The sequence below is a fragment of the Lissotriton vulgaris genome, chromosome 7, assembly GCF_964263255.1.
Source record: "Lissotriton vulgaris chromosome 7, aLisVul1.2, whole genome shotgun sequence".
NCBI lineage: Eukaryota > Metazoa > Chordata > Amphibia > Caudata > Salamandridae > Lissotriton > Lissotriton vulgaris.
In genome coordinates, this window is record NC_141695.1 from 606,290,231 (window position 1) to 606,777,817 (window position 487,587).

A 487,587-nucleotide genomic window follows, 5' to 3' on the forward strand; every position below is an offset into this window, starting at 1 on the left:
CGGGCGGGAGAGGACGAGGGGGGCGGGAAAGGACACGGACGTCGGGAGGGAGGCGGGAAACGTGGGGACGGCGGGAGGAGGGACACAAGGCAGGACAGCAGCAAGCACGGCCCGGCCAGAGGAGACTCGGGGGCGTTCCCGGCGTCGCGTGACGTCGGCAAAAGCCAAAGAATCTCGGGAACGCCCCCGTGTCTGGTCCGGCATTGATGGACAGGCCCCTCGTCCAATGGCTAGGCTCCATTTATGGAGCTAGCCAATGGGACGGGGGGGCGTGTTCCAGAGTGCTTACTGTACTCAATAGATTTCTCTGGAGGAGGAGCCTAACGGCTCCGTCCCCCAGCGAAACCTAAAAAGGAGAACAAAGGGTCATTTAGGGAAAAGAAAGGTTTTCAGGAGCTTCCGGAAGCGCAGATAGCAGGGTTCCGCACGCAATTTCAAGTTCCATAGCGAGGCCGCATTTACAGAGAAGCGGCGGCCTCCTGTGCGTGCTTTCTTGACTCTAGGCACTCTCGCCAGGCACTCATTATCGGAGCGCAGGGGCCTATTAGCCTTGTAGGGCGTAACTAGGCTCTTCATAATCGAGGGTCCTTTACCTTGAAGAAGTTTATGGGTGATGCATAGAGATTTAAACGTAATCCTCTCCCGTATGGGGAGCCAGTGGAGCGATTTGAGGGCCGGTTTAGCTGACGTCCTAAGTGAAATACCAATTAATACCCTAGCTGCGGTATTTTGAGTCTGTTGGAGCTTATTGATGGTGGCTTCAGGGGCTCCTAAAAAGATCGCATTACTAAAATCTAGTCTGGACAACACCAGTCCTTGTACTAGTAACTTCCTAGAGTGCTGCGGGAGAAGAGGAAGGACTTTCTGGGCAGACCGAAGAAGACCAAAACAAATTCCTGCTGTTTCTTTAGCTTGTGTTTTAAGCGAGAGATCCTGCTCCAACCACACCCCTAAACTTTTAATTTCTTTTTTTGGGCTGGGAGGATCCCCCAGACAGGCAGGCCAGATGGAGGTGGGCATTGAGGTCAACTTGTGACCAAGTAACATGATTTCCGTTTTTGATCCGTTTAATTTAAGGGAGGAGTCACACATCCAGGCATGTATCTTCGTCAGACATAAACGAAGACTGTCAGGGCATTGATCGAGTTGGGAGAGTGAGACGACAAGTTGGGTGTCGTCTGTGTAACTTACAATTTTAATCCCAAACGAGGAAACCACATCCTCCAGGGGGGCCATGTACACATTAAACAATGTGGGGCTTAAGGATGAGCCCTGCGGCACACCACACTGGAGGGGGATTGAGGCAGATCGTGAGTTGCCTTCCCAGACTTGAAAGGTGCGGTTAGACAGGTATGATGTTAACCAAGTCAAGGTGGACCCCCGTACTCCCACCTCGGCCAGGCGCTGGAAAAGGATACGGTGATTCACCGTATCAAAGGCTGCACTCAGATCCAGGAGGATCACTGCCACTGATCCTCCTGAGTCCAAGATGCACCTTGCCTCCTTGTTGACAGAGAGGAGGGCCGTATCAGTACCCTGGCCTGGGCGGAATCCGGTTTGAGAGTTAGGCAAACGATCATTGGACTACAGGAAGTGGGAAAGTTGGCATTTCACCAGTCTTTCTGTGATTTTACTAAGTTCCGGTAGTAATGAGATCGGCCTAAAGTTTGCAAGCTCCAGTGGGTCGAGATGCGGTTTCTTTAGAAGGGCCTTCACAATGGCCCCTTTCCAACTGGGCGGAACAGTGCCCCGGGAAAGAGAGGTGTTAATGAGCTCAGTTGCCGGGATGGAGATGGTAGTGGCAATCTGTTTGAGAAACCGCATAGGGACTGGGTCACTAGGGGAGCGGCTTTTAATTGCGGATTTGATTTTAAGAAATTCCTCTAATGAGACTGGGTTGAAGGCGTTGAGCTGGGGACCCGCGTCCGGGAGCAAGTTACCGGCATTAGCCTGGTCGTCCGTTTGGGGCAGAGTAGAAAGGATGTTTTTAATTTTTAGGTCAAAGTAATTAGCAAGTTCATTACATTTGACTCCTGACGTGTCTTGAGACAGCGGGGTCAGGGATCTTCAATAATTCTTTGACAATCTTATAGGTTTCTCTCGTAGAGTTAGAGGAGTTTTTAATTCTCTCTTCAAAGAATACAGTTTTGGCATTTCTGAGGGCGACTTTATACGCTCTAATAGCGTCATGGTCGGTATCTTTGTTTGCCTTATCCCAATCTTTTCTCCAAATGCGCTCAAGCTTGTTACAGCCTTTCCTTAGAATTCTGAGCTCTGGAGTATACCAGGGGGCAGAGCCAACTCTGCCAATCTTTTTTCCCAGTCTTTTATGAATATGTATGAAGAATAACATGATGACCTAGGAGCACCAGGTACTTTAAAACGTGTGGCTTCCCAAAACTGGGGTCTTTTTCTATCTGCTTTGAGCAGGTGGGAAATGTCAGTGGACTAGTTGGTGGTTTTAACGGGTGCAGGAAACCAGGCTCTGTACCCCTGCACCCTATAATGTTGGGTACCGGAACACTGACCTACTAAGAATCAGCTTGTGCAGTTTCATGGCCTCCGGGAAGCTACTCTGACCAATCCGTAATGAGGACCTAAGTGTACATATGTTGTCTAATGTATAAAATTGTATTGTTAGCATAAAAAACAAAGCCATAAATTCCATAATATTTCACACTAATCATTGGGACTAAGAAGAAAAAGAAAAAAAGACAGCTTCAAACTGTAAGGATCTGCTTACACTTGAACCCTCATAGGGCCAGGCATTTCTATTATGACCCATTTGACAGTTGAATGTGAAGAAGGGCACATTCCACCTTCTGTGCAGATGAACACAGAGGCACTACATAGGTGCAATCTCCCTTTGGGCGTTATATTTATTCTCACACAATAAAGTAGTTTGGCAAAAAATACTGTACAGACCAACATAACTTGGTTCATAAGACATCTTAATAATTTTGGTGGGAACATAGAGATGAGGGTTAGACACAATGCGCAATGACTGGTGTACATTACCAGGACATTAGGAAAGTATCATGCATACATCTGAACAAAATTACAGTGCAACTTGTGTAGAAACTTGAGTTAAGAGGAGCCTTGTAATATTAGGAATTTATTGAGAGCAGTTTTAAATGAAGCAAGCAACAAGGCTGAGTAAATTGCTAGTGTAGAGGCCCCAGCCACTCAGTCTTTTGGCTGTGCTTGATAGGGTAGAGAGGAACGCAGGTGTGGAGGCAAAGGGAAAATACATTATTTAGTTGTTGGATTTAATGTTGGCGAGTCCACGGTCCTCCATTGGGGGATAGGTATAAGGTATTTTGAGATCTGTGTCTGGATGTGAACAGTAAATCTGAGAAACAAGAGTAAAATGTGAGTATCATCTGCATAAAGATGATAGGAAAAAGCAAAAGCCAAAGGGAGTGAGGATATTTTTGAGAGTTGTACTATAGAATGAGAAAAGGAGGCAACTCAGGAATGAACCTTGTAGCTCATCAACCAGCAAGGGTGCAGGGATGGGAAGTGAGAATTATTAAGGAATTGGCTAGGAGCTATCAGAGATGTAGAATGAGGACACTTTAAGAGCAAATATTGTGTCATCCCAAGGCTGGTAGAGATAGGTATCAGAGCGCTGTGATCAATAGCATCAAATGCCACACAGAGGTCACAGAATGTGACAACAGTAGGTAAGTGCTTGTAATGGACACCGGTTATGAAGCTAGCTACACGAGTGCTGGTGGTTTCTGTATAAAAAAAAACTACTAAATCCAGATTGAAAGGGGTCTAGCACATTATGAATAGGGAAGAAGGGCTGAAGACTAATAATTGTGAAGAATTGAAGTAGAGAGACAGGACGATAGTTAACCGCTTCGCCGTGGTGCATATTGCGCCGCAGTGCGCCGGAATTCGACGCGTGAGCAGATCGGGCGGCCCCCGGCCGTCCGACGCACACGGCCACTGTGACGTCGGACGGCCGGGGGGCGTCCGATGCATGGAAAAGGTTAATATGGGATGAGTGTTTTCTATCAGTTTGTTGATCAAGATGTGATGGGAGACAGTGTCAAAGGCGGCTGACAGATCCAGAAGGAGAAGAGCTGCCATTTTGCAGCATTCCACGAGGGCCATGATGTAGGTGCCTGCGTTTAGGGCTGACTCGGTGCTGTGGTTGACCTGGAATCTAGATTGAGAGGGGTCCAGGAGGTTGTTGTGTTCCAGTTATTCGGGGAGTTGCTGGTTGATTGCCTTCTCGAGAACCTTTGCTGGAAATGGGAGCAGAGAGATGGGCCGGTGGTTCTTTGGTACTACTGGGTTGCCAGACAGTGTCTTCAGATATGCCTTACTTTAGCATGCTTTTAGTTCTCAGGGAAGGAGGCTGAATTGATGGAGGTGTTCAGGACTTTCCTGAGCTCACTGCCAATCGTCTTACTCCCGAGGTTGAAGACGTGGTGAGGGCAGAGGTCCATGGGTGCTCCTGAGTGCACAGGGTACATGATAGAGATTGTGCCTTGGGTTGTGAGAGGGTCCCATTGGGCGTGCAGGTGTTTGAGTTTTCTGTTCGTGTGTGTGAGTAGGATAATGCTGTCAGCAGTGGGGCATTGGGGTTTGAAGTTATTGTATATGACTGAGATATTGTAGTGGAAAAAGTCCACCAGGGTGTCACATACTTCTTGAGAGGGGGTGATGTCTTTCTTGGTGGCTGTGGGCTTGGAGCTCCTTGCTGTGGTTTGTGCTGGTTTCTATGTGGTCTGCTAGTGCATTCTTCTGTGTTTCTTTCAGGAGGCTGTGTTACAGGTTGAATGCTGTCTTGAAGGTGGTATGGGCTCCCATCTCTTTGCTGGTGCGCCACTTCCTTGCCAGTTGCAGACAGTTGCTTTTGGTGGATTTCAGCTTTGTGGTGAACCAGCTGGCTTTTCTGAAAGGTCCTTTGGATTTGGCTGACTTGGCAGGGGCGATTATGTTGGCGCATTTTGTGATCCACTGGGAGAAATTCTTTGTAGCCTGTTCTGGGTTAGATATTGTGTTTGGGAGGTGGGAGATGAGAGCATTGTTCCACTGCTCTTCTGATCTTTTTTTTCCAGTCTCTGTGCATGGAGCTGGGGGGCACAGTGCCAGTGATGATAGATCCAGAGATGATGAAGTGGATTAAGTAGTGGTCAGTCCAGGTAAGCTGTGTGATGTGGCTGGACTGGACTCTGTTGCTGGACATGAAAATGGGGTTGAGCCTGTGTCCTGCGATGTGAGTAGGTTTGGTGACAAGTTGTTTGAGGCCAATGTTGCTCCTGCTCTCCAGGAGGTTAGTTGTGTTGGTGTCTCTGGGGTCGTCGAGGTGAAAGATAAATCCCCTAGGAAGAGGTAGTACTCAGAGTTGATGGTGATCGGGGTGATGAGGACAGGGATGGTGTTGCAGAAGCTGAGGCGTGGTCCTGGTGGTCTGTAGGAGAGGGTGGCTCTGATAGTGCTTTTTCCATCTGCGTGGAGTTGGAAGTTGAGATGCTCCATTATCAGGTAGAGTCGTCTGGGGTGGTCTTGCAGCGGATGGTGTCATTGTGGATTATGACAATTACACCTCCATGTTTGTTGGTTTAGTCCTGGTGTGTTATTTTGTATCCTTCGGAGGTGGCAATGGTGATGTTTGGCACGGAGGCGGGGTTCAGCCTGTTTCAGACAGATCTCTGTGAGGAAGATGTCATCAGGGTGGAGGGATGAGATCGTGTCCCTGATCTCCGTGGCGTTTGCAGAGCGATCGCGAATTGAGTAGAAATCACTGGAGTTGTGCTGTGGTGGTCTTGGTTGGCTGAGTGGGCGCAGACATGTTTGTGATGTCTCAGGTGTTGTTGGTTGTTTGGTGCTGCAGGTGAAGCAGCAGTGCTAGCAGGAGAACTGTCTTCTGGTGGTGCATGGAGATGACCGCCAGCAGTACTTGTTGTTGATGCGTCTGGGATCCAGGGCTCAGAGGTCTGAGGTGGTATAGCTGCGCAGGATGGAAGAACCAGGGTTCCTGTCGCTGGGCGTGGTCCAGGTGCAAACAGGCGCAGATGGGTTTGCCTTCAGTGCGTCTTTGATGCGCCAGTGGCGTGCCCGCAGAAGTCAGCATTGCGGCCTCCACAAGTAGGTCCTAGACAGTGGGCAGGGCTCTACTAGCAGCGAGAAGCGGGAGGGAAAAAGCGGGGAAATAAAAAAGTGTGGGAAGGTGGGCGGGCAGAAAGGCGGTTAAAACAGAGGGAAAAGAAAAAATAATAGAACGGCAGACAGGGTGGGAAACAAAGGGCAAAAGCAAAAACAGCACCAAGACAATGCAAACCACTGTGTGCAAAACGAGGCTGGAGCGAAGTCACAGCAGCGAAGGGGACCTGGTACGGGGACCTGGTACGGGGACCTGGATACATTAGTCCACTGATTCGCCAACCTCGGTGAAGTTAATGAAAATGTACGTCTACTGATCATTTTTTTTTCAGGCACTGCAGAATGAAAAACTATTAAGTACTTGCTTCTTGAACATTGCAATAGGACAAAAGAAGCTGTTAATGAGGGACAAAGCATCAAATATTAGTAAGACTTAACTATACATGCAGAGAGAAGAGCATGTGGAGATTTAACTGGAGGTATATCTAGCTTTCCTAGGGACATCTGGTTTCATGCCATCGGCACACTGTAGCTCCAAAATATGTTCCTTGCTAGCTCATTCCTGTTTCTGAAGAAAGTCTATGAGGGTCTTGTATGAAACATTAAAGGAAGCAGAGATTACAAGCCAGTGGTGTTGTGGACCCCCCACTTTATCAGCTACAGCAGGAAGGGTGGAGAGATGAGTTAGGGTTGCACTAAGTCCAGTTGGCTGGCAAGGTGAAACCCACTAAAACATTGTTTAGTTCTTAGTGGACTTCTTCTGTCTGCATAGAGTTCCTAAATAACAATCATAAGGAATACTAGGGAATAAGCTGAAAGATGGGTTCAATGGCTGCTAATTTAACTAAGTATAGTGAAGGGGACAGAGAAATTTAAATGATTAAGTGAAGTTTGAAAACTAGTAAAGAGTGATGGAAACAGAGCAAACAGGAGGCAGAAAGGAAAGAAAAAAAGAGGGGATAAAAGAAAGATAGGTGAATAGAATGAGGAAAGGAGAAAGGTAACGAAGAAGGGTGAAAGTAAGGGACAGTGAAAAGAAAGACAGAAGTGTCAAAAGATGGAAGGATAAAATGATGGATAAATAGAAGTATGAAAGGCTGAAAAAATTGATGGGTTAAAGAATTGATAAATAGTGTAAGGATAGATGAAATGATGGGTGGGTGAAAGAATAGATGAAATTGTGAACAGATGAATGAATGGAGTGGTGAAAGGATAGATGATGGAAAGATGAAAAGATGAACAATGGAAAGGTGAAAGGATAGATTGAATGGTCAATGGATGGACTAGTGAAAGAATAGAGTAATGGCCGTACTGACAGGTCTCTTGTTTGCACGCTCTTGTGTACGACAGACACATTAGTACATTAGTATCCTGTGCCCAAATAGCATTGGGCTTTTTCTTTCCTTTCTTCTCTCTTTCTTTATTTTATATAATTTTCCTTAGGGTTGGTCACTTTGTGATTTTTTATAATTGTAAATGTTATACTTGAACCCTTGTTTGGATTCTAATGTCTCAAGGAGTGGCAACAAAGTACCGTAGCAGGGCTGTGTACAGGAGTGAAGACCTGCGCAGCAGAGCCTAGCTGGAGGAGGTGTGCAGAGAGGCCTGACCAGAACTGGGAGCGGAGACCAAAAACAAGCCCCGCCTTGCTCAGTCTAGTAGATCCAGCACGGCCAAACAGCAGAAACTGCGTGTGCTGAAGAAAAGCTCTTGCCGCTCAGGAGCGGGTCAGTCCATCGCTATTCCACTGCCAGCCGTGGACCGCCTTGCAGAATCTGAGAGTATAGGCCTTAAGGAGCACTTGTCTTAGTGGCCAGGAAATGAGCCTATTTTCAATAGGCATTTGAGCGTTGGGGTAGAGGACCAGAATCATGGAAGCGGCTGGTATAGCTACTGGTGCTGCATGGGTCCATCACACGCTCTGCTTCTTCTCCACCCACCACAGAAATACTGCTTCATAAGGTCCAGGAGAAAAAGATCTGCCCCAACTGGGGCTTCACTAAGAAACTGAAAATCCACAAGCTGAAGTAAATTGTTCAATTCAGGCTCGGACATGCCTTTGACCACCTGGAAGTAAGAATTTGGAAATTCAGAAGCTCTAACTTCCCCTCAGTGCTCTCCTTTTTTAAACGGTACAAAAGGGGGTGGTGACTGCATCCATGAAAAGCAGACCCCCATCAGATACATCAGCAGGGGTGGCTTTAGAATGTTCTGAAGCTTTCAATCCATCAGCTTGAAACATGGAGCTCCCTAAACAGACCATAATACACAATGCACTTAGGAGCTAGAAAGGTATCCTAGTAAATCTGACGTAGGGGTTGGTATGGACATCCAAGCCCTATTTCACCCGGAGGCTCCTGGTCCCTTTTACACAGCAAAATGTGCGCTGTGCGTAATAACCTGTACGGCTCAAGTCCATCATCATCCAGATTTACCCGAAATTTAAATTTCACTCAACAGCTCGGTACATCACACCCTAACATTCATCAGCAGAGTTGGATCTCAGATCTTGAAAGCCCTTCCACCCTGTTGACACAATCTTCACTTAGAAGTGGCTGGCAAGGCAATCAACTTTGTAGTGATAATACAAGGATTCAAGCACGTATGGAGACCACCTCAACCCCTTGAGTTGTGCTGAACAAACCTTTTCGCATTTTAAATGTTCAGAATGGTAATATCCTTGGATTCTCCTAAACTAGGCAGACTCCAGGCACAGAACCAAACTCAGCAGTTAGTGAATTGCCTCTAAAGAGGGCACAAATAACCTCTACATCGTAATGGGCAACCCTCTTAAATATGTTACAGGTTACAGTTGTCGCTATGAAACTCCATTCTTCCAAAATAGACATCCAGGTCGACCTATTAAACACCATTGCCGTATTCATCTCTGGAATCAATACTAAGTTGGAGGCCCTAAACAATCTTATACTAAGGTTCCAGAAAAATCTGGATGTAGACTACACCATATGCTATTGCTCATAAATCTTTCAGAAGCTGAGCACTTTACCTCAAGTTCGAAGTCACCTAGTGATAGAAATGGAGAAACGCACCAATAAAATGACCATACAACATCCAGACAATGGACGAATAGCTCCCAGATTGACAGGCCTGCAAGTACAGCAACCTAGAATCTGTGGCTCCCAAGATAGATTCAACTTTAAAACAACTTATGCAGAGGTAACGTCGTGCATTTTGAGTGCCACCTCCTCCATTAAGTCTATCCAAATCGAGTCTAGGCCTTCATCATCTGGAATCCAGAATAAACCACCTCAACCTATACTCTAGCTAAGCGAGATCAAGTCTCAGATAACTCAACGGACTCCTTCTCCTATAAAAGGAATCCTGAAGATGCAGACACTCAAAAGTGTTCGGGCCGTGACCCTGCACCCTGTGAGGTGGGGGAAACCATGCTAGTAACCACACAAGGGCAGACGTCCCAAGGCCTGGGGGAGTTTATTCGCAAGGTGAAACTGGAACACACACCAGAACAATAACATAAAAATAAAAGATGATACATTGACTAAGAGGGAACATAAAAGTTTATTCAAAGGAAGGAATGAAAAACACCTACATGAATAGTAAATTCGACCATGCATGCCTCCTTAAAACATAAAGACAAGATGCAAGAACACACAAACGACCCAAAGGCAGCCATCATTGCGAGTCGAGCACTAAATTGTATCCCACTCGAAGGTGCAGTACAACCAACAGCTTGTAACAATGTGGCCTAACGGCTAGAGCGGTCGACCTCGAAGCTGGGAAACGGGGTCTAAATCTCTGCAGGGATGCCCAACAACCTGTGATTCTGGGCAAATCATTTAATCTTGCCGTGCGTAACAAAATGAATGTGTCCATCTGTAGCACAACTGGTGCTCATGTAAAGCGCTTCGTAAACATTGAGTCGAGTTCATGCAACATAAAAAAAAAGAAAATTATAAAGTGCCCATAACTTGCCCCCCTCCAGGTGTCAACCTTACAATCATAGACCTCCTCCATAACTAGAAAACTATTGATTGTACCATAATACACATCCAAGGGGCCGCATGATATCCTAAATCGAGGAAATTTTTATGAAACTTTTTAAGATCTGTGAAAATTTGGAAACTCTTTACTCCTCAGATATCATTTCAGTGGCCTTCTTAAAACTAAGAGAGCACACGTGTCCAGACGCTCTTCCTTGCTATCATTAGTGATTACTGATTATGGCCCAAAAGGTCTTGGCTATTAAAAAAATCTTTTGGAAATCAGATACCAGAATTTCTTCTTTTCAGGATAAGGCTATCAATCTTCATTTGCATCTGCAGCACAAGATCAAATCACTCGAAATATCTGTATGAGGTCTCTGCATTCACAATCACCAGATCATTATTTAGGAGTAGCAGGGAATGAAAGAATAACAAAAACAATTATACAAAATAACCAATCAGAAAAGCGGACTCTAATCCGCACTGTATATTCTATCTTGAAAAATGCCAGTGGCACCACGAATACCAGCAAACAAAATTGCACCACTTTAGTCATGGGAATCAGCGACTCAATAAAGCCATGTAGCCAATCTGCTCGAACAAACCCTGGTTAGTCATGGCTTCCTGTTGTCCTCACAGGTGGAAATAATTCATGATTAGTGCCCGTAGAGACCCCACCTTGACAAATAAATGAGAACTCCAACAGACCAAGCACAGAAACTATACCGTCTCAGGGATCCCCCCCAGGATTTGGAATGCCCTCCCTCCAGAAACAAGACTTATCTCATCCACTGCATCCTTCAAAAAGGAAGTCAAATCGATCCTCCTGGCTAAACTCATTTGATCTTAAACTGTGTAAATATTATTTAACTGTTTTTCTTTCCCCTGTATTACATTGTTTCTGTCTTTTCATTCTATGTAAAGCGCTCTGATAAGGATCTTGTTCGCGCTATATAAAACCTTGAAAATAAATAAATAAATAAAATAAATAATGGAAATTCGCTTGTGGAACATCACAGGCATTCAAAACAAAATGTCCAACATTGAAACTAGGAATACTTGAGAAAGTTCCACATCATTGCCTTGCAGGAAATTCTGTCCCCCCAATGGGATATTTGGAATACATCAACCAAGCTACTAGAAACCGCTCCAGGGGCAGACCAAAAGGAGGCCTTACGACCTACACCTCAGCACTCCTGAATGCCAAGGTAGGACGGCTACACTTTGAGAAGCCTTGGCTGCAGGTCCTTAAAATAGATAACTGCATACATGGAGGTATACAATGCTTAACTTGAGCCGGTGGTTTCTGGTGCAGCGCACTGGCACTTAATTGGCAACACCACCGGCACTTATGACACTCTGCCAAATGGTGCTATTGGTCTAATTAGAAAAAAGCACAACTACATTTTAATACAACATATATTACAAATGACTAAAATATGCCACCCCAGCCATTGCTTAGGTTTGGGGACCTGGAATCGTCTGAATTATCACAATTGTAGGGGTGTGATGTTTAGAAGTTGTATAGGTTCTGTCTTTGGAAGCGCTGGTAGGCGTAATGGGTGGTGCATATGCAAATGGTCGCCTGACGAGGGCCCTGGCACTTACATTTTTACAAATTAAGTGCACTGGAGATATATGGCCATGTATCCTGATTAATATATACATAAACCCAGCATTCAGGGAAAAAAATAGCTTTTATCTCAAAACTTGAAACAGTCATAAACACCTGATGAAGGACCACAATACTTACCGTATGCTAGTTACAGGGGACTTTAACCTAAATCTTTTTCATATGTGCACCATAAATGAAAAGGTCACAGCGCAAAACGAAGTATGGAACATTCCACAGCAGGTAGTTCCGACCTAATGGTGTAAGAATACCCAAGGCTCCCACCTAGTCTCCCTTCTAACCACACTGGGATTGTGAGAATTGAATGGAAGATTTTCAGGGGATCGGCCTCCTTCTCAGACATATATCACCCAAAGGCCTGCCACCATAATTGATTACACTGCTGCTTCATTAGCATTTAAATGTATTGGAGATTACTGGATTTAAGTTCGGGGAGAGAGTGATTAAGCATGGGCGAATTTAGCGAATTCGCAATCCGCGAATTTGCGGATTTGCAAATTCGCAATCTGCATAATTCGCGAATTCGCGCGAATTTGCAGATTTTTTTATTTTTGCGAGTTTGCGGGTGTTCGCAGGGCACTTTGCGTGTTTGTGGGTGTTCGCGAGGGGCTTTGCGTTTTCGCGGGGGGGGGTTGCTAGTTAATCACTGCCACCCTCTCATTTTTTATGCCCATCTGCCCGCTGTACCACTCGTTTCTGTGCCCTTCTGCCCTCTGCCCCACTCATTTTTTGTCCCCTTCTGCCCTCTGTCCCACTTTTGTGCCCTTCTGCCCTCAGCCCCACTTAGAATGGCGCCGGCAAGCTGCCAGCGCCATTCTAAAATAGCTGCAAAAAGCTTCAACAGGAAGCACTAATAGATAAAGTAAAGCAGGTGCTGGAGTTGAAGGTCAAATTAAGTTACACAATCATTAATCCCCCCAGGTTTGGGGTGATTAATGATTGTGTAACTGAATTTGAGCAGCACCTGCTTCACTTTATCTATTAGAGCTTCCTGTTGAAGCTGACTTTTGTAACTGTTTTAGAATGGCTCTGGCAGCTTGCCAGCGCCATTCTAAAAGAGTTACAAAAGTCAGCTTGAACCTTTGACCCAATCTGTTCCGCTCGCGGATTTTGCGGGAAATTCGCGAATCTCGCGGATTGCGAATTTACTGAAAATCCGCAAAATCCGCGAGCGGAACAGATTTTCCGCCCATGCTTAAGAGTGATCATAATCCTCAATCCATGGCCTTGAACTGTGAGTACAATACACATGATTTGGCTAACATCTTTATTTTTGACTCAAATAAAGGCAATCTGAAATGATTGTGATGGCAGATCAGGTCACAGGAAGAAATTCTGGAAAAATGTACAAAACAGTTGGAGGCCTGCTCTTTTACTAGGGCCAAAGCAATACAAACTTGGGAGCAATACTGCCTGGTGCTTCTGGATCTGTAAGGCAGAAACAAGATACCCGCACACCACATCATGGTTAAGGGGAAACCAACACCATCCCCCACCATGTGTTCAAACAATTATGCATGTTGAAGAAAGAACTGAATATAGAGGGGCATCAATTAAAAAACAACTGCTCCAGTGCAATCCGCTCGAAACAATGAATACAACAACGATTGTGTGGATATTAAACAAGAAGAACTTCTACCAGAGATACAGTACTCCCCTGGGTTCCTGGAACAGGCCGCTCACCAGGTCCCACATGAGCAAAACACACGCTCCCTAGAAGTTGTAAAAAGAAGAGCAGAGCCAACAGTGCGCTCAGGCCCAAAGGGATACCATCTGCACTTTTACGGTTCTATACCAAGTTTTGGGAGAAAAAAACTCCTAACCCTTTACAGTGCAGTGAGTTTGCAACAGACCATACCCAACTCCTGACGTGGAAGCATAATCCATCCAATTTTTAAAGAAGGAGACAGAAGCGACGCCTCAAATTACTATCTGATTACACTGTTTGACGTGGAATCCAAGTACTTTACCAGTCTGGTACTACAAGACCTGACAGCCTGGGCAATCAAAAGGCTCAGCCCCTGGTATCCAGCTTGTGAGATACTGATGTGGCACCCTCTATGTTCAAGAAACAATATCATCATAACAATTCAATCTCTGCAAGAGGACAAAGTAACTTTAGCAATGAGAACTCATGCGTGGCAAGTCATTAACATCAACAGTCCTCTCAAGTCACTGCCCTATTTTGATAACGGGTACTTGTTTCATACAAAGCTCAAGTTTGTTCGCCATAAGAGTCTACCCAACTTTGGATGCAACACCCCTTGGACAAAAACTGTCAACAGATACTATGATTTGCATCCTTTGTATCTGTCCCAATCTGATGCCTGAACGCAGAGAATTTGTAACCAAAAATGACATGATCATGCAGACAAGCTCTGATTGCAGCACTTAACCCCGAATTCAGGTTACTAAAAGTGTGATTTATCAAATTCATGACAACCTTCAGTTGAAAGGTAAAAACCATTGGGAAAAACACACCATCACCTTAAACGCCAGGTGGAAACGACATAATATAAATAAGTAATGTCACTTTCAGCCCGGGAAGTCGGATAGCAATGAGACTATATCAACATGCTCATCCCGCTAACATCTATTTGTTTGCATCTTGATCTTTTGCTGGATAAGACTTTTCCCGCACACACTGTCACTTTAATACTCACTTGCACTTTAGTTCCATTGTTTGGACAGAAAAGTGATTATATTGGTATGCCTATACATTTTAGTATTATTAATCGGATCCAAATGCTTGATGTGGCATAGTGTATTCAATAGGCATGACAACACAAGCACTCCATGGCTGCATAAGCCATTTATAAGCATGCACCGTCACTTTAGTACATACAAGCACTTTAGTTCCATTGTTTGGGCAGCAAAGTAATTATATTGGTATGTTTATCCATTTTAGTATTATTAATAGGAACCAAACGCTTGATGGGGCATAGTGTAATCAATAGGCATGGCCACACCAGCACTCAATGGCTGGATAAGACATTTATGAGCATGCGCCGTCACTTTAGTACTTACTAGCACTTTAGTTCCATTGGTTGGATAGCAAAGTTGGTATGTTTATCTATTTTAGTATTATTAATCATGTCCGACCATTTGCTGGGGCATCGTGTCCTTGACAGGCATGGCCATGCCAGCACTCGCTAGCTGGCCAGCAAACAGGATATATTATAGATACGTTCAGTCACTTTCAGTTCTACAAGTGAGTACTGTTATCAGTCCTCGTATTACCATAAATCAGTCTTTGTTTTTATTGTCTGTTTCAAATAACGTGTGAAATGTTTTTATCAGTTAAATCATGGGGTTGTGTAATGGTTTTAATTAACTATGCACTTTATTGAAATAAATTGAAATTGAATTGAATAAAGGAATGGCAGTTATCGGGAGGAATTCCACGCCGGCCGAGCGTACCTCTGCTCCGCTGAGGCGTGTCTTCAGTCTCCTGTTCCCGTGGGGTGGCCGGGCTTAGATCCGCCGACAACATCGCCCTGCATTTCCTGACTGCCCGGGCTTGGCTCCACCGGTCAGGATAACACTGGCACTACAGCCCGCAGCAGCCTCGATGCCAGGACGCCTCCCCCCTCATCACACAGCTCCAGGAGGCGCATAAAGAAACGCCAGCTGCCGAGGACCGGGTGGAAGTTATCAGGAGGGATTCCACGCCGGCCGAGCGTACCTCTGCTCCGCTGAGGCGTGTCTTCAGTCTCCTGTTCCCGTGGGGCGGCCGGGCTTAGCTCCGCCGACAACATCGCCCTGCATTTCCTGACTGGCTGGGCTTGGCTCCGCCGGTCAGGATAACACTGGGACTACAGCCCCCAGCAGCCTCGACGCCAGGACGCCTCCCCCCTCATCACACAGTGCCAGGAGGCGCATAAAGCAACGCCAGCTTCCTCGTCCCGCGAGGACGCGCGCAGGACGCGCCGGGTGAAGCCCGGACCAAGAGCGGGCCCGTCTGAGCCCGTCCGAGACTGTACGAGGCTGGGCTGGGCCACGGCTCTTTGAACACTGCCTCTAGACATTTTCCCGACCCGTGAGTGTTATTTTCTTTGGTGTTTTTCTCAGGTGGGATTTCATTCTTAATAACATGGCTAAGTTACGATCATCTAAAACTCCTTCATTGACTGGTCCCATAGATAACTACATGGTAAAAGTAGTTAGTAAAATTAACTCAGAACGCCGTCTTTCATTAAATCGGTCTAGTCCCCCTCTTCTCCCTCAAGAAGGCCTGTCTTACCAGAGACTTTTGATGTAGCTTCAGGGGATATCCAAGGCGCTGAAACAGGTGCAGACACAGAAACACTTGTTTTTTCACCATCCACGGTGCTGACACTGGATAATTCCCTGTTATCTGCCTAACATCTCTCACAAACATCTACCCAGTTACCCTCTCCAGCACCTTCCCCGGCCCGAAGAACATTGAGGGCTTGCAGAAAGCTATCAAGTAAGAGGGGAGGAAATAGGAGAGTCAAGAAAGCATGCACTCCTTCAAAAAACACAAGGGCTATTCCTGATTCATCTAATGAGGTAGACACAATCAAGTTCAACAATGATCAAATGGACTCCTTGGTTAATATGTTTGTCTCGAAAATGGAGCTTATGATTAGACCCCTTGCGGATAGAGTGGAACAAGTTTCAAAAGAGGTCTCCAGACTGGGTGGCCTTTTATCCTCCCACCTGGCCACATCACAAAACTCTCAAAATTCTAATATGAGCACCAAAGTGACCAAGGGTGCTGTGGCTTCTAGTAAAGGAGATGGGGATAAATTAGGCCAGGTTTCCAAAGAGGTCTCTAGATTGGGTGTTCTCCTATCTTCCCATCTATCCTCGTTTAAAACAGCAAGGAGTACAAATGTGGGAACTACTAAAAATGAGGGGGCCACAAGTGTTTGTAGTGGAGGGCATAGGCAAGTTATAACACCTGCTCAGCCTCCAAACAAACCTGTTACTCATCGATCTATCTCAAGGGTCAGCACACAACCTAGTGATGCAGGTGGCAATAACTCGGGGAGGCAGGAAGGGAAGCAGGGACCCCTAGTTAATCTCCCCCCAGATTGTGCCCCGTACATAGTAGTACTAACTAATGTCCCTGGGGTGGACTCACGGCCAAATGATCCCAGGGGGGAAACGATTGACTCACTAAACTGTAAAGTATTAGCTTGGTTGAGCAAATATTGTGGATTTCCTGCCGCATTCTGCAATGACATAATATCAACACGTAGAGTGGGCTGGATAGGTAATTCAAGAAAAATGAGCAGGGGGGACTGCATCATTGTAAATTTTAAACACCCACAGCATGTTGCCACCGTTTTGCTAAGGGCTGCCTCGTTACCAACCACAGATGATTTCATATGTGCGCGCCCTCTTGGGTTTTTCTACAATCATCTTAGTAACATTCCTAAATCACAAGCTGCTCATCCAAACCCAGCAACATCTTTATCCAGACAGGGCTTTGTGCTACGTGCTCCAATTGGCCATCAAGATTCGATGCCTTTGGATCCTTACTGTTATAGTTTGTGTAGGCCACATTTTCAAGCAGAACAAATCATGCCATTATTTAACAGGTTTTCCCCCCTTGCCCCGTTGGATGAAAATGATTGACTGTCAAAACATTCCCGGAGTAATGTACAACCCTTCAGAATTATAACTTGGAACATTGCTGGGATCAGGGCAAAAGCTGGGAATGAAATATGGATTAATTTTCTGAAAACTTTTGACATTTTGGCCTTCCAGGAGACCTGGGACTCATCAAACAGCTTCTCCCTGGATGGCTATAGACATTTCAGTATCCCAGCTGCAAGTAGTGTGGTAGGTAGATCTAAAGGAGGTTTTTTAAGCCTGTTTAAACTTGACTTAAAAGGAGTGTTAACCCAGTATGATTCAGGTTGTCAAAACTGTCTAATTGTTGAATTGAATTCCCCTGACACACCCAAGATTTTGTTTATTAATTTTTATAATTCTAATGCTAATGAAAGTACCAGTTATAATCTGGAACAAGTGGATAAATTCTTGTCAGTCTATAGATCCAAAGTAAATAGCTTCGAGATAATTCTTTTAGGTGATTTTAACATTCATCCCTGTAACCAGCCATGTGCCAACTCAGTAGAAGAGGGGCCACCATACTCTATAGTTTCCCACTTCGAGCATACAAAAAGAGGGGAGGCTCTTGAAACTTCTTTGGCAACATGGAATTTGTATGAATCATGTTGCGGGGAGGGTGAAAATAAGACCCCTACATTTAAAGGTACCGGCGATGGTACAATTATCGATTACATTTTTATGTCTTCCTATATATTAGGTAAAATGTTAAGGTACAATACTGTGGTCTCTGTTTTTAGTGACCACAACCCGGTGCTAGTAGAGGTACTGTCCAGGGATTTTTTAACTTAGAATTTAATGTCTCACAAGGGTGGTCAAAATGTAATTGTAAAAGATCAAGGACGTAGACTAAAATGACAAAAGGGTGGAGGATGATGTAGCCATTTGTTTGGATATACAGGCCTTGTGTACACAAGTAGTCACCGCCTTTGATAATATATGTAAACAGATTAATCAGATCTTAACGGTTGAAAACAGACCCTCCAGACACCGTGAAAAGAGATGGTTTGATCATTTTTGCTCAAGGGCGCATGCTGATTTACTTGAAGCCTTGAAGGCTAGCCCAAAAGACCGTACCCAAATAGCCATGTTGAGATCAGCTTATAAAAAATCCATTCAAACCAGGAAGAATGAGTTAAAAGAAAAGGCCTAGTCACAGCTACTTGACCCAGAGATATTAAAAAACAGCGGACAGTTCTGGAAAGTAGTAAATCAGCCTCTTTTCTCTAATGAGGATAATCTCCCCCTTGAGTCCAACATCCCTGATGATGCTTGGATCAAACATTTTGGGAATATATATTCTAATACTTCCTCTGAGGACCTATTAAATCGTATCCCCTATAGTATGGAAGGCTCTTGTGTTACCTTTGAGGCCTTAGAAGTTGAAAGGGCGATAGAGCAGACCCTGAAAAACAAAGCACCTGGCCCGGATGGGGTGGTATGCAACTCTTACCACGCATTTTTTACCACGCATACCATTACCACGCATACCATTACCACGCAGAACCCTTCACCACGCATACCTTTACCACGCATTACACTACAACGCACATACTATTACAACGCATACCATTACAACGTAAGTATAGGTAAGTATATCATTTAACTTTATATACAGGTTTTAGGGCTGGGTTTGGGTTATGGGGTACAGGGGTATTTTTAGGTTTTAGGGTTGGGTTTGGGTTTTGGGGTACAGGGGTATTTTTAGGTTTTAGGGCTGGGTTTGGGTTATGGAGTACAGGGGTATTTTTAGGTTTTAGGGTTGGGTTTGGGTTTTGGGGTACAGGGGTATTTTTAGGTTTTAGGGCTGGGTTTGGGTTTTGGGGTACATGGGTATTTTTAGGTTTTAGGGCTGGGTATGGGTTTTGGGGTACAGGGGTATTTTTAGGTTTTAGGGCTGGGTTTGGGTTTTGGGGTACAGGGGTATTTTTAGGTTTTAGGGCTGGGTATGGGTTTTGGGGTACAGGGGTATTTTCAGGTTTTAGGGCTGGGTATGGGTTTTGGGGTACAGGGGTATTTTTAGGTTTTAGGGCTGGGTATGGGTTTTGGGGTACAGGGGTATTTTTAGGTTTTAGGGCTGGGTTTGGGTTTTGGGGTACAGGGGTATTTTTAGGTTTTAGGGCTGGGTATGGGTTTTGGGGTACAGGGGTATTTTTAGGTTTTATGGCTGGGTATGGGTTTTGGGGTACAGGGGTATTTTTAGGTTTTAGGGCTGGGTATGGGTTTTGGGGTACAGGGGTATTTTTCGGTTTTAGGGCTGGGTATGGGTTTTGGGGTACAGGGGTATTTTTAGGTTTTAGGGTTGGGTTTGGGTTTTGGGGTACAGGGGTATTTTTAGGTTTTAGGGTTGGGTTTGGGTTATGGGGTACAGGGGTATTTTTAGGTTTTAGGGCTGGGTTTGGGTTTTGGGGTACAGGGGTATTTTTATTATATATTTTCAAATAATAACATTAAAATTAATTTAATTTCATTAATATAATTATTTTATAATTTATTAATTATTAATTAAATTAAATATTACATAAATAATTATTTACAATATATATTAATATTATATACTTACCTATACTTACGTTGTAATGGTATACGTTGTAATAGTATCTGCGTTGTAGTGTTTTGCGTTGTAAAGGTATCCGTTGTAACATGACCTGCGTTGTAAAAAATCTGTGGTAATGGTATGCGTGCTAAAAGTACGCGTGGTAACGTCATATATCCGGATGGGGTTCCTGCTGATATTTTTAAATGTGCCCCAAAATTATGGTCGAAGATTTTGTGTAGAGTTTTTAATGCTCTGAATCATAATAACATCCCAGCTTCTTGGAAAGAATCCATTATTATACCAGTTTTCAAGAAGGGAGACAGGGTAGATCCAGCCTGTTATTGACCGATCTCCCTAATAGATTCATCGGTCAAAATCTTGGGACGGGTCATTCTGCACAAACTACAAGACTGGCTTGATGACAGAGGGATACTATCAAATCTGCAATATGGATTTAGATCCAAAAGAAGCACTCTGGATCAGTGCCTTAATATACAACTGCTGGTGGCTAAAGATACTAAGGCCAAGGATGGTTCAATGTACGTGGGGTTCATGGACCTTTCCTCAGCTTTTGATCTCGTAAATCGCACAAAGCTCTGGCAGATATTAATTGATTTGGGTCTTGATCGCGCCCTGGTTAATCTCTTGGCGGACCTACATTCTGGTCTCTTGGCCTCTGTAAGGGTGAACGCAGAGGGGCGTTGATCTAGCCATTTCAAATCGGAAAGGGGGTCAGGCAGGGGTGCATCATGGCCCCCATTCTGTTTACAATTTATATAAATGCCCTTGAACCTGCACTTAGAGAGGCAACGCTCGACATTCCGCGTACAGGGGAACTTGGTATACCGGTTCTCCTATACGCGGATGACGCGGTCCTACTATCACGGACCGGGGTTGGGTTACAACGTATGTTAGATGCTTTTGGACTTTTTTTGAAATCCTTGGACCTCAAAATAAACGGAAAGAAATCACAAACTATGATTATGGGGAAGGGCTCAAGAAAGATAAAGTCGAAAACGTTTCTTTGCTGTGGGGAGGAACTTAGCAGAGTGCCCACATTCCCGTACTTGGGGATAATCTTTGAAGAGAAGGGGAACTGGGGTCCGCAGATTAAAAATAGAAATAGTGCCTTTGCTAGAACCTCCTCAGCAATTATGGGCTTTAGTAAAAAATTGTGGGCGAGGCCGATAACAGCCCTGTTGAACATCTATAAAGCTAAATGCCTGGCTGTTGCCACATATGGCTGCTCAATTTGGGGGTACAGTGGTATAGACTGTTTACAAGTCACTGAAAATAAATTCATGAGATCGGTCTTATCAGTGCCACAGTCCACTCCCTCATACACGATCCATTCAGAGTTAGGTGCCGGCTTCATCACAGATACGATAAGAGTGGCTCCTTTAATAACTTGGCTGAAAACTTGGTTGAATGAGCAACTTTCCTTGAATCATCTTATTCTTAAGGATTGCCTCTTACTAGACAATGTAAACAAAATTCAGTGGTTGTCTTATGTTAAACTGTGTTTTTATAAACTGGGGAGACCGGAGCTTTTTTTCTCTCCAGAAGTAATAACCGGTAAGGACATTGTTCAAACTAAGGAGGCTATGACCCAGATGTTGTCCTTAGACAGGGAGGAAATTGAGCTCAGAAAATCTACGGTAAGGACTAATCTTATTGTTGCCAATCTCCCTGGACCTGAACTTTACCTTATTTTAGTCAACCGTTCTTACCACAGGTATCTTTTGACACGTTTTCGCCTCAATATGATTCATCTGAATCTAGGTCACTTTCTGGAATGGTGCACCGCTGAACAGGCTCTGCCGTGTTCCTGCGACAATTTTTCTAAACAGGACACAATACATTTTTTGATGTTTTGTGCCCACTACACGGCAGTAAGGAGGAAGTTCCTTGTTCCCATTCTTAAGGAGGCAGGGTTTCTTCAAGTTAAGCCTGCTCTCTTATACCTGCAATTATTAAATAACCCTAGGGTTATTTTTCAGGTGGCCAGTTATTTGGTGGGTGCTATTCGGCTTAAGAAGAGGAAAATGATAAATTGTGATTAACTGTATTCATAAGATTTTGGTCATTTAAATTATAAATACCATTTTGTATTGGGATATGTTATTTAGGCGGCAAATTAATTAAGTTGTGATTTTTAATGTTTATGAAATCTGTGGGATACTTTCCTTTTAAACTTTTTATTTTTAGTATATTTATTGTAATAATTTTAATGTGTTAATAATGTATATATAATGGATATATAATGTATTACCGTCTTTTTATGATACTGAATTATCAAAATAAAGTATCTTGACCGACTGACTGACTGAATAAAGGAATGGATCAAGAATGTGTTGAACAATGGAAAGGTGAAAGGGTGGATGTGTAGACGGGTGGTTGGATGGAATGGTTAGAGGATCGACCCATACATGGATAGATGAATGGAAGGAACTCTTCCAGGAGGGTTGGGCTCACTCAAAGTGGATAGAATTTTTGTTTTATAGCTACTCTGTTGCAGCAAGCTGTAATCAGTATATGACTACATTTCTCATGAGAAGCCCTCTTAAAAGGGTGTTTCACTTCTTTTATAAGCTTTATGCACAAATGATGCCCTTTTAAAGGTAAAGTTGCCAAAACAGACAGCACATCAACAGGACACACTGCAACTACTAATGGAGTAGATTAGAGGAAACAAAGGAAAAAACAGAAGTGCAGTGTCCAGAAACTGTGACTCGCTACCTCACCCACCAACTATATGACATAGTTGGAGGCACTTTACACAAAGGTAGTCGAAGATAACCTTAGATAGATAGGTGTTAGCTACATTGTTGCTGTGGTAATACATTAGTTTAGACAAAAACCCAAACAAAGGTGAATAGAAAAAGACCACAAAAGAAGAAGATGTGGTTTAGTAGCTAAACTTCCGTCTTTCAACCTGGATTCTAATAAGCCTCATATACTTGAAAGTGTGAGGTTTCGGGGTATTCAGTGAAACTCTCCGTATCTGCAATTGTAAATATGCAAAAGTATGCAATTTAAATGTGTCCACTTGATGTGCACAATCTTGTTTCTTTTTTCAACACTGTCCGCTTCCCCTGTCAATGTACACCACTTCATGTCCTCTGGATTCCTTGGTGCCATACCTATGACAAGTAAGATCTAATTCTGGGTGGAGAATTGCAAAATTGCAACCACCAAATGCCGTTGGCACTGGAGAACAGGGCATCTATTCTGTGACAAATATGTTTGTGCCATTTCTCAAGGTTCTCAGACTGTTTCCCACCCATATTCGAGGAATGCACAGCCAATCTGGTTTTACAAAGAATAAACACATTCGACCCTTCTAGCTTAATTCAAAGAAACAGAATAACAGGGTGCATTGGTTTGCAAAGGTTAGAGTAAGTCACAAAGAGAAATGCACATAAATAGTCGACCACTGCAGGTGTGAAAAGTGAAATAATGAAGGATGACAGAGACTCATTGAGAATAGGGACAGCACATGCCACTATATGTACTCTAGGGTACTGATATTCCTAGGAGCCTTGGCCTAAGAACTCCTTTTCCCAGAGTATCAGATGGCAAGGACAGAGACTACTCAATGGATGATAGCAGCACTTACACAAGGCGTTCCATCAAAATCCTTCCTCCACCTCCATCTCCCTATCAGGATGGGGTGAATCACAGTGAGTAAGGACGTAAATCTGCTTTTTGCATTGGAACAATCCATTCTGTTGTGGATAATGTGGCTTAGATTGCAATAGCCTCTATGGGCGTCTTAGCTACTTAACCTTTGCAGAATCACTTTTGAGGAGGCCACGCCTTCTTTGGTATGAGATTGTTATGATAAGTGATTTGATTTTTGTAGAATACACCTAATAGGAGTTTATAGCACAGATTGGGAGAAGAAAAACGGGTTTGTTTGCGCTACCTTAAGCATAACTAGAAGAAAAAATCCAGGTCGTCGGACATTCCTAACATTTATTTAGCACTGCAAAGCATGGTCCAGTTGATTGTGTTGTACTGTGGTCAGCTGACTGGCCCTGTGTTACTGTGCTGGGGCCTTCTTCATGCAAGCACTGCCTTGGATTAATTGTTTTCCTATACCAAGTAAGATGTCTCGCTTTCTCCTTCACCCCTCTAGTACCCTGGGTTGATCATTCCTCTTTACTCTAAGGTTCCATATTTCAGTCGATTCTTTCCCTGTTTTGAATGATGGGTCATTGGTAGATTCCGCGGCTTCTTCCTTCAAGTAATTGTCCTGTTTGCTTTGACTATGTTTTGGGTCTGGAGATTGGTGTTCCTCCTCATTTGTTTGTTTTTTAGATATCTTTGTAGGAAACTTCAGTGTTTCTTGGCAATACTTACTTTTGTGCACTAAAACGTTTCGCTCTTCCTCAACCTATATCTTTAAGTAAGCCTCATTTTTTTTATTATTAGTTTTTATATTACAACAAAGTTCAATTGGTACATTTTTACAGAACGACAGGCAGTAGTCATAATCATTCCACATAGGTATACAGTTTTGCTTCGTCTTATACATTTTTATGCTGTTTGCTAGTTTATATCTAAGGTATACAGTCAAGCGGGCTTGTCTCACGACATATATTCTTTCCATTCTAGTCTCCATTAGTCACTAACATCAGATAGTGTGTCCTCTTGGGGGGGTTCGCATATTTTGCCAAGAAAGCTGTTCCGTTTTCCCACACCCAGGCCCATTTATTAGGGCATCCTCTATGCACATACACTGCGTTTTCAGTTACCATTGCAGTGTTCATGTCTTAGCACCAATTTCGCTGATTAGGAGTCTGCCGTGATCCCCAGTTACGGGCTATGTTTCGCTATGCCAGCGCCATACCAATCGTTATCCAGTCCTGGTCTGTGTGGTTAAGGTCTGTTGGTTCCCATGTATTAATTAGACATCGTTTCGGTTTCGGTAGGATTTCCACCCCCGTGACTTGTGACATTGTGTTCATGACCGCCTTCCAGTATGACATAATGGTGGGGCATTCATAGATGTTGTGTAGGAACGTTCCAGGAAGGACACATTGCCTCAGGCAAAGCGTGTACCAGTAGTCCCCAGTTTATGAAGAAGTGTACATATGTAATATGTTCGGTGTAGGATTTTCAATTGTAGCAGCCTCAGCCTTGAGGGGATTGCTATCTCCCTGGGAGATGTAAGCCTCATTTTCGGTTTGAATGATTTTACTTACTGACCTTGTCACTGCTCTCTTACACAACATTTCTGATTGATTACTTCTTTCACTGTTCTTTGTAGGTTGCTCCTTTTAAAATGTCTTCGGACATCTTGTTCTGATGATGACCCCGGTCAAGTTTACCATTGGGGCTGAAACATCCACATAACTTTTCAATATAGACTGCTAAAAACTACCTCAACGCACTACCAATCGGTCAGAAAGCTCAGGCACCACAGAGAGATATTCTATATTAGTCTGTTGAGAGGCAGGTTTGTGTAAAATGGTAAAAGAAAAAAGGTTGAAAGACCATAAACCGTCGCAGAATGTAGTGGTTACTGCATTTGTGGCAAGACAACCAAAGACCTGAAATTTTAAAATGAAAACAATAACGACCCAGTATATTATACCATATAGGCTCTTCTGTCCACTTGATGGTTAGGCATTATTTGCTTATTATGGCATATGACATTTTACAGGCCAATAACTTGTCTTAGTAAGATATCAGGATTTAACCCATACTCATTTTCTTGAGATAGTAAGGCCCAAAGGTCTGTGCCAGAGGCTCCGCTAGAAGGGTGTCAGGAAAACAAGACAAGGTACATTCACGTGAGAGATTTTGAGAAACGAAAAGCTGTTCTAGGAAGGACCACACTCAATATGGTTTGGAAGGTTTTTATTCAACAGTGAAGTTAAGCCAGTAGCCACCATTGAAATGTTGGGAATTAATGTATGATATTGAGCAATGAACCTTAAAAACCCTCTTACTTAATTTTTTTGTCCGACAATGAGAAACACTGCCAAGGGCCTCTATTTTCACATTTGGGGTTTACCACAGGGAATGAATTAGTAAATCCCCAAATTGTGAAAATAGAGGCCCTTTTCAAAGGAGCAAATTATCAAATGAACATTTTAAGGAAAACCCTGACAACCTCAAATCAGAGGTCCAAGGTCTAGTTATTCCCAGTTTGGACTATGGAAGTGCAAACCTTTGTGGCCTTCCTAGAACCAAGCGGGTACCTCAAAGGGCCTCTCTTAATGCTGCTGCCATTCTCATCAAAGGAGCAAAGAGAAACAAACATCTCCCGGATCAAAAATCCTTCAACTGGCTAACATATGAGGCAAGAATGCAACTAAAAATTGCTTGCATGACTCACAAAGCCATACACAACAACACACCAAGATACTTGGAACAAAAATTTGAATTATCTGGTGGATGAAGATCCTCTAGAAGCACCAGCACCTTGTTGTTAAAACCTCAGATATTCCACAAAAAGAAAACTTGCAACAGAACCTTCTCGGGCATTGCCCTGAAAATTTGGAACTCCCTGACTCTGGAAATCAGACTGATCCTTTCTACTGCATCCTTCAAAAAAGTGAAATCACTACTTATGAACACATTTCTGCTCTAGGTTCACACATTTTGACTCTTGATCTTCACCCATGATTATTATTTATCTGTTGGATCGTGCATATTTTCCCTATGGAGGCTACTTTCCTTAATTTGCTATTTTACACAGTTTGTACCTCTAATATATGCGCTGTTCTCTTTTTCTTACTTACTTCATATCACCCGTAAAGCGCTCTGATACCCTCACTAGTCATGTTCATGTTATATATATATTTCAACTTCACGTTCATAAAGTGTTATCAATAGGTTTCTTCATTGCAGCCTATTTGTTCCAGAACAGCATATTTGATGCATTGTATTGTATTGTATTGTATTGTAATTGCATTTATATCGTGCTTACTACCCCTGACGAGGCGTCGAAGCACTTTTTCGGTGAGTAGCACACTACTCCGGGACCCATAGAGGATTAGTGTTGAATTAGTATAGTGAAACATGCAAGTACATTTTAAGTGTTGGATAGGTTAGTCAGTTATTTGGATTTGGAATGATAGCCGAAGGATAGAGGAGAAAAAAGGTTTGTATTTATATAACGCTTGTTGACCCACGCTATTCAGCAAGCCCATAAAGGATTAGTGGTGAATTTATATGGTGAAATATGAAGTAATTTCAGTGATGGAAATTTAGTCAGATTATTTGGAGTGAGAAGGATAGCGGAGGGATAAAAGGGGAAGAAAGTTTTGCATTCATATAGCACTTTGTTACCCCTGATGGGTGTTGAAGCGCTTTTCTGGTGAGTAGCACGCCACTCTGGAACCCATAAAGGATTAGTGTTGAAAATTAGTATAGTAAAATATGAAGTAATTTGAGTAGTGGATATGTTATTCAGTTATTTGGGTAGAGAAGGGAGGTGGCAGGATAGAAGAGGGAAAGAGGCTTGTATTTATATAGCGCTTGCTACCCCTGATGGGGTTTTGAAGCGCAAGTAGCACGCTACCTAGAACCCATCAGGATTAGTGTTGAATTATTATGGTGAAACATGAGAGTAATTTTAGTGGTGGATATGTTAGTCAGTTATTTGGATTGAGAAGGGTTGGGGAGGGGTAAAAAAGGAAAAAGGTTTGCATTTATATAGCACTTGTAACCCTAATGGCGTGTTGAGACTCTTTATTGGCGTGTAGCACGCTACTCTGGAACCTAATAAAGGATTAGTGGTGAATTAGTATAGTTGAATATGGAATTTGAGAAGTGAAAATGTTAGTCTGTTAATCTTGATTGAAAAGGATAGTGGAGGAATAAAATAGTGTAGGATTTTTTTCGGGGGAGAGAGTCTAGAAAGGGTTATTTTGGCGATCATAGTAGGGGTATGGGGTTTGGGATAATTGAGAGAGTGGATGCAGAGGATATATTGATATATGTATAGGATGAGAGATAGGGCAGTGCATTGGAAAAAGTAGTAGAAAGAAGTTTGAGATGAGTCAGAAGGTTGGGCTAGAAGATATATTGAGCGAAGTATAGGCTGAGAAATAGGGTAATGCATATGAAATGCTAAATTAGAAGAAAGTGATAAATATATAGATCCATATGTACATTGAAAGTATATAGATACATAAAGGAGGTAAGTACATGTAGATTAAAGATATTTATAGGAGGCACAGGATGAGAAATAGGGTAGCGCATTGGATATGCTTTTTCAGGAGAAAAGTAACAGACACACAGATCCAGTACATGGAAGGTACATAGATGCACAATGGAAGTATGTACATGTACCCTCAAAGATGATTTTTATTTATTTATTAATTTTTTTTCTCTCAACTACATAATTATTTTACATGTTTATACAAAGTAGTACACAAAGATACGTACATATCTATAGTGAAAACAAATGCTTATATACAGAGGGATATGCTGTAAATTTCTGTTTGCGTATGGTGCTTATGTGGGAAGAGCCATATTTTGAGTAATTTTATGAAGATAAGGTGGTTGTTGGTGGACCTTATGTTGGGGGGTAAAGAGTTATATAGTTTGGCTGCTTGAACAGAGAAGGATGTGCCACCCATGCTTTTTTTTCTTGTATGGTGGGATTTTGAGGCGAGATGCTCCTTTAGAGCGAAGGTTCCTTTGTGGAATGTGTTTGGTGATTTTATTCCTGATGAAGAGGGTTCCATTTCATGTATTGCTTTGTGGGTGATACAAAGCAGCTTGAACATGGATCTTCTGGCAACCGGTAACCAATGCAGGGCTTTCAAGGAAAGGCAGATGTGGTCTCGCGGTTTGATATGCAAGAGTAGTCTGGTAGTCAAGTTCTGAATCCCTTGTAGTCTTTGCATGGTCGTTAAAGGTGATCTGTGGTAGAGGCTATTGGCGTAATCCAGTTTGGACAGAACAAGGGAGATGGTAGCTTGGACCTTGTGTGGAAATCCAAAATGAGGGAAAATTTGTTGCAGTGTTTTTATAGTGACAAAGCTTGATCTTGCTAGTTTATCCACTTGGGCATTCATTGACAGCTTGGAGTCAATGGTCATTCCGAGGTTTCTTACTTCCTTCGATACTTTAGGCCGTGATACCAGTTCATTAGGCCATGCGGCAAGCTGGTTGTAAGGTTTCCAATCGCCACACGTGAGTATTTCAGTCTTTGAAGCATTCAATTTGAGAAGGCTTCAAGTCATCCACTGATCCACAGCTCAGAGACAGCTGAAAATTGGTGATTTTCCAATGTCTTTGGGGCATTCCAGTTGAAGGAGTATTTGCATGTCATCTGCATAGTTATAGCACGTGAGGTGACATTTATTGATCAGTACAGGTAATGCCTTCATGTAGATGTTTAAAAGAATGGGCGAGATGATCGAACCTTGAGGGAACCCTGCTTTTGTGGAGTACGGTTTGGACAAGAAAGGTGGGGTATGGATGACATTAGCTCTGTTTTGAAGGTCGGGTGTGATCCAGTCCAGAGCAGTTCCCTCTATACCGGCTTCATAGAGTCTTTGTTTTAGAGTGTCATGGTCAACCGTGTCAAAGGCAGCTGAGAGGTCCAAGAGGAGCCTCCATCTACTGCAGGGCTGAGAATTGCCTGGGAAATAAATTCAGGGCATGCTAGGATTAGCTGAGGGACTGGACCAGTGTCAGAAGACACTGGAGGCGCAGGATCCTTTGAGTGCCACCCTCCCAATCTCTCATCTGAGATCATGTGGTGGAATGGAATTGATCCCAGCTTGGCATTCTTGTGTTTGTGGTATGTTTTCGACTTACCTGAAGACTTTGAATGAGAATGGGACTTTTGCTCTGGCCCTGCCTCATGATCAGGAGTGGTTCCATGACTTGGAGTGGGCCCACCGCTTCAAACACCGCCTCTTCTCTTCGGTGATATACAGCCATGCTTCCCACTCCCTGCTAACTTTCAGGTGCACTTTTCACATGACTTCGGAAAGTTTCTGGAGCCCATGCACCTAGGGCACAGGTTGTTCAGGTCTGTGAGACATTTGCTTTCTGAACTCATGGCATCATTAGAATCCTGTCATTTTCAGCTGAAACATCATCCATTGGCTTTAAATTATTTTGAGAGTCATCAGAAAACAGATCTACGTTGAATGGTATCGAAAGGGAAGAACTGACATCAGCATACTATATGCGACTCAGTCCCCTCACTTCTGGGGCGTGCAAGGTTGCCACTGTACCACCAGAAGGAGTCAATGCTGGGAGAACTTTCTGGATCCAGTCTGATGACTTGGATATTCTGAAGGTGGGGAATCTGTGGTTAAAAGAATTGATCAGAAGGTAAAACTTAAACATTTCTCAATCGTGACTTGGAACTTTTTAGCCTGTAACATCAGAATTTTTACCCATGCTTGACACTTTCAGGTGAAATTTAAATACACATCTCTTCCACAAATATCAGATGTAATGAGTTCTCTTCAATCCTTTCTTTATATTTTCGATATTAATGTTTTACTAGTTAGTTTGCTCAATGTTTTCCAGTTTTGCTGTGATATATATTTTTTAAAATGGCACACAAAGATATCCAAGTGGTGGTTCAGGTGCTCTTTATAAGAGACTTCCTCTTTAAAAAAGTTAAGAGTAACAAGGCTAGATAAAATAAAAGGTAACCTCTTTCTTCAAGACTAGAGTAACAACAATACGTTCACATCACCCAAAACACAATCTCCATGACACAAACGCCAAAATAATTTGTGGTTTGCAGTAATTTTAAACAATTAAAGGACCCCTGTCTCTTTAACAGGCTATTTTAGAAGCTGCTGCAAGTCAGAAACAGGAAATTTGCTTCACATCTTCTTTTACAGACCCATTGATAGTGCAGCAAACACCTGTTAAATCGAATAAAAGAGGGCAATAAACTCAGAAAGTGGGTGTGGTGCATGTCAGAATTATTGATATCAATCGGTTATTATATAGAGTCAGGGGTGTGGAATTCTGATAACCCGACTTCTAGAACATATTATTTGGGGCCTAGGACAACAAGGTTTCATGGTTATTTTGTCTTAGGGACAAGTATACTCTCCTTCCTGCAGCACAAACCCTTTGGCTGCCAGTTTACAGTACCACTTGATGGATTAGGAAAAGCCATTGTTTGCAGTTATGGTAATATTTGTGTCAATAAGTTAATGCTGTTCGAACTTTATTTATAGTTCATTAATGCAAAGCCTTTATTATTAGGGTGAGTGTCTAATGAAATGGTGTAAGCTTAGACTGCACTGCTGACAGCAGCCCCAGTATAAAAATATCTACGCACGTTTGAAAAGTTTAACAATATGAGGCTAAGTACAATGCTCACAGAATGGATGCAAATATTTGCACGGGTTTGAAAGCAAGATTGACAAGTCCTTGCTTTCAAATTAAATGTACACAAAAACACAACTAGGAAAACATCTTTCATTAAACAATAATTAAAGTTTAAGTACCATTTCTTTGGAACATCATCTAGCAAAATGTGTTGATCCATGCTAGTATTCGCAAAAAAATCATTATGGAGAATCTGTGCTATCATTTTATTATGGGAAACATGAAAATAAACAATCCCTGGCAAAGCCAATACGTCTGACATTGGTAGTAAGCCTTTTGTTTTTGTTAAAGCTGTTGTGGGAGCTGCTAGGCCCTCGCCATTATAACAACCACTGGCAAAAAGCAATAACGTTTTGCTCTCAAAGAGCACACTTTGCCACAGTAGTCTCTGACAAATGAAAAAAAAATCTTTGTGTGCCGATATGCTCCTAGTGAAAGCAGAATGCTGTCACTAACAGTGAAGCTAATCTATAGGTAGGTAGGTACGTAGAGACAGAATTTTAATAAAAACAAAAGGCTTTAGTTAACTCAAGACCTACTTAAGGGCCCAATTCTTAAATAAGTGACAAAATTGCATCCATTGTGTATGCCCATGCGTTAGTGCAGATTTACAGATTTCGTGAATTCACAATAATTCACAGAAGTAGGCCAGGAAATCGTACTCCGACAAAATATTTGTGTACTGCATTTTAGCACAAGCACTACATTTTTTGCCAACCGTGGAAGAACTTTTACTTCTGTGCTTGTCAGGAGTAAATTACAACCTTTCTTAGAAAAGAGCTGGTGAAAACGCCTAAAATATGTACGCTATTAATTTGCACAGACACCAAAGTGCATTCCAACCCTGAAACTATTGGTTAACCCTACCTCCTGCCCCAGTATGTAGATCCATGGAAAGGTGGCAAAAAGCATGAATTGCTGGAATTCAAACCCTACTATTGTATGAGCCCTGGAATAGGCGACAGGCTATTATCAGCGCACTTATATAATGAGATTGCTGCCTTAATTTATCACCGCACTACGAGGCGCCAAAGGGACAAGTGGATTTTCATTACAGGACAAGTAGATTTATGAAGCAACCTGTCACAAAGACAAGTAGATATTTTATTAAATTACACACCACTGTGTAGAGGGATTTAGGTACCACCCACATAAATAAGACAGCGCATAAGGGTGTACTGTGAAAATTGCATTTTCTTTACTATGGACTCAGCATCCCTAACTAGATTTCTGATCTAGTGGGCTGCAAATGCACGGAGGGTCAAAAATGCTCCTACAGTTATATACCACAAATTACACTGTGAATTCAATTGATTGTGAAATCCCTACTAAAGGTGGAGCTATATGATGATTCCAGCATTCTTGGGGCCAGTGGCCGTGTTACCCTTTTGAAGTTAATGAAGAAATATACAGGGTCTTTCCCAGGGCACTACTTCTGTAATAGAGAGGGTAGAATTTTTGGGTGGACACAAGATACTGTAATGACATATCTGAGCTGCGCTCTTCCAGCCAGCATCCAAATGCAAATAAAAAACGGGACTCCGAAAACCGCGGAGCAGCTGAGATTGCAGCCACCCCACGACCGGCTCGTATGGATTCAAAGGAGCGCGAGCAAAATTCAGCGGCTGCTGTCCTCAGTGACCATTCTCAACACGCCAAACCATCGAGTCCGTCATCACTGGAGGGGGAGGAGCATCACCAGCAGCTACGCGTTAGCGAAAACGCCATAGCCGATCACGCCATACCCAACTCATCGTGGCTGTCTCAGTGCCCCTTCGAAGGTCCTGGTTTTGCTATACTGATTAATTGAGTTTAGAGGCTTGCGGAGGCTTGCGGAGGCTTAGGGAGGCTTGCGGCCTGATTTTTTCCACCTCTCCCGCTTTGGAGCTGCTCTAAACAGGCTCTGTTTTTGGAGAAGTGGAGCACCGTGTGGCTTCTACAAGAGAGAAGTTGTGTTATAAAGCACAGGGTCAAACCTCGGAAGAGACGCTGAAAAGGTCTAGCAGCGCTGAAAAGTCAGTTAATGGAGAGGAAGATTGAGGCATGAGGATAGCGGTAGAAGGCCGGCGCTAATGGTGAATGCCGATCTAATTTATTGTTAAAAGACTGGGCAAGAGACTTGGGCTGGTCAAATTTGGTGATTTAAAGCCTGGTGTACATATCTAAGATATATAATGAAGAAACAATTGAAGCTTGCCGCAGCATGATGAAAGCGGATGCTGCAATTGCAGCAAAAACTAAAACTTGCTTAGCTAAAGCGAAGCAGAATCAGACTTTAACTAAAGCAGGAACTAAAATGCATCACAGTCAGTCTTCCTTTAGCTCTCAAAGTTAAGAAATGGACGATCCATCACTAAAGGAGATAAATTTGATGGAGGCTTCAGGATCTAATCTAAGGGATAACAATCTGGCTACTTCACCAGGGGTAGTTGTTGCTCGGAAAAATCAAGAGCAGAAGATTGTCAGAGAGTTCCCTCTCTTCGGTAAAAAGATGCTACTTCCTATTACGTAGCCAGGGACTGATAAGCCCAGCCAATACTCTGAGGCGCTGCACACCCTAGCCACAACATGAGATACGTTAACGTATCCTCAGAGTCAGCTTCATCTCCTGGGCCAGTATGCTCCTCTTCACCTGGGGTTTCTTCTCTAGGTGCCCAGGGACTACAGGTACAAGCAGTGGAACAGTTGATGGTTTTGCCAGACTCGGAGCAGCTTCAAAATACTGCTTTGACTGTGGCAATGGCTGTCGCGACTCGCTTCATCACTCTCCACCCTCTCTCCTCTTCACCAGCGAAAGGGGCATTCCAAGTCAATCTAATGGTATTATGCCAGTCCAGCAAGGTCAGCAAGAACAGCAAAGTCAGCGAGATCAGCAGGGCCAACAAGTAGCTTCAGTCTTAATGAAGACTAAATCGCTAGTGGAAAACGCTACTATTTCATTAGATCCCTCGATAATCGAAGATAATATTTAGTCACAGCAAGGAACTCAAGAATGCGATCCCGCACTTCAGGATGAGAAGGCTATTGCATATCAAATGGATATCAAAACGATATTAAATATGACTTTTGAAGAAATTCAGGACATGAAGAAATCAAAACAAATTGAAATTGTAGATTTACATCAACGTTTGGGGAAACTAGAGAAAGCAGTCGCCCAATTCGAATCCAGGAGGAGATCAGCAGAACCAACAATTAGCTTCAGTCTTATTGAAGACTAAATCGCTAGTGGAAAACGCTACTATTTCATTAGATCCCTCGATAATCGAAGATAATATTGAACCACAGCAAGGAACTCAAGAATGCGACCCTGACCTTCAGGATGAGAAGGCTATTGCATATCAAATGGATATCAAAACAATGTTAAATATGATCCTTGAAGAAATTCGGGACATGAAGAAATCACAACAAATTGAAATTGTAGATTTACATCAACGTGTGGGGGAAACTAGTGGAAGCAGTCGCCCTATTCGAATCCAGGAGGCGGAAGCAAGGATTTCCTTTGTTGAGGATCAAATGAATGGTATTCTTCAGCAAGCAGATTTAGCGCCTTGTGAGAATATAATTATGGAAAACAAGTTTGAAGAACTTGAAAATTTCTCATGTCGCTCAAATCTACAGATAGTTTGCATCCCGGAACAGCTTGAAGGAGCAGACACATTCAATTGGGTTGAATCCTTTATGAAGAAGTTTGTGATTCCTGAGTTTTCTGGGGACTAAACTGTAACAAGGGCTCATCGGGTTCCAGCTCATCTTCCCCCCAATTTGAAGTTCCTTCACACTATATTAGTCAATTTTGCGAATTATCACATAAAGGAAAAAATGTTGCCTAAAGCAATTCAGACGAGACAGTTTGAAACTGAAAATGGAGCTAAATGTGGAATTTTTTCCAACATGTCCGGAGCGGCTGCAAGACGACGCAAAGAGTTTGTCAAGCTATTGCATCTCTTTAAAGCCCAAGGGGCTCAAGCCTCTATTGCGCAACAATCCAAACTCAAAGTCCTTGTGCAGGGGGAGTTCCATTTGTTTACACGCATTGAAGAGGCTCAGGAGCTCCTAAGGTGATTTCAGCTGGAAAATAACTTGCTAATTCTCTTGTTTTTTAATAATGTTCACCATTAATGCCCTCTCATGGTTGAACTAGGAGAGAAGCATTTAGATCTTGCTGTCTCTTCTAAAATTCTTTTTGAATATCTGTTTTAGGACTTTCTTTCGATCGCGATCTTGAGGCTTGGGTTTTGTTTCTGTTTGGGAAGGGGGGCTGGACACCCTAGGTGCTATACCAGGGCACCAGTACTAGTATCGGGGGGGGGAGAATGTGGATAGCAGGGATAGCCGCATTTTCCAAGGGTGTGATAGTTCTTGGGGTAGGTGCAGGGGGAGGGTTGTTCGGTTTAGCAGAAAAAAAGAGCAGGTGTTATCAGGAATGTGATATAATGTGCAGGATTCCACGGAGTATAAAATTGAAGTTAACAATGTTTTCTATTTTTTTTCTTTTTTTTGTTTTCTTTTTAGTAGAATGAGTATATCCAGTAAATGTCAGATTATCTCTGTTAATGTTAGATTGAATAGACATAAATATAGAGGATTAATTAGGTGGTTAGTGACTCTTAAACCTCAAATTATTTTTATTCAAGAGACTCATTTGAAAATAAATACACCAAAATGTTTTATACCAGGAATGTTTTCTAGAGTTTTTTTGCTTCTGCAGGTGTCGCAATGAGGAGGGTTGCAATATATTTTTCATGGGAAATTGATTGGGAATTTCTTCAAGAACAACGGGACCCCCTGGGAAGGTGGATTTGGGTACAGGATAAATTAAATTAACAGGTTTTGAACTTCATTAATTATTATGGTCAAACAACTGATGATGCTTCTGCATTACTTACACTTTATACATTTCTCATTGGGGTTCCTGGACAAATTGTCTTTGGGGGTGACTTTAACTATATTCAGGATTTGAAATTGGATGCCTCAAACTGGGGAAAAAACAACTGAAATCTTAGACAAAGAAGGTTTTCGAAGCTCTGTTGGATGATCTTCAGCTAATCGATGCACAGTGATTGCTTAATCAGACAGCTCGTGAATATACTTGCTCCTTACGTCAGCACCAAACCGCATACCGAATCGATTTTTTTATTGATTTCACGTTCACTGTCCCTTATGGCTGCTGGCATCGGTGCACACTTTTTCTGATCATTCATATGTTCAGGCCGGCATAGAAATTGGTATTTCTAAAAAGAACAGGTCCCAAGTGGCAGATGGACCCCCTTCTTCTTCAAGATTCATTATGGCTTGAACCGTTTTAGACATTGGCCACTCGATTATTTTTTAATTAATGAAGGCTCAGCTGATATTTTTTCTGATGGGGGGGTTTTAAGGCTGCGGCTCGCTGCATTTGTGAAGTGAAAGTATTGTATGATTCTACTTAGCTCTGCTCAATAAAAAAATTAAAAAAATAACAAAATATCTGCGTTAAAGATTTTTCACTTCAGCCGACTGCTGTTGGGCTACATGTCTTTGACAGAATTTTCAACAGGTTATGCAATCTGCTTTTGCAATTTTCTGCTTTACATGAATAGCCTGCCCCAAAGAAATTTAAGAACGTTGCCCCATGAAATCGTCAAGTGTCCCCAAATAATTTTTCCATCTATTTTTCAGACTTGCTAGTTATCCCAATGTGTTGACCATGACGATGGTGTAGATCTACGATACTATCTTTTTCCAGAAAGGTGTTGCTAACATTTTCCTTTCCAAGGGAGATTCTTCTATTGTTTTGGCATTTTGTTGTATCCATGTGGTTAATGAACAACGGTATTTTAGGAGTCAAACTTTTTTTTCAGTGCAAACTTTATTTCACGGAAAGGTGGGCCTCCATACTGGATGTGAAGGTGTTCTGTAACACTTAATAAGAGTCTGTAGACCCGCAGTTCCATTTCGTCTAAGGAGTTCAAGGCTTACTTTTTATGTTTGGGAGTGGTATTCTTCTTTCATGTGCAAAACAGCAAGATATGTTTGGTAGGTTTCATTACTAGATGTCTATATTCAAAAACAACAAAAAATATTCAGGAGGAGAACCTTCACCAATTCTAAGGTGGCATGCTACATCATACCCTGTCTTGGGCCCTTGGTGTATCTAGATGACAAAGGAGTTTATATGTCCTGAATCCTATAAATTGATCACCGAAAAGTGGAGTTTCTTGAAGCTATAGAAAATTTATGTTTAGAGAGTATCGTCTGCACTATCCCTTTATTGATTTTATTTCTAAGGGCATCAACATTCCAGTTACACAAGTAACTGTGCAAGTCTGGCTCTGTAACTCCTTAGGTGCATGCAGACACAACTCGAGCACCCGATTTCATCGTCCTCCATGCATTCTGTCATTGTTATATTTCGCATCCAGTGAAAAAGAAAAATCAATGCTTACCCAAATGTCCCCTTCCCCACCTTATTGTGCACCTTACCTAAAACTACCCTCTCCCCAAAACATGATGTTTCTTACAGGCAAACATTGTGCTCTTCAAACCTATGATATTTAAAGTATCATGGTATCTTTATGTCTGAGCCTCGGAAGTGAACCAAGTGTTAATGTAATGCCCCACCATCAATCCCCACTTATAATCCCATCCGTGTGGCAGAATACATGCTCCTATTCCTTCTGAGCATTAGTTTAGCAGTGCCTCAAACCTGGTGTCTAGAGTGTGCGGGGCATTCATACCATCTAGAACATGTCATTGGTTCTCTTTTTCCATCCTATCCGACTGTCTCTTCCTTGTATTCCCAGTCTAAGGGCATGTATGTATAACTTGGCTAACATCTGTTTTGAAGCATTCTTTTCATGTTGCGATCAGGTTTAACTTTTACCACTCTCCTTCCGTTCAACATTTGTTGAGAACTGTTGTACGAGGGTCTGGTTTCCTGATTTGTGCACTCTTCTATACCTCAGCAGTTCCAGAGCTTTGTATTGCTTGGTAGGGATACGTGTGGGGGAGGAGAGTTCTTGTCACTCCGTCATCTGAGAGGGGGGGTCATCAGTGTCTTCAGACCTTCGGTCATCTCCTTAGCAATGTTATTCCAGCTGCCCCTCCATTTCCCTCAGATGCCTTGTCACGGGGCTGTGTGATGTGCCTGGATATCTTTCTCAAGAAGGGGGACTAGAGGGCTTTTTAAATAGATCCAGCAAATGTACCCAAACAAATCAATAAAGCAAATGTGGATGCTGTTCCTCTAAAGGATGATGCCTAGTTAATGAAAGTGTCACGACCATCAACCGTCGGGTATTGCACCGCCGACCTGCTCCTCGTCGGGTCGGCGGTACAATAGCCGACGGCCACCCGCGAAGGGGCTCTTTTTCGAAGATCTTTTGTTCCTTAATTCTTTTCATTCAAGAGACTCATTTGAAAACAAATATACCAAAATGTTTTATACCAGGAATGTTTTCTAGAGTTTTTTTTGCTTCTGCAGGTGTCACAATGAGGGGGGTTGCAATGTATTTTTCATGGGAAATTGATTGGGAATTTCTTCAAGAACAACTGGACCCCCTGGGAAGGTGGATTTGGGTACAGGTTAAAATAAATTAACTGGTTTTGAACTTCATTCATTATTATGGTCCAACAACTGATGATGCTTCTGCATTACTTACACTTTATAAATTTCTCATTGGTGTTCCTGGACAAATTGTCTTTGTGGGTGACTTTAACTATATTCAGGATTTGAAATTGGATGCCTCAAATAGGGGAAAAAACAACTGAAACCTTAGACAAAGAAGGTTTTCGATTCTCTGTTGGATGATCTTCAGCTAATTGATGCACGGCGATTGCTTAATCAGACAGCTCGTGAATATACTTGCTCCTTACTTCAGCACCAAACCGCATCCTGAATCGATTTTTTTTTAATTTCACGTTCAATGTCCCTTATGGCTGCTGGCATCGGTGCACACTTTTTCTGATCCATCATATGTTCAGGCCGGCATAGAAATTAGTATTTCTAAAAAGAACAGGTCCCAAATGGCAGATGGACCCCCTTCTTCTTCAAGATTTATTATGGCTTGAACAGTTTAGACATTGGCCACTCGATTATTTTTTAATTAATGATGGCTCAGCTGATATTTTTTCTATTTTGGGGGTTTTAAGGCTGCGGCCCGCGGACAGATGATGGTTGCTTCCGCCAGTAAAACTACGGTACGGTTGGGATAAATCGCATAGCTTCAGAAGTCGTTGGACATTGCTTCTAAACCTTCGGGCTCCTCATCTCGGGTCAGTTGGAACAGGCCAGGAAGTCATTTAGAGACTTTTTTGTTTTAGAAGAAATAAATAGCTCTCATAAATATATGCAGAAGGTGTATGAAGAAAGCCAAATGGTTGGAAAGATGCTAGCTTGGTCTACTAGGGCTCCACAAGAATCTGCCTGTATTGTAGAAATAATCGATCCAAAAACTGATATATTAGCAACTGACAGAGCTGACATTGCTCGAATTTTTGTAGACCATTTCCAACAATTATATAATACAAAATATTCAGTTAATCCGGAAATGATCCACAAGTATTTTGCTTCACTTCAATTACCAACAATATCACAGAGTGTAGTCACGCAGCTTCAAAAGGAAAGTACAGAGGCTGAGATATCGGCTGTTATTAAATCTATGGGAGGGGCAAAAGCCTGTGGCAAAGATGGAATTCCAATCGAATTCCATCGAATTTGAATCGAATTCCAAGAATTATTTGAACATATCAAAACCGGTGGGATGGTTTCTTCAGAATTTAAAAGGGCGACAGTAATTAGTTTTGTAAAAAAGGGTAAACCATCTAATAATCTCAATTCATTTTGACCGATCAGTCTTTTAAATGCTGACTTTGAAATTCTTATGAAGATCTCGGCCCAGCGTTTTGTTTTTGCGGCTTAGGAAGTAATTCACTATGATCAAATGGGGTTTATAGTGGGCCGTATGATGACATCAAATACTGATTTTTTGATACAAGCTTTGGATTATTTCAACGTGAATAAGACACCTGCCTGCATCATGATGGTAGATGCGGAAAAAGCTTTTGATTTAGTTATTTGGGACACTTTTTTAATGCACTTTTTAGGTTTGGTATTCCATCTCCAGTAATCACCATGCTTCAAAATATCTATCATGGGGCGCAGGCCCAGATAATAGTTAATGGGGTCCAAAAAGGGTTATTTGACATTAAGCGGGGACTAGGCAAGGCTGCCCCTTATCACCCCTTTTATTTACTTTTTTATTGAGCCTTTGGCAATTAAAATACAAGCAAATAGGTATATTATAGCCCCGATCGATGGAATGGTGAAATGTAAACTTTTCGCTGTTGATGCAATTCTGTATTTGTCCCCTGAAAAATCTTTCCTGCAGTCAACAATGGTAGAATTCAGGAAATCCAAACAAATTGGGGGTTAAAAAAATTAATCCAAGTAAAACTGAAATTTTAATTTTAAATACCGGGTCTGATTTTCTGTTAGAAGACCTGAAACAACAGGCTTTAAAAACGATCCCATACCGTATTTGGGGATTTATGTTACAGGCCAATATGGGCAGCACGTTAAGCTGAATTAAGAAGACAACAGAATAAAGATTCAGAAACTACTTGATAACTGGACTAATCTTCCTTTAACCTTGGTAGCGCGTGTGGCACTTATTAAGATGTCTATTCTACCTCTTTTGATATTTCTTTTTACCAATAATCCTATTAAGGTGAATGTTAGTTTTTTTAAAGGGATTGACTCAATGATTAGGTCATTTATTTGGAATAAAAAGACAGCTAGAGTTAAGTAGATGATTTTGCAATTAGATACTCAGGTGGTTTAGCACTTCGAAATATGCATTTATATTATGAATCATAATTTCTTGATTATGTAGCGTGTTTATTATCTAAACAGCAGCAGGTCGATAACTTTTTCATTAATAAATCGATGCAAGAAGCCAGAACTCAAGTTCCCACATTCTTAAAAATATCAATACTCCCAAGGAAAACAAGATACAAAACGCTAGTGTATTTTTGAAACAGACTTCGTACTGTTGATAAACAAAAGGATTTTTCTGTTTTTTTCTCCTTAAAATTAACAGAGTGTAGAGATTTAGGTTTACATATCCACTCTACTCAGTTGAAAATATGGAACAACTCTGATTTGGGGATAGTTAATCAGTTTGTTATACAGGGCAGGATGATCACTTGGGAAGAAGTGCAAGCCTAATGTTTTGGTCACAACAAACCTTTGTTTTTTGAATTTATCCAAATTATTATTTTTTTTAAATATAATCTTATATTTAATAACTCCCCTGGAAAAATTGCCACTGCACTGTATATTTTGAAATTGACTGGAGTGGGCAATATAGTTTAATAAGCTCTCATGTCGGATCCCCATTGGTTTTAAAAATTTTGGAGAAAGTTGCCGCTTAAACTCAATGCGCTTTTTCTTATCAAGAATGGCAAAAGATATCAATAACAGGCAACAAGATATTGAGAGCTGCAAACTATAAAAGAATGGCATTTCTAGCGCACTGGTTGGCATACTACACCCCAGAAGTGTTAAAACAAATTTATCCAGAGGTGGAAAGTAACTGTTTTCGTTGTGGCTACTGGAAGGGGGATGGCGACATATTTTTATCTCTTGCCCTAAATTGACAATATATTGGGAGAAAATATTTGCATATTTTAGTAGGGCGATTAAAAAACTTACAAACCTACAGCAGAAGCTGTTCTGTTTGGATAACTAGTAGGGAGGCTATACTTTCGAAAACTGAGGGTCATTTTCTTGCTATTTTAATGTTAGTTGCTAGTTTGTTAATTTGACAAAACTGGAGATCAGTAGAAGCACCTTTGTTTGGGAAATGGCTTATGAAAATTATATGTACGAAGCACTTCGAAAAAAGCTTATGCCAAACGGGTGGGGGTAATTAAGACATTTTCGCAGATTTGACAGCATTTTGTTGTTTGTTAATTTGATGATGGATTTTGCCTTATATGTTTTGTTAATTTAATGAACAAAAATGTTGTATTTTGGATCAAGTTCGCTGCATTTGTGAAGTGAAAGTATTGTATGATTCTTCTTAGCTCTGCTCAATAAAAAAAATTAAAAAAATAAAAAAATATCTGAGCTGCGTTAAAATGTCTTCATTTTTCACTTCAGCCGACTGCTGTTGGGCTACATGTCTTTGACAGAATTTTCAACAGGTTATGCAATCTGCTTTTGCTTTTTGCTGCTTTACATGAATAGCCTGCCCCAAAGAAATTTAAGAACGTTGCACCATGAAATCTTCAAGTGTCCCCAAATTATTTTTCCATCTATTTTTCAGGCTTGCTAGTTATCCCAATGTGTTTGGACATGGCGATGGTGTAGATCTACGATACTATCTTTTCCCCAAAAGGTGTTGCTAACATTTTCCTTTCCAAGGGAGAATCTTCTATTGTTTTGGCATTTTGTTGTATGCATGTGGTTAATAGGAGTCAAACTTTATTTTCAGTGCGTACTTTATTTCACGGAAAGGTGGGCCTCCATACTGGATGTGAAGGTGTTCTGTAACACTTAATGAGAGTCTGTAGACTCGCAGTTCCATTTCGTCTAAGGAGTTCAAGGCTTACTTTTTATGTTTGGGAGTGGTATTCTTCTTTCATGTGCAAAACAACAAGATATATGTGGTAGGTTTCATTACTAGCTGTCTATATTCAAAAACAACAAAAAATATTCAGGAGAACCTTCACCAACTCTAAGGTGGCATGCTTCATCATACCCTGTCTTGGGCCCTTGGTGTATCTAGATGACAAAGGAGTTTATATGTCCTGAATCCTATAAACTGATCACCGAAAAGGGGAGTTTCTTGAAGCTATAGAAAATTTATGTTTAGAGAGTATCGTCTGCACTATCCCTATTTTGATTTTATTTCTAAGGGCATCAACATTCCAGTTACACAAGTAACTGTGCAATTCTGGCTCTGTAACTCCTTAGGTGCATGCAGACACAACTCGAGCACCCGATTTCATCGTCCTCCATGCATTCTGTCATTGTTATATTTCGCATCCAGTGAAATAGAAAAATCAATGCTTACCCAACTGTCCACCTTCCCCACATTATTGTGCACCTTACCTTAAAGTACCCTCTCCCCAAAACATGATGCGTCTTACAGGCAGACATTGTGCTCTTCAAACCTATGATATTTAAAGTATCATGGTACCTTTATGTCTGAGCCTCGGAAGTGAACCAAGTGTTAATGTAATGCCCCACCATCCATCCCCCACTTCTAATCCCATCTGTATGGCAGAATACATGCTCATATTCCGTCTGAGCTGCAGTTTAGCAGTGCCTGAAACCTGGTGTCTAGAGTGTGCGGGGCATTCATACCATCTAGAACATATCATTGATTTTCTTTTTCCATCCTATCCGACTGTCTCTTCCTTGTATTCCCAGTCTACGGGCATGTATGCATAACTTGGCTATCATCTGTTTTGAAGCATTCTTTTCATGTTGCGATCAGGTTTAACTTTTCCCACTCTCCTTCCGTTCAACATTTGTTGAGAACTGTTGTACGAGGGTCCGGTTTCCTGATTTGTGCACTCTTCTATACCTCAGCAATTCCAGAGCTTTGTATTGCTTGGTAGGGATACGTGTGGGGGAGGAGAGTTCTTGTCACTCCGTCATCTGAGAGGGTGGGGGGGGGTCATCAGTGTCTTCAGACGTATGTTGGTGTATCATGGAACTTCCTTTGGTCATCTCCTTAGCATTGTTATTAAAGCTGCCCCTACATTTCCCTCAGATGCCTTGTCACGGGGCAGTGTGATATGCCTGGATATCTTTCTCAAGAAGGGGGACTAGAGGGCTTTTTAAAGAGGTCCAGCAACAGTACCCAAACAAATCAATAAAGCAAATGTGGATGCTGTTCCTCTAAAGGATGATGCCTAGTTAATGAAAGTGTCACGACCATCAACCGTCGGGTATTGCACCGCCGACCTGCTCCTCGTCGGGTCGGCGGTACAATAGCCGACGGCCACCCGCGAAGGGGCTCTTTTTCTGAGATCTTTTGTTCCTTAAGCCGTATGATGAAGTGGGGGTGTGTGGCCCGTGAAAGTTTAGCTACAGTGAAGTGCAGTGTGTTTGGTAAAAAAGGTTAGATATTCCAGTTCATATTTTTATTCAGGTTGGTAATCTACCTTATTAAAAACGTGTAGAGTGGCAGCTCCCCTGACGGGAGGGTTCAGTTGAAGCTATCCTCATCTCATGGGGTCAACATGTTTCTTGCCTGGTGGTTACTCAATACCGTGAGAAATCTTTAGGACCTTACAAAATGTAAGCTTAATCTATCTACACTCAATGGTGCAGCTAATAGCTCACTGTGAGAAGTTGGCCTGATATATAGTGCTTACTATTCTAGTGATCACTGTGTATCATACCAAACGACCCTTATTGATGATTGGTTGTAAGTCAACCTTATAGACCAGCTATCCTAGTAGCATGGACAAGAGCAGTCTTTAGGCTAAACTCTAGAGGGCGTGTTAAGCCAGCTGTTATACCATCACATATACCCCTTGAACACCAAGTGAAAGGACACCACAAATTGTTATGAAAATAAAAGGATATTTATTTATAACAAGTCTACCCTGAACTCTTTATGAGTCAGGGAGCTAAGCACACAACAAAACTCTTATGAAAATACTTTAAGTCGCACAATTTACACAAATGCCCGAGGGGCACGAAAAACCATATACACTAAAAGTGGAATGCGAAATACTAGCAGGTAAGTAACAAGATCCAGAGGCTTCAGGATCGCTAGGACTACACTACTGAACCTTAAGGTTAGGAGCAGGAGGCCTAGGGAGATCGGGTGCAGAGTGTGCACTCTCACGCGGGATCCGGGACAAAGTCTATGGAGGCTAGTATTTGTAAAGTTACTGTTATCGGACGAATCCGACTAGATAGACTGAAAACCAAAAAGGATCTGGACACTTAGATAGTGAACCTACGTTGGAGCACCGAAATGCTCAGGTTACCTAGCCCAGGGGCTGCGGCTGCATAGGGTTCAAAAGACGTCGGGAATCCTCGTTGAAGTCTATGGAGCCTGAAAGAAGAAGTTGCTGGCAGGTGACCAGTCAAGAAGTTCGATGTGATCCAAGCCTGGATCGGTGATGGAGACGACCTGAAAGCAGAGGGGACTCAGTTCTTAATCACTAGCCAGTGATTAGGTGGGCACCAGGATGGCACTGGATGAAGTCACCTCGACCAGGTGAGTGGGCGAAGCTGGACTCTGTGCTGTGCCTTGGACCAGGAGGCGTTGTCGGCGACCAGGCTGGAGGTGCGAGCTGTCCGACAAAGGTGTCTGCTGTCGGCGATGCTGGACCCAGGATTGGGGCAACAAACCTTGGCAAAGTCAAGCCCACGCGGTGGAGTCAAGATGGTGTCTGGAGTGAACCAGGAGGGTCCGGGGTGCTCCTCTCTTGGAAGGGAGCAAGGGCCAGTCTGGAGCAACCAGACCAGCGGTGTAATCGTCGTGGTTCGTCGTCAGGAGGGCCACTAGCCAGCAGGCAAGTGACCGGACAACGCGGTGAGCAGCAAAGAGCAGAAGGGCCCCACGCAGATCTCGTGGATGCTGGGGGCTGGACTTCGGTGCTGGAGCTGCTCAGGGTCAGGGCTTCTCAAACCCCAAAGCACTCACTCGAGGATCCCTCGGCGGTCGTGCTGGTTAAGCGCCGTGCAGTTTTGAAGATGGCCGGTCCCTTCAGGTCTCGTCACACCCACGAATCTCAGCTGGGCTGATGATGCAGGTAGAGGTCAGAGATGCCAGGGAATCCGGGTCTCGTCGAGCTGGGCAGTCTTGATCCGGAGGATGGACTTACAGCAAACCGCGATGCTTAGATGGTGCCTGCGGGTGCAGGGTGGCTACTCCTTAGCCACAAGGAAGAGTCTTCAGAAATAGTCAAGAGTCCTTTCTTGGAAAGTAGTCAAGATTCAGAATTATCTAATTTGGGAAGGGGGCCTGCTCCTACCTTTATTCTCAAAAAAGGGGCTGGCACGCGACTAGGTCCTGCCCATGGGTGGGACCAGGAGGGGGATGGTTACACCCCTCTCCCTTGTCCGGACTTTCCCCAGCTCAGGGGATGGTGTGCCCCTGGAACTGGTTTAAGCCGGCATATGCACAGTGAGCACCAGGGTGCCACTTGCAGTCACCTTCCTCTCAGCCCTGCCTACCTGGGATACACAAAACCCTGTCTGGGATGGTGCTAGCACCGCCCCTGACAGGAAACCCTTTGTCCAAGCTCTCCTCGCTGGAAGGACTCCCAGCAGCAGGAGGTCAGACTTGTGTCTGTGGTGGCAGCATCCATTTTGTGATGCTGAGGCTCGAGTTAGCTTTAACCGGGGTTCACAGTTACATACATGTCGTGTCCCTCTAGAAGGGTGGAATGCTAACCCCGTCGCCAGAATTGGCGAGGGGTTAGTATTCCAATTCGACATGTTTTGATAAAGCGATACCAAAGATAGCAAATAACCGCAAGGATTATAATGCACTTAAAAGTATATGGTACGCGTTATCATGGAACAGCTATTAGGACTTGGTTCCGCAAGCTGCAGACGGGCTAAGCTCATGCCAGAGCACCATCTCACATAATTCCAAGCACTCTGCCTTCAGGATTGTTAATTACAAAAAACACAGTTGATGGACAGAATGTAGAACAATGTCATACATTTACCCCAGTACAAGGATCTGGGCTAAATCCATCGTTTTTTTGCACTCCACACCACCCTGGGTTAGACACTGGCTATATGCAAATCAGCTCTGACCCTGTGCCCCATGGGAACAGTCCAGTCCGAACTACCAAGCCATGTCTTTCCCAGACCGGAATCAAGCATCCAAGGACCGGTTTCTAGCTATCAGCCTTCATTCAGCCTGGATAGCTTGACTCCAGTGGTGTGGAGAGCCTGGGACTCATGTCTGAGTATACCCAGCACACTCGGGGTGAAAATTGCAAAGTGAGAGTATTCTGCTTAATTCAGAAACTCTGTCCATCACCACCCCCTGTTGTTTAATTATTTTGTCCACCATAAGCGTGGAAGGGTATACTCAGACGTGAGTCCCTTGCTCATTGCACCATCAGGATTCAAGCAAGCCGGGCCGAAGACGGTTGAAATACCAGAAACCGGTCCCCGGAAGCTTGTTTCCTTCCCAGTGAAAGAATTGGCTTGGTAGTTTGGTTTGCCCTGTTCCCATGATGCACTGGGCCAGGGACAGACTAATTTGCATATAGCCAGGTTCTGAGCTGGGATGGTGCAGTGAGCTAAAAAACGGTGTTGGATTAAGCCCTGATCTCTTGACTGGGTGAGAGTATTCTGCTTAATTCAGAAACTCTGTCCATCACCACCCCCTGTTGTTTAGTTATTCAGGATTGTTAAGGCCTGCCATAGGAGTGACTGATAGGAATACATGTGTCCATTTTAGGGTTAGATATAGGAATACTATATCTAAAGCAAAGGGTGATTACACCACCTTGCCCCAGCTGTCGTGCAGCCAGTTGTGTCAGATTTGGATGGCCAGCCAGGGGTGGCATAATACATGCTGCAGCCCCTGGTAGGCCCGGGGTACACCTATGCCCTGGATACCTAAGGTATACTGTACAGGGACTGATAAGGTGGCCCAGTACCAATTGGTAAATGCACCTAAGGTACATGTGTGTCAATTTAGAGAGAGAACAGCTAGGCTGTGGGTCTGATTAGCAGGCCCACAGCCAGGGAAAGTCGTAAACCAGTGAAGCAAAAAGCAAAAAATCTGGGGTGATCATAGGATTGCAGACCCTACTCTCCTACACTCACTACCAAAGGGAACACTACCACATCTCTCCAGTAGTGCTATTCGATGACCTCCCTCTTTAAGGAATGGCGCCTGTGTTAATGAATAAAATTAGGAAGTATCAACTGAACCTTCATGCATATTCTAATTCAATAAATAGTGTTACAATAAAAGTTATGGATGCACTCCTTCCAGGTTATTATTGGCTCCTATTTTATGAGTCTTGAATGATGCCACATAATTTTACAGATACAATTTCTATTCTTTCGCTTGGTCGAGGAATGATAGGTAAAGTCTCTTTTAGCTGTTTGATTTAACTTTGGTACACCATACAAAGTGCATCTCTGTAAGTTATTTGGTAGGCATATGAAGTTACTGAAATAACTCTACAAAAAAAAATCTCAACTTTACAATAAAAATCCTCCCTTTCTACCAAAGCATGCTGTCAATAAGAGATTTTTGCACAATTTCTACATTGCTTCCTCTTGTGAGGTGGCCATACATTAGAGAGACGTGAACATTGTTTAGGTCAACGTCTGAACCAGAGGGTACTTCATATTAAGAATCATGCATTGTTTTTCACTGTCAAGGTGGTTCATCATAACAGTTAAGCACCTTGCCCCCCTTCCTTGAAGAGTTCTTCAAATGTCCCTATCATCGAGCAGATCATTACTTTCCAGGTGCTTCTCGGGTTAGGAATAATACTCAATCTTTATGCCAAACATGCTTTTAGGGCTAACATTAATTAATGGAAGGAATTTAGGCAGTCGCACCGCACTACACACAAGCAAAATAGCAAACTTAGTTGTATGTTTAAAGTACTCGCGTTGCGACTCGCTGCGCTCAGGTAGGTATTGATTCAATCCATCGGTGCTGAAGGGGGGTGGGGCGGGGCTGGCCGTGGCAGCAAGGAGGGTGACTGACAGCAGCGCTTACTAAAGCGCAGCTGCAATAGTGCGCATGCTCGATTTTGGGCTGGTCATTTTTATGACCAGCCTGAACATGCGCACTACAGCCACCTCCTAAGGACCAGGAGAGCAAGGGGGGAGTCGGGACCTGAGAGGCCGAGGGTTGCTTCATGCAGCAACCCCCTGGTCTCTAATGGGCGGAGCGTCTCCATGCCCTAGCCAATCCGGGCTGTTGTTCAGAATCAGAAGGCACAGGACCGGCCCAGGACAGAGCAGAACAGAAGGCGCCAAGCAGCCCCCAACGCGGGACCCCGGCCCAGGCCAGGAACAGAGGCGACGCGGACCAGTTAAGTTGTGTTTTTTTAATTTTAAACTACCCCGCACGACCCCCACCCGACTCCTTCTCCCCCTTCCCCCCCCCCCCCGTATTGCGAGCCATGGCTGACCACGATTACATACTTATTGGGGTTGCAGTTACAAATTGTATGTCTTGCATCACAAATGATGGCTCGTTTAACTTCAGACCTTGCTGGTGCATGCAGTAAATCGCTTATAAATGGAAACACCATATATATAAAATTGTGTTGGTAGCTTGAAAGTGAAGTGGTTGCTCTCACTTGTAACGCTTTGATCAGCTTCTGTCCACTTGGCGACTTTTCCTGGCTCTAAAGCATCACACTCTTGAGCTGGAAATGTCAGTATCCATATTGTAAACAATATGTGTACTGAATGGATGTTAGTCATTCGCCTATGTTAATCATCTATGAGCAGCACACATATTTGCGCTGCAGGAGTTTTTGTGACACAGATTGCAACAGGGAGTGAGGCACTGTGATCTGGAGGAGCATGCCTTGGGTGCACCTTTCCTATTGTGCGTAACTACCATCTGCTCACTGGGTTGCAGAGGACAGACAGTGGCAGAAACACAAGTGTAGAGCAAGACCAGGCTTTTTACTTGACTCTATCAGACAGAGTCGCTTATGGCCTCTCCCACCTTTTTAAATTGGACTGCTAGTCCGCTGCAACCAGGTCCTTTGCCCATCTTTGTGTGATGTAGCTGTTGTGTGTGTACATTTTTTTGTGTTCAGCAGATGTATGTGTTGTTTGTGTAGCACATGACTATAGCCACTCAAGGATTCGTTGTGGCTGGGTAATTAACTATGCCGTGGCACGCGTATAGATATTTATTTGGCATCTGTACATTTGGCGAGTCTTTGAAATACAAATTCATGAAAAGTACAGCGAAGATAAACGTCTCCTTGGCACCAAAATGCCTCCGCACATCTCCCAAAAAAAGCAGTCATGAGAATGTAGCTTTTCTGATCCCAGAGTATGCAAAACTGCTCTGTCGCACGCAGCGCCTGCTGCACGACTTCAACGGGCCGGGTTTTTTCAGCTGCTGGTCCCATTTGAGACGTGATCTGGGAGCGGTTTCCTTTCCTTACCGGGTGTTTTCAGTTTGTCTACTGCTGGGTCAACTGCAGCACGTGTGGAAAGGAGAGGTTAGAATCTGGGCCTGTAGACTGTGGTAACTTGATTATTCTATGTCGTGGTGACTGTGCGATAGTTGATTTTGCGTTTCTCATGGCCATTGTGTATGACTCTTATCAAACTATGCTTCATCCCTTTGGATTTATTTTTGGTGATAGAATTATTTTGGGGGAAATGATAAAGCTGCGTTTTTTTATTACTGGCTCAATAAAATAAATAAATAAAATGGATTGTTAAAAATGGAAGGGGTTGGGGGAAAGGTAGAGGAAATAGAAGCGAGGGTAGATAAATGAGAGAGGAAGAAGAAATGCACATAGACAGACTTCTGAACTGTACTAATAGAGCAATTTGAGCCAGGACAGAGGCGCGGTTCATGAACAAGAACCCCAGGGAGGCGTTCTGACAGAGCCAGTAATCCAAGTGTGTCCAGGCCTCATGTTGAGGGGTCGGTGACAGAGAGGAAATGCTTCAATGGTTTTCATCAGTTTGAAAACAAATTCCTTACATCGACCGAGCCCAGGCCGCGCCGAGCGCTGCAGAGTGAAGTCACCGCTCAAAACTGGTCTGGACTGAGGAATGCAAATAACGGCTAATCCCGCCTAATCCGCCGAATAGCGCTCAGTAGGAAAGTGAGGCATTACCACACCGTAAACGGGGGTTATCTCTTCACATTAAAGAGATAATCTTTCACCGAAGCAGGCGACAACCGTGACTCGGCCTTAAGCAGCTTTCTCCGGACCGGCGGAGGGAAGGTCAGAGCAGCCGCTGCAGCCAGTGGCGTAGCATAGAATGATGCCCCTCCCGAGGATGTGACGGAACCCGCCCCCCTGCCATATCTCACGCGCTGTATTGAAAAAAACAAGCATCGGCAAAGCCATTTATCCTGTATCGCATATCCGACTGGGGATTGTTAGAACGCTGTTATGTGTTAATTGTGATGCTAATAAAGGTGGTTAGAAAAAAAACATCGGCAAAGTCAATGGACCTGGCGTTGACTGCCAACTTTTGGCTTTGCCAATGTCTGTGAGTGTTTTTTTACAACTATAATTGGAATTGCGCAAGTGCAAAATACCATCACTCACAAAGAGGTGAGCCAGTGGCATAAGTGGGGTTTCCCTGTGTGCCCATATAAAAGGTCTTGGTTAATGCGAGAGGCAACTAACGACCGCATCTATAATGGTCACAGCAAAAGCACAGTATTCTCAACTCTAGCCAATTGACTTAGAGTGGGGAGATGCATTAGAGGGTCAGTCTGGGGTTATACCTGCTCCAGCATTTTGATTACAGGGTCACCTTATAACCTCAGCCCCTCTATCAGCCGTATGACATCCTGCCAAACTCTACAGGCTGACCACTGGGCATTGCCTATCCTCAAACCACAGGCTGAACACAATTTATTGAACATATTGTTTGCTATTCAGTGATTTCTGAATTCTGGACGCTGTCAGGATACTGCCAGGACACTTTGGGGGAACTTCTTGAGACCTACCTGCTCCCTGCTAATCCCGCTGCTTTTCTTGCTCTCCCTCCCGCCGCCACAGCTCGACATCTTGCGGCCGCTGAGTGGAGGGAGACTACATCTCCCAGGCTGCTTTGCGGCTGAAGCCGCCACTGCCATTTCCGCGCCCGGAGGCGCTTTAAACGGAGGACAGCCCCCGCGTCGCAGGATCGCGCGCGGGATGCGCCGGGCGAAGGGCGGGTCATCTGTGGCCATCAGGGGCCAGAAGAGGCCGGGCCGGGCCAGTCCTCTAACATCTTCAGCAGGAATTTTGACTAAAGTATTGCCAAGTGAGCCATAAGACACTTATTGACTTGAATACCTTTTCCTACATTTATTATTGTTGGTTATAGTGTGGCAGGGTTCTTTTGTCAGCAATAGCAATTTGTTCTGCTTCATGAACAAATCAAATCGTAAAGGGGGCACAGGGGTAGTGGGTGTAGGGACGTTGGATGCCTACCTCCAACGTGCCGAATCATTTGTGGCTAAGGAGATAGAACTTGTGGAGAGGAGGTTATCACTGGATCCACTCAGTCAAATTCCAAACCCTGGTAATAACCATAGAATTAACTGGAGGCATCCATGCCCCTCTTGAACCTTCACTGGTGCTAACTGCCCCCCCCCTGTGATGACTTGGTGTCAGTTCTACATACAACAAACACCACCTGCTCATCCGCACCCAGTCCCCCTCCTTCACCTCTCATTACACGCACAAGGCAGCTACAGGCTTTACCGGCTGCCAGAGGTAAAGATCCACAGGGGAAAAGAAAAGTGAATAGCGCTCCGAAAGGAAGCAGAAAAAATGCAAAACAAGCTAGGAAAAAAATTCCACACTTGGGCTGGGTAGTCAAACAGAAAATGTAATGAATCAGGAAACTCAACCCAAGACACAAGGAGGGAGTAAGCTTAATACGCCTGTAGCAGATATTACTACGGGGGTAATATGTCAGAGTTTATAGGGCATATGGAGGAAAGGCTTAGGGCAATCATTTATCCAGTTATGGAAAAACTTGATTTAATTGATCGAAGACTTAATGTCTTAGAAAAACATGTTCTGAATCAGCAAGCTTCAACGAATGGGACAAAATTAATAGAAGTACGTCCCGCCAGTGCCCCTACATCTACAGCCACTGGTTTGAGAGATTCTATGGTAGCTCCAGTGGCCCAAGCTCCAAACATATTACCTCCAGCTACAGGAGTTAATCAAGGAGCAAAGCTTGGTCTTAGGGGTCCTGTGGGGAGATTACACCTTAAAAAAAATGGCTCTTCTAAAGAGTCATTTCTTCACCTCCCTCCGGAGGCATGCCCGTACTCTATTATATTGGCAAATGTCCCTAAAACTTTTGATGGCAGGGAGGAACACTGGTCTACACTCAAAAATAAAGCCCTCCATTTCCTGAACAATAAAACAGTGTTAGGTGAACATCTCTTTAACAATTTTAAGATGGTGAGATGGGTGGCATGCGTAGGAAAGACCAGGAAGGGTATGGAGAGAGACTGTGTTGTTGTGAGTTTTGGTTCCCCTGAACTGGCAGATCATATTCTGAGGCAGGCAGGATCATTTAGGATCCATCATGATTGCATTAATATACTACCACTGGGGTATTTTTATCCACCTAGTAACGCTGTAGCCAATAGCAAGTGAGACCATGCTATTCAGGCTGATCCCCCCAATAGTTTTTTCCCATTGAGTAACAGATTTGAGGTTTTCAGCTCACTGAACACAAACGATTGACTCTTATGCGTACAAGGCCAGGATCAGCGAGGAGTCAGTGTAACTAACCCTCATAGAGTGTGTTTATTCTCTGGTCCAGGCCTACAGGAAATAAATCTTCCTGTATTGACAGACTGAGTTCTATCTAGTAGATCTCCCAATATTAACAGCTCGTTCCAAGAGGTTTTTCAATTGGGGCAAAGAGGAGGTGGAGGTCTACTTGATGGTGGATTATATGGTCCGCAAAAAAGGGATGCGGATCCTGATTTAACATCACTGGTCTCGTGGAATGTGGCAGGGCTTAGAAGCAATGCAACATCATTAGACTGGTTGACATTTCTTGACGGCAAGGATCTAATATTGCTTCAGGAAACCTGGTTGAATGCACCAGAGTTCATACCTGGATTTCTTAGCTTTCATGTTCCTGCTATTCCAAGTCTCCGTGGGAGAGCAAAGGGCAGACTTCTAACGTGGGTAAGACAAGATAGCAGATATAATGTAAATCAATTGGATTCTAAAAGCAGCGATATACTATTAATTCAAGTACAGTGTCTTGAATCGAAGGATCTTTTTGTTTTTAATGTTTATTCAAGGGGAATGCCGGGGGGTAAACCCTCAAACACTGTCGAAGAATTAGATGCACTCCTTGAGTTATATTGCAAGAAAGGTAACATTATAGTAACGGGTGATTTCAATTGTTTTGAACCGCTGGACAGTAATGATGTAGATCTCACCCTGGAAGAAGATTGTACATGGAATATCCCTCAGCTGACACTCTTGCCAATTAAAAAGTGGACAGAGGCCGCACTACAGCTTAAGGCCCTATGTGTTGGACAAGGTCTACGAGCAATAAATGGTAGATCAGCTTTTGATAAACATAGGCTTTTACTTTTAATAATGGTCTACGTAAAAGCCGCTTTGATTATATATTCACTAATAAAGAGATTTGGCCCAATATTAAGGACATGGTGGTAGTGGAAAGGGCCGAAAGTGACCACGATCCCCTACTCCTATCATTTAAGTTACTTAAATCTTATTGTCAGGAGGTGAAAGGGCCGATATTGTCCTATCACATTACATCAGACATATTAGATGGGCAAATTGCTTAGTGAATGAAGATAAGATAGCAGCAATGAGGTAACTAACAATCCAGGCAACAACTGATCTACAAAAATTTATCACTCAGGAGGAGGTGATGGCAAATGTCAATCCGATCCACACCATTTTTTTAAATCAACATAGGTTTTTTTTTTACAAAAAAAGGCTTCTACTAAACCTAAAAGGCCAGTTAAAAAGGAAGACAAATGGTATGGGAAGTCCTGCAGGGCTGCGTATAAAGCCCTTGCTGAGGCAGTAAAAACAAAAGATAGAGTTAAGAGTGCCCGTGCCCTCTACAAAAAAGCACAATAGGACGCTAAACGTGCTTGGGATGAGGACTATTGGAGGGAGCTTTATTGTGCTAGCAAAGAACGATCAATGTGCACCTTTTGGGATATGGTTAAGTGGGGCAGGGGGATCCAAAGGGGAGAACCAACAAACTATGTCTCGCCTAACCTCTGGGTTTTCCATTATGCGTCCCAGTTTGCATCTCAAGAAACAGCTAGTGAGACTAGCAAAGATCTTACCCCCTCCAATAAGGATATAATCCCCTTACACTTCGAGAGAATTGACGTGAGAAAGATATTGGGTACCATCCCAAAGGGTAGAGCACCAGGACTGGACTCAGTTCCAGCCGATTTGTTTATGCACGATTATGAGCTTTGGGCACCGTATATCCAATCTCTAGGAAATGGTATTGCCAACGGCTCATCCATACCGAATACCTGGAAGGGGGCAGAGATCATACCGATCTACAAAAAGGGGGAGCGCTCAGACCCAGGAAATTACAGGCCTATAATTCTAATAGACTGCATACAGAAGGTGGTTGCAAGGCTTGTTCTGCAGAGAATCCAAGGGTGGATAGAGGAGGAAGAAGTATTGTGACCTCTCCAGGTAGGATTCCGCAGTCACACAAGCATCATAGACCAAGTTTTTAGATTTCTTTTAATTTACTGGCGGGTGGTACTGTTGGTGGGGGGGGGGGCACGCTCTTTGCGGCATTTGTCGACCTCAAATCAGCGGGGGCAGTTCTAGAAGATCAGGGCCTGCCACTTGACATCTTGTCCTCCCTAAAGAAACTACATGAGCATAATTTTGCTCAAGTTAGATGGAACCAATTGGGGAGTGTATCAAACAAGTTCGTTATAGCTAGGGGAGTACGCCAAGGGTGCGTACTAGCCCGACCCTTTTTTCATTATACATCAACAGGGTGATCAACTACTATGAGCAACACCTGACTGATGCCCCCAAGTTGGATGGTAAGTTGATCCCCCTGTTGATGTTTGCAGACGGCACTCTACTAATTTCAAAAACACAACAAGGCCTCCAAAAAGCCATTGATGTGTTTGAGGTATTCTGCAAAGATCATGGACTTGTAGTAAATGTGAGTAAGACCAAGTTTATGGTCCTTCACAAGTCCAAATATGTAAGAGGGAATGTGGTAATGAATGGTGTCAAACTAGAACAGACTCCGGTTTTTTCATACCTGGGTATAACCCTTGCATCTAAATTAGATTGGAGACCGCACATCACCCAGTTGGTTACAAAGCATGCACAGTTAGCAGGAGCCTTAACAAAAAATCTACTTCTCTCCCACACAAGGCCAATAACGCCAGCACTTAAAATTTATGATGCAAAGATAGGCGCAGCAGTTCTCTACGGGGCGGAATTGTGGGGTTTCAACAATCTCGCCCTTTTGACCAGGGCCCAAAATAAGTTTTTACGTGGGATCACGGGCCTTCCAGTATCGACCCTGTTGATTCCTCTTTTCTATGACCTTGGCTCCCAACGCCTGGAGGATATCACCCATTTCAGACCAGTGGCATACTGGAGGAGATTGTGGGTTACCCCAGACCTCTCACAGTATGCTCGGGCATTCCTAGATGTTAGAAATGCTGACAGGGCCCCAAAAATTCCCTGGATGCGTGAGGTAAAGGCAACCTATTCCGATATGGGCCTAGTCAGTTTATGGGAAGACCCAACAGCACATACTTTCCCACCCAGAAAAACTCTAAGAGAACTCTATTGGAGCATAGTTTCATTGAAAACATTTGGCACATCTATTGGTCCGTCATTGACTGCGGATTTTTGGGAACTTAAACACTCAACTGCTCTCGAGGGTCATTGGGATTGTATTACTGGTACTGAGGACAGAAAGAGATACCATCAATTTAGGGTGGGCACACTACCAATTAACTCCTTCGTTGCTAAATGGAGAGAAGGCCTTGACCCTAGTTGTCCTTTCTGTCCTACTCAATAGGAAAGCATTGGGCATATTCTATTTATCTGTCCAGAATATAAAGCCCCTAGGCGGTCTTGGTTGAAACCCATTTGTTTGCAGTTGGGTCTCCAAACAGGTTGTGAGGCTTTAAGGATTTTTAAAACAAACACCTCTCAGCCTGTGGTTATTGCTGTCGCAAAGTTTCTACACTGGATGTGGATAATCAGAGCACGTAAATCATGTTTATCTTGAATATTTTAGACTTCTTCTGTATTCCCTTTTTATTCATAGTCTTTTAAAATAATATTTTACTCTTAATGGAATGTGTATATAACTGAAGCTAAAATGTATGACACACTTCAATTGATGAATTTAAATTATATCTTAATCTTGTGGAACGGTCGAGAATTTGCAATAATGTCCTGATGTGATTTTCCAATCCGTGTTATGAAATCAACTACATTATATGTTTCCTTATTGGTCATTTTTTAAATTGTTTAATATTTTAATGCTGTCTTTTATGATTCAAAAATCGAAATAAAGACTTTTTGAAATTGAAATTGAATTCTGGGCTCTTGATCCTTTACCAATCACTCATAGACGTTTTAAAGCATGGGCAAAGTGGGCTCTGGCCCAGGGTCCCAGCTTTTCAGGGGGGCTCCTGATAGATCCAGCTATGTTCTGCAGAGAGCCTTGCCCTGATGACCTTGAATAATTTTTAAACAGATTGTTGTAAATAGCATTTCTCTTTCATTTATTATTAATGTGTGAGAGTCTATTACAGACATTTTGCAGACAAAATGTGTTTATATTTCATGCAACATCCATATAAAAAGTTTCTTTTCGATCATAACAGGACCTCACATATGAGAAATGGGATGGTGCGACAGAGATTATTTGCAATAATGTTAGTGAGCTGCTGCTGTGTTACAATACAAAAACATACATCACTATGCCTGAATATCAGATGCACACACATTCAGAATTTGACCAAAGAGGGCATAAAAGAGCTGGAACTGGATCATAAAATCAAAGCTGTTCCGAAAAGGGGCCCCAAAATACATCTGGCCCAGGGCCGTCCCTGCTGAATCACGGCTTGCCAACAGCATCAGGCCAGGTCACTGCGGCAACTAGGCAGCCCTAGAAACAAGCACTGTCGGTTGCCTTTGGAAACTGGCACTATTGTGAGCTCACTGGAATGCCAAGAACCCCCTATCTGAGCTAGGACTCTCAGTGAGGGTGGTGGACGAGAAGGGAGGGTGAATGCGAGCAGCCAAGTTTACTGCTGGAAGTGAGGCAGGTTTAGGGATTATTTCGGACACAGAGTTTATATGTACTGGGAGAGATGGCGTGTGCAGCATATAGTCAGGTTGGGTCTCAGCTTGAGAGAACCTGCAGCGGCAACTCTGGCAATGCAGAATATGCCTTTCAGGCACAAACAAAAGGAGGATGACTACAGAATGTTTGGGGTGACTGTTGGGTGCTAAGAGCGTGGCTGTCACGAGTGTGATTCCTGTCACAGCTCGTGCCTGTTTCGCTCCGTGCAGTGTGTTATTTAATTCTTTATCTAGGGGCATTTTTCAAATGTATGGAGGTTGTGGGAGTTAGGATTGTGATGCAGTTGAGGCATTCTTCATTTGACTCAGACTCGATAACATGGAATAAACCTGTCTCCACACAAAGTGTCTCTTTGGATTTATGTTCTTGCGGAACCGTCTTTATTACACTGGCGACGAGCAGGCACCGATCTATTGCCCTTACTACGCTACCTCTGGATTTAAAAGGAATCTACTTATTTAATTTTTTTTTTCAATAATCTATCGGAAGTGGTGGATCATCTTCGATTAATCTAACGGATGTGGCTTCGACTCTTTAGGAAAATTTGGCTTATGATTTATTTTCTTTCTGGAATTATGAACATCGAAAAGTATTAAGCGATTGTGTATGTTTGAATGCACGTACCTTCGCTGATCGTCATCCATTCTGGAACCAGGAAAGCGAGTCTTCATGAGTTATTGTGGTCAATGATTCCGCATCCCTGCGCAGCGTCGTAGGCACTCTACACGCCTGCGTATCATGCCACCACGTTTAAACACGCTGGTGCGCGCAACACCAAGGCAACCATTTTGTGTCTGCTCATTTCATTTCCATCAACCGGATCGAAGAAACCTTTATTACATTGGTGCTTGTTTATTAAAAGTTCGAAAGGACTAACTAAAGTAACAGAATTGGATGAAGTCCTGTAAGCTAATAACATAGATTGTAGAGCATTGCACCAATTTAACTTCCCCTTTACTGATAACTGAATAGCCTCCTTCACAACTCGATTAAAGCGCTCCACCTGACCATTTGCTTCCGGATGGAAAACCGCTATCTTCCTATGGTTAATACCACACTTCTCAAGGAACAAACCCATTTCCTTACTCACAAACTGGGGTCCATTATCTGTAACAATTTCTTGGGGAATACCCTCTCGGCAAAAAACATCATCAAGAAACTCTATAACACTTCTTGAAGTTACCTCTTTCACCATTTTAACCTCTGGCCATTTCGAGTAGTAGTCTATCAAAACAATGCCAAAATTCTCTTGTTTCGATAGAACATGAAAAGGACCAATGATGTCTAACCCTAATTTTAGCCATGGACCAGAGGGAATATCCACAGGGTGAGGTTCTGCTCTCAACACAACTGCTGAATGGCACTATTTGCACATTTGTCACAAGAACTTACAAACTGTTCGACTGACAAATCAATGCCAGGCCACCAAAAAGTCTCTCTGATACGTCTCCTGGTAAAAGATATACCTAAATGCCCTTCATGAGCAATTTCTACAATCGTGGTTCTTAAAGCAAAGGGAGTTATAACTTTGCCACCTCTCATAATAAGACCATTCTCAATGGCCAACTCATCCTGTATTTTAGAATAACTCATCATATCTCCTGATACTCTCCTTTGATCTGGCCATCCATGAAAAATGTAACTTCTGACTTTTTAAATTCTGCATCCTTTTCCATTTCTGAAACCCAACTATCTTCACTCAAGTTAGATTGTTCGCCCTACAGTAATTATACTGAAATGACTGCAACCTTGAAGCCAATCTAGCTAAACGTGATGACATGGAATATCTTCCCTCTGGAGCCATAAGGAAAACAAGAGACTTGTGATTGGTTTTGATAGTGAATTTTGTACCCCATAAAAATATTCTGAAGTGTTTAGCCCTCCACACACACACTAGTAGTTCTCTTTCTATGACAGAGTAGTTTTTCTCCGAATGTTTTAACACTCTGGATGCATATGCAACAATCCATTCCTTTATCTCTCTGTAATAAAACACCCCCAAGACCTGTATTGCTGGCATCGACCATAACGATGTCCACAAAGGGATAGTTGTGTCCAGCACAGAAAAGAAAAGAAAGTCAAATTAACCTGAGCAGGAATTTCTCAGGGATTTTTTGGAAGCCCTCACTCACCACCCTGGGTGGTGACATGCTTCATCATCGGGCCCACCAGGAGAAGCCGAATGCCTCCCTGGTGTGCTGCAACGCCAGGTTACTGCGGAGCGGGATTTTTTGTGACAGTAGTGTACGAAAAAAGTGAGATTAAAAAATACCAAACAGCTTTACCAAACAAAAAACTTTATTCCGTGGTTAGCTGGGTATTGGTTAAAATGTATGTGCAGGGAAATTTACCAACTAATGTGTTGGGTGTTTTCCCCTTTACAGTGGGGTCAACATGTTTCTGCCCTTTAAGTGTATGGATATTACTGGGCATTCGTCAGGACCATGTAATTGTGTACCTCGGTGGTGTGGGCGCGCTAAGGCCCACCCTAGCCAGAGGACGTGACAGTTAAAAAGGAATTATGTGTAAAAATGGTGCAAAAAAACAAACCAGAAAAATGGTTCGAACAATTTTGATGAACCTGTGGTCTGAAAGAAATGACAAACACACATGAAAGACAATACAAACAATGTTAATGAATGGACTGGAGCGTCTTTTGCAAACACTGATCTCAAAGTTCTGTGCTTGGACTAAGGAAAAATTTGCGTGCCCCTGGTGAAAAATAAAGGTATTTTAAGCCTGAAGCTGTGGGAGCCAGGCTGTCTCGGGGCATGCAATTTTAGAGCAAGTGAGGCGATCGCAAATCAGACTTCATGCCACTCGTGCTGGTGCGATCAATGTGCCCAAATAGAGGGCCGGTGTCTATGTTGGACCCTAACGGTTCAACCCAATTTTATTAACAAATAAATTAACTTAAAATATAGTAAAAATGGTGAGGCGTAAGAACTTTTCTTCTTTGACCACCTGGCACCATCCCGACCCACGCTCAGCTAAGTAATCTGTACATCATTCCAATCGCTTTGTAGGTTTCTGTTCCTCTATTTACCTTTGTAGGGTGTGCCATTGTCGCCACCACCCCCCTCCCGAGACCCATGAAGTGTGGATCTTTTAACATACAAGTGAGAACCTCGCCATTTTTACTTTATTTTAAGTTAATTTATTTGTTAATAAAATTGGGTTGAACCGTTAGGGTCCAACATAGACACCGGCCCTCTATTTGGGCACATTGATCGCACCAGCACGAGTGGCATGAAGTCTGATTTGCGATCGCCTCACTTGCTCTAAAATTGCATGCCCCGAGACAGCCTGGCTCCCACAGCTTCAGGCTTAAAATACCTTTATTTTCCACCACGGGCACGCAAATTTTTCCTTAGTCCAAGCACAGAACTTTGAGATCAGTGTTTGCAAAAGACACTCCAGTCCATTCATTAACATTGTTTGTATTGTCTTTCATGTGTGTTTGTCATTTCTTTCAGACCACAGGTTCATCAAAATTGTTCGAACCATTTTTCTGGTTTGTTTTTTTGCACCATTTTTACACATAATTCCTTTTTAACTGTCACGTCCTCTGGCTAGGGTGGGCCTTAACGCGCCCACACCACCGAGGTACACAATTACATGGTCCTGACGAATGCCCAGTAATATCCATACACTTAAAGGGCAGAAACATGTTGACCCCACTGTAAAGGGGAAAACACCCAACACATTAGTTGGTAAATTTCCCTGCACATACATTTTAACCAATACCCAGCTAACCACGGAATAAAGTTTTTTGTTTGGTAAAGCTGTTTGGTATTTTTTAAACTCACTTTTTTCGTACACTACTGTCACAAAAAATCCCGCTCCGCAGTAACCTGGCGTTGCAGCACACCAGGGAGGCATTCGGCTTCTCCTGGTGGGCCCGATGATGAAGCATGTCACCACCCAGAGTGGTGAGTGAGGGCTTCCAAAAAATCCCTGAGAAATTCCTGCTCAGGTTGATTTGACTTTCTTTTCTTTTCTGTGCTGGACACTACTATCCCTTTGTGGACACTCTTCTGTTGTTTATAACTATTACCTGGGGGACCGAGAGTGTCTCTTCCCTCTCTCTCTAGTTGTTGTTATCGACCATAACGATACAACTTTTCCCAGATACAAATGGTTTGAGACATGGAGCATTAACAATAAAAACTTTTCAAATTCTCAAAGGCTTGGGACATAACATTAGACCAACAAAACTTAGCATTCTTTTTAAGAAGACAACTAAAGGGGTCCATTTTTTAAGAGTAATTAGGTATGACTTTTGCATAAAACTCAGTTAAACGAAGAAAAGCGATACGCTGTTCTTCAGAGACAGGAGCGTTAACAATGCTTTCAACAGGTTTGCGTTTGGGTTTGATTCCCATTCCACTGGCAAGACCAAAAGGCCTACGGCAGAACCTAAAAAAAAACCTTCAGGGGTGATAAAGGCTGTCAAGTTCTTTGATTCTTCAGCTAATACAACTTGGTGGTATGTGCTGGCCAAGTCAATGCATGAAAATACTTGAGCCCCTGTTAAGGGTGATACCAGTTCGTGTAAGTTGGGTAAAGGATGGGAATCCACCAAAATGGCACTGTTTAGGCTGCGCAAGTCCACACACAGTCTCACTCCGTGTTGTGTGTTATTTCATTCTTTATCTAGGGGCATTTTTCAAATGTATGGAGGTTGGGGAAGTTGGGATTTTGATGCCGTTGAGGCATTCGTTATTTGACTCGGACTCGATAACATGGAATAAACCTGTCTTCACATAAAGTCTCTCTTTGGATTAATGTTCTTGCAGACCGTTTTTATTACAGCGACCTCTGTGGTAAAGCAGGTGCTGGCCCGCACAAGGGAGGGAGCATGGGAAGCTACAGCATTGTGGCTACATAGACCATATCTGACATGGGCTGCAGGGCGTGAGAGTGCCACACGCAACAAACACTTATCACCGGTCTACCCTTAAGCTTTTCACTTGCAATTCTCTTCTCTCTCAGGTGACGTATTTGTTTATTGTAGCTACAAAAGCATAAACAAATACTAGCAGTCAATCCAGATTCAAGGCGGCATATATCATAGAAAAATACAATACACAAAATGCAACAAAGTATGAAAAGAAACCTATTTTACAAAAAAAAGGAATCGTTTTAAGAGCTTGCCTCTTGTGGCAGCCCTTGGTTTAGGGTAGGCAGTGCTAATAATATGCCTGTCAGAATTGTCTCTTAGGGAGCAATCTTCATGGAAGCATTTAAAGTGGCCTGGCTCACACTTCTTCAGCAGATTCATGGATGTTCTAAACATGCAGGGAAGGCAGCTAGCTTCCTTCTTGGTGGTCACGAAAAAAACAGGGCGTTGTCATCAGTCATCAATTGTGGCCCAACTCTGGGAGAAGGAAGTCAAGCTTCCCATCTCTTGGTCAGTCTTTCCTTTGGCCTAGTGCACAACCCGAACCTCTTGTTGTCAAAGATGAATAGGAGAACCTAGCTCATAGGGCTAGGTTCCTCACAAACAGTGGTATTTTGGGCCGGACCAACCAGCCCCTTAAAAGTAGCATGTGGGAACCAATTGACTAAAGTCTGCTTAATATGGGCTGGTGGTTGCAGAGGAGACGCAGGGGCACTAATTACTGGATATACTTACTTATTTTTCCTCAGATATTGACCGCAAGCAAGAGAGGCAGAACACACAAAAGGGGTGAGACAATCAGAAAAGTGGCACAAAGGTAGAAAGTAGGGCTCAGCAAAAGTGAGATGGAGGGAGCACTGTCTGGTATTGAATTAAACAGGCCTGATGTGAATTCATGACTATGTAGCCTTGGTATTTAGGAGCAACAGTTGCGATTCTCCTATTAACATGAGGCTGACATTATGCATTATTCCTTTAATGCAGTCCAAGCAGCTGCATACATCACAATAATAAAGGTTCCAGAATAGAACAATAGCAACACATAAAAGGCATGAGCCATCAACAGTCTGCCTCTTTTAAATGCGGCGCCAAGCAGATAAGTTGATTCTTACTTATTTCTTATAACGGTTTTACTATTTGATATTAATCCCTTGTTTTTCAGGGTGTTGTTGGCGTGGCAAAACCCCACCACCCACCTCCCCATATCCCACCTCTACCAATCTCCAATTTATGGAGATTTCCTCCTCTCCTCTCCCCACTTCAACACAGTGTGGGTATATCCCTTCCTCCCTTTCAATCTCACCTGAATGCTCGATATTTATTATAATTAATGCCTTTTTCCTTTTCGGACCTACGCTGCTCTTCGCAGTGTTGTACTCCATTCTGTGACCCTTGTTTGCGCACCGCTGACCCCTTCCTGATTGCGCGGTGCTTGTGTCTCGACCAGAGTGTTTGTCTCTCTCAGCCGAAACACCTCTCAGGTCCTCCTAATTTTCCTCGCTTAAAGCTTGTTTTGCCGTTGGCTCCAACGCGGCTCTACGCCAAGCGAAGGAGCAGAGAAAAGTACCCTAGCAACGGGAGCGCGACATCCTCCTGTTGCCAAGTATCTCTCCTCTTCTTCTCCCTCCGGCCTCCAGCTGATCGCAAAGCCGATCACACTCGAGGCCGGGTGTTGTCATGACAACAGTTGGCATGTGATCACAGCTGATCGCTCGAGCACATTTTATCGTTGCTTGAGGTCGGCTGTAGCTACGATTAGAGCAACTCTCCTGATTTAACAAATTCTGATATTCCTGCATACACATTTTTTTTTTAAAAGGGGGAAAAACAGGAAAGTATTTGGTATCATCTTTTTTACATCAACGTAGATGTTGGCTTTTTAAAACAAATATATCAAGGAGGATATATTCTCTTGGCACCCCTTTATATAAATCTTCTTACCTCCTCTCACTAAGGGCCATACATTATTATAAGTTAACTGTCTATATCAGTTAGCTCTTCATACAACATGTCTGACTAATGGCTGGTACTGTATTATCAGATGACACAGTCTTAGGTTTCACAACAGGGTTGGGGTGGTCCTCCTCTTGTTCAGCCTTCTCTCTCCCCGGTTGGGGACATGGAAATGCCTGATCCGCTCCTTCCTCTACAGGTCCGATGTTCAGGGGGCGATCCTCTGGCTCGTCTGTTGTGCTGGCTTCACCCAGAGGCTCGCAGAGCGGAAATAAATTGGATCCGTCAGTGATACTGTGGCAATAAAGGGTGAATAGGACACCCATCACCTACACCCGGGGTTGCCTAAGTATTATCCTCGGTTCGTGCGCTTTGGGCAAGAAGTCACAATGGGGTGGGGAAAAAAGATGGAAGGTAAACGACTCTCAGGGAGCTGTGCTGGGAGTAAAATATATTGTGCCCAAAATTGCTATCAGGGTTCGTTCTCTCCGGACGTGACGGGGTCTTTATGCAGAGGGCTATTCTCCTGACCAGTGCTCCTTATCCCCCCCCCTCCTCCCGCCTGCCTCCTGTACTCCAACCCGTTTTCCCCAGAACCAGTGTCACTCATCGGCTCCCTGCAACTCTCCTGAGTTGCGGCCGCTCTTCAGCCTCCTCCGGTGGACGCCACCACTCTTCGGTCCAGTGGTCGTCTGTCTCTCCTCCTCTTCATTGCAACTCTGGTCGCCGTCCTCTCGTCCAGCGTCCTGCTCCGCATCCTGCTCCACCGACGCACTCTACTCCTCGTACCGCTCTCCACTTCCGCTGGTCATCGTCGTCTCTTCCTGGTGAAAGACTGAATGATACATAAAAGAATGATTACACCTTATAGCACCCATTATCTTAAGTAACATTTCCTATACATTGACTTTCACGTTTATACGAGTCATTGTCTCTGCATAATGTCTGTGTGATGTAACACACTCTGACACCCAACCCTACATACTTGGGAGGAGTAACACTATAAAAGAAATTAAATACACATCAGAGACGGTCTATGTGAAGATGAGGGGCACCATTGGAGGGTGGTAGCAAGGCCGGACTGGCCAACCGGGCATCAGGTGTTTCCTTGGGGGTTGGAAAGGGGGGTGAGTGGTTTTGTTACTTGGGGCTGGCACTGCCAAGTTCCTTGTGTATCCAGTAGTATTCAATCAACAATAAAAGAGGCCGCACTTATATTCAGGTGTAGTTCACCAACGTCTGGTGACTAATGTACCTGCAGGGGAACCAACACCTCCTGTATTCACGATGTTATCAGCACTTTCCTTTCTATTTTTCAAAAACTTGACTCTTTTTTGTGGGTGCAGTCTCTCTAGTAGGGCGAAAGTTCATTGAGTTACAAAACAGTGGTGAAGAGATGCACACCTCAGTACTCCTTTATTTAATGCTCGTTTTGCTTAGATCCACTTTAAGCGTTGTCGGCGTGCAAGCTCTCCGCGCTCCGCCCAATTGCGCTGCCAATTAGTAAGAACATCAAGGGAACCGCCTTCTGGTCCCCATTAGGCTGCACAGCCTATTATGAATGAATTTAATGAATTAAATTCTTTTTCCACCATTAATGTATTTCATCATTTAAACCATTATTTTTTTCTTTTTGTTATTCTTAGTTGTTTCAATCCATTACACTCATTGCCTTTTCTTTTTCAAAGAACACAGGATCATGGTTGATAACATCGTGAATACAGGAGGTGTTGGTTCCCCGGTCACACACGGAATAAAGCAGTACAATTTAATGGACTGTGACAATGAGATTAGAGATTTCACCAGAAGCATTTGGACGCAGATGTTAATAAGAAATGTGCGCTAACAGTTTTATTTCAGCAAACAGTATTGCAATTGTTTCCATGTTCAGTTATTTTAAGATCAGAGAATATCTGTCTGGGTGGGGAGTTTAGTTTTTAGCGTTCCCGAGGGATCGTTTACTGAGGCCTTCTGGTTAATGCAGTTTATTGAAAGAATAGTGGCAGAGTCATGACTGGGCAGGCTCAGGAGTTCGTGGTGAATATGTAGGAGGAGTTTTTTTGCCACATGACAGTGCAGCTGCAGACACTTGTGGTTAATAAAGGCAACTATCCAGTAACGTGGTTTTAATGCACGCATTTTGGGTTGAAGAGTGGAAGCAGAATGCAGCAGCTTAACAACTAGTGAGGTTTGGTCGAAAAACATGATGAAAGGCTGAACACGAGATTTAAACACCACATGCCAAGGTAAGCGCGGCATTGAGTTTGGCTTCACTAAGATTAATTAGGGGTCCCAGGGGTCAACAGAATTGTTCAGTTACGGACCAGCCACTTGCTCAGATGCTCGGTTTTTAAACATGTAAAAGGATTGGGTTTGCAGATATTCAGTAGAGTAAGTGCGCGCAGTTATGAAATAATCTTCAGATAATGTGAGCTATGCTGCTTCGTTTGTATTGCAATATTGAGAATGTGAGCATGTTTTTTTGCTTCATGAATAATAAGGATTATGAAACTGATTAAGATCATTTCTTTGTACTTTAGAAACCCCCGAAGAAGGGATTGATTCCCGAAATGCATTGGGTGACTGTTAGAACTGGCTATTTCTGGTAGGCTAAGGCTGACGCCAAAGCCAGGCAGAAACCACCATTCTAGTCAGGGCAAGGAAGTCACACGCCAAGGTAACCCCTGCTCACCCTCTAAGTAGCTTGGCACGAGCAGTCTAGGCTAAACTCGGAGGCAATGTGTAAAGCATTTGCGACAGCGCACAACAGCAACAACATACTAGGCACACCACAAAAGGGACTCCACACAAGGTTATTATAAAAATAACTTTTGTATTGTAAAAACACATCAGATAAAATCACACATATACATGGTGCCAACTGGCACGGGTAATATTCACTTGGGATTATTTACAAGACAGGGCCACATGGGCCACTGTCATAATCAACACTTTCCGAAATAGAAATACTTGTCAGAAATTAGAATAAAAGAATATAAAATCACTGTAGCACAAAGTAACAGTTATGAATCACATCCAGTAACTACTGGGAACAGGTAAGTACACACTACGCAACCCTAAACCCCTTAGGAGCATGTCACGCAGGGAACCAGGACCTCACTAGGACCACCTGTACTAAAAGGAACAACCACCTAAGTATCACACAGCATTTAGGGGTCTAGGAAAGAACACATTACCCTTGATGCATAAATATACATTCAGAGGAGTAGTAACGGGAAACACATGACGCATAAACCTACACATTCAGCGGTGTTTAAGAACAGAGCACATGATGCAATAAAATACATTCAGGGGTGCAGCGCAAGAAGACACATGATGACTAAAACATTCAGAGGTGCAGCGCAGGAAAAGAAAGACACATAACGCATAAAAACATTCAGAGGTGCCAGAGTAATACCATAGCGCAAGGATCACATGATGTCTAAAAACATTCAGAGGTGCAGGAATAACACATGAGGCAAGAAATCACATTCAGAGGTGCCATGACCATACAATTGCGCAAAAACTCACATAAGCCACCACCTGTGGCAGTCCCTAGGCCAACTGGCCTTGTGGGGCTAAGATGCCCTGAGTCCAAAGTCAGGGTGCGCTGCCATGCAGCGCCAGTCTCAAGGTACAAAAGCCTAAACGTGGCAGCTGCCCACAAAGTGCTAGGCAGCTAGGGAACAACAAAACTGCGCCAGGGCCCTCACTGGCCCTTAGGCACCAACTGCGCCACTGCTGGAGCAACACAGGCTCTGGGCATATCGCACATGCCCCAGACGTTGGAGCCTTGCAGGGCTCAACACAAACACTGGCCCCTCGAGCCTTCCCAGGCTCTACACACCGTTGGAGTGGCCCGCTGCCATACGGGGCCGCTCTGACGAAGGGAACCTCCCAGGTAAAGCCCCACTCACCTGGACTCACGAGGCGGCTCCTCTGTCTCCCTGGGGCAGGCGCCGACAATGCGCCTCGGGCCCCCTGGCTCTCACCTTCTCGCTGTGAGGCAGCCGCTCGCTTCCTCACTCGGGGCTTCACCGGCGGCGGGGGGCGGGCACCGACAATGTGCCCTGCGCCTGGACAACAACGCACACAACAGCAAGGAACTCTTCAACATCGTTAAGGAGCTCTCCAACCCCAACGCCGGAAACAACGACATCACCCCATTTCAAGACCTCTGCAACTCCCTCGCCTCCTACTTCCACAACAAGATCGCTGACATTCACTACAGCTTCAGTACACAACCAACGCTCCCCACGACCGCACCTACGCCCCCCACCACCACCCTCCGAGCCTGGACCCCGGTCAGCACCGAAGACACCATCCGCACGATGAACACCATCCACTCCGGATCTCCAACCGACCCCTGCCCTCACCACATCTTGAAAAAGGCCGACGCTGTCATCGCACCCCATCTGCGGGACATCATCAACACCTCCTTCGACACCGCTACCTTCCCGGAGAGCTGGAAGCACGCCAAACTCAGCGCTCTACTGAAGAAACCATCAGCGGACCCCACCGAACTCAAAAACTACCGCCCCATCTCGCTCCTCCCGTTTCCGGCCAAAGTCATCGAGAAGACCGTCAACAAGCAGCTGGCCGCCTTCCTCGAGACGAATGGATCTCTCGACCTCTTGCAGTCTGGCTTCCGGGCCAACCACAGCACCGAGACCGCCCTCATCGCAGCTACCGATGACATCCGAGCCCTGCTCGACAACGGAGAAACAGCGGCCCTCATCCCCTTGGACCTCTCTGCGGCATTCGACACAGTCTGCCACTGCACCCTAGTGCAGCGCCTCAGCAACGTCGGAATCCAGGAGAAGGCACTGGAGTGGATCATCTCCTTCCTCGCCGGAAGGACACAGAGAGCCCGTCTACCACCGTACAAGTCAGAGGCCACCGAAGTCATCTGCGGCGTCCCTTAGGGCTCCTCGCTCAGTCCCACCCTCTTCAATGTCTACATGAGCCCCCTTGCAGCCATCGCACGCCAACACAACCTCAACATCATCTCCTACGCCGATGACACTCAGCTGATCCTCTCCCTCACCAACGACCCCGCCATCGCCAGAGCCAACCTACACGAAGGGATGACAAACGTAGCCGAGTGGATGATGACCAGCCGCCTGAAACTGAACTCAGACAAGACGGAAGTTCTCATCCTGGGCTCCTCGCCCTCCGCCTGGGACGACTCCTGGTGGCCCCCCGCCCTGGGCAGCACACCCAAACCGATAGACCACGCACGCAACCTGAGCTTCATCCTGGACTCCTCCCTCTCCATGACCAGACAAGTCAACGCCGTCTCCTCGTCTTGCTTCAATATCCTGCGCATGCTACGTAAGATCTTCCGGTGGATCCCCACCGAGACCAGGAAGACCGTCACCCAGGCCCTCCTCACCAGCCGAATGGACTACGGCAACGCCCTCTATGCCGGAACCACGGCCAAGCTCAAGAAGAGACTCCAGCGGATCCAGAACGCCTCAGCAAGACTCATCCTCGACATCCCCCGACACAGCCACATCTCCGGACACCTGAGAGACCTGCACTGGCTCCCGGTCAACAAGAGAATCACCTTCCGTCTCCTCAACCACGCTCACAAAGCCCTACACAACCAAGGCCCAAGATAACTCAACAGCCGCCTCAACTTGTACACTCCCACCCACCAGCTTTGATCGACCAGCCATGCCCTCGCCGCCGTCCCTGAGGTTCCGTGAGAATCGTAACGACGTTTTTGACTTGGTCGGATATGGACGAGTTTGGTATCTACGAACCGCAAATGACGAGATTAGTGGGTGTACGCGTTTTTGCTACACTACTTGGAAGGGTTCGTCTTATTTACGGGTTTCTCCATCTGAACCCTCGGGTTCCATTTTAGATACGGCATCCATTTTGTTTCTTGCCCGCACATAGCCGGCGAACGGACAATGTCCGCTTCATGACCCTGGGATTCCCAAGCTCTTGCGGAAGATGCATATTCCTTTGAGTGTGCCTTTATGACTAGGGGAATGACACGGCAGAGGCAGATGGCTCCGCTCGAGGCTCATCTTGCCGTGCCGGTCTATTGTTTCAGCCTTGTATGCGTTAGGCTCGAATCCTTTGATCCTGTGATCACGCTTCCGATATTGCCCCCACACTCTTTTCAATCTGTTGTCTGTCTTTGTTTTCCTTGCACCTCTTCCTGTCCCTTCTCTTATCTCGTTTATGACTAGAATGGAATGTGCCTAATGGTGGGATAGCGTGCTTTTACAGTTGGGAACCGGCAATGTTACTGTAATTATGTTCCGGGCTTCTGAAAACATGAATGCAATCCTTTTGAAGTTTACTGTGGGAACTGAGTTGTAACCTTTTGTTCGTTATGTTGTGCAATGACGAAAATGTGTATAAAAGGAGCGATCCACTTTTGCAATTTGAAGCAGACTCTCTGAACATACACTCTGTTGTACTTCTAGCGATCTCTGTATCCCTGCAGTAAATAAACGCTGATCTTTGACGCCGAAGGAAGTGTCCCGTGTGATTTGTATGCCGGAACAGGTAACCCACAAAGGTTTCAGGTGTTGTCCCCTGGCACCGCTGGGCCTTAAATTAGCCCAGTCCTTCAGTTGGCCCCCAATGTGGGGCGACATCATGCGGTACCGGTCCGAAGCCTGACGATCGTGAGGAACTTTGTGTGAAATCTCCGAGGGAAGGTGCACCCCGCTTCATCGATCCTGTTGTCGAAATAAGTGGTCCGAAGATTTTTCCCGCGAAGATTCCCGCTTCCTGGCGGCTGCGACGGACTGATGCCCTGACTGTCGACCTGTTTTGGCGCCTGGCGTAGTCCTTTGTACGGCGAGACGATAGACGGGCCTTCCTGGTGACGCCATTGTTCTTTCAGTTAAGTATTTGTGGGTCGCTCCCAGTCCGTAGGTTAATTCTTTGGTTCCTTTTTGGGACATTTGTTTCAAATTTGAAAACTTGGCATTTGCGTGACATTTGCTTCGTACTTTGAAACTTGGTTGTTGTTGTTGAAACTTGGTTGTTTGCATGGTTCCATTGCATTTGCGGTCCTTAGTTGTTGGTTCTCTCTTTTTGGGTTTTTCTTTGACAATTGCAATTGCCAAAAACCGAGGGTCTCGTATTTTTGCGAGGATATCGTAATTTGATAACCCTTGAAGTTTGAAACTCGGTTAGTGTGCACGATGCCTGGCCGTAGTATTTTGTTTGGTTTCTTTAAATGTTGCAGCACGGATTCCCGGTTGGAGGACTCGTGTCCGATACCTCCAGTTGGAACTCCGATTTATGAGCTCTATAGTCGACATGGAGTGGGCCCCATTGTATATAATGAATGTTGGATCCGTTATACGAGAAACGATGGTGTCCTTAGTTGGCCACCTCATGGTAGTTTTGAAACTGAGATTTTAGATAATTTCGAAGCAAAATTGTTTAAAAAGAAAGCTAGGCCAGCGATGTTTGATTCCTTTCGGTTATGGCGCAAAGAGGCCAAACAGAAAGAAATCAAGCAGATTAAGAAAAATAAGAGAAAGGGTATCATCACGATGATGCAAGGTGCAGAACAGTATCAGCGAGACAAAGCAGAAAAAGAAAAGGAAGTTTCTACCAGACTGCATCGCATGGCGGTGGATAAATGTTATCCAGCTTTACCGTCAAGTTCTGAAAAGAAGGGAGAAGAATCGAAAGAGGATCCTTTGTTATCTAATTTATTAAAGTCACCACCCCCTTATGTACAGGGTGCTATAGCTCCTATAGTTCCCCCTGTTCTTCCGCCTGTTGTTCCGGCGGCTGCTGGTCAGCCTGTAGTTGGTCCTGTTCCTCCGAATCCCCTTGTTCCTCAAGTGGGCCCTGCTCCTTTACCTCCTCTTCTTCCTACTGCTCCGTTGCCTGTACCTTCTCAGTCTATTGTTACTACTACTCCTGTTGTCTTGGCTACTACTACTGCTCTTACGTTTAGTCCTCATATTGTTGCTCCTGTACTTCTCTCCTCTTCTCCTTCTGTCCGTAACCGTAATACCTAATTCTGTTGCTAATCTCTATTCTCCACTTTTCGGATCGTTATTTGAGTCCGATGCCTCTGACATCTCTCAGAGACGGAGTCAAATTCCTGGTGGAAGGGAGAGTGCGACGTTAGTAACTATTGCGTGCAGGTGGATTAGACACCCTGCTAAGTACACTTCACGCATAGTTTTTGATACGTTCTCTCAGTTTAATGAGCCCACGCAGAGATTCGTGTTAGAAGAGATGTGCAAATCATTGAGAGAAGAGTGGGATAATGATGAGCTAGATAACGTACCGCCCGATATGACTGAACTTCAGTCAGTTTTCGAACGGTATGATTGTAGGTGGTGATGTACGGCGTGCATTAGAGCATTTGTTAGCTTTTAGGTCTACAGTGCCTTCTCGAGTGTCGTTTGACGACGACTCCGATGATCCGAAAGCGAAAACTGGTCAGTATCCTATGCGAGAAGTTCCCCCAGTGTGGATGCCAGGTGATGCTACTGCCAATCCTGCAATTTTGCCACACTTCCAGAGAGTTTGGATACATCTCCCATGGAAGCGATCAGAAGTCTTGCAGGTGAAACAATCCTTGCCTGACCCCCGGAAGAATCCGGCAGGTTATTACAAGGAGTTATCCCAACTTGTGGATGCTTCTATTATGAACCTTGCTGATATCGATATGTTGTTTGGTAACGTAGTACCGCAACCGATTTGGGCGAAAATTCGTCACGAGAATCATGCAGCTGAGTTAGGTGGTGATTGGGCTGCAATTGTAGCGGCCGATGGACAGCAAGTTGGTGGGGCTAAGCCTGAACAGTTAATTACGGATCTGCCCCAAAGAATCATTACGCTCATGAAAACACTCATGCCAGCGATGAGGGTGAATTGGGATAAATTGTCTGCTTGCAAACAAAAGAAAGACAAGAGTGTCTCTGATTTCTTTACTAGGTTTGAGGAGGCATTTTTCGATCATAGTGGTCAGGACATGAGCACTGAGGGAGGTCAGCGATTGTTTGTCGATAAGTTTGTGTTAAATTTGTTGCCCGACCTATGCAATAAATTGAAAAATTCTGAAAGTGCATGGGCTGTTTCAACCACGGCTCAAATATTAGCAACGGCTCAATATTATGAGAATAGGGAAAAGGAGGAGAATGATCGTGCAGACAAGAAAACGAAGGAGTTGAAAACTAAGGTTTTATTGCAGCAAGCGTATCCTCCACGCTCAAATCAGAATGACTAGCAACAGCAGTATCGACCGCAAGCGCAGTCTTCTAGGATGCAGTCACGCTCTGACTCCTCTGCATTCAGATCTATGCTTGGGTATAATCAGTGTGCATATTATAGGGGTGAGGGCCATTTAAAGTTTAATTGCCCTGTTTTACGTGACCGAACGAATGGTGTTCCGGTTCGAGGAGGTCGTGGTGGTCATCAGCAAGCATCTCGAGGTAGAGGTCGTGGCACCTCTCAAAATCAAAATGAGCATTCTGCTCCTTCATCGGACGCGAACAATTGTTTTGATCAGCGAAATACATTGTCTGAAAGATCTGCACAGTACCATGTAGATGATTATTATGTTGAGCATGAGATTGGTGCAGACAATAATTACTAGGACAGCCATAGACAAAGAGAGGGAGTAGTATCAGTTCCGGTTGATCAGAGAGGGCCTTACGTCGCAGTTGCCACATCGGGCGTAGTTGAGCCTTTTCTGTTGGACACTGGTGCAGCAAAAAGTTCCATCATGCATTCGAAACTCCCTGGCGCACCTTTGTCTGGCTTAACAAATGTTTCCGTTGGATTCTCTGGCGCCCCGGTTAGCAATCCAGTTTCTAGCCCTTTGTCCCTTACGATCGGGCCACGTGAGCTAGAGGCTCCTTTGATTTTAACTACTGGTTGTGGTGAGAATCTCTTGGGTCTGGATTTGTTAAAGCGGTTATATGCGACTCTGTACTGCTCTCCTACGGGAGTGGAGCTTACATTAGGTCAGAGAGTGATCTCTCCTATGTACTTGTCAACTGATAAGCTCCCACCGGAATGGAGTTCCCTTCCTGAGTCTTTATGGGCAACAGGTCCCAATGATGTGGGCCTACTGGTCATACCACCTTATGTAGTCCAATTATAAACACAAGTGAGATTACCACGTATCCCCCAATATCGTATTTCTCTTGATGGCGAGCGAGCGCTATTAGCGATCATTTATGACTTGATCGAGAAGGATGTCATTGAAGAAACTCGGGGAAATGTGTGTAATAGTCCTGTGTTACCTATTTTGAAACGAACTGACCCGTCCAAGCCTCCTGTGTACCGTTTTGTAATTGATCTGAGAGAAGTGAATAAAATCGTGATTCCACAATTTCCAGTGGTGCCTGACATCACAGCTTTGCTGACCCTGATTCCAGCCTCTGCCTCCTGGTTTTCGGTGATGGATCTAAAGAATGCTTTCTTTAGGATTCCGATTGCTGAGGAAAGCAGAGATCTATTCGGCTTCTCATTAGGTGGTCGCAGTTTTAGGTTTAAACGTGCACCACAGGGCTACTGTGAGAGTCCATCGATCTACAGTCAAGCCCTTAAGAGTCAACTTGATGCGTTTGTGTTACCTGCTGGTGCGGCCTTGATTCAATACTTTGATGATCTGTTAGTGGCTGCTGACACCGAGCAAATTTGCAAAACTGCTACAGTATCGTTGTTAGAGCATTTATGTGACTTACATCACAAGGTGTCGCCTTCCAAGCTACAGTATTGTTGTCAAGAAGTAACCTATTTAGGTCACTTATTGTCAAAGGAGGGAAGAAGGTTGACCCCAGAAAGAATTGCAGCGATTGCTCGAATGACTGTGCCAACAACTCAGAGAGATGTACGTGCCTTTCTAGGTATCACGTCATACTGCAGACAATGGATTCCAAACTTTTCATTGTTAGCGAAGCCATTGTTAGCTCTCACGTGCAAGGATGTTCGACTCCTTTGCCATGGACTGAAGAGTGTCAGAAACGTTTTTCTGAATTGCATGATGCGTTGTGTTCGGCTCCTGTGTTAGGTACCCCTGATTACAGTAAGTCGTTTACACTATACGTTCGCAAGAGAGAAGGTTGTGCGTTAAGTGTTTTGACGCAGCAATTTGGTGGTAAACAGCGTCCATGTGCATATTTTTCCTCGACTTTAGACCCAGTAGCTAGAGCATTGCCGAGTTGTCTAAGAGCGGCAGCGGCAGCTGCGGTGTCCATTCGACAGTCCGCAGGTCTGGTCATGGATAATATGCTTACAGTGATGGTTCCGCATGCAGTTGACACTCTCTTGAATCGAACGAAGACTCAACATTTGACGAGTGCAAGGTTGTCCGGTTATGAGTTGACGATTTTGGCAAGTCATATTCAGATAAAACGTTGTAATGTGTTGAATCCAGCGACATTGTTGCCGATTAATATGGAATCAGGTGATGTAGCACCACATGACTGTTACTTAAGAACTAAAGAAGAGACGAAGGGTCGTATTGACCTGAAAAACACTCCATTGGTAGATCCCGATGGTACTCTGTATGTTGATGATTCATGCTTCAAGTTGCCGAATGGTGATGTGACGACTGCGTATGCTGTAGTGACGTTGAGTACGGTTGTGGAAACTGCGAGATTGAGTCAGAATTCGGCGCAAGCGGCAGAGTTGATTGCTTTGACGAGAGCGTGTGTTTTGTCTGTCGGTAAACACATTCACTCGCTTTCCTTTAGTCAGTATGCATTTGGCGTAGCACATAGTTTTGGTCGATTGTGGAGAGAGAGAGGATTCATGACGTCGCATGGCACGAAGATCCAACATGGACAGCTCGTGGACGATCTTTTAGATGCACTTACATTGCCTAAGCAAGTGGCAATCGTTAAATGCAGCGCGCATCGAAAGGTTACGGATGATGTTGGTCGTGGTAACGCGTTTGCGGATGAGATTGCTAAGGAAACGGCCAAGAATCTGACGAATCGAATGTATGTTACGAGTTCAGTGAGATGGCCGGCGGAGACTGGTATGTGTGAGGACACAGTTGAGAGTGTGAAAGCGATTCAGAATGAGGCTACCGAAACTGAAAAGGCTAAATGGAAAGAAAGCACGGGGAAGTTAGACATGAATGGATGTTGGGTTGACTTGTCAGAATATCAGAGATGGATGTTACCGGATGTGTATGTGCTTGCCGTTGTTACTATGGCCCACGGCATGTCACATATTAGCGCGAAAGGTATATGTAAATTGTTGTCTCCTGTATGGAAGAATGATGGGATTGCTAAGTGTGCTGAGAGAGTGGTCAAGAACTGTATGGTATGTTTGATGCATAATCCTGGCAAGGGCACCCCCACTCCACCTGGTCATTTTGCTCCTCCTACATGTCCCTTTGAAGTTATCCAGTTGGACTTCATCCATATGGAGAGATGCAATAATCTAAAATATGTCTTGGTTGTGGTTTGTGCGTTCTCCAGATGGATTGAGGCCTACCCTCTTAAGGATAATACTGCCCTGTCCACAGCAAAAGTTCTACTCAAGGAATATTTCCCCAGGTATGGCATGCCACGGATTGTATGGTCGGACAATGTTAGTGAGTTTGTGGGAAGTGGGATGAAGAGTGTGTGTGCGGGTTTGGGTATTCGCCAAAAATTTCATAGTGCTAACCATCCTCAATCGGCGGGTTTGGTGGAAGGGCACAATGGTACTCTGAAACTGAAACTTGCCAAAATTCAAGCAACGACTGGTTTATCATGGCCTGATGCATTGCCTTTAGCTCTCTTGTCAACCAGGGCGACTGTGCACTCTCGAGTAGGGCTTAGCCCATATGAGATTGTGTTCGGCCGTCCTGCGAATGTTTGGGGAGTCCTAAGGAGTTTAATAGACTTGAATATCCAATGTTGATTGACTATCTTTACGATCTGACTGCTAAATTGAGTTTGATTCATCAACAGGTTTTTGAAGCTCTACCGGCACAAACAGAAGGACCTGGACATCAGCTCCAACCTGGCCAGTGGGTGTTAATCCGCAATTTTGGGAGAAAACGAAATCTCGAGCCAAGGTTTGTGGGACCCTACCAAGTCTTGCTGGCAACGAGGACTGCAGTTCGGCTGGACGGCAGAAAACACTGGGTGCACGCCACCCACACGAAGAAAGTCCCGCTCCCGTTGCCAGCAAATAATTGGATTAGGAAAGGGTTCGCCCCGACTGAGACAGATGTTATTCCAACCTATGTGCCATTCAGTGATGCTCAACCTGTAGAGATCGATCCAGCTCAGTCAGATACACCTGTTGAATCATTTGGAACTGTACCTTCGTCTTCAGCATTGGAGAATTCAAGTTCTGAACTGTCACCTGAACAATCGAACACTGTTTTGCCATCTGAACCGTTGTTTGAAGAGCAAACTCGACCTGGAAAATGTCGATATTTTCTTCAATCGCGTGATTAAGGACTAATAAAAAATTCCCTTTTGTTTTTGAATTTTACATTACCCCCTCACTGTTGCTATGAACATTGTGGACATTTGCATTTTTTCCTGATTTTGAGTTCTTTTTATATATCACGTGTGTTCCTCTTCTGTGCAGCTAGGAGACTTATATTAAACTGAATGCTTAATTGATTAAAACCTTCCATCTGGGTTGGCCGTAGGGCCGTGCGGGTACCTACTTCTGTTTAGCAGGTTTCTGACACTAGGTCGGTTACTTTTGTCGGTTTCTGGGAACTCCTGGGAATTGATAATCGCTACTCAGAACGAGGTGCGTCAAGAATGTTACGGACGGTCTTTAGAGGATGGAGTTCTCTAAGTTGTCAGAAATAGAGAGGATGTCGGCGCAAAGATCTAAATTGCATAAGATTTTACGAACAAAATGTTTTTTGTTTCAGATTTTCATGTTGTTCCTGACTGTGTCTATGCTATTGGTGGGTGGAGTGTATTTTGGGATTCAGTCGCTATTGCCTTCCACTTCACCTACCTCCCCTTCTCATGATCTGAATTCTGTTCCTACTATTTCTCCACATTCCTTTCATCTTCTGCCCCAACATGAACAGGTCAGACGTGCGGAATTTATGAACAACTCCTTTGTCCAACTTTTGCATCAGCATCAGTTGGTGATGAACACTACCAACTGTTGGGTGTGTGGGATCAGCTCGAGCATTCCAAACCATGTTCCGTAGTGCACTAGATTCCAACACCGTAGAGAGCCACGCTCCACAGACCTTGGTTCTGGCCCGTACCACAAGTCTTTCGCGATAGCGATTGCTGATTTGGATAGAGATATTTTTGATGCATCGCTTATTCCAGAGGAAGAAGTGCGAGCTTACAAGGATCTGAGTGAGGCCAAGTATAGTATGTCAGTGGGTGATAGACAGCTTAAGAGCTCGTCTCCGATCTGGATCGTACCCCACCTTGGTCATTTCTGCCTGCAAGGTCTTGGTCGAAATCCGAGAGCTCAGCTTGGGAAGAGTGCTTGTACTGAGACGTACGTTTTACCGATGCTCTCTTCCCCTGTATTTCTGGCTGCCAAGGGTACCTATTTTGTGTGTTATGATCGCGCTTATACGTGATTGCCCCGTGACTTCTCGGGCACCTGTTATATTGCGAATCTTTTGCCACCGACTTTCACAGTTGCCTCAGACTATCACAAGACCAGAGTTGTGAGAGGCGTTATCAGCAAAGAGGACACTGCCGGTCAAGAAGCAGGAGACTTCTTTAAGGGTTTCCTACCGTTTTGGGGACCTATGGTTAATAGTAGGAGCCGGAGACAGTTGACTCGTGTGGTAGAATCGACTGCTAACATAACTGCAAGTGCTCTAGGTAATCTGACAGCAGAGCTTCAGGCGGATAGACTTATGACGTTACAGAACCGTATGGTTTTAGACGTTGTACTCGCAGATAGAGGTGGTGTGTGCAAGGTGATCCATTCGAGCTGCTGTATTTTCATACCTGATAACGCTCCAACTGTTTATCAAGCCATCTCGAAGTTGCATAAAATCTCCGAGTCCATACACGTGGACGAAGGTGATTGGACGCTTCTAGGATGGTTTTGGGGTCTGATGTCGACTTGGGGTTGGAAGATTCTGATGATTGTAGGGGTTGTTGTGACGTTTCTGTTCACGTGTTGTATTTGTGTGCAGTGTGGTCCAGCCTTATGTGGCCTTTGTGCTACAACGTGTATAAGAAGGCCATCTGTTACCAGAGAGACATTGATGGATAGAATAATGTTCCAGCAACATCTAAACGATCTGATGAATATCGATATTGATTCTGATATCGACTAGTGCTTGCCTTCATGAGGGCAAAAGGAGCGTCTGAGGTTCCATGAGAATCGTAACGACGTTTTTGACTTGTTCGGATACGGACGAGTTTGGTATCTACGAACCGCAAATGACGAGATTAGTGGGTGTACGCGTTTTCGCTACACTACTTGGAAGGGTTCGTCTTATTTACGGGTTTCTCCATCTGAACCCTCGGGTTCCATTTTAGATACGGCATCCATTTTGTTTCTTGCCCTCACGTAGCCGGCGAACGGACAATGTCTGCTTCATGACCCTGGGATTCCCAAGCTCTTGCGGAAGATGCATATTCCTTTGAGTGTGCCTTTATGACTAGGGGAATGACACGGCAGAGGCAGATGGCTCCGCTCGAGGCTCATCTTGCCGTGCCGGTCTATTGTTTCAGCCTTGTATGCGTTAGGCTTGAATCCTTTGATCCTGTGATCACGCTTCCGATATTGCCCCCACACTCTTTTCAATCTGTTGTCTGTCTTTGTTTTCCTTGCACCTCTTCCTGTCCCTTCTCTTATCTCGTTTATGACTAGAATGGAATGTGCCTAATGGTGGGATAGCGTGCTTTTACAGTTGGGAACCGGCAATGTTACTGTAATTATGTTCCGGGCTTCTGAAAACATGAATGCAATCCTTTTGAAGTTTACTGTGGGAACTGAGTTGTAACCTTTTGTTCGTCATGTTGTGCAATGACGAAAATGTGTATAAAAGGAGCGATCCACTTTTGCAATTTGAAGCAGACTCTCTGAACATACACTCTGTTGTAGTTCTAGCGATCTCTGTATCCCTGCAGTAAATAAACGCCGATATTTGACGCCGAAGGAAGTGTCCCGTGTCTCTGTGATTTGTACGCCGGAACAGGTAACCCACGAAGGTTTCAGGTGTTGTCCCCTGGCACCGCTGGGCCTTAAATTAGCCCAGTCCTTCATCCTTTGCACCCGAAGAGCCACAACAGGAGGAGGGTCCTTCTCCTACCTGGCCGCCAAGACTTGGAACTCCCTCCCGACCCACCTCCGCCTGACCCAAGACCACCTCGCCTTCAGAAAGCAGCTCAAGACCTGGTTGTTCGAGCAGTAGCGGACCCCCCTCCCCAGCGCCTTGAGACCCTCCGGGTGAGTAGTGCGCTATAGAAATGCTATTGATTGATTGATTGATTGATGGCCAGTGGAGTGGGTTGGCGATGTGACGAGTTGCTTCAGTCCGAGGTTGGCGAGGTTATCGATCAGGGTTGTGGAGGAGTTGTCGTCGTTGTTCTCAAGGTGAAAGTTCAGGTCTCCAAGGAGGATGCAGTCTGTGGAGGTCAGGGTGTGCGTGCTGATCAAGTCGACGATGGAGTAGCTGAACTGGGGGCGGGGTCCGGGGGGGGGGTCGGTAGACAAGGGTACCTCCGAATGTGGAATTAGGGTCCATGTGGATCTGGAAATGCATGTGTTCAGCGGTGCTGAGCGCGTCGTCGGTGCTAGTCGAGTCCCTGATGCTGTTCTTGTGGACTATGGAGATTCCTCCTCCTCCTCCTCCATTGGTGCGGTCTCTGCGGGTGTGGAGGAGTTTTTAAACCAGGTCTCTGTCAGGAAGGCGACGTCCAGGGATGTTGTGTAGAGCAGGTCCCAGAGCTCGACGGCATGCTTGAGTGCGGAGCGGGTGTTCAGTAGTAAGCATCGGAGGTGGTTGGGGTCTTTCTTGGCAGGTGGTTCGCCGGCTCTGAGGCTGGTGTAGCTGCAGTTCCGGCAGGTTAAGGGGTTGTGTGTGCGTTTCAGGGCTGCCTTGAAGCAGGTGTGGCTCCGTCCGGAGTCGAGAGCATGCAGAGTGCTGGCGTCGTAGTGGCAGCCGTCGTCGTGGCGAGTGCGGAGGCCAGGGGTTCTGGGCGCAGACGGGCGCTGGGCGCAGTCCAGGCGCAGACGGGCTCGCCTTAGGCGCGCCTTCTGCGCGCCAGCGGCTTGGCCACGTAGCGGCTGGCATATATGGGGAGGTGGGAGGGAGGAGCAGCTGGGAGGCGGGAGGCAGGGCAGCGAATGGGCAGTGGGCAGTCAGGGGGGCAGGGCCGCAGGGGACACAGTGGCGAGGGCGGGGAGGAACAACGAAGGTATCAGGAGGAAAAAGGGGCACAAAAATCGAGGGTAAAACGAGTGGCACAGAAGGCAAAAGGGCACAAAAAAACGAGTGGAACAGAAGGCAAAAGGGGCACAGAAACGAGGGAAAAACGAGTGGCACAGAGGACATAAGGGCACAAAAAACTAGTGGAACTGAGAGCAGAAGGGCACAAAAAACGAGTGGAAAGGAGGGCAGGAGGGCATAAAAACGAGGGAAAAACTAGTGGAACAGGGCAGAAAGGCACAAAAAACAAGTGGAACTGAGGGCAGAAGGGCCCAAAAAATGAGTGGAACTGAGGGCAGAAGGGCACAAAAAACGAGGGAAAAACAAGTGGAACAGAGGGCAGAAAGGCACAAAAAACAAGCGAAAAACAAGTGGAACAGAGGGCAGAAGGGCACAAAAAAACGAGTGGACCAGAGGGCACAAGGACACAAAAAAACGAGTGAAAAACGAGTACAACAGAGGGCAGAAAGGCACAAAAAATTAGGGAAAAACGAGTGGTACAGACGGCAGAAAGGCACAAAAAATGAGGGAAAAACGAGGGAAAAACGAGTGGAACACGAGGGCAGAAAGGCACAAAAAACGAGGGAAAGTGAGTGGAACAGGGCAGAAAGGCACAAAAAACTAGGGAAAAACTAGTGGAACAGAGGGCAGAAAGGCACAAAAAACGAGGGAAAACAAATGGAACAGAGGGCAGAAGGGCACAAAAAAACGAGCGGAACAGAGGGCAGAAGGGCACAAAAACAAGGGAAAACTAGTGGAACAGGGCAGAAAGGCAAAAAAATTAGGGAAAAACGAGTGGCAGAGGGCAGAAAGGCACAAAAAATTAGGGAAAAACGAGTGGAACAGAAGGCAGAGGCACAAAAAACTAGGAAAAAACAAGTGGAACAGAGGGCAGAGAAGCACAAAAAACGAGGAACAGAGAGCAGAACGGGCAAAGGCGCACGGGGGCAGCGAGGGGAACAGAAGGGAAAACCGGGCAGAGACACGGGGGCATCGAGGGGTACAGAAGGAAAGACCGGGCAGAGAGAGCACGGGGACAGCGAGGGGAACAGAGGGAAGACAAAGGGGCACGGACCACGTACAGGCAGCGGGGGAAGACAGACAACAGCAGTCACAGACACAACAATGAAATACAGGCAATACAATAAAAGCAATAAAGCAGAAGATGAACAAACCTACGGCCTACCACTGGCCACCAGGGATGAGGCGCAGGTGGTAGCCTGCGGGTGGTGTAGGGACTCGAACGTCCTCAGCTGGGGCAGGGAGGCACAGGCGGTGCTGTGCGGAGGGGGAGCAACCTACCTGCTGGGGTCAAGGGTCGCTCTCTAATTCACCCCCTATTTCAGAACAGGAGTTTAACCCTTGTAGCCTAGAGAGTGTCAGGCGATCAAATGAAATCTCAGGACTTTCGGCGATGGCTGAAACTCTCCTTGGAGAGTCTTGGGCCCCAGGCACTCACTACAGATATAACAACATTTGGAGAATCTGGGTATGTTGGTGCCTGGAAAGAAACCCGGATTCCGTGTAGAAAACCTATTGTTGACATAGTCAACTTCCTTGTTGATTTATTTGAAAGAGGCTTCAGCTATAGAACTATCAATTGCTATAGATAGACTATTTCTGCTGGCCATGTCCTCTTCAACGGGAAAACAGTAGGTAAAAATGTCATTGTCTGCAAAATCATGAAAAGCATTCGCTTAAGAAGACCTCCTAAACCTCAATATATAAAAGCCTCTGGGATGTTAAACTAATTCTTGATCTCTTCAATAACTGGCTTTCCAATTCTTTCCTAAACTGAAAAAACCTTCTTTCCATTAAGCTGGCTACTCTCCTATGCTTAATCTCATGCAGTAGGGTCTCAGATATCAATGCCCTGGAAATTACAAATAGATCTTATAACATGTTCGGTGTCAAATTTGAGAATTATAGAAGAACTAAGACCATGTCTGACTCTTTTATCCTCGTTGTGACTTATGCCCAAATCTTTGCGTTGTGGACGGCATGAGAGTACGATCGCAGAATGTTTGCTCTTCATCCCCAGAGTGTGCAACATTGACTTCTTTCCTTTGTGAAACCACACAAATTTATAAGCTCAACCTCTAGATGGGTTAAGACTGCTATGAGCTTAGCATGTATTGACTTAAAGAAATTTCAAGCTTACTCCCTTAGAGGTGCTATGGCCAGTAAATCTCTCTGGTCTGGAGGTAAGTTAGATGACATTCTCAAAGCGGCTGACTGGTGAAATGCCAGCACCTTTGCTCATCACTATTGCAAACCTATTGAACATATGTGAATAGAGAATCTAGATTTAATGAAAGACATGGAGGCTGACATTACCCCTCCTTCCCACCCCTTGGTGGTCTTACAATGATTTATTGTTGCTTATTACAATTTAATGTTATTTATTAACTATCTACCTTTTCTTCCTCAATTAGCTTGATATGTTCTACACCTCTTGCTGTGTTCAGGAGGTACTCACTTCTCTCACTTTTCAGGTAATCCTCCTTAACTGCGAGTCGTCTGACCAACAATTTTTGATAGCACCGCCAGAGCTGAGTCTTGGGCACCACCATTCATTCTTTTACAAATTAAGCACTGACTGAAGGGCATTTTTCTTCAGGAAGAGTACAGTCTCTAGGTAATGTATATTTCAATGTTGTCCGATTCTTTGGTGGAAAGATAGGTATAGCAATATTAAGAGCGCATATTTTTTCCAGACAGTGTGATCGTCATTTAGGGCCTGCTGCAGTGCTTCAGCTGTCTTATGCATGCACTGAACACAAATGGGAGGTATGAGCAGGTCAGGCAACACAGTCCTTGTTGAAAAACCAGATATGCAAGAACCTAGCTGCAATAGGTTTGGTAGAGTGGGGAACAGGAGTAAGCAGTGCTGGAGCACACACGGGAGGGCTGCTGCCTGAAGGTTCTAAGTGTCAACCAACCTTCTTGGGTCTACATGAACACTGCCCCCAACAGCTTGGGGTACTTGACCACAAAAAAACCCATCTCACACCTATCAGGAAGAAGTGAGGGGCCCCAGTCATGCCACAGTACTGATTTATAACGAAGGTCCAGAAGTCAACACCACAACATGAAGTTCAGGAAAAGAGGTGGGTACCACATAACTCAGTCTGCAGCCACCAACCATTTGTCATGTCCTTATGTGGATCTGTAGACTGTAGTCACTCATGTTAAAAGGTCGCTCAACAAAAGGAAGATGCTGGCTGCAGAATTTCGAGAGTTAGCTTGGTTTTCTTCCACAGGCAATAGAAACACAAGGTACCTCTGTGGCCTTACATAGAACAGCTGTCAATGACGCAAATGCCTCCTTTGGAGACACAGAAGCGCACCCCAGATCGACTACAGGTGAGGTGCCCATGCCATTGCCATTCGGCAGGGCCAAACTATTTCGCAATCTGTTTCTACAGGAGAGAGAAGATTGCCCACCTCACTGCTTCCGTCATCATGGTGATAAACGATGTTGGGAACCGATATTGCATACCTAAATGTGGTCCAAGTCTGATGCAAAAAGCCAGTCAAGCCTGTCATAATACACATCCCGAGGCAAAGGCCTGTAAGAGGATTCATATTGCATCAACTGCTAAGCCTTGCATCTGGTGCCGATCAGGATGACTTTAGTGTTTGGAAAATTCATCAAATTTTACCTTCAGCAAAGGAAAAGGTTCAGCCAGGTCCTGAACAAGGCAGGAGAAGGCAGAGGAGGGGTCCACCGGCGCGGAGGTTGGAGCTGCCAGCAGAAGTTCTGTCGAGGGTTCCAACAGTTTCCTGGATCCAGAGCGCACAAAAAGAGGGAGCCAAACTTAAGGGAGAGAAGGTAAGCATAACCTAGACGAAAGACACAATTTGTGCAGGGTGAACTCTAGGGAATGGAAACCCTGAGAATAGAGCTGGGGTATAGGCCTGGAGCTGGCACCAAGGCCAAATCTAGTGCCAGTTGAATATCCAACAGGACTGGCTCAGAGAAAGACATGGAGACCGGAGTTACAGAATGAATCTGCAACTTGAAAGACCTACCGCTGTATAGAGAGTAGAAATGAAAGTACAAGGGAACCTTACTCACTGTGGAACCAGGGTGTAGACTTTATATAGGAAACATCGGTTCCAGTGGAGTAATATAATCACTTTGTATGGTAACATTAGAGCATAATAGCAATAATAAACAAGGGTTATATGGGATGTCAACGAGAGAAAAGGAGGCTCACAAAGAAGAATTCTGATAATGCAATTATATTTATATAAATAAATCAAGATATATACATTTACAAGAATATTTCGGTGCAAAAAGTGTCCCCAGTGTATATATGAAGTTCCAAAAAAACAATTGAGTGATTACTAGTGACTGTATTTACAAGGTTTCTGTGCAATTATTGTTTCAAGGAAAGCGACCGTTCTGAATATGTCCAAGAGAGATATGCAGACACTTTACACAATCATAAGTGCTGTTTGCAAGGTTCGTTTTCCTTTTTATCGTCAACAGCATTTCGACCCTGTGGTGAATAGAGGGTCTCCTCAGGATCAATGGTAGGAGGACATCTGAAGGATAAGATAAAGATAAGGTAAGGACTGGACCCATGGGAATACCCATGTGACTAAAGTAGACAGCTCAAGAAGGTGGGGCGATATGTACCTGCTTTATACAGTGAAGGTCAAGTGTGGTGTACTGTGTCAACCCTGTGTGTGAAGGTGAAGTAAAAGTACTCACAGTGAACCCAGCCGGGTTCTGGACAGTGAATATTTGGGGAAAAGAAACATGAAGATGGAAATTAAAAATAAATAAATTGAGGACGGTTCATAACAGTGCAGACAAGTGATGTCGGTAGTCACTGTCAGGGTAACTTACCACTGGTACAAGTGACTGTCCAATGGATGTAGTCAAGGGTGGGGCGCTTAGGGATGGAGCGCGATGCTATCTCACAGGTAGGACTGAATCCAGAAGGCTTGATTTGGCCCAAAATGGGGCGACCGTTACCGAGGGTAATACCTGTGTGGAAGGGACAGCAAGTTAGAGTATGCTAGCTTCAATAAAGGGCCGAGGAGAGTTCACTGTATGTGTGGCTTACCTCATGTAATCGCTTCGATGGCATAAGAGCAGTCCGAATGAATCTGTCTGCTCTGGCAAGAATAACCACGTTAGTCGGCGTCCTCGTGGAAGAACCGTATAAACGGTAGAGCGTGTGCAGGGTAAAAAAAGGATCTATGAGAGATCGATGTGAGCGCGGGGGCAAGATGCTATTACAGATGGAGTGAGCTGCTGTGGTTCATAACTGTGTGTATGACCAAGTGCATGGACCGCGTATACAGGGGGAGAGCTACCACTTATGACCTTTTGACTGCAGCTAGGTTACACATAAGGGCATGGAGGCAATGCACAGTATGATGAGGCATGGGCATAATTACAGTGTACATGTGCATATGAGACGATATTACAATTCACAATTCCCGACCATATTACAATTCACAATTGCCGACTATATTACATGATTTAGGAGGTAGCTGAATAATATGAGTATAGCAGTCTCACGTAGCGACGAGGCTTAATGTAAGGCATGGGCATAGATAAAGTGAGCATGTACATACGAGAAATATGTGAAGACAATGTGAATCACAGTTACCAACAATATAACGTTATTACGGCGGCGGCTGTATGCTGTGTGTAACAATACAATGGCCTGGTTATAGATAACATGGGTAACATGGATATTATGGTGACAACCGTTACAGCTCACAGGAATGAATGTGGCTGTCTCACATACATTGTGACCATGGCATTAGACAACCATGGGCAATGGAGGGTATTGTAATGTGATATCTGGTAGCGCAAGGTCCTGTTGTCTTAGACCAAGAAAGTGTAGGTCGTAGTGTAGTGATGGCCTGTCATGGGGTCACAAGGCAGGCAGGATGTCCAATGACGGGTGTACATATTAATGTGTGAGGGTGTCGACAAAGCCGCGCCATATCTCTGCAGAATTGAGGCCTTGATTGATAGAGTAAATTTTGTCGATCCAATGGCATTCACGCCGTTGGAGGATTTGAGCAATGTCCCCCCTCTTTCTGGGATTTTGGTAATGTCCATTACCTGCCACTTGATATCATCTGCTGTGTGATGTTTCTCAATGAAGTGTGAGACCAAGGGCGCTGTTGTCACTTGATGTCTTATGCGGCTGCAGTGTTGGCCCATTCTGGCTTTCACAGGTTGTTGTGTCTGCCCGACATAAGGAAGTCCACACGGACACCAGATACAATAAACAACGTTGCTTGTGTTGCAGTTTGAGAAAAAATCTAGAACATGGTTGTAGTTCTTGTGTGTGAATGTGGTAGTGTTTTCCAGGTAGGAACACACTACAGTTTCCACATTTGTGGTGGCCTAACACAGGTGGGAGACCCCACGTAGCTTCAAGAGTACCTCCCTTCTATTTGGCGGTCTCAGTGGAGGATCTGACCAGGTGGTCCTTCAGGTTTTTGGCCATTTTATATGCAAACAATGGTACTTCAATGGATGAATCTATGTTTCTGATTAAGTTCCAGTGTTTGGTGATAAGGTTGCGGATTTTGTTGGTGTGTACGCCAAAAGTTGTCACACAGACAATCTTGTTCACTTATTTCTTAGGTCTCATGACAAGCAGTTTGTCTCTTGGACAATACCATGCTCGTTTTAGAGATCTTCTGGCAAGCTTCCTGGAAGCCCACCGAGAGAAACACTCTATTATCTTACAAAAGCCACCATCCCAGATCCCTAAGAGACGGACTACCATTTGGGCAATTCCTGAGAGTACGTAGAAACTGTGCTCTCAAGGAAGATTACCTCAGAGAAGCAGAAACACTCAAGACCAAGCTAATTTCCAGAGGGTACCCCAACAAGATAGTCAGAAGATCTCTAAAACGAGCATGGTATTGTCCAAGAGACGAACTGCTTGTCATGGGTATGTAACTGTTACAACGCGATTTTTACCACGCATACTGTTACCACGCATACCATTACAACGCAGGATCCTTTACAACTCATACCTTTACAACGCATGACATTACATCGCAGATACTATTACAACGCATGCCATTACAACGCAAGTATAGGTAAGTATATTATTTTATTTTACCTTTTTTTTAATTACCAAAATATTAAAAATGAATTAAATTAATTAAAGTAATTTTATATATAGTTTGGGTTTTGGGGTACAGGGGTATTTTTAGGGTTCAGGGCTGGGTTTGGGTTTTGGGGTACAGGGGTATTTTTAGGGTTCAGGGCTGGGTTTGGGTTTTGGGGTACAGGGGTATTTTTAGGGTTCAGGGCTGGGTTTTGGGGTACAGGGGTATTTTTAGGGTTCAGGGCTGGGTTTGGGATACAGGCGTATTTTTAGGGTTCAAGGCTGGGTTTGGGTTTTGGGGTACAGGGGTATTTTTAGGGTTCAGGGCTGGGTTTGGGTTTTGGGGTACAGGGGTATTTTTAGGGTTCAGGGCTGGGTTTGGGTTTTGGGGTACAGGGGTATTTTTAGGGTTCAGGGCTGGGTTTTGGGGTACAGGGGTATTTTTAGGGTTCAGGGCTGGGTTTGGGATACAGGGGTATTTTTAGGGTTCAAGGCTGGGTTTGGGTTTTGGGGTACAGGGGTATTTTTGGGGTTCAGGGCTGGGTTTGGGTTTTGGGGTACAGGGGTATTTTTAGGGTTCAGGGCTGGGTTTGGGTTTTGGGGTACAGGGGTATTTTTAGGGTTCAGGGCTGGGTTTGGGTTTTGGGGTACAGGGGTATTTTTAGGGTTCAGGGCTGGGTTTGGGTTTTGGAGTACAGGGGTATTTTTAGGGTTCAGGGCTGGGTTTGGGTATTTTTAGGGTTCAGGGCTGGGTTTGGGTTATGGGGTACAGGGGTATTTTTAGGGTTCAGGGCTGGGTTTGGGTTTTGGGGTACAGGGGTATTTTTAGGGTTCAGGGCTGGGTTTGGGTTTTGGGGCACAGGGGTATTTTTAGGGTTCAGGGCTTGGTTTGGGTTTTGGGGTTGGGTTTTGGGGTACAGGGGTATTTTTAGGGTTCAGGGCTGGGTTTGGGTTTTGGGGAACAGGGGTATTTTAAGGTTCAGTTTTATAAAAATATTTAAATTTAATTAGATAAATTTATTTTAGTAATTTTAATATTTATTTAAAAAAGTATATATATATATAATAAAAAATGTATTTAATAATTAAAAATAATTAAATATTTATTAATTACATTTAAAAAAAAATATAATAATATTTAAAAATAAATATACTTACCTATACTTACCTGGGTTTGATCCTCTCGACCTTCCCCTGGTTCCTGTCACGGCAAGCCTCAAGCCGCGAGTCGCATCCGCGAAGCGGGGGCGGCGAGAGGTTAGCACAGCGAGCAAGCTGGAGGCGGGGCCGGCCGGGGAGGAGTACCAGCTGTTGATGATCAGAGGGAATGCTGGTACTCGCAGTCCCTGGCCGCCGCACCCACCGATTCCCCACAACGAAACAGTCAGCAAAGAGGTCCCCCACAACGGAGCAATGTCAGGAATGGGAATCCAATTGGGCAGTTTGATCCTCTGGACCTTCCCCTGGTCCCTGTCACGGCAAGCCTCGAGCTCAAATCCAAGCCCAATTTCTTTTCTCCTCAATTCTCGGAGTTTCCCTCAGCAATTGCAACAGCCTCCTGTTTTTTCCCGTCTTGAGAACGCAATCTCCTCAAAGCACTGCTTAGAAGTCCATACAGATAAAACGGGAACGGAGATGCACTGCAGACCCGCACTGTGGCTGATTTCTGATTGCCAATTAAGTGCAGCCTCAGCAGCAATGTCTGTATCAGTAGCAGTTCAAAGTAACAGGCACTGAAGGGATAATAGATAGCGAGCGATGGAACCCTCGATGCACAACGTTAACGTGCAATCAAGATCAATCTGCCCGGACACACCGTTTATTACATCAAAGCCAGTGTCCGTTAATTGATGTACAGCTCACCTCGCTCGCCTCGCACCACTCGCATCTCATCCATAAGCCGTCTCCGACAAGAACCCCCCAGTCCGCACCGGCTTAATTAGGTCTCAGCAGGTCCCAGCAGTCTGTGAACACCCAGCGCCAAACACAGCGCCGAAGCGGCCACAGCAAACGCCATTGACCTCGAGGTGAGGCGGGGAGGAGTCAGGGATCCCCGTGGGGCTGCAGGCGGGTGTTAGGACTCTTTTCTCCCTCACCATAGGCGGCGACATAGATTCATCCATTGAAGTTCCATTGTTTGCATATAAAAGGGCCAAACACCTGAAGGACCACCTGGTCAGATCCTCCACTGAGACCGCCAAAAAGAAGGGAGGTACTCTTGAAGCTACGTGGGGTCTCCCACCTGTGTTAGGCCACCACAAATGTAGAAACTGTGTAGCGTGTCCGTACACGGAAAACACTACCACATTCACACACAAGAACTACAACCATGTTCTAGATTTTTTCTCAAACTGCAACACACGCAATGTTGTGTATTGTATCTGGTGTCCATGTGGACTTCCTTATGTCGGACAGACACAACAACCTGTGAAAGCCAGAATGGGCCAACACCGCAGCCGCATAAGATGTCAATTGACAACAGCGCCCTTGGTCTCACACTTCATTGAGAAACATTACACAGCAGTTGAGATCATGTGGCAGGTAATGGACTGCCAAAATCCCAGAAAGAGGGGGTGACATTGCTCAAATCATCCAACTGCGTGAATGCCATTTGATCGACAAAATTGACTATCAATCTAGGCCTCAATTCTGCAGAGGAATGGCGCGGCTTCGTCGCCACCCTCACACATTAATATATACACCCGTCATTGGACATCCTACCTGCCTTGTGACCCATGACAGGCCATCACTACACTACGACATACACTTTCTTGGTCTAAGACAACAGAACCTTGCCGCTACCAGATATCACATTACAATACCCTGCATTGCCCATGGTTGACTAATGCCACGGTCACAATGTATGTGAGACAGCCACACTCATTCCTGTAAGCTGTAACGGTTGTCACCATAATATCCAGGTTACCCATGTTATCTAAAACCATGCCACTGTATTGTTACACAAAGCATACAGCCGCCGCCATAATAACGTAATATTGTTGGTAACTGTGATTCACATGGTCTTCACATATTTCTCATATGTACATGTTTACTGTATTTATGCCCATGCCTTACAATAAGCCTCGTCGCTACGTGAGACTGCTATACTCATATTATTCAGCTACCGCCTAAATCATGTAATATAGTCGGCAATTGTGAATTGTAATATGGTCGGGAATTGTGAATTGTAATATCGTCTCATATGCACATGTACACTGTAATTATGCCCATGCCTCATCATACTGTGCATTGCCTCCATGCCCTTATGTGTCACTGAGCTGCAGTCAAAAGGTTACAAGTGGTAGCTCTCCCCCTGTATACACGGTCCATGCACTTCGTCATTGACTTCTTTCCTTTGTGAAACCACACAAATGTATAAGCTCGACCTCTAGATGGGTTAAGACTGCTATGAGCTTAGCATGTATTGACTTAAAGAAATTTCAAGCTTACTCCCTTAGAGGTGCTATGGCCAGTAAATCTCTCTGGTCTGGAGGTAAGTTAGATGACATTCTCAAAGCGGCTGACTGGTGAAATGCCAGCACCTTTGCTCATCACTATTGCAAACCTATTGAACATATGTGAATAGAGAATCTAGATTTAATGAAAGACATGGAGGCTGACATTACCCCTCCTTCCCACCCCTTGGTGGTCTTACAATGATTTATTGTTGCTTATTACAATTTAATGTTATTTATTAACTATCTACCTTTTCTTCCTCAATTAGCTTGATATGTTCTACACCTCTTGCTGTGTTCAGGAGGTACTCACTACTCTCACTTTTCAGGTAATCCTCCTTAACTGCGAGTCGTCTGACCAACAATTTTGGATAGCAACGCCAGAGCTGAGTCTTGGGCACCACCATTCATTCTTTTACAAATTAAGCACTGACTGAAGGGCATTTTTCTTCAGGAAGAGTACAGTCTCTAGGTAATGTATATTTCAATGTTGTCCGATTCTTTGGTGGAAAGATAGGTATAGCAATATTAAGAGCGCATATTTTTTACAGACAGTGTGATCGTCATTTAGGGCCTGCTGCAGTGCTTCAGCTGTCTTATGCATGCACTGAACACAAATGGGAGGTATGAGCAGGTCAGGCAACACAGTCCTTGTTGAAAAACCAGATATGCAAGAACCTAGCTGCAATAGGTTTGGTAGAGTGATTAACCACCCCCCCCCCGGAAGCGCAGCGGATGAGCGCAGCGGGCGCGTCGACGGCACGCCGAAGATGCGCCTAAGACAAGCCCGTCTGCGCCCGGCCGCGACCAGCCGGGACCAGGGGCAGACCATGCTGCCCGTCCCAGTGCCTACTCGAGGTCAGTCCTCCTGAGCTACAGAAATAAAGGACAGGGCCTGCTATCAAGAGACACCCTTAGTCGCCTCTGCTCCAATGGCATCCTGTCCCAGGGCTGTCATTTAACCACCCCGGCGCTACAACACATGCAGAGGGACTTACTCCCGCCACCGCTCACCATCTTCTACCTAAACACTCGCTCCCTGGTAAAACACCAGTTGGACATCTTTCTCCTATTAGATACAGAAAAACCGGACATTCTCCTGCTCACGGAGACATGGTTAAACCCCAACTCTGCCCCCCACATCATCGCGGCACTCCCACCCAACTACTACATCATCCACGCTGACCGTACCAGCGGGAAAGGGGGAGGAGTCGTAGCTATTATTCGTTCCAACCTGACCGTCACCTCCCTCGCTGGCCTCTCGCTGGAGGAGTCAGACAACCTTGTGCTGAAAATCATCACTCCTGACTCGACAATTGCGTGTGTTCTACTGTACAGACCCCCGACCCCAATGCCTACATTTCCTATGAACCTGGCCGACTAACTCGCTAATCTAGCACTCGAACACCCCAAAATCTTTCTGATTGGAGACCTAAACTACTGGTACAAAGACCCCCTAGAGGGCCCCCACTCAGCCGAACTGTCGGACCTCCTCTCCAACTTAAATCTCACCCAACTAGTCACCTCTGCCACCCACTGTAAGGGCCACATCCTCGACCAGTTGTGGTCTAACACCACTTGCACCACTGCTCCAACCATACTACCATGCATCTGGTCTGATCACGCCCTCCTTCAATTTAACCTTTGCATCTCCCCTGTGACCACTGCCGCACCAGTCGGTGGTGGGTTAGCCAGGAATTGGAACTCAATCAACAAACCAGCTTTTTTAGAGTCATTAGCCAACACCATCCCACCTACTCATGACGAGATCAATTCCTCGGTCTCCTCGCTCACCAGCTGGCTCAACACGGCCAGGGATTCTCATGCCCCTCTTAAAAAAATCAAACGGGCGAGACGTGCTGACGCCAACCGGTGGTTCTCCACTGACTTAAAAGCAAGGAAATTGGCCTTACGACAATTAGAACGCCAATGGCGTAGGAAGTACGACCCTGACTTAAAAAAGACCTTTACGGAAGCTAGGAAAGAATACATGACGGCCATCCGGATGGCCAAAGCATCCTACTTTTCCTCTAAAATTCTGGAATCCACAAATAAGTCTAAAGACATCTTTTCCATCCTCAATGAACTTACAAACCTTGATACAGTCCGACCCAAGATCATCCCCACCCAGTCGTTATGTGATTCACTTAACGTTTACTTCATCGACAAAATACTGGACATCAAAGCCAGCATTCCTCGACCAGTGTCCCCCCTCACTTCTGGCATGTCAATCAAGCCGAATCACTACACCTTGAGCAGGTTCCCACCCATCATCCAGGACCAATTTCGGGAACTACTATCTAGAGTAAAATCCGGTGCCCCTTCAGATAGCTGCCCGCCCCACATCCTAAAAGAGTGCTTCCTGACCCACCCAGCCTCTGCCCTTACAATCTTGAACAAATCCTTGACTCTTGGTCTAGTCCCTACAGCTTTTAAAGAAGCCATAGTTATCCCGCTTCTAAAAAAACCGGGGGCAGACCCAGCCTGCAAAGCCAACTTTCGGCCGATCTCACTGCTGCCCTATTTGGCAAAAGTCCTTGAGGCACATGTGGCCAAATGTTTATCTAATTTCCTTGAGGAATCCTCCTGCTTCGACCCCCATCAGGCAGGCTTTCGGCCTGCTCACTCTAAAGAAGCAGTAGTCACGACAGTTCTGGACACCCTGCGAGACTGTGCTGACAGACGCTCTCCACAAGCCCTGGTGCTCCTAGACCTCTCGGCCGCCTTTGACACGGTCGACCACAACATCTTGGTCGACCGTGTCGAACAAGCCGGCGTCAGGGATCTAGCAGCCGGCTGGCTGAGATCCTTCTTGACTGACTGTAACCAAACTCTGCGCCTTGGTGACTTAATGGGCACCAAACAGGCCATCACCTGCGGAGTGCCACAGGGCTCCTCCCTGTCTCCTCACCTATTTAATCTGTACATACTCCCTCTGATCCAGACCTTAAGAGACAATCAGGTGAGAGTCTTCAACTACGCAGACGACTTACAGCTTCTGTTCACCATCGATAACACCGAAGACTCCATACGGCACTTCCAGTCCACCATGAGTTTCATCAAAACTTGGATGGACCAGAACCAGCTCAAATTAAATCCGGGTAAAACGGAACTAGTCCTGACCGGCGAAAGCAGCAAGTTCTGGGGCCCGCACTACTGGCCTTCTGAACTAGGCCAAGCCCCAACACCTTCCCTGTCAGCCAAAACACTAGGAGTCACTGTGGACCGTGACTTATCTCTCAAAACTCAAGTTGGTCAAGTGGTCTCCAAGTGTTTCTTCCAACTGAAGAAAATCCGGATGGTACGCCACCTGCTCACACCCGAGGCACTCACCCAGGTGGTGATGGCTACTGTATTATCCCATCTGGACTACGCAAAACGCCATCTACCTAGGTCTTCCCAACTACCTAGTTAAGCGACTCCAGATGGCACAGAACCATGCCGCAAGGTTAATTCTGAACCAACCTAGGCGCCAGGCAGCCACCCCCCTCCTTAGGAAACTACACTGGCTCCCTGTGGCCCAACGATGTGCCTTCAAAACTGGCTGCATAATTTTCAAGTCCCTATACTGTAAAAGTCCATTATTCATCAACAATCTGATTTCCAAATACACCCCGTCACGCAACCTACGCTCACTCCATCAGAACCTCCTGCAGTCGCCTTCCTTCAACTTAAAGCGTGCAGGAGGTCGCAGGTTTGCCACCCTCGCTCCTTGCTTGTGGAACTCTCTCCCGATGGAGACCCGGAATTGTCAATATCTCCTCTCCTTCCGGAAAGCCTTGAAGACCTGGCTATTCAGACAAGCATTTTCATAACTCTCTTCCCTCTATGTTCATGTTATTGCTGATCACAGCGCCAAGCAACCAATCGGTGATAGTGCGCTCTAGAAATATTTTAATAACAATAACAAAGTGGGGAACAGGAGTAAGCAGTGCTGGAGCACACACGGGAGGGCTGCTGCCTGAAGGTTCTAAGTGTCAACCAACCTTCTTGGGTCTACATGAACACTGCCCCCAACAGCTTGGGGTACTTGACCACAAAAAAACCCATCTCACACCTATCAGGAAGAAGTGAGGGGCCCCAGTCATGCCACAGTACTGATTTATAACGAAGGTCCAGAAGTCAACACCACAACATGAAGTTCAGGAAAAGAGGTGGGTACCACATAACTCAGTCTGCAGCCACCAACCATTTGTCATGTCCTTATGTGGATCTGTAGATTGTTGTCACTCATGTTAAAAGGTCGCTCAACAAAAGGAAGATGCTGGCTGCAGAATTTCGAAAAGGTAGCTTTGTTTTCTTCCACAGGCAATAGAAACACAAGGTACCTCTGTGGCCTTACATAGAACAGCTGTCAATGACGCAAATGCCTCCTTTGGAGACACAGAAGCGCACCCCAGATCGACTACAGGTGAGGTGTCCATGCCATTGCCATTCTACAGGGCCAAACTATTTCGCAATCTGTTTCTACAGGAGAGGGAAGATTGCCCACCTCACTGCTTCCGTCATCATGGTGATAAACGATGTTGGGAACCGATATTGCATACCTAAATGTGGTCCAAGTCTGATGCAAAAAGCCAGTCAAGCCTGTCATAATACACATCCCGAGGCAAAGGCCTGTAAGAGGATTCATATTGCATCAACTGCTAAGCCTTGCATCTGGTGCCGATCAGGATGACTTTAGTGTTTGGAAAATTCATCAAATTTTACCTTCAGCAAAGGAAAAGGTTCAGCCAGGTCCTGAACAAGGCAGGAGAAGGCAGAGGAGGGGTCCACCGGCGCGGAGGTTGGAGCTGCCAGCAGAAGTTCTGTCGAGGGTTCCAACAGTTTCCTGGATCCAGAGCGCACAAAAAGAGGGAGCCAAACTTAAGGGAGAGAAGGTAAGCATAACCTAGACGAAAGACACAATATGTGCAGGGTGAACTCTAGGGAATGGAAACCCTGAGAATAGAGCTGGGGTATAGGCCTGGAGCTGGCACCAAGGCCAAATCTAGTGCCAGTTGAATATCCAACAGGACTGGCTCAGAGAAAGACATGGAGACCGGAGTTACAGAATGAATCTGCAACTTGAAAGACCTACCGCTGTATAGAGAGTAGAAATGAAAGTACAAGGGAACCTTACTCACTGTGGAACCAGGGTGTAGACTTTATATAGGAAACATCGGTTCCAGTGGAGTAATATAATCACTTTGTATGGTAACATTAGAGCATAATAGCAATAATAAACAAGGGTTATATGGGATGTCAACGAGAGAAAAGGAGGCTCACAAAGAAGAATTCCGATAATGCAATTATATTTATATAAATAAATCAAGATATATACATTTACAAGAATATTTCAGTGCAAAAAGTGTCCCCAGTGTATATATGAAGTTCCAAAAAAACAATTGAGTGATTACTAGTGACTGTATTTACAAGGTTTCTGTGCAATTATTGTTTCAAGGAAAGCGACCGTTCTGAATATGTCCAAGAGAGATATGCAGACACTTTACACAATCATAAGTGCTGTTTGCAAGGTTCGTTTTCCTTTTTATCGTCAACAGCATTTCGACCCTGTGGTGAATAGAGGGTCTCCTCAGGATCAATGGTAGGAGGACATCTGAAGGATAAGATAAAGATAAGGTAAGGACTGGACCCATGGGAATACCCATGTGACTAAAGTAGACAGCTCAAGAAGGTGGGGCGATATGTACCTGCTTTATACAGTGAAGGTCAAGTGTGGTGTACTGTGTCAACCCTGTGTGTGAAGGTGAAGTAAAAGTACTCACAGTGAACCCAGCCGGGTTCTGGACAGTGAATATTTGGGGAAAAGAAACATGAAGATGGAAATTAAAAATAAATAAATTGAGGACGGTTCATAACAGTGCAGACAAGTGATGTCGGTAGTCACTGTCAGGGTAACTTACCACTGGTACAAGTGACTGTCCAATGGATGTAGTCAAGGGTGGGGCGCTTAGGGATGGAGCGCGATGCTATCTCACAGGTAGGACTGAATCCAGAAGGCTTGATTTGGCCCAAAATGGGGCGACCGTTACCGAGGGTAATACCTGTGTGGAAGGGACAGCAAGTTAGAGTATGCTAGCTTCAATAAAGGGCCGAGGAGAGTTCACTGTATGTGTGGCTTACCTCATGTAATCGCTTCGATGGCATAAGAGCAGTCCGAATGAATCTGTCTGCTCTGGCAAGAATAACCACGTTAGTCGGCGTCCTCGTGGAAGAACCGTATAAACGGTAGAGCGTGTGCAGGGTAAAAAAAGGATCTATGAGAGATCGATGTGAGCGCGGGGGCAAGATGCTATTACAGATGGAGTGAGCTGCTGTGGTTCATAACTGTGTGTATGACCAAGTGCATGGACCGCGTATACAGGGGGAGAGCTACCACTTATGACCTTTTGACTGCAGCTAGGTTACACATAAGGGCATGGAGGCAATGCACAGTATGATGAGGCATGGGCATAATTACAGTGTACATGTGCATATGAGACGATATTACAATTCACAATTCCCGACCATATTACAATTCACAATTGCCGACTATATTACATGATTTAGGAGGTAGCTGAATAATATGAGTATAGCAGTCTCACGTAGCGACGAGGCTTAATGTAAGGCATGGGCATAGATAAAGTGAGCATGTACATACGAGAAATATGTGAAGACAATGTGAATCACAGTTACCAACAATATAACGTTATTACGGCGGCGGCTGTATGCTGTGTGTAACAATACAATGGCCTGGTTATAGATAACATGGGTAACATGGATATTATGGTGACAACCGTTACAGCTCACAGGAATGAATGTGGCTGTCTCACATACATTGTGACCATGGCATTAGACAACCATGGGCAATGGAGGGTACTGTAATGTGATATCTGGTAGCGCAAGGTCCTGTTGTCTTAGACCAAGAAAGTGTAGGTCGTAGTGTAGTGATGGCCTGTCATGGGGTCACAAGGCAGGCAGGATGTCCAATGACGGGTGTACATATTAATGTGTGAGGGTGGCGACAAAGCCGCGCCATATCTCTGCAGAATTGAGGCCTTGATTGATAGAGTCAATTTTGTCGATCCAATGGCATTGAAATGAAATGAAATGAAATGAAAGAAGTATTTCTAGAGCGCACTGCGGCCAAGCGGCTTCCTGGCGCTAAGGAACACATCCAAGTCAGCCAAGGGGTCCGGGGGAAGTTAGTCGGGAAAAGCCTGAAGAAAGAAGAAAGTTTTTAGAGCTTTGCGAAAGTGTGAAAAGATGGGAATGGAGCGAATGGAGAGGGGGAGAGTATTCCAAATCTGGGGAGCCCGCACCGAGAAGCGGGTGCCGCCGGTGCGGGATTTGCGGAAGCGGGGGACGTGAAGAAGAGAAAGGGAAGACGAACGAAGAGAGCGACAAGGGGCATGAGAAGAGATTAAAGAATTAATGAAGAGAGGAGCGGAGCGGGCATGCGCCCGAAAAGCCAAGCAGGCAAGTTTGAACTGGGATCTAAAGTGAACGGGGAGCCAGTGGAGGGATTTAAGGGCGGGAGTGATGTGGGAAAACTTAGGAAGACGGAAAACAAGACGGGCAGCCTGGTTCTGGATGGCCTGGAGCCGGCGGATTTCGTAGGCCGGGATGCCTACGTACAGGCCATTACCATAATCCAGGCGGGAAGTGATGAGGGCAGAAATGATGGCTTTGAGGGCATCAACAGAAAAAAACCGGGAAATTTTTCGAATAAGACGGAGGGAAAGAAAGCAGGAGGAAACGACGGAACTGATGTGCGCATGCATAGAAAGATCATTGCTGATCTTAATACCCAAGGTCCGGACAGTGGGGACTGGGGAGGGGGGAGGACCGAAGGAAAGGGGCCAATGAGCAGAGGACCAGGGATTAGAGGGGCCACCAGTGAGAACAAGCTCTGTCTTGTCAGGGTTGAGCTTCAAATGATTGAAGCTCATCCATTGGGAGATAAAGACAAGAGTAGAGCTGAACTTGGGGAGAGAGTGAGTAGGAGAAGATAGATCAAAGACGAGCTGGAGGTCATCTGCGTAGTTATACACAGAGACCCCCAGACCGAGAAGAGAAGAAATAAGGGGGCGGATGTAAAGATTAAAAAGAAGAGGGGAAAGGGAGGAACCTTGGGGAACCCCACAAGTGACCGGGAGGGGGGGTGCAGCAAAATCGGAGAGGTGAACTGCCTGTGATCTGCCCTGAAGAAAGGACGCGATCCAGGAGAGGGCAGTGCCCTGAATGCCCGCTGCGCTGACACGGTCGAGAAGAATGGCGTGGTCGACCGTATCAAACGCAGCGGACAGATCCAGCAGGACTAGGGCCTGGGGGAGATTACTGTCGGCCTTCCCCTTCAGTTCATCCAGGACCGCAAGGACCACACTCTCGGTAGAGTGGCCTGGTCGGAAGCCAGCCTGGTGAGAGGCCAGGATGTTATTTTCCTCGATGAAATTGGAGAGACAAGATGTTACGTAGCTCTCAAGAATCTTCCCAAGGTAGGGAAGAAGGGAGATCGGCCTAAAGTTCGATGGGAGGGAGGGGTCCAGGCCAGCTTTCTTCAGGATAGGAAGCACAATGGCAGTTTTGAAGAAGAGGGGGACAGAACCCAGAGCCAAGGAAGAGTTAAGAAGGGTTAAAGGAGGGGTGGGGCAGCAGGTGTATAGGGTTCTGAGGATCCGTGCAGGTGCACAATCCGCCGGAGAGCCGGACTTGACCTTTACAAGAAGGTCACGGAAGAGCTCAGGTGAAATGGGTGTAAAATGATCCAGAACAGAGGATAAAGAGAGGACATGATCCGGTAAGTTGAGTTGAGATACAGTCGGAATGTTAGCCATGATGGTGATTATTTTATTGATAAAATAATCATTCAGAGAATGACAGAGGGACTGAGAAGGAGCGGGGGACAGACTAGCACGGCATTCACGCCGTTGGAGGATTTGAGCAATGTCCCCCCTCTTTCTGGGATTTTGGTAATGTCCATTACCTGCCACTTGATATCATCTGCTGTGTGATGTTTCTCAATGAAGTGTGAGACCAAGGGCGCTGTTGTCACTTGATGTCTTATGCGGCTGCAGTGTTGGCCCATTCTGGCTTTCACAGGTTGTTGTGTCTGCCCGACATAAGGAAGTCCACACGGACACCAGATACAATAAACAACGTTGCTTGTGTTGCAGTTTGAGAAAAAATCTAGAACATGGTTGTAGTTCTTGTGTGTGAATGTGGTAGTGTTTTCCAGGTAGGAACACACTACAGTTTCCACATTTGTGGTGGCCTAACAAAGGTGGGAGACCCCACGTAGCTTCAAGAGTACCTCCCTTCTATTTGGCGGTCTCAGTGGAGGATCTGACCAGGTGGTCCTTCAGGTTTTTGGCCATTTTATATGCAAACAATGGTACTTCAATGGATGAATCTATGTTTCTGATTAAGTTCCAGTGTTTGGTGATAAGGTTGCGGATTTTGTTGGTGTGTACGCCAAAAGTTGTCACGCAGACAATCTTGTTCACTTATTTCTTAGGTCTCATGACAAGCAGTTCGTCTCTTGGACAATACCATGCTCGTTTTAGAGATCTTCTGGCAAGCTTCCTGGAAGCCCACCGAGAGAAACACTCTATTATCTTACAAAAGCCACCATCCCAGATCCCTAAGAGACGGACTACCATTTGGGCAATTCCTGAGAGTACGTAGAAACTGTGCTCTCAAGGAAGATTACCTCAGAGAAGCAGAAACACTCAAGACCAAGCTAATTTCCAGAGGGTACCCCAACAAGATAGTCAGAAGATCTCTAAAACGAGCATGGTATTGTCCAAGAGACGAACTGCTTGTCATGGGTATGTAACTGTTACAACGCGATTTTTACCACGCATACTGTTACCACGCATACCATTACAACGCAGGATCCTTTACAACTCATACCTTTACAACGCATGACATTACATCGCAGATACTATTACAACGCATGCCATTACAACGTAAGTATATTATTTTATTTTACCTTTTTTTTAATTACCAAAATATTAAAAATGAATTAAATTAATTAATTAAAGTAATTTTATATATAGTTTGGGTTTTGGGGTACAGGGGTATTTTTAGGGTTCAGGGCTGGGTTTGGGTTTTGGGGTACAGGGGTATTTTTAGGGTTCAGGGCTGGGTTTGGGTTTTGGGGTAGAGGGGTATTTTTAGGGTTCAGGGCTGGGTTTTGGGGTACAGGGGTATTTTTAGGGTTCAGGGCTGGGTTTGGGATACAGGCGTATTTTTAGGGTTCAAGGCTGGGTTTGGGTTTTGGGGTACAGGGGTATTTTTAGGGTTCAGGGCTGGGTTTGGGTTTTGGGGTACAGGGGTATTTTTAGGGTTCAGGGCTGGGTTTGGGTTTTGGGGTACAGGGGTATTTTTAGGGTTCAGGGCTGGGTTTTGGGGTACAGGGGTATTTTTAGGGTTCAGGGCTGGGTTTGGGATACAGGGGTATTTTTAGGGTTCAAGGCTGGGTTTGGGTTTTGGGGTACAGGGGTATTTTTAGGGTTCAGGGCTGGGTTTGGGTTTTGGGGTACAGGGGTATTTTTAGGGTTCAGGGCTGGGGTTGGGTTTTGGGGTACAGGGGTATTTTTAGGGTTCAGGGCTGGGTTTGGGTTTTGGGGTACAGGGTTATTTTTAGGGTTCAGGGCTGGGTTTGGGTTTTGGAGTACAGGGGTATTTTTAGGGTTCAGGGCTGGGTTTGGGTATTTTTAGGGTTCAGGGATGGGTTTGGGTTATGGGGTACAGGGGTATTTTTAGGGTTCAGGGCTGGGTTTGGGTTTTGGGGTACAGGGGTATTTTTAGGGTTCAGGGCTGGGTTTGGGTTTTGGGGCACAGGGGTATTTTTAGGGTTCAGGGCTTGGTTTGGGTTTTGGGGTACAGGGGTATTTTTAGGGTTCAGGGCTGGGTTTGGGTTTTGGGGAACAGGGGTATTTTAAGGTTCAGTTTTATAAAAATATTTAAATTTAATTAGATAAATTTATTTTAGTAATTTTAATATTTATTTAAAAAAGTATATATATATAATAAAAAATGTATTTAATAATTAAAAATAATTAAATATTTATTAATTACATTAAAAAAAATATATAATAATATTTAAAAATAATATACTTACCTATACTTACGTTGTAATGGTATGCGTTGTAATAGTATCTGCAATGTAATGTCATGCGTTGTAAAGGTATGCGTTGCAAAGGGTCCTGCGTTGTAAAAATTGCATGGTAATGGTATGTGTGGTGAAAGCATGCATTTTAACGTCATACATCCCTGGTCATGAGACCTAAGAAACAAGTCAAAAAGATTGTCTGTGTGACAACTTTTGGCGTACACACCAACAAAATCCGCAACCTTATCAACTAACACCGGAACTTAATCAGAAACATTCAATTCAAATAACTTTATTTCGATTCCATAAAGGAGTCATAAAAGTATACACTAATATAAAATACATAGATTGTCATAAAAAACCACAATACATATTTGCATATTTAGGAATTACAGTACATTAAAAAATAACCTTGATCTGGAGAGGACATAAAGTGCAAAGTTGATTTCATCAACAGGCCAACAGAAGAAACATTTATGGAAATTTCCACCTACAGATAGCTTACATTGGGTAGAAGTCATGTAAGTCCCAGACTGATATCGGGCCGTCTCCTTTTTGGGGTGGGTAGGATCGTAGAAGGGGGACAATGTTCCTGTTTCTAAATTTTACTAGGACCAGATCCCCACTAATGTCTTTAGTTAGAGACCCTAGCCAGCCCACCCTTCTAACACTCATGATACCTCCGTCATGATCGGGTGCGAGTGGTCTGTTTTTGGAAAGCCAGAATATGACCTTGTTTAAAAGTTCCTGACGGCTTTCAAATTTCCCATGGCAGGGTGCCGGTATTCCTGATAAAACAAGAACAAATGGGGCGGCTTCAGGGGGCAAGTGTATGGATGCTACACTACTTGGATCCGCTCTGGCAGCAGTATGCTTATTAAACCCAGGTTTAGGAGCGGCTTTGGTTATAACAGATTTTTTTGGAAACTGTGGAGAGGTTTGGGCGTGTTTGCTTGGGTTAATAGGCAAGGAAACATCTGTGGTAGTAAACAAGTCAGAACCATTCGGTATTGCCTTCTTGGGGGTGGACGGAGAAATAATTGTAGTATTTATCTCTTTTGTTATGGAGATAGCCGGAAGGGCTCTTCCCCCGTTAGATGGATCATTAATAAGTGGTGGGAGGTTGGCTAAAATGATTCTCTCAATGCCGTTATTCTATCACCCAAGTCGTTGATTTTTCCTACCAGTGGTGATACGATAGAATTAAACAATAACTATCTGAGACAATAAAAGTACTTGGTCTACATAAGTCCCTCTCTCTCCGCCGTAATTAAGGGGGGGTTAGTGACTGGCGATATAGGACCAGCGCACGATTTTGGTGTGTTTAGATGATTCCCGCTTTCAATAATCTCATCATGCTTCCTTTTGTCATTTGGGCCCTGAAACAAGGCAACACCTTGGGTATTGTCTATTAGAGATGGTAGCAATAAATCACATGGTTTCCTAATTGGGGAGAAAATGCTAATGCTTTTTATAGGGGATGGGAATGCCACTGGGGCATACTTAGTGCCGCATAGAGAATTTATTTCCTCCCAAAAAGATAAATTCTGGGAACTAACAGGGTTCAATGAGGGAGATTGCCTGGTGTCTATCAGTTGTCGCGACTCGTTCACGTCTTCACAAGGAGTGGGCAGTGATCGATTGGTCACAGTAAAGTTCAGGGTCCCCTGGCCTGGGTCAAGTATTAGAGAAGATTTCTTATTGGTCCCCTTACGTCACATAGTGCAACCTAGTAATATCCAATTGGGCAGTTTGATCCTCTCGACCTTCCCCTGGTCCCTGTCACGGCAAGCCTCAAGCCGCGAGTCGCATCCGCGAAGCGGGGGCGGCGAGAGGTTAGCACAGCGAGCATGCTGGAGGCGGGGCCGGCCGGGGAGGAGTACCAGCTGTTGATGATCAGAGGGAATGCTGGTACTCGCAGTCCCTGGCCGCCGCACCCACCGATTCCCCACAACGAAACAGTCAGCAAAGAGGTCCCCCACAACGGAGCAATGTCAGGAATGGGAATCCAATTGGGCAGTTTGATCCTCTGGACCTTCCCCTGGTCCCTGTCACGGCAAGCCTCGAGCTCAAATCCAAGCCCAATTTCTTTTCTCCTCAATTCTCTGAGTTTCCCTCAGCAATTGCAACAGCCTCCTGTTTTTTCCCGTCTTGAGAACGCAATCTCCTCAAAGCACTGCTTAGAAGTCCATACAGATAAAACGGGAACGGAGATGCACTGCAGACCCGCACTGTGGCTGATTTCTGATTGCCAATTAAGTGCAGCCTCAGCAGCAATGTCTGTATCAGTAGCAGTTCAAAGTAACAGGCACTGAAGGGATAATAGATAGCGAGCGATGGAACCCTCGGTGCACAACGTTAACGTGCAATCAAGATCAATCTGCCCGGACACACCGTTTATTACATCAAAGCCAGTGTCCGTTAATTGATGTGCAGCTCACCTCGCTCGCCTCGCACCACTCGCATCTCATCCATAAGCAGTCTCCGACAAGAACCCCCCAGTCCGCACCGGCTTAATTAGGTCTCAGCAGGTCCCAGCAGTCTGTGAACACCCAGCGCCAAACACAGCGCCGAAGCGGCCACAGCAAACGCCATTGACCTCGAGGTGAGGCGGGGAGGAGTCAGGGATCCCCGTGGGGCTGCAGGCGGGTGTTAGGACTCTTTTCTCCCTCACCATAGGCGGCGACATAGATTCATCCATTGAAGTTCCATTGTTTGCATATAAAAGGGCCAAACACCTGAAGGACCACCTGGTCAGATCCTCCACTGAGACCGCCAAAAAGAAGGGAGGTACTCTTGAAGCTACGTGGGGTCTCCCACCTGTGTTAGGCCACCACAAATGTAGAAACTGTGTAGCGTGTCCGTACACGGAAAACACTACCACATTCACACACAAGAACTACAACCATGTTCTAGATTTTTTCTCAAACTGCAACACACGCAATGTTGTGTATTACACAAAGCATACAGCCGCCGCCGTAATAACGTAATATTGTTGGTAACTGTGATTCACATGGTCTTCACATATTTCTCATATGTACATGTTTACTGTATTTATGCCCATGCCTTACAATAAGCCTCGTCGCTACGTGAGACTGCTATACTCATATTATTCAGCTACAGCCTAAATCATGTAATATAGTCGGCAATTGTGAATTGTAATATGGTCGGGAATTGTGAATTGTAATATCGTCTCATATGCACATGTACACTGTAATTATGCCCATGCCTCATCATACTGTGCATTGCCTCCATGCCCTTATGTGTCACTGAGCTGCAGTCAAAAGGTTACAAGTGGTAGCTCTCCCCCTGTATACACGGTCCATGTACTTCGTCATACACACAGTTATGACCCACAGCAGCTCACTCCATCTGTAATCGCATCTTGCCCCCGCGCTCACATCAATCTCTCATAGATCCTTTTTTACCATGCGCACGCTCTACCGTTTATAGGGTTCTTCCACGAGGACTCCGACTAACGTGGTTATTCTTGCCGGAGCAGACAGATTCATTCAGACAGCTCTTATGCCATCGAAGCGATTACATGAGGTAAGCCACACATACAGTGAACTCTCCTCGGCCCTTTATTGAAGCTAGCATACTCTAACTTGCTGTCCCTTCCACACAGGTATTACCCTCGGTAACGGTCGCCCCATTTTGGGCCAAATCAAGCCTTCTGGATTCAGTCCTACCTTTGAGACAGCATCGTGCTCCATCCCTAAGCGCCCCACCCTTGACTACATTCATTGGCCAGTCACTTGTACCAGAGGTAAGTTACCGTGACTAGCAACATCACTTGTCTGCACTGTTATGAACCTCAATGTATTTATTTTTAATTTTCATGTTTCTTTTTCCCAATTATTCACTGTCCAGAACCCGGCTGGGTTCACTGCAAGTACTTTTACTTCACCTTCACGCACAGGGTTGACACAGTACACCGCACGTGACCTTCACTGTATAAAGCAGATACATATCGCCCCACCTTCTTGAGCTGTCTACTTTAGTCACATGGGTATTCCCATAGGTCCAGTCCTTACCTTATCTTTATCTTATCCTTCAGATGTCCCCCTACCATTGGTCCTGATGAGACCCTCTATTCACCACAGGGTCGAAACGCCGTTGACGATAAAAAGGAAAACGAACCTTGCACACAGCACTTATGATTGTGTAAAGTGTCTGCATATCTCTTGGACATATTCAGAAGGGTCGCTTTTCTTGAAACAATAATTGCACAGAAACCTTGTAAATAAAGTCACCAGTAATCACTCAATTGTTCTTTTGGTTCTTCATATATACACTGGGGACACTTTTTGCACTGAAATATTCTTGTAAATGTATACATCTTGATTTATTTATATAAATATAATTGCATTATCAAAATTCTTCGTTGTGAGCCTCCTTTTCTCTCTTTGACATCCCATATAACCCTTGTTTATTATTGCTATTATGCTCTAATGTTACCATACAAAGTGATTGTATAGGGAGTAGAAGCATGAAGCCCACAAGTCCCTCTTGTGGTGCGCCATATGTTATTTCCTAGAGAACTTTACCCTGTCCTAAGAACAGCCCGTTTCAAAGACTGGCTGAATGAAAGTGAAGTAAAGTGGAAAATGGACCTGGAATGACCACTGTCCTGGCATCGGTTTCACCATGAACTGCTTTGCCTACCACTCCTTAACGGCCTTTTGATGCGTTAGGTTACATTTTTACATGATCTTGAGTTTTGCTTGGGGCCCAGGAATTAAAAACAGAGATCATGTGGATTGATGAGTGACATCTGTTTTGGGCAAAATCAACAGCGATTTACCACTTTCAATAATAGGGAGAGTTGTACTTATTAAAATGAGTATTCTATCATTGGTAGTATTTTTATCTTCCACATTACCATGTATACTATATAAAAAACGTATTTTAAATTAGAAGGCTTAATTAGCAGCTTTATCTGACAAGCACGATCCCCAAGGATCAGTCTTTAAAACTCAATTACCATCTGCAGGAGGAGGGTTTGCATTATCTAATCTCAGGAACTATTACCACATCGCACATATTTTGATGATACATCGATTTTATGATCATCCTCACAACCACATATTCGACAATTGTTTCTGTCTCATAAAAGGGGAATGTTGGATACATCCTGCAAACCAAAAAATAGCATATATTTAACCCCAAATTAGTTTGCTTTAGACTTTTGTCGATGTATAGGGAAAAACAAAAGCAATTATTTGGTACCTAGCACTACCCTGTATCCACGCAGAACACACTGTTTCATTGATGGATAGTAATCCTAGTGAATGCAATCGTTGGAAATCAATAGGTTTAGGGAACACGGGAGATTGGGTTTTCAACCAACAAGTGATCACTTGGGAAAAGGTTAGTGCAAAATTAACAGTAAATAAGGGTTGGTATCAGCTTCTTTCGGTAGTGACTCAAGTTTTCAGGCCTGAAATTCCCTTGTAGGTTAACAATGTTCTGCTTTCATGGCTTGAAACATGTTCGACCTTGACACATAGGTTCAATCCAAGTACTACCTCCTTTTTTTCGTCTTTGGCTCTAATTCGGTCAATTGTAGTCAGACACTTAAATATTTGTTGGCCTGTTTCTCTTTATCTTACATTTACCTCTGCTGACTGCCTCTACACCAATGGTTCCATTTTAGGAGACTGTTTGGAGTCCTCTGGTCTGGTCATGGTGATGTAAATCTTAGGTTTCAGGATAACAATTTTAATTGAATGCTTTGAAGAAGCCTTCTTGCTTTCTGAAATCCTATCTATCTTGGGTTTAAAACATGGATCATTATCATCACAACCTGGAGCTACATACACTGCAGCAAATTTGGTTTCAAAGGCAAGTCGACCACATTTGCAAGGTGCATACCTTTTACCTGCTGGTTGGAAGTCCTACACAAGTTACAGTTCTCGGGCTTGGGGCCCCTTCTAGTGGCTCAGATGTTTTTAGAAAATCTGAAATTGTTTTAGTTTTTGATAGACATGCAGTGCATAATTCCATAAAATATAAAGTACTTTTACATTGCCATTGGTCATCTATCCAAGGGCACGGTCAGCGACATGGGCAGAATAAAGCAATATATTCTCAATAATCCCAAAACTGAACAATGTCTTGAAGAATACATCCTCATATTGGTTGCAAGTCCCCCAAAACCGGTTTCTCTTATGATTCCATGCTAGAATAAATGGGTTTAATGATTTCCTTACTACTTGCAGGAAATTAACATTTTCTTACTACTTCAAGAGTGCAGGAGATTGGTCTCTCCGCTATGGGATCTCAAGAAGAAAGGTTTTTTTTTGTAGCTTCCAGTGGTCTTCTCAGTGACTCTCTAAAATTAGCTATCTTCTACAGGAGTCTGTGGTTAGGGTTCCACATGGGAAAGTTGAGGATGCTTCGCTCTAGTGCAGTTAATCTTTCCTATTTAGTCCAAGGTCTCTAATGAGGACTTACTAAGCAAGAGAGGCTTTCTTGATGGCTATTCAGCTAGTAATTTGCTTATCAATAAAGATGGATCCCATATGACAAAGCAAATAGTAAGAGAGAAGTAGATAACATCTTTCCTTATACGAAGATCTCAAGAGTTTCAATTCCCCCTTTCAACTTGTACGAGAAAATCCTGACTTAAGTGTCACGAGGTTGCCTTCCACTGCCATACCTACTTTATCTGTACAAACTACTCCCTGGCCTGACTGTCTCAAAGGATTAGTGCTCTTCTTATAAGCATGCAGATGACACATACCTAATCTTTTAGCCTCCATTATTCATATGACCCAGTCACTGAGGTACAATCTGAGCCAACATTTAGACTGCCTGTCAACTGTTGGTGGATTTATTTATGCAGCTTATAGAGCGCCTGGTTACTCCAACGGAGTGTCCCCGCGCTAACACCGGTAAGTACCCAGCAACTGGCCCAAGACGACCCCCCCCATCCTGCAGCCAGGGCCCCCCTATGGAACAGCTACCTATTTCCAGCTAACCGGAGAGCAGCCACGTCTTAAGTTTTTTCCGAAACAAAGTCTCAGACGGGCACTTCCTTAGGCTGCAAGGAATCCAAAGGAACTCCCACCTGCCCGTACCTTCCGAACCCTAGGCACGATCAACTTTGCCGTGCCTAAGGACCTTAGGCAGCGTGCAGGTCTATAGGGGGTAAGCAGGGGATCCAAGAAGCCAGGCCCTTGCTTATTGAAGAACCTGTACGTGAAAACAAGGCCTTAAAAGTAACTCTGACCTGTATGGGGAGTCAGTGTAATTTCCTCAGAGTTTCTCTGACCGAGGCCAGTCTAGGAATGTTCAAAATTGGGCACGCTGCAGCATTCTGAACCTTCTGCAAGATGTACAGATTTTTTTGGGTCACCCCTAGGTACAAGGTGTTACAGTAGCCTAAACGCGACATAACAGGGGCCTGTATAATCGTCCGTCTATCCTCTACTGGGAGAAGATCCAGAATTTTTCGCAGCATCCTCAAAATGCCATAACAGGCACCAGCCACCGCTGATATCTGTTCAGAGAATGAAAGGGAGTCATTAAAACACACTCATAGGTTCTTAACCTTGGCCTTGGGGGTCCGAGATGGTTCCAGCTCCTCCGGCCACCACAAGTGTGACCAAAGGGAGGGCTGCTTACCGACTTCCATCACCTCCATCTTGCCCGCATTCAGCTGCAAACAGCTGAGCTTCATCCAGTTGGCAAGCTCCCCTAAACAGGCCTTGAACCTGGCAGCCGTTCCTGCCTCCTTTTGCTCCAGGGTGACAATCAGCTGTGTATCATCAGCATATGATACCAGTTTTACCCTATGCCTCAACACAATGTTTGCCAGGGGACGCGTATAAATGTTAAATAAGGTAGGGCTAAGAGCAGAACCCTGCGGCACCCCTTGCAACAATGGACAGACTCTGGATTCAAAAGGATGCTGTAGAACCGGAAAGGATCTATTCTCCAGCTAGTTTTTAATCCACCTCTATATCACTCCACCGACCTCCCCCAACCGTTCTACGAGAAGGCCGTGGGAGACCATATCAAACGCGGCACTCGGGTCAAGGAGGATCAGAGCAGTTGTTCTTCCCTCGTCGGCAGCAGTTTTTAAAGCCACTGAGGCAAGAAGAAGAGCCGACTCGGTACTATGTTGTGCAGTACTGGTCTCTCTAACAAGAATAGGGACAATTGATGGTTAAGAAGCTTCTCCGCAATTTTAGCCATATAAGGTAGTAAAGATAGGGGTTCAAGATTTTCTGGGAGAGCAGGGTCTAGGGAGGGTTTCTTTATTTATTTATTATTTGAGTTTATTAAGCGCTGCAGCTACCCACAAAGGGTTTCCCGGCGCTGGACAGACAAATTACGTTAAGTCTCCGTTACAACTGCAGGAGGAATTATTGATTAAAGAGCCAGGTTTTAGTAGCTCTGTGAAACTGTACGTAATTAGTTTCAGTACGAAAATGCAATGGCAGGGCATTCCACAAGGTGGGACCTAACTGAGCAAAAGATCTACCCCCCCCATTCTGGCTAATCTAGTTCTAGGCACAACAAAATAGGCCATGTGGGCAGATCTCAAATTTCGTGACGGTACATGAGAATAGACAAGGGACTGAAGATACTGAGGGGCCAGGTCAGCTTTGATTTTAAACATGTAGCTCAGTGTCTTAAATTTGATGAGACTTTCTATTTTAAGCCAGTGGAGACTGCGTAAGGAACCTGAAATATGGCTGGATCTAGGTAATTTGCACAGCAATCTTGCTGTAGCATTTTGCACCAGTTGCAGTCGTCTTATAACGGCTTTGTTTGCCCCTAAAAAAAAAATAATGTTTCCGTAGTCTAAGCGAGAGGTTATGAGAGCATGGACTACGGATTTTTTAGAGTCTTCTGGCAGCATCCAAATAATTTTCTTTAGCCAGCGCAGTATAATAAAGCACGTGGCCGAGACCTTGTTGGCTTGGTCTTGCATCGCCAATGCATTGTCAATAACAAAGCCTAAATTAGGTACGTGGTCTGATGGGAGGGGGAGAGAACCCATTTCAGAAGGCCAGTGCTTGGCACACCATAAATCATGTTGCCGGCCTAGTATTAGCACCTCAGTTTTCTCGCCGTTAAGTTTCAAGAAATTAAGATTCATCCAGTTAGCAATTTTCCTCAACCCTGACTGCAGGGGAGATGGCGAGTCCTGGGCAGTATTCGTGAGGGAGAATGCGAGCTGGGAATCATCCACGTAGGTAAAAAGCGTAAGGCCTTCTTGCTCTGCTATATCTGATAACTGTCTAACAAAGGTTGAAAAGAAGCGGGCTTAACACTGAGCCTTGAGGTACACCATGAGGGGAAGAATGGATGTGAGAGGTTGCTGAGTTGGAAAAAATTTGAAACGTACGTTTCTCCAGAAATGAACTCAGCCAACCCAAGGCCGGTCCCCCTACACCCACATCATTCAAGGTTTTAATAAGTAAGGGATGTGAGATGGTGTCGAAAGCGGCACTGAGATCTAATAAGATCAGTGCCACTGTCTCACCCCTGTCCAAAAGCCTACATAAATTTTCAGTAACTCCTAACAAGGTAGTCTCCGTGGAAAAACCCGGGCGAAAACCAGATTATGAAAAGTGGAGAGTATGATTATCCTCAGTAAACTGGGCAAGATGGTAATGGATATGCTTTTCAAGAATTTTAGAGAAAGTGGGTAATAAGGAGATGGGACGAAAGTTGGAAAGGACATTTGGGTCGGCCGTTGTTTTTTTTAATAATGGTGAAACCATCGCATGTTTCCAGACGGCTGGAACAGTGGCATTTTGGAGTGACAGATTTAAGGTGTTACAAATCACAGAGAGCTGGGAAGTGCTAAGTTGTTTAACTGTAGGCACAGGAAGTGGGTCATTAGGTGATCCTGACTTTAGATTTCCTAAAATATCCCTCAAATTCTCCAGGCTGAGAAAAGGCCAGCAGTTAAGAACTGGAGTAGTACAGGCTGACTCCAGATTTGGTGAAGGAATCCATGCGGGAGTCAAGTGAACCTGGGGTCTGTGTCCCTGATGTGTAGCTATTTCCTTATGAATGTTATCGATTTTATTTGTAAAAAATTGGGCTAATTCTTCACATTTTATGCCACTCAAGGGGGGTACAGTAGCGGTGGTTTTTGAGCCAGCTAGTTCTTTCACCAATGAGAACAGTGTTTTAGGTTTGTTGGTAGCCTCTGTGATGGTCATGGCTACATAGTTAGCTCGAGCAGTTATGCATGCTTTATGGTATAGTCTTAATTCTGTTTTATAAATTTCTTTTACAAAGGAACCACCATGTCATGCTTCCAGCTACTAGGAACCTCACCAGAGGTAAAAGAGATGTCCTGGGTGTTCTCAGACTCTGAAACGTTCTTGAAATCCAAGGTGGGAAAACTAGCAAACACCTGCTATGCCCAAACATGGATACTTAGGAATATTATACCTTTCACTGACTGCACCCTACACCGGTCAGTAATTGATGCCTTGGTACGATCCAAATTGGACAACACCAATGCTGATCAGCTCCTGGAAAAACACCTGCGACTAAAGGTAGTTCAGAGCACCGCTTCTCGCTTGATTACTGTCACTTCCAGATTTGAACAAATTTCATCAAGGCCTTTATCCCGTCACTGGCTACCTGTTCACTCCAGAGTGCGCTTTAAGGCCTCATAATTGTTCATAAGGACATTCACTAGAAGGACCCAGCCTTTCTTGCCACTAAATCCAATCCATGCTGCCCTCCAGTGAGCTTTGACCTGCAAACCATCTACTGACTGTCATATAAAAACAGTTTGTTTCAGACAGAGCTACTCAGTCAAACTTTGGAACACGCTCCAATACAGCATGCGAGAAGAAACCAAGCTTTATGATTTTAAATCAAAGCTTTTGTTATCTTTCAAAAATGTATTGATTATTTTCTTTGGGTCACAGCTTTTTGTGTTTTAACCTTGTGTGGTTATGTTTACTTATAGTGCCATACACTTCTGCATAAGTAACTTTTAATGATGAAGGATGGTCTGTCTGATGGTGATTTAAGCAATAAAGCAAGGCTTGAGTAGCAAAGAAATTTCTCTTCTTAAAGATAATGGATTAGGAATAGATGGCTGAGACAATAATAAATGAGATTTTAATGACCAAGTGCTTAATAATTTTCTAAGCTTTGAAAATCACACTGCAGGGCTCAATTTTCTAAATTTGATACTGTGCCCATGAGATACTTTCATTGTGACAGAAGAGTTGCTGTGGTTTCTCGGGGTTCAAAGTGGTCCGCAATCCCTCCACATGATAGCAACCTCCTAACCAGAAAAAGTGCAAGACAGGATTATACTACCAGGGGGAAAAAATGGAGAGGGAGAGAAAGAAAGATAGGTGATTCTGTCAGGACCTGAGGCGATGATTATGCTCTACTTTCTTTATTTTCCTTCCCAGCAGTGTTCAACTTTATTAAACGAAAAAAACGATCTTTCCCATAGTCTACGGGGGGAAAGGTCAATGAAGGTGAACTAATCAACAGCTCAAGGAGACCACAAAGGTAGGAGGCTTCTGGGTAACTTCCTCTTTCTTTTCCTGTTCATCCAGCAGTTAAGTCACTCTTGTTTCAGCTTCGTTTGATTTTTGTGGTGAGATTGTAAAACTGTGCTATTTTGAAGTTGTTAATGCGTGTGGGTCCCTCCGGTGCCTATGCCGTGGCTGAGTGAGACCGTGGGCGCATTTTCTCAACGCTCCAGTCGCGCTAACAAACTTTTACCTCAGGCAGCGCTGATGTGGTAGCAGCATGGAACCACTAAGAAATGCGTTACTTACCTGTAACTGCAGTTATCCAGTATTGGTATCTTTCATAGATTCACATGCCTCAATCATTCCCTGTCGTCGGGATGGGAGTCCCCGGAACATAAATAAAGTAATGTCCCATTAGACATATAGAGTAATAGGCCAGAGGCCCCACATTAGTAACATATCCATGTCCTTTTGTAAAAAAGGACCAAACTCTAGAGAAGAGCCAATCAGCTATCACCTCCCTCTAGAACCCTCCTGGAAGGAGCTCCAGTCCCTCAGATTTTCGTAAGTCCCGTGCTAAGTAGGCGTATTACTAAGAGAATTAGATGAGCCCTTCCAGAGGAGGTGGGAGGGTTGCATGTGAATCTATGAAAGATACCAATACTGGATAACTGCAGTTACAGGTAAGTAACGCATTTCTTATCCAGTATTAGGGTATCTTTCATAGAGTCACATGCCTGAATCAGAGTAGTAAGCAATGATAAGCACATTTCTGATGGTACAGCATATACAAATTCACCAGATAATAACATCTCAAAGTGACACATAGAAAGTATCAAATTGTAATCAACTATACCATTAAAAAACACAATAGAGAAATGTGCATACACAAGAAAGGATGGTGGGATGAAAAGAAGGCTCACCTGTATCGAAATAGACGACGAAGTACTGCTTGCCCCACTGCAGCATCCTTTATGAGTTCTGTATCCAAGCAGTAATGCTTGGTGAATGTATGCGGCGTCTTCCAAGTTGTCGTTCTGCAAATGTCTATGATAGGCACACCTGCAAAAAGCACCATGGATGTAGACATCGCCCTAGTGGAATGGGCCCGGACTTTAAAATGAAGGGGTTGCCCCGCTTGCTGGTGACAGAATGTAATAGCTGCAGAGATCCAGCGAGAGATACTTTGTTTAGTGAGTGGAAGACCTTTTCTAGGTCGACTGTAAGCGACAAAGAGTTGGTTGGATTTGCGGAAGGTCTTTGTTTTGCCACTATAAAACTTTAGGCAGCGTTTAAGATCCAGAGAAGGCAGAGTTCTCTCTGCCATAGTGCGAGGATTTGGAAAGAAAGAACGTAAGACTATAGGCTCGTTGAGATGGAAGTCTGACGGGACCTTCGTCACAAACTTTGGATTTGTACGTAATATCACCCTGTCTTGCTTGAATTGAAGGAAAGGGTCTTGAGTTGAAAAAGCCTGGAGCTCACTTACTCATCTCGTTGAGGTAAGGGCGAGAAGGAGCGCTGTTTTCCAAGAGAGATAGTTAAGATCAGCTCTGTGCATCGGCTCATAGGGATGTTTCATGAGCTGAGCAAGAACTGTGTTGAGTTGCCCAGCGGGAGGTAAAGTCTTCACAGGAGGAAAAGTCCATAACGGGAAACTGTTTGATCAACCTGATATACCAGAGAGAAGGGCAAGGATAAGATCTTCTGTAACGGGATATTGCTGCCAAGTGAACCCTGATGGAAGCGTGAGCAAGCCCAGAGTTCGCCAGATGGAGAAGGTAAGGCAATATTTGTACTGGAGAAAAAGAAAAAAAGAGTGTATTTTCTGTGACTTGCACCAAATGCAGAACCTTTTCCACTTTAAGGAGTATATCTTGTTAGTACTGTCCGCTCAAGCCCGAACAGGTCTACAATCTGGCAGAAAGTCTAGATTCGGAAATTCTTTGAACTCAGGAGCCAAGCGGATAACCTGAGATGCCAGATCCGGATGCTGGTGGTTCATTGTGAGGAGAGAAGGAAACGGTTTCAACCAGATTGGTGTTTCCAGGGAGAGAAGGTAAAGCTCTGTGAACAAATGCTGGCATGGCCAAGCTGGGGCTATCAGAATGAGTGTGCACGGCTCCGCTTTCAAATTCCTGAAAACTCTGGGAATCATTGGAAACAGTGGAAAAGCGTATGCAAAGACGTACCACCATGCGATCCAAAATGCAGTCCCTAGTGATCCCTTCTGGGGATGCCAGCTTCCGAAGTGTTGCCATTTGGCGTTCTGCCTTGTAGCGAATAGATCTATGAGAGGGGTGAGAATATTTTGTTGAGCGAACTGATCCAATTCCCACTCGTGACACGTTTCCTGTTGCCTGCCCAGAGAATCGGCCAGAACATTGTCCGTTCCTGGGACGTACCCTGCTCGGAGGGAAATATTGTGAAGGATCAATCAGTTCCCGATTTTTTGCGACTCGTGAGAGTGTTAGCGAGCAAGTCCCTCCCTGTTTGTTTAGATAGAGCATCGTCGTGGTATTGTCCGTACGCACAAGCACTAGAGAACTCCTGATTCTTGATAGGAAAGCTTGAAGGGCGAGGAAGACAGCTCGCAGTTCGAGGAGATTTATATGAAATTTTCTTTCGAAGGGAGACCACTTCCCACTTATCTGAAGTTCTTGGAGGAAAGCTCCCCAACCTTCCAGTGTCGCATCTGTTGTGATATGCGGCGAAGCTGGAAGCAAGAAAGGCCAGCCTTGAGAAAGGTTCTGAGGGCAAATCCACCACCTCAGAGCCTTGAACATTTGAGGGGTTATTAGTATGACATCGTCGAATGAACCTGTAAATTGGACCCATTGAGCTGAGATCGCCTCTTGAAGAGGGCGCATGTGGAGACGACAGTGTGGAACCAGTAGAATACATCCCGAGCAGGGACTTGAAAAGGCGAACCGTTATAGACCTCTTTGAACTTTTGAGAATAGTCAATGAAATAAGTCTGTCCTTTCTTTCTTGTGATGGAAACACCTTCCTCTGGGTCGTGTCTAGAGTAGCGCCTAGGAAGTTTATACGCTGGGAAGGCAGGAGGACTGACTTGTCCCGATTGAGTGCGAGTCCCAAGCGTTGGAAAAGCTGTAGACAGGCGTTGAAAGACTTGGAGGCGCCTTCTAGCAATGGTGCCTTGACTAGCCAGTCGTCTAGATATGGAAAAACCTGATGGTGTTGTTGCCTGAGATATGCGGCTACTGGAGATAGGCATTTTGTAAAAATGCGTGGTGCAGATTTGAGCCGAACGGTAGGACACAGAATTGGAAGTGTCTGCCGGCTACTGCAGACCTCAAGAACTTCTTGTGATTCCGGGGAATAGGGATGTGAAAATAAGCATCCTGAAGATCCAGAGACACCATGTAGTCCTCCGCATTGAGAAGTTGCAGAACTTCCTGAATTGTCACCATACAAAACGACTGCTTTTTCAAGAATTTGTTGAGGGATCTTAGGTTTAAAATTGGTCTCCATTTTTTCTCCTTTTTCCGTATCGTAGAAAAAACTGGAGTAAAATCCTTTCCCTCGTTGAGAAAGAGAAACTCTTTCTATAGCTCCCTTCTTTAGCATAAATGAAATCTCCCAGAGTAGAAGACGTAGATTTTTGTGAAGCATAGGTCGGGGAGGGGTTCGGGGAGGAATTTGAGTAAACTCCAGTGAATGACCGAATTGAACCAATTGCAGAACCCAACGGTCCGTTGTAATTTGTTTCCAATTTTTCAGGAAATGGGAAATTCTTCCTCCAACTGTTGAGGGAGGAGATGAAATGGAGACTGGTTGAAGTGAAAGGTCATTGTCACGGAGCAGCACCTTTCTGTACCCTTGCCACGAAGGGAGGATTTAGTATAGGACGATTGCTGCTTCTGACGCTGTTGGTACTGTGGCCAATATTGTTGACCAGAAGAGTAGGAAGAACGATTTTGGTAATCACCTCTAGAAGAGGACTGCCCTCTTCCTCTTGAGCCACGAAAGGACGGATTTTTGAATTGTAGGGTACCCAAAGCCCTGGCCATGTCGGTATCCTTTATGCCTTGGAGAGCTTCATCAATATGTAGCCCGAAAAGAAGCTGGCCATCATAGGGCATATCCAAAATTTTCGTTTGTATTTCAGGTCGAAATGAAGTTGCTTTCAACCAACCCTGGCGTCGTAACACTGCTGCGCAGCCAGTTGATGAAACCCAGTAGATGCGATATCCATAGCGCAAACTATTATTTCCGATGCAGAGCGTTTACCTTCAAGCAAGATCTTTTTTGCTTCTTCTTTTGACTCTTCTGGCAAGGCTGCTAGATAGGGAGCTACGTCTGCCCATAATTGTCTGTTATAACGTCCTAACAGTGCCAAGGCATTGGACGCCCGAACTGTTAACGCGGATATCGAAGAAAAACGCTTTCCAATGTTATCAAGTTTTCGGCCTTCCTTATCCGGAGGAGAGGTTAGCAGGGCAGAAGGATTTTTTGATTTTCTTTGAGCGGCCTGCGTGATGACAGTCTGGTTTGGGATGTCCTGTCAAGCAAGCTGGAGCAGTATCTGGCGCTCTGTATTTCTTATCCAGACGAGGCAATACTGGGGGCACCGAGGAAGGGTTATGCATAATTTTCACACCCTGACCCCATATGTATTCTATCATGGGTATAGATCTGACCGATTTCTTGAAAGGCACCTTAAAATCATACAGAAAGCAATCTTGTTGGTGTGAAGTCATAGGTATTTGAACTATGTTATGAAATCCCCCGATGGCCTCGGGTGGGGAGTCAGCAAGCGCAGGCGAAGCAGGACAGGGTATGACATAGTCGTCCCATTCATCATGGGTAGACTGGGAATCATGAAGTTCCCCCTCTTCATGTGGATCTTCCTCCTCATCATCATCAGAAGAAGGAGGAGGCGGCGAAACGATAGGCTCCGGTTGTAGATTCAATGGTGGAGGCCGAGGTCTTGGTGGTGGAGACACAGTTGGGGGTTGAGACTTAGGAGATGTAGGAAACCTCTGTTTATAGTCCGTAATGAGGAACTGTAGGTCTGAAACAAAAGGATGCTGGTAGGCAAACCATAGGAGGAGGAAGCGGCTGGTATTCTTCCGGATAAGCGGTCTGATCCTCCTGATCCTGGTCCTCCTAATCTGAACTATCTTGGTACTTTACATTACGTTCAGAGGGGCTTGTCGCTCTTTGAAACATACTGCCCTCATCAGAATCCTCCTCTTCCAGAAGGCATGCTGGAGGCAGTGGTTGGACCCTACTTGGAGAAGTCAGGGCCGGCGTCCACTTCGTGATTTTTAGATGTACGTATGTACTTTTTAAATTGGAATCCGGCGACGGTGAGACAACGGGTTTCATTGCCGATGGAGTTACCGTCGACGGAGCAGTCGTCGACACCGCTGACGTCGACGATGGAGATTTAGCCAACGGTGTTGTCGTCGTCGACATAGACGGGACAGTCTTCGTTATCGAGCCCATCGACGACTCAGTTGGCGGTGATCTTAGCGTCGACGGTTACTTCGATGTCGACGATGTCTTCTTGATCTTTATTGTCGATGACAGACCTACCGGCCGTCGACGATTGAGTCGTCGTCGTCATGGATAATGAAGAAGCAGCAACAGAAGTGGAGACAGTCTTCGTCAACGAAGTCACACATAAAGCCGTAGACGCAGATCTTTTCGTCGCTGAAGCCACCGTCGATGTCGTCGACAGAGTGGAAGAAGGCTTCTTAAAGGTGTAAACAACTTCCTGAGGAGACCCCTTCGATGGAAGAGCCTTAGAATGTACCTCTGAAGACTTTTTATGTGTCTTCTTTTGAGGAGGCTGCGACAAAGGGCCTGGAAAAGCTACCATTGGTCTTTTCTGAGAGAATTTGGAGGATATGGAAGAACCATCACTCTACTCAGAAGACTCCAGTTGGTCTTTATCTTTAAGCCTCTGCAGCCAAATTAAGAGGCGTCCCTCCCGATCTTTGAGGGTCTTAGTAGAAAAGGTATGACATACCTTGCAGTCCTTTGAAGAGTGGTCCGGGTAAAAGCAGTAGAGACAATCTTTATGTTGATCATCCACATGAAGTCTCTTTTTACCACAGGAACCACAGGGCCTAAAAAGGCCTTTCTTAGGTGTATCAGCCATGAAGAACCAAAGAACTTCACTCAGAAGATGTAAATATGAACCCGGAAAACACTGGAAATCCAGAAGAGAAGTAAACTGAGCAGAGCTCAGAGGAGACTCCCTTAGCACAACATACGGTAGAAAATCTGAGGGACTGGAGCTCCTTCCAGGAGGGTTCTAGAAGGAGGTGATTGGCTCTTCTCTAAAGTTTGGTCCTTTTTACAAAAGAACATTGATAGGTTACTAATGTGGGGTCTTTGGCCTATTACTCTACATGTCTAATGAGACACTGCACAAGGTACTACTTGTGTAACTATATATCTGTAAGAGACATTAGTTAGTAATAGATTCCTTACCTTAGAATACCCCCAGGCGTCAGACTGGATCCGGAAACTTTTGCGTAGCAATACCCCTGCGCGTCGGTAGGCGTCGTCCGCGGCTCCGCGTCAGTCGTCGGCGTCGTTAGCGCCGGAATGACATCGCTGGAGTACTTAGACACCGCCGTCGCGCGCTGACGTCAGTTCTGATACACAGCTTTTCCGCGCTAGATACGCAGAGCCATGATAGAACCAACACTGGTGCCATGAAACTAGGGCCTTGAAAGGGGATGACCTTAACCCTAGATATCGGTTCGCAGAACTGGGAGGATGGGTGAGTCGGTGAGGAACCTATCACTAACTAATGTCTCTTACAGATATATCGTTACACAAATAGTAACTTGTGCATCTGAAAGAGACACGTTAGTGATCGATTCCTTACCTTAGAATAGATACCCCAGCAATACCAACCCCGGTGGTGGCCCTGCGAACCAATAATCACATCAGAAAGTCCTGGAGGACGGAACAGCCAAAGAAGCCATCCCTCCGGACTTGGCTGTCCAGGCAGTAGTGCCTTGCGAACGTGTGCAGCGAGGCCCACGTAGCTGCCTGACAAATGTCCTGCCTCGGCCCAGGGCAGTAGTAGTCGCTGTGGCCCGAGTGGAGTGGGCCCTCAGCCCAACAGGAGGTTCCTTCTTAGCCAAAGAGTAACACGCTTGGATGCACAACACGATCCACCGAGAGATGGTCCGCTTGTGCACCGCCCGTCCTTTCTTAGCGCCCACGTAACCAATGAAGAGTTGGTCATCCACCCGGAACTGGCGTGTGCGATCCAGATAATAAGAGAGCGCACGTTTTGGGTCCAGACGGTGGAGCCTCTCTTCCTCTTACGAGGGATGAGGAGGCGGAAAGAAGGTGGGCAAGAAGATGGACTGCCCAATGTGGAAGGCTGTGACTACCTTGGGCAGGAAAGAGGGTTTTGTCCGCAACACAACCTTGTCCGGATGGCCAGAAAGGAAAGGAGGTTTAGAGGAAAGAGCCTGGGGCTCACTCACTCTCCTGGCAGAGGTGATGGCAACCAGGGAAGCAGTCTTCAGAGTAAGAAGGCGGAGAGGACAGTTGTGAACTGGCTCAAAGGGAGCGCACATCAGATAGGTAAGAACAAGGTTCAAGTCCCACTGAGGCATCAAAAACTGAACAGGGGGGGAACATATGAGTGATGTCCTTTAAGAATCTGTTTACAATGTGGGACTTGAACAAAGAAGGCTGATCAGGTAGCCTTAAGAAGGCTGAAAGGACAGAAAGGTAGCCCTTGATAGTGCCCAGAGCAGTGCCCTGCTGGGCAAGAGAAAGAAGGAAGAGGAGAACCTCAGAAAGAGGGGTATTGAGAGGATCCACAGCCTTTGCTGTGCACCAAGCCACAAATCTGTTCCACCTGCAGGCGTATACCGACTTTGTGGAGGGACGCCTGGCTGCCAGAATGACATTACAGACTTCAGGAGGCAAGTCAAAAGGCCTCAACTGTTGCCGCTCAATCTCCAAGCATGGAGGTGGAGACTGGACAGGTTCGGGTGGAGGACCGTCCCCTGCTGCTGCGACAGAAGGTCCTCCCGAAGAGGCAGACGAATCAGGGGATCGACTGACATACTGAGTAACTCGGGATACCAGTACCTTCGCGCCCAGTCCGGAGCCACAAGGACGACATGGGCCCAGTCGCGCTTGATTTTCTTCAGCACTCTGGGCAGAAGTGGTATAGGCGGAAAGGCGTACAATAGACCGCAACTGCACTCGCGACGAAAAGCGTCCCGAGTGAGTGCCGCTTTGGAAATTCTAACGCGCAGAACTGATGACATTGCGGGTTCTCTTCAGTGGCGAATAGATCTAACCAAGGCTCTCCCCACTGCAGAAAGAGGCCTTGCGCCACGTTCGAGTTTAGACGCCATTCGTGATCCATCATCCACCTTCAGCTGAGCTCGTCCGCCCTGGCGTTCAGAGAACCTGCCAGGTGTTGAACCACCAGGGTCACGCCCTGATGTGCCAGCCACTGCCAGAGGCGCAGAGCCTCTTGGCAGAGGGTCCACGACTCCAACCCGCCCTGTTTGTTGCAGTACCACAAGGCGGTGGTGTTGTCCGTGAACACCTGCACTACACTCCCCCAGACAGAGGGGAGGAATGCCTTCAGTGCTAGACGAATCGCCCGCAGCTCCAGAAGGTTGATATGGAGCTGGGACTCCGCCGGAGACCAGAGGCCTCTGATCTCTGCCTCTCCCATGTGGCCTCCCCAGCCCTGGAGGGACGCATCCGTCACAACTACGTGCTCCGGCTGGGGAAGGGAGAGGGATCTGCCGCTGACCCAATCGCGGTCCGTGAGCAACCACTGCAGTTGTCTCGCAGTGCCCTCCGAGATCATGACATGGTCGGACAGGTTGCCCTGATGCTGGGCCCACTGAAACTTCAGGTCCCACTGCAGAACCCGCATCCGCCACCTGGCGTGATGCACCAGAAGGATGCAGAAGGCCATCAGCCCCAGAAGCCGCAGCATCAACCTGACCGAGACCCGGGATAAAGGCTGAAAGAGTGGAATCAGAGCCTGAATATCCCGGACCCACTGTTCGGAAGGATAACCCCGAAACTGTGCCGAGTCAAGAACCTCTCCGATGAAGAGGAGCTTCTGAGAGGGGCACAGGTGTGACTTCGGCACATTGATAGAAAACCTCAGCTGGTGCAGGAGGTCTGCTGTAGTCTGGAGGTGGCTGACGACTGTCTGGGGCAAGCCCGCCTTCAACAACCTCGTCGAGTTAGGGGAAGACTGAAACCCCTAACCTGCGTAGATGATCTGCGACCACCGCCATCACCTTCGTGAACACCCGTGGGGCACTGGTAAGGCCGAAGGGGAGCACGGTAAACTGAAAGTGCTCGTGGCCTACCGTGAACCGCAGGTAGCGCCGGTGGGCCGGCAGGACGGGGATGTGGAAATAAGCGTCCTGCAAGTCCAACGCTACCATCCAGTCTCTGGCTCCAGGGCACCTAAGATCTGAGCCAATGTCAGCATTTTGAACTTCTCCTTCCGGAGGAAGCAGTTGACGTTCCGTAGGTCCAAGATAGGGCATAGGCCCCCTTTGCCCTTCTTGGGTACCAGAAAGTAGTGGGCGTTACAACCACACCCTACTTCTGGCCCAGAAATGCGCTCGATGGCCCCCTTGGCCAAGAGGGCCGTAACTTCCTCTTGCAGAGGTTGCAAATGATACCCCCCGACACGCGGTGGTATTGCGGTGGCATGGCTGGAGGGGTCGTCTCGAAGGGGAGGGAGAATCCCCTCTAGACGATTTGCAGCACCCACACGTCCGACGTGACAGTGCGCCAGTGGAAGTGGTGATCGCGAACCCTGCCTCCCACTGGCGTCACATGGGCCCGAAAGCACGGACTAGGAGGGTTTTGAGGCAGAGGCTGCAGGGAAAGGTGTGGACTGGCCGCTCCGTTGTCCCAGACCGCTTTCACTGCGCTGTGTATTAGTCTGCGGTGCGTGGCTGGCAGCACGTGTGGAAGCACCCCTTCCGTGGCCACGAAAGGAGCGAAAGGCACCCATTTGCTGGCGTGGGGCCGAAAGGCCCAAGGACTTGGCCGTAGCCCTGGAGTCCTTAAAACGTTCAAGCGCATGGTCTGCCTTGTCGCCAAAGAGGTGACGGCCATCAAACGGCATGTCCAGAAGTGTGGCCTGGACATCAGCCGAAAAGTTGGAGGTCCTCAACCAGGCGTGGCGTCGAACTGCCACCGTCGTTTCCATCGCTCTGCCCAGTGAGTCCGTGGTATCCAGCCCACACCGGATGGAGTAGCGTGCCGCATCTCGACCCTCCGCAAGGACTTGTGCGAGTTTAGCCCGGGCCTCCTCCGGACATTGTGGCAGCACATCCGCGACCGTGTCCCACAGAGTGTGGGTGTAGCGGCCCAAGAGGCATGCGGTATTGACTGACCGCAGTCCCAAACTCAGCGACGAGAACACCTTACTGAACTCTTCATACCTCTTGAATTCCCAATCCGGCGGAGCCGTCAGGAATGCGGTCTGGGAAGTAGAGACCTGGATAACCAGGCTCTCGGGGTGGGGTGGGTGGACAAGAAGCAAGGGTCGCCCGGAGACGGGTGGTAGCATGTGGCCACGTTCCTATCCACAGGCGGACCTGTAGCGGGCCTGGACCAGGTGCCCAAAAGAACGTCACACAAGGCCTCATTAAACGGCAGCAGAGACTCAGCCGAGCTTGACTGCGGTTTAAGGACCTCAGTGAGGAGGTTAGTCCTCACCTTCGCGACAGGGTCAAGGCTCAAGGCCTTGGCCGCCCGCGTCAACACTACACTGTAGGCAGCCCCCTCCTCCGTAGCCACCGTTGGAGGGGAGACAAAACCAGTGTCTGGCGAAGTGTCCAGTCCACTGGCATCCCCAAGCTCACATGTCCAGTCCTGTTGAGACTGGCACTGCTGTGCCAGAGGGTCCACAGACCCCCCCCAATCTCACCTTTTCACCCATCACCTGAAATTCAGGTTCAAAGGATAGGGCTCGTGGAAATAAAAATCTCCAAACGAGGTCGAGAGCGGCGCCGCTCCGACGCCGGAACCGAATCGAGGGTATGATTGGGGACGGCGTCGCCGGGTGTGACACCCTAGGGGCCGGCGTCGGTGAGGTCGTGAGGTCCACCGGCGACGACCTGGATCCGGAAGCGGACTCAGTGGGGGCCTGCGGCGCCAGGACCGAAGTCACCGGCGGTGTAGGGGCCGAAGCACCCGGCGGCGTCGGAGCCGAAACACTCGACCCGCTAGGCCCCCCAGCCGGGACCGCTGGGCCCGAAGGCGCCGCGGAACCCGGCGGAAGTGGGAGGGGCCTTATGGCCATGAGGTACCGCTCTACCTCCTCAGGCGTTGCATCGGGCCCAGGGACCGGAAGGTGTGGGGCAGGATGTGGCGCCCGCAACTCCATCCGAGCCGCGTGGGTGGTGTCACCCGAACCCCCGGCCGCGCCGCGAGAGGGGTGGGGTAGGTCGGAAGAGCGATGATGCCTTTCCGACCTCTCATGCCTCTTACCTGAGGATCTTGATCCTGAAAACAGATGCCGACTGAGCTACGAGGGCTCCGAACCCGCGACCGGTCCCTCGACCTCCTGTGGGACCGGGACCTCGAACGGCGCGGGCCGACTGCCTGAGCTCAAGCCACTTGCGGGATCGCTACCGCCTAGCCTTGGACGTCAGGGCCCGGCAGTAGGAGCAGGTTCGGTCGTCGTGGTCGAGGCCGAGACACTGAAGAGACCGGCGATGGGGGTCGGTAACCGACATCAACCGGCTACACTTGGAGCAGGGTTTGAACCCGGGCATACATACCGGCACCTTAGGAGTCGAACGACTCGAGAAAAAACAGATCAAAAAGGTTTAGTCAAAAAGTGACTAAGGGGTAGAGTTTCTCCGGATCTGCGCTAGCTGGCGCGGAAAAAAGAATAACTGACTTCAGCGTGCGAGGGCGGTGTCTAAGTACTCCAGCGACGTCATTCCGGCGCTAACGACGTAGACGACAGACGCGGAGCCGCCTACCGACGTGCAGTGGTATTGCTACGCAAACGTTTCTGGATCCAGTCTGACGCCTGGGGATATTTTAAGGTATGGAATCTATCACTAACATGTCTCTTTCAGATACTTTATTTATGTACCGGGGACTCCCATCCCGACGACGGGGAATGATTCAGGCATGTGAATCTATGAAAGATACCCTAATACTGGATAAGGATGCACTAACAAGTGGAGAGCGCCTCGTCTCGTTGCTCCGCGGGGAACGCGCTATCGTCAGTTTCATGATTCTGACAGCCGTGCATCCCCGCGGAGACTGTGCCTGAGCCGCCTGGAAGCTGGCGTGGGGCACAAAGTCCCTGCTAACACTGGCAAAGCGGACCACCTTCCTCGGGTGCATCATAGACTCAGTACAAAAGACCTTGAGCCTGCCAGCCGGAAGGTACCCAAAATCCGCAGGGAGTTGAGGAGGACTCTAGCGAGGCCCACAACATCTCTTCGGAAGATTGCCAGGGTGGTGGGTATTCTGTCATCCTCTATCAGGCGGTCTTCCTGGGCCCTGTTCACTACAGAGCCCTCCAGCGCCTCAAGGCCTTCTACCTGCAAAAGGGTCTACAATACTCTGAGCAGGTCCGCTCTTGGAGGAAGTGAGGATGGAAATGAGGTGATGGTTGGACTGAATGGAGGCGTGGAATGGGCGGGCCATATTTGGTTCTGACCTGGATATGGTAATAGAATCGGACGCTAGCAAGTCGGGTTGGGGGTGCACTTTGGGGACTCCTTTAATGGAGGAAAATAGTACACACACAAACAAAACCTCCACATCAACTGTTTGGAGCTCACGGTAGGTTCCTTCAACATAAAGTGTTGGACGAAGAACAAGGTCAGCTGCAGTGTCCTCAAGATGGACAATGTGTCAACAGTTTGCATCATAAACCATCTATGGGGTACCAAATCCAAATTTCTGGCAGACCTGGGCAAAGAGTTTTCAACGTTCTGTCTCAACCAGTGTCTCAGTAACAGCAGAATACCTTCCCGGGGCATCCAATATGACAGCGGATTGGCAGTAACATCCTAGTCTTTCAGAGACTGCAATCCCTTTGGGGTCTATTCTCAGTGGATCTTTATGCTTCCCGCCTCGACCATCAACTCCCCAAATAGTTCAGCTGGTAGCCGGACCCAATGGCGGCAGCGATGGATGCCTTTCTCCAAGACTGGTCGAGGCAGAAGGGTTACGCCTTCCCACCACTCGCCATGATCATGCGCCTCTCAGTCCAGACCAGAAGGAAACCGCCAACTGTGGTTTTGACCACGCATTATTGGAGATCTCAAGTGTCGTTTCCAGTTCTTCTGGAAATCTCCTGGGATTATCCAATCCTTCTACCCCCAGATCAGGATATCCTCCGTGATCCGCATTCCCTGGTACTACAGATGCCCCTCATGGCCTGGCGGATTTCAGGCAACATTGGAGACTCCAAGGCCTTTCACATGAAGCTGAAAGAATCTTAGTGGCAGCCTGCGCCGACGGCACAAATAAGCAATACAAGTCAGCTTGGTTTCGATGGGTTGGTTGGTGTCTTCAGAACGATCAGGATTCCATGGGGTGAGAGGTGGGCCACATCATGAATTTTCTAGCTTCTTTGGCATCTAAAGGGTTGGCCTACCGTACAATATACTCTATGTCGGCAATTTCTGCGGATCATGTCTCCATCCAAGACACAGCAGTGGGTGAACACAGTTTCGTAAGTAAGCTGGTGAGAGGGATTCACCTGGCCCTTACCCCACAACCTAGATATTCCAGATTGGGGATGTTAACAAGGTTTTAGCTCTTTTTAAGATGTGGAAATCAAACAAATTTGTCTCTGAAGGTATTGTCAGCAAACCTTGGCATGCTATGTCTAGTTTTGTGTAGGAGAGTGTCTGATTTATGAACTTGAATGTCTCTGGACGGGTCTTTACACCCCAGGGGGTCACTTTCATCTTTCCAGGTGCACAAAGTCGGATTCAGGGCGGTGTCATACTCTGCCTTTCATAAGCATCCCAAGTTGTGTGTGGCTCATTGCCTGAAACCTTACGAGAGAATGACAGAGGAGCACCGTCCTCATGGAGAGCAGCAACTCCTAATATCTCTCAGGTAACCTTTCAAAGCGGTCACTCCTCCCAGCATAGCTCGTTGGTTCAGATGGGTCATGCAAGAAGTGGGCACTGATGTCTTGCACTTTGGGGCTAACTTGGTCAGAGGTTCAATGGCCTCTAGGGCGTTCTCCTTGGAGGCTCCCCTAGAGGACATTATTAATGCTACAGACTGGTCTTCGGATTCCATATTCAAGAGATTCTATTTTAAACCAGGCGTGGTCATGGCTTCTCTGGTGGTGGACAAACTTAAAACAGACATAATCCTCACCTCCGGTTCTGACTTGGAATGAAAAATTTCCTAGTGGACATGAAGGAAAGTTTCAATTCTATTAAGTACACGGAGGCGAGGATTATTCCCGCCAGAGTTCCTGAGACTCCATTACATTTCCAACACAGGATCAAGGGGTGCTCATGGTTGTGGTGTCCCAGTTCCTCCTACACCATAAGTATAACCTTAAACTTCCTTTGTTGGTTGTTGATAATTCTATATGGACTTGTTTTTCATGGCTTAAGGAGCATGGTAGTATAGCTTCGTTTTCATGTGCTCTGTTTTTCTTGCTCTGTTTATTTGGCTGCATGACGTTCAAGGTACAGAAGGTTAGGTTTATCCATTTTTTTCTGAATTCTTGTAGGTTCAGAAGCATCTAAAGCAGACTAAGGGAGCTTGGTGGTATGGAAAAGGGTCACCGTCAAGAAAGAGAAAGTTACCTGGAAGGCTCCGGCCTTTGTGATCTCCCTGAGCTGTTGATTGTTTCACCTTCGTTGACCTTTCCCCGTGGACTTTAGGAAGGATAGTTTTGGTTAATAAAGTTGAACACTGCTGGAAAGGAAAATTAAGAAAGTAGAGCTTAATCCTCGCATGCATGTCCTTAATAGAATTGAAGCTTTCCTTCATATCTACTAGGAAATGTCTCATTTTCTGTGATTGTTGTGCGCCTCTAATCTCAGAAACTCCAATAGCTCGCATATTCCCCAGGGTTTCTGTATGACATTACCCCACAGATTACTCAGATATCACAGTCATACAGTATTTATTCCAGAGCCAACACAAAAAGTGTGGCGCACCATGAAAAGAGGAGGATATGCAGGGTGACTAGCCCTTCCAGCTACCATTATATTCATCTGGAGAATGGGACAGGATGGAGTGGTTGAGTCTTTTACAGATGACCGGTGGGTGTTTCCCAAATAAATTAAATGCTTAAACCGTACTTTTTAGGTCTCGTAGAGAGACCTATTGCCGCCCATCCACAAAGCTGACTTTTTACGATGAGGATTTTCAACAGTTCACGTGAATTCACGTGACCACAAGCTCCTCGTGCACGAGCTTGCATTCGATCATCAAAGGCACACAAGCTTCTCTCAGCAGGCAGCCCACCCCCCTCCCTCTCCATATGGTCGCTCGAGTTGCAGGCAGCCCACCCCCTCCCTCTAATCTGACATCTGCCCCTAGCCTTCTGCCTATCAGCCTCCCTTCCACCTCCCCCCTAATTGCTTTCCTTCAAAGAGATCCGCTCCGCAGCTAATCAGCCTGCCCACCCCCTCCCTGTCTGTGCCTTTAAACAATGTGCCCGCATAATACAGTACTGCATCATTTGCCTTTTCTTGTTTTACTTTACAGATACAAGGCGGCGATCAGGTTCTGTGTGCACTCGCAACTTGTTTGGTCAGGTCAGGAATGCTTCAATCGATCAGACTTGCTCTAATGTCATATTAAAGCCTCCCCTGTAATATTCCAATGAAGCACTATAGCAGTGATAAGCAGTTAAGAAGTGTTGTATATTTTTCCCTTAGGGCACTAAAACTTAAGGCACTAAAACTAAACTCAGCAAACGGAAATCAGACTCTAAAACAACAGCTTTGTCTTCAAAAGGGCCGGACTATAAAATCGACCTTTGCCTTAGGGGCAGGTCGCCACTGGGTACCACAGAGAGAGTCCACGGACCAAGCCAACTTACAGGTCCGCAGATTCTTACATCTCGAGCCTCAGCATTAGAATCGTCAGGCATGGGGGCTGGCACTTAAATGCACAGTGAAAGTTCACTGATGCGCACTGCGCCAGAAGCACGCGCTGCTTCCTAGTATATTGTTGTGGTTCCGTCAATAACTGGAGCACTGTCTGTGCAGCCAGCTCAGCAGTTCACATAAGTTGCAGTAACACGCATGGTAAACTAAAGAGGTTTTCAAGAATGTTTATAACATGTAAAATGTTTCCATTTTATATCTGTGCCAGAGGAGAGACAGTCCGTTTTACGTCAGTCCTGGTGGTCCTACCCGCTTTACCTCAGTATCTAAGCACCTACCTACAAAGCTGCAGTCTGCAAGGGGTTACTAACCTCCCAGCGCGAGGCCCTGCACCTGCAAACAACCTTTCCTCAAGGGTGGAGGGTCTACAAGAGCGCTTTGCCTCGCCAGAAACCATTTTGTTAGAAATAAGTGAAGTGAAAGATCGTGCTTTTAAGGTTACCAAAAGTTTTAGGTAGAGGTGCCCAACGCAGGTGAGGAGTGCCCAATTTATATAATAACCAAATAAAAAAAAAAACTCTACAAAAACAATGTAAAGGAATCTCATTTATACAGTCTGCAGTAATCCTCGAAATGTTCAATTGATCCAATCACCCTACACCCTTGCTGCACTGCCCAGTTTTCAGGTCGTAAGATTTTATTCAAAATTGCCTTGTGAAACTGCAAACATATCAGCGTCTTGTGTGCAGCGGGGTTGGGCACTGTACTGCTGTACGAAGTTCCAAGACGTACTGGTCCCCATGACGACCCTCAATACACTATGGGTCAATTGCGAGACCTCTTCTGTTCGAACAGAATCAGGGGGCAATCAATTAAACATGTTAAAAGGAATTTTAATATAAAACAAGTCTTTGCCCTCAAGGAGCATTAAGCTGGGCCCATATACACGCCACTGGACAGGGACGGACTTTAAAGCAGCATACACAAGCAAAAGGCACAAACACATGTTGGAGTAGCCTACAGTGGTTCAGATGGACTCGCAGTTTCTCCACAGACTGCTCCAGTGTGGAGAAATTTTTGGTGTCAAAAATTAAATATGTGAGGGTTTGGTATTTTCAAGTAAGTAATTTATACTGAATAAGGTGTTTGACAAACCATGTAATAGGGTGTTGTAATTCAGCTTCCAAAGACTGCTTCAAAGCGATCCGCTCCGCCCCCGCTACACCCAGCGCTGGCCTCACTTCTCCTCCCCCCTAATTGCTTACCAGCCATGTCACACACCACCATTTGCTGTGCCTCGCATCGGCGCATCAGACCTTCTCTTTCCCCTCATTAACAGGCTTATCTCGCCTGCTTTCCTGCTGTGATTTCCGAAAACGGAATGAATCTGCTGAAGAAACATGTCTAAGGACAGAAGAGCGTAAACTTCTATTTCTAGGTCAGACCTAAAAAAACTTGCAGGGATTCTAACCTGTGACCTGCAGCCAGCATGCAGTCATTAACCCACTGAGCGATCCTTCTCATCTGTGAAGGGGATATTTAATGCCCTTCAAGTTTGAATAGTTCAGTTTTTTCTGCTGTATCTTGACTCTGTATTACAATATGTCTATTTACTATTTATTTACACTGTTGTTGATTGTGACCAGACTGACTCTGGTACAGAGGGTCTTTTGCTTTGTATGTTTGCAATACGTGTATTTTGCATTGAGTTAATGTACCAAGATGTCTTTTAAAAAAAGTGTTGAATCTTATTTCTGGATATTCCGTATCTGATTCGCTTAACCTCACAATGGTGTAAATAAACACATTCTCGCGCCTGGTTTGACATTACTGAAAACTTCCTGTACCTTGTAGGAGCTGTAGTGAAGGGTGTATTGCACATCGTGCTTTTGACCAGTTTACACATTTACCTTAGATGTTTTGTGGAGTGGTCTTCTTTGAGTGTGCCGTATTTCTAAGAACTTACTAAATCAATGTTTCTGAGACACAGCATAGATTTATGCTTCCTTAGGCAACCATGCACAGCAAAGTCTGTGCTTAGAGCACTTTGCATCAGTATGATGAAACCCAGAGCTGGATGAGGAGCAACGTTTTACGCGTTTGTGTTTTCTGAGTCTTTACACACACAACCCCCCACAACCCCCCACACACACAATGCCCACATACACAACGTCCACACACAGCCCCACACACACACACATACACACACCACAACAACCACACACACACACAATGCCCTCACTCTATCGCCCTCACTCTATCTATCTATCTGTCGCCCTCACTCTATCTATCTGTCGCCCTCACTCTATCTATCTGTCGCCCTCACTATCTATCTATCTATCTATCTATCTATCTATCTATCTATCTATCTATCTATCTATCTATCTATCTGTCGCCCTCACTCTATCTGTCGCCCTCACTCTATCTATCTATCTATCTATCTGTCGCCCTCACTCTATCTATCTATCTATCTGTCGCCCTCACTCTATCTATCTATCTATCTATCTGTCGCCCTCACTCTATCTATCTATCTATCTATCTATCTGTCGCCCTCACTCTATCTATCTATCTATCTATCTATCTATCTGTCGCCCTCACTCTATCTATCTATCTATCTGTCGCCCTCACTCTATCTATCTATCTATCGCCCTCACTCTATCTGTCGCCCTCACTATCTGTCGCCCTCACTCTATCTGTCTATCTATAATTGCCCTTACTCTATCTATCGCCCTCACTCTATCTATCTATCGCCCTCACTCTATCTGTCGCCTTCACTATCTGTCGCCCTCACTCTATCTGTCTATCTATAATTGCCCTTACTCTATCTATCGCCCTCACTCAATCTATCTATCTATCTATCGCCCTCACTATCTATCTATCGCCCTCACTATCTATCTATCGCCCTCACTATCTATCTATCGATCTCTCTATCGCCCTCACAATCTATCGCCCTCACACTATCTATCTATTGCCCCCATTCTATCTATCTATTGCCCTCACTCTATCTATCTATCGCCCTCAGTCTGTCTATCTGTCTATCTATCTCCCTCACTCTATCTATCGCCCTCAGTCTATCTGTCGCCCTCACTCTATCTATCTATCTATCGCCCTCACTCAATCTATCTATCTATCTATCGCCCTCACTATCTATCTATCGATCTCTCTATCGCCCTCACAATCTATCGCCCTCACACTATCTATCTATTGCCCCCATTCTATCTATCTATTGCCCTCACTCTATCTATTTATCGCCCTCAGTCTGTCTATCTGTCTATCTATCTCCCTCACTCTATCTATCGCCCTCAGTCTATCTGTCGCCCTCACTCTATCTATCTATCTATCGCCCTCACTCAATCTATCTATCTATCTATCTATCTATCTATCTATCTATCTATCTATCGCCCTAACTATCTATCTATCACCCTCACTATCTATCTATCGCCCTCACTATCTATCGATCTCTCTATCGCCCTCACAATCTATCGCCCTCACACTATCTATCTATTGCCCCCATTCTATCTATCTATTGCCCTCACTCTATCTATCTATCGCCCTCAGTCTGTCTATCTGTCTATCTATCTCCCTCACTCTATCTATCGCCCTCAGTCTGTCTGTCGCCCTCACTCTATCTATCTATCTATCGCCCTCACTATCTATCTATCGCCCTCACTATCTATCGATCTCTCTATCGCCCTCACAATCTATCGCCCTCACACTATCTATCTATTGCCCCCATTCTATCTATCTATTGCCCTCACTCTATCTATCTATCGCCCTCAGTCTGTCTATCTGTCTATCTATCTCCCTCACTCTATCTATCTCCCTCACTCTATCTATCGCCCTCACTCTATCTATCGCCCTCACTATCTATATATTGCCCTCACTCTATCTATCGCCCTCACTCTATCACCCTCACTCTATTGCCCTCCCTCGATCTATCTATCGCATCACCACAGCATCACTCAGGGGCACCACAACATCACTATGCGCTACCACAACATCACTGAACGCCACAGCATCACTCGCGCCACAACAACATCACTCAGCCCCACCACAGCATCAATCTGTGCAACCATTCAACAACTGGTTAAAATATGTTCTCTCAATGTTTCAAGCTTTATTCCAAATGTCAGAAAAAGATGTTAATATTTCACTTCTGTTCTTGAATTTTTTATCACTATAAAATTCACTGAACATAATCTTCACAAAAGTTATTTACAAAAGTTTAAGCTGTTGCCATTATAAATTACAATAACTTTTATTTAAGTATTAATTATTTAAAAAAAATAAAAGCCATTGTTATTTGTAATATCACTACATCTAAGTCACTTAATACAACACATATTGCATTACAAATGCTATAGGTGTCACAATGCGAAAGTTATAACTATTGGCATTGTAAATGAAAAAAAGTTTCGCTATTTTCAAAACCAACACATAAATAACAAATGTGTCATTTACAATACCAATAGCTCAAACTTTCCTAATGCGAGACCTATTGCATTGCAAATGCTTGTTTTTAATGCAAGTACCTTTTCCAAGCACCTTGAGTGTTATGTAGATTCCCAATACTGTGATCCTTCCCATTTCTCAGTGGATGATGTGACCTTTCTGCCAATGATTCACTTCAAAAACTAAACTGCCAACACTCACTGTTTTAACAAAAAGAAAGAAAACAGTACTCTCCTTGGTGTGACTTGTTTTGTTCTCAGCAAAAGTATGCAAACAGTTTTATGTTGGTCTTTAGGATACCCACTTACTCTTTTCACTTTGTTGAAATTTAAATACAAAAGTGGCACCTTGGATTACCAGGACGCATATGCTAAAAAGGAAAAAGGTTAAGTCTATCAGAAGCCTCAAACCTAATAGTTAATAGTTGTCATGAACTCCCGACAGCCTAAACTTTCTGGGAAAAATTCTCTGAAAGTTGTATTTCAATGAAAGCTAAGTGGCGCAGAAGCTCGAGGTGTGAATGACACCACATAATGGAAGGCAACAATCTAACATAACAGAGAGCAAATGCTTATGGCACATTTAGTCAACTGTTGGTTGGAACAGGGCTGAAATGTTTCTAAGTTTTAAATAGGTAAAAATAAACATCCCTAGGATTCAGAGTGTGAATATTGTAAAATAATTTATAAAGGATAAAAAGTTGGCGAGTACCCCCCCTCCCTCCCCTCTCCACCCCCACGTATTACACATGTGGGACATTTTCATTATGTCAGTGTAATTAGGAGTGACTTTTAAACGACTGAGTGACACTTTCTCAAGAGCAAAATCGAGCAATAAAGATGAGGAAAACATAATTTCTATTGAGATTGATTTTCAAATTAGAACTAAACATGTGCATTAGACTTGCCAAATAATATAAAGAAATGATAAAGAGATCAACACAGGAGGGCCAACCTCAATCTTAAACCCCCCTGATAAGATTAATCCTTTCCATGCTGAGCCACAATGCTCATGTGCACATGACGGAACCATTCCGCCATTGCACACGAGCACTAAATCCCTCCACTGTAAATAGCAAAGAAATTTCCCCTTTTTTTGTCTCAGGAGGTGGGGAAGAAATATCCGAACCTCTGAGGCATTTCTTTTTTTCAGTGAAATGACGATGAGCACACACAACGCGCTGACGTCATTTCACTGAAACAAGCCGATCAGATGTTACCCTTCCCTAGTGGATCTCTACATGGGGATTGCTGCAGTAGGGCGATCCCCAAGCGGTGATCCACCCACTAGGCACCAGGGAGGGGGGAATGGCACCTTGGCCAAGAGACCTTGCTCCCCTGATATTTAAATGGGCATATTAAGTCTTTCGCCCCCCTCCCCCACCCCCCTCCGGGGCAGAAAGCGCACTAGACACTAGGGATTTTTTTTTATGGTTCAAGGGTGGGGGCTGCTCAGAATGGGAATGCCAATGCTCTCATTCCCCCCAAAAAGTTGCCACTGTTTCTGCCTCCTCCCCCCAGGAGGCAGATGAGGGCAATAGCCCTTATCTGCTCCCTGAGGGTTTGGGGGGCAGAAAACCAGTTAGGCACCAGGGATTATGTTTTTACTACACATAGTGAGGGGGCTACCCAGAATGGGCATGCCAATGCCCCACACCCCAAAAACATTTGCCACCAGTCTTTCTGCCCCCCCCCCGGGAGGCAGATGGGGTCAATAGCCCTGATCCGCCCTACCCCGCCCCCCACCCCCCTAAGCTAAATTAGAGCTTTGAAGGGGATTCAGAGTATGAAAATGTTGGGGGATCCATGCAAGCCACACATCCCTGGAGTCCCCAGGGTGTCAAGTTTTCAGAAATGTCTGGTATTGGTAGGTTTCCCTAGATTGCTGCCGATCCCGGGACCTAAAACACACAGATGCCCCCTTGCAAAACCAGGTTGTTTCATGATAGATATGGGGCACCTGCGTTTTTGGTCCTGGGGTCAGTGGCCATCTAGGGAAACCTACCAAACCCAGACATTTCTAAAAACTGGACACCCGGGTGGTCCAGGGAGGTGTGGCTTCCATGGATCCCCCCCAAAGTTTTCTTACCCAGAATCCCCTGCAAACATCAAATTTAGTTTGGAAAAAAAATGTACTAACACCCAGCGTCCACCCAGGTAAAATAATACCTCATTTGTGTGGGTGGGCCCAGCACCAGCGGCAGGGAACTGCCCAAAACGTATTGAGGAGAGACATCAAAATTATCTATCTAGTGAGAGACACACGAGTCACCTCATCCTGGATGTATAGTTTTTTTTATTTAAAGGTTTAGGTTTGCTTGGTTTCTTTGGGTGCTGGCAGAGCTAAGGTCCAAAACATTGTCAAAAAAGAATCTGTGTTCACTGGAAAAATGTGATGTGTCCACTTTGCGTTTTGGGCCGTTTCCTGTCACAAGCACTAGGCCTACCCACACAAGTGAGGTACCATTTGTATCGGTAGACTTTGGGGAATGCTGGGTGGGTGGAAGTTTGTGGCTCCATGCAGACTCCAGAACTTTCCATCACAGAAATGTGAGGAAAATTTGCTTTTTGATAAAGTTTGAGGTTTGCAAGGGATTCTGGGTCACAGAACCTAGTGAGAGCCACACAAGTCACCCCATCCTGTATTCCGCCTGGATGTCTAGTTTTCAAAAATGTATACATTTGCTAGGGTTCCTTAAGTGCCGGCTGAGCTAGTGTCCAAAATCCACAGCCAGGCACATTGCAAAAAAGGGTCACTTTTCACTGGAAAAATGTGATGTGTCCACATTGCATTTTGGGCCGTTTCCTGTCCCAGGCACTAGGCCTACCCACACAAGTGAGCTACCATTTTTATTGGGAGACTTAGGGGAACACAGAATAGTAGAACAAGTGTTATTGCCATAGACTTTCTTTGCATTTTTGCCTTCCAAATGTAAGACAATGTGTAAAACAATAAGTCATTTTAAGAAAAAATGTCCTCTAATTCACATGCTTGTATCAGACCCACAATTTATGAGATGTGCAAATAACCACTACTTCTAAACTCTATATCTTGTTCCTATTTCAGAAATATATAGGTTTCCCGGATACTTATTTTTCAATTTTTATATTTTACCAAATTAAGTGCTATATACCCGGTACACAATGAAAAATCATTGCAAGGCGCAGCTCCGTTATTGGCGCTGGGTTCCGTGGGTTCTAGGTGAAACTCCAAGTCCTATATATCCCCACAACCAGAAGGGTCCAGCGGACGTAACAGTAGATTGATTTTTTAAAATCTGCCATACTTAGAAGTTACAGATGAAACCCTTTGCATGAATGCCTATTTTTTATAACTCAATTTCAATATTGGTTAGTTTCAACTGTTAGTTTGTCAAAAAACAACCTTGATGGATCTACACAAATGACCTCTTGCTGAATTTATAATTTTGTCTACTTTTCAGAAATGTATTGTTTTCCGGGATCCATTATTGCTTTCACGTCCATTTCTACCACTAACTGGAAGGAGGAGAAAGCACAATAAAATAGGAAAAGTAGACTATGTCCCAGTAAATACCAAAACTGTTTAGAAAGTTCTGGTTTTCTGGCAAAAATCTGCCTGTTCCTGAAAGCTGGGTAGATGGTGATTTTAGCACCACAAACCCTTTGGTGATACCTTCTGCAGGGGAAAAAACAAATGCTTTCTTCTGCAGTTCTTTCCCATTTTGCTGAAAAAAACGAAACAAAAATGTGCTGTATTTTGGCTTATTTCTCGATCCCCTCCAGGGAATCCACAAACCCTGGGTACCTTTAGAATCCTCAAGAAGTTTGAAGATAAGGACACATTTGTCGTGGATACCTTATGTGGACAAATTTTACAGGGGCCTAAGCGCAAACTAACCCAAATAGCCAAAACAAGGCTTAGCATAAGGGGAAAATGGCTTAGCACATGGGGGGAAAAGAACTAGCAGCGAAGGGGTTAAAAGACAGCTGAATTCGAAACTAATAATTAATAAAATCATGACTACCACCTAAAATGTAGGGAAAACATGTAAAAGACAACCACTCCTTCACATTCAACCCTGCCTGCCTTCTGGGCTCCCTGCCTGGAATGCTGACTTGCTCCCTCCCGCTGATCCCGCACACACCCTGCCCCTCTGCTCCTACACAGCCAGCACAGATCGCATGGTGCGGCTACCAGGGACGGTTGTTCAGCGAAACGCGCAGGCATTGGAGGTCCACAGTGGACGAATCAACAAGTGCATCGATTGGCTTATAGTGAACGGCTGAGTGTAGGAAGCTCTCAGGGGAGAGGGAAAGGCCTCAGCCATAAAAGAAGGACTACATGCGGGAGCCTTTTTTGACCTATCTGTCAAACTGGAGGACAGTAAATATGTGACTTTGCATTTCAGTGCAGTGAGGCGGATCACCACACTGATATGCATTAGTCTAACGCCTGATGTGTGGTACTTAGTTGGGCTGTGTCTAAAGAGTGGGAAGGACTACAATTGTATAGTACTCGGACTGAATAAGAGTACAGCATACAAACACATGCATGCCTCTGTGCTGTGCCCAAACTTGGCAAGCATTTAATGTTTTCACGAAAGAAGACCAGCAAAACCTCTGCCCATGTCAACATTCTTTGCATCGATTTTTATTCTTGGTTTTTTCCCCAAATCCTAATGTCATTCTCTTTCACAGATCTCAAGCTGTGCCAGAACATCTCCACTTTACACAAAGCCTGTTGCGTTTCAAGGCAGTCGGACCTGCAGTAACAGAATAGTGACTTGAGTTGCAACAAAGAATGGTGGACGCCTTGGTTGATGCTGCTTTATCCAAGGAAGAAAAGGCTTCTCAGGACTTTAAGTAAGGCCTTGTGTTTATCTGACAGAAAGACAATGTTCTTGGACTTTATGAAGTCACTGTTATAGCTCCAATTATCCATCCACTTCAAAAGCTTAATGTTCCATCCCATTCTCATTTAAGCATGAACCTTCATCCATTTATTCATCCTTATTCCTTAATATCCCTTTGCTGAATTGGAACGTCACAAGTGATATAACTGCTACTAAACAATATGTTTGGTAGTGAACAAAGAAAGAACCAGTCTCTGCAGGTTGTGTTCCAGTGCATCACAAACCAAAGCCCGTTATTCTCTCCATAGGAGGGATGTGTACTGATGATTTAAGTTTTAAAGGGTTTGTCTGAAGGCAGGAAATCTCAAACACTCGTTACCACCTGTGTAAAAAAACACGAAAACACTCTTCTGTACACAATTGAGTCCAATTTGGTCCTGCAGGGTCATTGCTTGGCCTTCTTTGCAATGGTGCCCACTGCAGAGATGATCGTGGTTTTTGAGCCACTGGTACTGGTGGTCACCGTGACAACTGCTGGCAGGGTGGCCGTAGTGGTGAGGATGATTGGCTGGGCCATGGTCGTGACTGGGACAGCAGAGTCCCACTTGCTCTTCCTCTTCTGGGAATCTGCACATTGCAAAATACAGGAAATTAGAAACAAAGCAAGCATTGGAGGTTCCCTACATGAATGTGAAATTGGCTTTTCAACAAACGTATCACATGCCGAACACAGATCAGACATGCTTGTGTTCCTAAACCTGAGAGAAAGATCTAAGAAAGATCCTGGTGATACTCTTTTCGGTAAACGAAGATTTTCACTAAATACATTGAAGGGGATTTTTTAAAAATAAAAATGACCACCCATGTGCCTTTTTTAAACTGAAGCCCCCAAGCCAGAATAGGACAATGAAAAGAGGTTTGCATTTAATATTTTACGGAAATGGAAGGAAAGGGGTACGGGTGGAACTGGTCTTAGAGGAATTGGTCTGCCACTTTTCTCACTATCAAGAACCCAAACCTCCCTCTGGACATATTATGCAGTACCTACTGAGATATTCCTGAATCCAGGACTGCAATCTTTAACCAAGAGTCCTTTAACATCGGTTTAGATTACCCTTTTATTTCTAATTTACCACTAATGTATCCCTAATCGACTTGCTCCTGGGATGCCTTCAGTATGTTGTCTTTTATTTCTTTTTCTAAGTTTTTTTAAATGTCCTTTTACACAAAATGCTCACATTATTTTCCTTATAAATGTTACACATATAGTTTGTGGTTTTGTAAATCCTTGGAGGTGAGGGCATGCGCAGCAGAGGATCCAATTAAAGTAAATAAATGTATTAACTCTTTATAGTGCACATACACTAACTCCAGTACCACCTGATGCTTTATGGCTTGATTTTGAAGTACAGTGACATGTGGCACACAGCTTTGAAGAGCAAGAGCCATTCATGCAAGGATGAGGATGATGGTGTCTTTCATGCTATTTCTTCAGCAGAAGCAGGTGGAGTAAAATATGGCTTCATGGGCCCAACGAAAACTGAATCAAAAAACACTCTACCTGTTCCGGCAGTGTTTGGAGCTGTGGTGGTAGTTGCTGCAGTAGTGGTGGTGGTGGTAGTGGCTGCACCCTTCTTAGTGCCAGTCACAAACTCGATCTGCATGAAAGAAAGTAGTCATCTTTGATTGCTTTTCAATCTTCAGGAAGATCAAAGAGTTATGTAACATTAAGACTAATTGAGTATTTCATATAATTGGCAAGATGACCAAGACAGACAATGCCACAGATTATTACTGAGCTCAGTAATTGGCATCTGCTTAGATTAGAGAGGGCTCCATCTCTAATCACAAAACAGCCCCCCACAATCACAGACACAGTCAGGGCTGCTACCAATATCCAGTGCGTGATGGGCGGCAGGGGTCGAATTAAAAAGGTTTTAAACTTGCCTGATCTTGTGGCTGCCTCGCTCTTCAGTGCTCCTTCTCAACTGCTGCTCTCGACTATCCCTAGGCCAGAGTCCCCAACCAATCCTGTCAGAGCTTTCCTAGTTTGAGAGCAGCCCTGCGATTGCCTAAGAGGGCATCTTAGACGCTCCGCTCAGGCTCCGGTAGTCTAGCACGTTTCTCCACCCAGGCTGTAGAATACAGCCAGATTACAGATACCTTGCAGCGCATGTCTGTTTGGCTGCCCTGAGACAGCCGGCCAAACAGACATGCCCAGTTAGAAGTGCACAACCACTCTTCATTATGATCCCAGCCCCGCCCCCCCTACACAAGTTGGCTCGGCCAGCAACTGAAAAATAAACAGTAATAATAGTAACATGTTTTATTTTTCAGCTGCTGCCTCCGAGTCAGTGAGGTGACGCTCCTCCGCCAATGCGGAGGAGCCGTCCCAGTGTAGATCTCTTGCATTGCTAGTCTGACTGATCAGGATATTGTTAACCCTAGGGAAACAAACTGCACACAAGTTCATACCCCAAGAGAGTTCGAAAACTTGCCTTTGTTCTTTCTTTTTTGGCTTTTTCTAGTTTGTCCATTTCTATTTTCTGGGATTTCGCTGCAGAATATAAGGGAATAAGATAAAGAGAAGTATGACGAGAATGAACAACAAATGTGAGACGGTGTGATAAAAAGAAGGGGGACTGTCCAGAACAGGGGTTCTATGCAAATACACCTATAAACCTGGACTTAATTATGACATACTTTAAAAACATGGATTCTTTTTACATTGTTAGATTATAATCTGACAGAGAAACATAAGAATACCTAGCGCCTCATAGTACGAATCCTCAGGCCATCCATGAGGGTCGAACATGTCCTGTAAGAGAAGGACGGCATCACTTTTAGAGTCTGAAGGACGCACTTTACAACAACAAATGATACACAAACAATGGACCAATGCTCCAGATTCCTTGATCAGCATTTCCCATTTTCTGTTTTGAGTTTAAGGAGACTCCTTAATTTATACTGCTAAAAATAAAGTCAGTCATACCGGCTCTATACATCAATTCTTCAATAGTTCACATGTTTTGCACATTTAACTGTATATAATTTTAAACTCATAAGCCCAGGAATGGGCCGAGGGCATTGTGGGAAAATATAAGGGTCTTAAGTTTGCATGTGTCAACACTAAATGGACAGATGAGAAGAGAAGACAAAGGACCTCTGGATTTAGCAGTACATTCAAGCACACAAATGACTGGGAACTTCAGATGTGAGAGTTACCCTGTGAAGGATGCTATAACATTTACAACACCTAACCTAGAGATTGGAAATAGGAGTTGTAGACGATCTTGTGTGAGATAACCAAAAGACAGATATAGGCAGAGCTAGAAAGAGCTCTGCCCATACATGTTGGGGGATTTACACAACAAGGTCCCCTCCTAATGTTTGCTCCTCTCTGTCATACGAGAGCTCCGGAATGGGAGAAAATGCAGAAAGAAGGCAGACAAATGGGTGGCAGAGCAATCATGACCTACACCCCTAAGCATTTACAAAAGGATTCTGGAGTTATTTTAATTTCTTTTTACTTACCTTAGGGTAATTGGTTCCAAGCTCGTCAATCGCGCAGTACTGAATCAGCTTCTCGTAGATACTGGAAAGGAGAAAGGAAAGTTGGGAAGATCATCATTCGCTTCCAGAAGAGTCTGTCAAAGTTGTAATGATCGGCCAACACCATATTCCGCTTAGGTATCACTTTACATAAAACGAATGGTTCACTGTGGTGCACGTTGAGGAGGACAAACAAATATTGGGATGAAAGTAGAACTATAAGGAGAAGGGGGTGAAACAAATGATGGGAGGGGAGATAAGTTGGGTTCACCTGGGATTTCGAAACTCCTTCTTCCTCTGGATAACCAAATTCATGTCCATACCTTCCTTCATTTTCTTCTCGTACAACTTTTGTATTTTATCCTGTGGGATGATAGGAATGTGTGAATCTCAATCCTAGCGATACCAAAGCGGTTACACAAAGAACAATTGGGAACAAGTGAGAGTTTCACCCATAAGGTACAGATCGAAGAGCTGCAGTTCTTAAATTCTTATGTACATAAACAACACCCAAGAGTCCCACATACAAGGCATACACTATCTTCCAACACAGCCCCTGAATCCATTGCTGACAAAAACTGTAGAGTGAGCCTCACAAGCAGGCATACGACAGAGCCTGAGATATTATTTTATGGAGAACCAGTTGTGAGCCTAAAACTGGGACATACAGCATAATTCAATTCAGCGGACAATTCCATCATACCATTGAGATACTAAATATGTGAGTTATACAGCACAGTTCCAGACTCCTTTTCTACTTCACTCTTTAGATGCAAGGATCTGCGACTCTGGTGTCATTGCCACAGATTCCTGTTGGCTTCGTTTTCTTTCAACTGGTAGACCTAACTTTGTATCCCAAGCCCAGTATCATACATTCATGCACGCTTCATGGAGTGGAAAGGAGGTTGATCTGGGGCTGGGCATGGGCACCATATGCCCTCTACTCCCTAGTCCTCAAATGTTCAGGCTCTGCACTGAAAGACTTTCTCTTTAGTTCTTCAGAAAACAAAGTGATACACGGTCGTCTGCTTGTCGTGTTAGACTTTTAGTGGAGACCTTCAGTGGGAATGCATCATTGAGGAAGTCTGAATCTTTTCCAGCTGAGGTCAAGCTTACATGCCTACAAATAGCAGTGGCAGTCCTGTTCACCCTCCCATCTTTTTTGCTACAGATTTCCTACACCATTAAACAGAAGCAGCAATGTGAGCCTAAGGTCCCTAGGGGCTTTAAGTTCGCCCCCTGAAGCCAGTCTTGGCAAGGCCCATATTGCTGAAGGTTGTTGCTAGTCAGTGTGGGGGCAGAGGGGAGGGCGATTGACGTGGGTCTTCATGAAAGGGGGTTATCTGGGATAGAAATAGCGTGACTGTAAGGCCTCAGTAATATGAGAGTGAACAGAGTCTGATTTGTTATGGGAAGTATATCATAAGAACAACAGTGTCGTAGGGCTTAAATGTAGGTGAAAGAAAACAAATTTCCAGCATTTTCTGCCTTCTCCAAAGAAACATCCCCATGTGCTCTTCCACGAAGGCCCTTCATATGCCTGGCTCTTGCATTTTATGTGTGGAAAATATGTAATTATTCATTTAAAAAATATTTTGCAGGGACTAGGAGCATAGAAGTTTTGCTTTATAAAACGGTCTACGACACAGACTCTCTGAATTTCCTCATGCAGCCTACTGTGATAGTGATGCCAATCTGAAGCAGTCCTACATGGTATCTCTGCTAAGTTAGGAACAATAGGTGCGCGAGACTCACTCATTTCAACTTTGCTGTACTGGTGCAAGATTTCGGAAATCAAACCGGTCACCAGAACCATTAGTACTGAAATGAGCGCTTTCAGCTCTTGGGCAATGTACTGGCCTGTCACCAGCGGCTTATCCAAAGTTGTCTCCTTGAAAAGAAAACTGCTCACCCTGATTCTTCCAATGGATCTCAGATATGAATTTACCAAAATCACTGCGACCATCTAGTTGAGTTAGAAGAATTTTACTTGGACTGGTGCAGAATAAATAATGGTATGCAATGCATGAATGCCTAAGGTGCTCGTACAAAGCGGAGAGAAATAATACACTGAACTCTTTCTTTGAGCCTTCCTTTCAGAGGTGTATAATAAAGGATCCTGCTGGTCTCTGATTGCCACAAAACGTACTTGAAGAATAGAGCATTTCATTTCAAGGGCGTGCATTTTGCGGTTCTCCCTTTCAATAAGACGTTTGAGCCACTGTAGGTTGAGGAACGGGGTTCGAGACTCGGCAGGGACGTTCAATATCCTGTGATTCTGGGCAAGTCACTTAATCTATCTGTGCCTAACAAAAAGGAACGTGTCCGTCTGTAGCGCTCATGTAAAGCTCTGTTATCTTCGGGTCGAGTTCGTGACATAATAAAAAAAATAAAGACTACATTCTTGTTTAAGTTTTTAAAATGTCATATGAAAAATATCTAGATGTTTCATGATAAACAGCAAGTTGTGACAATATGCCATTGTATCAAACACCCATTAATATATACTTGTATTTTATTTGTGCTTATAAATCGCTGGTGGGCACTACAAAGCGCTTTACGTGGAGAAGGTTTAAGGCTAGCAAAGAGAGAGCAATGAATCAACGAGGGCATGCTGTTATCAACAATTCACTCTTTCAAGAGCAGTCAGCTTTGATGTAATCCAAATGTCTTTTAGAGCAAACGCATCTTTAGGGTTTCCCGGGACCCCATGAAACAAGCATTTACAATGCAATGGTCTCGGCATCATTAAAGCTAGAGCTATTGGCATTGCTCATAACATTTCTTTTTTTTTTATCATAAATAAATGGCATTGTCATTTACATTGCCAATAGCTTAATCGTTAAATAAATGGCATTGTCATTTACAATGCCAATAGCTACACCCCTACACAGAGCCACCCACACAGAGACACCTACAAAAAAAGCTATCCACACAGAGCCACACACACACACACACACACACAGAACACATTCCCTTATTACACATGGGGATGCCTGATATGCCCAGATACAACAGTTGTTTTTGTCACATGATTGCCCCCACTACTACTACTAAATCGGTTCTATGGTTGCAAGAAGTGACATGTAATATAGCCCGATCGGTTATGTTATAAAAGTAATCATTTGAAAATGGCTCAGTGGAGTGGGACATCTTAGTTGTTGCTACCCACGAGATGCGGTAACCCACGAGATGCGGTCTCACCCATCCCTTGATTGTTGCGACACTAGACCTACGTGTGCCAGCACAACCTACAACTTGTAACACACTGTATGCTACCTCTTACATTTTGTTTGCTTTCGATACTTGCACAAGTGCCACCATTGCCTACGTATCGTTTGTTCTTGTGTTTGAGTGTCCTCCATTGATTGCAGTGTTATACCTCAACGTGTACTTTGTTTGCTTTTGTAACCTGCACACTTGCCACTTTATCGTCCTGTAATGCACCGTTTGCTCACGATGGTCACTTTTGCCTCATGTAATGTAACTTTTGCTTTTGTAATTTGTTCACCAGTAATGTTGTAATGTTCTCATGTTTCAGTTCTGTCCTATTGTGAAGCGCTCCGACACCATCGGGTAAAGTCAGCGCTAATGAAAACGAATAAATAAATAAATACCTCTAACGTGTAGAGGAACCCCTAGAAAATGGCTGCCACCCCCCATGCTAACCGAAACTCCCGAAGCGTCCAGAGTCTAGAGGCTAGTAAGACATCACGAGGCTGGCACCAATCCAGAACAAAATCGCCTCAATGATATGACCGCTCAAAATATATACCCTAAATCCATGTACACACCCCCTGCTTAATCACAGTGGGGAGCCGGCCAGGAGACCCAAGATAGATATGCAGCAGTCTCTCCCAGATACAGGATGACCGCAACTGCGACCTAACCCTCGGCTTGAAATATTGCGAATAGCGCCGCCGGTACCAACCACCATTCCCGTGTGCCCCCGTGACCGGGCATGCAACGCTCCCCCGGCCAGACCACAACCTTACGGCCACTAAACCAATTACACACCGAACCACGTTGCGGCCAGGCCTATGTTTATAAAGCGCCAAAGATATCTGAACGCTATACCGATAAACCTGCATGCTACACCAGGGTCCCCATACCACTCCTCACTAGCCCCGGCGAGCCACTACAACGTTTGGGGCAGGACCAAATGCCACTAAAGCGCTGCTGGGGACACGGGAGTTTTAAACAGTCACAAACACGCCGCACATTACCAAGCTGCTTCCTCTGCCACACACCCCAGGCCAACGGTCTCGCGGGCATCCATGCCCCCCCATCCCACAGCCAGGCGACCAGACTCCCGCAGACCGAAAGGGAGAGACCCTGGCTATGGTGTTCAACACTCACCGTAACCCCGACGCCAGAACAAGAACGCGGCAACCCAAGGACGACAAAACAGCGTCCGGGCCTGAACGGCAGTGAGGGAAAGGAGGCAGCTCGGTGCGGGTGATGGTGCCCCCGAAGACAACAACAAAAAAAATGGCGGCCGCAAACATCGGAATCGGGGGCGTGTTTTTTGCGTTCTGAGTGACGGATGACGTCACAGGTAGAAAGAACGCAAAAAACACGCCCCCGAATCCGAAAAAGACGGGGCTTCAACCGAGTGACGCCCCTCTCCTCCAATGGCTTGATAAGTTCTGATCAGCAAAACAGGAAGAGCACCGTATTCTCATGTCCCACGAGGCGTCCTATCCCTCGCGTATACAGTTTTTTGTATAGTATAAGCGAGGGATAGGACGCGTCGTGGGACAGGAGAATACGGTGTTCCTCCTGTTTTGCTGATCGGAACTTATCAAGGGTCACAATTCGTTATTCCTGATACCGAATGGAGTACATCTCATACAGGTTTTGAGACAAATTTCTTTGGACTCTAGCATCAACGATCTGATAGACCTTTTCCACCCATGTTACTACAAGGTGGTGAAGCATTAGAATAATCTCTTTTAAGGGGGTCCGGTGTAAATCATTCCCGTGCTCTCTAAACCAAATCGTGCATTTGAGGATCAAGTATATACATAGCTACTGTCTTATTAAAGACAGAATCAGGAATCAGTTTTCTTTTCGCCATTTGGTACTCGTTCTTTGTCACCAAAATTGTTGGTTCTAAGAAATGAGCACATAAAATATTGATTTCATGAATCATAGGCCACCACATTGGGTGTGCTGCAAATGTCTTTCAAACAGCCATAAAGGCTGTGTGAGGAACATGGTGTGCATGGATAGATAACAACTTACTTACCTGTAACTACAGTTATCCAGTATTGATATCTTTCACAGACTGACATGACTGAATCATTCCCAGTCGCAGAGGCAGGAGTCCCACAGTAAATACAAAAGTAGTGCCAAAGGTAAATATCAGTAGTAGGCGACAAAGAAAAAGCCCTGAGGCCTAGATCTTATTAGCCGATCTACGTCATTATGCTAAAGAACCAAAAAATTGGTCCCAACCAATCAGCACTCTCTAGAACACTCTCAGCAGAGTCAGTTCTCTGCAGATTTTCGTTAGCACAAGTGGGAAATAAGTATCCCAAAACATAGAGAACTGGCTCTCCGGGGGGGGGGGGTGCATGTGAATCTATGAAAGATGTCAATACTGGATAACTGTAGTTGCAGGTAAGTAACTTGTTTTCTTATCCAGTATTGGGGTATCTTTCATAGATTCACATGACTGAATCAGAGTAGCAAGCAGTATACCAAGTATACAGTTGGTTGCGGATGGTTGGAGACTTGTTCTGATAAACTCTAAATTGCATCTAGAAATTGTTAACAAAAGGTATAATAAGCCAAACCTTCAAAGTTAAAAGCATGACCTATAAATAGGAAAAGAAACATGCATAGTAATAGCACTACGTGGACATGTAAGCATTATGCACATATTATATACAATGAACATGTTATAATCGCAAAAATGTGTGTGTATCATGAACAATGACAACCATAGATAGTAAAAGACTGAAAGGTACCTGAAAACTGGTCTCAAAGAAAAAGATGGCGTAGGACAGCCTGTCCAACCGCCGCATCCTCTTGACATGTAGATTGAAGGCAGTAATGTCTTGTGAAAGTGTGGACATTTTTCCATGTCGCGGAACAGATATTTTCTAGAGTCACTCCAGCAAACAACACTGTAAACGCTGCCACAGTTCTTGTGGAGTAGGCTTTGACTTTCCTTAGCAAAGGCCTGTTAGTCTTGTCATGACAGAAATGGATTGTAGATGCTATCCATCTGGCAATTGTGGCTTTTGTGATTGCAGTTCCCAGAGTAGCTTGTCCGTAAGCCTCAAACAGCTGGCCGGATTTTCTAAAGGTTTTTGTTCTTTGTAGATAGAACTTTAAACATATTTTGATGTCAAGGGAATGTAAGGTTCTATCCGCTGGTGTAGACGGATTTGGAAAGAAAGTCTGTAATCTCACCGGTTCATTGAGGTGAAACTGCAATGGCACTATAGGTATAAATGTAGGATTAGTCCGGAGGCTCACAATCCTGAGAGAAATGTAAAAATGGTTCCTTTATAGTAAAAGCCTAAATTTGACTCACCCTTCTAGCAGATGTTAGAGCTAGAAGTAAAACAACTTTCCACGTGAGAAAGTTGTGGATGGGCTCGAATGGGTGTTTCATTAACTGCGTGAGGACAGTGTTCAGTTCCCACTCCAGTGGAGGAGACCGCACCGAAGGAAATGCTCAGAAAATACATCTCATGAATTGTTTGATTAATGAGGATGAACATAAAGAAGGAAGCTTAGCACCTTTTCTGAATCTGTAAAGTGTGGCTAAATGGACTTTAACTGATGAAAAAGTGAGTCCAGACCTAGCCAGATGTAGCAAATAAGGGAGAATTTGTTCCGCAGGAGCTTCTATCGGGTGAGCCTTGTTTGCTTTACAGCAACAGCAAAACCTCTTCCATTTTAGACGTTAAGTCTTAATTGTGCTCTGAGCTTGTGATTTAGTTAAGATGTCACGACAGTCCTGAGGGATCTCAAGGTCCTTGAATTCGAGGAAATTAGGAGCCATGCGTGTAAATTTAGAGACTGAGGGTCCGAGTGAACCACCTGCCCCTTGTTCCTCGACAACATTGTGGGTGTTGGAAGAAGACAGATCGGCTGGTCCTGGGATAGTAACAGCAGTTCTTGGAACCAGTACTGACGTGGCCACGAGGGCAATCAGGATGAGAAGGCAGCCCTCCGATTTCATCTTGCGTAACACCCTCGGGATTAGAGGTATTGGGGGAAAGCGTAAGCACAAATCCCTGACCATCGCATGGACAGGGCATTCCCCCTTGATCCCTGTTGAGGATATCTGCTGGCGTAATATCAGCATTTCTTGTTGTGCTTTGTTGCGAACAAATCCAATGTCAGCTTGCCCCAAGTTTGAAACACTTTGTTCACTTAGATGTGCTCCAGCTCCCACTTGTGACAGTCCGATAGGGACCTGCTGAGCGTGTCCGCCAGGGTATTGTGGAGGCCTCTGACATGTTCCGCTTTGAGGGTTATGTTGTGTAGTGTAACCCATTCCCAAAAATCTTGAGCCTCTTTTGACAAAGTTGCCAATCTTGTCCCTCCTTGCTTGTTCACATAAAACATGCTGGTGGTATTGTCGGTTCGAACCAGTACTGATGAACCCGCATTCCTTGAAAGGAAAGCTTGCAGGGACAGAAAACTCGCTCGTAATTCAGGCTGCTGATATGTTTTGTCTGTACTCTTCTATCTGTAAATCCTGGAGATGACCTCCCCATCATTCAATGGAGGCATCTGTTGTCAGAACAAAATCTAAGACATCCTGTATGAAAGAGTGCTTCTGCTAGATTGGCTATCTGTGACCACCAATGTAGAGCGTTTATCATGCGTGGTGTGACTTTGATATTGTCGTTGAAGGAACCCACGGCTTGCTGCCACTGAAGGTGCAGTTCTTCCTGTAGAGGTCTCATTTTGAGTCGTGCCAGCGTGATGAGATTTATTGACTAAGAGCACATCCCCAGCAGCGAAGCGAACAGAAACTGACTTTCTTCTTGAAATCAGAATTGCTAGCTTTTGAATACGAACCGATCGTGAGATAAGAATGCCTTGCACTGGACTGTGTCCAGAAGGGCTCCCAGAAATGGAAGGACTTGCATTGGACGTTACTGGGATTTGCTTTTGTTCACAGTTAGTCCCAGAGAGTTGAAAAGATGAAGAGACGTTGCAGTGGCAATCTTGACTGCTTGCTCCGAAGGACCTTTGATTAACCAATCGTCCAAATACGTGAATACCTGGATTCCCGGGATGTTAATGCTGCTGCTGCTACAGGAGCTAGGCACTTTGTGAAGATCCTTGGAGCCGATGTTAGTCCAAACGGGAGCACTTTGAACTGATAATGGGCGCCAGCCCCAGTGAATCGGTGATATTTTCGATGATTGGGATGGATTGGGATGTGGAAATAAGAGTCTTCCATGTCCAGAGAAGCCATAAAATCTCCCTCGTTTAGGCAACCAAGGATCTCTTAAAGTGTGCCCATGCAAAATCCTTGTTTTTTGAGGAATCTGTTCAAGTTGCGAAGGTCAAGGATCGGCCGCCATTACCCTGATTTCTTTTTGATCAGGAAAAAACGAGAATAGAAACCTGTCTGTTTCTGATGTGCTGGGACCTTCTCTATAGCATTCCTGAGGAGCATTGTTAAAGCTTCCTTGAATAATAAGTTAAGGCGAGGGGGTGGGGGGTCCCTTGGGCGGAGTGGTAGGTGGCTTGGTGACAAATTCTAGGGTATGCCAGTTGTTCACCAAGTCTAGAACCCATTGATCGGAGGTAATTTCTCGCCACTGGTCCACAAATGTTGAAACTTTCGTGTCCATGGGAATGGGAAGAGGTGTGATTGGCGCCCTGTGGAGATCACGGTTTTCTCTTAGCATCTCGCCCTTGATTTTGCAATCGTTTTGACCTCCCTGGCGAGAGATATCAGCCGTATTGGATTGCCGGTATGAAGATTGGTAAGTCTGTCTATATTGGTGCTGGTATTGTCTGTTCTGCTGTGTTTGTTAACCTCCTCCAGAGGAAAAACCACACCCCCTAGCGCCTCTGAAGGTTCCACGTTTGTATTGCAAGGAGCCCAAGGATCTTGTAGTATCCGTATCTGTTTTTATTGCCTGGAGGGCTTCATCGATGTGTTTTCCGAACAATGATTCGCCATCGTAGGCCATGTCCAATATTTTTGTCTGGACTTTCGGTCTGAAAGTGGTGGCTTTAAGCCAACCCTGGCATCTGAGTACTGCCGCCCCAGCTAGTTGTCTGAAAATTGTATTGACGTTCTCCCTCTAGTAAGATTATCCGTGCTTCCTGTCTTCTGTCCTCAGGAATGAGGTCAATGAGCCCAGCTATATCTGACCACATTTGGCGGTCATAACGCCCCATGATCGCTAGGGAGTTAGCTGCCCTGATGAAACAGCTGCCATAGCTGAAAACTTCTTCTCAATCAGATCAAGACGGCGCCCCTCCTTCTCCGGCGGTGTAGTAATGGGCGTTGCCGGATTCTTAGATCTTTGTTGGGCAGCCTGGGAGATGACGGAATCTGGCTGAGGGTGTCCAATGCGACAGGATGGACTATTGGCCGGAGCACGATACTTCTTATCTATCTGTGGAAGCACTGAAGGCACAAATGCAGGAGTTTTCATGATCTTGATACCCTTGTTCCATATATAATCAATTATACGAACAGCCCTAGTCATTTTTCTGGATTCCTCTTTAAAATTGTGAAGGAAACATTTGGTTTGTTCAACAGTGACCAGTAGTTGAAATCTAGCAGCAGCTCGCTGCATGAGATTGTTAAATCCTCCTATATCCTCTGGTGGCGAATCAGATGGCAGAGGAATTGGTGGTAAAGGCATAAGGATAATGTAAGAATCCCAAGTATCAACATGAGGGTTCTCTGGCAATTCAAGTTCCTCAACTTCCTCATCAGAGGATGTGTCTTGAACCGGATGAGGGTCTGGGGGCTGTTGTTCCAGAGGAGCTTGTAAATTGAGGCGTTTGGACCGGAGCCTCAGGTGGAGGTAAAGGATCTGGAACAGTCGAGGAGGAGGTGGGGTTTGTGGAATAACCTGCTGCGGGGGAAACCACTGTCTATAATATGCAAGCATGGCTTGCAAGTCCTGAATAAGATTTGGAGGCAAGTGGCTGGTCTCAGATTGACGAGCTTGCCTATGGTAAACGGTATGATGCGGGACGACAATGTCCTCTTGAGAATATTGTTTGTTGTAATCCTCCTCCTCCTCCATGGCATCTTGACATTTGATGTGCAGCTCAGAAGGATGATGAGCTATACCAAATGTTCTTTCTTCCTCATCGACATAATCATCATCGTCTTCCTGCGTATATGTTTCCAGGAGATGCGACGGAGTAAGAGGTGAAATATTGCAATACTCATGTCTTTGAAATGTTTTGAGTTGAAAGCTCCTACAAGGAACAGGCATTGAATGAGATGGAACCACAACCAAAGCCTTAGATGGGACAGGTAAAACCACTGCTGATGGTATGGTCGTCGACAGGATCATAGTCGACGGGCTCGGCGTCGAAAGGTTCATCGCCGATGGGCTCAACGTCTTCATCGTCGACAGGCTTGACGTGTTCATCGCCGACCGACTTGGGATCTTCATCGACGGGACAGTCGTCGACGGTGTAGTAGGCAACTGAGTCTTCGTCGACGATACCGCTCTTGTCGATGGTGGAGGCTTCGTCAACGGTACTTTCATTGACGTGTGCTTTGATGATGAAGTCTTCATCGATGATTCTTCGATGACGGTCTTTTTTGACAAGATCGTAATCCTCGTCGACAGTATAGGAGATGTGATAGACGTAGTAGAGATAGTCTCCGTCGACGAAAGAGCAGAAGAAGTGACAGAAATCGTAGACGAGGGAGGGAAAGCTAGAGATTTTGAGAGGCTTTTACTCACTGTTTTAGTAGATGGTTTCTTAGAGTCCTTGAGAGCAGAAGTCTGAGGAGCCTGCGCAGACCCAGAGGTGGTTAAGGGAGACCTCTGAGAAGGGCCAGAAGTAGAGTGGGAGGATTTAAGATGTTTTCTCCCCTCACTTGAAGAACTGTCCTGTGATCTAGCTCTCTTGCTGGAAGTTGAGGCTCTATCATCATCTTCAGCCAAAGAACATTTAAGCCACAAAAGGACTATTGCCTCCCTATCCCAGAGTGTTTTAGGAGGGAAGGTACGGCAAATTTTGCAATCTTTTTTCTCATGTTCTGGGTAGAGGCAGTAGATGCAGTCCTTATGCTGGTCGTCAACATGGACTCTCTTCTTGTCGCAGGTTCTGCAGGGCTTGAACAAGGCCTTCTTGTCCGACATCATGAAGAAAAAACTGAGTGGCACTCAGGGAGACTCCCTTCCACACGACGTGCGGTGAAATTCTGAGGAGAACTGGCTATGCTGAGAGTGTTCTAGAGGGTGCTGGTAGCTGGTTGGTTGGGGCCAATTTTTTGGTTCTTTTAGCGTAATGATGTAGATAGGCTACTAAGATCTAGGCCTCAGACCTTTTTTTGGGGGGGCTCTACTACTGTTATTTACCTTTGACACTACTTTCTTATTTACTGTTGGACTCCCACCTAGTCGACGGGGAATAATTCAGGCATGTGAATCTATGAAAGATACCCCAATACTGGATAAACTCAACTGCTGATGCGCAATGCTTTGATTCCCATTTTGTCTAATTGTGTGTGGCTCACCGGTTAGAGGAGGCAGACCGGGACGGACGGAGAGGTCAGACCCTGGACCAGGGTTCAATCCCCGACGCGGCAGGGTCTTGAGCTCAAAAGGTCCATGGACTCGATAATTCTCGCCTCGGTGCCTACTACAATCATGGGCTCCCATCTGCAACTCTGGGCAACAGCTTGCTTAATCTCCACTACGGCCCCACTGCGATGGGATGCCTGGCTTTCACCTTGGGGATGCCCAGTAGGGGTTATCTCGCAGGGAAAAGCCAGGACGGGTTCCTAAAGCAAGCGCGTTGAGACCTTACGGTGAAAGGCGCTATATAAGAACGTATGATTTACGATTTATTTATAACTGCAAAGCCAGAATTTCTCTTATTCTCACGTCACTAAAAGGATTTGGTATATGAATGCAAGTTGAATTCATAAATGGCTGTGGTGGACTACAACAGTGTAGAAATTCTCCAACAGTCCTGGGAATATTAAACACATTTTCTCTGTGCAACTTCCGAACTGCTATTTTATGTAAAAGACAATAAACATAAATGTTCTTTTAAATAAAAAATTAAAAATTAAATAAAAGTTTTCAGGAACTTCTAAAAGGTGGATAAGTATTTGAAGGATATCATTCTAAAATGTCATTAAAACACATGGATATTACTAGGCCTTTGGCATAAATCCAGGTGAGTTCTGCACTTGGTTGCAGACACAAAAAAGGTTTACGAAATAATTCAAATAAAAAAACTGAGAAGTTCATCATAGAGCACCTCTTCCGGGTTAGCAGAAAAGCTACGTATTAATACACCTGGGAGCTCTCCATGTAAAGAGTTCAGAATAACTTGAGGAACTGAACTATGTTGAGAGAACAACAGTAAACAAAACACAGCCAGGGGTGCACAAACAGTGGGTACTGTTTACAGGCTAAAAGTTAATGCAAAGCAGTAAAATGGAACAAATCCTGACACCCATGTTTATCTTCCGGGTACAATTCCTTTTTGTGGACACAATACATTTCCACATTTAATTAATGGAAACATTACACCAAAAACCGGAATTACAACAAACTACAATATTGTTGACAAAACAAACTGGTGGCAAACTTTCCTCCTAATACATTATTTAACAAGGGTTGCAGTAAGTGGTTAGTGACCAGATAGTTCATTTGTGGCTCTGAAGCATAATAAGTCAATGGCTCATTTTAACTATTATGCTGGTAAGTGATCAAACATTGCATTTTGGTATTTGCAGTTCTATATAGCGAGAACTCACCCGGAAGGTATAAGAGCGCTTTACATGAGCACCAGTTACATTACACAAGGTCACATTTTTTTGTTTTTAAAGGCAACAAGAGAGTAAGTGATTTGCCCAAAATGTTGAGCTGATGCCAAGTTTCCAACTTGATTCTCCAACTCCAAAGTCAACAGGTCTGTCTGTAACACCATATGAGCATTCCAACGCCACATCCTCCCTCCATTTATGACCTTGATGAGTTACTAGAGTCAGGTATGGCCTCAGTGGGCAAGCAGATCACTAGGCACATTTGGGAGAATGTTAAATGAGCAGTCAATTATCGGACTCGGCAATAGTCTTGATGAATTATACCTCATCCTATGTCTAGTTTCGGCCTTTAATTAAGAGGCATTTATAGAGAGCAACTGCTGCTTCAGAAGAAGCGTCCTGGTGCTTGCGCAAGTCAGTAGCTGGTGGGATCAGCTGTTATATCTCACCCAATAGCACTGTGTTCAGCGGAGTCTGGAACAGGCTTTCGCTGGGTATGGCATGGAGGGAGGGTGGGAGAACATTCCAGAAGCCGGGAGCCAGAATAGAGAAGGACCTACCCCTCCAATCTGGCGTTGTGGTGTTTGGAGATGCACAGAAGGTTGTAGTTAGAGAGGCGGAAAGCCTTTAAGGGGGCGTAACACTTGAGCTGGTCTTGAATGTATCGTGGGCCCTTCCGAGTGGAGTAGTCTGTGGGTGATCATAAGTATTTTGAATTTGATCCTGGACTTGATTGGGAGCCTTTGTGGCTCTTTCAGCGTTTGTCTGACAGACTGACATTTGGGGATATTCAGGGTGATCCTAGCTGTGGCGTTTTGTACTTGCTGCAGTCAAGACAGCAGATTCATGGAGGGCACCAAGATAAAATACGTAGGTGTAGTCCAACCTGGAGGTGATAAGCATGTGTTCAATCCCCTTGTGAGTGTCAATGGGCAGATATTTTAAGAGTTTTATTAGCAATGTTAGCAGACAAAGAAAGTGGCCAAAGTGGGTTTGACAAGGGGTTTGAAGGAAAGTGCAGTGTTCATCAAGACTCCTAGGTTACGGACGACTGAGGAAGGGATAGAAGCAAATCCTACATCAGAAGGCCAGAGAAGCAGAGTTAAGAAGGGAGGAGGAGCCGAACATCAACATCACGATTTCTGTTTTGTCAGATGAGTTGTAGACAGTTGGCATGCATCCTTGGAGAGGAAGCATTTGATTACTAGATCAATAGGGGACCTTGGTAAGTCAACAGTTAATCTCTGAGCCCTAGGATGGCCTTAGTAGGCTTATATTCACTCATTTGAGTCCGACATCCTTGGTCATCAAACACCTACCATTTAAAAACAGTATGTCCTTGTCACTGAACAGCTGGTAACTAGCCTCAGTGATGGCGTTGATGAGTGAGCGGTCAATCCCATAATGTCTTTAGATGGCAAATAACAGCAGATCCACTCATTACCTTGTTGAAAAGGTAACAGAAGCATACATCCAGTGATGTTCTTTGTGAGCAAGTAGCAGCTTAATCGATCCAATTGTGGCCTTCATGAGAGGCACCAGATCACTGTACTGAATTACGATCAGTAAGCAAACAAGAGAATCATCTCCTTCGGGAGTCATGGGGACGAAAGTGTGGGTTTATGAAAGACTGCAACATCACGTGATGGGCATGACCAAGTGTCATTTCACATCCATCTAATAGGTCTTCAGAATACCTACCACACTGGCTCGAATTGTAGATTTAAAATGCCTGGAATTTTTCTACTATTGATTACATGAAGCGGATCACCAATTATATAGTGTTACAGATCTGAAACTTGCTTAGAGTGCATTCCGTGTTAGAGTCAGAAAAGGGAAGTAGGAGACAAAATACGTTACAGGAATACCAGGACAGTCGCAATCAACATTCTTCAGAATTTCGTCTTACTTTTGTATAATAAATATGATTATCTCCGACAATTATTATTTTTTAAAATGAGGTACAAATCTGTATCCATTCGAAAATGTCCTCTGTCTCTGAAGGCAACACAAATTGGTCTAGCCATCCTCATTTGTAAACAACATTGAGGCCACCTAACACCAAACGCAACAACTATTTGGGGGATGGGGATGCTGTTCAGCAAATTTGCAATCTCAACAGTGGCTCTCTGCAAGTTTCAGCATGCTAGATGCAAAGCGGTGCACTCCTCCTGAGCAAACTGTCAGACTCCTACATGGTCTACTGTTTATTTTCAAAATGTTATAAGGAAAACTGTGTGACTGAGTGTCAGAGGCAGGCTGCAACGTGCCTTGCTGCCACGGGCGCAGAATCGAGCGCCGGTGTGCTCAGTGTCGTTATTAAAGCTGCCCACCAGAGAGTGGCTCTTGCAGTGAAAGGAGTGGATTTATCCCAGGCCCTTTTATCACACTTACATTCGGCATTCCTCAGCCTCTTGCATGGCTATTACTCATCCACTGGAGTGAGCCCAGGAGAAGGTTCCACAGCCAGCCCATGCCAGAGAGCAAGGTCGGGCAGAGCAGGAATGTGTACAGAGGCAACGAAGCAATGGTCAGAGGACCAACAGCACAGAAAGACTTACTGGAAGCCTGGAGGAGGGTAGAGCTGTGTGTGGCCACGAGGGGTTGGCATATTTGCACTAGGCGTGCAGAACTAGGCGTGACTATACTACTAAAAGAGGGGGATGCGTGGAGAACTGGGGCATGGGAGGCTGTGTTTGTATGTAACCTGGCCACAAGCAGGAACACTGCAAAAGTGCACGACTGTGTGTTACTAAATTACTAAAGCAGGTTACGTTTGTTGAACTGGCTACATGGTGTTATGGACGAGTCACACACAGGTCTGGAAACAAGGTAAGAACAAATGTGCACAGGGCTGATTGTACTTTAATTTTAAAAGGTATTTCATAATAATCATAAACCTCCAAAAATTTGAAGCAGAAAGTCATAAATGAAGATATTTGTTTTTATGGCGCCTTTCCAATATTGTTACAGCGCCTTTCCAATATTGTTACAGCCTGGTAACTCTGTGGGCAGTCAGGATGCGTGGGTAACACTGCACTAGAAGCACACAGAGCACAAATTGGATCAGAATTGATTAAGGTGGGTATTTGCATTGAATTCCAATCACCTATGTATTTACCATGATTGATCAGTTGTGGATAGTGGCCGAGTAGGGTCAAGGATGAGATCACAAACTTATTGAAAACTAATCCATTTAGCGAATTTTTGAGTTATCTTGGCACAGAAAGTGCCTTTGCGGTGAACAGAAAACATGTATTCTCTCTTTTCTATTCTTCACATTCCTAAAGCACATGGCTAATCAAAAGGCTTTCCAGCGCTAGGTCGACCAGAAATAGACTCGCATAAAAAGACCTATGCACTTAGCCAAACAGCAAAATCGTTAATCGTTTCCTGAAGTTCAGCTAATCCGTAGTCCTTCTTAAAGTTACAGGTAGCACATTCCATATTTTTGGGGCCAAGTAGGAGAAGTATGTTCTTTGCAAAGTGAGTCAATGCCCATTCACTCCCTTTGTCATTTAGAGGCGGTTCACATTTTTCTACCATAACAGGAGACCACCATCCCTCATTATCCCATCTCCTCAAATGCTCCTTTCTTAACCTAAGGTTTGAGGGCAGATCATTCCCTCAGCGCATAGAGCTCCCAGGCAAGCCTATCCATGACTACCAGGGAGACCTCGCCCTCTAACTGAAACTCTATCTCTTGCTCTAAGGCCTCTTTGGCAAGGCACCCCCCTCTGTTGCAATGATTTATGAGATGAATCTCTCATACATCATCCTCAAACGTTAGAGCGTCCATTGTTAGTATAGTGCAGGGTGTATCAAGCACCTCTGGCAATAGTATCAAGCGCCTCTGGCAATATATGAACATTAGCAAGTTACTCCATGCTAATCATCCCTACCTGCAAGTGGTTGGAGCATCTGCCGGATGGTTCTGGGGGGATCTTGATTTCGTCTGGAGACATATTCCTCACTCTCTCGGAAAAGGAGGCTAAACGAGGTAGCAGAGATACGAGAAGAGAACAGGGCATGAAATCAATTAGCGAAGCAAGAAAAAGTGAGACAATGCACACAAACATCAAACCTGGCCTGGTAGTGGCAGCGTGGGCTAGCAGTGGCATCTTGGATTCCTTTATCAAGTCTAAACTTACTGCAATAAAATATTGTGACCGCAATGATAATTTGTAACCATTAGTCTAATGTTAGAACGAGGTCATAAAATAAAGGAGGGTCTGGACAAAAAAAATAGTTAATAGCATGGCGTTATAAGTGGTCATCAGTAACTGTCAAAAAATAATTTGTACAGAACTGAAGGTCCGACGCAAGTTACCAACAAATTTGACAAAATCATATAAAGTGCAGGTTATGGGTGGTGCATCTGATAAAATAAAAACAGATGTTCGGTCTCTGAACATCAGGACTGAAGTGAAGAGGTCTGGACTTCCTATAGCAGTATAGAATGAAACCCTAAATAGCTTCTTCCAAATCCGAAGTCCCCCTCTGTGATAAATTTTCACACAAGCAGAATAAAAAGCTTAGGGGGCAACAAAGCAAAATCCACAATTGGCAAAATGCAACATTGCCTGAGGGCCAGCATCTCCATTATACCACCCCTCCCTACCCCAAGCAGACAACGCTTACTAACTGAAGGTGGGTTCAGCTTGAACGTCATAGTATAGTATCTTTTGGAACTTCCAATGTAGTGTTATTCGTTGACTGTTACTTGAAGAGTTTTATTTTGCTCTGCAGTTGGATGCAAAATCATTCATTCAACTGGGATCAGAATAGAGGATTTGGACGTTGGGGAAACACAGTTCACCACAAGAGGACAATCTGTTGAACTAAAAGAGTGCTTGAATTTCTTCCTCAGATGATTCAGTCAAGCAGGCCCTCTGTGCTTAAACAGCCATACACTGGAGGATGGCAGCATAGATTCAAAGCTCATTGCTCTCGATGGCCTCTGAAGTCACGACTGCTTTTCTTTCGCCCTCTGGAAGCATATTCAGTTCATGTACATTCATTTAGCACACTCCAACTGTGGGTGGGGACAGGGCGCAGTACAATACTGAACGAAGAAAGATCGCTTCCCCAAAAAATAAAAACAAAATCTGTTTGAGAGAGAACCAAGCTCAAGACGTCTAAATACTGTTCAATTCATATTCATATATTGGAGAGAAAAAGAAAGGAGCAAAGGGCAAATCGTAGGGACTATTGTACCCCCTAAAACACGAAATACTGTCCGAAAAGATGATGGATTCGGAGCAGCGTGACATCATTAAGTGACAGTCTAACGAGGCAGCTGCTTTTATTTCTATCGCTTTTGAAACCTGTTCTATATGGTACAGGACCGTATTTGACATGACATCGAATCGCTAGTATTTGTGTTTTTTCAAATGTCGATTCAGTTGTAGAATACAAAGAAAGCGGTGCATACTTTAATGCATATTTTTGTGCTATCCCCTCGAACAGACTAACCCATCGGACAGGCTTACAGTGTCTGCATTCACATACAGGGACAGAATAAAGGCAAAAGCATGCCTCCCTTAGGTACCTGTGAAGAGAAGGCAAGCTGTGTGCTTTTGTTTCCCTCTGTGGCATTTACATTTAAATGTAAGGTTCCAGGCGGCCCCCAGTCAGCATATACAAACAATGGCCCCTTAACTTCTCCCCAGCTGGAGGTAAAAATAAAAAAAGGCTCCCTCGCTGCCGCCAGCATGTTGCTGCTGGGAAGCGAAAGCAGGTAACGTGCAGGTGCTGCTGAACGTGTCCCGCGGTGTCTGAAAACTACACTGGGACAAGTTCAGCATATTTCTGTGGGGCCCAACTCATTGGCAGGGGGGACGGCATCCACCCTGTGAAAAAAGTGGGGTGACGCCTTGTACCTGCGTGCACCCCCGACTCGAGTCCTGGCTACCTTCCTCTCTCTGAATGGTACCGTGTCCGGTACACCTGCTGCCGAGTGCAACAGACAAATCCCATCTCTGTGCCCCATTATTAGCCTGAAATCTCGTGCAGAGCACGGCCTGGCTTGGATCCGGAGTCTCGCTCGGAAATGTCGCTTCACTCTACGGATCCCAGTAAACGCCATGAAAGGAGGCGAGCAGCTCTGCAAGACTAATGTGCTGCTCACCAAACTGTGGTGCGTGGATGAACTTTGCATTAGGTAATTCGATGCCCAAAACACTGACAACAAATCCACTTTCTATAGAGGACAAAGTCACAGAATAGAAAGGAGGGAGCCCTTTGGCATCTTGACAGGACAGCAGAGTGCCTGGCCAAGGGCCTAATCTGGGAGGGGACGTGGGGGTTCATTCCTGGATGCAGGCTGTCTTGGCACAGTGTCTTCAGACAGCCTCCAACCAAAGATCCCTCCTCCGTATAAACCGCTCTCCGGTCTCGCCCTGAATCATAACAGAACAAGCTTCCCTTTGTGCACTGCTCACAATGGAGGCGTTGGAGCTCGAACCCAAAGTCTTAAAATGTGCCTTTACTCCAAGGGTCAAACAACTCCCAGCACAAACTGCTGCCAGGAAATCCCGCACCGCCTCACGACAGAAGCAGAAACAAGCATTGGTAAAGCCAATATGCCTGGTGTCAATTTCCAGCTTTTTGTCTTTCCAATAGTTGTTCTCTTTTGTCAGGCTTTTTTGTTATGTGTTTGGTGGCAGAGGATTTGGGGGGACGGGACACGTCTGGGCCTTGATTGAAAAGGGAAAAGATTTTTTGGGTCTCAAAAATCACACAATGCCATAGTAGCATCAGGCCCGCAAAGTAAACTACTTTGTGCATGGATGTACTACTAAGGGAAGAATGTGGTCACTCACAGTGAAGTTAACCAATTACTGAAGAGAGCTGACACACTGCTGTATGCTGAAGTGGGTGGAATTAAATATTTGAATGATAATAACGTATCAATAGATGAAGTGCTGGCAGAAATCCCCAATAGCTGAGTATATTACACATATAATTTTAGTAAAATCAAAAGGTCTTGATCAACGCCACACCTAAATAAAAAAGTCGGATGCACCTCCCCCCTACAACCACAAACAGCTATTCTGTAGCCCATAGGGAGTGGTGCCAGGATGTACGTAAGCCTTCTCCCACCCTTGGCACACGCACGCTCACTGCAAATTTCTTGGCTTGGTCTCACCTTGTAAATACTGTATCTATGCCTGCAAGCTACAGGATTTCACAGGAGTATGAAAGCTTTTAGAACAGACAGTTCTGGGAGAAGCTGTGAGTCAGAGTGCTGATTCAGCTGAAATGTTCTTTAAAAAAGTCAGCAGAGTGCATCAACACCAAAATGTTTCTCCTATGCAAAGTTCAACACCTGCACCACCCTCCTTCACAAGAGTCTGCTTTTCAGGATTGCTACTGCACAGAGTTCTTAATAAAAGCAGGAAGAGCACAGAAACTGGATTCACAAAATTAGAAAAAGAACCTGGTAATCCAATATCAACGAATGTGAAAAAACAATCAAAGTCTTAGATTGGACAGGTAGGTTAGGGAAGGGAAAAATATCAGAGGTGCTTGGAAAGTAGGGTCAAAGAACTCTTAGGGAGGACGCCGTCATGGAGTACTTCGGAACAGTCAGACGCGATGGCGGACAGGGAACAGAGATACCAGGGGCTAATGGGTGAGAAAAAATGATAGTGAGTTTAGGGGGAAGATCATCCTAGAAGCATAGTCATAGGGTATTTAGGGTAGGTCACAGCCTGGGGAGGAAGGTCACAAAGCAAACATCAGTAAGGTGCAGATGATGAATCACATGTGTTTTTAATGGGGGCACACCTCTTCAAAATGCAGATAGAGGTTTAGGAAAAATAAGGGACTGAGAGGAACACTCACAATGATGCATCTCTAAACAGTGCTTCAGGCACTCGCCTGACTCACTATACGCCTCTGCTGTCAATACCATCCACTCATGACCACTACCTTGGCTGTCGATACTCACTTATCTACATCGATTTTGAGCCACCCTGTTTCCGGAGATTACAATCTGTCCTCTATTGCATCGAATCCCTCTGTGCTAATTCCATCTTCATGGGCACCCTACTTATTGGGCAGTCAGCATCCACACATGCCTCTGATGTTCATGACTTGATTATTGAGAACTTCATACATATCTTGGCTCCCCTACGGCCTTGGCTCAAACAGGCTTCTTAGCCGCCTAATCAGCAGTCGTTTCTGAGAAAGAAAATGTGATCCCAAAAGGCAGTGGGGTGGTAGGTGTGCCCTTAGCCATAGTCTAATGTACAACTCTCAACGCACCACCAACACATTCTTGATGTATCTCCTAACCATCACTAGTTTAACCTCATACTTTGTGGGCTAATCAAATAAAGCACATGATATTTTCTCTATACACATCAATGACGTTGCCCAACATCAGTTGGCCATATCAAACAAGGAACTCCTCCTTGGCGACCTACATCTGGACTGATGATTCCTCCATGGATCATTAAGGGATTGCGGAGTATAGGGACATTAGCTTTTTAATCGACTGAAGCACGACAAAGGACATCACTTAAATCTGCTGTTCACTACTATCCTATACCTTATAATCTCTTCTTATGTACAACTCTCCTGGAGAGACAGTTCTCTTTACTTCATCACTGATATAGGTAACCTTGATAAAAATTAAACCAGATATTTTTCTACAGTCCCATCCTATATTATAACTCTCAACATTTAGGCTCCTGGCCAGTATAATTACCCATGATTAACAATTAAACTGACACATTTTGTATGAAACTGAAGTTTTCCACCAAATTCGATCAAAGAGGGATAACGAAACTATAGGGGCACCCCCCATACAATAACCCCAAAAACTGATAAGGCCCAAGTAACCTTTTTTTGTAAAAAATGAGACATTACTCATTATCAGGGAAGGCTACTCTCAACTTTAATGAAAGTCAGACTTCACAGAATGCAGTCAAGGTACGCAATTACTTGCAATGCTCACGTGTCAAGAAGAACAGAGTACAAAACGCTGTATTTCTTTCTATTTTAGAGGAGACACCCCATGGGACAACAGACATTGGAGTCCTGGAGGGTACAAGACGCCTATTTGTTGTATTTACAGTGCCACCTGTATATATAACCTCAAACAAATGTAAAGCAGGCTAACCTATAACTAATAGTTTCTTACCCGTCTGAGTCGTTTTGCAGCTTGAAGACTTTCTGGATTCACTATGCTGTGTATTATTCCGCGGTCTAGTGGTTGGGTCCGGAATCATAGTATTTCTCTTCCCCCCCCCCCCTTTTTTTTCGTGGCCCAGGTGGGAGTCGACGTCCCACCATTTGGTGTCCTCCTGTGACGTCGGAGTGCTTCCTCCGGAAGTTTCCACCTTTGGGCGCCATCTTCGGATTTTTTTCTTGCATCGTTCTATTTTTGTTTATCCTCTTCTTTTCAAAGTTTTTTTTTATCCCCTTCCTCCTGTCATCTTTCTAGCGGAGGTGGGTGGTTTTGCTAGTGAATCCAGAAAGTATTCAAGCTGCAAAACTACACTGACAGGTAGGAAACTATTCGTTTTGCATTGTGAATCTTTCTGGATTCACTATGCTGTGCACAGACTTTGTAGCAGTTTGCTATGTTTGTGGCGGCTGGGTGGAAGATGAGCGTTGGTTGTTGAATACATGTTGGAGCACTGTTTGTCCTACTTGTGCTTCCTTGTTCATCTGTATATCCACACAGTAGTGCCTAGTGAACGTTTGCACTGAAGCCCATGTTGCCACAGGCAAATGTCTTAGATGGGTGTGTTTGCCAGGAAGGGTATTGTTGCTCCCTTCTTTCTGGTATAGTGGGCTTGTGCCGCTCCTGTAGTTCTTGGCCTGCTTGCTTGTGGCAGAATTGAATTGTCTGTGCGATCCATCGTGCGATGGTGCTTTTTGTTACCGGTCTTCCCAAGAAACTGCTTGTGAAAGACACAAAGAATTGCTTTGTTTTCCTACAATCTTTAGTTCTCTCAATGTAATGCATCACTGCTCTTCTAGCGTCCAGAGTGTGCAGTGCCCTTTCAGCACTTGTGGATGGTTTTTGGAAGAAACTTGGAATCTGTATTGTCTGGCCTATATGGAACTTTGATACCACCTTTGGCACCAGGAAAGCTGTCTTTATGTAGAGCATATGTAGAGAGGCCTTGTGAATGGGTTCGAAAGGTGCCTTCATAAGTTGCGTTAGAACTACATTGAGGTTCCATGCCGGCGGTGGCATCCTTTTTGCGGGGGCGATTAGTTTGGCCCCCTCCAGGAATCTTTTTACTACCTGGGATGTAAAGAAACTTTTCCCCTTTTCTCCTCTTGTGTAGGCTACTATTGCTGCTAGGTGTACCCTTAGCGTGGTGTAGCTTAGGTTACTTTTTAGTTAATGTGTAAAGTATCTTAGAACTGTTGACTCCCTGGTGATTCTCTTTTGGAGCTTCTCCTTGATGCACCAGTGTGTGAACCTTTTCCATTTTGCAACATAACACTTCCGTGTAGTAGGTGTCCTTGCCTCCCGCATCACCGCCGGCGTGCTCTCTGGGAGTCTTAGGTGTGCAAACTCACTGCTTCAGGAGCCAAGCTGCTAGGCTGAGGTGCTCTGGTTCTGGGTGTAGCACCCTTCCGTTTTGCATCGAGAGCAGGTCACTTCTTTTTGGGAACTTGTGATGTGGCTCTTGTGCCATTTCCACTATCTGTGACAACCACGACTGCCTGGCCCACTGTGTTGCTACCAGTATCAGCGTTATGTTGCTTGTTTTGCACTTGCTGAGCACTCTGTGCATTAGCGGTATCGGGTGAAAATCGTAGGCAAATGTCTTCGACCAGCTTATCCATAGGGCATTTCCTTGGGATTGCTGACCTGGCTGTCTGGATGCGAAGTATTGACATTTTGCATTCTGGTGTGTTGCAAACAGGTCTATTTGTGGGGTCCCCCACTACTTGAATAGCTTTTGCTTTTCCTATGTATTGAGCTCCCACTCGTAGGATGCTGATGTCTGTCTGCTGAGTCTGTTTGCATCCACGTTGTCCTTCCCTGGTAGATGTATCGCCAGGAGGTCTATTTGTATTGGGATGGTCCACTTCCATATCTCCTGCGCTAGCCTTGATAGCGCCACTGATTGTGCTCCTCCCTGCTTGTTGATGTAGAACATCGTTGTGGTGTTGTCGGTTTGTATCAACACCCTCTGCCCGTACAGTTGTTTCTGGAAGGCTTTTATGGCAAGGAACACAGTCTTTAGTTCCAGGTAGTTGATGTTTCTGATCGCATCTGTTAGTGTACACAAACCCCGCACTTTGAGCTGGTTCATGAGCGCTCCCCATCCCATTTGGGATGCGTCTGTTGTGATTGTCACTGTTGGAGTTGGTGGTGTAAATTGTTTCCTCTTCGTTATGTTCTCATTGTTCAACCATGTCATCTCCTTTTGCACTGTGTGCGTTACAACCACTAGATCTTCCCAACTCCCTGTTGCCTGTGACCATTGTTGCTGGAGCCATTCCTGGAATGGTCTCATGTGTAGTCGGATATTGGGGACTAGGTGTTTGCAGGACACCATCATCCTCATGAATTTGCTCACTGTCCTCACTGTCAGAGGTTGCTCCTTCCGGTATTGACGTGTCTCCTTCAGCAGTGCGAAGGTGCTCTTCTCGCTTAGGAACACCCTGCCCTGAATGGTGTTGATCTGTGCGCCCAGGAAGAGCTTCAGCTGTTCTGGTTCTAACGAGGACTTCCCCCAGTGTACCCTAGTTCTGTCAGAGTGTGCGTGACCCGCTGAGCATGAAGTTTGCATTGTTTGTAGGAATTCGCCTTTACCAACCAGTCGTCTAGGTAGGGATATACATGTATTCCCTGCCTCCGTAAGTGTGCCACTACCGCAGCAAAGCATTTTGTGGATTTTAGTCCAAAGGTCAGGGTTGTGATTTGGTAGTGCACTTTGTTGATCGCAAATCTCAGTAGATGTTTGTGCTTTTGCTTCATGGGAATGTTTAGGTAGGCATCCTTGAGGTCTATGGTAGACATAAAATCCCAGTCCCTTATTTGTGGTATAACCTCCTGTAGGGACGTCATTTTGATTTTTTTTTAGTTTTTATGTATTTGTTTAGGAACCGTAGGTCCAGGATGGGTCTTAACGTTTCATCCACTTTTGGTACGCGGCGGTAGTTGCAGTACACGCCCTTGTTTCTTTCCTTGTACGGTACTGTTTCTATTGCCTTTTTGTGGAGGAGTTCTTGTGCCTCCTGCGAGAGGAGTGCAAGTTCTTTTGTTGAGCGAGTTTTGTTGGTTGGCCTCCTGTTTGGTGTTGTTTTTTCCAGTTCTATGCAGTAGCCGAACCGTATGATGTTGAGTATCCACTCGTCTGTTGCTATTCTCTTCCACTCCTGGAAGAAGTCTTTCAGTCTGCCTCCTACCGGTGTTACATGTTCGCTGATCTCTCCTTTGTGTGTTTCTAACTGTCCTTTTAGTCTTTTCTTGTGCCACCCCTGTTGTGGAGGTGGGCACGATCGATACAGCGGAGTTACTTGGAGGTGGGTTGCTGTCCCGCTCTTCTCGTTTGTCCTCGTCCGTTCAGTCGCCCCCTTAAGGACTGGCCCCTGAACTGGTACTGTCAGCTCTGTTGTTGCTGACCCTGCTGTGCCTAGCTGTTTCCCTGATAAGTTTGCTGGAAAGCCTGGTGCGATGTTCCCGGCTGGCTCCCTCCTCTGCCGTTCGGCCTCCTTGAGGGGGTGCCCCTTCTCATCCCTCTGAACTGCAGGGCTCCCATGGACCTTGCAGTTTCATGATCCTTTTTGAGCTGTGTCAGCTTCTCGTCCACTGGTGTTCCGAACAGTTGTTCCCCATTGAAGGTTATGTTCAGAATATTGTTCTGGACTTCCGGCTTGAAACCGGAGATCCTCAGCCAGGTATGCCTTCTCTCCGTCACTCCAATCATCATCAGCCTTCCGGATGGGTCTGCTGCATCCAGGGCCGACTTCAGGCAGGTGTTAGCCATGTTTTTGCCTTCATCCACCAGGTGTTTTGCCCTCTGCTTGAAGATTTTTGAGCAGCTGGCCGGCCTCATCCCAATCTTGGTACGCATGTCTATTTATTAGGGCATTGGAGTTCGCAATGCGCCAGTAGATTGCTGCATTCCTCTATTTTGAGGTCTATTCTCTTACTCTCCTTGTCAGGAGGTTGCCCAGAGTATGTGGGAATGTTGGCCCTCTTTCTGACAGTCGACGTTCTAATGGAGTCAGCTGGTACGGATCCCTGGATATATGCTGGATCCTTCGAGGAATTTTTACATTTTTTCTCTGTTCTGGGAGTGACCGATCTGGAGGTTGCTGGCTCCTTGAAAGCTTCCCTGCCCTGGTCCAGTACACTTGGTAGCATGGGTAGGAATTGGCGCCTAGTATGAGTGGGGAGCAGGGTCCCCAAGAGTAAACAAGCCTTTGGTTTCTCTTCTTCTAATTTGACCCCATATGTTTCTGCAGCGCTCTTGATGACCATGTTGTAGATGCCAATGTCGTTTGGCGGCGAAGGCCTCGACGGATAGGACTACGTCCTCCTCCGGGTTTTCGGCATCGATGTCCTGCGCCTCTGAGGATGTCTAGCCTAAGTTTGTTTGTTGATCATCCTCGCCTTCTCCTCCGTAGTAGTACAGGCCCTCTTCGTACTGTTGCTCTGCTGGTTCTGGAGTTTTCGGCAGATTGGCGGCGTCTAAATCTTCTTCGACTTCTATTTCTACTTCAGTTGAAGGCTTTGAAGGGATGGTGTATATGCTCATCTGTTCGCCGAAGCCTTTTTTTCTCTGGAGAATACTGTTTATTTCGGCCTCGAGCATGCTCTTCTTTCTCTCCATTTCGGCCGCTTGTTCGGCATCAAGAGTTTTGGCACTTCTCTTCGAGGTCGTCTATGTGGACGTCGAAGTCGCCTTCAGCTCTTTTTCCTTCGGCGTTGAGCGCGACTTTTCGGGTCCGTGCTTCGGCGACCTAGGTTTGTCTAGAGCTTTCGCCGGCTGGGTGTCCTATTCGAAGAATCCGCTGAGCTGTTTGTCCGTGGACGCAGCTGTGGTCGTCGATTGCTTCAACTCCAGTGCTCCTTTCAAGGACTTTAAGTCACTTTTTCGAGAGTCTGTTGGGGCTTTGAGGGCCGACGTCTCTTAGCTCTTTTGTCGACTTCTTATTGGTTTCTGCGACTATGTAGTCCTCTGGTCCCTCAGCGATGTTGTCCTCTTCTCCGCTGGAGAAGCCCAAGTCCCGAAGTGACTGAGGTTTTTCTTGCCCCAAGTAGGCGTCGCAATCCTTGCTTTCGTGGTTGATTGGGAGGCAGAGGTTGCAGACTGGGTGCTGGTCCTTCTGCGCGTACTTGTGGTGGCAATTACGTCAAAATTTGAATCGGGTATTGTCCATCTTGCGCTGAGGGGGCCCCCCTGTGTGCGCATTCTCCGTTGGGCGTCAAAGTTCTTTATCTTCCTCCCCCTCTTTGTCATCCCGGCTATGTGTTTCAGGTTGTGCGATGAAAAACTCCACCTTTTGGCGTTTTGCTTATTTTTCTCCTCTTCTTTCCAAAACTTCTGGAACTCTTACTCTTCGGTGACAATCCAGACCCAACGGCGGAAAAAGAATCTAAAGATGGCGCCCAAAGGTAGGAGCTTCCGGAGGAAGCACGCCGACGTTGCGGGAGGACACCAAATGGTGAGACGTCGACGCCCACCTGGGCCACGGAAAAAAGGGAGAAAAAATACTACGATTCCGGACCCAACGACTAGACCGCGGAATAATGCACAGCATAGTGAATCCAGAAAGATTCACGCTGCAAAACTAACCCTTACACTTGGCTAAGTGTGACAGGAAGGAAGGGGCCTGTATCTCAAGGGCAGTTTGTGGATGTCCTCTGAGAAATATTGAATAGTGTAATGGTAAAGACAAAAAGTATCAGGAACATTCTGTAGTTTGTATAATTGTCTCATCTCCTGTGATTATGAACATCATGGAAACGCTGAGGCCTAAGTTATGAAAGGTCGACAAGTTTCACTGTCCAAACTGTCTGGCATATTAATTGAGACCAAAGAGTAATAAAGCTCGCAGAGGCCATCCTCCAAATGTAGCTAGAAACAAACCAGGCAGAAATCGCTTCTGAGTGGCAAAACACAAACCGAACCAGTTAAATAACTATTAGCAATAAAACTCCTGAAAGCAAGAGTCTGAAATACCTGAATTCAAACCTGGCCAACCATTCTAGGTTCACCTGTATTGGAAGGGTGCTTGAACAAGCGAAATCCTCCACACAGCACACCACTTGTCAATCAAAGTCAGTTCCAGTGCCACTGAATGTCGTACAGGATGGATAACACAAAAAACTTTTATTTTGGTGTTGTATATCCTTCCCAAGATTACAAAAAAACTTCCACCACCAGACGCCAAATTGTAGCAAGTATTGGTTCGGTACTTGAACCATTAACAACTTCGAGGGAATGTGCCATGCGACCTACATTGAAGGTGCTACGGAGTTTCTTCTCTGATAGAAGAAAATACAGTTTGTTGAAACTTCCCAGAAGCTGGTGACACTGAATTAACATTTCACAAACAGCCTGGGCTGTGCACAACACTGCAGGAGAGGTCAATCCAGTAGTGTGTCAGGGCATGCGGGAGATTTTGTACACGTGCTGTCGCTATATATGGCACTCACCTATTGAGCTGTGTTACCGGGTATTTTAGCCTACTAGATTCCCTAGACTGCGATGGGGAGCCTCAACAGTGTGTTGACTTCCCTTTTTGGCTTGTATATGTAATGCATGATAAGTGGCAGTATGGCATTACTGACGTAACTGTAAACCACACATGTTGTTCAGAAGCAAGCATATACCCACAGAGTTACACTTTTTGCTATAAACCAATAAAGACATATAAAAAATCCAAAACACAACTTTTATAACTACTAGGATTCAATGCCTCTGTAATTTATGTTGCATTACACATTGAGCATCTGAAAGCGACCATAAAACTGGTTGGGCATTTCTACAGAGCATCAATTTGCCCATCCAATTTCCAAAATAGTTCTGCAATATGTGACTCATACATTGCATCAGGCTCTTACATATGAAAGAGGCGAAAAGGATCTTCACCAAAGCCACAGATAAGTTTGGACTAAATGAAATGCTAAAGTGGAATTGTATTGCTGATGCAACATTGTTCACCTTGCCATGCATTATTACTTCCCTGCGAAATGAAGGCAGAGTACACTGTGTACTTACACCTTCTTGGCTACATTTTGCCAACATTGAAAGTTACAGCCTTTTTATCTACCTTTCCTCTGAAAATATTTGCTATTTAATAAGTTCTGTGAGATTCTCTTTCAGCAACCAGACCTCTCTGCAAAAAGGACAGATATAGTTCGGCATCTGCCTGTCTGGAGACTTTAAATTGGCTGCCAATGCGCCAAAGATCAAAGTTTAAGCTATTCTGCCATGTGCAAAAAGCATTATATAAAACTGGCCTAATAATTTTGCAAGACAGAGTATAATTCTACTAGCCTAAACATGATGCGAGATCCCGGAATATTGCACTGGCAAAAACAAGGTGAATACAGAAAGAACCGCTCATTTTCACATCATGCAGCTGTAGAGCGGAAAATGTTATATGTATCATTAAAGACCATTTGGGGTTCAGGAAGAAGTTAACATGGTTGTTTAAGATATAATAATGCTGGTGTCTGCACCAATGAATACATGAAAGAAATGACAGGAAGCAAAACAAGCACCATGATATCCCGTCTGGATGACTTATGCACTTTATAAAAACTGTAAATAATAAAATGGTATTATTTCAATTTTACTCAAGCATTATTTAGTAGTTACGGAGTATTATACAGACTAAGCGATAGCTCTTTTAGTAGTTAAGATTTCTCATTGCATTTTTGAATGATTGACATCGCTTGTTTCATTTTGGGTTATGTTTGGTATTCCTAAAATATGATTGAATCATTAGTGTTCCTGAACTTATAGCCTCCTTTTTCTACCGCTACACAGAGAAGACACTGAGTGAAACGGGAATTGAATTTGATTGACAAGTGTTGTGCTGTATGTAGGATTTCACTTGTTCAAGCCCCGTTTTTAGGTCTCGGCTAGAGTAGGCTGCGCACATGCTCAGTCTCGCTGGCGAGAATTAATGACTGAGTAGCGAGGGTAAACCCCGCCCCTCTTCTCCATTGGCTGGCCTCCTAAACAGCGGCCAGCCATTGGAGAAGGTCTCAGTGACGTCATTCTCTCGCTCTAAGCCCCATCTTTTTCGGATTGGGGGGCGTGTTTTTTTCGTTTCTTTCTCTTCTCTTTCCATTGGCTGGAATGTAAACAACAAGTCAAAAACACGCCCGTTGTTTACATTCCAGCCAATGGAAAAGAGGGGAGAAAGAAAAACACGCCCCCCCAGTCTCTAGTCTTTTGTGGAGCGCTTCGACATCAGTTCGGGTAAAGTCTGCGCTATATAAAAACGCATAAAATTTATGTAGCTATCCGTGCAAGTGAAGCAATGTGGATGTGCTTTTTCAATTATATGTTACCAGCTTGCAAATGTGAATTTTCTTTTATGTCTGTGGGGCACATAAACGTTCTGTTTTTATATTCAATTTGCAAACTGCTAACAAGGGTAGAGGCGCTACACTCCTCATAATTTCTTGTTGCCGTCAAAACTTAAAGAGCCTGATTCCGTAACGGAGGTACCGCTGTGTGGACGGCAGTGGTCTGAGGTTAGATCGAAAGTGACTTTAATAAAAATCACACTTTGCCTACGAGTCCCATCCCATCAACGCTGTGTCTGCTGATGGCTGTGAGTGGGTGGTGTCAATCTTCGCTGGGAGTGGCCTTGACAAGATGGGCTGTCTCACCGCCGCCTCGGCCCCCACTGACTCGCGAGGATCCGTGTCCGCCTCCTGCTGATGCAGGAGGGGATCTGTGAGGGCCATGGCGGAGGGGTAGAATGGAAGATGACTGGCGTTGAATATGTGTCATGTTATAATGCTACCATACTGATATTAGACATGCTTATGGCCTCACAGCGCTATTATGGTACTTTTACTTCCTGATTACAAGTAGTCTTCCAAAGACCAGTCTTGGTTAGGGCCACTGTCAGCACGGAGAGAAACATTTTGCGAAAGGTGAAGTCCGTCCATTAAACAATTTCACTTACGAAAAAATATTGTGGAATTTTCGCTCTCGATACAGGCTGTAGGTGTATTTATCCCTATTTATTGTTGTGTGTAGTAGCACTGACAACACAAGTACACAACAGAGAACGTTTTTATTGTAGCAGGAGAGACTCTAAAATCGCCCGTTGACTAGTATGGTGTGTGGTTAGATGAGGCTCAGATTACAGAACATGTGCATTAATGGCGAGGAACGGGAAATCTGTACCATAGTTTAGTATATTTAACTACATGCTGGAAATTTCAGGTTAAATTTGCCCAAAATCATACACTTTTTGGTCAAGTACCAAACTGGGATTTGAGTCAAGTTCTGCATGCTCCCAGCCGTAAGTAAGGCACTAGATTGTCACTCTGGACATTGTTTACAAGTCCGGGAGCCCAGTCTGAAAAGGATGGGGCTTAGAGATGGCGAGAGGTTGTTATAGCTGAAGCACTTCAGCGTGAGCATCATCTTTAGAGAGGAAGTACATTGTAACTGTAACTCCTGCCCTCCATCTTGAAAAGGGAGGTTTGCAGACTCACAACTGAACTGTCACTGAAACTTCCAAGCGTAATTTTTTTTATATGCATAATATATTTTTTTATCGTATTACAGTAATGGTTTTTTATGCACACATGCAAGGATTATGGAAATAATTGAATAGACATGTTGAAGATTAGCAGCCTGTAATCACATTCGGTGGTAACTCTGGACTGACTAAGGGCCCCCCCAGTTGTTAACCATCTCACCGCTTCTAAGCACAGGAAGTGCAATGAAGGATTTGTCTATCTGGTGAACCTACTGCATGTACCCAGCATGCACCACGCCATGGCCCGCCTTCAGGAAAGGAGCCTCTTTCACACTGACGATAGGAACTCTGGACCACGAGAACAATTACGAAATTATTCAAACGTGCTGCAAGCCTCACTATTTTAAATGAAGATATACATAACCACACGTTTTTAACCACAGTGCATAAATGTTCTCCTACTGCCTCGCCCGCGCTAGGCTTATGGGAGATGCGCAGGATAGTGGCTGATTAAATTCTATAAGTGGCAAAAAAGCATTTAGAGGCGCGATGCAAACAGCCCGGAGCACTGACCGAGGGAGCGGCTCCTCCTGCAGGACACCAAGCAGTGCCCCTTCCTTCAATGGCTGCATGGAAACCGGGCTCTAGGAGGAGAGCGTGTGGGATGGGGTACATGAGGAGGTACTTTACGAATAAAGCAATGAGGCGGATAGAGAGAAGGGGGAGGGGCGGCGAGGAGACTAACAGGGAGGAACAGCATACCGCACACGGTAGATTGTTGGGGGGGCACCGCCGTCAGGCAGTTTATTTATTTTATGCGTTTTTATATAGCGCACACTTTACCCGAAGGTGTCGAGGCGCTTCACAAAAAGCAGTGACGCAGTGTGAGAGAAGGGCAGGGACCAGTTTTCCTCTTTTATTAATGTACATCTCTCTAAGGAGAACAGGGGGCATTCCAGCAACACAAGACTAGAAGAGGCATCCTTGAGGTAAACAAACTCTTCCAAAGTCAATTTGGCGGAAATGTGAGCAGACCGAGCCCAAGGAGGGGTACAGGGGCTTCGCAGGTGACGTTATGAAACACCGGGATCGGAGGTCAAAGCAAAGTATTAACCATTTGCCGCCAATAGAAACGCAATTGTTGTGTTTGAGGCTATAGATTCAACTGACATGCTGTACTTGTGTGCATACAAGAAATGTCAACTTAAAACCATTATTATAATTATTATTGCAGCATTCCATATTATTCTGCCGTATATTTAATGCCTTTCCTATAAATAAAAAGAGAAACGGAATGTTTTATAACATGCACATTACAGTAGCGGGTGGCTCGGAAGGCTGTGCTGCACACAGACAGCACTCCCTATGAGCCGCAGATGTCTTGAACGTGCCCCCCAGCTACTGTAAGGGGATATTGCCATGTCCGTGTCTGATCAAAAAGCAGGAAAATGCAAACTGATGACTGATGCGAAGGAGGTATGTTATCTTGGCTGGGCCGCTGCTCCCCTGCTGTCCCCCACCAGTATCGCCAGGAAGGGGGCAAGGGTGACTGCGGTCTGCCTGGGCAAGAACATTTTAAGGATTCAGGTGGCCCTGGGACAAACATATTTTGAAGGCCTTATTCGGAACAGGTTTGAATTTATGACTCTTCAGTTCTTTCATGCCCTCTTTGGCCAGGTCACGGACAGTGCACAGCAAACTTAATACCCTTGACATGTTATCTTTTTAAATGTTTGACCATAAAGGTGATTCCTATCGTCTACGTATAAAGAGGCCAAAATGGGGGCGGTGGGTTGGGTGGAAATGGACACCCCGCCGTGCGTATTACTAGTGCTCTCCCTGCTGTGCTACAGACACCCCTCTGCGCGCATTACTAGTGGGCTCCCCTATATGCTTGTGGTGAAGTCCCGCCTGTCCCAGATGTATCGCTCAGTGGCGTTTCCCGCCGCCACACTATTGTACTGGGTGGATGCAGGTCCACCCCTAAGCAGATGTGCTGCTTGCGTCAGAGCCTCAGCTGTGCCGCGTCCCGGGGAGTGGCTGTGTGTGTGTGGCTGTGTGTGTGGCTGTGTGTGTGGCTGTGTGTGTGGCTGTGTGTGTGGCTGTGTGTGTGGCTGTGTGTGTGGCTGTGTGCGTGTGGTTGTGTGTGTGTGGCTGTGTGTGTGGCTGTGTGTGTGGCTGTGTGTGTGGCTGTGTGTGTGGCTGTGTGTGTGTGGCTCTGTGTGTGTAGTGGCTGTGTGGCTGTGTGTGTGGCTGTGTGTGTGGCTGTGTGTAGTGGCTGTGTGTGTGTGTGTGTATGTGGCTCTGTGTGTGGCGCTGTGTGTGGGTGGCGCTGTGTGTGGGTGGCGCTGTGTGTGGGTGGCGCTGTGTGTGGGTGGCGCTGTGTGTGGGTGGCGCTGTGTGTGGGTGGCGCTGTGTGTGGGTGGCGCTGTGTGTGGGTGGCGTTGTGTGTGGGTGGCGCTGTGCGCGTGGGTGGCGCTGTGCGCGTGTGTGGCTCTGTGCGCGTGTGTGGCTCTGTGCACGTGTGTGGCTCTGTGCGCGTGTGTGGCTCTGTGCGCGTGTGTGGCTCTGTGCGCGTGTGTGGCTCTGTGCGCGTGTGTGGCTCTGTGCGTGTGGCTCTGTGTGTGTGGCTCTGTGTGTGTGGCTCTGTGTGTGTGGCTCTGTGTGTGTGTGTGTGTGTGTGTGGCTCTGTGCGGCTCTGTGTGAGTGTGTGGCTCTGTGTGTGTGTGTGTGGCTCTGTGTGGCTCTGTGTGTGTGTGTGGCTCTGTGTGTGTGTGTGGCTCTGTGTGTGTGTGTGTGTGGCTCTGTGTGTGTGTGTGTGTGGCTCTGTGTGTGTGTGTGTGTGGCTCTGTGTGTGTGTGTGGCTCTGTGTGTGTGTGTGGCTCTGTGTGTGTGTGTGGCTCTGTGTGTGTGTGTGGCTCTGTGTGTGGCTCTGTGTGTGGCTCTGTGCGCGCGTGTGGCTCTGTGCGCGTGTGTGGCTCTGTGCGCGTGTGTGGCTCTGTGCGCGTGTGTGGCTCTGTGCGCGTGTGTGGCTCTGTGCGTGTGGCTCTGTGTGTGTGGCTCTGTGTGTGGCTCTGTGTGTGTGGCTCTGTGTGTGTGGCTCTGTGTGTGTGGCTCTGTGTGTGTGTGTGGCTCTGTGTGTGTGTGTGTGTGGCTCTGTGTGTGTGTGTGTGTGGCTCTGTGTGGCTCTGTGTGAGTGTGTGGCTCTGTGTGAGTGTGTGGCTCTGTGTGAGTGTGTGGCTCTGTGTGAGTGTGTGGCTCTGTGTGAGTGTGTGGCTCTGTGTGAGAGTGTGTGGCTCTGTGTGAGTGTGTGTGGCTCTGTGTGAGTGTGTGTGGCTCTGTGTGAGTGTGTGTGGCTCTGTGTGAGTGTGTGTGGCTCTGTGTGTGTGTGGCTCTGTGTGTGTGTGGCTCTGTGTGTGTGGCTCTGTGTGTGTGTGGCTCTGTGTGTGTGTGGCTCTGTGTGTGTGGCTCTGTGTGTGTGGCTCTGTGTGTGTGGCTCTGTGTGTGTGGCTCTGTGTGTGTGGCTCTGTGTGTGTGGCTCTGTGTGTGTGGCTCTGTGCGCGTGTGTGGCTCTGTGCGCGTGTGTGGCTCTGTGCGTGTGGCTCTGTGTGTGGCTCTGTGTGTGGCTCTGTGTGTGTGGCTCTGTGTGTGTGGCTCTGTGTGTGTGGCTCTGTGTGTGTGGCTCTGTGTGTGTGGCTCTGTGTGTGTGGCTCTGTGTGTGTGTGTGTGGCTCTGTGTGTGTGTGTGTGTGTGGCTCTGTGTGGCTCTGTGTGAGTGTGTGGCTCTGTGTGAGTGTGTGGCTCTGTGTGAGAGTGTGTGGCTCTGTGTGAGAGTGTGTGGCTCTGTGTGAGTGTGTGTGGCTCTGTGTGAGTGTGTGTGGCTCTGTGTGAGTGTGTGTGGCTCTGTGTGAGTGTGTGTGGCTCTGTGTGTGTGTGTGTGGCTCTGTGTGTGTGTGGCTCTGTGTGTGTGTGGCTCTGTGTGTGTGGCTCTGTGTGTGTGGCTCTGTGTGTGTGGCTCTGTGTGTGTGGCTCTGTGTGTGTGGCTCTGTGTGTGTGGCTCTGTGTGTGTGGCTCTGTGTGTGTGGCTCTGTGTGTGTGGCTCTGTGTGTGGCTCTGTGTGTGGCTCTGTGTGTGGCTCTGTGTGTGGCTCTGTGTGTGGCTCTGTGTGTGGCTCTGTGTGTGGCTCTGTGTGTGTGTGGATCTGTGTGTGTGTGGATCTGTGTGTGTGTGGATCTGTGTGTGGCTCTCTGTGTGTGTGGATCTGTGTGTGTATGGATCTGTGTGTGTATGGATCTGTGTGTGTATGGATCTGTGTGTGTATGGATCTGTCTGTGTATGGATCTGTGTGTGTATGGATCTGTGTGTGTATGGATCTGTGTGTGTATGGATCTGTGTGTGTATGAATCTGTGTGTGTATGAATCTGTGTGTGTATGAATCTGTGTGTGTATGAATTTGTGTGTATGGATCTGTGTGTGTGGCTGTGTGTGTGTTGCTGTGTGTGTGTGTGTGGCTGTGTGTGTGTGTGTGGCTCTGTGTGGGTGTGTGTGGCTGTGTGTGTGGCTGTGTGTGTGGCTGTGTGTGGCTGTGTGTGGCTGTGTGTGTGGCTGTGTGTGTGGCTGTGTGTGAGGCTTTGTGTGTGGCTCTGTGTGCGTGTGGCTGTGTGTGCGTGTGGCTGTGTGTGCGTGTGGCGCTGTGTGTGTGTGGCTGTGTGTGTGTGGCTGTGTTTGTGTGTGTGTGTGGCTGTGTGTGTGTGTGTGTCTCTGTGTGTGTGTGTGTGTCTCTGTGTGTGTGTGTGTGTGTGTGTGTCTCTGTGTGTGTGTGTGTGTGTGTGTGTGGCTGTGTGTGTGTGTGTGGCTCTCTGTGTGTGTGTGGCTCTGTGTGTGTGTGTGGCTCTGTGTGTGTGTGTGGCTCTGTGTGTGTGTGTGGCTCTGTGTGTGTGTGTGGCTCTGTGTGTGTGGCTCTGTGTGTGTGTGGCTCTGTGTGTGTGTGGCTCTGTGTGTGTGTGGCTCTGTGTGTGTGTGGCTGTGTGTGTGTGGCTCTGTGTGTGTGGCTGTGTGTGTGTGGCTCTGCGTGTGTGGCTCTGTGTGTGTGTGGCTCTGTGTGTGTGTGGCTCTGTGTGTGTGTGTGGCTGTGTGTGTGTGGCTGTGTGTGTGGCTGTGTGTGTGTGGCTCTGTGTGTGTGTGGCTCTGTGTGTGTGTGGCTCTGTGTGTGTGTGGCTCTGTGTGTGTGTGGCTCTGTGTGTGTGTGGCTCTGTGTGTGTGGCTCTGTGTGTGTGGCTCTGTGTGTGTGGCTCTGTGTGTGTGGCTCTGTGTGTGTGTGGCTGTGTGTGGCTCTGTCTGTGTGTGGCTGTGTGTGTGTGGCTCTGTGTGTGTGTGTGGCTCTGTGTGTGTGTGTGGCTGTGTGTGTGTGTGTGGCTGTGTGTGTGGCTCTGTGTGTGTGGCTGTGTGTGTGTGTGGCTGTGTGTGGCTGTGTGTGTGTGGCTCTGTGTGTGTGTGGGTACAAATGTAATAGGTCTTGCATTTGCGAGAGATTAAGCTATAGGCATTGTAAATGACAATGTCATTTATTTATCTGTTTTCAAAACCAACACATAAATAAAAATGTTGTCATTTACAATGCCAATAGCTCTAACTTTTGCAAAGGCGAGACTGTTGCATTGTAAATGCTTCTTAATACAGGTGAAGCCGGTAGGAATGGCCACATATGGGGTCAGGAACTCCAGACTCCAATGCTTTCATTGGTTTTAATACTTATGCAATTATACTGGTCCGGTTTCTTTTTTGCCACTCCGCACTATCTGCATTTGGGAGACACCCTCTGTGGGCTTTACTGTCCTTTGGTCCGGATGAATGTGCCCCAAAAAGTATAGGCAATTAAACAGGTCAACCTTTGGTAATTTAGACATAACATATCCATAAATTCAATATGTTCAGCTCAGGAGACATTTACTAAAACTACAAACGTTTAACTGATAAATTTGTATTATTGTCTTTACAACATTCGGTAAGTCACATCAAAGAAATGCAGAAATTGGCCTGGAGATAACGGTCTTCTCTTCATGTTGCATTTAGCCAAGTGTAAGATTAGGTTTATACTTTATCTACAGGGGAGATCGTGAATGCAACAAACCGCTCTCTTATTACTTAAAGCCTCCCAGATTACTTAAAGTCGGAAAATAAGATAAGAAGCCCTGGACACAGTAACATCCTATATTGGTTGTCCATTTTGTAGCTCCTGTAAAGTTTCTTCTCTAAAATAGAGACCATAAAAGGATTTTTGGACTCACAGCACTTGCTTACTTGGGGTTATTAGAATCAATTACATACCTTGACTGTTTTCCGTGAAACCTGGCTTGAATTAAGGTGGATAATTAGTCCTGTATCTCATCTTAGAAAAAACGATTGCCTTTGTTAGTAGTCCTTGTGACTGTGGCGTTTTCATTTTTTTTTTTAAACATTCTGCCAATTGTACATATCTGGAGCTGGAAATACTTTATTAGTACACACTTTAGATCTACAGACAGTGGCAACACCCTCCCCAATCTCCTCATCATACTTAAAACGCTGACCTCAATCACATTGCGATGCACGAACGTCCATCAGGAAGACAAATGATTCCCAACAAGATGACATCTCATCAGGAAGTCTTCCCAATTGCCTGGTCTCTTTTGCCCATCATAATTCAAGTGTACAAAGTGACAAGTTCTGTCTACCCTTAAGACCCTCATAGTTCTCATCCTGGAACAACCTAATGTATGTTTCTACATTTATGTTCACAACACCAAGATCAACAAAAAGATATAGAAGCTGCAACTCACCAACTAACTCTCTCAGAGTCACCAATGCATGCAGCAGAATTAACATTTTATAAATGCCTCCAAGACGGAGTTTTTACTACTGGAGTGAAAAACTGACCGAAGTAGTCTTGCAATTGATTTGTCTGGCTTTAAAAAACATTCCCCCACACTGGTGCAGAAAGCATGTGAAACGTAAAGGTTGCATTTGACGCAGACTCCTCCTTTGCCATCCTTCAGGTCAAGTCATTGTGAGTGCCCACCCTCTCCCCGCCCGTCTTGCCTTGCAGAATTGCTTTGGTTCCAGCTACGATAATGTTTTGTCTGGGTTACAGCAATGCAGTCTATTCTGGACTTACTGCAGAGACCAGACGCAAACTGTAAAGGTCCCAAAACACACACTGTTGGTGGCATATTTGATCTAACTTCATCACAGACAGACATTGTGCGAAAATCTCTATCGCCATGAAGCTCTACTCGGGACCAGCAACACCTTACAACAAGACCACAAAAATGGACCAGGTTCTCTCAACCTGCTTGCCATGTGATAAGCAAAGTACAAACAATTCTTCTCTCCGGGACTAAATAATTTCATTTGCCTGTCGGCTAAATACCCACTTGCTTAACTCAGGGTACGGCACCACTGCCTCTTGAGAGAACAGGAATATTACATTACCTTAAAATCCTTCGACTCTTCATCCTACAATTTCTACTGCACTTCTTTTCCTACAAAATGTGAAGATAATGAAGGAGCGGTGCTTAGGGATGCAAGGGCAATAGCGTTTTCTGCACGAGGGCGGGGAGCTTTGCCCCCTGCATGCTGCCAGCCATGCAGGAAAAACAAAATGGCAATGGAAAGATTTCATTGCCATTTTATTTTTCTGACGTGTGCACTGCAGCATGCAAAAACAACAATTAATGGACAGAATGCAAAACAATGTCATACATTCACCCCAGTACAGAGATCTGGGCCTAAATCCATCGTTTTTTTGCACTCCACACCACCCCAGTTCAGACATGGCCATATGCAAATGAGCCTTGACCCTGTGCCTCATGGGAACAGTCCAGCCCGAACTTGCAAACCATGTCTTTCCTGGACCGGAATCAAGCATCCTAGGACCGGTTTCTGGCTATCAGCCGTCTTCAGCCAGGCAAATAAGCCTTGAGCCTGTGAGGCACAGGGTCAAGGCTGATTTGCATATGGCCATGTCTGAACTGGGGTGGTGTGGAGTGCAAAGAAAACAATGGATTTAGGCCCAGATCTCTGTACTGGGGTGAATGTATGACATTGTTCTGCATTCTGTCCATCAACTGTTTTTGCATTTGTCACCCCGAGTTGGATGGGTATGCTCAGACGTGAGTCCCAGGCTCTCCATACCACTGGAGTCAAGCTATCCTGGCTGAAGACGGCTGATAGCCAGAAACCGGTCCTAGGATGCTTGATTCCAGTCCAGAAAGACATGGTTTGGCAATTCGGGCTGGACTGTTCCCATGAGGCACCGGGTCAAGGCTGATTTGCATATGGCCATGTCTGAACTGGGTGGTGTGGAGTGCAAAAAAACGATGGATTTAGGCCCAGATCTCTGTACTGGGGTGAATGTATGACATTGTTCTGCATTCTGTCCATAAACTGTTGTTTTTGCAAGTGTGCACTGCAGCAGCCAGCTGACCCCGACCCCAGAGACATACAGGGTGTGTCTTCTACTGCATATTGGCAGCAGGGGACAGGAGCAGAGGTTGGCTGGATGCTTCATGTGCATGTCACTTTGGCCGGCTGTCTTGCATCTTAGACAGCTGGGTGGAGACCTAGCACTGGCCTAGAAGGCCTGAAGGAGCGTCCAGCCAGCCTGCTCCATGCAATAGGGGCACTTTTCTCATGCTGGGTAACAGCATGAGAGCAGCGTCTGGATTGGTATGGGGAACTGACTGCAAATTCAGAAGTGCAACACCAATGACGTTGTGCCGCTGTGATAAGTACTACTTATTTTACTTATTTAAAATGTTATTCTAGTGGTTTTATTTGTTTTTTTTAAACTTTTGGATGGAGAGGAGTTTCATTTTAGGCTTTTGGATGGAGGGGGTATTTTATTTTGAGCTTTTGGAGGAAGGGGTGATTTACTTTGGAGCTTTGGAGGGAGGGGATGTTTCATTTTGCAAAATAGAGGGGCAATTCACCCGCCTCACCACTTTTAAAGGCAACCAACTTACCCTGCGCAAGGGGTAAGGTAGGAGGGTTACTGGGCGTTTAAGAGCTCCGCAGCGGAGGTGAAAGTCAAAAGCGTGTTTATGACTTGTGAGACAGTACATGGGTGAAATTGTTATTTTCTAATGCTACACAGAATAACCATGAAATGCTCACGAACTACACCATCAGCACTGCGGCAGAGATAGATTAAAATAGTTGTTTCTGGTAGACAATGCTGCAATCAAACTGCAGGAGACCTGACAGTCGAGGAAAAAATACCTTTTCTGTGCCACACATAACAGAGCCCAGATGAAAAAGAAGTTTATAACGCAATGAACGTACCAACAAGCTCCTGAGGGTCCTTCTTTTCCGACTCTGAAAACTCCTGCAAGGCAAAGAAAAATGTACACATTAAATAATTGGACTGCAACGACAAAGTCAGAGGCAGCAAGCAAGACTTGTTATGCGATTCAAGTGAAGGTTTCAGCTAGCCCGCTGCAAGGTAAGAAAATAAAATGCTTAGAAGTTACTGTTAAGACAATAATACAACAGAGTTCAGAGTAAATGCATGCCACTTTAGCACTCCCACCAGCACGGTGTTGAAGGTCTGGGACACGGTCAGTGGCGACGACCGGTGGACCACCTTCCCGTCCCCATTTACTCCTATTCATTTCAACCCGGCCTTTCCTCCGGCCCTGACTGATGGACCCTTTGGTGTCTGGAGAGAGGGTGGTTGTAGAGCCCTTACTCATCTGTTTCATGGTATGGCGCCTCTTACCTTTCATAACTGTATGCGGGATTATGGAGTTCTGCCCACTGAGCGCTTTCGGCACCTCCAACTCCTACACTGGGCAACGTCACCTGGGGTGATGGATGCCGCTACTAGACCATTGACGAAGTTTGAAACCTTTATTCTTCGCACGTCCACCATGAAGGGGACGATCTCCTTCATTTATGGAATACTACTAGACACCACGGTGTCCCCCCCGACCTCGATACATGGACCACTGGGAGACTGCATTGGGTAGGGACATTTCTGACAATGAGTGGAGAAGCCTTTGGCGAGATGTAGCGGCACATAATCACTCAACAGATCTTAGAGAGGCTCATCTGAAGCTTATATTTGACTGGTATCTATATCCATCCAAGTTGCATCGGATATTTCCGACAACCTCAGATAAGTGCTGGCGATGCTGCGGTATGCTGGGTGACTTCCGCCACATCTGGTGGGACTGTCCCACCATCTGACCATTCTGGTCCGAGATCCTAGCCCACATTAAGGATGTGATGGGCTATCCAATTCCGGATTCCATGGAGTATGTCCTGTTGGGGCTTAGAGACCCGCTGTTGGAACATCAGACTAGGGCCGATAAACGCATTATATGGCTGTGCCGCGGGAGCGGCCAAATTGACTTTGGCAGCCGCTTGGAAAAGCCCGACAGCTCCAGCTATCTCTTTATGGCACGCACGGTTATGGCGACTACTGAGTATGGAGAGACTGTCAGATATTTTTGGGGGGAATTTTAAAAACTTCATGTTCAACTGGGGACCCTTGGTTAGGTTTCTGTCTCGAGGTTTGCCATCTGCGGTTTGCCCCTCAGCTCTTCGTGCATTACATCTCTTCCAAATTTAACCGCCTGCTTTTATGATGTTGTTTTGAGTGAATGATTGTCGCCACCACCAGGGACAGGGTGGGGGCTGGGGGGGAAGTGGGATGGGTGGGGTGTTGGGTTGGGTTGGGGTTGTTGATCTACTTTTGGTTGCGACAAAATTGGCATGTGAAGACGGATTGCACGGCCTTCCTATATAATTATGATCCTGGTTGGGACACCTCCTACTTTTGAGACCTTTGGATTATCTGCTGAGACGTTGGTGCTCCCTCCAATCGATGGTGATTGGCGAACAATGACGTTTGCACAGCATCAGCTAGTTGCCGTCTCCCTTTATGTAATTTTGTTTTTTTCTGCAGCAATATTCTCCAGCACCCCCTGTGTGGGGATTTATGGCGGAATGTCGCCTGTTCCTTTATTCTCATCCTCTTTCTTTTTCTCACCTTTTTTTCTCCTCCTTTTCTTCTGCTTAAAACCTTGAATAAATAAAAATTTTATTAAAAAAAAGAATGGTGGACTGCACCTCATTCTTCAAGCCTTAAATACGCAGCCATGCGTGTCGTCGTAGTAGAACGCTAGTGTTAATGGACCTGGCTGCAGTGTCAGCTGAGTCAAGCGCACATTTGATGGAGGCATTTGTAATACATATTCCCTCCTGTATGAGGTCATTGGCTTGGGCTTTGAAAGGCTCAGGCAGGTGCTGCATTAAGGCTTCAAGCTGGTCATAGTGTGCGCTATCATAACGAGCTAGTAGAGATTGTGTATTTGCAATTCTCCATGAATTGGAGGCCTGTGATGCTACCCTTTTACCAGAGGCCTCTAGTATTTGGGCTCCTTATCAGGAGGAGGAGCCTCTCCTGTCGTCTGTGAGTTGGCCCTTTTGCGTGCATTAGCTACTACCAGTGAGTCTAATGGTAACTGACCTTTGATATAGGTAGGGTCTGTAGGGGCTGCTCTAGATTTCTTTTCAATCCTGGGATTGATTACGTGTGCCCTGGCTGTATCTTTAAATATATCAGGCGCGTGTTTTCATACTCCCTTTAGCATAGGAAGGGTCCTGACATTTTTCTCAGAAGTAGGGAATGTGTCAAATAGAAAGTCTTCTTCTATAGGGTCATTGTGCATAACTACGTTGTGGTACTGCGCTGCCCTATCAATTAGCTGGTTGAAGACAATGGTGTCGTCAGTAGGGGACGGCTTTGTTTGGTATGAGGAGACGTCAGGGATGGGATACGTGTCATATGGATCAGTTGGCTCTGCCCATGGTTCATTCTGAGGGTTAGGATCCTCTGGCTAGTTATAATCATATTGAGGATCTTCCCCTGTGTCGCCCTCATTGTCCTCAGACTGAGAAGGAGAGTAAGGAGCAAAAGGCGTAGTAGGCATAGAAGGATAGAAAGGAATGAAGGGTCTAGACGGAGAAGTCCCAAAGTCCTTCTTCTTTAGAGGAATTGGGGGAATGAGAGCCCGTGTCCAATGGTCTCTTTTTTTTCTGTGTAGTATTGTGACTTTACCAGTCTCCGGGTTTATGTATATTTTTGCCTGGTCGTCTGATGGATCTGGATGGAAGAGTTCTTCTTCCACTGTCCGTGGCTGTGTCTTTGACTTCTTTGGCTTAGTCTATTGTGGATCGACTATTGCTTCCGGGTTGACAACCTCTCTTGGTTCGACGACTTTCGGTGCCTTATTGCTTTTTTTCGGTTCGGCCCCCTTGTTCGGGTCGACGAGTAATTGCGGATCAACCGGGTGTTTAGGGTCGATATGCTTCTTGTGCTCGACAGGCTTTTTCGGTTGACTGTCCTTTGTCGAGTCGATGTCTTTTGTTGGATCGACCAGTCTTTTTGGAGCTCTTGTCCTTGGTTTGGTAGCCTTCTCCGGCAGTATCACAGGCTTCGGTACGGCGCCCTTTGCGTCGGTGACCTTCTTCGGGTCGACGGCCTTAGGCAGCGCGGCCTTTTTTGGCTCAACGGCCTTCTTCGGGTCGGCACCCTTTGGTTCAGCTACCTTCTTCGGGTCGACGGCCTTCTTCGGGTCGACGCTCTTAGGCTGTACGGCCTATTTCATTTAAACGCCGTTCGGATTGACGACCTTTTTGGGTTCTGGAACCTTCTTAGGGGCAACGTTACTCGGCCCTGGGGTCTCTGAAGGCTTAGTCTTTGGTTTCGGAGCCGAGCCGGATGGCAGGGCTGCGGAATGCTTCTTTGGATCTTGGCTAAGGCCTTTAGGCGATGCCTCAACCAGTGCCTTCGGTAACGGGGTCATCGGTGTCGGGGGCAGTGTACTCACGATTTGCCCCGGTGGGATCTCGTCATCCGAGTCCGATTGGTCCTCGACGGTGACTATCTCTAGGTCTGAATCTGCCGCTTCTGGAAGTTCTTGGTCATCATCGAAGATGTGGTCTGGTTCCGGAGCCTGTCGCTGCATCTCTTGCCTAGCGGCCCGTCGAATCCGGATGGATTTCTTCGAACGGAATTGGGCTCAGGCTGGGCAGGTTTCTTCTCTATGGTCTGGTGATAGGCACTTCATTGCATACTGAGTATTTGTCAGTATGCGGGAACTTGGAGTGGCATTGTGGGCACCTTTTGAACGGGCTCCTTTCCATCGATAGCAGGCTCATGTGGCGTCGAAAATGCCCAACGGCCCGCGTCGACGACCGGTCTGAGATGGAAAGTTCGATCGAGTCAATAAGTACCAAGCGAGAACAATACCGCCGAAGGCCTTTTGGCCTTTAGAAAAGTTTAGTTTCGATTACGAAGTTGGAGTATAGGAATAGATCCGAACCCAATGGCCGAAAAAAAACTATCTGAGGATGGAGAAGATGCCCATGCGCACTGTAGTCCAGGGGAGGAGTCACCCATCTTGTGATACTTCGAAGACTCTTTCAGGACAACAAGGCGCAATCATCCGGACCCAACACTAGGCGGCGATCTATGCACAGATATGAATTCAGCAGCCCACATGCCTCGAACAGTGAAACCTCAGCCCATCAGGAATTCAAGATTGTATTCACTTGCCTTTTATTGGTTTCATTAAATTTGAATTTCATGCACAAATTATTTAGGTCAAACTTTTATATTTTAATGCATGTATCCAATATACAAGAAGCCATAAGGTCTGTAGGAGCCTGTTCCAATATATTCGGAAGCGTTGGATGCTGTCATTGTGCTTCCTTTTCCCCATAATCATTGTTGGCACTTGTTCTCTCTGGTAAAGTTTAAGCTTTGATAACTCTTCCCTCCGCGTGTTCAACGTTGATAAAGTTTCCATCCCAGTGCACCCAGCTTGGGTGCTTAATTAAAGGGCAGAGAGACATCCTGTGGTGAAATTCCTGTTTGGGCCAGTTAGCTCACGGCTAGGGCAACAAACTCTGTCATGATTCACTCCCCTTACTTCTTTCCTGGAAACATGACTTTTTCCCAGCTTCTGTTATTTAACCTAGTATACACGCCTTCCACAGGATCTTGGATTAAACCCATGCTCCTCTGTTTCCATAACTCCACTCACGTGGAGGTACTGTGCAACTTCCACCTCTGGCTGGACCATATAACACAGCAGTATTCTCTGGTTCTTTAAGAGTGCCTCCCAGTGGTTTGCACTCTATCGCTCTTTGGTCCAATTTATATAGTATTGTCCAGCTACTTAACACTGGCTCTAGAGGTGAAGCTTCTGTCATTCCTTGGTGGACTCCATATAGTATTAAATGCTTGTATGTTAACAGTGACTCCATGGGTACAGCTTCTGTCACTCCTGGGTGGACTCCATATAGTATTCCCTGGTTTTGTAACAGTGCCTCCTTGGGTGAGGCTTTTGTTGCTCCTAGGTGTATTTCATAGATGGTATTCCTGGGTTGCTTACTAGTGCCTGCATTAAACTTCTGTTGCCCATGGTAGAATCCATATAGTATATTACTTGTGGACCCCCACTAATAACTTATGATACATATCACCCTAAATAAGGTAAGTATCCACTTGTGTGTGTGTGCTTCTTCACATACTATCTACAACATTTCAATCTCAAGTGCAGTGAAGCCATCACAATGTTCAAAGCACGTCTCCAAAACATATGCCATACTAGGTAACTTACAACAAACATCCTTTTCAATGATGCACTCTAAAAGGGTGCCCATGAAACGTAAGTGCTTTGTAAACCTGTTACATGCATGAAGTACTATATACATGCTGTAGAACAATATGTTATTAAAGAGCACACCAACAACATGTTTGTAGCATGTGTGGCTGTAGACATCCATGCTCTGCATTCTCCTGCTATTTGGTGGTGGGCTTGGACACTATAACTTGTTTTTCTTTGAAGAGTTTTGAGTCACTGGCTGTAGTGACTCTTCCATTCATCCACTAGGCATATAGGCACCAACTCCACCGTAGACTGTATTTTCTGCCCTCAGGTTCAGACGAGTCTAGCACCAGCTCAGAGACGGACATGTATCCTCGTGGCTGATTCAGGCCTACTTGCTCTACTCTTCGAGATCAAAGACTTGCTTAAAAATCACAGTACAGTTAAAAAATTGTACGACTTTCTCCCCTGGTTGCAGCTTGGATGTAGACACAACCTCACTTAAGTGCATCGGCAAACTACAAGCACTCACCATTCAAGAACCTTTCATTCAGATGAACAAGGACACAGTGGTCCTCAGGAGTATTCTAAAGTTCTTGCCCAATGTAGCCTCACTGTACCACATCAACCAGACTATTGAGCTGCCCTTTCTTCTGCAACCGGATTTGGTAGCGGAATGGACTCAGACTTCATGCTTCCACTTATGTCCTATATTGAAAGGACTAAGTTCATCTTCAAAACTAACCAGCTCTTTGTAGCTTTTACTAAACCTCACAAAGGTCACCCCATTTCCAAGCCAGGCACGTCACTATGAATCGTCAAATGCATTCAGACTCGCTTTGCCAATATGGGCTCTCTTTGAACGCGGCAAAACACTGGAACGCTCTCCCCAGGGATATCCGGATGGAACCCTCCTATCTGAAATTCAGAAAATCCCTTAAAACGTTTCTTTTTCCTAAGATTGCATAATTCCCTTTTTTTCTTTTAGAGTTTTCTGTTACTAGTTAGTCAGCGCTGGGACGCTTCAGGGCAGCCATGCGCTTTATAAACCCAATTTCATTTCATTTCATTTCACTGCACCTTCCAGGGCAAACTCTACATGCAAAAAGGGGGAGATTATGGCTTTGCCAGGTAACATCCCACTAGCAAACATCTGCAAGACATCTACCTGGTCAACACCTCACTAAAAGATAGAAACTTTACTTACAAAGTATCAGCATTTGGGAATATAATATTTTCCAAGAAGAACATTTTTATCATACGAATCAGCCATGTACTGCCAGATGAGGACCCAAAGAGTATGAAGCATGGATAGTTGCTGCTGGCTAAAACTTGAACCTTGTCTTTAAGAGACCTTCATCCAGAACAAGGAACGTACAGTGTTACAGCTCTTATGGAACAGAAATATCTTGTGTTTCCTGCCTTAGCAGTGCTAGACAGCAATTACTCAATTTTGTATATGCAGAAACTCTGTAGAGGAGAACAATTATTAAATCTAGGAACATCATGGCATTGGAGGCAGCACAGTAGGATTTAATTTGTCAAAAAAACCTTACACCTTCTCCACTACTTTTGCATTTTAGTCAGTGAAAGGGTAAATATTAAGATTTGTCCCCGTCTTTGTATCTAAACTAATTTACTTGCTTAGATTCTTTATAGTAGTTTGCTAGGAGTTTTATGTCCTAAATAAAATCATCCCTGGCTTAATAACTGGGTTTCAGTGCTGCTTACACGGTAGTACTGTAACAACTGATACTGCTAACATGCCTGATCACCACGAACAATACCACATATCCTTGAACTTGCGTGAGTTATACAATAGCCACAAAAGTAAAGGATAAGAAGGTCTCTCTGCTGAGTTACTCGGAGAAATGTAAAGGCCTTAGGAAATAATATCAGACTGTATTCAATCAAATTCTCAAAAAGAACTGAAAGGTAGTCCTGTTATCCAATATCAGGCACACAATTGTGTCATGGATCTCTTTATGATTTTTAAAACTTGAGGCTGGAATAGAGGGGGAGGGAAAGCAGAAATCCTCTGTAATTAATATCAACAATGTTTTACTGTCATTCTTAGGATATGATTGGATAACTCATGCATTCATTCTACAAAGGCAGAGAGTGCCTAACCATAACACATTCTAATGCCAGCCACTGAGCACCTTACAGTAGGAAGCACAATCCATCCTCTAAAAACACCCAGTCGCCTTCCTTAATCAGCAGCGAGCCACCCAACACAGAGTTTAAAATGTCTCTAGAGCAACTGTCTGCCATGTGACGTGATCTGATCTGAAATTTGCACCATTCTAAATCAGAAAACATTTCTGCCACTCTATACTTCATTTGAGATCTGCTCCTTCAAGTCTTGTTCACTCCCTTGTTCCACCCTAGCATTGCTCTATCCAAATGATGCTGTACTTTGCCTTCCTAAGAGCAAGAAGTGTTCTAGCTGTCACCTTTCAAATGCTGCTACATTAATTTAACAGACTATGAACCAACAATTCAATCGACATTGCCTTGAGGCATTGATTTGCTGCTCATTTCTATGTACTTTACTCCACATTTGAATCATGGGTCAGAGAAGTTAGATACATTTCTGTCTACAACAAATTACACTTATTTATGCCACAGATCAAACAAAAACATACAATCCACGTGATGAAGCTTAAGCTTCCATTTACTGCCAACAAGCATAACTACTGCATTTGTAAAAGTATCGCCCGATTGGCACAAGTCGTGATACTTACATTTTAACTTGCATATTTTCACCTGCAACATGCAAATTGCTTACTCAAATCGATCAGCTAAACCAGTCCACGCCCTGAAGAGAATCCCATAAGTCACCCTGGGAATCGAGACGCGCCGGCATTACACAACACGGGGACTGTTGTATTATTACATTTTTCAGCCCAGTGGAAATACTTTTTGAATTGTCTCACTACTGGGTTTGATTGTTTTGTTCCCTGTGATAGCAACTACTTAACTCAGTTATACAATGTGGATGTTCAAGGATATCCAAGTAGCTGCTTTGTGAATTAAGACTGGTGACAATTTTGCATAATTTGTTGTTTTGTATCACTTGTTCATGTATTCAGACCCCCAAGGATGGCATGGATTCTCAAATTTAGCGGCACAAATATGGGAATTTAGCGGCAAAAATATGGATTATTTAGCGGCCTTTTTGCGGCACTTTATTTTACTCTTAATCAGGCTTCAGTCACCATTTCCCGCTCTCCCGTGCCCTCTTTATCACCCTACTTGTCTTTTCTCCATGCCACTATCTCCCCTTGCTTGTCCTCTCTCTCTCCCTGCCAGTCCCCTTCAATGTGTCACTTTATCTTGTTCAGTCACTTCATTTTCTGTCCCTCTCTTACTCTGTGTATGCATTTATTCCTGTCATTATTCCTTCGTATCATCCTATACTATCGCTTCACCCCTGCGTCTTCCTCTCTGCCACTAAGCCCAGATGCCACTACTGTTTGTCACTATTTATGGCCACACTTCTCACCATTTCACTCTTTCCCTGTTACTATCTCTTCGTCTTTACCACAAACTCTCCGTCCTTTAAGTGTGACCCCAAAAGAATGGCAATCGCACAGGTCAGTAATAGCAGAAATGGTGATCGTGGGGGTTTGTTCTACTCCCAATGGCAGTGCCGGATGTGTATTCATGTAGCAGCGAGGATCGTCCTTTTTACGCAGCAGCAGAAAGGTCGTCGCAGTCTTGCAGAGGTTAGCCTGTGAGGAGAATCTGTGTGTAGAGGGGGCAGACAGAACAGCGGGGGGCGGCTGCTGGCCGATCAACGGCTGTCACTCATTCACCAGCAGATATCTGTAGTAGGCAACCTCGGGCGCGCCTGCAACTGGGGCAGCACTGGCTGAGAGAGCAAGTGCACAACTGGTAAACGGAAGAGGGGCCCCAGGGGGAGTAATTATGAGACTCAGACAGACGCCGCGGGTAGGAGGTGGAGGGGAATCGGAGGATTCTATGGCGAGGGCTCAGTGATACACCTTGAGCACAGAGACTAAACCGGGATCCCCCAGAGCAAATTGATTTACCAACACAAAGAAAACAAAGAACTAAGTGAGTTCCAACAAATAGACCTCGATGGGGCAGGAATAGATTTACTAATTTAAGAAATACAAAGCCGATAACCCTTAATTGCAACACAGGGTGGGCAATCTGCATGTAGCACGCACGTCACTAAATGTCAGATCCTCCAGGCACTTTTGTAAAAATTGCGGCATTTTTACAAAAGTGCCGATTTCGCGGGTGACTATTTCGCGGGCACTTTTGTAAAAATCGCTGCATTTTTACAAAAGTGCTGATTTCGCTGCAAACCGCGAAATCCTGGAGGGTCTGTGTATTGTTTTTTACATCACACTACTTCATCACAAAGATTGTATTTTTTTGTTTGATCTGTGGCATAAATAATTGTAATTTGTTCTAGACTGAAACGTATCTAACTTCTCTGACCTAAGATTCAAATGTGGAGTGAAGTACATAGAAATGAGCAGCAAATAAATGCCTCAAGCGAATATCAATTGAATTGTTGATTCATAGTCTGTTAAATTAATGTAGGAGCATTTGAAAGGTGACAGCTTAGACACTTCTTGCTCTTAGTTTAATACGGCCCTGTCCAGCAGCCTGGGGCCAAAACCCTATTAGCTATTACGTACTTTACCTTCCTGAGCACTTCAGCAGGAACAGATGGGCCTTATCAATCAAGGTCAGATACCTTTTTGAACAACTGAGATAAATACTATGAAGTAAAAGGGAAAGATAAATGCATCCGATGAAGCAATTGCTCACAAGATTAAACATTTACCAGCAACGGAATAAGTCATGCCTCAAAGTAGGATATATTACTCATGGCTCTACAGCAAAGCCTGGCACTCATTTCTTTTATAGAAAACATATTTTAATTCCCAAGAAAGTTATCTAAAATCTTTATAATGCCAGGTGGTCCACAGCATTTGAACAACTTCAAAACAAACAAGATGTGTTATAATCCACTTACAGAAATAGGAAGCAGTGGAAGCTGGCTGACCTCTAACAACGGTAACATGCTCCCTTAGCAGATGAGCCCTTAGGTACTTCACCTGTGTCTTTTTCTACTTAGCGTCCTGAAGAGATGCCATGTCGGCTACAGGCTTGGACATACAAAGCACTCTCTAATGAGATGCTGTTTTCAAGGCAGAGTTCTATACATAGACCACCCACCAGGAAACAAGGCATTCTAGGAAGCCAGTTTCAAGGAAAGGTCTCAAGAAGCAAAACACCCAAGTCTCAACACCTATGCTTTGTATCAAGTGCAGGATGATTATTTCATTGTAGTGGACTGAAGAGAAATGGCATACTTTGTTTGCTGTAGATTCAACAACAACTTGCCAGCAGTGGATACGAGGACCAGAAGAAACCGGAATCAAAACCAAAGACATGTTATCAGTGGTGAGTCTAATTTGTTTCCTGAAGGTCAGAGAGAGTGCTCTTTCTTGTACGTTTTAAAATATGATAGCAGGTATGCAAACAGCGAGAAGGCGGGACTACTTCTCTACATCGCTAATGCCAGTTTCCATAAATTTACAAGTTGCATGTCACTACAACCTGAGAGTTAGGGGAGTTTAAAGTCACAACTCCTAGCCTTCTTTACAGTAAATGCAAGTTTAGGTTTCTTCTGTGAACATACAGGAGGCCGGATTCAATTTCTACTCCGTTTTACCTTCCAAAAGCTTCCAAAACAAGGACTTTGCACAAACGTTCCTTACAAGCAAGGTTTGCATCAATACAGGGGCTGATCCCACTTTAAAGAGGTTCCGTAGAGAGCTTCTGGAAGAATATAGGCTGTGTTCGAAGAACTACTGGTCTTCAATGTTAGTTCAGAAGTTGTGAACCACAGTAATGGAGATGGTTCCAATATCGTTGCACATCAACTCCTACAGAAGGGTTTCAATGCGATTTACCTTTTTTTACCTTTTCAACAAGACCATAAAAATAGATTTCTTTCTAGGTTCAAATTCATGTGCAAAAATACATTTATCAGGAGAAATAAAACAGTAGGTTTCTATCCAGAGAGGCTAAGTAATCCAGAAACAACAGATTTGTGAGATAATCTCAGCTGTGCAACAGTCTATGGCTGGTTAGTCCTGTTTTCTCTTTGAACCCTGCCAAGTTAGACATGCAGGATCACGATATCAAACTTCCCCAGTCTGCCACATGTCTCAAGAAGATTATTAATAGAGTATCCAAGTCCATCAACCTTGGGTGTTCTTAAACTTCAGAAACATCGTCAGAGTCGTCTACTATGTGCTCTTCTGCATTTCACTATTAAAGACCCCAACAAGGGTTACTACACCTCCCTCAAGGGCCCCATCTAAAATATACGAGCAGGCGCTGCTCACCAATTACCACAACAGAATACAGGAAACTCATCATGCAGCAGAGTGTGAACAGCAGCAAGCCAGAGGTTCTTGATTACACCACGTTCTACCCACTTTATTCAGCCAGGTCCAAGGGACTCGCCAATTGCAGGAGAGTCAGGGCAGGCCCCAAGCAATAAGGGGAGCCCACTGAAGCCAAAGAAGACCCTCAAGAGGTCCTACAGCCCGAGGGCACAGGAGTCGCAATAGGACCTCAAGCAGCTCACCTAAGATGTGGCGAGGATGAAGATCTTGGCAGGAAGAAATGCTGGAGGCTGGAGCTTCTTGTAGCCCGAAGATCTCTGGAGGACAGAGCCAACAAACCTTGGCAACAGCAAGTTGACGCTGTGCACAGGGGTTCTGTTCCCAGCGGTTACGACGAGGGATACTGGCCTCAACTTGCTGCGAGGACAATTCAGACCTCGAGGGAATTGCAGAACCACCACCTGTGTTGCTAAGCTTTTCGGAGTCCGTGGGACGTCAGGAGCAGCAGACCGGTCATCTTCGTTGTGGTGCCTGCAGATGTAGGGGTGTGACTCCTTCAATCCAAGGGAGATTCCTTTCGGTGTCTTTGATGCCCACAAGCCTGTAGAGGAATCCTAGATGAATCGCAGGAACAGGCGATGAAGACGACTTGCAGAACAGCGTGAAAAGGAGTAGGAGGGGGTCTTCCTTGGTGCAGTCTCTGTTCCAGGCGAAGTCCAAGGTGCCCAGACGGATGAAGTTGAAGTGGTTTTGAGTTTGAATTCTGTCCCACGACAAATCTGAAGAGCCACCCACAGGTAAGCCCTTGAGTACCTTAGGGAAAGGGTTGGGACGATTCAAGGGTCCCTCCCAGTGGAGGGGCTGGACAGTCGGGAGGATACTTTCATGTCCTTTGTACCCCACCCTTGCCCAATACACTAAGTTCTGTCAGGGAGGTGGTCACACCTCCCTGTGACAGGAAACCTTTTGTTCCACCTTTCCCCTGCTTGAGCTCAGCTAAGCAGCAGGTGGGAAGAATCGTGTCTGGGGTCAGCAGCAGCACTAGCTTGCTGGCAGATCCTGAAAGGCTGTTATCGGTAGTACTGGAGGCTTCCGGGAGGAGCCCCCCAGTGCACGGAAACATACCTCCAACACCGGTAACGGTGTTAGGGTATGATTTTAACATGTTTGATACCTAACATGCCCAGGTTTGACCCAGCCAAGGTACAGCTTGCCATCGCGTAGTGACACATGGCCACTACGCATATCAAAATGGCTGACAGCACTTACAAAGCCTGGAAAATCAACTCAGGGTTTATAGTGGATGTCCTGCTCGGTCAGGGCATCCTCTCACTTATAACCTAGCACAATGCCTTCAGGATTGAAAGGCCTCCCTCAAGGGTGACATAGGTTTTAAGTGAAATCAGATATAAGAAAAACGTACATCTGTCGTAAGTGGTGCTAGCATCAACTTACACAGGCTGCCTGTAGTCACAGATTGAGTGTTCTCTAATGGGTGGCACAATACATGGTGCAGCCCATGGGAGATTCCTGGTGTACCTATGCCCTGGGTACCTTAGTATCATATACTAAGGACTTGGAAAGGTACACCAGTAGCCAATTGGGAGTCACCAAAGTACTTACCACAGTCCAATTTTGGGAGGAAGCACGGTGACTGGGGTCCCGATTAGCAGGTCCCACTCAGACTAATCAGGAAATGGAGTAACACCAGCAAAAAGTGGGGGCAACAATGAAAGCAGATCCTACTTTCCTACAAACGTTGAAAGCACAGAGGAAGAGAATATGTGTAACCCAGAGATATCGCAAAGAATCAGGGAAAATACAGAAAAAAAGAGCATATTCATCAACCACAACATCCTTTTCTATCCTACACAATAAGAAAGCCTTTGGTTATTTAAAGCCTCCACGGACCCACATTCTAGCGTTCTTCATAACTCTGCAGCCATTCATCGACCATGACAACAGCAGAGTGCGCTGTCTTGCTACTTAGCAACCAAGTTCCTGTTCAGGTGGGCAAAGGGCTGGGAGGAGGCAACAGAGGAGAAAGGCTAGCAGGCAGGCCAAAGGGGCAGACAGCCCATTCCAGATTATAGCACCCATTTCATCTGACATTTCTAAACAAAAGAAACCCAGCAACTTCGAAGAATTTACCACGGTTTGCAGGAATCGACAGCATTTCTTGCCTGTGAGCAATGAGGAGGCTCTGATATATTTAGGGGTGGCACAATTCTGCTTAAGCTATACCAAAAGAGTAGAAAGGCGTAGCTAGAAATGCTCTTTCGATTATAACACCCGTCTGATTCCCAATGTGCTCCCACTGCAGAGGAGTTTGGTATTTGGGAGTAAATGGGTATAATTGGTGGGCGACAAATTTATTGGCAAAAACTACTGACCGCCGGTCACACCGAGATTAAGGGCAGAGCTCAAACAGATTTGTAATCTCGAAAGATGAAAACAAAAACTCATATGTATGACAACTGAGTCTGCAAAAGCTATCCGACAGACAGTATGACAACAAGTCTTAAAAACAAGCATTAGCAAAGCCAATAGCTTTTGACTATGCGAGAAATATTGGTTTTGCCAATGTGCTTTAGCCATGTGGCTGCTGTTCAGCATGGCTAAATGTTAGCGTGGAGTGGTTTAGAGTGGAGTAAAGTGAAAAGGAGTACTAAAGTGGAGTGACATATAGTGGCATAGAGTGAGGGGTGTGGAGTGGAGAGGTGTAAAACAGTGGAGTAAAATGTCATTGATTGTCATAGCATGGAATGGAGCAGAGTGCCCTAGAGTGAAGTGGCATAGAGAGGAGTATGGTGAAGTGTGGTTGAGTGTAATGTGGTGGAGTGCAGTGGAGTGTGGTGGTCTAGTGTGTCAGAGTTGAGGGGCATAGAGTGGAGTGGCGCGGCAGAGTTATGTCAAAGAGTGAGAGGGTGAGTGCATTTTCGTTCCCACTAAAGAGGAGTGCTGGTGTGTGCTTCCCATGAAAGCTGCCTTCCTGCCCACGAAAACAGCTGGGATAGCCCATTTTCACTCATTCCGAAAGAAGTGCCCGACTAGAATGCACAAAATGTCCTACCAAACCAGAAGACTGACATGCCAGACTATACATAGTCATGGCAGACAATGCATTATTGTTAAAGAAGAACAATGGTTTTGTGTGGCCTAAGTAGGTCTTAGTGGAGTAAGGTATAGTTTAGGTAGATGAATTAATCTTGGGAGACAGTATTGTAAGGTAAGGTAACATATACATAGAAAACTTTATTTATGCTTTTACAATTATGTTTTTCGTTTTTCAGGTGCTCACATATGTGACAAAGTGCTCATAGTGACTGAGTGAAATATCGTTAAAAAACTATGTACAAGGTGTCACAAACAAGGGTATTCCCCAAAAAATATATACAATAGGGTAGGGGAGTTTCCTTGAATGGGTCGACGGCGTTTCGATCTAAGTGATTTTAGATCATCATCAGGACGTGAGCTTTCCTGAAAAAATAAATTTTAGGTTTTAATACTGAGGCCTTACAAAATAATAACTTCTTAAAACAAGGTGATGTGGTGCTCCCAGTGGCATATAATTCATGCACATTTCTATAAATTTTCAATTTTTTGAGGCTAACCGTGAATGAAACGCGCTCTATTAAAGAAATTTTTGTAGGATTAAAGTTATTTTACGCGCTTTTAATAGCGTGGGTGCTTGCTTACTTCGCACGAGGTAGTAGAATTATTTTCCAGAAGTCGGCGAGCAAATTGCTTAAACTGTGGTGGGTTGGTCCAATTGTCTAGAGCAAAGGGTTCAAGAAAGATTTTGTTAGGAATATACTAAACCTTCAGGGTTGGAGTATAATACGCTGCAGGAAATAACTTACTCAGCGTTTTTCTTGTTAAGGTTTTATTTATTCTTGAAAGGTAGCTCTAGCTCAAAGGGTTCAACATAGTCTAAAGGCAAGGTGAAACCAAAGTTAGGTTTTTTTTTTTTTTTAATTTAGTTATTGGAAGGTAAGGCAAATAGAAGTAAAAGTGTTACCAATAATGGTCCATTTACTAGTTTGCAGAGGTGGGTCTACTGAATAGAAGCAGGTTATTTTTCTGAAAAAACGAAGGGGGTGAATAATTAGGAATCAATTATAATGAGGTACATGCATATACTTTCCTATATCCACATCGGAAAACCGCATTACCCGGTAAAAGTTGCTGTACAACGTTCCGGCGGGAACTGCGGAGGACAAAGGGAGGCATTTAAGAATTACATACTGCCGTCCCATTACAAATCACTGCACGGGCAAGAGGCACCGTTAGAGTCGGCGCATTTACTTACTAAATCTCCGCGGTCCGCGGCTCAACTCCCTCTGCCTCGCTGTTCAAGCGTTTGGAAATGCTGCAGCGATTACTTCCTGGTTAGTTAGTTATTTAGCGCATGCGCCAGCAGAGTGTCGATTACGCAACTCCGAGTTGGTTTAACGAAACGCGCATGCCTAGGGGTAAAGTGTCTTGTAGCAGCACGCCTGCGCGGTGGGAAAGTGAAAACACAGCGCGAGTAAGTAATTGCTGGTGCCTATAAATGACAATACTATACGATTCACGTAACATTAAAGGTTGCAGGAGCTGTTACATTTCGGATTATACACCATTGTACTGCATGATCATCAAAGAGGGCAATAGTTCTGGATTTAGCCACAGCTGTTCCACTCATCAAGAGTGTTGAGTCATTTCTCAATACTTTTGCATAAGAAAATCCATTTGCACTCAAGGCGATTCAAAATTGTCTGTTGATTGCCTCCTCTGGTATTGGGCAAAAGCTGGTCAACAACCTGCCATTGTAAATCATTCTCTGAATGTCCTTTTTCCACATAGTGTTCCACTAGGGGTGCAGATAACACCTTGCAGCGAATTCTGCTCCTATGTTGCGATATCCGGGTCTTTATCTGCTGTGTCGTTTGGCCAATGTACAGTTGTTGGCATGGGCATTGAATACAGTATATAACATTTTTAGAGTTACAATTAGTGAAGGATTTCAACTTGTGTTTACAATTCTCATATTCGAACACCTTAGTATTGGTAGTGAACTCGCATGCAGTGCAGTTGTTACATTTATAGTGACAAAGTGCTCATAGTGACTGAGTGAAATATTGTTAAAAAACTAAGTACAAGGTGTCACAAACACCGTCGACCCATTCAAGGAAACTCCCCTACCCTATTGTATATATTTTTTGGGGGAATACCCTTGTTTGTGACACCTTGTACATAGTTTAACAATATTTCACTCAGTCACTATGAGCACTTTGTCACATATGTGAGCACCTGAAAAACAAAAAACATAATTGTAAAAGCATAAATAAAGTTTTCTATGTATATGTTACCTTACCTTACAATACTGTCTCCCAAGATTAATTCATCTACCTAAACTATACCTTACTCCACTAGGACCTACTTAGGCCACCCAAAACCATTGTTCTTCTTTAACAATATTTCCACCCCAGGTTTTACTAATGGGGTACCCTTGTTCTCCATAACTAGACAATGCATTATGTCCTGCCAACAGCCAAAACATTGAACATTGCTTTGCACTGGCAGTAGGCAACTGGCATAACAGCCAAGGAGTGAGCATAAAAGATGAATTCCCCATTCCAGCAACAGAAGACCTCCGCGAATCTGCCCTCATGCCTGGCAGGTTGTTTTAAGCTGTGTGTTGCCTGATCACTGCTCGGGTTGGAGTTAAGCCTAAAGCTCTGCACCAGGGATGGACCAGTTATTCTGTCTGAGCCTGGAGATGTGCCTACCTGGAGAAACTCCAGCTAACACCACGATACCCAAGAGTAAACCCACAGCATACTTAAACCCTCTAAAGACAACTCAACAAGGATAGTCTAGTATAAGGACAATCTTTAAGTGCACAAGAGCTACCCTTAGAAACAAGTTCATTTTCCTTCACCCATGCTTGCTTTTTTAAGGCTATAGAGACCCCTCCTCATCTTGCAGCAGCTCTGGTATTAGATAACATCCATTCGGCATGGACTGATTTCAGGTCCATCACCAGCCAGTGGCCTAACTACTGGGAGAGTGTCTTCAAGCCACAGTAGGGCGTTCTCTCCCCCTGCCAGGGTGTGCAGCAGTCTAATGTCTGGCCTGTTCATTTGATTCTTGATTTTGCTTGCAGAAACACCACTGGTCTCTTTGATCACAACCAGCACCTTGATTTTGGATGGGAAGCAGTAATTACGCCTTCATCCATTAGTGAAGCTCACCCAGGACTGTGGCTTCTGGACCATTACCTTCAACATATAACCGGTCCCAATGAACAGCCTTCTAAAGGTTCAGAGAACATTTTGAGAACTGAGAAGTTAAACTGAACCTCATAATAAAGACTCTGCCTAAAAGCTTTTATTTGCTACATGCGTTTAATGTTTAAGACCAGAAGCTTTGCTATCTAATTTGTACAGTTGTGTAACTTTAATGTGCTTATTATTTAGTTTTAATCAAATATAATCTTGAGTATACATATATATTTCTAATATTTGCAGTACATGTATTATACTTTGTCTGGCTCAAACTTCACATTAAAACTAATGATGTAGGTCTTGACGGTTCAAGCTAGCTACCCAAGAATGTCAAGGAGATTTGGGGGTAGTTCTACTCTTCCTCAAAGTGTCCAACATGTTGGTCAGAAAAAAAAACAAATGCAGATTCACCTCTAGGTTGCAAAGAGGTCCAATTAATTACAAGTCATTTCAATACCTCTCCATTCTACGATACTCTACTCTAATCTATGAACACTCTATGACCACCCACGACACTACTCTGCTCTACAACACTCCGCTCTATGACACTATTCCATTCAAGGACACTTCACTCTATCACATCTCCTTCCATTCAAGGCTACTCCACGCCACTGTGTGCCATTTTACTCCACTCTATGCAATGACATCTAACGACCCTCAATTTACTACACTCTACAACACTCTATGCCCCTCTACGACATGCCACTCCTTAATAAGCCACTCTATGTCACTATGTGGCACTCTCCTCTATGACACAAACTTTTAGCCATGCTGAGCAGGAGCCACACCAGTGTACAATACACCTAAAACACATTGGTAAAACCAATCGCTCTTGCACAGGCAAGACCTATTGGCTTTGCCAATGCTTGTTTGGGTTCCTGCCACTCCCTAGTGGAAGCGGGCTCCAAGTCACAGGGCATTTAAGTAGATTGTGGGGGCAACCAAGCACGAGTAATGACACCAGACTTCTCCAATGGCTCCTTCAGACCAGATAAACCAGTGACATAACGTTTACCTGGACAAACCGGAGTAATGACCAAGAACGCTGAACAGCCTTTCCCTCACAACCTTAAACTACAAGCATGTTTTATCGGTTCTTCAATGTCACGAGGAGTAGTCCCTCTAGAGGCCACAAAAGCTGCAGTGAGGAATGCATTTTCACTCACACCTCTTAATGTTACACAGTGAAACGTACCCTTGTTCACAAGCCCCATCAAATGAAAAGACAGCAGCACTTGTAATGGAAACACCTGCTTTTATTTTCAAAGTCCAACCCTTATGGGCCTGTACTCCCGCCCACATGGGCGCTGGCAGCATTGCCTTCTGGTATTAACAGTCCATACAAGAGGCTGTGGTTTCATTTGATGGGGCGTCAAGTCCGTTTATTTGGATGCTAGCCGTGAGCTGAGACTGCTGCTGTCCTCACCAGAGGAAGTTTTGGTGGCCCGTGAGGGCGGCCTCTACAAGGGTTGATTTGTGTTGTTGGATATATATACATATATCGCCGATTTTGAAAGGGTATGTCTTAATTTTTATAAAAATATTTCACAACTTCCTTTCTTCACTGCTAAAATGCTACTTTCCTGGCTTCTGCCAGCCCGCATTTATCGTCCTTAATTTTTCCTTTAGGGACTGTGCATTAGGCGCACAACTTTGACCAGACTTATTGTGTAGTGCGCACATGGCAAGTAACCAACGTAAAATTTAACGGGACACTTCAATGCAGTGAACAGAGTGGGATAGCTGTAGCACTCTGGAAGAAAGGCATCTATAGAAAATTGAATGAAATAGATAATAAAAATTGCCAGAAGAAGAAAGACTCATGGAGTTTATGATCCAAAATACAGACCTATGATGCTCCACAAAAACGATGCCTATTACTAAGAAGGTCACTGTAGGACGGTGGATACCTGACTATGGTTGCCCCCCAACTTTTTGCCTGGTGTTTTGCTGGTTTTTCGACTTAGTTGACCTGGGACCCTGCTATTCAGGGCCCCAGGCCTACTGCTCTCTCTCTAAAATGGATTCCATGTACCCTAGGTACATATCTAATTGGTACTGGGCCACCTTATCAGACCCTGTAACTCAGGGCATAGGTGTACCCAGGGCCTACCAGGGGCTGCAGCATGTATTATGCCACCCCTGGCTGGCCATCTAAATCTGACACAACTGGCTGCACGACAGCTGGGGCAAGGTGGTGTAATCACCCTTTGCTTTAGATATAGTATACCTATATCTAACCCTAAAATGGACACCCGTATTCCTATCAGTCACTCCTATGGCAGGCCTTGACAATCCTGAAGGCAGAGTGCTTGGAATCGTGTGAGATGGTGCTCTGGCATGAGCTGAGCCCGTTTACAGCTTGCGGAACCAAGTCCTAATAGCTGTTCCATGATATCTCATACCATATACTCTTAAGTGCATTATAATCCTCGCGGTTATATGCCAACTCTGGTATCGCTTTATCAAAACATGTCGAGTACGGTGTCATACGAATTGGAATACTAACCCCTCGCCAATTCTGGCGACGGGGTTAGCATTCCACCCTTCTGGAGGGACACGACATGTATGTAACTGTGAACCCCGGTTAAAGTGAACTCAAGCCTCAGCATCACAAAATGGATGCTACCACCACAGACACAAGTCTGACCTCCTGCTGCTGGGAGTCCTTCCAGCGAGGGAGGCTTGGACAAAGGGTTTCCTGTCGGGGGCGGTGCTAGCACCATCCCAGACAGGGTTTTGTGTATCCTGGGTAGGCAGGGCTTTAGAGGAAGGTGACTGCAAGTGGCACCCCGGTGCTCACTATGCATCTGCCGGCTAGAACCAGTTCCAGGGGCACACCAGCCCCTGAGCTGGGGAAAGTCCGGCATGGGAGAGGGGTGTAACCACCCCCCTTCCTGGTCCCACCCATGGGCAGGACCTAGTCGCGTGCCAGCCCCTTTTCCTAGTATAAAGATAGGAGCGGGCTCCCTTTCAAATTAGATCATCTTTGAATCCTGAAACTACTTTCTACGAAAGGAACTCTCGACTTCTTCTCAAGATTTCTCCCTTGTGACTAAGGAGTAGTCACCCTGCATCCGCAGGCACCATCCAAGCATCGCGGTCTGCTGTAAGTCTCTCCTCCGGATCAAGACTGCCCAGCTCGAGGAGAACCGGCTTCCCTGGCACCTCTGACCTCAACCTGCATCATCAGCCCAGCTGAGATTCGTGGGTGTGACGAGACCTCGAGGGACCGGCCATCTTCAGGACTACACGACGCTTGCCCAGCACGACCGCCGAGGGATCCTCGAGTGAGTGCTTTGGGGTCCGAGAAGCCCCAACCCTGAGCAGCTCCAGCACTGAAGTTCAGCCCCCCAGCCTCCACGAGAACTGCGTGGGGCCCTTCTGCCTGTTTGCTGCTCACCTCGTTGTCTGGCTACTAGCCCGCTGGCTTGTGGCCTCCCCGACGACGAACGACGACATCAACACCGCTGGTCTGGTTGCTCCAGACTGGCCCTAGCTCCCCTCCAAAAGAGGAGCACCCCGGACCCTCCTGGTCCACTCCAGACGTCATTTTGAGTCCACCGCGTGGGCTTGAATTTGCCAAGACTTGTTGCCCCAATCCTGGGTCCAGCGACGTCGACAGCAGATACCATCGTGGGACAGCTCGCACCTCCATCCTGGTCGCCAACAACGCCTCCTGGTCCGTGAGACTGCAGAGCCCAGCGTCGCCCACTCACCTGGTCGAGGTGACTCCATCCGGTGCCATCCTGGTGCCCATCTAATCACTGGCTAGTGATTCAGAACTTGGTCCCCTCTGCTTAAAGGTGTCTTCCATCTTCGATCCAGGCTTGGATCCCTCCGAATCTCTTCACTGGTCGCCTGCCAGCAACTTCTTCTTTCAGGCTCCATAGACTGCAACGAGGATTCCCGACGTCTTTCCAGACCTATGCAGCCGCAGCCCCTGGGCTAGGTAACTTCGGCATTTCGGTGCCCCAGCATAGCCTCATTATCCAAGGGTCCAGATCCTTTTTCGTTTCAGCTCTACCTAGTCGGATTCGTCCGATAACACCAACTTTGTAATTCCTAGCAACCATAGACTTTGTTCCGCATCCCGCGGGAGAGTGCACACTCTGCACCCGATCTCCCTAGACCTCCTGCTAGTAATCTGAAGGTTCAGTAGTCAAGTCCTAGCGATCCCAAAGCCTATTAGCGTAGTACTTACCTGCTAGTAATTTCGCATTCCACTTTTAGAGTATATGGTTTTTCGTTCCCCTCGGGCATTTGTGTAAATTGTGCAACTTTGCGTATTTTCTTAAGAGCTTTGTATTGTGCTTAGCACCCTGTCCTCATAAAGAGTCAAGGGTTGTTGTGTTCTAAATAAATATACTTTATTTTCATAACAACTTGTGTGGTGACCATTCACTTGGTGTTCAAGGGGTATATGTGATGGTATAACAGCTGGCTTAACACGCCCTCTAGAGTCTAGCCTAAAGACTGCTCTTGTCCACGCTACTAGGATAGCTGGTCTACGGTTGACTTACAACCAATCAATAAGGGTTGTTTGGACTGATACAAAGTGCTCACTAGAATAGTGAACATTATATATCAAGCCAACTTCTCACAGTCACCACTCCCAGCTCCTCAATAATTTGACAGATTGGCTGAAGCTGGAGAAACGGTAGTTTTATTTGCTTTCCATGTGCCCCCTTTATTACCACTATCTCTTTATAAGGTAGGTACTGTCAGATAATGCAGCTTTGTTCAGAGGCCAGTGGACAACTGCTTGCAGAGTGCTGTACATTGGCCTGCCCAAAACACATGAAAAGAGCACACTGACATTCCAAAACACCATTTCCCATTTTTAAACTAATGTTTTAAACTAGAAACTTTTTAAATCAAGATAAAGATACTGTGGTGTCGAAGATGAGAAATAAACATACTAACTCCAACCCCGAAAGCTCTACAGCAAATACATCGTTTGACAAAGTCGGTTTCATAAGGAGTGATAGCTGATTAAGACTTGCTCTGCACAAAGAAAACATGTGTTAGGTTAATACCGTTTACAGAAAAAAAACTAGTGTACTGTGGAGCGGTCCAGACATGAAGGCAGCTCAGCAAACCACAAAAAGAATCTAGTCATAAATGTAGGATCCCGGGATCGAGGGTTAGACTCGGGTGTCCAAGGTCGCACTGAAGGGTGGAGGAACCCAACGCCAACCCACAAAGCCCGGAGCTGCTCAGTACAGAGGAGTAAAGAAAATGCACCCACATTAGGTCAGCTAACTACCTGCTCACCGCGTGTTTCTGCAGAGCATGAGAAGATCATACACCAAAAGCACCTCTGAGGAGCCCACAGCCCGGCACAAGGGATCTGAGCATCAGAGTCAAAAGGTGCAGTGTACTGTACAGAGCAACAGGGAATTAGAAACGGCGCCTAAAAACAGAGTAGAGTGCTGAGCAGAGTAAGGGGTTTGAACACTACACACGCCGTCATGGAGTACAGGGTTCTGCAGAAAGTAGGTAATTCTGTACACCACCTTTGTCGAGGAGTACAGGACTCTTCAGGCAGCATCAAGTTCAGGGCTCCGGGACTAGCCTTTCAGCACTAGAGCACTCAGCAGAAAGCATAACACATCTTCAAAGGGAAAAGGGTATTGTACGAACATAACCTTAAAAGACTTATGCAGAGAGCACACGTGTCCAGGGCACCAACACCACCTTTAAAGTGTGTAGTGCCCTACAGTACGACAGCTTCTTACATTCGTACTTACAAAGTGTAACGTCCCAGGTACAGCCCATGGCCTCGGACACCACCACATTCAAGAGTACACTGACCTGCGCAGAGCACGATGGGTCCAGAGAATACCAGGGCAACTAGACTCCAGCACTACCGTGAAAGACTTCAAAATACGGAGGGAAAAACTAGGAAAGACGCAGACATCAGCAAACTTTTTCAAGACCCAAAGGTCCTGCACAGAGCAAGAAGGATCTGGGAACCGGAAACGTCAAACTGGGATTGGCACTGATGTGCAGCTGCATGTATGCAAGCATCCTAAATAGTTCATGCCAGATACCAACATCTTTCTTCAAATAGCAATGTGACCTGCAAAACTCTCGAGGAGTCCTGAAACTCGTGGCACCCTCAGAGGGAGCAAGGTTTTTGCACAGTCTGAATGGTTTGGACACCAAGTGAAAAAGATACCGCATTTTGTTTTGTTTTGAGAACAAAGGACCCGAAAACCTCCTCCCCCCCTTTCACAGTCCTTCAGATAGCATAAAGATTGCAGACAGCACCTCCTGTGCACTGCGCAGGGCATGCTGGGTCCACATCTAGTGCCCATTAATGCGTCATACAGTAACAGCACATTGCGTGTGAGCAGCCACTGGACTGTAATCACTCTCATCGATATGAATCTCTTCTAGTTTTGCCATGTGACCAACTATATATATTCCATTCCCATCACCACCAACCTTCCAGGTCAGGCTGGCATGGCCCATTTCAGCCCAGCTCTGCTCTATCCAAACTTTCCACCAGCACAAAGCAAGCAAGGTTGTCTCGGGGGCATTGTGCTCTTATCCACGTTTGTACCACGCAAGTCCAACAAACCAGAGTTCTGCACTTTCCTGTGTTATTAAATACAGGGGGCAGACGAGGGAAACGGTTCCTGTGATGTACACATGGCCATCACCCCACACACATAGTTTCATCGTCTCATCCTGCAGGGTGGTGGTACAGCAGCAGGCACAAGAATGCAGATCGGGAAAGGGTACATTACCATCGAGTCTTGAATTCGTCAATCAGAAAGATGGAAGGCACAGGGCATGATTACTATAATTCTTAGTTCTGATCTAAAGAGAGAGCATGGAAGGGAGTAATAATTACATCGCTATTTCGTCTAGTGCTCCATCACCCCTACTAGGGTGTCATGGCACTGAAACTAAAGATTTCGGAGTACATCAAAGCTACTGCATCATTCTGAATTTTAGGAGATTTGATTCAGAACGCAGGAACAGGCAAGCATGTTCTATCTAGCTGCAACACCAATAGAAAATGCTCTGTCATCCATGGATTTTAGGTGAGATTTTTGGGTAACAAGAAGATAAAGATGTGTGGATCTAAATGCGTGGGAATGAAGATACCATTTAAAAAGATGCTAAAGTAGTGAGCTTTTGGAAGGATAACTTGGTGAATCAAAGTGATTTAACAACCATTTGCAATGCCAACATGACAGTGTATGGTAATGGGAAGTACTGCAAGTAAATAGCAGGGGAATTAACATGGATTTTTTTTGGGAAGCAAAGAACTGCAGAATAACATTGGTGTAGGTTAAAAGGTAAAGCGACAGTTGCACCATCAAGCCAGACCTAATAATTCATGTAGGTTAGGGACTGCTGTCCTCCCATGTGTGCTACTGCCAATTATCTAGTTATTTTAAGACACTCTAATAGCATAACACCACCAAGTGAGTGACCCTGAAAGTTCAACCTCAGGCTGCTGGATAAATAAACAAAATGATCACTGCTGTGAGGAGGGCAAGAACTTTTTTGTGGAAGCACACAAATTCTGCCCATTCAAACCATGTAGTCCTGGCACCCAACACGTGGGCAGAGCCAAAGCCCCTCTCTAGTATTGCTCAAACATTTGTCTGGCGACAGGTGTGCTATCACAGACCATAAAAGGATGCGCTCCTTCACTCGCAGCCAGTGTAAAGAAGTTTAAAAAAGAGAAGACAAGACTCCTACGGTTGACATCAACACACCAATCTGATTGCATATTTCTGAATCAGCTATCATTTACACATCTTAAAAGTAGATGGTGTTGTAGTAATTGAAGCGTGATGATATAAAGGAATATTGCATATGACGATCTTCAACAGGGCCAAAAGATAAAGCACATGCCTCAGAGTATGAAGGTGAATAAGACAGGATTTCACCACCTCTGACACCTGGTCTGCTACAGTGATTCAATTTTAATTCCAAAATTCTTACCTAACTTCACTGGGAGTGGGACTGGGCCCAGTGATGAAGGGTAGCATGAAAGGTTCAAGAACTCTGGAGGTTTGGGTGAGCAAAAATCTCGGTATTCCGTCCAAGTAAAAAAAAATCTACTTATTCCAGCACTGCACAGAGGCAGTGAAGCAACGTCGCCCCGCATATAAAAAGTAGTTGTACAACAAGCATTTGCAATGCAATAGGTCTCATATTATTAAAGTTTAAGCTATTGGCATTGCTAAATAATGCAACACCAATAGCTGAAACTTTAATAATGCGAGACCTATTGCATTGCAAATGATTGTTATCCTTGCCAAAACCCCTAAAACACATTAAAGAAATACTCTAAGTGTTGTAGGTAATCTTACTGACCCGATGATGACGCATGCCACTGGACGATAACGGTGGGAGAGAGTCCCTACCAAAAATATTTTAAACTTTTTTTAAATGTTGAGGTTTTTAAAGACATCTATATCGGCTCCCACTTTCCGTTTGATTGTTTGCAAGTGAATCAATTGCAAGATTATTAGTTAGGATTGTTGGAATTTCATGTAAACCCAAAATGTGGAGCCTCACCCACCACATGAATCTGAGTTCTTGTGGCTTCAAAGTGTGGTGCTGCTCAACGAGATAAAGAACTAATGTAGTTTCCTTTTGGTTGATGAAAACAGGCATATTAAATAGGCACAGGACCATTTGAATTCCGCAATTCCGCAGCTGCAGCATTTTCCACATAATTATGGATTTGCTGCATTTTCCACATGATACAGCATCTCCTGCGTAATTTGCATAATTTACCAAACAAAACTGTTTCCAGCTCAAACTGATTAAATGTTACTACAAATGCTGCCACTCATTTCGTCGTGCAGTGGCAGGCCTGTTCGCATTAACAGGATGGGCACTTTTCAGTTGCTGATGGCTGTATTTAGGTGTAAAGCTGAACTTAAGGTGGTGAGCCTTTACCTAAACATTGTTGTGCCGTTTTCGTGTCTGTTTGCTCTCCAGGACAGACTTTGGAGAACTCTGCTATACAGCCTAACGACCACCAAGAACTGAGGCAGACTGCCACAGCTGACACGGGTTAGGTAGAGGGTCAAATGACCGGCACCCCAAGTATGATACATCCCACAGAAACAATCCTAAATACACTCAAGCCTCAAACAGGATCGGCCAGCAGGTTTTAATGACCCACTCCTCACAGAAGGAAGAAACTGGAAAAACACAACAGCACTCAATATATTTGAAAGGTCGGTCCAAAGATCCGATGGGTCAGATAATTGTCTAACCAGGGAAAACCAACAGCCATAGGGGCGATAACTATTAAACCCATGGCCACCTGTATGATGCCTGAAAATGAGACCGTGTTCAGCTGAAAGGGAACATTAGAATCACTATACTTGGGATGGTCCTTCGAAGTTTAATTACCACCTAATCAGCAGAACAGGTGGAAAGCTGAAAAACACTGACAGAGGCAGGACAAATGTATTACAGTTAATTAAAACCATTACATACAATATAAGCATTATAAGTATTACCTCTGTCGACAGTAGAAGATCTGGGCGACCAATTAGATGTAAAAATTGATGGTGCTTTATCGCATACGATAGATAGCGTCCAAACTACAAATATTGGGAACTTGGGGCGGAACTTTACGTGTCCTAGGAACCTTGGAAGTCTACCTAACCTGTATGTTGTATCTTGGAATATTGCAGGCCTAAAGCGGAATATGCTGGATCCAACATGGAATGAATATATAGAGGCTAGCGATGTGATACTTCTGCAGTTTCTGGCTCATAGACGTACCTCACAGAGTCGGCTTCAAAACATTTGGGGTGGAGGAGAGACCCTCTGCTAAGGGACGACCGTCGGGAGGGCTAGTGATATGGATCCCGGTCTCCTTAGAAATCACAATCTCATCCCTGGATGTATCATCTCCAGACAAACTGGGCCTCAAATAGAAGGGTAAAGATGGCGGGGTGGTATACCTATTTAACATCTATAACAGACCCGAACCCGCACATCGGGAGTCAGAAGTAATAAGCCAGTTGGACTCCAACTTGACTCACTGGGGCAAAGAGCAAATATCATTGTAGGAGGCGATTTGAACTCAAATTTTGAGCCTGTAGTGGGTTTCGGGAACCTGCTGGAGGTGGAAGATCAGGCTTATAACATTCCTGAGCTAGACAGTAATAAAGAGGTCAAATGCACAGTAGCGGTGACACAAGTACTAAGGTTGACAATGGCCCATAGTCTGAGAGCTTGTAATGGGCGTCTCCCATCGGACAGACCTTACGCCCACACATTTAGTAGAGGTAATTCGTGCAGCAATATAGATTATATTCTAGTGTCACTGGGACGATAGAACTACCTAGTTGATCTTAAAATAGATCCTAGAATAGAGAGCGACCACCGACCCTTGAGGCTGGTGGTCACCCCAGAATTCTTTTTCCTACCCCAAATTGGCTCTGTAGAAACCAACAGTCTGGATGATGAAATCATATTAAGGAGGAACAACCGAGCTGTAAAATGGCTGCACATTCTGGGGAATAAAACAGCACTAGCCAGTATTTATTTAACCTTCGCAGACACTATAGCACCTTTTTTAGGAACTAATACCGGTCAAATAAAGATGACCTATCTGCATGGCATGCTAATAAATGCTTTAGATCCAATACTAAGCAAAACGCATAAAGTAAGGAAGCCAAGCGGAATGGAGAGGACTGATCGCAGTAATCCTTGGTACAATAGGAACAGCTGAATAGCCAAGCAAGAGCTAATTAAGGCTATTCAGATCAAGGAAATAGATAAGATAAGAGAGAAAAGGGGCATATATAAACATACTAGATTACCCGCAAAGAGGTTATGGGTTGAGGAGATTTGGGCAGACCTAATTTGTGCGGCCAAAGCTAAGGATCAGGCTGGATTTTGGAACTTGTTTGCCAAAGGTAACAGGATAGGGAAAACACAAAGAGACCTTTTTCTTCTTAAAAAAAAATCTTTTTATTGACAATTCTTACATAATAAATGCATTCCCGCCCTCCCTTTCCCTGACCAAGAACATGTCAAAAAAATAAGCAACTTATTATATTCATAAATCAAAGATTAATCCAGTATAGTGTACATTTCCTGAGGATATAAAGAAAAATAAATGAAAATAATAATATATAGACAAAATACAATCATGTAGGTCTCTGGATCCACAATAACAGTGGTGGCCAGATCCGCATGCCCCTCAATCTTTTTTTAGCGCTTTTGTTTTTATAAATTGCAACTTCCAGACTACAAGTGGCTAATAGCCTGGCCCTCCATTGTTGAAATGCAGGTGGATCAGGATCTAGCCAGGCTGAGGCAATAGTAAGTCGAAGTATTGCCATGGCCACAAATATCAACCCCCGAGTGTTTGTCTGTAGTTCACCATTTGCTACCCCCAGCATGATTTCCTCCGTTGAGATTTCTATTCTTGTTTGACATACTTCTGATAGAAATTCCGAGATATCATTAATCAGGTTTGTGAGCGTGTTACATGTAGCAAATATATGTATAATATCAGCCCCATATAGTGCACAACGAGGACATGTTGTTCCCTTCCCTGTTCCCCATTTGGCGATTTTCTTAGGGGTGTTATATAGGAAGAAGAAGGTCTTATAAAATGTTGCTTGTAGCTTTATCGACATTAGCGAGTTTAGAGCTAAGTCATATGCCATATGGGGGATAGTAGAGGGTATTCCCAGTTGGTCTTGCCAAATAGCGCATTGTTTGTCCATATCATCTGGGGACGCTAAATTCAATGTTTCATAAATTTCCCCAATCCTGGGAGTCGTTTTTTTACATAAATTATCAATCAATTGATTGTTCAGTAAGTTCTCCCGCCCACCAGTTTTCTTTGTTAGGAAGTCTCTGACCTGCAAAAACTTAAAGAAATCCCTATGACTAATATTATATTCCTCATGCAGATCCTGAAACATCTTAAGACAGCCTGGTTTATAAAAGCAGCCCAATTGCACCATCCCTGCCGAGACCCATCTGTTTATACAGCTATCATGAAATATTAGAGGCAGATCATTATTCCTGCTCACTGGTGTGTAAAATGAAAATCACCCAAGCCCCAACATCTTACGAACGTTGCTCCATGCTTTATAAGCCCCTATAATAGTCTTAAACTTGACTTTCTTAAAATAGTTATCGTTTGTATGTCGCCAGAAGCAACCAGCACAATCTTCTCCTAGTATAAGTTCATGAGGGTTCGGAATCTCTTGATCAGCACTGTCATTCGAAATCAAATTGGCGCAATATTTTAGGACAGTGGCCCAATAATATAATTTGAAGTTCGGTAGGGATAAGCCTCCCTTTTCCTTTGGTAGTACCAATCGTTTAAGAGCCCTTCTGGGTTTCTTATATCCCCAGATAAAACTTGAGAGGATAAAGTCAATAATCCTAAAGATTTTGGGGGAGAACTCAAGGCAAATAGTCCTAAAGAAATATAAAAATCGGGGGGGGGAAAAGCATCTTAATCAAATTACAGCGGCCCCCTATAGTCAGATATAAATTATCCAATCGGACCATCTCCTTCTTGGTTCGAGAAATCAATGGGTTTAGGTTAATATTGACAATATTTTGTATTTTGGCACTTATTGTAAACCCTAGGTATACGGCCTCCTCAGTTACTCTTGAGTCCCCCATCACAATCTTGTTGTTTAGCACAATCTGGGTTTTGTTAGAATTCAATTTATATCCAGATACCAATTCAAATAGGTGTGCTTCCTCTTCTATCACCGGCATGGCTATATTAGGGTCTCTAGTGACAAGCGCGATATCATCAGCGAAAGAGAACTTTTTCTTGATGAAAATACCTGGGTGGACCATTTCTCTGCACTCTATTCCGAATCCAACGGTGACAGTTTTGAATTATCAGAGGATATCAACAAAGCAAAAGAAGCTAATTTGAATTTTACATTAAAAGAAACAATTGTAATGTTGGAGTTAGTAAAACCGGGCAAAGCGCCAGGACCAGACAAAATTCCTGGTGACCTAAAACATGACCTGAATGTTTGGGCCTTTTACATTAACCAGCTTTGTAATGCAATAGCAAATTTTGAACCAATTCCAAACACGTGGAAGGGGGCGGAAATAGTCACAATTTTTAAAAAGGGAAATAGACCCGATCCGGCGAATTATCGCCCTTTTAGTCTGATTGATATCCCACAAAAAATAATTTGCCAGGCACGTACTTTTTAGTTTATCAACCTGGATAGAAGATGTGGATTTACTTTCAAAATTCCAAGCTGGGTTTAGGAAGAAGATCAGCACAACTGACCAAGTTTTTAGGTTTTTATGTTTGTGCTGGAAATATATATCCCTAAGACAGGGCAGCTTATATATTGCATTTGTAGACTTGAGGGCTGCGTTCGATTCGGTACTATGGTGCAGCCTATGGGGCTGCCTGAGAGATCTAGGGGTACCAATCCAATTGCTTGTGCAGATAATTAGGCTTCACGAAGGGAACTATGCTAAAGTGCAATGGGGCCAAGTGGAGAACATACCAGGGAGATACCCGTAAAACGGGGGGTTCGACAAGGATGCGTGATGGCGCCTACCTTGTTTACACTTTATGTAAATGACATCCCAACCTTCCTGGCAGGTTGCAAAAATGATTCCCCTAAGCTGGGAGGGGGAAGTGATACCTGCTTTACTTTTTGCAGATGATACCATCCTGATCTCTCAAACTCCCAGCAGCTTCCAAAACCTGTTGAATTCATTACATTCGTGCTGCACTAGTAAGGGACTTGAAATTAATTCTAGCAAAACTAAGTATATGTCTATTAATTCAAGTAAATCCTTTAAAAAGAACCTAGAGCTTAATGGACAAAGATTAGAATATGTACACACTTTTAATTATTTAGGTATCACACTTAACTCAAAACTGACTTGGAAGCCACAATTGGAAAAAACAGATTACTCTTGATTCAAAATTGCACTCCAATTATAAAGAAGCATGGAGGGAGTACCTCTAAGGCTGTTTCCTCAGCCATTGAGGTTTTTAAATTCAAGGCCCAGTCAGCTGTTTTGTATGGGGCAGAATTGTGGGGACCATATTGTAAACGTAACTTTGAAATTGGAGAAAACAAGTTCATTCGTAAGTTACTGTCCTTACCCAACAGAATTCCGAGGCTTCCGGTGATTCTGGACCTCAACCTAAAACGTAGTGATAGTCTTGCTGTACTGCGCCCTCTTTTATTTTGGGTAAGAATTTGGTCAACGGTGGAGCTTATTCATTATAAAAGGGGATTGCAAGAGATAATGAGTTTTGGACTCCTAAAAGCCATCCCGTGGTTTTACCACGTTATGAATTGGCTTAAGAAATTAGGATTATCACATTATTGGGATGCACCCTCTGATTGGACCATGGCATGTAGTACGGTTGTTAAGTTAGCCTTCTGGAATTATGTGAGCAGCACTTGCAACATGACTACAGTTTAGGACCCTTGACTACATCATTCCTCTTGCTCAAAGATATACCCCAATTTGAACCACTGATGGGTGAGATATGCCCACAAATCGCCAAATCACTGTACCTGAATTTTAGATATGGTGTTTTACAAATGATAAGAAATCAAAATGGGCTTGCAACCGCAATGACCAAGATCATGATAAATGTACCTTTTGTAAGCAGTTAATTGAAGTCTAGGAAGATGATGCTCACATCTTTTTTTTCTGCCCCTTATATGATACACCTAGGAAAAGATGGATCAAACCTCTCTGCATTGCTTTAGAAATAAGGCACTGCAGAGAGGCAGAACGTCTATTGAAGTCTGATACCTCACAACTGGTGGTTTTTTGTGTATCTAGATTTCTCACCGGTGTGATGGCCATTAGAGCTAAAAAGGGGTTGAAATTGTGATATTTTTCTATCTTTTTGCACTAATGGACATAGGTGCTTTTTAATAACTCTTTTTACTGTGTAACCTAGCAATTAATTTTGTCAAATATTTAATCATGTTGGTCAATTAGACATTTTTTTATTGTTAATTAGTAGCTATGTGGTGTGTGTCTCAGACTTTATATATAAATTCCCACCCTAGATTTTATTTATTTAAGCATTTTAGAATATTTATTGTATTATGAATTTACTATTTTAATTGTAAATATAGGATGAATTTTGGTAAATCCTGCTGTTATCCACCCAGTACACCATGACAATGAATGCTATCGCTAAATTCAGGATGGAAATGTGTTATATTGTATTTTATGTACTTTTATGGTCTAAAAAGGCCGAAATAAAGTTAAAATTGAATATAAGCAGCAAATATGAAAATTACTGGAATACAAATACAGATTCATAAGTAACATCCTATATAATATAATGTTATAAAAAAATTAAGAAAGAGCAGACGACATTCGGCATTAAAAATGCATTAAGGGATCGTTTTCAAAAAAACCTGTGTATTATTAGTATCTTAGTATCCAGTCAGGCAAGAGGTTATTATCAGAACACAAAGGTCAATGTTGAAATACCACACGAGTTACCAGAATGTGTTATTGCAACAGCCCATAGTACTAAAGTGACCTTGTACATAAGCCAACCACTAATGCCAGTAAATAAAACTGCAACTGCAAATTTGGCTAAAGGAATTTCACCAGGCTGCGTGACACATACGGCATACTGATGGAAACAGTGACTCTTTACAGGGGTTGAAAGAATGGCTCCTACACATTTTATTGTGGAGTGGGGATTGGTGCAAGGCACAAGTTCGCAAAGGTGGAAAAGGAGTAAGTTCTAGGCAAATTACATAGAGATAGTAACGAAACACAAAGTGCCAAGAAAATGAAGAGCTCCCATATGTTCATAGAATGTGATTATAAAAAACAATTTAAAAATGGCACGTAAAAAAAAAAAACATTTGGTTTGTGCAGAACCGAACCACATAGGTCTTTATAGCACGTTATTTGAATCGCGGTTTGTAGGACAAAATTGGCTACTGCTAATTTGGTTTAGCTAAGAAAGAAGTAATCATGAATTTAATAAAACTGTGTCACCACTTGTGGGTTTTCACCTTTCAAACAGGCGAATAGAGTAACGACAATGCTGCATGTTAAACTTGTTGAAAGGAGTAGCTAGACATCTTCTGCATCCAGCAATTAAAAAAAAAAAGCACGTGCATACAATGTGCACCAACCATTCTGTTTTATGTTTACACAGCCTACATTCCTAAAGCATGGCTGCTGTACCTGCTTTGGGATAAAGTTGAAAGTTAAGAACTGATCAAAATGTAGCTGCACTGATCTTTGTTTGTAGTAAGCTGCGTACGGTCAACTAGAGATCTTTGATGGAAAAGAAGTTAGTTACGTTATTGCAATTTTTAGCTTTGAAACCACATCTTATTGTACTCAAGCTGCCCAGCCCTTCATAGGATCCTACTTGCTTGCAGATTTTCCATTGGACGCTTCAAGTTAGTGATACCTATTGACTGTGGGAAATAGTTGCGTTCGCACCTTTTCAGTACGAAGTTCATTGCAGATTACTCTCAACTGAGGATGGACCCCAAAGGCACACAAGAGGAATCGTTCGGCCACTGGAATTATGCAGCACCGTTAGATCAAATTTTGTGGCACAGAAGAGTTATGTGGCTTATAAAACAATTTTTGTGGAATTATCTGGCAATTTTAGCAACAATATAGACACAAAAGAAATTCCAATGCGATAGCACAAGCCTGTTCAACAAGGGTCCAAGAGGACAGGATGCACACCAAATGTTAAGTATATCAACATAAGCCAACAATATGTAAATAATTTAAATGGACCTCAATTCGTTGTTATTCTGAACATCTGGTCTGGCTCTGGCACTCCAGGATCTACACTGGACACTCTTGCTGAAGAATACTCAAATTTCTCAAGAAAGAAAGGTATAAGCAGGTATAATTTAAAAGCACTGCACATCGTCAATTAATAAGTTGGTCTTCCAAGCGGCTCCATCAAAGCTACTTTGTTGATATAGTGCTTACTAGTTCATAAGTAAAGTAACGTGTAGCACATACAGAGTGCTACACTCAGCAAAAGTCAACCTACATGTACCTGCTCATTACACTAAAAGGCTTGCCCTCTTTTCTGCAGATGGGAAATTTAAAATTCATATTCGGAAGCAATGTTGGGTTTAATTTACGGTACACCAGAGAGCCTGTGGGGCATGGCAGCCTCAATTTCCAACACAAAACAGCCTGGAAGGACGGTTTTCCACATTACCTATTTATGTGAGACACCAGAAGGCATCCAGTGTCAAGACAGCAAGAATTACAACCAGCACTTCCTGAACCTCGGACACATCGGGAGTTGCAACAGCGGCAAGCACGCGAGTGGTGCGCGCGCTCCACAGCAAGCCATGTGTTTTGCATTATCGTACAAGCGTCTGCGCACGATAATGCAAACCACATGTTACCCTGTGTGGGTAACAGACCCCAATATGCCATGGGCAGAGCAATGCGCCCGCCTTTGGCCTATTGCGTGCTCCGTTTCTGAAATACAAGCATGCACAAGCCATTCCCGTATCAAAAAAGAAAAAGCACACGCGCAACCATGTGCAATTTCTAGGTACAGTTTTAAACCCCCTACAAAAGGGCTCTCACTGTAACACAGGTGCGAGTCCTAAATAGGACTCAATTAAATTGGCCCAGGGAAAAACAATGATTAATAAGTAGGGGAAACAGAATAGAACTTTGAGGCACCCTGTAATCTAATCCACATTATGAAGGGATTAAAAACCTGGCACTTTCCAAAAGTTTAGAGTGACCAATAAAGCAAAACACCATTTTAGCGGATGAACTGCAGGCCATGATCATATCTCTATGGCCCCACACATTTACAGTAGATTAATACAGCGCCACTATGCCCGTGGAGTGGCAGTGCGCTTTACAAATGACACAAAAATAAAATAGGTATGAGCAAAGTCTTTTTCTGCTTCCGTATGGCCAAAGTTTTTCCGAGGACTCAAATTTGAATGTGATCTCACATCGACAGACAAGAAAGTGGGTGGCAAAAGGGAGGTCTGATACTACGGCAGCAATGAATCTGATGTGGGTTGCATCAGAGCTGATGTGTTCTATGAGAATACACAGCGCTCTGAGGACAAATTAGAATGGTTACCTTGTGCGCAGACTAAAAAGAATTTCAAGTATCCTTCTCAGTCATGCCACTATCATTAATAAAAATATTTTCTTGGAACAGCGAGGCTCAGGTGCGGTTTAGCTATCCATAACCTTTATGAATTCCTAGAGGTGGTTGGCCTCGGTTCTACTTTTCTTCTTTTGTTTTAATGCTGAATAGGGACAAAAGGTTAGACTAATTGGTGGATTCCAGATCTGGGTCTCATAGAATTCAGATTTTGCTAATCCTTTGGTCTTGCTAAGTTTCAAAAACATTATTACCGCTCAAATGCTGGGAGAGAACTTTGCTAGGTGTGCTGAGCTTGTTAAAGTTACTGTACTTTGAGAATAATGCATTCCTCAATACTGAGCTAGAGAATGCTCTGGATCGGATTCGAAATGGCCATCCTGCACTCATATTCTCACTGCATGGTATTTCAACTCAAAGATGATGGGTCGAGATGTTCTTGACCAAACCACTCAATGTTGTGATGAAGCTTTGCACATGCCTGTCCCCAATATTTCTTCATCACAGGTAGAATTTAGACGATTTTTCTGCAACATATTCAGTGCTACTGAAAACAGTCTATTAACCTTGGTTTGTTTTAATCCTGTTATTAGCAATACCATTAGAAGAGTGAAAAGGCATGCTTATCAGTTTTGCTCTTGTGGTAGTCACAAAAGATAACCTACATGCACACCTCGTTTTAGAGGCTGAAATTAGAGAACTGTCCCCTAAGGTGGGTGGTAGAGACGGCCTGGTGTCTAAACCAAGCAGTACATTTGCCCTCAGAGGTAGATATAATCAGAGTTTATATGAACGTATTACTCCTAAAAAAAAGACTTATTTGTATTGCTCAGATTAGACCAACTGCCATTGTTAGACAATATGGTTGCCTGGTCTGGTGTGCCCAGAAACACCTGGGGTTGATTCTGTTTGGAATAGGAAACGGTTTTACATGTATTGCTACAATGCGTTTCATTTGAGTTACCTAAGGATTTTGAAGCATTCTAGTATTTGAATCGACTGTTGGACACTGAAAGGTTATAGAAAATCCTCAATAAAAAGATATGGGGTCGCTGTTCTAACATTTCTTCAATGGGTGATTATTTGAATGTTACCTAATTATGTTTGTATGCCTGAATCTGTTCTAAGTGCGTTTTCATGGTTTCGATACTTGAGCTGAAGTGTGCTGTCCATGCAGTCATCTTGATACGGCGTGTTGTGGACCTGTGCTCTATTAACACTATGATCATTCCTATACAGTTTGCAGTTGAGGCTAGCTAAGTGAACAAACACATACACAGAAGGTATTTGGAATATACAGACTGGTGCAGCATGAGTAGCACTTTGTGAAAATAACAAGTCTCACTCACAAAAACACATTAAGACATTCAAGATGGTTAAAAAAGGCCTCTATTGTGCATAACCCATCAGTTTAGTATTTGTGTAAAGCACTGGCCAGATTTTGAGTCCGGATCCAATGGTTTGTAGAAAAGTTAGGGGCTGATCCCGTTTGCCACGTGCAAAGCTGCAGATCGCTTAACTGCTTCAGACCTTGAGCCACGTCATACAAGTCCCATACACACATGTACATCCAGTGAATGTTGCTACCAAAAGAACAAAGCACAAGTTATCACAATTCAGGGCAAAGTATATAAGAGAATGTCTTTGAAAGTGTGCGCACCTAAATGATATCCATCATTTGCTGAAGAGAGCAGTGACAATACTGAGCAATGTAAAGCGCTCCGATACCTTCGGGTCTAGCCAGCGCTATATAAAACTCTTTAAATAATAAATAAATAAAATAATGGCGCAACAATAAGTGTTCCTTCATGTTTCCACTGTTATGGCCGATAGAAACATGTCATCACTTCGTGCTAAGGAAGAACTAACAGAAATTGACCGGTAGCTTCTATAAAACGAATCATACTACGTTATCCTATACACATGTCTGCAGAGTCTCTACAGGCTCATGAAGCCGCTGGCTACGGTCTTTGTATTAGCCAGTGCTATGTTTAATACGACAAACAGCACGGAGATACTGAGGGGGCTGGGTGAGACGGTCTCGCTCAAACAGTTGCTTTGAAGTCCCAACTGCAGGGAGATCAGCGAAATAAATGGAGTTTGAGCGGGGCCTTCGTGCTGATGAATTGGATTAAAGCAAAACAGAGGCGCGCGCATATACACAGCTCCATGTTAGGAAGCCATCATATATCTTTTATCCAGTTCGGGGCCTCTCTTTTACAGGTCACGGATCTCGGGAGTATTCTTCTAATTGTTTCGGATTAAGTAAAGAAGAGCAGCTCATGGTTTGAACAGCCAAGTAGCAGATACCAGTGCAGGGGATTGGACCGCTTTGACGTCCTCTCCCAATAACCTGAAACCCGGTTTCTCGGGCTGGGGTCATGGCCTTGGCATACACCTGTGCACATACGGTGCCACATCTGCAGGACGCCGCAGGCAAGACTCCAGCGTGCGCAGATGAAAGCGCGACCCCGGCGTGACCTCGTTTACAACACTGACCCTGGGCTCAGCTTTCTGGCATGGTTACCTTCAGCAGCCTGCCTCCGAGGGCCTGAGGTCACCCACTGAAAGCGGCCTCTTGAAAGTCTGCAGCTGAAAAGACTGTTTACTATGGTGCTTTAAAACCCCACACCAGAGAGTTGCAAAGCCCGAGTCAAGGATGAGACAAACACAGGAACTTGTGATGGCAGAATGTACACTGAGCAGAGCCCAGCACAGAGCATCAACATACAGCAGAACCCTCTCTGCCTGTAGTGGAAGCAACGCAGCATCCCAAGGGAAGCACTAGGCACAAAGAGACAAAGAATATAACCTCCTCAGCGACCACACACATGGGTGGGCAAATTGTATTAAACCATTTGCCTCACGTCAGTGTAGTGTTTGAAAAGGTGGCAGAAAATCCACATCCTGTGTATTTGGCCCCCAAAGTATCCAGGTGGCCAAAACCGATTGCATGTATGCGAAGAAGAAAGACGTCAGATATGAAGACCATACAGTCCAGGCAGGGAGTGGCAGCGGGAGCGGTGCAAATATGTGTTTATCACTAAAAGACTTATCTGTGGGATGGTTTAGCAGCCAGCCATCTGTGCCAACAGATGTCTGCGCGAGGATCGGATGGATCCCACCTGAAACTACTGCAGCCGAGATAAGCAGCAGGTGGCATTGGAAAGTAAGTAATTAACAGAAAACAATGCATTCCTGCAGCTCTACTAACTCACAGACCCCACACTGAGAGACCCTTTCCAGCAGGCCAAGCGTTGTACATATAAACATAAATCCCCGTCACAGAAACGAGGCGTTCCATCCGGACTCCAGTACGGAGTGGGGCGGAAGCCGGCTGGGCCCTGGGTGGATCCGCATGGTATGCACAGCAACACGTCTGGGAGGTCGGAAACCCCCCGCCCCCGGAAGTCTGGGAGAACATGCAACAAGGCGTAAATCTGTGGTGTGCAGTAACGAGAGCAGAAGCGCAGGCCCACTAGTTGTGGGGGTTCTCCCATACCCCGTAACGTATACTTTGTAACGAAATAAAATACCTCTGGATGGAACCAACCTAGGGGCCCCTCAGGACAGTGCTTTGGTAGAGACGCGGGCGCCCGTCTCAGAGTACACCAGCCATGGGGAATGCAGAGATCTTCCATAGTCACACTACTAGAGGCACTACTTTGTGAAATTGCGCGGCGGCCATCACGCTCTTGAGTTACTAACAGCCTGGCCTCGGGAGAAGGTCCGCGAGGACGGGGAGAACTTAGCACAGACCTCAGGACAAAGCCCTTGGGTGTGGCATTGTTGAGCTTTAAGGAAGAAGCACGCGGGAGAAACGGATGTCGGGTTTTAAAAAAAGACATCTCAAACGTGCCAGGCTTCCTGGCCGGGCAGCGAGGGCCCTGGGAGAGTGAAGCAAAGACCAACAGACCCGCCCAAGACGCGCAGTGTTTACAACGCAGGTGTCGACAGGAAGGAGCCTGCAATAGCCCTGTGACCTCCCTCCCTTCTTATACCGAGGGCGAAGCGAGCCCCGCCCGTACGGTAGGGGGTACAAGGCTGGAGGAGCGCGGATCCGAAATCACTTCTGATTGTGGCCAGGGCAGCATGGCGCGGTCGCTGCACCCTGCACCCAGACCAGAGGTCCCGCGTAACATCCGCCGCGCCAGACTTTAACCATGTATGTCAAGTACCATATAGGGACAACGGGTTCAGACCCAAACCGCCGTATCACCACACGAGTTTTCAGTTCCAAAGCTGCCTTTACATGTACCCTGCCCTGGGCTTCCATCTGAAGATGTATTTCTCCAATGAGGTTTATAAATCCTGAACCAGACACCATGCCACAAAACTCCATCAAAGCCTCAGTTCCGAGGGTCAACAAGCAGACACATGCTGATGCTCTATGGCAAACAGACCAGCCACTGAAATACAATTCAATCCATTAGCCTAGAACATTTAGATCAAATGACCCCAATGCTATGGTGTGGGAGCCTACAGTATCAGATTTCAATTCTGTGGCTTCCAACACCATGCCCACTTCTCCCACAATTCCATATATAGTACAACAACCATACTCTACCACACACCAAACTTCTAACAAACATTCAATGCAAAAATTTCACACTGCAGCTGAAATGACGACATCAAATTTAAATTTCGAACAGCTCACGAGCAAAACATGCGAGAAAGAGCTGCAGTTCCATCATTATGCACCACATTACAGTATCGCGGCCCCCCACCACCACACTTTCCCACAATTTAGTTCTGCGGCCGATACCAAATCTACCTTTTACTCCTGCTACCCCAACAAAGGAGCACATTTAATCACATATTAGAGCTGTTGTGCAAACCACTGAGTGCTGCAACCGGTGCCTAAGCCCACACCTCTACTACATTTTTATCCAAAAGCTCACGCTGACCGCATCAAACATCAGTCCTGCACCATCACCTTCCAAAAAGTCTTAACCGTGAAAAGCCATGTCCCATAAGAAATCTTTCCCATCCCATTTACAAGTTCCATGTCTGGAGCCTGCTTCTTATTGGCTGAATTAATGAATAGCTGAGGTAGAGGGGACAAAGCCGTCATACAGCTCGGCCAGCACTTCCCTCGCTCATCTAACTCCTTTCACCCTAGATGCTATACACTGCTTCAAAGAAAACAGTACTAGACCCCAATTTGCTCTTCAAGATGGAATGCCTGCTCCAGGTGCACATTTGCGCCACTAAACTTTGACACCTTTAATGACCAATTAGTTGGTTTAAGGACATCTTAGAACCCCCTAAGACTGACAAAAGGGTCAGTCAAGTTTATCAGCAATAACTTAAATACAAATTAAATTTCATGTCTGTGCATTTTAAAGTCACCAGGTAGGCCGTGATTTACGATGCTGGTTGACAACAGAAGCTTCAATGCTCCTGATCAAAGGAACACGACCAGATCAATTCAAAACCCAGCAGAGTACGCCGAAGCACACAGAAAAGACGGATGACCTCTACCTGGGTACTACGGTTCTTCTCTTAATCTTGAAGAAAGGATTGCTGCTATTAATAAAAAAAACAAGTGCCGGATAAGCCATATTTCCTGAAATGATTGCTCTCAACCATAGACTTTAAACTTTTAAGTCCTCTGCAAGACGACTGTAACCGAGTTAGTTACTGTCCCAACACTGTAAGAATGCCTTTAATATTTCTTTGCAGCATGGGAAAAGTCGGTCATCGGCTAAAAAAAAAGACGTCAACTTCTGCCATAATCCTCAAGCACCTGCCATATTGTTCTACAATGTGGAAAGCTCACCATGGTCTCAGAAAAAGACACAACTCTCCATCGTTCTTCAGACTAGGGCGAACTTGCTTCCTTCTCTCAAAGTGTTAAAGCCTCCATCCTGTGCCACACTGTGACAAAGGCAATTCAATCAATGTTAGATCGTGTTGCTGAAACCCAGTCCCCAAAACCGGTCAACTTCTCTCATGCTGCATCACAATCGATGATTTTGCTTGCACTACACCAGTCTCCTATCACTCACACCTGTGTTAAGTTTCCAGAACAAGTTACCTTCATTGACAATGCACCAAATCCTTGTATTATGTCCCACATTCAAATCCTGGCACCATCTCACACATGGCACGAATGCCTGCAGTTGTCACCCAATCAGTGTTAATGGCCATTCTCTTCTTCCACACACCCACACAGAACCATAACCCAGTCTGTTATTTAAACACACTGCACTAACGCGGGTCATCTTCCTTCCATCCACCCGCAACACTGTGGTAAACTGGCTCCTTTCTCCCACTCTGCCAAAGCCCGACACATTCTTTCACACTGCGCTCAAGCCAGTCACTCTGACACTATATACCAAAGTGCCACCTTCCACACTATACTAAAGACTGCATGTACCTCAAACACTGTAGCAAAGTCGGATACCTTCTTCCATACGGTATTATAGTATATCACATTATTTCCCACACTGCACCAGGCTGACCACTTTCTAATACACTTGCAACAAAGCATGGAACCTTCCTCTACGATATACATAACACACCACCTTTTTGACACAGTACCAAACTGTACAGAGGAGGACATGTGGCTATCGGATGCCCAGCAATATTAAGAACTGTATCCTCTCTACCCAAAGGTGGATCCGAGCCATAAGGTCCCAAAGGTGGATCTCAGCCATAGGATCCCGCCACTGTATTATGAACCAATCCCAGTCAAATACTAGGAGGAAGGAAGGAGACCCAAGGCGGCTGGAATTATTTGTGCTCACCTATGGTCCAGTCTTGCAGGTCTTCTGATAAACTCTTTATGAACTGTGGACTGGGAACCCAGTTTACGCCTTAAATCGTAACTGGCCGGGAACGATGATCTGATCCAATGGCCTAATCCCACCTTAATCACTGTCCAATTCCTTCACAGGAGAACCACGTTCTGTGGAAAGAGTCTGCCTCCAAACCGGTTAGCTAGACCATCAGCTTTAGTAAATATCCAGGCAAAAACGTGCCTAACTCCTACCCATGCTGCAATGGGTTAATGCCACCCACATTTTCCCACACTACACTATAGTGGGACATCTATCCCCACAGTGAATGAAAGCATGTGGACTTCTCCCACACAGCACCATAACATTTTGATTCTCCCACACTGCATGGTAGTATATTTTATGCGTTAAAGTCTAACACCCCAATACCAAAGTCTTTCATATCCTCCCACATTGAACGCATTCATACCTACTAGCGTGTACCAAAATATTTCATTTTCTCCTACACAGTAGCAGAACCAGTCATTACCTCACACACTGCACAAAAGACCACAACCACCTCCCACCCTGTTCCAAAACCTTCCATTTCCCCCCCCCCCCACACTATACCAAACCAAACCCTGCCGCCTTTAGAAAGACTGTACCTGAGTATGCCACCTTCTTCAACACTGCACCAAGGCATGTCAAATTCTTACATATTGCACCAATGCATGTCATAAAAAGCGCCTCTTTTTAATACGGTTTCAAAGCATGCCAAGCACTCCTATAATGCATCAAAGCAGGTTGCCTTTCCCTTAGTTTCAAAACTTGACAACTACTTTTATACTGCACCAAAGTATGTGGTTGTAAGCTGCAAACGCCTAAAATCCAATGCCTAACACATCATTTGCACATGTTCCTAATGCAGGGGTTTTAAGGGGCTTACTTGTTTTAACTCTTCAGCACTTCTCAGGTCCCGAGTCCCTGGTCCGTTACAGCTTTAATTGGGCCGATTGCATAGAGGAACGTGACCCCGCCCTCTTTTCCCTCACTTCCGGGGCAGACACCACTATTTCTTCACACATGGGTGACCGGGCACGTCGTCGGCGCGCTAAAGACAAGCCCGTATGCGGCCGTCCACGGCCGGATCGCTGCCAGCAGCAGCTGTGCTGCCCGACTGTCTAATAGTGCGACGGGTGGTTTGTCTAGGGAGGCGCTGTTGTCCTACAGAGGGAAGAGATGCTGGAAAATGCACACCATCATATTAGCCTCCACGTCGCTCCCACATATATGCACTGATTGCACCTGGGAACTGATGAAGAACACAGAGTGCACAGGGAGCAATGATAGAGATCATGCCACCAAGGGGCAGGCGGGGAACACTGGTAGGATCAAAGCCGGCCTAGTAAACTGTAGATCCCTGTCCAAGCACGCTGAAAAGTTATGGCTGGTTTTATCAGGGAACACATGGGACGTCATGTTTTTTTTTTTTTAAATTTTGTGTTTATTTTCCATTAACACAGCAATTGGGACAGTGATACATACATTCAGTGCAGCATATAGCGTGGTTCATTATGGCTCGTCTCAACTTTGGTCATGGTAAGATACAAGTGAAAACGGTATATTGACACAACAACCTTTCTTCATTATAATACATCCGAATTCTCCTAGTCTGAGTCAACCTCTCCCTCCTCAATCCTTGGTGGCTCACAAATATCACCCCTGAACCTGTTACAGGCCCCCCATATTTTTTCCCATTTCCCTGGGCAGCCACAGTGGATAAAGACAGCCCTCTCCGCCACCATCACCTCATCCATATCCCTGCACCACTTTTTGAGTGTTGGCAGTACTGCTGAGCCCCATAACATGGCGATATTGCGCTTTGCCACCATCATGCCCAACATTACCCAATCTTGTCGGTGGTTCAGATCATTGGGCTCCCATACATTTAGCAGGCAGCGACTAGCCTCAGGTAACAGGGAGATATCTATGGTCTGGGAAATCGTGCGCATTACTGCTGTCCAGTAAGACGCCATGTATCTACAGTCCCAAATGGTGTGAAAGAACGTGCCCTCCTCCCCGCAGTTCCGCTGGCAGAATTTATGTGTAGCTTTCCCTATCTTGTATAATGTCGTTCTGGTATAATATGTACGATGTAGTATTTTGAGTTGAACCAATTTTCACCTAGAGGAAATTGCTGATTCCCGGGGGAGCAGAGGGCCTCCTGCCATTCAGAGTCCTCAAAGGAGCCCACTTCCCTGGACCAGTTCTGTTTCAGTGTGGACGTCGTGTCTGGGAGATTGTTAATGAGTTTTCGATAAGTCAAGGAAGTGGCCTTTTCGGGCATATGGTCTGTCAGAAGCCTATCTTCAAGGGGAGAGGATTCCTGTTGGACAGTGCCCGTCGGTATAGCCGACTGGAGTGCATGCTTAATTTGTAAGTATCTGAACTTCTCAGTCTGTGACATCTCATACTGTGTTTGCAGGTGAGAGAAATCCACCACTTTGCCCTCCTTCCAGAGATCGCCCACCACTGAGATGCCAATGGTATCCCAAGCCTGGAATCCCTTACTTTAACGCAGGAAGCCCAACTTGCAGGAGTCCCACAGCGGTGTCATCTGCGTGATAATCCCCGAACAGCGAAGACGCCTGTTAGCCTTGTACCAGAGCTGTATAGAGTGTTGCGTCGGGCCAATTTGACCAGGAGGCAGTCGTTGGCAGTACAGATTGCCTAACAGCCCCTTACACTCCAGAGACTGTCTGTCAGCGAGGTATGCAGGCTCGGTCTATGGGGCGTTGTTGGACCTGAGGTAGCCTGGCCTAGGGCAAGACTAGCATACAGAGGCTCTGTGTAAAGGTTGCAGACCACCCAAAAGTAAAGCTACGCAATAGCACACAAAAAGAAAACTACACCAAAAATTGTGGGAAAATACGTACTGTTTTATAAAAATAATATTTTCTTTGTGGTCAAAATTTACAGTTTATGACATTTCAGATTATTGACATTTCAGCAATTAAACCTCTTTAACTCTAGCAAATTATCAGATAAATTTCCAATTACAGTTCATACAGTTTTCTAGAGATCAGGAAAACCCACTCTTCAAAGTTGACCAGTACTACAGTTCACTTTACAATAGAGTACAAAAATTACACTTCCATTTAGTTATTTAAACTCAAGGTGGAGCATTAATTAACCACCTCAACAGATTCCAAACTCAGCTTCAATAGGGTATTACACGATGCCCAATACTGGACACTCACCACACCAACTACCCTCAGGGTTAACTCTGGCAGTTGAATTAACTCAGGCTTTACAATTTCCCTCTGTGGGTTACCTCCACCACCACTGGGAGCTTATAACTGTCCCTTCTCTCACAGGGAGGTAGCACCCACTCTGGGGAGAACTCTCCACTTCCCCCCTTCCTGGATAGCTGTTCCCCTTCCCTCCGGGTGTCACTCCTTACTTGTAGCAGAGTTATCTGCGTGGACCAGGGGAAGAACCTGCTTTTCAGGTCAGAGGAGACTCAGTACTGCGGTCCCACAGCAGCCACTCGGTAGACTTTCCTCTCTTCTCCCGCTCGCGCTGTATTACCTGCTAGCGCTCAAGCGGGGAGAGAGTTTAGAACAGCTGTCTGGTGACTGGGCTCCTCACACTCGCCTTTCCGTGGAGCGCCAGAGTTGCACCGGGGATTCCGCGTTGCTGCAGCGGCCAGGGGAAACTTCCGGCGCCTCCTCACACAATCCTCGATGAGCGCGCTGTTCTCCCGGGCATGCGCGTAGCTCTCCGTCGTCTCCGCCTCCGCCCTCACGAGTCGCGCTACTCCCTGGAGCCTGCGCGATCACAGCCAGAAGCTTCACCTCACAGACGCTGCACTTCTGGGCCTGCTCGAACCTAGGCCCCTCCTGCCTCCAGTAGCGGTCACGCTGGGGACATGCGCGGAAGCGCTTCCTTCTTCCACTGACGCGGCCGGTGCCCCCGGGGTCCCACAGACGATCGGAGCAGCGCCGCTGCTCTCCCCCAGTCACTTCCCTCACCGGCTCCACAGGAAGGATGTTCTCAAGCAGCGCCCTCGCTCCTCAGGACATTTATGGCTCCACAGACCCACGGCTTCACCAGGGCACAACAAGGAACTCTAGCTACGTCACGGGGCTCACAGCTGCTCTTCCACGCTGGTAGGTGCAGCGCTGGGCATGGGAAGTTAGGGATATCCTCAGTAAGAGTGTCCTGTCAGCTTTCACTGGGGTTCAGACTTGGAAGGGTCTTCCTTCACACGCAGGTTGTTTTTCTTCTTAGCAGTTGATGTATGGGGAGGGCTTGGTCAGAGGCTGAAGGGGGAACGTCTCTCTGAAGTGACTGTCTGCCTCCAAGACAAACTAGCTGCTCTCAGTGCGTCCACCTCCTCTCACCACTGCCTCACTCCTCCACTCTTGGGTCAGCACAAAATGGCTGCTGGTCACTGGCCTTATATAGGGTGGCCTGAGACCTGCAGAAGTCTCTGGTTGTTTCTAGAAAGTTCCCTATGTTAGCCTATGGGCCTGTCCTCCAGTAGTGTCCGTTATGGCAGTTGGTGGCCACCATTTTAGGTTTCTGGATGTCCCTAGATTTTCAAGGGGCCTGACTGGGCCTCACAGGTTATGAGGGAAAAATGGCGTCATAGCCAAGGAACACCTAGCCCCCTGACAGCACTGAAAAATCCTGATGGACATATATGTAAAAATAAAAATAGAAACTCTGGGAGGCTAAGGGGGACAAAAATAAATAATAATGGTTAGAATATCCCCAGAAGCAGACAGGTCTAACAGGCGTGTAACCAGAAATGTATTTGCTTAAGATGTGCTGCCCAATAATAGAGTTCAATATTTGGAAGTTCAATCCCCCATCATACCAGCCTCTAGTTAACTTCTCTTGTGCGATTCAGGGTGGTTTTCCGCCCCATAATAGATGAGAGACTGTCACAGCTATAGTTTCGAAATATGCTACAGGGACCAGAGATGGGGTGTTTTCCAGTACGTACAAAAAACGCGGGAGTGCCATCATTTTGTATAATGCCGCCTTGCCCAAAAGCGTTATGGGGAGAGTCTGCCACACTTTAACCCGTTAACCGCCGCGGTGCGGGTGTTACCGTGCGCGGGTGGGGCCGCGCCGGCCATTAGCCGACGGCAGCACTGGGGAGTTAGTGCTGCCGTCGGTCAATGGCCGACGGCAGCAAGGAAAGGGTTAACGTCACGTTTAAACCGCACCAAAAGGGGGCGGAGATTCAAAGCGTAAAATTCGTTTGGGTCCGTTGTGATTTAAATACCCAGGTATTTGAACGCTGCCTTTGTGGTTCTCAGGGGGCAGCTCACTGGTAGTACAGGTGGGGGGCCAGCGAGGACATAAAGGATGGACTTGGTCCAATTAATCCTGTAGCCTGACACCCTACTGAACTTCTCGCAGACATTCAGTAATTCAAGAACAGATTTTTTGGGGGAAGTGAGATACAAAAGGATATCATCTGCGTATAGGGATATACTATCTTCCCATACATCGGTCCAGTAGAGTCCTTTGATAGAGGGTTCCCACCTAATTCAGATCGCCAGTGGTTCTAAGATCAGCGCAAAAAGCAACGGAGACAATGGGCATCCCTGCCTCGTGCCGCGGCCGAGAGGGAAATCTCGTGAGATGTGCCAGTTGGCGGCGACATGCTCCAAGGGTTTAGTGTATTGCAAAGCAATCCAGGCGCAGAATTTGGGACCGAATCCCATGTGTTGGAGCACAGCGAACAGATAGGGCCATTCCACGGTATCGAACGCCATAGTAGCGTCGAGTGAAAGGATGACTGCAGGCTCAGTAATATATGCTGTGTGCGCCAGGAACGCGTTAAGTCGACGGAGGTTGAGGGCCGTGCTTCGATGCAGCATAAACCCGGACTGATCTGGGCTCACTAAGGATGAGAGGTGCGGGGTCAGCCGCATCGCCTGCAGTTTGGCATGAATCTTAGGCTCCGCGTTTATAATAGATCGGGCGGTAGGAAGTGCAGTCAGTCTCCGGTCTGCCCGGCTTATGGATTGCAATGATTGTGGCCAGTCGCTGATCCCTCGGCAGCTCCCCCGCCTTAAGGCTATCAGTTAACATGTCCAGGAAGAAGGGGGCCGTTGCTTGCACCGTCCTTTTATACAGTTCAACTGGGAGCCCATTTGGCCCCAGCGCCTTGCCAGATGCCAGTGAATAGGTAGCTGCCTGTATTTCATCAGTGGTAATGTCTGCTCCAACAGGAGCGCCGCTTCAGGGGAGAGCTTTGGGATCCTCAGATTCTTAATGTATTCATATGCTTCCGCAACCGTGTATGACACCCGAGGAGCGTATATTTGTTCATAGTGGTCAGCCAGGATGCCGACAATACCATTAGGATCAGAGATCATGGAGCCTGCGTGTGATGCCAATTGTGCGATAACTTTATTCGCTCTTTCTTTCCTGTCTAACCAGGCTAACATCTTCCCTGCTTTATCCCCCATCTCGTACACCCTATGTTGAGTGGCCTGGATTTTACTTTGCATTACCTCCCTTTGGTAAGCTACAACTTCAGTTTGTTTAAGACGAACCGTCCGGGCGGTTCCAGGAGAAGGGTGGGCCTCCTGATCCGTCAGTGCTGCGGCTAGTTCTGCCTCAAGGTTATCTAATTCCGCCCTCTGTCCCCGCTTGTGACCTGTGATTGAGGCCATTGCCTGCCCTCGCAGGACTACTTTATAGGCCTCCCAGAGCGTGCTAGGTGAATCCACCGAGCCTGAGTTTTCTTGGAAAAATTGTTTGGTGGTGTTCTTGAGGATCGCCATGAGAGGTGCCACTTGGAGGAAGCCAGCAAGTACGGGGAACATGCGTCTCCTGTAAGTTTGATGATGGGTATATTTTAGCAGTATCGGAGAATGGTCCGATGTGCCCCTGGGGCGAACCGTTACTTCTTCTATGCCCTGTAAGCCGTCTGCTGATACCAAAATATAATCAATGCGCGTAAGACAGTTATGGACCCCGGAGTAGAAAAAGTAGTGTTTCTCGGCAGGGTGCTTGTACCTCCAGCTATCTGTGAGCCCCAAGGCATCTAGCAGTCCAAGAAGACGTCGCTCACCCTGCACCCCCGATCTGACAGGAAATCTGTCCAATGTGCAATCAAGTGTACCATTAAAGTCGCACCCTATCAGGAGTGTCGCTGCCGGGAGTTTTAGCAAGAATGTCGTGAGGGCGGAGTGGGCTTTTGCGTGGAGGGCAGGAGGAATGTATACTGATACAAGGGTAAATAACCGTCCTTCCCATTGACACGTTAGTGCCGCGAAGCGGCCCTGATCGTCAATTTGTGTCTGCTGTACCACCAGTGGGAAGTTTTTCCTAATAAGAATCCCCGTACCTCTGGAGCCTGAGGAGAATTCGGCATGCACACACATCTTATACCCCATATATCCATACCCTTAACCGCTGATCCCACCAGATGTGTTTCTTGCAAGAAGACCACTGCCGGGCCACAACGCTTCAAGTAGTGGAGTACCAAGCCTCTCTTCACTTTGTCTCCCAGCCCACGGACATTCCAGGTGAGTACAGTTAGTGCTGTCTGAGGGGCTTGTAGCTCTTGAGAAGCATTCTCAGCCATCATAGAAAATGAGGTGTGTCAAACATCCAGGGTTACACTCGTCTCACCAAGTTCCAACCATGAACCATATTGCTGCCCCACTAAAATTGCACATACAAAGAAAAATCAAATATGCAACAGTCAACAGAATTTAGTGCTTCAGTTACCTTCCCATCCCAAGTCCCACCCTCCCTCCCTGCCTCCCTGCTTAGCGAACCTACAACTGTCCGCCATCCCAACTTTGCAGAGCGCTTTCATTTCCCACCCAGTGCTGCAATACTTGCGTGTCGAGGGAGGAGTCCTACGAGGCAGCAGCCTTTTGGAGTCCTTCAGGCCCCCCCTAGTCCAAAATCTCAAGATAACTCAGACAGCAATGTTTTTAGTGCCGCATCACCAACTATAAAGGATTGTTTTCAATATGTCCGACATTCTTCTTCTTCAGGTGGTGGTTCGTGGCGCATTCCCTGACTGCCAGAGTCTATGTCCTTTGGAGAGCCCTCCCCCACTTGACGGCAGCTCGGTCCAGGCCCCCGGTCCTTCTTGTTCACTGGACGCCATCCCTCCAGCCATTCGTGTGTTGCATCCGGAGAGTCGAAGAACCAAGTCTTTCCCTCAGCCACTACCCTCAGCTTCGCAGGAAAAAGCATTGAATACGGCAACTCCTGCGCCCGGAGCAGTTTTTTAACTTCGAAGAAGCTCGGACGTCTCCTTGAAACGGCTGCGGTGTAATCCGGGAAGAAGGAGATGGTTGAGTTTAGTATCCGGATTAAGGGGGGGGGGGGGGGGGGAGGGGGGGGGAGATCCTTGCAGCTTGCAGAATTGCGTCTCGATCTCTAAAGTTTAAAGGACGTCATGTTTTTGACAGAAACTTGGCTGAACACGGACTCTGTCTCTACAGTGGCCCTAGTCGTCCCTCCTGGTTTTAAAATGTGCTGCGCTAACAGGGAAAAAGGCAAGAGAGGTGGCGGGGTAGCTATTATTTTTAAAGAGTCATGTGTTTTAGAGTCATCAACTCCTCTCAATATTGAGGGGATAGAGGGTCTCAACTTTTGCTTTCAACTGGACCCTTCAACCTCTTTCTCGGGCATCCTCATTTAAAGGCCACCAAATTGTGCCACCAATTTAAATCATAAACTTTGCAACTACATTACCCAGAAATCCTTAATTTATTCTAAATTTACTGTACTTGGCGTTTTTAACCATCATGTGAATGACCCTTCCTGCTCACAGGCAAACCAGTTAGTGCTATCCCTAGCGGGGGCCAATTTAATGCAGTATGTTAGTTCCCCCACCCACAAGGCAGGACACATTCTCGATCTGGTGTTCTCTAACTTGGAGTCTCTTCGCATAGAGGCCCTCATTGTTCTGGTCTGGTCTGACCACTATCTGATCCCTTTCTCCTTAACCCCTTCGATGCTCATGACTAGCTCAGCTCGTCATGAGGTACACCTCTCGTGTGCTCATGACGAGCTGAGCTCGTCATGACCACACCCATTTACATTAGGGCCCAGCACAGCAGATTAAAGTCTCCAGCAGCCATGGTGTTAAGCACGGAGAAATCTGGCTACAATAGAGGCAGCAACATTTTTATTAAAATTAATTGGAAAAACTTGTCAACAACATCCTTGGCCCCATCTTACTGGCCAGTCAACCTACTCTCTCAGCCGATCCTAATGAGGATTCTCGGGCCCTTGATCATTGGATTTCTACAGCTGTTAAATCTGTCACCCTGGCTAGATTTGCAGCAAGGCTCTCCCCTCCCGCTCCGTGGTTCTCGGGCTCCCCCAGAGCGGCCAAGAGTAGATGTAAATGCCTCGAACGGCAGTGGAGGGCAAACTACTGTGTGGCACGGAAAAATCTGGCTACAATAGAGGCAGCAACATTTTTATTAAAATTAATTGGAAAAACTTGTCAACAACATCCTTGGCCCCCATCTTACTGGCCAGTCAACCTACTCTCTCAGCCGATCCTAATGAGGATTCTCGGGCCCTTGATCATTGGATTTCTACAGCTGTTAAATCTGTCGCCCTGGCTAGATTTGCAGCAAGGCTCTCCCCTCCCGCTTCGTGGTTCTCGGGCTCCCCCAGAGCGGCCAAGAGTAGATGTAAATGCCTCGAACGGCAGTGGAGAGCAAACTACTGTGTGGCAGACAAAACTATCTATAAAAACGCATTGAAAGATCTGCATGAATTAATCAGAGCAGCTAGGAGGGACTACATAGCTAGCTGTATAACTAAAGCTGAAAACTCTACTCAAGAGGTATTTTAGGGTGTTAATTCTTTTTTAAGCCAAAAGCACTAGAGACCGATGTACAACATCTATCTCTCTGTGCGAAAACATCTCAGACTTCTTTGACAACAAAATCAATAAGGTCCACCAGACTTTCTCCAAGATTCGTAAAACAGTAAAATCGGGCAGTAAGGAGGGAGGCACACTTGATCCCTCATTTACGAATTTTAGCCCGATTCCAATGCAGGAAGTGGTGGTGGAAATCCAGAGGAGTAAGTCAGGGGCTCCAGACGACCCCTGCCCCCTGAAACTCTGGAAAGCCATGACGCACTCTGTTAAGCATGTGCTGTAACACATCTGGAATTTATCCCTGACGTCCAGCATTTTCCCAACATATGGAAACACGCCACACTCCACCCCCTGAGGAAAAACTCAAATGAGGATCCTGGGGATCTAAATAACTATAGGCCTATTTCATTGCTATCTGCACCAGGTAAGATGCTGGAAAAACTGGTGCAGCGGCAACTGACTAATTTTATTGAGAACAAAGGCAGTTTACATGATACCCAATCAGGCTTTACATCAGGTTTTAGTACAGAGACGGCACTCCTGGAGGTGGCGGAGTCAGTGAGACTGGCGGTGAATTCAGGGACATCTGCTATGTTGGTGCTCCTGGATCTATCGGCGGCATTCAACACTGTTGACCATACCTTGATGTCTCAGAGACTGCAGGGGCTAGGCATTGGGGGTACGGTACTAGCCTGGCTGAACTCCTACTTAAGCAGTCGCTCCCAGGTCTCACTACAGCCATTTGTGTCAAAGCTAAAATCACTATGGTGTGGAGTCCCTCAGGGGTCAGCGTTGAGCCCTCTCCTGTTTAACCTATAGCTGGTTCTGCTGTTCTCTTTGGTAGCCAGTTGGGGGGGTGAAAGTAATATCAAACGCTGACGATACCCAGCTGGTCTTCTCTTTTAAAGTACAGTCTGAAGACTTTTTCAGGAGTTTCAAAGGCTGTCTAAAAGACATTGTGTTGGGGATGAACAACAACAAATTGAAGCTCAACGCAGGAAAGACGGCAGTGATATTTTTTGGGAAAGTCACCTCCAGCACCGGATCTCTAGTGGCCTGAGGAAATGGGACCGCCTCCATCCCCTGCAGATAGTATAAAAACATATTGGGGTGAAGTGGGAGTCTGATTTGTCATTTTCGGTCCAGATATGGCAGGTGACGGCCTCCTGCTTCAGTAAACTCAGAAATTTGCGCACATTTCTACATTTACTGCCAGAAGCATGCCAAAAACTTACAGTCCATGCAATGGTAACTTCTAAGCTGGACTATGCCAACAGCCTCTATGCATATGGTCCAGAATGCAGCTGAAAGACTGATTAGGTAGGTCCCTTTCCGACATCATGTCTCTCCGCACTTAAAAGAACTTCACTAGTTACCTGTGGCTAAAAGGATCAAATTCAAGGCGTTGACATTGGCTTTCCGAGCTACCCTTGGCAACTGCCCCACTTACCTGAAGCCAAGACTACGTGGTTATAAGCAGACGAGATGGCGAAGGTCTAACTCAAAAAGCCTACTCTGCATACCCAGTTTTAACAAGGCCCACCTAGGAGATAGATCCTTCATGGTTGGGACAGCAAAATTGTGGAACTCCCTGCCAGACGACTTGCACAACACTGAGACAGAGCCCCTTTTCAGGAAAGAGTTAAGACCTGGCTCTTTAGGGCAGAATAATGGATCTGTGGCAGTGCTCACTGGTTTTCCATTTCCATACTGTCAATCGCTTAGCGCTGGGTCACCTCTGCTTGAGGTAGCTGTTGTGCTTTACAAGTGTCTGTATTATTATTATTATTATTATCAAAACCACCCTCTTCATTAAGTAAGTGATGACAATATTGACTGGTACATAAAAGAAAAATGGATGATACCATCCATCATATTTTTCTAACAAGAAAAAACAGCACATTTACATCTGAGAGTAATGGCATGTGTTGGCTGATTAATTGCGTCTCTTTCAGATACATACAACTAGATCTGAGAGCAGACCAAAATCCCCCTAAATGTTCAAAAAGTTTGAAAGTCACGGCTGCCCAATAGCAAAGAGGAACAACATACTAGGACAGTTAACCTAACATAAATGTAGTTCGGACACGCAGAAAGCTTCAGAAAAAGAAAAGCCAACAATGACATCCAAATCACAAATACCAAAATAAAGCCAATGAAAAAAATGCCTTTGAAAACGAGACCCACACACCCTAGGTGAAGATACTTTACAGAGAAAGAAATAGCTAGGTAAGGGAAGGTAAGATAAATCGAATAGGTGTTAACATGAATTAGAGAGAACGTCCGTAGAAAGTTAATGGGCTCCTGTGTTCAGGCAGGCCCGCGGTGGAACAAACAGACCCAGTAAAGAGGAATTGCCTAAGTGCAAAACATTTGCCTACGTAGACAAGGAAGGCACAAGTACAGTACTGCACCATAGCTAGGATAACCATCCAGGTAGGTAGGAGAAGCAGTAACACCAGAAGGAATTCTGCCAATGTCAAGACTCAGCAGGTCGCGGAAGCCCAGGTAGAGCTGCTCACACAACTCTCGCTGAAGCATGAACAGAGCCTGCACAGACAGGTGAGGTGTGCCGACCTGTCAAACATGAGACATTTCCATGAGCTTGAGGCGCGGGCAGCGCACGGTGCCACACCTGAGCAAGTAATGTTCGGTATTCACAGCTCTGGGGAGGGGATTTTTTGTTGAAGCTTGCATGCCTTCGAGGTACAAAAACGTTTTGGCAAGTCTCTGTCCCAAGAACTATGCACAAAACACTGTCCACGAACACGTTCCTGTGCTTCCAAGACATAGTAGAATGGATTGAATACGACAAATACTGCAGAGGAGACTTTGCCTCTGCTCAACATACTCTGGGTGAGTGTAGGGGTCTGACCTTTTGTAGGGGAGGAGACTGTTTCGCATTCTTATAATGTGTATGGGGCTATATTAGCAGTTGTATGTGTTACCTGTCCAGGTACGAGGGCCTGATGTGTCCACATGATCTGTTTAGTTAGTTAGTGAAGAAAACCTTTTGGGTAACTACCAAATGCTCCAATTGCATAAGAACAACTTATTCTGCTACTAGCAATTGTACTCTCTCTGTGTGACCAGCCTACTATTGCCCACGTGGTCAGTCTGCAAAGGGTCACGGTGCCTGCACTGTACTTGTGTGCCACTGCTATGAGGCCTTTAGTGATCAAGTGTGACCAATCTAATAGCGAAAGACTGCAATCTTCAGATGTCATCTGAAATGAGTGCTCAAATTAAAATAAAGTGTTTTTTGTAACCTTTCCATTCATGAATTCTAGGCATGCCCACGAGTGACCTCTTAAGTTATCAACACCTGCAACGGCCCTATGTGACCTGCCCAGTCTTGGGATACCTGCAGGGTCACGAGTGGATGGAATGTTTGACTGCAATTTGTGAAAAATGGAGATCAAATATAGTTGCTTCTAGGGACAATGCGTAGAGCTAGTTAAAAGGAAGTGTGATATCTGCAAGAAATGAATCCTAAAGGCATAATACCATAAGGCTCCTGGGATGGTGACATTGGGCCAAGTACTTCCAACTACTGCTGAAGACGTGGACTCTGCCCAACAGCTAAGCTTTGTCCCAGCACAAGGTGCAACACTAAAAGACAATCGAACCCACTGATGACTCTTCAGTACCACAAAGGTGTGAAACACCCGGACAAGGCACAGCCCAGAGCCAATGCAAGATACCCAAGGTTTAGATGATCTTTTTGGGTGCTCAACGACTTGAAACAAAGCTTCATTGAGAGTCGAGCAGCAGCCCCTTCCGGGTTACCACACTAACGGTGGGAAGTCAACAAGGAAAATAAAGATACCAGCGAGTTTTCACACCTCCACAGACGAATGAGCGAGAAATCCAGTTTCATTAATTTTTGTGTGGCACAAACTCTACTCAATAGGGAGCAATGCGATTGAGATTTACAAAATAGAATGGAGGAAACAATATAACGAAAGGAAGAGATGCAAAGAGAAATTCTGGCACGCAATTACCAATGTCAGTAGACATTTAGGAGGAACAGCAGAGGAGGTCAAGAATCTTGGGCACATTGCCAGTGTATAAATTATTTAGCATTTTATATGTGCGATGCACATATTCAGTCTCCGTGCAGTGAGCTCAGGATATGGTACAGTTTATAGTGTCAAATGCGGTTGTCACAACCTAAGAAATAACACCACGGACTAAGAGGACATACATCATGCTCCTGGTGTCTTTCACTATTTTTTTTTTTTTTTTGATTTTTGAAGACCTTTATTGTGCATGTTGCAGAAAAACAAATACGGGCCTACAACCATCCGGCCGGCCACAACATTTATGAGCACAGGTGTCAACATTACGGCCTTCCGACGGCATCATGTGATACAACAACTATTAATAACAGTTACACTGGAAAGGACATGCCGCCAGAGAGAAGGATCAGTGAGGTCAAATTTTAAAGTTTTTGATGAAATAAAAGCAATAAAGGATTGGTATAAAGAATATCCGAGTCCGTACATTGAGTCCACATGAGTAGGCAACAATAGAAATGATATCAATTACGTAGAGCTCTTCGTCAAGGCGACAGAACAATAGGAAAGACAAGCGGACAGCAGAAGCCAAACTCGTGCCGCGCCCAGTGCCACCCACTCCCAACCATCCTCTGTCACAGACCCAGAAAAGAAAACAGTATAAGAAAGCGCAGGAAAAGAAGAGAAAAGGCCCATAGAAACTAAATATGGAAACTAAAATCTACCCCCCCACCCTGCACCAACGCGGAGGCTACGGCCTACCCCCCCCGACAATGTGCCTGTCGCCCCATAAAGAACCCGAAATATAGTTCAAGCAAAGAAAGAAGAGAGAAAAAAGAAAAAAAAAAAATAAATAATAAAACGTTACCATGAAATATAGAGAGCGAGAAAAGGCCACCCTAATCTACAACCCACAAAAAACCCTACAAGTGAAGCGGGAGGAGGAGCCAACCGAGCCATTCCCAGTTCCCCAGTCAGAAACACAGTCCCCATACAATTTACAGTCATTGAAACCAGTTATTAATACAAAAGCAGCTAGGGAAAGTCATTATAACTTGTGCGACTTAAGCAAGATTGTACAACTTCCAATCCCGGTCCCACCCGCCCAGCAACCGACAGTACAAGGAGAACCTAGCCCTGACCCGACCTCGGACAGACCCAGGAAAGAAGCACATGAAGAAGGCCCGCCCCCACCAGGACAAAGAACCAACATGGCCGCACATCAAAGGAAAGTAACCCAGTAACACAAAATGGCCAGTGAACGTCACCAATAAATCCTGTCTTCGTCACAATTAAGTTCCATGGGCCATCGGGGAAACACGGGGCCTCCGGGGCACAGGGCAAAGGCAACAGTGGCAAGACCCGGGCGTGAGGCCGTAACACTGTTGCAGGCGGCATATCAACCAGTCCCGGAGACAGAGGATACAAAGTAACACAGGCAAATGCTCTGGTCGGCCCATGGCAGGCGTCCATAGAGGCAGAGACAGTCACGACTGCACCGTCAGAAATGAAGGGCACTGCATCCCTCGTCGGTTCGGCTGAAGATGAAGCCAGATTGGGCTTGCCCTCCACATTACGATCGCCGCGTAGATCGGATGCCATTGCGTCGAGACATTCACCCAGCGCTCTAAAGCCCGCATACATTTCCACACTGAGGCTAGACAGGGCGGCCAGGACATCCCTGTAGGAGAGCGGTGGTGGGAGCTCCTCGCATTCGTGTTCCCGGAGGGGAACGAGCATACCGGCTTCCAGTGCTCGTAGGGCGACACAACCCGCAGACAGGGATATGCGCACCCCCCCAGTCTCCGAGGCAATTGATCCCATCCCGATGTGCGAGACACAGAGCAAGCTACAAATCGAGTGTAGCGCGAACCGACCACAGCACAGGGCTCCAAGCCAGTAGAGTCGATGAAGGTCGGGCTGTCGAGACTGGGGGCTGTAATACCACTAGCCGTCACACCGGGACAGGGTAGCAAGCATCCACCGTTTCACCAAAATGGCCGTGTCCCCTTTATCTTCCGCCGCCAGTCACAGACAAAGACGCGTTACTTACGAGGCATCTTGAGGGGCAGGTAGACCACAGGGCTCCGAGCGCGGCAGTCCACTGCAGGCAGCCCAGTCAGGAGCTCGATCCGGGGAGAGATGGCCACCCTCTCAGAGTCAGCGGGTCGCGGGCAAGACGGCCGCTCCACAGCCTACCAGGCTCGGGGACGGCCAGTGGCGTGGTTCTGGGGTCAGGGCTCGACTCCGGCTATCGCGTATCTCCGGCTGCTGGGCGAGCTGGGAGGTCCGGGAAAGATGAATAAAGTCAGCACAGCTGGGCGCACCGTCCGCCGTCGGAGAAGTCAGGATATGAAGCAGGATAACAGTGCGGAGGGCAGGGAGCTGCCGGAGCCGGGAGCCTACACGTCTTCACCAGTCGCCATCTTGGCTCCTCCCCGTGTCTTTCACTATTGTCTTTGGGACAAATACATTGTTATAGGCTGGATGACATCCAGCTTGAAAAAGTGGTCAAAGTTGCTACATCCAAGTTTAAATATCCTCCACAGTTGCTCATTTTAACCGTTTAAGAAAGAGAATGTGCTAAAATTGGATGACACGGAATAGTAGTATTACACACCTTACATCTGTTTGTTGAGCCCCTAAAGGCAAGCTTGGGTGGTAAGCTCAAATTATATTTCACTCATAGGCTTAGAGCCTAGGTGGGCAAGCTCATATTTCTTTTCCAGTATTTACTCTCTGCCCTCAAAAAGAGCTGCAGTCAGATTTCCGAGACACCACAATGGAGAGCTAGAAAAAATTGCTTACGGTGTCATTTTTGTAGCAACACTGCTTCTACTCTCTTGGTGCTCATATTTAGACTGCTTTTCCTGCATCCAATCCTTCCAACAATTAGCCATGATTTAAAATCTGCGACTGTAAAACGACATTCCCCTCCTTAAATCAAGGACCATTGAGAATCATCAATGTAGGAGTAAAAGCAGAAACCCATGGATTGCACAAGGTTGGGAAGTTCTAGATGGTAGGCATTAAAATATGAGGAGCAGAGCACAGCTCGGTAGGACTCCATACACAGTGAGGGCCTTAGTAGGAAAGTTAAGGTAACTTGATATTGTCTTTAAAGAAATGACTAAAACAGCCACCAGCAGTGCTCGATGTACCGGGTTTCTGGAGGCAGCAGTATCCGAATATTGGAGGCAGCAGAGCAAGTTCTTTTGCAGGCCTGCATACTACGGAAATATATCATTGGAGTAGCCACTATCCACAGACTGAAAATACAACACCCCAGTAGTTAAAGGGTACATTTATTGGGGTAGTTATCATGGAGCGTGCCAGTTGAAACAAATAAAGCTCATTTAACTATCTTCGTCTGATTGCAGCTGCTTGGGAAACTCAAGTTTACTACTGAACCAACGGCCATCAATGATCTCACATACCTTCATAAATTGTGTCGGTATGGATCCTTGTAGCTCTTTAAGGGGTAAGCTGTCAAGTGAACCATTCGATCGGTTTACATTGTACTGTGTTGGAATGGTACGCACAATCACAGACGTTTATTATCCGTGCTGCTGACAGTCATCAACAGTCTCTCACAATACCTGCGTAACGCATTCACTTAAGTATTTTTATTCAAAGTCAGCCCTGGAGAACCAAAGTCCAAATCATCAATAACACGCCCATGCACACAAGTTTCAAGAATAACTCCAGTGAGATCAAGGGAACAGTGCGGATTTTGTGTAAATACCAAAATCAACTGATCACTAAAAGCAAGCATTACACACACTTTGTGAGCGCGGTGTGTTACTGACTAGGGTACAGCAAGTGCAAACATGTTGCAATGAAATGATGTGGGGAAAACCTGCCATACACGAGGTGAGCATGAGTCTTTACTGTGGAAAACTTGCTTTTAAAAGGGTCAGTGCACTGGCTTTAAGCAGTTCCTGTACTGCAACCAACTCCAAAATAAAGCCCATTCATTACTGTTCCTAACACTAAGCGCCTTCCGGATCATGAATCCTGAAGTGACTCTTGGGCAATCGCTGTCTTTCAGCCTTACGCTACAATGTCACAAGTGAAGCATGTAGACGAAGGGCCAAGAAAGAAACAAGCACAAGTCCTTTCTGATATAAAAACGAAGACACCAAACCTTAATTTTGATTAGAGTAGCCCACCCACTTACCACTGCCGCACAGGCACACACAAACATTAACAGTGCCAACATAATTTCCACGCCAAGGACAGTCATGGTCCACCAGCCTACCATAATCCTTTAATACAGGACCTTGAAGCAGGTGGGCGAGAAGAGCGAATTCATGTGAATTTACAACAGTGAGCGTCTATGTAATTGCACAAACCACATTGCCAATTTGGAGACTTTTGAAAGCCTGTTCGAAAGTGTATATAATTTGTTGCAAAGAGAATGAGAAACAATATGGGAGTCTTAGCTGAGATAAACATGGAAGAGGTTTCACCATCCAGGGTAAGAGCCAAAGCAGGATGAAGAAAATAGCTGAGATAGTGAGACTCTGGTGAATCAAAGATAGGAATTTTCAAAAATAAAGAAATTGGCAGATATGAAGATCGATCAAATTAAGGTGCGAGAGGTGACTTACAACACATAACCGTGATAGGGTGTCTGGTGATGTGACTTTTTTGGCAGAACTGGGCTCAGCAAGGGAACGGGAAGTAGTCATGAGGGCACCAGTCAGCAAAATGACTGTTCTTCATGGAGGTAAGGATCCTACTCTTAACTGACAAAGTAGAAGGCCAAGAGGAAGGAATTTCAAAGCTTCTGGAAGGTGGGATTCCTGCTGCGAGCTGGGGAATTTCCTATTTTTAAGTGACAATCTATATATATATTTATAACAGCTAGATGAAGGTTAACTAGATTCTCTGTCTAAGTTTAACATACTGCCCACTTTCATATTTTTCCCTCCACGCCCTTATTTTTCTGGGGTTTACAGCCAAATGGTGAGTCTCACTAATCTGCAGTTTGCATGGATGGTGGAGACAGAGAATATTAAAAACGTGTTGCACTGCATTTTATGATGAGAAATTTTATTCAAAACAAATTTCAAGCATTTTATGATGAGACATTTACCCTGGTGCTACTTTTTGAAGGGGCACAGTGCTTCTTGCCAATGAGACAAGTCTCTCTTTGCAGTTTAATCTCAATAACGTAATCTTTAACATGCTGCTTTATTAGCTCGGACTCAAATCAACATACTTTGCTGATTCACAGCTAATTATCAGAGGACCTTTGGTGGTCGCAAAAATGGATTGGGATGTAGTTCCAAAAAATTCCCACAGGCTGAGATTAATTCAAGCATTCCACCCATCACTTTTTTTTTTTATTCCTTGGTGGTAAATGCCATCAATTATATTAGTGACCATGGGCCATCAATATGAATTCTGACTGTGAATTCTGGTATTGTATTCTTCTTTCAAAGGAGTTCTGCTCGTTCCAGATTCCTCCATGTGTGTGGTGGAGGCAATGGAGCTGGTGGCATTACTGGGAAAAACAGTGCTGTTGTGGAGTTGCTCAACAAGCATCTGAAATTACAGTAAGGTTACACTGGGCCGTAAGGAGGAAGGCACTAAGCAAAACTGCCTGCCAAGTTATTTTCACTAATGGATAGCTGTTCAATGCCTTCGACACCCACACTACCGAAGCCTGTGAATTTAGAATGATGCGAAGACGAAGAGTGGGCTTCAAGGAGCTCCTGATAACTACACTGCCTTTGTGCAGACATATTCGGAGAGAATCCTTACAGATTTAATATGTTCACATTTGCCATTGTGATGGACAGACAGCACGAAAAGATGGCTGGCCTGAAGGAGTTTGTATATTTATGGCGTTAAACATTAAATACGCAACAGCAACATTCTGCCAGCGTCTCACATCATCAGTCGGTCTGGCAGAGTCTGTTCCTTTTTAGTGCAATACAAAATCAGCCTACTGGGTAAATTGCGGAAGGTGGCTGGTGGAATCAGAACTCCACTCTCACGTTTCCTGCTTCATGAAATGATGTGATCCTGCACAATGGCTATCCCCCTATGCCTGGGTTCTCCGATTTCAGTAAATCAAGAACACATAAAAACAACCTGGATATTACTTAGAGTAACCAGAAAAGTTTTGAGCATGTAATCTTCCTATTCAAATATTATGTTCATCCCATCAATCGGTGTAGTTTCTTCATAGAAATAGTACAGTACTAGGATGCTTGCAGTGAAAGTAGTTCTCTTTATTTATGCTTTTATACTTTATTCCATCCATTTTCACTCATTCATATTTTTCTTATTTTTTTATTTCTTCTTTGTTTTTCCTTTTGAGAATGTTGTTTTAAGACAAGCAAAAAGAACAGCAGACAAGTGTTTCGCCCCGTGTGGCGAATAAAGCCAGGGCTTTCTCAAGGCTATTTGTATTTTTCCAGGATTATAGTATGTTGGGTACAGTTTTTATACATTTTCATAAAATATGGCAAACTTCATCACGGTAGGGTAATGTTCCTTGCATCGGGTAAATCCGAACACCGCGGATTTACCCGATGACGAGGAACATTACCCTACGCTGATGAAGTTTGCCATATTTTATGAAAATGTATAAAAACTGTACCGGGCATACTATAATGCTGGAAAAATGCAAATAGCCTTGAGAAAGCCCTGGCTTTATTCGCCACACGGGGCGAAACACTTGTCTGCCAGTTCTTTTTGCTTTTCTTAAAACAACATTCTCAAAAGGAAAAACAAAGAAGAAATAAAGAAAATAAGAAAAATATGAATGAGTGAAAATGGATGGAATAAAGTATTAAAGCATAAATAAAGAGAACTACTTTCACTCCAAGCATCCTAGTACTGTACTATTTCTATGAAGAAAATACACCGATTGAAGGGATGAACATAATATTTGAATAGGAGGATTACATGCTCAAAACTTTTCTGTTTACTTGTTTTTCTTGAGGCTGGGGAGGTCAAGAGCCTTGAGCAACAATCCTCCGAGACGTTAAGGAATTCATACCTAGACTCAGGATTCCTGGATCCTCCTCCTCCTCTCTCCCACAACTTCTTAGAGTAACCACAAACACTTCAATGGAAAGACTTTGTAAAAGTGACAGACTCGCACAATAGGCCCATTAACAAATGTCACTGAAACAAAAATGACAAAATACTTCCAACCCAGGAATGCACGTTCCAGGCTATCACTGTGATTGATAACTTCTGCTTTCAGGAAGAAAACCATTGGTGACACGGTTTTCTCCATTCAAACCGCAAAATATGAAATTCCCTACTTGCAATGATCACAGCCACTGAGAATCAGTTACAGTTCAGAAGTGTGGTTAAGACCTTGTTATCCCCAATGTGATCCAACAAAGAATCCATATGAGCTCAATTACTCCGTCATGACAGATACCCTCTAAGTTAATGCTCCAAGACCAGAGAGGAGTCAAATCAGCAGAATTCCTTGACAAAGAACTCGAATATAAGGGAGAACCACATCTCCCAGAAACATACTACCCATTCATCTGTCTGAAACAAATACCGTTCGTAATGCTCAATGCTAATGCCAGGGTATGCCACTCCTCAACATATTGTCAAACAAAACTAAAGTTCAAGCAACCCATATATACCACATTAACACCTCATGTCAACAATTACGAGGACAAACAATTCCAATAATGTTCAATATCCATGTAAAAAAATAACATACTTATGCATCATAAAAAGCCAAAACGTACAATCAAAGACACAATAACATATCACTTCCAACCTTTCTTTCTATTCTTTATACTTCAACAGATTACATCCAAGCTCACTATTCCTAAAATCCCTGCACGAAAATGAACCCAATTAATACACCAGGGTTATCCTCTCTACTTTCTAATTGAATGATACTCTCCTTACATTTCATCCCCTGCCTGCCTTAATGCTTGAGTGTGTCGTACTCTATCACATGCCTGCAATACTCTCTACCATACTTCAGTAAACTAACCATACACCACCATACAAATTATAAACTTTTCTTCTAACAATTTCAGGAATATCCAAGAGTTGTAATCCTATTTTCTCATCCCACTACCACAAATCACAAATGTTCCTTCCGGGTAATCTATCCTTGCAGTCTCCCAAGTTCTAAACACCGCCACCCCATTTACTTTTCCCAGGTTTCCAGTTGCATGACCTCTCTCTAATGATCCTACTCAAATCAACTTAATCCACCACACGAAACTGGGAGAAGCTCACTTTTCTCAAAGCACAAGACTAACCCAAAAAACCAACAAATTTAGAATAACAACAATCGCTGGGTTGACCATTGACTTTCGGTTACAGAGTATTGTGCTATCTGCCATAAAGCATTTCAACGCATTGTTAGGGATAGTAAACACTATATAAATGCAATTACTATATATTACAACAGACGGATGGATGAAGAGGGCTAGCTGAAAGCAGCTAATAAATCATCAATACATTTATGTGTTTTCTGAGTTCAAAACGTTAATGTTGTCACTGACATACTCACTTAACTAGAACATCACTTGAACCTTAGGTTTTTTCCAGTGAATAGAAAAAAACAAAGGCTATAGTAACGTTTTAGTTAGGTGAATATGTCAGTGAAAACAACATTTTAAACAAAAGAACCCAGAAATGTATTATCGATTTATTAGAAGCTTTCAGCTAGCCCTCTTCATCCATCCATCTGTTGTATTGTATTGCAATTGCATGCAAATAGTGTTTACTGACCCTGACAATGCGTTGAAGCACTTTATGGCAGACAGCACAGTACTACGTAAATCTTATATATATATATATATATATATATATATATATATATATATATATATATATATATAAAAACGAAAGTATGTCTGTCTGTTTGTCCTTTATGCATTACTACACCATTCATCCGATGGGCATGAAACTTTGGGAAGTTGTGGAGTACACTCCCGCGAAGTTTTCTGGCAAAAAAAAAAAACCATTTGTTAAATATCGCTCCCCCGGCCCCCATAATCTTTCCAAAAATGAACGTTAACAGTTTCCGGTGCGACTCGCTTTTGCAATGACCATCAACAAAGCACAAGGACAATCGCTGCCAGTGTGTGGACTAGATTTGGAGAATCCGTGCTTCTCACATGGACAACTGTATGTGGCGCGTCGGAAAACCTGATTTATTCGTGTACGCACCAGACGGAAAAACAAAAAATACTGTGTATCCACAAGCACTCTAATAAATAAACAGAATTAAAACACTTTAAAATGTTTTCCATATTAAAATGAATACGTTTCAATAAAAATGACAATGTAAATTAAATGTTATCATAACAAGTTTCCTTAAATTTCCTTTATTCTGAGATCGCAGCAACGCGCGACGGGTAAGCTAGTATAAATATAATATATATTTATCTTCACTGAAAAAAACAAAGGTTAACGTGACTTTACAACTAGGTGAACACGTCAGTGACAATATTAGCGTTTTGAACTAAAACAAAAAACACCAAAGGGCTGGGATTATGCATACTCTCTTCACTTTATTATTCACAGCAGCCATTTTATAGAACATCTCAAACCAACTACTATTTCCATGAACCCTTGTGAATAGGAAAATAGTAATCACAACAGTCGAAACTATTAGGCAAACACTCCAAATGCACAACCAATAAGGACTCCACATGCTACCAAATAGATCAACAGAGTCCCACAGTCCTCTTTCTTCGCTGCTCGCAGCCCAGTCAAGTGCTCCTTCCTTACCTCTGTGCTGGTTTCTGCTCTTGCTGGACAGTGGTTTGGTGTTATTTGAAATAAAATGTGCCACAATCATCACATGCGTAATCTTTATTTTTTGCTGCACTGCGTTTCTTTTTCAGCTCAATGCGCCGGGGACCGCTCTGTGCTCCCTTCGCGGCTGATTCCGGTACGGCGCTCCGCTAGGCTGGGGCCCCCGCTAGTGTGTTTGGTTGTCTCCTAACCCTTCTCCATAGCAGCATTGTGCTGGCCTTATCTGGGAGGATATTCCTTCACTGATTTTACCATTGCCACTTTACAAGTATTATGGCGGCCTGTGACGATACACAGGGGGATCCCCTCAACTACCTGCCTTTCGATGATTGCTTTTATGAAGTGGTGGTTACCTCAATATATAGAATAGTAGCAGAGGCCATGGGGCCTAATAAGCAGAGACTCTCCCAATCGCTAGTGCAGGAATACGCCAGGCTAGCTAGTCTGGCCACCCCACCCACTGGCACAGAGGCCCCTCTACAACCTTCTGAGGGGGATGAAACTCCGGCCAAGCAACGAAAACAAGAAGGGGTAGACCTAGACACCTTTGAGAGTCTTAAACAGGCCTTCCTCCATCAGGACCCTGCCCCATCCACCTGCTGGGAATTCCCTCAGCCCAGCTCCGTTCCCCCAATCCCCAGACCAGGATGATCCTGAGGGGGATACCGATCATGACCAGGGCCCATCAAGACCATGGCTTCCTCAAACTGAGCCCTCTACCCCCACCCCTGGTCGGACCTATCAAATCCAGATAACATCATCCACCCCAGGTCCGCAGAGTGGGCCCCTTCTGTCAAGGTTGCCTCATATGAGGCAGCGTGCAACCGGAAGCTTATGGAGAAAGAGGCTTGGAGCCACCTGTGTGCGAGTAACCCTGTCCCTCGCTTGAGGGAAAGTATCTTTGACCTTAGAGCTTGACCCTACCCATGGCCACTTTTCTAGCCAAATGTATCAAGCACCCTAGGAAAGCAAATGATAGGTCCTGGCGTTCGTGCCAAGACAAACTCCTGGATGCTCTTGTCCCCTTGACAAAAAATGTTTACATCGCCGAGGATACCAGATTCTCTGGCACCTTTATCTCCCCTGAGGTGCTTCCTGAATGGGCACAGTGTGTCATTATATTCCTTGGTAATGCTAATAGTGCATTGTCGACGGAGAGCCGACGATCTTTTCTCATCAAGGTTGATGCCCAAGTTGGGGGATTTGGCAGTCTCTGAGGGCAGCGCAGTTGTTCAAGGGGGCCTCTTCCGAGAGCCTTTCATAAAAGAGTTGGAAAAATTTCAACACTTAAGTCCCTAGATAAGGCCCAGTCTTCTATCAAGCGGGTCTTCCACCGCTGGGCCAGGCAAGGTAGGGGCGGCTCGTACAACCGCGGCGCTTCACAATAAGCTTGAGGGCAAGGCTCCAAGCACAGCAGTAACCAGGATAACACCTGTTATGCCATATTCACCCCTACCCGTGGTCAACGCTTCAAGGGCAATTGCAGAGGATCTAACTCTACACTAAATTCCGGTGAGTGTCTTTCCATTTTCATCACCAAGAGTCAGGGGTCGACTAGCAGGTTTCATTCCTGTTTGGCACTCTATTACCTCCAATGCTTGGGTCCTGCAGACAATCCAGGGGTTTCAGATAAGAGTTCTACAGCTTTCCCACTGAGAACATGCTTCTCAGACCCATTCAGTTTTCCACACAAAAGGCTGCTCTGATAGATATGGAGATGTCTTCCCTTCTGGAAAAACATTGCAATTGGTTTCTGGGTTCCCCAACCACTGGGATTCATCAGCAATATCTTTTTGGTGGACAAGGCTGCTGGCGGTCCGCGACCTGTCAAACCTCCACGAGTTCAACGAGTGGCTCATATACCACCATTTCAAGAAGGAGGGCTTCCATCTTCTCCGAGACCTCCTGCGACTGTCTGATTGGATGGTTCGGCTGGAATTAAAGACGCCTACCTATCATTCCAATTATTCCTCCTCACAGGGGGTTTCTTCAGTTTATCTGGTGCCGCCAGATGAACGGGTTTTCTAGTCTGCCCTTTCGACTTAATCGGCCTCCTGGTGCTTCATGAAGATACTCAAACCAGCAGTGAAATGCCTTCGGGCTCAAGGGGTTCATCTTCTAGTCTTCCTAGATGACATGCTCCTTCTAGCTCAGTACCAGCGACAGCTGTCTCACCAGTTCAAATTGGCAGTCAACTTGTTGCAGGATCTGGGGTCTGTAATTCCCTCCCAATAAAATCACGTTTCTGGGTTTCGTGACAGACTCAACAAAGGCCACTAATCCTTGCCTCTCGTAAAGGTCCCGAAAAGTGTTGTGCAAGACTTTGGCAAGGACTCATGTTTCCCTGAGACAGATTGCCCGTCTAGTAGGTTTGCTCGCTTCTTCTATCCAGGCGATCTTCCAAGGCCCTGTTCATTATCACGCCCTTCAACGGCTAAAAGCTCTCATTTGCGGAAGGGTCTTGCGTATTCAATGGGTAGCCCTCTTGAAGGAAGCAAAAGACTAAATAGGTTGGCGGCTCACCCACATGGAGGCTTGGAATGGGCAGGCAATATTCAGCTCTTCCCCTGATTTCATTATCCAATCAAAAGCCAGCAGATCAGGATTGTGCGCCAGGTGTGGGGGATTCTCCATGGAAGATGTTTGGTTCCCTCAAGAGCAGGAGCTGCATATCAATTTTCTAGAGCTTCTGGTCAGCTCCTTCGAGGTCCAGTGCTGGACCAGGGACCAGATCCAGTTGTGCGTCCTCCTCAAGATGGAGAATATATCCGCTGTCTGATATATCAACCACCTGGGGGGCAACGTTCCACAGCGCTGTCAGATCTAGCGACCAACTTTTGGCAATCGTGCCTTCAGCACCAGATTTCAGTAACGGCCAAGTGCTTCCCAGGGCAAGAGAATCAAGTGGCAGATTGGCATTCCCACAACTTTCGGGATTCCAGTCTCTGGAGACTGCACCTAGACATGGGGTCCTTTCTCGATCGACCAGTTTTCCTATCAGCTGGACCATTAGTTGCCTCGGTTCGTTAGCTGAAGGCCAGACCTGATGGCGGTAGCCACGGATGCGTTCCTTCAGGATTGGAGCCTGGAGAAGAGCTACGCATTTCCCCCCTTTTGCAATGATCACCCGGGCTTCAGCTAAATAAGGTGGCACGAAGCGGAGAAAGTCATGGTCAACCGAACCTAGAGGTCTTAAGTATGGTTTCCCGCTCTTCTGGAACTTTCTTGGGATTTTCCAATCCGACTCACCCTGTTTCCGTCTCTCCTTCTAAATCCAGATCAGATTTAGCATTTAATGGTTCTAGAGGGCTCCCGTCATTGATGGTCAGGGATTTCAAGGGAAGATGGTCAGTCCCGGGCCTTTCGCGAGAAGCTGCGGATCTCCTTTCTAAGGCATGGGCTAGGAGCACAGTCAAGCTTTACAAGCCAGCTTGGACGCGATTGACTGGTTGGTATGTGCGAAGGGGTTGCGATCCTGTGGGGGCTGATGTAGTTCGAGTGCTCAATTTATTGGCTTCCTTGGCTGCTGAAGGTTTAGCTTATCGCTCTATTAATACTTTTCGGTACGCCACCTCTGCGGGCCATGTTCCTGTCGATGGCCCTGGAGAGGATCCTTTTATGTGCAGTCTTCTCAGGGGGAGAAGGTATTCTCTTCCTCCAGAACCTAGGTTCTCAATTCGTTTCTGTCCTGGCCACCTGTAAGAAGCTGGCTCTGTTTCTCCGACACCAAATTAAGGTATAGTGTGCAAAAAGTCCAGTGGAACCCCAAAGGTATAGCAGAGGCTAAAGTAGGTATTACCTTACTCTCTTTTGTGGTAGTGTGGTTGAGCAGTCGGAATTATCAAAGGGTAGTGTCAAGCATTTGTTTTACAGTCTCAGGCAAAAAATTATGTCACACACTGGAAGACTGAATGGAGACCAATTGTTTGCATAAAAAGTTATTTCATTGATTTCTTTCTAGAACCAAGATTTACTTAGTATCAGGTTAGTTAAACTCTTCATACAATGTTACTTTTTAGAATACTATGAACACTAGATTTGTAGGAACATTCAGATTACTTTTGTAGTTGAGAAAACAATTTGTAAACCGTTCAAAAGCACTGGAAAATACTCAAAGTTTACGTTTGGATTACTTCAAGATTACTTTCCTAGTTAAACATGAAACACACTCCTAACACAGATCAAGCAACACAGGACATTGGGAAACGGGTTACTTCTAGTGAAGGTACTAAGTTACTCAGTTCAACACTTAAAAGACGTTTCAGAGAACACCCACCATTCAGTCCTATGGGGAAAAACGAAATGTTAGGTTTGCAGGTAAGTAAACTGGTTACAAGTTGGAGCTTTGGAGGGTAGAACCAAGGATCCCCAAAGTTGAGGTTGGCACTGAATGGGCACCACCAGCGGCACTAGGACGGCCATGTGCAGGGTGCCAATATTAGCCAATGGGGCACCTTGAGAGTCCAGCCTCCTGGGGTTAAGGGTAGGGCAGAGCAGATCCCAGGTTAGCACCAAGTCTGCACCCATGGAGGCGTAGGGTCGGACGGTTTCAGGGTGCTCAGAAGGTGTCGGGAGCCCAATGCTTTTCAATGGAGGACGTCGGTCATGGAAAAAGACTGCAGGCTGGAGCCCCAAGATTGGATGAAGGGAACCAACGACTGGAGGATGAAGAGGTGATGGACACCAGGACACCGTCTGTTGGGAACCTCTTGTCTCAGGAGCTGTGGGTGCAGGGGTGTCTTTTCAGGTTCTTCTCACCGGTTCCTGTCTCGGTTGGAAGGGATCCTTCAGAATGAGGCTGCAGGTTCCGGGGAAAAAAGGTCGGTGGAGGTCATCCAACGCTGGAACACTGGTCTGGATCGCTGGTGGTACCTCGCTCGGTGTTGGGTCACTCGCACTCGGGCAGTGGGCGTCAGGTGCAGAGTGGGAAGGACTCGAGAATCCAGCTAGATCTGGAACCCTGGCTTGGGTTGGTGTTGGACAAGTCCGATGTCCACAGGAGATCAGAGTTTATTAGGAAGGCAGGGCAGGTCCCCTTGGTTCTTGGAGGAAACTGGCTGCAGGAAATGTTGGTTTCACATTGCAGGGGTTTAGACCAGGAGACAGGCAGGTAGGGCTGGGGCTCAAGCAGTTGTTGTAGTCGTCCCCTCCCGCCAGCTACGATCCTCCAACCAAGCCCTTGCCACTGTTCCTCGCATCAACAAAACCACCATGGGAGGTAGATCCTTCTCCTACCTAGCAGCTAAAACTTGGAACTCACTTCCCACTCACCTTCGCCTTACTCAGAACCACCTAGCATTCAGAAAGCAACTCAAAACGTGGATATTCGACAAGTAACTCCCCACCCTTCTTCAAGCGCCTTGAGACCCTCTGGGTATGTAGCGCGCTATACAAATCTTTTGACTTGACTTGACCTGACTTCGGTCCTTCTTGTCAGGTCGAATCTGAGAGGCAAAGTTCAGGGGTGCCATTAAATACTAGATTTAGGGGCATTACAGGGGTGTGCAGGTTAGGACCAATGGGTCCCTTCCCTGGGGTGTCTACTATGCCATCCTCCAGTGGGAGGTGGAATAGGCATGTTCCTGATTGGAAGGGTCCCCCAATCTCCAAGATGGTGGGGACTGAGAGGAGGCCTTCAGTTTGCAAACCCCATCCCTCATGTGGGGGAGGCAGAGGAGGGCACACATCTCTTTCTGGCTAGGTTTTCCCGCCGGTTCTCGCACCCAAAACTGGGGTCAGAACCGGTGGGAGCCAGTTGCTATTAGCGGCAAAAGGCAGCTAACAGAGGCAGCAGGACTTTGAAGCTCCCTCTTTGAGGACCCTGCCCATCATGGGGGAAGAAGAATGACACCTTTACCCAGGATGCGCTTTATATCCAGACCCAGAGAGCAGAGGCTCACTACCCAGTGGTCCAGAAATCTGTCTGGTGGTGGCAGATGGCTGAGAGTCAAGTCAGGGACGACACCAGAATTGGTGGTTTTTCAGGGGGCCTCTCTACGATGCCCTCTGAGTGCATTTTTCATTAAATCCCACACTGGCATCAGAGTGGGTTCAATGTGCTGGGCAGTTTGGTACCAAACCTCTCAGACTTCAGTAAAGCCATCATGGATCTGTTGAGTTTGTGTTGACAAACTCCCAGCCCATGCATTCAAAATGGCTTACAATGTCAGTGAATGGCACAGACACTGTAGGGCAGAGGTCTTCAAACCTTTTGATGCCGAGACCCCCCTGTCAAAACATTTTAGACTTGAGGACCCCCTCCTGACAAAAATTTCTAGAACTCTGTACTCCAGTTCATTGACAATTATCAACCACCATAACCGTCCAATTCCCACAGCAAATTATTTTTACAGTAGGAAAATAATATAAAACGGTGTTTAGCAAACCAAAGGTCAGTGAGCGTGGGAGCGTCGTCAAAGGTGTGGATAAAAACAAAAGGGCCTCATTTATGAGGAATTGGCGTAGGGCAGCACCGCAAGTCTTCCTGCTGTGCTGCCCTAGGCCAATGTGAAAGGGCAGGAATGCACCTGATTTATGAATTATGGTGCTTTCCTCTTCTTCCCCCCTGCGTTGGAGCACAAATTGTTGCCTAACACTAATGTAGGCAGGATTGGTTTTGTGCAGGAAGGGGCACCTTCCTGCACAAAAACACCTGCACAAAAACAATCTAGAGAGGGGTTTCCTCTTTCTATGTGAGCTGTAGAATGCACAGATAGAAAGAGGTGAGACCCATTCCTTAATGTAGATAGCACACACTTCTTCATAAGGTTTACTTTAAGCACATTTTAATTCTTTATTCACTTCACGCGATATGGGTATCCCCTAGAGTACGTCTTTTACTTTGGCTTTTCGCTCTTTTGCTTTGAATGGTCTGCTTATCATCGAATCGATGAGCGCATACACCAGAACTGAATTGTTTATACTTGCAAAGCAATGTGGTTAAGCACAGTAACCATGAACTGGTTTCTTTTCCCAGTCCGTGATGGCCACCATCCGCTTTCTATTGTTTATTTAAACCTGACCTTGACGGTCAATTTACTTTTCACAGATTCAGCGCAATAGAAATTTTACCATTACACTTCGTACGAAGATGTAGAACTCAGGAATTTTGAGCTGTGAGTTCCAGCTGTCTTTTAGGAGATTTTCTCAGTTTATAATAGTGATCATGTTTATGGACGCATGGAGACACAAGGTTATATATTTCACTCTGTGGTGATGGTTACTTTCATCACTGATCTCTTTACGCATGAAGCTTCGGTTTGAAATCATGTTTCTCTGACTTTCTAGAGTTGGTTCAGGGTCTGTCACTCGAAACTATTTACAGTTCCTCACGCACGAATAATTATTCTAATAAGCAAGCATGTTGTCCTTTATCAGAATAAGCTAATCGGTGAGAGCACTTGTAGGAAGCTGGCTCTGTATATACTATACCAAAATCTGGTATAGTGTGTTCAGAGTCCAGTGGAACCCCAAAGGTAGGCATAGGTAAAAGTAGATAGCACCTTACTCTCTATTTGTGGTAGTGTAGGCGAGCAGTAAGGCTTTATCAGAGGGTAGTGTTAAGCATGTGTTGTACACACAATTATCAAATGATGGCACACACAAAGACTGAAGTCAGGCCAATTTGATTTGTATAAACATTATTTAGTTGTATTTATTTCCTAGAAGCCAGCAAGCCTGGCACAGGTAAGTGTACATAATAATTTTCAAGGCAGGTTGAACAATACAAGTAAGCTGAATGAAAATGACGGTTACAGGTTTGTAAATGCTTTCAAAACCGTGGAAACTACTGTAAGATTACTTTGGATTGCTTTACAGATTACTTTCTGGATTACTTTTCTACTCAGTGTGATATATCTAGATATCACACTGGGACATTTCCTAGAGAAAAGGTAAGTAAGCAGTTTTGAGTTATTTGCAGTTTTTCAAGGTTCCATACAAAACCAACTCCACACTTGGAACTATTTTTAGGAAAAACAGTCAATGTATTCCTATGCAGAAGAAAAATGAAGTTAACGGTTTGCAGCTAAGTACAAGTTTGTGGGAGATGGTTAGAACCAGGGATCCCCAAGGTTGAGGATGGACTCTCAAAGCACCCTCAATAGCACTAGGGCGACCAGGTGCAGAGTGATGAGGCCCAATGTTACTAGCCTCCGGTTGGTGACTGCTCACGAGCAGGCCACAAGGTTGTGGGAACAAAGCTCCTGCAGTTTAGCTCAGGGCAAATGGGGATCAGTTTTAGCACCCAAAGAACACCTGCAGCGGTGCAGGGACGGCTGGGTGCAGGGTGCTGGTTTGGTGTTGTGTGCCAAGTTGATTTCAATGGGGATTCTCCGGTTTCAACAAAGACTGCAGGCTCTTGGACAATGGAACGCGCTCCCTCTGAAACTAAGAACAGAACCGAACCTCCTCCGCTTTAGGAAATCGCTCAAAACTCTTCTCTTCCCATAAACCCCCCATTTCTTCTGCACTCCTTCTCCTCTGGATTTCGAGGTGTAGCGCTGGGATACTCACGGGTGACTACGCGCTCTATAAAAACCTTAAATAAATAAATAAATAAATAAATAAATAAAAGGAAAACAAGAAATTCTGGTTATAATAAATTGGTGATGTTAAAAACTTTGGTGATTTTGTTTAATAGGCTATTTGGGTTTTTTAAGTGTACTTATAGCATATTGCTGAATACAATAGAATGACATTTCAAAATGCATGTACATTAGCAGTGGTACATTGTACAAGAATTGTTCCTTTAAAACCTGAACATAGATTATGAATGTGGTGTAACACATACTTTGATAGAATGTTAGAGCTGTGCGCTCATAGTAGTTTTGATATGTTCTATAAAATGACTGCTGTGAATAATAAAGCAAAGAGACAAAGATTAACCCTCGCCTCTGAGTCTTTAATGGAAATGAAACTTTCCGCCAGGACATTTTTGGTTATTCATGCTTCTACTTGAGTCTCCTCTGCTTAAAACATCCACCGCCTCATAAACTGCATACTTCTAATCTAGACCTGGATGTCCAGTGCCTAATTAAAGCTCAACCTAAACAATACAAAATAACAAAAAAACACAAGAAACAAATCAAACCTGGCTCAGTTATAGGAATCTTGGTGGCTTAGAACCCCAACTTTCACTGAACGCCAAGCCATTTGGATTCACTCTTAACATCAAACCTCACCTCAAGGAACACAATGCCAAAAGAACTAAAATAGCCTGGTACCAGCTCTCTTTCAAAGCAGATTAAACTGTTTCTTCCAGAAAGCGATTTCAGAACGTCTATTCAAGCACTCCTACTTTTACATCGAGATGGTGGTAACCCCTTGCTCCATGGCCTCCTGAACTACACTCTTGCACCCCACCTTAAAGCAGTGGTCTTCAAACTGGGCATGGAGTCATTTCAGGGGGTGGGGGCGCCAGTCCACGTCACCCCAGTGGCAAGCAGAAGCCCCAGAATGCACTTTCTAGTTGTTTTCATTAGTGCATTTTGTAACATATTTCTGTCATTGTGCATTTTTGGCCTCATTTTTAAAGGCAGGTGGGCTTTTCCTGAGAATGGCTTGGACTTGTGTAAGGAAGAGCAGGAACAGCCCGGAAATTCATAAGGTAGTGAAGACCTGCTGACGGTCCCAGTACACCAGCCCCTCACTTTGATTTGGAGGTGGCACATAGCCTGTGGATATTTTACAATTCCAGCAAGGGTTTCAGTTGCATTTTAGTAATACATAAGTGTTCAGTATTTCAGTTTCATTAGCCAGCATGTGGTGGATGGCATTTTTTTTTGTTATGCCACATTCGACCATTTGCAACCATTAGAGGAGGTCACTCTAAATGACACAGAGGACCATGTTTTGGAGAGACTTTTCAGGCCCCAGGCAAATTTCCTCCTCACTGGCAGAGGCCGCAGATGGGTTAGAAATTGTCATTTTCACCTTTGCCTGGTGTTGGAGGGCAGCATACAGACTTGTTTCACAGGGGAGCATTTGTCTTTAAAAGGTGGCCACTTGTGGGTCGTACAGTGGGCTTTGTTACTATCTGCTGTGTTGTACTTTTAAGCAGACAACAGGGTTGCCACCTTTACCAGGGAGAAACACTTGTGGTATTTTCAGATTTCAAAATCCTGCAAAGGCCTGAACAGGTTACTTAAATAGAACTTTACATATACTCATCTGTATACATTTTTACCATGGCTTTTTAACCTTTGTTTACTTTTATTATCAGTCAGGTATCATTAAGAGAGCTCCAGAAAGGATTTTAAAGTGCATTCTGCTTATAATTACCGCTTAAAGTATGTACTCATAAGGGGAAAAAGTACTGGTGTCTGGCAGCTCTGCTAATTTTTGTATGGGCCAGGTCATTAAGGGGTAGTAGGTTAGTGACCTTCCATTGTAAATGTTTAACAGTTTCTAGAACTTTTTAATGCTTCTAATTACTTTAAAAAGTGTGCAATTTCTGATATCGAGCTCTTTCCATGCACTTCATTGCTTGTTTTAGGGCATGGGAAAGTCTTACTCTAAGTGTTGTAGATTAAGGCGTTGAATGTCGCTCCTAAGCACACTGAAACCATGGGAGGGTGACATATAAGCATTCTGAAAACTTGACAACTACGGTCTGGGTGCAAATTTGCAGGGCTTTCAGGATAGGGTGTTGTAAGTATAGGTCAGGATGGTGCTTTGCAGAGAAAATCTGAAAGGGGCTTTGGACCTGAATGAGGCTTTTGACCTTTGGAATTCTCAATATACTGCTACTTTAGTTAGCCTTCTTAGCCTGGTCTCAATCTGCTGTTTCGTATGTTGGGGGAAGGGGGCCGATGCCCAAACATTTTTCTCAGAGGAGGCTTTACAGAAGAAAGTTTGAAGATCACTGCTTTAAAGGTATCCTAAATGCCACTGCATGCCTCATACCAATCAGCAGAAATAGTATTCCATTACCTCTAACCTGATGGACCTCCATTAGCTCCTCTAACCTGTCCACATTATCGTCAAAACCAGCTGCACAAACAATCTATGCTGCACTTTTTATTTTTCTGTAGTTACTGTTTAATACTTACCAAAATGTTTTTGATTCCATATTTTAAGGTTTTATCCGTGATTCATTTCAAGGCAGCATATGGGAAGGTCATTGCTTTGAAAGACGATGAACTAACCTTTCAGGTTGGTTCTTTTCTGAAAGTGGCAGTGCACACTCGTAACTCTATGTGCCCCTGCTGAACCACACTATTCTATGCTGTTTTTAAGCTTCATTTTCTTTTAATTGTTGGTATATAAATCTTCTGATGAATTTCGTTTTCTTTTTATCATCTTGTGCATTGTATTACTGGAGGACCCGTTTTAATTGGATATCTTAATTGCCCTCCCCACTGTCGCTGAAATTGTATTTCATATGTTGTCTGTACGTACTTTTATGGACATGTATTTGTATCTAAATAAAGATTACATTAATATGGATTGAAACCCGGCTGCATGATTTACCAGGCCTTCACAACCAGCAACCACTTATCTTGCAGACAAGCTCACCTTCTCAGGTGGTTCTTGGCACACCCACAACCAGGACAACATAAGACTACAAACAAAGAATCATAAAAACAGAACAAAAACAAGGCAGCAGGTCTTCTTCATGTATGTACCCAGGATCTGGAACAGTATCGTCAAATACATCAGGAACTGAGCCAACCATGTTTCAATTTAGTAATCAGTTGAAAACATCTCTTTAAATTAACACTACATCACACTGCAAAAACAGTTCACAAACCAGCGGACTCTCCTACACTTGTTGACTTTATGCTCTCCTTTGCCCCTGCACAGCACACTGCTTCCTTCTGGCTATGATTGCACTACATACATGGATTCATACATGTATACATACAAAAGAAGTGGGGTGAAAGAGCAAATCAAAAGCAGGAAGAGTGAGGGGAGGAAGGGAATGCGAGAGGCCCACCGGGGAGATGGAAAAGCAGCGATGGGTGGCAAAGTGGGCAGAAAGGTAAACCCACCGATCCTAGAGTAGAAAACAAGTTGCCCCTTGGACAAGAGCAGGAGACCTCGTAGTGGAGGCTGAGGCTAGGCATGAATTTAAAAGAGGAGGCTTCTCTGTGGAGGTAACAGGACAGATCTAGGCCGTACAGGTGGCAACACGTCAGACACCAAGTGTCAGACATGAAGGGTGCGGCTGGATTTCTGAGGAAACAGATATCAAATGCAGTCACCGCGATAATCCGCCCCCTCGGGATTAATGATTCTCTCGTGAGTAATGCGTCTGAAGTCTAGCGGAAGGGCTGGTCTGAAACACTCTACTTTCCCTTCTAGATTTCTGCAGCAGGCTTAACTCCCTCGCCTCCAGGCCAGGAGAAGCCCTCTCGCAGCACATGGTGCAGTCAATGCATGGCAACACCCCAGACTCACGCACTCCTGGCCCTCTCGCAGCACACGGTGCAGTCAATGCATGGCAACACCCCAGACTCACGCACTCCTGGCCCTCTCGCAGCACATGGTGCAGTCAATGCATGGCAACACCCCAGACTCACGCACTCCTGGCCCTCTCGCAGCACATGGTGCAGTCAATGCATGGCAACACCCCAGACTCACGCACTCCTGGCCCTCTCGCAGCACACGGTGCAGTCAATGCATGGCAACACCCCAGACTCACGCACTCCTGGCCCTCTCGCAGCACATGGTGCAGACAATGCATGGCAACACCCCAGACTCACGCACTCCTGGCCCTCTCGCAGCACACGGTGCAGTCAATGCATGGCAACACCCCAGACTCACGCACTCCTGGCCCTCTCGCAGCACACGGTGCAGTCAATGCATGGCAACACCCCAGACTCACGCACTCCTGGCCCTCTCGCAGCACACGGTGCAGTCAATGCATGGCAACACCCCAGACTCACGCACTCCTGGCCCTCTCGCAGCACACGGTGCAGTCAATGCATGGCAACACCCCAGACTCACGCACTCCTGGCCCTCTCGCAGCACATGGTGCAGACAATGCATGGCAACACCCCAGACTCACGCACTCCTGGCCCTCTTGCAGCACACGGTGCAGTCAATGCATGGCAACACCCCAGACTCACGCACTCCTGGCCCTCTCGCAGCACACGGTGCAGTCAATGCATGGCAACACCCCAGACTCACGCACTCCTGGCCCTCTCGCAGCACATGGTGCAGACAATGCATGGCAACACCCCAGACTCACGCACTCCTGGCCCTCTCGCAGCACACGGTGCAGTCAATGCATGGCAACACCCCAGACTCACGCACTCCTGGCCCTCTCGCAGCACACGGTGCAGACAATGCATGGCAACACCCCAGACTCACGCACTCCTGGCCCTCTCGCAGCACATGGTGCAGACAATGCATGGCAACACCCCAGACTCACGCACTCCTGGCCCTCTTGCAGCACACGGTGCAGTCAATGCATGGCACGCACTCCTGGCCCTCTCGCAGCACACGGTGCAGTCAATGCATGGCAACACCCCAGACTCACGCACTCCTGGCCCTCTCGCAGCACACGGTGCAGTCAATGCATGGCAACACCCCAGACTCACGCACTCCTGGCCCTCTCGCAGCACACGGTGCAGTCAATGCATGGCAACACCCCAGACTCACGCACTCCTGGCCCTCTCGCAGCACACGGTGCAGTCAATGCATGGCAACACCCCAGACTCACGCACTCCTGGCCCTCTCGCAGCACACGGTGCAGTCAATGCATGGCAACACCCCAGACTCACGCACTCCTGGCCCTCTCGCAGCACATGGTGCAGACAATGCATGGCAACACCCCAGACTCACGCACTCCTGGCCCTCTTGCAGCACACGGTGCAGTCAATGCATGGCACGCACTCCTGGCCCTCTCGCAGCACACGGTGCAGTCAATGCATGGCAACACCCCAGACTCACGCACTCCTGGCCCTCTCGCAGCACACGGTGCAGTCAATGCATGGCAACACCCCAGACTCACGCACTCCTGGCCCTCTCGCAGCACACGGTGCAGTCAATGCATGGCAACACCCCAGACTCACGCACTCGTCGAGGTTCGAACCGAGGAGAACGGGGGTCACTTGGTCAAGGTGAACGTGTATTTTTAATTTAAGAGGGTCGCCCTGGCTCCCACAAGGAGTACTGATATCATTTTGATAGCAACTACCCTTTTCTGTCTCCACCCACTAATTTATTCTCTCACAATTCCCTGCTCAGTCAGGGCGACAATTTATCCGATTACAGCACAATTATTTGAACGATTTAATAGTGGGCACACGTGTCCACGCACAGAAGGACAATGCAGCGTTCTGCGGTCACTTCAAGCAAGGCAAGGAGCCGCAGCCTTTCAAGCCCCACTCCTAGCCGGAGAGCGTGCTGTGCCCAGGGACTGCCTCCGGGGACCGGGGCACGCACCAAAATCCTACTGCAAATGGGGTGCAAGGAAAGGGCGGGGAGAGGTGGCGTTTCCCACTGGTTCGCGGGGCCCTAAAATGTATAGGTGCAGCTGCGTGCACCAGGCCCGGACTGGCCGTTGCGGGCACCGGGCAATCCCCCGGTGGGCCGCATGGTTGGGGGCCGGTTTTGGGCCCCTGGGGCCGTTTTTGTTACAGGGCAACAAAAACGGCCGAAAACCGGCCTTGGCACAGAGCGCGGTCGCGCCCCCCCCCCCCCCCCCCCTCCCTCCCTGGGGGTGGGGGGGAGTAGGGAGGCCGGCCGAGCACTTTGCCAGGGCCGGTTGTGGTTCCCAGTCCGGCCCTGGCGTGCACATGAAATGGTGCAATGGCATACGGACAAGGACCTGTGCACGCCCAAGGAGGGGAACAGTTGCCCCAACACATGAGATTACGTCGAAAAGTGTAGACTGCAACCAGACGCTCAGCTGCTGCAGAATTCAAGCGACCACGGGTCAAAGAAATAACTGGAAATTTTCGATTGAGCCTGTGTGGCAGCTTCAAAGCCTTGCAGTGATCGACGGAAGAAGGGAACGATCCCGCCTCCAACCAGAAGAGAAAGTGTCCAGGCAAGTCGAACAGCCACAACAAACTGATTATCAGCGTCGGATGGGAGCAGAACGCTACCTGGGTACGGTGCCAGCTTCAGCGATGCACACGGGCCATCTACATGTAAAATCCCAAATCTGGGATTGGGGTGACACCTGCTGGGCAACTGCTATACAACTCTCAATGTGCACAGTGTCCAAGCGAGACACAGTTTAACGTCAGTTCTGTAGAGAAAGTGGATAGCTTAAACTACAAACACATATGAATACATATTTATAAATATATACATATTTAAACATGAAAAAGGCAAATACATGAATGATAACGTGCGCACAATAGAACCATCTCTTTGGAATACACTCATCTTTCAAATTCGCTCACACCAGAAATCAAAAGAAATGTTGTAATCCATTGCTCTTCGCCAAACTCTTTTTATAGCTGCGAGAACTATTATGCCTGGAGAATCTCTCGGGCGAACACAATCTGTATTAAAAAAAAATAGCCAAACAAAAATTTAAAAGAGCGCTGCCGGTAAGAAACAAGTTGCCTCGTAAGGGCTGGGTGGTTTGCAGTCCTACTACAGCAGGGCGATGATAAAGGCCAAAGGTAAGGTATTTTGTAAACACTATGTCCAAGATCCAGACATGTCACAGCATCAGACGCTACTGGTACGATAGGCAGGACACAGCTCCCATAGCTGGGAAGTGCAGCAGAGAGGTGAACTGCACAAAGCACATTGAGTGTACGAAGTCAGGTGTAAGTAAAGATAAGCAAAACCAAAGGGGATGATGGACGGAGTTTTGATCATTGCAAGCACTAACCCCCAGTCAACTAATCTGGGTTTAATCCATCATCATTCTTTAGTTCACTCTGCCACCCCAGTTCAGACATGGACATATGCAAATCAGTCTGACCCTGTGCCTCATGGGAACAGTCCAGCCCGAACTGCCAAGCCATGTCTTCCCTGGACAGGAAACAAGCATCCTGGGACCGGTTTCTGGCTAATCAGCCGTCAAAAGCCAGGCTAGCTTTAAATCCAGTGGCAACGTGAGCAAGGGACCCATGTCTGGGCATACCCTGCCAATTTAGGGCAAACAAAGCAAAACCAAAGAGGATGATGGAGGAGATGTTGAACATTGCAAGCACTCACCCCCAGTCAACTGATCTGGGTTTAATCCATCATCATTCTTTAGCTCATGGGAACAGTCCAGCCCAAACTGCCAAGGGTGGCGGAGTGAGCTAAAAAGACTGATGATGGATGAAACCCAGATCAGTTGACTGGGGGTGAGTGTTTGCAATGTTCAACACTCCGTCCATCACCCCCTTTGGTTTTGCTTTGTTCGCCCTAAGTTGGCAGGGTATCCCCAGACGTGGGTCCCTTGCTCACTTTGCCACTAGATTCAAGCTAGCCTGGCTGATGACGGCTGATTAGCCAGAAACTGGTACCAAGGTGCTTGTTTCTGGTCCAGGGAAGACATGGCTTGGCAGTTCGGGCTGGACTGTTCCCATGAGGCACAGGGTCAGTCTGCTATACTAATCTCCGCTAATATGAGAAACTTTCTACATGTCAAAGTTGCATGAAAGAAAAACAAGCATTGCCAATGTCAGCAAATCTGTTTTTCAAGTAATGTATTACAGAGCCATATTTACAAATTAAATGTTATTAGAGGGCAAATGGTAAATCTAGGCAGTGTGGCTGAGGCTGAAGGGAACTGCCTGTCTGAAGTACAGAGGGTTAGAGTGATGTAAAATGAAACCACCACAACTAAGAGTATTTACAATGCAGGCAGATAAATGCTGAGTTTCTAAACAGCTTGCTACATCTTCATTTTATTGAGCTATATAAAGAGTTTATTTATTTATAAAGTTTTATATAGCGCTGACTTTATCCCGAAGGATATTGAGGTCTAATTTGATGTTCGTGAATGTATTCATACCTGTAGGATGTCCCAGTTAGTCGTACTAGGGTTTGACATGTTCACTTATAGATTACAAATAGATGCCTACAACAATGCTCGATACAAACGTTTGAGAAATTGGGAAATACTGAAAGCCAAACGTTAAACCCTTTAAAGCTCCTTCTAGTTTATTTTAGACAGAATATGAGTTAACTATGTCTCTATCAACTATGGGCAATGAACCTACTTGAGAGAAGAACAACTGCTGATCAGTCAAATACACCTAAGGAAAAAAAGATCAACATAGGCGTGAGCCAGTGCTCCTCTCTCAATACTGCTTTTTAAGTTCTTTTTAGGCCTGGCTTGATAGAGCAGCTTTCACTCAAACATATGTGATCAATAGAAAAAAAGCTTTAAGAAGCACTATTGAATGTGGAGCTTTGACTCCGCCCACATGGTGCTTACTTGCAGTACAGAATTTGATTGGGCAAAAACGTGCGTTTGTACTACATTTTTTCCCTTGTCGGAAAACAAAAGCTCAAGACAACACGTCTGAGTTGGTTACGGTGTCGAGCAATGATCAATCATATAGGCCTGTTTCCTATAACAACTTACAACCAAGGTAGTACGCCTTATGGCGTTCTTGTGAAAAGCATATAAAAGCCAATTGGCATATAAGGGCATATTATTACACTGTGGTAAAGCCTGAAGAGAAGAGGTATTTTGTAACAATCAACTGGCATGTTTGTAGCAGAAAAGGGTTTTGATGCCAGCTTCTTCAGCCAATAAAAACAAGAGACAAATGATTTAAAACCTGACAATCTCAGTTAGGCCCTCTTGGAAATCGCAAGAAGATTTATACTGTTGTGCCAACTATAACTTTGTACATATCTGTAATATAAGAGCTGTTTGCATGCTGGCTGCTTCGTGGTATAGCCTAACCTCAATACAGTAGGACTGAGGTGACAATCCAATTATTAAGTCGATAGGCCTTACTGGTACGTTAGGAAAAATATTATGTCCAATGCCATATGTCTTGCCTGTTCTAATATAACGATTCAGAAAAGGGGGTGGTGATGGACAGAGTATCTGAATTAAGCAGAGCACCCCTACCCAGTCAACAGATCATGCATACGTGCAAATTAGTCTGTCCCTGGCCCAGTGCATCAAAACGGTGATGGATCAAGCCCTGATCTGTTGACTGGGTACGAGTGTTCTGCTTAATTCAGATACTCTGTCCATCACCACCCCCTTTTCTGAATCCTTTTGTCCACCATAAGCGTGGAAGGGTATGCTCGGACATGAGTCCCTTGCTCACTGCACCATCAGGATTCAAGCAAGCCGGGCCGAAGACGGCTGTAATGCCAGAAACCGGTCCCCGGAAGCTTGTTTCCTTTCCAGTAAAAGAATTGGCTTGGTAGTTTGGTCTGCCCTGTTCCCATGATGCACTGGGCCAGGGACAGACTAATTTGCATGTAGCCAGGTTCTGAGCTGGGATGGTGCAGTGAGCTAAAAAACGGTGAAGGATCAAGCCCTGATCTGTTGACTGGGTACAAGTGTTCTGCTTAATTCAGATACTCTGTCCATCACCACCCCCTTTTCTGAATAGTTTTGTCCACCATAAGCGTGGAAGGGTATGCTCAGACATGAGTCCCTTGCTCACTGCACCATCAGGATTCAAGCAAGCCGGGCCGATGACGGCTGTAATGCCAGAAACCGGTCCCGGGAAGCTTGTTTCCTTTCCAGTAAAAGAATTGGCTTGGTAGTTTGGTCTGCCCTGTTCCCATGATGCACTGGGCCAGGGACAGACTAATTTGCATGTAGCCAGGTTCTGAGCTGGGATGGTGCAGTGAGCTAAAAAAAACGGTGATGGATCAAGCCCTGATCTGTTGACTGGGTACGAGGGTTCTGCTTAATTCAGATACTCTGTCCATCACCACCCCCTTTTCTGAATTGTTCTATTATAAAGCGTTACCACAAAGGAAGTAAACAACTTACTTACTGTGAAAGGCAAATAATCAAGCCAACATATTTGTAAAGATGGACTGTGATATTAGTAAGTAAGTGAAATTTATTTGCACAATTATTTAAAATCATTGCAATATACACGCTCGAAATTGACCGTTAAAAAAGAGAATATTCAGGTCTATTTAAAAGACAATAGTTTGTTGGTTAAAAAAAGAACGAGGGAAATGTCACTTAGAGGGGATAAAGGTCAGACTTAGTCGGATGGTAAGATCAAAGAGTTAATTTCTGTAATAAACTTTACAAAGCGTGTCTCCATCTGAGGTGAGTCTCCCCTCATGCATGCATCTAGTGCTTCTTGGCATGTCCTGATATTAGAAAAAGCCAAATTGGGCGCAGCCAGAAAATTCTTTGGGCTCGTAGGCATTGACAAATGCACAATATGTGAATGAGATTTTCCTCTTCCTGTTTACAAAAGCGGCATTGGGAGGAAGATTCTTTCTTATATCCTTGGCCATACTTAAATGCCTTCAGCGGAATTAAGCCGAAGCGGTATCTCATTAATTGAAGTTTTGTATGAGATTTCATGGAGGATGCAAGATAAGGGGTAAAGTTTTTGGAGCATATAGTTTGGCGGCCCAGGGGCCATGGAAGAGCTGAAGTACCTGTTGCGAGTCGAGGTCATTTGATAGAATTTTTGCTTGCTTGGTTAAAAGCTTCGATTTCACCTCAATGGGCAACTAGTTGACCATATGTCCTTTGTTTTGAGGGATTCAAGCCAGTTTGTCAAATATTTATTCCACGATGTTTTGGGGTTGCAGAGCAATGACCATATACAGCTCTTTAAAGTGTGAGGGCTGGCTTGTGATAATACTTTGATGTCACTTGAAGTTCACAGATTACCATAGTAGGCATAGGTTTTGGTGATGCTTAGTTACCACCCTGAGAAACCATGGTACCATGGTATAGCAAGGTACAATGGGTTTTAAGAAAGGCAAGGAAATTAGGCCCCCATTCATTTAGTTTCACAGTAAACAGCAGCTCTAGCTTATTGCAGATGGCCGATCAGACCAATAGACCTGGTGCCACAGCACTTGCTCAACTGTTAACAGTAACACCCCCTGCTTGTTAACCCTATTTAGGAGGACTTGCATATCGTTTTGGCACTTTTTTTGTATTGGTTACTGTATTCCTAATGGTTGCCTTGTCGGAAAGCTTATACTCAATTCAGTAGTCCTAAATCGGTCATAACAAGCTAATAATAAGGAGATAGGCCCGATAAAGTTATGCCTGGTGCCCTATGTCAGAACGGTTTATTATGAAACGTCACAGCAAAGGCAGTAGTCCTGACTTATTATTGAAGTGTGCTAAATCCATACAACTTTTTACTCTCTATTGTTATTATGCCATGTTTAAGCCTGTAGATATGTTATTCATTACAAAAATTGCCTTTGCAGGCAGGGGTTTTGGTGTTGATTGCTCTCTCTGAAACCCTTGATCTAGATTTTAATTGTGATAATTCTCAGGTATTGCACCTAGAATTTGGAACTCCTTATCACCAGAATTAAGACTGAATAATTGCACAGCTTCATTCAAAAGGGACGTCAAACTGATTCTGATGAAGACATTTCTGGCCTAGTCCCATAGCCCACTGGAGAAGGCGATGCTTTTCCCTGATCTCATGGGTACTACAAGGATTGCTATTGCCATTTAGTTCTGCCCTCTCTTGTTCAGCTATGTCACTAAATCTATCTTTCAGATTAAGAAAGTCATAGGGGTACAATAAGACAACTTGAGCTCCCCTGCTTTCTCTTCCCCCTGTTAAAATATGCTGCGGTTGTGACCGATGGAGTCCCTTGCGGGGCCTCCCTGTTCTTATGTTGTTTTTATTGCTTGTACCCTGTATTGTCATTTCTATTGCTTGTACCCTTGTAACTATACAACTACCTTTCTGTGAAGCACTCTGATACCCCCGGTGGTCATGTCCGCGCTATATAAAACTCCCAAAATAAAATAAATAAAATAATCCTCTTAGGAGGACCCAACAAGTTAAGGTGCCTGCCAAACTTGTGTATTCAAGATAGTTTATACAAACAATACATGTATATGCATTTATTTATTTATTTATTATACTTGTACGGCGCAACAGCTACCCAAAAAGGGTTTCCCGGCGCCGAGACACAGCACAAAAGTAGCAAAGGTTTGCAAGGTCGTTACTGATTATTGCTCAAACAACCAAGTTTTGATATTCTTCCTGAATCTGGCATGGTTTTCCTCCCTGCGGATGTAAGGAGAGAGTGCATTCCAGAGGGTTGGTCCAAGATGAGCGAAGGATCTGCCACCCATTCTAGCAAGTTTAAACCTGGGTATGCAGAAATTGGCTGCTGATTGTGACCTAAGGTTACGACTAGGGGTGTAGGGATGGGCTAGTGCAAGAAGATATTTAGGAGCATTACCTGTTTTTATTCTATACATATAGTTCAGGGCTTTAAATCTGATTCGGTTTTCTACCTTGAGCCAATGCAGGCCACGTCGGTAGTTTGAGACACTGGTGGTTTTAGGAATTCAACACAACAGCCTGACAGCGCAGTTCTGCACGAGCTGTAGCCGCCGTACTACAGCTTGATTTGAGCCTAAGTACAAGATGTTACCGTAGTCAAGATGTAATGAGGGCATTGACTACGTTTTTTTGGGTGGAGATCGGCAACATCCAGAGGATTTTCCTCAGCCACTTGAAGATGGTGAAGCAAAGGCCAACAACTTTGCTGGCCTGTTGTTTCATGGAGAGGGGGCTGTCAACAATGACCCCTAGATTGCGTACCTGAGTGGCAGGAGTTGGGAAATTTCCCATCTGGTAAGGCCAGTGGGAAGGGTTCCACAAGTCATGTTGTTTCCCTAAGAGAAGGATCTCCGTTTTGTCTCCATTTAATTTCAGCTGGTTTCTGGTCATCCAGCTGAAGATGTTTTGGAGACCTAGTTTGAGGGGAGACAAAGATGACAGGCTAGGTTCAGACAGGGAAAAAATGATCTGTGAGTCGTCTGCGTAGGTCATGAGGGTGAGTCCTGATTTTTCCGCTAGGTCAGCCAGAGGTCTAAGATAAAGGTTAAAAAACATCGGGCTCAGAATGGATCCCTGGGGCACTCCGTGAGGGGCGTTAAACACTCCAGAGCATGCTGATGAAGATGTGATTTGGAACGTCCGTTGCGCCAAAAACGACCTGATCCAATCAAGTGCCATGCCACAGATTCCATATTTACTTAACGTAGTTAAGAGTATTTCATGTGATATGGTGTCAAAGGCCGCCTCAAGTCTAAAAGAATGAGAGCAACCGTTTTACCATCATCAAGGAGTTTGCGGATGGTTTCGGTGACTCCTAGCAGGGCAGTTTCTGTGGAGAAACCGGCTCTGAATCCAGATTGAGATGGATGAGGAGGGAGTTTCTTCAGAGAAGAGGGTTAGGACCGAGTGAATGTGCCTTTCCAGCAGCTTCGAAAAGACAGGGAGCAGGGATATAGGTCGATAGTTTGACAATATTTTGGGGTTTGCTGTAGGCTTCTTCAGTAGTGGGCTTATCATGGCATGTTTCCAGAGCGAGGGAACAGTAGAGAATTTCAAGGAGGAATTTAACGTATTCACTATGACTTCAAGAGAAGGGGCATCCAGTTGTTTTAATATTTTGATGAGAAGAGGATCACGGGGAGAGACTGATTTGATGGTCTTAAGGATGGCCTTCAGAGAGTCTGTCGTGATGGGAGGCCAAGATTCCAAGGTATTATTTACTGTGCATGAATACATATAGGGGATTTGGACCACTGTTCTTCTGCCATGGGTCTGCTTGAATCACAATAGGCGTTTGACTTCTTTTATGAATGCATACAGCATGGAGTATCCCACTTCAGCAAATTTTTTGCCCACAGTAGGCCCAAATTATGCCTGAACAAATGTGCACAACTGACGAATGAGTGCACTTCAATGCAAGCGCTGGGGGCATATTATTCTGGCTTTCCATTTACTCCTCTTATAGGTTTCCATTCATTTCTTTCCTTTCCCTTTTCTTGCAGCTCCCCAGACAGTTCTACAGGGCAGTTCACTTACCATTAATTTCATATGCATTGTGGCACATGCCACATAGCCACTGCTTCTAAATCGGTTATATATTTGGGATTGTACGGTCTATAGTTGATTACTGCTTTACCATTCTAAAATGATGCCATGTTTAGAATTATGCAAATTATGTTAGTCAACGTTGAGCAGTACAAATAGGATCTGCTATTCACAACACCATTATGTGTATGTGTGCAAAAATGTGATATTTATGTAGTGTAAATGTAGGCGAAAGTCAGCAAGGTGTTATGTTAAGAGAATTTGTAAAGCGCACATACACCATATGGTTTCATGGAGCTTATAGAGAGGTGATCAGCTGCTCATAAAATCGTTCCTTAGTGTGCCTGAGAGAACAGCCATGTTTTTAATTCTCTCTTAAAATAAGAGTAGCATGTAGAAGATCTGATGTTGGAAGGGAGTTTGTTCCAAAAGTAGGGGACCAGTACCGCAAACCGGGATCCACCAGTTCATTTTCGTTTGAAGGTGGGCTAACAGGGACCAGTGGGAGGAACTAAGTGCCCGGACAGTGACATTCCCTGGATGAGAGTGGAAAGAAATTACGGGCATGTGCCACGGAGTGATTTAAATATCAGGCATCCGACCTTATATGCACAGCATTGGGTTACTGGAAGCCAATGTAGTTTCCTCATGAGGGGAGTGACATGGTGCCATCTTGGCTGGTGATAAATAAGTCTCGCTGCCTGAATTTGCACTCACTGCAGTCTTCTCATTAAGTACCCTGGAAGGTCAAAGTAGGTAGAGTTTGCATAGTCAAAATGTGAGATAACCCGTGATAGAATAACTTGGATAACCGCTTCATTGTAAGGAATCTACTGATTTTCCTGATCTTGCAGAGTTGGAAAAAGCAGGTAGAGACTACTGTTCCAATCTGGGTTTTCATCTAGGGGTCCCTATTGATTGGGACACGAGGCTCTTGGCAGAGGACGAAGGAGGTGGGGGGCCCTTCAACTTTGCTTGCCAAAAAATTCGAGGTCAGGGGTTTCGAGAGCTACCGGTTAGGATCAGTTCTGTTTTATTGAAATTTCATTTTAAATGGTTGTTATTCATAGTTGCGGATGTATAACATAGTGGTCTGAAATTTCAGGATAGAGGCAGGGGTATTATCAGTGGTGAAAATCAGTTGCAGATCATCTGCATAATTCAAGGTTCGCACCTTGCCTTCCTCCAAGGACTGGATAAGGGGAAGGAGATACAAATTAAACAGGTGTGGGGAGAGGGAGGAACTTTGCTGGACCCCACAGGTTAATTTAACTCTTGGAGCCGTGTATTGGGAAAGATGGACTGATTGTCACGATCGTCTAAAAAGGACATCAGCCATTGACGGGCAGCTCCCTGAACCCCAGCCTCTTTCTTTATTTCATTCAATACACTCAGGATTACCACCCCAGTAGAATGGGAGGGACGAAAGGCTACTTGGTGGGGATGTAAAAAAGTGTGATTGTTCCATGAAGGAGCAAAAGCAGTTGACCACATGGGCTTCTAGCACTTTAGCCAGGTAAGGAAGCAGTGAGAAGGGGCGGTAGTCTGAGGGGACCAAAACATCAGCATCAGTTTTCTTAATTGGTAGGACTATCACAGCTTCCTTCTAGAATCTGAGGACCAAGTGAGTCATTTATAGATATATGGCTGGCTCAGGACATGCTAGGAAGATTTCTCTCAAAATATGGTGGGGCAACTGTTAGCTGGGGAGCCTGATTTTACTTTAGTTCACAGGTCCGGGAGGGATTCTTTGCTAATCGCTGGGAACAGATGTAACGAGTAAGGATTCCTGGAAGTAACATGCTGTTCATCAGAGGATGGGTTATCCAGAATACTAGCTTTGATAGTACGGATTTTAAATCGATGAAAAAAGTATTCAGGGAATTACACCGTGCCTGGGTGGGGGATAATTTACCAGTGATTCTACCTGGATGGACAGCTCATTCACAATCACAAACATATCTTTAGATTTATTTCTAGAATTTCTTAATCTTGTTCAAGAAATAAGCAGCTTTAGTTTGTAGAATGGATTTTTTATATTGTTAAGTGCAGCTTGAAAGATGTCCTTTTTATAGGGGCTGTAATTCCGTATCCAAGTACGTTCAGCCCGACGTAGAGCTAGTTTTTGGGCTTTCAAATCATCAGAGAACCACCTCTGGGCATCATGGCACCTGGCCATTTTAACTTTCCTCAAAGGGGCAAAGGAGTTACTGGCAGCCAGGCTCTAATGTTTTCTTCACTTTGTTTAATAGAGGTCTGATGCATGGGTGCAGAAGATTTCAACGAGTTACAGAAAGCACTGATATTAATAATAATGACTAGGTCAGCGTGTGATTGGAATGGTAGCTGAATTTAAACAGAAAAAAATGCATCCTGGCCTCCCAATGACATGCTTCTTGAGTGGCCATCTTGCAATGGTATTTGCATGATGGATTATTGTTTTACCTTCCAAGGTGCCAAACACGTGGTTTCTAAATGGGGATGCAATTTTTTTATTCCACAATAACGATATACTAAATGCAAAAATAGTGCAAGATGGCATCCCTTCCTATGTCTAATTTCATTTTATATTGCAAGCCTATTTCAGCCACAGTTAGTTTGTAGCATATTTCTTTCTTTTTAATTGTTTTAATTTCTATTTTATGTGCTTGTACAGTTTGTGTTTCATTGAGGATGGAATAAGCCAGTGAGTGGATTAATGGATGCATGACTGCATGATTTGTATCAGAGTGCATGGTTGGGAGACAAGAGTGCATGGACCCTGGTTTGAGTGCCAATGCTCACCAGTGACTAAAGGTGCCCTTCCAGTTACGCCCTAACCTACTGGGATTGTTATTACATGAGCAACAGCTCAAGAATTCCCAATTCAGAGCTAATTAAGTCAGAGAAGGGCCGGAATGTTTTATGGTGTAGCTCTGGCGCTCCAAAAGCTTTTGATACATTTTCAAGTCGATTTGTCTTCATACCTAAATGCAAAGATAGGATGTCTGTCTGCAATAAACAGTATCCTATTACTGTGTTAATTTTGTCATTTTATTTTAAGTACTGGCGTGTGATGAAAGCCATTAGACACAACTGTTTCTTTTACTGTTTACATGCGTGGTGAGAGGTTCAAATCGATTTTTAGCTCCAGCCAACTAGAGCACAAGCTTTCTGGTTAGAAAAGATCTATTTTCGTGTCCCCCACCTCCTAACCCTCTCTCTCCCCCTTTCTCTCCACTCTTTTCCTTTTCTCCCTTGGGGCCTACCGAAACTCCTAACCACCAAGACCAGCCTACCCAGACGTACGCCTAATGTAACCACGAAGGCACCAACTATTATACCGGTATCGCCCTTGCATTACCACTGTACTGTATTATAAAATGTCTCAATAAAAATCTTTGAAATAAAAAAAGAAAAGATCTATTTTCAGTTTATCATTAATTTACAATAGGCTTAAGGCCCCCCCATTGCTTAGCTTTTTTGTCAATCTCATTTGCTTTCTTCAGGCATGCCTTGTCCATCTTCCACTACTCACTTTTAGGGAACTACTGCTTTCTTTTTTTTCACTCCATTAGTGCATGTGCATGTGCATCGGATTTCCAGCTGTCTCCCTCGTGTGCTATCTCAACCATGTGGTTTCGTCCACCCATCCCCTCTGCATGCTCATTTCTTTTTGCTTATGCAACCCTCCAGTGCATACGTGTTTCAGCTCCTCTCTCAATTCTGTCTTGAACTGATCTATGTACTTCTCTTCCACCTGCACTGCTCTGAGCTGCCCATGTGCTTCTCTCCTCCCAACCAACCTCCAAGTTTCTCTCTGCAGCCTGTGTGCTTCTCTAGTGTTCTCTCCCCCTTTCGCTTATCTCCTTCCTACCCTCCATGCACATATCAGTTACCCCAAACCTTCCAAACACTTGAAGTCCTTTTTTAACTGACACTATCTCCATAAACATTTTTATTTACTGATCATAGTAGCTGAGGGAAGGTTTGTGAGCAGGTGCTCCTCCTTTCCAGTGAGGTATACGTTTACACAAATCCGAAAGAGAATTTATTGAGTAGGCTGGCCACGACCAAATCCACCGCGAAACTGGAACTCTGTAGCAGCTCCAGCACCAGCCTCTGCCTTTTTATTAGCACCAGGAGGAGCAGTAGTGTGTCTGTTAGTGTCTCTCTCAGCCTTAACACGGTTGAGACGAGCAGGGCGCTCACCTTCAGGACCTTTGGGCCTTGATCTGCCAATCTCTGGGCGGCTTCTGCGCAGGGTAGCTGGTACAATTTCAGGGGGCAGATGCAGGAAGTCTCTTAGGTACTGGATGCCCTCATTGGTCAGACACCAGTAGAAATGCCCCCAGGCAAACTGCTCCTTCACGTAACCACGTGATTTTAGAGACTGCATCTTCCATGACATGTAGGTTGGGAACATTCTTGTCAGCCAGCTCCGGATGCTTGGGCATATGGACATCACTCCCTCTTTGAACAGGAACTCGTAGATTGAGATTCGGTTCTTCTTAGGCATCAACATCTCTGCGGCTGCTTGTAGGCCTCGAGACGAAAAGGAAAGGCATAAGTTGTTAAGAGGATAATTCCTTGTTCAAGTAACACTCAAAAGTCCTTTTTATTCACCATTTTGTCACACGTCAAGTCCTGGGATACTTCCTTGATCAAGGAATTATCCCAGGACTTGACGTGTGACGACTGGTCTCTTGACCGTCAAATATTGGATTTTATAACACTATGGCTTGCCACTAATTTGAATTTGTACGGACTCATCGTTGTTACTATGATGTGAGAATGCAATAACTAGCCTTGAGAAAGCCTAGCTCGATTAGTCATATAGGGCGAAACACGTGTCGGCTGTTCACTTTTTATAAACATTTGTTAAATGAGAAATAAAAAATTTGTGAAATGGATAAACAAAACGGTGAATAAAAATAACTACTCTCACTCAAGTTATTGAGGACTTATGAGTGTTACTTGAACAAGAAATTATCCTCTAAACAACTTATACCTCACTGGAAAGGAGGAACACCTGCTCACAAACCTTCCCTCAACTGCTTACTTAAGGCTGTAAAGGTCCAGAACCTTGAGTTAAAGTTCCTCTGTCAACATCAGGGATTCATATGCAGAATCAGGATCTCTGGGCCGTTCATTCTCTCTTCAACTGATCAAAGTAGCATCCGCCATTGTGGATCAGTAAATAAAATTAGCGAAAATGAAACGGGTATGCATCTTGACACTCGCATGTCAGTGAAATGACCCAACCGCTATGGTGGGTTTATTTTTTTCTTTATTATTATATTTTTTTTAACTGCTGCACAATATCCTGACATTGTACAGCACTGCCAAAAGCAATTGACAAAGCTACAAGTACTAAAAAAAAAAAAAACTTTAAAAAAGATCTAATAGCTTTACCAATGCTTGATATTTTTTGGCTGAAGAGGTTCGATGCTTACTTTATTTTCAGCACGACGACCGTAGCAGAACAGGGCCCAATGATACAACAGCGATCTGCACAAATGAAAAGCATTTGCAAAGCCAATATGTCACCTATGTGAGAGCTTTTGGCTTTGACAATGTGTATTAGCCATGCTGGGAATCGGTGTGGCTGCTGTTTAACATGTCTAAAAGTTTGTGGGGTTGGGGTAGACTGTGGTAGAGTGGAGCATAGTAGATTAGTGTAGAGACGGGTAGATTGGTGTAGATTAGTGTAGATTAGTGTGGAGTGGGGTAGAGTCGGGAGAAGTCAGTAGGGTAGACTGGAGTGGAGTAGGTCAGTGAAGAATTGGGTGGACTGCGATAGATTGGAGTGGTGTGGGGTAGGCTGGAAAGGAGTGGGGTAGGCTGTAGTGGGGTTGACTTGAATGGAGTGGGGTGGGTTAGATTGGGGTGAGGTGCAGTGGGGTATATTGGAATAGAGTGAAGTCGATTAGGATAGAGCGCAGTAGATTAGACGGATTGCAGTGGGGTAGAATGGAGTGGGGTAGACTGGAGTGGGATAGATTGGAGTGGGGTGAACTGAGGTAGATTGGAGTGGGGTGGACTGAGGTAGTTTGGGGTGGGCTGGGGTAGATTGGGGTGGAGTGGGGTAGATTGGAGAGGAGTGTGTGGACTGGAGTCAAGTAGATTGGGGTGGAGTGGGTTAGGCTGGAGTGGATTGGAGTGGCGTAGATTGGGATAGACTGGAGTGGGGTACATGGGAATGAGGTAGATACTAATGAAGTGGAGTGGGGCAGATTGGGGTAGACCGAGGTAAACTAGATTGGAGTGGGGTAGATTGGAGTGGGGTAGTTTCTAGTGGATTACATTGGATAGACTGGGGTAGAGTGGAGTAAAGGGCCGAAGAGTGGAGGGACAAAGTGTAGAGTGGCGTGGAGTGGCAAGATGCATTGTAGAGTGGTTTAGAGTGGAGAAGCATGTCAGAGTGGAGTGTCGCATAGCGTCGTAGAATGGAGTGGCATGCCATTGAGTGGCTTAGAGTGGAGTGGCTTAGAGTGGAGGGGCACAGAGTGGAGTAGAATGTTGTAGAGTGGAATGGTGTCGCGGGGAGTTGCGTACTGTGGAGTATGCATGGTGTGGAGTATGCATGGCGTGGAGTATGCATGGCATGGTAGCGCACTGCCGTTACAGATAACACATTTTCTATTGAAATAAATATTACATTTGCGCAGACATACACTTTTACTGTGAACAAATGATAATGTATGGAAATGCCATCACCTAGCGTATTGAGCGCATTTAAATATTTCCCGCCACACTGCAGAATTACACAAAAATAAACTTAATTTGTACTTTCCTAATTCTGATATATTCTTAAAAATTAGCCCAGTTCATTTTTGTTGTGCGCTAGAAAACAGCCTTTTGTTTCAAAGCAAGATTGACACAAATATTCTCACTTTGAAGTCAGAGAAAGAAAAGTGAACACCAAGCGCCCTCTGGAAGACATACCCTGACATTAGACCTGTGTCTTTGAATGCACAGCAAATGTGACAAGCTAAGAACAAGACGTGTAGCTGATTCCACGCAGAGTATCACCAAGTATACTAGAAACTGGAGAAAAAACTTTGAGAGAATTTGCCCACAGAGAAATTTAAGGAGAAGATCCTTTGGGGTCCAGATTTGCTGCTGAAAATGTCAATAATAGGGTAAGATTGGCTTTAGAAGAGGATGCACCCCTGAGGAGAGTTATCTCGAAGGGTGGGAAGAAACCATCTGTCTCTTGGTTTTCAGAACATCTCGAGGAGCTCCAAAGGCAGTGTAGGCAGCAGGAGCAAAATTTGAAACTGGCCGCTGTGCAGGAGGAGGAAACCGAACATAAAACACTCAAATATAAAAGGGTGATGAAAGAAACCAAATTAGCTTATTTCACCAAAAGGATAACGTCAGCCATTAATGCCCCAAAAGAACTCTTTAATACAGTACACACCCTTATGTCACTGTCGATGGCGCAGGAGGTGGAGAACTCCCAAACATTTTGTAATAAGGTAGTGGAGCTTTTCAAAGAGAAAATTTTGAAGATCCAGTCAGATTTTCCAGTACCCTCCGAGGGGCTTAGTGGCTCAGTAAGTCAGTCTCTCCATGATGTGACAGACTTCGATCATCTCACCCCCATTTGCTTAACCAAATTCTCCCCGTTGACTGCGTCTAACATTAAGTCCTTGTTAGCTGATACTACCTCGGGTTCTTCGGACGATCCGAGTCTACCTAGAGTCAAGTCAAGTCAAGTCAGGAATTTATATAGCGCGCTACATACCCATAGGGTCTCAAGGCGCTTGAGGAAGGCGGGGGGGAAATTACTTGTCGAATATCCAAGTTTTAAGTTGCTTTCTGAATGCTAGGTGGCTGAGTAAGCCGAAGGTGAGTGGGGAGAGAGTTCCAGGTCTTGGCTGCCAGGTAGGAGAAGGATCTACCTCCCATGGTGGCTTTGTTGATGCGGGGAACAGTGGCCAACGCTTGGTTGGAGGATCGTAGATTACGGGATGGGGTGTAGAAGGACAGGCGTGTGTTGAGGCATTCGGGTCCCAGTTCGTACAGTGCTTTGTGTGCGTGGGTTAATAGGCGGAAGGTAATTCTCTTATTTACGGGGAGCCAGTGGAGGTTTTTCAGGTGATCAGAGATGTGTTCTTTACGCGGGATATCAAGTATGAGCCTGGCTGAGGCGTTCCGGATGTGTTGGAGTTTTTTCTGGAGTTTTGCGGTGGTACCGGCGTATAGGGTGTTTCCGTAGTCCAGGCGACTCGTGACAAGTGCGTGAGTGACCGTTTTTCTAGTTTCGGTGGGGATCCAGCGAAAAGTTTTTTTGAGCATGCGAAGAATGTTGAAGCAGGATGAGGAGACTTAGTTGACTTGTCTGGTCATTGAGAGTGAGGAGTCCAGGATGACGCCCAGGTTTCGTGCGTGGTCCGTCGGGGTGGGAGCTTTTCCAAGGGCCTCTGGCCACCAAGAGTCGTCCCAGGCGGAGGGGGATGTGCCTAAGATTAGGACTTCTGTTTTGTCTGAGTTCAGTTTTAGACGGCTGTGCTTCATCCACTCGGCTACTTCTTTCATTCCTTCGTGTAAGTTGTTTTTGGCGGTGTTGGGGTTCTTGGTGAGTGAGAGGATCAGTTGGGTGTCGTCAGCGTAGGAGATGATGTTGAGATTGTGTTGGCGAACGATGGCTGCGAGGGGGCTCATGTATACGTTGAAGAGGGTGGGGCTGAGTGATGATCCTTGCGGCACGCCGCAGATGACTTCAGAGGCCTCTGATTTGAATGGAGGGAGTCGGACCCTCTGAGTTCTTCCGGTGAGGAAAGAGGTGATCCATTCCAGAGCTTTTCCTTGGATTCCGATGTCACTGAGGCGCTGTAATAGGGTGCTATGGCAGACTGTGTCGAAGGCTGCGGAGAGGTCAAGAAGGATGAGGGCGACTGTTTCTCCATTATCCAGTAGGGTTCGAATGTCATCTGTTGCTGCGATGAGTGCGGTCTCAGTACTGTGTTTGGCTCGGAATCCGGACTGTGATGGGTCGAGGGATTTGTTGCTTTCGAGAAAGGCGGCAAGCTGGTTGTTGACAGCTTTCTCGATGACTTTGGCCGGGAAAGGAAGGAGCGAGATGGGGCGGTAGTTTTTGAGTTCGGTGGGGTCAGCTGTGGGTTTCTTCAGAAGGGCGCTGAGTTCTGCGTGTTTCCAGCTTTCCGGGAAGGTGGCGGAGTTGAGGGAGCAATTGATGACGTCTCGGAGGTGTGGTGCTATGATGGAGTCTGCTTTGTTGAAGATGTGGTGAGGGCATGGGTCAGTTGGGGATCCTGAGTGGATGGAGTTCATCAGGAGGATGGTGTCTTCAGTGGAGATTGGGTTCCAGTCGTTGAGGATGTTCGAGGGGGGAGGAGGTCCTGCAGGAGGTTGGGTGGGTAGGTCTTCGGGTTGGTTGTCGAAGCTGTTGTGGATGTCTGCAATTTTGTTGTGGAAAAAGGAGGCTAGGGAGTTGCAGAGGGCTTGAGAGGGGGTGATGTCGTTGGAGTTGGCTGATGGGTTGGTGAATTCTTTGACGATGTTGAATAATTCCTTGCTATTGTGGGCGTTGTTATCAAGTCGGTCTTTGAAGGCGGCTTTCTTGGCAGATCGGATTAGTTGGTGGTGTATGCGGGTGGCGTTTTTGAAGGCGTCTCTGGTGTTGGAGTTTGGGTCTTTTTTCCAAGCTTTCTCGAGGGAGCGACAGAGTTTCTTGGATTTCTTAAGATCATCGTTGAACCAGGAGGCCTTCTTGCTGCTTAGTTTGTTTTGATGTTTTTTCAACAGTGCTAGGATGTCGGCGCTATTGGATAGCCATTGGGTGAAGTTAATGGCTGCTTGATCGGGGTTTGAGGAGTGGACAGGAGGGATTTGGAGGAGCGATGAAGAGATCTGGTCGATGGTGAGTTTGTTCCAATTTCTACGCAGGATGGGTTGAGAGTGGTAGTGGATTGTGGGCTTATTATAGAGAAAGTGAACGCAGCTGTGGTCCGTCCAATGGAGAGCTGTGGTGTGGCTGAAGGAGACGTATTTGCTGGAGGTGAAGATAGGGTCGAGTGTGTGACCTGCAATGTGGGTGGGGGAAGTGACAAGTTGTTTAAGTCCGAGGTTTGCGAGGTTGTCCAGAAGGGTGGTGGCGCTGTTGTCATTGCTCTTTTCCAGGTGAAAATTGAGGTCTCCCAATAGGATGTAGTTCTCGGAGGGGAGGGCGTGTGGGGTGATGAAGTCAGTGATATCGTCATTGAATTGCGCTCGGGGGCCCGGGGGCCGGTAGAGAAGGGTGCCTCTAAGTGTGGTTTTGGGGTCGGTGTGAATCTGGAAGTGGAGATGCTCGGCGCTGGCAAGGTTGTCATCTGAGCTGGTTGAGATGTGAATGGAATTCTTGTGGACGATGGCGATGCCTCCTCCTGTATTCTTGATGCGGTCCTTACGGATGATCTTGTATCTTGTCCTGCAGTTTGTTCTGAATCTGATGGCTGAGGCTATGGAGAAGATCTATTCTAAGGTCATGGAGACTGGGAGGTACCCACAGGTATGGAGGAAGGCAGTTGTCATCACACTTAAGAAATCTGATGGCAACCCCATAGACTTGAACATTTTGCATCTGATCTCTTTGCTGCCTTCTCTGGTGAAGAGCTTAGAGAAGTAAATAAAACCAGTAACTTGCTAAATACCTCTTTGAACATGAAATCCTGGACCCTTCGCAGAATGGGTTCAGGAAGAAACAGCACTGAATCAATGCATATTGCCACTACGGGTGTTATCTGTAAGCAAGTTGATCAGAGAGGTGAGCCAGTCCTGGTTTTGCTAGACCGGTTAGCAGCCTTTGACATAATATCTCCACCAACTGTTGGTGCAAAGGTTGCGGCAGGTCGGATTGATTCAAGTGGTTCTTCCTGTGTAACAGAATGTGCACAGTTAGTTGTGGTGACTTTAGATCAGCTCTCTTATAGCTTCCCTGTGGAGTTCCAAAAGGGTGGTCGCTAAGCCTCATCCTATTCAACTTGTGTACATGGCTCCATAGGTGGAATTGGTATGGTCGTTCTGTTTCCAGGTATCGTCCTAGGCAGACGGCACCCAGATCATTATTTCCACCTCCAATGACTGGGAAGGGGTAGCGAACAAGTTTAGGACATGTATACAGGAGACTAGCAGGTGGATGAGGTATAACTGGCTAAAAATGAATGGAGAGGAACCAGAGATTGTGGTGTTTGGAGGGGACAACTCAATTTGGACTGATAGCGATGGCCTGCTATTTGTAACAACCCACATATCCCAGTGGCGGCGTATAAATACCTGTGTGTGTTATTTGACAACTCATTGACCTTCGACGCACAGGTTGACAGAATGATGAGGTCATGTTTCTGGATGATCAGGATCTTGATGATTATGCAGTTGCATCCGAAGGAGCACAGGGCATCAGTTGTCCTAGCACTCATCGCTTTACGCCTAGAATACTGCAATGCCCAGTACCTAAACATCAATCAACTTTCGCAAAAAGAACTTCAAGTCATCCAGAATGCCGCTGCATGCTTGGTTTTGGGAATACACAAATATGCCTCGGTCAGGGAAGGCCTGAGGTCTCCTCATAGGCTGCCAATAAAGTAACAGGTGTCTTTTAAAGTATTGTGTTTGACACCTAAAGCCCTTCACTCAAGAGGCTCGCCCTATCTTCGGACAACCATGAATTGGCATGTTCCCAGGAGATCTTTGCACTGTCATAAGGTAGCGTTGCAAGAAAGTTGGTGGCGGCTGCCAGGCTGTGGAACTCCCTCCCTGAACATATTAGGAGCCCTAGAAGGCACTGAATGTGCCGCAAGCAAATTAAAACGTGGCTGTTTGCGGATTAGGTCAGCTAGATGTTCTTTAAGGGTATTTTGTGCCTCAGGCTTCCATCTTTTAGTCTGTCCTTCTTGTATAGCGCTTTGATGGCTCCTGGTCTAATGCTCTAGAAATAACTTAAATACAAATACTGGCTTCGTCAATGTAATAATAATACAGGGTGACTTAACAGTTTTGGAATGAAGGTGATAAGGTATTGTTCTGACAGCTTCTCCTAGGTTATATTTACTCTGTCTTGTTTCATGCAAATAATATTAGTGGAAAATGGCATTATTAGCACAGGGCTTAATGTTGGCCAAGTACAAGACTGCCATTAAATATAAAAATGAAAATGTAAGACGACTAACTAGGTCTAAGTGGCTTATAGATGAATGGTCATGTTCCACGACAAAACAGATAGTAAAGGAAAGGAGGGCAGTATCGGGATGGGCAGTATTGCTTATGAGGATTGTGGTGTGCTCAAAATTGCAACTGACAAATGGTCAAATCTCCGGAGACCAGAACAGTATAGTTTAAAAAAAACGTTATCCCTGTCTGTAAGGGTTTGCGCTTTATATATCCAGAGAATCTGGCAGAACAAAGTGCAGCAACAGGAAACATGCCCACAATTATGGTTACTGGCGACTACAATACAACCTTCGATGCATCTGTCATCAAAGAGGAGGGCCATGTCTGAGGTATTCCTCAGGTAGCAAGAAAATACACCCACCACTGCCCAAGTGCAGGCCAATTGCTCACTTTAATAATTTTGACTCATGCCATGCACATGTGTAAAGGTATAAACTTCTCAGACACTGACAGATGATTCACTTTTAACAATGGTCAACATAAAAGTAGAATAGATGATAGTATGTTATATCTGCATGCTGGAATCTCATTAGGGATGTCGCTGTTGGAGAATGCCCAGGTCACAACAGCATGGTTTTAAATCTTACAGCGTCTCTTTAGGCACCTAGTCTTTTCACCAGAGTGTTCTGACAATAAATGCCACAACCACATGCCGTAGGCTAAAGTGGGATTACGCTGAACACTGAAGCGGGGAATGGGGGAGCAATGCTAGCTTTTATTACCAACATTACGATGGGGTAGTGGGTCGCATTAACTCCTCACATTTAGAACCAAACAAATGCATCTCATTTCATAATGCAGTCTCGGGTCATATCATATCTTACAAAACCTGCTATCAGTAAGAAGGCAATGAGAGAAAAGGTGCACCCGTAGTTTGACAGCGATTGCACACTAAAAAATATTTTACACAGAACAAAAGACCAAACTCTTTTCTGGCATCTCATGACCTATGACAGTAAGAGACAAACTGCTAAACAAGAGACACGTCATAGTAAATATTTGGTAGAGGCACTTTTCTTCCCTATACTATGAGTCAGTGGAACAAAGAACTGAGGGGGTATCTTGTGATCACCTTCACCCTATCACCCTTTACAAGGATGTCTCAGAAATCAACAAGAAAAAAGAGGCAAAGACACCGGGAACAGATACAATTCCAGCACATCTATATAAATCAGAGCCTGCAGTATTGGGTGGGAAGGAGGATGAGAAACACCGAGCATGTTAGTAATGTAATCATGAAGGAATCTCCATAACAAAATCTTGGCTAGGTGCAGGGTCGGATTGGCCCATAGATCTGGAAGGCCTGTTTTTACTGTTGATTTCTCTGCTATTACCACAAACACCGCCTGCAGCAAGCACAAATGCATGAAGTCTCCCATACCTTGAAAACACCTGCACAGCTTGTTTTCACAAGTTTAAAACTACCCTGATTTGCAAATGTGGGCCGCTTTTTTCCCGCTATCTGACTTGCTAATAGGGGCCACTTTTAACTGTGTGCCGGGCCTGTTTCCTATCTCAGTCCAAACCTGGATAGGTGCCAAAATAGCATCACTGCATAATAAAGAGTTAAGAACCTATCCTGTAAATTAATACCCAATGAGCTAGTTGAAAGCATCACAAAAATATGTGTTGTCATCATACTGACCAGCACAGAAACCTGGTTGTACCAAAATAATGCTCTTTCCATTGTCAAGCAAATGTATATATACGGGGTATACCCAAATCACCCTCCTATATCTGGGTATGGGTCACCGTCATGTACAAAAAAAATTGGGTATGGAGAAATTAATATACAGCTTATTTTCAAGTAGGCAACATTCAATTACCCGATCTTCAGTTTTTTAATCCTTCGCAAACCTAGATTTAGGAAAAGACCAACATGGTGGACTGAGCATTCAAGTTCTTCTTACTTTTGGAACAATATGTTGCGCTCAGGGCAAAGCTATTGAGGTGGTATTTGGTGACCCTCCGTCTGTTTTCAATAATATTACTAGGCACTTTCTTTGGAAGTCAATATGAAAAGCAGGCATTCCAGTGGGTCCCTCAAATATTATGTTAAAACGACATCATGACAACCATGTCACTGCACGAGGGGGGCCTGCGGGTGAAAATTCAAACTGGTTTTCAGTAAATAAAAGATGTGTCCCAGAGTGGCTCGCTCACACTTTGCTCTTCTTATAGATTAATAAATGTAGTCTGTGAGCATCAGCTTCTGCAATGCTCCATTACTGGGTGGCTTTCGACTCTCCATGATACTTTATGCAGACAGTGCCCTCCAAGGCTGCGAAAACATCTCAGGAGCTACATATTACGCTTAAGTGACATTTTAATTATGCCGGCGTAATCTATGTAATTACGTGTTATGCCCGTAATGTGATATTTCTGAAATTACACCACTTTGTGTAATCAGCACCATTTGCAGTAAAAATTTATTGAGAATGGCGCACACACCTACCAGAAAAGAACATGAGCAGCTGTTTGCTGAGCTTTGTTTGACGGCACCGTGCACCAAAAATTGATGCAAGGGCGCATTCGGCACTAAAATACAATGCAAAACGATAGGTTTGCAATTTAGGTAATTTCATGTTATTTTGCAAAAATTTCACCTAATTGTACAAATTTTACACATCCCTACTATAGCTCACTCTAGATAAATTTGAGGAATTCAATGCATCGAAAATAAACCTGGTGACCCTTGAGCCTCAATTGATTCAGGACCAATTTTAGTTTAGATGGCATCTTAAGAAAGTCGAAGATTATGAACAAATGGGGTTGAAATATCCTCGGACCCAAAACAGAATAAGCAAATAGCGAGGTCAAGAAACATTGCGGCTCAACATATGGGTGCAACCGTATGTTTCGCAAGAGACCATGGCAGATTAATGTGGTTCCTGTCTAAAGACGTTTATAAAGCCCAGTGCCAAAATGCATCATTATACAGAGCTGAAATATGGGGATATGATAACGTTAGAACTTTACCCATATTAGGGGTATCTTCCTAAAACATTTTCTGTGCCTGCCTTTCAGCACACACACCTATTCCTTATTGATAAATCTAAGCGTTGCTGGTTCTCTGCTTTGGCTAAACTCAGACAACTTTAGTACTGCATATAGGTCTGGTGAACACCAAGCCAGTACACAGAAGAAGTAGTAGTGGCTCTTGCAGGGAGCAGGGCACTTGGTTGACTCAGACATATCAGTAACCTGGATGAACACATAGGCATGTATGACCTTGAAATCTTTTTGCTTTAGGACGGGAGATAAAACATGAAGTGGACAAACTATGGTTAGAAAACAATTTGATAAGAAATGCCATGTAAATGTAAATGTGTATTTGTAAAGCGTGAACTACTCACCCTTACGGGTCTCAAGGCGCTGGGGGCCGTTGTGAAAATTAAGTGAGCTATTGCCCAGAGTCACACTGTGACGAGCTGAGCTGCCGCCGGGGATCGAACCGTGAACCCTGTGCTCCGAAGTCAGATGCCTTGGCCGCTGCACCACACCTCCATGGGGAGCGGAGCGTTCAAACCTACTGATTCCTATACAGAAGTGTATACTAAAATGTTAGGTCAGCTTGGATAAGGTCAAAAGCATGCTAGCCTGTTTATTATATTTAAGTTTGCCATGTTTACCTTTGAATGGTTTCACAAATAAAAAGGGTTCTACTTTTGAGAAATACAGGTACTGCCTTAATGTACCAGTCAGATTGAGGAAGATGGATATTTATTGCACTCGCGTCCCATATTCTACCACAAGAATCATGTGGCTTGGCCATCTTTTTTTTTTTTTCCAATTTTTAATTGCATCAAAAGGGACAAGCATTTAACAAAACAGGAAAACTCCTACATACAATCAAAGATAATTAATACATTAAAGTAGCTTCAGCAAGGCAATACGTAAATCATAAAACAGTAAGGACATGTAATAACAAAAGAAAAGCAAACAAGTATCATGGCATTATTAATCCCCAAATTTTCCACTTTCATTTTAGTTTGAAGACCCCTTGTTATTGCTAAAGCATGTTCCATAATATATATGTCCTTTACAAGACTCCACCATTCCATAACCGTCGGTGGGTTATGTTGAATTCAGACCCTAGCTATTATTCATCTGGCACATTACATTAGGATGTTCAGCAGATCGCATTGGGAACTGTTCCCCCCTGACGTGCCAACAAGCACATCCACTAATGTCAAAATAATTGGACGTGCCAATTTCGTAGACACAACTTTAGTTACTCCATTCCAAAATTCAGTTAATTGCGTTGTATAATAAAGTTGACAAATAGTTTTAAATAACTGCAGTTTGAGACTAGAAGAGTGAACAGAGCGATTTAAGATATTTAAAGAAAAGGTTATCAGGTTTGGGGCCACATCAGTTTCCAACTTCCTGCTCCACGTCTCAGATAACTTTGAAGAGTCATCAATTCTATAACCAGTAAACATTTTATATCCAATACTAATCAATGCTTTATCAGCTTCTCTATAAATACAGTTCCATAAATCAGGATCTAAAATATTAGTAAGTCCTAGTTTCTGCACAAAATAATCCCTAATCGTATAGTACTTAAACCGGGCCCCCTCTGTAAGATTATAACACACCTTCAACCTTTCGAATGTTAAAAACCACTTGTGGTCATATAGATCTCCCAATTTTTTAATACCGGATTCTGATAGCACTAAACCACCTAAATCATGAAAAATTCCCGGTAAACCCGGATTGGATCACAAATGGGTTTTATGATGAAAAAGGGAGACTTAACTCTTAACAAGAATGGAGCGCCAGATATTAACAGTGTCCCGTGCTGTCTTAAACTTCACGTGTTTAAAGTAATTGGGGTTGTATAACCTATAAAGGAACATATTTGCATCCTCACCTAACATGAATTTGTGAAAATACAAACATTTATCGGGGATCATCAAACTTCGAAAACGAATCAAAAAAGCAGACCTATAAGATTTAATGTCTGGTAAACCCAATCCTCATTGATTAAAAGGGAGTTTGAGTAGTGCAACAGCCCGACGAGCTTTCTTATACCCCCAAATAAAGCTACTAATAATACCGTCTAATCTATTAAAAAAAGAATGATTTACCCGTAAAGGGATAGAGCGGAAAAGATATAAATATTTAAGTAGTATCTTCATTTTGACCAGATTTATTCGGACAATAATGCTTAGAGGCAGATTCCTGGTCCTGAGGAGATCCCCCGGAATTAAGGGGCATCGAAATGCGTCTACCCTTTCTTGTTGACCAGGCCAATCAAACGATTAGACCGCTTTACGATTGTTTATAAATTGTTAAAAAGTGTTGATGGCCTGTGATTTTGATTGATATGTTTTTTCAAAAACTGTTAAAAGAATCCCACTAAATACCCCACCCCTCAAATCAAAAATAGATTCTATTATAGGTGAGGGTATTTAAAAAGGCTCTCGTCCTTCTTTTCCTTTCTGTCTTTTTCCTATATTTCATTTCACTTGTTTGTGTGATACAGTGTGAAAGGATTCCAGTGTGAATGTTGGTTTTTTGATTGATTGAATTTTGATTGTTTTCACCGATTACTGAATGACTGATCAATTTGTGTGATTGATTTATTGATGTTCAGGCACTATTCACTTGCCGCACCTATAATCTCTTTGCGTTCTTTCATTCTATTCACAAAAGAATTTTAATTCCTGTTCCCTCCCTGTATGTATTCGAATATTGACAATTCTGTCATAAAATATAAATAATAATTCTCCATTGAAAAAAACAAAAATTAAAAAACCGATTTAATCTGACATATGTTTGTCCTTTGTATATGTCAACAGTTTAATATTGTTGCATTTAAAAGATAGGTGTACTTATTTAGCAGTATTGGCACTTTGTTTTGTTTATACCTAGAGGGGCGCAGCCTTACTGCGCTTTAGCCAAACCCTTTTGATGTTCCTTTGTTAATTAGCGGGCGCACGCTCGCGAGGTCTATTTTTGGCGAGTTTAAAGCATATCAAAAATAGGTGGTTCTCCACTTATAATATAATTATCCTCTTTTCTGGAACTATGCAAAGTCCAGACAACAGGCACAAAAAACAATAGACATTAATGATCAACATTAATCATCCATCTTCAACAGGGAATACAACACTGACACTACCGGCTTTCCTCCGAAACTTTTTTCAAGGATGTCAGAGAATGACACGTTTGCATATTCTGAGGAACACATCAAAAAACTCCTGAGCGACCCTCCTTTTGGATCAGCATCATTGAGCAATTCAGCCAAAGTGAATAATGAATCAGAGAAATTAACGTGACTCAAAAAGAAACAAATACGTACTGACCTCCATGGGCATTTCCTTTTACAACATCTCCGAGCGGGAACCTTTCCTGGAGGACTTATCATTAGGAACATCCCAGTGGTGTTCACAGAAGACCCAATTTATAAAAAGGGATACAGCCCGATAGAGACCAAGTGCAGCCGCAACCTAATGGTTTTAACGGTAGAGACCGCGCAACATCTATCGATAGCCCAATTGGAAGAGATAGCGGCTTTGGAAACGGAGATAACAAACAATCAACTGATAACGGACTCAAAATCATTGTTAGATAAAGTCGAAAAGGATATTATTGAGTTTAAAGATTATACAATCCCTCAAAAGGAAAACAATTTTCAAAGAGATAAAAGGAACTTCTCCTTGGAAAAAGCTTATCCATATCTACAACAAGACTTTTACACGCGATCAAAATCGAGAATATTTCTTCCTGACAATCAGGGGAGATCCTGAAACAATTTTGTGACTTTTTCTGATACATCCTCATCGGGTAGCAGCGAGGGAGACAATTCTAATTATAGACCTGGCTACACAAGGAGAGGTTCATTCCAACAGAGTTTTCAACAACAGAATTTCCAACAAGGGGCACAACAACAACAACAGCAACAATCTTTTTTAGGACGCGGCAAACAAAAACCACATTTGTCCAGCCGTGGGAGATGTCTACAAGAAGGTAGAATTACAGCAACTACAAGAATTAAAATCTCCGATTTACAATCTTTCCAAAGAAACGTTGACAGGAGTTGAGATCAGCCTTTTGGAAAAAGGATTATCATTCGTACCTATTAGGAAAACGGATTTCATTAAACTCAAATCGGAATTCATGGAATTCTGCCGCAAAATAAGATTGACAACATTCTTTGCAGATCAAACTCAACTAGTTAATTCTGAAAATACAGGTCTCAAGAAAAAAATCAAATCAAAAATCAAAGTTCTGCCCCCCAACTAGCAAGGTACGTTTGAAAAAACAATGCGGTCTGCGATTTCTTTCGAAGAAAAGAAAAAAATCTAGCTTCATTAAACAAAATCTTTCAAAGGGACAAAAAGACACTCTCCAGTCACTTGCAAACAACAAAAACATAATAATTAAGCAAGCGGATAAGGGCGGCTCCATTGTCGTCTGGGGAGTCGACGCCTATATAATGGAGATTAACAAACAACTATCTGATAATGGATGCTACAGAAAAATTGATAAGGATCCCACTCAGGATCTACAGAGAGAACTATTTTCGATTATTGATCACGCTACCGAACAAGGATTTTTAGGTAAAAAAGAAACGGAGTATCTTAAGAACAAACATCCATGCGTACCTCTCTTCTATGCGCTACCTAAGATACATAAAGACGACAAACAACCACCGGGGAGACCTATTGTCTCCGGATGTGAGTCACTTTTTGAGCCTGTGTCTAAATTCATAGATTTTTTTCTGAAGCAGTTTCTCACTGAAGTAAGATCCTTCATACAAGACACCACGGACTTCATTAATAAATTGTGCGATCTACCTTTTCAAGAGAACAATGACTATCTAGTGAGTATTGACATCACATCACTATATACCCAGATCCCCCAGGAAGAAGTTTTGGAGGTACTCAGATTTTTCCTAGACACGAGAATAAGACCAATGAGGGTTCCGACAGAATTCATCCTGGACTTGGCAAAACTTGCCCTTAAAAAGAATTTTTTTTAATTCCAGGAAGATTTCTACATCCAGACACGCTGAGTGGCGATGGGTTGCCCTTTTGCCCCGGAGCTGGCAGTCCTTTTTAAATTTGAAGATAAATTCATCTATGAAAACAATCCCTTTTCCTCATGTATCGGAGGATGGCTCCGATACATAGATGACGTTTTTTTCATCTGGTCAGGAACAGAGGTGCAGTTGGTGGCATTACACCAATGGCTCAATAACAGGACTGAAAACATCAAATTCAGCATACAGTATTCAAAACATCGACTATCCTTCTAAGATGTGGAAATATACTGTACAGATGGAGTCTTGGTCACTACTCTATTCAGAAAAGAAACAGACAGAAATAAAGCATTACACTTCTCAAGCTACCATCCGAGAAGCCTAAAAGAAAATCTTCCACTGGGTCAATTTCTGCGGGTACGCAGGAATTGTACATTCTAGGACTAATACATGTTCCACGTTAATGCTCTAAGAGAAAGGTTACTATCTAGAGGATATCCATCTAAACTGTTGAAATGCGCTTTAAAAGAGCGTGGTTGACACCAAGGGAGACCCTTTTGATGAAAAAAATCAAGAGTGATCAAAACAGAATAGTATATGTTTCTACATTCTGTCCAACTTCCAACTGGCTCAAAAGAGAAATTCAAAAACATTGGCATCTAGTCAAAGACCTGGACGAACGCCTGGCAGAAACCCCACTCTTTGCCTTCAAAAAAGACAAGTGCGTGGCAAATCATATTGTTAGAGCAGCAATGCCCAAACAAAAACCTTAATCACTGAGGGATTACATGAATCTTCCACCTATTACAGGACACCACCAATGTGGGACTTGTATATCATGTGCATCGACGATTGAGGGAGATTTGTTTCAACACAATGGGATCAGCTGGAGACACTCAAAGTTCACGAATTGTAAAACCAAATTTGTGATCTATGGAATTTTATGTCCATGCAATAGGCTATATATCGGAAAAACCAGCAAGAAATCCGACAAAGAATAAACCAACACAGATCCCGGATAAAAAGAACTGTTCTAACTGCACCGTTGGTACAACATTGGATTGACCATACACATGCGGAAACTGATTTGAAATGGACAGTTATCTCCAAGGTGGAACCCGATCCAAGAGGAGGTGACCTGGAGGCCAAATTTTCCTCTCGAGAAGCGACCCGGATTTTAAAATTCAACTCATCAGTCACAGGACTGAATGAAATGTCTGAATTATATCACCTGTAAATTCACAACTGTCGAATTGTTTTTCACATGTTGAACTGGATATATACCCATTAGACAAACCCCACCACTTAGACAAAAGATTGCGGGGATGTTTTCCTTCTTAGTTAAATCCGACAGTTCCGGCATTTATTTCCCTCCATGAGCTACATCTAAAACAAGAATCATGCCTGTTTTCTCCTTCATGGTTTATTTTTGCGTATAACACCAACCCAACGCATGAGGGACTACATTTCCCAACAGTAAGCGGGCGCCAACTACGTCACAATGTTAAGAGCCGACACTGACGTTCTCCGACAAGCTACGGCTGATCGGAAGACGCCGCGCAGAGGACAGCAGACCCGGTCGGAGTAAGGTATGCACGAGCGCATGCAGAACCCCGTTTTAAACCTGTCGATTTGGCAAATAAGATACTTGACTTGTCCAACAGGGACAATGACACACATCCATCTTTGTTTTTACATGTAGATTCCGGGCGCGAATTCACTTTCGACATACACGGATTTCCATCTGTCAAGCTCACGTTATCCAGACCTGCGACCAAGGTAAACATTCAAATGAGCAAGTTAACCCTTATGCTCGTGTTGATTGCCAAGTTCGGCTGAAACTCTGAATTATAATATAGTTCTTTTTTGGTCCCAACAGCCATCTGGTACAGCATTGTGTAGGATTTCGCTATCTATAATGCATGGGACGTTGGATGCAAATATTCCACCGCTCTTTATTTGAAGTGGAAAAGGTAACCCCCTTCATTTAGTGCTGGTCTTTTCTGAAGTTGAAGGTTGTCTCTAGGAGTCTTTGATAGTAAGGATTGCTATTTATTATTTTTCTGCAGGACTCATCCCCTAAAGGTCCTGAGGAGATCCCCCGGAATTAAGGGGCATCGAAACGCGTCGAGCCTTTCTTGTTGACTAGGCCAATCAAACGATTAGACCGCTTTACGATTGTTTATAAATTGTTAAAAAGTGTTGATGGCCTGTGATTTTGATTGATATATGTTTTTTCAAAAACTGTTAGAAGAATCCCACTAAATACCCCACCCCTCAAATCAATAATAGATTCTATTATAGGTGAGGGTATTTAAAAAGGCTCTCCTCCTTCTTTTCCTTTCTGTATTTTTCCCATATTTCATTTCACTTGTTTGTGTGACACAGTGTGAAAGGATTCCAGTGTGAATGTTGGTTTTTTAATTGATTGATTTTTGATTGTTTTCACCGATTGCTGGATGACTGATCAATTTGTGTGATTGATTTATTGATGTTCAGGCACTATTCACTTGCCGCACCTATAATTTCTTTGCGTTCTTTCATTCTATTCACAAAAGAATTTTAATTCCTGTTCCCTCCCTGTATGTATTCGAATATTGACAATTCTGGCATAAAATATAAATAATAATTCTCCATTGAAAAAAACAAAAATTAAAAAACCGATTTAATCTGACATATGTCTGTCCTTTGTATATGTCAACAGTTTAATATCGTTGCATTTAAAAGATAGGTGTACTTATTTAGCAGTATTGGCACTTTGTTTTGTTTATACCTAGAGGCAGATTATGCCATTTCTTGAATGAGGTAACAGTTTCTTTTAATAGCGACTCATAATTTAAGGCAGATATTAAATTAATTTGAGAAGATTTTAACCCCCAAATAGGTAGCTACATCACATACCCCCGTCAATGCGCTTGATGGCTTGTAATTCATAATAATTTGGGTTTTACCAGTATTAAGCATGTATCCAGAAACCAAGCCAAATTTCCCTGACTCTGTTATGATGCCCTTTATTGCTTCTGAGACATTAGGTGAATAGACTGCAACGTCATCAGCATAGACAGTTATTTTAAGGGAGTTTGAACCGTTTATAAAAGGAGAAATCTGATCTTGACTCTGCAGTGCGATCAAGAATGGTTCCATTATAAGGGCGAATAACAAAGGTGATATGGGACACCCCGGTCTCGTCCCACGTGTGATCGGAAAGGTAGGAGAGCATTTACCCATATAGCAAACTTTACCAATAGGCTTATCGTATAGGGATTGGATCCACTTAAAAAATTGACCTTTTATACCAAAAGCCTGCAGTGTGGCCCACAGAAAGCCCCACCCCACTCGGTCAAATGCTTTCTCTGCATCTAGTAAAATCATACAGAGTGGGGTTGGCTCAATCCGTGCCACATCAAGCGCCGTAATGGCCATATTAATATGTGACGTAGTGTCCCTCTTAGGGATAAACCTGTGTTGCTGGGGTGACACCAGTTGTGACATTAATGGTGCCAGCCGAGTCGCTAATACCTTTGCAAATATTTTAGCATCGCTGTTTATAAGCGATATGGGTCTATGAGACCCTCTTTCATAAGCTGGTTTACTTTTTTTTTAAGAAAAAGATAATTTGAGTAGAGGTCCAAGACTTTGGCGCATGCTCCCCATTCCCAATAGCTTGAATAACCTTAGATAATAACGGTTTCAGTTCCTCCGTACAGGTTTTGAATAATTCTAAAGGAATCGAATCTTCTCCTGCAGCTTTACCAGACGCCAAAGAATTGATAGCAATTCTAATTTCAGCCGGTGTAATATCCATCGCTAATTGAACAGGATGTTCTTCCTCCATAGTCTTGACTCTATTTAGAGTTATATATCTTATTATATTATCTTCAGTGACCTCACTTTCCGGTGTATATAGATCTTGATAATACTGAGCGAATTGTTGTAAGATCGATATAGTATCCTGGAATGTTTGATTATTGGCCCCTTTGATTTCATTGATAGCCATTTGAGCTCGGTCTTCAGCCACTTTATACGCTAAAATTTTGCCTATCCTTTCACCACTTTCATACTGATTTAATTGATATTTTTTTAATTTAATGATACTTTTCTCCATGAATAAATTTTTTAAGGCTGATTTTAGCTCAATTAATTTATAGTTTAATGCTTCCAAACTAGCCGTCCCTGTTAGCAAAGCTTCAGACAATTGGCTTTCAATATGAAGTATATCTGCAATCTTTTTCTCATTTTGGCATCTGCGCTCCTTATTTTGTCGCCAAATATACTGTTGCGTAATGCCTCGAAAGCTTGCCTTACATGCATCCCACACTATCGTTCATGAGGCTGAATGTATATTTATATCTATAAATTCTTTTATATGGTCTTTTAATTGATTCAAGAAGGTAGAGGCCAAGAATAAATATCTGGGGAATGAAAAAGAGCGAGGAGTTTGTCTCTCTATAGCTACATCGAATGATAGAAGGATAGGATTATAGTCCAAGGTAACTCTTGGGCATATTACCATTGTACCAGTTTCAAGAATAAAATCCGAGACTCAGACCATATCTATGCGTGAGCATAATTTATGTAAGGCAGAGTAATAAGTGTAACAAGCGGTGTTAGGGTACAAATATCTCCAAGCATCTTTGATTAAGTGAATAGCTGCAAGATCCAGGATTGCCGCCCTGGTCTTCCGCATTCTCTGATATGAGCCCCTTCTAGTTGTATCTAAATTATAATTCATAATACAGTTGAAATCTCCCAGTACTATGCGTTCCCCTTCCCAGCTAAGCAGCTCCATATAAATTTGATCAATAATTTTAGGTTCGTCTAGATTAGAAGCGTAAACAACACAAATTGTGTATTTGCAGTCTTCGAGTGTTACCTGTACAATTGCCCACCTGCCGGCTTTGTCAGTTAATGTTTTATTAGTTTCTGCCTTAAACTGTTTAGGTTTTAGAATTGCCACCCCCCGGATTGAATCATTAAAATCAGTACATACTAAAATGTCATAGCCCAGTTGTTTGAGTAATTTTCTGTCTTTAAATGCTATACTAGTCTCAGTTATTACTGCTGTCTGAGGATTATACATTCTGAGTTCCTCAAACACAAGACTTCTTTTAATCCTGCTGTTTAAACCCGCCACATTCCATACCAAACACTTTAATTGATACATTTTATGTAATACATATTCCTGTCCTTAAAACTCTTATACCAAATCAAATCAGCCTTGCGACACACCTTAGTATTATTGAACTGCTAGTCCCCGTGATGCCTTTTTTACCCTGACAAATCTCTCCCCCCCCAACCCCTACCTTGCAGCTCCCTGCCCCACCCCCTCCCAATTCTGTTACTACGTGCAGGTCCCCCCATTAACCCAGCTGCCGCTGTAGTGGCAGCAAAAACGGAGTCACGGCCCGAGGATCCGGCCAATCAATACCACAAGCTCACAACCACGTGTCATATCTTGCAATACCTTGTATCAAAACATCAAAGAAATCAAATTCAACTAATAAACGGCCGAATTCCAATCATAGCTAACATGTATATAGAATTGTTCGTCATTATTCATAAGAGAAATGAAGAGAGCATAATTCATTATCCATTTTTTCTGACTTCCATTTGACCATAACTTGCTCAACCCCACTTTCTTCCAAAAAGTAGAATGTGCGGCCATTCTTTAGAACCTTTAACTTGGCAGGTTCTTGCAAAAAAGCCTGGCCCCCCAGATCCTTTATTGGGTTGATATATTGTCGGAGTTTCCAACGCCGCTCCATAGTAAGTTTACTTAAATCTGATCTAACAAAAAAGGTAACTGAGTCCGTAGTAACTGGAGTATTTGGTCTCGCCTTTAATGAAATTGCCGGCGAAGTAAAAAATTACCGACACAAATCAGAATTGGACGAGGTTACTGACTTCCCTGGTTTCTTTGGATCAGAGGAAGCCGATGGGCTCGTATCTGTGAGTCCCAATCCAAGTCCGATAGCTCCGGAAATGCTTTCTAGAATAAATGTACAATATATGCTCTGGGATCAGCTCCTTCGGCCCCTTCCACAATTCCAAATACTCGAAGATTGTCTTCATTGTTGATTTTCCAAATCTTCAAGTTTTACTTGCATTTGACAAATCTGGGCCTCATGTTTGTTCACTACTATTTCAGAATGAGCTAATTTCTCCTCGGTTAAAACAACTCTCTGTTGTAGCTCTTCCACCTCCTGAGAGATAGCCCCTAATTTGCGAGCCATCTCCTGCAGCGAGGATTGAGTTTTGCTGCTATCCTCCCGCATCTGTTCAATCAATCAATCAATGACATTTATAGAGCGCACTACATACCCGTAGGGTCTCAAGGCGCTGGGGGTGGGGGGGTGCCGCTACTGCTCGAACAGCCAGGTCTTCAGCTTCTTCCTGAAGGAGAGGTGGTCTTGGGTCAGGCGCAGGTCGGTCGGGAGGGAATTCCAGGTCTTGGCGGCCAGGTAGGAGAAGGACCTTCCTCCTGTAGTCGCTCTTCGGATGCGGGGGACGGCGGCGAGGGCGTGGTTGGCTGATCGGAGGTGGCGTTTGGGAGCGTAGAAGTTGATTCGGCTGTTGAGGTAGCTCGGGCCTTGGTCGTGTAGGGCTTTGTGTGCGTGGGTGAGGAGGCAGAAGGTGATTCTTTTGTTGACGGGGAGCCAGTGAAGGTCTCAGATCTGTTGATAATGAGATTGAGCTTCATGTTTTGTTAGTTGAGCAACCGCAAAATCATCTGAAATGACGATGATACCTCCCCTTGAAGATTCCAATCAATGGGTGTATTATTCTGAGAGGTATTCAAAAGAGATAAATCGCTGATGTTATCTGCCCTTGTTAAAGTAGAATCAGGTTCTTTTGTTATTGCTGCGATTGGAGCAGTCACGGACAGTACAGATGCTGAGGTAGGTATGGGAACTACCCCAGTTGTTACTACCAGGGAGGCGGGGAGGGAAGAAGTTTCCATTAAAACGATAGCCGTATCGAACCATCCACTAAGTCCATTATAGGGGTAGTGTGCCCATTTGGGGACAGGTTAACTGCTTCTACCACTCCCCTTGCTGAATCACCCGGGGCCATTATGTTTGTCACATTACTACGACAGTTTATTTCCCCTAGTGTAGCGCCTACCTCGGTAGGGCTGTTTCCTGAAAGTCTTAGTGCCATAGATTTAACACCGCCTTTAGCCTGTACCCATTTCCTTATGGGGCTATTCTCCGCTATCGCTTTTGCAGTAGTAGGCTTTGGTTTATTTATAATCTTCTTCACCTTGTTCTTGACATCGCCTCTTCCTTTTTTTATACCATTAGCTTTATCTTTAGCTGAGCACGAGGGTGTGCTATTGCCTGGGTCAGGGAAGTCACTATATTCCTCGTCAGTTTCTGTCCCATCCACAAGTTCAGCTCCCTCAGTCTCCACTGTCCCCTCTACTTCCCTTGTTATCCCCTCTCCTGCCCCAAATGACTTCTCAGCTTCCTTTATTATCTCTTCTCCTCTCATCAGTAATTTATCACGAGAATCTTCCTGGTATCTCTGTTACTAATACTGATGCTGAACTAGATGGCGTGGTATTAGCATTTGCCACTGTTTGCATCCGAGTATCTATACTAGGAGCACAGTCTTTTAGCAGTATTTTATTCAATCCCGCTACATCATTAGAAGTACTAGCAGCAATTTTAGAGGCAGCAATTTTTGAGGCAGTAGTTGCAACATTATTCTCCTAGTCAATTGAATTAGGAACAATATCCACTGACCCAGAGGAGCCGGAGTTATCCGATAGTATTAGGGAATCAGCAACAGTTAGTTTTAATGCATTGCTATCAGGTGCCGAATTAGGCTTAGCAAAAAGTGGTAAACGAAGAAGTGACTTACTAACGTTTGGTCCTGATCCAGTTTTCTCCTGCTTTCCCGTATTTTTCTTTCCAGTGTCTGATATTTGCGCCTCTGGCCCCTCCATGGTGACTCCTGCGGCCGCTGCCGCAGATACCTCAGCAGCGTCCGTCTGCTTCGTCATGAGAGTGTTCCTTGCTTGAGGTTTTGGCGCCATCACACAGCTCTGCCGCCGATGATAGACCAGAGCCCCAGTGAGCCCGGAGGCCGAGCCAGCCGAACGCCGTCCTACCCCTCGAAGCTGCAGGAGTAAAGCGCGGAAGCCGGATGGAACCTGAGCAGCCCCCTCACCAGGTTCCCAATCACCTGCAGCATCCAGCTCCGTTCCACCCTCTTCCGGTGCCGTGAAACGGGTATACCGCTACTGCCCAGCCACTCAAGCTGCAGGTGCTCGTTCGTTTCTCAGTCAGCTCCTAGTCGGCTCCTAGTTCAGCGCCGCGGGCAAAACTCCCCTTTGTCAGCGAGAAAAGTATCCTTAATAGAAGATCTTGTAGTTATTTAATTTAATTTGAATGCTGGCCAGTTAAAGGATGTGAGCCGTAGTAAGCGTGACCCTTCAGCAACCGTTCTCCGACCTGGCGGTGTCAATCCGGCATCTTGGACCCCTCAGCTAGACAGTGGCTTGGCCAACTAAAAAAAATGCTGGCCGACTTGAGATAAATAAGATAGTCGAAATATGTAAAAAACCAGAATCTTCAAGTAATGTAGCCGTTCAAACACCGACTGCTTTGCCATTTATAAAGTCTAACCTAATTATGCCAAGGTTGCCCTTAGCTTATTCTCTAGTTCAAACATGTATTATACAAGACGTTTTAAAACGACAATTGTAGGATGAGCCTCGTTGCTTATTAAAAATAATTTTGTTGCACTTTAAGGTTTTATGGGATTTGACTGCAAATAAGCCTATTTTGGCTGACTACCAGTGAAATAGCTCAAAATTATGTACCATTTTAGTATTCCGATGTTTGAGAGTTAAACTATCCAGAGGTGATGAAGCAAAAAATGTTGTCACCATTCAATTTATGATCAAATACAGCACATAAATCACTATAACATGGGAGCATGCCTTATCAACGTTATGTATGCTAGGTGTGAAACTACCACTGCGATAGGATTTAACAACAGAGTCGTGGAATTCAGAACTGGTGGGGTTTATCACAAAAAATAACCGGTAGAGACGCTGAAACCAACCACAGCAAGGTTAGGCTTCATTCAGTACAATGGCGAATTAACCAATTTCAAAGTGGGAATTCCCAGGAAGGAACACAAGGGGGAGGTAAAAGCACAGATTTCGATAGCTCCTGAACACAGCACATCAGTCGGAAAGAGGGAAGCAACCCTTTTCTAACAGCAATCAGCGAGCGATCTAATGTAGGAAGAGAATGTGTTTGATGATTAAAAAGAAATAAGAACAAGCATTTCCAATGCAATAGGTCTCGCATTTGCGAAAGTTTAAGCTATTGGCATTTTAAATGACAATGCCTTTTATTTATCTGTTTTGATAATTAACACGTAAACAAAAGGCATTGTCATTTACAATTGCAATAGCTCAAACTCTAGTAAATGCGAGAACTATTTCATTTCAAAGAAGAGTATTCTATTTTCCCGAGCTGCTTGGAAAGTGAAAGAGCGCATTGCACGCTGAAAGGCGTAGGAAAGCATGTCGTGCCTGCAGTAGGAGAAAATCATTAAATAAAATAGTGCTTACAGACTAAATAAGACATACAGTGTAACAGAAGTAAAAGGGCAAGTCCGCATGGAAGGTTACAAATGAAGACAAGGCGGTACTAAGGAGGGGACTAACTTTTTTAGTCCACTATAATTCAACGTGCACATTAACCTCCCGGCCACTACATGCGGGAACATAACAAGTGCCATCGCAATTATCGCGCTCCTTTTCACGATTGTCTCTTAAGCACTGGGCGAACTTCTAGCTAGAGTGCAACATACATTTTTCCCTCAACCTGAAAATATTCCTCTGTTATCCACAGATTCCTTCCGTTTTTCTGCCCGAAAAATATATAGGAAGATTTATAACCCCGCACCGCAGTGATTCATCATGACTTGCCAGGTGAACATCGCGCCGTGGAATATTCATTTACCCACGCTTATTACAGTACTAAGAAGGAACTAACAAGCCTATTAAAGAATCAGAAGCCAGCATTTACAAAGGCTAATGACACAAGCCAATGACAAATATGAGAGGAGAGTGGGCAGGGCTTCTATTGCATACTTAAATACTGCATCCCTCGCAGCAGCTCATGCACTGCCCAGGCTCGACCTAAAAAAAAATTGACTTTTATCCAGGAACTTGACTGAGGCGTTTCTCCAATGTCAGTCTCCCCCGCCCAGTGGTGGTTTTACCATTTGGGCGGGGGAGTTGCCCCACTAATAATTATCGAGCAATTTATTCGAGCGGCGCGTTAATAAAAGTTTTATAAATTAACACGCCGCTCAAATAAATTGCCCGATAATTATTGCCCTGCCGTGGTGTCAACTTCAAGCTTCACTCATGATGTTAATCACTGTGACACTAGGTGGCGCTGGAGTGTCACAGACAGTCACAGTGCGCACTGCGCATGTGGTGTTTGCCCGGCTGCCTTTCTGCAGCTAGCAAAGTCAATGGATTTTAAAAAGCAAGCACTGCTGAGTACGGTGTTTGCCTATGCAACATACCCCAGTGCTTGAAAAATTAGCTGCGTTTTTTTCATGCTCTGTCCCATCCTGATGCTGCTCTCTTTAGAGAGCAGCTCTCCTCTAAAGAGAGGAGCGTCAGGATTGGCTACTGTAGTAGTACTCTCCTGTAACAGTACTACGACTGTGTGTTCTGTTCTCTTGTTCCCAGTCTAGTGTCTCACTGAGGGGGTGGGAGCATCTAACGTGGTGGGCAAGCAATGCCCAATCACTGTAGTGGCTTAGTGTTAAGCCATTCAGGGATTGGAGATTTGTTAGTTGGTGGGTAAATCGGGCCGGCCCACGGCCAGTCACCCTTCCTCCTTGTGGTCGTCGTGACTCGTGCACATGAGGGACAGAGACTGGTCTGAGGCCTCACCTAGTCGTCTGTCTGAGTCTGTCATCCCACCTGCACTTGAATTATTTTTGGAGCGTTGTTGAACGGGGACGTGTGAATTTCCGACCGGACCTGTGCAGGTATGGTAAATATAAAAGTTGACATGATGAGTGTCGGGCAGCGCTAAACATGCAATGTAAAATGTTGTTGTGCGTTCTTCGTTCTTATAGGCTTATTAAGTGAAGCAAAGTAAAAAGTTCACACAGAAGATACCCAATTGTCAGAGGACCCTATTGAAAAAAGCAGCATTTTTAGGCGTCAATTAATTGTCTGGCAATCTGCTTGGCCTTGGCCTCTCTTTCAACCACCTTCTACATCCAGTGCGACAACTGTGCTGTTTATAGCAGTGTTCAACAATACAAGGTTTGCAACCTCACATTACACCTCCAATTCTCCCAGAAAAGCCACAACGATTTACTAACTTGACAGTCAGCCAACAGAAAAGACAGGCCGCCACGCACACGTTCCATGTTCGTTGTTATTTTTTATTAGCAAGGTCGTAGTGATGGTAGTAGTAGAATTTGGTTTAAAATTAACAGCCCAAATGTTCATGAGAATAGTTTTTAGCGCCATGCCAGTGACGTCTCAGAGCAGGTGAATCCGAACCCTCCCCCTTCGTCTACAAAATGGGTCCGTGAGTCGTGACCACTGTCAGGATTCACTAGAAACGCAAACACATTCCTGCATGTAGCAATCGTTACCCGGAGAACAGAAGGCTGCGCAGCGTTGATCTTGATGCCACCGGCTGCAACGTGATTTAATTAAAGCCTGGAAAATATTGAAATGTGAAAACACGAGTAGGCCTAAAACCGCGCCAAGGACAATGCTAACCAACCTTTATTATAATAAACTCAGTAAAAACATCGCATTTGCGACTCTTTTGTACAGGTCAGGGTCCTGAATTATTTATTGTGAAATACCCGCCGGCGTCCAGAATAACAAGTCAAGTCAAGTCATGAAATTTGTATAGCGCACTACATACCCAGAGGGTTTCAAGGCGCTTAGGAAGGGGAGGAAGATTATTTGTCAAATATCCATGTTTTGAGCTGCTTTCTGAACGCTAGGTGGTTCTGGGTGAGGCGAAGGTAAGCAGGGAGTGAGTTCCATGTTTTAGCAGCCAGGTAAGAAAAGGATCTGCCTCCCATGGTGGTCTTGTTGATGCGAGGTACAGTGGCGAGGGCTTGGCTGGAAGAACGTAGTTGGCGGGAGGGGGTGTAGAAGGATAGTCGAGAGTGCACGCTGTGGGGGGTGCTGGATCTTGTCAGTGGTCTGGTGGCTTGAATGTTGGTTCTAGGGACGCCAAAGGGTTGTTCACATAATAGAAATGATTAAAGCGATGACCATAGCAATTTCATTTGTTTTGACGTTAAGTAAACCAGTTTGCCTTGAAGTGGAAAATAAATAAATAGATTAGCTTTCTGTATACAATTCATGTACAATTTCAAGATCTGAATGTGACAAAAAGGGTACTGACTAAGTGCACTTATTGTATATAAAATAGTCTCTTGTGCACTGCAAGAGAACCACGTTGTAACAGACGGGATGACAAACCAAAAAACGAATGGCACGAGATGAGACGTAAGGGCTGAGGCTGACTCAAGCCCACTTTATGTATACTGTAAACAACAAGTCAACAGACAGCTGTGCTGCCAATCCAGCTGTTAAAAACTAAGTGCTCTTGGTCTGTGAGGTCGGGCATTCACCGCCAACGTTTGTGCAAGTGCAAGTTTAGCATTAAGTCCCCTCAGCAAAGCTGCATCTTAAAAGATTTCCCACCTGGCTTCAGTGCACCTGTGATAGGTATCAACGATGAGATGGAACACATTAACACACTCATGTCATGTGCGATTTGGTACATCAGTCTAAGGTAAGTTGCATAGTGTGATTATGGGGAGACACAGCAGTAACATCGCTATCTCCATCCAGTCCATAATACACAACCCAGCTCCCCAAGATATTGTGGAACTCATGTGGGTACCCCCTGGTTTTGTGTGTCACTCTTTCTGCTGCCTTAAATAAATCCATTCCCTTTCTCCATTCAGCAACGGTTGGGATTTCAGGGGCTCCCACTCATTGTATTATTGCCACTTTTTCGCAGTCCTCTCTCTAACTTATACATTTGTTTTCAACTCGAGCAGAAATAACTTCAGTTAATTCTCCAGAAAATGCACAGAGGTCCAATTTCACAAAAGTGTGTGCTCTTTTCAAATACTATCAATGACTGTACATGTGATCAGGCCACATAAGGGGAACTAAACAGCACTGCATGGGGAAAGGACGCTGTTCCGGGGTACACAGATATTGCGGTTAGTGTAGCGGGTAATAAAAACCAAGATCTATAGCCTAAACTGGCTGAGGTGGATAGCAAGCACATTCACGTATTGACAGCAGGGCCAAAGACCTAGAGACACCCCAACCAGAGGAGATATGTAGATGGTGGCAAGTATAGGGTAAGTTTCCTCTTGTGAAAAAGTGGGATGACATTGGCATCTCTACGATCGGGGATGTCGTGGCGAGAGGGGAGCTAAAAACCTTCCAGGCGCTGCAACAGGACTTTGGTCTCCATAACACACAATACTTCCGATACCTGCAATTACGACATGCGTGGGGGGCACAGAACATCTCCCTTACTGACATTCCCCAATATGCACCACTTGAGGGACGCCTGCTCCAGGAGCAGATACACAGAGGGGCGGTATCCATGATCTACAAAACACTGACTAACAATACGCTGGGAGACCTACAGGCTTTGAGGGAGAGATGGGAGGGTGATGTGGGCACGTTTGAAAACCTGGATTGGGAACTCATCCTTATGCACCCTCGGGAAGTGGCCATCAAATCACGGCTTCGCCTCATCCAGTTCAAGGTTCTCCACGGGGCCTACTTTGATAGGACACGACTCTTCCGGATGGGGAGGGCCGCTAATGCCTCCTGCCTGCGGTGCCAACATCCTCAGGGTGATTTTTACCACATTATCTGGGGTTGTTCCGTGATTCAGGGGTACTGGAATGAGGTCTTCACTGAATTATCAGCAGTTCTGGAGGTTAACGTTCCCAGGGACCCTAGGCTGGCACTCCTGGGCATGTCAACTGAGGTGGATGTCACATGGCACTCACTTATCTTTCTGTTGTTGGCGCTGGTAGTCGCCAAGAGAGATATAGCTAGAATGTGGGGGGCGCCGGGAAGGCCCAATCTGGATGACTGGAGGCGAGGCCTAGACATGTACATGGCAGCTGAGAGGGTTACGTATAAAGCGAGGGGGTGCCCGAGGAAATTTCGAAAAATATGGGCCAAGTGGCGGCACTATCACGGACTCGAGTAGGGGGGTGAACAGTGGAGGGGGGGGGGTGTGGGTTACGATATTGACCACGGAGGTGGTCTCATGTACGGACGATTTGCACCTGTTGAACCTGGAGGGCCTGGAGGATGAGTCGAACTAATGTTAACGGCTTCTGCCATGTGGGGTGTGGAGGACACTGGGATCCGGGGGTGGGGTGAGGTATGGGGGGACGAGCTGCTTGGGGGGGGGGGGGGGGGGGGGGGGGGAGGGGGAGGGCGGGAAGGGGGGCCTCAGATAGAGGTCTCTCAGTTGCCCGGGGATGTTCTTTGTGGAAGTTGGGAGGGAGGGGTTTGGGGTGAAAAGATGGAACACGAAATGATCTTGTCATGATAACTACCGTATACTACTGTGTTCAAAAGTTGCGTATAAACGGGGGTTGCGGAATGTTGACGCTCCCCCCGGAATGCCACACTGCTTTTCTTGATGATCCGTATGATGCAACAATAAAAAGAAATTTACAAAAATAAAAGTTTCCTCTTGTGATCTTGTAGAGAAGCAAAGTTGAAAAATTGAGACTTTTTTCTACTTGATGTTGCTAGGCCAAACCATTGCAGAGGCACCTGGCAGAGAAAGTACAAAGGAGGGAGGGCACAGATTTATTAAGAGGCCATGACCAGGGAGAGGCCTACAAGACAAATCCCCCATAAAGGTTAGCCAGCACAATTAATTGGGGGTGCCCGGCACAGTATATCCAATCTCATACAGCAACATTGGGCAAGGAGGACAATAATTGATTATAAGTTCATTATGCATGATTAATAAAAAACCTGTGCATATACAGGACTTTGTGCAGATCAATAAAAATAAGATGGGCAAGGAGGAGGGACTCAATACAAAGATGCCTGTATAACGGTATGAGAACAAGGAGTTGAGGGAAGATCTCTACCTCTTTTACCTTTTATCCTGGCAACTGAGGATTTGTGCTGAAGGTGAAGATTATACTGTGTTCTGCTAAACAAAATGGGACCCTAAACCATAAAACACCAAGGGCCTGATTCACAAAGGTAAACTTACACTTTTGTGTAGCAGTGGAGTTTCTTCTGAATATTCAGTACACAGCCAGGGTATGGAGGGAAGCAGGCTGGGGGCACTTTGGAAATGGCCCCCTGACAAGTTCTGTGAAATATGTTTTCTGCTCTGTGGTTATGATGAAGATGAATAAGCAGCTACCTATGTTATATGACACCACTTTATTAATGTAATAACTGCACTTTCACAATTGCTTTATTAACCTACCTGCTTTCACAAATTTGCTTGAAAATGCAACATGTGTCACTCTTTTTTCAAAATTTTCTCGGCGGGAATTCCCCCCCGAACCCTCCTTAGGGGGTTCGGGCTCGCTCGCTCGCTACGATGCAGTGTGATTATCTTTTTACGCCACACCACTTTCAAATGTCACCAGCCGCCACAGCCCCCGCCTCTAAATTTAGGACGCTTTTAAACTTTTTGACCTACCAAATAATGACCCTAACGCTCCTAACGCTCCTAGCGCCTCTACGCCTCTCAAGGGCATCACTGCAATCAAATTCAATCACCTGTCTTCAAGGCATGTCCCCTATCTACATTCAAGTTCTTTAAACCACAACAACACTGAACATACTCTTCGGCAAACTTTAAGCAAGTCCACACATTTCCACCCTCAAAGTTTATATGTACAGTCCACAGCGATATCTATCACCTCGCCCTGGACTTTGGCCAACTCTATATCACTTATATACAGCATGTATGTGTGACTGTTGTATGCAATGCACATTTATAGTACGCAACATTCATATTCCATCGCCTTCAACACTGATTTTGCAACCACGCCACACCTCATGGCCTGGCAATACATATCTATTATGCAGTATCCAAGAGGTTTTAGCCGGCATCAATGCCAATATTTGGCGGAGAGACCTTTTTCATAAAATACAAATAAACCAAAATCCAGCAGACTATCCTGTTTTCTGCACATCACCATAAAAAACCCTCATTGGTTATAAATAGCGGGATGCTTCAGGATATGTTGCGCGTTTTTATGTGGCATACATTCTCCCATTTGTATGGCTTTGCTGCTCCATTTCATTTGGTTCCTTCTCAGCCAGGTGTCAATGAGTCCTTTGCGGACTGGATTCGGTTTATCACTTTTTTTATTTTATTTGTAATTCATTGTGATCACAATACTTTATCCATATGGTCATAAAGAACTGCAATAATATGCAAAAATACATATCAGAGATTTCTTGTCAACAGAGCTTAACATTTGTGAGGCAGAATGACTTGAGCTAGAATTAGAACACAGATGTCAAAACTGATTTAAGGACTTTGACTCTTTTTGAACTTTAAGTCCGAGGATAGCTGGCTCTGTTTAGAAGACATGACAGAGAGGTGCCCACCAAACACATTCTCTAGCAATACATTGCGTGCAACAAGGATTGCAAGAGATACAATAGCAGATATGCATTTGCCAGAGTCTGGTTTAAATTTCATCATGATGTTTGTGAAAATCAAGACTGCAGGTCACATTGCAGATACAGAGATTAAAGCTCGGATATCTCCGCCAGTATTGGCTTAGATGTTGACAGCTAGTAACATGAGGAATAGGTCTGTAGCCTGCAACCCACATCTTGGGCACCTGCTCATGCAATCACCTTGATGGTCAGCCCATTTGGCTTTCCCCTCTGAAATATAGTAGAGCATATACATATAGAGGGGTTTCAACTGCTGGAGCTTTAGACTGAAGATCGAAGAAATAATTATTTCAAGAGCATTTAAAACATCTGATGGCTGAATTGCCTGTCCAGTTTTAAAACTCCACTTATGCTAGGTGGACTAGATCATCTTCCATTTGGTAATTCATAATTAAAGTTCTCTGACATATATCTTGTCTTCAGCAGTGTAAAATACATGGCACTAGGTATGAATTTGCTAAAGAGATGTTGCATGAGAATTTGGGGAGCAAGTATTTTCATAATTGAAGGTACTTTCAAAAAAGTGTTCTGCAGGAGATTGTGCGCTGAATGTAAAGCCGCAAAAGTACAGAAACCTTGATGATGTAGTTGCCCTACAATTTTTACTCTAAGTTACCATAATCTAACAACTAAATCTTGAAAAATGAGCAATTAAGATGAATTACCCCAAAGAGGTGGCTAGAGATGTGTAGAGAGTCTGGTACACATCTCCCCAAATTTTACAAATACCTGTGGCAACCGTAAAACGTTTCCACTTGAAGTAATTGGGATAGGAGTGTCTACACAACAAAAGTTTTCATCCAGCCCCAGCAGCTACTTGGTCTATTAATGCATTGCCATCAAGGTTGCGGCCAGCGAGAAGACACCAGATTCTCTGCCCAGAAGTAGGTCTTGAACTGACCATCTCCCTCTAGTGGGAGGCACCTTAATAAACGAAATTGGACGTCTAGCTCTTGTGTACCCACATATGAACGTGCAGACAGCCCAGTCTAACCAGTTAAGAAAATAATTTGGTAAGCAAAATGGAATGGTGCACAAAAGAAATACATTTAGGTAGAATATTCATCTTGACTATGTTGCAGCACCCATGATACTAATAGGGAGCCTATTTCATAGCTCCATTTTAGTTATAAACCGTTGAAGTAACTGCTCATAATTAAGTTGTACTACATGGTTAATCCCCAAGTAAGTAGCTGCTACAACAACGTTTACTGTCTTTTTAATAGGTGTGCTGTTTAAAATTAGAGTTTTTTGTAAGTTTAGTCAAAATCCAGACATTGCCCCAAACTGCTCAGCTTCTGTTGAAATTAAATGCACCGCTTTGGTGGATCAGTGGAGTATACTGCCACATCATCAGCATTGGTACTAATTTTAATTACAATCCCATTTTATATAACCAATGTTATCTATGAATTAACAATTAAATGCAGTAAGTAAGGCTCAAGATACATGGCTAACAGTAATGGAGATAATCGTTACCCCGACGGGTCCCCCTAGATCTCCTAAGCAATTTGGTCCTGTATCCTGATAAGACAACCCGGACCATTGGGTTTTGATAGAAACACTTCACCCTTTTCATGTGTTTTCAACCCATATTGCTCAGTTACCCAAAGATACGACTATGAGACCTTATCAAATACCTTTTTGGTATCCAAGAGGATCAGATCGACCTTCCCAAATAATGCAATAGCAACATTTGTAGCATTAGTTGTGTCCCTGCCCAGAATAAACCAGTGTTGCAGTGGTCACACCCGGTCATGTATACAAATATGAGCAGGGTTGTCAATAGCTCTGCATAAGTTTTATCATCAGAGTTGATTTGTGAGACTGCTCAGAATGATCCTCATTCTTCAACAGGGTTAGACTTATTCAAGAATATACCAATATAAGTGTTGTTCCTTAAGTCGGAGGTATCACCACCCTGTTCGATATTAGAAATAACCTGCACAAATACCGGTGCTAGTATATCTGAAAATAATGTATAGAACTTGCGGGTTAGGGCATTATTCCCTGCAGCCTTTCCTGAAGAGAGGCTTTATAGTCCATTGCAGTTCAAGCAAGGTATGATCGCCCTTAAGAACTATGACCATTGTCCCATTCAGACTTGGGATATTAGCAACTTTTAGTTACCCATCTATTACACATTCTGTACCCGCATCTGATCGTTGCTATTCAGTTCACAGTAGAAGTCCATAAGTTGATAGTGTATGGCTTGCGGCTCACAGTGCTAGTTCCCCAATATGTCTTTATTGCATTTCATTATATTTTGGTGTTGATTTTCCATCATTTTAGGAATCTATCTTTTTTATTAATGGAAGACATAATTGATAGACACAGCTTCCTGCCTACATCTTCACGCTGGCAGAGCGATTAAGCAGTACATGACACAGCGTGTATAGTCAACAACCCGGAGGCAGGCTGCGTAGTGAGCAGGACTGGTTCTGAATACAGCACAACTTCAGAGGTTTTAAAAAACTGGTGAAACCTCACCTGCCAACAGTGCAGTGCAGGTGAGAACCCCCCCCCCGCCCCCCCACCCCTCCCACCCCTTAGGCACCAGACGTCATCCTCTTACAGCAAAAGGAAAAAACAAGGCCAAACTACAATCAAAATTACAAGGAATGCTGTAGAGATCATTCTGTCCAAGTCGGGGCTGCGGACTCCTGATCCAACGGTATTAACTGGAGAACTTGCAGGTATTTGGGACAGGTTACTTCTATCATATCTCGCGTCAGTAAATCCAAAAAGGGTGCCCACAATTTAGCAAAGTCTTTACCTCCTCCCTCCACTCTCATGGACATCGGCTCCATTGCTACCAAGTGCCATATGCATTGTATCCAGGATAGCAGATCAGGTTCTGAAGGGTACCCCACAAAGCCAGAACGACCTGCGAGCAGCAAACAGCGCAAGAGCGCTATGCCTGCCCGTATGGACTTTAATGGAAACATTTTTGGATGTGAAAGATCAATAAGTGCATATTCCGGTGCTCTGGGCAGTGTTATGCCAAAAACTGCATGTGTTATTAAGAACCTCACCCCAGTAGCACTGAAGTTTCGGACAATGCCACACTAGATGCGCTAATGTCCCTGACATCCCACATCCCCTCCAGCAGTGAACAGTCTTACTCTTGTCCCAACTCTGAATACACGCAGGCGTGTAATACCAGTAGGAGAATAGCTTGAAAGCAGATTCCACCCGCGCTGTATTGTGTGCTGTGTGCAATATAGGATACGCTCCCACTCCTTGGGTGTCAATGGCCTACCCAGTTCCGTCTCAGCGAACCTGTGCCTTCGTGCGTTTTGGAGTTGGGTCCGACATTAACATTGCATACAATTCAGAAATGAGGGGGCGGTCATCACTTTTACAGACCAACCATCGTTCAAAGCTGGTGAAGGGCCGAGACATGCGGGGGTAGTTAGAGGGCATGGTCACCCAGTGAGCCAGATGTCGATAGGGGAATTAGTCAGTGGGCAACAGGCCATAGTCTAGACCAGGGGTCTCCAAACCGGTCCTGGAGGGCCGCATCCATGCCAGATTTTTTGAATATCCCCATTCAGATACATGTAGTAATTTTAAAAATCTGGCATCAATGCGGCCCTCCAGGACCAGTTTGGAGACCCCTGGTCTAGACGCAGCTGCGCAAATGGGATCAGCCCCTCCGTATCGAAGAGAGAACCAACTCTTACAGGTAGCCTCCCGCCACCTTTGGAAGACTACTGAGCCCTGACCCGGAGGGAAATCTGGGTTGTCGACTATAGGCGTCATCGGTTAGGGAAAAGAGGTCCAGCATTTCCGCTGCGCCACCCTGTCCCATATCCGAAGTGTCGGCGATGTGACCGGAGATGAATAAAGGCCCCATGCCCTATGTTTGCGAGGCAACCATAGCTCCCTCCAGATATTACACCCTGCAACCGACTGGTCTATAAAGTTCAACCGACAGGTCCATACAGTTCTCCATCATTTTAAAAGCTTTTTCTTTACTAATTTTCTTCCCATATTCACAGTGGTTAATCCTGCTAGTCCTATATGTGACAGCAGCCTTTTGTCGTTGAACACAGTTGACTGTGCTGCAGCATTTGTTCATTTAAAAATAAATGTCCCATTCATGAGAATCTTGATCCAATTTTCCCTTGGCATGATTCCTTTCTAATCTATGTAGTTCCGAATAAAACTGATGTGCTCTAAAATGCTGGGAGCTGTTTTTACAACACTGAGTGAGATAAACTCCTCTAATAGAACCATTATTCGCTTTGTATTCAGAGTTCAGGAGTGGAAAAAGTTAATCTCCACATTTTCTTATTAGAGTTGGAGGTTTGAAAGGAAACAAGCATAGTATTATGATCTAAAGTGATCTTGGGATAAAACTTCTTTTTGGATTTATTGATAAGCCCTTGTGAGGAGATCCTGGAATAGTGTATATGTCGAGCAGAATAATAAGTGTACCCAGGGCAGTCATGCTCGACTGTCCTCCAGATCTCCACTACACTGCGCAGAATAGCTAGGTCCTTAATAGAATACCTAATTTTTTCATACGAGAGGCTTCAGACCAATTCATCATGCCTTGGTTATAATTCATGATACAGTTGGAATCACCTAACATAATAAGATTACCAGCCCAGTGTCCCAACTCAAAGTTTAACGTCTCAAATATCTAAGGGCCATCGGTGTTGGTACATACACAGCACAACTAGTGTACATTTTATGGTCAAGTTTAATCTGAGCTATTGACCATCTATCATAAAAGTTAAAAGTCGTTTGATTGACTAACTTCAGAGGGCCAAAAACTTACTAAAGCAACCCCATGTATTTATACCTGTTGAGTAGCACAGGCAATCACAGGATACCTGAGCTTTCAAAATAATGATTGAGCTTCATAAGGTAGACGAGTCTTCATCAGACAAAGTATCTGGGGCTTGTACACCAAATGTTGTTCTTTTACCACACATTGTTTCAAGGGGCTATCTAATTCTAATACATCCCAGTGCCTTATTTTAAACGGAATATTTAACAACAAGGGGTGGTGATGGACAGAGTTTCTGAATTAAGCAGAGTACTCTCACCCAGTCAAGAGATCAGGGCTAGATCCAACACCGTTTTTTAGCTCACTGCACCATCCCAGCTCAGAACGGTGATGGATCAAGCCCTGATCTTTGGACTGGGTAAGAGTGGTCTTCTTAATTCAGACACTCTGTTCATCACCACCCCCTTTTCCGAATCGTTTTTGGCCACTATACGTGTGGCAGGGTATACTTAGACATGAGTACCTTGCTCACTGCACCATCAGGATTCAAGCAGGCCGGGCCGACGACGGCTGAAATGCCAGAAACCGGTCCCCGGAAGCTTGTCTCCTTTCTGGTGAAGAATTGGCTTGGTAGTTTAGTCTGCCCTGTTCCCATGATGCACTGGGCCAGGGACAGACTGATTTGCATATAGCCAGGTTCTGAGCTGGGATGGTGCAGTGAGCTAAATAACGGTGATGGATCAAGCCCTGATCTTTGGACTGGGTAAGAGTGGTCTGCTTAATTCAGACACTCTTTTCATCACCACCCCCTTTTCTGAATCGTTTTTGGCCACTATAGGTGTGGCAGGGTATACTCAGACATGAGTCCCTTGCTCACTGCACCATCAGGATTCAAGCAAGCCGGGCCGACGACGGCTGAATGCCAGAAACCGGTCCCTGGAAGCTTGTCTCCTTTCTGGTGAAGAATTGGCTTGGTAGTTTAGTCTGCCCTGTTCCCATGATGCACTGGGCCAGGGACAGACTGATTTGTATATAGCCAGGTTCTGACCTGGGATGGTGCAGTGAGCTAAATAACGGTGATGGATCAAGCCCTGATCTTTGGACTGGGTAAGAGTGGTCTGCTTAATTCAGACACTCTGTTCATCACCACCCCCTTTTCTGAATTAATTTAAACGGATACATTGTAAAGTCATATACTTTTTTCCTTCCAGTGCTTTAACCACTTTGATATCTTTTTCACAAGTTAATAACCTTATTTTTGCTCGTGGCGTAGATTCCCCACTGACAACACAGAGGCAGACCAAAAGATAGTGACTACACCAATTAATTTTGACCATTTTTACCTGGATAACCCACATTACAAGAAAACAAAAATTCCAAAAACATTATTGCACCCCAACCCAATACCCCGCCAAACATACTACTGGGAAAAGAATAATCTGAAGATATTAGCTAATAGAAAACCTTGACAGCTCTCACTGCAACCTGCACTACCCACACTACCAAGCAATATGCATATATGAATATATAATATATAAATGATTAATAGTTACTAGGTCATTATTCCTGCTAACAGCGGCAATCTGAGTCGTTCCTGACAAGAACAACAAAAATGTTGGGTTTATAACATCACTCAACATTGCTGGCCCAACTGGAACCTTTCTGATACCATGCAATCTCTGTCCTCCCTGCTTTTGCCTCGGTTGCAAGATATCCATGGCATCTCAGTTGGTAAAAACTGAGGGTTTTACCATTTCACTTTACTTTTAGGCGTGCAGGCTCCTATAAAAATACCTCACCACCAGCTGCCTTCAGGAAGATCAAGCATTTGGCGCAGTCTCCATCAGCGGTTCAGTCAGCCTGCTGAAATCAGGGTGCACAAAGAAGGAAACCGTCACAGTTAGCGGTCTAGTTGGGTGTGCATTTATATAGGTAGCCTGACGAAGCAGGAAATTCCAAATGTATATCAATAATGGACGTGGTCTATTATGTAAAGTAATAGACTGGACCCCCTGAGAGGATTGGAATCCAGAGTGCACAGTGGATTTGGCTGTCTAGATTCCAGTCCGATAACTTTGGGAAAGCTTATTACAATAACCAGACAATATATTTTCATAAATTGCCTTCTTTACCCTCAGGGATCCCCAGGACTCAGAGGTTGTTCCACCTTTGTTGGTTTTCCAAATAGAGTAGAATCGGACCCCCCCCCCCCCCCCTAATCTTAATATCTTTGGTGTGTGTGCAGCAGTCTCTTTAGTGTCCGCAAATCTTTGTTGAAGATCCTTCACATTTGTAGATAATGAAAAAACTTTTCCTGTCATCTACAGCAACATCCACTGTAGACAAAGGTTTTCTACCACGACTTCTGTGTAATATTGTGATGTCCTTTGCCAGTAGATTTTAATAAGCTGGAAAATAGTATTGAGCAAGGGCTCAGCGCTGTCACTGATGAGTTTGATAGGTTGATTGAGGTCCCCACAAGGGGCTAGGTCAAAGGTTCAGAGCTGGAGTTCTTAGAGCTTGAAAGGAATTGCTGATCTGGCTTGTTTTACTGCCATTGTAATTGCCATTATAATTATTACCATCGCCATTGCCACCAGCTGGTAGTTTCCCCATTGTCATATTCATGCTTGCTTTGCAATGGTCCTAATATTTACAGCCCACTTTCAGAGAATCTAGACCACTGACCGAGCCCCTTTTTTAGGCTTTTTAATAGTGCACTAGCGCAACGCAGAATCCCCTGTGAGGTGAAGCTGCCAGACATTGTTCGCCAGGCAGACTATGCAGGCAAGGCAGGCGTGCATCAATATTTCTTTAAGTGCTCACAGAATCCATAGTTGTTTGGGTCAGCTCTCCATTCTCAGCTGCCATACTCTGTATATTACTGATAATACCATGTTTGATGAGAGAAGCATAATGGGAGTCAAAATTATTAACTGCCATGGTGTGAGTCAATATGGATTTTCCATCTTTTTTAGTTTTGCCCGTGACACGAGCCGTAGTGCTACAGTGTCCTGATCTGAATTAATAGGAGTTAGTAGATTAGCCTTGCTGTAGAGGAAAGTAACACAGTGTTAAGAGTATCAGGTTAGCCTGCAACATGGTTACTACTAATCTCACTTTTGTCACACTGCTCCTCTGGCTTTTCTACCTCAGTGCAGGAGGCACCTCACTGCCCAGAGACATGACTTGCCGCCGTCATGAATCCGTTTTCTCTTTTGGACAGCGTTGATCAGCAGCTCAGAGATCGGAGATGCAGCGGCCACAGCCTCTGGTCTGGATCCCACTCCTGCTCCAGTAAGTGTCCAGAGTTTGTTTTTTTGGATTGTCATGTGTCCCAGTAAGGCCTAGTAGGAAACGTTGCCATTTGTACATGAACACAGATCTTTCCTAAAGTTGCCTTCCCTTTTTTCACATTGACTTTTGACACACATTTGCATTCAAGTTCGTTTCTTGGAAACCCTGACTGTGCTCACAAGAATAAACTTCGCAGGAACATTATCATACTGCCATGGCATTGTGTACAAGGCCTACACGCACAAGTGTGCAAATGTGTCAGTTACTTACGTCCATATGGCGACACAGCTAACTGAACAATACAAACAAAGGCAGCCTGCTCACAAACTCGGCCCAAGGCAAGGATGCCTTTTTCTATATATAATTCAGAAAAGGGGGTGGTGCTGAACAGAGTGTCTGAATTGAGCAGACCACTCTTACCCAGTCCAAAGATCAGGGCTTGATCCATCACCGTTTTTTAGCTCACTGCACCATCCCAGCTCAGAACTTGGCTATATGCAAATTAGTCTGACCCTGGCCCAGTGCATCATGGGAACAGGCCAGACCAAACTACCAAGCCAATTCTTATACTGGGAAGGAAACAAGCTACTGGGGACCGGTTTCTGGCATTTCAGCCGTCTTCGGCCCGGCTTGCTTGAATCCTGATGGTGCAATGAGCAAGGGACTCACATCTGAGTATACCCTTCCACGCTTATGGTGGACAAAATGATTCAGAAAAGGGGGTGGTGATGAACAGAGTGTCTGAATTGAGCAGACCACTCTTACCCAGTCCAAAGATCAGGGCTTGATCCATCACCGTTTTTTAGCTCACTGCACCATCCCAGCTCAGAACTTGGCTGGTGAAGAATTGGCTTGGTAGTTTAGTCTGCCCTGTTCCCATGATGCACTGGGCCAGGGACAGACTGATTTGCATATAGCCAGGTTCTGAGCTGGGATGGTGCAGTGAGATAAATAACGGTGATGGATCAAGCCCTGATCTTTGGACTGGGTAAGAGTGGTCTGCTTAATTCAGACACTCTGTTCATCACCACCCCCTTTTCTGAATCGTTTTTCTATATATAAACATCTGTTTCAGGGTATCGTCAGAGAAAGCACTTCTGCTGATTTGGAGAGGTCCCTGCATGCTGAAACTTTTCCCAGCAGCTGACTGACATCTCCGTGAGGGGTGTCCAGTTCACGACCAAGAACAGGTCCTGCATTGTTACACACCAGGTGATGGGGTTGGGTTATCCAGTAAGGGGGTTCTCGGCAGAACATAAACTACATCCTAGACACATAGGTTAGGGTCGGTACAATAGGAGTACGCTAGATTGTTAGATCATTTTTATATGCCCCCATATATATACCGCATTAGCAAGATGGTGGAACTGTTAATCCTATTTAGTGACGTGATTCTCATCATAAGTTTCATTTGCTTCTGTCTATTCATCATTGCAGCACATATATTCCATACAAGATTCACTTCAGTTCCATAAATATTGAAATAGCCCCTCTATGTATTTTTTTGTACATTTTCTCTGAGCAAACGAGAGCACAAAATGTAAGAGCGAAAGGTTCTAGGTCTGTCATCACGATCCCTGAGGGGTCTGGGTTGTCATGTTCAGTGGACGCCAAAACTGTTTGCGCCCTGTCTAGGTGACATACAGTGGTACTGTGAGCTAGCTGGTCCAAGGGACAAAATATCTTGCAGGAGTGCACGGAATCAGTCTAGCATCATCCCAAAGTCCATGTCATCAAGAAACGTGCAGTTCCTAACAATTAGTGGAAGTTACATGACATGGCACCGCTAACATTGGTTGGGTTCTTATTTGTATTGCTAAACGGAGTAATTTAATTGTGCTCTCTCAGAGATCCCTACACCCCCTTAAACCAAAGAAGTCTGTGGCGGTGGGGAATATCCTCCTCAGCTGAGTAGGTACACCAAGTGTATTGGTTGTTCAAGCTTGAAAGGATTTCATTACAAGACCGGAGGCTACATTATGCATTCATCTTTTAATGCAGTCACAATCAGCCGCGCACTACATCACAAAGTAAAACTGTTCTAGAATAGAACAATCAAACAGTATAAAAGGCATGAGCCCAAAACAGTCTTCCTCTTTAAAATGCGGCTCCAAGCAGATAAGTTAATTTATCATCTCTCTTATTTTATCTTTGATTTATTGTGATATCTTGGCTTTTAGTTACTTGGCTATCCTTATACCAAATTACTTGAAAGTGTTTCCCCCTACTCAGCCTCCCATCCCCCTATAACTCCCCCACCGTCCTATAACTCCTTTCTTGATTTCCAATTTTTGGTTATCAGTCCCCCTCCCGCCCTCCCTTCATACCTCCTCATCGGAGTTTTCCTCTTCTCTCCTCTACTTCTGGGTGGGCGCGCACGCGTGATTTTAGCTCTTCCCTTCCCGGTTTTTATTTTCACCCTCAGAGCGCACGGAGGTCGCCCTTCCTTTGCTTCTCGCTTTGGGCCTTGAATTTGTTGAGACACACCCCCTTCTTTAGTCGGTGTCTCCCCTAGCATGCTTGCCCTCCTTACGCGTACTCTGAGCCCCTTGATCGCCTTTTTAGTAGCGATCCCCCTTTGAGGAGGGCACCATGGCAACGGGAGCGCTATGTTCTCCCGTTACAAAGGTCTTTTCTTTCCCCGTATTCCTAGGAACCTTTGGTTCCCATGGCTGCCAGCAGCAGCTGATCTCAAGAACATTTGTCAGTTGCTCCTTCTCATTCAGCTGCTGCAGGATACTCGTTTTTAGACTCTTTCTTCGAGTTAGGCTTGCTTTTGCCCCAGGTGCTTGCCCCCCCTCCCACCCCCCAAAAAAAGGGGGAGATAAGTTTTTTATTTATCCACTGGTTGGGTTAAAATATATATATTTTTTTAAAGGGGGACATTACTGGTTTAAATTAGCCTGAACGTTCTCTCTACTCATTATTCGGAGCCTAAAAATGTCGGATATGGATTCCGATGATGCTGTGACCCCTTCCCCCAGTTTTAATGATGAATCTTTTAAAAAGTTTATCGATAAAGAAATGAGATCCTGTATGTTGGATACTCTAAAGGAGGTTATCTTTGCCAAAAGATCCCTTCCTTTTGAAGGGGACGACTTTACTGAAGGCTTTAACGTTAATACCTGTAACGACATGTCTATCAATACGGGTAAAAGATTTAAGAAATCTAAAAATATTGAGCCAGATCCCCTGAGCACTTGGGAGGTCAAGTAATTTGGGAATTCTTAGCACCTCAAACCTTATAGGAGGTCCTCGCACCTCGAATATATCAAGTGTCCACAGCGGCACAAATTATTCAGGTGTCCCTAGAGGCACAACTTATACGAGTGTCCATAGCGGCACAAATTATCGAAGTGCTCATTACATTATTGAAAATTATATGGAGGACGAGGATACGTCAACTAATATTTGTGGTGAATTTGTTCTAGACTTCGATGAAGAGGACTTTGAATGTAACAGCCAACCCACTGACGAAGAAATCTTGTCCTCCTCTAAAGATGTTATCCCTAACCCTTTGGGCGAGGAGATGTTCTCACCCCTTAATATCGCTCACCCCAGAAGCTCGGAATGGTTTCCTCAAGACCATGTAGCGAAATGTATTAAGAGATGGCTCAGAAAAGTTCTAGAGAGAGATACTCGTAGTATCCTCAGGGCCGAGTGTTCAAGGCACGCAATCCAAGATAAAGTCGGTCAGACTCCCAACCTTGACCCAGACTCGATTACGTTTTTGTTCAAACTCAGAAGAAATCCCAGGAAAGGTATGGAGAGATCTCTTAAGGGCTGTCAAGATAGTCTTCTTGACGTCCTGGGGCCCCTGGCCAGGATTTTAGATATGGCTGAAGAGAGTCACATCAATGGGATTCCTTTTGACACTGAACTCGTCAGAGGTTGCAGCCAGAAAGCTATGGTCCTCCTTGGTAATACAAATGCAAGCCTTAATACTGAGAGGAGAGTTGTTCTTACTAAAATTAACCCGAAACTCAGTGACGTGGCTGAACAGGAACCCTCCCGAAATCCCAGAGGCCTCCTCTTTGGTGAGGATATGATTAAATCTCTTGGCAAATACGTCTCTACCTTTACCGCCATTGAAAAAGCACAATTGAACATGTGGCGGGTTTTTAACTCTAACCTTTTTAGAAGGGATGGAAGAAGGGGCCTTTCTTTCGGCCGATCCAGCCAAAGGCCCTTCACAAGATTCAGAGGTTCTGGTAGAGGCTTCTTCTTCCCATCCAAACTGAAGTTCTACCCACAGAGAGGGAGGGGCTCTGGGAGCAAAGAATCAGATACTATGGTCTACCCAACAACACCAATATTCAAAGTACACTTGCTCCTCTTTCTTCTTCTCCTCCAAAGGTAGGGGCAGACTATAGTTCTTTTATCACATTTGGGAAATGTTAACTCAGGATCCTTGATACTGTCCGAGGTTTCAAGATAGATTTTGTCCATCTCCTACCCCTATATCAAAGAATCAACAGAAAATAGTAGAAGAAGAAATAGCCTCCATGCTTCAAAAAGGAGCAATCGTAGAGGTTCCTTGGAGTTTAAACAGGTTTGTAAGCACACTCTTTCTTGTTCAGAAAAAAGAGAAAGGTTGGAGACCAGTCATAAATCTACGGGAATTAAACAGATTCCTGGTCTACAGACATTTCAAAATGGAAGGTATTGGTCTCCTGGGGGACCGGTTTCTAAAAGCAGACTGGTTAGTCTAACCAGATTTAAAAGATGCTTACTTTACCATTCCAATGGCCAAATACCACCAACCCTTCCTTCAATTAATCTGGAACAACCAATTGTTCCAATGTCAAGCTCTACCTTTCGGTCTTTCTTCTGCCCCCCTGGTGTTTCATCAAAATTATGAGAACGATCGCCTCGCTCCTGTGGGAAAGAGGAATTGGTTTAATAACATATTTGGATAACATTCTCATCATGTCCCAACATCATTTACAGATCCTGCAAGACCTGAAGATTGCTATGGATCTCATAGAGGGCCTGGGACTTATTATAAACCAGGAGAAGTCGATCCTTCCTGTAGTTATCGGTTTTACCATAGACACCTCAAAATGTCAAAAAGTCAAAAAATGTCAAAATGTCAAAGAAAATATCAAAAAGAGATCAGGTTTGTTTTAAAACAAGATTCCTTAACACTAAGGGAGTTAGCCAGGCTATTGTGCCTCCTTTCATCTTCTATTCAAGCCATCTTCCCAGGTCCTCTGAATTACCGGGCTCTTCAAAGGATAAAAGCGAAAGCTCTGAGATCCGGCCTCTGGTACGGGGATCGCGTAACCCTAGATCAGGACGCCAGGTCGGAACTGTCTTGGTGGCTGGAGAATTTGGATGCCTGGAATGGCAAAGCAATCTGTGGGTCAACTCCAGAGTTAGTCTTGGAATCAGATGCGAGCCTTCATGGCTGGGGTGCTTGCCTTCTCTTTTTTTTTTCCTTTTCAAATACCTAGTTTATTTAAATAACAGTAAGAAATGCTCTAAGTGCAAATCAATTAGTTCAAAAACCAAATTATATGAAGAAACGTTTTGGTTAAATTGACATAAAGTTAACAATTTCTACAAGTGAATACTTGTTATTTTAAAATCAAAGTCACGTAGCAAGAGTTAAAGAGGGTAAGGGTCTGGTATCAGATAGAAGGGATTGGGTCTGGCAGTGGTAAGTGGCAGGGATGTTTGAGTTTCAAGGTAGTTACTCCTGTTTAAAGAAACTTAGGAGTTCAATCAACATGCAAGGATGCTCTCGTTTATAAAAAAATTAATTTTAATATTGTTTATTTGTCAACAAGATGGCATAGACAACAAACCAAATATATATAAAAAAAGGAAAAAAAATTATAGAATTTTCCTATTAATCATACAAAAAAAGAAATAAGGTACAAATATATACACAAATATATGAGTAAAACTAAAGTCAAATTCAAGTTTTACCTCTATTACAATTATTCCTAATTCATATACAAGTATACATTAGAATATAAGCCCCCATATAGTATTTAGTTTGGTCAGAGATTGGATACCTCTAATATTTGCCAATGCATATTTCTTCTCCTATGTTTCCCTTACCAACCTCCACCAATCACTTATGAGTGGAGGATTCGGGAAGATCCAGACCCTAGCAATCATCAATCTAGCCATTGCAAGTAGCATCAAAAGGAAACGAGCCAGTCTATGATTCGGATTTACAGGACCGATCATTATTTCCCTGATCGTAAAGGAGGAATCTGTCCCCAGCTTCTGGGAACATATTTGACCCACCTGCTGCCAGTATCTAGCTAGTTTTGGAAATGTTTCAAACATGTGTATAATATCAGCTGCATAAAGATCACATCTAGGGCACTTTGTTCGATTACTTGCAGAGCCCGGAGGGGCCCACTTAGCAATTCTCTGTGGTGCATAATATGGGGTGCTTGCCTTCTCAATCAGAACACTGGCGGTGTATGGTCTCTAGCGGAGAGCTTGCACACAAACTATATAGAACTTACTGCAGGTTTATACGCTCTGTGAGCTTCAGACACTCTTCAAGGGAGATCAGTTATCCTCAAGATGGACAACATCTCCGCAGTGGCCTATATCAACCGGCTAGGTGACACCAAATCTGCGGACCTCTCGAATTTAGCCAAGAGGCTCTGGATGTTTTTCCTAGAGCACAAGATTGCTCTAAAAGCAGAATATCCCCCAGGAAAGTCAAACGTTTCTGCAGATTGGAACTCGAGATTCCTCTTAGACTTCAGTGATTGGAAGCTAGACGTGAATGTTTTCAATACTCTGAATCGAATTTTGGGTCCCCTGGAGGTGGATTTATTTGTGAGCAGACGGCCCTTCCATTTAAAGAAATACTTCAGCTGGATGCCAGATCCAGGCGCCCTTGCAGCGATTGCCTTTCTTCAATGCTGGACAGCCCTTCGGGCTTACGCATTCCCTCCCTTTGCCATAATTCAAAGGGTTCTACAGAAAGTGAGACATGACCAAATGTTCGTTAATCCTGATAACTCCCTATTGGCCATCTCAGGCCTAGTTTCCAACCACTCTAGAGTTAGCTTGCAATATTCCCTTCTTAATTGCAGCGGCGAAGGGTCTGGTTTCAGAGGCAGACAGAGAAGATCACCACCTAATTTATACTGGGATTTTGAACCTTCTTGCCGGAAAGTGTCAGGAAATCCAATGAATTGTCTGGCCTTTCACCAACAGCTGCAACTCTCCTCGGAGAGTCTTGGGCCCCCGGAACACACTATAGGTACAACAACATTTGGAGAAAATGGTTTCGTTGGTGCCTGGGGAGGGACCTGGATTCCGTGGAGGCTCCTATCATACACATAGTTAATTTTCTTGTTGAACAATTCATTAAGGGTCTTTCTTATAGTATTGTTATAGGTCAGCCATTTCTGCTAGTCACTCTCTTATCAACGGTCAGACAGTAGGTAAGAAGGTTGTTGTTTGTAGAGTCATTAAAAGTATCAGGTTGAAGAGACCTAAATACCAATCCCTGTGGGACGTTGAGGCTATTTTAGACCTTCTTTCAAGTCGGCCTATTAACTCTTTACTTAATAGGAAATGTCTTTCTATTAAACTTGCAACTCTGTTATGTTTAATTTCATGCCGTAGAGTTTCTGATATCAAATGTCTTGATATTTCTAATAGATCTTCTAATACGTTTGGTGCTAAATTTGAAATTGTTAGAATAACCCAAACTGTCAGATTCAATGGTTTTCCCTTGTTTTGACCTGTGTAAGAAACTCTGTGTTGTAGATTGTATGAAAGAATATGACAATAGAATGAAAGACCTTTGTCCACTTAATGCAAATCAACTGCTTCTTTCCTTTGTCAAACCTTTTAAACCCATAAGTTCTACCTCTATAGCCAGATGGGTCAAATCCGCTATGAATCTAGAGGGCATGGACTTATCAAAATTCCAAGCTCATTCACTCAGTGGTGCTATGGCCAGTAAATTCTTCTGGTCTGCTTGTAAGCTGGATGATATTCTTAAAGCAGCAGACTGGTCTAATTCATGCACCTTTGCTCAACATTACTGTAAACCAATTGAACACATGTCTGATGTTGTCTTACACAGCTACCAACATGCAAAATGTAGCCTCCGGTCTTGTAATGAAATTGCAATTCTACTATTAACAGGACTAGAGAATCTAGATTTCATTAAAGACCCAGAGGCTAACATTATCTCACCCGTCCCGTCCCTTGAATGGGTTATTCTTTTATTAAATATTGATCATTGAATGGGTTCTTTTATTACATATTTATTATTATACTACTACCTGTATTTTATTGCTGTCTTTATTATTTCTATTTGCTGTTTACCTTTTAAGTCAACGGAACTCACGTTCCTCCTTTTTCAAACAATTCTTCATAATGGATTCTTCGTCTCATCCTTGAGTTCTTCATACTTCTCTTCGTTCTCTACTTCCCGATTTCAAGAAGAAGATCAAAGCCATTGGAACTTTTCCTTATTCCTCCAGATTTAAAAGAGGCAGACTGTTTTGTGCTCATGCCTTTTATACTGTTTGATTGTTCTATTCTAGATCTGTTTTACTTTGTGATGTAGTGCAGCTGCTTGTGACTGCATTTAAAGATGAATGCATAATGTCAGCCTTCGTGTATTTAATGAAATCTAGATTCTCTAGTCAGATTAATAGGAGAATCGCAATTTTCTTCCCACTGTATTAGCCAAACTCTTACTCATTTCTTACAAAACATGGGTCAAAAGAACTGCCGGTATCTAGTAACTGAGAAACTATTACAAAATGGCTTCACACTAGATGGTGGGGGACATTAACTTCATGGTAGAGGCACACAAAGCATTTTGAACAAAGGTATTATACTCCTGCGGTATATTCCCAGCTGCGGATGATGCCACATTGGTATTTCACAAATAGGAAGCAGTTGAAATACCAGATGAGTACACATAATATGAGGCAATAGAAGTTCCTTTCACTTACCAAGAACATGCTATTTTGTTGAGGGCGCCCTCCCCAACACTTGAGTTGCAAGATCTTTTGAATCAAATGCTGATAGAAGACACGGAGGCAATTGAAACAGAGTGGAATTTCCCTATGGTTTTGGCCAAGAAAAATAATGGCTGCTTTGGATATATATATATATATATATATATATATATATATATATATATATATATATATATATATATACTTGAGAGCGCTTAATGAAAATATCATCGTTGACACCCTCCCCTGCCAAAGATAAATTATCGGTTTTCTATATTCAAAGGTGCCGCAGTGTTTTCCACTGAGGACTTACGTAATGCCTACCATCAGAAAAATTTGACAAAGAAGTCAAAACATTTGACCTGTGGTGTGCCCCAGTTCCAATGGATGCCATTCGGACTGGCATCAGTATCTTCTATTTTCCAGAGAGCCATGTAACATATATTCAGGGATATGGAGAATGAAGTAAAGTGCTTCCCGGATGATATCCTGGTATTTGTCAGAACGGAGAAGCACTTTAGGGCTCAGCAAGAGGTTTGCATGAAAGTAAGAGAAAAAGATATTTTTTTATGCGTCGTAAAATTTTAATTGTTTGAATCCCAGGTGGATTACTTGGTACATAACATATCTGTCAAAGGTGTAGTACCCAAAGAGAGTCTTGTGGATGCTATCAAACAACCACTAGCACCTGATGATAAAGATAACTTGATGTCCTTTATCAGGCTGTGGGAGGTTTGTGAAATATTTTGTCACGGTGATGGAATCGCTGAGGAAGTGGTTATGTAAGGATTGCGAGTGTGTGTGGGAAACGTATGGGAACTTGAGTGTATTTAGCAGCAAATAGTAAATGCACCTGCCTTTCAGCATTTTGTGGAAGGAAGGAAGTGTGTGATATCTGTGGATGCAAGTGCTTTCGGGCAGACAGCAGGTGGATCTGAGTGGGTGGTAGCGTATGCTTGTAAGGCATTAAATGAAGTGGAACGTACGTATTCAGTTATTGAACTGTGTGTGGGCTACAGATCCCTTTAGACATTTTGTGTGGGGAAATCATTTTGCTATTGTGAAAGATCACAAGCCCCTTATACCAATTTTGTCTCCAGCAGTTGAAAGAAATTCTACTGCCTGTATTGCCAGATTGTCCTCCAAGTTACATGAGTATAGTTTCAATATTAGTTTTGTGCTTGGCCAACTGAACCAAGCTGCAAATTCTCGCAAGGTTACCCTCCTGCGATGAAAGAGTGAAAATGAATGAGAGGGATTTTGGTGTGGTGACCAGTGTAACTGATGTATGAAGGTAATGCAGAAATGGACACCAGTGATATGCGGATTAGCGAATATTCTAAGGATGTAAACTCAATATGGTAAAAAAAATACCTTGTTAAACGGTGGCCCAGTATTAAAATTCTTGTAGGCCCCTTACATTGCTATGCGCAGGTTGCGTCTGAATTATCTGTGAATGGGGAAGTTCTGTTTCGTAATGACAAACTTATTCCACCAGTGAAATTGTGGAAGGGTCTCCTGGAATGGAGTCACCAGGGGGGAAAAAGGAATAAATGCATTAAAAAAAAAATCAAATGCCTGAATATTACTGGTGGCCGGGGATAGATGTTGATGCGGATTGTTTTGTGAGACAGTGCGATTTATGCAGAGCTGCAGGCAAAAATTCCAAGACCCAGATTCCACCTACGAAAGCAACGCCATGGCCAGACTGCGCATGGCAAAAGATCGGGTTCGACATTATGGGACTATTGGTGAACTTACCAGGCGAGATGAGGTTTGCAATAGTCCTTATAGACTATCATTTCATGTGGCCTGAGGTAAAGTTTGCAGAAATTGTAAGCACCAGTGCCATGATTGAATTTCTATGAAGTATTTAGTAGAGAAGGCTTCCCTGAAATTTGGTCATAGACAATAGTGTGCAATTTATTTCAAATGAGATGACACAGATAATGTACGTACAGCCTTATATGATCCACAATGCAACAATTTGGTGGAGCGATTGGTTATTTAAATGAAAGTGTACACTTGGTGGTGGGAAAGATTCCTTTAGCAAAATATTGTGGGCATATAGGATCCCATCCCACACAGTCACAGGATAATCCTCTTTTATGGTTTTGAAAGGGAGACAACCCACCTCATTAATCGGTCCATGTTGGTCCGAATGAACATGACGTATGTTATCAGAAGAAAGATCAGCGACAAGCAGATCACGTCAAAAAGACAATATGACGTGGCATATAAGGTCACTACTAGCAATAGAACTGTAGGTGACTGTGAGAATTAGATGGGGCAGAGGAATGAGTAAAGTTATGAGCAAATTCTTTAAACCCACCCAAGTGATCAAAACCAATTAGAGGAGTAATCACCCAAGATGTCAAATGTTGGAGTATGAAGAGGCTGTCTAAGTGCACTCTTAATGAGTGGAAAAATGCCCTTGAAATGCAGAAGTGGTACGGACCATGATTTTATAGGGGAACCTAGTAAAGACGGCAGCAGGTTGTTTGTCGAGAATTTGAGTGTAAATGAAAAGAGCTCGAAACCATGAAATAAGGCAATTGATGAGCCCATGAAAGAAGAAAGCTCTGTAGACTACGATAGCCCGGAAGCAGGTGGTAAAGACACAGAAGCCATGTGGTTGACAATTGCTTCTAAGTATAGAATTCCGTCAAGGAAAACATTGTTGGATGATCAAACTTAACTTTATTTGAATATTGTCAAGGAGGCAGATGCGTCATGTTTTAATACATGCGTACATATCACAGTATATCCTCTTTGTCCTACCTTTTCCTCTCTCATATTACCTTCTTCAAACCCTTTTCCCCTCCCGTATATCGAATAGTTACTGGGCTTGTGTCCTAAATGTTTATGTCATGAAGGTTCTATGGGTTGACAGTTGATTATTACTGTACGATGTGTGGAGATCAGAGGCTGAATAAAGACACTCCTACTACATGAGACATTTTGATGTTAAAAATGTAAAATCTGATTTTCATTTTGAGGTCTCGCGACCTATCAATGCGCATGCGCATTGAGCGGAACGAGATATAAAGGGGCTTAAACAGAGCTTACCTAGATCGGTCGATTCCATGCTGTGCCCGTGAAAAGCTCACTCAATGCGCATGTGCATTGCCATAAAAAGCGCGTGCACAGACATCAGCCTCCCTCCAACAGTCATCTCCCAGAATGCGCTGTGCCAACAAGCCTTTGAAGTGAAGCTTAGCTTCACTTCAAAGGTATCCGCTACCTCCGCCCCCTACTTCACACGTTTCTCGCATTTCTCCTCCCTCCCTCGCCCTTCAGCGTGCCTTCAGCCTCCATCCTTTCTTTCCCTCTTCCTGGTCTTTAATTTGTTTTCTTTGTTAGTGTTAGTCTTCCTTTTGCCTTTACGGTGTCGTGCATCTGAGCAACTACAGTGCGACTTTTACGTTTATTATTTCTCTTAAACTTTTACCGCGTTTGGGATTTTATTTTTGTGTGCATTTCTGGTGTCGGTATTTACTGTACATTTACGCTTATTTCCTATACACTTACTGTCTTAACTAATCCTGTACGTGTTCATGAACAGCTTGGTTGCTGCTGTTTTCCCCTAGGACTCTATTGCGGCACTCTCAGTTGCAAGGCGATAAACATAGCACATTCTGTCAGACCGGCATCGGAAGCCGCAGCCAAATGGATTTGTGTAGAGCAAACTGCAATCCCCCTACCCAACAACCCAGCTAGTCACTTGAACAACCTCGTGTAATACTCAATGCGTTTGTAGACGTACATGAAAACAAAAAGATTTGTTTCCAACTTAAATGTGCACCCATCAATTAAGCATTTCTTTTCGCAGTATTCGGAGAGAAAAAAATGTGTGTGCAATTTCTATGCTTTTGATTTCTTTCCCTCTCACTTCCTCAAAAGAGACCCCCTCCCCCAGTCTCCAACTGGATGACGTTGGTATTGAATTGCGAAAAGTTTCATCTGTGAATAGCAGACAAAAAAACCAGCATTTAATTACAGTGTTGGGGATTACCGCTGTTTACACCCAGAAAGACAGAAGATTAACGTGAGCGAAAATCGGTTCAAAAGTGCTATGATTATATAAATAAATGATATTGTAGCCCTCCACATGCAATATAATTTATTTATATAACACTGCATACCACTTACAGTGCCAAGGTCACAAGTTCCTCAGCCCCGGCGCTCTCTGGCCTGCTTTTCGCAGCCAATGCTTCTTTATGCTCTAGGCAGCCCAGGTTGTAACGTTCACAAAAGACTTGTTTTTTAAACACAGCACTTACAAACATAGACAGCATACACAAAAGCTTTCACAAAATACAGCATGAGAGAATTCTTCACACACACAGACACACACGCACTCACACAGAGACACACACACGCATGCACTTGCAAACAGACTCACATGCATGCACTCACATACACACACCCACATGCACACTCAGACACACACACGCACACGCACTCACACTCACATGAATACTCCCACTCAGACACACACGCACACAACTAGCGGCATCCAAGGAGTGTTATGTTTTCCCATCACAAGGAAAGCATGTGCAGCACATTTTCAGCCACATACGAGAAATATCACAAACTCTTGCGTAGGATGTATTTTTATGTTATTTTGTATGCTAAAGTACTCAGAAAATAGAAGAGTAATTAAATTCTTAGTTCCCCTAGAGCTTTGACAAGGACATTCTCTGCCTTTTCTAGGAGCAGTTAAATGTTTTTCTTCTTTGCCGCTATGCAACCACACAAATGGCCAAATAGCTGATGCCGCTTCACAATTAATTTGAAAAAAAACCTCTCCGTAAGTCAGGAGACAGGCAGGAAAGGCTACAAAAAGAAGGTAGCAAGCCTCACCTGGCAGCAGTGTATTAAGGGGAGCTATTTTTGGTTCATTAAAATGAGCGATCACGCACTAGTGGTCCGTGACCAGTTCTTTGCCTGGATAACCTTGATCCAGCTTTTGCCCATGACCAGGATTATGATGCATCAACCGTCTTGTTATTTTGCCACTAACTTTACCAATGAGTGGGCTACACTATGGTAACATCACTCTGTGTTTTATGTTATCTTGGATGTCAGAGAAACGACAGCCTTTCCCCTTTTAAACCAGCTGGCTTTATTGCCAAGCTTGTTTCCTTAGTATTGTGACAGCGGAGGTTCCTAAGTATTGAGGACTCCCCAAGGCTTTATGCAGCTCGGTTTCATGTAAGATGAGCGAGTGAGTGAATACTCCCACTCAGACACACACAACTAGCACAACTAGCGGCAGGCTGAAACACAAAGTAAATAATAAATAAAAAACAACAAGTAATCTTTATGACAGGGATTACACTGCCACTGACAAAGGTAAACAAAAGTTAGCTCAGGATCTGCAACACTGCATGTTCTTCTCTTCGCTCAAGTTTGACTTGCAACTGTGGGGAGGGGGCGGTGTATTCGCCAGAGCACTTCCAGCACATAATCTGGAAGCATAAATCACCCCGCCCTCCCTCTCCCCATTGTTCGGCTCCCATTTCCTGTAAAGTTCAATTCACAGTTTCTGTATTTTGTGGTCGCCTTTACATAGTGCATTACACAGTGAGTTACAGCCCTCAGTTCACGACAGGCGACACTGTTTCAAGCCGTTTTCAAACTTTCAAGCTTTATTACAAATCGCAAAAAAGATGTTAATATTTCACTTCTGTTCTTGGATTTTCATCACAATAAAAAACACGGAATATAATCTTCACAAAAGTTATTTACAAAAGTTTAAGCTATTGCCATTACAAATTAAATACATTATTTAACAATTATTTTAACAAAAAAAATAAAAGCCATTGTTATTTGTAATATTAATACATCTAAGCCACGTAAATAAAAAACATGTTGCATTACAAATGCTATAGGTGTCACATTTGCGAAAGTTATAACTATTGGCATTGTAAATGACATAGCTATTAATTTAGCTATTTTAACAAACACAAATAAAAAAAATGTAATTTATAAGACCAATAGCTCAAACTTTCCTAATGCGAGACCTATTGCATTTCCAATGCTTGTTTGATTAAGCTGTGCTTCATACATTTTCACCCCTGCCCTACTTTCAGCCTGGCTCTCTTTTTGACACAGCATCTGTATCAACATGAGTAAAGAATTGCAGGTTGGGACATTGTAGGCTGTGTAAACATGCAGAGTCAGCTTGCTCGAAGGTTTTCAGGTAATAGTTAATCCTCAAGTAAATTCTACTCAGAATAGCATATCTTGTTGTTCAGCCTTAAAACGTAGCAATTGCATAAGACACAGAGGCTGTTGAATCTTGCCTTGCCTCATTTGTGAGCTCTCTCCAAAGTTCCATTTACCTCTGGGCGTTCCTGGTTTGCGATCTTCCCTATAAAAGCCCATGTAACCATCGTTCAAGCGTGCTCTCTCATTGAGTAACTCCATGGTGCTCGTTGGATGGAGACCCATTCATGAATGATTAATAAATGACCGATTGTTTGATTTCGCTTCAGTGTCGGTTCCTCACTTGATAAGAACCTGTGACAATGTGGTGTGGCCCTGCACCAGTAGATTAGAATTAATCTGCTCCACAAATTGGCACCCGAACGAGAGGCCCCATCAAAGGCTTGCAGTCTGACAAAGGGAGGAGATCGGTTTGGTAAGACGAACTTTGCTGAGGGGCGCACCACCTGAAGAGATTAGAGTTGCTCGTGGTCCAAAGGTGATTTTTCAGCTCTCAGACCTTCCTGGTGGCTGCTGGCCTTGGTTGGGACCTTCGGACGGTCATTTTTGGATCAGGGAGGATCGACAAGTGGGAGTTGAAGACTAAACAGGAGGTAAATCTGTATTGAACCAGTTTCTTTGGATAGTATTTGCTTGGTTTGGTATTTGTCTGGTATGTGCTTGAAATTTTGAAACTTGCTATTTGTTTTGATTAACATTTTTTTTTACAGGTAAATGTGAGAATACTTTTCATTTCTCTCGGTTTATAAGTCTTTTATATCTTATATAACATGCATGTGTATAGCACCCTTTGGAAGTTTTGTTGCTGCTGCGATAAACAGAGCATTTTGGAAGCAAGTCAGCCGGCGCCACCAGAAGGTACGCCAAATTGAGATGTACATCAATATGCATTTGTCCCATCATGTATAATGCAATGTGAAACAAATACACAAAAGGGATCCCCAGTTACAATGGCCATTAGAGGGAACCATGGACCCTCACAACATCCAGTATTTAGAGAAAATAGTTTTTAAAGAAAGTTAGGCCAGCTATGTTTGACAGTTTGCGCATGTGGAGGAAAGAAGTGAAGGAGTGGCAGCTCAAGGCAGAGAAGGTACAACGGAAGCAGGAAAGGAAAACAGAGTACCAAAAGTATAAGGAATTGAAGGATAAGGAAGTTCAGGAGAAAAAAAGGAATGTTTAGATAGGGAGCATAGATTACTAACATCCAAAGAATATATAGATAGACCAACAGTAGCAGTTCAGGTCACCAAGAACATGTGGACTCAGTTATTGATGGGTTGTTGATAGAACGACCCTGCCCCCATGTGTACCCTTAACACCTCTTTCCCCATGACCACCAAATGTCACACACCCCCCCTTTGAACCACCGGCTCCCCCTCAGTTGTCTGCAGTTGCTCAGCTCCCTATTTTCCAACCAATACCGGTAAATCCCTTACCTCCCCCATCCCAGGCCACTGCACCCCCTTCACAGGCCACTGCCCCTGAAATGATTGATGATCCCGTACTGCCTGTATCTGTCTCCACCCCTTGAATTCTTTATTCTACTGCACCTTAGTTTCATAAGAAAACAATAAGGTTGACAGTACTGAAGTGGTTAAGTGGTTCAGAAATGGAAGTAGAAGAAATGTTAGATCAGATACAGGATTTTTCAGAGGGCGAACATTTTTGTCTGGTAAATAAGCTTTCTCGTCAACTTATAGTCCAATGGGTGATGACTACTGGACAGAATGGCCCAGATGATGTTAGAGCTATTAATCAAGTGTCAGATAGGGGCCTTCCCTGTAAGTAGAGTTAATACTGCCATAGCAACGATAATGGGATAAGATAATGAACTCTCTTCCTCTCCCCGAATAAGACCTATGAGGAAAGCTGGGCCACAGTTCATTCCTAAAAGAGGGAATGCAGATAATGATGACCCTAATAGTCCCAATGATATAGCCCTTTTTTGGTATAATTGGTTATATACGCCCGGGAAAAGGACGGATGTACTTACTTTAAAAGCCTCCTTACCAGACATACGGAAAAATCCTAAAGGGTTTTATGATGATGTACAGGCAGCCATTGATTACTTTATCATGACCTTAGCAGATATTGGTGCGTTTTTTGGTATGATCCTACCACCAGATGTGTGGCGACTTACCCGGAAACAGGATCAGGTTGTTGAGTTAGCAGGAGATTGGACTGCCATAATAGCAGCTGAAACAGATAGGAAGCCTGGTAAAAAAAATAACCAATCAACTCATACTGGACCTCCCGGGCAACACACTAACTTATATAAAGACAATCATTCTGGCATGAAAAATATATTGGACACTCCTTACTGCTTGTAAGCAAAAACAGGGAGAGGTCGTCCCCGATTTTTTTAGTCACTTTGAGGAAGTTTCCTCTAATGTATGTAATAGCCCGATTCTTCCTGTCTTTAAAAGATGGGATGGAATACAGGATAAAAGTTTATCAATTTGTGGTTGATTTGAGAGAAAGTAACAAGATAGTAGTCCCTCAATATCTTGTTGTTTCTTAGGTAAAGTTAATTCAACTGTGGGATTTTCTGGCATCCCCGTTTAAAGCCCTATTTCACAACAACTGAATGTTAGTTCAAGGGTCTCCAACATTTTCTTTAACAAAAGTCACTAGTGATGGAAAAGTGACCACCCCATCCAAGAGCATCCGTAGTATTCACATTGGCGCAATAGCCAGGGTTGTCAGCAGTAATGAAAAAGAAAAAAAAAAAGAAGAGGCTTTGACAATTTGAACTGAAATATTACACGGGTACTAGATACAAATAATAGCTGCAATACTCCCCTGCACCAAGATATAATTATCAGTAATAAAATATCTCGAACTGAAATAATAGCTGTAAGTAAATTTTTAAAATGTCAATTATTTTTCTATAGACATCAGTTTATGTGTTGTGAAAATACAAAAGAAATGTTGTCTTGAATGCATGAGTTTTGTTTTTTAAAATGCAGGTTGGACTGCACACAGGAGAGCTACTCACAGGAACCTGGTGATCTACTGGTAGCCCACGAGCCACTCATTGGAGACATAGCAATGCAGCAGAAGGTTGCAAACAGACTACAGTGAAATTATTGCATCACTTAGCCTCCTTGGGACTAAGTATCTCTTTTCCAATTACAGTATTGTCAACAGAAAGTTACCTATGTAGGTCTCCTCCTGTGAAAGAGGGGTAAGACTCTACACCAACATAGGATATAATTGGTGCAGAACTTGCAGAAACCACTGACTCAATCAAATATCTGTGCGTTTATTACCAAATTTTTCACTAATTACAAAACCCCTGCTTGCTTCACCATTAAAGCAGGTATGCATGCTGCTTCCTTGGACTAATCAGTGTGAAGCTGTCTTTTTGTAATTGAAAAAATGCTTTATGTAATGCTCCTGCTTTGGGTAAAACCGGATTATTACAAATGTGTGTATGCAAAAGAGTTGTAGCTTGGCACGGTCCCATGTAGGAAGGAATAAGTCATGCGCATATTTCTCCTCCACATTGGACCCCACTGCGATAAAGCAATCTGAAATGTATATTTAAGGTCACAATTTGACAGTTATGGCACCACATTTAGTGGATATCTAAAAAAAAGTATTCAGACCCAGCACCTGACCAGTGCGTTATTAACAGGGTATGAGTTGAAACATTTTGCTCCAAACATCACTCTGAAATGCTGTAACATTTTGAATCCAGCCACTGTACTTCCCCTTTCGGAGTCCCAACAAGACGAGAAACATGATTGCATATGTATTACTGAGAAGGAGACTAAGGGACGAATAGAGCAGACAGGTACCCGTATATCTGACCCACCAGGGGAACGGTCCATGGATGGTGCAGGTTACAAACTACCTAATGGCTCTAGTACAGCGGCCTATACAGTTACTCCCTTGAAATTTGTGGTTGAGTTATGTAAGATACAATAAATGTCAGAGCAATCTGTGGAGCTTACAGCTTTGACTAGAGCCTATAAATTAAGTAAAGGTTTGACTGTAAATATCAATATGTATATGCCTTTGGAGTTGCCCACTCATTCGAACAACTCTAAAAACAAAAGGGGGCTTTTTGACTTTGCATGGTGATTGGATACAGTGTGGGGAATGAATAGTAACGTTACTGGATACATTGATGTTACCAAAAAGAGTTGCTATTGTTAAATGTTTTGTTGACAAGAAAATTATAAGATGAGGTAATACAGGGAAATACTTTTGCCAATGAAACAGCTAAACGATCATCCTATTTAGAGTATAGTTTAATGTATATTGTAGGGACAGTTAGATGGACACTAGAAGTGACTATGTATAATCAGACTCTAGACTAATTCGGGAAGTACAGGAAGAAGCTACGGAGGAAGAGAAGGAACAGTGTAAAAGATATGGGTGTCAGGATGCAACAGGATGTTGGATAGATCTGTCAGGAGAGCAAAGATGAATGCTTCCAAATTGTTATGTGAAATGCTATTGTTACCATGGCACACAGTTCAGCCCACATTAGTGTTAAAGGAATAGTGGCCATGTCAGATAATGTATGATTCAATGATCTTTTAACTTGGGTAATTTTGATTTGGTTGACTGTGGTGAGACTATGGAGCCTGTTGAAGTCATCTATCCATGCCAACGTAATATACTCTAGCGATGAGGTGAAGGTCTCATGGCTTTGCCCATTGCAATGCATATAAAGAGGTGTAGAAATGTATAAAGAAGGTAGGTGGGGCATAGTCAACTGAGGGTGTGCCAGTCTATCTTTCTTGGACAGGGGAGTCGTATCCAGTCTACCATTAGTTCGCCATATCTTCTGACCAAAACAGATTTCTCTCGGATTCAAAGCTCTCACTCTCACTCTACAATCCCAGTGCTGCGGAACATATGTAGCAGTTTCCAGCAAATCGTTTTGAGAAAGGGCTCTTGGTAGGTAAATAATGAATGTAACCCAGTGGGATACATGGTTAGATAAGAGCCAGCAGGTAATTTGAGAGTAAGAATCATGTGCAGTGGGATAACAAGAGTAATCTCTTTAGTGCATTGTGGGTTTCCCATATACCTACCAGATCAATCAGTTAGATTACATGGAGCACTGCTTTTGTTCTCTTAGGAGATTAAATGTAATGCACTTATGATCTGTCCAATCTCTGATCTAGAAACAGGGAAGTTTCCTCCCCAAATCATATTTTCAATACCATGTCTACTACAGTTGAATAAATGGTCATCCCAAAATTCAAAATGGTCTATATTGGGATCATTGATGTTGACATCAGATAAAGGACTATATATAAAATTGGCTAATTAATAACAGTGATACCAAAGGGGACAGAGCGTTTGAGCAAGCAACCACTCAACCCCAGTCAACTGATCTGGGTTTAATCCATCATCATTCTTTAGCTCACTCCACCACCCCAGTTCAGACATGACCATATGCAAATCAGTCTGACCCTATGCCTCATGGGAACATTCCAGCCCGATCTGCCTAGCCATATCTTCTCTAGACTGGAAACAAGCAACCTGCTCACTTTGCCACTGGATTCAAGCTAGCCTGGCTGATGATGGCAGATTAGACAGAAACTGGTTCCAGGATACTTGTTTCTGGTGCTGAGTGATGCTGTCGCCTTCAGTGGTGCTGAGTGATGCTGTGGCCTTCAGTGGTGCTGAGGGATGCTGTGGCCTTCAGTGGTGCCGAGGGATGCTGTGGCCTTCAGTGGTGCCGAGGGATGCTGTGGCCTTCAGTGGTGCCGAGGGATGCTGTGGCCTTCAGTGGTGCTGAGGGATGCTGTGGCCTTCAGTGGTGCTGAGGGATGCTGTGGCCTTCAGTGGTGCTGAGGGATGCTGTGGCCTTCAGTGGTGCTGAGAGATGCTGTGGCCTTCAGTGGTGCTGAGGGATGCTGTGGCCATCAGTGGTGCTGAGGGATGCTGTGGCCTTCAGTGGTGCTGAGGGATGCTGTGGCCTTCAGTGGTGCTGAGGGATGCTGTGGCCTTCAGTGGTGCTGAGGGATGCTGTGGCCTTCAGTGGTGCTGAGGGATGCTGTGGCCTTCAGTGGTGCTGAGGGATGCTGTGGCCTTCAGTGGTGCTGAGGGATGCTGTGGCCTTCTGTGGCGCTGAGGGATGCTGTGGCGTTGAGGGGTGCTGTGGCGCTGAGGGGTGCTGTGGTGCTGAGGGGTGCTGTGGCGCTGAGGGGTGCTGTGGCGCCGAGGGGTGCTGTGGCGCTGAGGGGTGCTGTGGCGTGGTAATCTTTAAGAGTAAGTTGTCCGAACAAATGGACTAAAATATAGGGGATATGGAACGCGTATCGGGGAGAGTTATGTGCACCTATGTCTGATACGGACAGTGATGCTCAGGGCCAAAGACATCTGACTCAGTTGGAATGTAAAAATAGTTCAGTTATCTGTGGCTACGAACTAAAGAATCCTCACATTAACTTACCAAGCTAAATTAGCAAATAAGATGCACCATTTGATATGTGACAAAGAACTCTACACCCTGAAACGTATCACTACCCTTTCATCGCTGCCCCCTGTCAAGTATTGGAAATTACAGCTAAGTTAACGGAGAAGTACATCCCATGAGTCATAGATGTCTAGGTTATGTTATCACGTCTTGACTGCAATGAATGGGGCCTGATGCGATGATGCGAGGCACAGACTGGGGGGAGCGGGAGGTAGCGAGCGAGTGTGAGGGAAGGAGCATGGTGGTGTGCGAGGCGGATAGGGGTGGGGGGGCAGGTTTTGTCACTTCCTAAAGTATTCTGGTAGCACCTAGCCACGGGCTATTCTATAAATCTCACCTGGGAGCAACAGAAATGCTGCATGTATATACGGGGGAACAAGAAAGATGGGCTCCTGTCAGAATCCGCTGATTGCTGCAGCTTGCCCAGAGCGAAACGCATTGTAATACAAGTCGGATGGGGGCGGGCGCTTAGGCGGGGGGCGGGGGAGCGAGTGAGTGGGAGGGAACGAGCATGTGGGGTGTGAATGAGGCCAAGCGAGCGCCGTCACATGAACTGCATGTAATCCGCTTGGAATCCGCTTGGTCAAAGAGTTTGTTTCAACTACTATACACTCGCCTATTAATCCCTGCGGGATAGAATAGTCGAGACCTAAAAAAGCAACCCGGGTAAGGGAGGGGTGGGGGGGTGGGCTATCTCCACCGTAAAACTGCGAAATAGGTTATTTCTGCACTCAAAACCCCAAAACAGACACTTTTCGGAAATCCCTCAAAACATGGAAGTTTACAAATTCCCAGCTTCAAGTAATATCCCAATAAGCCTCAGTCCCATTTCAGTTTATTGCAGTCCAATTTTTCTCCGTCTCACTAGCGCCAAGACGCCTATGGGCAGTTGTGGGTTTAAGAATTTTCCTTCATTCTATGGGCGAGCAGAACTCGGGGACTAAGGTCCTCACCCACCCTTGATCCATGGGGCGCACGGCCAGATCCGCTCGAAGCAGTAGACTCGCTCTCCTCTGTGTCAGTTATTCACTTCAGGGTGGGGCACAAGCACGCTTGATGTTAGGGGGCTGCAAATGTTCCAGCTTGGAATCGTTGGTAATAAGATCTGCAGGCTGATTCAGAAGACATCACCAGTACCAAACAGCGAATGCTGGGTTAGTGCTAGCAGAGTAGTCTCAGGAAATTCATCTGCTGACTGCAATTTACAGGTGCATCAGCACCACAGCAGGTCTGCTAGTCCTCTGTCAGGAGTAGCTAAGAACTCCCAGAACTAAGATGTGGCCTCCACTCAGTGCTGGCCTGTGTCAAAGTTGGGCTTTGAGGCAGGTAAAATGCTGTGATGTATGTTTAAAGATGGAAAAATGACAAACATTAATACTGTAAGGTCAGAGAGACTGGATTATGTGGGCATCTTGGTTAGTGGCTTGGCCACATCCCACTTCCTGGGATGTGTGTGACAAATGACCTTTTCCTAGAGTACATACCTGTTCACCTCTTCATTTAAAGTGGCTGTTCAGTTAGGCAGCATCATTAGATGAATGTATGGCTTGGTTATAATATTGCTGTCTGTAGTTTATTAAGATTAGATGTTCTTAATGGTGGATATCGAAAAGAGTGAGATTACTATAGATGTGCTACTAAGCTGGCACCACTTAGCCAACTCCATGGCTTTCGTGCCTGACTGTCCACAAGATTATGCCAAACACAAACTACTGGTGTGAGAAATTAGAAATATATGTTATCATACCTAGTAATTGGGAACTCGCCAGTATATGGTGGCCTTACGGATTTTATTAACTGACACATCCTCCCCCATAGTTTGTGCTGTGTCTAAATTTTTAAAATGGGCATGGTTGAACCGCTTAAAAAGACTGTCTATATCAATTTAATCCATTTTTAATTAACTTATTTGTGTTCAAACTGAAAGTTTTTATCTGTCCTGTTCTTAAACTGTACAGTCTTTTACGATGTGCTGTTTTATATATTTTTGTAATGCTTTTATGATATTTGCATATCGAAATAAAGCTATCAACCAACCATACCTAGTTTGGTGTGACTAAAGAAAAAGCAATTCATAGCCAACTACATGGCTTTGGTGGTATGTAACTTGTACATACTTTCAAGGAGAACGTTGGATGGCAAAATGAGAAACAAATAAAGGTAGACTAAAACGGAGCAGGTTAGAAATTTACAAACTTTATCAGAGGCCTGAGCAGAAGTCGGAGTCTCAGAATTATAACTCCCCAGTGGATAGCAACAATAACTTTTCAACCCAGCTTCTAGTTGGCGCTGACCTAGAAAACAACAGTTATGAAATTTACAATGATATTACTGTCACTGTAAAATCTAGTGGTCACTTGCACTTCAAAAAGGGCATGAGTAACTGAGACTATGGCTATTGCTAAGAAGAACGAGACACTCCATGCAGTCACCACCACAATTCATAACCATGCTGGTTGAAAATTTTCCCCACTCTGACAACTTTCATGGGGTTCAGGACCCTACTATTACTTTGTGCCCTCTTCTATTAGATTCACAGTAATCTATGGTGTTTATGCGGGCTGGGAGTGCTGTGACACACAAACACAAAACTAACCATGCTTTTAAGGTTCCCAGACACATTTAAAAAGAGCATTGTCAGGGCACTATCCCAAGTACCTTCAGATCACCAGCCTCAGGTTTCTCAGTCACAGAATCTTCCTCTTCCTACAAGACAAGAATGTAGAAGATTAAGCCCTTGAGAGTGCAGGCTCTGGCAGTTTGCACATGCACAGCAAGGGGCTTTGGTTTGGTAACTGAATCTGGGTCGCCCTCTGGCCATGCTGGCATTGGAGTGCACCTATTCATAAATTGCAGAACCTAGTTTCGGGAAAGCGGAGAGTTGGAAGACTTCTTAAGTCATGGTTAAAAAAAAAAGTCTATTTCCACACTATTATATCCTTATAGGCCACCATAGCGGGCTATACCGGCTATTAAAGACCCGCTCCAGCGTTTAACAAGGGAGAGGGACTTTAATAGCTGGTATAGCCCAGCTACGAAGGGCTATAAGGCTATTAGAACATTCTGCCACTAGAGGGTAGAATGTTCTAACAAATAAAAGAAAGGCATCTCGGAGCCCGAGGGGGTTTAAATCCCCTAGAACTCCGAGAGGCCTTTGGTCACAGCAATAGCTGTGAACAAAAGCAACATTGGAATTTTGCTCGGCGGGCCTTTACCGGCCCGTAGAAGCACAGAGCACTCCACGGTATTCAATGGAGTTTTTCACATTCCAATGTTCTAATATAACCTTATACCCCGCCGTAGCGAGCTATACCGGCTATTAAAGGTCCGCTCCCACGTTAAAGCCCCGAGCCGAAGGCGAGGGACTTTAACAAGGGACCGGAACTTTAATAGCCAGTATAGCCCTGCTACGAAGGTCTATTAGACCATTCTGCCACTAGAGGGTAGAATGTTCTAACAAATAAAACAAAGGCCTCTCGAAGCTCGAGGGGATTTAAATCCCCTCGAGCTCCGAGAGGCCTTTGTAAAACATTGGAATGTTGCTTTGTGGGCCTTTACCGTCCCGTAGAAGCATGGAGCACTCCATTGTCTAAAATGGAGCTCCCGACATTTGTGTTACAATGACCAGGTCATGAACAAAACATTATCACTAAAGGAACATCATAAGAAAATACTTGGGAATGATGAAGATACCAAATTATCATACGGATGCCTAGCATTCAGTGCACAGGGGGTAACTAAAACAACCAAGCATGATTTCAGGGGACGAAATCAGACTTGGATACTCTATATGCAAGCAGCAGGACCAAACCAAAGTGTAGGAAATTCCCAGCATGCCTAACATTCACATAAGGGGCAAGGACACAGAGGTAAACCACTTTTACCACAAATCTTTCTCCCCGCAGGGAATCACAACACGGTCGTTACAACAACCATTTTGTGATTCCGCATACCATTACTCCGCAAGTCGGAACAACGACTTGCGGAGGGGAAGAAGGTGTTGGATTTAAAATCCTGTTTAACAATGGAGGGTTGTGGCTCTGAGCAGTAAGGCGGAGCACAAAACTCTAAACAACCAAAGACAATTGTCAGTACTGCTTTTTATTTTACACTTATTCCTGTATGCAAATGTGTGGATCAACCATCAAACCATTTCAAGTTTATTAATTGCTTTTATTTCAATTGATTTGAGAACTAATTGTTTAACACATGAGAAAAATTCACTAATACATCATTATATCTCTATACACCATACATATGTACAATTTACATGAAATAGCCTAAATTTACACGCCTAACATTCATATGAACGACTTTACAAAGAAAAAGAAAAGAAATTCAAACACCTTTCATTCACACACACTCCTCATACCAAACAATATTGCACTAAATGTAATGTAATGTAATGTATTGGCATTTATATAGCGCACTACTTACCCGTAGGGTCCCAAGGCGCTTCGACCGCTGCGAAACCCTTCCTGGCTTCCCTGAGAGATGGTCCCTTAATGGGTATCTCCAGGGTGAGACCAGGCATCCCCGGCGGTCTGGTGGGGCCGTTAGTGAAGATGAGGCAAGCTAATGCCCAGAGTTGCTGAGTGTGATCGCTGATCAGAGTGGGCACCGAGGCGAGAGAATTATCGAGTCCGCTGACCCTGGTCCAGAAACCTGCCGCGCCGGGAATCGAACCCTGGTCCCGGGCCGTCCTCTGCTCTCGGGTCTGCCGCCTCTAACCAGTGAGCCACACTACTAAATGAAAACACAAAATCTCCTTATATATACACATTTCTTTTTTGTTTTTTCTATTTGACGAATTTGCTTATTTACAACAACATCAATTAGTTGTTTCAGAGCCAGTTGTTATAGGCAATCTGTTTGGAAAGCCATGGTCTACGCGTTTCGAACCCTATTACTCCAGGTTCTCATCAGGACCAAACTCACTAAAAAAACCAATGAAAGGATAACGTCACTAATTTATTACTGATTCAAACTTCTATCTCTCTAAGCAGCCACCTTTAGCTAAACCTCCTTACCTTGCTTCCAAGCAAGCCTTGAAACTAGTATTTTTTCTGTTGTTGCCCAGACCAATCTCTGCATAATCCACATGTAAAAAATGAGAATAATAAATAAATCAAAAAATCGTCCTCTATATCTACTTTTAGTGCTCTTGTTTGCGCTATCCGACTTATATTCAAAAAGGTGTATTACAGCTCTGCACAGGTAGCGTTCTCCAATGTATTCCTGCCACAGCCTAGTGAAAGCTGATATCCTAAAAAACGAGGAGCGTCTTAGTTGCCTTTATGTTTGATTTATGGCATGGCAGCGTGTTGAGAATATGTTAATTCTTACCTCCCACTTGATCGCAGTTCACATGGGCCCCAGGCTTCGCGTTGTGAATCCGCGAGGAGCTGAAAGAGAATGTGGGGGTTAATGAGACGCCTAATGGATCATTCCCAGCCAGCGGACACCCATAAACTTGGACTACACTTCCTAGACTCGCTACAAGTTTTCATTGCCTTAAGTAAACAGGAAGCGACCCGGAACTACTTGGACGCTTTCCGTAACGCTGAGACGGGAGATTGACATTTGAGAATCTGCACAATAGGGTAAGTCAGGTTGCTACCTGAACCACGCTAGGGATCTGGCAACTAACAGAATGATCCATTAGGTGTCTCATGACCCCCTGCATTCTCTTTCAGCTTCTCGCTATCTCACAACGCGAAGCCTGGCCCCCCGCCCATGTGAACTGCGATCAAGTGGGAGGTAAGAATTAACGTATTCTCAACACGCTGCCATGCCATAAATCAAACAAAGGCAGAAAGGCAACTAAGACGCTCCTTCGTTCGTTTATTAGGACATCAGCTTTCACTAGGCTGTGGCAGGAATACATTGGACAACGCTACCTGTGCAGAGCTGTAATACACCTTTTTGAATATAAGTCGGATAGCGCAAACAAGAACACTACAAATAGATATGTAGAGGACGATTTTTTGATTTATTTATTATTCTCATTTTTTACATGTGGATTATGCAGAGATTGGTCTGGGCAACAGAAAAAATACTAGATTCAAGGCTTGCTTGGAAGCAAGGTAAGGAGGTTTAGCTAAAGGTGGCTGCTTAGAGAGATAGAAGTTTGAATCAGTAATAAATTAGTGACGTTATCCTTTCATTGGTTTTTTCAGCGAGTTTGGTCCTGATGAGAACCTGAAGTAATAGGGTTCGAAACGCATAGACCATGCATTGCCAAACAGATTGCCTATAACAACTGGCTCTGAAACAACTAATTGATGTTATTACAAATAAGCAAATTTGTCAAATAGAAAAAAAACAAAAAAAGAAATGTATATATAAGGAGATTTTGTGTTTTCATTTAGTACAATATTGTTTGGTATGATGAGTATGTGTGTGAATGAAAGGTGTTAGAATTTCTTTTCTTTTTCTTTGTAAAGTCGTTCATATGAATGTTGTCAGGCGTGTACATTTAGGCTATTTCATGTAAATTGTACATATGTATGGTGTATAGATATATAATGATGTATTAGTGAATTTTTCTCATGTGTTAAACAATTCGTTCTCAAATCAATTGAAATAAGAGTAATTAATAAGCTTAAAATGGTTTTGTTGGCTGATCCACACATTTGCATACAGGACTAAGTGTAAAATAAAAAACAGTACTGCCAATTGTCTTTGGTTGTTTGGATTTAAAATCCAACACCTTCCCTACTGTCCGCACAGACTGGAGTTGGAATAGTAAATTATACTATTCCAACATCCAGCGCCCCCCTCCACAAATTGCCGTTCCGACTCGTGGAGTAATGGTATGCGGAATCACAATGCAGTCATTGTAACGACCGCGTTGTGATTCTCTGCGGGGAGAAATACAGCGGGATAATGTCAAGTTGATTCAAACGGGTCTGAACTTTTGTTGTCGTTTGTCCCAGTCCAGTGTAGAAAGACCACATGGGAATTTGATCTTGCAAACTATTTGCAATAGTAGAATCCTTTACGCTTAAGAGCTTGGCAATTTAGGCATGATATATTTGACACCTTTAATGGCACTGATCCACTGAACAAAACTGCCTAAACAGCTGATTATTACTGGAGGAAAAGCCCTAGAAAACAACAAGGAGCAGCTAATTCCAGGACAGAAGGAAACATGAAGTTGTCTGTAGAAAATCTACAACAGCACCTTCATAGCGTGCCATACTCAATACTGTAGCATTGTATGGCACTGCTACAATATTGGCTTCATTTGTTACTCTGGCTCCATTCTACTACTTATGGAACAGCATCATTTTAAATCACAAATGTGGGTCAAATACTGTTACAATATTAGCATTACGTAAATATGCGTGTGGCTCTGAATGATTTTATTGATAAGCAGATAATGCCACAGTACAAGTACCTTGTAAAATAATATTCACTTTATATAGAGCTAATCAATTTGAGGAAGGCATACACTCAAAGTGGTAACCCATCTCTATCCACTCAGAGTGACAGAAATTACCATGCTGCACTAGCTAGATGAAGCAGCCTAACCTCACTCTAAACCATACTGCACTAACAGCAATACTAGATTAGCAGTTCTCACTCCAAACTAGTACACTGTAAGATCAACAGCTTCATACCGACCACAGGTAAGCAGTAAATGTGGGAGTACTTTAACTATTTTATTATAATTCATCTGGAGTGCTCTAAATTTAGTGACCAAACACAGCTAAAATGCCTCAATTAGTTTGCATCAAGTCCACAAAAGAAACCTCAGGAAAGCGAAGAAAGATACCAAAAGACCACACAAAACAAACCATTGCTCCCAGGCCAAACCAGGTCAGGCCTTAAGATAGGAGCCTAATATCTCCTTTCAGAATAATGCAATTATGCCAAATTGTAATTACCCATGTATGGCAGCACTTCTTCAGACCAGAGTAGCAAAGTAGCGACTGTCTGCAGTGTGTGGCTTGGGCAGGGAGCAGAAAAGGTAGAAAGCCACATCTATGTCATTCTCACCTTTCTCAGACATGCAAAATACGTAAATACTGAGTGACATACTGTCCAGCAACTGAGTACTGTCTGCTGCAGTGCACTCACAGTGTAGCATTTAGCACCCTGTTGCTTGCTGTCAGGTCTAAAGCAGCGGTGAGAACTGCCCACCACTCCCAACAAAACCCTCCTTCATCTGAATATATTTTACACCCTCTTTTAAAAGATGCAAATCAGTTTGACTATCACCTAAGACTTACAACGAATGCTCAATAAAAAAGAAAAGTGTGTGCGTGTCTGCGTGTGGCGGAGGAGGGGGAGAGGGGGCACCACCAACTGCCCTCTTATCCGATTATGTGCCAACCACTGTCCAGCCATGAACTCTCTCTCTCCACGGGGCACCCAGACCTTCAACAAAAAATTCACCACAAGATTCCAATGAGAGGAGGGTGTCGTTTATAGGGATAAGTCCATAGACTAGGGGCAGTGCTCTGAAACCTGGTACTACCTGAGCAACCATTTATACCCTCTCTTCAAACACAAATATATCCAACCATGTTCATGTGCCATAGAGGATGAAAACCATCTAATGGCCTACACCCAGGCAGAACCTTCACAAGTGGGCAGGAACCTACTCTGTGAACTATTTTCCAGCTCACAATAAGTGATTGTGTGAAAAAGTAATGATGTTGGGCGACACACAATAGTATCATATGGAATGGCAGGTCGGAGAAAGTGCAAGATTTGTAGGGAGAATGCTTATGTCAGCTGCAGCGGTACAAAAGGGGGTGGTGATGGACGGAGCATCTGAACCAATCAAACACTGACACCCAGTCAACAGATCTGGGTTTAATCCATCACCGTTCTTTAGCCCACTCTGCCACCCCAGTTCAGACATGACCATATGCAAATCAGTCTGACCCTGTGCTTCATGGGAACAGTCCAGCCCGAACTGCCAGGACCATGCCATCCCTGGACTGGAAACAAGCTTCCTAGGACCGGTTTCTGGCATTACAGCAGTCTTTAGCCAGGCTTGCTTGAATCCAGTGGCAAAGTGAGTAAGGGACTCTCGTCTGAGCATACCCTGCCAACTTATGGCGAACAAAGCGGTACAAAAGGGGGTGTCCCGTGTCCCATGCTCTCCACACCACTGGAGCCAAGCTTTCCTGGCTGATGACGGCTGATAGCCAGAAACCGGTCCTAGGATGCTTGATTCTGGTCCAGGGAAGATATGGCTTGGCAGTTCGAGCTGGACTATTCCCATGAGGCACAGGGTCAAGGCTGATTTGCATATGGCCATGTCTGAACTGGGGTGGTGTGGAGTGCAAAAAAACGATGGATTTAGGCCCAGATCTCTGTACTGGGGTGAATGTATGACATTGCTCTGCATTCTGTCCATCAACTGTTGTTTTTGCATATGTCAGCTGCAGGGCAGGTCCCTGTAGATCAGTGCAGCTTTTTTTAGGTTAAGAAGTCATGAGCACCGATTCCCAATATTAGTGTAGTATGAAATGTCACCTCCTATATACAAATTTTATAATAATGTGAGTCGGAAAGGGATGGAAAAGGTGGAATTTCGCTGCTAGACCACTGGAGTTGCATGGTGTTCTGAAGGCCTCTATGTTTGTATCTGTCTAACACTGGGGAATTTCCTTCTCTGTATCAAAGGAACAGGCACCTAATCCACTAAAGAAATATGAATTCGTGCAACCAAAGGAAACGGGATAGGTCATCAATTATAACTTCTTACATTTTGGCAGACTTCCTAAATGTCTATTTGCCAGGAGATACAAGTTTCACCCCAGAAAAAGGAATGCATTTTTTTGGCCTGGATTAAGTATGAACTCTACACAAGTTTGCTAATTGACAGACCACTAAACTAAAAATTATCACTTTGAGCTACACAAAAAAAAAACATTGCTTCAAGAGGGAGGTGGCATGAATGCTGGTCTAAAGCAGTGGTCAAATAGACTCATGCCATTGGAAACAATGTGTATAGTACTTTTGGAACTTTTGCTGCAAGCATATACCCTCCAGTACATGCTTTTAGCACACACAATGTATGCTACATGCTTATTAGCACTGTAGTTACATTTCAATAAAATGCTAACGCTCAACGTTTTCCTCTGGAATGGGTGTTGCACGAAATGAGGAGGATGGCTAACAGTTTGAAAGATTTCTACAGGAAGGGGAGAAAAACATTGGAATGGAAATTAAAAAAGATCTTAAGAGAGAGCCAAAAAATAACTACACCCTCAGTAAACTGTGGTGATGGGCTGCATACATTCAATTAGGTTTGCTTCTTTACACATGTACAAAAACCCAGAGCTAAATACAACTGTATCAAGAACTCACCAAAGCACCCTGTAGAAGAGAAGTAATACTTCTTTTACTGCCAGCCTAAATGTTCTCAGATGATGCACTCAGCGCATTGCTGAGCGCCCATACTGCCCACAATGCTGTGGTATTTCTGTGCTCAAGGTCACCCACATGTGTGCACTTAAGAGCTTACTGGAGTGCCAGACATACAGGGAGGCAGCAGGACTCTGGAATCCAGGCCAGAAGGAAGGCTGTCAAACTAGGGTTTTTTCTTTATTCATCAAATACATGGCATGACTTTCTGGCAGGGGCATGGACAACGCTTTTAACCAGCGCTCCTCAAAATGGTGGCCTGTCAAAAAAAAAAAAAATATTCAAGATTTCCAAGCCAGTACCGCCTTTTCCTATGATGTCAGTTCCTGATTAAATCACATACAAGTGAGAGGACATTCGAAGAAGCTATATCACAACGTATCTTTTTGCCACTTTTCGTTACATTCCTAGCCCACTTGTGTTGGACTTGGCCCTTAGGGCAGGTTCACCCCTAGACTTTTTGCCTTATGTGTGACCCTGTGTCAGTGATTTTTGGGTCTCTGCGCACTTTCCCCTGAGTCCCAGAGTGAAAGTGCGTGCGTGTAGTATGGCTGGCCTGCCCTCCCATAGGAATGCATGGGGAATGTGTGTGTCCCTGGTAGTTCCTGATGCGTGGGGAGTGTAGGCTCGAGTTTAGTATGTGTAAACTCGTGAGAGTGAATGCTGCAAGATGGTGTCTGCGGCATGTATGTGTCTAGAAGGGAAGTGCTACTTCTGGACATTGAGATGTGTGCAGTGAGGGTGCTGGAGCGTGATTGGCTGGAGCTAGCTGGCATGCCAGGCTCCAGGAAGTCTGGATGGGTCTGCCCGGTGGTGAGTGGGAGATTAGCATGAGTGATGTGTGGGAGGAGTGTACCTGTGTCCTGGATGGGCTGGGTTTTCCCCAAACAATGCTGGCTCCGCCCCCCTGTGGTGTGTCTAACGACCCTAGCCTCCCCAGTGAAAGAAATGGGTGGTTGGGCCATCAAGAGTGCTCCAGAACCAGCTGCGACTGGTTTTCCCCCCACCCTGCACCCTGAAACAAAGGATTTGTTAGTATAAGAAGGGGCTGTGTCCCCTTAGAAAATGTTCTGCTTTTGGATCCTGCCGGAGGGGGCTATTGCTGCTGCTGGGGCCAGGAGGACCGCCACTTGGGGTGTCTCCCTGCCTGGAGACCCAGTGTGCTGGCTCTGGCCCAGCCTTGCCCCCCTGCCTGCCTCCAGCCCCTGCTGGAGCCTTGTCCTGTCCTCCAGTGCTGGGGAGCACTGAGGATTCCTTGCCTACAGCCTGAGAGCGCTGCTCTCTGCCCTTCAGCGCTGGGAGCGTTGAAATCGCCTGCCTAGCGCTTGAAAGCGCTGGATTTTGGCCATAGCGCTGTGAGCGCTGTATTCTGTCCTGGAGGCGCTTGGGAGCGCCTGCCCTTCGTTACTAGCGCTGCTAGCGCTGGGTGTGCACAGCCGGTGCCCACCCGGCATCTGACTGCCCCGTGTGGCGAGTTGGCGGCGCGGGTGCCACCCCGCTCATTGCCGCTTTCATTGTGCCCAGGTCCGTGATTTATTGCCACGAGGAAGCCACTTCTCGGATGGGAGCCCGCCTGCCTGCCTAAAAGCGAGCCGCCGCGCTGCCCGCGGCGACTCGGAAGTGGTGAGGCGGCCGACCAATCACAGCGCGGCCCCGGAGAGGCCGATCGGAAGTCCCGCCCCACTGCCGCGACCCGGAAGTCAGGCAGGCCAGGGGCAAGACAGAGAGGCAACCGGAAGCGGACGGGAGGCCACCCCGCGCTCCGGTGAAGAGAGAAGCCGGCGTCTTCCCGTTTCCTCCCCAGGCTCCCAAAGTGAGGGAGAGCCCAGGGAGAAGTGTCCAGAGAGCCCCGAGGAGCAGGAGCTCTCGAGGAGCAGAGCCTGCCGCGTCGTGCCTGGAGCCCCGGGACGAGAGGAGAGGAGCCCCGCCCGCGGCCCAGCTGATCAGCCGGTGAGTGCGAGGGCGGGTTCGGTGTGTCCTGCGAGCGGCCCCATTGAGGGAGGGCCGCTCCACTGAGAGGAGCCCGTTCTGTGTTCTGTGAGCCCGAGAGGCTCTGGGGGCATTTTCTTGTGTCCTGAGTCCCCCGTGAGGGACTCCCAGACCCCGCAGTTGCTACCGAGCCCCGAGAGGCTCGTGGCCCCCCCCCCGGGTGACCCTTGGCTCTAGGTCCCCCGTGAGGCAGCCCCACAGCCCAGTGAGGCTGCACCTTTTTGGTTTTGAGCCCTGAGAGGCTCGAGGTGGCAGATTGCTTGTTGAGCCCTGAGAGGCTCTGAGAGGGTCATTCGCTTTGAGAGTCCAGTGAGGCTCCGCAGTGCCACAATGGTGGTTCTTGAGCCCAGAGAGGCTCCAACTTTGCCCTAACTTTCCCTGCACCAGTTGCCCAGCACTTTGTGGGCAACTGCTACGTTTAGGCCCTGACATTGGGACACAGGGACTGTCACAGGTGATGACTGATTTAAGTTTTGCGCAATGTTATTGCTACACCTCTGAATGTTAATGCATCATGTGTTTGGTTTTTACACCCCTACAGGTATTGTGATGTGTAGGTGGTTGTTTTCTCCCTAGTACAGGTGGTGCTAGTGAGGTCCTGTTACCAGTGATTACTGGTTGTGTGCTCTATGTTTATATTGTGTGCTACACTGATTTTACTTTCTAAAGTGCTATTTCTGAAAGTATTGCTTCTAAAAGTGCTGATACCCTTGACAGTGGTCCAAGTGGCCCTGTCCTGTACAAATATCCCTTGTAAATTCCGCCCGTGCCTGTTGGCACAGTGTAACAAGATGTGTGTTTTATCTGATGTATATTTATTATAATACAAAGGCTATTTTTATATAACCTTGTGTGGAGTTTTCCTTTGTGGTGGGCCTTTGGTTGTTGTTGCTGGGGTGCGTGCGCAAATACTTAACTTACATCGCCTCCAAGTTTAGCCTTGACTGCTCGCGCCACGTTACCTAGAGGGCGAGTGGGGGTTACCTTGGTGTGTGACTCCCCTGCCCTGACCTTGGGAATGGTGATCCCTGACTGACCTCGACGCGAGTCTTGGCCAGCCAGGGTCCCGTTTCTAACAACTTGCTACTACTTTTGTCACAGATTTTTGCTTCTGGCAATTGAATCTTCTTCTGAATTCTTCGCTTGGAATTCTTGCTTGTCTCCTTTTCCCTTCCTGGTATGAGAATGAGCTTGTTGCGTATGTCTTCAGTATTAACAGTAATCTTTATTCAAGAGCTACAGATATCTATGGTAGTTTATTGCTAAATGGCACCCTTTTAATGAGACACTTTACAGCTTTCAAATGTACTATTCTGTGCAGAGTGGCACGGCGCTAATGGGAGTCGTTGTTCTTTCCCTGGGCAATCAAAATAGGAACTCATGCATTCTCATCATCCAATCTTTCACAGTAGAGCGCTTGCCCCTACACTTCTCGAAAGCTGCGTGCCTCTGTAAGGCAGGGACCGACATTACACTAGATTTTTAAGGTTTGCCACAACCCCAGCTGCCAAGGTAAGCCACCTATCATCAAACATCCCTCAAATACTGAAACACACACCATTCCCACTAAGTACCCTGTAATTATACTCTTCCATACTCAGACATCTAAAAGCAAAAACCATATGGACATTCCACACACTAGAATACACACACCATCCACATCACACCTTCAACACATGATCATCACCGCACAACCAGCAGTAAGTCACACCCATTCCATCATATCAAACCACAATCTAAATGTTCTTTTCATCATGGAGACCTGGTTCACACTCATTAGCAAACATTTTTGATGTCATCGACCACTCTGGATACTGCATCCAATACATAGACTGCACATACACAACTGGAAGGGAACTCATCGTACCCAAGTCACTGTAGCCCGGCATCATCTTCACACTAAAGTCATTTGAGCTCCTAGTCTTCCTTTTTAACTCTCTACTGTCCTATAAAAATAGCCTTTCATCTCATCTACAGACCACCCGGAACTGACAAAGGACTTAAAAGAGGAAATATGAGCCCTTATCACCTCTACCTTCAGCCATCACTCCCACTACTTTGTTGTCCCCTACTCCATTACACAAACACATGCCATTTCCCCACATGAAAGACAGCAGAAAAAGTAGAAGGTTACCTTCTGCTACTAAGGACATCATGTATAACTCCAAGAAGTACCAGTGAACCTACCCAGACACTTCCAGCCTCAACAGATGTCAACTACTACACACTCAGGAGCTTGCACCTCTAAGCCTTATCAACAGATGCAAAGCCCTCATTAAGACCATCAAGGAGCCAACCCCATCTGAGAATCTACTATCCCACCATAAGCAGACCGATGCAATGCTATCAACCTCTCCTTCACTAAGAAAAATTCAAGAAAAATTAGATATCATATGATCAATTTCTCATCATCAACCGCACAAGCACCTATATCCAGTCACAAAACCACGCTTTAGAAATACCAAAACCTACATGCATGACTGGAGTTCAAGGCATTTGATAACCTACATATAGAAACACTTTACAAATAAGTAGGATCCAACTATTTTTCATTTACGTTGGCCAAAAGACAAGCTACCAACCTACGGCCACATGTTGCTGTGATCGTGAGCCATACGGTCTTTAACCCGCATTGTATATTGTGTTGGGCCAGCAATAATCATGCAAGATCCAATAGCTAGGAACATAATGTAAAAGTATGACAAGCGTCCTGGACCTTAGGAAACAAATGAGGAATTAACAACTTTCATGGAGAAACTCAAGGCCACAGCTAGCTCACAGTGGCACCTGCAAACAGAAGATTCATACAAGCCATATGGAACAAAGACTAAGATGGACTTGTAAACTCTCATACTATTTTCAAGGTTACGCTGAAAAAGCAACAGCCTTGATCCGCAAGTTCCAAATCAAGGCACACAGATAACTACTGAAACTAATACCGTCATATAACACACAAATAAGTGGGCTAACATTTACCCATTATCAAAGGATTCAGATCAAACCGTTCCTAAACATTTTGTTTTAGGGTGCGATTACTAAAGTTAAGTGCCACAGGATAAGCACAACCCCTTTAGCTAGCAATGGGGCCATGAGACAGGAATGCCACGCATGAAATGAAATCTTGAAGCAGAACCATTCATACATCTTGTGTTTAGTGAGGGTATTTGGCAAAGTCTTGTGGCTGAGGAAGAAAGTCAGGCAACAACTCATCAGGTAACCAACACAGTCCGTATGACATTTTTTATTTACCGATTGCCTGCTGGCCTCATCCTCTTCATCATCGCCCCTCTCCTCATCTCCTTCTAGTTTAGATATATCATCTTCACCATAGGCCTCAGACACAAGCCCAACCTTTTCTTCTATGTATGCTTCGGACACCAAGAATCCCTTCTCTTCCAAGGGCACTAAAAAAAGAAAAAAGTTAAAATATTGTAAAAAAGCAATGCTCCAATTTTAATACACTATTTACATGTATATGCAAGAGCAAATTAGACATCTGAAATCTAGAGAGGAGCAGTTTCCCATAAAAATGAAAAAAAAACTTACAATTGAAATGGAGAACCCTACAACAGCTAACCACTTGCCCCCATCACAACAGATGTCCGTTTTATGAAATTTTTCTTGTTTGCATACAGACACCCCTTCCCTACACGACAACTCTGTTTTGTTATAAATGCAACATTCAGTGAAATGCATCACACCCTCCTGCAGTAAAATTATTTTACACTTAATAACACCCATCAATGCAGTATGAACCTAGAGAAACAAACAATCATATGTCTTTGGATCAGAGCAACTTTCTATAATGATTAAGCTCATTGATGTCCGCATGCTCTAAGGATGTGAAAATGTCCACATGAACAGCCGACTTCCTCCGAAAGTCAAAGCATCATTTACATGGTTACGGTTAGACAAAACCAGATAATTGTTCTTTCAGCAGCTGGGGTTCGCACCAGTGATAATGGATAGTGGTTGTCGATAATCAGCTGTTTTTAGGTCTCGCCTGTCGATGCGCATTTGCATCGAGCTTGCGAGACTATGGGGGCTTAAACAGTCTTTAACCAACTTGCAAGGAATCGTGGCGATTCCTTGCAGTGCCCGTGAAATTCAAGCTCAATGCGCATGCGCATTGAGCTTAAAAGCGCGTGCACATGCCCCCAGCCGCCTGCCTTGCATGTATTTTCCCTCAGGCGCACTCCTCCCACACCCCCGCTCCGCCCCCTCCCCTGCCTGCCGTGTCGCATTTCTTCAGTTTCCTCAGCCGCACTCCAGGCCCCTGCTACTTTCACACCCTCTCCCCGCTCCGCCCCCTCCCCTGCCCGCCGTGTCGCATTTCTCCTCCCCCCTCCCCTTCTCTGCCTTCCCTCCGTCTTGTCTCTTCACTTCTTGGTTGCACGGCCGCTAGGCCGTGCCTCCCCTACTCTCCTCCCCCCTCCTCCTCCTACTCTCCTCCCCCCTCCTCCTCCTACTCTCCTCCCCACTCTCTCTCTCCCAGCACAACCTTGCCGCTCAGGTTTGGACCCCCAGAGCGTTTACTTTTCAAAGTAAGTCGCAGATTAGAGCGTTACTTGCAAATCTCCAAGGTGAACTCTTCCAAAGTCGCCCCACCCCAGAAGAAGTCACCATCTGCCACTGGTGTGGTCTTTCACATAGGTAGTAGCCTTCTGCAAGCCAGAAAAGACTGGGGACGGCGACACCATCACCTCCCAACCCCCCAACTCCCCACCTTCACGCCCTCCTCCATTTCCATCTACATTGCCCCTCCTGCTCTGCAGAGTGGTTGTGACAAAAGCCAGCGAGCTCGCTCCGCCGCGGCCACTCCCCTCTGCCTGTGCATTTCCAGACATGTTCATTAGCCTCGCAACAGACACCTTTGGGGGTGCCCTGCATGTCTAATTCATTCTCCAAACGTTCCATTTTTGCCAGCGCAAACGAAACGATGGGCTGAGAGTCAGCGTCGGGAAGATGGTCGAGGTATTTTATGCGGTATTGATGGGCCAATAAGGGTAGACATCGAGGAAATTCTGTGGGTAAAGCTTTTGAAGAAAATTATACGAATATTTCATTATTGAGACCTGGTAATCGACTAAATGAAGTAAACATTTAGATCCGATGAATTCACAATAGCGGATTACGCAAGTCATAATTGTACTGTTTATAAACTTGATAGATTTGTGGTAAAAGTTTGTCTTGTAATGTACTTGAAGATCAAAAAGTCTGTTTAATAATTTATGTGGTTGAATATCAGGACATTCACTTATGGGCTGGCTTTGGCAGATACTGTATGACACAAGTGAAATCTCTTCGCCGCAAAGAAATGGAATCTAAACTCCCTCACCCACAATGCTTTTGAAAAACCCAGAGGTACGGGTTGAGCACTAATACAATAGCTCCGCCCCCTGCTCTACGCCCCCTCTCTTCTCCAACCCCTCCCCACTCTCTCTCCCAGCACAGCACCATCAAAAAACCCCAGCCGACAGTGCAATAGGTCTCGCAGCATTTGAGTTAGAGCTTTTAAAATGTTTATGGCTTTTTTTATTTGTAATTCTTTAGCATTGGCTACAGGAAACAAAAATGCTAAAGATTTACAAAAAAAAAACAAACAATTCTAAAAGCACTAACTCTAATGATGTGAGACCTATTGCATTTCCAATGCTTGTTTCCATTTAAAACTATGTCTATAGCATGCTTTAAGCTTTAAAAATGAGGTCTTGGTGAAATAACAAAAACGAATCTCCTTTTAATTAGCCAAAAACGTGATACCTGCATCTCTACAGAAACATGGAATTCACTTGCTAGTGCAATTTATTTTGTTCTCACCAATGTTGTATGTGAATCACAGCAGCACATTATGCTACAGGACACATGCTGACACTGATAAGGGCTCCTAACACTTTCAGCAGCCAGGAGACTGCTCATGGGTCTCATGATTCCATCACAGTTTAATTCACAAATCGGGCATGCCTTATTTGATGAGATATGGCAAACAAATGTGACACGAGAGGGCTGAAACTGGAAGACTTTACCACGGGCACAGTCAGTGGTAACTGCTGTTTGGTGCTATGGCGCCAAACCATATGGCACATGTGAGTTGCCTGCATATGTGAAGGGAATTCTGTCCGATGTGTTCTGGTGCATACAGCCACAGCTTAGAAGTTTTGTTGTGATCAAGGCGATAGCCAACTATATTAGATGCTGTGAATCTATTCAAGGAGAAACCTGTAGAGTTTTGAGGAACAAAGCTAAAGGGCCATACTCTCCAGGGGCATAGGGCTGCCAATTCCCCAGACAGGATATTCTAGAAACAGGATGCATTGGCAAGCAGGAGAGTGAAAGACCCCCATCATAACAGGTGATTCCAGAGACATGCACAGAGTTGGACTGTTCGCTTAGGACATCTCCAAAAAGATCAGGAAGTATGTAGGACCTGGATACCTGCCTTCAGACTAATTCGCCCGTAACAATGGGCAACATGAGCTGCCTGAACTGCCGAAATGGATAAAATTACTATTTGCCCGTCTGAAGACAGAAACAGCTTTAGGGCTAAAGCTAAAGCTGCTCTGATTTTATGGATTGTTATACCTGGATTTAGCCAGTAATTTTTGATTTTATTAAATGTAGACATACATACATACATATAGTAGTTTTCACCCAGCTCTCTTAATCCATTGGTCTTATATTGTGCAAGTCACATTTTCCTTCCACTACAGCATACAGTAAGGGACAAAACATCAGTCCACTTCAGTTACTTGCTAACTTCACTGGGCCAGCCTTCTGCTCTTTAAGAAGGGCACATCACCCAGAAAGTAGTTCTCTTAAGTGCTCGGGACAACTATGGCAATGTGTGCTTTTTGAGAACGAAAATATTTGTTTTTTGACAATTTTTTGTTTTTAAAGATTGACAAGGACTCGGCAGCCTACTCAACAAAAAAGTTTTGCAAATAAAAAAAAAAAAAGATTTAACAAAATAAAAAGGCAGGGAGTCGACGCCAGACCAACAAGCTTTGCCAATGCTTTTTATATAATTTAGATGGCTAGGATGTGGCCAAGTGCCCAAATACAAAGGTTGCATGACACTGTGCGTTTAGTTACTGTGCATTTTTGCACCACTTTGGAAAGTGCTCAGTTGGTGTTAATAGCTTCGAGTACATTGCCAGATTATTGGCCCAGGCCCTACTTATGAAAAAGGGAGCTAAATTTAGAAGCATAGGGAGAGTAAAGGACACCAACTATTAATACATACTGTTTCAAATCTCAGTAATTCTATCACCTTATGAATATGACAGCTGTGTAACCACTCGCTTTTCTAGTCCTTCTCAAATGACAGTCATTTGTTTTAAGAGCTGCAGCAGAGGGCCTATACTTGCAGACAGTCACTATTAAAATGATAAATTAAATGAAGTTACATCACGTGGGCACAGCAAATTTCACCATTCATCCAGGACAAGAAAACTGAACAGGATCACTGCGATGGGGTCTGGACGATTTCATGGCGCTCCAAAGTGGGGAGTGTGAGCTCTAGCTATGAAGAATCATACTAGCATAGATCTGCGTCCCTAAGTTGTGCTGGAGAGGGTCCCAGGAGGAGAAAAGCAACAGGACCGGCAGTGACGGAAGATCAAGTACTGGGAGGTGGCACCAGCAGCACAATCTGGCACAAATATGATCTGCAGGCGGTGGAGACTGTTGGTCTAAATGGAGACAAGCCACAGCCAGAGGAGGTGGACCAATTCAGTGCACAGGACCAGAGTGGTGAGGACGGGGTCACGTGCTGAAAGGGTGGGGAAAGATTTCCCCCATCCAATGCAAACAGGGTGCCCTTTGTAAGTGAGGGGGAGTTCATGCATCCTCCAGCACTCCATTCGCTCACCCAATTTAGAGTTCCTTGCAACGTAGTGGATTGTCCATGGACAGCACAGGCCTGCAGGAAGCCCAGAGAGGGAGGGGACACATTACTTCCTTTAGGTTTTGGAGGCGTTGGACACGTCGCTAAACGGCAGACAAGGGACCCGTTTGCCAGGCTGCTTCACCTCCCTTGGTATCAAATGCCTTAAGGTGCCAGTGCCTCACAATAGTAGATTGGGGGGCTATCTGTGACTCCACAGTAGTTGGCCAATACAAGTGAGTATCCCCACAAAGAGGGACAATGGTTGGGGGAGGCAGAACTTGCCTGGATCCGAGGAACTCTGTGAGCCCATCCGAATATTTTACATTATCCTCCTGTCCATGGACGGTCCGACACCACGCTAACTGGGAGGATGACACTGGACACACAGACAGCCTGCCGCTCCAACCCCGAAACACGCTCTTAGTAGTAGGAGCAGCTATCACGACGATGTGGGCGGGGCCTGACCTGCGATTGCTCTGAGAACGCAAGCTGGGCCCAGATCCTGTTGTCGCCCAACCCAGATTGTGCTGAGCGGGTTCTCCACAAACCGCTCGACGTGGTATCCCATTGAGGTAGACGGTGTGGGTGGCTCGATGCAGCTGCCTTTAAACCACAGCAGTGAACTCTGGCCTGCGGCGAGTCATCACCCCATTGCCCTGGATGCCTGGGAGGAGCCACAGTCCCGCAACTGCCTCATGCCATCGGCTCTCCCCAGGATACACAGTTATGATGAGCAGTTGGATCAGATGCCATGGGGCTTTTACTACTTAGGCTTGTCCCTAATAACAGCCTGAGTTCCACTACGAGCCTGCACCCACGTAGGAAGAGAGTGAGCACATTGCAGGGCGTTGAAGATTTGGCAGGATATCACTCTTATTGTGAACTCACTGCTGCTGGAGGCCTGCTGACCTGAATGGAAGGAGAGTGGAAGACCCAGACAACTTCCCTCTTGATGCCACATAAATATACAGTAGTCCACGCCTGATCGACAGTGGAGTTTGACCTACCTGCCCCAGCACGGCCTTTCATAGCACAACGTTCATTTGAGGTACCCATAAATTGGACAGACCCCCCACAGTACTATTCAGTTCCAACCATTGAGTGATGGAGCTGGTGGTCCTCATGGGCAAAAAAGATAAATCGCAGGCCAGGCGGCAATAGAGTATTCAGACTGGTTAGATGCAGCAGTTGATTTTCTAGCCCCCATTAAAGAAATGTATCTGGGAAGAAAAAACACGTCCCCCTGGTTCTCAGAAAGACTCAAGCTACTCAAGTAATCTTGTTGTCGCCAAGAACGCAACCTATGCAAACAGTATGACATAGATGAAAAAGCAAAGTATAAAGCTAAGCTTGCAGAATATAATTTAGCCTGGTCGGTGGTGGGCGGCTGGGAGCGCTCCACAAGGTGCACCGGGTGGCGTCCTGGTGCTGCGGCCTGCCCTGAACTCCCTCCTGAGCGGCGTGCGGGGGATGCGCCACAAATTGGTGGAGAGCTGCTGTCTCAGCGTGAAAGCAGTAAGAGGAGGTCGACGCCAAGCGCGGGACTAAGTGCTCAGCTTCCTGGACTTGTGGGCGGCCCGCATGGGCCTTGACTGTAGCTGGTGCAGGCGGGCTGGGCCCGAGGAGCGCCAGCGCATCACAAGCCTGAAGGAACGTGCGAAGCGGCGGCCTGGTGTAGGTGAAGGAGTCGGGGAAGCAGCGCGACGCAGAGGTGTATGTAGACCCAGAAGGCCCCGAGCCGCCATGTAGGTAGACCGCTACGCATTGGAGACGACGCATATCTCCTAGACCTGCATCAGAGGGCATAGAGCGTGGAGCGAAGGGCCTTGGCATATTCTCCTAGTTGGCGTCACTTAGGGGGCTCGCAGCGCCTTGCCAGCCGGCTGTTGGGCCTTTCTGGGGTGCGTTCCCCCACAGTCCGCAATATAACATTGTGCTTAGCTTGCACAGAGCTACAGATCGACCGGCACCCTGTGATCTCTCAGCTGGGGTGAGGTCATATCCAACCATAGGCGGAGGAAGGAACATACATTGAAGGAAATGCTCACCAAGGGCCCTCAGGCTGCTGCAGGCCACAATGAGGAAGATACCCCCATCACCAAATCCTTCCTTGAGTCATTATCAACACTCTTCGTCGCGACTTTTACACCCTGAAAAGCAAAGTAGAGGGAGGAGCGCGTGAACTGCGGAGGGAGGTGCACATTCTTGGCGACAGGGTGGCGGCAATCGAGGACCAGGAAGGAGCCAAGGATGAGCAAGTCACGCAACTACTGTGGATTTTGGGGGACCACCCAAAAGGTGCAGGGATCACCCTATAGTCCACGGCTCCGGAATACAAACTGAGACCAACTCTGGAGCACGGAGAGAAAGGATATTTATTACAATCTCATGAGATGGAGAGAGCATCAGCAACAGACACCCATAGCTGTCTGAGGAGGCAGTCTGGTGAGCGCTTTGGTTCTGCACCTTATATAGCCTTCATTCCCACCCTGTGCGTGCTAGGTGACCAGTAACAAACACCCATAATCTATAGACAAATAATGGTCAGTTATGATACAATCAGCAGGTGTTGGCTGTTTGGCTTGCATGGCATAGGTGAAAAAGGCATGATTATATTTCAAACAAAGGTTAATCTGATAAGCACAGGTGGTAGCGGTGAGGGCCCTGCAAGGTGTACGCGAAAAGCATGTTTATACATATAAGTCCGCAAATGGTAGTTGTTTTGACCCCCGCAGGGTATAGTGTGCAGGGTGAGGACGATAAACATCAGGGAAACTCCCTGTCTGACTGTTTGAGCATGGGCTGGTCAGTTTGTGGCAGGCCAAAGCACGAACAGGGTGTGAGTATCCGTGCAGAAATGTGGCAGGTCAAAAGTGGAGCTCCAGAGTGTTCGTGATACAGAGAGAAGGTCAGCCATGAAGGGCATAGCACAAAATGGTGGAGTGAATGGCAAGATAACAGATATACTTTTATACAGAGTACAAAATAGCTGAGCGAGTGTCTAGATAAAAAGTCTATTTTCCACACTACAGCAGGAGGTGATCCGTTTGAGGGATCAACAGGTTGACCTGCAGGCTCACGCTGAGGACCTTGAGAACCGCTCTCAGCGGAATACCATTCAGGTCCGGGGGGGTACCATCGGACGTAGAGGGGACCGACATCACCGCTTTCCTGCAGGGACTGTTCCGCAACATTCTGGCAGCACCCCCAGAGACGGAGATCAGCATCGATAGAGCCCACAGGGTGGGCCCGCTACGGCAAGCCAATGCTCCACCACAGGACATTCTGGCCTTCCTTCTGGACTATCCTTTAAAAGAACGCATAATCAGGGAAGCTAGGTCAAAACACCCGGTCGAATACCAGGGTCGGACTATTACCTTGTATCAAGACCTGGTGGCCAGCACCTTGCAGAAACGGAAAGAATTTAAAGACGTCACAGTGCACTTCCGGGATAAATCGGTGGGGACTCCTGGGGGCACCCCTTTCGTATTATCAAATCGCAAGAATGATTGCACCAGATTCAGTCTCTTTTAGAGGCGTGCAAGCTGTTGGGTCTGCCACACCAGAGTTCTGTGAAGGAGAGTACACCGGATCGTCGCCAGTCCCCGGCGCGTTGGCAGACAGTCGGGAGACGCTCTGGGGGGCTGCCCAAAGGCACCATCCGGAGTTGTTAGCACAGGAACTAAGAGCAGCAATCGAAGCAGTCACAACAGACACCTCCCCTCAGGAAGACTCGTGAGGGTGCTTGGGGTCCTGCCTGTGTTCCTGTAACGATGGGGCTGGGGGTGAGGCGGGGGTGGGGGTGGGGTGGAGGGTTTGTCTACATCACCCATGCCACAGGATGCCCAGGACTGTCTTACTCTACCACGAGCACACTACTGGATGTGGTGTGTGCGGGACTGACCGGGGGGATTGTTTTGGGGGTTGGGACTGGTGTACTTAAGGGGGGGGGGGAATGTGGGTTGAGTTCTCAACCATGGTTTCAGGAATCCCAATTGTGCGGGTGGTGCCCGGGGTTTCTTTCACCAGCTTGCAACGCAGGCTTGGGAGCACTCCGTTTAATTGCCTAACCATGCAGGACACTGAAAAACTATCCTCACACTTAACGTCAAAGGTCTCAAAAGAGGCGAGCCATTCTATCCTACTTACAGGAGCGGATATCTGCCTGCTGAAGGAAACGCACTTGCTAGCGCGTGATTAGCATAGGTTAAAGTCCAAGGTGTACCCCTATCAATATCTCTCCTCTACGACTGATAAGAGGGCGGGGTGGCGATCCTGGTAGCAAGGAAGTTTAGAGGGTCGGTGGGAGATAAAGTAGCGGAAATTAAGGGACGGCTCCTGGTGCACCGTTTTTGGATTAAAGGCCTCGCTCTAACGATCGGAACGAAAGAACGCTCCGAATGCGGGATAAGAGGTGCTCCTTAGAACAGCCCTTTCAAAAGTCTTAGAACCACAAGACCGCGTCATTCTGGTGGGAGGCGTCCTGAACTTAGTCGGCATCACTATAGCAGATAGATCTGCCAGTCAACAACCCGGGGGGGGGGGGGGGGGGGGGGGAACTCTCAGGAGTGGGTAAGAAGTGGTAGGCAGAGAGGGGCTTGATTGACCTAGATTGACCCTCGGGCCTCCCAATTTCTTATTACTCGCACGTATACCGTACCCACGCAAGATTAGACCAATGTTTGGGTTCCTCAGAGGTCCAAGCGACGATTAAGGATATTTATATTAATGCGGCAGGCTCGTCAGACCATGATGCGGTACTAGTCACATTAGGGGTCCCTCGCATAACCCGGCCTGCCAGTACCTGGAGACTGCGAGAGACCATGCTTCATAAACAGGCGGTCCAGGAGCAAATCCTTAAATGCATCAAGGATTACCTAGATGATACCCCACACACTTCTGTAGCTACACTTTGGGGGCGCTCAAAGCAGTTGTGAAGGGGGAGCTGATAGCTTTGTCAGCGGCAGAAAATAAGGAGCTCCAAGTTAAAAGGGAAGAACTTGCGTCCCAAGTGTTTGAGCTGGAGAGAGCCTACAGCGAACAGGAGCCCCCCAGATTTGGCGACAACTGAAGAATGCGCGAGACCTGCTGCCGGGGCTCAACCTGGACAGATTAGAGTATGCGGCTCTTCGCCTGAAGCATTCTTATTGAATAAGTTACTTTATTCCACATATTATGTGTCCGCATACCATCAAAACGCATTTATAATTCCGCAAATACCATTACTCCGCATTTTTTTTAAAACAAAGCAATCACAACGAAAAATCTATTTGTATATATAAATCTAAATTTATCACGCATTTCTTAACGACGAATGCTTTAACAACGAAAATAAAAGTCGCTTTCATCAAAACTATTTATAAACAGAAGAGAATTTTTTCACCATTACACAACACATACCTTTATAACAGCTTCACCATCTCTATTATTCTTCATCCACTCGACATCATTTTTCGCTTTCACCGTCCATTTTTATTCAAGTAATAAGTTTCGTCATTTTTTTTTCACTATTAAAATACATATACAAGGATGTGCACCGATTTCAGGAACAGATACACACTACATTTATTCAATGAGTAACTTCATTTTTAATTTTATTTGATAAAGGACTACCTCAATAATTATTTAAAATTGGTTTAGAGAGTAGGATTACTCCCGGACGATTTCTTATGTTTTTATGCCCGTGGAATTAATATTCTGCTTGAATTATCGGGTCAATATATTTTTTAGGGCATTTATCAAAAGCAGAAGATGCCATCGCTCATGACGTTCAAAGCCCATCAAATCAAAGAGCCTGCCGATGAGACAAATCACAAGGACAGTGGGGAGCAACCTGAAAGCCCATCTCTGAGATGAGAGCATTAAACCATATTGTCAAATCATCAAAGCGCAACTAAGAAATGCATGTGGATTAAAAATAAGATAGAGAACCTGTATTAGAGATATTCTGCACATTTGCACCTAACCCAACACCGAGGCAGTAAGCGCTAGTTCTGCACCGTTATATATTACTTATTTAGCTTCATTTCATGAACAGTTCATAACCCTTGTGATTCACTTCTCTATCGAACCTCTATTCAAGCTAGGAATGCAGCTTGCGTAATAATAGTATTTCGGAGTTAAAGTGTTTGGTGTGAATGTATTTGCGGAGTGAAAGTATGCATGATAATTGAATGCGGAATAAAAAAAATCGTAGTAAAGGTTGTTTACCATTCTTATTATATCGGAGGGGACAAAACAGACCGAATGTTAGCTAGCAGGTTGAGGGCGAAAACGCAACAAGGCGAGATTAAGGAGATCACCGACTCGGAGGGATGTTAGATCACTGATGATATGGGACTAGCACAGGCTTGTCGGGATTTTTATGCAGCTCTTTATGAGGGGGGGGTCATCGTCTGCCCATCAGATAGACGCCTTCCTTCGTCAGGTACGCACGACAGCACTGATCCAGTCAAATGGCGATGCGCTTGATGATCCCATACACATCGAGGAAGTGGTAGGAGCCATTTTCCACCTTAAACTCCTGAAAGCCCCGGGACCGGATGGGTTTTATAAGCGGTTTTGCGCCGTCCTAGCTCCAGTACTTACCAAACTTTTCAACTCCTTTACGGGCCCAGGTACGATCCCTACGGAGATGCTGTTGGCCTCAATAGTGGTACTACCCAAAACCGGTTAAGGACCCTTCCAGGCGCAGCTCCTACCGACCCATCTCATTGCTTAATGTCGATCTAAAACTGTTCACAGGGATTTTGGCAGCGCACCTGAGTCTCCTCATGCCGGGCATAATTGACCCAGACCAGTCTGGTTTTACACAGGCCCGGCAATGTAGCGACAACACAAAACTTATATTTCATCTTATCGATAAGGCCCATCGCACTAAAATGGATGCTCTTCTCTTGTCGGTGGACACCGAGAAGGCATTCGATCGGGTAGATTGGCGCTTCTTGGAAAGAACTCAGACACATTTCGGCTTTGGGGACAGTCCTGGGCGTGGATATTGAGCTGCTACACCAACCCCAAGGCGGTGCTCGGGGTAAATTGGGTAACTTCCACACTCTTTGCGATACAGCGAGGAACCAGGCAGGGGTGCCCGTTGTCCCCCCTTCTCTTTGCCTTTTATATAGAACCAATGGCGCAGAGGATTAGGGACAATTCGGAGATAAAGGGCATCCCATTTGGGGGAGAGCGGCATACCGTTAATCTATATGCAGATGATATCATTGCCTCCCTTGAGTCTCCAGCAAGCTCGGTCCCTGCCTTCTTGCAGGAACTGGAGGATGTTTGTCAGGTTTAGGGTTTAAGAGTTAATATTGGGATGTCCTCAGTCCTATGGTTTCGGGAGGAGGGCTCAGTCCTATCATCTGGAAATAGACGATACACGGGCATACCCATTTATTATTCCATTCCCTACTTGGGCATAGAACTTGCAGCGTCAGTGTCCCATACGGTTCAACTTAACTACTCTACATTTTTACAGCGCTCTAAAAAAGAATTGAATGATTGGAAATGTCATTTGCTCTCTCTGCTGGGCAGGGTAGCAGCGGTCAAGATGTCACTCCTGCCACGAACACTGTACCTCTATGAAACTATTCCGGTCTGGCCACCCCCAGGCACACTACAAGCTCTACAGAGACCTATTAATACATATGGGGAGGGAAGAGACCACGGCCGCGCAAGAATGTGGGATGTCTGAAGCCAGACGAAGGGGGACTGGGCATTTCCAATGTTTTAGAATATTTCTGCGCTGCGCAACTGCGATATCTAGTGGAGTGGAAACGCCCTGAATCTGAGAAAAGCGGGCTTTTCAAAGATAGGTCAATAGCTCAAATGGATCTCTGGAAGGTCCCCTTTCTTAATCGGACTCACATACCCCCTGGCCTCTGGGTCTCCCCTGTCACAAAGTCTATGCTGCGAGCGTGGGACGGGGTGGCGGTAAGACGGGACTTGACGACATTCCCTTCTCCCATGACACCGCTTTTCGATAATAAAGAGTTTTCCCCAGGGGTGGACCGCAGGTGTTTCTCTGCCTGGAGGGCATCTGAGTGCCGATCAGCAGGCCATTTCTTTGACCTTGAGGGTATCATCCCCTTTCACGACCTCAAGAGCAAATATGGTCTTCCGGACACGGAGCGCTTTCGCCATTTCCAGCTCAGACACTGGCTCCTCCACGCTGATGTTCACCCTAAAGTGGCTAGAAAGCTAACTAAGTTTGAAAAGTGGTTATACCTCCAAAACACGGACAAAGCAATGATAACTGACATCTATGATATGCTTAGGGAGGGGGTCCCCGCAGAGCCAACTGCAGGCCATAGAAGGTGGGAGAAGGAAATGGGGAGACAAATAACATGTAAAGAGTGGACGGACATCTATTATCGCGTGAATCACACAGCGCGTAACACAGCTAGCAGGGAAGCGGCAGGTAAGGTAGCTATGTATTGGCATTTGACCATGGCCCGCCTGCATAGGGGGAATCCAGCATGTAGTCCGTGGTGCTGGCGGAGAGGCTGGCACTCTGGTACATATTTTATGGGAATGCGGAGAGCTTCAGACCTACTAGAAAGAGGTTCTAGATGATATTGATCGCCATTTTGATACTGAACTTCCGCGTTTTTCTGCTTACGTGATTTTGGGACTGCCCAACCCCATAACATACCCACTCAAATCCAGGCGGGGCAGGTTGATGGGGATCGCTTTGGGAGCTGCCACGCAGAACATCCTATCACATTGGGGCTCACCTTTGAGACCGACACGATTGGGGTGGCTACATAAACTATGGTATGTCCTAGGAATGGAACGTATATAGGCCTCTCTTTCCAACACTATGGCCAGCTTCTCTGACGCTTGGCAGCCACTGATTGCTTTATTATCAACGGAAATGAATGAGATTACATGCCCTAAATATCTCCGCCTTCTCCAGCTTTCAAGCCTGGCCCCCACCTCATAACATACGGAGACTCATACAGGACTTTCCCTGTCTCCATAACACATCTCGGTGCACTAGGCAGGCACACCAGTTCAGGGTGGGAGAGGGCGTTGGGGTCTTGGGGAGGGGGTGTCTTTCACTTTTCTAAACGGAAATACAGCGGCATTCCTCACTGTTTGGCTGCTTGCACGACAGTTAGTGCGGCAGCTCCGGGGGGCTATGTGATTCATAGATTCTGGCCAACAGGAGGGGGCTGATCTTCGATTTGATAAGCATGAATAGTAGGTTTGTCCTCATTGGAAATGTTTGTACTCCTTTTGAAGCAAATGCCAATAAAACAAAGTTAAACCTAAAAACTATTGACCAATCTCCCTACTACCTGTACCAGCTAAGATTTTGGTGAAACATCTTAATTCCCAATTAAGTACATACTTGGAACAATATCATCTTTTTGATCCTTCCCAGTATGGATTTAGATGCTCCCATGGAGCGGAAACGGCCTTAATAACTGCAATGAATAACATACGTATTCTTGTTGATGCGGTGCAATCCGCAATGATGATCCTATTGGATTTGTCCTCAGCCTATGATACCATTGCCACCAATAAGTTGATCAATAGGCTGCAACAAATAAGTATCTCTGGATTTGCACTGAAGCTGCTGTCCTCCTCCTGGACTTACAGATCACAAAAGGTTAAGATGGATCAATTCATTTCTGCCCCGGTTTTAAACTATTGTGGAGTTCCTCAGGGGTCCTCACTGAGTCCCACACTGTTTAAAATATATGTCTCCTCTCTTGGACAATTGGTTAGATCATTCGGGCTTAAGGTAATATCTTATGCAGATGACACACAGCTAATAGTGACAATCACTCAAGATGTAGAAGCCTCAGCCGCCAAATTTAATAACTTGTATGAAGTCGGTAGCTCTCTGGTTGAGGGACAACTATCTTCAATTAAACAGTGACAAGACAGAGGTTCTGATGTTTGGTAATCATCACCCGGAATGGACCCACTCATGGTGGCCAGAAACATTAGGATCATGCCACTCGCTGGTTGAATCTGCAAGAAACCTTGCTGTCAGTCGACATCACCAGTTTATCCTTCAACCACCAGGTTAATAGGACAGTATCCACCTGCTTTTTGGTCATAAAGACCGGTAGAAAGAAGTTTCCTTTTCTTTCCCTTGATTCATGGAAACAAGTTGCTGTCTCACTAATTCTATTTAAGTTAGATTATTGTAATGCCCTCCTTCTGAAATCCAACAATAAACCCCAGCTGGTACAGAATGCTACAGCTAGACTAATACTGGACATTCCTAAATATCACTCAATTTCGGCCGCCATGAATAATATTGGCTTTCAGCACGAAAAAGAATTCTATTCAAAACCTTGTGTATCATTCATAAGGCACTACACAATATAGGACCAGCAGGAATCAGGAACATCTTCCACCGGTATGTCCCCAACAGACAATTATGATCATCCAATAAAATCTGCTGGTAGTTCTGAGATACAGAAGAGCACGATGGAGAGGAAGAGTCTTCTGAGTCGCAGCAGCTAAGCTCTGGAATACTCTTCCTTTATCCATATCCGGTTTAGAGTTACACCTTCCTTTCCGTAAAGCTTTGAAGACCTGGCATTTTGCCTTGGAAATCTGAACTTCCATCATCTGCCCCACCAGTTAGCTGTAACTGCATTAGCGCATAGACGCCTTAAGGTATATGTACGCGCTATAGAAATATTTCATTCATTTAGGCTCCAATTTGAACCATGTAAGACACCCAGGCACAGAGAGACTGAGTCGGGAGCCGCAGAGTCCGGCTTGGAGTCTAACAATCCGCCTTCCCCCACGGAACAAGATTTAAAACAGATTCTGGCCGCAATGCAGCGCAGTTTAACAAAGATTGATGGCAAAATTGACGCGCTCTCTTACAGAATTGATCGGATACATGAGAGGCTCGACACAGTGGAAAAAAGAATGTCAGACGCAGAGGATATAATCACTGCTGAAATCACTGCCCACACCACAATGGAAAAAATACTGTAAGGCCCACAAGCAAAGGACGAACGAACATTTAAAACAAGGAAAGAGATGTAGAACAGCTCCTTGTGGTGCTAATGGGTAGAGAAACTTTCTCTGAATTTTTCGTCATCAAATGTGTCCATCGCACCTTGATACCCAAGCCTATCCTTGGAGCTAATATGCGCCCAATAGTAGCCCGCCTACTTAGCGGGATCAAGATACTGCCCACCACAGGGTAAGGGAACTGAAGGCACTACGACAAGGGGCATGGATCCATCTCTCTACCCAGATTTTACGCAGCAGGTTCAAGAGGCCCATCAGCAATTCACCCAAATTAAGAGAAAGCTTTGCAAATTGAATCTTGAATACAGCATGATCTACCCAGCAAAGTTACTAATCCTTTCAGAGGGGAAACCGTATTTTTTCACAGATCCGAAACCAGTCCTACAGTTCCTAAGACACAATGGTGCAGGTTCCCACAGGGGCTTCCCCCAGGCGAGATTCCAATGCAGACAAGGATACGCCGATCTGATAGAATCTTAAAGACTGACTGACACCTTTTGCAACCAAAAGGAACAATGGTCCGCGACAAGCCCCAGAAATAAGTAAAAGCTACCAAATTGGAAAGGTATGATTTAAGAGTCCATATGTAGAAGCAGTCCCAGAGTGTCAAGGAGGGGCTGAATGAAATCCGTAGCTCAGGGAACTCATGCTTGCCATTAGAGAATCACAGCCCGCTTTGGAGAACAAGTTTGACACAGTGGCAATAGTGATCAACCTTCTAAAAACTGACGCAAGAGAAATCTCTGAAAGAGTACATGTAGTAAAGGTTACGCTGAACAAATATTATCAGGTCCCAGCAAACATAAATGCACTATCTCTGGGAAAGAACCCGGCACTTGCATGTTAAGGCTGAAGATGCGGATGGAAGTTCCAGGGGCAACAATGTGCATCTGGCGGACAATCCCAAGAAAGTGGAAGGCTCTGCAGTAGAAACATTTGTCGAAGATTGAGTGCTCAATACAGTCCTATTGAGCTATATATTACCCACTTTGCTGGTGAGGGTGCACAGGGTGATGGAGTCCCGCCAAAACCAAGAGCTAGACCACTAAACAAATCCTCAGTTTTTAGGTCTCGCCTGGCGACCGCAGCACGAAATTGCTGTCGCCAGCGAGATCTATTGTTACTGACTTGCTTCGGAAGGGAGAAGGGAGATGTGCATGCGCAGGACCGACTGGAAATGTGAACGAGCGCCTGAACACGCACGTACAGACACCCGGTGTGCACAACTCCTGTCCCCCTTCCGTTCTCGCAAGCCTCATGCAATTTCAATGCGGACGCTGGTCACTGCAGCAACACGCGGGACTCAGTCTTGTTCTTTAAAGGGTAGTACTTTTGTGCATTCATACTCGCTGTTCCTACTGATCCTCTGTGCATTGGCGCTGCAGATCTGTACAATGCTGTTAAAATCCCGGGACGAGGAGCGCTGTAGGTCCAAGGGCCCATACATGGCAGCAGTATTGCGTCTGCTTTTTCACGCAGTTGTTAAGGCTTTCCAGGTACTACCTCCTTCGATCCAATACGGCGATCTGACTTGCCCCTGTACTGCTCCCAAGACCTCTACACTGCTCCGGCCTGCACCCTAGCGTTCGGTCCCCTTTAGTCGGGTCTCTGAACCTGCCACAGCTATGAGCTCCGTACCCATACCACGCATGCGCCACACGCAGAGCAAGGCACGCCTTACGCCTTACTCGATCCTTCGTGCTATGCCACAGGGCTTGTTTAAATCTACACTGATGGGGACAGTGGAGCTTGTTGTTCATGTTGCGCAAAGAATCTACCCGAACCTTATAATGCACCTAAGCTTCGCCGCAACTTTTACTCCGTTCACAGACAGCGTGACGAGTAAAAAAAAAAAAAAACGGAGGATATTCCTTTTTACAGAGCTTCACTCTTTATTTGCTCTCGCCACATTTACTCCCCATAATACAGATGTGCTCTGCAGTTTTGAGTTTACCTCCTTTCTGTGCTCATGCTCCTACTAGACATTCATTTGGCATTTAGGGCGCTTTTTTTTTTTACTGTCAGTGCTCTCGAGGCACAAGCAGGCATCCACTTCCGTGTTTTTGCTTCGATCAGCTTGTTTTCAAAAGGTGTGGCTTCAAATAAGATACAACGAACAACACACTGGTTTTTGTACCTAAAAACGTGTTTTCACATGGCAGTTGAGCTACAAGATTGGTTTTCATTTGGCACTGTAAGTGAGAGGCGCTACTGATATCCGATATACGGTACTCCGTTTCTCAACATTAGACTGAGGAAAGGCTAGGCAGGCTGGAATTAAAGTCTGCGACCGGTAGGTTGCAGAGATATCTTGGAAGCAATCACCTAATTTCCGCTTGCATCCTACCAAACAATAACCAACACGTAACCAACTAAAAAGCACAGATTATATCAGTTTTAAAAGGATAGGACGTGGAATGTTGCATGCTGGGATTTGGAACCTTTAGCTCACTTGCGGCATGAGCACCTCGCTCAGTCATATAGTTCAGTGGGTTCCACATAGTTGCAGAGTAGCATCGCCCAAAAACATGCCAAATGTTTGAGAGAGAGTTATTTATGTATTGATCATCTTGAGCACATACGTAAATACGGGACTTAGACCTGGACTGTTCTACCACTCTCCTTGGGATCACCTTCTATTGCCCACATGCCTCAGTATCTGAATGCACCCTCGAATACAGCCGGCGGGCAGAAGCAGTACCTGAGCAGATATGATTGTCCTCTTTCAGACATACAAGCTAAATGTGTGGGGAAGAGACCAATGTACATACGTCTGACTCTCCACTTAAAGTCCGCATATGGCTAACCACTGAAACCACATATCCATCACTGCCCTCATAGGCACTTATCTGAAAAATTAGCAAGTAAAACTTCTAAGACTGTCTGGTGTATGGCAGGGTTCATGTTGCACCAATGCTATGAAAAGAGGTCAAGATTAAAGGATATTGCTAGTGACGTATACTGGCACTAACACTACAAAGGTTAATGCTTGTGCTCTGACGCAGCATAACTGTTAAGCGTTTTGATACTACGTGTGGGCAATATCTATTCCTCCGATTTCATCCCTGTGTTAAGAGCTCATGAATAGAAGGGTGTAGAGAACTGGCTGTGGACTTACATGTCTCTAGAAGGGAATTTGAGGAGGCACACAATGAGACCCTAATAAAACTGGTGGGGCTAAAAGTGAAGGGCAATAGCTAAGTGTTTGTATGTATTTGTGTGTTATATGTTTATATCGTCATGTGATCAAGGTCAGGCTTGGCTGAAATGCATTGTGGCAGACCATGATCAAATAAAGAAAAGACTTATGCGCAAAGTAATGGTGTCTATGTCCTGGTGTCCACCTATGGGAGAGTGAGCTGCCACAGTGTTAAACATTGAAAACTGATTTATTTGAAACCTATCAAAAATCTAGTGGAGAAAATGTAGCACTGAGCGCCGTTACAAGACTTACTAATATACAGAGTCAAGTCCAGGTGCGTTGTTTTAAAAACAAGTTTTATGTAGCGGAACTCTACTTGAAGGCATCAGAGCGCTTCACATAAGCACCAGTTGCGTTACAGACACATTCATTGACTAGAGATGTGATGAGGATGAAGTGATTTACCCAGAATCACATGGTGTTGAGCGCCCCTTCGAAGACTCGAAGCTGGTTCCCCAGCTTCGAGGTCGATGGCTCTTGCTGTTAGGCCACAGTGACATTGCTACTGTTGGGACAGAAATAGGTCACTTAGGTTTTCAGAGAGCTATTGTAGGAACAAACTGTTCAAAGCAGCCTATTTGTTCAGGCTTGTTGGACAGGCATTACGTAAGAAAATATCCCTATAATTACTGTGAACTTGAGTCTATGCTACTATTGTGAAAAAAATGTTTGTTCCCCAGAGCAGGTCTGCTTCTGTAATTAAATTGCAAATCACGTTCATTAATTTACCGTGGATAGTTTTGTTCTGGGCTATATGTGCAAGAGCAAAGGGACATCCTCGGAACTTTGCCTTAAGTGCATGTATAAGTTAGGTTTCATACTTTATACCTGCCGATAGCAGCTTTTGTAAAATACTGTAATCCCTTTTGTTGTGTGCTGCTTAATATTGTAGTAAAGCTGATGCTAACTTTGCGGTGTAATCTAAGCATGTTGATTAGGACAAGATCCGCTTCTTCACAGTTGTGAGACTAGACCTTTCTGAGACACAATTCTCTTTTCCCGTAGAGTCCCATCTGGATGGAATGAAAAAACATGTGAAGCTGAATCTATGGGAAGGCTACTTCATGTTCATGTTAGTGATAGGCCAATCATAAAATGACGAATTTTTCGACCTGGGTCTGTGTCCGGCTGAGAATAATGCTGATTGACCAAGTTTGCTTTCTGTATAATTATGTAGGTGCTTTTCTAGGACTTTATCTGTACCTGGTCCTCTGACCAGAGAAAGACCTTTCCGACCCAGTTACAGTGCGTGTGAGGCTCCTGCTTTGCTCTAGCTGCTTCTTCCTTGTCCTGCGCTCTCCCTCCCCTTCTTCTCTTCAGGTTTTTTGGTATTGTCATCGTTTCCCTACTTTACCTCAGTTTTCCTCATTTTGCCACGTTTTTGCTCCGGTTCTCTTTTTGGTTTCTTTTTGCCATCTCTCTGCTTCTCAGCCATGTTTACAAATTTTTGCTCACTCGTTTCTTCTCTTTTGCCTGGTGCTTTTCGCACCTTGTCACTCATTCTCTCTTCCCCTTTGATTCTTCCTCGAACTTGGCTCGCTCTCCTTAACCCTTGTTCAGACATGCCAACCCTCCCGATTCAGGCGTGAGACTACCGATTTGAAGGCTAGTCTCCCGCCTCCCGATTCGTACAAGCAAAAACCCGATTCATCTGGGGCTTCAGCTGACAGGGCTTGGTATTGCATAAAGTGCTAATTCTTCCAACAAAGAGTGGCGAGGTAGGGGCTCTCGAATAGGTGAAAAACAAACTAAGCGTCATTAACTTGGGAATCGTCTTTCAAAAACCTGCGAAGTACTTGGGGGGGGCTGTTTCAGCCCGGGCTGCCACAGGGGTGTGGGGTGTGCATGCACTACCGACAATCTGCCAGGCCAGTGCCTAACACTTACATCGCCCTCTCTCTGCCTGCCATTATGCTCCATGCTTCCGAAAGGTAAGAAAAAAACGTGCATTTACGTTTCAAATGTCCGATCCTGCAGCAGCCACTTCCAAAGCCCATACATGCCAGTAACCCGATTCAAAGCCCCATTCTCCTGATTAATTTTTTTATATCTCCCACTTTGCTCTCCTGAAATGTTGGCATGTATGCTTGTTTCTCGCATTATCTCTCAGATCTTTCTTAACCCTAAAGTCTTAGCTTGTTCTTTGTTCGATCTCTTTTTTGCACTTTTTGCTCGATTTCCATTTTTGTCATTTTGCTCTTGCACAGAAGGGATTGTTTATAGAATAAACACGGCGAAAAGCATTTACAATTCAATATGGCATTGTAAATGACAATGCTTTTTATGTATGTGTTAAGAAAACCTGCAAAGTGTAGGTTTACGCACCGCTTGCAGGTTTTCAAAACACATAAATAAAAGGAATTGTCATTTACAATGGCAATAGCTCAAACTCTTGCAAATGCGAGACCTATTGCATTGCAAATGCTTGTTGAGATTGCGATGCCACCCTGAGGACAGCACACCATCATGGTCCCCTACTATTTGAAAATCACAAAATAATGGTCTTCCTGTATTATACACAAGAGGTGTATAAAAGTGTCAGGATCCGGTTTCCCTTGACCCTGATCCAATTGAGGAAGATGAGACTCCGCCTCACTGGGCCACACCTCTCTTTCCCTTTCAGCCTCTCTGACCTGTAGAAGTCCGATTCCTTCAGGGCGATGCGGAACAATGTTGCAGACCCTTTAATTTCAAGACCCCGGAAGAAGATTAAGCCAGCCATGCCCCTTGGAGGTGGAGTCACGGGATCCCAGAAAGTGAAGAGGAAAGGGAAGACAGAGCCGTGGTGGGCGAGAACCTGAAGAAGGAAACGTGTGGAGCCAAAAGGAAGGACCTGCTGAGACACAACAGAGCAGACTGAAGCAGAGGAGGAGCCAGGAGGCCAACGACACCACGAAGTGCCCAGCTACGTTCCTGGAGGAGCGTGGCTTGCACAGGTATGTGCACGACTCCTGTGAGCCGGGAGGAGTGTGGCTTGCATAGGTATGTGCACGACTTCTGGGAGCTGGGTGGGAGTATCGTCCCCGGGTGGGGTGAAAGGAAACATGTAGAAATCTCTTGGGAAAGCCAAGAACGTGGTTTTCTTTTCCGTTTGTATTCTCACGGTGGTGGTCTCCTAATACACCCTTTAATCTGCTTTTTAATGGGTGTAATGTTCCTCCCTCTCCCCTTGATTGGTACCGGTGCTAAGCATGGACGTTGTTTTCCTTTCCTTATTACTTTTGGTGCCTGCCCCTACTGCCGAGCCCCATAGACTAAAGCTCCTGGAAGAGTACAAAAGATATGAAGGAGAAAAAGCTAATTCTCCTGAAAGATGTAGACTGTCATTTATTTTGGTTACCTGCCTGGAATAACAAATAAAATAAGCACTCGGCAAACCTTGTATGTGATTACCATACCCGCTCACAAAAAGTTACGGTGGCTCTCCGATCCGAAAGTGGAGCATACACACAATGAAGTTCCGATCGAAGTTGAGAATTGTGGCCAAAGGGCAATCTTAGTTCTCCCGAACTCCGAATGAGAGGGAGTGGCTTGAGGACTGGTGAACTGCGGAGAGCAAGGAGCGCAGTGGTCACCAAGGAGGATAGGATCACTTGACTGTGAGGCAGCCATGGGGAAGCAAGTCACAAAGACATATGGGGCGGGAGGATAAACCCCCTTCCCCCCAAATCTGATGGATTCTGGGCACACACAGCACATGAAATGACCAGCATGAGATGGTATGATCGGGGGCAAGGGTTGGGAGCAGACTATGATGACCGAATCTGAGAGGCTCTCCATCTCCCAAAAGGTGGAGGCATTTTCTAGAACAGTAGTCCAGAACCAGGTTTTATGAGGGAATGGGGGGAGGGAGACAGACACCTCAAGCATTGGGAGGCAAGAAGTTTTGAACTTGTGGCTTAAGGTAGTGGGGGAGGGGTTCCAGGGCTGGGGAATTACAGACAACTTGGACTGGAGGTGCAGGGTGAAGATATATGGGCAAATAATGCACTTACAAGAGTTATAATCACTCAGGCATATTTTGCTAGCCGAGATACAAGAATCACTGTTCTTTCCTGGAAGGTCAATGAGTTGAGAAATGGTGAAAAGAGGCATGGTATAGCAATTTTTGTATAGGCAAAATCAAATATTACTTAATCAATCAGGAAATTGTAAGCGCACTACTCACTCACAAGGATCTCAAGGGACTGGGGCGGGGTGGGGGGTTGGGGGAGGGAGGAGTGCAGCTCAGTTCAGTCGAAGAGCCAGGTCTCGAGTGTCTTCCAGAAGACATTCAGGGAGGGGGTGAGTCTGATGTCGATTGGGAACTCGTTCCAGGTCTCCTGGGCTTGACCGTGATGTAAGAGAAGCCTCTTCCTCCTGTTATGGATCTGCGAATGCACAGGTTTTCGGCAAGGCGAACTTACTGGATCGGAGTTTCTTTTGGGTATGTAGAAGGAGTTTCTCTCGTTAAGGTATTGGGGTCCAGTGTTGTGAAGGCATTTGTAGGCATGGGTGAGTATCTTGAAAATGACTCTTCTCAACAGGGAGCAAGTGGAGGTCCTGTAGGTGTTGGCTGATGTGTTTGTGTCGAGGGATGCCGAGAACAAGTCTGGCTGCAGCGTTCTGTATGGTCTAAAGCTTGTGGAGTAGAGACTTGTTGATCCTGGCATTAAGGGCATTTTTCGTAGTCCAGTCTGCTGGTTATGAGTGCGTGGGTGACCGTCTTCCTTGACTCGGGGAGGGGAGGGGGGAGATCCATTTGAAAGTCTTCAGGAGGATGCAGAGGGTGTTAAAGCAACTGGAGGCGACGGCGTTGACCTATCAGTTCATTGAGATGGAAGAGTAGAGTACGATGCCGAGATTTCGGACGAAGCCTGTGGGTGCCGGGGACCCACAGGTGTTGTTCTACACTGACGGGGAGGTTCTGAGGATGAGGGCTTCTGTCTTCTCCGAGCTGAGCTTCAGGCAGGTGTTGCTCATCCAGGCTGCGACGCTCTGCATTCCTTCCTGAGTCTGGTGGTGGTGGGGTCCTTGGTGAGGGAGAGGATGAGGATGAGCTGGGTGACATCGGCATACGCGGAGGCTGTGCTGTCTGATGATGGCAGCAAGGGGGCCATGTAGATGTTGAAGAGCATAGGGCTGCGCAATGATCCTTGGGGTACTCCTCAGTTAATTTCCGTGGGTTTGGAGTGGAAGGGGGGCAGTCTGATTCTTTGGGTTCTTCCAGCGAGGAAAGAGCGAATACAGTTGATGGCAGTTCCCTGTATGTCGACGTCGTGGAGTCTGGAGGCAAGTGTGCAGTGGGAGCGTGTGTTAAATGCTGCTGAGAGGTCGAGCAGGATCAGGGCTGCAGTGTGTCCTTGGTCGAGGAGGGAGCAGATGTCTGTGGCGACTAGTAGGGCGGTCTCGGTGCTGTGGTTGCTGTGAAATCCTGATTTGGAGGGGGTAATCTTCGATGAACCTTGTTAGTTGTGCGTTAACGGTCTTCTCAGCAACTTTTGCTGAGAAAGGGAGGAGTGAGATGGGCCGGTAGTTCTAGAGGTCTGCGGGATCTGCTGAGGGCTTCTTGAGCAGGGTCTGACTTATGCGCGTTTCCAGTCGTCGGGGAAGGTGCCAGTCTTGAAAGTGTTGTTCATGGTGCATCGTAATTCTGGCGCAATGGCGGTGGTGGCTATGTGGTAGTTGTGCGGTGGGCCCGAGTCTGTGGGGGCACCCGAATGAATGCCTTTCATGGACGAGCCGGTCTCTTTCGGTCGTGGCCAGTGTCCAAGTGGAGATGGTGGGCTGGCTGGCGTTGCCGGTGGAGGGAGTGGCTGCAGAATCAAGTGTCCTGTCGTTGAAGTTGTCGTAGAGGCTCTTGATTTTCAGATGGAAGTAAGCTCCGAGCTTATCGCAGAGGTCCTGGGAGGGGGTGATCTCCGTGGCTTCGCTGCGGTGCTTGGTGTATTCCTAGATGCCGCTTAAGAGTTCCTTAGAGTTTCTGGAGTTGGCGAGGATTTTGTTTTGGATGAAGGTCCGTTAGGTTGTTCTGATGCGTTGGCGGTGTTCCGTCATGGCGTTCCTGTAGGTGGTGTGGTCTTCAGGCATTTTGCGGTTTCTCCAGTTCTTCTCGAGACGTCTGCAGGTGCGCCTGTCGTCTTGGAGGTCGGTGGCGAACCAGGTGGCCTTCCTGGTGCGCTATCTGCCGGAGTCACCTAGGGGTGCGAGCTTGTCTGCGCAGTTGAGGATCTATTTGTGCAGTTCCCTGGCTGCGACGTTGGCGTCGGTCGTGTTGATGGGGGTGACGCAGTTGAGGGTGGAGTTTAGCTGATCCTCAGGGACTTTGGTCCAGTTCCTTCGTGGAGGGTGAGGAGCAGGTTTGGGCGGCTTGGTTTGTAGACGAGGAAGTGTATGCAGTGGTGGTCCGTCCATGGGGGTTGCGTGGTGTGGCTGAAGTGGATGTTGTTTCCTCCTGCGAAGATGGGGTTGAGGGCATGCCCTGCCTTGAGGGTAAGAGTGGCGACGAGCTGTTTCAGACCGGTATTGGCGAGGTTGTCCAGAGGGTGGTGGAGATGGGGGTTGCTAGGTTGTTGAGATAGAAGTTTAGGTCTCCGATGAGAATGTAGTCCATGGAGACGATGGAGGGGTGTGATGAGGTCGGTGGTGGCTTAAGGGGCCGGGGCGGGATCTGTCGGCAAGGGTTCCGCGAAGTGTGGTTCTAGGGCATGGGTACTCACAAACATTTTCCCGGGGGCCACAAAGAATAGTCCGTGGTGTGATTGAGGGCCAAACTGATGCCAGCAGGTTGGCGGTTAGGGGGCTGGGTGGGTCAGGAATTGTGTAAATTGGTGTAAAATCATGTGAAAAAAACATTTATTTGCAGGTTAATAAATGATTGCCCGTTTATTTAACATTTCTTTCTGAATATTATTGCTCAGCCACTAAACTGCAGCTTGTGCTGCTGTTCACCATGGGGGGGCAACATTTAAATGTCAGGAGGTCCGCAAGTGGCCCCGGGCCGTTCTTTGAGTTTCACTGTTCTAGGGCTTTTCAGAACCTGGGAGTGCAGATGTTCGGCGGCGGTGAAGGCGTTGCGGCGGAGGGAGCTTTTGTGTGCAATGGCGAGTCTCCTCCTGGGTAGTTGGGAGTATTATTCTGCTACAAGAGAAACATTTGGTGGGAAACAATTGCATTTTCTAGGGGAGGGGTAAGTACAGGTCCTGGCATACTCTGGCTTCACTTCAGTATCCCAGGGATTGGAAATTCTGGCCATGGATCCCTTCCATTGTAGGCAAACATGACGTGGCTAGACCCAGGAGGCTGTCTCGCAGCACTGAGCCAGTAATGGAATGGGAAACAGTTGACAGTGGCCTCCTGGTATTTCGCACCAGGGCTACAATCACAGATACTGACAAAGTTGGGAGACTGGTTAGTCCGAATAATCAGAACTCACAGTCATAGGTGGTGATTTCAACCTTAAGATTAAGGGAGGGTGGGACATGCTCCTCACAGGCCACCAGCATGGGGGGTGGGAGGGGGCATGATTACACACCTTCATGGGGGATTTTTGGAGACGAGGCCCCTGTATCGCTCAGGTGTTGAAAGTCTAGCTTTTAACATGCCTTCAATATAAGGTGACCCGTCTTCACTGAAACAATGGTTAATATCTGAAGCTTCCATATGGGTTCTAGGCAACAAAGAGTGCTACTGGTTATATTTCCTTTTAAATGGAGAGCTAGTCAGTCTGCCTTTCAGTTGGTAGTGGAAGTAAAGAAACCCACAGATAACGTTTAAGGGTAGCTCATCAATATGGAGTTTTGGAATGGACAACCCCAACTATATGGTGTAACGGGTAAAGTGCGGATTTGAAAATAACGAGGATGAGCCTGCTGTGCCATGGGAAACAGATTATCAGCACAATTACCCTGACCAAAGCACAGTTGGAACAGCCTACAAAAAAAACTCCAAAGTATCCATATTGTCAACAAATATTTAGACAACTGGAAGGCGATGCTGAGAAGGCTAACTTTAGGGAATGAATGGAAACACAAACTTCTCCATCTGCTTCTCCCAAACGTCACGCAACTGACCTAAAACCTCTCATGCCTTCCTACATTTCATATCAACCTTTCACTTCTACATCACAAAAACAAATACACAGAACAAAGAAGACGCAAGAACAAATAAGTAAACCAGAAAATGAAAGTATAATGTAGGAACATAATTTAGAGAGTTAAGCAGTATTAAAAATGTGCGAAAAAGGCAAAAATGTCCATTAAAAAAATGCATAAAATGTACTTGTAAATTATTTGACCCACCAATGGCAAAACCATTTTGAAACAGCAACCCGCGGTGTTATCCCACATAAAACTGTTTTAGGTGTTCAGAAATTCTAGATAATAGTTTTCATCCTGCATTTTTTTTTTACTTTATCTTTAAATTTTCAAGACAATCTCACATTCAGTCATGTATAACAGTTATGTTATGTTATGTTAAAATGTGTTTGTATAGCGCTCGGCTACTCTAAAAGAGTGTCCCTGCGCTTTCCACTTAAAGCTGCAGTGTATAACAACATAACACGAAAAACAAGAGCCCAAGAAAAAAGAAAATCCCCTAAACAGAAAGATTAAAAAGCCAAGTCTTCAAATTCCTTCTGAATTGAAGCAGATTGGAAGTGCTGCGGTGTCACAGTGATACATCATCTAATTACTGTATAGACACCTCTGTCAATTGTCCATGCACAACATATCAGACAGATAACATTCAATGGAAATGCACAGCGAAGCCCCGCCAGTTCACCCCTCCTAGATTACATCAGCAGGCACAAAAAATATGAGGTCCTTACGTGGAAGGATTCCAGGGCCTATAATTTTCATACACCTGAATGTAAGAGTTCACATATCATAACATGGCTCATCATCAGATCCTGCAGCGCCCTGCAACATAAGATATTCCTGCAGAGGCCCCCAAATATCTCTGGGCCTTGAAGCCATTGGCAGCAGTTCAGCATACGTAGCATTTTGCTCCTGACAATAGATTAGATCTTCCATCCATTCCTTAAATTTGAGGGCACGACCCCTACCCCATCTGCATGCCACCCTCCGTTTGGCCAGAAGCAGTGATATGGCTACGAACTTTCTATCACCATCGCTGCTTGAGAGTTTCCCCTCCTGTGCTGAAGGTCAATGGAAACGGGTGTGGTCATGACGAGCTCAGCTCGTCATGAGTGCAGCTCAACTTCGCCTCATGACTAGCTCAGCTCGTCATGAGCCTGGAAGGGGTTAAACATTGTAGGTATCTGTGCTGTATATCCCAACAATGCTAGCAGCGGGTCTCTTGCAAAGACACTACCAGTCATAGCGCCTAGCACGGTTAGTACTTGCTCCCAGTATTCCTGTATGGTCGGACACTCCCATGCTAAATGAAGAAAGCCTGCCCCTGGCTGCTTACACCTTAGGCATCTGTGTCCACCAATTTAAACCGCAATTTCTTCACCGGCGTATAATATAATAATCAATGCAGATATTTATAATGTATAATTGGCAGCCTGCTGTTAGACGGGATTTGCGCCGTTTGCATACAGCTGTATCGACATTGTTCATCAGAAAGCTCCCGCGCAAGATCTTCGCTCCAATGCGCCTGGGACCTACTTATTATCCCTGCCCTATGGGCATGTATACTGTTGTTGATGTTTCCCATCCGTGGAAACCAGGCCCGGTTCTAGAGGGTGAGCCGGGTGGGCCAGGCCCACCCAAACATGAGCCTTGGACCAAGGCTTGATGTGAGCCGTTTTTTGCACCAATCAGTGTTCTGGCTGGCTCTCCTGATCGGAATTTAAGAGGCTGCTGCAGCCTCTGCGCAGCCCAGCACAGATTATTGCGGCCAACTGTCACATATGGAATGACAATGGGCCAAACCCAGCATTCACATCATGCGGTGGGAGCTTCCGCCCTGGCCTTAGGGCACAGGTATTCAAACGGTGGTGCGCGCCTCCCTGGGAGTCCATGACTGCATTCCCAGGGGGGCACAACTGCGTCTGCAAGGAAGGAATTGTAAATGAAGATAGCCTGGAAGCGTCGACGTTTATCTGGTGAGTTCACAGACTGTCTTCTTTTATATGCATAAATTAAACCGCATACAAAGTTTGCACCTGTAATCCTGAGTGTTTCCTGGGGCACTGTCAGTGAGTAGGGAGACGGGGCTCAAGGGTAAACATAATATGCTAATAACTATGTAATTTTTTCATTTTCATCATATATAAAAAACGCGCACACACAGTAAATGAAAAAACTAAGCAAATGAAACGAATTTTGGGAAAATATACACTTCATAAATGAGTATCGGACTTGCACAGCCGGGTATAACCAAACTAGAGCAGTGATTAGTCTGTGGCGTGCTACCTGGGAAAAATGCTGTCTGTGCCGATACAGCGTGAACAGTAACACTAATACAAAGCTCCCCCCACTTGGAAGAAGGCTCCCTGGTGCACAGCACTGAGAGACACGATGTGCCTTATAAACAGTTCATCAGATTAAATCCAAATGTTCAACACGAAGTATCAGAGAGGTTCCATGATTATTTAATTCACATCATTTGAACAGTTCATCAATGTTATGAGGCAACATATACATCATCCAACTTAAAGGGTCATCCAGCAATTAATTGTCCCAATGCATTTCGGGCAGATGACTAGCCCTTCCTCGGGGGACAGCTCTACAAATACAAAAGAAAAATAACCGGATGTAATTGAATCCTCATTACATCAGGTTATTTTTCTTTTGTATTTGTAGAGCTGTCCCCTGAGGAAGGGCTAGTCATCTGCCCGAAATGCATTGGGACAATTAATTGCTGGATGACCCTTTAAGTTGGATGATGTATACGTTGCCTCATAACATTGATGAACTGTTCAAATGATGTGAATTAAATAATCATGGAACCTCTATGAAACTTCGTGTTGAACATTTGGATTTAATCTGATGAACTGTTTATAAGGCACATCGTGCCTCTCAGTGCAGTGCACCAGGGAGCCTTCTTCCAAGTGGGGGGAGCTTTGTATTAGTGAAAATATACACTTCTACATTATAAACCTCAGTTATCTAAAGCAATCACTGCAGATTTCTGTGTGACCAGAGAATCGCCGATTTGAAACCGGGTTTTCACAGTGGGAAATAGTAACTAGTGTATTTATAGAGCTACACGTTCCATGCCTGTGGTAAAAAGCACTCTGCTGACATCAGATAAAGCATGTATTAGCTCCTCGGCTGCTTTTAGGTGTGTTGCTTAACCAGTTGCATACGGTTCAGCGTCATGAGAGGCCTATTAAAGCCAAGGTCACTGGAATTATGCAGCAGGGAAGGACCAAATCATGTGGCAGGGTTGACTAAATTATGTGGAATGAAAAGGAAAATTATGTGGGGTTATACAGAACATATTGTCATACATTTGCTTTGTTACATTGTCATTTTTACATTTGGTAAAAACTATCTGGGCATTGGTTTCACCTCATTAATGCTGGTATAATATCCAAATATAGCAAAAAGCAAAAGAAAGGGGACCAGTCAAGCTTTGCGAAGGGCGTTTCACAGAGAGATGAGAGCACCTTTACTGCAAAAAGGTGGGGGCAGCACGTTGGAGCTCATTATTTCTAAAAGGGAAGAGTTGTGTCCTAATGGCAAGAGCTTCCTACGTTGGAACCTAGTTCAGGTCCTCCCATCAGCTCAACTCAAATCAATTAATAGTCCAGTGCCAACAATAAAAAATATATATATAATAAATTAATATGAACTTGTGTTTTTGTAATGTAAATGGTGCTTATTTAAAGTTTTTCAATGCGGGGGGCGTGGCCAAGATGGCGTCGGAGTAAGACGTGCTTTCGAGTCGCTCCGGCGCCCGACCTGCTAAGCATTGTTCAGCATCATCTACAGGGCTTCAATCCGCTCTGAAACGGCCGCAGAAGACTACGGCACCGAGCGGGGTGGTCCGGTGTCATCGGCGTCTTCCGGAGTGGTTGTACGGCGCAGCCGGGAGCTCTTCAACGTCGGGCCTGCTAAACCCCGGCCTTGCGTGGGTTCGGACCGTCGTAGGCGCAGTGACTCGGCATTGACTGGGCGTGGCTCCACGGAGCGGCGGACGCCCTATGCCTTCCCCGGCCCCCGGACTCCCTCCACTACAACCCTTGCTTTGAACGGCTGGAGGACCCGTCAGGTGGCTGGCCACGTGAACCTGGACTGTGGAGCTCTGGCGGGACTGGGCGATCGGGACGTGGCTATACCTGCCCGCCACATCGGCGCCCTCGACGGCCTATGCTAACCGGAGGGTCGTCCCCACCGTTGTGAACACAGTACTGCTTGGAGGGGCCCGCTCCCGGTGTTGCCTACGGCTGGGGGTGGTTGGCTTCTGCGGACCGCTCAGGAGTGGATATTGACTGCTTCGAGACCCTGCTCTGCCACGCGGACCATCCCTCCGGCCCACACGATCCAGAGGTGGGAGACTCGGTTATGCATTAGCTGGATGTCTGCCCCCGTGCCCGGCTCCGCGAGACGGGGTCCCTAACTCTGCTGCCTATCTCGGCGTCTTCAACGAGTGGTCTCACGCCGCCATTTTTTCGGGCGGCTGCCATTTGTGACGCAGGTCCTCCTGCACGGCCTACATCTTGGACGGCCCTGCCTCCACGACTTCGCCACGATGTCGCAATTGCCGCGCAAAGGGAGGTCATTGAAGGAGGGAGCCTCTAAAACATCGCAACCACCGAACTCCCCTGGAGCGAGTGGCTCAGCTAGACAATCAGATGAAGAAGCGCCGGCCACCAAGGCCTTTATGTCGGAACCCTTTGCCTCGATCAAGGAGGACATCTCCGAGCTCCGCGCTCAACTAGCGTCGGACCTCCGTGAGGTCCGCCGGGATGTGGACGGCGTCGGGGAGCGAGTGGCCGTGTTGGAGGATCATGACCTGAGTATGGCGAATGACGTGCACCAGCTGCAGCAGGATGTCCTTCGCCTTACGGACCAGAACTTGAACCTGCAAGCATACGCAGAGGACTTGGAAAACCGCTCCAGGAGGAACAACATCCGTGTCAGAGCGGTCCCCTGGGACGGAGAGGCTGGTGACTTGAGGGGGTATGTGCAGGCCCTCTTCCTGCAGGTGCTGGACGAGGATGGACAAGGTGCACAGAGTTGGCTTGCCCAGGCGAGGAGGTCCCCCTCCAGACATTCTAGCATGTGTCCATGACTTTCAAATTAAGGAACGCATCCTCCGGAAGGCCAGGGCCCTCCCTACTTTGAACTTCCGAGACCATCGACCACAGCTATTCCAGGACTTAGCGGCCTCCACGCTTCAGAAGCGCAGAGAATTCCGGCCGGTGACCACCTATCTGAGGGAGCAGGGCGTCTCCTACTCTTGGGGTCACCCCTTCCGTATTATCTTTCGATGGCAGAACAGGTTGGTGCAAATCCGCTCCCTAAAGGCTGCGAGGGAGCTATTGGGACTGGAGGAGGACCCATCATCGCAAGCGGCACAGTCATCGCCCTCACGACGACGGCATCGTTCTTCATCTTGGCACCGGGTTGGAGCTTCCCCTTACCGACTGCGACCGGACCACTATCAGCTTGCAGGAAAGAGGAGCAGCGGTGGCGTCGGTGGCTTCGGCCACCCTGCGGATTCCCAGCAGTCCTCTGGAGCGGCATGATCCCTGGTTTCTTTGATGGTCGGGCGCCGGGGCGCCTCCGCTCCTGCGGCCCTGGGGTACTATGGTACTTTTGGAGAAGACACCCCGGGCCTTGGCCCTGGGGGCCCCTGATCTGGTGCCCCCACCCCGATACCAATCTGATGTGGACCGTGTGACCGGTGGCCCATTGGACCTTTCGACTGTCAGGTTGCGAGCCTTGTGCTCTGTTTTTTTGGTTTTGGGGTTGTTGCAGGGGGGTGGATCAGTTGGTGCTCTGTATATGGTTGAACGATCCGGGTTGGGGCTGGGGAATGAGGGGTTTGTGGTGACGACCGTGTGTGTTGGCTGTGTGATGATGGTGTCTCCTAAGGTGTTCACTCCTGCATTTTGTACTTCATTCTGTGGTGCGGCCCCCTTAGCATCCGCGCTTTCCGGCAGGGAGGCCGTTCTGAGTGGCTTGGGGGGAGGGTACGTGGCCCCATTGGTGTGGCTGTGGCTGGGGTCTTTTCCTTGGGTCCCCTTGACTAACTTCCTTCGATGGGCCTGGGCTCCGGTGTGGGTCGGGGATCTGTACGGGGGGAGTGCCTGTAAGGAGATGTGCATAGCGTTTCAATTCCCTATTATGCCTATTAGCATAGGAACCTGGAATGTAAAGGGCCTCAACTCCCCGCAGAAGCGGCAGAAACTCTGGAAATACATTGTAGATCATCACTTGGATGTGGTCGCTCTGCAGGAAACCCACTTGGCTAGGAGGGATGAGCTGAGGCTCCGCCATAAGCAGTTCCCTCTTATCTACAGGGCTTCCGCGCCCACAAAACATAGAGGAGTGGCCCTGCTCTTCCGGGCTTCCCTACATTTTCAGCCCCTGGGAGTGAGTGCCGATAAAGAGGGCAGTTGGCTTCTGGTGAAAGGGATGTTGCATGGCCGCCTGTGTACTTTTGCTGTGCTGTATGCTCCGAATACGGGTCAGAATGGCTTTCTGCAAGGTTTGCTAGATAGGATGGGGGACTTTGTGGAGGGGCACTTAATCCTGCTGGGAGACTTCAATATGGTTTGGGACAGAGGCCTGGATAGTTCTGGAGCGCGCAGGGCGGACACTGGCGTCTTCTCAGAGGAAACTAAGCGTCCGCTAAGTGATATGGGGCTCATAGACAGTTGGCGCTTTGTCCATACACAAGCTAGGGACTACACTTTCTTTTCCAGTGTTCATCGCTCGTACTCCCGCATTGACTATGTCTTGGTCAGCCAGGCGCTCGGGGGGGATATACAACTGGCTGATATCTTCCCACTTTCATTATCGGATCATAGCTTGGTGGTCCTTGGACTACACTGGACCGCCGGGGGGGATGGTTGGCGCAAGTGGTACTTTCCGGCAGCTTTGGTGAGGGATGAGGTGTCTTGTAAGGCTTTACGTAGGGCTCTTGGTGACTTCTTTCTCCTTAACCCTCCTGCGGACACGTCGGTGTATAACACGTGGGACGCGTGCAAGGCCTCTCTACGGGGCACGTGCCTCGCTCTCAACGCGAACCTGAACAAATTGAGGCGCGAGGAGAGGGAGGCTCTTGAGTCAGAACTTGCCACGTTAGAACAGGCCCACAAAGCGAACCCCTCCAGGGTGACTCTACGCCCTCTAACGGCAGTACGAGGGAAGCTGAGGGCCCATTACAACAACAGGGCGGAGTTTACACTTCTGCGCCTTCGGCGTACCTCCTACTCTCAGGGCAACAAGATTGGGCGCCATCTTGCCCGGCAACTTCGAGACAAGCGGGAAAAAGACTATATAGGGGGAGTGCGGGACCATGCGGGCTCCGTTCAGCACAAGGATGCGGACAAGGCGGCCATATTTGGTCGCTTCTATGCTGCACTTTACTCGAGCGACGCTCTCGACCCGGAGGCTCAGTCTGCGTTTCTGGAGGGTCTGCCTCTCCCGAAAGTCTCTAAAGAATGGAATGCCCTACTGTCCTCCCCCTTCACTCGGGAGGAGGTCCTAGATGCCATCAAGGCCTTGAAGCTTCATAAGGCCCCTGGGCCTGACGGCTACACGGCCCTCTTCTACAAGACGTTCGCCTCCGACATTTGCGATTACTTAGTCTCTCTCTTCAATGCAATGGCGACTGATGGTAAGACCACGGACTCCATGGCCGAAGCGTTGATTACCATTATCCCCAAGCCGGGGAAGGACCCCACTTCCTGTACGTCTTACCGCCCGATAGCACTCCTCAATCTGGACGCTAAACTGTACTCCTCCATTTTGGCGCGCAGACTGCAGGACCTGATGCCTGCCTTGATCCACCCGGACCAATCTGGGTTCATTAAGGGTAGGCAGACTCATGATAATCTACGCCGCGTCGTCCACCTCATCGAAAAAGCAGAACGGTTTCGCATACCTGCGGTGCTGGTAGGGCTTGACGCGGAGAAGGCCTTCGACCGCGTCGACTGGGGGTTTCTACACCAGACGCTGGTGGCCTTCGGATTCTCGCCCCACTTCATCCGAATGATTGAGGCCAATTACAGTAGCCCTACCTCCAGAGTTTTGGTCAATGGCCATAGGTCCGGGAGCTTTTGCCATTCCCGGGGGACACGCCAGGGTTGTCCCCTCTCGCCCCTCCTCTTCGCCCTTAGCATAGAACCACTGGATATGGCGGTGCGGGAGGAGGAGCGAATTCTCGGGCTTCCCTTTACGGGCGAACAGCATAAGATCTCGCTCTTTGCTGACGACGTCCTGTTGTCCATTCGTGATCCAGCGCGGTCGCTGCCCCACGTTCACTCAGTGCTCTCCTCTTATGAGAAGGTGGCGGGCTTTAAGGTCAACTTCGACAAGTCCTACATATTAAATCTGACCCTGTCGCCAGGGGAGGTACACTTGACCCGGCTACTTACTCCGCTAGCATGGGCGTCGTCGTCTTTGCTTTATCTGGGGGTACGGCTGACTCCCACCGTAGGTGCCCTGTTCCAAGCCAACTTCCCCCCGATGTTGACATCAATCAAGGCTGACCTGGAACGCTGGAAGCCCAAATTCATCTCATGGCTCGGCAGGATTCACGCCCTCAAGATGGTCCTCCTCCCCAAGCTTTTGTACCTTTTTCAAGCTTTGCCTGTCCCGATAGGGCTGGACTACTTTCGCCGCTTGAGAACCGCGATGCTGAAATATGTCTGGCAAGGTGGCCGGGCACGACTCCCATTTGCGGTTCTTCGACGTCCGCGATTGGAAGGAGGGGTGGGCTTTCCAGACATGCATTTATACTACAAGGCTGCCCAATTGAGAGTTCTTGTGGAGTGGTCTCAACAGCTTTCGGAGAAGCATTGGCTTCATATGGATCGAAGTGTTGCAGGCCGCTCCGTCTGGGATTTAGCCTGGAAGCCTAAAATGGACCGGCCCAGAAACATGTACATCAGCACCCCCACAAGCACGGTGTTGAAGGTCTGGGACACGCTGAGTGGAGATGACCGATGGACCACGTTCCCCTCCCCGTTCACCCCGATTCATTTCAACCCGGCCTTCCCCCCGGCTTTGGTAGAGGGCCCCTTTGAGGCTTGGAGGGAGGGTGGTTGCAGGGCCCTCACCCATTTGTTCCATGGCACCGAACCCCTCACTTTCCACAACTGTATGAGGGACTATGGCGTTCTGCCAACGGAGCGATACAGACATCTTCAGCTCCTGCACTGGGCGACGCCCCCTGCTGAGGTGGATGCCACTACCAGACCCTTGACGAAATTCGAATCCTTCCTCCTTCGCACATCTACTATGAAAGGAGCGATCTCCTTTCTATACAAGTTGCTATTAGATACTACTATGTCTCCGCGACCGCGATATCAGGATCACTGGGAATCCGCGCTAGGGAGGGACATTTCTAATACAGAATGGCAGAGCTTGTGGAGAGACGTGACGGCACATAACCACTCTGTAGATCTCAGGGAGGCCCATATGAAACTCATCTTTGATTGGTACTTGTATCCATCCAAGTTACATCGCATATTTCCAACTGCTTCAGATAGGTGTTGGCGAGGCTGTGGGATGTTAGGGGACTTTAGCCATATATGGTGGGATTGCCCCACCATCAAGCCTTTTTGGGCTGAGATTCTTTCCCACATAAAAGATATTTTGGGTTACCCAATCCCTGACTCTGTGGCCTTTGTTCTGTTAGGTCTTAGGGACCCATTGCTCGAACATCAGACTAGGGCGGATAAGCGTGTTATGTGGCTGTGTTTGGGTGCGGCTAAGATGACTCTGGCAGCCGCTTGGAAGTCCCCATCTGCCCCTGCTATCTCCTTGTGGCATGCCCGGTTGTGGCGTTTGTTGAGCATGGAACGTCTATCGGACATTTTCTTGGGGAATTTTAAGAACTTTATGTGCAATTGGGGCCCACTCGTGAGATTCCTGTCCCGAGGACTGCCCTCGGCTGTGTGTCCGCCCGCTCTGCGGACCCTTCATCTTTTCCACATCTGATTACGGGAGCGACTGTGACGGTTGAATGCTTGCTGGTCGTCACCACTGGGGGGTGGGAGATGTTGGGGAGGGACGAGGTAGGGGGGGTAGTTGGGGACGTTTTTTCTTGTTTTCTTCTCCTGTTTCGACCTGCTTTGACTGTGGGGTGGTCATTAGGTGTTGGATGGAGCCTGGGCTGCTCTTCCTGGACTAGAACGGTGCATCCACTATTGAACTGCCGGGCATACACTGGACGCTGTGAAGGGCGGACCCTTCTGCCCGCTCCTCCGTTGCTTTGCCTAGCTATTGCCATTTTGCTGTGGATTCTGGAGCTTTATTGCCCCTCCCTACTCATTGCTCCCCCTGTGAGGGGTTTTGTGGCGGCTTGTCGCCTGTTCTCTCTTTCTTCTCTTTCTTGGTCCCCTTGTTCTATTCCCTTCCCCCTTTTCTGTTTCACCTTGCATACTACAAATTAAAAATGTTACAAAAAGTTTTCCAATGCACTCGGGCCGGGTCCTCCCTACATAAAACCAAAAAAGGGATGGATAACCTGTTTCAAGATTGAAGTGATAGCCATGGTTGGTAAATTGTGAAAGAGGCAGAGGTGGTAGAGGGCTACGTAGGGCCTCAGCTATCATTAGTGCAGAAAGTGCAATTCCATTGGGACCCAGGAGTGCAAGGGGCTCACAAGAACCAAATTATGGAGAGAACATTTTTTTGTCAATTTCTGTTATTGTTTGATGATTTTCCCTATCATATGTTTCACATTTACTGTGGATTATGAGCTACAAAAAAGTATCCATGATATGATCTCAAAAGCTCAGCCCTGCCTCTCCTGTTTCCCGATCCTTGGAATAAAGTTTTGCAGGGGTTCCAGACTTCAAAACATTTTGCTTTGGGGGGCTCCGTGCAAAAAAGCTTGTACACCTCTGTCTTAGGGTATGACAGTGAGACCTCGCTCGAGAGATGCTGCTACCTTGGGCCAGAGTTTTCACTCCTCTTGGAACAGGAAGTGATGGGGGCAATAAACATGGTTTTGCTCCCTCCTTCCTCGCAGTGGATGGCTGGCCCGGCTTCAATTCATGCTGGCCAGGCAAGGCATCCTCACTGCTCTACCAACCTCCCATCTCAAACTCAGAATTGAACCAGAAACCAACCGCGCCTTTCCTGTCTCTTTGAGATGTGGCATTTAATGTATAGACTTTGTCAGCAGATGCCCTTGGCAGCGAGTTTCCTGGGCCCTAGTGCCACCACTGTGCAACTTAAGTTCACAGTCAAAGAAGGCCCACCACAGAAACGGTTATGGTTTTTTTGAGAGACCAAATGTTTGATCATGTACTCCTTCCTTGTTAGAAACATTAAGCGCTTTCAATCAAAACCAGCGAAACTGAAAATGTTTACGCCTGTAGGTTATTTTTTCAGATAGCACACCCATTAACTGCTTCCTGCTGGGGTGTATGGATATAACTAGGGCCACTGGAATTATGCAGCATTGGGGAGGGAGTCTGGCTGCTTGCATCCTGGACAGGAGCCGAGAAGACATGGGAACTGGTAAGCTACATTTAAAAAAATATATACATTATTAAATTAACCCCCCGCGTGACCCCCCCTGTCCCCTCTGCCTTCCCCCGCGAGTCATGCCGGCCGCGATTAACTCAGTGGCCCACCCGAATGCACCATTGGCCCACCCAAATAAAAATTCCTAGAGCCAGGCCTGGTGGAAACCAACATGTTATGTAGTGGGAGGAGACATACTGATTCATGGGGAAAATCAGGAAGTTTAGACCGCATCCCCTGTCTAAGCTGAATATAAAGGAATGTGTCCAAGGGCGTGGGCTGCACTCTGGACAGAAGATGGTCCATGGAGCGAAACGCCCCGTCGTGGAATAGATCCCCCCAGGTGGCTACATTCGCCCGCGTGCATAGACTCTGGAAACCTTTTCCCTATCGAGTGCCTCTGAAGATAACAAGGGACTGGGATAAGTGACCGTTGATCAAGACCGTAGTCATGGGACGATGATACAACAGTGTGATCCAGGACAGGTATATCAAACGCCTTAGTGGCATATAAAAAGACTGTGGCGAGTGGGAAGTCCGGTGCCGCATTTTGGATCAATGAAAATAGCGTCCTAAGATTGTGGGAGGTGGCCCTACAGTGCACAAATCCCGACTGGTCAGGTAGTACTAGCTTATCTAATAAAAGGGACACAGCCTATTAGCCAGAACCTTTGCCATTATTTTAGTATCGCAGTTCATCAGGGACAGCGGCCTATAGGAGTCACAGGACTCCGGAGGTTTCCCATGTTTTAACAATGACGTAACTACCGCTTCTCTCATCGAGGCAGAGAGTATTCCCACCTCTAGTGACTCCTCATAGACCTCCTTCAAAACTGGTGCCATAGTATCAATACAAGCCTTGTAAAATTCAGTCGGAAGGCCGTCTGAGCCCGGCGCCTTTCCGTTCTGAAGCTGCATGATGGCCTCCCTAATTTCGTCAAGTCGAATGGGATACGGAGGAATTTCCGCTGCGTAACCCCAAGCCATCTAAGCGCCACACCCCCCATGAACTCCTCCAAATCAATGGCATCATGCTTCTGAGAAGTATATAAGGCTGCGTAATGTTTAGTGAATGCCTCCAGTATGTGTAGCGAGTCCCTATGTGACGCTGTTCCCAGCTCCTGTATTTCCAGCACATGTGTCTCTTAGTCAGTGCAGCCAGTACCTCCCTGGTCTGTCACCCACCCCGTACTTACGTGCTGACGGTACCGCCCCGGAACTTCCCCTCGATGTGCGCAGCATCTTCATATTCAGTTAGAAGTCTACGAAAGTCTTTTTGCACCTGCCCCACTTCACCCAGCCCCATCCGTCTCTCCAACCCCTTCAGATCTTGCTCCAGCTTGCGTATTTTATGCTGTATATCGCTCAGGACTCCGAAACTCTTAGATATGCAATACCCATGGATCGTTACTTTAAATGCCTCCCATATCAGTTCTACACTATCTACGAAATCTTTATTCAGACAAAAAAAATCCCTGATCTCCTGACCAAACTCTGCGCGAAAGACCATATCCAGCAGGGCCGTAGGCTGGAGCCTCCAGCTCGGCCGAGGTCTATCATACCCTGGGGGAGACAATGAAATCTTGACCGGGCAATGATCAGAAAAAGTCCGGGCCAGGTGTATAACATTCCCAATAGTCGGCCCAAGGCCCCATGTAACCAAACAATAGTCTATGTGCGCCCAAGTGCTCCTATACGACATAAAATGTGTACCCTCACATTGCAAGGGATGCATGTATCTCCAGCTGTCAATCAGCCCACCTCCTGTTATTATTCCCTGCAGAACCTCCCGTGCCCTGGTATAGTGCTGTGAACTTGCATTGGACCTATCTAATTGTGGGTTTAGAGCCATGTTTACCCTTTCGATGCTCATGACGAGCTCAGCTAATGTGAGTCGGCCCAATCGCTAGAATCTTACCCCATAAATTAGTAAAGAATTCTGGGCAGTCCGAGTTGGGGCCATAACAGTTCACTATTGTAACAGCGTCTCTACCCAAACGTCCCCAAAGTATAACATATCTACCCTGTGAATCCTCCACTACCCCCATCTTTTCAAAGTGCATAGACTTACAGCAAAGTATTGCTGTACCACGGGCATTGGGGGTATAGGAGAAGAATACTCGGCAACTCGCCCATCGGTTAGCAAAAAGAGTTGCAGCTTTTGGCGCAATCGGAGTTTCCTGCAGAAGTGCTACTTGAATCTGCTGCCTATCCAAGTAGTATTGAGTTTCAATGGGGTATACCCTAAGAACTCTCTGACCTGGGTCAGTAAAGGTAGATATAGTAGCAATGGTCAGAGTCTATCGATTAGTTGTAACATCAAATGTAGTACACGCATTTAGTCAGGTGTGAAGCAAAAAATGTGTTTAAACTATATCCAAAGTGTGCTTTGTATTTTTATTCATTATTTTAGCACAATGTTGATTAGGTACTCAGTATCAATCAATGAGTACCAAAGTTAATGAGGAATCAATGTATTCAAACATAGAAAATGCGACATTCAATTACTTCATTGAATCACATAGATGCCGGAGGGCACAGCTCTCATATAAATGCAATAATGTAAAGCTACATATGGAGAAAACAGCACAAATAATATCAAATACTGGCAATTCAACGCGCTCGAAGTGATGGAAAAGGGAAAAGTTAAGTGGGATAGGTGTGATGGAAAGGAGGTGAGGACTGGGTAAAGGTAGTTGTGACCTTTAGAACAATCACAGTGCTATAAAATACATCCTTTACAGTCTAAATTTCGATCTGTAGTTCCAATGTACTCTTTAACATAGGATCCGTTTAGTTCCGTTAATTATTCCTATGTTGAGAGAATGAAAATGGTCTGGTCTACGTTTCGACCCCCTGATTAACGGGTAGATTCTATCCTCAAGCTGGGGTCTTCTTCAGGACAAAGGAGAAACAGGAGCGCCTATGGATAATAATTTAAATTGAGTTTACTCTGTTGTAAATAAGCTCATGTTTTGCACACAGATGGAGCTTATTGGATTAAAAATGCTTACTTAATATGAGGCCCTTGGGTGGCCATTGTGGTAGGACCGTCGTGGGTTCCTTGCTTTCAATTGGTAGTCCTGCATTCATCTAAAAGGGAGTATGTATAACTGTCAGGTGCTTACAGATAGCGTATATACGCACAAATTATCAAGACAACCTAAAGGGGTACTTACTGGAACTGGAAGCCTTCCATACCAAAAATTCTGGTCTTTCAATGGTCACACCGGGACCAACGTTAGTGCGGTAAGGGATCATGCACCCCACGTGGTTCTGGAGGAGAGATGAAAGAAAGTTGGCCAGAAATTAATGGCGATTGCATTATTAAATAAGGAGTTAGCTAGAAAGTTGGACGGAAAATCAGTCCATAGCTTGGTCCCGCAAGGGAAAGGTAAATTTAAGTAAAAAATGGGGAAAGTCCCATGAGTTACTGCATATGAGTGCTGAAAATGGCACTGGTCACATAATGATTGTTTGGTGAGAAACAATTCCGATCACCGCGTTCATGTCAACCTGGGAAATGAGAACCGAACGGTATCTCAGTGTTTCCCGCTGTGTCGACCTCGGTTGGGTATTCAGAAAGGGTCGTCAAGTGGCTCACCTGTTATTTTATCCGGATCGGGTTTGTTCGCGGTGCTGCATCCTCGCTTAGTGCGCTGTTACTGATCGGCTGCGAGGTGCAGCCGCTGAGTACTGCCTGGGGCTCACCTGAGCCCGGCCAATCACAGCACTCTGTTAGGTGGCGTGTAAAAACCTCCGCTGCGCTTACACGGCGTTAGGGGTTGTATGGGAGAATAGGGCTGTATCCCTGAGCTCTATTTAAGTCCAGAATGCGTAAAGGTTGAAATAAGGCGTTAATATTGGCCATTACCAATCAGCTGCACTATCAAGAGAGTGGTGAATGCGCCACCTGGAGTTAAAAGCCTGTCTTACGATCAAAGCATTCCGCTGGTTGTTTGAAAAGAGATGATTGGGGTCGAACACAGAGTGTATTTGGTACAGTAACACACAATCACAGACATTTTAGGATTGCACCAGGTTTGATGCGCTTAGCTATTGGAAAAAAAGTGTCCAACAGTACTATATATCAAGTCTCTTTAGTAACCACAGGAGTAGGTTAAAGAAATTACAGATAACATTGAGTCTCTTTGTCAAGCACCGAAACAAGATATTCACAGATAGCATAACATATAGGTACGGTGGTATATACATCACTATACATTATCAACTGATCAAGGCCATCTGAGAGAAAGTGGCATCTAGTTCATTGAGGCTGTTTTGTACAGAGTCTAAGGATTGCATCCATTTGCATTCTCGTAAGTTCATAATGGAATCCAAATCCCCACCCCTAGGACCAAGTGTGATTTTCTCAATGACAACCCATTTCAGACATTCTGGTGTATGTGACATTAACATAAAATGTTCCACTAAGGGTGCTCCTGTCGTTTGGCATCTTATCCTGCTGCAGTGTTGCAATACCCGTTTTTTTATCTTTTGTTTAGTCTGCCCTATGTAGATGTATCCACATGGTCAGAAGATGGCATAAATCACTCCGTGGCTGTTGCAATTAGTCAATGTCTTTAGATTGATGGTCACATTGTTGTGCGTGATGGTCTTAGTTTCCATGCACATAGCGCAGGCTTTGCATTTGGTGCATTTAAAGTTTCCCACTATAGTGGGTAGATTCCACATAGTCTGTATACTTGGTGCAGGAGGGGTATCCAGCATTGAACGAACAACGTAGTCTCGGATGCTTTTCGCTCTTAAATGCATGCATAGGGAGACCTTGTGATCCTATTGTCTCTGATATGATATGCCAATACATTGATTCCTCATTAACTTTGGTACTCATTGATTGATACTGAGTACCTAATCAACATTGTGCTAAAATAATGAATAAAAATACAAAGCACACTTTGGATATAGTTTAAAAAAAATTTTTGCTTCACACCCGACTAAATGCGTGTACTACATTTGATGTTACAACTAATCGATAGACTCTGACCATTGCTACTGTATCTGCCTATCCAAGTAGGCCAAGACCTTTCTCTGCTTCCTCGGATCCCCAAGGCCCCGGACATTCCACGAGATCACCCTAAGGGTGTTTATGCCCTCTAGTGCCATCAAACAAGAGAGTCTTCACCTGACCGACATGTAGTGAGTGTGTACATTCCATCATTCGTGCAGGTATCAAGACACAATTGGTACCACAAACCTGTATATTTGTATCATCGTGACATCCAACTTGCCCCCACACCCCTCCCCCCTCCCACTGAAGCATCCCAATCATGCCAGACTTGTGCAACCCTCCCCCCTCCCAAAAGTCCCATATCTTCTCAAACAGGCCAACTGGGCCCAAGCCACCCCCCCGTAAACCTAAGGAAAGACTGAAGAGAAGCATCAACAAAGTAACAACAAAGGTGGGGTTCTCCCTGGTGGGAAATGCGTCTAAGTAGCCCACGAATACCCCTTGTTAGCCCGAAAGCCGCTCCGCCTACAGCAGCATTCCAGGTCCAACTCGAGGGCGACTGGCAGTTCAGCGTTCACTCTCGCCGTCTAAAATACCTGTAAGTCAATGGCCATGTAGCGGGCTTGCATAGTGTCTCATCCCACGGTTTCATTACCATTCAGGCTACTTTCCATATTTACAAAGCATGAGGTGTAGCTGCATTTTGCAGTGCAACCATGTGTCGAGAGTCTCCCTCTTCCTCTAGTGACTGCGACCTAGGGGAGCCGTCCAGGTCCTACTGCGATATTTTTGCTTCTTAAGTTGCTTCAAGTAATCCTCTACTTGTTGTGGATTGCTGAAAAAATGTTGTGTCCCCTGATGAGTAACGCGAAGGTGAGCCAGGTACAGTTGAGCGTAATCTATTTGAGCTTGCCTGAGTTTTTGTTTAACTCCCAAAAATTTGCGGCGCTACTCTTGCACATGGATCGTAAAAGCCGGGTACGAGGTGAATGAAATGCCATTATAGGACAATTGCTTTTTCTCCCGGGCAACTCGTAAGGCAACATCTGTCCCTATAATATATTAGGCGAGCAATAATAGGCCTATGAGGGTCGCCGGGGGAAGGTCTTGTTCAGAGTTATCGATGAGCTCTTTCCACCACAAAGTGAGGAGACAGCAGTTGGGCACCCACCACAGCCTTAAGCAAGTTCTCAATATACTCCTCCATCCGCCCCGTGTTTGTACTTTCTGGAATGCCTAGTACACGTATGTTATTCCTTCGACTTCGTGCCTCAATGTCCTAATTTTTAGGCTATCCATTTGGGCCGTCTCCTTTTTCAACTGGGTAGTGGTATCCTCTACCTCTGAGACACGTTGTTCTGCTTCCTTAAAGCACGCCTCATGACCTTCTATTGTGCGCACTATGGCATCCATACGCGTAGAGACCGTATCCATTATTTCTGCCATGGTCGCACAGCCTTGCCGAACTTCAGCGAGAAGCGATTTGAGGTCTTCACTCGGCGCCTGTAGATCCGTTTGTGGGGCCTCCGCACCACCATCCTCTCCGGTATGTTGCGGTTTAGTAGATTTTTTAGCCTCAAACGTGAGTCGCGGTTGACGCGCATCTAGCCGCCCCATCGTGACCCCAGGATCCGACAGTGATTGCAGGACAACTGAATCAAACAATTGCCCGGGCAAGACTTATGGCACTATCACTCCACCAATCCACTGACGCGCAGGTGTGTCCAGCAAGTCTCCCAACTCAATCCAGTAGCACATGTAGTCTAGGGTCACAAGCCCCCGTGTCACCCACCTCCTGAGAATAGTTGAGTGTAGGAGTAGTCCAAGCAGGCCCACGCACAATGTTTTGCCCTAGGAGCAGCTCTCCTCGACGCACCGCTCGCCAAATCTCCACTCAGCACCTCAGCTGGCAGGTGACTCTGCACTCCTTTTCTACTACCGTTCACAAGGCAGGATGAGGTGTTTCGCCGTCACCAGCGATAATACGTAAAGTCTCTTTCCACTGGGGTAATGCCACCTCTGCACTCCACGTCCTTCCCCCGATCTCTATGGCAATAGCACCTAGTACTAGGCTTCCATCATCGCCACACAAACAGGCGCTGCGTTCTCATATCCAAGGCTCTCTTCCCTCGCACCTTGTGGCAATAGACGCTCTGCAGTAGTAGCGAAGTGCCTCTCGCCTGTGAGCGCTACCCCCAAAGTTGGAAAATGGCGGCGCCACCCTAGCTCGTTTCTCTCTGCCATCCGTTCTCTCCCAGCAGTCACCACTCAACCGTGCAACGGCCAACGTCCCCTCGCAGGAGTCGCACTCACCGCTTGATTAATGGTCACGGGCAGCAGTGGGGGGCACCACTAATATCACAAATGCAGGCACAGGTGTAGTCCGAGGCCGCAGTGGACGCCCCAGAAATGGCCGCACAGTGTATTCCGGAAAGGCCACCTCACCGCCTCTAGGTCTCCAGGAGTAGCTCGCAGCTGGTCGATGCCCCCACCTTCGGTGCGCCTGTCAAGTAGTCCCTGCACAGCACGTAGCGCCGGTAATCTTTCCCGGGGCCAGCAACCTCCACAGATCTGCCTTCCACCTACACGCTCCGGCCCAGTCACCTCGTGGAGAGCCGGGACCCCCTGTAGCTGATTTCGCTAATCAGCAGCTTCAGGAGCAGCGGGAGAGAACTACGACTCCCTCTTCTCTCGCTCACCAACTCGCACTGGCACCTCCGTCGGCCCCAGCAATTACACCGCTGTGGCCCCGCAGTCATAGGAGTCACACCTCACGATTTATTGTTCAGAGTACAGGCAGAAAGTAGGATAAGTGACAGATTGTATGGCCGGTCTGCGGGAGCCTCACACCATGGCAGACATTCCGCTTGTGCGCCACCAAGCGCCCCCATCCTGCCTTTTTGTTCACCTAACAGTAATAGTCACTCATACACATTACTTACAGCTCAAACTCTCCCCACCCCTTTATTTCAGGACATTGCACTACAATTCCAACATTCAGCGATCATCAACCTAAAGACCCATTTTGCTCGTCCAAGATTTCAATTAAAAATTTATTTTATTTAGAGCAAACCTAGCACTGCATTCCTTGACTCCTCACCAACATTTAACATCCCTTTTGTTAGCGAAAAAACACAAATAAAAAATATAAACTTCCTTAGAGGTCTAATCACCCCTACGGCGATAACCAGTCTGCCGCATCTCAAAGAAACTGTCAACAATCAGAACAGAAACCATCCACTAACCCTGGACCAAACAAGTGGCTGAAGAGGAGAGAAAACAATGTAATCATAACTGTGTGTGTGTGGATACAAAGGCATGGAGAAACCTCCTACATTAGGGCATACAAAACAAAGTGCAGATTACCACCCTTATGTATTCCCTGCTGCTACAAAGTACCATCTGATCTGCTGAAGAACATGCCTCTTTTTGATCATCCCCTTACAGGCAAAGCAGAAAGCACTCCATTACCTAAAACAAAACGTGATCTATTTATTTTGAAAAGCCACCCTTGTCCACAGAATTTGTACCAGAAACTCATCTTCGAGCCTCCCGAATCCCAAGACGTGAAGATTTAAGACTCTTTATGCCTTCTCCAGCCTCTCATAACCAGCTGAAGAATGGATGAGAAGGTGCACTCCTTGAAAACAATATTCCTAGTATTCATGCCAATCAACTGTGAGACTGCTGCGTCCTGAATCGGTCACTGATGGTTCGAAATCCAGGTATGCATGGTCTCCTGCTGTAATTGACACCTTAGTCTCCACACTGCTGGTAGTGTCAAGTCTCACTCCTTTGAAGCTGCCTTAAGAATGGATTTTCTATTTTGAAGTCATTAGCCAGAGGCACACCATCAACCACCCATTTCTCATGAATTCTTCTGGCAGCATGTGCATCACTTGACCCACAATGCAGAAAAGGTCTTCAGTTTACTTTAGTATACAGGAAACAAATAGCCGTTTTATGGAGTCTTTTGAAACCAAAAACAAATCCCAGCTCATAGGTGTCACGTTTGTGCCCAGAAATGTATAAAGAGGTACCCGAGGAACATGCAGACTTCGAAGGGAAATAAGAGCTTCCCATGCAGCTCTTATCCACACATTGCTGCACACAGTGCACTGCCTGATGCAGAGCTCCCTTAGCCCCAAAGACAATCTAGAGCTACGGCACTCAGATTTGTTATGGAGAGCAATTAACGCAAGCAGGAAAAGCGGAGTTGCAGTACACTTCATGGTACACAGAATATCAAATGTGAGCTTCATTTCTGAGGTAGAGTAGTGGCCATGAGTTACCAAATGAGGGCCCTTAAAGATAATGTTTAGTCCACTGGCATTTACTGGACTGTCCCAATCGAAGGGTGTGAGGTCGGTTACTGTAAGTATATAAAAGCCAAAGCTTTATAAAGTCCTGGTTTATTGTCCTGCTGAACACTTGGAGGCTTAGTGTCAATCTTGAGGAAAGCAGAAAATGGGTGGTCTGCCTCTAGCATGCAATTCTCTGAGCTTGTGCTGGAGATATTTCTTCAAGGTCTAAAATTAGTGCAAAGAATAGTCTGAAAGTTTGGACACTAGGAGGAAAACATAACCTAACCACCTCATAACATCACATCCAACAAGAACAGAGAGCATATTTAAAAGATACTTTTCCAAACATCCTACAACAGACAGGGCAAATGTAGACTGCAGTCGAGTAACTAGGCAAGGAAAAAATCATTACAGACTCCTTGGAGCACAGGTCATAGCCTTCCCTTTAGGAAACCCAACTTGTGCTACATCATCCATTTAGCATACCATTTTCATACAAACTATAGCAGGTTTTTCCAACGAGTCGCTTATGAGCTACTGGTATCTCCCTAGGTACCTATAAGTAGCTCTCCTGTGTGCAACCCAGACTACTTAATGAGAAGCTTTTACTTGGCTGAATTAATTAAGTATACAAAAATTTAAACATATAGTTGAGATTTGTTTTTCTTTTTTCGGAACTCGTAAGCTGATATTTGGAGAAAATTTGCTGAATTTCCAAAATATATTTAAAGCTGATATTTGAGTCATAAATAATGTGGCATTGGGAAGATTTATTTTTAACAAATGTTATTACATTGGTGTCAGAGACACTGCAGCTACGGTTGTTATATATTACTCCTATAGAGGCATTCTATATTGACAAACACTATTATACATTATTGTTTGCAACCATGCCTGGTGCATTTAGGTGATCACTAGTAGTAGTCATGCATATTGTGGCCACTAATGTAATCTTATCTGGTGTAGTCACTATTACAACACTAATATAAGTAGCTCTTGATGAGTTCTGTTGAAAATAAGGACCTTTTATTACAGAAAAGATCGGAGAACCATGTACTACAGACTACATATCCACACTGCACATAATCAATGGTTAACAAAGGTAATTCTCCCAGAGGTAGAGTCAAAAAGGCCTATTACTTTAAATATCAAGCATCTTCCATAACAACAATCAGAAACGCTATTTAGGAGCCACGAGAAACTTTGGCGTGGTTGAACCAGACTACGGGGCTGCTTAAAGATTGCTTCCTTGCAGTGAACACAAAGACCAAAGGCTCACAACTGAGCTTGAGGTTCCAAATTTTCCACCTAGATTACCATTGGACGGATACTCAGCAAATATCCATACCAAAAGCTTGAAATAAGAGCACTATAAAGAGTCAAGTCAGATGTATTTAATTAACAGGCAACCCCGTGTCTGTCTTTATGGCCCCAAGAGAAGCACTAGATTTCATCCTCTTTGCCAAGGACCTTTAACATCTGACCCAGTATGTAATTCCGAACAAGCCGACCTCAGAATCATTTGAACCATGTACTATAATTAACAGTTATCCAGTTTGAAAAGCTGATGTAACCCTGAACCGAAAGTTTACTAGCATTGGATGAATACACTTTTGACAGCAACTGGTAGGAATAAAAGCTTCAGGTCCCTGAAGTAACCAACATTAGATGCAAACTATGCTAACCAGTTTCCCAGCAGCCATGGCACACTAGTATGAATCCCTTGCACCGTGTTGCAACTCCCTAGTCAATTAAATACATGACACTCTTCTATTCTTACTGAACCCGTAGAGGATTTCAAACACTGAACACAACCTGTATTAACACAATAACAAGGGTGCGGATTCCCAGTAGCAAAGCACCATTTGAACTATAGACTAATTCACTTCGAGTAGGTTTTGGGACTATCGCTATAGCCGTGCATGGATAAATCCCTGTCACAGTGTCCAAAATCCACACCAAACAAAAGAGGAACACTGCATTATCCATGCACTGACAGTGTTATAACCAAACCCACAGTAATTCCCAAAGGCAATCAAGCCTGTAGACCCAATCACAAAGAGTGGGCGGGTGAGCACTGAAATTCCACCCCATTGGCACACTGGTTACTTACCTCCGAGAATCAGAAATATATTTGTAGTCATATTTCTGCTCTCAAGGATACAAACAGTACAGAGTTTGTTTGGGTAATTTGTATTACCTTGCCTTAATTTCTCCACCTGTAAATTAAGTCACTGCTATAGCTCGACACACATTTATACTATCTCATAGAGTAAGAAGCCCCAATTGTTTGGCTAAGCAACCATTAGAAGGTTAAAGTAGAAAAGTGCAGTGCCTCTTTTTTGTATGATCACCCCCTTCCCCCCAAGTTTTTTGCCTGCTGCTGCTTGTTTTTCAACTCTGAAATGCACCGGGCCCTGCTGTCTGGGCCCATGTGCATGTGTTCCAACTCCAAACCCGAGTGTACAACTGGCTAATACCCGATTTGCTTATTTAATTTACCTGTAAATCCCTAGTATGTGGTCCGAGAGGTGCCCAGGGCTAGTATGTCAAATGTCCCTAGGGGGCTTCTGCACTTAGTAGTGCCACCACTACAGTGACAAACGAGAAAACACGACTCAAGGCCTGCCACCTCCCAAACTGTCAACTCTACTTGGCAAAATATATCCTCTTGCCAAGTCAAAGCCTAGGGTGAGTGCAGTAACGTAACAAACATTTGCAATTCAATAGGTCTCGCTTTTTCGAGAGTTTTAGCTATTGGAATAGTAAATGACAATGCCTTTTATTTATGTGTTTGTTTAAAAAAACAGATAAATAAGAGGCATTATCAATTACAATGCTAACAGATTGAACTCTCGCAAATGCGAGACTTATTGCATTGTAAATGCGTTGAGAGAGGGTGTCCTGCCTTTTCCTGCAGGCAAGAACATGCAGGAGAAAGCTCTTTGAAAAAATAGTGCTCGGAGGCTGTAATTAAAGCCTACCAAGCACAATGCACGTAACAGAGGGTGTCCTCATGGGAGGTTACAAAATGGAACAAGCATTTACAATGCAATGGTCTCGGCATTATTAAAGGTAGAGCTATTGGCATTGCTCATTATTTTTTTTTTTTTTTAAATCATAAATAAATGGCATTGTCATTTACATTGCCAATAGCTTAATCGATTGCATATGCGAGACCTATTGCATTAGCACCCACACACAGAGTAAGTAGTAGAGTGAGTAGTTGATAGTGAGTAGGAGAGTTATTAGTAAAGAGAGTATTAGAGAGCGAGTTGTAAAAGGTGAAAGAGTGAGTATTATATAGTGAGAGAGTGAGTAGTAAAGAGTCCTAAAGAGACACACATTTACATGCACAGCCACACCTTTACATATAGTGTATTTTTATTTTTAGTAGTAAAGAGTGAGTAGTATAGTGACTAATTATGAGTGAGCAATGTTGAGTAGTAGAGTGTAGCAGAGTGAGTAGTACAGTATTACAGTAAGTACTATACATTAGATGCTATTTAGTACAGTGAGTAGTAGCAAGTAGTTGATATTGAGTATTACAGTGAGTAGAGTGTTATGGAGTCGTATAGTAAGTATTCGAGTGAGTATTGATAATATTTGATAGTGAGTATTATAGAGTATTTGTGAGTAGTAGAGAGCGTAGTAAAGGGTGTGTAGTAGAGTGTGTAATAGAGCGTTATAGTGAGTACTGTAGAGTATTTTGTTTGTGTACTAAAGTGAGTAGGGAGTATTAGAGAGTTGTTGAGTAAGTACTTTAATAGTAGAGTGAGTAGTTGTGAGTAGTTGATATTGAGTAGTACAGTGAGTAAAGAGTATTAGATATTTGTTGTGTAACTAGTACAGTGAGGAGTGAGAATATCAGAGTGAGTAGTAAAGAGAGAGTAGTAGGGTGTAGTAAGTTGTGTGTAGTAGACAGTTTTTTGTCGAGTATTAGAGTGAGTGCCTTACAGCATTTTTTCTCATTAGTAAATCTATTATGCAGTATTAGAGAGTTGTTGAGTAAGTAGTACAGTATTAGAGTGAGCAGTAGAGAGTTATTAGTAGAGAGTATTTGAGAGTGAGTAGTCTAGAGTGTAATATTTAGTATTAAGGAGTGTAAGAGGGAGTAGTAAAGACTCTTAGAGTTACACACATTTACATGCAAAGCCATACTCTTACATATACAAATTGTGTTTTTTCTTTTAGTAGTAAAGAGTGAGTAGTATATAGTGACTAATTATGAGTGAGTAATGTTCAGTAGTAGAGAGTGTAGCAGAGTGTGTAGTACAGTCTTATAATATGTACTATACATTAGATGCTATTTAGTAGAGTGCGTAGTAGCGAGTAGTTGATATGGAGTATTACAGTGAATAGAGCGTGTTCTGGAGTTGTATAGTAAGTATTCGAGTTAGTAGTGATAATATATGAGAGGGAGTAGTATAGAGTGAGTATTTGAGTGAGTATTGTGAGTTGTAGAGACAGAGCCACCTACACCCACAGCCACCCACACACAGAGCCACACAGACCTGCACCCACACAGAGCCACACACACAGACCCCCCCACACACACAGACCCCCCCCCACACACACACAGACCCCCCACACACACACAGACCCCCCCCCCCCACACACAGACCCCACACACACACACACACAGACCCCACACACACACACACACAGACCCCACACACACACACAGACCCCCCCCCACACACACAGACCCCCCCCCCACACACACAGACCCCCCCACACACACACACAGACCCCTCCACACACACACAGACCCCCCCACACACACAGACAGACAGACCCACACACACACACAGACAGACAGACCCACACAGACCCACACACGCACACACACAGACCCACACACACACAGACCCACACACACAGACCCACACTCACACAGACCCACACTCACACAGACCCACACTCACACAGACCCACACTCACACAGACCCACACTCACACAGACCCACACTCACACAGACCCACACTCACACAGACCCACACTCACACAGACCCACACTCACACAGACCCACACTCACACAGACCCACACTCACACAGACCCACACTCACACAGACCCACACTCACACAGACCCACACTCACACAGACCCACACTCACACAGACCCACACTCACACAGACCCACACTCACACAGACCCACACACAGTGCAACGTGAACTCACCTTCACAAGGCAGCAGGCTCTGGCGCTGGGCCACATCAGGGGCGCACAGAGCTCGCGCCTGCGGACGTGTCTTCTTTGCATTCTGGTACAGATAGTCCTAAAATGATCATGGATTAAGCACGACTGATGCCAGATCTGTCTTCTTTGCATTCTGGTACCGATAGTCTTAAAATGATCATGGATAAAGCACGACTAATGCCAGATCGTAATGGAAAAGCTTGCATTGGTCCAGCTGCTTAGGTATCTAATAATTAGGAAGTCAAAAATGTAAGAAATGTCAAGTCTTTTCCTTTAAAATGTTTTTTGTTTTTATTTCTTAAGCGAGGAGATGGCTTGCAACGCATCGTTGTTTAAATCCGTAAAAAAAAAAAAAAATGTGTGCACTCATTCTAATAAAGTCTTTCTAAATTCGATTTATCGGGGGGCGTGGCTAGCAGCCGATCATGGCGGCAGCATAAGGGACGAGCTCCGCGGCTGAAGCGGCCTCTTCGTCGATCCGACACAAAAATCCGTCACAACTGCAAGCCCCAAAGGCAGGTACCGGATCCCAGGACCGGGCGGAGTGAGCAGCGACAAGCAGCGAGAAAATCCGACGTTCGTAGCCAGAGATACGTCGAAGCCTCCGACCGGCCTGCTAACACCTCCAGAGCCGGGACCTTCCCTGGATATTCACCCCGCCGGAATTGCGTCCTGACCGGAGAACTTGGACCGGAAGTGCCCGTGTGGCGGTGGACTCAATAGATCGACTATACCTTGGGGAGTCGGAGAAGGCGGCTCATACGACTCGAGGAAGCGGTGCTTACAGGAGGGGCCACTGGAGTCCTGAAAGTCTCGAAGGTCGTCACCTAAAGTGCCGAGAGCCTGGGCATCGACAACAGAGTGGGCGCCCGCCATCTTGTGACCTGAACAGTCGCTACGCACTCGGCGACTAACGGAGCACCTCGCGCCCTGGAGAAGCACGCCCGACCTGATCGTTGCTGAACCGGCCTGGCTAGGAGGTCCACACTGATCCTCACATCCTGGCGCGTAGGGGCACGAGGAGCACGACACTCAGCGGCATGGCGGGAAAAGGCCCTAAGGGTGGCGTCACACAGACTCGTATAGATCGATTCACCTCCGACAAGCCCACCGGATCCCCGGCAGGGAAGGAACTGAATGGCAAGACGGCCGACTCCCCAGGGGGGAAAAAGGCCACACTGGACGACGTCATGGTCGCATTGGCACAGCTACAAACAACCGTTGGCGGAATCTCCACGGACGTCACCTTACTTGGAGCGGACCTCCACAAAATGTCGGAAAAGGTCAAGAGTATGGAAGTGATCACGAAATCACTGGTGGAAGACGTTGCAGAACTCCAGCGTGAAATGGGGAAGATGGCGCAGGACAATAGAATGCTCCGGGAGAAGCTGGATGAGCAGGAGGGGCGTTCTAGGCGCAATAACATCCGTATTATAGGGGTACCGGAGACGGAAGGCGTGAAGGCGATGGATCTCTTCGTAGAGAACCTGATAACTAACGAACTAAAGCCGAAGGGACTGTCCAACTTCTTTTCGGTGGAGAGGGCCCATCGAGTCCCGGGTGGCCAACCGAAACCGGGGGCTACCCCGCGACCCATAGTGGCACGTTTGTTTAACTTCCGTGACCGGGACGCAATCCTGCAGGCAGCCAGGTCCTCCCCTCCCCTCAAGATCCAGAACGCCACCGTTGCCATCTTCCCCGACTACACCGCGGAAGTCGCCCGTCGGCGACGCACATTTTTCGACGTGAAAAAGGAACTGAGGTCCAGAGAACTGCCGTACTCAATGCTATTCCCCGCAAGACTACGGGTGGTAGCGGAGAACAAAACCTGGTTCTTCGACAGCCCGGAAAACGTGCAAGAATGGCTCGAGGGATGGAGACCGGGTCAGAACCACAGACGGACGAATCGCTCCAGAAAAGATCGGGCTGAAGGCCATCGCCGGGACTCACAGGCCTCCGGAGGGGGACCGGACAACAGTGACTCTTTGGGAGCTGAAGGCGGCGGGGAAGAGGTTGAGGAACAATGACCACTTGGGAACACTTCATTTTTGCTACTGTATTGAGACTTTTAAGCTGTGAAGCGCTTCCCGCCATTGGACACTGGGTGAAGGGCCTCCGGGGGTGTGAATGAGAGACTGCCGGCTGCGGAGAGTCCCTCACCCCAACGCGCAAGTACACTGTTTTGGGGATGGGGTATGCACTCTGCTAAGTTGGGGGGGCGGGCAGTTTTGAGTCCGTATAGCAGGGGGGCAGGGAGGGGGGGTGAGTTGAGTAAGTTTATTCTATGGGACTTTTCGGTCCTGCAAGTTTTTCTTCTACGCACACTTATGTATCTAGGCATGTCTTATGTAACTGAAAACTTCTGGTCCACCCGGGGCGCAGGGAGGTCTGATTGGGAGTCTCATTATGGCTGCAACGGATAGTCCAACCACGAAAAACTCACTAATTGTCATGTCCTGGAACGTGAGGGGCCTGGGGGATAAGATTAAGCGAGGGCTGGTGTTGCATGGGATAAGGAGACGGGGGCCGGCTCTCATTCTCCTACAGGAGACACACTTGTCGGGAGCGGCCACGAAGGCCCTAGATAGGAGAGGCTACCATATGATAGTACATGCAGAGTTCACTTCGGGGTCCCGTGGCACCGGCATTCTGCAGAAAAAAATCTTCCAAATTTATTGTCAAGTCTACTGCAACGGATGACCATGGCAGGTTCGCGGCGGTTCATGGCCAGTGGGAGGGGAGGCTTTTTAACGTAGTCTCTGTCTACATACCACCAGCACTACACTCTGAAGCCTTGCCGGATTTGGGCAAATTCCTGCTGACACTCCCTGACGGGGAACTGCTCATAGGTGGGGACTTCAACATGACACTTTCAAACACCGAGGACCGCTTTCCCCCACGTACGCACGCAGAAGGGCCCAACAGGCTCCAGACATTCCTGACTGCACAGGGGTTGGTGGACATATGGCGCGCTCTACACCCTACTCAGCAACAATACACATACTACTCGGCCACGCACAATAGTCTGTCCAGGATAGATTACTTTTTTACTTTGATTAATGGTCACCTTACTGTAGCGGAAGCGGACATACAACCTCGGGGGGTCTCCGACCACTCACCACTCACATTGACACTCACCACTACGACCATGACACGGCGCAGATTGTTCCCGATTTTCCCTGGCTACCTCAAAGTACCTCGGATTAATAAGGACTTGAAGAGAGCAACACGGCTATATTTCGAAGAAAACCAATCTTCGGTGGACTCCCCCTCTATACTGTGGGAGGCGTATAAGACAGTATTCAGGGGTCAGGCCATAGCTGTGATCGCAAATCACAAAAAGGAGCACAGGCAAGAGGCCCTTGGGATAGAGTTAGGCCTCGAGAGGGCCAACACAGCCCATATGGCGAACCCCACAGACGACACGCTCCATGAACTCCAGATTCACCAGCACCGCCTCACAGATCACATGCGCAAGGTCACGATGTCGGACATTGCGGCCACACAACACAGGGTATATGATATTGGGGACAAGGCCAGTAAATTGCTGGCGTGGTTGGACAAGAGACAGGGGGGGGGAGAATATCCTACAACTTACGGACCCACAGGGCAACAACCACACCCGCCCCGACGAGATAGTAGAAGTCCTCGCCGATTATTTCGCCTCAGTTTACAACCCAGAAATAGTGGTGAGGGAGGGGGAGGTCCAGACTGCTCTTACACACGTCCCCTTGCCAGAACTGACACCAGAGATGTCCGAGGATATAGACGCGCCTCTTACGGTGGAGGAGATCCAGCTGGCTATAGGCGCCCTTCATCCAGGCAAGGCGATGGGCCCCAACGGGATTCCCATTGACTGGTTGAAAGTCATGGCCGAATCCTTAAGCACGCCCCTACTCAATATGTACGAGGAATCTAGAACACAGGGTACACTGCCGCCAGATCAGCGGATGGCTACTATTGTGGCGATACCGAAACCAGGTAAGCCCCCCAACGAATGCTCATCGTATAGACCGATCTCCCTTTTGAACCCGGAGGCCAAAATTATTGCCAAGGTGCTGGCGAACAGGATCTTGCCGACTCTGTCCCACCTGATCCACCCGGACCAATCCGGATTCATGCCACACCGCAGCACTGCCTTGAATCTCCGCAGGGTACATGGAGTGTTGGCGCGAGTTCCACTACTGCAAGAACCGGCTGCCATCCTCTCCTTAGACGCCAAGATGGCATTCGACATGGTGGAATGGAGCTATCTTTTTGCAGTGCTCGCACGTATGGGTTTTGGCCCGGTGTTCCTTTCCTGGATACGAATGCTGTACAGGGACCCAGTGGCGCAGGTGACGGCCAATGGCCACATTTCAAGAACCTTTTCCCTAGGCAGAGGTACACGACAGGGCTGCCCGCTTTCGCCCCTACTCTTCGCATTAGTTTTAGAACCACTGGCGGTCACGATACGCACCACCCAACTCCTGAAAGGAATACAATGGACCCCGTTATGGGAGGACAGAGTGTCCCTCTATGCAGACGACATGCTGATCTATCTTACGGACCTGGAAGACAGTCTCCCTAACCTCCTGGCTCTCTGTACAGCTCATGGGCGAATCTCGGGTTACACCGTTAACTGGGCCAAATCCATTTTTTTTTAACTGCGGGGGCCGCTCCCGCCTCTCCCGGACTCCTGCCCACTGGAACTGGCGCATACGTCATTTAAATACCTGGGGATTCATATCACCCGGAATGAGGCGGATTTCGCACGGCTCAACCTGCAACCTCCCTTGGCCTGGCTCCGCGGGGACGTGTGCCATTGGAAGGATCTCCCCCTAACGCTCCTTGGCCGTGCAGCGCTATTTAAAATGATGGCTCTGCCACGTTTCCTATATGTGCTGGAGAACGCCCCGTACTTGGTGCCGGATAGCTTCCTCCAGAAAATAACGGCGCAGATTTCGGGCCTGTTATGGGGCAACCAGCCAGCCCGCATTTCTCACGCCAAATTAAACAGGGGATGGTACGACGGGGGAATCGCCCTCCCAAACGTGCAGCTGTACTACTGGGCGGCCCAGCTCAAAATCCTTAACCAGTGGATACATGCCCCGCAGGACGACCCAGCGTTCAAGGCTGACAGGGCGCAACTGGGTGCGAACAGTTTACTGGCCCCACTGTACCACCGTGGAGTGGCGGCAAAACATATACAAGGCGCAGGCAAAGTTGAAGTGGGATGGCATCATTACGAAACTTACGCCCCTGTGGGACGCGAAGGCGTTGGGCCATTTGCGACGCTCGAAGGGCTTCACACAATGGGACAGCATCGGCATCTCCACGGTGGGGGACATGTGGACGAGGGAAGGAGTGATCTCCTTTGCCACTCTGCAAGAACAATACGAGTTGGGGAACACAGAGCTCTATAGATACATCCAGGTCCGACACGCACTGCAGGCAGCGATCCCACCCGACACATCCCTGCCCGAATCCTCCCCTCTGGAGGATCGTCTACTTACTGACTTCATGCAAGAGGGGGCGACATCGCTGACATACCGCAAACTGATTAACAATATGCCTGATCCACTGGGGAAACTGAAGGACAAATGGATGGTGGAAGTGGGTGACCTGGATGAAACTGACTGGAACACAGCCATGGCATCCCCACGTGAAGCAGGCATATCGTCTAAATTTCGCCTAGTGCAGCTGAAAATCCTACACAGAATCTATTACACCCGTACACTGCTTCATAAACTGCACAGGGCGGATCATCCATTTTGCCTTAGGGGCTGCGGGGCAGAAGGGACCTTCATTCACACGGTGTGGGAATGTCCACTGATTGTCGGTTACTGGCAACGGGTAGTGCGCACAATGGCTCAGACACTTCACACCACCCTCACTCTAGACTCACGGCTCTGCCTGCTAAACATCTGGGAGCCGACTGACCTCACCTTTTATGCAAGGACCTGGGTCACAGTGGGGATGGTAACAGCGAAACGGGACATAGCACAGAAGTGGGGATCGGCTGATCTCCCCACGCTGCCCCAATGGCTCCGCAACATGGACGTGCTTATGTTGACTGAAAGGGCGGTGTACAAATTGAGGGGCAACCCACGTAAATGGAATGGGGTGTGGAAACCCTGGAACTCCTAGAACTCCTATAGAGGGGATATCTGCGAACCACTGGAAGAGGATGACATCGAAGGATCTGAGAGTGACGAGGAGCATTGATGGGGGGTATAAATGTCTATAGGGCGTGTGCAATGGAACTGGGTGGGACCTGCCTTGGGAGGTAGTAAGGGTGGGTGTGGGAATTAGGGGGCTTTGATACAATGCACTGCTCTCTTTGCAGATGGACTGTGCTACGAGTGCCGAAAGCTACTACTTCAAGTACGTGCCGGACTAAGTGTGCTGTTTTTCCTGTTTTATGTTTGTTGTAAGATAAAAAAGGCAAGACTCAGACGAATAGTAGCCAACAAAACACAAAATCGCAAACTGTATTTCTACGACACATGTAGATCCCTATTCATCACATTGCCGATAAGGCCTGAAATGCTTTGCTCTAACGTGGATGATATACATTTTTTTTGACATTACTGTATACTGTATTACTTCATTCACCCAGTACTTAATGTGTGAGAACGCGATGGATGAAGCTGTACATACTATCTTTGTTTTGCACCAAAAATAAAAAAATTTTTAAAAAAATTCGATTTATCAGCTTTGGAACGTCTTTTTTGTGCAGAGACCAGGCACGTGCTATTTCGAGGAATATAAACACTTGCACACACTTATGTAATCTTGCTTGGTTATCCTGCGTTAAATGTTAAGCCACCGAGCCCGGACTCAAACAACAAAAAAAGTAAATGACGTAGCATGAACGGGAACTTACCAGTCATTCAATGGGTGCCAAAAGATCCGATTAATACGGAAGTCGAAGAGCCTTTTCAACGGCGCTGCATTTTATTTAATTTATTTTGTATTTATTTATTTAATGCAATTTTATATAGCACAAACTTTACCCAAAGGTATCAGAGCGCTTTACATAAGAAGCGGCTGCAAAACATAAGGACTAAGGATTACATGTGTTACATAAGACACAAACTGAAAATAAGCGCTGGCGTTGCCAATAGGTTTCGCATTTGGAAAGTTGGAGCTATTGGTTTTGTAAATGACATTTTATATTTATATATCGTTATTGGCATTGTCATTAACAATATATAAATATAAAATGTCATTTACAAAACCAATAGCTCCAACTATCCAAATGCGAAACCTATTGGCAACGCCAGTGCTTGTTTTAGTTGCTGATGATGTGCATTATCAGCAAATAAAAATCAAGCATTTTGCATAGGGGATAGGTTAGAGTTTAATTAGGTAACAAAAGGAAACAGCCTGTGTGCTTACATGTACATTGAAGTTATATCTTTGACCAATAGGCACACACACCGTTTAAAAACAGACCTAAAGGCAATATTCTGCACTCGCAGATAAATCACAGGAGCAAAGGCAGACAGAAGGCACACATAAACACGCTATATACTACACTATCATAATTGCTGCCACTGGAGTTATTCAACAGTGGAAGGTCAAATTATGTGGCAGGGTTGATTCAATTATACATCAATAAGACGCAAATTAAGTGGCGTAAAACGGCACATTTTGTAATAGTATTACTTTATTTTGTCATTTTTATACATCGTAACTCTCCACAAAGATATTTCAAGTGGTTTTTACCAGTTTAAATCTATAATGCTGCATTAAATGACTGAAAGATGACTAGTCAACCTTTGAAAATGCTTTCAACTGCGCAGGAGCACATGTCGCCATCCTTTTATTATCGGTTGATCTGTTTGTGGTAAAAAACATTTTTTGTGCTAAAATCTGCAGATTATTCAACAGATGATGGGTTGTGCGGCAAATCCATCTTTGTGCGGAAACGGCTAGGACCGGAGAATTGCATAAATTGCATAAATTCCACTGGCCTTGGTTATGAGGGGATCAACACAGCATTTAGAGAGAGAAAGGTGGGAAAGAGAAAGGGTGCAAAAAAGATAGAAACACAGAGAAAAAGATGGACCAATTGTGAGGAATAGAATAAAAAAAGGGGAACATTAAATTATAGTTGTGTGGAAATAAGTATGTGTATCCAAAGTATAAACAGAGCATTAATAGAGTTAGCATACCTGGTTCAAAACTTATCAGCGACACCATCTTCGCCCTTCCTGATTGGAAGGACATGAATTACAAAATGAATAGCAGGGCCAGTCTATGAAGTGTTAACAGCTGCGTGAAGATTAGTTGCAAGAAATAAAATACGTCGGAAGACTGGGTGAAAGAGGCAGAGTTCCAAAGTAAACACAAACGTACCAAAGGCTGTCTGCTTTTCTCATTGCAATTCGTGCCACTGTGGATTACAGGTTTTGTGTGGTCTGCAAGGAATGGCAATTGTCGAACATATTGCATTACAAGTCCCATGTTCAACAGCCGCGCTGGTGTGCCATTAGGTTCTGTGTAAGTATTTAAAGTGTATCAGGTGCAGCCTGTAGCTTGCTCATAAGGCCTTGGACTGGGAGCAGCAATACATCCATTGTTCATCGCAGATCATTACATTGAGGTCGTCCGACCAGGTCTGTTGGGCAGAGGGAGAGCGGATAGGTGCAGTCAGCTGCATACCAGCATAGATGTGCGTGATGAGCTTGTAGGGAGAGGGGTCAGTAAGCATTTCCTCCAGCACTACAAACGTGGGGGTGGAGGGGCTGCAGGGAACTTGACATGGAGGACTTGCAGCGACGCTCTGAGCGGATTGTAAAGAACCAACGGAAAAGAGATTGCAGTATTCACTTGTTTATTAAGTGGAAAGCCAACACAGCATGAGGTCAGGGGGAGAAGGCAGGAGGAGCGTCTGAAACGGCAGGTCAGCAGCTGGTGTCTGTCAACATTTCAGAATGCTCAGCTGGTGACGGGGAGGGTACGGAGAGTGAAAGGGGACAGAATGGTACAGTGCAATCACAACGCATCTTCTTCCTTGAGGAACAACAATGAATGGTTAAATAGTTAATCACAAATAAAGTCATTGAGTTTGCTCAGCGGCACGACTCTGCGACCAATACCGATTACCACTCATTTTCACTACACGGGTACAAGGGAAGCCGGATGGGGGCGGGAGATCCTGGTGGGGGGGGGGGGGGTGCGGGAATACGAGCGAGGGGAGGAGAAGTGTGGCAGGCAGATGCACAGAGGGAAGCCGGATGGGGGCGGGGGGTTCTGTGTTTTTGAATGAATGCTGTTTGCGGATTAGGGAGATGCACGTGCTTGTGTGGTCACGTGACCCGCTTTTGTGGTCACGTGACTCACATGCACTGTGGGAAAACCGCAGTGGTTTCACCAGTCGATCGAGCACTTGAATTTTCGCCTATTACATTCGCAAGCGAATGATAATAGGCGAAACCTAAAAATTGCAAATGTACAAGATGTAAAGTCACACAAAGAAGAGACTAGTGATTAGAGTTATCTCTATTTACTTAGGGATGGGCTACGAATGGATATACTCTAAGAGTCACATAGGAGTGGTAGAGAGTACAAAGGTCTACCACATATACTAGTAATTAGAGTTCTCTATATACAGAAAAGCAGAGTTCCAATAAGTGGGGTCGGAGGGGGGATGCAGTCACAGCACCAAGGGAGGGACAGAGAAGGGCAGGAAAGTGAGACAAACGGGAGAGGGAAGCAGATAGTAACGAGTAAGGCAGCGAGGAGTGTGTCAGAGGCAACAGGAGAGTCAATAGAAAGGTCGCTAGGACAGAAGGGGAGGTCAGAGATCGCTAAAATGGCAGATCAGGAGAAAGGTAGAAGAAGAAGCGAGTCATAAAAGAAAATGGCGGAGTGCACAAAAGTCCAGGAAGAGGGCTGCCATAGCCAGAAAGTCCTTGGGGGGGGGGAGAAAGGCAGTCCGCAGCAAAGTCACACCCTCATCTTCCAGGAGGAGCTGGGGCAGAGGAGTTTGATCCGGAGACCAGGGGTCAGGGAAGAAAGACCACAGGCGCCAAGGCAGCTGATCGCAGAACGGGAGGCAGCAAAGTCTAAAACAAAGTTTAAAGGGAAGGAGACATTCATTACCATGAAGTGGTAATAAGGCTTCACTACTCACACATTCGTGCCTCTGCGCCATCGCCATGAACCTGCCTTGGTGCATTTAATGACATACACAACCCTCCAACAAAAGCACAAAAAAAAAACACAAAAAAAAAAAACATGCGATCCACTCAATCCAGGAATGCGCATGCGTTCCACCATTCAGCCTTTGTCTACCTCTCTCAGCGCATTTCTCTGCATGGCATTATAAAAACAAGCATTTTCAATGTAATAGATCTCACATTTGAGAGGGTTTGAGCTATTTTCATTGTAAACAGAAATGTCCTCTATTTATCTGTTTGTTTTAAAATATAAATAAAAGGCAGTGTCATCTACAATGCCACCAGCTCAATTCTCGCACATTTGAGACCCACTGCATTGCAAACGCTCTGTCCACTGGTGACTCTCATAGCCTCCCACAGCATGTCGGGAGCGAGCAGGGGCATGCAGGGGTGACAGCTGCACTCTCCATCCTGGACCCTATATCAGGCCACCAATTGATCTGAACGCGCCCTGTGCTCTCCCTGGAAATGCCCGCTCCGTTTGCAAATCCTAGGCTACCTGTCGCATTAGAAAGCGTGCAAGCCACGAAGCAGTCGCGGTTGGGCAAGTACAGCTACGTGTACTCCGTGCATGTTTGCAAAGCACTGAGGTTGCGCAGAGGCCGTGCCCAAATCTGTCAACCTCGAAAGTCAGCAGCAGTGGGCGAAAGTGTGTGAAATGAGAGACAAGCGAAAACACCCTCTCAATGAAAATCACACGGGACTCGGGGAGATGCCCCCGCCTCTGGCCGAACTCTGCTTCCCTCACCACCCCATGCCCCAGCAAGGAGCAAAAGAGGGGCAGCTGACATGTGCTTCCTCCATCAGCCCCAGTGGGCGGCGCTGACCAGTCCGAAGCACAAACCCCGCTTTGAAGATGCCGTCATTCTGGCCCTCCAAGCAAGTGGAAATAATGCCATTCTCTGCCAGGGCGCAGGACTCCCAACATACAGAAATTTGCACTAAGTACCCATGAGACCGTAAGAAGGCAACCTTCGCAGCCACGCCTTTCTCCAGCCCACATGCTCTCTTCTTCTGGGTCCCACAATGCTCTCTGCTCCTCGTCCAACAGACACAAGCCTTCTCTGTGAATGTCCCATCTGAGTGTGTCTCAGCACTTGAATTCAAATGCATTTATTTGCACCTCCGGGCATATCCGTGTGTGACCGTGCGTGTGTATGTGTGCTTCCAAGCCCAACGGCACCTGTATACGTTTCTCTGTCCGCACGTTTGTATGCAATGAACCAAAGCAAGTGGACAGTGTTATTTCCAATGCAACAATACAATTCTCCAACCCCCCTTTTGCTGCAAGTAGCCCTTGTTCCCCCTCCTCCATCTACAAACACACACAACTTATTGAGAGTGACCCGAGGAAGGCTTTCCTGTCTCTATGACGACGAAGCATCGTATTACTTCCACAGCAGCTGCAATGGCGCCCGCAGCTTAAAGGGGAAAGGTAACAAACAGCCCCGTGGATGTGAACAAAAGGAAAGCATTTGCTACAGTTCGGAAACCTGTTATTTTTCTCCCAGATGGTTCTCAGCGGTCATTCCCCCGTCCCCATAGCCAGGCCGGGCTCCGCTTTCTTCTCAACAGCCAGGGAAAGCATACGGCGGGGGAAGGGGGGGCAGGGGGAAGGGGGAGGCGAGAGCGGGACAGAGGAGGGCTGCGGGAAGGCGAGCAGAGCTGAGCAGCTCCAGAAAAAGTAGAAGTACGGCAGGGGGAGGGGGGGGGGGGGGGGGGAGACTGGGGGCAACAACATGAGTACAAAGAGCAGAAGTTACCTGGTGATGGTTACATGCAGCACAGTAACACCAGAAACATGCTTTTGTTCTGGGACACAGGATCCAACACCACCATATTTCTCCGAGGCGAGGCAGAAATGCCTCGGAGAAACCAGCGTCTTTTTTGGATTCGGGGGCATGGTTTTCTTTCTCTCCTCTTCCCATTGGCTGGAAGGTAAAATTCCAGCCAATGGGAAGAGGAGAGAAAGTAAATAGAAAGAAGCTTATAAAAAAAACGCCCCCGAATCCGAAAAAGACGGGCTTGAACCGAGTGATGCACCTCTCCTCCAATGGCTGGCCAGCATTTACTAGGCCAGCCAATGGAGAAGAGGGGCGGGTTCCAAGCCCCCTCTAAGAACAGGGATGTGGAATTCCTATAGCCCGACACCCAGGACATATTGTTTGGGGTCTAGGGCAACAAGTTTTAATGTGTATTTTGTCCTTGGGACAAGTAGGTCCAACCCCCTGCAGCACAAACCCTTTGGCTGCCAGTTTGCAGTACCACATTAAGGATCAGGGAAGGGTACTGCCTGTAGTTAAGTTAATATTTGTGTGCATGTGCTAATGCTGTTCAAACTTGTTTTTATTAATTGAAAGTCTTTATTATTAGGATGAGCGCTCTAAGTAAATGTACGTTCTGACTTCACTACTGACAGTGGTTCCAGTATGAAAATCTGTACACACGGTTTCAAAATTTAGCAACATGAGGCTATGCATGATGCTCAGAGAATGCTCTCTGATTAGATGCAAATATTTGCAGAAGCTTGAAAGCAAGATTAATGTTTTTGTTTTCAATATAAAATGTTCCTAAAAAATGAAAGTAGGGAAAAAAACATTTTGCTAAACTACTGTTAAATTTCAGGTACCATTTCTTAGCAGCATCATTTAGTAAAATGTGTTGATGCATGCTAGTATTTCCCAAAAATATTCATATTGGAAAATCTGTGTAACCAGTTTCAATAAGATTATGGTAAACAAAAATAAACAAGCCTTGGCAAAGCCAGTAGGACTGACATTGGTGGTCAGCTTTTTAGTTTTGGCAATGCGTGACATGTTTTGGCATGGCTTTTGTAAAACCTTATTGATGTGAGAGCTGCCGGGCCCTCACCATTATAACAAACATTGGCAAACGCAAAAATTGTTTTTGGTCTCAAAAAAGCACTCACTGCCACATTAGTTACTGGCACTGAACAAAACTACTTTGTGTACCGATATGCTCCTTGTGAAAGAGCAGAATGCTGTCACTCACAGTGAAGCCAGACGATTCAGAGAGAGAATTTTAATAAACACAAAAGGTCATGGTGAATGCCAGACTAAATTGGGGGCCCAATTATTAAGGAAAGTCTCAAAAGTGCACCTTTGGTATTTGGCTTTCGTGAATTCCCAAGAATTAGTAGGGCAAGAAATTGTACTTCTACAAAATATTTGTGAACTGCATTTTAACATGAGCAAATATGCATGTGTAGATTTGCTCATGTGAAAACCTGGAAGTTTGAAAGTTCATTTTCCCTCCAACTACTTTTTCCCCAACTCTGAAAGAAGGTTCACATCTGCCACTCTCAGGAGTAAATTTTCAACATTTGAAAGATTAGAGAAGATTTGTTGAAAACCCTTAAAACATGCAAGTTAGTAGGTTTGCACAGACTCAAAAGGGCATTTCAACCCTAGAACTACTGCTTACCACCATTTTCAATCCCACTATGTAGATCTGCGGAAACGATGTCAACATAAAATGATTACTAGTATATGCCCTGGCATTATCAGAGAGGCTATATAAGAGGTCTTATATAATGAGATTGCTGCCATAATTTGTGGCAGCACTACATGGCAGCAAAGGGACAAGTGTAGTTAGTTACAGGACAAGTAGATTTATGAAGCAACCTGCCCCATGGACAAGTAGATATTTTAAAAAATTACACACCCCAGAAGAAACATTACATCTCGGGCTCTGCCCACTACTACGCAGTGAGGGGGTCCTAGACCTAAAAAGGTGGTACTAAGGAGGGACTTTTAAGCCTATTTACTAATGAAAAGCCACAGATTACAATGGACAATAACAGGCCACTGAAAAAACTGGCACATGCATTGCCCAGGTTCGAAAGTCAGATACATACCCATCTTGTATTACTGACAAAGCGATTCCAAAGTAATAATGTACTTAACATTTGTAAAGTTTAACAGTTTATGGTTACTGCTACCACACTGCTACTTAATTACCCGCACAGCCTCTTGTCATAAGTAATCTCATACCACCCAATACAGATAATAAGCTCCGCCTTTAAGGTAAGCAGGGTCAGTACAAAAAATGTAAACATACCAGCAAGAGCCATTTTGTTTCCTGTGTATGTTGAAAACTAAAATGGGTGTTCTGGTGCGTGTTCAGTTGGCACAGCGCTCTTACAATGCAATCCTACGGAAGGAAATGAAGTTATCGATTTGCAGGTAAGTAGTTATTTGTGGGAGTTGGTATTCTGGGGTAAGAACCAGGGTTCCTCAATGGTCAGGGCTGCACTCTCAAAGCACCCTCAGCGGCACTAGGAGGCCAGGTGCAGAGTGCTGAGACCCAATGTTATCCAATGGGGGTTAGGGGCCTCCGGTTGGTGGCTGCTCAGGAGCAGGCCACACGGTTGTGGGAGCAAAGCTCTTGGTGTTAGGCTCAGGGCAAAGGGGGACCAGAGTTAGCACACAAGGTTGCACCCGCAGCAGCACCTGGGTGCAGGGTGCTGTTTTGGCATCAAGTGCCCAGTTGGTTTCAATGGGAGTTGCCGGTTTTGGATTTTGGCTGCAGGCTTGCTCCAGGAAGACTTCCAGGAGGAACCAACAGATGGGGAGGTAAGTTGGAGGGCCCTGGGATGTAGGTGCACCTCAGGTCCCCTGCATCCAGCCGCATAGGGCGGCTGGATGCAGGGGTGTCTTTGGAGGTCAGATTTCACCTTACCGGGCCACTCGCGGTTTAGGGGGGCAGGGTCTTAGAGGCTGCAGGCGACGTCGGGGAGTTCTGAAGGGTCAACCCATGGTGAACTCAGACTCTGGAGAGCTGAGGGACCTTGCTGGGATTGGTGGGCCACTCTGGTCGGGGCCGTAGGCGTCGGGTGTAGGAGTTGTTTCAGGTGTTGGCTTTCTTTCTCCTCAGCAGGCCCCTAGTCTTTCTTGGCTGTTTCTTTTGAACACAGCTGCTGTTCACAGGTGATCCGGTCTTTGTTGAAGGCAGTCAGTCCTACCACTGTTTCTGGAGGTAGTTGGCTCCATGACGAGGCAACTTTTGGCGCAGGATCTCTGGATACTGTAGATGGGCAGGTAGAGCTAGGGCCAAGTCAGTTCTTCTCTGCAGTCTCCTATGCTGGGTGTCTTTTTTTGTCATCCTCCTTCATCGGCTGTGGGAATCTCTCTTCTTGGTTCAGGGCTGCCTCCTAAATACTTTATTTAGGGGTTGTTATCAGGATCTCAGGTCAGTAGCCAATGGGCTACTGACCTTAGGCTGAATACACCCTTGGTGTGCTCCACCACGTGGGGGAGTGGGCACAATCCCGGATTCTGATTGGAGAAAGCCTGCCATCTGCAAGATAGCAGGCACTGAAGAGTGGGCTTCACCTCGCCTTCCACTCCTGACGGGTGGGGTTGGCAGAGGTGGGCTCACCTTCTGGGCTGTGCTAATATTTCCTGCCTGTCTTCCCGCCAAAAAGGGGGGGAGGGGGTTAAGACACGAAGGGGGCCTGCTCCTGATAGCAGGAAAGGCTTGGGGTAGTGTTACAACGGCGGCAAGACCTTTGAAGCTCCCCTGCCACAGGTGGTTCTTCCTGGCCTGGAGGAGGTGTGACCGCCTCCGCAGAGGAAAGGCTTTGTTTCTGGGCTCAGGGAGCGAAGGCTCCCACCCCAGGCTGGTCGTTTTTCAAGGGCATCTCCAAGATTCCCTCTGAGTGCATTTTTCATTAAAACCTACAAAGGCATCAGTGTGGGTTTAATGTGCTAGGATGTTTGATACCAAACTTCCCAGTTTTCAGTAAAGCCATTGTAGTACTGTGAAGTTCTTAATGACAAACTCACTTGCAATGTCTAAGAAAGGGTCTAGACACTGTAGGGGTACAGGGTTCATGCACTTGTACTTTGCCCACTGGTATAGTGCACCCAGCTAGAGGTGTGGCTGACCTAGGCCAGGGCAGTGGGTTGTAGGCATGGCACACAGGGGTGTGCGCCAATGGCGACTCTTCACTTTGTTCTGTACTAGAACATGCAGCCTATAATGGCAGTGTGTGTGTGTTAAGGTATAGAGCCTCCAAGGGTGGCACAATAAGTGCTGAAGTCCTAAGAGGTCTTCCCTGGCCAACGTGCCCTTGGTACCTTTAACAAGGGACTGACAGGTGGCCAGAGAGGTGCCAGTTGGGGGTACAAGGTACAGTTTTTGGAAAGAACAAATGCCCAGGGAACCTGATTGGCAGGGAGCCAGGGCACATCAAGTCAAAGTGCATCAGTAGTCTGGCAAAAAGTGGGGGGAGGGGGGTTACTTTAACAGAAACCCAGCTTTCTACAAGGAGTCATTTGTAAATACTATTGGTGAAAAATTAAAACCAGCAACTATTCAACCTGACAGTTTTACAGCTGAACCAATTTCCCATGCTCCATTAACAAGGGTTGCATAGGAATTTAAAAGGAACGTAAATGGTCAAATTTATGTCGCAGAGAGCGGTCCTTCACATTTAGGTTGACTGACCAACATTATTTGGACATAGTATTAGACCCCAATAGTTTACAAAGGTGCTGAAAGTAAGTGATAGTGTAGACATTGGATACAGGTTGATAAAGGAATTTTAGGTGTGGTTGTAATTAGATTGGTTACAACATAAAATAGCAATACCTAAATGCCTATGTCATGGTATATAAAGGGAGAAACAAACTTGTGACAAGAAAGGAGGCTAAGCAAGAGCTTAAATAAACGTCAGGAGTGGCGTGGCCAACCATCATGGCCGACGTGACTCGGCTCGGCTCCCGCACCGAGGTCCTCCCAAATGACAAATTAAATAGGTTTTAGGCCGTCAACGGACAAAAATGTGGGCTGCCGGACTGCCGCTATCACCATGACTCACCTGACGGCATCAGGAACTGGAGAGGAGCCGTCTATCCACGGTGGCTAGAGCGTGGCCCGAGAGCACCCGCAGACCTAACATGGCAGGCCGCGACTAGCGCTGCCGTGTTCGATCGCCCGGAGACGCGTTGGAAATAAGGAGCTACCATCAGCACAGCCCTTGCTTGCTGCAATTTAGCCTGCTGCCCCTGGATGCACGTAGTAGACGGACGAGATGCTACGGGGACGGCAGTTGAGACCTCAGGAGGTAGGCTGGTTCACACAAGATGGCGGCAACCTCAGTGGGACGATCCGGCACTTGACTGCCACCGCTACGCACATTGTGGCTCCTCAAGGCAGCTATCTGAGAACCGGAGTGGCATGATAGCTTAACGGAGGGATGGCCGGTCTGGCATACTGAGCAAGGTCTTAACAGCACACAGAGCGCCCGCCCCTCCGCCTGACGCGCAGCACGCCCCAGCCTATGAAACCAGAGCTTAACACATTTATTCTACGATAAACACGCAACTCAGGGGCACCATATGTGCGAGGCGGAGGATTTGAGGGGCCCACTTTGTGATTGGACCTCGTCCGGACTGTGTGCCCCTCCTGCCTGACCCTAAGATGGCAACCAGAACCCGCCACCTCTAGACGAGATGGCGAACAAGCTGCCCGGGGGCCCTACTCTAGCGCCGTATTCCCGAATTGCATGATTGTTCTGCGAGGGGGCCACGCCGAGCCCAGCAGGGAACCCCATCCACTATGCTCCCTGCACCAGACACACGAACAGGGGCATATCGCAACTGCAGAGATAGACTGAGCGCAGCTGTGAGCTGGAACCCCTCAAAAGCCCCATGCCTCCCAGGAAATCGCAGCTAAACAAAGTCTCCCGCTACTTTGGAGCCTTCGGGGGCAATTACAGTGCAGACCACCAGCCTGCTGACAAAATGGCATTCTCACGTGAAGAGCTCCTGGCAACTCTTCGAGATTTCAAGAACTAATTGCGAGCAGACATCAAGGGGGATATATACGCCTCGCTAGATGTATTCAAATCAGAGATGAGCTTCAAGATCAGTGAACTGAGAAACGATATGGCCTCAGTTGGCACCCGCATTCTAGACCTGGAAACGTAATGCTTGAACCTTGAGGAGCGACTACAGCCACTTGAGGAAGGGGCGGATACCCTCACTGCCCAGCTGAACTCTGCGAGACGACATCAGGGTGCGGGGCTTTGAGGAGGGACGTGAGGGGCTAACCTGGAGCACTACATAGTGGCCCACTTTACCAGTGTTGTGGGAGACGAAGGACCTTCGATTTTTCTGGGGAAAGTGCATAGAGTGCCCCCCCAACAGAGCAAGAAACAACGACCGAGAGATATCCTGGCAAAATTTGCCTCTTTTAAAACTAAATAACTTGTACTCCGAAAGGCCAGAGGGAGCGACACGATTGAATACCAAGGAGGCTCAGGTACACTGTTCCAGGATGTAGCTCAGGCCACACTGCTAAGACAGCAACAATTCCGCCTCATCACTACTACACTGAGCGACAAACAGATAAAATATGGTAGTGTAGTTCCTATATTCATAATAGGCTCTGCGCATTGGAATAATATATCCTATAGATTTGAAGTAGGACTGAGGTCAACTAGGTCTCTATCGAATATACTAACTTAATTGTGTGTGTGCCAGCTAACTCAGAGGTCACTAGAAACTTTCTTGAATACACAAGAAGGGATTAGTTTCTGATAACCGCATAAACATGACAACTTTGTTTCCCAAGAATAAGAATCTCTCTCTCAGAGTTGCAGAAACAATAGATAAGTATTTTACTCAGTCAATCGTGCATGCTTCGTTTCTATAGAGTTGCAGAGAAAACATAGAGACAGGCTTTTTCAATAAAAGGTTTTTTTAACAGTCTTCTCTCTCATGGAAGAGAAGTGAACTGCTACAATTGTTATGCAGACTGCAAAGTATAACGCGTACAGCGAGAATAGTATTATAAAATATTACTGTAAGTGCATTGTGTGGTTTCTAAGCCATATAAAAATACATACATAAATAACATGGACTAAAATACTCAACTGGTGCTTCTGAAATACGCCTACCCCAATGTACCTAACCTAAGTCTGGTACGAGGGAAGAAGTAAGTATTGTGTAGCATAGGTTTTAGTTCTCTTTGCCAAGAATCTACCAAAGGTTTCTCTAGGTTCTAATCAGCTCCATACCTTGGTTTAGAATGAAGGAGCTCTGGTATCTCTGTCTCGGGGCTCTATTTCCCAACACCCCGCAATGGGAGTCGGAAAGACTGGAGCTGGATTCTCGGCAGGAGAAAGGCAGCTTCCTGATCAGTGCGTCAGCTGGAGAGTCGGCTTCCTTCGGCACTTGCTGTAGCGAACTGCGTCGGGCAAGTAGGCGGTCGATCTGCCTCTGAACCACCGTCGTTTGCTATAGCAAGTGAAGGTATATTTATACCTTAAAGGTGTTTAGGAATGCAATAGTTTGATGTAAAGGAGGGCATATGAACGTCAGGAAAGAACCCCTAGGGAATAGTTGTTCAATCTAAAGTAACTGAGTTCTTGGACAAATCAATATTCAAGCAAGAGGAAGTCCCTGACTGTTTAAGCTGGTTTCCAAAGAAATCGTTGTGACGTTTGGTATGGGTGGAAGTAGCCATGCCTGTATTTGGGTAGCATGGGCTAGGTCTAAATAAGGGCTCGATTTCTATGCCTATATAAGGGCAATGTGAATTGTACCTATATAAGGGCATAAATCTGGCAAATTCCCTCGGAGCTTAAAACGCCACACAACAATATAGATGGACATATCCATTCGGCCTGGCCTTTTCCTATAATGGTAAACTTTACTGACATTGAGGGAACGGCTGCACTGCTGGGGATCGCCCACTCGTCACCGAGGACAAGTCCGTCATCTGCAGAAGGCACACAATTACTCAAGGCACTACAGGCAGACTGATCGCACTCCGGAAAGAAAATGCCCTGAGAGGCCGGCTTCTCTTTCCTGTGCTGAACTGGATAATCAACGACAAGGTGGCTGGGATGGTCTTCTTTCTCAGTCCCTGTCTGAGCCTGGCCGGGCCCTCCGATCTGGAGCATGGTCTATGCTACTGAGCTGCGCCCGCGGAGCTTCCTCTGCAGCCCCCGGCATTTCCTGGTTCCTGTGCACTGATGGGACGCTGATCTTGCAATGATTGGGTTGGTCCTTACCCAACAACCACTTACGGATGCGAGATATTAATCCTATGTTGACCTGTACACAGGTCTTGTTCCCAGTTTAAAGTTTCCTTTTTGTCTTTTATGTTTCTGTAATTTTACCCAGGGAGGGGGCCACATGGACCGGGAGGAGGGTCGGGGGGAGAACCAACGTGGCACGCTTGGAAGGGGTGGGTTCGATGGGGTTAAACTTTTCACATGGAACGTTAGGGACCTTAACTCCCCTAATAAGCAACATCGCTTCTGGAAGTTCTTGGTGGACCAGTGCCTCAAGCGGGAAGACGAGACTAGGCTCAAACACAGACACTTTCCCCTCATATATGAGGCCACCAGCCACAAGAAACACAATGGAGCTGCACTCCTGTTTCATACTTCGGCCCACTTTCTCCCCGAGGCCACCCAGAAGGGCAGACTTGTAATGGTTAAAGGCACTTTCATGGGAGGACCGTGCACAATAGCCTCAGTTTATGCTCCTAACTCTGGCCAGGCAACCTTCCTATCCTCCTTCCTTGACTCTTTGATGGAATTCCCTGTGGGAGACTTACTTATCATGGGTGACTTCAAGTTGGTCCGGGACTCACACCTGGACTCTTCTCATGCCCATAGCGTGGGGGGAGGGGTGTTCCCCGCTGAGCTTAAGCTGACTATGCAACAGTTGGGACTGATCGATAACTGGCGCCACCTTCACCCCACAGCAAAGGACTATTCCTTTTTCTCACATATGCACTAATCATATTCACAGATTGATCAGGCTTTTCTAAGCCAATCACTCTTACACACACTTACGAACGCCATTTTCCTACCCATACTTCTCTGACCACGCACCCCTGACTTGTTTGTTAAATTGGCCGTCCCCGCGATCCACCTTGACCAGATGGTACTACCCGAGTTTTTGGGTAGAGATCATCTAAACCGAGATGATCTGCGTAAGGCGATTAAGGATTTCTTTTTACTCAATGACCCGGCAGACACAATCCCCTTGACTACCTAGGATGCCTTTAAGGCACATATTCGGGGCCACTGCATCTCATTAGCTACCTCTCTCCGGAGGCTCCAAACGCAGGAGCGCCTGGACCTAGAACAAGACTTATCTGAAGCGGAGAAATCTCATAAGACCTCCCCCCTCCGCCCCATCTCTCCGAAAACTTACAGCCCTTAGAGGAAAGCTTAACGCAATATACACCAAAAGAGCGGAGAAGACACTACTCCGGCTTCAAGAACAGGGTAACGAGGGGAAAGATAAAGTGGGTACCCTCTTAGCTAAAGAATTGCGGGTCAAACAAGAGAAAGAATTTATTAAACAAATCACAGATGACCAGGGCACAACACATACTAGCGAACACGGGAAGGCGCAGGCATTCCTTGAATGTTATCACTCCCTATATCGAGCGGACTCCTACAAGATAGAGGATCAGCAGCAATACTTATCAGATCTCGATCTCCCACAAGTCCCTGCGTCTGTCAATGAGAATTTAGGTGCGTAATTTACCAGGGAGGAGGTCCAGGCTGCGATCGAGACTCTTAAACTGTACAAAGCGCCAGGACCCAACGGGTTCTCGAAGCCCTAATCTCCGTTATCCACAAGCGAGGGAAAAACCCTCAATTATGTTCTTCATACCGACCCATTGCCCTCCTAAATCTTGATGCTAAGCTTTATTAAAAAATATTGGCCACCCGACTCGAGAAAATACTACCCGACCTCATACACCCGACCAATCGGGATTTATTAAAGGGCGACAGACACGATAACCTGAGGCGGATCTTCCATCTCATTGATAAGGCCCACAAGAAACGGATCCCAACGGCTCTACTCTCACTCAACGCAGAGAAAGCCTTGGATCGGGTTGATTGGAATTTGCGCCGATTTTGATTTTGTGAGGCCTTTATACACATGGTCAGAGCCAATTTTAGTGCACCTCGTTCTTGGTTGATGGGTGATGGTGAATGGGGTGGCCTTCAATTTTTTTAATCTTTCGAGAGGTACGAGGCTGGGTTGTCCCCTTTCCCCATTACTTTTTGCCCAGAACATAGAATCGCAGCCAGAATAGGGGCCAACCAGAATATCACAGGAATTACATTTGGGAAGGATGACCACAAAATAGCCCTCTTTGCGGACGATGTTCTCTTGCCGATTACTAATCCGGACATCTCCCTACCAGCACTCAGCCGAAAATTAGCGCGCTTTGAATCGGTCTCAGGATTCAAAATAAATCTGTCCAAGTCCTCCCTGTTAAATCTTACGCTACCCCAGGCAGCTCAGAATCGGCTCATGGATGAGTCCACGTTCCACTGGGCAAGGAAAGCGATCACTTATCTAAGGGTCAAAATTACGCCTAAACTCTCTGCCTCATATAACGCTAACTACCCGCCCCTTCTCTGCCAACTAAAAGCAGACTTCAAAAAATGGAATGCTGCATTTATCTCATGGATAGCCAGGATCAACACAATTAAAATGAACGTATTGCCACGTCTCCTAGATCTCTTCCAAGGGTTCCCCATCTTACTTGACAAAACCCTTCTACCAGACTTGAAAACTACGCTCCTCAAATGTATCTGGCAGGGGAAACGGGCACGCCTGTCCTACCATTTACTGACTAGGTTGCAAGCTGGGGGCGGCTTGGCCCTCCCAGACTTTTTAACTTATTACAGAGCAGCTCAACTAAGAGTGCTCGGAGAGTGGTCCTTGCGAGAATCTGATAAATTATGGCTCCACATAGACAGATAGGTGACTGGCAGGACTATTTGGGACCTAGCTTGGAGACAAAAATCGGACAGACCTCTGAACGCATACTTTAGTGTCCCCACCTCCACCACCCTGCACGTGTGGGATGCAGTCACTAAATCACTACCTTTGAACATGTTTCCTTCCCCCTATACCCCCATCCATTTCACCAACGAATTCCCTCCTGCACTCCGAGAGGGACCTTTTGTTTTGTGGAGGGCCGGCGGCTGCCTAATGATCTCGAACTTATTCCAACGTGACAAAATACGCTCCTTCCCAGACTGCATGAACCGCTTTCACCTTCGACACACTGAACGCTTCCACTACTCACAAGTAGTTCACTGGGTTCAGCAACCCCGGATACGCCAAGCTACCACTAGGGATTACCACCCGATAGAAAAATTTGTTCAGACTGGCACTACGGGTAAGGTTTGTATATCCTTCCCATACTGGTTACTGCTGGCCCTCTCCCCACACCAACCACAACGACATAGGACATGGGATGCCATGCTACGGACACAGCCATCGAAGAAGCAATGGGAATCTCTCTATAGAGACATAGCGAAATTCAACAGATTCATGCACCTCTGTGAACCCCATTACAAGATACTATACGATTGGTACCTATACCCCCACAAGTTACACACTATCTTCCGGAGCACCTCAGATCGCTGTTGGAGGGGGTTTGGCCTACTTGGGGATTTTAAACACATATGATGGGACTGCCCAGTCATCCAAACCTTCTGGAAGGAAATCCTGGCCCAAATGAAGCTCATATTGGGGACTCTATAGAGCATATGTTGCTAGGCCTTCGAGAACCGCTACTCAAATATCAGACTGATGCTGACCGTTCGGTCCTGTGGGTGTGCTTGGGGGACGCCAAGATGGCTACAGCGTGGAAGAAATCTACGGGCCCCTCGCTCACTCAGTGTGCATGCGCGCCTTTAGAGGGCGCTGATGAGGGAACGTCTGACTGATATAGCGGACGATACCCGAAAGGGATTGGATTATATTTGGGGTCCCTTCGTCAATTACCTCTCAGAGGGCTTTACTCTGTTTGCTTGTCATCCCCGACTCGGAGCCCTAAACCTCTTCTTGATCTAGCGACCGACAAGGGAGACTGCTCTCCTCCCCTCGACGCCTGCGCTGAGAGAGCGTTCCGCACTGGCCGTGGGATTCCCTTGCTCACATTGGCCTCCTCCCCTTTACCTTCCCAACATCCCTGGGTGTCTTCTTGGTTTGTTTTTTACTTATTTTGTATTAACAGTTTCTCTCCTTTTGTTTTTTTGTTCTTGTTGAGATAATTACTTTTGTATCGCAACCATCAGCCAGAGAAGCATCTTTCTATAACTAGGAGTGCCTTTGCAGTGCCTAAATAACGTAATTTACACCTATGCCTGGTAATGGGGAATCCTCATAAGGGGGCCGTACAGGAGTTCGGTTTGGGTCCATAAGTTCTACTAATGCTTGAACTCCTGGTTCAGCTAAACGGTGGATGGGATTATCCAGAGTATACAAAACGGTGTCTTATTTTCTTGGGCTATCTAATGATGCTACTCTCATCCACTGAATGTACTGGACTGTGTTATGTCTGCTGATTAAGCAATGTTTTGATATATTGTGAAAATACTTCAATAAAAAGAATTTGATTATAAAAAAAAAAGGGTCAGGATTTTGGAATGACAACCATAAGAGTCTTCCAAATGGATTTCTCTTTTGGGGATAGCAACAATCCACTGCTGATCCAAGCCTGAGAGGCAACCTGATAAATTGCAAACAGCCTACAAAAGTGATAAATGGCATTAAGTCTTTTGTTTTTCATGTAAAGTGGTAACTGGTGGCAAGCAGAGGTGGAATTTATCGCCTTCTTTTTTATTAGTAGACCATGTATCTTTAGAAATGGATACCTATCCACTAAATATTCTTTTGAAGTCTCTACGGTCGGCGCAAAGTCTAATTTTTCCATTTGCCATTTTCTAAAACTTCAAGTAGTAAATATTTAAGGAAGAAGATGTACTGGTTTTTTCAAGACGACATATTTGTCTTGAGGAAAAGATACAAGTGAACATGATAACCTCTAAGAAAGTTTCTAGCAGTGTTAAAATAAAAGGGCCAAACTACTTAATTTTCAAAATGTAAATTTGCAACTCCTACTGTGTCTGGGGCATGAAAAAGGGCCATAGGAAATCAAACCTAAGAGAGAGTTGGTAGAAGCTGTGTAGAATGCTCTGTCTATGATTAAGGAGGAATTAATACCATTGTGAGTAATACAGGGTGGAGTGCATTTTTAAAACAAGAGTTAAGAGTGAAAGAAGTGGTCATAGCTTTCGCTTGACGAAGTTTGTTGCCAACAGAAGAGCAAAACTCAGCAATGAAGCATGAGACATTGGCATGTGTTTGAGGATTAGAACATTTCAGATCTTTTGTATGGGGTAAATAAAGTTAAATAAGCACTGATTAACTAGTGAATTACAAAGCCCAGGCTGTATTTACATAAAAATGAATAATGTATCCAGAAGACAAGCAGACTTGAGGACAAGAGCGACCTTGCAAAGCGTTTACACAGGTGGCTGGTCCTAAGTTTCTATACCAATATACTGGACCAACCGTATTTGGAGGCCAGCTACTCCACTCACATTAAGAAAAAGTTTATGGCAGTGTGGCTAAGGTCCTTCACGACACCGGACTACCCCCCAAAGAAGATGGAAGCAGGATTGCTATGAGCAACAAGCATTTGCAATGCAATAGGACTACCTTCTACACCTCTGAGGCGGAAGCCGGAGGCTACATTCGCGCGTGATTTTAAAAATTGTATTTTCGTGTTTTTACTGTTTCTGAAAAATTACCTAACCCTCCACTGAGGCTGACTGCACTTTAGCCTGCCAGGACACCCCACGAGCAGCGGAGCTAGCGCTGCATCGCGGGATAAACTATTAAAGGGCCGCCATCGCTGCTTCGCGAGGCCACGCCCACCTCTCTGGCCATGCCCACCCTTTCCCTAAAATGTGCCAGCCACGCAAGCGCAGCGGACGAGCGCAGCGGGAGCGCCGTTTGCGCGCCGAAGGCGCGCCTAAGGCAAGCCCGTCTGCGCCCGTCCGCGACCATCAGCGGCCTAGGCCCCGTCCCCCTGGCCAAACCATCTCAGACCAACATGGGATTGTAACATATACGAGGCAGGCACTACTTCAGCTGCGCAAGAGGCTGCCGCCGGAATGCTATCACAAGCTGCAGGTGGAACAATGGCCCCTGAATTGTGGGGATTGCGGCCATACTATCCGCAGAGACCAAGTGACGAGTAAGGAAGGTGAGGAATTATCTGCCTTATTACTGAATTGCAGATCTATGAAACGACATAGCCTGAACTATGACTTACTGATTGACGACAAACCCGACCTAGTCTTCTTGACTGAGACATGGCTGGATGAACAATCCATCCCCGATATAGAGGCCCTCCCGCCCGGCTTCGACATTCTTCACATCAATAGAGAGGACCAAAGAGGGGGGGGGGGGATAGCCATTATTCACAAAAGCGACCTACCAGTCTCTCTTGAACCAACTCCCATTAATAAATGTGAAGCAGGACTCTTTTCTATCACGGTCAGCCCCAACTGTACCATTAAGGGCTACCTTATATATCGTCCTCCGGGTGTGGCAACTGCGTTCATTGAAAGCCTCCTGGATGTTCTAACGCAATCTGCTTTACGCCATAATAAGTTCATGATTGTAGGAGACCTCAACGTGCATTTGGAGGATATCCACTGCAGAGAGGCCATTTCCTTAATCAATGAACTTAGAGCTCTTATGTTTGACTTAGCTGACAATAGAGCCACCCATCAAGCAGGACATCTACTGGACCCAATTTTTACTAACTGGGACGACATAAGTGTCTCTGCTCCGATTAAGATCCTATGGTCTGATCACTATCTGATACCATTTCAACTCAGAAAACTGCCCAACAGGGGGCCATTACAGAAACCTCCCGCTATTAGACGCAGAGACTGGAGGAAATTCAGTCACGATGCCTTCAGCCAAGCCCTAGAACAGGACCCCCAAAGCTTAGCGACAATTTGGTGGAGGCGTACACTATGTATGAAGAATGGGTTCAAGGTGCGCTGGACAATGTAGCCCCGTGGACTCACAAACCCATGGCACGGAGCACGAAATCTGCTCCATGGTTCACCGCTGAGCTACGCGCCGCAAAAACCAAATGTAAAACCTTGGAGCGTAGATGAAGAGTGGATTACGCCCCCTCACTACGTGAAGTCTATAAGAGCGAACTTAGAGTCTACCACAATCAGATCAGGAAATCTAAAAGAGAGTACTATAACAACAGGATAGGATGTGCAGAGAATACATCGAAAGAGCTCTTTATGATCCTGAAGGAACTCTCTGCCCAGCCCGCGAGTTCAGGGGAAGTCCCACCCACGACCGAGTCATGCAACGAGATCGCAGACTTCTTTATAGGGAAGGTAGAAAAGATCTATGCTTCGTTTCAGACTAATTCAGATGCGACTAATCTGCCCGACCCTAACTACGGTAATAAGGTCAGTAAAGAACTTAGGAAATTTGTGGTTCCCCAAACTGAGGAGTTTATCAATATCCTATCGGACATTCACTCTGGCTCTCCCCTAGATGCGGTACCAGCGAGAATTCTTCGATATCATCTTCCCCAGGTGGCGAAGCATATAGGCAATATGGCCTCGCTCTCATTCCATGAATGTCTTGTTCCGGAGAGCTGGAAACTAGCCCAAGTCGTCCCAATAAAAAAAGAAAGCCCACATAAGCATAGCGCAACTAGACAATCTAAGACCAATCTCCCTTCTCCCCTACTGCGCGAAGGTAGTTGAAAAACTGGCTAACCGACAGTTGGTAAACTTTATGGAGGAAAACTTGCTCCTGCACACGTCTCAATCGGGTTTTAGAGCTAAACACTCGACTGAGACCGCCCTCCTCTTATCAACAGAATTGCTGCGGAGCAAGGCGGATGAAGGTCACACGGCCGCACTGGTCCTACTGGACTTAAGTGCGGCGTTTGATACCGTATCACATCACGCACTACTGGACCGACTGAGGGAAAAGGGAATAACCGGATCTGCTCATGAGTGGCTGGTATCCTTTCTTAAGAACAGGAGATTTCAAGTGCATTGCCCACCATGCAAATCCAGTGTAAGATCTCTCAGGCAAGGGGTTCCACAGGGCTCGATTCTGAGCCCTACATTATTCAATCTGTACATGGAACCCCTTGCCAAACTGGTGGAGTCATATGGTGTGGCAATAGTCTCCTATGCAGACGACACACAACTGGTGATCAATCTGTCCCGTGATCCAGTTGTGGATGCTGAGAACTTCTCGGCTTGCCTTGTTGCACTTGACGGCTGGATGAAACAGAACTGTCTCCGCCTTAATGGCAACAAGACGGAAGTTCTTATTGTAGGTCCATGTCCTTCCATCTGGACCTCTGCCTGGTGGCCCACGGAACTGGGGTCTGTCCCCGTCCCAGTAGACACAGTTAAGAACCTTGGCTTTCTTCTGGACTCTAATCTAGCCTACACCAACCACGTGGGTAAGGTCGCGGGAAAATGCTATGGACTCTTGAAGGTCCTAAGGAAAATCCTGGACCTATTGCCCCCCAGCTCCAGAAAAACTATGGTACACGCCCTGGTCACCTCCCAGTTAGATTATGGGAACTCTCTCCTATGTGGACTTAGTAAAAAGGGACTGTCGCAGCTACAACGCGTACAGAACGCAGCTGCGAGGCTGGTCCTTAACCTCCCTAGGAGAGCTTCTGGGAAACATGCATTACGCTCACTTCATTGGCTTCCAATGAGGGAGCGAATTAAATTTAAAACTATGTGCATCACCCACCGTATAGCTCACAAAAAAGCACCTCCATATCTGCAGGACTTGCTTCCAGTCTATCGCCCTTCACGTCCTTTGAGGTCGATGGGTAGCATGCTATTAGTGGTGCCTCGGATCCATAGAGCAAGGATGGGAGGACGTTCATTCAGACACCATGCAAGCAACGAATGGAATAATCTGCCTATTGAACTGAGGATGGAGCCGTCTGAAACCAGGTTCAGACAGAGGCTGAAAACCCATCTTTTTCCCATGATAAACTCAGTATAGTTCTCCCTTGTCCCTATGCTTCCCCTCTGTGAGCTAAGCTGAAGAGTTGTAGGTAGGTTCGTCAGCGCGGGGACGCACTGTTCTCTGTGCAACCAAGCGCTCAACAAATGTCATAAACTAATTAGGAAAGAGTGAGCTATTTGTATTGTAAATGACAATTTTTAATATGTGTTGGCTTTGAAAATATATAAATTAATAGCATTGTTATTCACAAAGCCAATAGCTTACACTTTCTGAATGGGAGTCCTATTGGCTGTGGCAATGCTTGTTGGTAGCAAGCAAGGACAGTGCTGTTGTGGTGCCGAGTGATGCTTTTGTGGTGTCCCAGAGCGATGCAGTGGTGTCCCAGAGCGATGCAGTGGTGTCCCAGAGCGATGCAGTGGTGTCCCAGAGCGATGCAGTGGTGTCCCAGAGCGATGCAGTGGTGTCCCAGAGCGATGCAGTGGTGTCCCAGAGCGATGCAGTGGTGTCCCAGAGCGATGCAGTGGTGTCCCAGAGCGATGCAGTGGTGTCCCAGAGCGATGCAGTGGTGTCCCAGAGCGATGCAGTGGTGTCCCAGAGCGATGCAGTGGTGTCCCAGAGCGATGCAGTGGTGTCCCAGAGCGATGCAGTGGTGTCCCAGAGCGATGCAGTGGCGTCCCAGAGCGATGCAGTGGTGTCCCAGAGCGATGTGGTAGTGTTGTGAGGCGTGCAGCAGTCGGAGGCGTGCAGCAGTGTGTGGCCTGCAGCGTGCAGCAGTGTGTGGCCTGCAGCGTGCAGCAGTGTGTGGCGTGCAGCAGTGTGTGGCCTGCAGCGTGCAGCAGGGTGAGGCCTGTGGCGTGCAGCAGTGTGTGGCCTGCAGCGTGCAGCAGGGTGAGGCCTGCAGCAGGGTGAGGCCTGCAGCAGGGTGAGGCCTGCAGCAGGGTGAGGCCTGCAGCAGGGTGAGGCCTGCAGCAGGGTGAGGCCTGCAGCAGTGTGTGGCCTGCAGCAGTGTGTGGCCTGCAGCAGTGTGTGGCCTGCATGGGAGGTGGGAGAGGAAGTAGGAGAGTGCTGGTGTGCGCACGCCGGAGGGGCTGGGAGTGGCAGCCTTTGAAGTGTGATGTGAGGCACAGACAAATGGTGGTTTGTGACGTGGCTGGTTTGTGCACACGCATAGTTCACATGAACTGTGGCTAATCTGCCGTTGGTAGACTGTTCTTTTGCCCTTACTATAATGTCCGCCATCAATGCGCAAGCGCATTGGCAGGCCGAGACCTAAAAAGTGCTGACTATGCAAATCAGCTGACGAAACCTTGATACTTTTTTTTTGCATATGTCCATACTTGTTGAAATCCTGAAGGGCCCTACTACGCAAAGAACTAAGGGCACTGAAAATTCTGAGTTGCAGGCAAGCACTTTCCGAATCGCTGTGCCCACAAAACCTAATGCTGAACATTTGTATTGTCCAATTCCTTGACATCCTCACAAAAGAGGTGGCAGCCACTGCACAGACCAATAGGTATGGTTGCAGGGGGTACTTTGAGGAGAGTGTAGTCTACCTACACAGTCCTTTTTAGGTCCCGCCTCCGCAGCGCACATGGGCTGCAGAGGAAAGAGACCTCTTGGGATCAATGCAGCTTTCCCAGCAAAAACGTGCACGCGTTGCATTGCTTCCAATGTCAACAAGTGCACGTCAGGCTATTCACTCGCGGGAGCGAGCAGCTGGCGCCAAATGTTATTAGTTATCGGGGCACCAGCCCCTCGCTTCCGCGAGTAAATCGCACCGGCCCCCTCCTCTCTCCCCTCCCCCTTGCTTTTCAATCGTGCGAGGCGAGAGCGCGCCTCCTCCTGCTGCCGGCAGACCTGCCGTGCTTGTTTATTTAGATAACAAACCGCAAAAAAGCACTACATATTTATAGTATGCTTTAAGACTACTCATTGGGCAGGATTTAAACTGTTACACACTTCTTTTGCACATGTGCAATTATTTCTTATTAACAGTAACGCCTAGCTCTGATGCCGAATCCAACGGGGGGCACCAAAGATTTCACACGTCACAGGCTTTCCTCCTTTGGTAGGGTGATGACGTGTTGCCATTTTAGGATGACCCGACCTCGGGGATGAAATTCACTGATCTTTGCAGCACGCACAATAACCTGCTGCGTAAGGATGGGTTATCTATTACAGGGGGCGATACGTGGGACTCAGACTTCAGGCTGCCCCTGTGAGAAGGACTTCCTGCAGAAACACTACTGCAAGCTTTCAGACATGTGATCTCATCTCTGCATCTTGGGTCCACGTTTCTCCCATTTTGCTAGCGTTTCTAAATATGTAACATCATATTTTTCATTTAATAGCCAGATCGTAGTGTACATTCACAAGTAGTGTAACAACAGACGCTTCTGGGCGCGTTACCGACCTCGGAAGCATACAAGGTTTCGGATGGAGTTGGAAACTATGATGTAGTTTACTCACTGATCGCTGCAGCGCGAGCATTGACCCAGTGAGCTATCTTTCCAGAAGAGCCTACACGGCACACCATACAAGCATTTTGTGGAACCACCAAGCAGTAAGTGGCCACGATCCCCTACCAAGTCTACTCCAGTGAGTTCACTTTCATCATCCTGTGCCATGCGACCCTAGTCACACGGTGTGTGTTAGTGTGACAACGACTACAATGCTAGAAATGCCCCCGTTCCTTCTGCCTCTGCCCTGGCATTGTCTTATGCTGCTCAGTGCAGATCTGATAGCATATTCGGCTCCCGGGCTCACGCAACTTGCCCTATTTACTGCCTGGCTCTGCCAATTGTGGGATTTCTAAGCACACAAACAGGGAATGCTTCTCTCAGCTCCTTCACTTTTCCTCGCCGCACACGTCACTACTTCCCTGTGTTTCTGTCACAAGACACCCACCCCTTCTTTCTCTTCAGAACACTGAAAATGCGACCGCAAAAATTTCACGACGTTACATGTACCATCTCCACCCTTCATTGTATTTACGTTTACAAAGAAGACATTAGGTCACTCTGTATATGTATGATGTTAATAAGCGTTGAGTGCGTAGTGTAGCCACGAGGATACGGACTCCTGTGCAATTTGTATCATATGCTCAGTGCAGCCAGACAACTGTAAACAACGCATTGTTTATCGTTTTCCCTTAGTGCAGTCAGACATAGACTGCACACACTGGACTATGTGTCACGCTTAGAGCACCAGACATACGCCTAAACACTGTACTGTTTGTATCTGGTTTAGTGCAGACACAAAAATGCATCTGTAAATAGTGCTATATGTTTATGATATGCGCAGTGCAGACAGAGGCAGCAAACATTTCACTAGGTGTTGCCTGTGCAGGGTTACCAGACATATGCACTATAAAAACTGCACTATTTTATAATGTGCCTAGTTTGGACACACAAATAATACACACTGCAATTTGAGCATCATATGCACAATGCAGCCAGACCCCTGAACATAAACTATAAATACAGCACTGCATGTATGATGTGCTAAAGGCCTGGAAACATCCAGGTCTGCGGGGTGCTCAACCTGATGCCCCTAGGGTTTCTGTTACAATATAACTTGTTTTAAAAATATAGATTTATCAAATTCGATAATACCAATGTTATCAGTCCAAATGATCATTCAAAAACATTTGACTGGAAACATTTGATTCATGTATTTTAAACAAAATTGTCAACAAAATTTGATCATAACATTCAGTACATGTTAGAGAAATAAACGCGTTTGAGATTCTCAATTAAGAAATTAACCAAATTTTCAACATAAAAGCCCAATGCATTTTGGGTTTCAAAGAACCCTTCTTCAGGGGTTAATAAAGGATTTCAATTTAAATCAATCTTCTTGACTTTAGGTTCCATGGCTGGACACTACAACATAAACAATCGAAGACATTGCTTGAGATTTTGACATGTAAGATAAATGATCATTCATACAGAAAATCTGTAGAATTTTTACAAATTAGTCAATGTACCAAGAAAGAAAAAAGGCGAAAAGAAAAAAGAAAGAAACAAGCGAAAAAAAAGTGTGATCTGGAATAAGAGAAAAGTCCTGTGGGAGAAGTGCTAATGATGTTTCACGGTGTGTGTCCCAAGGTATCCTTCGAATTCAGTGAAACACAATACAGTGCCGGACCAAGTGAGGTGCATAATGTTACATACGAGATGTGATATTATTTCACACGTGCTCCCGCGTTATTTTGGTGCTACGTGCTGTACGAGATAGTACCCATCTAGTTTATCAATGTACTCACTACGTCAATAAATCACGAATGCTGCAGGTCTGTAATAAAACATGTGTGAATTTAAAACCATGCCGTTCAGTACACGCTACGGTGACCCTGTTACGGGTCCCATCTACTACCAAATCTTACCCGCTTCGAGTGGGAGTAGAATCAATGTGGAAGCCTCGAACGGCGTCCTAGTGTGCAGGGCTGTGAAAAAATGAAAAGCGAATGTGACTTTTTTTTTATAGAAGTGCTGAAAGCTACCGCTGCTGTTTTCCACTACGTGAAAAGTGCACCCGTCTTACCCGTTTCCTTAATGGCGTGTGGCCCAACGTTTCTTCAATGGCCGATAATCCTGCCTAATCTTCCCCCCGTTGTGTGTGAAAAGTGAGCTAGAGAGTTCAAGAACACAATTCTCCATGAGTATAAAAACCTACAACCCAAAGGTTGCAGAGTGCTCAACTCGAGTCCATGAGCAACACGTACCTCGTCACCACGTGTGAGCGTTCAGTGACCGCCGACTTCCGCCGCGTGTATTCCTTCCGGCAAAAAACATCCGGTTTCTTCCAAGGCCTCGTTTTAAGTGCCGCGAATTTAATAAACTTTATTAACAACAACCGCTTGCATTTAACCAGGACAATATTAGAGGTATACATGTGTCTGTGTGTGGAATGGTGTGAAATAAAAAGTGTGTGGAGCCTACGTAATGTGTGAAATTATAAGAAAAAACCAGAAAAGGAAGAAAGTAGCAATATGTGTGAATCCTTTACAAATACATACAAGTCAACACAATGTGTAAATAAAGATTACAACATGTGACTTGCTGTAAACAAAGGTCAATATGATGCAATAGAATATTTACAAGTTATATTGTAACAGAAACCCTAGGGGTTTCCAGTTCTTAACAGGGTGGTGGGCACAACCCTCAGCAGGGTTGCTCCCTTTATGGTTGAAACCAGTTTAAGGATTGATTACTATGGATCGATTAGGCATGCAGGTTTTATATTTACAGAGCTGATGTGCTAAAGGTTCATGTAGACAGCCTCCAACCAATGCAAGATGTTTATCATGTGCATGGTGCAACCTGACACACACACAAACTATAACACTGCATTAGTTCTATCATATGTTTTTAAGTTAGACACAAACTGTAAACAATGCATAGATTGAATTACGTGTTGAATTCAGACAGACAAACATACATCCTGTAAAAGAATTGACATTGGTAATAAGTGCCCGGATTCGCACTGGAACAGAATATGAACCTGGACACCACAGAAAACCAGCATTTGCAATGCAATAGGTCTCGCAATTACGCGAGTTTAAGCTATTGACATTGTAAATGACAATGCCTTTTATTGATGTTTTAAAAACAAAACAAAAAAGGCATTGTCATCTGCAATGTCAATAGCTCAAACTCGCACAAATGCGAGACCTTTTGCATTACAAATGCTTGTTTGGTATGTCACTAAGGGAGGTGCCTGAATAATGTGTGTTTGTCCAAGACGGCAGTTCCAAAGCACTATTCTGTTAATAAATTACAGTACTGATGAATTTGCCCAATCACACAGCAAACACTACCTTTAAAGAGACCGTAGTTTATTACTATTTTAAGATTTCTTTTAATAGGAACAAATGAAATAGAGTCATACAGGTTTCGAAAAAAATCTACTCGCCCATTTGCTACTATGGAGAGTCAGATTTTATCAGGTCGAGCTATATTTAGGACTTACTCTCCAGTTCTGGTGAGCTGACAAAGAACAGGTGCTTTGTTCAGTCAGAAATTGAAGGATCAATAAAAACGCCTTTAAATCTTGTTTTTATCTTGTCACGTTTGCTCTGTGTTCAAAGACAGAGGCCAGTAGTCAGTTTACAATTACTTTTCATTCTCTGACTGCAGAGTTCCTGGATTTTGTAAAGCAAACTGTCTGACCTGATGTACAAAGTGTGAAATTAAAGGCAGTAGGGTATCAGGTTTTTCCCAATACACAAATAGCAAATAAGCCAACTGTTCAAACATATCAAAATATATTTCAGTAGTTGTGAAAGCTTATTTTTGTACTTTTAATAGGATGAAACACAAATCGGAACCGTACTTTGTGATGTGCAAACTATAAACTTTTTTTTCTGAAACCCAATTTTCACAGATTATTGTAAATACGCTATATAGTTATATCAGTACAGCTGCATGTTAGTGGTAAGCTTTTTGGCCATTCCTTGGAAATTTACTGTCTGTAAATGATAGTGCACTACCACATCATGCTTTAGTCAGGGCTCGAAAAGTACTACTAGACCTACAGGTCTAGTAACTTGATAAATATATACTTGACCTCCGTCTCCAAAAGTGGAGCAAATGTGACGAGATATCAAGATTTAAAGGCATCTATATTGCTCATTCACTTTGTGAGCAATAAAAATGCCTTTAAACCTGGTTATCTTGTCACATATGCTCCGCTTTCAGAGACAGGGATCAAAAGTCAGTTGGTGTTCTTACTCGCCAGAAAGGGATTTTTTGAGTCTCTTTAGTAATATATTTCTTTAAAGCAAGTGTTTAAACATGAAAAGAGACACACTCCTGCCCCAATGGCAATGCTAGCCGTAAACAGAGAGGCAAGTCAGGGATCATGTGTACCCTAAATGTGGGCTAGATTCTTATTGCACATGGAGGAAACGATTGGTCTATTTAATCAAACAAAAGAGTTTTGCTTTGTACAGCAGAAATGCTGAACTCACATGCCTGAAGGTGGACTCATGTGAGAATGAAAAAAAAAGCAGACTCTATAAAACAAAATATTGGCCAATGATCACACAATTTGAGACCAGTTTACATGGCAAGTAAATTACAGTTAGGTTGAGTAGATTATTCAAGTTACTCGACCTACAAGTCTAGTACCATTTTTAGGTCGAGCTGAACTAGCTTTCAATGCGAAATGTTGCCCGTAATTGGGAATGTGGACACGAGAGGTGCACGAGCGCAGATTTCACCTCGTGGGCGCGCACATCGCCGTGCCCCTCTCGTGCCTCATTCCCTTGCGCAAACACACTCCACACTCACACATGCGCACATACACAGACACACACACACACACACACTGCATACACACACACACTGCATGCATACACACACTGCATGCATACACACACTGCATGCATACACACACACTGCATGCATACACACACGCAGACCCACGCGCGCGCGCACACACACACACACACACACACACACACACACACACACACACACAGAGAGAGACACATTCGAACACACACAGACACACGCGTGTACACCCCCTCCCCTCCCACTCACCGGGCTCTTTCGGCGTGTTCCGTGTCTCCTCTGCAACGCTGGTCGGACACTCACCGGACTGTTGCTGGGGATCGGGCTCCTCTCTGCGGCAGTCTCGTCTCGTCGCGGCACCAGGGGGCAGGACTTCACTTCCGGGGCTCCCTCCAGCACCTGGGAGCCCCGCAACACTCTGGCTGTTTTGCTGTTGGCAGCCCCGGGACTCTCCTCAACTCATGGGAGCCCCGGGCTGCGGAGAGGCCATCAGTCGGCCGGCTTCACTTCTTCCTCGGCGGCGGCGGGCGGGACTTCCTGCTGGATTTCAGGCCCCGCCCCCGTCTCGGCCAAAAGTGCCTGACTTCCGGTATCTTAAACTCAGTTGGGCAATCGCGTGAATGGTATAAGAACTTTGATTAATTCCAAATGTTTCTAGTTTACATTTATCGATGCGCATTTGACATTAACACTCTGTTTGACCATGGTTTGTTAGCTCGGATAAAGTTTTATTGCAAGAGGTAGTTTGGAGTTACCAGGGTGTCATAGCAACGAACGGAGAATGAACGCGGTTTCTGGAAGTCGGGCCTTGATTGGTTAAAATCGCGTTTGAACCGCCAATAGGATGGCTTATTAGTTTGGGTAGAACAGGAAGTTAAATAGAACGCGTTTCACGCTATTCGGCAACCAATTGTTTGGAGAGGAGCAGCTCAGGTGTTTTCTATGAGAATGTGGTGTAAACTTGAGGTGAGAAAAATAGGGAGTTTTATTCTTTTTGTAACATAGTGAGTTTTTGGTGAACAACTTATAGTAATTCGAGCTCTTCAACCCGGCAGGTTACAGTACAGCATAGCAGAGGAGGAAGGTTTTCTGGAGACATATCCGCATTAACATTAAATAGGTAAGCGCTTAAGGCTTGGTTTAGATATTGATTTTTTAATCTTGGTTGGGACAACAGACTATAGTATGTTCTTTTTACATACACAGAGCATATATGAACGGTTCAGTGATTTAATTCTCCAGCAGCGTCTTGTTGTTCGAGCATAAGGTATGATTTAACCCTAGGTCATCTTGATGTTCGAGGGATAATAGTTAAATTGTTTAGCCATGAGTTCATATATTTTACAGGAAAAAGGAGAAAGATGTTGCTTTTGCACGACAAACTAATTTAAGCTGCAATTAGAGGGATTGGCCCTCTAACATTGGAGTGAGTTATCGATTTTATTTTCTCAAACACACTGCACTGGAGGTGTTTTATTTGGTGAAGGACTCCCTTCGAGTACAGATCTTACTTGAACATGTTGAATGAATTATCATTGTCAAACTAAAACTGATGAGCCTGTAAATTATTCTTTATTTTCTCTGTCCGCTCTGATTCTGTTTTTACCTGGTTGTGTTTAATCACACGGAGTCTTACTGTCCCAGTACTGTAGAATATGGATACATTCACAAAGCTGGGTTGAAATATTGAGGGACGTTTTTCACGCATAAGCATCAGACCTAGGACCTTAAGCTGAATATCTTGTTAGCAGGTCAGAGCTGTTTCAACAATTCTTGTGGGTTGTGATCTCATTTCTTCGGGTTAAAGGGCACCTTTAAAAATTGAGACAAAAATCATCACTGGGCCGACTAATTAGGACAGTTCAAGGTGGTTTGTTGTTGGATTAGAACATTGTTGACAATTATTATCATTGAAACAAAAGCAAATTAAACGGGGATTAGTGTACTTCACTCAAGCAGAGGCGTCTTATTTTGACAAAAGGAGTACCTGGCAACCTCTGCTCGCACCATTATGCAGTAAGTATAAGGGGTCCAAATGGGTACCACTATTCATGTAGTATTTCTGACTGATACACACACCTCCACAAGTGTCCCCATACTTCATAAGGACATAGGACTCAAGTTATAGGAATTGTGAACTCCCCACAGAGGTGGGTAAGAGAAGCTGTGTGCCCATCGACTATTAGTTTCTTACCAGCAGCAAAGGGTTTCACTTTAATTTAAAAAAATTGGTTTCATTACCTCAACAACAATTTACAAATTACATTCAGTCACTTTGCATCTTGCCAATGCTAGTGCTCTTCACTCTAGCATATGCAGTATCCCTCAGCAAACAGTCAACTCAGTTAGGATATGCACATTATTAACGAACACAGAGGCTGTGGGACAACATAGATTAGTAACAATCCTATACATTTTTTAGGTCTCGCCTATTACACCTACAGGGATAAATAGGCGAGATTATAGTAAGCGGAAAAGAAAAGTCTACTTAGTCTGCGGATCACATACAGTTCATGTGAGCTATGCACGTGCACAGAGCCAGCCACATCACACACCACCATTTGTCTGTGCCTCTGCATTAGACTTCAAAGGCTGCCGCTCCCCGCCCCCCGCGTGCACATCGCACACCACCATTTGTCTGAGCCTTGGCATCAGACTTCAAAGGAATGCGCTCCCCCGCCCCGGTTACAGCAATGTCAAGAGCTTGGTTTTTTTTGCATCCATTTCATGGGAAAGTTGTGATTTGTTTGGCGTACTCTGCACCTTTCTTGGTTTTTTTTCTGGAAGAAAGTTAAAGCCACACCCCCTCACTCATCCTCACACCCCCTCACCGTCACCCCATCACATCCTCACCCTCACACACCCTCACACACCATCACCCACACACACCCTCACCCTCACACACCCTCACCCTCACACACCCTCACCCTCACACACCCTCACCCTCACACACCCTCACCCTCACACCCCCACACCCCCACACACACCCTCACCCGCACACCCCTTCACCCTCACACACCCACACACCCCCTCACCCACCCTCACTCACCCTCAAACACACACACACACCCTCACCAGCATAGCATAACAAAACAAAGCATAGGATAGCAAAACAAAACCATAACACAACAAAGCATAGCATAGCAAAACACAACAAAGCATAGCATAACAAAACACAACAAAACATAGCATAGCATAACAAAACAAAGCATAGCATAACATAACAAATCAAAGCATAGGATAGCAAAACATAGCATAGCATAACGAAACAAAACATAGGATAGCAAAACAAAACATAGCATAGCGTACAGCATCACTCCGCACCACCACAGCATCACTCAGGGGCACCACATCACTATGTGCTACCACAGCATCACTCGTTCGCCATCACAACATCACTCAGCATCACCACAGCATCAATCTGTGCAACCATTCAACAACACCTCGTTCAAATATGTTCTCTCAGTGTTTCAAGCTTTATTCCAAAACAAAAAGATGTTAATATTTCACTTCTGTTCTTGGATTTTCATCACAATAAAATACACTGAACATAATCTTCACAAAAGTTATTTACAAAAAACTTTAAGCTATTGCCATTATAAATTACAAGAACTTTATTTAAGTATTATTATTGAAAAAAAATTAAAAGCCATTGTTATTTGTAATATCAATACATGCAAGTCACGTAAATACAACACATATTGCATTACAAATGTCATAGGTGTCACGTTTGCGAAAGTTATAACTATTGGCATTGTAAATGACAAAGCTATTAATTTCGCTAAAAAAATTGTCATTTACAATCCCATTGCTCAAACTTACCTAATGCGAGACCTATTGCATTGCAAATGCTTGTTATGATTTGGTTTTTCGTGGCCCCTCATGTAATGACCAGACTGTTTTCAAAATGTGGAACCTGACGAATTGGTGCAACTGTATAATGACTTTCACCTATTATGAATGCTCTGGCATCTCATTCCATCTTATGGTTTTTCTAATGATAAACGTGAAATTGTTATGTAAATGTTTAAACTTTAAAAAAAATTCTAGTTATAGTTAATCATGCCGTTTTATTATTAGCGTAATGGTTTCAATTAACTATGCACTTTACAAACAAATAGTGGATTACAAAAGCTGTTGCCTCGTATTGCCAAACTGTTATTAAGATCTCAGGATTTGAACTACAAAATAAGACATGTACCAGGGATAAATAATAGAGTCTCTGATTGATTTAGTAGATTGTCTCTTCCTTTGAAAGGGTATCCAAGTAATAAATTTGAGGATTGTGTATTGCACTCTTAGAAACTGAAGAAGTAGGAGGCACACAAAGAGAGGACTAGTTAAAAGCTTACAATACGGAAAACTAGTTGTGTTAAGTAATGATTTTTTAAAGAAGGATAGCCAAAAAAACAATGTCAGTGGTGTACTCAAAATCTTTTGGGGGGTTAACTGTGATTTAGGCATGTTTGCATACAATGTGATGAGATGGGAAAAAGTAGTACCTTCTTTAATTTTAAGAGAAAAGATTTTACGGATGTTTCATGAGAGACATCTGGGCATTGTAAGTGCAGGTAAAGAATTAAGAGGTCATAGTGGTGGCTGACAGTGGATGTTGATTGTGAACGTTTGTTATGAAATTGTTCTAAATACGTCAAGTCAGAAATAATATTACGTAACTTTTGTCCAACTTTAAGTCCATTGTACTAAAATGCCATGGGACACAACACGAATAGATAGGAGTTCACTGTAGACGGAAGAAGGTATTAGCAAATACATCATTGCTTTGGTGGTATTTTTTCCAAATGGGTAGAGTTAGAAATCATTTCAAAAGATGAGAGATTCTGATGCTATTGTGAAATATTTAGATGATCCATATATAAGAGAAGGACTGTCAAGCAAAATATTTATTAACACCGGATCAAAATTTAAATCGACATGCTGGCGGCTAGCTTTGCCAGCTACTACGAGGCACAATACGCTCCTCGGGACCCCGTGATGGAGGGCGAGATTGCCTCATACCTGGACGACCTGCTCCCACAGGCAGTCCCCGATGAGACTAGAACCGCCTTGGAGGACCCGCTTACGTCTGAGGAACTCGGGGAGGCCCTTGGCCAATTGAACTCTGGGAAGGCGCCCGGCCCGAGCGGTTATCCTAGCGAATTTTATAAAAAGTTCCACGTCCAGTTGGGACCCCACTTTCGCAGAGCCCTGGAGGCGGCGCGGACTAGGGGCGAGCTGCCACCGGACTGGCGTCATGCCGAGATAGTGGTATTTTTGAAGCCGGGCAGGGCGCCGGACCGGCACGACTCTTACAGGCCGATCTCCCTTCTCAACATCGAGGCTAAGATCTTGGCGAAGGCCCTGGCGAACCGCCTCTTGCCCTACATTGCCGACCTAGTCCATCCTGACCAGGCCGGGTTCATGCCGCGCAGGGCAACCCGGCACAATATCCGGCGGGCGCAGGCGGCGGTTGACGCCATGAGTGCTAGGGATGAACAGGCTGCACTCCTTCTTGCAGACATGGACCGAGCATTTGATTCAGTGAGTTGGGAATATTTGTTCACCTTGCTGACCCGCCTCAATCTGGGGCCTGTCTTCCTGTCGTATGTTCGTCTCCTTTACACTAATGTCACGGCGTCGGTCCGCTTAGCCGGCGCGGTCTCTGAGCGCTTTCACATCGGACGTGGTACTCGGCAGGGTTGCCCGCTGTCCCCCTACCTGTTCGCCCTGGCCATGGAGCCCCTGGCGTCGCGGATACGAACTGATGCCCAATTACGCGGCTTTGTCTGGAACGATGACCTGGCGGATAGGATTGCACTGTATGCAGACGACGTCCTTCTGTTCCTCACTGATCTGCGGCGCTCGGGTCCCTGGGTATTGGAGATCATGCGGGGGTTTGGCGAGGTCTCGGGGCTTCACCTCAATCTGAATAAATCGACCCTGTGGATTTTGGGTGGCGGAGTGGTTGCCGACCCGTGGGCCGCCGACTTGCGTGTGGCGACGGACGGCCTGAAGTATCTGGGCGTCTTCCTTTCGACCTCGCGGGCTGTGGCCTGGACACGCAGTGTCTTGCCGGTGTGGGAACGGGTCCAGACAGATGTTAAAACTTGGTCCAGAATGCCACTCACGATCTTTGGTAGGTCGGCCATCTTTAAGATGGTGGCACTGCCGAGGTTGTTGTACCAACTCCAAAACTTCCCGCACCCTATTGGCATGGAGTGGTTCCGCCAGGTGAACTCTGTGCTGAGCCGCTTCCTGTGGGATGGCGGTGCAGCCAGGGTGGCCTTGAGGACGTGCTTTTTGTCCACATACTGTGGTGGTTTGGCCACGTCTGACCTCCTCTCCTACTACCAAGCGTCACACCTGCTTGTCCTCAATGACTGGTGGTATGGTGATAGGAGTGACCCGGCCTATGCCCTGGAGAGACTTCTCATGGGAGATCGCACGCTTCACACTATTCTTTATTCGGCTTGCGTACGCCGTGGATTGCCGTCGGTCACTAAAGTGGTATTTGCGGTGTGGCGGCAGTCCCTGCGCCGCATGGGTTGGTGGGGCAAATTAACAGCTGAAACGCCGCTGTGGCACAATGGCCTGCTTCCGGAACTGGCGGCCCTGGCTGGGTTTGAGGGTTGGGAGGCTATTGGAATTACACAACTGGGCCAGGTCATGTCGGGCACCACCCTCAAGTCCTTTGAGGAGCTCCGCGCGGAGTTCCAGATGCCTCAGTCCCAGTTCTTCCGCTACCTCCAGCTGCGGCAAGCCCTCGCCCCGAGCATTGCCGGCCTCGACTCCCTGCCGGAGTTCAGCCCGCTTGAGGCAAAAGTGTTTATGGGAGACTTGGGAGACAAGAAGGTCTCTAGGATCTATCAGTCGCTTGTTATCCACTGCTCCTCCACTCTCCGCTCCCTTCGGGAGGCGTGGGAGGTGGACGTGGGCGCCCTCGATGAGGACGATTGGAGGGAGGCGCTGGAGTCCCCGCGCGGCACCGCTGTTGCGGTTCGGCTCCGCCTGATACAATTCAAATACTTGCACCGTGCCTACTATACACGTGAACGTCTATGGAAGGCTGGCTTGATTGCATCACCGGAATGCCTGCGCTGTGGGGAGGTGCCTGGCTCCCTGATACATACGGTGTGGTCGTGTGGTCGCCTGGCTGGATTCTGGAGGGGTGTGTGGAGCTGCCTGACTGAGGTCCTGGGTTGGGATCTTCCTCGTACCCACCGGCTGGGCCTGCTGCATATCATGGAAGGGGTTGGGGGCAACATGTACAAGCGTCATCTGTTGCTTCTGGGTCTGGTGGTGGCAAAGCGTGACCTGGCTCGGGCATGGAAGTCTGTGAGGGCCCCCCCCCCCCCTGTCTGCATGGAAGGCTGGGCTAGACTATTTCATGGGCCTTGAAAAACCGGTCTTTGAGGCGCGGGGCTGCCCGCGCAAACATTTCAAGATCTGGAAGCGGTGGGCCGACTACCGTGGCCTGTCCTTGGAACCCCCAGCGGAGCAGGAGGAGGACATTTGACCGCAGTGACACTTCTGGCCTCAAGTGGCAAAGCCCTGGTTGCGCTATACCTGCTTATTCTTTGTACATTTCCTTTGTGTTGCTTTCTGTACACGTGTGGTGGGGGGGGTGTTGGGTACGGGGGGGGTAGTTGGGGTTTAGAGTAGGCTGCTAGGGCATTTTTAAAGCTGAGCTTCATTGGCACCTGCTTCATTCATTACTGTCTCTGTCATCATTACATTGATACTGTTGTGGTGATCTTGGTGTGTGAAGATACCACATTCTTGATACTCTTATGCTCAATAAAATTGGTTGTGAAAAAAAATTTAAATCGACAGAAATTGAAGGGAAACTAGCCAGGAATGATGCAATGGAAAAGTTTTGTAGAGTGATCAAGAGCATCATTCAGTTAGCAGTCAAAAGCAACAAAATGTGGATAATTGAAGTGAAAAGAAGGTTGGGGCTCGTCGACTAACACCTTTTATTATAGGATATAGTCCTTCTTAAATTATGAGACACAGGAAACTATGTACAAAAGGCCTCCTTTACGAGCATACTTTGTAGCCTTTTCTCTAATAGGGATTAAGAGTTTAATCACAAACTTCTGTTAAACAAAGACAGCTGCAGGTATCTTTATCATATACATGACCCAAACTACTTCAAGGATGTACGTTTAAAGACACTTAGGGGCTTAGTTACTATTTGGCGGGAATCTGCTACTGCGTATTCTTTGTTGATTTATTTTACTAAGTTTCCACTGCGGGATTATCCACTTCTCCGAGACATCTTCCAGGATAGCGTTGCCAAACAATGGGCTAATCTTGGAGTGCAGAAACTGGAAGATCTCTAGGATGATTGCGGATTTTGAATTTTTCAAGATCTACAGGATACTTGTTTGTTACCACGGCAACACTATTACAAATGTTTCCAATTTAGGGACTACTTTGTTAGATCACAAGGTCTTAAAATCAGTAGAGACTCAGCAGTTATTGGTATTCTTACATGAATCTTCCCAGAAGGAGCCAATGCGCACGACATATCAGCTTCTTATCCATGATACACCAGACCCTCTTATATAGTTAGCTACAAATGGAGTGCAATTCTTAGGGAGGAAATAGCCCCCACGGTATTAGACAAGGCATTATTAACACTAAAAGATGCAGTTTGGTCTAGCAATTTGAGACTTCAGGACTTCAAAACTATATGTATGCTGTATTACATGTCCGACAAGATAGTAAGATGGGGACAAAGAACGATTCAACACTCTTGCAGCATGGGGAACCATCCTAAATGTGGAGGCATGCGACTAACACTGTTCATATGTTTGCCACATGCCCCTAGCTAGTGGCTTTTAGGCATAAGATCAAGTTTGTCTCAAAGTCGTCTTAGATGACATATGACTCTTTCTAGTAAGGAGATATTGTTGGGTTATAAGATTGATTCTGATCGAGCAAGGTGCGCATGAATGGCTATAGTTATAGCCACCACTAGATTGGCTATAGCTCTTGCATGGATTTCCTCAAGAACATGTAATGCAGCAGAATGGTGGTGTATACTTAGAGGTTTTTGAAAGGGTAATGGATTTGGCTAAGGTTAGGGGGTCTAAGTCAATGTGAAAACTTAACGCTATTTGGCATGGTATGAATCAGGATTGATTTTGAAAAATAAGTGACATTTTTATTCTGTTCGTTTTTTCTATTTGCTTTCATTTCTCCCCGTCACTAGAATGTATATATGTATTTTGAAAGAATGTAATAAGATGTAATGTTTTTCTTCTTTCTATTTTTGTCTCCTTTGCCCAAAAAAAAAAAACAAAGGCAAGTTTAAGTTGGGTAAGTGGTCTCCTAAAGTAGCAAGTAGTGGTCTCCTGAAGTAATAAAGAATATTATAAAGAAAGTTCAAGACATGTACAAGAAATTCTTTGATGACAAATGGTGCGTTCTGTTGGAAGAGGGAGAAAGGATGCATCTGAAGAAAGCAGTTAAGTTCTCCAAATGAGAAAGCAGGTTTTTAGAACCATTGAAGGTTCTAGAATGCTTGAGGAATTCGGCAAATGCAAAGTGATGGAAAGGGTCAGCATTTTAGCAGTCTTTCTAGATGCAACTACTCTGATATTGTCATAGACTACAATTCAGATCAAATCTATGCTGAGAGTGAATGAACAATGAGAGTGATGGTATGTTTATAGAGTTAGAATGGTGAGCGAAGGAAGTCAATTGGAAGAGGATGGAGTCTTTGATCTTCATGAAAACCGTAAGTGGGAGAGAACAAATTGTGAGTAAAATTCTGAATTCAGTGCAGAAGGCGTCCGTCAAGGGTTTTTAAGTTGAGCCAGGCGTCTAATTAACCTTCCTGTAAAATTAAAGGACTATATTTTAGAATAAAGTTAGATAATATGTCAATAGAAATATATTTGTTAGGGGAAAGGTGTGTGTTGTGATCTAAACATTCTGAGTTACCACACTGAGGATGATGTCATTGAAGGAATGTATGGGAAGGTTGGAAGGATTTGTACTGAGGGTGGCAGCTGATACTAGAGGCAGAAGTGTGAAGTCTGCTGTTCAGGGATGAAGAATTAAGGTCAATGAGTTTACTGTAGAAGTTTGAATCTCCTCGACATACACAACACCTGTGAAGGTTGAAAAGTAAAGTCTGCTTTCTTCTACATCTTCAGTTTCTACAGTGCTCCTACACTGACTTTTTGCAGCTATGCAGACACAGTTTAATTAACAGATATACTTTCCCTGTAACCTATACAGTTTTAGCAGTGAACCCCAGGGGTCTCCAAACCGGTCCTGGAGGGCCGGATCCATGCCAGATTTTTGGGATATCCCCATTGAGATACATGTAGTAATTTTAAAAATCTGGCATGGATCCAGCCCTCCAGGACCGGTTTGGAGACCCCTGGATTAATCAGATAGCTAACCACATTCCAGGAAGCCATGCCATTCTCTGAAAACCACAAACATCACACACATTTCCTGCAAGCAATGGCTCTAGGTGACTTCATTCAAGATCAGCAATTACTTTCAAATAATAAAATATACAAAAATATTGGCAACTTAAAAAACCTCTCAAAAAAGGTCACACTTTTGCTGACTCATCATGCAAGATTTAATATTGTACATTTATTTACAACATGCATAAATGACAATTCTTGACATTTTTTAATAAGAATAGATTACACAATGTGGTCAAGTGGAAAAAGTCAGACTATAATCAGTATCCACAACAGCAAGTATATTTTAGGTTTACATCCAGTATCATTTTCTAAAGCTAAATGTGTTTAGTCTACAAGACTCTTCCTCAGAAACAAAATTATGAAAGGGAATCATAGCAATCAGATATCTGGCATATGCACACACTCACGCAGACCCAAACTCAACCTTAAGAGTATTTTAGAGCCACAGCACCCCACCTGGCAAAGCCCATCCTACCCTAGTGTACAGTAAGAGAGCGGGAAAGCAGTAAGTCTGTGTTGCGTATTCCCTCATTACACCAAGCTCTCCACTGGTAAAAGTCCATTTACAGATACCCCCAGGGTCTCCACATCCTAAGCACAATCTTTTCTTTACATAAAGAAAGTCCACGGTTCCACCACAGCGGATCTCCCTGTGCTTACCCCTCCATTGAAAAGCAACTAGCATGCGAGTGGTAGCCTCCGCCTCTTCCTAGTGGTTGAGAGGCACCACCTTTCACATGACTTTTATAGGGGCATATCGTCCCTACCTTGTTTAATGCCCCCACACACAAAGGGTCGCCTCTTAGAGAGGGGTTCCGTTCACAGGGTTAAACGGACGACCTCCCCACAGACTGGGGAACAGGCCTTTATGCCACTATTCCATTCCTCATCCAATATTTAGGGCCTGGTGGCGCGTTCTCATGAGCCTTACTACCTCATACAAAAGAGTACACCCTTACCAAGAGTAACAGCTTTGAGCCATTATTTTATGCCGAATCCCACCTGATCTACAACTGCTACACTGTTGAGACCTGTGACCCGATGGTTCGATTTGCTGTCACGTCTGCCTTGGAGTCCTCATCTTTTGCTCGGTATTGCTGACCCTCGAGCCAAACACTAGACCCACTCAAAGGATTAATGTTTTTGGATGTTGTGAGTTCTTCCCAACTGAGGCTTACTGTTCTATCATACTCTAATCTCTCTGAGACATCAACACCAACTGGAGTTCACATTTTCTTTTCTCACTGTTATAACACATAACTTCCTTGACTATCTTCACACGCAGGACAGACCCACCCGTTTACCCTCACATTTTCTGTTCACAGCCCTTGGATCGCGCAACAACTCCTAGGGCGTAGAGCAGATGGGAAGTCACTAACACATACTTTGTGAGTTGTGCAGCCCTGCGAATCTGAGAAGTGTTACCCAGGGGCGTGCAGGAGCAATATAGTTATGAAAAGTACTATGTTGTGTAGCCAGAGTCACTAATTTCACTGTAAAGTAACAACTTTCTGAAAGTTGCTAGAATTCCTATAACTACATTTTCCTGAGAGTCGGTCATGTTCATAGTAGTAGATTAACTGTAGCTGAACCAATTATATTTTCTAATAATCCATGGAGGAAGCCTTCAAGTCTGTTATCCTCAGTATACTTGGGTCTGTCAGCTACAATATGCCAATCACTGCCTCTCGAAATAACTCTACACATGCCTTATTTGAGTGGCCTAGTCAGTTGACCCATCTCAAACACCTGTTTGCACAGGGTCGCAATGATAAGTATGTTTCTTAGAGTGTATTGTAGCCAGTGATCACCAGGTGTGATAAAGTCTGCCCCATGGATTTAAATTGTAGTTGGTTAAACAGGCACAAATGCAACAGGTTAAAAAAAGCAGGTTTAAAAAAAAAGAATGTAAACTATGAAATTCGAATTAACCTCACTTCTGTCAAGTAGGTGGAGCAGTCAGTGGGCCGTTGCTCCAACAATAGTTACAGGTGGTATAACTACGGATGTACAAATATTGTTTCTCGTTAGAATCCACTCCTGATAAAAAAAGTTTAACCACCAATCCCATTTTCATTAACAGCACAGCTGAGGTAACCAGACTTATACAAACTATCGCTTCTCATCCTTATGACCGAACTTGGAAGTGATGGTATGAGCCCCGAAACCATCATTGAAATACTTTGTTGAGTTAGACAGAGATACCCTAACCAATCATCATGAATAAATTCTAGTGCATGGCTGGTGGACTTGGATTACGGCGATACAGATGTGTTCACCCAGTCATCCTCAACACATGGGGTGGAGGGGGCATCTGAACGTTCTCGCTTGCTGCCTAGAATGACACTGATATGTATAATAATACGTTCAGCCGCTGGAAACATGGCAGTGTTCTATTATTTATCTCTGTCTTCATTTGACAGACCCTCCAGGATTTCGCAATTTGCAGCGAAATCGGCACTTTTGAAAAAAATGCTGCGATTTTGACAAAAGTGCCCGCAAAATCGGCACTTTTGTAAATAATCGCGGCATTTTTACAAAAGTTCCCGCGAAATCGGCACTTTTGAAAAAATCCGCTTACAGGGCATCAACATCTCCATGGCAGAGCCAGCCCCTGACAGCCTATGGCCCAGGCTGGCATCTGCGCCAGGAATGCTGGCCTTCGGGGCCGGGAAGCCCCTCCCAAGGAAGAGACTGTGACCTGAGGACGCAGCAATAGAGGAGGGAGCACCAGGCACGTGGCGCATGAAAGGAGGGAAAATAAATCCAGCACGGGGCACCCCAAGCGGCACTATAGCCAGACTCATAAAATAGAGGAGAGGCTGAAAATTTTAATACATTAATGATACAGTTCTGTAAAACAGCCAGCTGCTTCTAAGAGTACCCCAGCGCTATTAAATTTGGATGCATGAAGTGAGCGTTACACCCCTGCACATGAGACCCTAAGAATTGGCACCTCGGAAGTAGCGTGATCACCTTAGCTTGGAGACCGATTCTTGGTAATGAAGGTAAAGATTCATGACAAAAAAGGTCCGCTTTACGGTTACACCAGAGGAGGTCAGTCAATAAGAAAGAAGTACCTACATGGACAGCCAGCACAAGTGCAGGTCAAAGTTAGTTTGTTGTTTGGTTTGTACACGACATAGCAGCTTTGATCAGACATTGATATGTAACTAGGCTTATCTAAAGACTGAAAAACAGCAAACTTGCACGCTAAGCAAAATTTGACAGCTTATTTAAGGACCAACATTTAAAGGATTCTGACCCTTGCGAGGAATGGTGGCACCAGAAGCAGTGCTCAGCTGTTGAGCATGGACTTAAATAGCACTACTATTTTTACTAGTTTTTCTTTTAAAATTGTGTTTTTTACCAGCCTTGGACTCCTGCTTTACTTATGACCAGGGGGAAAACGTATAGAAATCTGAGCATGCATTCTGTAAATTAACCTGGATCTGCAGTTCTGCTTTTAGGAGTTCATCATCCCACCGATCACCTTGAAATATTTACCTCAACCATTCAATCCTGCACCTGGTCAAAGCCAGGGATAGATAGCCACGGTCAGAAAAGCTGGTTCTGTTTGCATCACACATTCCAGCTCTCTTGTGGTGCAGCGGCTCCTGCAGGATTCTAAGCCTTTTCGCAACACTCCTGCCTAAAAGGTTCAAGTAGGGCACACTAAGTGAAGTCTAATGATCAAAATAATCCATCCAGGATATGAAATGATATGAAGTGTATGGCTACCTGGCGTTTAGCCTGCTTCTAAGCCTTTGTAGTGTTTGGCGGATAAAGGAGTTGAGAAACGGGTGGATGTGATTTGCCACGGGTCACACAAATTGGTCCAGTGGGGGAGAGTAGATTCAAGTACAGGTCTGACATTTTTATGATGAACTGACTTATCACATCCTCTCGACGTCAGACACAACACCCTAAATTCTACTCCAGTGAGATAGAAAGTCAAGCAAACAGGCTTCAGGAAGGTAGGAGGGACGACACCTGTCACATCAACCATTTTAATGGAAATATTTTTTTTTTTTTAAAAAGGAGTAGAATAATTCCCCCTTAAAGCCGCACACTCCTGGTTGCTCTTCTAGACAGACTGATCCTGCATCTGTTCACAGTAGGTGAATATAGGCTAGGTTAACCGAAGACTGAATTCAAATATGTGGTCTGATAGTTACAGTCAAACAGCATTTGTAAACCGCAACACTGTCACCCGTAGGGGTATCTGGGCACATGGTCTCTATTGAAAAGCCAGGTCTTCAGTCTCTTACTGACGTCTAGCATGCGAGGGGGCTGTAGAGAACTGGGGGGGGGGGGGGGGGGGGGGGGAGGTCGTTCCAGGTCTTGGCAGCAACTAGAACATGGGCGTCAATTCACTAAAATGCTAGGGGTTCGTGGAAGGGACATCACAGGAAATAACATCACATCAGGGCCTATTTCAAAGTGGAATACTCTGCTAAAACAGTTTCCATTGTTTTAAAGTTGAAAATGAATGATTATGACTAAAATAAAGTGCCGCAAAAATGCCGCAAAATTTCCATATTTGTGCCGCTAAATTTCCATATTTGTGCCGCTAAATTTGCTAATCCATGCCGCTATATCCTGGGGGGTCTGATTTGAGCAATTTGAGATGATTTTGCCCATCCTCCTGATCTTTGCATGGTCAAACCTGTTCGATCATTCGCTTTTCACTATTACAAACATAGATTGCTTGTCAAAAAATAGATAATCAATTGACAGTGGGATGGAACATGCCTATCGCTAACACAAAAAGGATCAAAAGCAGACACCTATAAACTAATGCACGAAGCAAAAAAATGACTAATCTACTATCAGCCTCTAAATCAGGGGTCTTCAAACTGTGGGGCGCGATCCCCAGGGGGGCCGTTGAGTGATAGCAAGGGGGTCGCGCATTCCCTTCACACTTCTGCCGAGGCCCATAGCTTCAGCCCCCCTCGTTCCCCGTAGTGTTTCTCAGCCCGGGCTGCTGCAGTACAGTTCGCGCTGCTGGGGGCTCGGCTGGGAGGTGTCTGGAGTCTTATCTCCAGCCGCCTGAACTTTTCACAGGTCTTTAAAGACCATTTGCATATTTACATGCCATTGTTTACTGGTTACCTAGACTTAGTTTTTTTAATGGTTCCAGTACCCCCTGGGCCCCCACTCTGCCTATTCCATACATTTGTATTTTCACACTTACTGCTGTAGTGTGAGAATGCATTTAATGAAAATAAATATAAAGTTGGGTAGCCAAAAGAAAAATGCCTCCCATGTGTTTAAAGAGCCCGCAGACCTGCTCTTGACATTAAATAGAGTTATAAATAAAAAAGTATGTATTAATTAGCTATGTGACTTTTCTGTCTTTGTTCTCTTTAATTATCAGTCATGGATCATTGAGGTAGCCCTAGAACACAATTAAAAGTGCTTTCTATTTATATTTGTTGTTCTAAGTATTCACAGATAAGTGCTAAAAATACAGCTTTAGGTGTCTGCTTATTTCTGGGCCATCAAAATAATGAGCTGTATCAGCACATTATTTATATCCTCCACCCTCGATCCCTGATTAATGCCATTATAGCAATAGTTTAACTTATATCTGAAACCCTACGCTTTAAGTTTCTGGGTAAACACCCTGCATTCAGACAACTCACTACTCATTCTCGCCTTCACTTTCACGCTCACCCTGCACTCACACTGATCACAATGCACTCACACTGATCACAATGCACTCACACTGATCACAATGCACTCACAACAATCACAATGCACTCACACTGATCACAATGCACTCACAACAATCACAATGCACTCACAACAATCACAATGCACTCACAACAATCACAATGCACTCACAACAATCACAATTGTTAGGCCCATCTAATCTCATTCTCCGCTGCCCCCCCTAGCTCTGCTCTCTGCATTCTAGCGCTTGGACGCCCGTCGGGCAGCAACCGCGCTTTACAAATTACAATACAATACAATACAATACAATGCGCTCACACTGATCACCATGCACTCACAACAATCACAATGCACTCACACTGACCATGCACTCACATTAACCCGCTCACCCTGCACTCACAGTGATCACAATGCACTCACACTGATCACCATGCACTCACAACATTCACCCGCTCATCCTGCACTCACAGTGATCCCTCTGCACTAACAATGCGCTTGCACTGTTCACCCTTTAGCTCACCTTGCAGTCACATGAGCACACTACTCACCCTGCACTCATGTAACACTTCACTCACCTGTCCCCCCTCACTACTCAATCTGTAGCTAACTCAAACAAGGCCATCACTAACCATGCATTAATTCGTCCCACTCTGCACTTACAGCCGAACCCAAATTCATATGGTCATCTCACTCACCCTGAAATCACTCCTTTTACCCTACTCTCACACTGTTGCATCGCTCACCGTGCAGACACTTGGGTACTCTTGTCACCCACACGGGGTTTAGAAATTTTTGTCAGGAGGGGGTCCTTACGCCTGAAAATATTGACAGGGGGGTCTCGGCATCCAAAAGTTTGAAGACCTCTGCTCTAAATTTAAATTCAGGAGTAGCGTGCTAATCGCCACAAAACGCTTCAGCGCCTCGCAATAGGTTGTAAGCGATGTATAAATACAATTTATAATTACAATATGCAAAACTCTGCAGTAACTAGAATTTTGGCACTATGACAATACAGTCAAATTCGGAGCCTTGACAAGAAGTAAACGCTGGTCTTAACAGAGCCCGTAAACAGAACACCTATAGAACTTACATAAATGAAGCCTCTTCATATACAGGCTTTGATTGAATTAAAAAATAAGCATACATGGACAACTCAAAACCTGGCATTATGTAGAACTTGGCGCAATCAAAGCCCGGTCTTCTTAGAACTCCATTTATCAAGAGACCAATAGCATAACATTACTTCACTGCACAACACCAAATAGAACATGTGAAGAGCCGTGAAGTCTGTACGACGTGCTCAATCAAAGTGCCCTTCGTCGACTTCACGTCCAAAGGATGCTCTAGACTAGTTATTCTCGTCGCTTCTGAACGGAAAAAGATCCCTCTTGAAAAGGTAAATGTGACTTGAGAGGATTCAAGTCACAGTATTGTGCCCCAGAATTTGAGAGAAAATAATCTACTCACTTTTACATTCCACTTTCCCCACTTATATACTCCTCACCATCACCGTCTCCGCTGCTTAGCGTTTCCGCACGGGTCGGACTCCTACATCATAAACCCTCTGCTCGCGGTACTCTGAGCCTCGCCTGACACATCTTACCCAGTACATCACCATCTCAAAGAGTCCTAACCTGGTGTTCGCTCAGCCGGGGGCTCCTCTTCAACCACCGGCTCCTCGTCCACCCTAGCCTCGAGCGGTTCATCGTCGTCGCCACCACCAGACTCTGCTTCCGAGTCTCCGTCATAGACAGCAAGAGTTGATAACACGTTTGTGCGGCCCTCCATCATTGCCTCCGTTGCGCACCCTGATGACGTTCGCTCCCCAACAAGGAAGCACCAAGGTGTCGTCATCTTGGCAATGTTTCAATGTTACCCGCCCCAAGACAAACCGAGCACCAATAGAAGTGAGCTTGTAACTTAGTGACACACGCTGCAGTGTCAGAGAGCGGCGGCCATCTTACAAGAGGCATGTAGGAAGGCGCTCAGACACAGAAGTATGATTTCCTTCTTTATTGCTAAGGTAAATCGGCAATACAAGGATGCCCACAGGAGCAACACGAACTCCACCAGAACGAGGCAACACATTCCAACCCCCTTTATAAATACCCATTCCATAAAGCAGCATTAAATGGTAAACATGCTAGATTCCCTCCACACATCTAGTAATACAACCTAATTACTACACCTACCCCTTCCTTAAACAAATGAAACACAAAAAGTAAAATACATAAATTGCGTGTTAACAGAAATACATGGAAGGAACGATATAAATATGTTCAATAACAATTGAAAAACAAGAGAGCCTCTCACCCACACACAAAATCTTCTAACCCCTTAGGAGTTTTAATCACCCTGCCAGACCTTTCTGCAACAACTGTTTCTCTTGCTAACTCAAAACCTTGCTCGCTAACACACCTGTTTAAGTTTTTTGATGGTGCCTTTACAGGTAAGCAATCAACAAAAGAGAGGTTACATGTGTGTCTAATAATAAAACGTGACTAAGGGTATCTCAAAAATATTTTATTAGTAGATCCCTATAGCACAATTAAAACTTAAACTATGTGTGTGAATTTATAGCCAAAGTAATGAATTGGTTTAATTCAGTAATCAATAATCAGTCAACATGTTTCAGCCTTTGTATTGGTATGAATTTACCTAGGCATTCATCAGGACTAAATGTAACCCCGGCGGTATGGACTCTCTAATCGTCCACCCTGACCAGAGGACGTGAAAGTGAAAATACAAAAATAAGTGAAAAAAGTGCAAAAGATAAACGTAAGGAAGGGAAAAATGCCCTGTCCCCACAATCCTAATTAGGATATTATCTGCACTTTAAAATCAGGCGCTAAATGCACCATGGGTCTCGGGAGGGGGGTAGGAACGTCCCTGGCACATCGCCCTCAGCGTTCGCTGCCCGCATTTGCACCTAGCTTCTCCTCACAACCGGACCCCGACGATTCGTATAAATTCACACACATAGTTTAAGTTTTAATTGTGCTATAGGGATCTACTAATAAAATATTTTTGAGATACCCTTAGTCACGTTTTATTAATTTACCTCACTGCACGCCTTATCACTAACCTGCTCCGCAGTCTCCTGGCGTCGTAGCACACCGAGGAGGCACTCGGCCTCCGAGGTGGGGCCCTATGATGAAGCATGACACTGACTAGGTCGGTGTGTGAGGGCCTTCTTATCCTCCCAAATTGGGCTGATAATTTTGCTATTTACATGGCTCTGTCACTGTGGCTCAAGACACACATATAACCTCTCTTTTGTTGATTGCTTACTTGAAATTGGGGACTGAGAGAGTGTTCCTTAAATTCCCTGTCTCTCCTGTTGTTTTCTTATGCCTTTACAGGTAAGCCAACATTCTTTCTTTCCACATTAGGTAAAGCTTCAAATTGCACCTTTCTTTCACCTTCACATTTTTTGCTTCCCCTATCACGCCTTGACGAGCCACAGAAATGCGACTCATGTGGTGAGCAATACCATCTTCTAATCTTATGGTGTTCCTCATGACTTTCACCACCCTTTTGGGTCCAGAGAACTGGCTATGTCCTCCTTTCCCCACTTTTTTCCACATTTGACCCTGACCAATTGTCCTTCTTCCAAACACATCTCCTTAGTATTGTGCTTGGTATCAACATACATTTTGTTCTTGTCTTGAGATGCTAAGATACATTTTCGTACATCCTCACTATCCCATTAACATGTCTTACTTCTTCCCATCCATCCCGGGTTAATTTTGCAATGAATAATCCTTCCTCTCATTAGACCAAACTGGCTCTCTCCAACAGTGTCATGAGCAGTTACCCTAAAAGACCATAGCATCTTCTTCAATTAATCCTCCCAATCTTTGTTTTCTTTACCAGCTAACTGTATTATGCCCTTCAGTACTCTGTTCACTCCCTCCACAACAAAATTACCCCATGGATGGTACAGTGCTGTACATTTTTGTTCAATGCCAAGTACTTGTACAAACCTTTTCATCTGCTCTGACTTGAATTGCACTCCAATATCAGTTAAAATGGATTCAGGAAAGCCTTCTCTTATGAAGATTTCTTCAAGAAACGTAATCACTGTACTGGTGTCCACTTTGCATACAACGTCTAACTCCATCCATCTAGAAAACAAATCTACAAACACCAAAACATAACTGCAAGAGCTGTCTTGCCATGTGATCGGTCCCATGATGTCTAATGCGACTTCTTCCCAGGGTAACTTAGGGCAACCCAACGACGAAATGGGCGGATACAATGTTTTCTGAGACTTATCTGAACACTTACACTCCACACAAGTTCGTACAAACCGTTCAATATACATGTCCACTCTTGGCCACTAATACAATGATTTTATGTTTCTGTTAGTACGTGTAATGCCTGAATGTACTTCATGTCCAATGCAAATGATTCTTTATACATTTCTTTTGGTGGAATCATTTTCTCACCTCTGCACACAGAATCCTCATCTACATTTAGTTCCTCTCTCACTTCCCAAAAGACTCTTGACTCACCCTCCAAATTACTTTTACAGTGGTGTCCTCACGGGCTGATGCTATTGACCTCCTCACAGAAATGTCTTCTTTGGATACTACAATTGCGTTGGGTAAATTTCTGAAAGCAACACGAGAATATGTAACGGAGGCAACAAAGGAGAATGGGAGAGTTTAAAAATTATAGAGTATCCCAATTTTATGTGTATGGTTCTCATAAGTAGTGCAATTGTATAAAATGAACTGTGGTTTTAAATATTGTATGCTTATGGTTTTACAAGTGCTGTAAATGTGTAAAATGAATTGTGGTTTTAAATGTCTTATCACGATATGCGATCCATTGTTCAATGTATGGTTTATAGACTATGGTCTAAATAAACTTTGTGTGTCATCATCATCATTTACAATAGCATCAACCAGCTTGCTTTTTGGTCTAATACCACTGTCACAGATTTCATGTCCTTATTAAGTAACCATTTTTTCTGCAAAATTGCAATTAATTCCCTCAGCCAAAAATCCATTATCCCTCAGAATTGCAAGTACGTTTCTAAGAATAACATCATGGTGTTTTTTTGTTCTTATCCATGACCAAGATGTCATTTTGGAAAAAGGTGACCTCTGGAATATGACTAAGAAGTTTTGACATCAGCCTTTGAAACACATCTGTGGCTGAGGCCAAACCAAAAGGCATGCGTTTGAATCTATAACATCCAAATGGTGTACAGAACGTTGTAAGATGTCTACTTTTAGTTTCCAAAACTACCTGATGGTATGCCGCAGACAAGCCTAAAGTGGTGATCACTTTGCCTGTAGAGTTAAAGACAACATTTCATCAATTCTGGGTAGGAGAAATTTGTCAACTAAAATATTGTCAAGTCCACACACATACATTACCATTAGATTTTCGGGCTACGAGCAATGGAGAAACCCATTCTGAAGTTTCCACAGGCTCGATCACATTAGCTTTCAACAATTTCTCCAACTCAGTTTTTACTTCCTCGCTAACTATGACCGGAATATTTCATGCTTCACGTATTTCGGGAACCGCCTTTCCTAGAGTTGTATCTGATGGGTGAACCGATGAGCTTTCCCATCTTTCCTGCAAAAACCGTGGGAAAATCCTGTAGTACCCATTTTTTGTGTCTTCCCCCTCATATGAAATCAGTAACTGTTCTTCACTGTTTGGATCTAAAATTATTTTAAGACTTTTATGATCTTTCCACCCCAAAACAGACGGTCCCTCTTTTGGAATGTATAATTTTCCCATTGCATGCCTTTTTGTAAATCAAAACACTAAGACCCTGTAACTTAGTTCATCGATTTTCTCCCCAGTGTAACTTTCAGGTGAGATGTCAGTCGGTTCCAACCAACTACCAATATTCTTGACAAAATGTTTTTCCCAGAAATCCTGAGTAATGCTAGTGTACGGGGATCCTAAATCTACTGCAAGTTGTACAGTGATACAACCCAAAGATACTTGACATATTGGTGATGTCTGCGCATATGTGAGACACCTTTCTGCTACACAACAATGGATACATTAGTATCTATGGGCCATATGTATGAACACATTTTCCCATAAACACAAAATGGGTAAAACCCTTTGATACATCTGGCCCTAAGTAACTACTTTTGTTAGGTTATCAAACTTTGCAAAATGTGTCCTTTTTTCAATGCTCACTGTTTGCTAACAACGTTTATGCTTTCAGGTTGTAGGCACTACACTTACAACATGTATGACTCTAAACCACAAAAACAAATCTGAGGGTTCTGCATCAACATCAAATTCTTTATGAAAAAATTCTTACCCTAATTGGGCTAGGTACACCTGCTTGAAGCCATTGTTCTTACATCCATTGGACTATAATTTGTTATGGTTCTGGTTCTTTTTTTGTGCAACTGAATATGCGATCATTCCTGTTTTCTACTCCTACTTGATGTTGATTTTGCATCTATGTCCTTCCTCCAATCCTATTGTAAAGCACTTTGATATCCATCGGGATCTTGTTCGCCCTATATAAAACATTATAAATAAATAAATAGTTGCTTAATGGAACCCAAATCAGTGATGTTCAGAACTACTTTTTTTATTGTACCTTCCCTTTATCTCCTCCTCACTCGTACTAGAGTAACTCTCCTCCTCACCATCTTGCACACAAGCAACTTTAGAACTAGATTTTTTTTCTTGATTTCCTTTTACATACTCTAGCATAATGTCCTACAATACCACATTCTCAGCATTAGGCTTATTTTGCAGGACACTTTTCATACTTCGGCGATTGTGCAAAACCTCCACATCTGTAACATTCCAATTTGCCATTCCTTTTGAAATCTATACTATCCCCTTTTTTCTGTCTTATTATAACTACTACGAGTATTCTTTTGCCCAATTTTGCTATCAGAAATGTTTACTACCACATAACTATCCTTTTTATCTTGTGATGATGTACCTTTAGCACATTTTTCAGATAGTTCTGTTTTTTTCACCACAGTGACAATATCTTTAAGACTACCTTCTCCCTCCACCCATAATCTGTTCTGCATGATCTTGTTCTTCGTATACATACCCACTTGATCACGTATGAGTTCATCATGCAGTTGTGCAAATCTGCATTTACTAGTTAACGTTTTAAGAGCTGAGACATATTCCTCAATATTTTCGTTCTTCTCTTGTTTTCACTGGAAGAAAGCATGTCTAGTAACAGCAATGCAAACAAAGGGGGGGAAATGATTGTCAAGATCTAAAATTACATCCTTAAAACCTGATCAATATCACCACCCTCTCCCTCAGGTTTTTGTAATTCATTGTAAATAGTTAACCCTTCAGGTCCCAAACAATACATAAGAATTCTTTTCTTTCTTTAAGGTGAAATACCCCAATAAGGTCTTCTAAATTGTCAATATAAGTAAGGATATATTCTTTCCAGCCATTCCATGAGACTAAAGGCTCCTCTGGTGTTGACAAAAATTCCTTCAGTGAGTTCAGATGCATGAATGTTCCACCTACATTCCCAACAGCTGTGCTTGCCGTTGACATGACGGAGTCCAAAGTTTGAATATAACTTAAGAAAGAGAAGGTCTTGAAATATATTTCTTGAAAAAAAAATAATAATATAAAGTACCTTACTTTAAATGTGCCAACTTCCTGCGCTCGGAAATAGTAAATGCTGCAAACATCCTTGTGAAAAAAAAACACTTGTACCGTAAAGTGTTTTCAACAATTCCTGTTTCCAATTCGAATCGGAGCTTCGATGTTGCTTGTGACTGAGTTTGGCAATTTTCAAGATGGCTGCTTTACATGGCCGTATGTGTGATGTGGTGCTTAACATTGATGTGCTACGCGAATTCCAGGAACTCGTCACTCTATACGCTCGCGTTGTTCGTATTACATCACGATCTTGATTTAAATCTCTTTGGCTCACTGGAATGCCAGTGTAATCCTGCGCCTCTCCCGGGCGGGATTTCTAACATGGTGGCGGAGGTATGGCATCAGGAAAGTGAGAGCGGCGCTCTAGCAGCCTCAGGAAACGTGATGCATGTAGGAAGGTGGAATCTGACTACATGGTTGCCCCCACTTTTTTTCTGGTGTTTTTTGACTTAGTTTGTCTGGGATCCCTGCTAATCAGGGCCCGGCCTATTGGCTTTCCTCTTTAAATTGATTGCATGTACATTAGGTACACTCCAGATTGATTACTGGGTTACCCTTGTGAGTCCCTAGCATATGGTACCTTAGGTACTAAGGGCATAGTTACCCCAGAGGCCTTTCAGGGGCTGAAGCATGTATTATGCCACCCCTGGGAAGCCTTCCAAAATGGCACCACAGGTCTGCTACTGCAGCCTGGGTAAGGTGGTGCATGCACCCCTTACTAAGATATAGGTTACCTATATCTACCTTATATCACTGACACATAGACACCTATTAGTCACTCCTATGGTAGGGCTTGACAATCCTGAAAGCAGAGTGCTTGGCTTTGTGTGAGAGGGTGCCCATGCATGAGCAGGACCCCTCTGCAGCTTTCGGAATCACTTCTCTGTAGCTGTTCTGTGATACAGCCAGACCATATACTCTTAAGTGCATTATAACCTCGCTGTTAATGCTAACTTTGGAATGCCTGCATGGAAACATGTTGTGTTTGGTGTCAAACACTTTGGAATCCTAACCCCCTCCTCCGCCAGTTCTAGCGGTGGGGGTAGAATTCTACTCTTTTAGAGGGAGAAGACATGTACACACTTACCTAACCGGTAATAGTTTAAAAGAGCCCCAGCATCACAAAATGGATGATGCAGCCACAGACACAAGTCTGACCTCCTGCTGCTGGACGAAACTCCGGCAGGCGAGGACTGGACAATAGGTTTCCTGTCACAGAGAGGTGTAACCACCTCCCAGACAGGCTTTAGTGTATTGGGGCTGGGTGGGTGCATTCAGAGAATGCTTTTCAGACAGTGCTGGGGGCACACTTGGTGTCCCTGTGCTTACCCAAGTTCAAACTGGTTGCAGGGGCACTCAACCCCTGCTCTGGCGCGGAACTGGACAAAGGGGAAGGGGTGTAACCACCTCCACCCTGGGTCCTCCCGTAGGTGGGACCCTAGAGTAAGTCCAACCCCTAAACTTAGTATAAGTATAGGAACCCCATTCTTAGGACTTCAGATTACCCTGGACGAAACTCTGCAACATATATACTGACACTTCAACATTCTATTTTGACTAGAAGATGGAAGAATCTCCCTTGGGGTCAAGGAGTGACTCCCCTGTTCAAACAGGCAACAAAGAAGCATCTTGCTGGTCTGCAATTCCGAGGCTCCCGCCGGATCCCGAAGGATTTGTGACACAGGACTCAGACTTCCAGACTTCTAAGAGGCCGTCAAGAGATCCCTGCGAAGCTGAGACCCGCAGCCCTCACAAGTGAAGTGGAACCGAAACCCCTGGACACAGTGCACATTCGCAAGTGCATCAACTTACCGAGCTTTCCCAAGGTTGTGCATTGGACTACTTGTAGTCCAAGATCGGAGCGTCATTTGTACCAAAGATTGTGGGCCTACACTCCATGAGTGTTCCGTGGGCCCGCTTCTAGCATTTCCGCTCAAGGCTCTTTCGCGATCCCTGGTCCGTCGATTGGTGGGTTCCCATAAAGGTAACTCTTCTGATTCTCGGTCTTTCCTGATTTCTCCAGATGTGCCCTGACTCTCCCCTAAAGGGTGAGTCCCTCAGACCTTGCTGGTCTGCACCAAAGCCAATCTTTGCTTTTTGTGTGGGTTGCTGTTGCCAAGGCTTGTTGGGTCCAATCCAGAAACTAACACTGCAGCACGCGACATCCTTCATGGGACAGCTCAAATCCAGCGCTTGGTTGTCCTCGACACCTCCTGGCTGAAGAGTCAAGCTTCACCTACTTCACCTGAAATCACCCGACATTTTTTGGCATCTTCTCCTCGCCTTCCTGGTCACTGGCTAGTGACCCAGACTCTGTCAACTCTGCTTTCAGGTTCTTTAGATCTTCGATCCACTCTTGGATCCACCTTGACACTTTTAACTTGCTCGCTAGCTGCACTTTGCAGCAGATCGCCATTGAAAACGATGACGAAACCTGACACCAAAAGACACCTATGCACCCGGCTTCCCTGGGTGAGGTAATTTGCGTACTCCAGTGCTCCCATGGGTATTGACTCTAGAACTGCCTAGTTCTAAAGGGCTTTGCGCCAAGTCCTCTTCTAAGTGTCCTTTATCCGTAATTTTCCAACCGCTACTCTCCCCATAGAAGTTAATGGTGATTTGTAGCTGTATTTAGACACTGCACATGTCCCCCGTGGGTCCCCTATTTCACTACCTTGGGTGATACCTGGTGGCCCCAGTGGTTCTAAAGGCTCTAGTCCTTGTATCTATGTTAGTCGTGGTTCTTATACCACTTTCTTAGTATATGGTTTGTAACTCCCCTAGGGCTAATCATATATTGTGCTAATATACTGTGTGCTAAATAAGTTTACTTTATGTACTTTTGCCTCTAGCCTCATAAAGAGATTAGAGGGATGTGTTTAGAATAAATACATATATTTTATATATATATATATCTGGTGTGGTTCTCCTTTCATTTGTTCATTCAAGAGATTATAGACTGATAAAACAAGCTGCTTTACATACATTCATTCAGGATTTAGCCACAGCTACTACTAGGATAGCTTTCTATATAGGTTGTCTTTAAACCTACCATCAATAAGGTTCATTTGGACTGGTGCAAGGTGCCTACTAGAATAGTGGACAGCATATGCCAGGCCAACTTCTAACAATGCAGACTTGTCAAGAAAGCGGAAGCAGCAACAGGAGAGAGAGAACACCAGATGCGGGTAGGAGCGAACACGGAGGACGGCAAGAAGGAGAAACGTACCATGGAGGGCCGACAGCGACTGTCGAGTCAAGAGTAGATACGCCGACGCAGCAGGGAGGAGAAAGAGGCCCCAGGGAGCTGGCAGGAAGTGTTGAGGACCAGTAAACCAAAGGACCAAGAGAAATGATGCTGAAAGGCACTGCCATCCGGTCAAGCCGTCCCGGAGGAGAGAAGGGCAGTGCAACTTCCTCTGCCACGACGCTGGAGGGCCCTGGCTCAAGGCAAGTGCCCTTCCTGAATTTCCTTATGCTTGGTAGGTGGACGTTGGGGCACAAGTAGGTTTTGTCACACAAACTGGTGTATAGAGCATGCCGCATGGAAAAGCACGACGACACCTCTGGGTGATGGTGAAGGGCTAATGTGTGTACATGAATAAGACACAGACGCCTGACCTTTTTTAATTTGCTTACTTTGAGGGATGTATGTCAGTCCCCTTCTTCTGATGAGACAAGAAGAAGCAGGAAACAACTGTTCAGTACCAGGAACCCTGGAGAAAAGGAGACACACAGATGTACAGTGAGGGAACTGGCACCGCTAAGACAATTATTTCCCCATTTGAGGTGTAGAGACACCCCTCCCTGGACTGTGCCCCATCATATTACCTTTTTGAGCCAATAAACATATACTAGCACCACTCTCCGCCTGAGCGTCATATATGACTGAGTGATCACAGTGGTGTCAGAAGTGGGATTTGGCTAATTTAAGCCTGCCATGACCCAACCCATCACCATGGAGGCCATGATCACTCAGTTATAAGAAAGCCAAAGACATATGCACCTAATAGTAGAACAACAGAACCAGAGTACACAGAAAGAGAGGGAGGCATTTCAGACCGCCCTTAAAGAACAAACCAACAAATACAGGACACTGCCATTTTGTGCCTGACAGATGCCATCTCCACAGCATGAGTTCACCCAAATATCCCCAGCTCAGTGCTACAGAAGTTCCAGGGAGGGGGTGACCCTGACTATGTTTTTGTGAACTTTGAAAGAGTAGCGACAACTGCTACTTGGCCCCAGGAAAGATGGAGTCAATATATAGCTCCCTTCTTGTCTGGCAAGTTGCAGTCTGCCTATCAGACTGCGAACCCTGCTGGGCTCACACCATACCCTGAAATTAGAAAAACATCCTTAAAAGAGTATGACACAACACTGAGTATTATTCTATTCTATTCTATTCTATTCTATTCTATTGCTTTGGTAGAGCGCAAACAGCTGCCCCAGCAATGAGGCGTCCCGGCGCTAAGAACCACAGACCCTGGCCTGAGCGGGAAAGGATGGGAGGGAATTAGGGAAGAGGGAATAGGTACGTTTTAATTGCTTTCCGGAACGCCGGCAGGCTTTCTATGGAGCGGATGTATTGCGGCAGACTGTTCCATAGTTTAGCTCCAAGAAACCTAAAGGAGCGGCCGCCCATGCGGCAGAGTTTTATGCGTGGAACGCATAGGAGGTTTTGGTTTGAAGATCGCAGGTTACGTGACGGCGTGTAGGGGGTGAGGAGTGGTCGAAGCAGTGGGGGGGTATCCAGTTTGATGATTTTGAAGGTCATGATGAGGGTCTTGAATTTAATTCTGGAGTTGACGGGTAGCCAGTGTAGTTTTTGGATGGTCGCTCTGGCTGAACATCTGCGGGGGAGGCCGACTAGAGTTCTAGCCGCAGAGTTTTGCACGCGTTGGAGTCGTGCTACCTCACTTTTGTTGGCGCCAAGAAGGAGAACATTGGCGTAGTCAAGACGCGAAAGGATGGTGGCTTGAATGATAAGTTGGCGAGTCTTGGCGTCGAAGAAGCCTAGTATGTGGCTAAGACTCCTCAGCAGGCCGATACAGGTGCCAGCAACTTTTTTGGTGTGGGCCTGAAAGTTGAGTGAGGCATCCATCCAAACTCCTAGGTTTTTCACTAGGGATTTGGGAGATGGGATGGTGCCTAGGGAGGACGGCCACCAGTGCTCATTCCAGAGGCTGGTGTTTTTGCCAAGGAGTAACACCTCTGTTTTACCAGCATTGAGCTGTAGACAGTTATTTGTCATCCATTGGGCAACCGCGGAGAGACCGTTTTTAAAACTGGAGGAAGAGATGGAAGGAGCTTCTGTAAGTGCGATGGCCAGCTGTGTTACGTCGGCGTACGACACTAATGTCAGGCCCCACTCTTTGGCCACTGCCGCCAAAGGCTGGACGTAAAGATTAAAAAGGGATAGGCTCAACGCAGAGCCCTGCGGAACTCCCTGTGCAATAGGGTGGGGTTTGGATAGAAAGGGGGGAGCAGAGACCCGAAAGGATCTGTCTTTGAGAAAAGATCGGAACCAATCCAAAGCATGCTCAACTTCCATCTGGAGAACAACAACGACCGCAACACCAGCACCCTGCTCGACAACCTCGCCAATCTTGGACTCAAGCAACTGGTGTCCACCCCCACCCACCTCGCCGGACACACACTCGACGCAGTCTTCTCTTCCAGCACAGACATCGACTTCAGCCACGCCACAGAGCTTCAATGGACGGACCACAGCTGCGTCCACTTCACCTTCAAGAGAACGACGACCCACCACCACCAGCAACAGGCCACCCGCAGAAGCTGGAACAATATCACAGCAGACCAGCTCGCCACCTCCCTGAGCCAGCACCCTCCTGCCAGCTCAGCGAACCCCAGCCAGGCCGCCGACAACCTCACGAAGTGGATCAGCATCTGCGCGGATGAGTTCGCCCCGCTGAGGACCCCGCCCAGCAGACCCGGCAGCAAGAAAGCCCCGTGGTTCACCGACGAACTCAAGAGCTCCAAGAAGAACTGCCGAGCCCTCGAGAAAGTCTGGAGAAGGGAACCGACACCGGACAACAGGACCTCCTTCAAGCTTGCCACCCGGAAGCACCACCAGCTGATCCGCACCGCCAAGAAAACAGCATTCAAGGACCGGTTGGACAACAACGCACACAACTGCAAGGAACTCTTCAACATCGTGAAAGAGCTTTCCAACCCCAGCGCAGGAAACAACGACATCACCCCATCGCAAGACCTCTGCAACTCCCTCGCTTCATACTTCCACAACAAGATCACAGACATACACAACAGCTTCAACAACCAACCAACGCACACCATGACCGAACAACCACCCCCCACCACCACCCTCCACGCCTGGACCCCGATCAGCACCGAAGACACCATCCGCACGATGAACTCCATCCACTCCGGATCACCGACCGACCCCTGCCCTCACCACGTCTTCAACAAGGCCGACACTGTCATCGCACCCCACCTGCGAGACATCATCAACACATCCTTCGACACCGCCATCTTCCCTGAGAGCTGGAAACACGCCGAACTCAGCGCTCTACTCAAGAAACCAACAGCGGACCCCACCGACCTCAAGAACTACCGCCCCATCTCGCTCCTCCCGTTTCCAGCCAAAGTCATCGAGAAGACCGTCAACAAGCAGATGGCCGCCTTCCTCGAGACGAACGGATCCCTCGACCCCTCACAGTCCGGCTTCCGAGCCAATCACAGCACCGAGACCGCCCTCATCGCCGCCACCGATGACATCCCAGCCCTGATGGACAATGGAGAAACAGCGGCCCTCATCCTCCTAGACCTCTCCGCGGCATTCGACACGGTCTGCCACCGCACCCTAGTACAGCGCCTCAGCAACATCGGAATCCAGGACAAGGCGCTGGAATGGATCATCTCCTTCCTCGACGGAAGAACACAGAGAGTCCGCCTACCACCGTACAAGTCAGAGGCCTCCGAAGTCATCTGCGGCGTCCCTCAAGGATCATCTCTGAGCCCCACCCTCTTCAACGTCTACATGAGCCCCCTCGCGGCCATCGTACGCAAACACAACCTCAGCATAATCTCCTACGCCGACGACACCCAGCTGATCCTCTCCCTGACCAACGACCCCGCCTCCGCCAGAGCCAACCTGCACGAAGGGATGAAAGAGGTGGCCGAGTGGATAACGACCAGCCGCCTGAAACTGAACTCCGACAAGACGGAGGTCCTCATCTTGGGCTCTTCACCCTCCGCCTGGGACGACTCCTGGTGGCCTCCCGCCCTGGGCACCGCACCCAAACCGACAGACCATGCACGCAACCTGGGCTTCATCTTGGACTCCTCCCTCTCCATGACCAGGCAAGTCAACAACGTCTCCTCGGCATGCTTCAACATCCTACGCATGCTACGGAAGATCTTCTGGTGGATCCCCACCGAGACCAGGAAGACCGTCACCCAGGCCCTCGTCACCAGCCGACTGGACTACGGCAACGCCCTCTACGCCGGTACCACCGCCAAGATCCAGAAGAGACTCCAGCGGATCCAGAACGCCTCAGCCAGACTCATCCTCGACATCCCACGAACCAGCCACATCACCGGACATCTGAGAGACCTTCACTGGCTCCCCGTCAACAAAAGAATCACCTTCCGCCTCCTCACCCACGCACACAAAGCCCTACACGACCAAGGCCCGAGCTACCTCAACAGCCGGATCAACTTCTACGCTCCCAAACGCCACCTCCGATCAGCCAACCACGCCCTCGCCGCCGTCCCCCGCATCCGAAGAGCGACTACAGGAGGAAGGTCCTTCTCCTACCTGGCCGCCAAGACCTGGAACTCCCTCCCTCCCGACCTGCGCCTGACCCAAGACCACCTCTCCTTCAGGAAGAAGCTGAAGACCTGGCTGTTCGAGCAGTAGCGGCACCCCCCCCCCCCCCCCCCCCCCAGCGCCTTGAGACCCTACGGGTATGTAGCGCGCTTTATAAGTGTCACTGATTGAAAGCATGGTCAGATACTCCAAATGTTTCCAAACGATTGAGAAGGATGTCATGGGATACCGTATCAAAGGCCGCGCTGAGGTCGAGAAGAATCAGCGCAGCACTTTGACCGGCATCTAAAATCGTTCGGAGGTGCTCTGTGGTGGCCAGGAGAGCAGACTCAGTACTATGGCCTGGTCTGAACCCATTTTGGGATGGGTCCAGGATGATATTATTTACCATGTGCTGAGATAGAGTGCTGTTCACATGTGCCTCAGCGAGTTTAGACAGCCATGGGAGCAGGGAGATTGGTCGAAAATTCTCCGGTTTCGATGGGTCTAGGGTGGGTTTCTTGATGATGGGTGAAACCCACGCTTGTTTCCAGGCAGATGGTACACTCGCTGAGGTAAAGGAGAGGTTCAACATAGAGGTGAGTGGGGGTAGAAAGAAGTTGAGTGACTCTAAAAATTGAGCCGGGCGCATGGGGTCAGCTGGTGAACCAGATTTAACTTTTTGGCAAAGTTTGATGAGGTAATCACCGGAAATTTCCGGGATGTGAGTCAAGGTAGAATAGTTGGAAGGAGGAGAAAGGCTGTTGGTAGGGCTGGGGGAGTGCTGAGGAAAAGAAGTATATATTTTCTGTACCTTGTCGACAAAAAACCTAGCAAGATCTTCGCATTGTTGTGCGGAGGAGATATTAGGGAAGGGGGATTTGCCGCTCTGAAGTTCTTGAATAAGTTTAAAAACTTCCTTGGCAGAAGTGGGACTAGATTCGATTTTGTCAGCATAGACGGCAGTTCGCGCAGCACGGATGGCTTTATGGTACGTTTTTTGTTTTAGTAGATAGTTGGATTTATCTTTGTTGTTATAATCCCTTCTCCAAAGGCGCTCCGCTCTTTTACAGTCTTTGCGCATGTTTTTGAGGGTGTCATTATACCAAGGGTTGGATGGGGAGTTACGTCCTTTCGACCATTTTGCTGGAATGAGGGCATCTAGCCCTCCCGTGATCCAATCATGGAACGCGCTATAGTTAGCGTTGACGTCAGAATCGGTGTCATGGTGGAATTCCCCAAGGGTGGTATGAAGGTCACTGCGTGACAGTTTGTGCCATGGTCTTTTTAGACGACGGGTCGATGCGGTTTTGTGCCTGCTTTTATTGACTAATATGGACAGTTTTATAAGGTAGTGATCTGTCCATCCCATCGGTACGGGTGTCTCTGATGTAAGTTTCTCCATGTTTGTGAATACTGGGTCTAAAATGTGGCCAGCTAGGTGCGTTGGAGTAAAAATAAGAGAGTTGAGTTGCAGTGCAGAGAGATCTGCAAGAAGATTTTTGATCGTAACGTCGTTTAGCAGGTCAAAGTGAAGGTTGAGATCGCCTAGAATGGTAAAGTTTGAGTTTTTTGTTATAAGAGAGGTTGCTGTCTGAAGGAGAGCCTCAATAAATTTTGAAGCGGGGCCAGGTGGGCGATAGATGTAGAGGCCCGACACAGTGAAGTTCGGATTTATAGTGATTTTAAAGTGGGCGCTTTCACAGTCGGGCAGTACTTCCTTGACGAAAGAACAAGAAAACAATTTCTTATAAATTATGGCGATGCCACCTCCTCTTCCATCCCTATTGATGGTTGACATAAGGTAGTCGTCTGGTAGTGTAAGGTTGGGTATGGCAGAGGTGCCATCCCGTAACCAGGTTTCACAGAGGAAGAGGATGTCAGGATTTTCGTCCAGAATGAGGGTATTGACCTCAAGGTGGTGTTTGGGTAGTGACCTAACGTTGAGATGGAGAATCGTAATGGGGGTGGTATTGACAGGTTCTAGTAGCTGTCGAATGGTGTGGGGGTTAGCGGTAGTAAAATCACAATTTTGACATTGAAGGCAAGTGAGACCAGGCGTACCTGTAATGTTTGCGCAGGACCGTCCGGGGTTCCAGGCAAGTAGTTGCTCCCTGTCGTAATGAAGGGGTGTTGATGGAATAAGGCCAGGGGGACTGGCGAGAGGCGATGACTTGGCGAGGACGGGCGAAGACGGGCTTGCCTTAGGCGCGCCTTTGGCGCGCAAACGGCGCGCCCGCTGCGCCCGTCCGCTGCACGTACGGTAAAGACACCTCTTTTATGGGGAGGGAGGAAGGAGGGCGTGGCCTCCAAGGGGGCATGGCCTGTCAGCACGCCGGCAATGGCGCCGTGGTTGTTTTGTGAGTCCGCTGACAGCGCAGGGGCAGCTGTGCGGTGTGCTTTAGGACCGAGTCCTGTGAAGCCTGGGTGAGTAAGTGCTTTAAAATCAGCAACAACATTTTTTAAATCAAATTAGCGTCTATCTCCCGGCTTTTCGCCTCAGGAGGTTCAAAGGTTTACAGAGTGAAATTTCATAAAGAGAAGTGGACAACAGGCGACAACCCCAGGGCTCTCTAATATTGCATCAGTGATTTGGGGGAGAGGTGGTTACAACCCAGCGTATCCCCTATAGAAGAGGTCACTGCCAAGGTCTACTTGGAACAATATCTAGAAGCTCTGCCCACCAACACTCGAACCTGGACAAAGCAACACCCACACTTAACTGTGCAGACCACTGTGGAACTGGCATGTGCCTACCATAGGTCCCCAGAATTCAGGGTACAGGCACTAAAAACCCCTACAAATACTCAGAAGACGTATCCCAGAGTAGTTCAGCCAAGGAACTCCGGAGGAAATAGAAGCATGATTAGGTCTCCTTTAAACCCCTTTCCCACACAGACAGGACCTCAATGCTTCAGGTGTTCAGAGTGGAGACACATTGCTAGAAATTGCCCAGTCAAGGGGGATAGCGTAGAGCCCTTGGAAGTACGATTTTCCCGAGGTAGGATCTTAGCTACAGTGTGACCCCAGGGACGCTACAAGATCACCATACATCTTAATGGTCGCCCCCTAAATGCATTGATGGATAAAGGATGCCACCACACCGTGGTTTGCCAAGAATTGGCCCCTCCCACTCAGATTTCCGATGAGACACAGATACAGGTCTCCTGAGTGCATGGAGATGTCTGGTTGTATCCCCTAGCTGAGGTCTTAAAAGACGAAGATGGAGACCCACAGTTATATCAAATAGGGGTAGTGCCAGTTCTAGCATAGAAAGTCCTCCTGGGCACAGACATGCCCCGTTTTGATGACTACTTGTTACAAATTTTCAAAAGAAGTCCAGAATCTGAATGGCTACATGAGGTGCCATTCTTTGCCTCTTACATATTACGTACTGAGATGAAGATACCCAAGACCAGGTCAGAGAAAAGGAAAGAACGAGCATTCTATAGGTCAGCTTTACTGTCCCCTGTTACCTGTCTTCTTTCCTCCTCAGACTACAGACAGAGTCCGACTCGAACTTTCAGAGCAGCACAGAAAGATGACAACACTTTGATCAATGTGTGGGCTCAAGAAGAAGACCCCAACAAGGTAGGACCATATTTTTGGGTAAAAAGAGGGCTCCTAAACAGAATTAGTGGAGCACCTGAACACCGGGTCAAGCAGCTTCTTGTGCCCATAACTTTTCAGGAACAGGCCTTACACATCAGGCTGGGGTTGGCCACTATAGGTAGACACATACCCTCAGGTACCTGTTACAGAAGTTTTATTGGCCCGGGATATATAAGGAAGTTGCAAGGTTCTGCATATCTTGTCCCAGGTGCCAGTTAGTAAAACCCTCCACAGAGAATAGAGCACCTTTACGGCCTTTACCTTAATTGATGTCCCTTAAACGAGTAGGGATGGATTTGGTGGGACCCCTTCTTCCCTCAACCCGAGGGCATCAGTATATCCTAGTATTAGTGGACTATGTCACTTGTTACCCAGAAGGTGTGCCGTTGACAAGTATGAACAGACCAGAGGACTCCCTTTATGTCCAGACTAATGAAGGAAATCTGTACCCTTCTTGGAGTCCATCAGATCCGGACAGCGGTTTATCACCCGCAGACGGAGAGACTGGTGGAGAGGTACAACCGGATCATAAAAACAATCTTAAAGGAAGTATATCAATGACTCTGGAAAGGATTGGGACCGCAAACTTCTTCTGGTGTTTTTTGCTATCAGGAAGCTTGAACAAAAGTCTACGGGGTTTAGCCATTTTGAATTACTATTTGGGCTACAACTGTGCACCCTCTTGGACATGGCCGCAGAACAGTAGACCAAGGAATATAGAAGGGAGGCCAGTGTTAGGATATACTGTTGCACTAAAGACCACTCTGTCTAGCTTGTGGGAGGAGGTCCTTCAGAACATGGAGAGGGCACAACAAATGCAAAAACCACAGTTGATGGACAGAATGCAGAACAATGTCATACATTCACCCCAGTACAGAGATCTGGGCCTAAATCCATCGTTTTTTTGCACTCCACACTACCCCAGTTCAGACATGGCCATATGCAAATCAGTCTGACCCTGTGCCTCATGGGAACAGTCCAGCCCGAACTGCCAAGCCATGCCTTCCTTGGACCGGAAACAAGCTTCAGAGGACTGTTTTCTGGCATTCCAGCTGTCTTCAGCCCGGCTTGCTTGAATCCAGTGGTGTGGAGACCATGGGACTCACGTCTGAGCATACCCATCCCACTCGGGGTGACAAATGCAAAAATCACAGTTGATGGACAGAATGCAGAACAATGTCATACATTCACCCCAGTACAGCGATCTGGGCCTAAATCCATCGCTTTTTTGCACTCCACACTACCCCAGTTCAGACATGGCCATATGCAAATCAGTCTGATCCTGTGCCTCATGGGAACAGTCCAGCCCGAACTGCCAAGCCATGCCTTCCCTGGACCGGAAACAAGCTTCCGAGGACCGGTGTCTGGCATTCCAGCCGTCTTCAGCCCGGCTTGCTTGAATCCAGTGGTGTGGAGAGCATCGGACTCACGTCTGAGCATACCCATCCCACTCGGGGTGACAAATGCAAAAACCACAGTTGATGGACAGAATGCAGAACAATGTCATACATTCACCCAAGTACAGAGATCTGGGCCTAAGTCCATCGTTTTTTTTGCACTCCACACTACCCCAGTTCAGACATGGCCATATGCAAATCAGTCTGACCCTTTGCCTCATGGGAACAGGCCAGCCCGAACTGCCAAGCCATGCCTTCCCTGGACCGGAAACAAGCTTCCGAGGACCGGTTTCTGGCATTCCAGCCGTCTTCAGCCCGGCTTGCTTGAATCCAGTGGTGTGGAGAGCATGGGACTCACGTCTGAGCATACCCATCCCACTCGGGGTGACAAATGCAAAAACCACAGTTGATGGACAGAATGCAGAACAATGTCATCCAACCTTTTAGGGAAGCATCTGGGGAACAACCCAATACTGGGGAGAAACTCACTCCTGACCAGAAATATCAGTTGTATGACCTACTAGACTGTTTCCTAGGCCTGAGGTCTAGCAAACCTGGACGAACTTCACTTGTCACACATGTAAATGTAAATGTAAATGTACATGTATTTATATAGCGCAAATCGCCCACATTGCAGGCATCTATGTGCTTGCTTAGGGAACCCGTCCTGGTATTCCCCTGTGAGATACCCCAGCAGGGTATCCACAAGGTGAAAGCCAGGCATCCCGCCGCGAGGGGCCGTTGTGGAGATTAAGCAAGCTATTGCCCAGAGTCGCAGAGTGTGAACCCGTGAGTCGAGTAGGCACCGGAGTGAGAATTATCGAGTCCGTGGAATTATTGAGCCCGACCCCCGTCGGGGCGGGGAATTGAACCCTGGTCCAGGGCCGCACTCAGCTTCCGGGTCTGCCGCCTCTAACCCCTAAGCCACACTTCTCCACATGACATCAAGACAGAGGCAGGGAAAGTGATAAAGCTGAGACCCAATCATATTCTGGCCGCATAATGGCAGACCGTAGAACAGGAAGTAGAGACCATGTTGTAAGCTGATATCATTGAGCCTTCCCATAGCAACTGGTGTTCACCAATAGTGTTGGTTCCCAAACCAGACGGGAGCCTCAGGTTCTGTATTGACTTCCGCCAATTAAATGCGCATTCCAAGTTTGAAACTATCCCATGCCCAGAGTCGACAAACTCATAGAAAGACTGGGAGGAGAATGGGTAATTTCCACTATTGACCTCACAAAAGAGTACTGGTTCAATTGAGAAAAAAACCAAAAAGGGTCTGAACCTATACCTTGCAGTTTGCATACAGCACCTTCACGTTGCTTTATAGCTCAAAGTGCTATATTAGAAGGATGGTATATATTAGAGAGATGGTAACTTGTTAACTGCAAGTAACAAAAGGTTCTCTGTGGCAAAAGCAGTCGCCCACTAAGCTATCTACATAAAATACAAATCTATGATATGAATGTAACATGTGATGCTTGCAGCAGAAACATTAACCGTCTTCACTACTTTATGATAAAAAACTGTGACTAGTCAAAACACAGATCAAAGTGTATTAACCCTCAAGAGTTATTTTACCATCACTGCAGCACAACAGGCGCCTTAACCTCATCAGCAATTTTAAACTGCAGCCCTTTTGTATCCAATTAAGCCAGAACAGATCTACTGTCAAATTTGCCATAGCGAAATTATTTGCAGCAGAATAAAAAAAAATGTATTGTATACATTTGCTGTCAGATTATGCTTTTCATGACTCTTCCTGAAACGACTCCGTCGCCTTTTAGCTAGCACACCTCAACCCCCAATTTATGGGGTCCCAGACAGAAGCCGAAGTGGGCAGGATCTGTGTGGCACGAAGTACCTGGGAGACATCGTTTACAACTAACGCGTTACAACGCATTTTTTACAATGCAAAATTCATTATTAAGAATGTCATTTGACCGCATGCCCTTACAACGCATTCCCCAAAGTAACGCCCCGGTGGAGTTAGAATAGTCATTTGCGTTGTAATGGATTATGCATTGTAATGGCTTGCGTTGTAATACCATTATTTGTAATGGATTTTGCGTTGAAAAAAATCTGTTGTAATGGCATGCGTTGTAAATGCGGTCATTGTTGCGTGTCCTATCCGAAGTACCCAACCTTTTAATATTAAAAAATCTCCCCTACTTTTTGTTAAAAGACAACTATTCTGGGACAGGTAATTCCGAAAGCTGAGGTGCCTCAGATGAAGTGGAAGGAAGGAAGTCCTCTGTGCGGTGAAACCAAGGGAGGGACAGACAGCTAAACAAGAAAGAAGTCTTCTGGTCTGTGGCGTAGCAGGACTGTTTGACGCCTGTGGCGGTTCCTGTGTTTTCTGCCCGTGGCAGCCGCAGGTAAGGGGGGGGCGGCCGATGCCTGCGCTAGTTGCCCTGATGGCCGCAGGTGAGAGTGGGGGTTGGTGGTGCGCTGGCGCCAAATGTGTTCTGCCAGGGGTGACCGCCCCCACTTGATACGTCACTGCTTCTTGCCAGGGTGCCTGCTACCTGAAAGAAATATAAATGCATGCAACTGGTTAATCTGCAATTTTAAATGCTGCTTGGAAGCCGACATTGGCTTTAGTTGATGGAGTCACAGGAGCTTTGCGAGAGGTGCTGTAAGTGTGTTACCAGCTGAGCTATGGAGTGTGTGCTTTTAACTTATATTTCCAAATATAGTTTGCATTAGGTACAGTTTGTGTATTATGAAAATCTATATTTTTAAATAACTTTTCTTCTAATCTTAAACCTAAATGTTTTTGTGCATTTTGTGGCAGCACATCTTATGTGATGCAAGTTTAAAATAAAGACATATATCCACAGTGATTTCTGTCACAGACTGGAAGCCCATAGCACTTAAAATACACAAGTTACTATTCTCTATTGCAGCAACCAGGAATCAATTTGGTGGCTCTCTAATTAAACACACTGACATCTCCAGTGATTGCTATAACCAACTGAGGTTTCATTGCATAAATGGTACATTTCCCATTGTATTAGTTTAACTGGCATTTACTTTTCATTTCAGGTATGCATTATTTTATATGCAGTTACCTGAAGATGATAGACTAGCAAAATATTACATAGATGCCAAAAAACCTGATTCATGCGGGAGAACTGCAGATCTTTTACGCCAAAATTGGCCTTATTTATACTGCCTCCTGCCTAAAATTACCTTTCTTTCAATAGAAGTCAGTGGGAAAATACATTTTTCCAATTGTCTCACCACTTTCCAGTTATAAAATGTTGGCATGTATGATATATTTTTAGGTCTGGTGTTAGCTAGACCTTTGATTTTACTAATATATATGTATAATTGTAATGAATGTGTTTTTCGCAAAAAGGACACACACTAACCCCAACACTCCCTTAAGCCGAGGTAAGACCCAACACTCCCTTAAGGCGAGGTAAGAAAACAAATCCAAATGTATGGAATATAACACACATCAGTTTATTAATACAATAATTCAAGAAGGCAGGCCGAATATATCAGCCATGGCAGACTCTCAAATATCAAAACAAACCATTGAAATAAACGATCAAAAATTGAATGCAGTATGTACAAATAGCAAAGAATAGAATTGGTTAGGAACACCTCACCGACTGAATTTGCAGCATCCTTGCCAACTCTAGCTGAGGGAAGTCCTTTCAGCAGCCCAGGAAGGAGTTTCAGTCTGGACTCAAGTTCCTTCACCTTTCCACAGCAATACGTCTATTCTTTGGTGAACTTCCACTTGGCCCACGAAAGCTCCCAGCTTTAATACTATTAATGATGTGAAGCAAAGCTTCTAGAAAGCCTTGCCCCTTATTTATTGGAAAAACCGAGCTGGCTGTACCAGTCTGCGTCAAGGCCAAGACAGAGGCTGGCCAAGCTCCAGTGTTTTGGCTCGGAGGCAAAGTTGTACATTCTACAGATAATATCCAGTTCACTCTGGACAGTGAGGTGAGGAAAACAAGTGAGGAGCAGAAAGACCTTGAATATGAGTCGCAAGCACTGCTGTGCACGCAGAAGCAAGACAATATCAGAAAATAAGAAGACATGAGGCCATGTCAAAGCTAATAATAAGAGCCTATAATTCTCATAAAAGCTTGAAGCAAAGTAAAGTCAGCAAGCACGATGACATGAGGCCATGTCAAAGCCAATAGCAAGCACTTATTGCTCTCATAACCAACTTGCATGCACCACTGTGCACGCAGAAGAACTGAAGCAAGGCACAGTCAGGAAACAAGATGGCTGGAGGCCATGTCAAAGCCAATAGCAAGACCTTAATATTTCTCACCAATGCACAATACAATACACATTTCTGCAAGCCTGCTTATAGCATCACATACTTTATCTCTCAATGTACAACACTGAGCACATGTTTGCACCACCGCCCACAACTCTGCACTTCGAGACCAAAAAGTACATTCCACACCTCTCTCGCCCTCTCACGCCTTCAAATGCACATCCCACACCCGCTGCTCCTGGCAAGACTGTTGCACTCTGTGACAGCTCCCATTGAAAGACAGCAAGCTTACAGGACAGAAGAGAAGCAGGTATAT

The 487,587-nt window shown here is 45.4% G+C and overlaps 1 protein-coding gene and 1 pseudogene across 3 annotated transcripts; both read right to left on the reverse strand.

Moving 5' to 3' along the window:
• Positions 1-140,716: 140,716 nt before the first annotated feature.
• SAP30BP (SAP30 binding protein) lies at positions 140,717-464,382 on the reverse strand. Of its 2 annotated transcripts, XM_086930745.1 has the most exons (11): positions 464,209-464,382; positions 357,170-357,324; positions 344,201-344,248; positions 185,457-185,499; positions 161,370-161,458; positions 144,769-144,860; positions 144,480-144,540; positions 143,712-143,763; positions 143,444-143,502; positions 142,507-142,603; positions 140,717-141,572 (listed from the first exon to the last, which is right to left on the reverse strand). In XM_086930745.1, exons 1-11 carry the CDS (start codon positions 464,363-464,365, stop codon positions 141,391-141,393), a joined length of 1,035 nt encoding a protein of 344 aa, XP_086786871.1. In that variant the 5' UTR covers positions 464,366-464,382; the 3' UTR covers positions 140,717-141,390. The 2 variants fall into 2 exon arrangements, with proteins under 2 accessions (XP_086786871.1, XP_086786872.1); XM_086930746.1 differs by lacking the exon at positions 344,201-344,248.
• Positions 277,612-279,467, reverse strand: LOC147702109 (small ribosomal subunit protein eS10 pseudogene; annotated as a pseudogene). The gene has a single exon (XR_015297214.1). The product of XR_015297214.1 is annotated as a small ribosomal subunit protein eS10 pseudogene (transcript).
• Positions 464,383-487,587: the final 23,205 nt, after the last annotated feature.

Excerpts from the sequence above, each read along its gene's own strand:
- SAP30BP (XM_086930745.1), bottom strand. The coding sequence starts at position 464,365 with ATGATGGAGGGCCGCACAAACGTGTTATCAACTCTTGCTGTCTATGAC. Across the intron at positions 344,249-357,169 it reads ATGAGGCCAGCAGGCAATCG|GAAGAGGAAGATTCTGTGAC; the intron begins GTAAATAAAAAA and ends CTTGTCTTGTAG. Across the intron at positions 144,861-161,369 it reads GATGCTCCAACCACTTGCAG|GATAAAATACAAAAGTTGTA; the intron begins GTAGGGATGATT and ends ATCATCCCACAG.